The sequence below is a fragment of the Podarcis liolepis genome, assembly GCF_965112155.1.
Source record: "Podarcis liolepis genome assembly, chromosome: 4".
Taxonomy (NCBI): domain Eukaryota; kingdom Metazoa; phylum Chordata; class Lepidosauria; order Squamata; family Lacertidae; genus Podarcis; species Podarcis liolepis.
Window position 1 is genome coordinate 29088078 of NC_139558.1, and position 505015 is coordinate 29593092.

Here is a 505015-nt window from a genome sequence, read left to right on the forward strand (position 1 = left end):
CAGAGCACATTTCCTATTTTCATTACTACTACTGAATCATATTTATTTATTTACTTAACCTTTTGTTATAAGCTATCTGGGCAGAATTAAAAGTATCAAGTTATATATACAACAATAAAATAAGAATACAATAGAACATAATATATTAAAAATTAAGCTGTAAAAATAAATGTTAAAAGCTGCAACATGGTTTAAAAAGCTTGTGATTTTTTTTGCTGGAAAGTAATTAGAATAGCCATTTATAATAAAAAAGTAATAGTAATATAATAATTTATCAGGGCTACAACTGTTATAGATCATCACTAAAGTTACAATAATGTTTAAATGCATTTTGCTTAAGCTTACCTAATTCTATGAGAATTATGGCCTGAAGCTGATTAACAACGAGGCCACTTTTAAATCACTGGGCCTAAGAGTTAAGGGCATCTGTGACCACATTTTTATCCTATATTTTCTTTCTGAGAGTAAAATTAGACCAAAAATAGGATAAAAACCCACATTTTGCTCTGTTGTAGACAAGCCCAGATTGTGAGCCAGATACTGATGACATTTCAGCAAGTTACCTAGAGTGTATGAGATAGAGAAGGGTATAAATAGTAATTAAGTCACAAGCTGAACTTAACCATCAAAGGTAATTGACTAGGGAAAAGTGAGGGTGAATATATGTATACCATACCCTCCATGCTCTGGCAACTGCTATTTAAAACTCACTTATCAATATATTTTCATAACTTTTTTCATTATTTTTTTAAAAAGAAATTGGTCAACTGAACCCTGAATAAGAATGTCATTTGCATTTATAATTTCCTTTGCTCCTTAAAATAACATTGCAAATGTTCTTGAGAAGCCATTCAAGATTTTGGGTGCAATGGTTAAGTCTTTTGTCACCAAACCCTCAATAGCATTCTTTTTAAAAGAAAGAACAGTGAAAGGTCACCAGAGACAGTACCATATTGTTTGCTGAGAATTACAAAGGACAAAAGAGGAGAGTCATTTGACTTTAGCACACCTCCTTACTGAAATGGTTGCCAGTCACATAATTAACCAGACCTAGCAAGAAAAACAGAACAGTTTGACAGGACAGATGGTATCTATTAAAAGTTGTGTATTTATTTCATACATTCTAACTAGCATTTTAAAAAATACTCCATTAATTTGAAATGACTATCCAGTGATTTCTCGTTTTACGTTTAAAACTTTTAGCTGACAAAGGCAACAGCCAATAAACAGCATACCTAATTAAACTATTTTATGCTTTTTAAAAAGAGAACATACAGACCCTGTCAACAATCTCCATGCACAGATTTCAGGATTTATTTTCAAGCAGTTATTGAACAACACAGGGATAGACAATATGGCTGAGAGGCTGTTGATATGAGATGGTTATGGTGAATTAACACTTTGCTATAATCAGAAAGCAAAACCCAGGATGTTTTAGATGGGTAGGCAGGTATATCGAAGTTTAGGACACTGCAATGTCATACTGTCAGTGCAGGGGCTTTTGCCTGTGCAATGGGACTTAAGTCTCCCTGCCTCCAACCCAAATCTGCTCTGGTGGAGAAAACTCCAGTATAGATGGAGGTGGCTAAGGAGGGTGTGCAGGGAGAGGAGAGGTAGAGGATCTCCTTGTTGCACAAACATAAGTCCTTTATTGGTTAAATCCCTGTGCCTTTAGCAGTTGCTACAACCAACAGCCAGACCAATTGTGGTTTGTGATCCAGCCATAATCTCTGCCAAGGAATAGATACTGACAGTATGGTTCCAGGAGGCACACAAGAAAATATACCATCCCTTTATAGCTGACGTTCCATTCAGTGCCCTAAATACCATCATTCTTTCCTTGTCCCAGAAGGATGAAGTTGTACCAAAGAAGGAAGGATAGCATGTGTGAAGGAAGACAGTGAACATTCATCATCAGGTTAGAACATGTATCATTAGTGAAACAGCTTTTTAAAAAAAACATCAATAGCAAAATACACTTCATTAGGATGAGTGGGCAGAGGGCTTGTTCTGATACCCAGTTAAATGCAGTCCATTTCTTTGCACTGAGAATGTATGTATGGTACTACATGTACACACACATACACTCCGAGAACCCATTATTGCCATTTCAGCAATCCTAAAAGCAGACCTGGCTAGAATTGACTTTAGAAGCACTTGGCTTTTGAATGAATTCAAAGCATTATTTACACTGTGAAAAATAGAGGTGCACTCACAGATGGAGCAGGAGCCATTGTTGTCCCTGGTGACTCAAGTAACTGTAGCATTTCCCTACATGTAAAGTTCCATCCTGTGTCATTTCTTGGTCGCACTAAGAATATGATGGAATGCTGTGAGCCAGATTCATTCTACACCTAAATTGCATCTAAATATATTCAGAAAAAGAATGAGAAATACTGGTATTAGTTTTTGCCTTTCCATCAGCACTTTTAAATCCTAGATTGTGGGCTGAAAGTGGAAGATGGTTGAAGAGATTGGCCATGCTTAGGAACAGAAAAGTCCAAACATCCCATGTTTTCTCATTGTTTAAAAGGACTTTGCTGGACCATAAAAATGAAGTCAGATTGTTCTGACCCCTTTAGATAACGCTGTTACAAGCAAATATGTGTCCACTGCCACAGCTGAACATTCTTAAGTGCTCTGGCATCGCCTGCCTAGAAATTCCTTTGCAAGAGACTCCCACGTTCTGGCAAAATATTCACTATTTTGGCTTCTGCACGTAAGATAAAATAATTTAAATGGCAGTTATAAGAAAAATGCTGTGTTGTATGAAACTACAATGCTATGGCAAGGGAGCAGCTGAAGTACTGCTGTTTTAGTTAAGAGATGGTGATTGTAGTCACTTCATTGCTGAATAGAGATTCGAACTTGTGTCTTCGCATTGTGAGATTGTCCCTAGAAACATTATTCCTTGGCAGGAACAAAAAGAAAAGTAGATAGCAAAAAACAAATAAATGTGTTTCTGCTTAAAAGTTTTAACTTTGCATTCCTCTTTTGAAGATATATAGCCGTGCAACTCTTCCATATTGTGTTATGCATTTTATTTTTGTTTACACATATAGCTTAAAACAATGTCCCAAATGCTGCCTTCAGAGTGTCTATGAGCTGTCTTTAGAGCAAACTGTGGAAGGAATATACAATAATGGTGACCTTTTTTGTTCAATGAGCAGACAGGTTCATCTGCTTAGAGGTGCAGTTTTGTGTGAAGGAATGTGTCCAGTTTGTGCTGTCTCATTGCCATCTCTAATGGGAAGCATTCCAGGATAGTTAGCAAGCCAGCAGTTGTTTTGGAGTAGGGAGTACTTGGATAATTCTATACAAATGTTGCAACGACCAGTTCATTCAGTTTTACAATCAAAATGCACATAAAATCAAACCTTCTATAAAACCAACCTAAAGGGGTGACCCTTCTTTACACTCAAAATACAATTTTCTTAATTTTTCACTCAATCCCTTTATCTGAGAAAACTTTAAAATTCTGTGATCAGACCCTAATATTAATATGTATTCATATTCATATTGTACAATACAGATAAAATATTTTCCTAAGCTCTCTTAGTGGTGCAAGATCATCACCTCCAAACAAACTTACACACAAACACACCCACCACCCACTTCACCATGCATTCTTCATCCAGCTTTGGCTGTTCTTTCCGGTGCATATTTTTGATGCACTTACCCCAGCTAATCAAGGCTTTAAAAGTACTATTCACTTTTTAAAGATTCAGTTTTTTTAAGCTTGAGAAACAGTGTACAAATACAGCGGTACCTCGGGTTACATACGCTTCAGGTTACATACGCTTCAGGTTATAGACTCCGCTAGCCCAGAAATAGTACCTTGGGTTAAGAACTTTGCTTTAGGATGGGAACAAAAATCGTGCTCCGGCGGTGCAGCGGCAGCAGCGGGAGGCCCCCTTAGCTAAAGTGGTGCTTCAGGTTAAGAACAGTTTCAGGTTAAGAACAGACCTCCAGAACGAATTAAGTTCTTAACCCAAGGTACCACTGTACTCCTGACTGCAGTGCTGGCCCACCCATGAGGCAAGGGGAAGCAAACGCCTTGAGCAGCAGGATCCATAGGAGCAACATTTCCAGCCTCCAAGGAATACATCACCTGCTGATGCTGTTGGAGCAGTGACAGCTGTGGGACGCTCCTTGGAGGCCATATCTGCTGCCTCCTCAGCAACCTCCCCCCACCAAAATACAGTGACCTTTTGGCGAATAGGAGGCACTGCTGAACTCTTCCCATCCTTGTTCTCCATATAGATCTTCACTCCCCTCTTCTCTAGTGCAGGAGGCATTTTGTGGTTTGCCTCAGGTGCCAAAATTTCTTGGGCTGGCCCTACTTGACTGGCAAGAATGTTAGTTTCTTAAACTTTTATTGGCAAACGTACAAGATTCCAGTAGGGTTCAGCACCAAAAAACCAAACACCACTCACCCCCCCAAACCCCTCTGCATCTAAAACTTAAGTTAGTGCTGTATACCATTCATGAATCCTCATTGCATGTTGCAGAAACCTGTCTACACTCCATCCTATCCCCATCCTGAGTAAACATAAGGAAGGCTACCTTGCATTCTGATTTCCACTCCCTACTAGCAACCAACTGATTAATAAACTTAGATCAAATTGTCTAGTTACGAGTGCACAAGAACATGTGTGACTGATGCTATTGCCCTCTGTCCGCAAGGGCGTAGTCTCTCTCTAAGTGATGTTTTCTGGACTCTCCCCTGTAGGTAGTACATTGAGTCTTGCCAGTGTGTAAGCCCAGCATTGATTCGGGTTGGTCAAGTGGGAGAGAGACAACACCATTGGCTGCCCATCTTGCACCATCCCCAAACCCACACATACACTACTCCTGATTTGGCTGCTAAGTTCCTGGAATTCCTTGACAAGAATGTCATTTTTATTACATAGGAAGGTAATAGCCGATGGCACTGTAGTACATGGGGCAATTTTTACCTGTAACTATGAAAATGCACAAAATATTCCCTAAACAGCACACCCCAATGTCTCTCACAATTCTTTGCTAGGCCCATATTCACTCTTCTGGGAATGTCTGGTGTACACTACTTGTTACCATCTACAGCTCTCAGCAGAAATAACTTCAGTGTGTTATCAGCAAGCCAATCTGGACAGTAATATTTTTCACATTGGATCACAAGGCTGTCTTTCCGTGGAAGGTAACCCAAATGATTAATTAAATGATTAATTAATTAAACACACATATCAAGACAAGATTTGCATAGCATGGATGAATTATTGACTTATAGAAAAACTCCATGGGAGAGCAGACTGCTAACTTAAACAGAATTATCACATGGGAATAAAACATTAATGTTACAGGGTATATTTGAGGTCAAACAGAATGGCCCTTCTTCCTGTTTTGAATACACTCTTTATTTTCCATCTTATTTATAGTTAACAGAGAACACTGCCTTGAATTTAAAAAAAAAAATTGCTGGCGTGGTAGCTAGCTATTAGAAGTTTCATTTCCAATAAATCCTGCCATAATGGAATTTTTAGGCATGACAGCTTCCATCTGCTATGCAAAGCAAGCACAGCCTTGCTTCCATGGGTGGGGCCCTGACTCAGGCAGCAGACAAATGCCTGGCAGCCTGAAAAATAGAAAGACAGCCCAGAATATGAAAGTATTTAAACACATGCACAAAAACAACACAAATGTAAAGATTCTTTCTAAAATCCAAATAACTCAAATGTCTGCTGGAATTTTGCAAAAACAGTAAGATCAACAGTGCTTGTTCACTGGCATTTCTTACATTACATTTGCACAGTCCAAGGGCTCAGGGGAAGCAACAGTATTAAACAAGTACAAAAGCTGCAGGTCTGATTCACAGATGCACGTGTGCTATTCCAAGTGCAATCCTGTGTAGGTCTTCTCAGAAGTAAATCTAAGATGGAATTTTCTTCTAGGCCAGCACGTATGTTGTTGTTTAGTCATTTAGTCATGTCCGGCTCTTCGTGACCCCCTGGACCAGAGCACGCCAGGCACTTCTGTCTTCTACTGCCTCCCACAGTTTGGTCAGACTCATGCTGGTAGCTTCGAGAACACTATCAAACCATCTCTTCCTCTGTCGTCCCCTTCTCCTTGTGCCCTCCATCTTTCCCAACATCAGGGTCTTTTCCAGGGAGTCTTCTCTTCTCATGAGGTGGCCAAAGTATTGGAACCTCAGCTTCAAGATCTGTCCTTCCAGTGAGCACTCAGGGCTGATTTCCTTAAGAATGGATAGGTTTGATCTTCTTGCAGTCCACGGGACTCTCAAGAGTCTCCTCCAGCACCATAATTCAAAAGCATCAATTCTTCGGCGATCAGCCTTCTTTGTGGTCCAGCTTTCACTTCCATACATCACTACTGGGAAAACCATAGCTTTTACTATATGGACCTGTTTCCTGCTTGGCAGGGGGTTGGACTCGATGGCCCTTGTGGTCTCTTCCACCTCTATGATTCTATGATTCTATTCTATGACCTTTGTTGGAAAGGTGATGTCTCTACTTTTTAAGATGCTTGTCAGGGAACTGACATCAGAGGCACGGGAGAAGGAGAGGGTCTCTGATTCTGCAGGAGAAGGTCCCAGCGCTAGGGGGAGACTCAGCTGGGAAGAAAGGGAAGGGAATAAGTGTAACACCAGGGATCCAGGAGAGCAACGGGACGAGGAGGTGCAGGGGCTCCAGGACTCTTCGCTGGAAGTTAGTGAGGAGAGCCCAGGCACCCCGCTACCCACGCCCACCCTGCGCAGGAGACTCCCACGCAGTGAGAGGCGGAGACGCTTGGGCGTCAAACAGCTCTTATGTTGGCAGCGCTTTAAGAAACGCCCACAGACAGATTCTACGAGTGACTAAGGGCAGCCACGCTGAGATGGGCTGTGCAGTCCGAAGGGTTTAACCAGGCAATCTAACGCCCAAACGGGGCAGGATTACGCACGAGTAACTCCCAACCACTACAATGCTGTATAGGTTTGTCATTACTTTTCTCCCAAGAAGCAGGCGTCTTTTAATTTTGTGGCTGCTGTCACCATCTGCAGGGATCATGGACCCCAAGAAAGTAAAATCTCTCACTGCCTCCATTTCTTCCAGCACATATAGTACAAGCTTAATTTCTCTGCACTCGTTATCATACAGTTGGGGACTGAAAGCTGAAAAACATATTAAGGAGATATGGAAAAGATCTGCTTGTGGTGTTACATCAAGGATGACCCATTCGTACATGCAAGTCATCACTGCATGGTGCTGTCTTCAAGTTTATGGATATACAGTGGTACCTTGGGTTACAGACATTTCAGGTTACAGACTCTGCTAACCCAGAAATAGTGCTTCAGGTTAAGAACTTTGCTTCAGGATGAGAACAGAAATCATGCGCTGGCGACACGGCAGCAGCAGGAGGCCCCATTAGCTAAAGTGGTGCTTCAGGTTAAGAACAGTTTCAGGTTAAGAACGGACCTCCAGAACGAATTAAGTTCTTAACCAGAGGTACCACTGTACATGTGTTAACTATCCACAGTTTCCTGACTTGAACACTCACGGTCCACAGAGAAAATGAGGAACACATAGCCAAAACTTTGTTTCAAGGAACCCTGGTGTTCCAGCAGAATGAGAAGTTTAGTAATGATAAGACAAATTTCTTGGAAGACACAAATCTCCTGCAGGGCACATCACAGGAGAGAGTCCTGGACATGGTCTTTCAGTTCACACAGGGCAAAAATGTGACCAGAGAGGCTTGCCAAGCTATGAAACTCTGTAAACTGACTCTGCACCCTTAAACATGCCCAGGAATAATGGTACAGCCATTTTACAGCAGATAAGATGATGTGGAAATGGTTTCCCAAAGGCAAAATGTTTAAGAAACCACCGAACTGAACCATCCTAATCACTACCACAGCTGATGCCTGAGGAAGTCTCTTTCCAATTAAATTTTCTGGCTTCCGTTGTTAAGGTGGAAAGCTGAAAGCATGCTGCAGTGAAATATATTTCTGGTATCCTGAGTCCCAGTCTCTTCTCCAATATGTAAGGTATTGTAAAAAGGAGTAAGTGTTTACTCTCCTATTCTTTTTGTTTGGAAGCTGTGTGAAAAATACTAAAGATCATTTGTTTTTTGGAGGGGAAACGGGGGAATAATCCAGTAAAAGTTCAGGAAATTTTAAATTCCATTGAAGGAATTAGGTATGTGCTTGACACTCAGTTGATTTTAACAGAACAGTGCTTAACCTTGGCTGAATCATGCCCATGATATGTACAGTGTATACCTAGCCTTCCTGTAATATGTGAATTCATTTCCTAATTAACTGAAAACACCATGCATGCTATGTTATTTCCTCAGGGAAAGGGTGGAATATAGATATGAATAACAATACTTAATAAAAGAGAATAACAGCACTGAGAGGCAACCCCTTAATCTGTTTGGTTTTCATTTTGAGAATTACATGCTTCTGGGTAATCATTTTAATCAGGTCTACATTACTTAACCTAAACATATACAGAACAGGAAGTAGGAGGCCTGCAGTGCTGTCTGGCTCTTCTTGGTTATTTTTAAATATACATATAATTTAAGGTATGCATCTTACAAAATTAGAAGCTGGCCTGACAACTCTTCTGCATTTTACATAACCACCTGGTTTTAGGCAGTTCAGTAAACACACCTGACCAACATGCAAGAGGAAAATAGGTTGATTGTATAATTATCCATTGTTTATAATTTTGCTAAGTTTGCCAACTCTTTATTTATGAATAAATTTGTTACGCTTTTACCAGGAAGAACCCAACTACAGGCATTGCAATAATCAAATAGGCCGTACACAAAGAGAATGCTCAGAAAATATTACATGGCTCATTTTGTTTTCTTCTGTTTTTAACTGAGCTACTCTCCTTTTTTCAAATGGAAACTGGAGGAAATATTCAACAACAATAAACCTAATTTAGAATATGAAAGGAGGAAATTTAGTTATGGTTTTCCATCAAACTGGAAACATGGGTATGATTCAGCCAAACTTGCACTCATTAAGAATGTATTAAAATTTCTTCTGTTGATATCAAAAGGATTTAGAAGCACTTGTCTTTGGCTGAATTTTGTCCATTGCGATAATTGAAAAAGTTATTCATTCTAGCTCCTGGTGTCCTGCTAACCAGAGTGAGTAACACAGACACAACTTTTCTATAGTAGCACCCCTCTTTATAGATATAAGTGCTTAGGAAATTTTTCACTTGGGAGGGCCTTTAATGATTAGCTTTAGTATGTGGAAGCTAGCATGATTTCTAAGAAGACATTTTAGTGGCACATTTCAGATCATTTTGTGACTGAATTGCTTTTACTGATTATGTGATGCTTACATTGCTTTTGAGTTTTGTAATCCATCTTGTAATTAATTATTGTAAAAGTCAGAACATACACACACCAGGGCTTTTTTTCAGCCAGAACTTGTTGGAACTGAGTTCAGGCACATCTCAGGTGGGCGCCATTGCCGTTATATGAGAACAAGGGAGGTGTTAATGGTGAGTTCCGGCACCTCTTTTTCTAGAAAAATAGTACATGCAGACACACACACATATATGCAGCTGTTCTAAAATAACTTAAACAGAAATAGAGGAGTGGTCTAAACCACTGAGCCTTGGGCTTGCCGATCAAAAGGTTGGCGGTTCGAATCCCCATGATGGGGTGAGCTCCCGTTGCTCGGTCCCAGCTCCTGCCAACCTAGCAGTTCGAAAGCACATCAAAGTGCAAGTAGATTAATAGGTACCGCGCCAGCGGGAAGGTAAACGGCGTTTCTATGCGCTGCTCTGGTGTCAGTGTTCCATTGTGCCAGAAGCAGCTTAGTCATGCTGGCCACATGACCCGGAAGCTGTCTGCGGACAAACGGCAGCTCCCTCGGTCTATAGAGCGAGATGAGCATGCAACCCCAGAGGAATCCGCGACTGGACCTTGGACCTAACGGTCAGGGGTACCTTTACCTTTACCTAGAGGAAGGATCTAAATTCACATGCACTTATCTTGAAGTATAAATACACTAGAATCCTTGGCCTCCACATTCATTCAACAATATCTGAAGTTAACATGAGTGTGGGCAGTTATTTTTGTGTTAAGGCAGAGCTCTATCCTCCCTTTTCTAGTAAATCATTTCCGTACACCTAATTATGTAAGAATGAATTAGGAATGTTTTGTTGGCAGTTCTCAGCTAAACCTATGAAAACACGACCGCTTGGTTGAATACCCTCTTATCTGAGAAATAGGAAGGGCGAATGTCATTACAGGCCTTCTTAAGGAACCCTGGGGCTGTGGTTTGTGGGATATGGCACATGCTTGCTGTAATAGTCAAAAGGAAGGACTTTACTTTCCCTTGGGTGGGTGTGTATGTGTTTTTGGCAGCTCAGGGTAAGCAGGGAAGGATTGAAATAGAATCATAGAATTGTAGAGTTGGAAGGGACCCTGAAGATCATCCAGTCTAACACCCTGCAATGCAGGAATATGCAGCTGTCCCATATGGCGATCAAACCTGCAACCTCAGTGTTATCAGCACCACGCTCTAACCAACTGAGCTAAGCTGTGTGAAAGATGGTGTCTAATGTAATAAATTCCCGAGCAGCAGAATCCCAAGTCATAACTGGAGGGGATAAGAAATGAGTCCATTGGGCCTTGAGCCAAGAATAAGGAAAGGACGAGTAATTAGCTGCAACTCAATGGGGGCGAAACTCACTACAAGTTGTGGCAGCAGCAACTTTAGAGCCCTGGCACTGCTGTCATCACTTTATGAGATTTTTAAATCAAGATTCAACAAGCTCCATGGCCATATGGGATAGGGAAGGATTATTTTGCTGCAGGATCCATGCTTCAAGATCAAGGGGTTTTTTAAAAGCAGATTTTCTAAATGCGCAAATTCCTTGTCAGACAGGCACCCCGCAGTAAAAAAATAAAAAAGCAAATGAACATAAAGCATGCTTTGCTCCTTGGTTACATCCTGTGCCTGTGGCAGTTTCTTCCTGGGAGCCAGTAGTTCTTATGCAGTAATTAGCAGGAAAATCCCATGGCCCTTGCAATGACCAATGTAAATCCTAACTATGTGACACCCTAGTGCAAGGGCCATTGGATCATCCTGAAAGTTATTTGTCTTTTCCTGCTGCCTCATCAAACTTGGGCAGCCAAAGCTGGGGTCTCTCAAACACAGGACTTCTCTAGTTTTTGCCCAGACTGCTTGTTAAGCACACAACTCGGTTGTTCCCTTAAACTGGTCCATTTTACACTGCAGTCAATAGTAAAAGGTAAAGGGACCCCTGACCATTAGGTCCAGTCGTGATCGACTCTGGGGTTGTAGCGCTCATCTCACTTTATTGGCCGAGGGAGCTGGTGTACAGCTTCCAGGTCATGTGGCCAGCATGACTAAGCCGCTTCTGGTGAACCAGAGCAGCACATGGAAACGCCATTTACCTTCCCGCCAGAGCAGTACCTATTTATCTACTTGCACTTTGATATGCTTTTGAACTGCTAGGTTGGCAGGAGCAGGGACTGAGCAATGGGAGCTCACCCCTTCACGGGGATTCGAACCACCGACCTTCTGATCGGCAAGTCCTAGGCTCTGTGGTTTAACCCACAACGCCACCCGCATCCCCACAGTCAATAGTACACTGCTGCAATCATCATGGGCATGTCCCCTGCAAACCCCATCCTGCTGGCATCGAGAGGCTCACAAGTGCAAGCACTGTTCTGAACAGAAAAAGCAGGGCCCAACTATCTGTGGAAGCAGAAAACTTCCATCTTTACATCCGTTATAATGTGCCACTGTTGGCTGAATGGGAATCCCAGACCAGCTGTTTTGCACTGGCTGCTGAAGAAGGAGCACAGAAGGCAAGGCAGGCCTTGCTCAAGGCACAAAAACATTTATTAACATTGCAGAGGGGAAATGGATGATATGAAACAAATATTTTAGTAAAGATGACAACTTTCTATGATGAGAACTATAAAGTTTGTCAGAAGAAATACAGAAGACCCTTTCTGCCCTTGAGAGAAGCCTTTATTCTCTCAGTCAGAGGAGCTTTAACAAAATGCTGCATGCTGAAAAAAAGGGAAACTTAAATAGTTCTTTGTACCATTGTAAAGTTACAGGGCCTGAGAGAAAAGCTCCGCTCTTTACACAGTCAAGGGTGCTAAAGTACTGAGCTTGGGGGGGCGGAATATCCATGTGAATTTTTAACTTTTACTGCCTGGACACAAGCTGACGCAAAAGTGGGGTAAATCAAGAGGGTTTATCCTGTTTGTTCTGCCTTAAGGACTCTAAATATGGTTTCAAATTTGGATCTTCCAGGTGTACATATCCAGAGGAATAAATAACTTGAATCATTTTCTGACTCGCTTTAATCAGCAGCAAACCCACACACTTCATACATTCCTTTGGCTTTGAAGAATGTGTTCCTGATGTCACCTGATTGCCAGATAACACTTTGTGCATCCTTGAACTTTCAGAACACATTCCTTGCTTTAAGGTTGCCCCCTTGCTCAGTGCTTTAGCTTGTTCTGAAATCGTAGCACACTACCTCAGCCAAAATAATGTCAACCAGTGAAACTCCACCTTGTATAAGCACCAAGCACATCACTCATGCATTGTGGCCAGCTAGATGCTAGATAAGTCTCTTTTTTTAAATCTTGGCAAAGCAAAGAAAGTAGGTTTATTGAGTCGTGATGGGGCATTGTACATGACTGGTGGGTTTCACTTGGCTTGGTGGATCACAAGTTGTGCAGTTCTAGTTTAATATGAGCCAGGACTCTCAAGAACATAGACCCAAATAATAAAGAGGAGAGACCTCTGAGCATGTGTGAGACAGCCTAAATACATCCCTAATATCTACATTTAAAGCATGTCTTCCCCCAAAGAATCCAGAAACTGTAGTATACCTGTTAAAGGTAAAGGAACCCTTGACCTTTAGGTCCAGTCGCGGATGACTTTGGGGTTGCAGCGCTCATCTCTCTTTACTGGCCGAGGGAGTTTCCGGGTCATGTGGCCAGCATGACTAAGCCGCTTCTGGCAAACCAGAGCAGCACACGAAAACGCTGTTTACCTTCCCGCCGGAGCGGTACCTATTTATCTACTTGCACTTTGATGTGCTTTCGAACTGCTAGGTTGGCAGGAGCAGGGACCGAGCAACGAGAGCTCACCCCGTCGTGGGGATTTGAACCGCTGACCTTCTGATTGGCAAGCCCTAGGCTCTGTGGTTTAACCCACAGCACCACCCGCATCCCAGTATACCTGTTACAGAGTTACTATTCTCAGCATCTTTAGAAACTACAATTCCCAGTATTCTTTGGGAGAATCCATGTGCTTTAAATTTATGGTGTGGATGCAACCCTAGGATGAGGGTGAAGGCCTTGAAACTGCTTTGACTTCCAAATAAGGGTTGAGTGTTAGGTGTCACCAAACACATGCCTGGCTTTTCTCCTTAAGAATAATTTGAGAGAGACTAAATGCATCCCTAAAATCCTTGTTGGAGCCAAAAACACTGTAAAAACGACAACTTCACTGAGAGAACCCAACATGGGAGACATATAGGCAGTATATGTGTCAAGGAGCTGGAGAAATCTCTGGCCCTTGTCTGCAATTAGTTACACTTCTACAGGCTATTCTAAGCCTTTGTTTGGCCTTGAGGTTTGCTGAGGCAAAAGAAAAATTTGGTCTGCTGAAGTTTTGTTCTTATAAAGAAGCCTCAGTATTGAGTTTGAAAAGCTAAATACTTTTCTTCTACATAAAGCTGAAATATATAGATTATAATATTGTTTGTTTGCTTGCTTGCTTGCTTGTTTTAGCAAAAAGGGGAAGTTAGAATGTTCCAAACAATTCACAGCTAGCATCGTTAGAAGATTATGTGCTATGATTTATTAAGAAGCTATCATCAGTTAGTCTCTCCTACTTGTGAATGATACTGAAAGTTGGCTAAGCAGCAAGTGGAAAGGTCAGAATAAGTGGGTTGTTTTTTTCAAGTGTTGCAATCTTGTTTCTCAGTGTGAATGAATAAAAATACAACGAACTTTGGCCCTATTTGGGATGTCAGTTCACCACGTGGTTGGGAAGTTAATCTAGCTAATATTTTCAGGAAAGGAAGCATTCAAGTAGCATCATGTCTGTCATGCCACTGGTGTGTTCATGCAGCAGAGGCTACTGTGCTGCTTGGGTGGAGCACATAAAGTTACTATGGTAACCACACAGTCTGACTCAGGGCTTTCAACTTGTTTTGTACTGCTATTATGATATCCCTCCACTCCCAATCTACAGGGAGCTTGTGTAAAACAGAGTTAGGCAGGTATCAGGCTCGTGGGATCCACTTCATTTTCTACTAGGGCCACAAGATTCACCAATGAAGCCAATGCAAAGAAGCGAATGTGAGTAGAATTAAGGAACAGAATATTAATTCAGCATGAAGAAGTCTTGCCAATCTACCATCCCGGATGTGTCAGTAGACCCCATTCACACATCACTGGCACAATTTTTAAAATCATGGGCTAAAGTAATAAATAAGAGCCACCTCCCAGTATTTGTCATAGGGAGAGTGCAAGCACGTTGAATAACTCCACCTCTTGTCCATTAGATAACTTGGGTGTGTACCCAGAAAGGTAGTTAAGTCCTGTACCAGATGCATTGCATGAACCATCCAATACATGTTTACGCAGGGCAGAAGTAAGCCTCGTTGAGTTCTATGCAACTTACTTTCAGGTATGCATTTATAGGATTGCAGCCTTAAGCCTCCCTTCCTTGCCCTGTAAAAATAATGGGTTCTGCCTAGACTCACCTTGCTAGGAATTTGCTCAAGTGCAACCACAATGCAGATTAGTCACCCCATAATTTACGTAACCAATCTTTTATTAACACAGAGATTATGCAATATGGTTATACTTCTGTAAGAAGCAGGGCATTTTGTATCTATCCAAATTGTATATAAAGCTGGAGGGAGAGAACTGAAGTGCACTATCCCATTCTGAATTTTTGTATTGGAACAGATTAGAAAACCAAACAGATTCTAATCTACTGTAGCGATAATTCCAAACACCCCAAGACTTTTAAGAGGAATGTGGTTTTATGCAACAACAAATACTCTGCCATAAACCTTAAAAAAATTAAGCACTTTTAAGAACCATTGACTTAATTGAGGAATTTATATGCCTTTCTTCTTTCTTTGACACACGTCCCATTTGTCTTAGAAGCAAATTAGATTCAACAGGCAAAGCCACATTTGCTTATTCATATCTCTACCCCATTCACACCTAAAAGGAAGAGATAGTGGTCTAGTTTTTATAATAAAAGTTGTGGACACCAAGATGGGGAACCTGGACTCCCAACTCCCAGGCAGCATTGCCAAATGGTCAGGGATGATGATGGGTGCAGTTCAGCAGCAACTGTAGGGCCACAGATTCCTCTTCTTGGATGTATGTAGGTGAGGAAGCTGAACCATCCCCTTACTTCACCACTTCAGGTAGTTTTCTCCTCTGCTCTGGCTGAGAAATACTTTACGCAACAGGGTACGGTACCATAGCAAGGTGATGCAGGTCAGGGTTGAGCTCACCTCACCTGTGCATACCTTTGGTAAAAATCGGGCACCTTTCACCTCATATTCAGACATGTGAAGAACAAACATGGCTGGCCTCATCTTGCCTCCATTGATCAATAGCAGTGAACATGTTAGTCACTATAATTCAGAGACATATTTTCAGCACTGCTTTGAAAACGTGTAGGGGAGAAGAAACTCTCTTGCTTTCACAGTGTAACCAGCTTGCAGATCTCTTAAATATGTTAAACAGGGCCCAAGGAAGGTACACTGGTTGCTAAAGGAACAGTGGACTCTTTTCTCTTGGGATTTTTTGTTACTTTCCTCTGACAAAAGCTCCCCATAGCAGTGCTCCCCCCCCCATACGAGTTAACATCAAAATGCTGCCTTTGTTTAGAGAGTAGGTGTAGTAGTAGTTTCCCAGAGAGATGGGCAGGAATGAGGGAACTGTAAGAGCGTTTCTGCTTTCACTGTTTATAAATTCTGTGGCGAACCCTTGTTTTAATCAGTACAATTGTACTCTTAAGTGCATACTCTGTTGGACTAAGCAAATCAAAATTTTGCTTTCAGAATAAACTATGGGAAATGGATTTGCTTTCTGAATACTATAAGGTGTAAGCCAAAGTTCTTCGGGTTTCTCAGCTTTCAGCAGAGAGTAGTGTGGCCTACACTTCATCAGAATTTTCTCTAAAGCCATGGAATCTTGCTTTATTCTTAATCTGAAAGCTAGAAGCCTCAGGAAGATTTTGCACAGCACACACATACCTGCCTGCTTTTCCTCTTTGAATGGTTGTTGACTAACCATGTTTATCTGAAAGCTGTCAGGGAGTATCTTCAGCTGCTTTGTGTTTACAGCGTAATGTCTTGAAGCAGCAACTGTGACATCTTCGTGGAGAAATGTGCAAGTTCCACAGTTTAATGATGCACATTAAGCTCATGCATATCTTTTCAGGAAAGATGGATACCTTTTACAACTTGGTTTTAATATTGTATTGTTGCACGCCACCCTAATCTCTGAGCAGTGCTAGATTCCAGGAGCTCCAGGGTTTGGTTCCCTTGGAATGAGGGAAGGTGGAGACTGTGGTGCTTTCAAGTTATATGGTTTATTTACACAACCTGAGCCTAACCTGAGACATAAAACAGCCCAAGAAGGTATTTCTTCTCCCCTAGCCACAGCCTTGGATTCCAGCAGAAATCAAGCATGTCTCTCCTTCAGCCTGCAGCCTGGTTGTAGCTCAAACACACAATTCTGACTGACTGACACTTATCCTTTTAATTACCAGCCGGTTGAGGGAGCTTCCTTTGTTACTTTAAGAACCCATACTTAGGCCATTGCCAAGAAGCTGTCCTGGCAATTTCAGCAATTTAATTCTTGCTGAATCCAGGAATTTGAAGGGATTCTGGCTCACAACATTTTTAAATTGTTGCAACCTGCATTGGGACTTCAGTGTGAAGGGCAGGTAAGCACTGGCATACATTCAGTGAATACTGAGCAGTGTGGTTTGTTAAGAGTTGTTGGGAACTGCAACTCTGTAAGGGGCAAACTAGTGCCCAGAATTATCTGAAGGAAAAAAATATGCCTTAAACTTATAGTATATACTCATTTTAAACTCTTAATGTGTACACAGCCTCCCTACACCCCAATAACTTCAAATGTGCTTTAAAGCAATAGTGTATACAGTATTGTTCTTTTTCTCAATTCAGATTGAAGCTGGTTTGGGGGAGGGAATGCATCAAAGTGCAGTGTTTAATAAAAATAAAACCAAGATAGATATTGATTGTGGTTAACGCCATGTGTATACTGCTTCTTATAGCAGCAGCAGGAGCACACAAGCTGCAGAGTCAATGGGAGCGTGTACACAGCCAAAGAGAGGAGGCAAGTAGCACAGGAAGACCTTTATCAGTTGCCAAATCAGGTTGTGTATCCATAGTAATGTCCAGAGGAGGAATGACTATTGGGAGGAGCGCAGAGAGAAGAAATGCCATGGTGCACCAGTAGCAGCAATGCCTTCATCTGCTGGATGCCTTCATCTGCCCCAGCTGCAACAAAACATATCTCTCCCATATCAGTCTCTACAGCCAGAGCAGGTGCTGCAAACTTCCAACAGTTTGATATCACCCCTAAAGGCAAACACTCCTCTATTGTCTTCCAAGTCAGACAGGTAACAATACTTATTAATAATACTTTTATTATTTATTATATAATTTATTATTTATACCCCGCCCAGATGGCAACAATGCAAGACTATCTGAATATACTATATTTTTTCCCTGAGAAAAATCAACTCCCGCACTCCTGAAATGGTTTTCCACATTTGGGGTGTGTTTTCTGTACCATTTTGCACTACTATGAGGGGAAGCAAACTAAAGTTGCTCACAGCAAGGAGGACTTCATTGACCTAGGTTCCTTAGAAATTCAAAATGTGGTATCACCCTCACTGTAAACATTAGAGAGCTTCTATGGCTCAGTAACTGCAGGCTATCATTTAGGGAAGGTAGTTCAGACCACAGGAGCTCTTAAAATGTTTATCCCAAGATAAATCTAAACAAAAAGTAATGTCAATCAAATAGTACCTTTTTTGTTTTTGCAATTTGCACACACACACAAAAGCCCTTTCTGTGAATACTTCCACCAGCACATACTGAACACTGAAATAACAGCGCAGAGGGATTGGTGCTTATTGACGATGGATTAAGAGTTAAGGCTTGCTTATCTAATTTAAAAGCTGTTGGGGGCGAGATGCCAGATCCCATGCTGATGGTTCTGTGACTCTGACCAGCTGTCTACTCTGTTTAGCTTTCCCAAAGGGCTGTTGTGGCCATAGTAGCATTCAGAATTGCTTCCACATGCAAAACCTTTTCAAACAACAATGGGTTTGTTTTCCTTCCCCTGTTTCTGTTTAATTCTAGCAGGTCATGCTTTGAGTGTTCACTGTGTTGTCATATGGGGTGTATCTGGGGTTTATTGAATAACTGCAGGGACCTGGCTGCTGAAGCCTGCTTCTCAAATCTTGTTCTTTTGAATACTCCCAAACCATCACAGATCTACTTAAGAACTTTGTGTGCCTTTCCCTGAGGGACCCAGCTTTATTTTGGAGAGGAATATTGTGCTGCTTCCCTCCATAAACTCTCCTTTCTCATAAGTTTAAACAAAAGAGAGATTGAGCTTCAGCTGTCACTTCAAATCAAAGAAGAATTATGTGAATATGTAAATGAATGTGCATTGATTGGCTTTATACACCTTTAAATAACATTCTGGGAATCTCTGAAGAAGCATCTATGCAAATATCACACAAGACCAGTCCTTTGAGGGTAGATTTCAGCAGTCGGGGGGCAGGGCGGGGTATGGCATCATTTTGAATATCCATCCTTTGGCCAAGTTGATTGCCTATAATATTTTGGGGTTTCAAACAGTGAGCATTATTAGGCAGCTAAAATGATCCTAATGGAACACAGTGACATAATTCTCATAAATATTGGAAATGCACATGTAGTAACTATAGTACCCTATACAAATAGATAATTGCACCAATTCAGAGCACACACATATTTATGGTTTAAGAGCTTACAAAAGGTGTGGAAAATCAGAACACCTTGATATATAAATGCTAGCTGGACAAAAGCTGTGTATGTGTCACTCTTTCACTCCCACCAGCTAGCTCCACCATCCCAAGACTAGCTACAATGCAATCAAAGGTAATTCATAGTAATAGGCAATAGTGTTCTTCAGACCATGTTGAGTTCATCAGCCAACTGATTCCAAAACAGCTACCCTCCTGAAGAGCCAACTGCCTTTTGTTCTACAGTTATGGATGGATGGATGGTGATGATGATGATTATAATATACACAACACCATACAATAGGAGGCCAGTAATTTGATGTGTCAGTTTTCAGAATATATATACTAGAGAAGGCACAAAATTGCTACCTAATCATCTTCTCCTTTACAAATTTTGATTTCAGATTGCCTCCAGCCATTCTCAAATGCCACGCATTAACATATTTGATATTTGTATATAATAAATAAATATTAGGTATGTGACATCAAATTAGATTTTATATAAGTATTTAACAGTATGGCCCACAAAAAATATGTGTCTTTTATAGCATTAATAGCTCATACAACAACATGGTGTGTCTCATTGGTTTTTATACTTTGTGCTTTCAAGGAACCATGCTTTACTTGCCTGCCAACTTAGAACCTGTGGACACGGCAGAGGAATCTAACAAAAATATGTCATTTGACTGAAGTGTCATAGTCAGAGGCTGCCATTCTGGTACAGAACAGCCTTTGTCAACCTTGTGCCCACCAGATGTTTCAGAGCATAATTCTCATCATTCCCTGATGTGTTCCAGGTGCTTTAGAGCTGTAGTCTAAAACATATGGAAGACACCAGGTTGGCTAAGGCTGCTGCAGAAGGAATAAAGGAATAATTGCAGGCTAGGGACTAAGAAACAACAACACTGTGCTTCAACCCCCCATCCCTGCCTTTTTTTTTTTTTAAGAAAGATAAGCTGTGACCTTTTCAGTGAGTTTACAAAATGATTTCTGAACAGCAAATAGTCGTAATCAACACATTCCAGTAACTATATTATATATGAGTGCTCTTTGCATGTTCCAGCTCAGAATTGCAACATATCAGCAAATGCTTTCTGTCTGGAACATGAGCGGTGTTCTTTTTTCTGCTTTTTGGTATTCATTTACTGACCTCAAATATTCCCAGACTCTTACAGGCAGAGTGCTGATTCTTAGTTCTGGAAATTGGGTTGGTGGTTATGGCTCTTATAAGAATTAATGTGTACATATGCACACAAAATCCCAGGTGTGATCAGGATGGTGTTTTTTTAAAACAGAAAAAGCTACCAATATCCAACACAAAACATATGTTTTGAACCCAGGTGGATCATCTTCAAAAACTACTTGCTGGTTATTATTATCACATTTAACATTTGTATAGTATTTTCAATTGTTCCAAAGCAGTTTCTGTGCACCATCTAGTTGTAAGGCCACAGACCACATAGTGAACTCATGGCAGAGATAAGGCAAATTAGGCTTTAGGAGGTACTTTTTTCGTATGTCAGTCTATTTGCCACTGCACTACACCCATTCTTCGCTGAGAGCTAAAGAATACGAAAAGAGAAAAGGAATCAATTCAGCCTGAAATTCCTTACAGAACACGCAACAACACTCAAAGTATGTCAGGCATAAGATTCTATTAAAATAAATTTCTAAGCACCTTTGGGACGTTCCTTTTTGGTGTGTGGTTTAGCAATGCAGTCCTATATCATCAAAATAGTTGGGACATGCGGTTGCCTGCAAGGCAAGAGACGAAAGAAAACCCAGGTGCTTAATAAACCCTTATCAACAAAGTTCCCATGGATTACTTAGTGGGGATTTTTACAACTGCACTTAGGGGAATTTCAGTTTTGTTTCATTCTCCAACAACTTCTCCCTTTGATGTTCCCTCTCCCTGGTTTTCCAGCACCTACCACCTACACGTAATTGAATCATTGGTGATAAACACAAACAAAAACAGGTATTTTTAGACAGCATGTAGCAGGAAAAAGATGAAAACATGCAAGCCGACGTTGGCAAAGAAAGTAGGTTAGAACAGTACATAGTTTCACATATCCTATTTATTTACATGTGAACGATGAAGTCTATGTTACTACTAGTTTTATTTTCCTAACATCTGTGATGCCAAAATTATTAGTACATAATATTCATAAATGTTCAGCAACATGATAAATTGTATACAGTATGTGGATGATATACAAAAGGCAGTGAAAAAAAGCTCCCTGGACTCATTCCATTAGATTTATTGAGAGCTCAGGTAGAAAATTAAATTTCTTGCTATTAAAAGCCTATTCAGGTTGCTCATCGGACTCAAGCCAGATCAGGCCAATGGCACGTCAGACTCCTATATTCTTGACAAGCAGGTTTGACTAATTTCCAGGTTGCCAGCTGACCAAAACACACTGTATAGTTTCATTAGGAACGTATGTGAGCTGGAGCTGTTTTTATTGTGGCTTTCTTCAGTAAAATTTACAGGAGAATGAATTAGAGCTTAATCAGGGTTACACACACACACACGTATTTAATAAAGTTGACCTTTAACATAATGGGAAGCTATTCAACCTTTGGCTAGGATATCAAACATCTCTTGTTCATCGCCTGCATGTTAGGAAATGCTTGCATTTTTCATCAGTGACTCATGCATTCTATTTAATACAGAATTAATGCTTAAATGTGGCTTTTGGATGTATGTTGCCTTAGGATTACAGAACTAAAGGGAGACATACTCTGGCTTCTGCCACCAGCCAGTGTGCTAAGGGCCAATGGCAAGCTGCACACACAGCTTCCCCAACAGATTTCCATGGCAAGAGTAGACACCAACTTTAACCCATCCATTAGCCAATGAAGGAGCAGCTGCCAGGAGCTTGCTTCCTCTTCCCCAATGAGAAAGAACACACTGCTCCATCTACCAGTTGCTTGGGACTGCAGAGCTGAATCTGAGCTCTTCCTCCAGGCAGGTGATTTGGGACTGAAGTTGCACCTGCTGCATCTCAGGAAGATCATCATGGCAAGAGACCAACCTAGTCCCATCCATTGGCCAGTGAAGGAGCTGTTGCTCCAGTGCTTGCCTTCCTCTGTTCTTCCTTTTTCGTTGTGTTATGATATGTCTATGGGTAGGGATAGACTGAACATGTTAATGCATGCACTGTACTTTATAAATGTTGAATAATAATTGCTTGAACCATTTTGCACTCAACAGTACATGGGAATCTAAAACCAGTGACCTAATTTTTGAATGCTGAAAACCAGAATGGAACACATACACTTTAGGAAGTGTTGCTCCTTTCAATTGTGCATTAGTGATGCAGATACACTACAGTATACTGAATGAATTCTTTGTCTTAATCACAGAAGATGTAGGGGCAGACTACAGACCTGTGTGTGAACTGACAGGAGTCTATAAAGAACTGAAGCAAATAATGGTGAGAAAAGATGTCATTCTAACCTTTACAGACAATTCAGTATTAAGAGATCCAAGTATATAGATAGTATCAACTCAATAATTCTAAATAAAAATACATAACAAATATAATCCAAGAATGGTGGTGGCAGTGGCAGGGGAGGGACTCATATTTGTGAAACAAGATCAGCAAATCTTAGAGCCATGTTGTGAAACCCCACCACACGTTGACTTGTCAGACATTGAGCAAAAAGCTCCATATAGGATGCTTAACCTAAAGAAAAACATGGATATAATGAAAATAATAGCACCTTGCATATCCTAATTGAATGTGGGGGGGGGTCATAATTTATCCAGGTTGGGATACTCCAACCCAGATCTGAGCTATGAATGCAAAATAACCCACAGATGAGTGACTGGTACAAAATTGCATGTCACTAAAGGTGGCCTAGGCAGTTGGTACTATGTGGTTCTTACAAGAAAAACTCAGTGTCTTTCTTCCATCCCCACAACTATAGCATTGCTGCAGACCATTATTAGAAGAGTAGGCACAATACAAGCATAACTCCACAATAAAAAGAACCATGACATTTTATTTCATTGAAAGTGATGTTTTTACAGTGATTCTTCACTCAACCATTCATTCAGGCACATATTAAAATTTGTTTTCACCAATAGTTTTAGAGACAATTATACCACAAAGTATTCAGGTACGAGGTAAGAATAACAACAATCTAGTTCTGTACATGCTTGTTTAGAATAAAATCCCAATGATTTTGTTGGGACTTGCCAAGTTAGCAGACATTAGATTGCAACTCTATTATCATTTCACACTTCAATCAGAAAGAGATAGCTTAAATGTGTACCCTTTTTATTAAGGTTAGACTCCAATTTTGTACCACCCCATACCCAGTGACATGTTCTGTACAACATTTAAGTGTTGGTGTACCAGTAAAGCCACAAACACCAATACAATACAACTGTTTTTTTCAGCAGAAGCGTTTGATCTGAAGAAACACTTTTAAAATGCAGTGACTAGAGGGAATGTGAAGTCAATAGGTAAGAAAGTTTAATTTAATGGGAAAGTAAAGTATATGCTGGCAACCTGTAAATATAGAATATGTCTGAAGTGGAACTTTGCCAGTGTTCTACATTATTTGTGCAATTTAATTCTGAAGTCAATCTGAGTGAATTCTGTTGAACATACTACAAAAAAGGGAAGAATCCTCATGTGCATCTTCCACCCATAATTCAGCTGTACTCAGCTGTATTACTAGGCTCCCAAATAGGATTTGTCTAACCCCACTGAACAGGAGCAGAATGCAATGTTCCTTCTTTAGTCCTCCCTTAACTGACTGGTTAACAAACCACTGAGCAGCAGGCTTAGCATTGCATCTGAGCCAGCACACGTATGAAGCATTAGGAGAAAGAACAAACCATGAATGCTGGTGTAGATATAATACCAAGCTGGCTGACCTGTGGTTTGTTACCCACACAACTAAGGGAGATGCAAATTGGGAGCAGTATGATTCAAAAAAAGCTTAAGTTGTGACTTAGTGTTATGTCCAAACACAGCCATAGAAACAGAAACCCCAATACTATGACACCAAAAGCCAGTTCTTCACCAGAAATTACCCTGTGACAGTTGTGGGAGAAGGGACACACTGTAACAAGAAAGCCCCACAGTATTAAGTTAGTGTTTAGAATCAAACTGTTGCACTTAATCATTTTTACTAGTAAACTTTTGGAATTGTACACTATGATGCAGTTTCACATAATATCTACCAATTATTGTATCACTAGTTTATGACTGAGCCCTTAGCTAGTGAACAAAGTTGTTGAAATTGCTATAGTACCGTAAGTAACAACATTCCAAGAATCTAAAAGTTTAAAAATCTCTATAATCCAAAACTAAAGACTAACAGTATATGCAAGTTTTTGTATTTAACTCTTAGATCAACATTTAAATACAGTACCTATAAAAATACAACATTGTGACAGCTATATCAGTACTTTAAATATGGCAGACAGTCAACATTTAAAAATAGAATGGTATGGAACATATTCCTCTTAGAGATCATACAGGAAAGTTGAAGTTAGCAATATTCAGGTTATTTTAAAGAAATCTGCAAGGATATTCTACTTCAGACAGTATTCTGCACTGCAGAATTGTCAAACTCTGTATTCTTTGCTACAAAGATTAAACATCTAGTGCTGTTGTGCAGAGTGACACTTTGGAACATTTCTTTTGCTACAATAAGTTACATGTTGGCAGAAAGATAGAGACACCACTGGCATCCTTCCTATTGAAATGTGAGTGGAAGTGCTCAATACACTCCTTTCTTCTGTAGTTTGCTTTGTTTTACAAAAGGCACATGTAATTATAGCTTACAAATTAAAACTGATACTGCCTTTGCATTTGTTCTAGCTTGTGTGCATACAGAAGAGGCTTGTACAATAAGTTGTTCTTCATCATTCAGTTTCTTACAGTAAGGATTTTAGACAGTGGCCTCATTCATGCATAATACAAACCAAATGATTTAGTGTGAACAAGCAAGTTAGTTGGTATGGTGAGAAAATCATTTGCCACTTTGTTACTCCCATATAATTTGGAGCAGAGTCATGACTTGGCTTTATGTTTGAGTTGAACCCAGTCTCATGGCTTACCTCGCTTCAAGAAAACCATGACAAGGTTTGGTATTGGCTTACTACTAGGGCTTTGTTTATAGGTCAAACCACAACCCCAGGTTGGGATACAATGCTAAGCCAAACCATGGCTTAGCCCCAGTAGCATGACAGCAGCAGGAACAAAGTGGCTGTGTTTTTCTCACCGTGTACCAGCATGCCTGCTTATTCATTCTAACCCATAATTTGGCTTAGCACTACATGCTAACAAATGAGGCCAGTATCAATGGCATGTTTGTAAGTAGTTTGACTTCATAACTTTTGTCAGACTCCTATCACAGGCAGATCTAGCTGCTCTGGTACCCGGAGCAGCGCACCCCGGGGCGGGGCAAGCTGCCCACGGGGGTGGCATGACAGTGCCTGCAGTGAGCGTCCCACAGGGGGGCGCCTGTGGCAAGCTCCCCAGGGGGTGCCACCCAAGCCAATGTCACACCCCCCAGGGATGACACCCAGGGAGAGCTGCACCCCCCTTCCTCTGCCAGTGACTCCTATCACTGACTTTTTGGAATAATATAATAAAAAAAGTTCAACACAAAAGTTTTTCATATACCTATTTATATGTACCCTGTGCATTGCTTGGATTTATACAGTCTATCAAGAAGTTAAAGCTGCAGTTACTGAAGAGGTTACTCAGAAGTTTCAGATATTAATTCAAGTGGATATGCAAGCTGCAAAGAATTTGCACATTGCCTCTTGTTATGCTTCTGCCAAAGAGTAAGTTGTGAAGAGAGAGAAAGTGTTAGCTTAAATACACACTCTCCTTAGCAAAACATCTAAAATGGCACAGTAAGAGGCCTTGCACAACTACTCCTGTGGTTTATGGAACCTCACATGGTAACATCCAAAGCTGCTTTCATAAACTGTACTGTTCATATTCCATGCTTTAAAAACTGCTTCTATTTCCCTTAGATCAGTGTTTAAAATTAACAGTTCCAAAGTATCTGAAAATCTGAGAAACATGCTTTAGCATTTACTTGGCAGCATTTTGACTTTTATATTCATTTCAGCAGCATCAGAGGTCCAGCCCCAATATCCTTATTGTTGAAGAGAAAGTGCTAATACCACAGATCTCTTATTCATGTTTCGCTAGAACTGTTGGCTTTGGAACAGTTGACATTAGGAACTTCCCCTCAAATATTATTCTTAGTATTTTTTAAAGCAATTTTTTTTCAAGTTTCAAGCTATAAAGTTTCGTTGGTGCTTTTCTACAACACATTTATTCCCTGTTCAAAAGAGGGAACTGTTAAGTAACTTTCTTGCCAAAGAAGACATAAGAAAGCTTCCAAGACATTTTGTAACAGGCTCCAGCAAGCACAATCCATGTGCTCTTAAGATTTCCGTGTGTTTTCCATTGTACTTGATGCGCATAAGCCTGCAAACATGACAACATTTCATATTCAGTAACTGGGGGTGCAATGACATATCAAACCCCTAATTATTCTCATATACACACTTAAGACAACAGGTACTGCTTCCACTGGTGTACCAGTAAGCATGCGTCCCTGTGCTGCTCCTGATATCTGGATCACACAGCAAGTGAGTTTCAGAGTGTAGGGGAATCCATTTAAAGAGATCACTATATGGGAATTTTTTGTTATAGTGCTATGAATGTCTCCTGCTCATACCTTCTGAATAAAACATGTCTTTCATTATTAATGGTTAAATGCACTAGCACTTTTCTTCAAGATAAACCCAAATGACATGTTCAGAGGTCATACAAGTGGAAGGCAGCTCACACAACCAATCTCTTTCCCCCTTCATTACCTGAAAAACTGCTCCAGAGGGCTGGAGGGTCTTAAACACTGTGGAAAGTGTAGTACTGGGCTAGAGTAAGGGAGTAATCACCTGAAATTTGGTGGAACTGAAGATTCTTTTGGGAGGAAGAGGGATTGCTGGGGCTGCAGAGGGGAAGGAAGAAAAAGATGGGTTGCAGGACCTGTCTTCTGTACAGGCAACCATTGCTTGCACTTAGGAGCTAACATGCAAGATTCTGTAGTAAATCAGTCTGCAGCAGTCTCCCATTGGCAATAATGAAACAAGCCCTTTCTAGAGCTGACTGACTGAGGAAAAGTCTCGTTGAGTACACATCAGCATGGCTCTCGCTCTCTTGACTTTGCAACTAATCACTTAACAAATTAAATGATATTCAATTGCACCTCAACTAGATAGCTACTGAGAGCCCTCTCACAACAAAATCAAGTTACCTTTGGGTACTGTTAGCACTTCCAAGGCTAACTTTACTCAACAGGTAAAGTATGTTTAAAACTCAAAAGTATAAAAATAAAAAGGTGCACCTTTAGGTATAATCACTTTCCCTCTAAATTAATGGCCGCCAACTTTAGTGCTTCTCAGTCACAAACTCGGCTTGTACTGTAGTTGCCATGCAATTTTTTTTAGAATACATACTCTTACCTACGCATTCTTAAACACTTGCCCCTTAGCATTAGGGCTAAACTATATGTTGTTAGGAAGGCACCACAGCATTTTCCAACTCTGTACTGTGTTTCCCTTGCCCCTTATGCATTGTAACACTCCCACTCCCTTCTATCTGGACTCAGAAATTGTTTCTGGCCAGGAGAAACCTTGTAACATTGAGGTTTTCAAGGAAGAATTGGTAGGCATGGGAAAAGCTTAACTACACTCCTGTCTGTTCAGTTAGCTTCTATGAATGCCACCCACACCTGCATTCTCTTCGCTCTGTATAACACCAATAAATGACCCTACATTAGCTAAGGATCTCAAGTTAGGCTTTTAAAATATAGTGCTCATTGTGGAATGAACTTGTGTAATATCACTTCAGCAAAAGCTTGTGTTATTAATAATCTTCCATACTCATTTTTAAAACTGAAATCCTTCCACAGAGAAAACAAGCTGTCAAGAGGAAAAGTTAAAGCTTTGCCTTCTTCACATGGTAGTTTTCCATGTGCAGAGATTTTGCTTGTAGGCGAACAAGCCCTCATCACATGCAAGCCTTAAAGGTTCAGCCTAGCTACAAGCACTTCACTAAGAACTGGACCATAAAAACCCTCCAGAAATAGCAGCTCCGGGGACTGTAACCAGACATAAAACTTAATCCAAGTAAAAATATTGAAAACTCAAATGTTAAAGCAAAATAGTGTTTCAGTTAGTTTGGTGAGTTATTAGAATGCCAAGAACCACAGTACTAGCTACTGTTTGTTTACACCCTCAAGTCCTACTCTGTATTTATCCTACTTAGCCCAGTGCCTGCCTAGCAATTAAAGGCATTGCCCCAGGTAGATTTATCCTCAAGCAGCTCTATCCCGGCAAAGGAAGTGGCATTAGACCCAGCCACCCACACACGCTGCCCCATTTAGTTGCAAGAAATAACACTCCTTGTTCTACCCGAACACATTGGACTTAGGTCTGAGCTTGAAAGAGCCTTTCAGGGACCTTTCTTCTTGACCTTCCTCCTCTGCCTCCCCGCGGAAAGAAGGAGTGGTGTGGATGATCTGGGTCCGGAAGCGGATTTTGTTGAGTTTTATCCTCCCGCTGCCCGAGGTTTTCCTGCTTAGTTCTTTGCCCTTGCCGGGCGCTCCAGCCCCGTCTCCCGCCTCCCCATCATCCCCGTGGTGGGGCAGGAGGTGGTGGGAGAGCTTATAGGAGATGAGGTTGGCCGGCAGCACCTTGGAGAGCCTCCAGCGCCCGCTGCCGTTGGTGGCCCCGCCGTCGGCCTCGTCCTGCAGGGCCCCCACCAGGCTGCGCACCTCGTCGGCGGTGCTGCGGCTCAGGTAGTGCGCGGCCTTGCGCCCGCTGTAGTCGCGCACGTCCACGTCGGCGTCGTAGGCGCCCACCAGCAGCTTCACCACCTCCAGGTGCCCGTGCATGGCGGCCAGGTGCAGCGCCGTGTAGCCCCCGCTGGTGCGCGCGTTCACGTCCACGGGCAGCCGGTGCCTCTGCGCGAAGTTGACCAGCAGCGCCAGCAGCTCGTGGCGCCCGTGCTTGGCGGCCCAGTGCACGCACGTGAAGCCCGTGATGAAGTCCCGCTTGCACAGCAGCGACGGCTCGCAGCTCAGCAGGCCCTCCAGGCTCTCCCACCGGCCGTCCGAAGCGCACAGCATCCACGCGTGCTCCAGGGGGTCCAGGGCCACCGAGCCGCCCGAGCTGCTGCCGCCGCCCTCGTCCTCTGCAGAAGACGACGCCAGCGAGGCGCTGTCCGAGTCCCCCCCGCCGGCGGCGGAGCGGCTCCCGCGAGTGCCGCCGCCGCGCTTCAGCTGAGGGGAGCTGCCCAGCATCCGCTCGCGGAAGTTCTTGCGCGCGCAACGCGGGGTGGTGGCGGGGGCCGCCGCGGGGGCCACCCCTGAGGCGGCGGCGGCGGCGGAGTCGTCCTCAGGCGGGGTCTCGCCGCTGCCCGGCTCTGGCTCCCCATGCTGAGAGCGGTTGTCCTCCTGCTCCTCTCTTCTCTCCTGGCCGCCTCCTCCTCCTCCAGGGGTCGCCTGAGGCGCCTCAGCGGCGTCGGGCGCCTCAAGCTGCCGAGGTCCGCTTTCCTCCACAGCGACAGGGAGGCTCTTTTTCTCCTCCTCCTTCTGGGGCTCCCCCTTCAGGGGCTCCTCCGCCTCCTTCTGGGGCTCCCCCGCTTCTCGCCGGGCAGCTTCGCCCTCTCCGCCAGGCTCAGGGGGCAGCCGGAGCCCCCCGGTTTCCTCAGCCGGCTCTGCGGCCGCGACGGCCACCCGGTACTTTTTCCTCAGCTGCACGTACTTGGCCCCGGAGCCGGGCTCTTGCCTGACGGTGGCCACGGCGTTGACCATCTCCTTGAAGCGCTCCCTGGCGCGCGAGCGGCGCTGCTGGTCGGGGGAGTTGAGGTAGCCTCGGAAGTGGTCCAACAGGTCGGCGTTGCGAGCGCGACCTCCCCGCTCCGATAGGAACTGAAGCACGGCGTCCTGGCTCGGCTCCGCCGCGGCCATCGGAGCGCGGTGGGAACCAACTGTCGCCGCCGCCGGGCAGCGAAATGAAGAAGGCTCAGCGCGCGGTCGCCTCCTCCCTCCTCCTCCTCGCGCTGCCCCATGGCATCGTCGCTAACATTTCCCTCAGGGCTCCTGAGGCGGCATCGCCAGGCTCAAATCACGGCGCCGACGTCCGCGACGTCGTTATCGTCGTCGTCCTCGCCGCTCCCTGGCATTATACCCCTTCGAGGCGCTCGCCGCCTCCCTCACGTGACGCCAGCCGGAGGGGGAGCGAGGGCGGCGCCTACCGGCACAGTTTAAATTCGGAGGAGGAGGAGTCCGAGCGGGCGGCGCGGCCCTCTGGAGGGAGGGGCTGTTACTGTAAGTTAATGAATCTCGGCTCGAGAAAGCTTCTGGCTCCGCCCCCCTATTTCTGAGAGAGGGAGAGGCGGGAGAAAGAGAGCGCCCGCGCCCGCGCGCAGGCGGGGCACGCCCCGTCCTGGTGCCGCGCCCAGCCCTTTTTTAATTTCTCCCGTTGACAGCAGACTCACCGCTCCGCCTCCGCCTTCTCCCGACTTGGTATTGGTGGGCTTTTCAGCATCTCTCCTCGTCTCGGGTCGTGATTGGCGGAGCGTTCTCCCCTCCCCTCCGCTCGCCAGGCGGCTCCTCACCGCCGGCTGCATTCCAGCTGCTGGGATTGGGAGTTGCAGCTCCTGCGTTCCCTCCTCCTTTCTTCTCTCTCTGGCGCGCGGTGACCCCTCCCCTCTTGCCATGGCTTCCTCCGACCTGGCCCGGCAGATGGTAAGAGCGGCTTTTACCTAGCGCGGGATGGGTGGGTGGCAAGGATGCAGACCCCCAGTGGCGCTTCTGGGGCTGGGATCCCATGCATGCTTCGTCCTGGTGGGCTTCCTCGCGCGTAGAGAAAAGAGGGGGCTTGGGGTGGGGTTATTTTTTTTGGGGGGGGGGTGAGCGAAAAAAGTGCAATTCCGGACGGATTTTTGGCGCGACTCAATCTGTTGCTTTCAGTTGGGTAGCTCTGCATGTACGGTTCTTCTTGCAAGCTGCTATTGAACGTCTCCCGTCGCCTGCCTTCTTTGTGGTGGGATTCTGTAGGCTCCCTTCCTCCTTTTTTGCCCTCTCACCCCCGTCGATCCCTTCCATTATGGTTGTGCTCCGTTCCTCGTGCTTGCCAGTAAAAGGCATAAGGTATCGGGCCACCCCCACCCCTCCTCCTACCATGCAAAGGACAACTGGCTTCTTCACTGAGAATCGAAAGCCCCTTATCGTCTCCCAGTGACCTCATGAAAACGAAAATAGGAATAACGTCATAGCCAACTATCCACAAGGAGGCTGAGCCTATGCATTTTTACTGGGAGGCCCTACCCGCTTCCATAGACCTTGTAGGCAAGTCTAGTGTGTGTTGAATTGCATTCAGGTGTAGTCATATAATGGTGCAAGGTAGTTATAATAATTTTTGATCTTTGCTTCTTATTATAAATTGTGCCATTTTTTGCTTTCTCAAGCAAGTTTCTCCGAAACGAGTTCTGTGGTACATTAAAGACTACCAGTTTTGTTGTGGCATCAGCTTTCCTCGACTGCAGCTGAGCTTGCTCCATCACATGCAAGTTCTGGTTGCACTTTAGTTTCCATGAAATACCTTAGCACAAGGGTGGAGAATCTCTCTGGCCCTTCCATCTGCCTTTGGGACATTCCCGAGCCACCCTTCTCTCCCAGCCCATGTTCCTCACTGGCTCTGCATTACATCCTCCTTGGCTGTTTTCTTTTTCCTGACAGGAACATCTGCTTAATTCTGATAATACCTTTTGCCTAGGTGAACGACAGGGGTGTGTGCGTTTGTCAAAACCAGCCTGCTGTACAAGCTTAAAATTTTGCCTTTGCTGCTGTGCCTACTTTTGTTTCTGGCCCTGCCTACCACTGGCAGTGTGGCCCCCAGAAAGATGCCCAGAAGGGAATGCAGCTCTTGATCTGAGAAAGGCCCTCCACCCCTGGCCTGAGCACTTGTACTGTTTTCACAAATCTGCATTTCTCATCCATTCATGAAATCCTCTGGTTATAACTTCTGCCAGTTGCTCCCTGTGAGATTGCCTGAGCTCTTCTTTTCTATGACTTCTTGCCTGGAGAGTTTATTAAGGTGAATTCATCCAAACTGCTGTATTGAATGTCGTTTAGGAGAACCCTAATTTCCATGTCAACTTAATTGGTAGCAGGATTCATTGAACATAGTGAAGTTTCCTTTGAGTAAAGTTTGGAGCTGAAAACTACAGGGAGGAACGTGTGAGGAATGGAATGACTGGGAGAAGCAGGAGGCCTGATAACCTGCAACTCAGAGGGTCAGTGTGGGAGCATCAGCTCACCATGATATCCAGGCAACACCAGAGCACCAGTCAACGAAAAGGACTGAAGTGTCCCCTTATTTTATAAAAATGAATATGGCGTTGTGAAAGTATGAGACAGTAAGCCAGCAACTGACGGGGGGGGGGGGCGCTACGTTCCAGGTATCGCACCTAAAGCAAAAATCACATATAGTCAGAACACATTGAGTTCAATGGCAGGTGGGATTGCATATTATAATTTTTAGTCAGTGGGTAGTCCTAAAAATATCTGCGTTAATCAAATATAGGAATGATGCTTGGAAGGATTTCTGTGCATTGAAGTCATGTCATAGGGAGTGGTAATCACACTGGTTTTTTTACCTGACTTGTTTCAAAGTTGTTTAGATGATCACCATTCTCAGTCATGGACTCTGTTGCATGTAATTATTCATTTGAGAACCCGTTAGTGCACAGCAAATTAATGCCATTAATGCAGTGCAAAGTAAGGAACATGTCAGCACTGCGTTATGCTTAGGTCAGTACGCTTAAGGCTTCAGCTCTGACACGCTTTAATTTCCATTCAACTGAGAATAGCAATAAATTGCTATGAAGTACTATTATACATAAAACAAAGTGAGGTGTTAAATCTGCTTCCAGCATAATTGAATATCCAGTGGGATTGTGCCCCAGTTCCAAGCATGTAATATAACAAAATATTTTTTTGTGAACAATTCTGTGAAAATCCATTTTGAAGACACAGATGCTGTCCCAATTGGACACTGTTCTGGTGTGAGAAACCAAGACGGTATAATTTAGTCCATTACGAGAGGACACAAACAAAGAAGGCATTTTTATATCTGGAGTCCTGGCAGCATTTAGAATACATATATTGAGTTCATCTTTGACTCAGCTCCAGCTCCATGCAATTATACTGGCCCTGTGTAGCCACTCCGCCCCTGAGATGACTAACTGGTGCCAATTTGAAAAGGACAGCGTGGAGTAACAAAGCAGTGTCAGAACTGCTTATCGTTCTAAGTCTAGACTCAAATTCTTCTTTAGAAATGTAGTTGTAAGTAGTTTTTTGTTACGTCAACAAGTTTCTGTTTGTGTATTGGGGTAGGCACATCAGTGTGAATCCACTTTTCACCCATTAGAAGAAGTAGATGATACAATAATAATCATTTGTCTCTGTTGTGCAGGACAAATTATTGCTAGTTTTTTGTTTATCTTCTGCAGTTGCTTATGCTAGATGTCATGTGCTCCGTAAAGACAATAACTATATTTCCATTCATAATACCAAAATTATAATATTTATTTGCTGCCTGGCTATTTAGATGCTGCTAAAGTATTTGGTAATTTTATTATCTCTAGCAGACACTGAGTCACTTAGTTTCCTGATTAAAACTTGCAACTGCAAGTATCCTCTTTGGCACAAGTTCAGGAACACCGGGAAATAAACCACTTGGTACTTTTGATATGAGTGTTTCAGCATTGTTGTGAAGTGAAGAATACTTGCATCAAGACATTTGGCTGTGTAATGACATCCTGTTGTTTATATATGCATTTCCGTCTGTTCATGCTCACTCCTGTCAAACTTAGTTCTGCAGAACTTTTTTCTTAACTGTTATTTTTTAGAGTTGGTGTGAGTAACAGGGGTGGGGGATGTTTGCTTTTACTGTATTAGCATTGTCTAACCTGCCCTAATGCCTAGAAATCAGGTTTGGCTGTATTATGAAATAGACTCCAGAGAACAAGGTGGGTTTGCTGATATATTGTTCCTCCTTGATGGTTGGCTAGGCAGGCAACCTTGCTGCATTTTGGCTTTCTAATACAGTGGTACCTTGGGTTAAGTACTTAATTCGTTCCGGAGGTCCGTTCTTAACCTGAAACTGTTCTTAACCTGAAGCAACACTTTAGCAAATTGGGCCTCCCGCTGCCGCCGCACCGCCGGAGCACGATTTCTGTTCTCATCCTGAAGCAAAGTTCTTAACCTGAAGCACTATTTCTGGGTTAGCGGAGCCTGTAACCTGAAGCGTATGTAACCTGAGGTACCACTGTACATGGGAGGAGGGGGGAAACCCAGCCACGCTGCATACAAGAAGTGACCTTTAGGTTGAAATCCTATGGACACTTACCTAGGAGTGAACTGCATTGTGGTGGCAATCCTATACACACTGTTAAAGAGCAAGCACCATTGATCACAATGGTGTTCTGTCCAGACACATATAGGTTGGCACTTATGACTGTAGTGGGACATACCTCTGTATAAACATATATAGGGCTGCACTGTTATAGAAGGACCTTTGAAAAGAAGGGAAATATTTACTTCTAGAGGTTTTCAATACCAGAAGATTTAGGTGAAATTTAGTAGTGCATCCTGTAATGCTACTTTTGAGGTGGTCTCTTGATTCATATAAAACGTTAGCTTATTTTATTTGAACCTTGGTCTTCGGCTTTTCAGATATTATCAGTGGTGCTGATTCCAGAATGAAGTTGGTGACATATTACAAAGACGTTCTGAGCAATATGTTAGTGGTTTTCTGTTGCTGCGATTATTACATCGGTTCTGCGAATTTAGAAAGATAAAGCTGTTCATAATAAGTCTGTTGGGTTCAAAACTGGATATTCTGTAGAAACGACAATACAATTTGGCTTCCTGTGGAAATGCAAAGCTGCATCTTCAGTTCTGTCTTGGCTCTTGCCTTCTTCATGCTGGAAACCTCCAAAATAATTCTGAGTGCAATTCTAGGCAGGTCTACTTATAAGTGTCTTGCCAAGTGTTCTGTGGGGCAGATTCCCATATACTGCTATTTTTTTTCTGATGAGAACAAGACAAAGTGGGCCTTCAACGTGGCATTCACTTCTATTTTTGCTTAACCAAGTGTTGTGCCATGCAAACTTATAAACTATGGTTAGCTATGGTTTGTTTGGAGCATGCTACAGTGGTGCCTCGCAAGACGAAATTAATCCGTTCCGCGAGTCTCTTCGTCTAGCGGTTTTTTCGTCTTGCGAAGCAACCCTATTAGCAGATTAGCGCTATTAGCGTTTTAGCGGCTAGTAAAGGCTTAGCGGATTAGCGGCTAAAAGGCTATTAGCGGCTTAGAAAAAGGGGGGGAAAGCGGGGGGGAAATCGGAACACTCGCAAGACGTTTTCGTCTTGCAAAGCAAGCCCATAGGGAAAATCGTCTTGCGAAGCAGCTGAAAAATGGAAAACCCTTTCGTCTAGTGGGTTTTCCGTCTTGCGAGGCATTTGTCTTGCAGGGCACCACTGTATTTTCAAATGGGAGATGGCAAAAACCATCTTGCTTCTTTCTCACTCACACATAGGAGTGTGGCTTCTAAGATGATGTCTACTACAATGTGTGAACATCATCTGAAAACAAAAAACCAATTCAGAAATAATTGTTTTTATTCGTATGTACATTTAGCCAATTAATCAATCAAGCAAATCAAACTTTACTTTCATCAGACTTGTTTTCCTTACCTCAGTGTTTTAATTTGACATATTCTCTTTAAATTCTTTTAAAAAAAAACCGTTTGTCTTATTTCCCCCCCAGCGCTATCAATCTGATATTGGAATGAGAGCACCCTCTAATCAACCAGTAAATAATCAAGATGCAAGGAGGGTGAGTAAACAATTAAAAGTTTCTATGGGAATTTTAGTTTACATTACCATTTTAGAACAAAAAGAACAAACAGTCCTCTGGAACTTTAAAGGCTTGTTCATTTATTATGGCATGAGATAATAAATGTGATTATCTTTTAGTGATTAAAACTTGCAGCATTATAAATGTGTGAGTCTTTAATGTGCCATAAGACTCCAATGGGTTTATTGCACCATAGTTAACACGACTATCTCTCTGTAAATTGTTACCATTATAGATAACATATGATGAATGTATTTAAGGCTTGTTAATATCAGAAGGAATGATAGAAGCCTGCTAAGGTATGCTCTGTGTGAATTATAGTGGTTCTGTGCAGCAAAGTAGAGATTTGAACAAAAATATATAAGATATAATTCAGTTTTGATGATAGAATTTTGACTAGATTGTGCAGCCAGAATAACTAATAGTAGGGTGTATCTAATTGTGGCTTTTGACTCTATTATGTGGGTGGCACTGTGGTCTAAACCACAGAGCCTAGGGCTTGCTGATCAGAAGGTTGGCGGTTCGAATCCCCACGACGGGGTGAGCTCCCATTGTTCGGTCCCAGCTCCTGCCCATCTAGCAGTTCGAAAACACATCAAAGTGCAAGTAGATAAATAGGTACCGCTCTGGCGGGAAAGTAAATGGCGTTTCCGTGTGCTGCTCTGGTTCACCAGAAGCGGCTTAGTCATGATAGCCGCATGACCCGGAAGCTGTCTGCGGACAAACGCCGGCTCCCTCGGCCAATAAAGCGAGATGACCGCTGCAACCCCAGAGTCATCAGTGACTGGACCTAACGGTCAGGGGGTACCTTTACCTTTTTATTACGTAACAATTGTATTTGAAACACATTAATGAACAGCTGGAGGCACATTTAAAAGTACGTGTCTGTGAACTGATGAGAGTATCTTTACTTTCCATAAACTTACCTTAGATAAGGTTCCACCAAGTAGTCTGCTAACAGATAAACTAGCCTCCCACTAAAAAGAAAGGAAAACAGTTGCAACACAGGAAAACCTAACACACACTTCCTTGTGTTAGATAGGAATTTTCCTAGTACTTCAGTAAAGGTTTTACTGATGAATCTGATATATTTTGTTGCTGTCCACTCCAATTTGGCCATGTCATAGTAAGTTGTTTTTCTTAAAAAACTTACCATAGTTTAATGTGAATATTTCACTCAGCCCCCAGTGCACGTAGGTCAAACAAATTAGGAAGCCCTTGCTTCCTGTCATGTCTGAGCCAGATATAGTGGCTTGTTGCTCCCCAGAAAGCTACAGTTGCTAGGCAGTCTTAAGTCATGGTTTGTTAGCTTGCTAATCATGGCTTATTAGGGATTCCCAGTTCAGACATACAGTAATGGGAAGCCTTCCTGGGTTGTTTATGCAGCTTGCGCCATAAACAAATTAAGCAGGAAGAAGCAGGCAGTATCCCACGATCATTTGTAGCCAAGTAAGATCGTCTTCCATGAACACAATCTTAACAGTTGAGTCTGTAAGTGACTGTGGAGGCCAATTCTGGATCCACACGTCCTTCCACAGTGTGGACATAGGTTTCCAGGCAGGAGTTGATCAGGGTGAGGGTTTGCCAAACGTGCCTTCCTCTTAGCACGTTTCTCTCTTTCGTTCTGAGTTTCAGTGTTTTCAGAGTCCATGGCACCTTTGGTAAAGGCTGTTCTCCAACTGGAGCTCTTGCACGCCAGTGTTTCCCAGTTGTTGGTGTTTATACTACTTTTTTTTTTTTTAGTTTTGCAAATCGCAATAAGCCAGAATTCCTGGGTTATTTTTATGAGTGAAAGTGGTTCTTTATCATGGTTTTAAAGGTCACTTGGGAAAGTAGTGTGTGATATGCTGTATATTTTTGTGTATCAGATATGTACGCTGATCAAGATGGTATAGATCTTCTTTCAACTTCCCCAGTGCTGTACTAGCAGGAGTCTACAAATTGAGTCAGCTGTAGTAACCACTCCCCTCTGGCAGCCACTTGCGCCCTGGCTCCCAGCACAAAGATCACCACTCTTTAGTTTGGCACATGTTGCAAAGAACTTGGAGGGGGAGGGATTTTTGACAGTGCCAGATGTGGAAGGGGCACAACAGGCCACTTTTCTGTCCTCTGCATGTATAGAGGCTTAAGGAAAGCGAAGGGGTTAGCATCTTGTTTGCATGAGATGTTGGGAAGGCAGCTCACTAGGATTCCCAATGCATTCCTCCTTTTCTGAAGCCCTTGCTTCCTCCTGAAACTATCTGCATGTGCAGATGAGGCAGAGAAGGGAAAGGGGATTTGTCGCACTTTGTGTTGATCTTCAAGGAAAGCAGATGCACAAGTGCCTTTCCAAGGTGTCCCCAAAGTCCAATGTTAAGTGAGAGAGCAGCCTCTTACTTCTCTGTGCATGGTGGGTAGAGAAGCCTGGGTCTGTTGTGGGGAATAGCAGTACAGTCGTACCTTGTTATTCAAATGGCTTAATAGCCGAACGTTTTGGCTCCCGAATGATCGAAAGCCGGAAGTGATTGTTTCGGTTTTTGAACGTTCTTTTGGAAGCCGAACGTCCAGGAGAGCTTCTGCAGCTTCTGATTGGCTGCATGAGTTTCCTGCAGCCAATCAGAAGCCATGTCTTGGTTCACAGACATTTTGGAAGTCAGATAGACTTCTGGAATGGATTCCATTTGACTTCCATTTGACGTCTGTATTTTTTCTTAAAAAACAAAGTTCAGAGTGGCACAAAGTTTTTTTAAAAATGGGTATTGACTCCTGTACCCTTCTTTTAGGTTTTCCTCTTCCTTGCAGCTAGATCAGAGATGGTGACCCTCAGGCCCTTCGGCCCTCCCTGTTTGACCCTTGAAACTCTCACAAAGCCACATCTCCCACCATCCTTGCTTCCCTCTCTCCTTGATTGTCTTTGGGGTGTGTCTTTCATAGATAGTACCTGACTTTGAGAAGGAACTGCAATGGTTAGACCTTTGTAATGTGTGAGCTGAAAAAGCTCTATTACTGATATTGGCTAAAACTAGAGAAACAACTTTTAAGCTCTTTCATAGATGGTTCCTGACACCACAGAGGTGCAGTAAAATCAGCCCCATCATTCTGCTGAAGGGAATGTGGTCCGATTGGACCCTTCTACCACATTTAGTGATTATGTGAAGCTATAAACATCTTTCAGGAGATTAGCACAGTGACTCAACAGTCAGCCCTTTGTGCCCCACAATTAGCTCTTATTGGAAGAATGGAGACTTGCTACATAAAGAGCTTATTACATCTTTATTGGTGGCAGTGAGGCAACTAGTTGCATGCAAATGGAAGAGCTTGCACAATTTATCAATAGCCTGTTGGCAGCAACAAATTTCGCCCATTGCTCCAAGGGAAAAACTTACCAAACAAGTGCAGGCTTTAAATTGACAACAAAAGACAATGATTTTTAGTGAGAGTTGGTATGCATTTATTGGTTCTGTTCTTGGCTAACAATTGCATTTTTTTTATTCAGGAGCTTGGGATGGGTCAGGCAGGTTATTTTTGTATATTTCATTATGGTTATTTATTTGCTTGTATTTTTTTTAATTAAAAAGCCTGGCAATGAATCACTGGTAGTTATAAAAACATTGCAATCTTTTATCCCGATTCACTGTACTCTTTTTCTACAGCAGGGCTGCCGACCCTTATCCTTGTCGGGTCATGTTGGTTTCGATAGTTTGCCAGATCAGTTGGTTAATAAATCTACCCATCAGGGGTTCTGCTTCAACATTCTCTGTATTGGTAAGTAAAATAGCTATCAACAGTATAAATGATTTCATTTTAAATCTCATTCTCACAGAAAATCTGCAGCTGTGACAAGAGACTGTTACCATTTCCCCTTGACTATTGCCTGCAGGATAGTTATATTATGTAATTGGGCTTAATTATGCTATTTTTATTACAATCCTTAACTGTGTTTTCAAAATTTATGTTTTCACAAAACTGTTGGTTATCTTTTAACGGGTTACTACTCATTTATCGGGACGCGGGTGGCGCTGTGGGTTAAACCACAGAGCCTAGGGCTTGCCGATCAGAAGGTCGGCGGTTCGAATCCCTGCGACAGGGTGAGCTCCCGTTTCTCTGTCCCTGCTCCTGCCAATCTAGCCGTTCGCAAGCACATCAGAGTGCAAGTAGATAAATAGGTACCACTCCAGGGGGAAGGTAAACGGCATTTCCGTGTGCTGCTCTGGTTTGCCAGAAAAGGCTTAGTCATGCTGGCCACATGACCCGGAAGCTGTATGCCGGCTCCCTCGGCCAATAAAGCGAGATGAGTGCCACAACCCCAGAGTCAGTCACGACAGGACCTAATGGTCAGGGGTCCCTTTATCCTTTACCTTTACTCAATTATTGTTAGCAGTATTGTCACACTGATTCACATGTGCTTTCCAGACCTATTTAAAAGATGCAGTATGCATATTGTATTTAGCAATCTACTTGAAAGTTATTGTTATTATTATTAAATATTTTTATTGGTTTTCAAAAAGACCAATGTAACAGAACAATATTTCCCCATAAGTCCATGTATATGGGCAGTGGGTGCCAGTCACCAGGGTGTTCATTGGAATATTTTATAATATTTCAACAAAATCATCCATATCGGATACATTGTTCAAGGCACATATCCCCTAAGTTATTTTCTCAGATAAAGCAGTTGTCCATACGTTCTGTTTCCATTTGAGATGTGCAGGTGATCAAGTCCTTTCCAATTCTTTGCTACAAGTAATCGTGTTGCCACCAGAAGAAAAGTAACAAGTTCCTTGTATAATAAATTAAGCTGAATATCTTTGAAAATTGTTGATAAACCTAGGCTTGGATTACATTGTATGTTCTGATTTGTGATCTTGCTTATTTCTGTAAATGCACTTTCCCAGAATGGTTGCACTCTACTTGAAAATGGAAATATTACTCCACCCCGCCCCCATAGACGCTTCAGCTTTTGGTGAAATTCTTGTCTCTGATGTGAAGCGGTCTACTATTGTGTGGTGCTCTCCAGATACGTTGGATTGCATTTCCCATCAGCCCCAACAATGATTAAAGCAGGCATAAGCAAACTCAGCCCTCCAGATGTTTTGGGACTACAACTCCCACCATCTCTAGCTAACAGGACCAGTGGTCAGGGATGATGGGAGTTGTAGTCCCAAAGCATCTGGAGGGCCAAGTTTGCCTGTGCCCGGATTAGAGATTATGGGAATTGTAGTGCTCAACATTTGAATGGCCCCATGTTGGCTACCCCAGTTAGCGTGTGTTGCTAGCACTTGGCCCAGTTAAGAGTGTGGCAACGCATTTATATCTTGTTGTCAGGCTTCTAGTACCAGTTCAGATAAGCAGATGAAGTCCTGAATTGGGGCTGAAGATTGGGCTAGAGTATTGCTCCAAGCCCCTAAAGGTTTGCAAGTGGGGGGGGGCATGTTGGAGGAAATATTCTGAAAAACAGCCTTGCCAACACTGTGGCATGAGTACTATGACTTGGCCACAGACTAATGTTAATCCAAGCCTCATCCCAACCCCAAATTTTCCGGTAATAAGAAATAGCCAACAGCCTTATTATTCTCATGATAGTCTCTTTTGAAAGATAATAAGGTGTAGATTGAATGAAAAACGCTATAGGCTGAGTTGAGTTATTAATTGGAGTTTTGCTCTCAAAGAAGCTACCAGTCTGTCATAAACCACTATGGTATTAATGTTATTCCCATAGAATGAAAAAACAAATTGAGGGTGAAGCGGGAAATACAAATATGGTTGAGAGGGAGCATAGGGTACAGTGGTACCTCGGGTTACATACGCTTCAGGTTACATACGCTTCAAGTTACAGACTCCGCTAATCCAGAAATAGTACCTCAGGTTAAGAACTTTGCTTCAGGATGAGAACAGAAATCGTACTCTGGTGGCACAGCAGCAGCGGGAGGCCCCATTAGCTGAAGTGGTGCTTCAGGTTAAGAACAGTTTCAGGTTAAGAACAGACCTCCAGAATGAATTAAGTACTTAACCCGAGGTACCACTGTATAGTACTGTGTGTGCCTTTATGGGAAATGACATAGTGATCTGATACAGCTACAAAGAAATACAGAAAGATTGTGTTTTCTGTGAATAAACCCCGCATTAAATTATAACGAATAACTTTTTTCATTCCCACCTCCCCAAATGTGAGAAACTTCTTTATGTTGCAGTGAAATTTCTCTAGTTTGTTTCATATAAGTACATGTTTACCTGTCTTCAATTTTAGGCGAGACAGGAATTGGGAAATCAACTTTGACTGATAGTTTGTTTAATACCAGTTTTGATGACCGTGTGTCAACACACTTTCAGCCAAATGTAAGACTTAAAGCTGAGACATACGAACTCCAAGAAAGCAATGTTCGACTGAAGCTGACCATTGTCAATACCGTTGGATTTGGTGACCAGATAAACAAGGAAGATAGGTTAGTATCTGCTCACGTAAATAATGTCCTCTTAATCTGCCCTGTGACATGTCAACTTGGCTCTGACAAGTGGATGGTATTGATAGTATTTCTGATGCAATTCTATTTTATTTTTTGACATCGTGTACCCACTTCCCCTTTGCTAGAAATCTCTAGGAAGCTTGCAATACAAATGTTAAACAATATACATTGAACATAATGTTTAGAGAAATTGTCCATTTATACAGGCTAATCTGGGAACCATATAATTTTAAATCACAAAGTAAAGCCTACTGTCATTTTATTGACAGATTATTTTGGAAAAACACTCCAATCCTAGAGGCAATGGTTAGGATCCAAATGCCTACTGTATGCTTGTCCATAGGCTTGTTTGTGACCGTTGTAATGTCTAATTTTTTTCCACTGGACAGCTGAAGGCAGTCTGTGATCTGCCATGTAGGAACAGCCGTTAAAAACAAACGAAGTCCCTTTTGGCTAGATGAACAGCTCTTTGGACTTTGGCCATTTTCTTAGGATTAATTAAAACGATCCGGTGATTTTATTTATTTTATTTTAATTTTGCCTGTTGTACTACGTTATATATATATTTTTAAACTGTATTTTTGTGTGTGTGTTAAGCTTTATTCACACTTCTGTACAGCACCCTGTAATCTTTTTTTGATGAAGGGCCACGAATAAATATTTTGAATAAAAAATGTAATAAAAGCTAGTTCCGGGGATGTATGGAACTAAAATACGGTACAGATTTAATAAATACATACATGAATAAATAAAAAATCCACCGTGGAACAGTTGTGGCCAAGGCCATGCAATTAATTTGTGCAGGATTTTCAACCATTCCTAAATCTGCTCACCATAGCAAGGTGCACTTGCCCTTCTGGTGAGTGTGACAAGCCACCCCTGCCACCCTAAGCTGCAGGGTGGTCCCACCCATGTGGCAGAATGAGGTGCTGCTTTGGATGGCAGAATCCAAGGGGCAACTGCTGCCAAAGTGAGGAGAAGAGGCTGTGGTGGTTTCCAGCGGGATCTCATGAGATTCCTGTGAAATTGCATGGTGGCCTCTGGAAATCTCACCAGAGCTTGGAAGCTGCAGTTGCGCAACCCCAATATGTGAGGCTTTGGCAGGGGCAATGTGTGCAGGGTGGCACCTTCCCATTTTGCCTCGCTCAGCAAAATGGGACAGGCCACCCCTTGTCAAATTTGTGTGCTCCTGTCTCTCTCCAGCTCCCATTTAACCCATTCCCAGCCCCAACTGCTGCTGACCAGCCTCCCTCGCCTCCCGGCATTTTTCAGTGCTAAGCATCGGTTGCCTGTGAACAAGCACTGGGGTCTTCCAAGGCATCCCCACCCCTTCCAGTCAGAGCTGATTGTGACGGGGTTATGTGCTGTGTGATGATCAGCGGTAGGAGCTTTGCCTAATGCCCAGAGCAGGCATAGGCAAACTCGGCCCTCCAGATGTTTTGAGACTACAATTCCCATCATCCCTGACCACTGGTCCTGTTAGCTAGGGATGATGGGAGTTGTAGTCCCAAAACATCTGGGGGGCCGAGTTTGCCTATGCCTGGCTCAGAGACTGAAGAGGGAAGAAGAGGTAGAAGCAGCAGCTTGTTTCTCACTGTAAGGGGAGAAGTGGCTGTGATAGCAGTTGGGGAGCTGGGAGGATGGATGAGGGATGATGGCGAGGAAGCAGCAGTAGAGTCCTTGACACAGCTCTAAGGAAGAAGGTGGGGGATCATTTATGTGGTGCTGCACTTCAAAGGTGCTTTCTGAAATGCTGCACTGCGTGGGAGATCCCGGGTCCTCTTCAGCTTCCTCTTCCTCATCCCAGCATCTGCCAGTGCTAGGCAGTGTTGAGTACATGAGCAGCTCGTGCTGCCCACCACGCAACATGGGATGATCGCTGACTTTGAACTTCAGAGGAAAGCACCTCTCAGGCTCAGTGCAATGTGATGTCCGCGCAAGAGCCAGTGTGGTGGTGTGGTTAAGAGTGGTAGACTCGTAATCTGGGGAACTGGGTTCGCGTCTCCGCTCCTCCACATGCAGCTGCTGGGTGACCTTGGGCCAGTCACACTTCTCTGAAGTCTCTCAGCCCCACTCACCTCACAGAGTGTTTGTTGTGGGGGAGAAAGGAAAAGAAGCTGCTTTGAGACTCCTTCGGGTAGTGATAAAGCGGGATATCAAATCCAAACTCCTCTTCTTCTGGGACAGTGTTATGGCAACCCCTGAGCCAGGATAGTCTGCCAAGCCTAGCCAAAATGCGTGGATTTCTGTGGCTGTGCCCTTGTTATTTTTTATTTATGATAAGCTGTCCTCATGATTAGAATATTATTACTCTGAGCATTATAGAGAAGAACTGACTAAAAGTGTGGTTGAGTTAATGCCACTGCTGTTTTATTGTGCCTTTGACAGCTTGTGCACAGCAAGGGTCAACAACTTTTTGGGGTGTATGGGCCCATTTGCAAATTGAGAAACTGTTGTGGGCACCACAATCAAGTACATATCACAGCCTATTCTACTAGTTACAGTAGAATGCTTCTTTCAAGCCTAATTTCAGCTGTTGTGGGATAGAGGACCCTGAGGGCCTCAGTGAAGGCCTCTGTGGGCAAATGGGGACATGGGCTCCTGTATTAGAGTGAAACTCACCTCTGTCTTCTAATATATTTCCCCTCCTCTTTCCAGCTACCAGCCAATAGTGGATTACATAGATGCACAGTTTGAGTCTTACCTCCAGGAAGAGCTGAAAATTAAGCGCTCCTTATATAATTACCATGACACTCGCATCCACGTATGCCTCTACTTTATTTCACCCACAGGGCATTCCCTCAAAAGTCTTGATTTATTAACCATGAAAAATCTCGATAGCAAGGTAAGATGTTAAAGCCAGCTTTGGAAAAAAAATAAATAGCAATAATCTTTCTTGCAGCTGAACTTTTAGAGTATTCACAGGGGCCTTTTAAAAAATATAGCAGCATTATGAAAATACATTTAACATGCCGTTTTAACTGCAATCCAGTCTTGTTGTCAAGAACGAATAAAGGTTTCAATAAAAATAAGCATTGCGTAAGTGAAATTGAGTAAGCCTTTCCCCTGTGTGCATGCACACGAAAGCTTATACCAAGAACTAACTTAGTTGGTCTTTAAGGTGCTACAGGAAGGAATTTTTTTACTTAAACCTCGTTCGTCATGTTCAGTTTTTAAAAGCCTGTTACTTTGACGAAAACTCAGGATAAAGTTATTTTGCCTTTGAACAAGCAAAGGGATTATAGTGCTTCATAACAGAGTTGTAGAGAAGCAATGATGCCTGAGGTGAAATCGGTGACTGGATGCAATGAAATATCTATGCACTCTTACCTCTCCCTGACTAGAAACCTGGTTTTGGTCACCTGTTTGGTGATTTCATGCTCTAGGCCAGGGGTCTGCAACCTGCGGCTCCGGAGCCGCATGTGGCTCTTTTACATCTTTGCTGCGGCTCCGGGGCGGATACTAGCGAAGGGAGGAGGCGCATTGTGCGCCTAGACACTCCTCATTGTGGCGGGCACTGTACTGGCTGTGACGTCGCATGGGGGCGGTGCGTGCGTTAGTCACGCACCGTCCCGACGTCACCTTCCCGCCTGCTGTCAGATCGTGGCTCCGGAGATATCTTTGTTTTAAATGTCACAATGGTTTTGCGGCTCCCAGTTGTTGTTTTTTCTTCGGAAACGGGTCCAAGTGGCTCTTTTTGTCTTAAAGGTTGCAGACCCCTGCTCTAGGCCTATCCTTGGGGAAGTGACAGGAATATAGGGCAACGGTTTTTTAGCAGGAAAAGGTCTACTAACCTACCTATAGGGATAAAACAGTTAAAAGACTGAGCCTGGGGCTTGCCAATCGGAAGGTCAGCGGTTCGAATCCCTGCGATGGGGTGAGCTCCTGTTCCTCATTCCCTGCTCCTGCCAACCTAGCAGTTCGAAAGCACGCCAAAAAAGTGCAAGTAGATAAATAGGTACCACTCTGGCGGGAATGCAAATGGCGTTTCTGTGTGCTGCTGCTGGGCACATGACCCGGAAGCTGTACGCCAGCTCCCTTGGCCAATAAAGCAAGATGAGCGCCACAACCCCAGAGTCGTTCACGACTGGACCGAACGGTCAGGGGTCCCTTTACCTTTACCTTTATGTACAGTAAGCCCATAACTTATGTAGATTAATCTTGTGCCCATTTAGCTTTACATGCTTGGCAAAATGTTTTAAAAAATAAAAAGGGGGCGAACTTTGGCAATCCCATCTGCCATTGTACCCAGTTTGTTTTGACTAGATGTGATTTTGGCCTTACGCATGATCCCCAGAATTAACCCTTGTGTAAGTTGGAGGCTTACTATACATAGCTTTGAATTTACTTTATATTAATTTTGCCTATCAGGAAATGTGGGCTTTTTACATCCTTGTTATTACTGCTTCTTAAAAATCTATGACTGTAGCTCATATTGATATTTCAGTATAGGCCCTGACACATATATAGTCTGAAAAATGCATCTAAGAATCTGCCAGATGAGAATATAGTTGTTTTTTTAAAAAATGACAGAAGATAGAAACTGCTTCTAAAGTGTTAATATACTGATCTTGGCCTTTCTAAAAATGTTGTAGAGATAAATTGTACTGAAAAACAAAGGCAGCATTTCAAGATACTTGTCCTGCTCTTTTTATAGCTTCATGCAATTGCACTTCATAATCAGTAAGACAGTGAGGAATGCAGGAAATAAATTGAAGCAGCTGGTACCAGCAAGCTAGATAGTTGTGACCAATTGCATGTTTATTTTATGGGTATTAGAAATCCCAACTCTAGATTTAATATCATCTCATTTTAGAAGTCACATGTTAAAAAGAAAACGGGAACAGTAGGCTTTTCGCCGGGTTTTGTTTGTTTGTTTGCCAAAGCAGTTGCTGGGTTTTCTGTGTGGAAACGTGATCTCTAAAATCAGATGAAATTAAAGCACATTTATTAGGCAGCTGGAATTCATATCAACTCTCCAGGATGGGTGTTTAAACCGTTTTTCACAGTTATCATTTCAGATAAAAGAGCACTTCATGTATAGTTAAGGTCTGAGTGTGCATATCATCTTAATGAAAGGTGAACAAAACGTTTAATAATAATAATAATAATAATAATAATAATAATAATTTTTATTTATACCCCACCCTCCCCAGCCAAGACTGGGCTCACAACCAATCATAAAAACAAGTTGATTGAAATACAACTTAAAAAAAGAAGATTAAAATACAACAATAAAAACATTAAAAACATTAAAATGCAGCCTCTCATCACAGGAGGAGAAAGGAAAAAAGAAAGAGGGGGGAGTCAAATTGACTCCAAGCCAAAGGCCAGGCGGAACAACTGTGTCTTACAGGCCCTGCGGAAAGAAATCAGATCCTGCAGGGCCCTGGTGTCATGAGGCAGAGCGTTTCACCAGGCCGGAGCCAGTGTTGAAAAGGCCCTGGCTCTGGTTGAAGCTATTCTAACTTCCTTAGGGCCCAGGACTCTCAATTCTATAGCTCAATTCTATGGCTCAATTCTATAGAGCGCATGACCTGCTGACTTGCTGCATTTTCCAGTGAAGCCCTAGTACGGGTCAAAGCATCTAGATTTTTATGATCCACGTCCTTGGTTATGGCTGTCAACCCAAGCCGCATGTGTGTATGGAACTGTCACTGCCAGCGATGGCAGATGGAGCTGTGTAAGCACGCAGCGTGTTTTTTTTACACCATTGCCAACAGTGAGTCAGTTCTGCTCCTGAATATGTGCAGCTGGGGTTTGTAGCTCTTTATTTACAGAGAAGTTCATGGTGTTGTTGAACTGTAGCTAATTCAAACTAGACTATTTCTAATTTTAGATTTATATTGATATGGTCTAGGTAAACATTTTGACTTCTGGGGGTGAGGCTTTACATTAACCCATGTGGCATTTTGTTCGGCAACCTTTCCTCTGCCGCTTCGTTGCGCAAGATCTTCCATGTTAAATAAAACAACAGCCTTTCGTACTTTTTTTTTTTTGAGATGCAAGTACCATTAACTAAAACAAGTACTCCTCAGAGGGAGTGTAAAATTAATTTAAAATCAAAGAGCAGAGTCTTCTGCACATGTTTAAATAATTAAATCACAGGTTCAGCCAGTTCTATTTAAAGCAATGGCTTTTCTAAAACGGCAATGTATCATCATGAATTGTGGAACTCAAGGTAGGTAAATGCCTCAAATGCTTTATCATTAGCCTAAATTGCCAGGAGAATGCCCTGGATTCTCAACCAGAGGAAGTGTAGGAGTGGTCTTAGTTGAACAAGGAACTGGAGAGGGACACAAACGAAGTCGCTTTCAATCTGACTCTGTCGCCTTCACCAGACTATCAACTCTTCCCAGGTCCCACAATTTTGACCTAACCGTTTCTCTCATTTTCTTAACTCTTCTGCTTATATTTCTCAGTGAGTGTAGCTGGAGAAGTTTTAATCGAGGTTTCACCAGTGACTCACCTAATTAGCTAGGAAGTCAGGTTTTTTTTTTTTAAAAAAAGGTGTGAAAGACGTAGATCTGATTTCTTTTTTAGCTTGTAGCTGAGTCAGAGGAAAACATCTAGAAATGTGGGACAAGCACAAAAGAAACATTATACAAGCAGCAATATAAATAGCCTTTCCTATAACTTTAACCGGATGGCAGGCAGACAGGAAAGCTAGGATTCATCCTATATCAAGCATTTGAAATTGGTTATAGTTGCCAGCATTTATTTAGAAGCTCAAGATACTGTAATTTTGACTTATAAATCAGGAGGCAAAAGAGCAAACACTTCCAGAGATAAGGAATTTATTTAAAAGTTGCAGAGCATTTTACTGTAGTGCAAATTGCTAGCAGAGGACCCTTTGTGAAGATCATTACTGTTTTGTTAGGTAGTTCATTAAACATAAAGCAGAATATAACCAAGATCTCACCTTTCCCTCTGAAAAGTAAACAGATTCCTTAGTTAAAAAGAAAAAAAAAGTTTTAAAAAAATTACTGAATTGCTGTCATATTTTTTATGTTCATCCTTTTGGATAGCTCATTGTTAGCAGGTAAAGTTTTGGTATAATTTTCATGTCTTATTTAACAGTGCTGAATGTATGGTTTTAGTTAATGTGGATCAAGATAAATGAAAACTATAAATTAAATGAAATGATAAATGAAAACTATAAGTTCTTTGCTTGAGTTTTCTATGAAGCAGATTGTAGTACTGAAGAGGTTACTTGGTTGAGTCAGTAACCGAGTATCTTGTTGTAAGAGCCTATTCAGTGATTATGATAATTTGTGTCTAAGAAATTACATGCAGGAATTTGACAAGAACGTATATCACAACCACATAACTTCTTACTTCTTTAAATAGGTGAACATTATTCCACTTATAGCCAAAGCAGATACAATTTCTAAATCTGAACTGCAGAAATTTAAGATCAAAATCATGAGTGAGCTGGTCAGTAATGGAGTCCAGATATACCAGTTTCCAACAGATGATGAGAGCATTGCCAAAATCAATGCCAGCATGAATGTAAGTACTTCACTGACCCCACAACAACATATTTAAACAAATCTGTACTGACAGTTGTTTGCCATTATAGCTATAGTGGATACATCTCACTCAGACAAGGGTTAGTGATAATAAAATGGACCCTGAGGAAAATTCTTTTGAGTGGGACATGGCTCTATACTGGTTGCAAAGACTGACATTTTGAAACTAGGGCAGGAATGTTAAAAAATCCCCCTGTTTCCCCCCAATGGTATTTAACCATTGGTAAATACCCATTGGTAAATACCCATTGGTAAATACCCTATGGTATTTAACCATTTCCCCCAATGGTATTTAACTGCTTCTTAAATTCTGAACTATTTCTATATTTCACAGAGGCACTTCCATGTTCTTAAACGGTGCAGTTATCTTTCACGTAATTAGGATATATGTTATTGTTTATATTGTACTTTTTAATATACTTATTGGGCTGATAGCAATGCACCTTTATTTACTCTGTTTCACAGGGACATCTGCCATTTGCCGTCGTGGGGAGTACAGAAGAAGTCAAAATTGGAAACAAAATAGTAAAAGCTCGCCAGTATCCTTGGGGCATAGTGCAAGGTACTGAAATAGTGCAAGTACTGTTTTGGAAACATTGCATAGTAAATGCGAAAGGTATGCAAGTAATATCTTATTTCATTTCATTAGTGGAAAATGAGAACCATTGTGATTTTGTGAAACTTCGGGAAATGCTGATTTGTACAAATATGGAAGACTTGAGAGAGCAGACTCATATGCGCCACTACGAACTGTACCGGCGGTGCAAATTGGAAGAGATGGGCTTCCGAGACACCGATCAAGAAAACAAACCCGTCAGGTAAGTGAGTGAGCCTTCCCCATGTTTTCAACAATTAAAACGTTTATTTACCCTCCTCTCTTATATGACCCCTTACTTGTAGCAGCAGGATGGGGAAACGTAGCATTCGGAAAATATTGCAAAAACTAAATAAATCTCTTACTCTTTTACTTAAAGCGCTTAGCTAGTCATCATTCTGAATGCTGTTGGGGCAGTCCCTAGTTCAGTGGTAATTAGGCAGTGTGAAATATACCGTGGTGGCAGCAAAAGTTGCATTAGTGCTAAAATTGGAAAGCAAATCAGCAGGGGATATCTGGCTGTCAGGTGCAGCTGTGGATTATAGCCCAAGGAACTCTGTTGCTGTGCTGAATGGTGCTCTGTTCAGATTACGACAGTCATCCAGCTGGCTCAGGAGCGCAGCACTGATGCTGGAGGTTGTATCAGAGGGCACATGGTTGCCTTCCATGGTCCTGCAGCAATATTGGCGCTACTGCTTCTGAACTGAGCATGATGCTGACAGAAGTGGAAATGGTGCTTTTTTAGTTGAGAGTGGCTTGAAGAATGGCGAGTCCTTGCATTATCCTCTACTGAAGTGGTCCTTTTCTTCTCTGAGAACAAAGAAATCAAAAGTAACTGTGTGGAGAGAGTATAAGTTTGAAGTGGTCCAAGGTAATTGTATTCTCAGGCAGGAAGGTAAACCTAAGACCTTTTCTAATTTCTTTCAGAATTCCTTTTTGCCAGTGCCAGTTCTTCCTTCATGTGCACTATCTTCTTTTCCTTTCCTTTTGTCTTTCCGACTAATGTAAGTAAAAACTCTCTCTATAAACTTTCTTCTTTGTGTTTCATTCCTACTGTCCTTCCTCTCCTGTTACTAACACCTAAACACCTAAAGTTGTGCTGTTGATGCCTGCGCAGAAAAAGTTTAAGCAATAACTGAGTGGATTGGAATTCACTGGCACCAAAAGTGGAATCTGCGCACATATTAAAAAACGCTGTGAAAATGCTTTTTTTAAAAAAAACGTTATGAAAAATACACTGAATTTGCCATAGCTCACCGTCACCATCTAGTGTCACATTTGTATATTGCACTTTACAACACACTTAAAACACTTTATTTGCAGCTGTGTAGCTAAGTCCTTGATATTTACTCTGCAGGTACTGACTGGGTTTCTGTGATAAGCCAAGATAGGCCCTTTCCATATGTTACAGTATTGCACTGACTGGAAATGCCGTTTGATTTTGTGCAGTTCAGTGGGGAGCAAAAAAATAGATAAGCATCAGCTTATCTATTTAAGGATCAGACTATGGCAGGATTGCCAAGACTCAGACCATTGCTGACAATATGGTATTCCATACGTCTCTTCGGACATAATCTCTAGGGACAGATCCCAAATTCCCGGGCAATTTGTACAGTCTTCAGCAATATTTAAGACTTTGGAGTGAATCACATTCAAGGTGGCAGTGCTGAACTAGTCAGGGTGTAAAGCAGGAATGTGGAACCTGTGGCCCTCCAGATGTTTAGCTGCACTATACTGCCAGCATCACTGACCATTAGTCATGTTGGCTGGGCTGATGGGAGTTAGGTGTCTAACAGCATCTGGAGAGCTGGGGTCCCTTGCTCCTGGTGAAAATAAAAACCAGTGGGTCTCAATAACTGGGTTCCTCTTTTCTTTTTATAAAATTCTAAATTCAAAGGCACCTTTGCTCCTCAATAGATGCCAGGAGTGGGATATTTGGAAGACCTCTGGCTGTTTTCATTGCATTTATTAGAGTGATATTGGAATCGGCTTTCAGCCGTAAGATCAGCAAGTTTTGTTCTGATTCAGAGTAGTCTCTTTTACTGGAAAGTGACTTTGTAGCGAGAACAGCTGCAAGAATATCAAGCTGTCCTTGTGCAAGGAAGGAAGGACACTTGCAGCATTCTAAGAGGAAGTTTCCAGAGAGAGAGAGACAGAGAAAGAAGAGATTCCAGACCTGGCATGGCATGTGAAGAAGACAAGAATTGGAAAGCCAGGCAAGCAATGAGAAAATGGCATTCTGTGTGTATTGTATATGCACCATTAGGCTGACATTCAGAGGCTCAGTGCCCTTGTGAACTTACTGCTTAGCACTTGTATCCTAACTATTTTTTTTCCAGAATTAAGTTCCCTTTCTATCAGTCAGGCTTACCTCCGAGTTTAGGGTCAAGGCTAAAGTATTAAATCCCACAGCCACTCATGCAGGGGGCTTTGTCCACTTCGCCACAATTCATTTATTGCCCTGCATTCTATTAAAAATATCGCTGCATGTCGCATCCTGATACATTTTTAGAGCTGACATGCATTTTGGCCACAATAAATACTGTGGTGAGACACCAGACTTCAGACATTTCCGCCACTGCTCACAGTGCATTGTAGGCAATGTCCCACATTCTTTTGCCTCAAAATAAGGACTGAAGGATGGTGCAAATGGAGACATTGGGTGAACTTCTGAACTGCAGCCCCCCTGAATTTCTCACCACTTGCCCTACAACATTGATACTTCTCAGTTTGACTGGTATATTGTATTTATTCTTTATGTCAGTTGGCTCAACCTGTTATAGTAGTATGACACATAGACATGGGGTTAATGTCTTAGACCAATTTCCCCCGAAACAATTTATATTGTTATTTAAGAATTTAGTAAGTCAAGAAGTTAAACAGTTTTTGAGAAAACTATTTATTGCGGGGTACATGTGTTAGAGTTTAAAAATAACATAAACAGAGATGAACACATCCAGCCAAGCCCATCTATTCTGGACTGCAGTAGTTTGCACCCCTCACTTTAGCTTCTGAGACCTTTCCCTGTTTTCGCTCCTTTCCACTCTTGTAACGCTTTTGCAGTGTTTGAGCTTTTTCAGTGTTTCAGTCGCTTTCTCCGTTGCAGGTCTTCAAATCCACCTCTTCTAGTTTCTGGTGCCACAGCCTGCTGAATAGCTACCCTGTCCTCTCGCTTGACTTATCTACAATATTTTCATGCCCCTACCAATCTTTTAGCTAGTTGGGAGAGTAGTAGTCGGCTGCAATCCAAACCCTGGCTGGGGAGTGACACAACTTAACAGAGCAGTGGGGTCACCTCTGCATTCTGCAGCTCTGCTGATCATGCTGATTGGAGGAGATGGTGGGGGGCAGGCAAAGTGCTCACCCGGCCTATGGAGACTTGCAGAACTAGGCAGACTGACACCTCTGCAACAACTCCCACAGCCTGGCTCAGTCGCCAGGTTCTTAGGATGAGCTGCTTAACAGGGCTGCTTAATCCTCATAAGCAAAACATCCCTGTAAACTTTTTACCCTCGTGTGCGCAAGAGCCTTTAAAGCAAAAAAAGGAACAATTTAAGAACTCAAAACCCAACACAAAATGATTTCACACCTCACAATAAGAGAAAAATTCTACAAAACCTTGACATAAATAAGCATTTATTTATGCAAAAATAAAGCAGTTCTGGAAGTGGAATCTATTTGCATAATTTTGCATGGATTATAGCATTAGGATTTATTTGATGTGAGCAGCTGTGTATTTATTTCCAGCTATTTGGTGATACCTGTCCACAACCTGTCCTCCTTGTAGAATAATTTGTTTGCTTTTATCATTCATGCTTTTAAAATTTTATTTTAATTGTTAGGTCATGTGGGCCTTTTAGCCCCTTATGGCCTTGAATTTGTTGTGGTGAAAGTTCTAAAATGGTAACGTCTTTTAAATAGTGAGATTGAATCTAACTACTGTAAGAACAGAGGATATTAGCTGAAATCGGAAAAACGTTCTCAGTCTCCACAACCTCTGCTTTTAAGTCTGTGCACATTGTATTTAAGGTAATGTGAGTGTCTGTTCTGTTCATTTTGCACATGGCAGACTGACCTTGCATAGTTCCTGAAATGCAGGTCATTGTCACAAGGGAGTATTACCTTGCTACAACTGTTCTGGGTCAGAGAACATCTCAGATGAAGCTTTTCAAAGGCTCCGGAATCTTTTTGTTGAAGCCAAATCTGAAGTGCTGTTTACCACCCTTGTTACAACTTGAATAACCTGTGCTGCCTTTTCCTCTAATTGAGCTCAGAACTGCAACGTTGCTTGGTGAAGAACTGGTCTGTATTCTTGCTATTAAGATTAAGATCAAATTAACTAATGACTTTGCATATGTTACTTGAAAGGATTACAGAGAGCCAGTGTGGTGTAGTGGTTAAGAGCGGTAGACTCGTAATCTGGTGAACCGGGTTTGCGTCTCCGCTCCTCCACATGCAGCTGCTGGGTGACCTTGGGCCAGTCACACTTCTCTGAAGTCTCTCAGCCCCACTCACCTCACAGAGTGTTTGTTGTGGGGGAGGAAGGGAAAGAAGATTGTTAGCCACTTTGAGACTCCTTCGGGTAGTGATAAAGCGGGATATCAAACCCAAACTCTTCTTCTTCTACAGTATAGTAAAGAGATAAATGGAAAAAATGCATAAAATTGGTGGAATACAGTAAAAATTACATGCTGTTGCCTTTCACAAGTGACAAAGACTGCTTACATTTAATGATCCTCAGCCTACAGGAGACTTATGAAGCCAAGCGGCATGAATTCCTTGGTGAATTACAGCAGAAAGAAGAGGAGATGAGGCAGATGTTCGTTCAGAGGGTCAAGGAGAAAGAAGCACTGCTGAAGGAAGCTGAGCGAGAAGTAAGAATGCCTGCCTGCTGTTCTGAATTTTATCTGGTTGCAGTGGTAGAGTGAACAGATTAAATACTGTGTTTAAGAAAGAAACAGAATAGGCTGGCTAGCTTCCAGCAAAATAATGCACTGAAGAGAATCGCATGCATGAGCTGGAGCTTTGCTCTTTCCACTGAACTATGGTTTGTCTCTTTGGCTGCAAAAAAAGAAAAGCTTTGGCTGTATGTGCTCTGTCCCATTTATGGAAGGGCCTTCTCTGCATCCTGATCATGGCTGGAACTAGATCAGGACCAGTTGGACTTGGGAACAAAATATTGTGCTGTGCATGTGTTTGTATGCACATGGTGCCTCCACTGTCTTTCTTTTCCAAAGCCTCACCTTGAACACAGAGTTCTTCCTCCTCTTCCTTGTGCATGCAGTGAGAGCCAATTGGGAACTTCAGCAAAAGGTTTATTGGAAGAGTTATGTACTTTTGCCCCTGTAGAGGCAGAATTGGGAACTGGCTGGAGAAAACGAGGGTACCTTTGGTTATGTTCTGAGCTCTGGCTGAGGCTTGGTTGACCCCCCCCCCAAAAAAAAGGTTTCTTTGGTTTACAAATATGATTTTTTTTATGTACATATAGAGTAAGTCTTCTGATTATGCAGAAACCACTAGCATATCTGTGGATTGTCATGTTTTGCTTCCCAGCTGATTGGAACAGGTGAAGCCACTAAATTAAGCATTTGTGTATATCTAAGATGGCAACTCCCTGTTGACTTTAAAGAGGGTTCAATGATACAGTATAAGCCAGCAATTTATAATTGCTCAGTGGACTCAAAAGTTGACTTTAAGAGGATTAAGAGGGGTCAGTCCCTTCAAGCTGGGAATACACTGTTGACCGAAAGCCATAGTTTCTCCCAGTACCATATGCATATTGAGAGATGGGACTAATTGAGGTAGAAATCTAGGATTGCCATACATCCATAATTTCCTGGAAATAGCCAGGAAACTGTGTCCGGGTGGAAATCGCTGAAGTGTCTGGGAAAATCTGGACGTGTGGCAACCCATGTCTGAAATTTAGATTTTGGCAAATTTTATTAAAAATACCCCATAAACTACTTCTCCTCCTCCTCCTTCTTTTGATATTTTGACCTGTTCTCCATTTACCAAGAAAAGGAAAGCCGAGTATGCAATAATCCTAAAGGCTGGTGCTCCCTTTTGAAAAGTTTACTTAATGTACTCTTTTCCGGATTTGTCGTTAAAAAGGATTTAAATCTAAGGCATTGATCTTGTAAATGGCTCTAGGTTGCATTCCTAACCCTACTCACCTTGGAGTAAGGCAGACTAAATTCAGAAAGGGTTAGGATTCTACTGTAAGTTCAGGTGTGCGTAATGTCAATAAAATAGGAACACTAAACTCTAAACTCGTGACTCTTAGGAAATCAGTCTCTGTGTTCTGTTGTGTGATTACTGAGGATGGTATGCTAAGTGCCACCTTGTGGCAGAAATGACATTTTTTTTTGCTCTACTTCAGCTACAAGTGAAGTTTGAACATTTAAAACGGCTTCATCAAGAAGAGAGGATGAAAGTAGAGGAGAAAAGAAAGCTCCTGGAAGATGAAATGAGTGCATTCAGTAAGAGAAAAGCCGCTTCAGACATCCTCCAAGGGAGGGCGCTGCCCCCCACACCCACGGTTGGTTTGAAAAAAGACAAGGATCGGAAAAAGTAAGTAATCAGTTTCAGAGGTTCTTAGGATTTAGGGCAAACTGTCCAATTCAGATGAATATTTTAAGTAGTATAAATTATTCAGCCATGAAGTATGAAAAATACAGTGGTGCCTCGCAAGACGAAAAGAATCGGTTCTGTGATTCTCTTCGTCTAGCGGTTTTTTCGTCTTGCGAAGCAAGCCCATTGACGGATTAGCGGATTAGCGCTATTAGCGGCTTTTAGCGGCTATTGGATCAGCTGATAAGCGGCTTAGCGGCTTAGAAAAAGGGGGGGAAGGAAAAAACCCCTGCAGGAACTCGCAAGATATTTTCGTCTTGCGAAGCAAGCCCATAGGAGATTCGTTTTGCGAAGCACCCACCTCCAAAACGGAAAACTCTTTCGTCTAGCGAGTTTTCCGTCTTGCGAGGCATTCGTCTTGCAGGGCACCACTGTAAGTAAATTTTGTTGCAAGTTGTTTGAGGTTTTCTTATTGATATCATCAGGCACTTTTATGAAAACTCTTCTTTTTATGTCCCCCTCCCCACCAAAGGGAACAAGATTTTCGGCTTGAGCTGCTGTGTTTTGATATCGGAGATCAGGAAGCTGTGAATATACAGGAAGCAAGAGAGAGAGAGAGAAATTAGAAAGGGAAAGAACACTGTGACTAGAGCTTGGAAGTAGTTTGCAAATGTTGTATGGTTAGGGTATGTTAGTTTTGCGAGTCATTGAAAACAGATTCGTATGTTCACAATGTGCTTAATATTTGAATTTTTCATTCCAGAGAAAGCTATTGAAATTCCCAACAGCTTTTGTAGTTTGGTGGTCGTGGCAGAAGCTGTTATGGAACAGTCAGCAATCTAAATCTGTATTGTGTATTGGCAGCTGTTACACTCACTGGGTGGTATCCAACATGCTCTGAGTAGACTCATTGAAATCAACAGGCAACTTATTTTTAGCCCAGTGATTTCTGTGGGTCTGCTCTGAGTATTCCTAATGTTGAATATTAGCCACTGTTCTGCCCCAAATCTCAACTGCTGCAAGGAGTCACTGCACGTAAAGCAAAATTTTATTAATGGTTTTCACAATAGAAATGTGTGCTTTTAAATGATGAAATCGTTCAATGAGAACATTTCCTATCTTCTCAGTAGTGAAAGTAGGGAGTCATCCAGTGATGTCTGCCCACTTCCTCAATGGAAATCGGCTTGTGCAGTGGGACTTCCCTTCTCTCTGCCCTCCACCACTGCCCTAGAGTACCTTCCTAATCTGCTCTGGAGGTCTCCCTACTCTCTGGGGAAGATTTGGGGTGTGAGTGGGGCTGCTAGGGGGAGGAAGATTTGCTTTAAATGGCTTTTGTTCTCCATTTTGCTGGCAGAAGAGTACTGTCAGCTGAGCAACATAGTTTTGATACTAACATAGCAAGAATTTTTCAAGAATGTCAGATTAAAGACTTATTTTACATCAGGCATAGGCAAACTCGGCCCTCTAGATGTTTTGGGACTACAACTCCCATCATCATCCCTAGCTAACAGGACCAGTGGTCAGGGATGATGGGAATTGTAATCCCAAAACATATGGAGGGCTGAGTTTGCCTATGCCTGTTTTGCATGATTTATATTTCACACTTTCAACATAACAGCTAACAGAGTTGTAGAAAACAAAAGGGAAATTGAAGGCTATACCATGTGATATTTCTCTACATTTAAGAGAGTTCAAGTTTTGTCTAGTTGGGACTTATCAAAGTAAATATGAACACATTGAAGATGGAAGCTTTAATACTGTAAATAGTCTTCACTCTCTGTGGATAAAGGCACACCTGATATGCCTCTTTCTGTTTCAGCTCTGGCTTTATGTGAAACTGAAGATACAAGGAGAAATTCTTCACAGTCCCTATGATGAAACGTCGATCACCCCCCCCTTTTTTAACGCAAGCGAACTTGAAAACTGATCACTGTTTAATCAATGGAAAAGTATATTAAAATGTATAATCAGTTTTGCATAATGTACTGTAGGGTTGCTGTTGCATTAATATATTTAAAAGGATGTTTCTTTTAAGCCGCCATTGATATGCACTTAAACTATATACCCGTGGCCAAGTTGCACACACCAAAGATTACTGTGCCATAAAACAGTTTTCATTTGAGTTATGAGCACTATAGTACAGAAGTGAATATATATTGCATATGTTTTAAAGAACTGGTGCCTTTTATCCTGTTTTAGCTATACACAATTGAATGCATTTATTCAGCTGAATAAGATATGTAAACCTGTTTAAATAACCACTTCCTTTCCTCAAAACGGACTTACAAATGTCCTTTCTAGGTCTGTGATCATGATAAGCTTTTGAATTATTCATGAAGTATCCGTGCAAGCATTAAGCTTCATTCCCAAATATATTTTGAGAACCAGCTTGGTTTATAGACATATCTTCCACCTGAACAGGCTTTGCTGTTCTTCAGCTTACGTTACATGCCGCCAATTGAGTGGAAACTAGAAATTTCCCAAAACAAATAAAACCTGGTTTGGTTCATGAGAACCCTGACAAATTGAGTTTGTAAGATGATAGACCAAGTGCCTTGGAGAGAGGTCTTCCTTCAGTTTAGCACTTTGCTAACTAAATTTGCACAGCTGGCTGCAAAACCCTTCTTTGAACTCTGCAGTCCTGTGCATGATCAACCAGAAGCAGGTTCTCTTGTGTTCAGCATGGGCAACGGGGCGGCTGACTCCAAGTAAGTGCATAGAGGACGGACAGGGGACCTGTGACGTCCAGGTATTGTTGGATTCCAACTCCTGTCACCCTCAGATAGCATGGCCAAGTGGCCAGGGATAATTGACACTGTAGTCCAGCAACATCTGGAGGGCCACAGATTCCCCATTGTTTGTGTTTACAATTGCAGCCTAACTGGAGGCTAAGGAAGTTCTGAGTAACCATGTAGAATATTGTACTCTAAATGTAATCTTAACTTAATTTTAAAGTTCTTGTACAACTTATGGCAGCCGATAGGTTTTTAACCTTTGTACGGTTCCTTTTTACTAATAAGCAAAAGCAGCTGTATCCTCAATCCTCGTAGATTTCTGCAGGACTTAAAAAACATGTATATATAAATGCATAACTTGGGAAATAAACACACAATGTTATCCATGATCTACACGAATCCCTTATTTTCTTGAGAAATACTGCTGTGTGGTCCTCAAGCCAGCTTCCATCTAATTTGAAAACTTAATAATTTGAAAACTTGAAAATAGGAGGTTGGCTGGGAAAAACAAAATAAGGTGATGTGCATTGAATGGATACATACCTGCCCCTTCTCAGATGTGTACGGTAATGTTAAAAGTGACTTGAGGCATATGGGGGGGGGGCTACCTCATGTTTGAAGGTGCTAATGTGCACATGGCCTAGATTTCAAATCTCATGTTGTTGAACTATTGTATCAGTCAACAGAAATGCAATTTCTAGGAAGAAGACATGAAGGCAACAGAACCAATGAGGGGAGGGGTGAAAGAAACTGGCTGTTGTGGGCGGGGAGTTGAGTGTGAAAGAATGGGAGAAGATATTATAGGAGATGGATAAAAATATTCTGTTATTCTGAATCTGTATTACTCTGAATCCGTCACGACGAGGTAATGGAGGATACTTTCTTCTCCAATCTGGAATAGATATTGGGTTGCTAGGCAACATTTTCCATGTTCCTTGCTCCTGAGCTAAAATAATAATTAAAAAATACCTTCACCTGGGTCATGTTATTCTGGTGATGTGGTAAGAAATGAAACTAGAGAAATAATTCTCAAAGCAACACTGTCTCTATTTTAACCCATCCTGCTGGGTCTCTTCTGATCTATTTATAGATCATACTTTTTTTTTAAGCCTAATAATCTGGCAAAAACTTTGAGCGAATGTGAAAATCACATTTTCAAGAGAGCAAGTAGGTGCTAACAGCAGTGGTGAGAGAGTAACATGAAACTCAATGCCATTTCATCTAACCTTTGATTTGTTGCAAGTGATAATCCAACCACACCGTTCTTGTTGGAAACTACTTTTTTATTATCAATATTATTTCTTTATGCACCTTTATTCCAGTGTAAGGCCCAAGGCAGCTCACAACATGAATTATAAAGAGAAACAGCTTAAAAGAACACCAATCTATTATAAGTATTAAGAAACATACAAATTACCATATTAAAAACAGCACTGAATCAAGTGGTCTGGGGTCACAGATTGAAGACCTGTTACTATTTTTGCAGAAAGGTCCCTGACCTCAGTGTCCTAGAGTCACCCATATGAAGACTGACCTTTATTTTTAATACTGTTTTTATTAGGAATAACATGAAACAATACAAACAACAAATAATGGGTATTGGTCACCAGATACAAAGCAAAAAACAGTCACGATGCGTCAGAAAGTAATAGCAGCATGTTAAGTTAAATAAAGAAGCGAGTTACAAGAAATAAAAATAAACCAGTCAGTATCAAAAGTATCATTTTTTGTTTCTTCACAAATCGCTCTACAGCATTGCATAAGTTTATCATCAGTCAAAGCCTACAACCACATCCTGTCATATCACTTGGGGACAGTACATCTGTCTGCATCTTTCCAATGTAACCGCAGCTTCATGCATGCTACCACAAGGAGGTGGTATGCCATATTCCTACAAGGAAAAAAGCAGAGACATTACCTTGTCGACAAAGATCCGTATTGTTAAAGCTATGGTTTTCCCAGTAGTGATGTATGGAAGTGAGAGCTGGACCATAAAGAAGGCTGATCGCCGAAGAATTGATGCTTTTGAATTATGGTGCTGGAGGAGACTCTTGAGAGTCCCAAGAAGATCAAATCTCTCCATTCTTAAGGAAATCAGCCCTGAGTGCTCACTGGAAGGACAGATTGTGAAGCTGAGGCTCCAATACTTTGGCAACCTCATGAGAAGAGAAGACTCCCTAGAAAAGACCCTGATGTTGGGAAAGATTGAGGGCACAAGGAGAAGGGGACGACAAAGGATGAGATGGTTGGACGGTGCTCTCGAAGCTACCAATATGAGTTTGACCAAACTGCAGGAGGCAGTGGAAGACAGGAGTGCCTGGCATGCTCTGGTCCACGGGGTCACGAGTTGGACATAACTAATTGTCTAAACAACAACAACAAGGAAGATCCTTGTTGTGCCTTCTAAATCCAGATTCAATTTCAATATCCCTGTGAAGGAGGCAGTAAGAATTGCAAAAAACTTCCTGCCAAAGTTTCTGTGCTTTTGAAAAAAGAGGGTTTTTTAGCCACAGAGAAGCATTCTCAAGCTTTCTGCTGATTGGAGCCAATCAGAATAAAAGGAGGTGAGTCGGCGGCTGAAGATATGCACCATTTGAAACTTGAGTTATCCCCAACCTTTGGGAATGTAACGAATGAGAAATGAACATCTTCCATGCAGCTGAACAGGAAAGGCTCCCACCTCTCCACCCAGCCTGTAATATGCCCCTCTTACCCCTGCATATCATTTAGGCTTGAAAAGAACCTTCTGTCGAAATCCTTCAATTAAAATCCCAGTTCCAGTGTAGCAGAGTATTATGTAAATGGAGTCTGCTGTTCCAGCCAGCTACATGGAAGTAACACCCTTTTGCAAAGGAAAAGTGGTGCATTTGAGAGCCATCTCCTTTTTCTGGGAGCCTGCAGTTCAAAAACAGCCTCCAGCAACTAACTTAACGGTGCACAAGTGACTTCTTGCCCAGCCTTTCGGCAGAACCGATGTCTATACAGCGGTACCTCGGGTTACGTACTTAATTCGTTCTGGAGGTCTGTTCTTAACCTGAAACTGTTCTTAACCTTGAGGCATCAGGCATAAGCCTGCATTTTATTAATGTTTGATCAGGGCTTGTATATTAAAGAGAGGGCTTAGATTTTCAAATGTTTCATGCCAGGCAGAGAAAACCTTGGCCATTCTCCTAAGACAAGGGGCCCCCCCTTGATTGATAGCAGAAAACAATTCTCAAAGTCGTAAAAGCTGAAAATACAGACTAAGAGCAGGACATTGACCCTACATGTTACAGAAGATAACAAAGGCAGAGATAAATATAATTAGGAATGGGCAAATAGTAAAATGATACCATGGGCCTCTCTTAAACCTTGAGCTGTATTTTCTAAGGCCAGAGGCAAATGGGGAGAAGCATCTAGCTGACAGAAAAAGAAAGCATTTTTAGGAAATCTTCTAAAAACTGTTTCTTTCTTAAACTGAGAGAAAAGGCAACTGGCTTGGCTGGGGAAAAAGAAGCTTCTTCCTATTTTATTTTGAGGCTGGAAAGGAGGGTGAAAGGGGGAGGTGTAAACTAAAGAGCCTTCTTTAAAAACTGTTTTTTTACTGAGTTCCTTCCTTTCTACTTTGAGAAGCTTTATTCTTTTAAAAGGTTACCTATGATAATGTATGAAATATATTAGCTTAAATATATTGGCTTAAATGTAACTATGCAAAGGATTTAGAAAGTAACAAATTTAGATGTTAGATTCTTATTTCATAGAATCATAGAGTCCTAGAATTGGAATAGACCACAGGGGCCATTGAGCCCAGCCTCTTGCCAGACAAGAAGACGCCATCCAAGCAGTCTTGATATATAGCTGTCAGACATTTGTTTAGAAACCTTCAAATGAAGGAGATCTTTCAATGTTGATGTGAAACTCAAGATCCTTGACATATGTTTAAGATAAAAATTTAAGATTAACCATTTGTTTTAGAAGGCAATAGGGCAAGGAGGGCAAGAGGTGAGCTGGTAATTAAGATTCCATGTAAGATATATTATTACTTATTTGTCATTTATATATAGCTCTTTGTCCTCCATATAAGGACAGGAGGATGGGTGTATCTTTTAGGATTGGTTATAGCAATCAGCCAATAGGAAATCCAACCAGGCTGATTGGACAGAGGCAGCCCAAGGAGGAGCAAAGGGGGCTGGATTAAGGGAATATAAGTGCTGGCCATAATGGCAGGAGGCCAGGCCAGAGCTTGGTAACCATATACCACTGTGCCTCTCATTTATTTGTCTGACAAATAAATAATTATTTTAATTTCTCTATTGCTGCGTTGAATATTTCATTCCAGCTAAGCGTTAACCACAAGCAGGGTGCTACAACCTGAAGCACCACTTTAGCTAATGGGGCCTCCTGCTGCCGCCAAGCTGCCGGAGCACGATTTCTGTTCTTATTCTGAAGCAAAGTTCTTAACCTGAAGCACTATTTCTGGGTTAGCGGAGTCTGTAACCTGAAGCGTATGTAACCCGAGGTACCACTGTAATAGTGCAGTTAGTTCCCTCTCTTTTCTTGGCCAATTGCAGCCACCTCTCCTTCCAGCAATTTTTGCAGGCAAAAAATTCATTCTGCAATCCCGGGGCAGATTTAGGGGAGGGTTCAGTCACACTGGGCGCTAAGCCTTGGGGTGCAGCAACTATTACTTTGAATGCAGCAAGAGAGGTGGGGTGAGGTGGTGGGGAGCCCCAAATTTTGGCGTCGCACAAGGCACCGCTGAAACTCGAGACCAGAAGGTCTGCCCCTGCTGCAAATCTCCTTTCGGTTTTAAGAGCAGGCTTCTGTTGTCTTGTACTCCAGTTCCCAGGATTCTTGCAGCCTTGCCAGTGTTAGTTTTGCCCTTCTCCTATCCAGGTGATAAAAAACAACAACTTGAAGGAAACTCCTATCACATGACTAGACTTCTGGAAGGTTCAGTTCAACACAGCCACTTTAGGAGGCGACATCTCAGAGCCCAGGGCTGAGACAAGGCCTTGGTTGAGGAGCTAGGCCTAAGCAAGCTGAACCAAGGTAGGCCGAGAAGCCTGAGGCCTTGCCACAAACAGCAGGCCTGTCGGAAATGGTGGCGGCATTAAGCCCGCAACTGATGGCCGTGGCACAGATAGCGCTGTAATTAATCCACGAGCCCCTTACCACAGGCAGTAATTTTGCAGGTTTGGAGCAGCCAGCAGCCTTCATGAATTGTTATTTGTGATATCACAGTAAACAGAAGCCAGATCTTTAGCAGGGACACTAACTGCATTGCTGGCACATAACTATGATTTTTTCAGGGGGGAGCTCCTGTTACACTTTTTGTGGAGAGAGAGAATGGGGAGACTCAATTTACAGTTGGGGAAAGGGAACTAACCTAACTGTTGGCGGGGAGGGACATCCTTCCCCCCATTCTTTTTCAAGGCAATAAAACCATCACGGCTGTGCACATTTTTGTGGGCTCCCCTTGACGAAGCTCTGAAATGAATCATATACAGAGGTTAATGAGATGGAGAGCATGTTCACAGGCTTGTTACTGTCATGGGCTACTTAAAAAAAAAATGGGAGTAGGTGAACGCTTCAATTTCATGTTGTATTTAGCTGCAAAGAGGTGGGTTCTGGCTGAAGAGGAAACGCCAGCTTGCTTTACTTGTGTTTGGATGCCACGCTAATAAAAACAAAAAACAGGGGTTTGCTTGATGAGAACAAGAGACAGTGGGCCTCGAGTTTGCGAACTTTCCCTCCCTTCTAGGATGCAGCTGCGAGGAGGAATTTGTAAACATCCGGCTTTGCTTAGCCAAATGATGTTATATCTTAGGGACCAACAAATGGGATAAGTGTGGTTTGTTTGAAAAATGCCCACTGCACATGGCAAGTGTCATTTTCTCCTCACTTAACAGCTCCTTCTTGCATGCATGCATGCTCCCCGACCACAGTGCTTCTTTCAGCATAACATGCTGCATATGTATCACCTAAAAACAGCATATGGGCAGTGCCGGATTTACGTTTAAGCTAAACAAGCTATAGCTTAGGGCCCCACTCTCTTGGGGGCCACCCAAAAAATTAAAGAGAAAAAAACCTGGATGTACACTTCCAAAATATAAGATAAGTTCAACCATTACTTTGATAAAATACATATTTTGTTATGTGCAAATGGCTTTAGATACCTATTAGGTCCATAAATTACCATATAACATATATTCAACACAAAAAACAGTGACAATTTGTTGTTGACAAAGGACAGCTGGACATATAAAGGGCCCCATTACCTTCAGTAGCTTAGAGCCTCATCAAACCTCAATCCGGTCCTGCGTATGGGTAGCACCCAACAAATGCATCCTATCAGCAAAAGCATTTATGCTCCCACAATGAACTTTCCTTCCTCTTTTCTCCCTGTGCTTGCCCCTCATCTGCTCCGAAGGGTTGGGGGAACTTTTAGAATACATGTAGCGGATGCATGCATGGGAGATTTCTGCAGAACTCTCTTAGTGTTGATGGGACATGTTAGTTGGATACCACATGCCTCAATGTGTTTGTTTTTAACTCATATACAAAATAGGTCTGATTAATCAAATAAATAAATTTCATATGATTATTCAATTATGATTTTATTTAATCTAGTCCTACCACATTTTCCTTACCCAGTTTTTTAAATTATTTTTTTTAAAAAATATTTATTCAAACTTTAGTCCTACCTTTCCCCCCTCACCCCATTTGTTCTTTATTTTAGAAAATCATTTGGTCTACTTTCCCCCCCAGAAGTATAAGTCTGAGACGAGAATGAGAGCATCCTATTCACCAGTCAATAAAGAAGAAACAAGGAGTGTGAGTAAAGTAATCGATGAGTATTCTCTTTGTATTGCTGTGGTACTACAGAAATAACAAAGAGTCTTGCGGGAATTCTGAAGACTTATAAATTCATGCGCTTTCAGAGACTACAGTCCACAATGGCTTATGCCATAGTAAATTTGTAAGGAGCCACAAGATGCTTCCCTGCTGCAACTGTCCAACATGGTTAAATGTTGTTACCTTTTTAGATAATGTATAATAAATGTTTTTAAACCTTCTCAATATAAAAAAGAATGATAGAACATAATTTGGCATGCACTGTTTTGTGCAATTTGATTGATCTGCCGCGGTCCCCGCTAATTGATTTGCGACTCCATTTAGCGATTTATGGCCGCCCGGCACACTTCCTCTTGCGCAGCTCTCAGTCACGTCTCAGCAGAGTTTCGCACAGCGGTGTAAAACTGTCACGTAGCTTGGCTTCCAGACAAACACACAGAGAGTCCAGGTTTGTCTATTTACAGCCGTTTATTCCGACATTTCTCAGGAATTTCCAGGACTATTTGCAGCCATGACAAAACTGCATCCTTTCCCCTCAAAGCACAGAGTGGGACTGGCATACTCTTCCCAAGCTCCTCCCAAGCTTCCAAAATTGACATCAGAATGGTGTGGCATCATGGGAAGAACTTAACCTGTTAAGTTCCAACCTCAACACCCCCCCTTGCTGCACCTTCTGACAAGACCCTTTTGAGTTCAACACCTTTCCCTTTGCCTTGTGCTCCTTCCCGGCATCTTTCCCAGGCACCTGTTGAACCCCTTCAACACTCCCAGAATCACACTGTGCGACACTTTCCCACGCACCCGTGACCTGAAACCCCTCTGACCCACTTGGGCCAGCAGTTGTGTCTTCTCCGTCAGACTTTTCCCCTTCTGACTTGACAACCCGTCCGTGAGCTTTCTCCATTACGCTTACCGGAGATGAAGCCTCACACCTGGACATTCCTTTCACAACCCTTGGAGATGCCCAAACCTGCCCTGACCCCTGACCCTGGACCTGGTCCCCATCACCGGGTTCTGAACCCTGATCCTGGACCTGGTCCCCATCACCGGGATCAGCCTCTGCCTCCCTCTCCTCCCCTTGAGGAGACTTTGCACCCGTCACCTGGTGACGTATTCCCTTTTCCTTGAAAAACTCCTCCAGAGCAGACCCAGTAAACTGTGACCCTCGGTCGCTCTTGAACCCTTGCACCCTGGTGGAGAACCTTCGTTCCACCTCCGCAACCCAATCCTGGATCAGTTGCGCCACCTCCCCCTGTGATTCGAGAGAGAAACACCAGCCAACCTGGCTGTGGTGATCTGTCAGCGATAGCACATACCTGGCCCCACCCAGACTCTCACACCTCATGGGTCCTGACAGATCTGTGTGAACAAGCTCAAAGGGCTCTTTGGCTACCCTCCCAAACCCGGGGAAACCAAGTACCTGTGCACCCTTGCATGCCCTGCACCCTTGGGACCTCCCACATTCCCGGAGTTTGCACCCTTTTGTGCACCTGGGCAACTTCTGCACATGACTGGGAACCTTAGCACACTGCACCTGTGCTTTTCCAGCATTCCCACAACCCTCCAGAGACGTTTTAAGAATGAAGAGATCATTCTGCCCCTTTTTAACCTTGGCAAGCATCCTCCCTCCTTTGGAGATTGTGCACACATCATCCTGAAAACAAACCGTAAATCCCATTTTCAGTAAATAAGGCACAGATAAAAGACAGTGGTGCATCCCAGGAACAGTACAACACTCCAACGTTTCCTGTAAAATAGACATAAGAGATTTGTAACGTTAGTCACATATTTTTTCTGTCCATTTGCAAACAGTACAGTTTTCCCAACCGGAATTGCCTTGCAATTCCACCTCTCAACAGCAGGTGTCTCTGGAATCAAATTGCAATTAGCTGCAGAGTCAATAACAAAACTCAGCTCTGAGCTTGTGTCACAGCTGTCTTCAGACAAAGCCAGACTAGCTGTTATCTGATACGTCTCCTCACGTTGTTTTCCACGTCCTTCTCTTGCGTTCCCACGCTGGCCTCCTCTCCCAGACTGGTTCCCATGGAAACCCGACTGATTTCCATGATAGGTGTCCTTGAAGCCTTCCTGTCCAGCTGCCCTCGCTTTCTGTGGGCAGTCTCTTTTGAAATGACTGTGGGATCCACACACGTAGCACCGACGAGTGGAAAAAGCCTGAACAAAGCTCTCATCTGGCCTGGCCCCCCCCTTTTTCCCGGTGGAGCTCCCTGCGCCAGACTTGCTCTCCCTGAGGCGCCTCTCCTGTTCGTCAGCCAAGCGTCCTGTGACGTACGCCAGAGTCAGATCCTGCGGATTCATAGACTCCAAAGTTAGACATAAATTGTCATAACTTTTGTCCAGAGAGCTTAGCAAAATATAAACCTTCAACTCATCTGTAAAGTTCACCTGCAACAGCCGCAGTTCATTAAACACAGAGAGCATCTCTGTAACATGCTGTCTTATGTCCCCACCTGGACGCAGCTTCATCTCAAACAAACGCCTGGTGGTGTGGATTTTAGCACCAGCCGTGGTCCTGTGGTGCACTCTTTCAAGAGCAGCATAAGCGTCGTGCGCAGTGTCCAAACCCTCCACATGGGGCAACTCTGAACCCTCCAAACTGAGCACTATAGCTCCCAGGGCTTTCTGGTTTCTCCTCTGCGAAGCATGCGCATCTGCAATTGCTGCAGCTGCAGCTCCGGCGGCTGGTTGAGGCAGTGGAGGCCTTAAGACCGCGTCCCACAGACCCTTAGCTACCAGCCAGGCCTTCAGCTTTCTGCTCCATTCCGCCCAATTCTGGCCGTTTAACTTTTCGAAAGGCACGGAGAATGAATCATGGCCGTCCGCCATCTCCTTCCGTTCTCCCAAGGGGGCCCCAAGCTGTACTTACAAAAACACCAGCTCCTCTGGCTTCTCTCCCTGGAGAAACGATACCTTGCTGCTCTCAGCTCTCAGCAACACAGGCAAATCTCTGCGTTTTTCAGCTTGCTTGCTTGCTTGCTTCCGCCTCCTACCGTGCCTCCTGCTCGAAACCGCAGACTTCAAAGCTCCGGCAGCCTCCTCCCGTGACGGTTTTACGATCGATGATTTAGGTTACCCATAACCTGTGCAATTTGATTGATCTGCCGCGGTCCCCGCTAATTGATTTGCGACTCCAATTAGCGATTTATGGCCGCCCGGCACACTTCCTCTTGCGCAGCTCTCAGTCACGTCTCAGCAGAGTTTCGCACAGCGGTGTAAAACTGTCACGTAGCTTGGCTTCCAGACAAACACACAGAGAGTCCAGGTTTGTCTATTTACAGCCGTTTATTCCGACATTTCTCAGGAATTTCCAGGACTATTTGCAGCCATGACAAAACTGCATCCTTTCCCCTCAAAGCACAGAGTGGGACTGGCATACTCTTCCCAAGCTCCTCCCAAGCTTCCAAAATTGACGTCAGAATGGTGTGGCATCATGGGAAGAACTTAACCTGTTAAGTTCCAACCTCAACATGTTTGAATTACAATTATGGTCAGCAAAGTAGAAATTCAAATAAAATGTGAATTCACCCAAAATAAAATTGCAATTTGGTTTTGTTTGTAGAATTCTAACTATACTGTGTAACAAAAAATAAAATCTATCAAAGGCTTTTTTCTTGCAGTGCTTTTTAGCAGTTGTACAATTTGTTGAGCAGAACAAAGTTACAAAATTGCCATTGATTACTGTACCCTTCTTCTAGATCAGGGTTCTAGATCGCAAACTTGAGTCTCCAGCTGTTTTTGGACCACAACTCCCATCATCCTTAGCTAGCAGGACCAGTGGTCAAGGATGATGGGTGTTAACTTATTTAGACTTTGCAGCAACTTGCTGCCAACATAGTAGTAATAGTGTTGCAGCCTTGTATTCCAATTTATATTATTATTTCCACAGCAGAGTTCCCGACCCTTATCCTTGTCTGGTCATGTTGGCTTTGATAGTTTACCAGATCAGTTGGTTAATAAATATATCCAACAGGGGTTCTGCTTCAACATTCTCTGCATTGGTAAGTAAAATAGCTGCTAGCAGTGAGTTGTTTTATTTTAAAACTCATTACTGTTGAAAAATCTGAAGGAGAGGAAAGTGACAAAGGTGTTGCCCTTTTCCATTGGTATTGTATACTTCAGTTAAACAGAATTACTTAAGTGGGGTTAAGTTTTCCCAAGCCCCAAAAAGTTTGCAGCAAAAATAGCATTAGAATAAATATTATATGCATCCTTTGAGGAAATCCCATGGCATAATGATCAGATACTGCTATCAAGGAATAAAAAAGAGACAATGGCCTCTCTGAACTAATTCCTTAGTTACAGTAAATGCCATTTTGCATTCCACCCCGCACCCCCTGGGGAATGTGAAAAAAATCAATTACCCTCATTGTGTTATGGTGAAATTTGTGTGGCGTGTATGTACATTTTTTATCTGTCTTTAATTGTAGGGGAGACTGGAATTGGGAAATCAACTTTGATTCATAGTTTGTTTAATAACAGTTTTGATTACCGCGTGTCAACACACTTTCAGCCAAATGTACGACTTAAAGCTGAGACGTATGAGCTCCGGGAAAGCAATGTTCGATTGAAATTGACCATAATAGAGACAGTTGGATTTGGTGATCAGATAAACAAAGAAGATAGGTTAGTATCTCCTCACTTGAATAATGTCATATTAATTTGCCAAGTGACATGCCATCTAGGATCTGACATTTGCGTCATGTAGTGGTATTGATAGGCGTATTGATTTCATTTTATTAAAATTTATTGACATAGTTAACACACCCGCGCATAACCAGAGTTATTTAGAGAAATGAGGTAAACATTTCCAAATTTATGACTTATCAGCAAGACTTTCACTTTATGTATGCTGATCTGGAAAACAATTTCAGTTATCACTAAATTGACAGAATATTTTAGAAAAGCACTCCAATTCTGATGACATTGTCTAGGACCCAAATACCTACTTCATTCTTACCCAAAGGCTTATGTGTGCCCACTGCGACTTTGACTTTCTCCCCGACTGAGCAGCTGGAAGAAGTCTGCTGCCTGTCACATAGGAACAGCTGTTTGAAGAAAAACAAAGTGCCTTTAGGCTAGATGAACAGTTATTTGGATTGGGGCCATTTTCTTAGGATGAATCTGCATGGTCCAGTGATTCTGTGTATTTTATTTTAATTTTGTCGGTTGTGTTTTGTTACTTTTATTTGCTGTAAATTGTATTTTTATGTCTTGTGAATTTTATTCACACTTTTGTGCGTTGCCCTGGAATCTTTTGAGGAAGGGTCGTGAAGAAATACCTTAAATAAATAAAGTTAATGGAATGAAGGTCCTGTCATGTGTGGAACTGAAGCGCCATTGAAACAGTTATGGCCAAGGGCATCTGAAAGCAATTGGTTTGTGCTGGATTGTCAGTCATTCACAAATCTGCTCACCATTTCCCGTCTGGTGATGCCCTTTTCCCTCTGGCGAGCGTGACAAGCCGTCCCCACCAACTCAAGCTGTGTGCTCACTCTCATTTAACCTGTTCCCAGCACCATCTTTTCCCCCTTCCCAGCACTTCTTTGTGCTAAGAACTGGTTGTGTGTGAACTAACTACGTTATTCCAGTGCAACCTCTTCTCTTCCACCCTGAGCTGAATATAATGGGGTTGTGTGGTGCTGCATATTGGGCAACAATGGCAGCTTCCCTACCCATCGTTGTCTAGTGCTGAGTGTCCATTTCCACAGGTCAGGAAAGCTGGAACTTGGAGCTAGGCTGAGTTCTGGGGCTTCAGCAGTGAAGAAGCTCAGACAAGCAACTTAATCTGACGCTGAAGGCTCAAGCCGTTTCTGACTCTCAGACCATGATCCAAGCAGTTGTTTCTGTGTTCTTTCCACTCCTCCCAAGTAGCCTTGTGCAGCTAGGTGATTGCCTCCAAAGTTTTCTGTGAGGTCAGTAAAACACCCAGTTATTTTTCGGCAGGGTTGAGGCAACTCCCGATTTGGTTACCAAGGCCAGCCAAAATGTATGGACTTCTGTGGACGTGCCCTTGTTTTGGTTTAGGATGATAATATTCAGGTCAAGAGGCTTTGTCTTTTTATGAGCATATACTTTAGAGGATAATTTCCTAAGATTTCCTAAGAATTTCGCTGAGTTTATACTAATGTCACTGCTGTTTTACTGTCCCTTGGCAATTTGTGTTTGTCAGTGTATTAGAGTTAAACTCAACCTTTGTCCTCTTACATCAAATATTTTCCCCCTTCTCTGCAGCTATCAGCCAATAGTGGATTATGTAGATGCACAGTTTGAAGCCTACCTCCAGGAAGAGCTGAAGATTAATCGTTCCTTGTATAATTACCGTGATACTCGTATCCATGTGTGCCTCTACTTTATTTCACCCACAGGGCATTCCCTGAAAACTCTTGATTTAGTAACCATGAAAAATCTTTCTAGGAAGGTAAGATATTAAAACCAGAATTCATTCAACTTCAGTATTTTATGTCGTGGTTTGATAAGGTTCTAACTTGTGCAAAATATCCCCTGCTAATAAAAATAAATGCTCGCCATGCTTTTAAGATCTTACAACGTTGAGTAAAACAAGCGCTACTCAGAAGGTGAGAAAAATCATTTTAAATTTAAGTACAGAGTCTTTTGCAGATATTTAAATACTAAATCACAGTGGTTCAGCCGACTATTTAAATTTTTTACTTTTATAAAGCAGCAACGTCAGTAAGTAAGTTAAAACTCTAGTACAGTTATATGGGCAGAATTACCTTCTTATTCCAGCCAGAGGACCACATTCCCTTGTCAATAGTTTTCCAGGAGCCACATGGCAAGAGTAAAGGATGTGACTTTTAGAAGGCTGTTTTCCAACCACATAAATTTAAAGGTCTCTACATATCTCTCTATCAAGGCAAGCAAGAGGCATAACCAGTCTCCAGATACAACTTCCGTAAAGGGTATGATGCCGGAAGGGGCTGAGGCTATGAACCTATGCCTAAGCTGTACCTTTCTTTGAGGTGTACCTCAAATTATTTTCAGGATTTTAAGGCAACCTGGGTTTAGGTAAAGGTAAAGGGACCCCTGACCATTAGGTCCAGTCGTGGCCGACCCTGGGGTTGTGGCGCTCATCTCGCTTTATTGGCCGAGGGAGCCGGCGTACAGCTTCCGGGTCATGTTTCCAGCATGACAAAGCTGCTTCTGGTGAACCAGAGCAGCGCACGGAAACGCCGTTTACCTTCCTGCCAGAGCGGTACCTATTTATCTACTTGCACTTTGTGCTTTCGAACTGCTAGGTTGGCAGGAGCAGGGACCAAGCAATGGGAGCTCACCCTGTTGCGGGGATTTGCACCGCCGACCTTCTGATCGGCAAGCCCTAGGCTCTGTGGTTTAACCCAAAGCACCACCCGCATCCCTAACCTGGGTTTAAATGGAGTTTAAAGCAGTAGTTCATTTTATAAACATGAGATTTGACAATGTTGGCCCCGAACTAGGTTGCCTTCAGTCTTACGCTTTCCCCTCCACCACACAATCACCTCTACCTCATAATTCCACCCAACTCTTCCACTTGCATTTCCATTTGACTATAGGTGGATAAACTTGAATGCACAGGTGCAGGTCATTTTTCAGCTGAGGGCCGTTTTCCCTTCTAGGCAGCTTTCTGAGGGCCACTTATCAATGATGGATGGGGCCAGAGGCAAAAGGGGATAGAGGAGCAACAGATTTTATCTTTGTAAAGTAGGTTAGTTTCTGCACACACTTGCACACCCCTCTGTCCTCCATCCAGATAATAAAGAAGCATTATTGAAAGAGATTCCCCAACCTTACTTTAAGGGCAGAAGATTGGTTGCCTTAAAAATCCTAATCAGGTATTTTTAATGTGTGGAGGACTTAAATCTGACCTTTTTTTTTTTAGCTTGTAGCTGAGTCAAGGAAAGATGTATAGAAATGTGTATAAAGTACAAAAACCTTACACTCCAAGCAGCGATATAAACATTCTCTCCTATACCTTTAGCCAAATGGCAGGCAGACAGGAAAGCTAGTTCTCTGCATGATTCATACCATATCAAGGGTTTTCACTTGCTTACATTTGCCAATAGTTCTTCAGAAGCTCTAAAATGCTGTCAGCTCACAAGGGATATGTTTGGTTTGTAAATGAGGAAGGCAAAAGAAAAGGCACATCCAGAAACAAGAAACGTATTTCACAGTAGCTAGCAGTACGTTTTGTTGAAGTACAAAAAGCCTACAATTGCTTGCAAGGGAATCATTGTGGAAATCGTTGCCTTTTTGTTAGGTAATTCATTATACATAAAACATTATACAAAAAGAAATACATCGATGCCCTAGTAAAGCAAAAAAACTTTGTGATGATGACTGTTTTTGATGATGATGTTTTATTCTGGTAAAGTTTTCGCAGTATTTCTGATAAAATGGAAAACTGAGCTATATGGATAAGTAGAAACTGCAAGTTGTTTATTATTATTATTATTTTAGCAAGCTCATGGTACTGAAGAGCTGTTTTGCTACTCTGTTTAAAAAGCACCTTGCTTTTTCAGTAACATGGTAATTTGTGTTTAAAAAGTTCAGATTACTTGCAGATTTGGCTTTTATGAATACAATACTTCTTATTTCTTTAATAGGTGAACATTATTCCCCTTATAGCCAAAGCTGATACAATTTCTAAAACTGAACTACAGCAGTTTAAGGTCAACATCATGAGTGAACTGGTCAGTAGTAGACTCCAGATATATCAGTTCCCAACAGATGATGAGAGCATTGCTAACATTAATGCTAACATGAATGTAAGTACTTCAACTACAAGTATTAGAATGTAAGTATTTTAATGGGATTTCACCTTATTTTTGACAGGTGTGATGGTCTTTCATGTAATTAGGCTACATGTTGTATATATTGCACTTTTCATTTATTTATTCTTAGTGTTGACAGCAGTACAAATTTATTTACTCTCTGTTTTGCAGGCACACTTGCCATTTGCAGTAGTGGGGAGTTTGGAAGAGGTAAAAGTTGGAGACAAAACAGTAAAAGCTCGCCAGTATCCTTGGGGCGTAGTGGAAGGTAAAGAAGAGTTTGAACTCTCACTTTTTCCAGAATTAGTTTCCTAAGATAGTCAGCAGTGATAGTAACTTTGCCTGGTTAATTGTCTGCTTCTCAACTGATAAAGTTCACATTTTGCAGCATCTTTATAGAACTGCTTTCTTCTTTTTCAAGCCACCTGAATGAGCACAACATCTTTTTGTCATATTTCTGAACCAGGCAATATTCTAGGCTTCGTGATTTAAACTAGTGATCTGTAGCAGTACCATGAGTCTACTGTTCCTTTCTCACAGGCACATTCTGCAACACGTTATCAACACAATAATATTGCATTAGTGATGGATTTAGACAGTACATGTATCAACCAGTCTGCTTTATTAGTTGCACAGTGATACTTCCCCAATATTATTGTATTGTTGCCATCTGGAGGGGCACTCTTGCACTGTACAGCAACAAAAGTGAAACAGCACACAGAACAAAATAAAAAAATCCCTTCCAGTAGCACCTTAAAGACCAACTAAGTTGATGATCCCTGTGTGCTGAACAGCTGAACAGGAAAATGGAGTCCCCCACAGATAAAATGCCTATTTCACCATCTAACATTGATGCACATCACCCCAATGTCTGAGCAGTGCGCAGGGGCGTCAACGATAGGGGTGGACGGAGATTCAGCTCCCTCAGTATTTCTGGGCAGGGGACTGAGTCCCCTCCCCAATATTCCTCCCCCACCATCCCCTCCACTGTTTCAGTGTATCTGAAGAAGTGTGCATGCACACGAAAGCTCATACCAAGAACTAACTTAGTTGGTCTTTAAGGTGCTACTGGAAGGGATTTTTTTATTTTGACTATGGCAGACCAACACGGCTACCTATCTGTAACCAGCACACAGAACATTCGTGATCTAAAAAGGCACAAGATTTCAGCAGGAAATTATGGGACGCACGCTTACCAGCCACAAAGCAAAAAGTCAGCTTGTCAGCAGTCTGGATTGCCCACAGCAGCCAGACCTTGCTAGGATTAGTTTAAGGAGAGCTGCTGCCTCAGAATTATGCCGAAGCCTTCTGAGATGTTATAAAAGCTGGCCTGAACCCTCTTATTAGCCCTACCCACTCTGAGCAACTGATCCTTCTTTTAAAGGACCATTCTGCAAATAATGGCGTTTATGGTGTGGAAGTGGTGAGGGATGAATTGGAGGGGTGTTGTCTGAGCTGGAGAAGTTCAGTGAGGGCATATAATCTGGCCTGGATGCAGTGGCGTAGCGTGGGTTGTCAGCACCCGGGGCAAGGCAAGTAATGTGCGCCCCCTAACCCATGGATTTGCGCCCCCAACCCGTGGATTTGCGCCCCCTAACCCTAACCCCCAGATGTTGTGCCGGTGCGGCCGCCCCCCCTGCACCCCCCACGCTACGCCACTGCCTGGATGGTGAGGAATTGGGGAGAAGGTGGTACCTCTTCTGCCTTCCAGTACCTCCCATGTGTGTCTGAGCTGGCAGGTGCATTTGGAAGGGGAATTTCCTGATCCCATCTTTGCAACTGCTACCCAAGCCTCTCCTTGTGGTTCAGGAGACTGCCTCTGCTCAATACCTCCCCTGCAACCTCTTGTCCTGCAATCCCAGTGTGAAAGGGCTTTTGGGGGGTGTTTCCTGCATCCCATGGTAAATTCCAATAGGATAGAGGTGATATCTTATTTTATTTCATTAGTGGAGAATGAGAACCACTGCGATTTCGTGAAGCTCCGGGAAATGATGATTTGTACAAATATGGAAGACTTGATAGAACAAACCTGTTCTGTTCATTATGAACTGTACCGGCAGTATAAACTGGAAGAGATGGGCTTCCGAGACACTGATCAAATCAGGTAAGAGAGCGAGCCTTTCCTATGTTTTTAATAGTTAAACCAATTCCCAACATGGCTTTTGTAATTACTTCTCTGAAGGTATCTTGAATCTTAAGTGTGTAATTAAAACTGTTTGCACACCCCCTAGCCAATTTATGGGGGTGCAAGGGGGGAGGAGGGGGAGGAAAATGTGCTATTGCACAGACTTCTGCTAGTGGGGCCCCTTTGTTGAATATGACCCCATAGCTTAGCTCCAAGTAGCATGGCAACAGCACAATCGGGGGAGGAGCGAAGTGGCTGCAATTTTCCTTTTGGGTCCCCACATGCTTATTCTTTCTGTCTTAAGTCTAAGCCATGTTTTGGCTTTGTGTTATATGAGTACAAGGCTTCTGAAAGCTTTATAAGTGTACTCCACATACATAGTTGTTTGTAAGTGCTAAATACAAATCTTAGGTGGTATTCAATTAAGACTTACTCAGAATAAGACCCATTAAAATTAATGAACAGGACTAACGATTGAAATGTACCCTGAGTAAGTCTTAGTTAAATACCACCCATCGTTTTTAAAATTAAGTACATAATTATTTCAGTGTTATATTTCCGTAAGAAAAAAAGCAAATTCCTTTAACTTTTAGAAACTTGGAATGGTATCAGTTTCTTTCTGTGAGCCAGGATAACATAAAATTGGGTTCCTTAGACAGAACTGTGGAAGCACACTACAACTTGATAAATCTGTATCTTTGTTTTGTTTTTAGGATTCCAGATTCCAAAAAGACAACTCATAGAGAAAGGTATGTTGCCTTATAGTGTAGAATGATGGAATTAAAGTTTTTTAAATCCTGTCTCTGTGTGTGTGTGTTTTAGAAAGATACAGCTTGGTCTTACAGGAACCAAATGTGACATGATCCCGGTACTGATTTGGAACTATTATTAAATTCCCTCAAGTGCAACTCAGAATGTCTCCAGCTGTGTACTAATTCTTCATCTTACAAATATGGGTAGGGGACCATAGACCCCGGAGAGAGGCACTTCCTGTCAGATTAGACAATATCTAGATCAGGTGGACAAATAGCCTAACTTGGTAAAAGGGGTTTCCTATGTTCTTAAATACCAATTAAATTTCTTTCTTTCTTTCTTTCTTTCTTTCTTTCTTTCTTTCTTTCTTTCTTTCTTTCTTTCTTTCTTTCTTTCTCATTGATGTTCTAAACAGATATGCAAGATGCGTGCTGGCCTCAAAACAGACTTTATTTACAGTAGTCGCTGCAGTACTAACATTTAACCTCTGCAATAGAACATGATCTGTGACTAGAATAAATAATAGTGTAAAAACAGGGAACTTGACAGTTAACTTGCCTTAACAGCGTTGGTAAGATCAGAATAAAAAAGGGGACACAATCTCACCTTGGACATAACCTTTCTGAAAAGATGCTGCTGTTCTTCTCCCTGTTGAACAGTAAGGAGTTGAAGACTTACCTTCCAATGTGAGCTGGTAAATTGTTTTCTTCCCCCGCTGTGAGATGAACTCACATTTGACTCTACCTCCACTCATCTAATGCACATCTACGCCACTCTGAATCCAGCACTGGCCTTTGGTCTCTCCCCCCCCCCCCCATTTGTCCAATACTTCTTGCAGCCTACATTTACACATGGCAGAAGCATGACATTAACTTGGATGGATTCATTGGTGGTTAGGGGTGTAGACTCATAATTGCCATAGCAGCCAACCAATAAACATCTTGCATCACAAGTTGTTGCTAGAAATGGGATGAGCCAGCTGTTCCTCCCAAACTTGCTTCTCTAGGAAAAGTTAAATGCCTGGCTAAAAAGGAATGGGTACAGATTTGCAAAGGGCTAGCTTTATCTGCTTACATCCAAGTAGATACTGAACTTGAAGAAGCTGTAACTGGTTTTGTTATCCCAGTTTAAAAGCAGGGAAGAAGCACATGTAGCAGTTAGACTTGGTGCAATAAGATGATACCACCTAACGCTGAACCTAGTTTAAAACGGGGTGGAAAATCTGGTCCTCCAGATGTTGCCTGGGGTTGATGGGAGCTGGATACCCAACAACATCTGGAGGGTGGCAGGTCTCCTGCCCTTGGTGTAAAAAGTTACAACAATGACATCTTAACACCTGGGTTCCTTTAAAAAGAATTAGAATGCTTTCTAAGCGAAAGGCACCTTTACTCCTTAACAGATGCCAAGAGTGAGATAGTTGGAAGACCTCTGGCTGTTGACATTGTATGTATTACAGTGAGATTGGAATCAGCTTTCAACTGTAAGATCAGCAAGTTTTACTCTTTGTCTGGTTCAGAGTAGTCTCTTTACTGGAAAGTGACTTTGTAGAGAGAATATCCAGTTGTCAGTGTGCCAAAAAGGAAGGACACATCCAGCATTCTGAGAGGAAGCTTAAAAAACTGATAGAAGAGATTCTAGACTGACATGTAAAGAGGAGAAGAAGGGGAAAGCCAGGCAAACAATGAGAAAATGACACCTTTTGCCGTCAAACATAATCACTACAGATTTTGAAATGTGGCAATAATTCCAGTGGGTACATTAGTTGATGTAGATAGATCTGTTTGGTGGTCTGCAAATGCACAGTGATAAAAGAACTGATTTTTTTCTGCTGAACAGGAAAGTGTGGAATAACACTTTCTTGAATTAATGTTGTCTAATCTCACAAATCAGAATAAATGCACGTTAAATACCCTATGACTATGTTGCCTAATAGCTTCATAAGCAAATCAGGCTGAATGTTCATTAAACAAGTCATCTGGAAGTGACCAAATTTTTCTCAAATTAAGTTCTATTTCAGTTGATCAGGTATACTCCCAAGTTAGATGCATTTAGGATAAAAAATAAAAGCCCACCTATGCTTTGTCCGCTTCACCATGATTAATTTGTTGCCCTGCATTCTATTCACAGCATCACTGCTTGTCCTGTCCTAACAGCTTTTAGAACCAGTTTATAAATTTAACAAAAGGAAACACTGTGAGTATGGTGAGACAGCAGACTGCAACTGTTCTCACCCAGCCCCTTAATTGCGAGGTTTGTAAGATAATCCAGATGTAACTCCAGTGCACACCTTCTTGAGCAAAACATCTCCTTGTACTTTTAATCTCCCTGTGAACTTTCACAGTCTCTCGTGCACGGGAAAGCTGATCAAATGTGGTTGGGTTTTGTAAATAAAATGGGTGAATGCGGCCAGCTCTGAATGAAGGCTGTTTTACATTTTATGGTCCTCAGTCTGCAGGAGACTTATGAAGCTAAGCGGATTGAATTCCTTAACGGAATACGGCAAAAAGAAGAAGAGATGAGGCAAAGGTTTGTTCGGAGGGTCAGAGAGAAAGAAGTACAGTTGAAAGAAGCTGAGCGAGAAGTAAGCCCATCTCTCTTATAGTTCTTGATCTGGTTGTAGTGGTAGCTTGAAGACATTACGTGGAGCAGCAGAATAAGATGGCTAGAGTCTAGCAAAGAATGTACTGGAGAGAATGATTCTTTAGATCCTGATCATGGCTGGAATTCCATCATGAGTCAGGACCAGGGAGACTTGCAACTAAATATTCAGCTGTGTCCCAAATATGTCTCCTCCCCTGGTTTGTTTGTGAGTGTCCACATGCGCATGGTACCTCCCCCCTTCATCCCTTCCCAGTGTCTCACAATGAGTGGCAGAGCCCTTCCTCCTCTTCCTTGTTCACACAGCTGGAGCTGATTGGCTAGGCACGTTCAGTATTAAGGAGAAGGTTATCAGATTCTGATTTGGTAGTTGATGTGATTTATTGTGGTTAGGATGGTCTCTACAGCAGGGTTGCTGTGCTGGGTCAAGCCATTTCTTTTTCTGCTCCCATTTGCTACGGTTGAAAATGGGAATGCCCCACGTTGCATAATACAAATGAGATAACTGCCATACTTAGAAAGACGAGAGATGTGTGTGAAGTGCAAGCCAGAGGCAGATGGAAGCCAGAGAGATAGAGCTATGTCTGCTTTCTGCTGGAATCCAAGGCTGTGGCTATGGAAGGAGCAAAACCCTTTTGGGGTACTAATGCTCTGAGCTCCCCAGGTTATATTTATGTGTAAATAAACCATGTATCATAAATACATCACAGTCTTGGCTGTCCCTCATTCTGAGGAAACAGAGCCTTGGAACGCCTAGAACAGCCTTTCTCAACCTGTGGGCCCCCAGATGTTGTTGAACTACAACTCCCATAACCCCTAGCTAGCAAGGCCAGAGCTCAGGGATGATGGGAGTTGTAGTCCAACAACATCTGGGGACCCACAGGTTGAGAGCCGCTGGCCTAGAACATGGGTAGGCAAACTAAGGCCCAGGGGCTGGATCCGGCCCAATCACCTTCTAAATCCGGCCCATGGACGGTCCAGGAATCAGCGTGTTTTTACATGAGTGGAATGTGTGCTTTTATTTAAAATGCATTTCTGGGTTATTTTTGGAGCATAGGAATTCGTTCATTCCCCCCCCCCCCCCAAAAAAATGCTCAGGCCCCCCACAAGGTCTGAGGGACAGTGGGCTGGCCCCCTGCTGAAAAATTTTGCTGACTCCTTGCCTAGAATATCACACTGACAGGGGTGGTGACTTAACCCCACATTGAGGGGGCTCGGTGTCACGTGACCCGTCCTGCCTCTACCTGGCATGCCAGTGCTCGCCTCTTGGCGGTGGCCAGTGAGGAGGGTGAAAATCACCCTCCGCCTCTCTCTCCACCCTGGTGGGCCAGCGCTTGCCCAATGGCAGCAGGGAATGCAGAGAGCGAAAATCACCTTCCGTGCCTTCTACCCCCACCCAGTAGGCCAGTGCTCTCCCGTCTGCATGGAGAATGCTAAGGGTGAAAATCATTCTCTACGCTGGCCTAGCTGGGTACAAGAATCATTGTGCAGTGCTGAGGAGAGAAGCAGCAATGCTGCCACAACCCTTCTGCTTCTCTCCGCCTCCCAGGTCAGACCTGACCCAGGCAGAGGCGGAGTTAGTGGCGCACAGGCTGTGCACCCAGGGGCATGGCTAGCCACCCGCAAGGGCGGGGCGAGCGTCCTGGGGGGCATCGCGAGTGGCCCCTCAGGGATGACACCCACTGCACCCCCTTCCTCTGCCAGTGGACCCAGAAGCAGAGCTGCAGCTTGGAGCTGTACATCCCTGTACAGGAGAGGGGGGCGGTGGAGGGGATGGTGGGGGAGGAATATTGGGGAGGGGACTCAGTCCCCTGCCCAGAAATACTGAGGGAGCTGAATCTCCGTCCACCCCTATCGTTGGCGCCCCTGCGCACTGCTCAGACATTGGGGTGGTGTGCAGCAATGTTAGATGGTGAAATAGGCATTTTATCTGTGGGGGACTCCATTTTCCTGTTCAGCTGTTCAGCACACAGGGATCATCAAGTTCATGTGGCAGCTTGCTGTTGATTTAGATCAGAGTTCCAGGAAACAATAGAAACAGCCTTTCATAATTGCATAATGATAGGGGTGATAAAATATCCAAGTATCCCAGGTAAACGCTGCCCTGCATAATAGATCCTAGGACACACACACTATTTGAATGGCAGTGCCAATCAACTGGGGTGTGGGTGTGGGTGTGTGGCAGCTCTCTCAAATATTTTAGGGTGGAGAGGGGGTCGAAGGGACTTAGGTCCCTAGGAGTTGGCTCCTATGCTTAATGACATCAGAAGTTGATCTAGCATAATTTACTGAAATCAGTCTCCTTTGGTTTAAAAGTAAATTGTTGACCAGAAGCTTACAGTATAACTCATAGTATCATATGCATATTGAAAGATGGGCTGATCAAGGCAGTAGGCCATGTTGTTCAATTGGGAAATGTTTGATCTGTTCTTCATTTAGCAAGAATTGGGAAGTTAACTATGCGATGCTCTGAAAGAATGATACCCCCCCTTGAAAAACTTTTATGAATAAAACTGATGTCCACATTTGTCATTAAAAAGAAATCAGTTCCAAGTTACTCTAAGAAAAGGTTTTAGCGCACTTGTGTCAATAAGTGAACTACAAAAATAGTTAAGTGAAAACTCTGACACTTGTTAAGGAAATCAGTCTCTGTATTTGACCTTGTGATTAATGAAGATGGTATGTTAAGTGCTAGGCTACCACCTAGTGGCAGAAGTGATATTTTTGTGCTTGACTTTAGCTACAGCTGGAGTTCGAACATTTAAAACGGCTTGATCAAGAAGAGAGAATGAAATTGGAGGAGAAAAGAAGACTCCTGGAAGAAGAAATTATTGCATTCAATGACAGAAAAGCTGCCGCAGAAATAATCCCAGGGAGGCCACTGCCCCCTACGCCCACTGTTGGTTATAAAAAAGATAAGGATCGGAAAAAGTAAGTAATCAATTCCATAAAATCTTAGGATTTGGATTTTAGGACAGGGTACACTGTCCGGTTCAGATAAATATTTTAAGCAATATAAATTAATCAGGTACCAAATATGGGGGGGGAAACCATTTTGTATTAACTTGTTCAAAACTGTCTTACTGATACTATCAGACACTTTTACGAGAACTCTTCTTTTTAATATTTGCCCTAAGGGATCAAGGTTTTCGGCTTGAGCTCCTGTGCTTTGATGTCAGAGATCAGGAATTTGTGAATATACAGGAGGAGAGAGAGAAAGAGAGATTAGAAAGGGAACGAGCCCACAGGGAGCACCATGAATAGAATTTGGAAGCAGTTTGAAAACGTTATATGGTTAAGGTATGTTACGTTTAAAAGTCATAGAAAACAGATCCATACGGCCACAGTGTGTGTGTTTTTTCATTCCTAGGAATATTCTGAAATTCACAAAAGTCTTTGTGGTTTTGTGGCGATGACAGAAGTTATTACAGAATTATAAACAACCTCAAAAATATATTGTGGAGAAGCGGGTTCTTGCTGCGCTAACTGTTCTGCTCAAAATTCCAACTACTCTAAGGAATAACTATGCTAAGCAATTCATTTTAATGCTAGAAATCTGCTTTTAAATGATGACAAGGTCATTAAATGATCAGAAATACCATTGTCTCAGTAGTGACTGTTGGGCAACATAGAACAATTTCCACAAACTTGCACAGCAGAAATCTGATTGCACTACAGTGGTGCCTCGCAAGACGAAATTAATTCGTTCTGCGAGTTTTGTCGTCTTGCGATTTTTTTCGTCTTGCGAAGCACGGTGTCGGAAAAGTTTTGGAAAAGCTTCAAAAATCACCAAAGTCTTCAAAAACCTCAAAAAAGGCTACCACACCGCATGCTATGAGTTGCTCCTCGAAGTCAAGTCGCAACTGTATTAACGGTGTTCAGAAAAAGGAAACAAACTTGCAAGACGTTTCCGTCTTGCGAAGCAAGCCAATAGGGAAAATCATCTTGCGAAGCAGCTCAAAAAACCAAAAAACCTTTCGTCTTCCGAGTTTTCCGTCTTGCGAGGCATTCGTCTTGCGGGGTACCATTGTATGTGACTTTCTTTTCTCCTACCTCCAACCCCTTGCACGCCCCTAATTTTATCCCCCAGAGGGGTGGTCCCCCTGCTGAGAATAGTGTATATAAAAGAACATTTCTTTTAAGCTACACTAAACAGAGCAGATTTTGGGCTGCAGGGGGACAGAAGGAGAAACTCCATGGAATGGACAGACACCGATTCACACTGCATTTACTCTCACCTGTGAATTAATTCAGGGGTCAGCAACCTTTTTCAGCCGTGGGCCACTCCACCGTCCCTCAGACCATGTGGTGGGCCGAACTATATTTTGGAAAAAGAAAAAAAAAGAACGAATTCCTATGCCCCACAAATAACCCAGAGATGCATTTTAAGTAAAAGGACACATTCTACTCATGTAAAAACACACTGATTCCCGGACCATCCGCGGGCCGGATTGAGAACCCTGGGCCTTAGGTTGCCTACCCCTGATTTAATTCAACCTTGAAATACATTCATGGAAATTACTAAATGTTCAGTTATCAGGGCACATTCCGAAGGGATATGATGCAAACACTGTGCTGAAACTAAGCAGGTTTGGGTTTGATCAGTGACTGGATTGTAATCTGCCATGTCCACCACCAATGAAAGAAAGGTAGGAAGAATAGCCACATATTAAATAAATACGATTTAGCAACTACTTTTAATACTTCAGAAGCCTGTGTACCTGTTTTAGTCATTTGTTGCTATCACATCAGGGAGAAGGCTAAGCTGTAAGCCTTCATGTGCCATTGAGTTTTGGATGAAAGGACCGTTAAACCAAGGAACCTTCATTGTAGTCTGAAGTGATCCAGTCAAAGAAAGTCTGTACCAGGGTGATATTTCTCTACCTTTCAGTCAGTTCAAGTTCTCTCTATTTGGTATTCATCAAAATAAATATAAATACATGGAAGACAAAAGCTTTAATACTTTATGAATAGTCTTTGCTTTCTGTGGAGAACAGGTGTCCCTAATATAACTCCTTCTGTTTCAGCGTTGACTTTATGTGAAAGAAGAATAAATACAAGAATAAATTCTTCACAGTTCTCTATGAAAATACTTGGGTCACATTCCCCCCTTTTAATGCAACTTGAAAACTGACTCCTGTTTAACAAAGGGAAAAGTATATTAAAATGTATAATTAGTATCACATAATGTACTGTAGGTTGTTGTATTAAAATATATAAAATGACAGTTATTTTAAGCTATTGATGTGCATTTAAAGTATATACCTGTGGCCAAGCTGTACTCACTTTAAGTGCTGTACCTAAGATCACTGTGCCACAAAAGAATTTTTATTTGTGTTATGAATACTCTTAGCATAGAAATGATTATATATTACATCTGTTTTAAAGAACTGGTGCTTCTTGAATGTGTTAACTGCATATCAATGAATATCCCCATTTGAAACATTTGTTGAACTGAATAAAATATGTAAATCTGTTTCAGAAAACATTTTCTTTTCTGGAAATGTTTTTTTTAAATAAATGCACATTCTAGCTCTGTGATAAGCTTACATTAAAATGGGCCATGATTGCCTTTGCAATGGCAGTATTCATGCAAACATATGCTTTACTTGAAAATAGATATTGAGAAGTATTGAGAAGGGAATCTGGTGTTCCAAGAAAAGTCAAAACCGCACTGGACTAGGGCAAGCCCCCTTGTACGAGGTTAGGCCCAGGAGTTCCTTGCAAACAGATCTCTGCAGACAATCCATAAATCTGCAGAGTGACATTCTAAATATGAATGTACCCTTTAAAAACTGCCTTGAGAAAGTTCAAATGGTGAGTGGTACATATCTTTAAAGCAATGGCAAGAGTTCTTAATGACCTTCCTTACTAAATTGCTGAAATGGGGATGCGGGTGGCGCTGTGGGTTAAACCACAGAGCCTAGGACTTGCCGATCAGAAGGTTGGCGGTTTGAATCCCCACGACGGGGTGAGCTCCCGTTGCTCGGTCACCTCTCCTGCCAACCTAGCAGTTCGAAAGCACGTCAAAGTGCAAATAGATAAATAGGTACTGCTCTGGCGGGAAGGTAAATGGCGTTTCCGTGCGCTGCTCTGGTTCACCAGAAGTGGCTTAGTCATGCTGGCCACATGACCCGGAAGCTGTACGCTGGCTCCCTCGGCCAATAAAGCGAGATGAGCACTGCAACCCCAGAATCAGTCACAACTGGACCTAATGGTCAGGGGTCTCTTTACCTTTACCTTAACCCTGTAACTGGGAGTAGCAGAAATTGTTTTGTCAAAGCAGGTTTTTGATACGCGATGGCTGGTTATAGATGAGGAAGAGTGTGATAACTTAAGGCAGATGGCAGAGAGAGCTATCACTCAGGCTGACATTTCAGGAACACATTTTTATGTCCTGTACCATGTCACTGAGACTTTGGTTAGTAAAATACTCCCAGAGTCTTCCATTAGACTTCATAGTAAAGGGAGACCTGAACTTACAATACAGTTGGAACAAAATGAAGAAAAGTGTTTGGTTGAGGGTAATACACACCTATGATGTACTTACTTTTCTTTTTGATGTGTGGCACTTAAGGAATCCAGGAAAAATGATAATTGGGAAGTGGGCAGTATTTTCAGTTCAGCTATTTTTAGCTGAATGAAAATTCCCTGGTCAGGCCTTACTCTTCCCAATTTCAGAAATATTTGAAGAAGAAGAAAAGAGAGCGCAGAGCTGTCAGTTTCAAGTCAACTGCCTTTTCATGGTTATACTTTTAAGACGCTTTTACTGTAGTGATTTTTTTTAAAAAAGAGATCACAATATTTGTAGATGAAAGTCCAGCAATAGGCTGGCGGGAAGGGAGCTGGCCTATAAGCTTTGTTATATAAAAAGCAAAGACATTTTTTAAAAAAATCAAAATTCTTATCAGGGCAATACCCTTGGTAGGACAACCAAAATATCACAAAATAGTGTGCAAGTCTCCTTTTTTGTATATATTCATTGTTAAATATATATAGATATATGTGTGTGTGTGTGTGTGTGTGTGTGTGTGTGTGTGTATAATTGCAAATCAAATACAACTGTAATTTGTAAGTGGAAAAAGGGAACCTTATTAATGGTTGAGAAAACACAACCCCCATCCTAAACCTGCCTAACCAGCAATCCATATATGTAAGACAAGCGAAGTAAACGTGATGAATTAGACACCATACCAAGCCCATAATGTAAAGCGGGGGTGGGGGTGGGGGGAGGAGATGGGAGGCAAGATAAAGAAAGAATCCTGCAAGCAACCAAATATATGAAAGTACAACGAAGCAGATCCTGTAAAGGGAAAGTAAAAGATGATAATATTGACAGAATTAAGCATTCCAAATATGCTCGTAGTGTTAAGGTAGGTGCTGTTATTTTCACTGTTAACGTAAGCAGTATAGGACTACTATGTTGAATTAAATATCTGTTTTTGAAAAGGCAAGGAAAACTCTCAGTTTCTGAGTCAGTTTCTCCATGAATGCTATATACCACACCTTGTGATACCAATAAACACAAACCTTTCCAATGTTTGACCAGAGTCAACCCAGCTGCCATCAGTTAAGTGGTTAATTAGGTCCTGATCTTTGAGGTCTGCACCTGTGTTAAGTGCAAGCTTTTGAGTTCTCCAGGGCTCTTCATCTGGGTAAATGGTGAACAGAGCAAGCAAGGGAGAAGAGGAAGAAAGTTTGCTGAGCTGAAGCCACAGAATCTTCATCATTTAGGAGACCTAAGATGGAAACAGCAAGAAGGTAAGAGACATTCAGATAATAATGTTATGTGGTAGGCAGATTGCACCCAAGCCTTCTAGGAAGAAACAGCATATAATGGTTGATGCCCTGTATTTGAAAATAAACATTCAGGTGCTAACCAGATCCACCTTTAGGCAAAACTCATAAGTTCCTTAATACAGTAGTGGAAAATAGAAATAAAGAGAAGTTAGGCAGCTGGTATATTAACAAAGCGGGAATTAACTATATTTTCTGGCCAGTTGTTTTTTGTTAGTGGTCACTCCCAACTGCATTGTTCCTGGGCACATCCTGTTTGCTCTGTAACATTTCATTGCTTTGCCCTGTAAACATTAGTGAGACACATTAATGCCTTCAGTACACCAATCTCAGTTAATCTAGCATTTCCATGTTCCATATCTAGTAATACAAAAATTCAAAGTGGATAGGGGATTTGCTCTAATTTCTTTTGGTAGGCTTCTGATGTCAAAACTCAAGTTGTTAAACTAACTATGCATACCATTCACCAGCAGATGCTGCTCAACAGCCACTGTTTCATCGCTTCCTATTGCACAATCCTTGCAAACGAGCAATGAAATGCCCTATTTTTCTTCATTTTAATTAACAGTTTTATGTAATCTACATCCTAACCCTTTGTGTATTATTCATACATTTAAATGCTAAAATCAGTAGCTTCCTCTAGGCTTCGAGATGTATTTATGGATTGATTCAGTGCTTAAATCCAAAACACCTATGAATAAAAGATTGTTCTCTCGTCTCATGATATGGATGATCAATCAGGCTGGCAGGGCAAAAGCGTGCTGGATCCAGATGATTTTGGCCATTCAGCAGGAGGTCACTTGTAAAGAGCCTTGATGGGCCTGCCTGAGAAGGCAGTTGCAGAGCTTAGATGTGGCAATTCAGAAGGTCATATTGCGTATTCACACTAAACACACTAGTGTTGAGGGAATTGTGGAACAATTAGCCTCACATAAACAACATGCTTAAGTCTCCTTAATGCATGAATAGGTTAATACCATAGAGTAAGCTGTCCAGCCAGGCTCAGCCTATGTCACTTCCCCTCACTTTGGAAGGAAATGGGCACACTGGAGAGCCAGTGTGGTGTAGTGGTTAAGAGCTGTAGGCTCAGGATATCAAATGCAAACGCTTCTTCTTCTTCTTCTTCTTTGGTTGGACTCAGCCTACATGTGAAGTCAGTGTGAGGAAGCCTGATCTGGTTGCTCAGTCGCATGGCATTAGCCAGCTTATTTTTCAGACAAGAAAGGATTCTGAAGCTAGGGTGTTACCATTTTGTAACCAAGCAACGTTTAATTGCCTGTGTATTGTTTTGGACGGCTGTATGGAAAAACATATAAATCTAACCTTTAACGAGGTTTGTAAGTAACCTATTTTACGTATAACTTACCAAACGTACCATCTACCTGTGTGCTAGGGAAATGGGATACTTTGGAGTTCAGTGAAAAAGCCACATTTTAAAAGGTTTGCAGTCTTTATTTCCACGCTTTTATCTGCTCCATGTTTTGCTGCGGTTCTCTCACCAGAGAATACTTGCCTCAGACTTGGGTCTTGGCTTCCAGGGTTTCCAACAATAAGCACCCTGACACCCCCCCCCCACCAAAAAGGGACTGTGGCTTCCTTCTTTGGTAAATGCAGCCTCTTTCCAAGCTGATGCCAGGTGGGCCCCTCAGGAAGATCTCAGCATCTGGTAGGTTCCTGTGAGAATAAGGATCCCTTGAGATGCGCTGGTCCTAAGCCATGAGGAGCATTAAAAGCCCAAACCAAAACGTTGAACTGTGCTCAGGAGGTGGGCATAAAGTCAGTGTGGTGCTATTAAAAGGTGGCTTCACTGACTGTAACCTAAAATAATGGTGTTTAGCTGCTCAGAACACTAAATCCGTTGCTGAAAACACTAACCCCTATTTCCTCATGACCTTCTCTGCTGTTGGGCAGGTCTGCCCAATCACTGGACAGAGGGAGACAAATTCTTTTGTAGGTATGTGAATAGATGCTAGGAGAGAGGATACATTTATTAGATATTATCCTTTCCTTACATTTGTGAGTTCAGCAGAGTGCATCCATTTGCAGCTTAAAAGATAGGCTAGTTTTAGCCTTTTGGTTTAAGTCATCCAGGATGCTTGAAGGCAGACTGGATTCTCCCGGTATTTTCCCCTTTAAACAATAATCAAACACATAGTCTTGTAGAAAGTAGCAATAACATTTACTCAGAGTTTCTGTTGCAGAATAACAGATACAGCAGCTTTGTTCAGGCAGGCTTAAAATGGCAGTTCAGTTACAAGGATGTACTTTAGTCTAGCTTAAAATGGGGTCTGAGCTGTAGGTCAGATTTAGCAGTGGTTCTCACCTTTTTTTGCTTGATGATGAAGTTGGAGGAGAAAGAGAAGAGGTTGTGCCCAGGTAGGTAAGGACAATATATATTGCTACACCCTCGCCTTGACAGGGAACAGTGGGAGAATCTTTCAGAGGGTTCTCTCTAGCAAACATACAGGAAAACTGTGAGCTTCAGCTCCTATCCCGTGCAACTGTTGGTTTGACTGCATTGTAAATATCCCACATCCTTAAGTGCCAGATTCCAGGGGAAGAGTTGGTTGAAGGCAGCGTTGGGGGACAGAGCTGTGCCCTCAGGTGTGGTGGAAGATGCTGTCCTGTTGCCAGTTCCGAATTTTTCACGTAGAACGGGAGGAGGGCATCAGCCGGTGATTTGCCTCAGGTAGCAAAATGTTTTGAACTGGCCCTGCTGTTGAGGGCCTGCTGTGATGAAAAGTGACGCAAATGAAAGCAAGGAAGGTCAGCTCAAATCAGCCATCCGATTCTCGCATCTGACAGTATAAACTGGAAGCTCCAAATCTCAGGCATTTCAGTCGGGAGACGTTCTGTATGCCTCATGATGAGGTAATGGAGGGTCCCAGCAAGCAATTTCTTTTCTGCTCCATTTTGGAATAGATACTGGGTTGCTAGGCAACATTTTCCATGTAGCTTGCTCCTCATCAAGCGAACTAGATAAAAATCAAAACAATTTTTTTAACCTTCTCCTGGGTCAAGTTATTTTGGCAATGTGACAAGATAAATTAAGTTACGGAAATCGTCCTCAAAGGGAGATTGCCTCAAGTTTAACCTGCCGAGGTCTCATCCAATTTATTTATAATCTGTCAATAAAATTCTTACTGCCTGATAATCTGTCAAAAGAAATGTTCAGCAAAGGGGGGGAAACTTGAGACTAAGAGTGTAGAAAGGAAGATTGCTTGTTCTATTATATTCAAATAGATTATTGAATATTACTTTATTTCATATAAGCCATTCTATTTTAAAGTTATGTTTTATTAGGACTTTCTGTATTGGATCAGATTATTATAAGGTGTGTGTTGTTTGTTGTATATTTTGTTGCTGTAAACTGCTTTGTGTATAGTAATATAGAAAGGTCATTTTACAAATTGAAATGAAATGAAGATTGGCAATTAAATTTATAGAAAATCAAGCCCCCCCCCTTTTAAAGGGGTCAATAACGTTTTAACAGAGGTGAATCTGTGCTGACAAAAAAATCTCCCTCTGAACAAATACTTACTGTGTAGGATCTCTGTGTTGAGGTGGAGAGGCATGTGAGTCTGGAAACTTAATAATAATAATAATAATAATAATAATAATAATAATAATAATTATATTATTTGTACCCTGCCCATCTGACTGGATTGTCCCAGCCACTCTGGGTGACTTTGAACACATATAAAAACATAATAAAACCTTCAACATATAACAATGCATATAGAATGTATCTATCTGAAGGAATATGCTGCATAAATGCTTCTGGATTTTCATGAGATATTTTTCTTACTTGCAAAATTTGTAGAAGTGAATTTGAGATTTGAAGAATTATAAATGGAGAGAACCAAAATGGAGAGAACCTATAGTTTATGCCCATTAGATTTTGTTCTGCCCTCTGGTCTTTGCCCTCCTCTTTGCAACATCCCTTCAGGTGTTTTAAGAGACTTAACATGCCCCACCTTCCTGTTCTCCAGATTAAACAAACCCAGTTCCTTCAGAGTCTTAACATGCCCACCTTCCTTTTTTCTCAGGACTCCTGTTCCATTCTCCTGACCATTTTTGCCATTCAGGTTTTTATTTTCTCCCAGCGTCATATTTCCCTGCTCCCAACCCCTCTGAAATGATGAATGGGTGCTAATAGATGGGCCACAGGCCAGCTGAAGTGGCAAGCTGTGCTGTTTTGTGAGCATCTCGGCTGCGCATGCTGCCGATGCAGGCCATTACTCACACAGTATGTCCCAGTTCAATGGCTGATCTAATTGACTTTTTTGTTTCACCTCCCAACTGAGCAAGGCAGTAATAAAACAACTCTGAAAGATGGATGCTGTATCCAGCGATGCAAAGGAAGGATGGATTCAGAATGCCAAGTGGTGGAGGAAGTTAAGGTTCTGGCGCCTTGGACCATTCTGAAGTTGTTCCTGCTTTTCCTTTCATATCAGCTCCAGGTTGTCTCCTTGAAAAAGGAACAAGTTGTTTTAAGGCAGCTTTTGCTGCCCTCCAGATGTGTTGGGCTGACTAGGACAGATGGGAGTTGTAGTTCAAAATATCTAAAGTCTACCAAGTTAGCAAAGGCTGCTCCAAGGCATTGAATCATCCCAGGCTCTTTGTCATTTTGAAAGAAATAATCTGCAGCTTTTGGAGACTTATTTTCTCCAAATGGACTACTTATTTCCTCCCTGCCCACCAAGCTAGAGTATGCAGTGGTACCTTGGGTTAAGTACTTAATTCATTCCGGAGGTCTGTACTTAACCTGAAACTGTTCATAACCTGAAGCACCACTTTAGCTAATGGGGCCTCCTGCTGCCGCCAAGCTGCCGGAGCATGATTTCTGTTCTTATCCTGAAGCAAAGTTCTTAACCTGAAGCACTATTTCTGGGTTAGCGGAGTGTGTAACCTGAAGCGTATGTAACCTGAAGCGTTTGTAACCCGAAGTACCACTTTATTCTGCTTGGTACATGGTCTGTTGTGCTTTTTTAAAAAAGTTTTCTATTTGGGAAGGGAAATCTCTATTTGGGAAGGGCTGATGGACATGTGCAGTTTTTACCCCTGGGGTAAATCTATATGTTTATTTATAGCCAGCAACTTTTTATCTCCCAAGTGTGTGTAGCCAACATTCATAGCTACCTCCAACCCCCTGGGCATTCCTCAACTTGTTGACTCCCTCTGTGTAGGGCAGAAATAGCAATAGTTCTTCCAGTTTCCAGGCGTCTGACTGAGCACATATTTTGGATGCCACAGACTATTGCCTTAAGCATACACTTCCACACTCTGTCTTTTAAAAGGGACTCGGTGCTCCCATGCCCAGTGAAAAGGGAGTAGAAATTGATATGACGGAAGAAAGGGCAACGGGCCGGCTGAAATGTGGAGAGTTGTGGAGGCTTACAGAGCGAACACAATAAGTAGGCAGTGCTAAAGACCTTCCATCTAGGTCAGCGTGCAGCTCATGGCATAGAACCATGGCTTATTTGAAGTGAATATTGGAGCGGTTTGGTTGTCGCCTGTGAGAAGATCGCATGTTTTTACTGCAGTGATTTAGAATATAGAAAGCCTAATCCTATCCCTCAGTGATTATTCTCAGTTGCAGGGATATATTCAAATAAGCAATCTCTCCCTGTGATTCAGGTTCTCCTTGATAACAGAACACAGAAAATAGGAAGTGGCTGTAAACTCAGGGCCGGCCTCCCCATGAGGCAAGGTGAGACGACTGCCTCAGGTGGCAGGATCCACAGGGGCCAACCTCTGTGGTGTGCTCCTTGGAGACTGGATTTGCCGCTGCCTTGGCATCCACCATGCTGCCTCTGCAGCGGCTTTCTTTGTGAAAAGAAGGCTCTGCTGGTCTCCTTGTACCCTCAGGGAGGAAGTGGCAGGAGTTGCCCTCTGGGCCATAGCTGTCAACTTTTCTCTTTTCTTGCGAGGAATCCTATTCGGAATAAGGGAATTTCCCTTTTAAAATGGGAAACGTTGACAGCTATGCTCTGGGCTCTTCTGGGCCGCTACATCCACCTGGTGTGATTTATATGGGAATGTTCAGGGAGGCAGGAGAGGATATATTGTTTAATAATATCCTTCCTAACTTGCGCTCGCAAGTTCTATAACTTATCAGAGTTTCACATTCCCCTTTTAAACGCGCAACGGGTAGCTGGTTTCAGGCTTGTTTAAGCCTCTCAATAACATTCCTGGTAAGTTCCCCTTTAATCCCTCTAAAAAGAATGAACACGCCACAATCTTATTTAAGATACATAAAAGTAGTTTACTCACATCATCAGTTCACAGATGGATCCCTGAAGGAAGACTTAGTTACATGTGGGTCTATCCCATATGGAGATAGTATCTTCGTCCTCCATTGGCTAAAAAGGTGCTGGTCCAACGATGAGGTCCAAAAAGAGAGAGAGATGGTTGCTTGCCTTATCCTTTTGTGTTACCTGAACAGGTAAGGTCACACCCACCTCTAGTCACATGCAAAAGGAAAGATGCTCCAGCCCAGGAGCAAACAGTAAGTTTTCGACTGGCTGGAACAAACATCCCCTTTGTATGTCCACTCTAGGCAAACAAAGAATGTTGTACTTGACTGCTACTTATGTTTCACACCCCACAATTTAGAGCAGGCCCTTTCTCTCTGCGAAGGCCTTTGCTTACTAGTTCAACCAATGGGTAGGGTTGATTTGATTCCCTCTGTTCTCAATGTTGATCTTATACCCCCTCCCTCCCCCAATGTAGAGATCTTGATTCCCCCCCTTCTTCCCTGGGGGGTGGGCACCATTTTTGTGGCTTGCCTCGGGTACCAAAATGTATTGGCCCGCCCTGCTTACACTGAATCAGACCGTTGGCCCATCAAGCTCACTATTGTCTATGCTGATTGGTAGCAGATCTTTCCCAACCCTACCTGCAAATGCTGAGGATTGAACCTGGAACATTTGGCATATAAAGCAGATGCTCCACCACTGAGCTAAGGCCCTTCCATTGGGGCTAAATATTTTAAAAACCAAATTGTGGGTATATGCCTTTGGAGGGCTAGGAACCTCACCCGTATTTCCCTTGCTGCAAGAAAAGCACAAGGCCGGGACATGGAAGGGAATCAAGAGACTTTCATGAACAACAGCCTAGGTGTGTGATTTCTAAACTTGCCCTCCTTGTAAGAATATCAAGATAGATTTCCTAGAGTACGTTCTAAAAATAAATGGGAAAATTGAATTATGTTTATTAGGCTGTGATGAACGTTTAAGTAGGGCATTAAAGGGAAAGAGAGAGAGAGGGAGAATGTTCAGGGTAACATATTGGATTTGCCATAATTTTATTAAGTGAAAGGTAGCACTGGCAGGATGCCCTCCTTCTGTTTGCAAAATCCACTGTGTGCAGCTGCTTGAGATGCAGGAAGGACTATATGAAGGAAGGAAAACACAGGATTGGTTGTGTTTAACAAGGCTGGTAACGGGCGTGGAGAATGTTCATATGTGGGAAAAGCTATCTGTCTACACACCATACAATGGGGGAGTGGGAGAACAGCCCCAAGGAGCAGAGCTTTTTCCAGAGGAGGAGTGATGGCATCATCAAGGCTGCTGGGGTAATTGATGGGCCCTCCTTGTTCTTTTTGCCAAGTAAATGAGGTGATAATGAGGCCTTCAAGTCTGCTCTGAGGCAGATTAGGATAGAAGGGGCCAGAGAAGGAGGAAAATAATCGTGCAGGGTTTCGTTGTCTTTGATGGAGTTCCTGCTCCATCAAATCATAGAATTGTAGAGTTGGAAGGGACCACAAGGGTCATCTAGTCCAACCTGCTGCAACTCGGGAATCTTTTGCCCCATGTGAGACTTGAACCCATGATCCCGGATTTAAAAGTCTCATGCTCTACCAGCTGAGCTATCATGCCAGCTGTTTAAATGATAGCACTTCTTTGCAAGATGGTTTGCACTTCTATTTAAAAGCTAAATTTGCATTATAACTGGCTGAGGCTCTTTTCTTCAAACTCAGTGTGTTTTACTATTTGGGTCTTTGAGTGGTATTCCGCTAAAACCATCTATATCTTCCTAAAAACAATATATATGGTATATAGATGCATCAAATTGTGCTTCTATAGTTTTGCCTAAAGAGCCTGATTTTATTTTAATTTGCAGAAAGAGATTGAGCATTGATACAGTTCCAAGTTTCTAAGAGTTAAAGGAATTTGGGTCTCCCCCACCCCCTTCCTTACAGAAACATAACATTGTCAGAATTCTGAACTTAATTTTTTTAAAACAATTATGTGTAGCGTTCAGCTAAGACTTACTCAAAGTGGACCCACTGCACTTCATGAGCATAAGTTAGATCCATTTATTTCAAGGAGTCTACTCCGAGTAAAAACTCAGTTGAATCCCACCTTGTGCGATCCAAAAATACTGTATTTTTTGCTCTATAAGACTCACTTTTTCCCTCCTAAAAAGTAAGGGGAAATGTGTGTGCAACTTATGGAGCAAATGCAGGCTGCGCAGCTATCCCAGAAGCCAGAACAGCAAGAGGGATTGCTGCTTTTACTGTGCAGCGATCCCTCTTGCTGTTTTGGCTTCTGAGATTCAGCATATTTTTTTCTTGTTTTCCTCCTCCAAAAACTAGGTGCGTCTTGTGGTCTGGTGCGTCTTATAGAGCGGAAAATACGGTAAATACCATTCAGTTATTTTGCTGTGTACTGTGCCTGCTCATCGGAGTGGGTGCGTGTGTTTGTGTCTTATTTGGATCATCACAGATCCCTGCACTTTTGGATTCCTTTTGGACCATGTCTGCTGTCAGGATGACCTGCACACTGGCCACAACACTACAACAATGTAATATAGACAGATACAGATAGGTAGCCGTGTTGGTCTGCCATAGTCAAAATAAAAATATTCCTTCCAGTAGCACCTTAAAGACCAACTAAGTTAGTTCTTGGTATGAGCTTTCGTGTGTATCTGAAGAAGTGTGCATGCACACGAAAGCTCATACCAAGAACTAACTTAGTTGGTCTTTAAGGTGCTACTGGAAGGAATTTTTTTATTTTGACTATAGACAGATAGTTTTTCTGCCCCTGCTGCATATTTCAAGCTAATCCCGAACACCTTTTTTTGTTTTTGTTTGTGCTAACGTTACAGAACACTATGAAAAGCAGAAATGAGGTTCCCTGCTCTGTTCAGGGAGAGGTGGATTTGAGGCACAACACATAAATCTTTTTACAATGACAAGAAGTTCTCTTGATGTGAAAATGGAAAGGAAAGGCTCATCTGGACAGGACCATAATGACACTAAACTGAGTTTTGGTTCCCTTCAGTGTATGCCACAGTCTGTATTCTTAATTGAAACCGATGGCTCCCTGGGTAGCTGGGAGCCGCATGGCAGCTTTTTATTACACCCTCTATTATCTTTGCTGTTACCTTGGAAAATGTAGCGTGCCTTTTATTGATACAGGAACAAACGTTGCATTATTCCTCCCTTTCCCGCAAAGCACTTTTGGGGGAGAGTAGAATCTTGGATTTTGACTTAAGACCGAATTGCATGCAGTCGTTACCAGAGTTGTCAGGAAAAGGGGAAAAAATACTAATGGTGGGTTTTAAACAGGCGAAATAAGCCAAAATATGCATAATTTTCTAAAGGCAGCTGTCTTGGGGGGTTCATTTATCAAATGGAGGAGATTATAAAATATATGTGGTTTTTGCATATTCATTAAAGCCTCTGCTTTAGAAAGCCAGATAAGACTAATGGCAAAATAAATCACTTTGTATCCATTTAGTGATGGCACTTTATGACTAATGAACAATTGGGGAGTGGGGCAGGGGAGGGGGATGACCTTTGCTGAGATATTGTAGGCTTTGCTGTAGCAATGGTTTGCAAACACCACGGTTGTGCCTGAGTACATCATAATGGAAGGAAATCCATGACAGGATGCCAATTATGACATATACATCCCCTCAATTTACACCCAGCCCCCAGAGGAATGCATGTTGCCTGGAAGGTCTGTGAATGGACAACTAGATCCGTCTGTTATTTTGTGCAAAAGAGCCAACTATATGTTGCAACTCAACATCCTGTACTAGATAATGTGTTTCTCCGTGGAGGAAAATGCCCAGATTGCTTACTCTGCAGATATTGATCATGTGCGCCACAATCTGGCTACAATCTCGTATGGCCTCTCTCTCTGAAGGCAAAGATTGGCAGGGACATCTCTGCCCAATCCAATCGCCTGCCATGCTCGCCCAGTGCAAAAAAGGTTTCGAATTCCTTTGCCAGTTAACACTGGCTATAAGTAAGCTGTTACATAAAGAAAAAGGAGCTTTTCATGTTAACTGTAAACTCAAAAGAACAACGGGTTGGCGAGCTCACCTTAGCAGAAGCGCTGTTCCATATTATATGTTGGAGAGTGGCACATTTATTTACACGGTTATTTTTAAACGTTCTTGCTGCTGCCTTGAAAAAAAGACTGTAATAAATACTATAGGGCTTTCCCTATGAAGGCAGTATTAATAGCCCAGTGATAGCCCAGGAGTCAGTATTTGTAATAGAGACAGACAACCCCGCACCAATGTTAATTTGGAAATAAGTAAAAAGAAATTAAAAATTGTCCAGTAGCACCTTAGAGACCAACTAAGTTTGTTCTGGGTATAAGCTTTCAGATACACTGAAACAGAAGCCATCAGACCCTTATATAGTGGGAGGGTGGGGTGGGGTTTTTCTCAGAAGGGTAGTAGGAGATGAGGGATTGACTCAGTGGGTATGGTAAACCTGTTAATTTGGAAAGGGTGGGTCGTTTTCTCTGGCTGCCTACCATTTCATGACATCTTGAGCATTCACTTATTCATTCCCACTGAACCAAAAAAAAAAAAAAAAGTAGGGACAGTTTGTAGCCACTATAATTTTTAGAAATGTCCGTGTTTGTTATTTACAATCTCTGCACTATGCTGTAAAGGTGACTGGGGTGAGAGGAAGGATGAAATTGTTTCCTTGGAGATTTCTTATGGGTTCGCTCAGGGCAAAACAAGTGTCTGTGCTGACTGGGATTTCAAATTGCGTTGTCTGTCTGGGTTCATGGTTCAATAATGAGGCCAAGCAACTCATGACACGCACCTGTCCTTAACTTCCAGAGGGAGGAACACCCTCTCTTTTGCACCGCAGCAAAATTTTGGTTGTAGGTTTACATAGAGGTGCAGAGCTGTCTCCTTGCTAATTCAGCTTTTTTAAAAAAATCACCTGATTTTGGGCTTATTCAGACTTGTGCTTGTCTCATGCGTAGAAAGCATGGGTCCAAGCAGTTTTCCACTTGTCCCAGGCATGGGTCTGGGTAGTTTTGCCCTTTCCTTGCCACTTTCCCCAGGTAAAACCTGCTCTTCAGCGCTAAATTGGAGCAAGCGTCAGTCTGGATAAAATCTGATTGATGTTTGCTCCGATTCAGTGGTGAAGATCAGGTCTTTCCTGGGGGAAAGAGTAAGTCTTGATGAGCCTTTAAAGAACAACCACTTGCCTTGGGATCATGAAGGATGTGCGAATGGGAAATGCTCAAACAGCAGTAGAGGCCACTGAAGGATTATAGGTAGGACAAACCAAACATAAAGGAAGCACACCGATGACCAATGGTTAAAAGACTCCGAAAGAAAAGAGGGATAGACAGAAAGTGTTGTGCATTTTATCTAAAGACTTGGTGAGTCCTCCATCCTAGGCTTCTGATGGCATGCTTTACTTTTTAAAAATTGTTTTTATTCGAGATTTTCATGGGTTACAAAAGTACATACATCACCTTTGTTTTCAGATTATAAAGTCCTTTCTACAGATCAGTTACCACATTTTTTGTCCCATAGGACGCTCCACCCCATAGGACGCACCTAGGTTTTTTGGGGGGAAATAAAGGAAATTTCCCCCCCTTTATTTCCCCCCAAAAACCAGGTCGGGGAACAGCGGGATGGTGGCGCTGCGCCTCCCCGCTGTCCCCTGAGCTTGTGGGGCTGGCCGATGTCTGCCTGGCACGCGGGGCGCTCTGCTTCAGCACGCCCTGCGCTCCGTGCAGCAGGCTGCTATCCGCAGCCTAGGGAGCCCTGCAGGAACTCCTCTGCTTCAGGGCGCCCTGCGCGCCGGGCAGCAGACTGCTATCCGCAGCATGGGGAGCCCAGCGGGAACTCCCGTGGGCTCCTCAGGCTTGCTGATAGCTTCCTGAAGCCTGGAGAGCGGGAGGGGTAGGTGCACACAGATTTCCCCTTCATTTTTGGAGGGGAAAAAGTGTGTCCTATAGGGCGAAAAATACGGTATATTCAGTGTGAGACATTCATGTTGTCAGCATAAGGTTAGGGGGAAAGAGAGTTGGACGGGTATTAAACTTTGATTCTCTTACAAAGTGTATGTGCAAGGTTTTTGCGTCAGCGTCACGTGGGTAGGTTCTCTTTCTATTCATTTATTAGTTTTCATTGGCGGTGAGAGAGATTGGGAGGCCTGGGGGCCTGGCTGGTTGCCTTCAGTTGACTGCTGTGAGTTTTGTTTGCGTGTGAGAGAGGGGGGAGAGGTTGTTGGGTCATGTTAGCCATATTGATTTCTATGCTGTTGGTGGGTTCCTGTTGTTGTCTTGTTGGGCTGTGTGTGTAATAAAGGGGAGCCACACCAGGGTGAAGGCGTCCTCTTTTATTTGTTCCTGTGCCAGTTTCAGTTTGTTGGTTAGCTTTTCTAGTAAGCATAGCTGTCAACCTTCCCTTTTTTTGCGGGAAATTCCCTTATTCCAGCGCCGTTTCCTGCTGCTTCCTGCTGCTATCCCGGATTGTTAGATATCCCATAGACTGTCCCTGGGACAGGTGAGGCTGCTGGTCCCATATTTTTGAGGCTGCTGATCCCTTATTTTCAGATCTGAATGTTGACAGCTATGTCTAGTAAGGCTGTTTCCCATATAGTTTGGTACACGTGGTCCATGTTCACTGCTGACAGATCCCTCCAGCATCTAGCTAGGGTGCTCTTGGCTGCTGAGAATAGGTGGCTTATGAGCTCTTTGTAGTGTGAGTGTACATGGCATGCTTTACTTAGGGCCAAATTCCAGTATTTTGGTGCTTTTTAAAAAAGATACAGCAGTGGAGGAGGGGCGATGCTAGAGTTTGGGATCACAGCAGGTAGGGATTAGGAATATAAACAGAGCCTTCTTGCTGTGGTCCTGATGAAGAAGACTCCACTGTACCTGCCATTTGCATTTAGAAGAAAGCTTGGCAAAGTTATTTGCTTGTATACTAGGGATGCACACATGTGCCTAAATCCACTCTGACATTCGTTCTCATCAGGTATTTTCCCTTCTGCCACACGTCTCTATTCTGTTTTGTTGTGGAGATATACTCCCCCCCCCCATGTATCATAGCTCATAATGGGTGTGTGTATCTATGCCATCAACAAATGTTTACGAATGAATTACTCTCCCCCCATAGTTAATGTATTAACAGAGGGGTAGCCCTGTTAGTCTTTTTCAGCAAACGCAACAGATAGTCCTATGAAACCTTAAAGATGAAGTTAACGGGGGGGGGGGGGAGTGTTGAAAATAACTCTGTTATTATTCTATGTGTGATGGGATGAGATCCTACCTTAGGACTGATACTAAGCTGGTAGCTGCAAGTGACCCTGTTATCGCTATAGGAAGAGGCAAGTCAAAATGTGTTTCTGCAAATTGATTTGACCGTGTCTGTGAAAATACGCACCTGCTAATCTGAGAAGCCGAGTATGTCATAAGCACAGGATTTCTCTGTGCTCTTGTGTACAGAAAGCAGATATGACAGACCAGGATTTAGAAATAACAGGATTAAAGAGGTGGGTACATTGTAATTTCTCGGGATTACCTTTCAAGTTTGCATATTGCTGGAATATGGGTAAAATTCCTCAACACTTGTTTTGCTTCTTAAATGATGTATAATAGAAAATGAAAGCAGAATAATTTAGTCCAGTTCGTTTAAAATAATACAGAAAGGCTGACCTCTGTCATTGAACTGCTATGCACATTGATGATTTTTATGAACTGGAAGCCAATTCCACCTTCCCACATTATCAAATAACCTCATCAAAAGTTAAAATACCCTCCTCCCAACCCCACCTAAATTTGCATTTAGATTGTTTGGTGCCAACGTTCTCAATAAGATACTTTTCAGCTCTGTCAAACAAAACCTGATTGTCATTTAGCACAGTGGCAGTCGATTTACATTTCCATTAACGTAGATCCCAGACAATTATCGGAGGAAATAAAAAAAAGAAAAATAATCTTATAAAAACCAGCTTTCTGCCTGCAGTTTTTATGGAGCCCGGGAGTCGATAAAGGGTCGCTCTTATCACCGTCGGCCCCAGGAATGGCCGTCACAAAGACGAGGCTCCTCTGAATGAAAGGAGTGTACCTAGAGGCGACACTGGTGATGATGATGCACAGGAAAGGAAGCTGAGTAGGATGTCAGTCTGCAGGAGAACTGGGTAGGCAAACAGAGACAGGCTGAGAGAGGTTAGTCTAGGTCAAAGGGTGAGAGTGAAGGCCCTAAGGCAAGGGGGAAGGAGCTGGAAGAGGCTCAGGCTCAAGATTGGCTACACAGTGAGCAGGAGGCAAGGGTGATAAGACCTTATAACGTATTGGCCCGAATATAAGCCGCACCCGAATATAAGCCGCACCTTTAAAATTCAAAGGGAAAAAAGACAAAAAGGCAATACCCGAATATAAGCCGCTCCCTTAAAATTCCGCAGGCACCCACACGTGTTCCGTTTTGCTGCGTGTCTGTTTCAGAAGCAATACCATAAAAGCCAATATTTGTAAGGTCGTGAATTTAAGCCGCATTTTTAACTTTTCACGGTCGGAATTTGGAAAAAGAAAAAGGTGAGGCTTATATTCAGGCCAATACGGAAAGTGTCATGAACACACATTTTCTGCCCTGGGAATTATTTATTAATTTAATAGCCTGCCCTTCACCAGCTGGCCTCAGGGTTGGGATACCACAATTTAACATTCAGAACTAAAAAAAACCCCACTCAGTTAAAACATATTGCATTCACGAGAATAAGGTAGGTCTTGAAAACACACCATGGAATAAAGACCATGGAATGTACTGGTGTATGTGTTCAAATCACCTTCCTCACACTTTTGATGGTTTGTTCTCCCCCAGGCAGGAGCTGCAAATCGAACTGTAAATATTCTGAAAATAATTTAAGGGTCTAGATGGATGTCTGCAATGCGAGGAATGGGGGTTTCCCCTCAAACTGTTATCATGCACTGGCTTTCTTGCTAGCGTACAGATCATATATTTGACTTGGCATGGAGTAACCCAACATTACCTCTGCCAGTTTTGCCATGTTGTAAAGAGCTGCTGAGGTCAGGAAGGGCTCATGGAACTGTGAAAAAACCACAAATGCCAGATCTTTTTTCCAGGAAAGTTTAGAAATAGGCATAGTGTACTTTTTGAAAACAAACTGGAATGTGCCGAGAAAAAATAAAAAGACTTCAAGGCTCTCCAATCCCTGGAAGCAAAGCTCTGCAAACTAACTGCATCCAGCTTCAGTTTTCTTGTTGCAGTGTCTGTGTGTAGTCTCTACACCATAGAGCCTCTTACTTTTTATACTGCTGTGTGACCTAGTTTCTCTCTCCAATGCATAACATTCCCAAGACATTTCCTAGAATAAACCCCCTAGGTCCAGACATGTGAAATGGCTGGTGTCTTGTAGTGAATCCTACGAAGTTGACAGTATCCCTTCACAGAGGCTGCTCCCGCAAATCGCACCAAGGAGAATTTTCCCGGTGTAAACACCTTCCTGAGCTACCCTATGGATGCTAAATGGAGCATTGATGGTGGCCCCAGGATGTCAGTCTAATCCTCAGGAACAATTTTAACAGGCTGATACTGACGGGGCTCAGGCCAGATGTGCAGAGAAATGAATAGAATTTAAAAGGTAGGCATTCATAAATATGCCTTATGTGCACCATCCAAATACAGTGGTGCCCCACAAGACGAATGCCTCGCAAGACGGAAAACCCGCTAGACGAAAGGGTATTCCGTTTTGGAGGTGCTTCGCAAAATGTATTTCCTATGGGCTTGCTTCGCAAGACGACAATGCCTTGCGAGTTCCTGCGGGGTTTTTTTCCTCCCCCCCTTTTTCTAAGCCGCTAAGCCGCTTATCAGCTGATCCGTTCAGCATATAAGCCGCTAAAAGCCGCTAAAAGCTGCTAATAGCACTAATCCGCTAATCCGTCAATGGGCTTGCTTTGCAAGACGAAAAAACCGCTAGACGAAGAGAATCACAGAACGGATTCTCTTCGTCTTGCAAGGCACCACTGTAAATCTGGAAAGAAATTGGGGAGGAAAGAGATCTCGGCGGTAGAGCCACATGATTTGCATGCAACACGTTCTAGGTTCAGTCCCTAGGCATCTCCAGTTCCAAGGATCAGGCAGCAGGTGATGGTTGCATTTGTGTAGATTAAGAGCTGGACTGGCCAATGCCATGATTTGAACAAGTAACCTTCAAGAGCAAGGAGACCAAAGTATTACAGAATGCAACCTTTTGCAAGAAAATTTGGGTGTGGATTTTTTTTGCATCTTACCTTTGGACTAACTGAATCAAGTTCACATATAACACCAAGCCATGATTTGGTGCTACATAGCTGAGCACTGCGCTCACATACTTTTGCTTCCTCTCTCTCCTCCTGCTGTGTGTGCCTCTTAATTGAGGGAAGTTTAGGGAAGTTTTTAATATTTAATTCTGTATTGTTTTTAACACTTGATTGGAAGCCGCCCAGAGTGGCTGGGGAAACTCAGCCAGATGGATGGGGTATAAATTATTATTATTATTATTATTATTATTATTATTATTATTATTATTATTATATTTTGTGACTTGTTGGTTTGCAGCAAAGCATGATTTTGCCAGTACATCCAAACTGGAAAACTCTGCAGATTGGACCAAAACATTTTGCTGCCTGAGGTAAAGGACAAGATCATGTCTCTTCCCATTACATCTTCAAAGGCTGTCCGGACTGGTAGTTGAATCTTACTTCAACACTGGTAACAGGTCAGCATGTCACTGCATCTGAGGGCAGCAGGCTAGCTTAAGAGGCGCAAGACAGACCAGGCAGCACACTTGGCTTGTCTACTCACTCATTTATCACCTGAGGTGGTGGCTTCATTCTGCCTAATGGTAGAGCTGGTCCTGAAACTATGGCTTGGGTTTGCTCTGAAAACAAAGATTAAACCAGGGTTTGATTCAGATTTACAACCTTGGTTTGATTATGCAAACCATAATTTGCTGGTTCCTATGTGAGGGCAAACAATGGTTTGCCACAAATCAGGAATGCAACTGAGGAGCATGAGAGCAAAAATCCTGGTCCTGTATCACCATAGAATGATTTGGTGTTTCATGCACAACAGGCCGACCCATTGGGTCTTTGACTCTTATTTTTTCAATCTCTATTGCTCTCCATTCAATTAAAAAAAGAACCACACGTATTCATTTGGGTTACATTAATGGTTATTTTATTTAAAGGATGAGAAACACAGTAATTGCAGTTCATTTGTACTCATAATAACCATTGATGTTTTTTCAAAATTGTATGTTAACATTCATGTGTAACAAAAACCATTTTTTTCCTGAACTGTGCAAAGTACAAAGGGTTTGTTCAGTTAGCAGAAACCTTCTCCAGTACAACAAACCTGGCATTTTACAAAACAAGGCTGCCAGGACAATTCTGTTCATTTTCTGTCTTAGGAAACGCACACATGCGTGTGCACACTCCCCCCTCCCTCCCCATGCTTCCTGTCCTTTGAATGCCGTTTATCAACATGGACCACCGGAAGAGCTAATACTTTCCACACAGAGGTCACTATCCAGAATCCCTGCCTTGTCTTTTGCATTCTGTGTTTGTGCTACATACGTGAAACTGATCCACTACTACAGGAGACTTCTCCAAGCTACCATGGTAGATGAGAACTAAGATCTGTTGTTCAAATGCTGTTGGAGCTTCAACCAGTCAAAGAAACTCTTAATCCTCAGAGGAAATGTGAGCGATGGGTTTCTAAGCATCAAATGCTGGGATCGGAGTGAATGTGGTGGCACCAGTGGCGGAGCTTCATGCTCCAGCACCGGGGGGCGGAGAGCAGGTGTGGGCATGGCTGGCGTGCACCCCGGGGGCGTGGCGCACCGCCTGAGGGGGCGTCCTCTTCCTCCACCAGTGGGTGGAACAACCTTTAAAAATACTGAATTCAGAAAAGATGTGCTTGCAAATTGTTGCGTTTTGTCCCAGTGGAGTTTGTGGATTATGGATTAACACCTTCATACAGAGATGTGCAAAAGCTTTTTGGCAAAACAACAGTGGTATAATATCCCTGCCAAAGGGTGATGATTCCTTGGTGCTGGTCTTGCGTGAATGGCTGGCTGAATACACTGTGCAAGAGCTAAGATCCTTCGCTACTATATATTCTGAGCACAGCAAAGAAACCAATTCTAGATAAGGGGTGGCCTTGTTTATCAAAGAACAAGCAACTGTAGGTGCATGCATGGACATCTGTGTGCCTAGGAAGATTTGCGCCTTTTTTCTTTGAACAGCAACCCTACCCCAATAAATTGCCTTTGATGCTCCCCTCGGTTTCAAAAGTGGTTTACCATACAGCACTGGGCAGGGGGATTTGTTCAGGAAACATCTCTGAAGCCGCCTTAGATGTGTGGAACTAGTTGTGTGGTTATTTGAATCTGCCCGTCTACAGCTGAAGTACACAATGCTCACATCTGACTTACTCGTGCAAAACTCTTTTGACACTATGTAAGAGACGCTGTTACAACTATGGCAAACAGCCACCATTTTTGGTCCACTGTAGAGAGCCTTCAGTATTAAGCATATAATTATGTGCACTGTCCTGAACTAGAGATTTTTTATATATATAAAAAACCCATGTATCCTAGGAAGTGGGAGAATGCACTGTCTTTAATCCCTGTGTACTTGTGAGAGGAATGTTTCCTTGCTCAAACTACAGAAGCACCAGCATGGATTTGGTCCAAACAATTGGTTGCAATAATTCCAAAGCAAATCAGAATAGAAACCATCTTCCTCCGCCCATTCCTTTCCATCTTTCCTCAGTTCTGAGTACAGATGCTGGTGAAGAAAACACTCCATCATCTCAGGTTCCCAGCTGGAGGAAGTTCTGAATTTCCACCACCCTTTTACCTCCCCCGGGGGGAAAATGACACTTTACATTGCCAGCCACAGATATTCTCACACTTGAAGTCAAAAGTCACAATTGACCAGGGCATGCTACAGCTATATTTAAGGGTAAGAGACACATCACACACTAACACATGTAAAAGTACTGTAGTTCATTTTTTAAAAAACCAGCAAAGCCACTTCTGAGATGTGGGGATTTCGAGCAATGAAGTGGCAGAGAAGGGAGCACCCATCCCACCCTTATGCTGTCCACTGTATTCCCTCTCCAAATCACATTCCCAAGCAGCTCTTCCCTGAATGTGTGAAAGATGCATGCAAAAACATGGTTGGAATCCTGTATTGGGCAGGGAACCATTGGGAACAAAACATCAGGCAGGGGAAGGGTTAAGTTGCACACCCCACCTCTTTCTTACCTCTAACTGCCCCTCCTGAAACAGCTAGTTTTGCTTTATTTCATTTTTTTTAAAATAAACAAATGGCATCATGGCACTCTTACATGTTTTAGTGTGCAATACGCAGTTTGCCCCCCTACTGAGTATTTTGAAATTTAAGGTGGAACTTAAGCACATACCCAAACATCTTCTAAGGAAAACAGAATTTAAAAGTGTTAAGCTTTGCCTTGATTGTGTCATTTGTTTTTAAATGATGAGAAGAGGTAGATGGGAAGGAGGGAACAGAATGGGCTGGCCAAAGTGTGCGCTTCAAGACAATTCACGAGGCAGCTGACTCTGGCCAGACCAGTGCCTAAATCACTCCACAGGAGAAGACAGGAAGTGCAGATACTGGTACACGTGTGTGTGTGTGTTGGGGTAATAATCGAAATCGGCTTGAGAGATGAGTGATAGCTGGAAATAAGGGCATGCCAATATCTTCAGGTAAACCCCCCTTTGGGGAAGGCACAGGTGAGCCTTAGCCTCCTGTAGAACTGGGGTGGCTAATGCCCGATCTGGGGCCTCACCTGGCCCACCCTCAAGCCCCTCCAAGTTTGGTAGCAGTGGCAAAAGAAACAACTATAAAAGTTGACATAGCCTTGGGAGGGGTTGGAGAGATTTAGTAAGGCATGTGGCCCAGCGAATCTGACAGGGACGCAAATTGGCTCCCTGTCCAGTCATCAGAAGGATGATTTGATGAGCAGGAAGGTGGCAATACCTCCCTTGTCAGCTGATCTGCTGTGGGAGGGGGCAGTGTGCCCGTGTGAGAGTGTGGGGTGGCCACACCACTGACCTGTGGATGCCACAGGGCTGGCTGAGGGCGATTACAATCTTTGAGCCAAATAGGTTTAGGCAGGTCTGCTCTGGGGGGGCTCTAGCTAAAGCTAGACGTTCCACTTAAAGGATCCCACAGAAGACGGAAAGTAATCTGAGTAACAGCTGAAATGTTTTTGAACTCTCTTTTACTACTTCCACATATCCTCTTTTTAATCTTTGTATGCCACAGGCTCCCTGGCGAATGAAATACATGTTGTTTGTATTGTTGTACCAGCTTTTCTATATATACGAGAGAGATTATCTGAATATTTCCATCACTGAATATGGCTTCCTAGAATATAGCTAGCACCCCATAATTATTTGTGCATGATTATCTGCCCTCAGAGCTGGTGTCATCAGAAATGGGTCTCATCTATCCAAGTACCTGATGATTGTTTCAGCAACTTTTAGGACTGGGCTGTTAGTCTGGTATGTTAAAATTAAGAGAGTAAAAAATATTACCCTACATTTTGAAGGAGCAATGGTGCTAATTCTCTTGATTTCTGCCCATGTCTTAGAATGAGAAGAGTGTAGCTTATGCAAGACAAAGTAATACATTACAACAATGGGAAGATTTTGGGTGGTGGTTCCAGTATACACTGCCTGAATTAAACCGAGCAAAAGACATTGCTAAAAATATCCTTCTGTCTCTCTGACAATTTTTTTTTAACAGATGTCAACAGCTGATTTATGACAGGTTTATTTTCTTGCTTCCTATTTATTGCACCTTTAAGTTCTTGGTTGCCGGAAGCGTCTATTGCCTGAATATTTTATTATTATTATTATGTAGCTTGACCCAGGTTAGAAAACCAAACACTGTTCAGAACTATACATTTCTACAGAAACAAATCACATTTTGATAGTGGTAATTACAGCCATCTTCTCTCTGATGTTCAGAGACAGAGAGAAATAAGAATTCCAGCGTTCTGTGCTTGCGGGAACCTGCAGTGTTCTTTTTATTGCCATGTAGAAGTCAATTAAAATGAATCCTCCTGGAAAAACTCCCAAATCTCCAGTAATTATCGCTGTCTAGACAGCGTACTATGCTTTGAAGAAGCTTCCGACACAATATATTTGTGTGTAAGGAACAGGCCACTGTATATTTAGTGATTCTTAAGATTCCAACTCCCCTCTGGTTGCAGAGAAAGAAAGCAATAGAAAGGTTTTGATCTTTAGGAGCCTGACATTAGCAACAATAAAGGATACAAAAATACACATAGTAGTATCTTCTAATACAACAGATGATAAATGAATGTGTAGGTATCTAAGCTAACCAATGGAATTTCATTCAGTCAATGAGTAATGGGTTGAATCCAAAGGTGCCCTTCTGGTGTGGAGCAGGGCTTCCTCTCACAGCTCAGCTGTTTTACAGCTCATGCAATAGCCTTGCATAAATCCACAGATGTTCTCCTGCAGTTGAAAGCAGGAGTACTGCTGTGGAGCATGCCTATTACAGCACTGTGTGATCTCTGTCGTAAGGGTTTCCTGAATGCCACTAGCAAGCTGTTTTCCTTCCACTCATGCGTCTTTGGATCGAATTCAATCGCTTTGCCTATTTGCCATCTCTTCTTTTTTTTGTCACACTCTATAGCAGTTGCTGACCAGAATCCAGAGATTTGCTTTCCACAAGCAGATCAAGGTAATATTCCTTGTGAAACCAGCTCACGCGAGGTGCATTCAGAGAACACTTTCCACATGTGGAAGCCTGTTTCACGAAGCTACTTGTACGCGTAGCTTGTGCAAAGCCTTGCACATGGAGCAGGGGTTCCCAAATGTCCCCCCATGGACAACTTGAAATTGTTGAGGGCCTAATGTGTCTATTTAATGCAATGGATATGGGATCTCCCATCTTCATCCATAGACACGTGCTGGACCAACTGAACAAAACTCATGGACCACTGGTAGTATATAGACCAGTTTGGGAAGTCCTGATGCAGAGAGTTTCACAAGGATTTATTCTGCTTGTGGTCCTATCTGTATCCTGGCCCCAGTTGCTTCAATGTCAGTAGCAAGTATGGCAACGGTAAGATCTTTTGCATACTTGAGAACAATTTTTTAATTTGATATGCCAAATCAAGTATTTCTTAACTGGGTTTTTAAATGAAAAGTAGCGCCGTATGTATGCGAAGTAGGACGTTCCTTATCTATATGGAGTTTGCAATGTATAACATTTCTTGCATTAGAAAAGTATATTGCATAAAAGCTCTCTTATCTGAAATACATTAAAGCAACAATCAAAATTAAAATGCTGCAAAGGAAAGAAAAAGTAACAGCTAACCAAAACGTCATGTAGTTGATGATAGTCAGTCCAGCATATCAGATTGTTGGCTCTTCGTATGAAATCTTTGAGGCGCTATTAAGCTAACTACAGGAGATGCAGTGACAAGAGAAAAATTCTCAATGTGGTGTCCACACTGCCTGACGTGACTTGGCCATGCAGTCCATTGTCACACATAGGATTTGGCTTTCAGAATGGGTTGGGAAGTCGTGGGAAAATGCACTTTTCCAGTGTTGACTCGCCTGACACTGGGAACACTACTCTCAATATTTTTCTCGGGGTGCACGGTGTATGAAAAGGCCCTGACTAGTATTCTTAAGCAGAATATTTTGAGGTATCTATTAGAAAGGAATGCTGGCAATGTTTTGGACTCCCAAATTCTGTCTAGCCGAACAATGTGCAGATTTCAGTGGGTTCCGTTCCGTCCATGAGCTTCCTTTACCCCCACCTGGGAAAACAGACAAGTTCAAGAGTCCCCCTTGCACTCCTCTTGAAACTCAAGTCCCTCTTGCATAGGCCAGTAATAAGAACACTGCAGCTCAGACAAATAAATTACAGCAATATAACAAGTTTCTTAACCCCCCCCTTTTTAAAACATACTTTATCATTTACACAAAGTGTGGCGGCTGGATTTTAGCTTAAGATACAACCCGAATGTGTGTCCTCTCAGTCTTCGACTCCGAGTGGAAGGCACGACTACAGCAATACTGCTTGTATGTACCGTACGTGGGTTTGAAAGCACAGCAAGAGACCTCATCTCCTGGGCTGAATATCAAAGAGCCTGCGGAGTCTTTGGAAATAATAATTACAGTTCTTGTTATGGCAGTGGATATTAGGAAAGTTTCCCTTCGCTGTTTCTTTCTTTCTTTTTTTTGTGCTATGGAATTTCCTGTGAAAGGTCCTTCGAGTCCAAAAAGCGTGGAGCTCAAGCCCTCAGAAGCTCTCCACAAAGCTCCCAGGAAAGAGGCCCGACCTGCCGTTTCTCTGCAAGGTCCCTTTGTACCAGCCGTCCTCCCTTTTCTTGTGGACAAACACGATGTCGCCTTCTTTCAGTTCAATCTCTGCTTCGCTTTGTGGGGGATAGGGGACCACAACACGATACCTTTAAGAGACAGAAGGGTAGACCTTATTGCAGATGGTGGTTCATACATTCTACTTCTACTCTCTGGAAGGGTCAGAGATCTACACCTGGAACCAGCAACTGCATAGGCTGGTTGGGAATGATGATGTGGAAAGTTCCCACGCCAGAAACTCTTACACAATGCATATATTTATGCCAGTTTTACCAATAGGACGTCAAAAGTCACTAGGCTGCAGAATGCTTCACCAGCCTCTGGGGTGGTAGCAGAAAAGGGACAGGGAGGCACGTCCCTCCTTCATCAGCCTGCTGCATTTTACTTATTTAGCATTTACGTTTGTTATTGCCCCATAACATAGCTATCTGGATGCAGCTCAGAGGCCATCTTCGCTCCAGCAGCCTGCTTGGGTTCTTGCTCACAGGCTTGCATAGAATTCCTGGCCATCTGTAGCTGCCAGGCAAATACACAAGCTGATTTATTGAGAGAGTATCTCTGTACCTTGCTTTTCAGCTAAGAGGATATATTTTAAAAGTCACTGGCTTCTTTTGTTTATTATACTTGTATTTCGCTGTTCCTTTAGCGGAGTGGCTGCCAGCATCTGATCATGGATCAGATGCATGACACTTCCCTAACAGTGTAACATCATTGGTTAAGCATAGGAGGGGTCACCATAACACTGTTGAGCATCATATTGTATCTGAAATGCCTGGAGAAAAGCTGTGTATTTTGACATGATTACACAACAGTGTAGAATATAGTGCTCATGAGTCAGGATGTAAGGAGGCAGTTGTCTTGTATTTGTTGCAAGCAGCCCTGTTTCTGTTCTGCTGCAGTTCACCTTCTGCTGAAAATGTTATTTGTCATGCTGTCTGCTGTGGTGAAATTACCGTATTTTTCGTCCCATAGGATGCTCCGTCCCATAGGACGCACCTAGTTTTTTTGGGGGGAAATAAAGGAATTCCCCCCCCTTTATTTCCCCCCCAAAAGCAGGTCGGGGAAACCGAACCAGGTCGAGGAACAGCGGGATGGCGGCGCTGCGCCTCCCTGCTGTCCCCCGAGCTTGTGGGGCTGGCCCATGTCTGCCCGGCGGGAGGGGCGCTCTGCTTCAGGGCGCCCCTCGCGCTGGGCGGCAGGCTGCTATAAGCAAACATTGCTGCTCCCATTTCAATTTTTGACAGAATTCTCCAACATCCCTGCTCATGAGCGATCCAAAATAAGCTGGTCATCTTTCCCCCTCACCAGTAAATCAGGCTGTCACTTCCTCCGGGTGTGCCAATGCAAGTAATAGGGTTTGAAATGTGGACTACTGGCTAGCGATGGAGAAAGTCTATCATACTGCCATGGGCAGATCTGCTGCACTTTGCAAAGCACTGCCAATCTCAGCCATTATGCAAATGAAGGTTCACATTATTTTAGACATGCTGCTTCAGTGCTGACTAATTACATTATTCAATTAGAGTAATTTTAGCTAAAATGATCCCAGGTTTCAAATCTTGCAACTGTGTATGGATGTGCATAATGGAATACGCAAAATAGGGGAGAGTTCACTGGACCCCATCTTCCTGGTGAATGGAAATGCAACATTTTATTTTACTTCGAACTGTTCAAATTTAGGTGCATCGTAGTGGCAGAAGCATTCCGCATCTGCTCAGACTGTCCAATTGTAATTCAAAGCAGATGTGGAAAACTGGAGCTCATAACACAATAAATTGGTGTCTCCCCCACCCCAATTTACAAATGGCAAAACTCTAAATGGCTACATAGTATCTAAAGGGATACTATGTGTACATAGTGGCGCTGTGGGTTAAACCACAGAGCCTAGGACTTGCCGATCAGAAGGTTGGCGGTTCGAATCCCTGCAATGGGGTGTGCTCCCATTGCTCAGTCCCTGCTCCTACCAACCTAGCAGTTCAAAAGCACATCAAAGTGCAAGTAGATAAATAGGTACCGCTCCGGTGGGAAGGTAAACGGCGTTTCCGTGCACTGCTCTGGTTCGCCAGAAGTGGCTTAGTCATGCTGGCCACATGACCCGGAAGCTCCCTTGGCCAGTAAAGCAAGATGAGCGCCGCAACCCCAGAGTCAGTCACGACTGGACCTAATGGTCAGGGGTCCCTTTACCTTTACCTTATGTGTACATAGGCACATAGGGATTTGCTATCTGCCAAAACATTTTCACATATTTGCATTTTTTTTGCAAAATATAACATAAATGATGGGTCTTGGGTCTCCTGCTCCATTGATCAGCCAGACCAGGCAAATTCAGCGTTATAAGGACCAGGAATATTAAGCACATAACAGCACTTCCTAGGCATTTCCCGACAGCTCTGGCAGAGATGAAACTGGATTATCTCAGTTGTGCTGATTACAGCGGTTATATGTTTAGGCAAACAGCACTGGAAGGAAGCAGGTGTTAAGAAAATAGAATTGGAATACATGCAGGCTAGAATGTGCTACAGTGAAGGAAAATCCGAGCCATTCCCTCCCCGGGCTTCATTATCTGATTAGTTTCATACACAATACCTTACAAAATGCACAGTCGGCTCTGAATTCTACTCCAAGCTGCAAACAATTAATCAGTGTGATTAATTCCTCTACCTTTTATTGCAATTAAAATTTAGCCCATTAATAGATAGGAATGACAACAAGCAACGACCCCCAAGGCTTGGGAAGCCCCACCAAAATGCACTGCGGTAATTAACAATTGTTTTCCTTCTTGCAATGAGTGTTAGGTAGCTTCTTGCAATGGCTAGGTCAGGCATAGGCAAACTCGGCCCTCCAGCTGCTTTGGGACTACAATTCCCATCACCCCTGACCACTGGTCCTGTTAGCTAGAGATGATGGGAGTTGTAGTCCCAAAACATCTGGAGGGCTGAGTTTGCCTATGCCTGGGCTAGGTGGTGGGGGGTACTCAGATGGAGGAGTACAAAATGTGGGGCTTAGGATACAAAATAAGTAAAAAAAATTAGCATTAGTTTGGAGGGGACTCCAATTTTGGGGGTTCACATTTACTGAAGCTGTGCCTGCTATGTGTTATTAGAGTTGCTTAACTCTCCCGTATTTTATATATTTGTGGGTGTCAAGCCACAATTGCTGCATAAAATATGAATCTGTTCATCTGAACCCACCCATGCACTTTACTTCATCTATAGAACTGAACAAATTATGTAAACAGTAAAATACAAACACGCAAACATGATGAGTGTGGAGATGAAAAAGTCACTGTGTTGCCAGATGTGAAATGCAGCTTCACACATGTATTTTATTTTATTTTTTAAAAATTGTACGACTGAGCACTTGGGTGACTTAATGAGCACATATGGATGTGGAATGAACTTCCAGACCAGTGTTTAATGTAGCTGCTCAAATGATCCAGGGCTAGGCATTATCCTTCCTAGTGTGCAAAGGTAATTAATATTCCTCATTTATAGGCATAAAGAACCATATGATCAGTTAAGGGGTGCAGATAAACCAGTGATATGGAAGTTAATTCATAAATCAATTAGAAAACCTTGCCCGCTGAGTATAATTAAGCTTATTTCAATTAGAGGTTATTCTCGGATTTAAGACTCTGGGAATCAAAAGGCCTGAAAATCAGGATCTGAATTCTCAGCTACTACAAAGTGCAATTAGCACTATCTGTAATGTTTTAAGAGGCCCATCTGTATAACTCCACTTGCAGCTTATTGTGCAAACAATGAGAACACAGGCTGGCCGCCTGGCTCTGTGCATTTTCCATTCCACAGCTTCACAATCCTGCCCTTGCTTAACTCCCATTCTTGGGGCTAAGAACGTAGCAGGATTTTTATCATGCCTGGTTAGAAGAAAAAAATGTAAATTAATAGTAAGGCTAAATTTTTCTGGGTTTTGGTGGAAATACAACGGTTGGCGTCATGGAGCAGGCTTCAATGCTTTCAAGTCTGGGAATGTTCCTATCGACTTGTCCTACCAGTAGCCAAATAAAGCAGTCTTGCTACTAAATCTGCTAGCCCTCGTGCCAGACATTCTGATGTGAATTATGACACACACAGAGAACCATTTTTTTTTTGTAATATGGAAACAATTCTTATTTCCCACATATGCTTGGTTATTCAGAAGTCTGCTATAGGGTGGGGTTTTTTTCATGATCTCTGGGGGTTAAAAACGGAGTCTTTGCACTTAATACAGTGGTGCCTCGCAAGACGAAAAGAATCCGTTCTGTGATTCTCTTCGTCTAGCGGTTTTTTTGTCTTGCGAAGCAAGCCCATTGATGGATTAGAGGATTAGTGCTATTAGCGGCTTATCAGCTTATTGGATCAGCTGATAAGTGGCTTAGCAGCTTAGAAAAAGGGGGGGGGAGGAAAAAACCCCCGAAGGAACTCGCAAGACATTTTCGTCTTGCGAAGCAAGCCCATAGGAGATTCGTTTTGCGAAGCACCTCCAAAAACGGAAAACTCTTTCGTCTAGCGAGTTTTCCGTCTTGCGAGGCATTCATCTTGCGGGGCACCACTGTAATGTGATTGCTTTTTTAAAATGCTAATAGCAGCCCTGGGAGTGGGGAGTGGCTGATTGGAATCACAGCAGGCAGGGAGTTAATGAAGTTATTGAATTTATTAATTGCTTCCCGTAATGGAATGTCCCAGTGTGGTGTACAAGTATAAAATACAGCGATGCAATAAAAATATAGGTAAAGGTAAAGGGACCCTTGACCTAATGGTCCAGTCGTGGTGGACTCTGGGGCTGCAGTGCTCATCTCGCTTTATTGGCCAAGGGAGCCGGCGTACAGCTTCCGCCAGCATGACTAAGCCGCTTCTGGAGAACCAGAGCAGCGCACAGCAACACCATTTACCTTCCCGCCAGAGCGGTACCTATTTATCTACTTGCACTTTGACGTGCTTTCGAACTGCTAGGTTGGCAGGAGCAGGGACCGAGCAATGGGAGCTCACCCCGTTGCGGGGATTTGAACCGTCGACCTTCTGATCGGCAAACCCTAGGCTCTGTGGTTTAGACCACAGCGCCACCCATGCCCCTAATAAAAATATACAAACATATTAAAAACAAGGGGCTGTGCCCCTGTTCTCTTCCCTTGCTCACTCTGCCTGCACCCAACCCATCCCTCACCAAAGTCACCCCTCCTCCTGATCTCACCAAAACCAACCTTCCCCTCTCTCCTTAGAACCTCTAGAGTTTGCCTGGGCTGTCAACTTGCTTGCTTAGGATGCTCAGTTGTCTGGTATGCCCACTCACAAACTTGCTGGCCGGGGTTGCCTGCCTGCCTTTCCATCTCCATCCTCTCTGGCCTCCAATGCTGCTGCTGCAAGAGTCTAGCAGCTCCGACAGCCCAGTTTGCTGTCATGCTGCAGTTTGAAACGCCACCTGTCAGCAGTCATGTGAACTGCAGCATGACGACATTATTCCATTTTTATTTTATATATGAGAACATAATCAAAGTGGGGGAGAAATCCAGTCATTGGTGCTCCTCAAATGTGCTGGAAAACAAAAAATATCTTTGCCTGGCCCCAAAACAATGATGAAGTTGGTGCCAGGTAGCCCTCAATGGGGAGTGGATTCCATTAGGTGTTTTTAATCAGAGGCTGGACGGCCAACTCAGGGATGCTGTTGCAATAAAATAGGAACCTTGCAATAAAATGAAAATGTTTCTGTACAAAATACTCTGCCTAGGATGGCAGCTAACCCAAATTACAAGTAAACACACTTAATTGGATGACATACCTTTCTCGAGACAATGGCTTAGGTTCTGGACGGATGGCTGCCATTGAAGGCGGAAGCTGCCTTATGGGAGAAGGAATAGGAAAATTCAAATCCAAAGAGCCTGTCTTTCTGTGCAGAGGCTCCATCTCCATTGCTCCTTGCATTTCACTTTCAATTGGGCATGAGCCTGCCCTCCCGTGGCTAGAGAGAGAGGATAGTTCAGGTCCCATAGCCCCCTGCAGCATCCCTTCCATCACTGCCAGAGGGTCATGTGTTGGGGACATTGACGGAGGAGAGCGGGATTTCTTTTTTGTGGATGCTCCTGCCAGAAGCTTCAGCAGACCACTTTTCTTTTCTTTCTGCATAGGAATCAAACAGAAGATTACAAGTGAGATGTTTCAATTACAGCTTTTTAGATGAATGCCAGCCATTTTGTACGCACTGGGAAGTGAGCGTTGTTTACAACTTATCTTTACTAAGAGAAGTTTTGTGTTGTAAAAGGTGAGGCACAGTGGAAGTTATATTGAACTTCTATTGTGACAAACATGATTGACTCATCCCGAAAGGGAAAAGTCAGCCTCTAAACAGCTGGAATTTGAAAAGGCAGTGTTATTTGATTCTACTCCTGGAGGAAACAGAGCAGTGTTTTGTCATTTCACGCTGGCAAATAAATTCTCGAGGACTTCAGTATGACAATAAATTGCTTCCTTCCTTTTGGCTGATTTGATTAAATCCCAGTGTTGGAGACCTTTGTGTTATCAGGACAAGAAATCAACATGGGCTGCACACATGGCTTACATTTAAAGAACGTGACTTTCACCAAAGAGTTCTGGGAACTGTGGTTTGTTAAAGGTGCCATACTTGATGCTCTCTGAGGAATGACCTGCAGTTCGCAAGATTCTTTGGAGGATGTCATGTTCTTTAATGTATGTTGTGCACATAGCCATGTTCTTATAAGGCATAATGCTCTCTCGTCAGATTCTCTAAGCTGCAGCTAGCCTGAACTTTGCACAGATGTTTATTTCATGTCTTCTCGCCCTTCCTCCAAGAGTTCAGGGTGTGCATATTCCACTCCCCTCTGTTTTATCTTCAAATCAAGCATATGAAGTCCTTTAGGACACCTCTGCCCTATCCCATCTGCTGCTACTTTCCCAAACCTTTCAGTCGGGGCAGCCATTCAGTCTCTGACTGGGCTTTCTTTCAATTGCCATCATTAGAACCAGTGGCACCAGCTGCCACTTGCGGTTTTGCAACTAAAGCTTTTCTGTAGGATCAATATTTCTGCAAGCGGGATGTTGCTGCATGTGCAAAGTCGTTAGGCACTGAGTGGGTTAATGATATAAATAGATAAATGAATGAAACTTTCGCTGGGGAGGAGGGGGAAATACAGCAGCATCTTAATACTCCGACAAAAGCAGCTGCCACGTAACCAAACAGAGTTTTTTTGGGGCTAAATGGTAAATTGCTCCCTTGGGGTTCGGTGCACAACAGTGTTTGGAAAAAGAATACTGCTGAAGAAAGTTCCTGTTTTGTACAATGCTTGTAATACCATTTTTTGATGTGCATGTCTAAATCCATGCACTTGGATGATGACAGGAAAACGGTAACACAGAGCTGAGCTTTATTCTTTCATTAATCAGGTTGAGGTTTTAAAGCAAATTTTACAGGCATAAGTGAAGGAAAACTAAGGTATCTTATTAGTACATACAGGTAATGCCCATTCCTCCCATCCTAATTCAGATTACCATTTAAATCAACCCCAAAAAGGGGAAAGAAAGGTGAAAGAGAGAGAGAGGTGGGGCAGGTAAGGACAATTCTGGGGACAGAGGAAGAGAAGTGATGGGAAGAAACATAGGAGACCATTTAGCATAGCGTTGTCTGCATCAGTGTTCTTCAGCCTTGGGACTACAGACACTGTTGTACTACAACACCCATCATCCCTGACAATTGCCTAAGCTGGCTGTAGATAATGGGAGTTGTAGTCCCACAGCATCTGGGGACTGCATGTTGATGAACACTGGTCTGCATTAACCGGCAGCTGCTCTCCAGAGTTCCAGAGATGAGTAATTGAACCTGGGATATTTTGCAAGCATAGCATCTGCTGCTGAGCATGGCACTTCAGCTCCACCCCTAAAAATTATGGGGTCCCTTAGAGCCTAATCTGCAATGATGCAATGACGTGCTGCTGGCTGCTGACAAAATATCCCCTCTCCCAGGACAAACACCATTAATCGAGGCCAAGAAAGCACCTGGCTTTGCTGAAGTGTTCTGGAAATGTTGCAATAGGTGTGCAAGCTGATCCACAGTTCCCAGCTAGAATCTGAAGTACCATGTTTTGAACAGTCAGGGGACCACCATATCTACAAGCTCTTACCACTCAGTGATTGTGAACTTCTCCAGGGGTCAAAATATCCTTACAAATATGCTCCCACATGCCATGGAGCGCTTCCAGATTGCTATTTTGGGCGGGATAAATGCAGAACCTTGCAAATTCAGGCTGTGCAGTGTAAGATAATTTGGAGCTCTTGTGAAACAAATCCGTTGAACCAAAGTATTGGACTTTTGGTGATGGGGGGAAATGCACTAGAAACTGTGGGATAACATTGGCTTGATTTAGCACTCTCTAATAACCGCACAGACAAATCAGAATCAATGCTCATGAAATGTTCGATGCTATGTAATCTCTCCGCAAGCAAGTCAGGATGAATGCCCATTAAACAGGTTGCCTGGAAGTGACCCAAGTTTATATTAGGAACAAGGATAAAGAACCTACTCTTTCAATTATGATCACCTCTAGGGCATGTTCTCAATGAATGCTTACTATGGAACAAGGGTCAGCAGGGGGCCAGTCCATTGTCCCTCAGACCTTGCGGGGGGTCGGACTATATTTTTTGGGGGGGAAATGAATGAACAAATTCCTATGCCCCAGAAATAACCCAGAGATGCATTTTAAATAAAAGCACACATTCTACTCATGTAAAAACACCAGGCAGGCCCCACAAATAACCCAGAGATGCAGTTTAAATAAAAGGACACATTCTACTCTTGTAAAAACACGCTGATTCCCGGACCGTCTGTGGGCTGGATTTAGAAGGCAATTGGGCCGGATCTGGCCCCCAGGCCTTAGTTTGCCTAACCATGCTATAGAAGAATAACAAGGGAGCATTTCCCCCTTTCATAAATGATTTTGCGACGCCATCTTGAGAAAATGGTGTGGCCCATGTACCCCCACTTTCTAAATGCCATTAGAACATTTGCAGTTAAAAAAAAAAGGCATTGCAGGAGTTGTGAAGATGTTGAAAGAGATTTTTTAAACAGAAAGATGATGCAGATCAATTTAGTGTGATAAGGCTTCCAGCCTTTTAAGAACACACCCCTATGGATAGCTTTCATCCCACGCACGGTTTTCAAGCAGGCACAAGGACGTGTTTTCAAAAGAGTTCGCGCAACCATGTAATCAATTTTTACATTAATTAGGAAGTCTGTGTGAAACACTGCTGCCGTTTTTAAAGGCTGGGTATGATGTATTCAACGCTGAAGACATTCTGAGGTGTCTTGAAATTTCTTGAGAAACTAATGAAACTTTAAAAGGCAGTCGAGGAAACAGGAAAAGAAAGAATGTGTTTTAAGGAGGCAGGAAAAGGCTATCACAAGTGAGCTACAACCCTGCTTCAATAAATAAGGTTTTCTAGCTCACTTGTATGAAATGAACACTGAATTAGAATATTGACTAGTATTCTCAAGTTCTCACATTTTCTTTATGGAGAAAAAGAAGCCGCTGGGATTTAAACACCCACACACACAGAAAGGAAATTTTTTGCTAATGTGCTGAATATTCTGGAAATCTAATGAAATATTCAATGACGAAATGCAGCTTGCAGCTTGATAATACTTTAATTTTACACTTACATTAGCTCAACTTCCTGGCTTTTACCAGAGGCAGATTTTCTTTTTTAAAAACAAAACAGATAAACCCACGCAGCTTTACATTCTTTCGTCTCCTTAAGTGACAGAAACTTGATATGTGTAATTCTAAAGAAAAAAAGAAACACCTGAGATCTAGATTTTTGTAGATGGTCTTCATTTATTTTTTTAAAAAACTCGCTTGGCTAATGCAATAGCAGCAAGCATTTTCTCCCCCTCAAGCTCCTCACATAACCAACTCTCACAAAGCTTCAGGCTACACTCTTCTTGGGTAGTCAGCACCAAAATTCCCTTTAACTATCACCCTCAACTATATTATAGTGAGCATGAAGTATGTCTGGCTTTGCTGAAAAAGTAAATGAAACAAGGTTTTCTGAGTTACTCCAGAGAGATTTATAAGCAAGCTAACTGCTCGAAGATCACTGAAAAGCCAGACAATTTGTCACTACTGCCACCATTTTTCAAACCAGTATGTAACAGAAATATTTGCACAACAGTTGCACAACAAAAGTGGGCTCTGTCCACTTGAGAGGATGCTTCAGCCAATCCTGGCTCTCAGATGAATATATACATCTTTTCAAGCCCATTTGTCACATTGCTTTTCAGTGCAATGTGTGAATATAATCAGGAGTAAACAGAGAACTGTGAGCTCTACCACAATTTCTACTTACAGTTTTTGAATTAATGCATCTTGCCAGATCTGCTAGCTGTCTTCTTCAGTGAGGGAGAATAAAGGAGGGTGAGAAGGGATTAGCACAAGGCAAGATCTGCCTCTCCAAATTTGTCTTTTCTCATAGAGCTCTGATTCATTTGGGAAACTGAGGCCTTCTCCAGCCCAGTCCCTGTTTCTTGACAGGAATACAACAACATGACTACCTTTGAATGTGACTTGGAAACTATAATAAACCCAGAACACAGCTGCTAAACTGGTGACTGGGAGTGGCTGCCAGGACCACATAACATTGGTCCTAAAAGATCTACATTGGCTCCCAGTATATTTCTGAGCACAATTCCAAGTGTTGGTGTTGACCTTTAAAGCCTTTGGCCCTGTGTACCTGAAGGAGCGTCTCTGATCCCATTGTTTAGCCCAGGCACTGAATTCCAGCTCCAAGGGCCTTCTGGCAGTTCCCTCACTGTGAGAAGTGAAATTACAGGGAACCAGACAGAAGGCATTTTCGGCGGTTGCCCTGCGGAACGCCCTCCCGGCAGATGTCAAAGAGTTAAACAGCTATATAATTTTTTGTAGACATCTGAGGGCAGCTCATGTTTGGGGAAGCTTTTAATGTTTGATGCTGTATTTGTGTTGGAAGCCGCCCAGAGTGGATGAGGCAATCCAATCAGATGGGTGGGGTATAAGAAATCAATTATTATTATTATGGGGCTCTCATTTTGATATCAAGGTGCTGAGTAGTGTGGCAAATGGCCTGGGGCCTAAATGCTTGATGGGAGCTCCTCTCTCTGTCTGCACAGGCCCTATAATCTGCAGAAGGAGACGCATTACGTGGTGGCTTGGGACAGGGTCTTCTTTGTGGTAGTTGCAGAGTTGTTATGAGGATAAAATGGAAAGTGGGGAACCCTGTAGGCCACCTTGAGTCTCCTGGAGGAAAAGTTAACTATAGATGTAATCATAAATTAAAGAGAGAAAAATGATGTTTGTCTTACAAGCAAGGCCAACAGGCTTGATAAAATAATTAAAACATGTTGTACATAATTTCAGGGACCAGCACTCCTTGCTCTAACCCAGGAGGCAAGTCTGTGATCTATGTTCATCACTAATCTAGACTACATTTCTGCACTGATGTTGATGTTGATGCAGTATCTACTGGTAAGTATCCAGTTCTTTGATTAGATATTTGAAAACATTTTGGAGAATGTTTGGCTAAGTTGTAAAATGAAGTTGCATTCACCTTTGAAAAAGCTAATGTGATCATTGCATATATACATCTGTTTTGATACGTGTGCTAGGAAGCAGCAGCAAGAGAGCACAGCTTTTGGCTCATGTGTACAACGGCCACAACGTAATTTAAGTTCACTGAAATCAATAGGCTTAGTCCCTAGTTACTGTTGCAGTGATATCTCATCTTTCCTGCAAGGGGCTTAAAGTGGCATACATCATCACAATGACCCTGTGAGGGTTAGGCTAAGAGACAGTGACTAGCCCAAACAATGAGCTTTGTGGCTAAGTGGGGATTTGAACCCAACACTCTATAACCACTGTACCAGACCGGCTCACATCGATTTAAGCGTGTCCACACAGAATGTGGTCCAAATGTACACGCAGTGAAATAGATGTGTGTACGTAATTGTTACACAGAATGATCTATATTCAGATCACATGCTTCTTCCGACCTAGAAGTGCTTTCTATGTAGGAATTGTGTAACATGCCAACTGGCCTTAAATAACAGCAAACTCACCCCCCAAATTTTTTTGCTTCACACTTTTTAAGCTTTGTTTTTTGAACGTGCTGGACTACTTTGGGTGGAAACTGGGAAAATTTCAGTGTGATCACTTAGGAGGAACCTTCTGAACATTTACTTTCTGAGAGTTGCTTGGCAGTTGATTCAAAGTGGCGTGTGGATGCCCAGTATTTAAAAAACACCGCTGAACAACGTAAATGTTTAAGAGAAGTCCTTTTTTGAACGACGCCATATTGCGTTTCTAAAAGAGCTGAAACCAACAAAGGGGAGAAATCTGCTTTGTTATAGAATAGAATCTGAAGCAAACTATGCTTTGACAGCTGGGGTTAATGCGTTTGGCTGGGTTAATTGCCAGCCTGAGAAATATTCATTAGCTGAGTGCCAGCTTTCTGTCCTTATGCTCTAATGCAGAGTAAGGAAAGGGTGGGGAAGATGCAAGCTAGATACTCTAAGATAAGTGTTTTATTATCAGATACCTCCATGACTATGGAACGAAAGAGACAACTCTATGCACAACCCAAATGAGAGTATTGGCGTTAAGGTCAAGTGTTTCAAACTATATGGATTGTTGAAGCATTATTAGAGTTCAAGGACTGATTCCAGCTTGGCAAAAATAAGGTACAAAACAAGGAAGGTGATGGATGTTGGCCTGGAGGGACTCTTAAGGATCAGTTATAGAGGCCTGGAGGGACTGCATGTGGTGGTTCCTTATTCTTATCTAGTGGGCTTCTCTCTGCCCCACTTTGGCAAAGTTTTCATCTTGTTCCCTATAAAAATGCACCCTCGAAGGAGTTTGAATGAACCTTCAGTGCGTACCCAACCAGCCCTCAACTTCTGCCAGTTCTTGGACCTGCCTTGTCTGCACCATAGGCTAAGGTACACCCAATGTAGTGCAGACCAGAAAATATGTCTGGCAGTAATCAGAGGTATGCAGTACCGGCACTTTCCCCCCACTCCCCAATGTTGGAGACGGTCCAACTTTCAGCCCTGTCCTGCAGGCAACTTACACCAACCCACACACTTCTTGCTTAACGCACCAAACATGACTTTCCCTGTCTGTCCGTCTATCTATCTATCTATCTATCCATCCATCCATCCATCCATCCATCCATCCATCCATCTATCTATCTATCTATCTATCTATCTATCTATCTATCTATCTATCATCTATCTTCAGTGCGATAGATTGCACCCACAACAGCATACAATATTGAAAGCTGACTTAAAACAATCATTACTAAAACGCAGTGCAAAAACAGATCAAACAAATAACAACAACAACAACAACAACAATAATAATTTTATGATTTATATCCCACCTATCTGGCTGGGTTTCCCCATGTTAAATCCAAGCAAAATCAGCCCGTAGCAAATACCCTGAAGAAAACCATCAGGGAGGGAACCAGGAACTTTCCCCCGAGGAAGTGCATTCCTCAGTGTGAGTGACACCAAAAAGAAAGCCTGGCTCTGTGCCCTAACTGGAGGGGAAGGTGGGATGCAGAGAACAGCTTCCCACGCAGATCAGGGAAGTTCATACAGGACAATTTGTTCCCTAAAGTTTGACCAGGGGCAGCCAAGTCCACATATTGCAGACTACAAGTCCCATAACACTTGATCATTGCCCTTGCTGCCTGAGGAAGGTAGGATTTGTAGTCTAGAGGGCACACTGTTATCTATCCCTGATTTAAGGCTTCATACAATGTTCACTTCTCCATTTTTTTTAAAAAAAATGTACTTTCAGGAAGCCTTGGCAGTCTTTTCAACAAAGGCTGATCCGGAAGAACATAATCAGATTTTATTTTATTTTTGTATAGTGGGGTGCAATCAAACATAGCTTGATATTGCTAACAGGTTTTCTTTTACTTATCAGATTTCCCCCAGAAACTGTAAATCTGGAGTCAATGAGGAAATGAGGAACTTGCCTGCATGAGAAGCATTGGTCAACAACTCTCTGGAAGTATCCTTGGGAACCAAAGAGCAAATATAAGAAAGAGAGAGGATTTTCCAGACACCTGCCAGGCTTCTGACAGACCACATGATCATTTCAGAGCCGAGATGGAATGGGGGAGGCTGTGGATCATGTGTGCTGGAGACAACATCCTATGTGTTCGGAAAGGAAATCGAACTTTAGCAGTACGTAAGTTCTACTTGAGCCTTTATCATTGCAATTCAAAACTTGGCAGCGTTGCATTTCTATAGTTAGAACAAATTAGAAATGAGAAGAGCCAGTGAGTGCAGCTGCATACTGTTTTGTTATGCTTATTTTAAAATCTTCTGGATTTAAAATCCATATTGTGACTTCCTAAAAGTACTAGTTCCAAAAAAAGGGAAGAATTTTAATCAATGTGCTATCCAGCTTGAAACAATTCAAGGTTGTGCATACTATGTACTCATTTTTGTTTTAACCCTTACCAATGTTTACTGACTGACAGCTCAATAGGAAGTTTGCAGTGTACTACTGAAGGTACTTGTAGTATGCTTAAAGGTAAAGGTAAAGGGACCCCTGACCATTAGGTCATGTTGCGGTGCTCATCTTGCTTTACTGGCTTCCAGGTCATGAGGCCAGCCTGATTAAGCCGCTTCTGGAAAACCAGAGCAGCGCACGGAAACGCCGTTTACCTTCCCGCTGGAGCGGTACCTATTTATCTACTTGCACTCTGATGTGCATTCAAACTGCTAGGTTGGCAGGAGCAGGGACTGAGCAACGGGAGCTCACCCCGTCCTGGGAATTCGAACCGCCAACCTTCTGATCGGCAAGCCCTAGGCTCTGTAGTTTAACCCACAGCGCCACCCGCATCCTTTGTAGTATGCTTACAATTCACAATTGGTGTGCTTTTCTGTTTAAGATGCTGTACGGGAGTGGGAATTTGAACATACTCTAATCACGTTACATAAAAGAGTTGGCCGTTGCCAAATATTTTCAGAAATAGAAATTCCTCCCTCCCTAGCAGTTATGTAGAGATAAAAGCACTTCTCTTCTTTTTGAACAAGCTTAGACAAGAGAGAGTTGAAATACAGATGTTAACACTTAGTCAACTGTGTCTTCAGAATGATTTGTTCTTCTAATGCACAGACTATGGGTTACTCAATGAGCACGGAAGTCTCTTGATGGAGTGAGCAATTTGGATGACTTTAAAAAAATGTTTTGTGATGAAAGAAATAGTTCAAAATAATTCACATTTTGCTTTGGCAGAAAGGTTCAAGTGTCTAATCAGATTGTATGTTTCCACTGATTTCATTCTAGCGAATGAAAACAATGCAAAACTTGTTGAGCATACTACTGCTTATTATCAAATAACTTTCTACAGACAACCCTGTTACAGCTTTGAACACTGAGTAAGGAATACTCAGATAGCTGACAACATTCCATTTCATACTGGAATAGGACAGCTAAATTTAAATGTATGGCAGCAGGCACTGCCCATGATTTTTATGCTCTCTAGGGCTGCAGTTTATTTTCTGTATGTTTTTTTGGAAGCCTTGTAAATAAGTCCAGAAAAATGACTAGACCACATGTTGGTTGGTTTTTTACCAGCTTGCAAATAAGCTAGTAGCCCGTGTTTCCATGTTTGCTTCAGCAGAGGGGAAGCTTCCTCCTCCAGAGCCATCATAGAACTGAAGGATGCTCGCATTTTAGCAGTCCTGCCCCCACTCTCTGTAATTGTCTTCTATCTAGTAGGCCGGAGAAGTGGAGCAGAACTGAGGGGACCGACTTCTGTTCCTCTGCAGAAAGTAAGCGGGGGGTTGGAGGGGAAATGGAGGGATCCATCTATTGTCTGCATGGTTGCTCTATGAGTAATCTGGATGTTTAAGTATCTTTCCATTTCTCAGTTTTTCACATCAGTTTGTTACTTTTTTAAAAAAATCATCACCAGAATTTTAGTGTGAATTTCTTCAAATATAGACATCTTTATTTAACATACAGCATTTCCCCCCTAAAATAATGCAGTTTTGAATATTTTCATCAACATATGTAGTCTCTTGCTCACATTTCACCCTGGTAAAAATGCATGTTTGTATACTACTTCACAGTACAGTTGCATTACAAAATTCAGAGAAGTGTGCATTTTAAAGGCTGGCTGCTTTCTGGTTCACAGATTTCTTCGGGAAGTGCAAATTAAGTAAGTTCAAATGGAATTAAGTAAATGCAAACTGAACTGAATTCCCTCCTGATCCCTACCTATGACTACCAGGCTAAAAGTTAAAGCCCTACATGGCTCAGGAACTCAATACCTTAAGGACCACCTCTCCCAATATGAACTGACCCAGACCCTGTGCTTTTCACCCAAGGCCTTTATGTCCTGCCTCCCCAATAACTTTATTTTATAGCTATACAAATGAATAAATATTGTATGGGTGGTGAGAGTTGAACTCCCTCCCCGAATCCTGGGAAAAACAACAACAACCAGTGCACCCATTCTCAATTTTTAAAACATGCTCGTCATCCATACCTTGTTTTCCATACAGTAGGCAAGATGCATTATTACTGGTATTTAATATGATCCACCGGAGTAGGGAGATTTTCCCTTCAGCAACTGAACATGTCACATGCATTGCAGATCATTTTTAGGGGCTTACACAATATAAGCCCCTGTACTTCTCCCAGTGGGTGGCACTGTGGGTTTAAACCACAGAGCCTAGGACTTGCTGATCACAAGGTCGGCGGATCAAATCCCCGTGACGGGGTGAGCTCCCGTTGCTCTGTCCCTGCTCCTGCCAACCTACCAGTTCAAAAGCACCTCAGAGTGCAAGTAGATAAATAGGTACCGCTCCGGTGGGAAGGTAAATGGCGTTTCCGTGCGCTGCTCTGGTTCGCCAGAAGCGGCTTAGTCATGCTGGCCACATGACCCGGAAGCTGTACGCTGGCTCCCTCAGCCAATAAAGCGAGATGAGCACCGAAACCCCAGAGTGCCGCAACCCCTAATGGTCAGGGGTCCCTTTACTTGCTTCTCCTAGTTAGTAACAAGGAGGGTCACTACAGAAGTTGTGACCCAGGCCGAGAGACAGAAAAACGTGCATCAGAAGAGTGACTGAGAGCCAGACGCAGCCTCAGCCTCACATGGATCAATACAGCTTTAAGGCCATATGGTAATTTGGCTCTACATTAAATTTTTTGGACAGATTTCACTGCTAACATAGAACAAATGATAGTTTCAGATAGTTGGTTTTCAAATAGTTTGGGATACATTCCAGGCATCAAAAAGGAATAAAGATGCACTGCGGCTGATGATAAATAAACGAACTGGTCCCAGAAACAACAACTTATCTTTAATTTTAGGAGGAGCCACTGTGCCGGATGTTTTCGAGAAGTTTAATCAAAATTCTCATCAGAAGCCAAATGAGGGGGTTCTTCAGAAAGAACAACCACCCAGTGTGATTTACTTCATCAGATTAAGGGACTGAGGCCACATCAGTCCATTCATGTAAGTAGTTTTACCGTATTTTTCGCCCTATAGGATGCACTTTCCCCCCTCCAAAAATGAAGGGGAAATGTGTGTGCGTCCTATGGGGCGAATGCAGGCTTTCGCTGAAGCCTGGAGAGCGAGAGGGGTCGGTGCGCACCGACCCCTCTCGCTCTCCAGGCTTCAGAAAGCTATCCGCAAGTCTTGCAAGCCCAGTGGGATGTCCCGCGGGCTCGCAAGTCTTGCGGGCAGCAGCCTGCAGCCCAAAAGCTCGGGGGACAGCGGGGAGGCGCAGCGCCGCCACCCCGCTATTCCCCGACCTGATCTGGAGGCCGGCGGGGGGGAGAAGCAAGCTTGCTTCTCAGCCCCACAAGCTCGGGGGATAGCAGGGTGGCGGAGCACCGCCACCCCGCTATTCCCCGACCTGATCTGGAGGCTGGTGGGGGAGAGAAGCAGGCTTGCTTCTCCCCCCCGCCAGCCCCACAATCTCGGGGGATAGCGGGGTGGCGGAGCGCCGCCACCCCGTTATTCCCCGACCTGATCTGGAGGCTGGGGGGGAGAAGCAAGCAAGTTTGCTTCTCCCCCCCCCCGCCAGCTTGGGGGATAGCAGAGCGCCACCACCCCGTTATTCCCCGACCTGATCTGGAGCCTGGCGGGGGGAGAAGCAAGTTTGCTTCTCCCCCCTGCCAGCCCCACAAGCTCGGGGGACAGTGGGGCAAGCTGTCCCTGAAGGCAGAAGAGGGAGACGGAGCACTCAGTCTCCCTCTTCTAGCTTGGGGATGGCTGCGCAAACCTGGGGGGAAATAAAAAATTTTCCCTTGATTTCCCCCCCAAAACACTAGGTGCGTCCTATGAGCCTTTCCCAACTTGACACCTGCCAGATGTTTCAGACTGTAATTTGGATGGATAGAGGGTTAGTCCATTAACATCTGGAGGGCCACAGGTTTCTCACCCCATGAGCTAGATAAGAAGAGCATTACCTGAAATCAAAGATTTGACAATAAATGAGAAGTTTCAAGAGGGAGCAATGGGACATGAAGAAACTGGGGAGAATTTGGAGGAAACAATGGCAGAAAAGAATAAATATAGGGATAGCTTAAAGGTAAAGGTAAAGGGACCCTTGGCCATTAGGTCCAGTTGTGGCCGACTCTGGGGTTGCAGCGCTCGTCTCACTTTATTGGCCGAGGGAGCCGGTGTACAGCTTCCGGGTCATGTGGCCAGCACGACTAAGCCGCTTCTGGCGAACCAGAGCAGCGCACTGAAACGCCATTTACCTTCCCGCCAGAGCGGTACCTATTCATCTACTTGCACTTTGACGTGCTTTCAAACTGCTAGGTTGGCAGGAGAAAATCAGGCTAGGGCTACATTATAGTCAAGATCTTTTGAAAACGAGGGAAAAGAAGAAAGTTATTTTTCTTTTCTAAGGCAAAGTCTGATGCTTCAAGCAGCATGTTGGTGTGTTAGGTACCTAGGATGTACTCTGCTACAACCAAGGTAAATTGAAACTTTCTTCTGTTATAGGGCTTTTGGGCTATCATGCTATCACAGCTAATCCAAAAATGGAACAGACAAACAGATTTTTAGAAACGCATGGCAGAATTATATACATATATTGGTCTCATGGAATTTAGCAGGATATCATTGCTGTGTCTCTTTAACTATTCAGCGTGATGTATCTGAACTGTGTTGCACATTAATTAAACTGAGAGGGGGAGTGGTGGGACAGATAGAAAGAGGTTTTATGCATATTCCGTGCCAGAATAAAGCACAGGATACCTCTACCTTTCAGTCTCAATCTAACGCCTTACAGATGCAAATTAAGGATCCCGGTCAGCAACTAGTTTGCTTGGGGGCCACTTGGAGAAAAACAGCTCTCCTTTAAGTGTTCTGTTCTCAAGTACAGTTACCAAGGGCACCACTTTCTCAGTATCTCATTTGAACACAGGCAAATTTGCCCAGGAGCTGCTGTTGTGTGTTGCATGGAAAGGCCACAGAAGTTCAAGACATAAGAAAAAAGCGCACAGTCTTTAGCTTTAGCAACCAACTATGAAACTCACCAAGCAATAGATGTCTTTCAGCACACTCAACACCCCTCCCCCAATAAGATCCACAAATCAGGGGAAGAGGCTAGGTCTCGTCCTGTAAAAGATCTGCAGTAGGTGGGATACTTCTAGGTAAAGTGTAATCATTTGGCTCTGCAACTGGCTTCGAGTGGGCAAGACTTCATCACTGATATTTGAGGATTATTAGCAATGCATAAATTCTGAATGAAAGCAAAACTCTGCATTTGTTAAGGGCTTAACAGGCCGAGCCTGTTTAAAGCAGCTTGGCACTAGCAGCACATCTAAATGTGTTGACATGGAACAATTGCTCCCAGGGCTGAATCCTAAAAACCTGCACCTACAATGTATCAGTCACAGATTGCACCTAGTCATATTTAATCCCATCCCCTTTCCTGGTTTCACTGAAGCATGGCAAGGCAATTTTCTGAAGGAGATGTTTACAGTGAGGTTAAAAAACAGCCTCAGCCATTTACAAGTCAGTGTTGTATTGTGCCCCTGACTCCAAGCCCCAAGGCCTGAACTTATAACATCTTCTATGTAACTAGGCAAGCAGTTTCCTGCAAACTTGGCCATATGGTGATGGAACCTGCGGCACTTCTCTGGTGTCTTTCTGTGCTGTTTCAGATGTGGAGGATTTAGACAAAACCAAGTGCAGCAGCTGGGGACCTCACACGCAGCTGGGCACTTAACCCATCGCCATTCCAAAAGTGAATCAATGAAACAAGTGTGCAAACAGCTTTAGGCTAAAGGTGCTTAGCATTAAGAACTGCTTGTACTAATTCACACATGACCTTGCAGACTGGAAGGGCTCTCCCTTTTCAACCACTGAAAAAAGGTCAAGAAGACTTTTGGATGGGCTGCCATTTTCTCCACAAAGAGATTCTGGCAAGGGAAGCTTATTACCCAGAAACAGTCTGAAAGTTAACAGAAGTAAGATAATACAATCCTATGTGTAAGGAAAGGTGCCATTTTGACAAGAGTGACAAAGGACAAGAGGATAGATTTAATTGATGATAACTCCCCTGCCACTGAGGGACGCAGGTGGCACTGGGGGTTAAACCATAGAGCCTAGAGCTTGCCAATCAGAAGGTCAGCGGTTCGAATCCCCGCGACGGGGTGAGCTCCCGTTGCTCAGTCTCTGCTCCTGCCAATCTAGCAGTTCGAAAGCATGTCAAAAGTGCAAGTAGATAAATAAATAGGTAAACGGCATTTCCGTGCGCTGCTCTGGTTCGCCAGAAGCAGCTTAGTCATGCTGGCCACATGACCCGGAAGCTGTACGCTGGCTCCCTTGGCCAATAAAGCAAGAGGAGCACCGCAACCCCAGAGTTGGCCAGGGGTCCCTTTACCTTTACCCCTGCCACTGACATCTTACTCTTAGACTGGTGTCCCATCCTGGTTATCAATCATATCTATAAGCACCAGCAATTCTGGATCATACGGTGGGCCCTGTGTTTACAATTGTTAAGAAGGGCACCTTCCCTGCTACCCCAGAGCTGTCTGTTACCTTTTCGTTTTTCCTCTCTTCTGCTTTGCAGGCTGTGTTGGTTGGGCTGCAAGTTGCCAGGCTACTGATGGGCCCGTTTCCTGCTTCTCCATTCAGGTTGACTGCAGTGACGTTGGGAGGAGTAATTGCTGCCGCCGCCGACGTAAGGGGAATCATGGGCCTGGCACACTGTGCTCCGGGGATGATGTGCACAGGGGAGTGGTGGATGTGTTGCGGAGAAACCACAGAGTGTGGCCTGACCACAGTGCTTGGGAGGCGGGATGGGGAGTTCTGGGTTCTTAGTGGTGAGACTGTAGCTGTGGGCCGGTCCTGTGCCTGCACAGAAGGGTGAACAACTGGAAAGAAAAAGAGAGAAGGGAACAGTAAGGAAATAACTTGACTGGCACTAAACACGGTCAAAAATAGGAAGGGCTATATAGTACAGTCCTACCTTGGAAGTTGAACAAAATCCGTTCTGGAAGTCTGTTCGACTTCCAAAACATTTGCAAACCAAAGCACAGCTTCTGATTGGCTGCAGGAAGCTCTTGCAGCCAATCAGAAGCCGTGGAAGCCCCGCCGCATGTTTGGGTTCCAAAGAACGTTCGCAACACTCACTTCCAGGTTTGTGGCGTTTGGGAGCCAAAACATCCGAGTATGAAGGTGTTTGGGTCCAAAGTATGACTGTAGTCACTTTTAAAGGTTGTAAAGTGGTCTGGATCATGCCAACATTCCAAACCTGTCCAGTGTGTGGATTGACATGTACTAAAGCACTGGAAGAAATTTTACTGAAAATAATTCCTAATGTGGTACGTATAGTATTTTTTAAAAAACTGTTGCAAGGCCACCGACTCATCTCAGAAGTACATTTTATTCCAGACAAATACTTTTTAGGATCAGGTTGGCATTAGTTTTAGTAGGCATTAGACTTGCCTACTACAAAAGCAAAAATAAATAAATAAATAAAAATCACATTTAAAATCATGCAGATTTACTTGCATTTGAACATAGGAAGCTACCTAATTATTAAGGTCAGATTATTCATCCACCTACCTGTGTATTTTCTGCACTTATTAGCCACAGGTCTCTGAGTCTTTCCATTACTTGCTATTATATTATTGTACTATACTATAATCTGAACCTTTTAACTGGAGATGCCAGGGATTGAACTCGGGACATTTTGCATGAAAAGCAGCTGCTCTACTACTGAGCTGTGGTAGCTAGCATTGTATTTTTGCCATTATAGATATTATTGGGCAGAGGCGGCTTTTAGGGTAGCGCGACCAGTTCTGATCGCACCAGGGTGCGACAAAGCAATGCAAGAAGGGGGCATCTATAGAGTCCCACAGGGCACTGCTGAAATTTGAGGGGCCAAAGTCTGCCACTGTATTGGAGAGTAGTTTTAAAAACCATACTGAAGATTCTTCTCCCGGTATTTACCCTTCATACAAACAGAACTATCAACCACAACAAGTTGTTTATCGCAAGGGAGTAACAAGCTATCTCAGAATACAGTGGTACCCCGCAAGACGAATGCCTCGCAAGACGGAAAACCCGCAAGACGAAAGGGTTTTCTGTTTTGGAGGCGCTTCGCAAGACGAATTTCCCTATGGGCTTGCATCGCAAGACGAAAGCCCATAGGGAAATGCTGGTGGTCGGGAGCAAAGACTTTCGCCCACAGCCGGCCTTCAGAAGAGGACCTCTTCTGAAGGCCGGCGGGGGGCAAAAGTCTTTGCTCCCCCCCGCCTGCCTTCCCCCCGCCTGCCCCGGGCGATCTTAAAATGCTGGCGGGTGGGAGCGAAGTGTTCGCTGCCGACCCCCAGCATTTTAAAATCTCCAAGGGACAGCAGAGAAGTCTCTGTCCCGGGGAGATTTTAAAATGCTGGGGGTCGGGAGCGAAGCGTTAGCTGCTGACCCCCAGCATTTTAAAATCTCCCCCTGTCCCGGGGAGATTTTAAAATGCTGGGGGTCGGGAGCGAAGTGTTCGCTGCCGACCCCCAGCATTTTAAAATCTCCCCGTATCCCGGGGAGGTTTTAAAATGCTGGGGGTCGGGAGCAAAGCGTTCGCTGCCGACCCCCAGCATTTTAAAATCTCCCCGTGTCCCGGGAAGGTTTTAAAATGCTGGGGGTCGGCAGCGCTTCGCTCCCGACCCCCAGCATTTTAAAACGCTGTTCCGAAGGGGGGGCGGGGACACCTGCCCCAGCCGCCCCACTTCGGAAAGCTGTTCCGAAGTGGGGAGGGGGGGCGGGGACACCTGCCCCAGCCGCCCCACTTCGGAAAGCTGTTCCGAAGGGGGACGGGGGGGCGGGGACACCTGCCCCAGCCGCCCCACTTCGGAACAGCTTTCCGAAGTGGGGCGGGGGGGCGGGGACACCTGCCCCAGCCGCCCCACTTTGGAAAGCTGTTCCGAAGTGGGGAGGGGGGGCGGGGACACCTGCCCCAGCCGCCCCACTTTGGAAAGCTGTTCCGAAGTGGGGAGGGGGGGCGGGGACACCTGCCCCAGCCGCCCCACTTCGGAAAGCTGTTCCGAAGTGGGGCGGGGGGGCGGGGACACCTTCTGAAGGCGGGCAGGGGGCGAAAGTCTTTGTCCCCCCTGCCTGCCTTCCCAGGGGCTTTTAAATCGCCCCGGACAGCGGAGAAGTCCTCTGCTGTCCGGGGCGATTTAAAAATGCCGCCCGCTAGCATTTTAAGATCGCCCCGGACAGCGGAGAAGTCCTCCGCTGTCCCAGGGTTTTTTAAAATGCTGGGGGTGGGAAGAAAAGCCCTCCCCCCCAGCCTTCAGAAGAGGTCCGGGGACAGACTGTCCCCGGACCTGGTCTGAAGGCGGTTTCCCTAGGAACGCATTAGTTGATTTTCAATGCATTCCTATGGGAAACCGTGCATCGCAAGACGAAAAAACCGCAAGACGAAGAGACTTGCGGAACGAATTAATTTCGTCTTGCGAGGCACCACTGTACCAAGGATAAAGGGGTTATATACCCAGTTGAGGACTCAACATCAAATCCTACATTCAAGCTCAAACACTGCCCAAGCAATACCGCTTCTAACATTCAACCGTGCAATCATATGTTTGTGTAGCTACTCAGAAACAAGCCCCACTATGTTCAATGGGGCGCCGGTAACTGTGCATAACCAGGAAGCCACTATGGTGCCCTTCAGATGTTATGGACTCCAACTCCCAAAGGTCAATGATAATGAGAATTGTAGCCTGCAATGTCTGGAGAGCACCATCCCAGGTACAGAAGATGGGAACCAAAGAGCAACATCAAAATATGATGCGGCACCTCGTCCTTACTTTTCTAAGGAATTAAGTTATTTTCTCACTCTTCTGCTTCTCTGAGAAATAGCACAGCTTATATCAATTTTTTTATTCGTTCTGTTCAGAACAAGATCTCTGTAGTCTACTAATTTCCCTGAAAATTCAGAGATAGTACAAGCTGCTCAACCTGGCATTGAGGCGGTCATTTAACCTCCCAAATCTACACTCTGGCACCGTTGCCAGGTGTTGAGTGTTGCTGTTTTTGAATTAAAAAAATTCTCGGGACAAATTAGATAGCTCTGCAGGATGAGAAAGCAATCTGTCAGCCTCAGGAAGTATTTCTGAGATGGCTCTGAATTGCCACAGGGATACATAATTAACTGTTTTTTTAAATTTACTATGCATTATAGTCAATGTTAAAAGCAGAATGAATCTGTACGCAGGTAATTATTATTTGAATCAAGAAAGCCATCTGGGAAAAGGTACACTGCGGAATGCATGTATTCTGTTTACATTTTATTTTCAATAAAAGGTAGCTGTATTCCAAGACCTCAGATTTATCGCTCGTGTTTGCCTTGCATAATAAAGACATTTCATCTTTCAGAGCCTAATAAAATGTTTTTAAAATGTTAAGTCATGCACTGCTTGTCAAGTGGATTTAGAAGCATTAACCTTCTCAGCATGCAGAGTGTTTTATGCTCCAAACGGTATTTGTGTAAATATTTGTAAGCACCGTAATTGATTTCAGCTGTGGCAAGTGGACAACCTGATAAACAAAATTCAGTTCCCAGCAATCAATAAATACTACCCTAAACACTACAGGGCACATAAAAACCTTTCCTTATTGCATGCTGGGCTTCAAATAGAGCAGAATATTTTTAGAGGAAACCTACAGAGACAAAAGGCTTCCAAGGGCTTGTGCATCTGAGACAGAATACTAGATTTGGGGAATATGGATTGTTCAGACACATGAAGGACCTATACGTACCCATTTGCACAGAACTGCGGGGCTGGATGCCTGTCTGCTGAGAGGAATACCTCGAGCAATTATTCATCTGCGGAGAGGCTGTCGGCAGCTGGGGCTGAGTGGGCGGAGCGGTGATTGGAACAGCTGGCCTGACAACAGCAGCGGTGTTTGTAAGAGCTGGGCTTCCTGGGTGGATGGCTCCTGGAGAGCCTTTGGCTGTGGGAGACCCTCCTGCCAAATTCCTCAGCTGACCAGCTCCAGCAGGAACCCTAGAGAGAGAAAGAGAAAGAGAGATAGAGAGGGGAAACCAAAAGCAAATGCTCTGTGCAGGCACACAAGAAGACATCAAAGGCATATTCTTATCATCGTTTCCTGAAGGATAGCTTTGTTAGCCTGCTCTGAAGCAAAGGCACTCAGTTGCACCTCTCAATAGGTTTCCCTGGCACATTGCTAGGTTTCTCTGGTGAAATCAGAGTTCATGCACCTATGCAAAGTCTGCAGGTTGCTGCAGATTATTATTATTATTAATAATAATAATGTGCTGCAGCTGTAAAAACACAATGTAATGGAATAATAATAATGATGATGTCATGCAAGACTGATGCAAGAATACTTGGAGAGACAAGAGTTAACATCAGGCCATTTGGTCTACGAAAATTTTCATCCCAGAAGCTAAAGCAGTATTTGGATCATTAATTTTAATCGACTAGCCAGTCACCTGAGTACCTCTGGGTAGGCATGCCTCTCTGCTTGGCTACGTTTGTCACCAAGGACTGCAAAGAAGTCTGAATGACTGCATGCTACAGAAACCATGATGGAATGAAGGTCGTTGGGTCTCTAAATTTTACAGGGTAAGCGCATTGAGAGACTGTAGCTTCGGGAGCAAAATGTAATGCAAAATGCACAACATGTGAAAAACCACCAGCAGCTAACAAATTGAATTCAATGAGTGTTAGGCACACCTAACTCTGCACTGCATTGCAACCTTACAGTCTTCCAGTAATTTATCTTGCTTAAGGTCTTTATACATGCAAGAGAAAGATCCAAACACAAATCCTTAATCTCACAATTGCTCCCTTAAGCAGAAATAATTTTTGCAGTGCAAAGGGAATGCTGTCTTTATGACCTTTGGTCTTAGATTATTCTCCTGGGTAACATAAGGTCCCTGCTTAATTGCAAACAGATACATTTTAATTGTTATAAGAACTAATATGCATGCTTGTTCCGTAAATATATGAATTAGCAAGTTGGAAGCTTAGGTCAGAGATTTAAATCAATTCCTTTTTCCCCCTTTTTGGTAGTTTAACTTATCTTGACTTAAATATCAAAATCTTCTTTACCTGGGTGCTCAAAACCAGCCAGGTAAAGAAAAAGAGGGGAGAAAAAAATAACTCCAGCACCTTAGCTTAAACAGTATCATGGAGATAAACATTACAAAGATATATTACACTGCCTTGTTGAGATACAAATTGTTTGCAATTCTAGTTTCTAGAGAGTGCTTCAAGTATAAGTTTCCAGTTCAGATGTCATTGGAAATTGGTTTAACAAAGCAGGAAGTATCTCTGAAGATACACCTGGCTTGCCAGTAGTACATGTGAAAAGGACCTAGGGATCTTAGAAGGTCACAAGTTTAACGTGAGTCAGGTGATGGTGTGGTTGCTCGAGAGCAAACAGGCAAGACTCCAACCTGTCTTTTCCAGGCTTTATTATCTGTACAAACTATCTTACAGTGCAGAGCATCACAAGTCCATGTCTGCTCAGTCACTAGCAGAATCTGGGAGTGGGCGCTCCTTATACCTTCCCCAGCATAACAGTAGTGACCCCCATTCTTCTCCTCCTCTCTCTGCACGCAAACCTACTGCGCAACGTGGGCGCTGGCAAAGGGGGACTTGCCTCCCCTCCCCTTTGCTGAGGCTCGTGTTGAGGCTCTCCCTAGCATCTTCTGATCCCTGCGTCCCTTCCCCACTGGAGGCGGGGCTTCCCTCCTCGCCAGAGGAAGAACTGCTTCGCAAGATCTTCGGAGGCTCCCTGTAACACAACTGCTCTTCCACCTCTCGCCTCTGAGCTGATGGCAGTTCCTTGACAGTGATGAAGCAGCAAAAAAAGCTAAGGCTATTCTAGGCTATACTAGAAGTATAGTGTCCACGTCAAGGGAAGTAATAGTACCACTCTATTGTGCCTTGGTCAGACCACACATAGAATCATAGAATCATAGAGTTGGAAGAGACCACAAGGGCCATCGAGTCCAACCCCCTGCCAAGCAGGAAACACCATCAGAGCACTCCTGACATATGGTTGTCAAGCCTCTGCTTAAAGACCTCCAAAGAAGGAGACTCCGTCACACTCCCTGGCAGCAAATTCCACTGTCGAACAGCTCTTACAGTCAGGAAGTTCTTCCTTATGTTTAGGTGGAATCTTCTTTCTTGTAGTTTGGATCCATTGCTCCGTGTCCGCTTCTCTGGAGCAGCAGAAAACAACCTTTCTCCCTCCTCTATGTGACATCCTTTTATATATTTGAACACCCCTTAACCTCCTCTTCTCCAGGCTAAACATGCCCAGCTCCCTTAGCCGTTCCTCATAAGGCATCGTTTCCAGGCCTTTGACCATTTTGGTTGCCCTCCTCTGGACACGTTCCAGTTTGTCAGTGTCCTTCTTGAACTGTGGTGCCCAGAACTGGACACAGTACTCCAGGTGAGGTCTGACCAGAGCAGAATACAGTGGCACTATTACTTCCCTTGATCTAGATGCTATACTCCTACTGATGCAGCCCAGAATTGCACATGGAATCCTGTGGTGAGTTCTGGGTGTCACAATTTAAGAAGGACATTGGCAAACTGGATTGTGTGCAGAGGAGGGCAACCAAGATGATCAAGGGTCTGGAAACCAAGCCTTATGAGGAATGGTTGAGGGAGTTGGTTATGTTTAGCCCGGGAAAGAGGAGACTGATAGGAGATATGAGAGCCATCTTCAAATATCTAAAGGGCTGTCACATGGAAGATGGAGCAAGCTTGTTTTCTCTTACTCCGGGGGGATTCAAGTTACAAGAAAGGAGATTCTGACTAAACATCAGGAAGAACTCTCAGGGACTTAGAGCTGTTAGAGGAACAGACTCCCTCGGCAGGTGATGGACTCCCATGGAAGTTTTTAAGCAGAGTTGATTGGCCATCTTCCATGGATGCTTTAGTTGAGATTCTTGCATTGCAGGGGGTTGAAGCAGAATGACCCTTAGGCTCCTTTCCAACTCTACAGGTCTATAATTCTATAGGTAGAGATACAGAGAAGGAAGCACCTGAGCTCATTCCCTCTTGAATAAAGCATGGCTTATTGGACCAGGAATGTTACCTCTAAACTGGGTCACTGAGTAAGACCAATAAACCCTTTAGTCAAGTGCTATCTATCCTGAGTGTAACCAATCTAGGGTCTCTGACACGTACATGAAGTGTGATTGATAGCAGAGTGATCTACACCATGGCTTCTCTCTTTCTATTTTAGGGGAACCCAGTGCAACCTGAAAAGAAATATATTTGTACGCTAACATTGCTCAGGATATGTATGATTGCTCAGCACCCATCTTTCCACTGTTTCTCACCTCGAAACAGGAGTTACGTAGTTGCCGGGAAAGACTCCAGACATGCCGTTTCTCAAAGACGTCCCTTTGAACCAGCCATCCTGACACTTCTCAATAACGCGATACATTTCACCCTTGCGTAGTTCTAGTTCATCCGTCTTCTGGGGCTTGTATGCATATAATGCCAAGTAGCTGTAAGAAAGGAATGACATAGAAAAGGAAGGTATGAAGGTGAAACACAAACATGTGAGATGATTCAGGCTGCATCTCAGTTCCCCCCAATCAGAAAGCTCCGTTTGTCATAAACGATGCTTCCTAAATACACAGGTAAGAGAGAGTTATTGAAAGTGTAAAGAATGGCAAATTATTCCAACTACAGTGGTACCTCGGGTTACAGACCCTTCAGGTTACAGACTCCGCTAACCCAGAAATAGTACCTCGGGTTAAGAACTTTGCTTCAGGATGAGAACAGAAATCGTGCGGCCGTGGCACAGCGGTAGCGGGAGGCCCCATTAGCTAAAGTGGTATCTCAGGTTAAGAACAGTTTCAGGTTAAGAATGGACCTCCAGAACGAATTAAGTTCTTAAACCGAGGTACCACTGTAAAAAGCAAGAGTACTAAATGGCTCCATCACAGTAAAGTTAAGCATGGCAACTAGGCCTCACTAATAATAATTGGACTTAAAGTCAGTTGTAAATAACTTCCTCCACTGGTGTCAAAAGGACAGTCTCAATTTTAGCTGGATGTGACAGACTGAGATGAAAAGGAACAATGAATCAGAATTCATTGCAGGGGGCTGGACTAGATGGCCATTGGGTCTTTCTAACTCTAAGATTCTATGATTAAAATGATGCAATCATCCAGAAATGCAACAAAACAATTACTGGAAATAATAAAGAAAACAATTCCCAATTCCCCCTGTTTATAAGCTATGAAGATGCTCCTTAAAATGTCCTGAACATTCGTTGCATTGCACAAAACTGCCCTTTTCTACTAAAACCCGTGTGGATTTTTCTAGCAATAGGAGTAACAGGAGTAGGAGGAGTTCAGTCCCAGAACAGATGAAAAAAGAAACACTGAACTACTTGTGACTATAGACTGCAGCCAATAAATATGATGCATGGCTTTTAAAACTTCTGTTTTCCAGGAAATGTAATTTGAAAAATAAATCCTGCTTTCTTTCTTTATCCTTTTCCTTTACAGTGCCACGAATTCTTTTGCACTGTTTTGCAGTCAGGAAATAAAAATGGCAGTAATTATTGGGACACTTACATTTTTCTAACAAGTCCTCTAGGTGCACTTTGGGGCTCAATTTACCATGTGCTTGCAGTATGGAATGTTCTGATCTTTTATGCGTTTATTTGATGGTAAACATGCGAAAGCACTGCAGCCATCCTCATTGGCCATACATGTGCAATGGACCACTCTACCATGGGCCATGCTGTCTGCCACTCCTGGGCGGCATGAACACACCAGACATAGAAATTAACACTATCTGCAACTGGCCAGTTGCCCTAGGAAGGGACAAACTGGGAATTTGCCTTGACGGAGACAAACCAGCAGTTGCAGCTACTAAGTCACTGAGGAAAAGACGAAATGTGGCACAGGAGCGTTTGTTTAAAGGGCTTCTTTGAGCAGGTTGAGAGGTTGGAAGAAGGTACAGAAGGGGTACCAGCTCAGTGGAACTTGCACTGAAACCGGAAGAGCAAATGTACAACCCCTAGCCATGGTCCTAGCGCCATGCTGTGGTGGTTAGGCACTATGATAATATTATCTCTCCGCTATATAAGAACTAAGTGACTTTGGCCTTCCACAGGACGACAATTTAACTGGTTTTGCCTGAACAAAGACTTGCAATGCCATATATAATAAACCTTGAATTGGACGAGGCTGCAAGTTGCCTGATAAATGTTGTTGATTGACCAGTTTCAGCTGCTTTTCTTTCAGCACCTTCAATAAGACTTGCTACTGGGTTCATATCTGTACCCAGTCTTGTCTGTCTATTGACCATCTGTGTGACTGACACTTTTAATCATTGGTAGGGAAACTGTGGCTGCCCAGATGTTGAAAGGCACTAACTCCCATCAGCCCTAGCCACCATGGCCTATGATATTATGGGATTGTGGGATTTGTCGTCTAACAATATCTGGAAGTCTGCAGGTTCCCTATCCCTGTTTTTAGCAAAGATGGCTGTACCAACATTTCTAAAAACCACCTTTGCAAAAGTTGACCCAACCCTTATGCATGGATATGTTTGCTGGAGGTGGGAGCCCTGCTTGACACCTGTTGCAAAAAAGCACGGAAAAGCCATTCTTGTGCAGAAATGACCTAGATAAGGGGGGAAAATGTATTTATATTTCCTTGGAGCATGCTCTTGGCATAGTATTGAGATTAACAGTGTTATCCAGCTACAAAGTCTCTGGACATGACTGCTTTTCATCACCCACTAGCATACACTTTTGAGGCTGAGATAAACTATAAAGAGAGAGAGAGAGAGAGAGAGAGAGAGAGAGAGGGAGGGAGGGAGGGAGGGAGGAAAAAATCACCCTAGCACCTTCAAAGCGGCAATAAGATGACATTTCACAGTACGGTGGGCTGGATCTAGTTAACTGACACAGTTTTAATCTACAATATTCAGCACTAAAAGTTGCCTGCCAGAATTTCCAGATTTAACTTTGGGCCTGAGGGACTCAACTGTGACTGAATTTATAATGTTGAATTCATGGTGCTATGGTTAATGTCATCTCTGTAGGTCTATTATCAGTTTGAGACACAATTGCTTTGAAGTGAAGCCTGGCTCCCGGCCACAAAGAGCACGAAGGTGCTTATTTTTCTTTCCCCTCTCTATATAAAATATTCTATAACTTGGTCAAGTGAAGCAATGTAGGCAACTGGCTGCTAAAATGAAGAGAGGACCTGCCTTTTTTTTGCGATGAAAGATGGGGAATTAACTGCTTATACTGCAAACTGAAACACATCTACAATTCTATGATTTGTACAATTACAGTGGTACCTCTAGATACAAACGGGATCCGTTCCGGAGCCCCGTTCGCATCTAGAAGTAATCGTAACTAGCGACGGCACGTTTGCGCACACGCGCGTCGCTTTTCGCTGCTTCTGCGCATGCTCGTGAGGTCATTTTGAGCGTCTGCACATGCGCAAGTGGCGAAACCCGGAAGTAACTTGCTCCGTTACTTTTGGGTTGCCGAGGAGCACAACTCGAACGTGCTCAACTCGAAGCATATTTAACCCGAGGTATGACTGTATACTGTTACCTGTACAACTGTTACTATCCAATTATCTTATCTGGCGTGGTGTTTCCTTGCCCATCAATGAAGTTTCACCACCACAGCGAATTACTACGAAAGCTGAAGCTTAAGTGCTAGAACATCTGCTTTTTTGCAGGCAAAACGACCCAGGTTCAGTCCTTGGTCGTGGGTGGATCCCTCATCTGAAACCCTGGTAAGCCACTGCCAGTCCGTGTGGGCAATAGGATGAACCAATTGCATGACTACAAGGCAGATTCCTATGTTCCAACAGATAGATGTAGTTCTCTTCTTATACAAACACATTAAGGCTGCATTCAGAAGTCAAGCTTTGTGCAATGTTCATCATGAGCCATGGCTTCATCAAATAGCCTTGTTTCAAACAAACCAGTTAATGTTTATCATAGTTTGCTGGCTCAGATGAAATGATCTGCTAAGCCAAACTGGGTGCAAAAGAAATTGCATGGGAAGAGGAGAGCAGAGCACACTGATCAAAGGTTCATTGCAGCTCATTCACAGTGGGCTAAGCAATAACAGTTAAGTCTGAAGATGGCCTCTGTTTGAATGCATCTCCAGGTAGGGCTGGGAGACAGAGACCCCTGTTTAAAATTATTACGCTGCCAGTCAGTGTGGATCAGTGTTTCCCAAACTTGGGTCTCCAGCTGTTTTTGGACTACAATTCCCATCATCCCTGACCACTGGTCCACCTAACTAAGGATGATGGGAGTTGTAGTCTAAAAACAGTTTGGGAAACACTGGTGTAGCACAATTCAAAGTGTAGGTGCTGACCTTTAAAGCCCTAAACGGCCTTGGCCCAGTATACCTGAAGGAGCGTCTCCACCTCCATTGTTCAGCCCAGACACTGAGGTCCAGCTCTAAGGGCTTTATGGCGGTTCCCTCACTGCCAGAAGTGAGGTTACAGGGAACCAGGCAGAGGGCCTCTTGGTAGTGGTGCCTGTCCTGTGGAACGCCTTCCCATCAGATGTGAAGGAAATAAACAACTATCTGACTTTTAGAAGACACCTGAAGGCAGCTTAGGGAAGTTTTTAATGTTTGATGTTTTATCTTGTTTTTAATATTCTATTGGGAAACCCAGCCAGATGGGCAGGATATTAATAAATAATAAATTATTATTATTATTATTATTATTATTATTATTATTATTATTATTATGCTCAGCTAGATGGGCCAATGGCTTAGCTCAGCATAAGGCAGCTTCCTATGTTCCTGATTATGGACATTCTAAAGACGTTGTGCCCTCATTGAAAAGGGAAGTTAAAAGCAGGGTAATTTAGTTTCCCGAATTTCTCCTTTGGGCAACGCAGATTATTAAATTCAGATTTATTTTTGGAAATATACATCGGGCCCACACTTGGGTTTCTGTTTCAGCAGTATAACTTACGTCAAATACATACAAATATAAAGCACATCCATTATGAGATTTATTTAAAGACATTTAAAGTTATCCCTGATAAAGTCAACCTCTTCTTCTTCTAAGTAATAGTTAATCAACCTGAATCATCTTTTGCCTAAGCTGAAGCTTTTTGCACATATGATGTTAATGCTATGTCTTCGTTATTCTTTTTCTACTGTGCACAACTGGGTGAGGGTTTTTTTTCATTCTAGAAACCGTGCGTCCTAACAAAGATGGTCTCAGGTGTTCAGTTGTACAGGAATGTAATGGTTTAATTTGCAGGAGCAGATTTCTGCAGCTGATAGCCACTCAGCCTGCTATGCAATGATTCATACATCTGTAATAAATATCTTGGAAGCTAAAAATGGGCTATATAAAGAAGGTGACCTGGCCTTTCACTGTTCATTTTTCAGCTCTGGCAGAAGGCTGGGTTATGTTCAAGACAATGATAACTACATGAGAAGTGCTCCTGTCGCAGAGCTATTATTTCAGACGGCAAACAATGAGAGACAAAATGTGCTGCGTATCCTTAAAACAATGTTCAGTGCAAAATGGAGGCTTACATGTTGAGGGGCAGCTGGACCTTTGATGGTGTTCCCTGATCTCCAATGATTGCACTTGTTCTGGGTCCAGTCATGGTTGCAGTTCCAGCGAAAGTAGAATCCTAGGAACGAAAGAAAAATAGAAAGAAATGAAAATAAATAATTTCACAACATACTTAAGACTTGTTCAGGGGTTAGAGCTGCGCTCTCTCTCCCTCCCCCGAATCCCAAAGACTTTCATTGGCATGGCTGCCCTAACCATTGACATCCTTGCAATGTTAGCTTAATGTTATGGGCCAATATCAATAAAGGGCTCTTTATACAAGGCTTCCAGATGAATAGATTTCAGATTATTCATGCTTCGAATCACTCACAAACTGGTGACTCACATACTCAAGGTTTGGCTTGAAAGGCAGAGCTACTATTGTTCCAAAGGCAGTGAAAGTACCTCTAATCCCCTTACAATTACCATAAGTACTTTTTGAAGGCCTCTCTGGTTGATCCCTGCCATTCATGTTCCTAGCACTTATGTACCAAGTTTTCCCTGGTTTGTTTGTTTTTTGTTTTTTTTTTGCAGTTTCAGGTCTTGCTGGTAGCTGTTTTCTTGGTGGCTTGTGGAGAACAGCAATGATCTGCTCACCTGGGGCTCTGGGGTGCGGCATTTACTGCATGGTGCGGCCATGGCTGGTCCAAGGAGGCCGCCATCTTCCTGCATGGATGGGAAAGGGGAGGATAACTTGGCACCACCTTCCTCTGGCTGTGTTGGACCTACATGCAGGCTAACATCCCTGCAGACAGTTGCAGGACTTACTACCAACCCAGTCTGTTAGGTGTCTGCTCAGTGTAGGAGTGGGCAAGTTGGCATATGGACCTTGCTATGGTTTACTCAGTCACCATGTCTGGAATTTTCTCCTGCATGCAAACTGGCCAGCTTGCAAGCTTTCACCTACCTCATAGCAACTGTCACAACTTTGACAGCTAAGACATTGGGATCCTTAAATGGGATTCAGCAGGGGTGACTGTCCAGGAGTCCACGTGGGGACTGATGGGCCAAAACACCTCTCCCAATGGGACCCTGTGTGGGGTCGTGGCATGTGGTCCACGTCGTGGGCAACTCCCCAACACAGGGTCGACCCCACTGGGTTCCTATCAGACAGGATGCAAGCTGCCTGATGTTGGATACATGCCCAATGCCTTAGCCAAACCTACTCTTACCTGTAATCAATAAAATTGTGGCCTAATTCAACCCAGTACCAATCTGTGTTCATTTTCTTGGTCTTCCCTGCACCGGATGTGGACATCATGAGTCTGTGGTGGCAAGGGAGTGCTCATGGAACCCCTGTGAACACGCAACAGCCAATGCACCTCCTAAACATTGATGTGCTGGTGCACCTTGCCTTGTGGCTGATGTATATTCAACTCAACAATACATATTTTGCTTTAAAGCAACTCTTTTTTATTACCTTAAGGCATGTTTGTTTAGCTTTACACATTCTAAGAATATATTTCTGGCACAAGGAACACTTGATTGTTCAACAGCAACGATTATAGCTCAGCTGCAACGTGCCCAGCAATCTTGGCAGTCTTGGAACTTGGAAAGCAAATCTTTGCGTCTGCTTTCAAGGACCTGCTCAATATCTCTATCACAGGAGCAGCATTTAATTTGAGAAGTCGCATCGTTTTCCTGCTAAATCGTTTTCTTATTAGCCCTGTGTGATAATAATGTTACATGTTTGTTGAAAAATAGATTATTGTCATTTGCTTTGTTCTGAGTATTACTTTTTTTTAATAACTGGGACTGCTCATCTCTTTAGTGAAAAGGGATGAAACACAGAGCAATGAAAAAATAATTATGATCATTATAATACAGTTTGTATTGAAGCTTATATTGCTTTCCATTCTGAGCATATAAAGCATTTTCATAAGAGAAACCAGAGAGAACTTACAACTGGGTACAAATATATAGTTTTCTATGGATTCTAGTGGCATGAGGCTACCCAAGGGCACAGGATAATTTCTGTTGTTATTGCAGCAAGAAAGAAGGCAAAAACCTGTCTGAGTATAGAAGAAGGAAGAAATTTGGAAGTACTTAAATCCCTGGAAGTACTTAAAAGTAAACCCTGTGCTCCATTCATCAGAATTCAATCTATCATCTGTGGTTGAATTTGGCCCTATGGTATTAAAAGTTTCCAAGGTCTTGTATCTACTTGAAAGTGGCGGGTTCACTTATTCAGCTATTAAAGAGACCTTGGATGGAATATATTTATAAATCTCCCCTCTTCTTTATGAAGTCTTGTGGGATTTTTCAAATCCACGAGTTGGAGGCGCATTTCATAAGCTGTGAAGTGTGACAAACTTTTAATGCTTCTTTCCAGCTCACCGTCTAATAATCTTAAAACTCCTATCAGTCATTTACTTAGCTGGTGCCAGCACCAGGAACTGGCACAAGGGCAACGATGCAGAAGCATCTCTTTGATGCTGAGCCTCGGACTTCTCATTCTGTATGCATTGTTCTCCTAAGATCAGAGGCACGTGGGCAGTGCATAAGAGCAGAGAACTTTGCAGAGAAGATTTCGGAGGGAGGGATACATTGGACCTAAGGCAACCTTATCCTAAAAAAACAAGCAAGCAAACAAAAAACCTCAAAAAAATGTAACCTGAAACAGTAACAGTCTTCATGTGCTGGAGGCAGGTGCGCGCTCATCACCTATCCTTATATGTAATGTAAAGTGAGACATGTTTGCTCCATGCGTAAGCCTATACGCATCACTGCGGAACTGTTCCCTCTGGGCAGGGGGGAAGTAGAGAAAGATTGTACCAATCAGACTTTCCAATGTGTGGATCTTTGTGGTGTTCCCATGGCAGGAAGGCAAATATGTTCAGCCCTTCAACACACAAAGACAACTGCCTGATCTGAGACCATGTCAAGGGAACCTTAAAGGTAAAGGTACCCCTGCCCGTACGAGCCAGTTGTGACCGACTCTGGGGCTGCGTGCTCATCTCGCTTAAGAGGCCGGGAGCCAGCGCTGTCTGAAGACACTTCCGGGTCACGTGGCCAGCGTGACGAAGCTGCTCTGGCGAGCCAGCACCGGCGCACGGAAACGCCATTTACCTTCCTGCTATAAAGTGGTACCTATTTATCTACTTGCACTTAGGGGTGCTTTCGAACTGCTAGGTTAGCAGGAGCTGGGACCGAACGACGGGAGCTCACCCCGCCGTGGGGATTCGAACCGCCGACCATATGGTCAGCAAGTCCTAGGCACTGAGGTTTTACCCACAGCGCCACCCGCGTCCCTTGGATGCCCCTAAAAGGATGTTGGTGCCACGTTGCATCCGACAGAACAGAATAAGGACCCTTGAGAGCACGGGCCATTTCAGTGGCAACTGCAGTGTGCTTGATTTACAGGCTGGAGGTGCTACCTGACGCGCTTGTCATTTATTCAGACTTCTCTTCCTATCTGATGCCAAGCGCTCAAGGTGAGTCACGTTAGCCTTGTTTGCACGTAATACTAAGGCAAACCATGGCTTTGGCATGAAGAATAAAAAGAAAACGTGCAAGTTTCTGGATTTAAGATTGCAGCTGCAGTGTTGGGCTGCCTGGGGCTAAGACATATTTTGGCTTAGTGTTATGTCTGAGCCAGAGCTCAGACACGTTTTACTTCCAGCCTGAATTTTGCTTTTTTGAATTGTTTTCTGCAATTTTTGGGGAGCGGGAATCACTAAAAAAGCAAGTCTTTTTGTTGACACATGGGAGCTGAGCGCAGTAAGAAAAATACTAGTATAGGTCATTATTTTTGCAAGTGGGAGAGGGAAAATGCTATTGTTGATGCTATTAGTGAAGATACCACCCAACGACTCCTATTCTGATTTCAAAACAAATTCAACAGAATTTCGCAGCAAGGAAGTCCTTCTCATATTCGTTGATGAAAGGATTGTATCTTTTAATGTATGGATTATATAGCTGTATCTTATTTTTAAGGAGAGAGAGAGATACACTCCGATACACACATACAGGTTAATAATATGCCATCATCTGGGAATAGCTGAAGTAGAAAACAGGCTAATGGTCCTTGAGATTCATGCTACTCATTTCTGTCAAATCCACTGACTATAAAACAATGGGTCATGCAATCACTCCAGCCCTTAATGTTCTTGGAAATAATGTGAAAGCACTTAATTCATAGTTGTGTTACCAAGTATTGGCAAGAAAGAACTACAGTCAAGATCAAGTATTCTCATCAAATGTTAATTACCAAAGTGGGAGGTAAAATATCCAACAGCTCCAGAATACAGCTTTCCATTTAATGGTGCCATATATTTTAAAAACACCCCTATATATACAGATAAACATAATTACAGCTGCAGATGGGCACACACCATCTACTTGTCTGCTGCGGAAGGTGATGAACATCAATCTCTCCTATGGATTTATTTAGCCTATAAATTATTGAGCCATCTGTGGCACTTCTAACCCTCCCCTGCACCAGCAGCGCAGCAGAAGAGATTGGAGAATAAGCTGTGTTTTCTTGTAGCTGGACAGGAACATCACAGTGGCTCAGCAATACCCAGGAACACCAGTTCCATGAAATAAGGGTCCCACATGGCTACAGGGCCTGGCGAAGGACTGAAGCAGTTGCTACTGTCCATGTAAGTTTCCACCTTCTTGTGAATTCCTCCCTTTAATTTGGATGTTTCCTACTTTCCTGGTTGCATGCTACGCTGTCCCGATAGGAAAGCATTAGGCTGTCATTTCAGTGATCCATTGAAAGTAGCGGTGGTTCTATGCTCCTATGAGCAATTTCCATTGTGCCCACCCTCTGTATAAAGAATGCCACTATGTCCTTAAATTTAATTTGCTTGGCAGAGGGCTGTACGACTATTTGACGGATTTACTTGTTCACTTCCAGATTGGTGCCTCAAGTTATAATCGGCAACGTTAGGGCTGATTCAGACATTCAAATAAACTCATCCCTGTGACACCCCCGCCCACATCTGTCCTGAGGGATGCATTCATAAGAAGAACGAGTGTGTGACCTGGCCGATCCAAGTACTCAGAACTAATTCTTATGAATGTGGCAGCTGGAACATGTGCTGAAACAACAGGGGAAACTATGGGAACTACAGCTGCTTCCTTGGTTGGCCGGCAGGCAATACAGTACATTCTCCATGTGAATGTCTGCTTGGGGGGCAGCGTGGATGTATTGCACGCTCCTGACAACAGCATAGCCAAGTTATTTTAATACCATGGTTGTCCTAAAAAAGTGTACTCCATACTGGTGATGTGAAACTTGGTGGACTAATGCAATAGGTAAGGTCATAATATAACCAGCTAAACACTAACCCTCGCATTAGACCAGGGGTCTGCAACCTTTAAGACAAAAAGAGCCACTTGGACCCATTTCCGAAGGAAAAAAAACTGGGAGCCGCAAAACCATTGCGACATTTAAAACAAATATATCTCCGGAGCCGCGATCTGACAGCGGGCGGGAAGGTGACGTCGGGACGGTGCGCGGCTAACGCACACACCGCCCCCATGCGACGTCACAGCCAGTACAGTGCCCGCCACAGTGGGGAGTGTCGGGGTGCACAATGCGCCTCCTCCCCTCGCTAGTATCCGCCCCGGAGCCGCAGCAAAGGTGTAAAAGAGCCACATGCGGCTCCGGAGCCGCGGGTTGCAGACCCCTGCATTAGACTGTTCCCCCCCCAAACTCAAATATGAATTTAAGGTGTTTAAAATTCCTAAGATTCCAATTTGACATCTTTTGTGGGTTACACTCTGAATGCAGAGCAAATTCAGATTAAAAGCCCAGTTCAGGTTAAGACTTGGGACTCGGCTACATTAGTCAAGAAACAGCATTTTGAATGCGTTATAAACATGAAACGCCAGATGGCGCCAGAGAGTAAAAGAAAATTCTAAGCGATTTTCCATAGCTTTTTTTCCTTTTGTTATAAATGATTTAATTTCTGACTTATAGCATTTTCCTCCTGTGTGTAGATCCACCCCAAGTAGTTGGATTCAAGAATGCATGCAGAATAATTCTAAAAGCATTTACTTGGAAGTAAATCACATTATTTAAAATGTAACAGAAGCATGATTTAGTTGGCATCCTGTACATGCCAATAATGTTTTTATTCTGGTGTCTTCCTCACTAAACATATAGACTGATGTTGGGAAATCTGCATTTTTTTCAACTAGTTCTTTTCACTGGAATGTGTTTTAACTGAAATGAGCAGAACTGACCCTACTTTACTTGCACATCACGCCTTGGGTAAGGAAGGGGTAGAAAGACGTTAACACAGCCTTAGGCATACTACATGTGAATCCACTCCCTATTTTCTAATAAGTGTGCTTGTAATCCTAGTGTTTTGTCTCCAGGAAGCTACAACAGCTCAAACTTAAAGTACTGGGCCAAGGAATAAGCCTAATTTTATGCAAAAAAAATAAATAAAACAAAAATAGAAATCAAATCAAACTCATGAGCTAATGTGATATGTTTTGAGTACAACTATCATTATCCATAAAAGTAATATTTCTTTGGAGCAAAACAAAGAATGGTTCGTGTGTAGGATATAAACTCTGTCCAAATCCGAAACCAGAAGGGATTTGATTTGTTTCCTTCCCAGTCTCCCATGCACAGATGTAAAGTTAAACCTTTTCCCATTGGCTCCTCTCCATTTTAAATATAACCCGTCTGCTTCTTATCTCAAGCCTCCCAATGCGATACTATAGTTTGAAACTTTATATTTTTTCCACTCTTTTCTTGACTGCAAATCAGACCTCCCCTGCCCCATTTCTCTTTATATTAGGAAAACCATTCTGCTGAGCTCAGTTTGCTATCTTAATGCAGCAGATGAACCTACATACAGGGTGCTTGTTGTCCTGTTTGAAATGTGTGTGCCCTTCAGCTGGGAAATCATGTGCCAGTTCTTAAGTTCTTATCGTGCACCAGTTGACTCTATTCAAGACTCGGATTTGTTTGCAAGCAATGCCTTTGCCTTCTTCCTTCACTGCTTGGATTGTGACACTGGGGGGTGCAGCCAGCCATACTTCATTATTTATGAGATGTATCTCTGGTCAGAAAAAACAGGGGATTTGGAGCAGGGTGACCTGTGACCTCTCTAAATAGCAAGGAAGAATAATTCATAAGGGGTGCAAATGGAGGGAAGATGAGCCATCTGAGGCCTAGACAAGATTAGTGAGCCAAGTGGGACCAACTCAGCTGAAGCACAAGGCACTTCGCTTGTGGACAGCACCCCTGCTAACCTAACAACTAACCTCACTCCTGCTTAGTTTTATCATTGGCTCGCAGCTGTACTACATTCTCTCAGTGCCAATCAATTTAACTAGCCAGTAAGAACCCTCTGCGTGACAGACACAATAATTTAGGAGGCCATTATTTATGTTTAATGTGTTGCACTCAACGTGCCAGCATCAAATATGCTAGATGCATAGTCTATTGAAAGGGAACACAATAGCGATCGGGTCAATACTTGCATAGACACACACACACACACACACACACACACACACACACACTCTCTCCCCCAACCTTTCGCTTCTTAGCTCCTCACTATTCCTCTGGAAGTTATGAGTGTGATAGATTTTTCCCGATTGTTGTGGTCAGAACCCAATGCTTTATTTATTACTTCCAAGCTTTAAAAAACAATGAAAACTTCTTTTTTTTAAGACCACCACTTATTTTCAAATACATTCAAAGCAGTGTAAGACTTCTACATGCTTATCATTAATGAGCACGAAACAGCTAAGGTGGTACCATTTGCAAAAAAAGAAAAAGAAAGGCAAAATAAATCTTGGATAGTTAGCACAACAGTATCTTCAAGAGCAGTTTCTGTGGGGGATTTTATGCTATACTGTGGTGATTTGTTTTCATTGCTGAACATATTCTGTAAGTTCATTTTATAGGAGTGTATTGGTTTGAATGTGGGGCGAAGGAAGTTTTAAGTATGCAGCAAGGTAACCTTAACGCTATGGATTAATTTTTTTATTTCAATGTCCAGTAATGTTTTTGACCTGATGAAAACATCTTTTACAGAATAATATTTATTTAAATCGCTTTGCACTGCTGTTGGCAAATGTGCCATGCCTTAATTAACAAATATGAATTCCTTGGGATTTTGTATACACATAAGTAGACAAGGCTACTGATGAGACACCTAGTTTAGTAACTGATAGATTATTGTACAGATAGAGACAACTGTATGCATTTTAGCACAGACAAAACTGCTGCATTTCCTTTTCTTTACAGATTGAGAAAATGTTTCATTTTCAATGAAGAAACTAGTTTCAGATGAAGAGTCTGAGGGCAAGAGAGATATAACTGATACAGCCTCGTCTATTAGAGAAAAAGGGTTTTTCTCTACTAGGAACATATACAATCTCTCACTGAATACAGAGCCTTGTAATCAAGTGAAGATCAACCAAACAATTTCCCACTGTTTTGATATATTTACAGGTTCTGGCACATAGCGGTCTGGTTTACACATAGCACGAAGCCCAGCTATGGCTAAATGTGTACGAGGAAGTATATGGGTACTCACCAGGAAAAACAATGGCTGCCTTCACGCCTCCCCAAGTCCAGCTGCTGCTGCTCTACCCAAAGCTAAGTCACCGTTTGGCTTAGCACTACATCTGAACGCAGACTCATGGTTTGCACTAAGAGATGTAGCCAAGGTTTGCTCTTGGCTGACTGCCTTCAACAAAATAAAAAAATTCCTTCCAGTGGCACCTTAAAGACCAACTAAGTTAGTTGGTCTTTAAGGTGCTACTGGAAGGAATTTTTTTATTTTGACTATGGCAGACCAACACGGCTACCTATCTGTAACTGCCTTCAACAAGTCACTCAAGTCCTACCGACTCCCATCACTGTAAGTTCACTCACTATTCCTCCCCCCCACACTCTTAGTAATTAAGACTGCATTCATGTATATTTTTTAGCATAGTTAGCCCTTCTTTTCCATGATGAGCTCACACATTACTGCTGGTATGTGAATCCAGGAACCATGTGGATCTTTCCGATGCAGTTTGTCCTGTCCACATGGTTCCAGTATTCAAACAAATGTCGTAGCAACGTGAGATCTTGCCACAAGAAAGCAGTTCTTGAACTACTAGAGGACCTCTGCTTCTTGTTCTGTGAAACAGTCAGAAAAAGAACTACAGTGGTACCTCGGGTTAAGTACTTAATTCGTTCTGGAGTCCGTTCTTAACCTGAAACTGTTCTTAACCTGAAGACCATTTTAGCTAATGGGGCCTCCTGCTGCTGCCGGAGCACGATTTCTGTTCTCATCCTGAAGCAAAGTTCTTAACCTGAGGTACTATTTCTGGGTTAGCGGAGTCTGTAACCTGAAGCATATGTAACCTGAAGCATATGTAACCTGAGGTACCACTGTACTGATCTCAGCTTCTCAGTAATCCAAAGAACTGTTGAGGCTAAAGGCTGGTGAACACAAATGACATGTGGTTATTTTTCTAAGTGTAAGTGTGTAAGTCAGATACATGAAAGCTACTTACACAGGGACAGCGGCAATCATGCCCACTTTTCCTGAACCACCACCTTCACAAAATGTCTAACATAAAACCTGTATTAACATTTCTTCTCGTTGGCATACACCTAAGTATATATGGCTGCATAAAGAAAATGAGCTCTCATTTGTTTGTGTAAATAAAACTCTGCTCCCTTCAATTTCCTGCAAACCCGCCCCCAAAACCACACCACAACTTTCATTTAAAACTTGGTGGCACTGTAAAACAGCATTTTGCAAAAGAGCATATTGAGACTGCTGCAAGTAGGGATGTTTAAAGTCAATTTTGGCTAGACAAGTCCTCCGGCTTGCCTAAAAGGACTCCGTAGGTTGCAGTATGTGTGTGCTCATCTTCATGAGCAGGATAGCAGAGTTGGTTAGAGCGTGGTGCTGATGATGCCCAGGTTGCAGGTTTGATCCCCGTATGGGACAACTGCATATTCCTGCACTTTAGGGGTTGGCTTCTATGATTCATTGCAGTACTATTCTGAATAGGTCCCATGAATAAATGGGACATGCAAATCCACTGTTTTTCTACTGTACTGCAAAACCTCTGGGTTATCCATCTGCCTTTTAAAAAACCAGCAATGAGTGAAGGGACAGGGCATGGAAATAATTCTATTCTTCCTGGCGAATTCCCACTTTGGTAGCTAATCTTTCAAATATGCTGCAGGCTGGCAAGAACATTACTGCTCATCATACACTGCTAGGTTTTCATTAAAGGCTTTCAAGAGCATATTTACTGAAAGGTGGCCAATGACACTGTAAATAAATAGGCCATGTTAGAGACTGAATATGTTGGGTATATGACCAGTTGCCATTTTTTTTGTATACAGCCTTCCCAACCTTGTCCATTCAGATGTTTGGACTATGACTCCCTTCACCCCAGCCAGTCTGGTCAATGGTCAGGAACAATGAGAATTACAGTCCAGAATATTTGAAAGGTACTAGGTTATGGAAGCTTGCACCCTGGTAATTTGTATTTTGTTTGCAGCCTATTTCCTAGCTTCAGTGTCAGACCAGAAGCCCTATATACCAACAGACGTTAAACCATCTTGCTCACTATTGTGCATCCTTTCCCCACACAGTCACCTCCCAAATTAGTACCCACTCACAATTACTATAATCCTTTTAGCCTGCATTATTAGTACAATACTTTGTAATAAAATTGCATATCCTTTCATTCTGAGCTCTGGACAGTTTTCTGAGTGCTAATTCTTCCATGTATGGTAATACAGAATTTAAGGTAAAGGTAAAGGACCCCTGGATGGTTAAGTCCAGTCAAACTTGACTATGGGGTGAGGCCGAGGGAGCTGGCGTTTGCCTGCAGACAGCTTTCCGGGCCAACATGTGGCCAACATGACTAAACCACTTCTGGAACAGTGGAACACAATGACGAGTGCCAGAGCACATGGAAACGCTATTTACCCTCCCCCTGCAGCAGTACCTATTTATCTACTTGCACTGGCCTGCTTTTGAACTGCTATGTTGGCAGAAGCTGGGGCAGAGCAATGGGAGCTCAACCCGTTGCATGGATTCTAACCGCCAACCTTCCAATCGGCAAGCCCAAGAGGCTCAGTGGTTTAGACTTACTATAAAATGTAATATCATATGGTGCACCATGACTCTGAACTGAAGATGTCATCACACATGTATGTACATATGTTTGTTCACCTACCAAACATATACACCACCCTGCACTCAAAGGTCCCATGGTGTAAATACACAAAACTTAAAAGCAATAATATCAAAAACAGAACAATATAAATTTCATACAAATAAAACAGCAGCAGCAACAAAAACCCAACCCAATGTACCTCTCTCCCTTACCCAAAAGTCTGAGCAAAGAGGTGCACCTTCACAATGCAATGACAATGATGTTATGGTGAAATGCACGCCAGAGGGAAGGTCATTCCACTGGCAAGGGGCCACCACTGAGAAGGCCTGGCCACGAGTCCCATTGGGGTGTGGCACCACAAACAAGGCTTCCCCACAAATTATAACACATGGGCAGGAAAATGTGAGAGGGATGTGGTTCTTTCAGATATTCACTTATTTACCATTTATTTGCATGAGGGTGAGCACCCATCGAGGGAATTTTGCCTCATTGGCTCCATCTGGTGGATGCTTAGGCAGCGACTATCACTTGGGAACTTGGTTTCGCAACCCACCATTTGGCTAGAAGGCCAAATCAAAGGAAGGTGCTACGGGGATCTGGCTTAGCATTGTGGTTTAATTCATCCATAGTTTACCTGGACTGGAGCGCTGGATGAGAGATGAGTCACATCTCCAATTCTGGCAGCAGCACGGGGGTCACTTGAGCTGATGAGGACAGGGGCGCTAATTTCCATGGAATGCCTGTTATTCATGGCCTGAGAAGATTTGTGTGTCATACTGAGAGCAGTGAAGGAATGGCGTTTCTTGGCATTCTTCTTGCCATCAATGTGCCTCTGAATGGCACTGACTGCTCCGGCACTGTTCAATGTACAGCACTGGACCGTGTTTACGGCCAGGTTAGTGTCAGCTGGCAAAGGGACATCACTGCCAGATGCGGAAGTTAGATTGGTCTTGTCCATCTCAATAAGGTGTTTAGCTGAGTCGTTGAGCTAAAAATGAAGAAATGAAAGGAAAAAAAAGAAAGGAAAAAGTGGGCATTACAGAACTGTATAGTTCCAGAGTTCAAATTCTGCACTCAGGATGACGGTTGTTCCGTTCTTTGCTTTTACAAGCCCCCAAAATGAACAGAACCGTATGCTAAGTAGACATTCAGTGAAATCCAGTGCAGCCATCCTGCTTGTGGAGCGGATTATGAGCCAGTGGAGACACCTGCTAGTGTGAGATGGGAAGGCAATGTTCTCTGGTTTCACATTTGCCCTGCAGCCCCTCCCCACTTCACACCACTCTCCACACTGTTCTTATATTAGCAGATGCTTCTATGGACTCAAAAGCCTCTCCACAAATGGAATGTCAGCATTGCATTTCACCCTCTTTTTAAAATAAGCAGGCAAAAACACAAGAGTGGGCAGTAGCGATATAACCGAATGAAATGCTTTTCTTTTTTTTTACAGATACGGCTGCAACAAGTCCCTCCCATGGGCAAAGCACATGAGAGCAATGCACGAAGCTAGCCTACTGATTGCTCTGTGATATGCAAGAGTGTGGAATCCCAATGACAATTCAGAGATCTGCTGAGGAGCCAAGTCACATGCATTATTTATTCGTTCGTAGAAGGGCATTACAACATTGTAACCTCGTACAGTTCGGATTCTACGCTTCGCAAATTATATCTTCTTTAATAACAAACAGTAGAAGACTCCCTTTACTTTAAAATAATAATAAAAGACTCCAGTAGACTGCAACACTGGCAGGGTCTCTCAATGCATTACCTATAGGTGACAGTGCCCCCACCAGTACCTCTTGTGGCAACCTGCAAAAGGTACTAGTCAATATTCCCTCAAAAATCCACAATGCACAATGCTCTTCTTGCCCAGCTCCTGCGTGTGGTGGCTTGGCCTCTACTACATCGAACACATCGCTTAAACACGCCCACATTTCACTGAATGCCAGGACTGGACACCCAGATGATCTTCTTTTCAGAATGGAGGAGAGGTGCAAAGAGTTTATCCGTGTGAGTGAGCACAGCAGTGATTGATTTAAGTGCCTTTTTCCTACTGGCGAGGGCAGGGGCAGAGCATGCCTAAACTATTCTGTGGTCCTGCCTCTGTTCTAATTTGCAGATACGGCTGCCATTTTGTGACTGGTGCCCACGGCACTTATGGAAAATTCCAGGTATGTCCACTGGTCCACGAAAGTTGGCAACCTCCGTACTTCTGAATTAAACTGGGAGAGTGATGTTTCGCACACACAGGGCGAGCTTATGAAGTAAGTTCCATGCATGAATGCGTGCCACCAGCTCACTGGATGCTCTCTTGAATGGTGCAAGGGTGAGGAACCTGCTGGAGTAACGTAACACCAGCGTGTATTATCCTTTCTCAGAAGGCTACATGTTGACTCGGGGTGACACACAAATCTGCAATTTTCCAAGCCTAAGAATGTGTATAGAAATGCTGAAAACTTCACTATTTCCTCATTCCCTGCTGTGGTGCGAGACTGGCAGGTGAAAATGAACTGAACTCTCTTGGTTTCCAGCTGAGGCCATAGGGAAGCGAGCTTATGAAGTAAGTTCCCTTAGGAAAAACACACCTGCATCTCTTGGGGGTATGTCACACCTTCTTGGAAATGTGCTATAGCATAACAGTTATGGGCAATGCTTCGCCCCCCCCCCCGAGGGTGCTCAAGCGTATGTAGTACAGACGCCTCTTTTTGTTGTTGTTAAAAAGTGCGGCACTTACTGTACCAACTTCATGGTGAGTACCGGCACCTATTTTTCGGGGGGGGGGGAGCACTGGGCACGGAGCACTGCAAGGTGCTCTCAGGGTAAGCTGCATGGTTGTGTGTGCCCTAGTACAAATGTCAGATCAGATGTAAGGCCCAAGCTGTGAACAGGCTGCATGACAGATGCATACATTGACCTGTGCTATGTACTCTGCAAATGGGTGCAGTGTGGCGTCACATTGCAGTGGTACCTCTGATTGTGAACGGGATCCAGAGGCTGGAGTTCCGGAGCCCCGTTCACAACATGAAAAGAGTGCAACCCGCAGTGGCGCGTCTGCACACACGCAGGTTGCAATTCGGCGCTTCTGCACACAACGTCATTTTGTGCTTCTGCGCGAGTGGCGAAACCCGGAAGTAACCCTTTACGGTACTTCCGGGTTGCCATGGGACGCAACTTGAAAGAACGTAACATGAAGCGGACGTAACATGAGGTATGACTCTACTGCAAAAGGAAAACACCTCAGATATTCCTCTATGAAACGTTACTTTTCTGTTTTCGGAGATCTGTTCAGTGGCAATGCAATCAAAGGGTTTTTCAACTGACCTGCAGTGTGAAGTAGTACACCCCTTTCCGCCACCTAAACCAGAGCTTTCTAAACTTTTCATGTTGGTGATACACTTTTTAGACATGCATCACTTCGTGACACAGCAATTCAGTGTTACTAGCAAACCGGAAATTAAACCAGCCCCTGAAGAAGCGTGGGGAGCGCTCACATGACACATATAGACACTGAAGCCGACACGCAGTTTGGAAAGCTCTGACCTGAACATTCAACCACCTAGTTTTGCTCTCTGCAATATAAACCTTTGTACTTCTTTCCAGCTCTCCCCAAGGTTTCCACCCCAATGAAACTACTTCCCCTTCCTCATAGAAGCTGGGCTTCAAACTGTTTTTGTTCCCTAAGGAACTAAACACTCGGCGCGATCAGATCTGCTCCGCCAATGAGTAGCGGAAGCTTTATTTTGATAGGCACAATACAGTTACAATATAGAAGCTGTTGATATAACTATAGAACAGATTTGTACAATTTGTAACTCACCAAGCTAAACACAGCCCACGTCTGCCAGACAACCCTTCTGTTTTTGTAAAAACCTCGTGGACCACTACACAATTCTGAGGACAGGCATCCTCTGAAAATAATTTCATATTTCCCCTCCCCTCTTAAAAGTACAGTGGTACCTCGGGTTACATACGCTTCAGATTACAGACTCTGCTAACCCAGAAATAGTACCTTGGGTTAAGAACTTTGCTTCAGGATGAGAACAGAAATCGCGCAGTGGTGGCGCGGCAGCAGCAGGAGGCCCCATTAGCTAAAGTGGTGCTTCAGGTTAAGAACAGTTTCAGGTTAAGAACGGACCTCCGGAACGAATTAAGTACTTAACCCGAGGTACCACTGTATATTAAAAGTGCAGGATGGGTTCTGTATAAGGATACTTGAACAACATTCTCTAAGGCTGCAATCCTAAAGCAATGCTTACTTAGGAGTAAGCTCCATTGAACTAAATGTGAATTGCTACTTACAGAACATGCATAGGATTGCAATAGTATACTGCAGTATACTATTGGCTGCTGTCCAATAGGAAAGGCAAAAGTATCTAGGGAGAGAGTATCGTATTTTTCATCCCATAGGACGCTCCGTCCCATAAGACGCACCTAGTTTTTTGGGGGGGAAATAAAGGAAATCCCCCCCCTTGATTTCCCCCCCAAAAGCAGGTCAGGGAAACCGAACCAGGTCGAGGAACAGCGGAATGGCGGCGCTGCGCCTCCCTGCTGTCCCCCGAGCTTGTGGGGCTGGCCGATGTCTGCCCTGCTTCAGGGCGCCCCACCCGCCGGGCGGCAGGCTGCTATCCGCAGCGTGGGGAGCCCTGCGGGGAACTTCTGCAGGGCTCCCCACGCTATGGATGTCTGTCTGCTGTCTGGCACGCGGGGCGCTCTGCTTCAGGGCGCCCCGCCTGCCGGGTGGCAGGCTGCTATCCGCAGCGTGGGAAGCCCTGTGGGGAACTCCCGCAAGGCTGCCTAGGCTGCGGAGGTGTTCCCGAAGCGCCAGGCACTCTGCTTTCAGGGCGCCCGACGCTCCGGGAAGCAGGCTGCTGTCCACAGCCTAGACATCCCTGCAGGACCTCCCGCAGGGCTGCCTAGGCTGCGGATGTCTTCCTGAAGCCTGGAAAGTGAGAGGGGTCGGTGCGTACCGACCCCTCTCGCTCTCCAAGCTTCAGCGAAAGCCTGCATTCGCCCCATAGGATGCACCCAGATTTCCCCTTCATTTTTGGAGGGGAAAAGGTGCGTCCTATAGGGCGAAAAATACGGTAGGTTCTGAACTAGGCTGAGGTTCATACTTGCATGAGCCCTACATCTCAGCTGCAAATACTTTCCAGGGGCTCACAATTAGCCCCCACTTGCCACTTTCTTCTGCTTGCCACTGCTATCTTTCCTTCTGCAGATAACACAATGGGTAGGAGCAACTCCCAAATCAATACTCTTCTCCTTGAAGCCCTTATTTCCTCTCTCTCCTGGTGCAATCTCATTAGAGTCCTAAGAAAGTCATTTTCTTGGACCAAAAACAATCAATGATGCCAGAACAGAGAGGGAGACAGTAGGAGGAGTCGCAAAAGAGAAGCCCTGTTCTCTTTCCATTTGCGCAGAGCCCCACAAGTTCTGTGCCTGTCTTTCGCTGGAGCTGTGTCTTTTGTTCCTTCCCCCCCCCCAAAAAAAAAGTGAGGAGAGGAGCTTGTAGTCTTAGCTTCTCTGAAGCCACAGAGTGGCTTTGAATGGGAATCAGTTCCCATTTTTCCCAGCAAATGCTTGTGTATTCTTATAGAAGCCTGCCTTCGACTTTGGGTACTTTTGAGATATGTTTTATTTTTATTTTTATTTTTAAAAGATAGAGAGAAGCAGATAAGCACACTACAGCCAAGTTCCTAATACACCCAGCTTCGTATGCTTTAAATACATGAAGCCCACTCTGTGCAACTGATGAAATCATTGCTAATTGGAAGGAATAAAGTTAAGCAACTCAAAACCAAGCAGGGGAAATGTCTACATCTGCAGTTCCAAAGTACAATAAGTGTTTTGCATTTTTTTTAAATCAATAAAATACACAGCATGCTTAGGTATCTACAGTGGTACCTCGGTTAAGAACTTAATTCGTTCCGGTGGTCCATTCTTAACCTGAAACTGTTCTTAACCTGAAGCACCACTTTAGCTAATGGGGCCTCCTGCTGCTGCCGCCGCGTGATTTCTGTTCTCATCCTGAAGCAAAGTTCTTAACCCAAGGTACTATTTCTGGGTTAGCGGAGTCTGTAACCTGAAGCATCTGTAACCCGAGGTACCACTGTATGATGCTCTTTGCTAGTGATGGGTAGTCTGTAGCCTAAGGCCCTCTCCCTAATTTCATGTGGATGGGGGGGAGGCAGGTGGTAGAGAAGGGGAGAGAGTTGGGGAAAACATGTATGTGGAGGAAGGGGGCAGAGAAGCAGGAAGAAGAGGGGTAAAGTCCTCTGCAACTGATCCGCGCGCAGACCACTTAAGAGTGCACTTGAACATCAGGATGGCTACAGAGGATTGGCAGGTGAATGCCCTGGACCACCTGTCAAAGTGGCTCTGAGGGACAGGGAAGTTTTCCACTTATGTTTCAGTGCAATCCTATATATGTGTACTCAAAGGCAAATCCCATCGAGTTCAGTGGCAACTGCTCTCAGGGAAGTGGATATAGGGTTGCAGTCTTAATGGTTCTGCTGGGAAGTGCTGCTAATCTTTCTTTGACAATAGGGGGGTTACCAAGCCGGGGGGGGGGTCGTCTGGTTCGAGGAGGGAAAGGAAATGACAGGGATCCACATTGCTAAGGGGCCTGCTGAAACCAGAAGTCAGACATGGAAGTGAGACTTTACTTCATAGCAGGAGGAAGAAATGGGGAGCCCAGTGGTGGTAGCATCTCCTGCTCAATAAACCGTGTTGAAGATATATATTTTTTAATGTGAGGTATTTTTCTTTTGGGACGTGGGTGGTGCTGTGGGTTAAACCACAGAGCCTAGGGCTTGCCGATCAGAAGGTTGGCGGTTTGAATCCTTGCGATGGGGTGAGCTCCCATTGCTCGGTCCCCGCACCTGCCAACCTAGCATTTCGAAAGCACGTCAAAGTGCAAGTAGATAAATAGGTATCACTCCAGTGGAAAGGCACATGACCCGGAAGCTGTACGCTGGCTCCCTTGGCCAATAAAGCGAGATGAGCGCCGCAACCCCAGAGTCGGCCACGACTGGACCTAATGGTCAGGGGTCCCTTTACTTTTACCTTATTTTTCTTTTAGATCTTAATCTAGGTTAAGCTTGGTAAAGAGGCTTAAGATGTATGATGGTTTAGTCAAAACTTCTGTAGGGCTGACTCCTCAGCTTACAAATCTACACATATTTGAACAAAGACTATTATGAAATTGATGGAAAGTTATGCAAGATCATCAAGAAAACAGTCTTTGTGTTTCGTGTTATTTTTGCTGTTTCTGTAGCAACAGCAGCAAATGATGGAAATGTAAGAGACAGTTGTAATTAATTTGATGTAGGCATAAAACAAAATATGTTTCTTTAAGGCCTCTTAAGGACAGGGATGGGGAAGAACAGCAATCAATGAAAATTAATCTTGTGGGGAGGGGGAGCAACACTGTATTTGAACATTTCGGTGTCTGTACTTCCAAGCGTTTAAAACAGTACTGAAAAAGCTAAGAATAAAGAGGTTTTCCTAATGCCCCTATGAGAGAAATAACAATATCTGCAAACAATTTGGAAACTGGAATGTAAAGCTGCCCACAATGTTCTGTCCTGTGTGATTTTAAGTAAAACTGTAATGCTCATGACTAAGTTTATAACAGTAATAATTTCTTTGGTACATTTCTATCACTTTCTTCCTCCAGGCAACTTAGCACAGTCTACAAAGGATTTGATCATCACAACAACCCTGTGACTAGGTCCAGATGAAAAAGCAACCTTCATAGCTAGCGATTTCAACCAGAGCCTCACTACCCAAGTCCTACACCCTAATACAAAAACAATTAGTAATATATAGAGCTTCTTAGATTCTATCCTGTTGATTGTTCTCAGACACTGCAAGTTCTACTCATTAGGGATCATATATTCATTACCAAGAGATACTTCAACAATGCAGTAGGACTCTGAAAGCAGACAATATTGTTTGTGTACCCACTGACATATTGTTACAGATGCTGGGAGAAACCCTTTGTCAGGCTGAAGGTTTGCTAGCTCCAGGATGTTTGCACTTCGGTAAGCGAGTGCAAGATGGGAAGATTTGCTACCTGCCACAGAAATGTTTGTTTACTCCAACAAGCTCTAAATGTTACAAAGACACCACAAGTCTCCACTGTACTGTGTCATCCAAAGCAGGGATGTCCAACAGGTCGATTGCAATCTACTGGTCGATCCCTGTGAGGTTTTGTTCGATCGCTGGGCCCCTTCTGGCCTCACCCCAGCCTCCATTGTTGGAGAACGGAAGATGGAGTTTACAAACCAAGGCTGTTCCCTCCCCCCCCCAGTGATCCTTTGGTGAGTTGCTGCTTCACTTTGACCCCAAAATAATGCAAAAACGTTGTGCCCCCTCCCAAAAGCTAAGCAACTTATGCCTCCCAAACCCCCTAAAAATGGGGCTTTCTCCCTCCCTAAAAAGCTCAACAACTTTGACCTGAACCCTTAAAAAACGGGGATAGATCACTGCCAGTTTTTAATTCTGTGAGTAGATTGCAGCCTCTTGCAAGTTGCCACCCCTGATCCAAAGAAAACAAAATGCAGAAATGCTATCCTTCATTTTTCTCCCTGCTCGGCAAGTGGGAGGTGTGTAACATTTCACAGTCCCTTTTTATAAACCTCCATAATCAACTTTTTACTAACAACCAATTAGGAAAGCATTACCCCGAGTTGAGCATTTCTTTCATTTCACTATTTATGAGCATGACTAGATGTATACTGAAAAGGCAGAGGTCCATGTAGCTAATCATAGGAATCCTAAGAAGGAGGGAGAAAGGTTGTTTTCTGCTGCTCCAGAGAAGCGGACACGGAGCAATGGATCCAAACTACAAGAAAGAAGATTCCACCTAAACATTAGGAAGAACTTCCTGACAGTAAGAGCTGTTCGACAGTGGAATTTGCTGCCCAGGAGTGTGGTGGAGTCTCCTACTTTGGAGGTCTTTAAGCAGAGGCTTGACAACCATATGTCAGGAGTGCTCTGATGGTGTTTCCTGCTTGGCAGGGGGTTGGACTCGATGGCCCTTGTGGTCTCTTCCAATTCTATGATTCTATGATTCTATGATTCTAAATAAATATAACGATAAATAATTGAACATAAATAACAAATCAAAAACATTTTTCAAAGAAGTGTAGGGCAAAAGAACACGAAACTAGGCTTACTTCCAAACTACAGCATTTTAGTGCTGTGGAGGCTCTGCTTCTCTGCAATTAAGTGAAAACAGAGATTCTACACAGCACTAATTAAAGTGTTTTGTTATCCAGCACTGCTCTACCTAATGGCTACACTCCTATGTTTACTCATTTGTTCGGCAAAGATCCCCTGCAATGTGAAGTAAAAGCATCCTGTTTATAGGTTCTGCCTGATTTATTGCTTCCTGTTCAACACAACAGAGGGATCATTGATGAATGGTCTATTAGAAAGCCAGCTTTGGCTCCCCAGAGAAGTTGGGGGGGGGTAAGACTTTAATTACTGCTTTCCTTGAATTGGTTTTCCTTTCCTTTCCATTATAGCAAAACAGGGCTATTTCACCCTAAAAGAAAGAAAATATGAACACATTCGTGGTTTAAAACTCAAGGAGGTTACGTTCCAAGTCGCATGGGCCCATTGCTGAACACACCAGAGAGGGAGCAGCCATATATTCACTTGATACACGTTGCCTGTTTGGTTCTGCCATACCAACAACCCCCAGCTCCTATTCATGAAGCTGTTGCCTGCGCTATCATCTGTGCACATGCAGCGTCTGTTTCTTCTGCATGCATCTCAGCTTAACTGTGGTGTGAATGTGCCTTATGTTTTCAAATGAGGAGGAAGGTGGTTTGAGGGAAACACATCAAACAGCAGTCTTTCTCAAGCAACTACCCGATAGAGATGGATTGTGGCCAATGTCATGGGTATATAGCTTCAAAGACCAGCAGTGAGAGCGCAGTCGAGTCAGAGTAAACAGCAATGTGTACATAACCTGCTGCGCATAGAGATAGAGATAGAGATAGAGATAGAGATAGAGATAGAGATAGAGATAGAGATAGAGATAGAGATAGAGATAGAGATAGAGATAGAGATAGAGATAGAGATAGAGATAGAGATAGAGATAGAGATAGAGATAGAGATGATAGAGATAGAGATAGAGATAGAGATAGAGATAGAGATAGAGATAGAGATAGAGATAGAGATAGAGATAGAGATAGAGATATATAGATAGGAGAATACCTAGTTTGGGGCAAGTACTCTTTGGTGAGAAAACCCCAGCAGAGATTTAAAACCACAAAATAAAGCATGGTAAATACAGGCTGTTACACCTTTAAAATATGCCCCTGTGAGTTCCAAATCTCCCCTCTTCCCCCAGCATAGGAGAAGACCACATGTTTGTAAGTAAACCATTTTTTTATAACTTACCAAACTCTTCAAAGGTCAGTTTCATATAATCATATGATTTTCCATATATCAGTCAGAAAAGTTGCACAGGCAGCAAAACTTGGCTTAGTTACAGTGGTGGAAGTTCCTAAATTCTTGGTATAGGAACTCAAGAGTGGCTTGTTGGACCCATGCAGCTAAGCTGAGGCTACCAGCTTAGCCTCTTCACACACTGATCTTCTCAGGTAGACTGGGGGAATCAAGGCTTAAGCAGGTGGATTATATCAGGCTGATTAACTCACACAGCCAAGGCTAACACTTTAAGTCCCAACATTTGTTTTGTTCTATAGAGCCCAATCACACGCCTTTAGTGAAACTGATTAGGCAAGAGGAAGTATGTGGTTGTGAAAGTGGGGAAATCTTTATTACTGTATTATTACTGTATTATTATTATTATTATTATTGTTGTTGTTGTTGTTGTTGTTGTTGTTGCTGGTAGAAAATGAAAGATCCTAGCTATTAGAAACAGCACTTGTGGATCGAGGGCCCCGACCCTGCTAAGTGAAATAAATACACATGGACACGTGGTATAAGGTTAATGGGCAAGAAAAGGCCACAACTTTATTGATTACAGCAGTGAAAAGGTATTGGCTTAGGCATTGGATGACTATAGGTGGTGGGTTTATTCAACAGTAGGTGGAGCCTGTTGATGCTCATCCAACTATAGGCTCACCCCCTGATGTCACCGAGGGTCGTGCCATGGCCTCCCGCCAAGCAGGCATCGGACGGAATACACGACCGCCAGATTCCTTTAACGGAATAACCCATGGTAGATAACATAGGCGATGGCCACACCTAGCCCTTGACACAGCACAACACATGAATCCAATGCCTAACCTACCCACCAATACCACAAAAGTTGTGACGATTGCTACGAGGTAGGCGAAAAAACCAAAAAGCCTAATGCCAAATGGAAAAATTCCTACCAGGCCCCCCAGACAACCGGGGCGATGAGCTAAATGGGAGTGGAGGGTGGGTGACTCGCTGCGGGACGACGAGGACTGAGGGGGAGGAGAAGCCGGCGCCGCAGCATTAAGCTGCTAAACATGCCCCTCAGAGGCACCTGGTTGGCTGCCTCCGGTGGGCGTGGGCGCCGGCCGGCCAGGTAAGGAGGGGCAGGGGCTAAGGCCCCTGCCAGGGCGGAGTCCGGGCTCCCACCCACAACCACTCCCCTCTCTTGCAGGGAGGAGAGTCTTTGCATGCATTTAACAGATAATGAATAGAGCTAATGTAGTGAGAGCTGGACCATAAAGAAGGCTGATCGCCAAAGAATTGATGCTTTTGAATTATGGTGCTGCAAGAAGATCAAACCGATCCATTCTTAAGGAAATCAGCCCTGAGTGCTCACTGGAAGGACAGATCCTGAAGCTGAGGCTCCAATACTTTGGCCACCTCATGAGAAGAGAAGACTCCCTGGAAAAGACCCTGATGTTGGGAAAGATTGAGGGCACAAGAGAAGGGGACGACAGAGGACGAGATGGTTGGACAGTGCTCTCGAAGCTACTAATGTGAGTTTGACCAAACTGCGGGAGGCAGTGGAAGACAGGAGTGCCTGGCGTGCTCTGGTCCATGGGGTCACGAAGAGTCGGACACGACTAAACGACTAAACAACAAAATGCAATTCTGAAAAAGTACGACTCTTGTATGTACAAGATTAAAAGAAAAAAGATTTTGTAAGCTGATATGGTCTATGAATTGTGCTTGTCCTCTTTTATAAACTGTTTCGTAGATGAAGGATTCTTTTTGTACAAGAAACCCTGCATCTCGTGTGCCAACAGCTTAAATGCTTTTTATTAAATCTATAAATTATTCTGGACTTGTCCAGTGATTATTTTTAAGAAGTAATGTCCACTGGAGCACTGATGAATACACAAGAGCTCTCCCAGCAGCAACAGCCTCCCTCATAATTTCAAGAGAGGAAGAAAATGCAATCCACATTCCTTCACAAATATGGTTCTGCTCCCTTAATGAAGGGAGAAGCCAAGCTATGCTGATCTCTGCACCGGGAAGAATATTTAGAATGTATCCCCACTACCAGGTGACTGATTAAACAAAACTCCAGATTCACTGTGTATCCACTTCACGGTATCCCTAAGAGAATACTGCATCTGTTTTATTCGCATATATATAATCCTGAACGTTTTTTAAAAAATTGGCCTCTCCCTTTCTTGCCAGCTATTTGGACAAATGAGACTCCCATGGAGGTTCTACAAACAGCAAAAAATTGTTATGAAAAATTAAGTGCTACACAATAGCTCTCAACATTGATCACTGTATTGTTGTGCAGTTGCTAATTTATGTCTGGGCAGGGACCGGCGAACACAGAGCACATTTTTTTCTAGAAATGGTTCATCCACCTTGGAAGACTGTCTTCCACACTCCCTGCTGTGATTTCGAAGACGATTTACCCAATGCAGACTTCTAAGTATATAATGGCTGTTCACACAAGCATATAGGTTGCATTCAAGTGTAAATCAATGGGCTTAAGTGTGCTTAATTTCCTGTAGCAACAGATTAAAACAGACTTCTTTTTTTTGCTCACCCAAAGCATGAAAGTTTAGGCCTATCCACTCCATATTCGAGGTGCATGTATCCCTTCTGCTATAACGGCCTGCTAAAATATAGCAAAGCTCATAAAGAGGGAGATAAGTTTGTAAACATCTAACTATTCAGATGTTAGGGGACATCCTATAGCAAGTTTAGGATGCAGTTTAGGATGTAGCAGATCCCTGGCTGAGCCAGAATTAAGTCCACAATTCCGGCTCAGCTGAAGATTACTTATCATGGCTTAGCCAAAGATAAAGGTAAAGGGACCCCTGACCATTAGGTCCAGTCATGACCGACTCTGGGGTTGCAACACTCATCTCGCTTTATTGGTTGAGGGAGCCAGTGTTTGTCTGCTGACAGTTTTTCCGGGTCATATGGCCAGCATAACTAAGCCGCTTCTGGAGAACTAGAGCAGCGCACGGAAACGGCGTTTACCTTCCGGCCGGAGCGGTACCTATTTATCTACTTGCACTTTGTGCTTTCAAACTGCTAGATTGGCAGGAGCAGGGACCAAGCAACGGGAGCTCACCACGTTGTGGGGATTCGAACCGCCGACCTTCTGATCGGCAAGCCCTAGGCTCTGTGGTTTAACCCACAGCGCCACCCGTGTCCCTTATCCAAAGATACACCAGTGTAATTTGCTCATGCTGGCAAAGCTGGGGCTCAGTTAACTGTGCTGAGGATGGTGTAAGTACCCCCAAAGGGGTGCTCTGGGGAGGTGGTAGGGGTGGGATTGGTCAGGTGGACTTAAGGTGGATCCTAACCCTGTTCAGCTCAGTCGTGTGACCTGGGAAAAACCTAGTGTAAGTTCAGCTCTATTATAAACCCATGCTTTCCACCAATTTCTTGTGTAGAGGATTGCTCCCATCTTGTCAATGATTAATGCACCCTGAGAGTCTAACTGAACCATTATTCCCCCCTTTCCAGTATTCCCACCCCTTTTTGCAACATTCAAGGAACACTTATTTACCAGCAGAGTTTAAACAGTATCTTTATTACTTGCCAGCAAGCGTTACTTGTTTCCAAGATTTGCGAAGGTTAAAAGGAATGCTGTGTATTAGAATAGGGTGTGCTTAGAACAGCATGTCATCATGAGCTTGCAAAATGAAAACAAATGATGCATGCAGCAACAATAAGTATTAATCTCTGGCTAGTGGACTGGGAATTCTTCTCTCCCCAGCAACTAAAGTATTTGGATAGAAAACGTTAACACTTGTATTGTATCTGAGCCAAAAAAATCCTTGCGGGTGGGAGGGAATCTTCCATGTTCATAACCGTTATCAGGAATGCTACATGCTCTGAATGCAGAGTATTAAAAAGACACATTTAATTCCAAATTTGACAGTTTGGAGTCATGGTAGGGCTGGAATCCTTGCGTAGACGTTTTAATCCCTTCACCTCATAACTCCACATCAAACCACATCCTGTCTCTTCCTCGGCTGTGAGTTGCTGACAAGGAAGACAATCTAGTTCTGTTAAAGGCTTCCTAACAGAGCCCAATGATACATGTTCTACTTTTTTTATTTATAGCATTATTCTGTCAGAATTTCAGTTGTGGGTGCCAAGCTCTACAGCAGTCAGAATGCCATTCGCCCCATTTAGTGGGAGGCAAATTCGCCACACCTCTCCTCCCCTGGAGGAAGAGGGGAGGGGGTATCTCCCTAGGGAAAGACATTATGACCTGAGAGTGATTTCACCCAATGCGAAGAGGTGGTTACAGGCTATTTAAGCTTGTTCTGCCCCACATGCTTCCCTCTTCTTTATTCAGCACCCACCCTTTCGTAGTGTGGGCCTATAGCCTAGTTGTCTGTTTTCCAGGGGCTGAGTGGGATTTGGGGGGGGGAGGGGGAGACCCTAATTGGCTCCAGGTCTCTTTTTTGCCTACTCTACACTGTTGGGCAATGTTTGTTGTAGTGGTGTTACTCTAATTTGACTAGCTGGCATGTAGTCCGGGCAGGTGGGAAGATTTCAGAAAGAATGGAAAGCTTTTACCTGAGGGTTGTGGGCGTCCCCTAGTTATTGTTGTCAGGCATGGCCTGTGGGTGCTGGGAGGTGCCCTTTGGCCTGACAGACACATTGGGGTGAACGCTGGCCAATGGGGCCACAGTGGGCCTGTTGGGATCTTACATCCAAGGTCCACACAGCAGGGAGGGAGGAATCTTAGGAAACTTCGCTGTGTGCACAATGTGTGGTTGTTAACTTGCCCAGGTGATGGGGGTAGAAATTACCCCCCCCCCAATCTTTTAATGAACACCTGCCCAGACTTTATCTGATTTGGTTACATTGGGTGAATCTGACTACAGTGGTACCTCAGGTTACATACGCTTCAGGTTACATATGCTTCAGGTTACAGACTCCGCTAACCCAGAAATAGTGCTTCAGGTTAAAAACTTTGCTTCAGGATGAGAACAGAAATCGTGCTCCGGCAGCGCGGCAGCAGCAGGAGGCCCCATTAGCTAAAGTGGTGCTTCAGGTTAAGAACAGTTTCAGGTTAAGTACGGACCTCCGGAACGAATTAAGTACTTAACCTGAGGTACCACTGTAATTTGTTTTGCATATCCTCAACTTGTTAAATTTAATAACTATATAACCTATTTATCCACATTTGGTTGTCTTCTTCCTGGTTTGCTGGCAATGGACAATCTAGGAATTTTAACTTTGAGTCTGCATTTCCTCAGTTGAATGGTGGTTGTGATCACAATGGAGCAAAAGGGAAGGCGAAGCAGCAGCAGTGGTGGTGGTGGAAAACAGGAGTGACTTTCATTCGTTCTGCTTCCAGCATAGGGAAAATGTGGGAGCCAACTGTTGCTTTCTGAGGTGCGATGAGTTACTGCCCATTAATTAATGCCAGCCATGACAGAACAAATCATAATACAAGCACACACTGAAGAAGATGGAAAAGCAGAAGCGACTGGGCCAATTGGGAATCCTAGCTCTGTAAATCACTGTGGTGAGCAGGTACCTACACCGATTTAGATAATGAGATTAATGTAACAACACACCACATTGCAAGGCAGGTGGGTAGAGGGAGGATTTGAAACTAATGGAGAATTGGCAGTCTTGTATATACTTGTCTGCTGAAGTCCCATTCCCTTACAGCCCCATTGAATGTCAGGTGTGACAAAACGTTGTTTCTTCCCACAGTTACGGTAATTGGATAAATATTCTTGTCCATTTGCAAACTTTGGGTTTGCGCACTCTGCCTACTTAGGAGCTAATTTGCATGAAAACAGACTCAAAGCTTAGTTTCAGTGAGATCATTCTTCCCAGAGTACCGTATTTTTCGCACCATAGGACGCACCGGACAATAGGACGCACTTTGTTTTAGAGAGGGGAGAACAAGAAAAAAAAATTCTCCCCCTCTCTGCCCAGTGCCCCTTCAGTGAAGCAGCAGGAGGTGCTGCACAGAGAGGGGGAGAACTTTCCCCCTCTTGTTTTCCCGCTCTAAAACAAGGTGCCGTTTAAGGTGCGTTCAGGCGGCTACCTTGGAAGCCTGGAGAGCGAGAGGGGTCGGTGTGCACTGACCCCTCTCGCTCTCCAGGCTTCAGGTTCCTTTCGACCTGCTCTTTGGGGCTGGCGGGGGGAAGCCCCAAAGAGCAGGTCAGGGAGCAGTGGAAAGGCGCAGCGGAGAGGCTCCTGCCATAGCCGCGCGTCACCTCTCCAGCCGGGAGAGGGTCGCGGGGGGGGGGCTGCTTTAGCCCCGCGCGCGCTCTCCCGGCTGGAGAGGTGACACGGGGCTGTAGAGGTTCCTGCCATAGCCACACGTCACCTCTCCAGCCGGGAGAGGGTCGCGGGGCTATGGCGTCTTCGCTCCATAGGACGCACACACATTTCCCCTTCATTTTTGAAGGGGAAAAAGTGTGTACTATAGAGCGAAAAATATGGTACCTCTTCAAATGCAAACACATTGGCCGTTATCCTTCCAAAGGCTACCTGACTACTCATGTCTAGGAAGCCCTTACATAGGATTGCTTTTGGATCTTAGGTTGAGGGTCACAGGTTCCGCACCCCTACATTAATGTCCCATATTTCTTGTTGTTCTACCTTGTTACAAAGTCCAGAGTTCAGCTATACCTCACCTGTTGGAGAGATGCAACTTTAATATTTTGAATGTTGGAGACATTCAAAATATTAAGTTATAGATTTTAGTGATGCAGAAAAGTAGGAAATCTAAGATACTCCTTTTTTCCCTTCTCCCTCCTCACTGCATGGCATTCAAAGCTTTCAGTAGGTGTTAGGACACGGGACAAATTGGTTATTACCACATAAACGGGGGTTAGAGAGCAACTGCGTGGCGAGGAGCCTATTGTACTTGCAGGTGTTGCCTGCACAGTTCAGAAACTAAAAATAAAAGTGCAGAGCCTCCATGTGTGGAAAAGTCTCCCTGCTTCACAAAGCTGTTCTCTAACTCCTGGAGAACAATGAGGAAGGCAATGAAGAGGAAGAATTAGGGCTTATATAGACTTACCGTATTTTTTCCTCTATAAGACACACCAGACCACAAGTTTTTGGAGGAGGAAAACAAGAACAAAAATATTCTGAATATCAGAAGCCAGAATAGCAAGAGGGGTCGCTGTGCAGTGAAAGCAGCAATCCCTCTTGCTATTCTGGCTTCTGGCATAGCTGTGCAGTCTGCATTCGCTCCATAAGACGCACACACATTTCCCCTTACTTTTTAGGAGGGAAAAAGTGAGTCTTATAGAGAAAAAAATATGGTACCTTTTGCCCTGCTCTTTACAGGCACAGACCCATGCTTAAAAGCTCTGTGCCTGAGTGGTTTGGGGCTCCTTTTTGCCCCGCCAAAAAACTACTCTTTAATGCTCAATCAGAGCAAACATCAATCCAGGTTTTCCATGGACTGCCCTTGTCCCTGTGGCTCCCCTTAGGAGATCACAGCATGCAGATTAAGAACCAGGAGCAGCTGGCACAGTGAGATGGCATTGCACTAACCAGGGCATTGTGGGAGTGGGTGGTGGCAAAGGCGCAGGCAATCTGATGCTCCTCTGCAGCCCTGATCTTGCTGCTGCCTGCAGTGGTACTACAGTGGTACCTTGGGTTAAGTACTTAATTCTTTCCAGAGGTCTGTTCTTAACCTGAAACTGTTCTTAACCTGAAGCACCACTTTAGCTAATGGGGCCTCTTGCTGCAGCTGCGCCACCGGAGCACGATTTCTGTTCTTATCCTGAAGCAAAGTTCTTAACCTGAAGCACTATTTCTGGGTTAGCAGAGTCTGTAACCTGAAGCATATGTAACCCAAGGTACCACTGTATTGGGAGGGCGGCTCCTACTGCTCCTGTTAAAGGTGCTTTGTTGTCTTAGATCTGTGTCTCCCCATTTCACACTTGTCTGCCCTACAACCCTGTGGATAGCTCAGTTGGTACGGTGTAAGACTCTTAAATCTCAGGGTTGTGGGTTCAAGTCCCACCATTGGGTAAAAGTTTCCTGCATTGCAGGGGGTTGGACTAGATAATGCTTGTGGGCCCCTACCAACACAACTCTTTGATTCTATAAAAAAGTGACAAACTCTGTTATCTTTTCTTCTTTGCCTCAGGACATCTGTTCAGGAAAGAGAGGCTGACAGTACAGGAGGGCTGAGGATAAGCGTCTGAAGAAAAATGTGCCCTGAAAATAATCTCTCTATTTCCCAGATGTGAGTCTGTACACATCTTGCTTCAAAATGCTAAAAGTACCACTAAAGACGGAGGCCTTATGATCATGATTGCATTAGTCAGTGTCAAAATGAGTTAAGATGGGTAGCAGACCTTATGCCTTCAGTTCCCAGAATGTTTTTGACTGCAAATTCCTCTCAAGATTGTTTTACACTGGTAATAAGTTTAGTCCTGGTGCACTGAATGAATATAAATGCAGCAGCTAAGGGAATCCCACTGTGTATCATTTAATCAGATAATCTGCCTGCATCTAACATCAGGAGAAGGGAACATCACCAGCCATTAAGCTTCCATAAGCAGTTGATGTTTCAACAGCAGTTACTAAATTCTTATTTTAAAATTATACCTCTTGTCAGTTGAGGAATTTATATCCGCAGTGCTTTACTTAAGATTGGCTGCTCCTGCAGTTAATAATCATGCAGCTGGTAAATTACTTTTCTCTCTCCTTCCTGACTTTTTGGAGAGGTCTGTGACACTGGGAAAGCTTTATTTATGAGGGATGTCAGGTTACATTGGCCCATTATGGACATGACCCTCATTTTGGTACAACCAGCATAAATCAGAAAAGGTAGTAGTGGTGCAAGTCAGAAACAGGCCCATAACAGAGTGGTCACAGAATCCTTTTGTACTGAAATGTGCTTTTTCATTGAATTGTAGAGTTGGAAGGGATTCCAAGGGTTGACTAGTCCAATGTCCTGCAATGCAGTAATCTTTCACCCAACATGGACCTGAGATTAAGAGTCTCATAATCTACTGACTAGGGACACGGGTGGCGCCGTGGGTTAAACCACAGAGCCTAGGACTTGCCGATTAGATGGTCGGCGGTTCGAATCCCCGCGATGGGGTGAGCTCCCGTTGCTCGGTCCCTGCTCCTGCCAACATAGCAGTTCGAAAGCACGTCAAAGTGCAAGTAGATAAATAGGTACCGCTCTGGCGGGAAGGTAAACGGCATTTCCGTGAGCTGCTCTGGTTTGCCAGAAGCGGCTTAGTCTTGCTGGCCACATGACCCGGAAGCTGTACGCCGGCTCCCTTGGCCAGTAAAGCGAGATGAGAGCCGCAATCCCAGAGTCGGTCACGACTGGACCTAATGGTCAGGGGTCCCATTACCTTTACTTTACCGTTAAAAAAGAAAAGAAAAATCTGGTAAGTTAAAAAAAATGGTTGCCAACGACTTGTTTGCAATATCATATTATAATATGAAACCCCCATCTAGAAGCCTAATTTGTTATAGTCAATATTCCTTACACATCATAGGCATGCATCTTTCTGGGTATCAATCACATAACTTGGCCAAACCATGTCATCACTAGTTGCATACATTACCAAGCCAAGAAGAAGCCCCAGTTGTGTGACAATGGGTTGCCACAGGCTCCTGTACCAATGATAAACTGCAACTGGGCCATGCAGTTGTTGCAACTGGGCCACTTGTGTTCCTGATATGTAAGCAAACTGTTCCTAGGCAACAGCATTTCTAATAACCCATAAAATTAGAGGACTAGCTTGGCTAGCAAGAATTCCAGTATTGCACAGAAGCCACCAGTTGGTCCAGGAGATGATTTAACAGTATGTGAGAGACTCGTGCAAATGGAAGGCAATGGGTTAATTTGGGGGCATTCTACAGTGGCTGCAAATCAAACGAAGTTTTTGCTGTGATTGTCGTCTCCCATTTCCCACATGTATCAACTGAGATTAAGCTATAAATACTGTAAACAGAAAAGCCTCTGACAATTTTCATGAGCATACTGGCTGCATGGATTTCAGTTACACTGAGCAATATTTTCTTTTTTCAGCAGAGGATCGATATCAGAGCTTCATTATAATTCGATGCTTTGCCCCCCCCCAAAAAAAACCCCCCCTAAGGGCTTTGCATTTCATTTTTTTTCTTTTAGAAACGCCAATATTACAGTAAACAGCTTTGTTTCTCAGTAATCAACCACATGACAATCTGATCTTACCTCTACATAGAGGATAGGAAATATTCCAATCTTATCTCCCAGCATTCCTTCCGCCCAATTATCATCTACTCTCCTGATGACAGTCAAGATTTCATCCTAAAAAAAATGACAGAGATCACAACATAATATACACACTTTGTTTCTGGGGGGCGGGGAGAATGTGCCCTAAAAATCACCCACAAAGCAAAACAGAAGAAAGCTCTCCAAGTAGCAACCAGGTCTTCCATAAAGGGAAGTCATGGTTAGTTATACTTTTCAGTCTACTTTTCCAACTGTTAATGCAATGGGAAGACCAGAGACCAATTATTAGAATTACAGTGGTACCTCGGGTTAAGTACTTAATTCGTTCTGGAGGTCCGTTCTTAACCTGAAACTGTTCTTAACCTGAAGCACCACTTTAGCTAATGGGGCCTCCTGCTGCTGCCGCGCTGCCAGAGCACGATTTCTGTTCTCATCCTGAAGCAAAGTTCTTTACCCGAGGTACTATTTCTGGGTTAGCAGAGTCTGTAACCTGAAGCGTATGTAACCTGGAGTGTATGTAACCCGAGGTACCACTGCATTTAGCCACTGTAAAATAGGAAGAGGAATTTCTGTAAGATATACAATATTAGTCACCTTAACGTGTTTGTTTATTTAAAACAATTTATATACCGCTCAAAGAGGTTTGCAATAATGTGTTTGTAGTGTTTTCTAGCAGGGATAGAGATACCTCCAGGTATAGGGCAGTATATCAATCCAATCTATCAATCAATCAATCAATCAAATTACCAAACACCATGAACATCAGCCAGTATGGCCATTAGCCAAGGATAATGAGAGGGTGTGGTTCAACTGCGACTGGAGGGTCCTAGGTTCTCCCTCCTTGCCATTTATTTTATTGAATGTTGGTGATGTGCCTCACTTGATAGAAAAAGAATGGATCATCATGTACACCAACTAAGGGGTTAATGTAGTGTTGGGGAACCTGTGACTCTCCAGACATTCATTCATTCACTGCCCTTCATTCGAGGCTAATAGGACGCTTTACAATATAAAAACACAAAAAATGCATAACATAGTAACAAACACCATAGTTTAAAAGGCCATATAGTGTTTACCGTATTTTTCGCCCAATAAGACGCACTTTTTCCCCTCCAAAAATGAAGGGGAAATCGGGGTGCGTCTTATGGGGCGAATGCCTGCAAGCCTCGCGCGCCCGGCAGGAGGTCCCACCGGGTGCGCGAGGCTTGGGGCGGCAGCCTGTCGCCCGAAGCACGGGGAGCCCTCTGGAGGGCTCCCCCTGCTTCGGGCGAGTGTCTGCAAGCCTCGCGCACCCGGCAGGAGGTCCCACCGGGTGCGCGAGGCTTGGGGCGGCAGCGGACTGCTTGCGTGCACCTAGAAGCTTGGGGCGGGCTGAGCTCAGCTGGCCCCAAGCTTCTCGGTGCGCGCAAGCAGTCCGCTGCCGCCCCAAGCCTCCCGCACCCGGCAGGAGGTCCCGCTGGGTGCGCGAGGCTTGGGGCGGCAGCGGACTGCTTGCGCGCACCTAGAAGCTTGGGGCGGGCTGAGCTCAGCTGGCCCCAAGCTTCTCGGTGCGCGCAAGCAGTCCGCTGCCGCCCCAAGCCTCCCGCACCCGGCAGGAGGTCCCGCTGGGTGCGCGAGGCTTGGGGCGGCAGCGGACTGCTTGCGCGCACTTAGAAGCTTGGGGCGGGCTGAGCTCAGCTGGCCCCAAGCTTCTCGGTGCGCGCAAGCAGTCCGCTGCCGCCCCAAGCCTCCCGCACCCAGCAGGAGGTCCCGCTGGGTGCGCGAGGCTTGGGGCGGCAGCGGACTGCTTGCGCGCACCTAGAAGCTTGGGGCGGGCTGAGCTCAGCTGGCCCCAAGCTTCTCAGTGCGCGCAAGCAGTCCGCTGCCACCCCAAGCCTCCCGCACCCGGCAGGAGGTCCCGCTGGGTGCGCGAGGTTTGGGGCGGCAGCGGACTGCTTGCGCGCACCTAGAAGCTTGGGGCGGGCTGAGCTCAGCTGGCCCCAAGCTTCTAGGTGCGCGCAAGCAGTCCGCTGCCGCCCCAAGCCTCGCGCACCCGGCGGGACCTCCTGCCGGGTGCGGGAGGCTTGGGGCGGCAGCGGACTGCTTGCCGGCATGCAGATGCTTGGGGCGTGCTGAGCTCAGCACGCCCCAAGCTTCTAGGTGCGCGCAAGCAGTCCGCTGCCGCCCCAAGCCTTGCGCACCCAGCGGGACCTCCTGCCGGGTGCGGGAGGCTTGGGGCGGCAGCGGACTGCTTGCCGGCATGCAGAAGCTTGGGGCGTGCTGAGCTCAGCACGCCCCAAGCTTCTAGGTGCGCGCAAGCAGTCCGCTGCCGCCCCAAGCCTCGCGCACCCAGCGGGACCTCCTGCCGGGTGCGGGAGGCTTGGGGCGGCAGCGGACTGCTTGCCGGCATGCAGAAGCTTGGGGCGTGCTGAGCTCAGCACGCCCCAAGCTTCTAGGTGCGCGCAAGCAGTCCGCTGCCGCCCCAAGCCTTGCGCACCCAGCGGGACCTCCTGCCGGGTGCGGGAGGCTTGGGGCGGCAGCGGACTGCTTGCCGGCATGCAGAAGCTTGGGGCGTGCTGAGCTCAGCACGCCCCAAGCTTCTAGGTGCGCGCAAGCAGTCCGCTGCCGCCCCAAGCCTCCCGCACCCAGCGGGACCTCCTGCCGGGTGCGGGAGGCTTGGGGCGGCAGCGGACTGCTTGCCGGCATGCAGAAGCTTGGGGCGTGCTGAGCTCAGCACGCCCCAAGCTTCTAGGTGCGCGCAAGCAGTCCGCTGCCGCCCCAAGCCTTGCGCACCCAGCGGGACCTCCTGCCGGGTGCGGGAGGCTTGGGGCGGCAGCGGACTGCTTGCCCGCATGCAGAAGCTTGGGGCGTGCTGAGCTCAGCACGCCCCAAGCTTCTAGGTGCGCGCAAGCAGTCCGCTGCCGCCCCAAGCCTCGCGCACCCAGCGGGACCTCCTGCCGGGTGCGGGAGGCTTGGGGCGGCAGCGGACTGCTTGCCGGCATGCAGAAGCTTGGGGCGTGCTGAGCTCAGCACGCCCCAAGCTTCTAGGTGCGCGCAAGCAGTCCGCTGCCGCCCCAAGCCTTGCGCACCCAGCGGGACCTCCTGCCGGGTGCGGGAGGCTTGGGGCGGCAGCGGACTGCTTGCCGGCATGCAGAAGCTTGGGGCGTGCTGAGCTCAGCACGCCCCAAGCTTCTAGGTGCGCGCAAGCAGTCCGCTGCCGCCCCAAGCCTCCCGCACCCAGCGGGACCTCCTGCCGGGTGCGGGAGGCTTGGGGCGGCAGCGGACTGCTTGCCAGCACGCAGAAGCTTGGGGCGCGCTGACCTCAGCTTGCCCCAAGCTTCTGGGTTAGCGCAGCGCACCTGGGGGGGGAAATAAATTTTTTTTCCTTTATTTCCCCCCCTAAAATCTAGGTGCGTCTTATGGGCCGGTGCGTCTTATGGGGCGAAAAATACGGTAATTAGACAATGGCCTGGGAGAAGAGGAATGCTTTTGCCTGGCACTTAAAGATTTACAGTGGTACCTTGGGTTAAGAACTTAATTCGTTCTGGAGGTCTGTTCTTAACCTGAAACTGTGTTTGTTTACTTGTTCACTTGAGGCATTTATGTATTGCTTAATCATTAACATTTCTAAGCAATGTACAGTGGTACCTCGGGTTAAGTACTTAATTCGTTCCGGAGGTCCGTTCTTAACCTGAAACTGTTCTTAACCTGAAGCACCACTTTAGCTAATGGGGCCTCCTGCTGCCATTGAGCCGCCACCGCATGATTTCTGTTCTCATCCTGAAGCAAAGTTCTTAACCTAAAGCACCATTTCTGGCTTAGTGGAGTGTGTAACCTGAAGCGTATGTAACCTGAAGCGTATGTAACCCGAGGTTCCACTGTATAATGAAGGGGCTAGGCGAACCTCCCTGGTGAGAGCATTTCACAAACGGGGAGCCATTGCAGAAAAGGGAGGGAAGGAGGGAGGAAAGTACAAACTTGCAGAAATTATTGCCCCCCCCTGAAGGGACCAGGGCCCCATAGAGTTGGCACCTATGAAAGGAACCATATGCCAGGTTATATATGAAGCAAGAGCACCGTAACTTGATCCTGCACCAATACTACAGTTTCTAGTAGGAGCTAAGACTTTCCAACTACTTGAAAGTGTAAAAGAATTACACTACATAAGTAATCTATATCTAAATATCCCTGTTATTACTTGTTTCCCAAGATAAAAACGAATTTGTGGCTGCATACACTCCACACACTTCAATAACATAGCTCCCCGCCCACCAGAATCCTGGAACTGTAGTTTAGCCCTCATAAAGCTATGATTTCCATCACCCGTAACATACGGGATCCCATGATTCCTTGGGGGAAAGTCATGTGCTTTAAATGCATGATGCGTAAGCAGCCGGCAGCTCAGGAAATAGAAAACTGAAATCTATAAGAATATATTGGTTCAAAGGGTTGACGCAAACTCTCTTCCCACTTGTTACATTTGCTTAGTTCATGAAGTCTTTCAGAAGACTGTACTCCGATGACTGAATATATTGAAAAAGGGAGACACATTTCCTGGTTTATTTCCCTCCCACCCCTTCAAAGGCCACCGACTAAGCTGTACCTGCCCAAATCCTACTTCCACTGCAGCTGCAGAATTTGCATATATGCCTGGTGAGATGACACTCACTGGAGAAAAGCACAGCTGTTGCCAGGGTTGTAAGATTGATTTGAGCATCACATTGAGAAATTCTATGGATCACTCCATGTCCTTTTCTGACTGAGAGCAGATTTGAATGTCACATTATATGTGCAAACAGCAGATGTGAGAACATTTGTCTCTGTACTTCCCCACTAATAAAGTAACATGCAAATTATTGATTTATGGGTCTCCGAGCTATGTGCAATTCACACTCACAGAAACTAAAAATCTGCATCTGTCAATCCATATTTGATACTGTGGAGCATTCCAAAGAAAAGCACAGGTTTTTACCAAACTCCTTCCTAGAAAATTCAGCACAATCCTGACCCCTCCCACTTTAACTTTGCAACATCCCCTTATTTTGCAAATGTGATGATTTGGCACAATCTGTTCTGGTTCCGCTACTCACGGACAGGGACATGGAGCACTGAACGTAGGGCAGTACCACCCTAACCACTGGGAATCTTTCTCAGCCTTCTGTCTAGCTTCTGAGATCACAGCAGGGGTTGCCCACAAAATTTCAAGCACATATTTATAGCTGTTCCAAGTGCTAGAAAAGTCAAACTAACAAAGAAAGAAGAAGATTCTTGGGAAGCCAGAACGCTTGCCCAACACCGCATTTTGTGTTTATTGTAGAATTACAGCACACCCCCAGCCCATTCCTGACTGTGATCAGTTTCCACAGGTTTCCAGAGTTTATCTCAAGCCATGGGTTGATTTCTGTCCATCCTGGCTGGCTCTTTATGTTCATTTTTACTTTTAAAAAAGATTAGACAAATTCATGAAGAATATGTCTATTTGTTAACATGTGTCGTTGGTCACGTATACACACAACGAAGTGTAGACATGTATCCAATCAATGTACCTTATAATATCTTCAGCTCAGAGTCATGGCACGTCAGAGGAAGAGTTACACTGATATGAGATGGAATTACATTCAGGCGACACATGAAAATAACAAATGACCACAAAATATGGAAGTCTAACAAGGATGCATGGTCAGTAGAAGGAAATATCAGTACTGTGCAGGCAGAGGGTAGCTTGAACCAATAGCTGTTTTAGTATTGCCAGTAGAGCCAGTGTGGTGTAGTGGTTAAGAGCGGTAGACTCGTAATCTGGGGAACCGGGTTCGCTTCCCCGCTCCTCCACATGCAGCTGCTGGGTGACCTTGGGCTAGTCACACTTCTCTGAAGTCTCTCAGCCTCACTCACCTCACAGAGTGTTTGTTGTGGGGGAGGAAGGGAAAGGAGAATGTTAGCTGCTTTGAGACTCCTTCGGGTTGTGATAAAGCGGGATATCAAATCCAAACTCTTCTTCTTCTTCTGGTTATATAGTAGTTATACAGAGAGGGAGAGAGACAAGGGAATTACTGTTGCCAAGTAAGAAGAGAGAAGGGCACTGGGGATCTGGCAAGCTGCATGATGTAACAGGGTGAACCTGTGTTGAGATATAAGTGGCATGGGATTTGGGCAATGTGAGTGGCAGGATAGAGAGTTCAGAGAGGCTACTAAGAAAGTTACAGAGGAAGACTGAAAGCACATATTTTAACCAGTTCCAGAGAGAAGGGAACCTTTGGGAGCTGCGCTTTGGTGGGTGGCATCCATTCCCATGCAAGAGTGCGGAACTAATGCGGGCAAGTCTTTTAGGCTCCCTTGAGTCCTAGATGGTGCAGGCTCCAAAGAAACACAAACCTGCCTCCTCCCCGAACCCTGCTAATTGGTGAACAAAAGAGGTGTCTTGAAGGAAAAGCACAAGGCTGGGGAATCCCTCAGGTTCCCAACTAAAGGGAGAAACATAACAACAAAGGGTTGGGAACACTGGGGGAGAAAAAGAGTCCCTATTTGCATGTAGTCTGCCTAGTGGAGTGAGCGTAAGATACAACCCACCCGAAGACCTCATCCATCCACTGCAGGAAAATCCACATGTTTACCTGTGTTTAGTCTACAGACCTAACGAAGTGCATCTTTTCTTCACTACTTGCTAACCCACACAGCATATTGATTTCCATACAGCGAAAGATGGGAAACTTGCTATTTCAAACGCACCTTCCATTGTTTTGCAGTGACACTTTATGTTCTTTCTTCTGTTTATTGTAGCCAAAAGGCTTCAGAATTAGTCACTGTCTGACACTCTCCTCCCAAAGGTATTGTTAAGATGAGCAATTCCATTTTATAACTACTGCCAGAAGCTATGCTGAAGATCTATAATTTCAATCAAGATTGATTTACAAAAGAAAAGGTGGGATCATCTCTTCGTTGGGTGGGTGGGTGGGGGAATAAATGAAATTATGTCTCAAACCCAGATATACCACATGGCATGGCATGAATTAAGGTCATTTTATTGAGAAAGCACAACCAAAATGATTAATGGAAAAATTTGAATGACGGCAGAATGGCATCACAGCATGCAGTGTTCTGCTGTCACTGTTGTCAATATTTGCCAGCTGGTAATAAATGCTTGCGCCCATTTATAGCCATACAAAAAGAAAACACTCTTTTCAGGATTGATTGCTAAGGATATAATGCTGGTATTCTCATTGTGCACAGTTATTACCAATAGAAAAATTATTCTAGCTTGATAAAGTGGGGATTCAGTGTGGCATTCAGCATAATAATAGTTGAATACTACGCATGGTCATTCACTCCCCTTTCTCCCAGCTCTAAAATTGATCACTTGCACAACAGGCCTCCTATATATTATATTAAGTGAGTTAGTTCTAACTTTAATTGTTGAGTAATGCTCTGAACTGTGAATGAGAAATCAGTGTTAGGAGTGCATGCCTGGCCATGCCATTTGTTACCAGCTAAAAGCTCATCTTAAAAAAGATCATCTTTTTTGCATCTTAAAAAGCAGAGACATCACCTTGCCAACAAAGGTCCGTATAGTTAAAGCTATGGTTTTCCCAGTAGTGATGTATGGAAGTGAGAGCTGGACTATCAAGAAGGCTGATCGCCAAAGAATTGATGCTTTTGAATTATGGTGCTGGAGGAGACTCTTGAGAGTCCCATGGACTGCAGGAAGATCAAACGCACCCATTCTGAAGGAAATCAGCCCTGAGGGCTCACTGGAAGGACAGATCCTGAAGCTGAGGCTCCAATATTTTGGCCACCTCATGAGAAGAGAAGACTCCCTGGAAAAGACCCTGATGTTGGGAAAGATGGAGGGCACAAGGAAAAGGGGATGACAGAGGACGAGATGGTTGGATAGTGTTCTCGAAGCTACAAACATGAGCCTGACCAAACTGCAGGAGGCAGTGGAAGACGGAAGTGCCTGGCGTGCTCTGGTCCATGGTGTCACGAAGAGTCGGACACAACTAAACAACTAAACAACAAAAAAGCTCTGTTAAACCACAGAGCCTAGGACTTGCCGATCAGAAGGTTGGTGGTTTGAATCCCTGCGACGGGGTGAGCTCCCGTTTCTCAGTCCCTGCTCCTGCCAACCTAGCAGTTCGAAAGCACATCAAAGTGCAAGTAGATCAATAGGTACCGCTCCGGCGGGAAGGTAAACGACGTTTCCGTGCGCTGCTCTGGTTCGCCAGAAGTGGCTTAGTCATGCTGGCCACATGACCCGGAAGCTGTACGCCGGCTCCCTCGGCCAATAAAGCGAGATGAGTGCTGCAACCCCAGAGTCGGTTACGACTGGACCTAATGGTCAGGGGTCCCTTTACCTTTACCTTAAAAGCTCAGAAAGGCCTGGGAAATATCTCTTTATGGGAATCAATGTATAGGAAAGGAATGGGGTACTTGTGGTTTTCCAGTTATCATTTGACAGCCCTAGGCAGCAGAGTCAACAGCTAGGGATGGTCAGACAACATATGGAGAGTCACGTGAGAGGTGCACTTTGCATGGTGCTTATGCTTGTTTTTACAATATTTTCCCAATTGCTGCTATACAGACAAACCAGCTATGCCACAGAGGAATACAAGCTCCAGATCTTCAATTTGAGCTATTGCCTGCTATGATGTCGCAAGCCATCTCTTCCTCGATCCGTTGTTGTTGTGTTTTTTTTGGGGGGGAGGAGAAATGAGGAAGGAGACTCTGCATATGCTCAGAGGTGACCTGAAGGAGCAGGGTTTTTGAAAACAAAAGCTGATGACGAGAGCTAGGAAGCATTTTTAATTCAAAGGTCAACAGATTGCTATTTGATTAATTACTGGAATAATAATAATAATAATAATAATAATAATAATAATAATAATAATAAATTTATTATCTGTACCCCGCCCATCTGGCTGGGTCTCCCCAGCCACTCTGGGCGGCTTCCAACAAAGATTAAAAATACATTAAAATGTCACACATTAAAAATTTCCCTGAACAGGGCTGCCTTCAGATGTCTTCTAAATGTCAGGTAGTTGTTTATCTCTTTGACATCTGATGGGAGGGTGTTCCACAGGGTGGGCGCCACTACCAAGAGGGCCCTCTGCCTGGTTCCCTGTAGCTTTGCTTTGTAGCTTTTCTATGTTGTGGGGCACAACATAGAAACATGGCAAATGGGGATGGGAAAGAAAATCTGGAGCTGCAGTGGCTAGGAGGCGGCTTCTGAGTTTCTGGATTGGAAGGGCTGACCTGAATCCCACTGTAAAAGAAATAGTTGCAACAACACACCACATTATTTTATAGTAATATGTTTCGCTAGTGAATTTCAAAGACTGGACCCTGGAATGCATTCATGAACGTAGTCACTTCTAAATATCCCACACAACGCTTTAAGTGAATCAGATTGTGATTTAACAGAAGGCCAAACACTCCTCATACTGTTCTTATTTATGCAGGGCTTGACACATGCAACCCTACAGACTTCACTGCAGAGTCATTAATGGAAATGAGATTGAAATCCAGCCCAGGGTCTCCAGGATGCATATAAGGCCCCCCTCTCTTTCCCAGCCACATCAAAATGAAAATGTGAAGCCTAAAATTCCTCTGACTGACAGAACCATATCAGTAACAACACAGAGCTTGCGCCATTCACGGAGGAGCTGAGCTAACTGACTTCAGCATTGTGTGGGATCTGAAATCCATCTAAACAGGAAGAGCTTCATCAGCAAGGTGACAGCTACAATTAGCATAGAAAAGCCTGATGAAATAAAGACAGAGTGAAGTCCCGAGATGAGAAATAGATTATGCGGCTGTCAGAGAAGACAGGAGACAAAAACACAGTTACTAGGGTGACAGGGTGCATAGTAGGAAAGAAGCTGTAGGAATAATAATAAAAGAAATGCTGTGGAGAAGCAATCAAAGTCCCCGAGGCAAAACAAAGCAGCAACTGGTAAAGGAGGATGGCAACACGATCAAAGATGGATGAGGAAGCCGTTATAAATGCTTACTTGGAGGGGAAAACATTGTATTTGAAAATGACACCACATATACACAAAGGAGTAGGACAGCTGTAACGCACCGGTGGAAACAGCAGCAAGTCGTTCGTCAACTAATGTCAAAAAGTTACTCCAGGAAAGTAAAATGCAGGAACGTCTTTATGAAAATATGCCATTTCCATTATGGCTACCATAGAGAAGCAACAATATGCATAGGTGATTGGTTATTATTTAGAGAGCTGCTGCCACCCCTCTAAATAGTTGGAGCACAGAGGGATTAGGATTAAATAAAGTTCCTTTAGTCACAGTGATATTCACAGACCTTTGATGAATCCTATGAATGCATCATCATATGATTATATCAGTATTTAACCATATCCTGGAAAAAATGTTAATTTCCCTCTGCTTTCCTCTCATGAAGGCTCTGTTCACCCAACCCCAAACTTCAGCTGTATCATATAGCATTAGACTGCTGAGGTAAAGAGCTACGTGAACATGAATCCATTCATCTAGTTCCATACTATTCCTAACAGCAGCGACATTCTTCTAGAAAAAGAGGTGCCGGAACACACAATGAATGCCCCTTCGTTCTCTTAGAGAGGTGCCATAACCCACCTGAGAGGTGCCGGAACTGAGTTCTGGTGAGTTCTGGCTGAGAAAAAGCCCTGCCTAACACACCTCTAACTTGCTGTTCTTACATACAGTAACTAAGACGGTGTCAGTTGTTTCCATAACAATGTTTTCTAGGCTTTTCCCTATGGACAGTAAGGGCTAATGCAACAGCCACTCTTATTACCAATCCATTTTCAGTTTCATAAAGTAACCTATATTCAACAAAAGCTGAAGGGTAAGCTCTGAATTGAGAAGGAATTTCCTGTTTGCTGGTGAAGAACCTTTTCCCCCAGTGCACATCCTCTGTGGCCTGGATGCAGAAGTTGCTCTCTGAGGGGCTACGGACTGACAGCGCTGCCATATAGCAGGGAGTTCAGCTTGATGGGCCTTTACTCCCTCTTCTGGGATTCTAAGTTAATCCCATCCTGTCTTATGAACATACTTGAGTTTAAGCACCTTAACTCTCATGCATGAGAATCTGACAGGCCTAAAACCAGCTTGGCCATGTCACAGAATTTCAGAGGATCCACAAATAATAATAATATATGGGAAGTATTTCTCCTTCTTCACCGTAAACACTGAGATGTGCTGCTATAATAAATAAAACAAGCATGGCCAAAGGTTTTGACTCTTTTCCTGTGGTTTCTTTTGGAACAAACACAGTCTGAATCACAGAGATACTCATTAGGAGGGGAAGCAACATTTCACACTACCTTGGTGAAGCTCAAACAGTCCTTGTCTTGATCCTTGTCCTTGATTTCGAAGTCATAAAGTGCTTTGCCCTGAGGTGGAGCTGGTGGGAGGGGCTTGACACACTGGATATAGCTTGCTGGGAAAAAGCCATGGTTTCCATTCAGTTCCCCGTGATACCAATTCTCGTCTACTTTTCGTCGCAGTATAATAATGTCTCCTTTGTTAAACTTGAGGTCACCAGGTTCCTTGCCTTCATAAGCATAGAGAGCTTTTCCGTAGGGAAGTTGAGAGTTCTGCAGCAACAACAAAAGGAGGAGATGATGCAATGTGGTTAAATCAATTATAATACCAGCATATACTCTTTTACATTTTTATCATTATAACTTGATTTATACACCAAGCATATTTCAGCATTATTAGTTTCAAGTTTTGTTGTCCTTTGGCGGTCATATATGGCTGATCTGCTCACTGCCAGACCCAAAGCACATGGGGTTGTATTCAACTAACTCTCACCCAGAACCAGACTTATTGAAATGAATGAACCTAACTTAATCATGACCGCTAATTTCAATGGGTCTACTCTGAGTACAAGTTAGTTGACCCATGGGAAGAAAAAACTCTCACAAAAGAAGACTGACCTTTCCATCAGCAGTAGTTGCTTTTCTTGGCTGCTTAGTGTTACTAAAATATTTAAACACAATGCTATTTAGTTTACAATTCTATCTCCTAGTTTTGCAACTTTTGATCTCCAAGTACACGCTTTCCCTTTCTCTTCATAATATTGCTCAATAAATGATCAAATACTCATGTAAATGGCACACAAACGTTCCCAAATGTTGCTACTACCCTGACTCATCCTCATGTCACAGGTTAATATACACTTCTCATGTGAAATAACATATTGGCCGCCTTGCAGAATTCTGAGGGTGGGGAATCATCCTATAGAGACACAACATAGGTACCTGGACTTTGTTTAAACTAATCCTCATTGATTAAAAAGTCAACAGTTAACACTGTTTTGCTTTGGTCTGGATGATAACTTTTCAGCTTGCACCCCTTTTCAATCACAGAATTAGCCTAATAAAAAGTATCATCTTTAGCTCATTCATTTTTCTATGACTAACAGAGATACAGAATTGTTTTTAAAAACAATATGAAGGATTTCAGTTAGGACCACTACCTATATAGAAGAAGAGTTTGGATTTGATATCCCGCCTTTCACTCCCTTTAAGGAGTCTCAAAGCGGCTAACATTCTCCTTTCCCTTCCTCCCCCACAACAAACACTCTGTGAGGTGAGTGGGGCTGAGAGACTTCAAAGAAGTGTGACTGGCCCAAGGTCACCCAGCAGCTGCATGTGGAGGAGCGGAGACGCGAACCCGGTTCCCCAGATTACGAGACTACCGCTCTTAACCACTACACCACACTGGCTCTCAGCAAATTCACCATCTGGAAAATGACAACATGGATAACTTCAGTGATGACTAAAGAAATGCAGATACTTGTTTCAAATCCTTTTATTTTCCTCCCTAATCTGTCCCTGATTTGTTTCATCCACCAAGCATTCAAATAATGAAGACCAGATAAGCTGGCCTTGGTACTTTGGAATAGTTTATTGGTTTCAACATGAGCCTTGAAAGATTTTGATTCGATTTGTCCTGGTACAAATCATTTTTTTAAACTGCACATCACAGTAAACCATAAACCATGGCTTATAGCCCACCTTGCTCCCACTCCACGCTGGAAGGAAAGAAAATACAATAACTGTCTTAGAATTGCGTTCAAACCTGGGGCTGTGGATTACTTCATTTCAAACAAGCCATGAAGTGAAGCCAGAATTTGCTCTTGGTTTACCAATCATGTTTTTTTTGAGCAAACACTGGTTCCAATGTAACTCTAAGCCAGGGGTGGTGTTTATTTCCTCCATGAACTGGCGGGGAGGAAAAATGTGGGTAAGATTTCCTTGTGGAAAATGGTCTATGGTTTAGTATAATGTGCAAATGAGCGTCATAACCAGGGCTTGTATAAACTCAATTATTAAAGTCTGTTTCAGCACACAACAAAATTCTCTGTGTAGCGTATTCAATATTAATTTATCAATTATCCATAAAATGCATTAATCGCTTTTCTGCCTAGAAAGCGATTCAAGGCAATGTAAAATTCATTACAGATAAAATTAAAAACAACAACACTGAACGCTTGTAACGATAAAACAAGATGCAATAATGTTCACATGGATTGTCCCTAAGAGTCAGGGGAATACTCATTAAAAAGCAAGCAAAACCAAAACATAAAACACCCCCTTTTCACCCAAATCCAGCTCCACTTTTATGTTGTAGCCAGTCTCTTGATCTAATTCTTGCACTTCCTCAAAAATGGAACACATCAACAAAAGGGGAACTATCCATTGCAGGACTGATGTAATGGAATAGAAATGCCTGCCAGGATAGTGGAAAGAGGCAAACAATCTTTGCTCATAGCTGATGTCCATTTCACATGTTACATTTTAGGTGCACATCTTAAATGTATACCTAAGAATGTGTGTGTATGTATGTACGTGTAATGAACAGGTGTTTGCAATCAGGCAAGTACTCTTGTCTGCATCTCAAGTGTAAACTCCGGCAAACTCTGGTATATGATGTGGAATCACAGAGCCATAGAATTGTAGAGTTGGAAGGGACCCCAAGGGTCATCTAGTCCAACCCCCTGCAAAGCAGGAATCTCAGCTCAAGCATCCATGACAGGTGGCCATCCAACCTCTGCTTCAAAACCTCCTAGGAAGGAGAGTCCAATGTGTGAAAGGACCCTGAATAAAGGAAGCAGCAGAATTCCATTACTAAACTAGCATTATGGCAGCTTATGACACCATTGCCAATCTTATTTCCTGTAGCTGCCCTGATTTATTGTTTTTTTAAAAAAGTTTTCCAGAAAACGTAGCTTCACAGCACCTCCTCCACCCAAAAGGAGGGGGAAGAGGAGAGCACAAGGGGAATTGATTAGTCATATTGATTCCCCCATGCATTTCTTACATTAACAAGAAATAAAACAAGAATGCCCATCTACTATGGATTTAAGTCTGTCACAAAAATGGCAAGAGTTGGAGGGCAAGGGAGCATAGAAAAGTCACTACTCCATGTATGTCAATGTTTTCCTGCACAGCACTGGATTCTGCAGAAGGTTTCTTTACTGTTTCAATCAATCAGTGCTGACAAGAAAGCCTGAAGCATTAATAGAGAAAGAGAAAGAGAGAAGTATTTTAGCGAGGTCCTAATGATATGCTGGAAACTCAATCACTCTGCATTTATGTTTCAGCCAAATCAAACAGTAGCACTTAAGAAACTACCTGCTGGCAAATTGACAAACAACAATCACAAGGCAATTAAATGGTAACTAGAAGCCTGCAACCAGTGAATTGGGTGGTTAGTTTAAATCAATATATGAAATTTCACTCTCCACTATCTGCTGTCCTCTGCCTCTTTGGCAGCCTAGTCCACACTGGTCAGACCTCAAAAACTCTCTGGCTTATTCATCTTCTACTGTGCAACAGTGCCCAACTCCTCTTGCTCCTTGACCTGATGTCAGCGCTACTTTCTCCTTGGCTTCTCCTTCTCCCCCAACTCCATGTCTCCATTACCTAAAGTTACTTCTTCTGCCAGGGACGCGGGTGGTGCTGTGGGTTAAGCCACAGAGCCTAGGACTTGCTGATCGAAAGGTCGGCGGTTCGAATCCTCGTGACGGGGTGAGCTCCCATTGCTCGGTCCCAGCTCCTGCCCACCTAGCTGTTCGAAAGCACCTCAAAGTGTGAGTAGATAAATAGGGACCGCTCTCCAGCGGGAAGGTAAACGGCGTTTCCGTGTGCTGTGCTGGTGCTGGCTCGCCAGCTGCGGCTTAGTCACGCTGGCCACGTGACCCGGAAGCTGTCTTCGGACAAGCGCCGGCTCCCGGCCTCTTGAGCGAGATGAGCGCGCAACCCCAGAGTCGGTTACGACTGGACCTGTTGGTCAGGGGTACCTTTACCTTTACTTTACCCTACTTCTTCTGTCAGCCTCCCCCTTTGTCCCAATTCCTTTGGCCCTGTTGTTTTGGCCACCATCCTGAAGCGTTCCTGTTTCCATTTTCAATTCCGTATACAGCAACTTCTGCCTTTAAATGCTGGCCTGGTTCGCATGCCATGCTAAGCCAAACCATGGCTTAGCACAGCTGCAGAAGCTGGTATTATGGGCTTCAAACAAGGAGATTGCAGCTGCTTTGCTCTGCTGCACTAAGCGATGGGTTGGTTTGGCTAACTGTCTGGGCTTGGATGTACCAAACCAACCATGAACTATAACCATGGCTTGTTCTATGGTTTATTATGGCTTGTAGTTTGCCCAGGAGAGCCAAACCACAAGTCTGTGTTTGAATACTAAGACTTAGCAAAGCACAGCAGCAGAACACCCAAACAATCTTTGCTATGTGAATCCACATGCCCACACGTTTATACTAAGCCACAGTCTACTGCAAGGCAGGGGCACTGGCTCCTGGGGGCTGAGCCCTTTTGGTGGGGGCAAGGGCTGCAGTCTGCCCCCCCCCATATCCATAAAACGCAGAGGCTTCTGCTCCTCCTTCTCCTGCCGCAGAGGGGAAGGAGGATCAAAGCAGCTTCTTCCTGGGGCGGCACCAAGAGGGGGCAAAGCCATTGAGCCACCAGCCATTGAGCCACACAACCACTGCATTCAGCTCCGCCCCCAGCTCCTCCCAACATCCTGACACTGTGTGTGTGATGTCAGCCCCCCAATGGCCCTCACAAGCTCTGCTGCGAGATTGCGCATTGACTCCTTCTTGACTCTGTTCTAGGTCTCTTCAGCATTCATCTTTCTTTTCTTCCACTCAACCTTCCCTCTTCCTGTTAACAGTCCATTGCATATGCTGTATCCTTCCTTTAGTCAACCACCTTGTCTCTGGGCTCCATGCTTCTAAGCTTCTCTACATTCCGGTACCTCTTTCCAGTCCTCAACCTTCTTTTTTTAGGAACTGCATGAGCTTCCCTCCTTTCATAGAATCTCCACGGCAAACAACTTTCTTTCCTGAGTAGTTGGAATGATCATGAACCAATCAGAACCAGAGGCTTCACTTTACCAAAACATATAGATACTGCAGGATCTTTCCTTACAGAGCTTAGAGAACAAGAGAAAGGGAAAGCTGCCAATACAGTGCTACCTTGGTTCTCAAATTTAATCCGTTCCGGGAGTCTGTTCGACTCCCGAAACCATTCGAAAACGAAGGCACAGCTTCCGATTGGCTGCAGGAGCTTCCTGCACTCAAACGGAAGCTATGGAAGCTGTGGAAGCCACGTTAAATGTTCGGTTTCCAAAAAATGTTCGCAAACTTACTTCCGGGTTTGCGGTGTTCGAGAGCCGATTTGTTCGACAACTAAGCTGTTCGGGAACCAAGGTACCACTGTAATTCCACTATAGGAAGATTTTGTCCTATAATTGCCATACTTTAAAATGAATATTTCCTGAGTACTAGAATAAGGTTATTTTGTGAGTTAGCTTCAAAGGTGAAATAGTGAAAGGATGTCAAAAGTTATCTTAGCTCCAGCAAGCAATGAAGGTGATCTCTACCAAAAAAAAACCAAGATCTATTGAGCACATTTCTTAATATTTCAATGCAAGCGCTTACAAAAGGTGACCTTATTGCCTTAAAAAATCAACACCAGTCAGGAATTTGAAGCAAATATTTTAAGACACAGCTCAAACAATTAAGGCCGAGACACAAAGGACCATGCAAACAGTTATAGCCACCCAAGGGGATTCTGGGTGTGTGTGTTTGGACATTAGACAGCTCCCCACCCCACGTCACATGGCAAACCCCTTTGAAACTGAAGGGACTTTGGAAAGAAAAGAATCTATTCAAAGGGGATGCAGAGAGGTCATCAAACAAAATACTGAGCATGAACCATACTCTAGGGGCATACTTAACTTTTCTCTTTGAATTCTAGCCTTAGGAAATGTCAGCATTACAAATGTACTCAGGTTCAAAGTATCTCCCTAACCCAGAACACTGGGAATTGTGGTTTCGAAAGGAAAGGAAGGATTCTGAACAGAGTGTCCTCGCAGAACTAAGATTCCACGAGTTCTTTCCAGTAATAAAGAGGTTTAAGCCTGAGCTAGAGCATTTACAGACACATACCACTTTTTGCTTTGACAGCTTCTGTAAAGTCATCAAAAACTTACATTGGCTGGATTCTAGTTGCTAGAAAGTGCATTAGAATTTCTTTTTTAGAAAATCCAATATTAACAACCTTCGCACATGACTTGAATAGTACAAAAGCAGGGCAAACACTCTTTTTACTGCAGCTTTGCATTTAACAAGGAATCCTATGCAGCTTGGTGACAAAAAGATGGATCTTCCTGTCCACTTCCTGCCCATCTGTTTGGTGTCCATACTAGGTTGGAGGGAAGCCAATCTGTCAGATCCATCACTTCTCACTAATCTGTTTGGCAGAAGGTGCCTCTTCTCCTCTTTTTTTGCTAGGCTACGAAACGGTTAGTATTCTGGGTTTCCATTAGGGATGCCTCCTTCAGTATACCTGAAGGAGTGTCTTCAACCCCCATCGTTCTGCCCGGACACTGAGGTCCAGGGTCTTCTGGCAGTTCCCTCACTGCAAGATGTGTGGTTACAGGGAACCAGGCAGAGGGCCCTCTCGGTGGTGGCGCCCGCCCTGTGGAACGCCCTCCCATCAGATGTCTGACATCTGAAGGCAGGCCTGTTTAGGGAAGTTTTTTAAGGTTTGATGTTTTATTCTGTTTTTAATCTGTTGGGAGCTGCCCAGAGTTGCTTGGGAAACCCAGCCAGATGGGTAGGGTATAAATAATAAATTATTATTATTAGGAGGGTACTTCTCCTCCTCATGAGAAGAGAAGACTCCCTGGAAAAGACCCTGATGTTGGGAAAGGCGGAGGGCACAAGGAGAAGGGGACAACAGAGGACGAGATGGTTGGACAGTGTTCTCGAAGCTAACAGCATGAGTTTGACCAAACTGCAGGAGGCAGTGGAAGACAGGAGTGCCTGGCGTGCTCTGGTCCATGGGGTCACGAAGAGTTGGACATGACTAAATGACTAAGCAACAACTTCTCCCCCTCCATTGCTGGCACCAAAATGCCAGATACTAGCTTCTTAGCAGGCTAGGCCTTAAACAGGCTTATTTACAATATCGCTATTTTAAGTGTGCAGATCTGCACCATTCACAGCTCTGGAAAGGAACAAGAGGGAAGAAGAGTATTTCAAACTACTCTAGCAGAGCCAAACCACACTTCATGGGAAAGCCAAAAATTAATCTACAGTGCTCCTAAACATCTCCACTGTTACTTTCTTACACAATTATGTTCTGGTATGCAAGATTGCTGTGGACAGAACTTGTGTTTTTTGGGACACAGGCAGTTCTTTTGCTGTTACTTTCTATGACACCCTGGACAATAGCAGGCATTGTTTATAGTTGTGAAATGTGAGCTTTCTCACAAGTCCCTTCTTGCAAGCTATATCCAGGAGATCAGTCGACTATTTTCCCATACTGTCTGGTGGGACAGAGCCACCCTCCCTGCCACCAGCATCCAATGCAGACTGATCCTTAAGGGAACCTCAGCCAGCCCATCTTGCCATTGGTCAATTGGCAGGCAGGCTGCAATCCACTTCCCAGCCCTGTGTGGAGATGGTTCATGTAGGCCTGGAAAGACCTTTCACCTCCAGCACGTTTGTCAGATCCTGGGCTGGCGCTGTCCCGCAAAGGTGTCATTCTCTATGAGCTCAGAATCAAATGTTATTATCTTACAAGTTCCAGATCTTTTATTTTATGCATTTATTTTCACCCTGCTGTCCTCAAGGAAGACCAGGGCAGCATAGTTAAACACACTGTGCTTCTCCCTCCATTATTATCCTCACAACAACTACACTGCGAAGGAGGGAACAGGTTCTGCAGCTAACATACCACAGGTTCTGTGGCCAAGAATTAAGCTCCATTGAAACAACCACCAGCGGCCAGTTTAGAAAAATGTAGACGGGAGACAAAAAGTAAGGAAGGATGGAAGGAAAAAAGACACCCACATGAGGGCCATCCGGCATTGAAACAACAAATGGCCGGTACAAGACATTAATAACAATTAAAACCCATAATGCTAATTTTGCGGCTCATTACTCGGAGAGCATCGCACCGATTTCTCACTCTGTGCAAGACGTGTGGCAGAACTCAGAGGAGCTTCTCGGAGTGCTGATGGATGCTTCACGCAGGCAGCCAGGACAAGGATTCAGCATATGGTTTCTGTCATGCATAACAGCTTATGGGAAATCGCATCAGCTGCATCCAGAAGGGAGAGGAGCTTTCTCACTGAAATATATATATATTAAAATAATTCCAACAGGCGGAAGTCGGGGTGGGGTGGAAAGGGAAACAGCAGGGAAGAGAAACTTGATGAATTGGAGCATTCACGCCATGATATGTAGCCTTTCACGCCCGGAGCAATAATTTGAAGTGGTTCGACTGTAACTAAAAGGCACAATCATGTGATAACTGTTCAGTTACTTATGTGAAGAAGAAGAAACCACGCTAGGAATTCAAAAAGATGGAAGGAACTGATAAACGCCTCCACAGATAAAGCAGATCTAAATCGACAGATTAAGTTACACGCCCGCTTGTTCGGCAGAACAATGCGCAACTTTGTTCGGCAACTTGATGGAAAGGTCAAGAAATAATGCGGTGTAGTGATTTGGTATAGATGTTGGCACTCTTGTGCCAGAACCTGCTTTGGTTCAGCTCCGTTAAGAGAAACATGGGAAGCCTGTGGTTTGACCAGTAGGATTCTGGGGGTTTCAGTTAAAAAGGGATCTAAATAAATACTGGAAATGCTATGTCAAATCCTATGAACTGTCAGAGCACATTTACATAAGAGTCACTTTGGTGCTCTGGTGTCTACAATATAGAATATCTAACATGGGAAATGTTCAATGCCAAGTTTTCTTGATCCTTTTTACATCACTGTATAGCCCCCGCCCCCACCCAAACACACTCTGTACCCATTTACCTATCTGCCAACTGGAGTGACCACTTTCTAAACTTGCCAAACTTGCAGTGGCATACAGAAGTCGATTTCACAGTAACATTCTTACATCACAATTCCTTGCATGTCTACACAGAAGTAAGTCCCATTGAGTAAAATGAGGGGATTAGTGCAATGCACGTGTGTGTGTAGAATTGCAACCTTCGTTCTTAAAGCGCCACAGAACATTGTTGCTTGTGTAACACAATGCACATGTTCTTTCGCACAATTTTAATTTTGGTTCCTTTCAGCGGTATCAAAGCATCTTAAAACTTTGTGCAACTTAATATCCTTTCAACATACCTCTTGGTATTTATACATTCAAGGCTACTCCTCAGCCAATGTTGCATTTTTCAGGCTCAAATGTTCTCAAATGCATGTTATTTAAAAACACGTGCTTCCTTTCTCCTTCAGTTTTGACTACTTCTCTAACCATGAATTTACAAAGATCTCTCCCCATAGAAAACATGTAATACAAGACATCTGGTTAAACAGAGGAATGGGCACATAGGATAAATATAACTCACCCTGTCCCCCACCCCACCAAACTACTTTGTTGGAGTCCACAAGCTTTTATAAACTGAAAATGTCCATTACAGATACAGCAGAAGAAAAATAAAATTCCTAGGTGTGATGGCTAGAGAAACAACTTTGAGATACCCTAAAGAACTAGTGTCAAGAATTATAATTCATACAGCTCAAAAAATACGAAAGGCATATGACACTTCCACTTATGGCTGAATTCTCACATGCCCTTAATGGATGAAAAAATCACCATGTTCTAGACCAGAGTTTCCCAAACTTGGGTCTCCAGCTGTTTCTGGACTGCAATTACCATCATCCCTGACCACTGGTCCTGCTAGCTAGGGATGATGGGAGTTGTAGTCCAGAAACAGGTGGATACCCAAACTTGAGAAACACTGCTCTAGACTGACTCAAGGCAGAGAATTGCTGTCTTCCATCTTCAACTGCCCATCTTCCATCTGTTTAATATGTGATATAAATGCTGTGAACATTTGGAGTCAAATGAGCTTTTTGGTTTTTCAGAAACGGTTGAGTATTATCTTCGGAACAACTGCATATTTGCGCAGTGATATAAGCTGGAGCTTGGCTCTGTGTTCCCCACTGGGAGATAGCTGACACTCTTAACCCAGTGCTATTATTGTTTTTTTACGCTAACAGTTCCAAGAAAAGAATGGGATGGATAAAGACTGCTATCAAAGCAGTTAACTTGTTTATTAAACTGGGGAACTGTGCTGCAACGATTCTAGTATTAGTTCAGAGGAAAATGGTGGCAGAATTGATGAGGACCATCTTTATCCATACGACCTGTAATGCACAAAGATGCAAAAATCGGGGTGGTGTGGTGTTTCCAACAACCTGGCCCAAAACAAATAGCTGGTTTGCTGCACTTGTCTTCATGGACCACATGTTGTGTAGGGCTGCATCATCTTGCTAAAAACAGAGCTGCTTTTTATTTTATTTTAATGTTCTCTGAAACACCCTATAGTGAAGAGGAGCAGCTTTCCCGCACGTTTGGATGAAACAGCTCCAGCTTGATTAGGTGGATTCTGAATGTTTACCAAGGGAGAAGTGATTGCAGAAGGCATCAAATCCGCTCAAAGCTGCTTCATGTTTGGCTGATATTGCAGATATGTGAAAGTACTACAGGTCCACCCCGCCATATGTGTGCAAACAGATATTCTGCAGTACCAACACAAGCACCCTTAGGGCTCCATAAAACTGCAACAAACAACAGAATTAAACTCTGTTATGGAGGTGCTCAAGTAGCAAAATGTTTAGAGTTGCTGTGTGTTTTGCTCTCAAAGTGGAGTATTAATTCCTTCAACACACATAAAATCTCTCATTAATAATTCCTCAAATGGCAGTATTCCACCCAGATCTACAAATGTTGCACTTTTGGGGGTTCATTTCAATTTCATCTGGCGAGCATTAGCAGCACAGCTAAATAAAATGAAAACTCCCCCCTCCCCCGATTTGTTTTTGACAGTGTTTTCCCTCCCTAGACTATTTCATGGCAATATTATAGACCCAGGATTTTATGCATCATATTATGCTGCAGGGCAAAACAAAACAGAATATCTTGGGAAGCTCTTTTTTAATTCCAAAAATGGCCCTAAGTTTTCGCTTTGTTATCAAAACTACTTATGTAACAGCAAAATGTTTTGCACGTTGTTATGGAATCTGAGTAAGAACTGGATTTCCTCCCTTTAGCACCAGTCTTTTGCTTTTGTACATGTGCTATGAATGTGCATAGCACCTTTATTTCTACTACTTCCTGAATCATCCCCTAGTATGTTTTCAGAAAGCGGAGGTGATGACGGTTGGATCACTGACAGAGCATTATGTGCTACACGCTATTAAGAATGGCATTGTTTAACTATGTGCTTCTCTTTGTCCTGCATAATCAAGGGTCAGAGATTGTTTAAGCTAGTCCTCTTTAGAAAGGGGAATGGATGTGTAATTTAGGTATATATAACTGTAATTTTCAGGGTCGGAGCTTTATGTAAAGGTTATTGGATGGTCAATTAACGTTCAAGGCCAAAAGTGAACTGATTGTTCTGCTCATCTGATAATGTTCAATTGACAATTGTCAAGAAAGTTTGTGTAAAGAGATGCTAAACATGATATATTCATGCTTGAAGAGCGATAAAAGGTAAAGACTTGAACAAATAAATATATCTAGAACTTACTGATTGTGACTCCTTGCTTGTGTCCAAACTCTTATTAAATTGTTTTTTAAAATAAAAACAACATGCAATTGAAGAAGAGGAGGAGGAAGAGGAGGAGTAGTTTGAATTTGATATTTCGCTTTATCACTACCCTAAGGAGTCTCAAAGCAGCTAACATTTTCCTTTCCTTTCCCTTCCTCCCCATAAGAAATACTCTGTGAGGTGAGTGGGGCTGAGAGACTTCAGAGAAGTGTGACTAGCCCAAGGTCACCCAGCAGCTGCATGTGGAGGAGCGGGGAAGCGAACCCGGTTCACCAGATTATGAGTCTACCGCTCTTAACCACTACACCACACTGGCTCTCCCACATGAGTCTCCCTTGGGAGGTTGTGGACTCTCCTTCCTTGGAGGTTTTTAAGTAGAGGTTGGATGGCCATCTGTCATGGATGCATTGGACCAGATGACCCTTGGGTCTCTTCCAGTTCTAAGATCTATCAGCATAGAAAAAGCTCTGCTGAATCAGCCCAGTGGTCCTTCTCCTTTACATCTAGTTTTCTGTGTCAAGGGAATTTTACTATTCAGTCACATGAGTGTCATCTACAGCCTGAATTTATCAGTCTAGATACAAGTTTACCACCTCAGTAAGTAGTACACTGCAGACACTGTGCCATTTGAACAAGTTTCTGTTATATATCAAGTGCAAAGGCTATACTAATATAATGGCCCCCACCATAATCCAAAGGCATCCCAGGTATTATAAAAACCAAGTATTGTGAGTCCTGATTCCATATAACCATTTCCATACCTCTTCTTCAGCCAGGTGGGCAGCACTCAACAGTGCGGTTGCCAAGGAAAAATGTCTACTCTGACCAGTGGCGTAGCGTGGGGGGTGAGGGGGGCCCACCGCACCGGGCGCAACATCTGGGGGTTAGGGTTAGGGGGCGCAAATCCACGGGTTAGGGGACGCAAATTACTTGCCTTGCCCCGGGTGCTGACAACCCATGCTACGCCACTGACTCTGACATCATATTTACTGCCATGATGTCACAGGATATATTGCCCCACTAGTGCTCTATTCACCATGCCCCATCTAAACTCAAAACTGCCAGAGTAGAAGCAGAAAAAGGATCAGGGTTCTTTGCACTTCCCCACAATCACCTGTCATTCAGCATTATAAAATAATAGACTGTAGGGCAAAATACGAAGCGTTAGAGAGTTCAGTCAGTCAGGCTGATAAGCCAAGTGTTCGAATTCTGTAATTTGGCACACTGTGGGATTCTTGTGATTTTATTGGAGTGTTTTATCTTGTGCTTTGAAATAAATTATTATGGTTCCCAGGAGGTGACTTTTTTATTACCTTCACAGCTCATGATCATGAAACAAATCCAGCTTCGCACTCATATGAACCATTGTCTTCTTGCCCAGAAATTCATGAGGCACCTTCCTAAAGTACCCTCTGGGCATTCTATAAAGCAGTATTAATGGTTTCCTTGAGATCAGATTAGCAAAAAAGAGCACTAGCTAAAGCTGCCAGAATGTCTGATAGCCTCACTGAAGAGCCTGGTTTCTAGTGTAGAGCCAAATTTTTTATTTACTCCGGGGTTTTGTTACAAAGCTCCACTAAGGGTATAAATTCCTGTGCCACTGAGTTAATATTTACAACTGGGTTGAACATAGCAGTCAAAGGAATAGTCTACTCAAATTCAGAATGGGGAAGGGGGGGAGCAACACCTCTCTTTTTACAGGACTAACCATTAATGTCTTCTAATGCAATTCTGGCTCGCCAGTAAAAGGATTCTTGGCTCGGTCAACGAGACAATACTTTATTCACTCACATCACAGAAAATGTAATGGTGTGGAACACAAGGATTCCTTCGCTTGATTGGAGAAAGTCCTATCAAGCCTAGCAGTCTGTTTACAGTGGGGGCAGGCCAGATGTCTAGAAGCTCACCACCAGGGCAAGGAGTTGGTAATCTCCTCCTGCTGTTGTCCATTCCCAGTGAAGAAAGCAGGAGGAGAAAAATGTGCCTTACTTCAGCACAAAGGGGACAGTTTATATCTCACCCAAGGCCTTTCTGTGCCTGAGAGCCGCCTGTCCCACGATGTGACTTTGTTTATTTCCTTACTAACCATCCTGCCATGGCTTCTCTTCCTGCCACAAGGAATGCACCCAACTTCAGGTAGAAATCTGTAGCCTGGACCTCTTGACCAAGCTGGTCCTTCACTAACCCTGCTCTCTTGCTGGTCTCCACTCTCCACCAACCAGCTGGTTAGCCTTATCTTCCCACTCCCTCCTTCCATCAAATGGTACCCACCTACAGTTTCGGAGCTGAAGATTTTCCATTTAGTAACTATGATGAGTAGATGTTGACAGATCAGCATGCTTATTGTACAAAGTGGGACTTGATTCTGATTAAACCTGATTTGAGTTAAAAGATGCTCCTTGTTTTAAAGGTGCAGCTAAAACATTTCTTGCATTATTTGTCAAAATTTAGAAAGAAAAGGGCATTAGAAATTCAGCACATCATCTATATTTCTTAGCTGGCACAAATGCTCTTTTTTATTATTAAAATGTTTCTAGTCATAACAATTCAAATGTTAAATATATAAGGGCCAAGTCCAATGGACTTTAATGATGTTTAAATTACAGGATCAACAATATTTCCTTACAAGCAGCATATCACTTTTATGTTCTGGATGTGTCTGGATTGGGCCCCTCACCCTCCCTGAAGTGGCATTTCCAGCGCTTAGGAGTTTTTATCCTTTCACCCGGATCCATTGCATGTAGCGACTCATTAAACGCAATTCATTGGCACACACTCTTCATAAAGACGATTAAGAGCCTCTTGAAAGTCTAAATCCTGCTGACAGTACAGATTGGCACATTCTCATACACCCACGGTAGTCTGCCTGCTGCCAGAGGGTCTTTAATCAGCTCAGCCTTTGATAAGTGTTGAGTAGGTCGAGGAGACAGCTTGCTACAACATTGACCTGTGCCTTCAACAAGCTCTGAATACTGAAAAAGTCAAGCACTCTCACATTTGAAATTGTCTTCTTCTTTAAAAGATGAGAGCTCTTTACAGATAAAGGCTCCCATTAACATCTATTCTGCTTTCTTGTTACTTCAGTGAGAATAAACCCCACCATCATTATATTTTCTGATCGTATAAAGCAACAGTACTTAAGAGTACCGGCTGGGGGAAAAGCACCAGGGAGATGCACAAGCTCAGAATGCAAACGAGCCTTTCATGTCACTCGGCAGCATCACTTTACGATAGATAAAAGTTGATTATCTATAGTTTGTGGCTCAAAGCTACACCTTAAACTCATCTGTTTAATTCCAGCTAACATATTCCAAGGGCCTTTGCTGCAAATTACAGTGTGATCACTCCACCTATCTGCAAGAGCAATAATATAAACACCTCATATGCTATTAACCAATTCTTTATCATGAGATGGTGTCTGCTACCTCACTGTGAACAGTTTTAACAATTTTAAGGAAAAACTGAAGGTGATTTCTGTCTCAGAAGGATATGTTGTTGTTGTTTAGTTGTTTAGTTGTGTCCGACTCTTCGTGACCCCATGGACCAGAGCATGCCAGGCACTCCTGTCTTCTACTGCCTCCCGCAGTTTGGTCAAACTCATGCTGGTAGCTTTGATAACACTGTCCAACCATCTTGTCCTCTGTTGTCCCCTTCTCCTTGTGCCCTCCATCTTTCCTAACATCAGATTCTTTTCCAGGCAGTGTTTTCTTCTCATGAGGTGGCCAATGGCTAGCAATCTTTTGTTATCTTTGTTATACTCTTGGATTAGTATTCATATACCCTTGTAACTCATCAAGACTTCATCAAGGCTCCAATTCAACTGGTTTCTGATCATGACTGGTGCCTTTTATAGAACCAAAGAATCATAGCATTGGAAGGAACCTTGGGGTTCATTCAGCACAGCCCCCTGCAATGCATTCTAGCATTCTGTTTCCCACAGCAGCCAATCAGATGCCTCCAGGAAGCCCATCAGAAGGGAGTTTGAAGGCAATAGTCCTCTCTTGTTATTGCACCCTGGAAACTGGTATTCCATGGCAAACGGGCTCTGAATAAGACATTCCATTTAGTTATCGTGTCTAGTAACCATTGATAAACTTATTATCCATGAATAAGACATTCCATTTAGTTATCATGCCTAATAACCATTGATAAACTTATTATCCATGAATTTGTTTAACATAGGAAGTCACTTAAGTTTAGTGGCCATCACTAGTGCATGGTGGAACTTAACATTGGGTATTATGGTTTGGCAATAGCTCAAGAGCAGGAATGGATGAATCTGTCAATTTGAATTTCTCCTTTTTCCCTTGTTAAGTTCAGTTCTCCATATTTCTCGTTCAGTTGATTTTTGCAATTTTCAGTACACACAAAAAAACAATCAGCAGTTTTAGTGCAAATGTGTGGGTGGGTAAGCAATTTCCTCTAAAATAATGCATTTTGGTATGTTATTTCCACTAATTTATACACTAATTTATGAACAATTTCTCCCAATATACACACTTTTGGGCAACCGTCCCACAAAATTCAGGGAAGGGTGCATTTGGAAGGATAGCTCTTTCTTTTCATGTATTGTTTTCGAAACTGTGAATTAGTTAGTTTCATATTAAAACAGAAACAGAAACAAATTTCTCCCCTAGCCGTACTCAAGAGCAGTAAAGGTAAAAAGGTAAAGGACCCCTGGACAGTTAAGTCCAGGGGTGCAGTGCTCATCTCGCTTCAGGCTGAGGGAGCCGGCGTTTGTCCACAACATTGTGAGCGTGTCCAAAAATATCAAAGTACCACAGATTATGAACAAACTCAGAATAAGCTATAAGGCAGGGCTTTTTTTTCCAGTCGGAACCTGCTGGAACAATGTTCCGGAACCTCTCGGGGGGGGGGGCTGGAAGTGGAAGGAGAGACCTGACCAGCCTCAGCAAAGCCCTGGTATTCCTTTGGCTCATGAGGAGACCCTCCTCAGAGCCTAAAAGGTACATCCTCTATGGGCTCCGGAGAGGGTCTACTCGCGAGCTAGAGGTACAGCGGGGCTTTGCTGAGGCTCTTCAGCCTCCTAGCCAACAGCTGACACACAGGGAAAGCCATGCTTCCGCTGAGGAAGCCCAAACACTGCTATGGCTCATTAAGCTGCTCAGCTGAGGTGAGGAAGGCTCCCCTTGCCTCAGCTGAGCGGCCTCAACAAGCCTTTGGCTGGTGAGGAGACTCCCCCCCCAAACCAAAGAGACCTTATTTGGGCTCTGGGGTGGGTCTTCTAAGGGAACTGTGTTCCGGTATCTTTTTATCTAGGGGGGAAAAAGCACGACTATTAGGTAACCCAGTCCCCAAATTTGTACACAATACACAAAACAATGCATTGCTATCATTCTAGTTATAATCAAAGCAACTGTAGCATATAAACTGGATTTATATTGTAAGACATTACTAGGTTAGACACCACAGTACGCAAATATAAACCACAGAAAAACAAGGCACCAGAGGCTGCAAATATGATAGTTTTTTGGGGGCATCGGCAGTGGCTTGTGGAAACGCAGCAGGGCGTTTTAATCTCCCCCCTTCCCCCATTCCACCAAGGAGCGCCATTCATCACAAGTCACATTTAATACCTGCTCTCCAAGTCTCAAACACAGCTTATCAAATAGTGCCAGAAGCTGCTGCCAGGGGAATAAATGGGGTAGGAAGAGATTAAGAAACCCCACTGCATTTGTGGAGCTTGCTGTTTCCTTGTGTGGATCACAGCCAGAGAGTTTGCAAAGATTCAGAATTCATTTCAATTAAACCTGAGATGTGCTGACTACAAAGGAATGTTCGTGTGGACTGCTCAGAAAACAATTGAGTTTAATGATGTCCAGAGGAAATGGAACAATGCTGCTTAAAAAGAGATCAAACGAAGTTATTTTTGAAGATATGCTACATGAAAAGGCTATAGCAGGGGGATATTCATTTTGCCGGGAACAGACATTTAACAGAAGCTGGATTGGGGCTGGGGTCATGCTATCATGCTAACAGCTCCTTTTCTGTTAGCTATAGATTCAGTTCTATTCAACATAATAATGGATTATAACACGACCTATTAACAAACATCCACTTTGTACATTAAAAGTTACTTCTCTTTGTAGTAATCAGCAGTTTTGGAGGTTACACTAGGACAATCTCAAAGATAGCTTAAAGGAAAGGAAACATTTATATCTTTTACGCATGCTAATTATGTTGACAATAAACCAGCTTAATTGCACATTTATCTTAGGAAAGTGGAAGAAAGCAACACAGAACCACAGAACGGCATGGAAACTTTTCCTTTAGCAGAAAATGCCACACCTGTCGGGTCCTTGAGAGGGTGTATCCAAGAAAATACAAGCTTCTTTGAATATCGTCACCAAACACTTTTCCAGATCAGATCTATATCTGTGCAAAATAAGAGGCCCTGGTCTCCCTCTCATCAGACTCCAAAGCACCCACCTCATCCTTCTCCTTACTTACAGTTGGGGTGTGTGTGGAGGTAACAGGAAGAAGGAAGTTTACTTCTTCTATCTCCTCTCTTGTTGTCATCTTGACAAAAGAGCAGTTGGTTTTAAGAGTTGGACTTTCCCCAATGGTTACTGCAACTGCACCCTTAAGGGGAAGCTTTCCTTTTACTGGGTACCATTTAAAAAAGCACTCTCTATGGGGCTACCTTTGAAGGTGACTTGGAAACTGCAATTAATCCAGAATGTGACTGCCAGATTGGTGACTGGGAGCAGCCACGAGGACAATATAACACCAGTCCTAAAAGATCAACATTGGCTCCCAGCTTGTTTCTGTGCACAATTCAAAGTGTTAGTGCTGACCTTCAAAACCCTAAATGGCTTCGGCCCTGTATACTTGAAGGAGCGTTTCCACCCCCATCGTTCTGCCAGGACATGAGGTCCAGCTCTGAGGGCCTTCTGGTGGTTCCCTCACAGCAAGAAGTAAGGTTACAGGGAACCAGGCAGAGGGCCTTCTCAGTAGTCACGCCAGCCCCATGGAATGCCCTTCCATTACATGTCAAGGAGATAAAGAACTATATAACTTTTAGAAGACATCTGAAGGCAGACCTGTATAGGGACCTTTTTAATATTTGATGTTTTATTGTCTTTTTATATATGTTGGAAGCCACCCAACGTGGCTGGGGCAACCCAGCCAGATGGGTGGCAGGGTGAAAATAATAAAGTTGCTGTTTTCAGATAGTTGTTATTCTGCCTCAGATCTTGCACACTTGCCAGCATCTCACCTCTTCTTTGCTCAGCAAACGGAGGTGCTCTTAAAAAGCACAGCCACAATTTTTCAGCTAAGAAACTATCATTCTTGTGGAGGAGTCATTCCCAAACTGTTTGTCAGCACATTAGCGTGACTTGAGAGAATCACTAGGGGTGTGTGAGGAATGAATGAGATAATTAAAGACTCCTGTGAGGCTCCTTCCAAACAGCCTCTTTCTAGGGCAGATAATTCTGCTCTGTCTGCCTTGGTGTAATCAAGCCTTCCGCAACATCATGTCCTGGCTGGGGTTGATAGGAATTGTAGTCCAAAACATCTGGAGGGCAAGCTGGTGTAATCAAATGTTCCAATCACACCCACTGCATCAAACTAACTATCCTCAGGCAATGCCTTTTGGGACACAAGAGTGAAGCATGCCTTCAAATACAGTGTTTGCTTTCAGACATTTCAGACGCATTGCCTTAGACCCAAATGTGGATGCTGGCTTTTGCTCACACAGGGCAGCCCTGCAAGACTGTGGTAATAATAATAATAATAATTTATTATTTATACCCAGCCACTCTGGGCAGCTTCCAACAAAATATTAAAATACTATAATGCATCAAACATTAAAAGCTTCCCGAAACAGGGCTGCCTTCAGATGTCTTCTAAAAGTCTGGTAGTTGTTATTCTCTTTGACATCTGGTGGGAGGGCATTCCACAGGGAAGGCGCCACTACCAAGAAGGCCCTCTGCCTGGTTCCCTGTAACAAGGCAGACAAGTAGAAGAAGAAGAAGAAGAGTTTGGATTTGATATCCCGCCTTTCACTCCCCTTCAGGAGTCTCAAAGCGGCTAACAATCTCCTTTCCCTTCCACCCCCACAACAAACACTCTGTGAGGTGAGTGGGGCTGAGAGACTTCAAAGAAGTGTGACTGGCCCAAGGTCACCCAGCAGCTGCATGTGGAGGAGCGGAGACACGAACCCGGTTTCCCAGATTACGTGACTCTTAACCACTACACCACACTGGCTCTCCAAGTATCCAAGTTTTGGCCAGGACTAGAGACCGTGGAGAAATGCAATGCAGTTCACATACAGAGCCAAATTTATCAAATTCTCACTTTCTAAAACAATATGAGAACCAAAGCATAGCCACCGTTTAAAACTCACACTTATATGAATTTTACAGTGCAGTTTTACGCACAACCAGTGCTTGCAAAAATGCATACAGCAGTTAACACCGTGCATAAAAATGAATATATTGGTGAAAATAATATACTAAAATGCTTTCTATTGGAAGAAATGGTTTGCATTAGTCTCTGTAGTCAAAACCGCATACAAAAATGTGTTTATTAGGAGAAAAACGGCACTAAAATGCGGATTTAAAAAACAAATAAATTTACAAATTGCTTCAGAAATATGCAGAAGCAAGAGAACCAAAACTGACAGCTCCTTCCATCCCAAGCCTGGCCTGAAATCTATAGTCTGGTACCGGCTAACTTGGATGCTAGAAGCCAAACCTGAACAGAAGCAAAAGCACTCATTCTGTGCTCACTTGACTGTGAAGCCTACACTGATTGTGTCTTGGGGCAAATAATTTCTCTGCTAACTGCGGCTTCCCAACCATTTCTCCTCAGCCACTAAATATGCAAATGAGCAGATTTTCACAAAGATTGCAAATTCCTGTGGTCTCTCCTCTTTCAGAATACTGGGTTTGAGGAGAGCTGTGTGACATTCTGTTTCATGGAGGAGGAGAAAGCAGCAGAAAAACAATGTCATAAGCAAGACACACCACACACCGTTATGTGTGCAGTCCCCTATTTTCCACAAAGGGAACCCAAATATGGCGAGGAAAACTCACAAATCTCCTGGACTGACGTGCAATTTCAAAGAAAATGAGCAAGATGGAAATAAAGGCTTATAAATTGACCACAAAGATCAAAAGCAGCAGTTCTCTTCTCTCAGAGGGAAGAAAATCAATAAAAATGAAAGACCCCCATTACAAAGCAACCACAATAGCTTAGCGTAAACTCTATTTTAAAAAAACAACAACCTAAAAAATCCCCTTTTTATTTTCATGCTTATTCTCACCAAAAGCTTAGTTTCATATTACTGAGTGCAATCAACTTTCTATAATAGCAATGATTTTCTAACAGTTCACTTGCCATAATTCAGCTGATATGTGGTATCTACTGTGATTGTGCCCTTTTTGACTACAGCAGCATAGAGTATAAATTTAATGCAACAGCCATTTATTACTGGATATCTGGAGTAAGTTCATGGGTTATATAACAAGAGATAATGAACCTGGCGCTTCACACTCCAGGGGATCTCACTAACAGGCACATATTTGGGCCAGAGAATGTGCTATGTGCTAGAAGGAAAGTCCATATCCTGTTGTGCATCATGCTAATTCAAAGTGTTCACGCATGTGTCCCTACAATATTCAAAATATGTAAAAGGCTCAACTTGGTTTCTTTTATGTTGCGTTAGTAAGAAAGAAAAGTAAGCAAGCTGCTTTCAAATACTCTTAGGTGGCCTGTTTCCAGCAGATAAATTTGAAAACATTAACTTAAAGTACAGACACATTTGTTTTCATAGAGTTACAGTGGCACTTACAAGCTCCCAGCGAAAACCAAACACAGTATTATTGACGCATGCTAAATTCCCACAAGTTAAGCGAGGTTAACAAAACCAGTGCAATTCTATCTGTGCACACACAATTGTCCCCAGTAAATATTTCAAGCAGGGGTGCCAACTTGAATAAAATATTGTGGGGGCCCAGGTAAGTCCTGCCCTGCATAATCAGTCACACAAAACTGTGCACACACACCATTTAAATGGGAATGCCACCAACTTTGTGAGGGCCTGGCCCCCTCAAATATTTTATTGTAGGGGGCGAAGCCCCCATGGCCCCTAGGAGTTTGCTCCAATGATTTCAAAAGGAGCGTCTCCACCCCCATTGTTCTACCCGGACACTGAGGTCCAGCGCCAAGGGCCTTCTGGCGGTTCCCTCACTGTGAGAAGCCAAGTTACAGGGAACCAGGCAGAGGGCCTTCTCAGGAGTGGCGCCCTCCCACCAGATGTCAAAGAGAACAACAACTATGAGACTTTTAGAAGACACCTGAAGGCAGCCCTGTTTAGGGAAGCTTTTAATGTATGATGCATTACTGTATTTTAATATTTTGTTGGAAGCTGCCCAGAGTGGCTGGGGAAGCCCAGCCAGATGGGCGGGGTATAAATAATAAATTATTATTATTATTATTATGAAAGTAATAGTGCTAATCCATGCATTTGCACATGGAGCAGGGCTTCCACAGATGGCCAAGATGAGGTTAAAAACATCGGCCTTCTATACCGAATTGTTGCTAAGGATTAAGAGGGGAAAACCATGTGAAGTACACTCACTGCACTACTCTTATTTTTGGTGGGTTGTGGGTTTTTTTTGTTTCTTTTTAAAGTATTTGAGCAATTGAGAAAAGATTTTTAAAAGAAACAATTGTGAAGTTCTTGCTTATCCAGGTAAATGGCACCAGTTGCTGACAATGTTCTTTGTCTTAGGTTAAAATTTGTAAGAACTTTAGTCTGTTGTGTATTGCCTTGCCTTTGCATAGGGTAGTGAGCTAAGACTGCTTGTAGGGTTGTTGGTAATCAATTACAACAGGATGTCAAAGCCTTTGAAAATTCATACGCCTCCAACTTAAAACCAGAGGCTCCTTGATGAGTAGTAAAAGAGATAAATGTATAGCGCTCTTCAAGCTTGGCCTAGAAATTGCATTGATATGTTGTTGTTGTTGATGTTTGTCTTCTTAAATTGCTTTGGGATGTTTCATGGGGGATGATTCATAAAAGAATGGGAAAACTTATTCTGTCTAGGAATCCCTGAGCATCCGTCACAAACTCCCATGTACTGCAGATTATTCTGGGCATGTTTTAGGGTACAAACACAACGCACCCCTAGAACACCCCCCAAACAACTCTTCACTATAGCTGCACGTTGAAAGGGAAGATCAATGAAGTGGTACCTCGGGTTAAGAACTGAATTCGTTCTGGAGGTCCAGTCTTAACCTAAAACTGTTCTTAACCTGAGGTACCACTTTAGCTAATGGGACCTCCCGCTGCCGCCACACGATTTCTGTTCTCATCCTGAAGCAAAGTTCTTAACCTGAGGTACTATTTCTGGGTTAGCGGAGTCTGTAACCTGTAGCGTCTGTAACCCAAGGTACCACTGTAGTAGTAAGTAAGTAGCTGTTCAGGATAGCTTGTCTGCCATTACTGATTTTTTTGTTGAGAAACCTCCAAGGAACCCTAGGTTCACCTGGTAAAAAAAAATACCAACAAGAACAGTTTACACAAAGGTAGAACAGTGTTCATTAATCCAGAAGTGGCTTGCTGGATGGGGCAAAGCCACTACTATAGCTTTGTTGTTGCTTACCAGGCTGGGGAGGAGGCAAGGAGTGTAAACACACCAGCAGGAACAATGGGTTGGCTACATTGGTGTGTCTGCTCCAAATCTGCTCCAAGCCAACCTTTCCACTACCTTCACACTCTGTTAAGCAACTGCAAGCCACCTGCTGGAAAGCTAGATGGGCGGGGTATAAATAATAAATTATTAATTATTATATTATTTAGCAGCTCCTCTTCACCTAATTTAGCCACCTCTGCACTAATCCCACCCCCCAAGAAAGGAGTGATGGGGTTCTGGTGCCCACAATATGGAACAAACAGTCCAAGGTGTCTTAATAAAGGTAAAGGGACCCCTGACCATTAGGCCCAGTCGTGACTGACTCTGGGGTTGCGGCGCTCATCTCGCTTTATTGGCCGAGGGAGCCAGCATACAGCTTCCGGGTCATGTGGCCAGCATGACTAAGCCGCTTCTGGTGAACCAGAGAAGTGCATGGGAACGTCGTTTACCTTCCCGCCGGAGCGGTACCTATTGATCTACTTGCACTCTGAGGTGCTTTCAAACTGCTAGGTTGGCAGGAGCAGGGACTGAGCAACGGGAGCTCACCCCGTCGCGGGGATTCGAACCGCCGACCTTCTGATCGGCAAGTCCTAGGCTCTGTGGATTAACCGACAGCGCCACCTGCATCCCATATGAAGGTGTCTTAATACTAGATCCCATTTTAGGTTCAACTTCTGTTTCTATAAGTTGCAACCAATCGCCTGCAAAAATAGTTCCTGGCCAAGGTAAACAAATTTGCAGTTGGCTGATATGCTCCAATGTTCAGTATCCTAATGCTAAAATAAATACAGTATGAGATAATGGGTGTTGTGTTAGGGGAATAAGATGTGCGTGTGTTACAGGGGTAAGGGAGAGGTCTGGTGAAATCAGTGATTTAAACACAAACCTAAATTGCACCTTCCAAAACAATATGCAAACCAAAACACAATGATCATTCAAAATTTGTACTTCCCTGAATTTCACAGTGCAAGTCTACACCCAAATAACATGTACAATAGTATGTGTATTAGGTGAAAGTCTACAGAAAAAACATGAAAATACAAAAATGCATTTTTTTTGGGGGGGGTTACTTGCAAAAGCTGTGAACATCAAGAGAAACATGCAGTAACATGCTTATGAATTTTCATGAGGACTTTTAAAAAAACTAAAAACTGGCATGGAGATGCAAAGGACTGAAAAAAATGAGAAACTGAGTGAAATAAAAATTGACAGATTTTCTGATCCCTCTGTGTACATCAAAGGCTCTCAGAATGTGTGTACACAGAGTTGTATGACCAGATACGTAGAGATTGTCAAAATATAGCATTTACTTTTATTTAGGTTTTTTCCCCCAGGAGCCAGATGCACGAACATTTGGCAAAGAATTCAAGAAATCCACTTCCTAGCTTATGTCTGGCTCTTAGTTGTACTCTCTCTGTCTCTTTTCCACCGCCCCAAATCTAGCCTTTCTTTAAATCAAACTCAGCTTCAGTTCCGATAATGTTCTTTGAAAATGTGTGAATCAGTCTGCTCATATATTTCCTCAGTGGGGAAGTCATGCCAGAACTAACTTCATTAAATCCATCATAAATCTTGCACACAGCAAAGAAATCCAGTTGAAGCGCCAGAGGAAGTTGCCTCACAGGTCACACGCAGACAATGGAGGGGAATGAATGATTATAGACATGTGATTGAAGAATTTAAAACAAGAGTGACAGAGCTAACCTAATTTATTGCTGATTATAATAAAACTATCAGCAACACATCCCTCTTTCAATAAAGCTGTACTGACTCTTGTTTCAAAAATAAATCACATTCAGATTTATGGCTACAGTTTCCAAAAAAAGAGGAACTTAAAAATAGCATATATGATCTCAGTAAGAAAAATATTTTGTACTATCTCTTGGAGTTCACCTCTATTCTTTGGTTTAATCAGGCCACATATCTAGTCTAATTTAGACACTGGTTTTTACGTTTAGAAAAATCAAACACAAAATGAGATCAAACTCTGTGATCTCTTTTAGAATTACTTCCCAAGGAAATAGATTGTGTCCATGGCCAATGAATATACAGGACAATACTGAACAAGTTGTTCAGCACCAACAATACACAGTATCATGCGTTAAAGAACCACAGCTAATTGCCATACTTTGCAGTGCAATCCTATCATTAAGTTATGCCTACTTGGTGGGATAGAATTGGTATTAAATGCCCTTGGACTAGTAGAATGTAATGGCACACTGGCATAGTGAATTTATTCCAGTGTGGAAGTGTACCAACCAGTGAAGGCTCTGATGGCGCAGTGGGAAAACAAGGGTGAAGTTGGGTACACTGCAGAGGAAGAGAATTATTTGGTAAGAAGACAGAAGCCCATTGATACATGTTCGCTAATCACTCTTCAGATTATGTTGCTTGTATCCATCTCAACCACAACCCCACAAGTTCAGTAGTTCAGACTAGGGATATGTCCAGAGTATCATCTAGTTTGGGATCATGGGATGAATTTCAGTTCTTGCAGACGGAGGATCTGCACACTGTGCTTGGAAGAGTGTGACCTACTATTAGGTGCTTGTTCAACTCTTGCCTTTCCTAGTATGTAACATTTAGAAGGAGAGGTTCCAAAGAATGCCAGGTTCCAAAGAATGTTGGCCAAATATGTCCAGTTTCATGAAAGCTGTCAGGACCACGGAGAGTTCCTAGTGATATCTGCTAGATACAGCTCTCTCCCTATTGCAGGCAAAAGAGATGTGTTGTCTCAGCAAAGGACTAAACCAGGAAAGGGGAACCTGTGACCCTTCTGGATCATAGGTAGGGAACCTCTTACCCACAGGCCAGTCTTGGTCTGCCAGGTGGTCCAATTTGGTCCATGAGGACATTTCGCCCAAATCACACCTACCTGCCCACCAGCTGTAACTAGTGACACCGACTGATGGGCAGGGCCTTCTCCTTTAAGCGAGCAAGTAGGGGAGAGCACAAAGAAGCCTGTAGAATGCAGGCTTCTTTCTCTTCTCCCCTGCCCACTTAAAGGAAACGTGTAGAGATGCTTCAAAGAGAGCTTTTGCCAAGCACTTTAAGATAGTCCCAGCGCTTCTGACAGAGGGTCCTTTGATGCAATGTCCCCCTCCTTTTAACATCACTCATGCTGCTTCAAAGAGCACTTCTGTAGCCTCAGGCAAGAGCATGGGGAGCCTAGCAAAATTGCTGTTTGAAGCAGACTCCCCACCTTTAAACATAGCTCAAGCAATGTTCAAAGACAGCTTTTGCAAAGGGCTTTCAGGCAGACAACACCACTCCTATTTGATGCTTTGGAGGCTCGCACAGGAGTGCAGGCACTATTTTACAGCCCTTTGGAAACATTGAGAGGATTTTGAAGCTATTGCAGGTTCCCAAGTGGCATGTGATCGACATGTGGGAGGCTCCATCCATCTGTCAAATTTGGACTATGAGTGGAATTTTTATAAGCATCTTGCCTGTGTAGACAAAGAGGCTCCCCCCACCTGTTGTAGGTGCTGTTGGATGACAACTCCTATCAATTCTGGCAGTCAGCCATGTTGGCTTCTGCGTCCCAAAAATCTGGAGGGCCACAGTTTCCCTGTCTCTGAGATATAGCCACCTGAAGGCTGTTCTCCAGTTTGCCCCACCTACCGGAGGAAACTGGCAGTGCTCCTTAAAGGGCACTTGTCTGGTTCTGTAGCCACTGCTTCTCTGGGGTGAAAGAGATAGGAACGGCACTGGGGACCTGCCCTCACAGCAAAGAAAGGTGGAAAGGCTATGTCCTTGGCCAGGGAGAACACAGGAGGTGCCAGGAAATTAATCTAAGTATTGTCTCTTGCTTCTAATGGTATTCATTGCTTTTTGCTTTGCTTCTGAGACAGCACAGAATTTCAACTATGCCATGCAAGTGCTAGCTCCAAAAGAGAAGCCATTGGTATGCTTAGCAAAACCACAAGATCAGTAAGTCTGCTGTATAAAGCAGTTTATCATTTTTTCAAAATGAGCAGAGCAAACCCCAAACTTCACTTGGTGGAAATATTGCCATTATTTTGCAATTTTAATTCAGAAAATGTTCTAATCTGAAAGTATTCATAATTTTAATCTGTGAATTAATAAAGTACTTGAATCCCCCCCCCCACAAGATAAACAGCATCTAAATAGTATCTGTGACTGTGAAAGAGCTGAGTAACACTGTTAAAAGTTTTTATCCTTAGGTTATATAAAGAGAAGGTAGATGTAATCATGCTTCAGGAAACACGTCAAAAAACAAACTGAACATTTGTTAAAGGGTAATAGACTAGGAACAGCTTCTAAATCAAAGGCCACAGCTTTATACATAGAGAAAAATAAGATGCAAATAATAAAGTAACACGTGGATTAGCAGGGGAAAATAAGAAAGATATTTTAAGTTTATTTTGATTACTTTGTGTGTTTATATACAATTGTTAATGTACTTAATTAGTTTTTGAGCAGGCAGACAATCATTGATGGAAATGTCTATATAGAATTGGCCTGGAAACTAAACATATACATAAAAGTTTAAATAGTTCAGTATAATTTGCCTTCAGCTTTGCTCAGTCTTGCAAAAAGAAAAAGAAAAAAAGAAAACCAACTTGCACCCTATGCAGTGCTTGAGTTCCACTGAAGTTCTGCTGAGTCCCTAAGCCTGAATAGGTAACTCTTATAAAATGTCAGTTGTCCATCAAGGACATGATACTGTGAAATAATCAATGGAAAATGAGTAAGATAATGATGTCATAAAAGCTAGGCTCAATTCAACTGCAGTAGAAACAATATCTAGTAGAAGTGAGAAATAAGGAGTTTTCAAAAATCATATTGGCTAAAGAAAATCTTTACACACACTATTTTCTCTTTTTTCAGTTTTACATGACTAAATAGTCACAACATTATTACTTCTAAGCTTAAGAACTAAATACCCTAATTTTCACATAAGCAAAACATACAAGTACATACATCACAGTTGTGTGTTTTTTTGCTTCCAGGAAATCTCTGAATGAGAGACAGGGGAAGAATCATTTTGTTCTTGTCATTACAGTATTTTAAAAACAACAACCTGGGAGTCAGAAATCCTTTTTGATCTACTTCTAATTACTGAGTTATCTACCAGTAGATTCTGATTTACCTTCTGCTGACCCCAATGTAGGACACTCAAGCCATACTTAAAAAGGTAAAGGGACCCCTGACCATTAGGTCCAGTCGTGGCCGACTCTGGGGTTGCGGCGCTCATCTTGCTTTATTGGCCGAGGGAGCTGGCGTACAGCTTCCGGGTCATGTGGCCAGCATGACTAAGCCACTTCTGGCGAACCAGAGCAGCGCACGGAAACGCCGTTTACCTTCCCGCTGGAGCGGTACCTATTTATCTACTTGCACTTTGACGTGCTTTCGAACTGCTAGGTTGGCAGGAGCAGGGACCAAGCAACAGGAGCTCACCCTGTCGCGGGGATTCGAACTGCTAACCTTCTGATTGGCAAGTCCTAGGCTCTGTGGTTTAACCCACAGTGCCACCCGCGTCCCAAGTCATACTTACCCAACCACTATTTCCAGGCCAGGCCTTTGCTTCTCATACTAGAATATACACATACAAAAACTCATGTGGTGAAGAGTCTTAGGTTGCTTAATTCTCAGTCCAACACCAAGCTATAATTGTGGAACTGGGGACTACACAGTTCTCAAGTCTAATAAAACAACACTGCCGGGAGAAATAAACCACTCACTTTTCCATTTATTCCTGCAACTTTAACTGAACTGTATTTCGCACCGTGACCTTTGCATTTAAGTAAAGTTTTTCAAAAATTATTCTCTCCTCACAACTATCTCTCTCTCTCTCACACACACAGTAAGATTCAGTGGCCACGATTGCCTCAGCACACGTCTATCATCCCATTGAGAATTGCAGCTTGTATGTCAAGAACCCATTTTGCAGCTGTCTTGGGAAAATGTCAGGCTTTTTGACAACATAATTAGTCACCACACGGCATGATGGGAGGTGAATAGGGCAGGTTGCACTTTTTAAGGGCCAATTCACATTACTGGCTTTCCTTGACACCAAATAGATCCCTAGTTACTAGTAGCTGCAGGGTACAGTAGAAGGAAGGATATTCTCTCCCAAATCATTATTAACACACACACACACACACACACACACACACACACACACACCTTTTCAAGTATCAGTAGTTTATTCGAGCAGCAACTTCCGAAGCAAACTATTCCTCTCTACAGTCTTTGCCCCGAGAAGAAAACTTTAATGCCCAGCTACCGATGAACAGGAGCAAACCATGGTTCTGTCTACTGGGTATCGCTGCTCTGCTTCTTCTTTTAAGTAATGATGTTTTAGGGTCTAATCCAAACCCCAGAACCGCCCAGAGGAGCATAACTGAGCAGTGGGGCTTCTACCACAGCCACAGCCCTGCCATGCTGGGTGAAGCAAAAGGTTGGGGGTGGCAAACTACTGCACTAGCCTGGAGTTGTTGCAGTGATCAGGCCAATGCCATCACATGACAGCTGTGGGGCTAGTTCAGGATCCAACAGATCCTAGGCTGCTTCAGCCTCAGTCCCCATTTTAGAGCTTGGTGTTGGCTGGATCATGCCCATTACCGAGCACTTTACCAACATTAAGTATCCCCTAGTGTGGAAAAAAATATATCATTATCCTCCAGGAGTGTTAAGCAGCAGCTGTTTTACTGTTCCCCCGACGGATCATATAAGGCAATTTTCACACTGCTCCGATCAATTTCTCAATGTTTTTGATCAATTCACAAGTCAAGATACATACTGGAAATAGCCTGGTGAAAAATAGGGTACTTACAAGGAAACACTTTGAAGACATTAAGAACAGAGTTTAATCTGGCTATGGGGACGACTGGATTTATATCCCATGGGGACCGGGAGCACAACCCCATGGCTTACTGTCCCCCTGAACATGTACATGGTACCACCTCTCTCCCTCCTCAAAGCCCACCTTTTCCATGTGGCTTTTGGCTAATCCTCGTTCCCAGCGGCAAGCAAGCTTTTCTCACATGTGACGCCATTGCCCATATTCTTCTCTATGCACCCTTGCTTGTGCATCCTTCCCTCTGCCCCATCTCTGAGCATGTGTTGCAAACAGAATTACATCATGGGAACTTATAATCTAGAGAACCTTATTATGATTGGAAATGTTAAAAAGAAAAGTGCTTTTCATGTTTAATGCTGGCAGTCGATGCAGCCATTACGTGTTGAAACAATTATTCACCTAGATAATTTTTTTCCTGTATGGTGGCTGTTATGTGTACAAGATCAGGGGCAGAAAAAGAAGAAGTGCCAACTCTACCAGGAAGCAATTTAAGAAGAGGTGGCACATAGTTGCAGCTCTTAAGTATAAACAGTTACAAAATAGAGGTGCATAAAAATAAAGAATGATGACCTGTTTTCTTCATTCATGAGCGATGGACCAATCCTATCTGTAGAAGTGAATGGAGAAGTTCTCTATTAGCATTGGAGTCTCCACACTGACAAGCAAATCATTCTGTCAGACCTATCACATGGGAGTAAGCTCTTTGAAAGCCACAAAATACCCGAACAGAAGCATTTTAACTGCTTCTGAATATACTTGATGAACAGGAATTATGAAAGACATATAGGAGACGAGGTCTCTACGGGTTGCAGGAATGACACCATGCTTTAGATGAAAATAGAGATCGTGACTGAAACTTTGAACTGGTGCATAAGACACTTTGAAGCTGGTGCAGATTCTGAAACACTGTATGCATGGGTGGCCACACTTCTTCAGAAAGTGAGCAGATGTATTCTGCACCAGTTGCAGCCCATAAGCAGTCTTCAAAGGTGGTCTCACCTCAAGCACGTTGCACAAGTAGAGTCTAGAAGTTACAACAACGGCAGATGAGGTTTTCCAGTCCAAATCAGAGAAAAGCCTCTTCCCTGAAGATGGAACTACCTCTACAAAGGAATAAAACACCTGGAATGGAAGGATGAAAATTCCAGGGAAGATTAGGATTCCTTGGAGACTCTCTCGTGTTTCCTAATTAAGGATCATTGTATTTCCATTCTACGTCCATTTGGCATGTGTTTATTCATAAGTCCATTGCATCTCGTTTCTGCATTAATCAGTTATTTTTAAAAAGCCACATACACATGAACATTTTGTTTGAATATGTATTGTATCACAGATATACATTATTTTACATTATATTATCCTAAAATATGCATTTGCAAGACATTTTAGCATGTTTCTGGAGCTAAATTTTGGCGAAGAAAATCCCAAGGGCAATTTACCATTCTGAACTGTGCATTAATCCACAAAGTGAGGATCAGGTCAATTTAGATCAGAATTCACAGAAACTAAATTTCTCAGGCTTTTCTACTCCTAATACCTGCAAAATCCCCATACCTAAAACAATGGTTATCAAATTGTGGGGCAATCCATATGGGTGAGTGGAATGCTCCCTAGAGAAGAACCCTTATTGCTTCACATTTGATTTGTAGAAGGAAATAGTAGTCTCATAATTCCAACCATTTTGGAAAGAGTCATTGCTTTGTTCTAATAGTGTTTCCCTGCATGTGTGTCTTTGGAGAGGTCAGCAATATTTTCTTCTATAGTAAAAGGTAGGTAAAGGACCTCTGGATGGTTAAGTCCAGTCAAAGCCGACTATGGGGTTGCAGCGCTCATCTCGCTTTCAGGCCGAGGGAGCTGGCGTTTGTCCATAGACAGCTTTCCAGTTCATGTGGCCAGCATGACTAATCCGCTACTGGTGCAACGGAACACCGTGACGGAAGCCAGAGCGCACAGAAATGCCGTTTACCTTCCCGCCACAGCAGTACCTTTTTATCTACTTGCACTGGTGTGCTTTCAAACTGCTAGGTTGGCAGAAGCTGGGACAGAGAAACGGGAGCTCACCCTAGTCCTAGTGATGAATTAGTGCCCCAATCAACAGATTTCTTATATATAGCAATGGGCTATATGAACACTACTGCATGCAAGAATACCTGGATTTTCTGCTTAGAAACAAATAGTTAGTACCAGAGTGAGGTTGAGGCTTCCAAAAGGTGAGTAAGTGTGGACGGCGGTGGGCAAGCTCAAAATACTCAGAGGAAACCTTCCATCCCCAGAGTAACTCATCATTAATTTTTCCAAGAGAAAACGTAACTCCTGTGCAAATACTTTCTGAGTGAATTAATGTGAATTAATTTTCCTTTATTGTGCTGATGCTGTACCAACTAAGTTACTTTGAGGTTGGGAGCATGGGTTTAAATTCTAACAGAGTAAGAAGATACCCGGGACAGATTTTAGAAATGTATTAGAAATTGTTATCTAAAAATAAAGCGTATTGTGGCACTGGCTGTATTTCCATCGGTCAACCAATATCGTGCTACAGCCATGACATGTTCTGCTTCTGTTCAAAGTTATCTGCAAGTAAGGAACAGCTTGTTATGAAGGACAACATACTCAGGGATCTTGGACCACAAAGACCAAGAAATTCAGTTTTGGTTGAGACTGCAACTGTAATCATTTTTGCTATCGAGGTGGAAGCCAAGAAAATAATCTGCTCAAGTTCTAAAACAATTTCAACAAGGCAAGATGGAATAATATTTTAATTGGGTCACTTGGGAACCACCCAGATTTGAATTCCTGATTTATGCTAATGGATGTTGAAAACTTTCTCTTTCCTCCTTATGCCAGCTTCATTTTGTGGAATAAGCAAGGAAATAATTAACATACATTAATACTTATGTGTTTTAGGATTCGAGGGGAAGGAAAAAAAACACACCCAAGATTATTCTTTCTCCCTCTTTAGTTCAGTAAAATTACTTATGATTGGCAAGTATTGCCTATTTCAGTCTAATGAACACATTGTCCGTATTCTGTTCCAGAAGTATGCTGTCATTTCTGGTGCTTCTTCCAACACTTTCATGTATGTGGCTTTTATGTTTGAACTTTTCCTTTTACGGGTAAGATGCAATTTAGACCTGAAAGTTCCCCAAGAATTTATAGGATTTGTTTTTAGAAAAATAATTGAGAGAGGAGATAGTGCTCTGAAAACCTCTTCTAGGTCTGCAAACTGTTTTCATTTATGCAACATTTTATGGAAAGGAATTTGTACCAAGTACCTTTATGAACCAGCAGGGACACGGGTGGCGCTGTGGGTTAAACCACAGAGCCTAGGACTTGCCGATCAGAAGGTCAGCGGTTCGAATTCCCGCAACGTGGTGAGCTCCCGTTGCTCGGTCCCTGCTCCTGCCAACCTAGCAGTTTGAAAGCATGTCAAAGTGCAAGTAGATAAATAGGTACCGCTCTGGCGGGAAGGTAAACGGTGTTTCCGTGCACTACTCTGATTCACCAGAAGCGGCTTAGTCATGCTGGCCACATGACCCAGAAGCTCTACGCTGGCTCCCTTGTCCAATAAAGCAAGATGAGCGCCGTAACCCGAGAGTCGGCCACGACTGGACCTAATGGTCAGGGGTCCCTTTACCTTTACCTTTATGAATCATCCCACCCTGAGAGGTTCTCCTCTTAAGTGTTCCTCAGTACCTTCTTTCTCCTTTAGAATGCCCCCCCCCAATTATTGGGTTAAGTTAAGTGCCAGGCGATCCAGGCCTCTGGCGCTACTCTCTAGCAATGCCCATGGGTTTAAGCTTTTCCTATATTGGTTGCCCCCCAGGGATGGAGGAGAAATTCAGTTTGGTTTGCATTTTAATGTGAATCTACTCCACACTTCAAATGTGTGTACCAAAATGCAGCAATCCTTTGAAATTCACACATTTCCAAACTTTGAGGCACTGTTTTCCAATGTTCCTCAGTGTCAGGTCCCTGATCTTCTTCAGCAATGTGTGCCTGAGGAACAGTATTGGGTATAGTCTAAGGCAGAGTCAGTTTTTGATTGGACTTCCATTGTCATCAGCCCTAGCGAGTACATCCAACAGTTATAGACATGGGAGCTGGAGTTCAACAACATCTGGATGGCCAAAGGCTCCCCATTCTAGGGCACACTCTCAAAAGCATTGAGTTTGCCTTCAGCTGCGATTCTATCATTCTAACCCAAGCTGAATTATTTGCCTCCTAATCATAGAGTTTTTCTATGCAGTGATGGGATATTTTGGCCTCCAGTGACATTTTACTCAGAGCAGAACCAGTGAAATTAATGAACATGACTTGGGGAGAAATCCTGTAACAAGGTCTGTGACTGGGAGTGGCCGCCGGGACCAAATAACACTGGTTCTGAGAGATCTGCATTGGCTCCCAGTACGTTTCCGAGCACGATTCAAAGTGTTGGTGCTGACCTTTAAAGCCCTAAATGGCCTCGGTCCTGTATACCTGAAGGAGCATCTCCACCCCCATCGTTCAGCCCGGACACTGAGATCCAGCGCCGAGGGCCTTCTGGCGGTTCCCTCATTGCGAGAAGTGAGGCTACAGGGAACCAGACAGAGGGCCTTCTCGGTAGTGGCGCCCGCCCTGTGGAACGCCCTCCCTTCAGATGTCAAAGAGATAAATAATTACCTGACATTCAGAAGACATCTTAAGGCAGCCCTGTTCAGGGAAGTTTTTAATATGTAACGCTGTACTGTTTTTAACACTGATTGGGAGCCGCCCAGAGTGGCTGGGGAAACTCAGCCAGATGGGCGGGATATAAATAAATTATTATTATTATTATTATTATTATTATTATTTCAGGATGTGTGGGTTAGGATCTTGCAGATCTCCGGCTAAGCTGACAGGTTCCTAGCACAGCAACACTGTGCCAGCTTCACTCCCTCACCCTCAGCTCAAGTGGAAATATGCTGGTGTATCTCCCCCATCCTGTCTCAAATGGGACCCAGCTGGCCTGATGGGTCTTAATCCTGCATAGAACCTGAAAAAGGGCATTCTGGGGACAGGACCAAGGATAGGGGCTTGAGATGGATCCTATGTCGATTCAGCTTGGTCATGTCAACGGGCAACCCACCATAAGTTAAGCCAGCGAAAAGAATGGTGCAACTCAAACGATATGTCAAAGTCTTGCTTTCCTCCTGCCAAACTTAGGCCAGCTCAACCAATGGTAGCAATGCCTCTGGAACAGAGTTTGGATCTGGTGTAACTTCACCTTGGCTCAATTTACACCTTCTTGCTTTGTGCCAGCTTCTTGTGTACACAACCACTCCAGTGTAGTGTAGTGGTTAAGAGTGGTAGTCTTGCAATCTGGGGAACCGGGTTCACGTCTCCGCTCCTCCACATGCACCTGCTGGGTGACCTTGGGCCAGTCACACTTCTCTGAAGTTTCTCAGCCTCTTTGTAGGGATGCCATTCCCATCTGCTAAAGAGCCATTTCCCCATAGTAGCCTCCCAGATTTCAAAATGGGCAGCTTAAACAGAATCCCTTCATTTATATTAACTGAGCTATAGTGCAGGCGGTTCTGCAAGCCTCCTCCCTTCAGAAGTTATTTATTGCTAATAATTCACTGCCTGCTGACAGAGAAGGGCATGATGGAGCTAATTTAACATTTCTTTGGTTGGATTCTATTCATATCAGAGTGAAGTATCAGTAAATAAAAGTGAAGTGCCATTTATTACATTGTTGGAATTGTCACAGGTTAGGTTATCATACACCTTGTGCTCTTGGCAGGAAGATTAATTTCCACATGAAAGACATTCAGCCCAGATGACCTGTCCTCTCAGAAGCACCGTCCTCAAAATATATGGCTTTCCACCAAGAACGTTTTGCTGAGAAAAGTGAGGCGACTTAAATTTGAACCATTAAATGCCACTTACGATGGAACGCTGCATAAAATCTCTATCTTAATGCAAACCATTCTCACTAATGCCTTTTAAGGGCAGCAGACACCAGGCCGTCATGTAAATACACATTCACCACACCTTGGACCCTTCCAGTCATCCCCACCTGACTGGCTTTCACCAGCCAGGATTGGCAGCAGTCAAGACAGCAGGAAGTCAGTTGCATCACTGCAGGAGTCTTGTCCACATCACCAGGTCTCATAAACTGAAATCAGAAATTGGTTCACAGCAAAAATAAGAGAACCTAATGAGGATTGCTTTGGGGACGAATGGAAGCCTTTTTCGCAATATTTAAAGAAATATTACAGTATGATGAATTCATGAGCAGGATTTGAACTATGAGCAACAGAAGAAATGAGAGATTATTGCATGGTGTTTATCATATAGAAGAGAGAGAAAATAAGATAGGTTACAGCAAGGGGGAGAAATTAAAAACAACATGGAAAATGGGAGGGGAAGTTGGGGAAAAACAAAGAAAAACATACGTTTTGGAGCGTATATATGAAATTTTGGAAATCTAACTAGTGCTTTTTTCTGGGGGTACGCAGGGGTACGCATACCCCTAAACATTTTGTGAATCTAAGTTTGGCCTCGTTGAGGGGCAGTATTTCAGTATGCCTAGGAAAATGAGAGTACCCCTAAACATTTTTTAAGAAAAAAGCACTGAATAATAATAATAATAATAATAATAATAATAATAATAATAATAATAATAGAAATGGGTTCAAATGTTTGTTTGTGATACGATAAACTTTTCTTGTAGGGCTATATCACCTACACAATGCATGTGGGGAATACTTTGTATGAAAACAGTCCTATATCAAAACTGGCCTTGACATGGAAAGGTTTACATATTAGGGAGATCTGGCCACTGGGTTGCTTGCTATTAAGCAAGAGATGTAAAGCACGGAGTAGAGGGTGGAAACAGAGCTTCCATCAGTCAGGCTTTGATGCCTTACCTCATCCTGTATCCCTAGTGACGTATAGACTGAAGTACCAGCCTGCCTGAGCATGATCCACCAAGCCCTACAGAGTCCTGCCTTTGGAACTTCCTCTTCAGTCTGAGCAATTTGCCCTGCCCCCTTTTCCCTGCTTGGATCTTTAGCTCATGGCACACATAAAGACCACCTGTGACTATATACCTGCTTATAGTCGCTTGGATCCTCTAATACAGCTTGGGTTTTCTTTATTTTACTGAGTATACACATGGTTTTTACTATGTACATCCCTTTGCATCCCTCCCTGGGCTTCAGAACTTGATGGCCTAGAACCTGAACGATCTTGAGCACCCTGGCCCCTGCATGCCTTCTGAGGAGTCAGTCTGGTGAGAAAGCTACATTACGCCTGAAACAGTGTGTTTGGTTTATTCGCATTTGAACGAGAACCCAGACGTGTCAAACAGAGTACAATCACATAGATACTTATGCAATTAAGATTAGAAGGCATCTTTTAAATTCCTGCCTGCACATTGATCTATAACCAGCATGATAAAGGGCAAGAGGCATAATCGGCTTGTTATATCTGAGGGTGGAAGATCAGCCCAAGTTATCTAACCTGAGAGTGAACATGATGTTGATTGTGGCAGCATATTTTATTCTGATAAAATAACTTACCACTTAATGAAGACATTCCGGCCACTCAGTCAATCCTCATTATCCTGGAGTGGTTGACTGAGTAGTCTGTGTGCATTTATTACCGGCAAGTGCTTCTGTATGTCAAATTACAGCATGAACTCATATCTGATATTAATAACCACATCCATTTTTTACTCTTAATGTAGATCAGCAGTCCCCAAGCAGGGACACTCCAGATGTTTTGGCCTGCAACTTCCATGAACTGCAGCTGTGCCAGATGAGGCTGCCGTGAGTTGTGGGGTACGGTATCTGGAGGACACCAGGCTGGGCAATAGACTGGTCTTTTGCTGGTACTGGGTCTTAAACTGCAAATGGTTGTGGTGCAACCAGGTTGCGGTCACACCAGGACTATAACCACCATAAGAACATGAGGAAATCTTGCTGGATCAGGCTAACGACTCATCTAGTCCAGCATTCTGTTCTCACATTGGCCAACCAGATGGCTATGTCAACCTCAAAAGCAGGGCCTTAGCACGGCTAAGAATGTGAGGCGGGAATAGTCCAGTTTTGAAAAGTACTAGTAGAAGTTTAAAAATTGAAGATGACCGCAGCTCCTGGAAACAGTCACGTTGTGTATCTCTAGCAGTGGCCAGAGGAGGAATGACCACCGCGAGGAGCGCAGAGAGAAGAAATGCTATGGTGCATCTGCAGCAGCACAACCAGACACCTTCACCTGCCCCAGCTGCAACAAAACATGTCTCTCCCGTATCGGTCTCCACAACCACAACAGGTGCTGCAACCCTTCAGCAGTTTGACTTCACCCCAAAGGTGCACTCCTGACACAGAGGGATGCCAACTAGATGTGAAATTGTGTAACTATATGTGACTATTTGTTAAAACAGGGGGAAATTAAAAACCATAATCATTTCTTTAACTTCCTTATATTTGCAAAGTTTCAAGGAACAGGTAGGCAACGTAATTCAAATATCTATGAATGAGCAATGGCATGGTTTTTCCATACTTAAGAGGAGAATGAAGCTACCCTAGGCCAAGAACAGTTGATTTTAATAAATTCTTCCTATTAAATCAAACAGTCCCGGATCCATAATTCATAACAACGCTCAAGACTTTGAAGCACAAATATTGAAAGGAAGAAATTGCATACTAGTGGGGAAAACTGAGGAGTGCACGTGTTAGCAAAGTACATTTTGCTAAGGATATGATTTATTTTACAGCTTGCTCCATTCATTAGAAAGTCATAGTCCATCTGAAGTTAGTGCTATATTAAAAAATCAAGTCATGCAAAAAGGTGCAGAGGAGAATCACCCACTCTAATACAGCTCATCAATCAAAAGGGATGTTTGCATTGACTTAAATCTCTAATAAAGTAGAAAATCATTCTGCAGTCTTGCTACCAAGGGTCATTACTTTTAGGAAGTGCTGAATGTGAAACAAAAAAAATATCTATTATAGCCATGTGGCAATTGGGTAAATGAGAGGGCACAGTACTCTCACCTTCCTAAACATTTTAGGAGATTGTAAGGGAGTGGTTTCGAATGGTGGAAGATATTACAGTTAATTGGGATAGCTTGGTGCTAAAAGGTTTATTATAGTAACTGTGTTTAGAGCATGCCACTGGAGCTTTTATTGGGAATGCTTTTATTGACTCCACACTTTTGTTTTTATCAGAGACCCTCTGGGGTAATTTGAACACTCACGAGCCATCCTGTATTTGGGAAGCCACCTCTTTATTTCTATCCAAGCAGGTACGAGTTTCTACACTTCCACAAATAGGGCAGCATTCAACAAACTTATTCTGTCTGTGCACAGTATATTGGCTGTGCGATGGAATTCCTCTTCCTCTCTGTGTGCCCTCCTGAGGACTCCAAGTCTGTTCTAGGGATGCCCCAACCCTTCATAGCAGATTTGGGGAGAGTGCATGAGGCACATGCAAGCAGAGAGGCAGGAGTTCTGTTGCACAAGTAGAAATCCTTGTGCTAACAGAATGAGTGCATTTGATAAATTTCTATTTGCTTCTTCGCCCCATATATGCCTTTCCTCCCAGCCAGACAGATATATATTTGTTTTTCCCAATGAGTTTGGGTAAGAAGTAGAATTAAGAATAGGTGGGTAGAAGGTTTATCAATTTTAGTAGTCATCACATCGTCTTCTCATGAAGCTGTTCCAATAAAGCACTTATCTTGCAAAATGCAATCACTAAAGCTTCTTCTGTCGACATTCTTGTCCAAGGTCAATCTCTGATTCTCACGGTCTTTAATCTCTGCAGCTGGAAAATTCCCCAGCTCCACTCCTGCAACAGTTTCAAAAGCTCCCTCTAGAGGAAACAATTTCTATTTGTATCCGTCCTTTTAAACGCAGATCCAGCAACAGAATTAGTTTCAATTTTCAGCTCCTTTTGCTCCTTTTTAAGTGCAAAAGGAAACAATGGAAACAATATATTTCTCTTATTTAACTGTCTGTCAACATACGTTTTATTCACAGTCAATGAACTTTCCCAAACTTCGATCTTATTGGCAGCCCGTTCCCAGGTTCAAAACGGTGGTAATTTATCTTTCTTCACTCTCTCTCCTGCAGGCTTAGGCAATCTAAAATTTCCCCCCTCTTCTCCTGCTTCCAAGGGGGGTTTAGTAGTTTTAACCGATGGAGATTTAATCCTTTAGAAAAGGCTTTCCAAGACTTTAGCTTGCAGCGCCTTTGCTTCAATCTATTTACAAAAGAGGAAGGCGAATTCCTGTTTGAAACCTTCCCGTTTCGGTGCCAAATTAAGATGTTTAAAGACCCAACTTTCCGTTCTACTCACGGGTAGTTGTTTAAAGTCCAATTGTCCACAGGAAAAAGTCAGCGCTCTCCGGCAACAGCAATGCGGCTTCACTCCGTGAAAGAAGCAGTCGATTTGAAGCACCGCGCCGCTCACCCCATGTCGCCCCGGATCCCCGAAACCGGGTTTCCCCACGAGTAGTGGAGGCGCAAAAGGGGCCAGCCGAATCCCACGTCCACAGGCTTCTCCCGCCTGTGGTTTTTAGTGGGTCTCCGCCTCGCCGTGGCGGTCCAGACCCTGATTTCCACGGAGCGGATTCCTCCCGATCAGAGGAAATCGGCCATTGCCGGAGGCGCTAACCTGGAAGTCCTGAAGCAAAGTTCTTAACCCGAGGTACTATTTCTGGGTTAGCGGAGTCTGTAACCTGAAGCGTATGTAATCCGAGGTACCACTATACCTGTAACTGCAACCTAAGCCTGCCTCCAGATTGCTACTGAACTGTGATACACTCTTATTTTATTCTAAGAATACTATTTTTGCACTACAGTGGTGCCCCGCAAGACGAATGCCTCGCAAGACGGAAAACCCGCTAGACGAAAGGGTTTTCCGTTTTGGAGGTGCTTCGCAAAACGAATTTCCTATGGGCTTGCTTCGCAAGACGAAAATGTCTTGCGAGTTCCTGCGGGTTTTTCCCCCTCCCCCCCTTTTCCCCAAGCCGCTAAGCCGCTTATCAGCTGATCCTAAGCCGCTAAGCCGCTTAACAGCTGATCCGTTAAGCCGCTTATCAGCTGATCCGTTAAGCCTCTTATCAGCTGATCCGCTAAGCCGCTTATCAGCTGATCTGCTAAACCCGCTAAGCCGCTAATAGCGCTAATCCGCTAAGCCGCCAATGGGCTTGGTTCGCAAGACGGAAAAAACCGCAAGACGAAGAGACTCGCGGAACGGATTCTTTTCGTCTTGCGAGGCACCACTGTATTGTTGTTTTAAGTGGGATAAAAGGGGGAAATACCAAGAGAATCCAGGCTGCACCAATGCATTGCTTCATCAAAAAGGCTGTAACCAGCTGAATCAACAGCTTTCTGTTTTGCTGCAAAGGGAAGTACTCTGCTGTACTCACAAAGTGATAAGTAAGGATAATATCTAACTAATATATCCTCTCCTAGTTTCCATACACATCCCTACATAAATGCCATCCCCATTCTGTCCTACCTTTGGATATCTGAGAATGCTCCTACACTGGGCATAATATCCTAGGTCACCCTAGGATAATGGCTGAAATAATTATGACATCCATTCCTATTTTTATTCTTCAAGCACCTAATATTGCATTCTGAGCACTGATTTGCTGGTGCAATTACTGGCAGTCTCTTAAAGCAGTGTTTCCCAACCTTTTTTGGGCAAAGGCACACTTGTTTCATGAAAAAAATCTCGAGGCACACCACCATTACAGCCCCGTGACGTCAGCGCGCAGCGTCACGCCGGGAGGGACATGAATTGCTAGCAAATTACATAATCACCTCCTTGAGGGCTGGCTCATCTTCTCCGAAGGCAGAACCCCATTAATTAACAGCACAGACTCACACCATAGCCAAGACGAGGGGGGAAAACCTCAGTCATGCACAGTCATGCACATGTGGGGCCTAAATGAGGACGAAGACCGGGCAGAGAGCAGGGTTCAAATCACCCCACCTGGCCAGGACAATCCCTGGGTGCTCCCTTGGGCCACTCGCCTGACCCACCTCGCAGGGCTGTTGTTGCGAGGATAACACGGGGAGAACCACGCACGCCCCCGGGAGCTCCTTGGAGGAGAAAGCGGGTGATGAATGCAATGCACGAAATATATGAGAGGCGACCAGGTTTTGCAGGTGAGGGGCCCCCGCCAGCCTCCGCTTCCAACACCCGGTGCAACGACGCCGAAGTTTCCCCCCGGGCTCGGCTTGGGGAGCAGCGCTGCTCCCCCCCGGCTCCCCTTCGCCCTCCCGGCTCTCTCTGCCGCCCACTGGGGACCCCCCTCACCTGCCAAGTCCGGAGCGCCGGTGGAAGTTGCATGCATGCATGCAGGGCGCCGCGTTGCCATTGCATTGCACTGCACTCCATGCAATGCCTGCACGCATGCATTGCCTTGCACGCCCGCCAAGGGGTCTCCCCGCGGTCCGATGCGTCCCCTCCGGCGCGGATGCAGCATTGCAAAAATAAAAAACCCCCGACGCAGCCCTACCTGGGGGGCAGCCTCCGCCGCTCCGCCTCCGCGGGGATCCCCGGGCTCCATCCTGCCGCCCGATCTCCGCGGGGGCGCAGGCAGGCTGTGCGGGGTCTGCGCGGAAGAGCCCCTGCCCGCCCGGCTGCTGCCGCTGCGCTCATTCCATGGCCGGGAGAAGAGCGCTTCAAACAAAATGCCCGGCCCGCCAGGCCACGCTGGGAAACTTAGTTCGCGCACCCCGCGCGGGTGCGGAGCCCAAGGGCGAGGGGACTACGGATCCTGGCAGCCCCCACGCCGGGGACGGAGGGGGAGAGGCCGGGTGCAGGGATGGAGGGACGGGTGGGCGAGCGAGTGAGTGAGTGGCAGCCGCCAAGCCTTGGCCGAGAGCCAGGAAGGGCCTCCCCGGAGGAGGAGGAGGAGGGAGGCGCAGAGCGGGAGGGAGGGAGGGAACCCCAGGGGTCATCTAGTGACGGCGCCCCAATCGAAAATTTAACTTAAAAAAAAAAATCTTTCGAATTTTTTAATTTTTCCCGCGGCACACCAGGCAACATCTCGCGGCACACTAGTGTGCCGCGGAACAGTGGTTGGGAAACACTGTCTTAAAGGAACCAGAAGCTTTCAAATGTGCATCTGTATAGAACTCAAATGCAAGTGAGATGTTCACATTCAAAGCTATATTCTAATACCAAGTTTTCAAGGAATGATCTCATTCATTATTTGGGTCAATGGGAATACAGAACATTCCCTAAGCAAATAATAAGAGACGAAACAAAGTGCATGAGTTCACTCTTCAAAAAAAATCTCATTAAATTCTATGGGCTTTCTCTCCACAAAGCTATTTTTACACTGGGGAAAACACAGCTGATTGTTCAATACATTTTACTGCAGTCCAACTATGCATTATGTGGAGCCATGTGCATTTCTATCCTGGTGTTTCTTTTAAAATAAATAAATAAAAGCAGCCTCTGGAGACTATGGGTTTCATTGGAATAACAGAAGGGAGGAAAAGCGGCTTAACCCTTTCCCTTCATATTTATGTTCTGCTCAAGTTTGACTGCCCTCCCTCCCATGCTTTTTGCCCAACAGTGGGAAAAGATAGGGTGCTTGTATCTTTCCCCTGATGTGCAAAAAGCTGTTTAGAGTTGTTGTTGTTTAGTCGTGTCCGACTCTTCGTGACCCCATGGACCAGAGAACGCCAGGCACTTCTGTCTTCCACTGCCTCCCGCAGTTTGGCCAACTCATGCTGGTAGCTTCGAGAACACTGTCAAACCATCTCGTCCTCTGTTGTCCCCTTCTCCTTGTGCCCTCCATCTTTCCCAACATCAGGGTCTTTTCCAGGGAGTCTTTTCTTCTCATGAGGTGGCCAAAGTATTGGAGCCTCAGCTTCATGATCTGTCCTTCCAGTGAGCACTCAGGGCTGATTTCCTTAAGAATGGAGAGGTTTGATCTTCTTGCAGTCCGTGAGACTCTCAAGAGTCTCCTCCAGCACCATAATTCAAAAGCATCAATTCTTTAGCGATCAGCCTTCTTTATGGTCCAGCTCTCACTTCCATACATCACTACTGGGAAAACCATAGCTTTAACTATACGGACCTTTGTTGGCAAGGTCTGTTTAGAGTAGAAGAGGGTTAAACTGCCCCATCACCTGCTGCCACCATCCACCCCTCCCAAAAATGTGCAGCCTGCAAAGGCAGCTTTTTAAAAGGCTGCACGTTGTATGCGCAGTTTGGACCCCTTAAAAAACATTTCCCAGCTGCGCATATAATACGACGTTACAAAATTATCTTGTAATGACTACTTTAAAAAATGTAATGCAGGTAATGAACTGCATGAGATAAACATTATCTTAATCATCCTCTTTTCTGGCAAATACCTCTGTGGCTGATCATGTCTGTTAATTCATGAGAGAATGTAGGAAATTGCTTTGCAGAATCATCGTCAGCTGTGTGTGCATACGCTTAAAATGAAAGCCCGAAGGAAACCAGGTTGAGGATATAACTCTGTGCACCATTAATCCAGAAAGTGTATATTTCTTCCCCACATATTTGTTTCAATTAGAGATCACTGAATCATCTTCACAGCCCCAGAGAGAACCTCCAGCAAGCACTGCTCCTGCTAAAAGATAATTTAGGATGTTGCCTGGAATATTTGTTCTTTCTAATCATCTGTGACACTCTTGCTATTTTAGTATGTTGCCACTCAGATACACGAGAACGGGAAAAGTGAATCAAAGTGAGCGAGCGCACGATGGAAATTTGACAACTCTGCGCATACAAATGAGTTCAACTAATAGGGAAGCCTAACCTTTCTTCAGGGAGTATTTCAAGCTCTCATTTAGTCTTAGCCTCAGAGGAATGTAGTAGCACTATATTATTTGAAACTCCTCACTAAAGAAGACGTGGGGGAAAGGGAGGGAGCGAGAGAGAGATTTACCTCGCCTCTGACATTTGAAATGTATTCCTAACTATTAAGTCATCCAATATTTTTCTCAGCTCTTATTCCCCCCAAGTTCTTTACGGAGGATGCAAGTTAAAGGGTGCTTGCACATGTGTACGAAAACACACACCTTAATCGAAGAACATCTGCTAAACAAACTAATACAAGTACTATGGAACAGCAGTACCCACAGATCTGTTCTAAATCAAATTTACACAGATGAACAGCAAAATAATAATAGACTAAACAGCCAAACAAGTCCTTACTTAGCACTCGTAAAATGTGTACTTAAGCTCTTTACCTCAAGGTGATTAACTGCTGTGAAAATGTTAGTTCATGGGTTGGAAGAGCTTTAGAGCCTGATCCTGATCTCAGCTGTGGTTGCAAATCCACTGTAAACTCCATAGGCTTTAAAAGATTTATTTTATGTTAACACTGGAAGTAGCTCTGACCAGATGATCCAGGAACAATCAACATTTATTTCTGTTTTTTTTAAAAAAGCATCAAATTGTCCAAAAGGCAAAAGACAGAAAAATGAAGCCTCTTTCTTAGAAAACAACAACACTTGGTATTGTAGTTGAACTCTTCAACTTTCAGCATCGTTGATGCATCTAACGATAACAAAGCTTTAAGAGATGTTGAGGGGAAAAGACGAAACCAGAGTGATTTCAGCAACACAGGTTAGGCCTCCCTGCCTCGGAACAGAAATGCACAGCACAAAAATACCTTCAGAACACTGATTAAAAATCCATCCATATAGTTTGCCATGATGAATATATTGACAGCGATTCTTATCTAGGGAACTCTTATCTATTCCTGGCTTAAAGGCAGATAAATGCTAACAGTATTTTCCAGCCTTAATGCTTATTATTGGGGGCTGGGAAGTGAATTCATACTTTTAAATGATAAGTGTGCCAAGGCATGATCCTCTGGGATTTCTTTGCCAAAAAAGGAAAAGCACAGCAAAAGGCGCTGTTCTCAGATACACCATCTTGGTTACAACAGTAGTCGCTAACTTCGGTCCAGCTAACTCACAAGTCATGTACAGTAATCTAGCAGTCATTTCAGACACAAATAGTGTAATATGAGAACTGGTGTGGTGCAATGTAGTGGCTAAGTGACTGGACTGCGCATCTGGAAGCTCCCAGTTTGAATCTCCCCTCTGCTGTCAACTGGCTTAACTAGTTCACACAACATACCAAGCCAAACTTTGGCTTAGTGAGACCACACAGATATGCAGGATTGGAGAGAAGCTTGCCCTTTCGTATTTTCCCCACCACAGCACTCAAGGGAAGTGATGTCACACAGTGCCCTCTCTAGTACTCAGGAACTCTGTGGGTTTTAACCCCTTCATACCCTTATTTAGCAAAAGGCGAAAAGTTATTTTGACTGCAATTTCCCACAGCCTTTGCAAACCAATATTGGCATCTTCATTTATATACCTAAGGCATATCTGCACTACAGACACAGCATAAAGAAAACTCTGGTCACTTTAATTCTGTGATGTGCTAGGAATGAATTATCAGCACCCTCACCATTTTCTGGATTTCCTGGATGAAATGATAGCGAGTAGGGGCATAAAACCACCAACATGTGCAATTATAGGGAATATATCATTGTGAGAGATGCACAACTTGATCAACACTAACTGATTCCCAAAGCATGGCAATTAATGCAAATTAGTTCTTTAAGACTCAAACTAGAAGCATTTTTTTTGTGGGTGGGAAGAAGATGCATCAAAATATAGATGACTCACATTTTAAAACAACAACAACATGGTAATAATGCTTGTGATGCTGATTTGAGTAACGATATCATTGCAGCAAGCTGAATTTGAGCATCTGTGCCACACCACTGCTGCCCATTTCTCACGCATGTTTCCACAGTGTAGAATAAAATGAAGCTTGGCTAGTTCCAAAATTCATTTTCAAGCTCGCGAACAATCTACATTATATGTCAGAGTGATCACAGCTGATTAGGAACCAGCTGGTGTGCTTATTTATACAGCCAAAGTCATCTCTGCAAACAGGTGTGGGCTGTGTTTCCCTTCGGTCTCCCTACCCCCCCCCCCACCATAAGATTATGGTGATGAACAACTGTACTATATTGTTTCAGGTCCATTGAGTTCCACTATGCCAAATTTACTGCACATGAGAATGTGGAGTAGGTTTACATACACGTTGGCTCCGATCATTTTATTTTTGGAACAGGAACACACTAACTCTTCTCACTGAAGAAATACTAGCTTAGTTTATTAGTTTATTTATTTATTTTTCATTTTGAGCATATGGCTGGGGAAAATAAGCCCAGTGTTACAACAAAGAAATAAACAAACCCTTTCCAGCCCTCTAAAACTTGTTGAGCTTTGCCTGATTTCTCCAGAGACAAAAATTGTGTAAATCATAGATAATCTGGAAATGAAAGCATGAAAATAAGCAGCATAAACTAGCAAAGGGCCTGACAGCTTAGTGCAGGATCTTGTGGTGTGTGAATAAGAGGGAATATTTGTGGGTGTGTCTGTAGGTATGGAAACATGATTCTCAATTACGGGCCTGATTGAAAAGTCACCCCTTCAGATGTAAGGAGGGGAGAAGGAAAGCTTCAATTTTAATGCTAGATTTCCTATTACATCTGAATTAAGGGAACTGTGGTTGGTTCTAACTGTGGTTATTTAACAAGCCAGGAATGAAGCAATGGCATAGTGGAAGGAATTGGCAGTTCTATTTAGCTGACTGCAGTCTCTGGAAGCTCATGAATAGGACTTGTAAACAGGGGTGTTTAGCAAGGGATTGGTGGAAGAGACTGAAGAGAGTGAACTTGTGTCTTTAGGATTAAGGCTGGTTCCTTGTAGGCTTGCCACATGTCAGGAAAATTCCTGATATGTCCTGGTTTTTGGGTGTTAAAATGCCATCGGGGGAAATGTTGCCGAATTGGCAAAATGTCAGGGGAAACCCAGATGTATAGCCCTGCGACGGGGTGAGCTCCCGTTCCTCGACCCCAGCTCCTGCCAACCTAGCAGTTCGAAAGCACAAAGTGCAAGTAGATAAACAGGTACCGCTCCAGCGGGAAGGTAAATGGCATTTCCGTGCGCTGCTCTGGTTCGCCAGAAGCGGCTTAGTAATGCTGGCCACATGACCCAGAAGCTGTATGCCGGCTTCCTCAGCCAATAAAGCGAGATGAGCACTGTAACCCCAGAGTGGATCTAATGGTCAGGGGTCCCTTTACCTTCACCTTTACCTTCCCCAATTTGGGTTTGTTCCCAAAAAAGGCTTAACAGTTTGGGTGGTTTCCTACTAAAAACAACTTTGTGTCAGAAATTTTACTTTTTGAAATATGGCAACCTTAGTTGCTTTTCTCAGCAGTGTGGAGGCTTGATGGTGAGTTTGTTTGTCGGTGTGGCCGTGAGCTCTGCTATAACACATGGTCTGAGGGGAGTGGGGTACTGCTAAGAGGAACCCAGGCTGAATGAGAAAGTGAGTTGGTGGAGGAGTTAGCAGGAGGCTGATGGGCACAACAACCCCGACGCACTGGAGTACTTGAAGGGGTGGAAGAGAAAGAAATGAAGCCTCTCTTTTACCGATGGGATGTGGTTGGAGCTGGCTTTGTCCAGGCTACAGTGAACGGAGCTGGGCTCACTCTATCTTAACTCTCAGCAACTTCCTGAAAACATTTGATCAGCCTGTGAGTGGGAAAGAAGGCTTAGTAATTCCTCAGCAGCAGCACAGGCTATTCTTTCAGGGTTTTAGGAGGTGGGGCTCCAGGACCCTGCTAAAGGGCAAGAAAGTAGGAAGTAGCTGGAGAAAATGAGTAGGGAGTCCAGGATGGATGAGAGTTTCTTATGGTCATTATGGACCAGTGACCATAATGGGACAGGAAAAAATGAATGCATGTGATAGTTTTTATGCTCTCCTAGCACCCAAATGGCACAAAAGCAGTCAAGATAGCCCCAGGTGGATTCATCCACACTGATGAATGTTCTTGGGGGTTGTAGAATTGCCCATTAATCAGATTAATTCTTCACTGTTTGGTATCAACTGCCGGGCATCTTGAAAAGCTGCAGTTTCAGTAATTTTTGTAAGAACAATAAACAGCTGGTCTGTTTACAGTGCAGGATAAATACTAATAGAAATTAAATAGTGGTTCTAAAAGTAGCTTAAATACCACAAATGGATGCCATTAACAACACTAATGCTATGATCCTAAACCTATTATTGCAAAGTAAACCCAACAGAGGCATAAATCCTTTCCACCCATCCCCAGGCTCTTTAAACCCTCCCTGCTTCCCTGGGTCGAGAGCCCTTTTACAGAGGCACCCAATGTAGTGTGAGATGTTGTCATTAGAAGGAAATATTGCTCTCCGTTGTGTGCATGCATGGAAGAGTTTTACACTCTTTGCATTGCCTGTGTGTCTATCCAAGCTGATGTTTATTTCAGATGGTGATGCAAGGCCACTGTGTAACAGCAACCCACAACTGCGCAATGTTCTTCAGCCCATGTTCATCAAAGAAATTATATTTAAGAAATTATAGGATTTGAGACAGAGCATATGGCATTTGGCTAATTGCTTGTTTTTAAAAAATCAGTTTTATTCAAACAGCACACGTTAAATAATTTGAAAAGGATTTCAACCATGACAAATTGGATTTCTGACTAGAAATAAAACAGGGAGGAGTCTTATTACCTTATTCTATAACCCTCATGGATGGGTTTGAACTATCAAATTCAAGACAAGAAGTTGTCTTGTTCAGAAGTTGGAACACTGGAAAAATTCTCCTCACCCACCCCACATAAAGGACATAGTGCTAGGCTTCTATAATATTTCTGTGAAAGTTCCCTTCTTTGCTCCTAAGGAAAGCACTCGCTGTGTATGTTAGGCTGTCTTAAAGAGACACAAACTGTTGTAACACACCTGTAGCTTCACTGAGAGCAGAAGCCCTGTCTTAGATAATGGAGACCACTGTTGTTTAGGGGAAGACCCAGCTGTGTGACAATTTGCCTTAACACATCAGGTTTCATTCTAATCCTTGAGTGGCAACCAATTCAGACCCTCAGTACGCATTTTCCTTTAAAATACATGCAGCAGAAGCCCAGTTATTTTCTCATCACTGCTTATGCGTAACTTTTAAAAAAGGCAAGAAATGTGCACCAAATGCCACACACAGAGTTGTATTATATAGAGTACAAAAAACTATGAGTAAAAAACTTGTATGAAGAAGGTCCCTAATGTGTCTTTAAAACAGAAACCGGGAAAGAAATCTTGTTTTAACATCAGATGTTTAAAAATATTTAAGGCAGGCACTGGCTATTAACACTTTATTTTAGCTATTTCCTGTAGGCTTCAATTTGCAGACAGTAGCAAGCTGTGGAAAAGAGGGAAATGTTGCCACTTACCTACACATAAAGCTCACCCATAGCAGGAGAAGGGCACGTTTCTGTGGTCAGAATGGATAGCTTTATTGATTTTGCAAGACTTCACAGAAGCACCTCCTTTCCACTCACATCCTTTCATGTTACAGTGATGAATTACTTCTGCGCCCTGCTTTAATCTAGCTGCAATTATGAGATAAGAGGAATCTAACTGCATTTCTGGAGCCACCTGTTGCAAAGCTATTGAAACAATGCATACTGAGAGCAGCAGATGTTTACTGAATTGTGCTTTATTTTCAAAGCCATAAATTGCTTTATTGGTTTCAGAAATGCTGCAATTGGTACAATAGTAAACTAGCACTGGATTAAAAGGAAGGAAACATTGAAAAGGCTCTCTCTCTCTGTATGTGTATGTATGTATATATGTGTATGTATCTATGGGATGCGGGTGACGCTGTGTTCTAAACCACTGAGCCTAGGGCTTGCCGATCAGAAGGTTAGCGGTTCGAATCCCCGCGACGGGGTGAGCTCCCATTGCTCGGTCCCTGCTCCTGCCAACCTAGCAGTTCGAAAGCATGTCAAAGTGTAAGTAGATAAATAGGTACCGCTCTGGCGGGAAGATAAACAGCATTTCCGTGCGCTGCTCTGGTTTGCCAGAAGCGGCTTAGTCATGCAGGCCACATGACCCGGGAGTTGTACGCCGGCTCCCTCGGCCAATAAAGCGAGATGAGTGCCGCAACCCCAGAGTCATCCGTGACTGGACCTGACGGTCAGGGGTCCCTTTATATGAAAAAGGTAGTGGAAACTGGCAAACCAACTAAAATTAACTCTGATGTCAAGACTAAGACCTAACCTTGTCCATACAAATTGTCCAGGACTACTCAAATGACTAATAACAGTGTAACAGGCCTTGCTTATATTACCATAGCAACATAGGTCTTTCAATAAATCCATCACTGTCACTTAATTCACATTCTATTGAGCTGCCTGCATTGAAACAAATTCTGTCATGTAGATGCAACATGCAATGAAGTAATGTCCCGAAGACAAGCTGCATTCTAATAATCAATAATTCTGGACACTATCATAGGTTGTGTAAAATATATTATCAAATATATTATCTTTATAAACCTCAATATATTTCTTGGATGAGAAGCAAGCAATCAAGAACGGCCCAAGATTTATGCTTTCAAGAAACACTACATTTGTTAATCTAATCTATATCTATCTATCTATCTATCTATCTATCTATCTATCTATCTATCTATCATCTATCATCTATCTATTATCTATCTATATATCATCATTTGGTTCTAATAAAAAAAAAATGGGGTTCCACACTCTGGGCATGTAGTTTTTATACAAACAACTCCTTAACAGTCACTGTGACTTTGGATGAAGTCTCATTACTTTGCATCTGAGCACATAAAACAGTACAAAGGTTGTGTCATTCCATTTAATGTTGCCACAAAAGCTTCACTGTGAAATCCTGCCTCCCGAACTCCACAGCATAAATCAAGGTAGGGTCCAAGAGGGGCCTTCATCATTATAAGCCTTCCGCGGTAGCTTGCTCTTTTGTCTATTCACCGCAATAACCATGCAAATCAACTTCAAGTGATGCATGCACATTTATAATTGATGTGCTCTGGGTGAAACGATTACCTTCAGTAAAAACACAGAAAGGGGATTTCAACAAAGCAATACAAAAGAGGATGAATTGAAGTGTCTTTTGAGGCAAAGGTGAGACGTTCTGTGTTTGCTGCTGTACAGGAATACATATTTTGAATGGGGATTTTAAAAAAAGAACTGCTATTATTGGTATGTGAGTTATGTTTTATGCCGTTTCAACCTGTCACACGAAAGATTTATATCTCTTTCCTAATATCAAGATTTATTTCTGCGGATTAAAAAAGCCCATAGTCAAAATTATAATACTAAATCATTTGGGTTTTTATGCTAGAAGGTATACATCTGTCATTTTTATTCACATATGTCAATAATTCTATCAGAGTTTGAGAATATAGCGGAAATATAAAACTGACATTATCAGTCAAATAGCCAAGATTACAGGAACAGGCTTTTTTGATATACAATCTCTGTTAAGTTAGGAATGTCTGTTCAAATTTAGACAAAGGTATTCCAAATATTACATAATGAATGGCAATAAAATAAAATAAGAATTCAATAAAACATTTGAATGGCACATAAGATTTTAAAGATTTCTTGCTTTGAACCTAAAACCAGGCAATCCACCCAAATGGAATCACTTATAATTTAGGTGATGGGCAGAGCAATGTAACCCTATTTTTGTCAGACTGGGGCGCACAGTTAGTTTGAGTAGAGGTATCCGCCTGCCCAGCCCTACTCCTCTGTTGACCTCCTGCTGCCTGTGAAGTTGATACCAGTGTCGTTCCACTGAATTGAAGCTCTGCCTTCTGCCTGCTGAATGGGATTTCCATTGAACACAGTCAGTGGAAGGCACCAAAACTAAGCTTTTGAGGTCAAGGCTGAGCTGGCCTGGAATCTGCACCAGCCCAGACACAATGATCTGTGTGCCCCTCCCTGGTCACTGTGATGTCAGGGTTGCGTATGTGGCAATGACCTTACTACTCTGCAGAGCTCCAACAGTATGATGGAAATGATCAGGACTGTCAACTTCACTGCTTTTACTGACGCTGGTAAGAGTAAACTGGCTCAAATCTAAGTGCACCATCTTAACCAGTTTTTGTTTTTTAATCTGGATATTTGAAACAGAATACACTGGTACCTCGGGTTACATACGCTTCAGGTTACATACGCTTCAGGTTACAAACTCCGCTAACCCAGAAATAGTGCTTCAGGTTAAGAACTTTGCTTCAGGATAAGAACAGAAATCATGCTCTGGTGGCGCGGCGGCAGCAGCAGGCCCCATTAGCTAAAGTGGTGCTTCAGGTTAAGAACGGACCTCCAGAACGAATTAAGTACTTAACCCGAGGTACCACTGTACATTGCTTAGAAATGTTAATGATCAAGCAATACATAAATGCCTCAAGTGAACAAGTAAACAAACACATTTTTGGGAATTATATTGAGTAAGTGTTGCCTACACAACTACGTCCACAATTAAGGTAGCGTCCCACACAAGAGAGAGGCATCAGCAAACTCGGAAATAACACCAACATTCACAGAAGCACAAGAACAAATCTCTTTTTTTGGGGGGGACCTGGCAGAGGAACCCCATAAGACAGTCCAATGGGACCTGAGCATGCTCATTGCTCACAAAATGCTGGCTGGCTGTTGAAGGGGGGGAAACTGAAAACCAGATGGGAAAGCAGGAGAGAGGAAAAGACACATAGATATAAGCATTTAACTATCCATTGGCTCTGGGCAGCCTCCTGCCTGGTCAGAGGGAACTTTGAAGGCTCTCTCTCTCACCAGGGCCATCTTACACATGGGCGCTAGGGGTGCAGGGCAACCAGGCGCCAGGCTTTCAGGGGCGCCAGGCCAAGAGTCCGGGGCCCAAGAGTTGAGTCCGGGGAAGAGCCTGCCCGTCTGTCAGAGCGCTGTGAAGGGCTCTTCTGCTGCGGGCGGCTCTGTGCCACGAGTTCGGGGGCAACCAAGCCAGCGAGATGCTGAGGCGGCTGGCCGGCTCCACCTCCTGCGCACCTGGGACTGAGCAGGGCGAATCTTTACACCCCGGCGCGACATATGCTTAAAACAGCCCTGTCTCTCTCACATACATTTTGTTGCAGGCCAGCCACCTCAAAATAGCAATCTCAATTCTTCAAGCCCTTATGGAACTATGAGGTAATAGGATCTGGGAGGAGCCCTAGGTTTTGCAGAAGTGGGGAAAATGTTTAGGATTGGGGGGAACCCCTCAAAACAGTCCAAGGTGCATGCTCACAGGCCCTGCTGCTGGGGGGTTCGGTATGAATAACTGGGTTGGGTGGTGATAAATGAAATGGAGAGACTAGAAGCTGAACAGAAGCACTCCATTCTGCAACATTTTGTTTCAGGTTCCACTTGCCTTCATATATTTCCTAACTCAAGCTAAGCAATCCATCACATATTCTATTTAATTTTTTTTTAAATGATGCATGCAAATTAGGTTATCCTTTATAAATCTTGTATTTATCAAATAATTACACAGCTGTTGGAACCAGAAAATTATCTAATATACATCTGAGAGGCTGAATTTTTCACTAGTCCCTGTGATGATTCTGTGTACACCAACTGGGAAATTAGCATTGGGAAATTATGGAGACGGGTAACTACTGCTAAAAATGAAGTTGTCCTAAGAACCAATTATGAGTCTGTAAAATTCTGCTGAACTTTATTGCCTGGGATGTTCTCCTCCTTGTATGTAATAAATTCACCACTTAAGTATCACCTAACAATGGAAGTTCCATCTCCTCCTGTGGTTCTCTCATATGAAGAGGCAACTTTAGCTTCATACTCAGGAAACATGCAACTAACCCAGCCATGGTATATTTGATGCAATCAATAATTTTATAGTATTCCAAATGAGTGGGCGAAAAGTGTATTTCCTGATTCCCAGACTTCAAATTCTGCTGCTGAAGCCATACAGTCAGATATAATAAGGGTCATAACAGCAATGTGACATTAAAACTAATGGAATTAAACCAGTGCAAATAGCTTTTCCCAGTCTGACAATTTGGTGCTAGTATTTAAGAAGGTAGCTTCTTTCTCTCTTCTCTCTCTCACACACATACACTCACTGCCCAATAACAGTACCCATGTGAAGGAGAACCCATGCAGTGATGGGGACATAGCCCTAAACATCCATGTGTTGCCATGGACATCTGAAGGGATGATGCCTTCACATTAAGAGCTGCTCACTTGTAGACTTGGCCATGTACACATCAGCAGCCTAGATTGCAGAGAGGTTGTTTCCCCCACTGTGTTTCAAGTTTGCTGTATACATCAGAGAGGAGGCTGGCATTTCTTCGCCCAATACACGTTACCTGTTTGGTTCCCCCTACTTGCAATTCCCCTGAATTCATGTCTCAAATGTACACACCTTTGTTTAACTGCTAGGAAAATGTGGCTTCCATTTTTAAATCAGATAAAAGCTGGTTTGAGGGAAAATGCATTAAACAGCAGTACAGTGGTACCTCGGGTTACATATGCTTCAGGTTACATATGCTTCAGGTTACAGACTCGGCTAACCCAGAAATATTACCTCAGGTTAAGAACTTTGCTCCAGGATGAGAACAGAAATCATATTCCAGCGGCGTGGCAGCAGCAGGAGGCCCCATTAGCTAAAGTGGTGCTTCAGGTTAAGAACAGTTTCAGGTTAAGAACGGACCTCCGGAATGAATTATGTACTTAACCCGAGGTACCACTGTATTTCTTAAGTAAATACAGGATACATATGTGTAATGTGTATGGGTTGCTCGTGCGTAAGTTGCCGCCTCTCCAGGCTGTGTTGCCTTGCTAAACCTTTCAGTCTGGGCAGCCCTTCACTTCGTGGCTGCCTCAGTCGCTAGCAGAATCCGTCAGTGGGCGTTTCTTAAATCTTTTCCAACATAAAAGTTGTTTGACACCCAGTCTCCTCCTACTCTCTCTGCGCGGAAGTCTTCTGCGCAGGGTGGGCGTGGGTAGCGGAGGACCTGTGCTCTCCCCGCTGGTGTCTGGTGAAGAGTCCTGGAGCCCTCTCGCCGATTCCCCCATCAGCCCCTCTATATCCCTGGTGTTGCGCTGATTTGCTTCCCCATCTGCGGAGCTGCCTCTCTCCCTGCTGGGCCCTTCTCCAGCATCATTTGAGAGCCTTCCCTCCGCCTCTAGCTCCAATGTCAGTTCCCTGACAATATGGATTGTTTCTCACGTCAGCTTCAAACAGCAGTGGAGCCAGAGTAAATGATATCGTCTACTGCCTAGATCCACACAAGTGCATGGAAATGGTTCAGCTAGTGGTATGCCTGATGTGAGGAGCAGGAGTGTTGCCTTCTTGCTTCCTGATCATCCCATGGAGTCCACTTTATGTGGCTAATGCATGAAAGGGACCATAGGCACAAACATGTCCAGCACTGCAAGAGAAGCACATCAGGAACTCCCTGACCATAATATCCAAGGAGCACTCAAAGTCCAACAGAGGCACGCAAGGCCAGCCAAATGCTCTCCAAACTGATATGACCTTTAGGGATTGGAGTAATTGTCAAGGCATGAAAGGATGCAACGACAAATGTGGTGCCTTGCATTTCTGCAACTACTTTCAAGCTGATAGCATCAGGTCCGTAGCACATTTTAATAAATAATAATAATAATTTGAAGTGTTCTAAGAAAACCGCTATGAAAATGCATTCAGTTTTAAGTGGTTATGCAAACTGATACTGACTAGCTTTTCCACCTGCTCTGAACTTAGAAAATCTGGGCCGCTTTCTGTGATAGCATTCTATCATCCTAATCCAGCAAAAGCAATCTATATGTAAAAACTGGTTCACACTAAAAGAGTTTCACCACCACCTGTACAAAAGGTTCATGTTGGGAACGTGAACACATTACCTGGGGTGCACCCATTGCCTGTTAAGGAAAGGAGGCGCAAGACTTTATCCAGGCATTCAATTCATCTCCCTTTTCAACCACATAGCAGGCGATGAGTTCTGTCAAAACTGACAGCGCTAATCATGTTAGGGAGGCACAGAGGAAGGCGCTTGGCAAGGGAGGTAGATGCAGCAGCAGCGTTCCTGTGCAGCCCCCTGCTGTGATCCCAATTCCCTGGATTAATTCTCTATCAAATGGGATGGACCTTCAATTGTCTGAGATATACAAGACAGTCTGAAGGTTTTTGTTTTTTTAATGGGACAGTTATGGAAGTTACTTGCAATGAAAAAGACAATATCTGAACTGATATAGTTAAGCAGCATAAATCTGTCTCATCCACCTGTTTAGCATGGAGGATTGTGATCTGTCCTCACCGATCGTTAAAAGGGCTTGGCTAAATCGCTTTAATCCAAACTATGAATTTTGCTTTAAGGCCATACTCTTCCAATTCCTTCAAAACTGAAAAGAACATTAAAATATTTTCACTTTCATAAATATGTATGTCTATGATATGCCTCTGGGTTTCTTAAAGGTAGTCTCAACACACTGAGTCGAATGAGAGCTTATGTTTCAGGCAAGAATCAATTGGGCACAGAAAATGGAACTGCTGCAAAGTACCGTTGTTATGTAAGGAAAAAGATCCCTTTAATGCTGGTTTAAGTAATCATATCATACTTGGACATAATACTGATAACACGTAACAGGCACAGGATGGCCGCTTAGCAAACTACAGTGGTACCTCAGGTTACATACGCTTCAGATTACAGACTCCGCTAACCCAGAAGTAGAGCTTCAGGTTAAGAACTTTGCTTCAAGATGAGAACAGAAATTGTGCTCCGGTGGTGCAGCGGCAGCAGGAGGCCCCATTAGCTAAAGTGGTGCTTCAGGTTAAGAACAGTTTCAGGTTAAGAACGGACCTCCAGAATGAATTAAGTAGTTAACCTGAGGTACCACTGTACTCTGTAAGGGATGGCTCAATCTATCAATTTCTCTGTTTCCCAATCTAAAATCCAGTTCACCACATTTCCACAACATTCTGTGAATTGTTTGTTTATATAAAGTCCCGACTAAAAATTGTTAGTATTTCAGTGTGCATTTCTACTAAATACACAGTTTTGCAAGCAATTTCTCCTAATATAATACATTTTATGTTGATGAGAAATGAAGTTCTAGGCCTAATTGGGGGAGGGGGAACCCTGACAAATTGACAAAGTTTGGAAGGCATCCACCCGAAAGCTCTCAAAGAACCTGGATGTGAAATTGCTGATCTTCTAGCAAGAATATGTCACTTGTTCCTCAGATCAACCTCCATACCTGAGAACTGCAAAAGCAGCTAATGTAACACCAACTATCCTGGAAATTGCAGCGTAACATCTGTCCCAGGAAAAGTGGTGGAAAGTACAGTTAAAGATAAAATAACCAAGCATGGATTCTACAATGGGAGGTCCTGTCTCTCAAACCTATTGGAGTATTAGGAAACGTATTAGGGACACAGAAATCCTAGAAGCCACTACAGACAGAGGGCTCTTAGCTATTGGTGCCAGTGATTGATGTGTGTGCCTGCACTGTAGAGCTTCACTGCAGGGAAATGATGATACAAAGGATCAGCTGTTATACAAAACAGGTAGCCTTCACTATCTTGACTTATTTTGTGGCATATCTTCTTGCTTTCCTATCTGGCCCTTTTTATAAGTTCTTTTACTGAATATACTGTTTTGCATTGATGGCTTACCCTCGATTGTAATCTGATATTGATTCTGCTAATACTGGATATAGTTACATAACACTGCCACAGTACCATGCTTTCACATTTACCTGTAGTCTATTGCAACTCTGGTTTTGCAAAAACTGTGTCCTGTATATCCATTAATTACAATACATATTGACAGTCTACTGATGATACGATTGTGTAATAAAGTCTATACTATATATTTAGTTTGTACTAGGCCTAGGCCAGTGGTGCCCAAACTTTTTTCAAAGAGGGCCAGATTTGATGAACCAAAGTTGTTGACCTTTTTTTAGGACTGAAGTTGCTGAGGTTTTTTTTAGGACATTTAGGCAAACTAAAGCCCAGGGGCCGAATCCAGCACCATCGCCTTCTAAATCCAGCCCGCGGACAGTCCGGGAATCAGCGTGTTTTTACATGAGTAGAATGTGTGCTTTTATTTAAAATGCATCTCTGGGTTATTTGTGGGGCACAGGAATTCGTTCATCCCCCCCCAAAAAAAATAGTCTGGCCGTCCACAAGGTCTGAGGGACAGTGGACCGGCCCCCTGCTGAAATAGTTTGCTGACCCCTGTCTTAGTGCATAGATCTTTAAATTACGGTGGTAAACAACACATACTTTATCCAAGATCCAAATATTTGTTGAGCAAAGGATCTAGCATCAGTGGCTACTAGCCAGGATGGTTCTGCTATATTTCCATTGTCTGAAGGCAGTTTTCCTCTGAATAAAAGTTGCTGGGAATCACAAGTGGGGGGAGGGCTGCTGCACTCGTGGCCTGCTTGTGAGCTTCCCATAGGCTTCCAATCGGCCACTGAGAGAACAGGATGCTGGAATAGAAGGGCCTTTGGTCTGACCCAAGAACGCTCTTTTTATGTTCTTATGGAACACAGGTAACTCCAGAATGCATGTTCACCTAGACGTGGTTAGCGAGCTTCTGATCACAGAGTTGGATCAGGAAAAAAAGGGAGTTGATCTCTGCTGATGCAATAGGGCCTTCCTGGCTCCTCCCCACGCTATGAATGCCTTTGGCACTTCCAAAGCCATTTCTGAGGTTTGAGGGCCCCCTGGAACCATGTGGAATGGGGCACTAGATAGCACAGCAGAACAGGGAAATTAGAAATTTAGCAGGACTGACGCACAAGCAGAAGAAGGTTTGGATCAAGAAACCTTTGGATCAAAGCCATTAAGGTTTACAATATGATAATTAAAATTTACCAAGATTTCTTCTTAAAACAGATTTTGCTTCATCTGAGATCTTTGTTACTCACAAAATACATCAAGACACCCCAACCTATATTCTGTATATCAGCAAGCAATACAAAGAATCACAGAATCCCCTGCAGTGCAAGAATCCCAGCCCAAGCATCCATGACAGATGACCATCCAAACTCCAAGGAAGGAGAGTCCACCACCTCTCGTGGGAGTCTGTTCCACTGCTGAACAGCTCTTACTGTCAGAAAGTTTTTCCAAATGTTTAGTCAGAATCTCCTTTCTTGCAACTTAAAGCCATTGGTTCGAGTCCTACCCTCCAGAACAGGCGAAAACAAGCATGCTCCCTCCTCCATGTGACAGCCCTTAAGATATCTGAAGATGGCTATCATATCTCCTCTCAGTCTCTTTTCCAGGCTAAACATACCCAGCTCCTTCAAGCGCTTCTCATAAGGCTGCTTCCACAACCTTGATCATCTTAGTTGCTCTCTTCTTCATGTTCCAGCTTGTCAACATCCTTCTTAAATCGTGGTGCCCAGCCTTGGACACAGTATTCCAAGTGTGGTCTGACTAAGGCAGAATAGAGTGGTATTATTATTTCCCTTGATCTGGACACTATGCTTCTGTTGATGCATCCTAGAATAGGATTAGCTCCCCCCCCCCTAATGACCATCCTATATTTTGGTGCATTTGTTTAGAGGACTGAAAATGCAAATACTCAGGTCCACGAATTTTCTTATTATTGCTATATTACACAAACAAATATCCACTGTTTCTAATATCTACCATCAACTTGTTATACAGAACTGTGAGATTTCACAAAAGCATTATTCATTCTACTGTACCAAGCTACAGGCTTCTAATTTCATAGGTTCACAATTTCAGCCTTAGCAATGATGATAGGAAAAGTAAAAATAAATTAAATTGATGTCTGCTTGAGGAAATAAAACTGTGCAAACTAAAAACACCAACAGGAGACTGAGAAAATTGAAGTTATAAAGTTTGATGGATAAGTATACAAATGGTAATTGGTTTTAATGAAGCTGAGTGAGTCCTATTAAGTTGTTAATATCCTGAGTTGGATATCTGGAGAGAAAAAGATATTGGCCAACTCTTTAACCCTGCAGAAGTGGGCAATTTTGCACAGCATGCCTTAACCCATATTTAGAAAATGTGGGCTGTTATACCAAAATTGAAGTTGCTAAGTAGTGGGTGGCAAACAATGAATGGGACAATTTGCCACAAGCCTGCTTCTACCCAGGAGGAAACATAAGAGTTCACCCAAGCAGTTGGGGGTGGAGAATAGGCATTTCCAGCAGTTCAGGTGGGAACAGAGTTAACTGTCTACATAGCACTTTAATCTAGAATGGGGATACCTGCAGCCGCGATTTGTAAATTTTTAAAGATCATTCAAGCATCTCTGTTGTCATGTCTAGTTTGGCCTGCAAGTCACTTAGCGCAAGAGTTGCTACTGCAAACCTCTTTCCCTTACTTCATTGGCAGTGTGTTGGGTGTTGAATGAAAATGTTAGTTTAGCAAAGCAAAAAAAGGTTTCTCTAATCCCAAAGTTGGGTTGTTTAGAATCACAGAGTGGGAAGGGATCTCTAAGGCCATCTATTCCAACTCCTTTGCCGGTGCAGAAAATGCATTCTTGCCATTCAATCTCTACTTTAAACCTCTAAGGAAGGAGAGGCCTTCTAAGAAGGGTCTGTTCTGCTGTTGAACGACTTTCATTGTCAATAAGTTCTTCCTAATGTTTGGTGCAAATCCCTTTCCTGTCTATGTGACAAATGTTCATCTGAAGATGCCTACTGGTGATATGATCTTAATCATATCCAGTTCCTTCAACCTTTCTTCATATGACTCAATTAGCAGGGTCCGCACCTGGAAATTGCTGTTGTCCTCATCTGGGCACATCCTAGCTTTTAAACAACGGCAACATCACTAAGAACATAAGAAGATCTCTGCTAGATCAGACCATCTACTCCAGCATCCTGTTTTCACGGTAGCCACCCAGATGCCTTTGGGAAGCCTACGAGAAATCACTATCTAGTTTCTCCATGAATAATATTCCACACTGCTATCTTGTTTCCCCTTGGACATCTTTTTTTGTAAACTAAAATTCCCCAAATGTTGTAACCTTTCCTCATAGGTGACTTGCTGCAGCCTTTTGATGATTTGGGGGGGGTTTCCATTTTCTGAACCCTTTCCAACTCTATAATATCCTTTTTGATGTGGGGTAGTCAGAATTGCTACGCAGAATTGGGACGCAGGTGGTGCTGTGGGTTAAACCACAGAGCCTAGGACTTGCCGATCAGAAGGTCGATGGTTTGAATCCCCGCGACGGGGTGAGCTCCTGTTGCTCGGTCCCAGCTCCTGCCCATCTAGCAGTTCAAAAGCATGTCAAAGTGCAAGTAGATAAATAGGTACCGCTCCAGCGGGAAGGTAAACGGCGTTTCCGTGCGCTGCTCTGGTTCGCCAGAAGCGGCTTAGTCATGCTGGCTACATGACCCAGAAGCTGTACGCCGGCTCCCTCGGCCAATAAAGCAAGATGAGCGCCGCAACCCAAGAGTCGGTCACGACTGGACCTAATGGTCAGGGGTCCCTTTACCTTTACCTTAGCCAGAATTGCACACAGTACATCAAATGTGGTCACAACAAATATTTGTATAACAGCATTATGATCGTGGTAGATTTATTTCCAATCCCTTTCCTAACGATTCAAAGAGTGAAACTTGCCTTTTTCACAACTGCCACAAACTGGGTTGACATTTTCATTGAGTTATCCACTATCACTGCAGGGTAATCACTGCTAGTTCATGCCCCATAAATGTTTAAGTGAAGTTTAGATTATTATTTTTTGCCCCACTTTACTCTTGCTAGTATTTGCTATTTTAGGGCTGGTTCACCCAATTTGGAGATGTGCATTAGGAGCTTCTCACAATCCCTTTTCTGTTTCACCACCCTGAACAATTTGGTATCATCAACAAACACTGCTCACCCCCAACTCAAGACCCTGGCAGCAGCAATCAGAGCCTCTTTGAGGCCCAAGTCATGCCAAGAGTTGTATATGAAAGTTTTCTACTTCTAGACTTAAAAATATTTTAAATACAGTGGTACCTCAGGTTAAGTACTTAATTCGTTCCGGAGGTCCGTACTTAACCTGAAACTGTTCTTAACCTGAAGCACCACTTTAGCTAATGGGGCCTCCTGCTGCTGCTGTGCCGTCGGAGCACAATTTCTGTTCTCATCCTGAAGCAAAGTTCTTAACCTGAAGCTCTACTTCTAGGTTAGAGGAGTCTGTAATCTGAAGCGTATGTAACCTGAAGCGTATGTAACCCAAGGTACCACTGTAATACACATTCTGAGAAAGGTTAACACACAGCACCACCTGCGTGTGTTTTAAAAATATGGTGGGCATGAGTGAGGGAGTTAATTTGCATACAGATGGAACATGGAAGATAAAGCAGAACTGTTATACCTTCCCTTTCTTAGCGTTTTTCTTCTTCAGTATTTCAAATCACAGTGAATACACAAAGGAATACAAGATGAAAATATATGTGAAAGTTATTTCCATCAGAAGATTCCTCTCTTCTGTCCCAACAGATTTGCATGTGTTCAAACATCAGCACACCAAGACCTACTAATTAAGAAATTCTTTTTATAGCAGGCTAAGGGAAATCCTATTTCTCCCTTGCACACAGCAAGTTAAGTGTTATCTAGGCCAAAAAAAAAAAAAAAAAGTGAACAAGTGAAGTTTGATGCCCACTAAACAAGAAATGTGAGGGATCTACGGCTGGTCCACACCAGTGGTATTCCAAGTGGTGGCAATTCAAACAAGGCACATTCAATGAGATTCAAAATATCAAGTTCTCTCAACAGCTTAGCAAGGCAGCAGGAGGTAAGAGTTCTAGAACAAAAGGTATTGGGTTAAGACTTGCAAAGTTCTCAAGGAAGATAAAATAGGTCTCAATGAAGAGTGAGTTTGACTACTGAACAGCTAGCTGTTTACCTGGAAGAATGACACAAGGGACAAAATACTCTAATTACCCTTTAGGAGTCCTAGGCAAAATGAGGCATTTCCCTCAGGTGGTTTGCATGATAAAAAAATTCCTTCCAATAGCACCTTAAAGACCAACTAAGTTTGCATGGGTAGTGTCAAATATGTGCCTCCAGTCCCCGCCCCCACCCCCAACCCTCGCCCACCAGTCATGCAGGTAGGATATGACTCTTCAGTGTCATCGCTTGCCTTCCTCCTTTCTGCCACTACTTCTCTGTTAATTGCTTTGTTGTTGCTCATGTGGCAGCTACGCTGGCAATGCTTTGGGCTCCCCACCTCACCCTGAGGAAAGATGGGGGCGGGGGGTCCTTCAGAGCAAGGCATGCTGGGCAAAGTAGACCAGGATATTGCCTGTGTGACTGTGGCTAGAACTTTTCATTTAAACAGAGTTAAAATCAGTAACTTTAAACCTTTAGACAATTAGCTGCTAAGCAGAGCAGGAGAATACAGATAATAGAGTAAAGGGGAGATGATAGCTGTATTCCAGTGGTTTCCAAGCTTTTCCACTTGAAATACAATTAAAACAATATGAATACATGGAGATCCCACTTTCAAAGCACAATGCGATCCCAGGAAATTACTTGCTAGGTGAGCATTTGCATAATGACCTGGCAATTTCCATTATTTTCAATGGGAGCATTTCTAATCTATTATTTGTCCAATCTCTTGCCCTTCCCCCCTGCATGGTTTCTGCCCAAAAATGGCTGCAGAAGGCCAGCAAACATAAAGAAGGAAGTGGGAAAACTCCAGCTGTTTGCATGCTTGAATCTGTGGTTTGTATAGCGAGGTTTGGATGTTAATTCCTTATGTTCAGATCAATGAATTTTCGCATAACAAGGGTTCAGAAAGTGAGACCTGCATGCATTTTATATGCTTTGCCCACCATTCACAGTCGCTACTCACAGATTCATGGTCTACCTGAATGAAGACCACAGTTTGGGATTCAGTGCTTCATTAACAGCTACTATTTTTTTCACTCTTCAAAAATCTGCATAAATTGTTGCTCAAGTTTCAGTTATATTTTGGGAGGAAAACCTTCAGTTATCACATTTTTTAGGGACTGGTACAAAAACTGGTTCCCTTCCAATAATGTGTATAATTGATATTTGCTGCAACATAGATATGGGAAGAGTTCTTAAAACTGTGTAAAGGAAGACAGGCACATGCTTGCTGGCCCTGCTCCCTCCAGCAAATCTCTGTCATTTACAATTCTAAATCACATAGGGACTCCTGAGTACAGTGGGCTCCCTACTGCAGATATTCACCTTCTAACACGTGGAGGGCAGTGGGGACATACATTATAGAAGGCTGGAACATCTCACTCTGCCCTTCACTGTGTGAGAGATCACCTAAATGGGACCACAACCACTTGATTATTAAAAAAAAACCAAGTCGACAGTGCCTATTCTTATTCTTTCTCTTTTTACTTTATGTCTGCCTCAGTCTATCAGAAGCTTAATAAACCTTGGTTGCAGTGCAGCTTGCTTTCATCCCGTTTTTTAAAAATGAAGCCATTCATATTTTATTGTTTCAACTGTGTCATATCACCCATCTCCTACTACCCTTCGGAGAAAAACCCCACCCCACCCTCCCACTATATATAAGGGTCTGTTGACTTCTGTTTCAGTGTATCTGAAGAAGTGTGCATGCACACGAAAGCTTATACCCAGAACAAACTTAGTTGGTCTCTAAGGTGCTACTGGACAGTTTTTAAAATTTATTTATATATTGAAGGCAGAACATCAATTGACTGGTGATACATTTTGTTTTTACTGCAGACGTTTAAAGTTTTCATTGTGCCTGACTACAAAGGAATTAAGGATCTTTGCTTCTCCATCGGTCTTAATAACCATCCTGTTTGAGCAACGGCTTTCTTGCTTTCTTTTAGATCTGCTTAGTAGATTATATGACTTTCAATACATTTTGCACTAAACAAATCTTGATTACTAGCACGACTGTTGCCTGTAGTCACTAGTGCCTCCTTTGTTCCCATCCCATTTGTCATTCTTTCCTTAGAGAGAAAAGCAAATGTTTATTGCTTCTTACTGTAAACAAACATTTCCCATAAAAGTTTGAGTGTTATGAGGATTTAATGTCTCATGCCTGATATCGCAGCAAAGCAGAATTGTTGTTATCAAAATACGAGACTAAGATCCTGGTCTACTAAATCTGCAACACAGCTTTTGTTTTCTTTTTCATCCTATAAATGCATCAGCAAATGTTCAGGCAGGGAGGGGGCAGAGCTGTGTCAGGAAGAGTTAGCTAGATCCTGAACTATCCCTGCAACCTGGGAACTGGCATAGCATAAGGTCAGTATTTTCCTGCCCCTGACCTTCTCTCCTGACTGGTACAAGCAGAGAGGGCATGGATGTGGCAGTGGCTAGGCCACTCTATTAATTCCTGCTGCTGGTGACCAGGGGCTTAGGTTGGTCTTTCCATTAATTTAAATACGTTTAAAAAAGTATTTCTATTTTATTTACTTCTATGCAATCAGCAATTATTTATGGAACATACCATGTAAAACATGGTGAGGGGCTTTGCAGTGAGGGGGCTGTATAGAGTGGCATGGTGTCCAAGCAGGTAGCAGCATATGGGGCACAATGTCAGTAGTGGGGTTTGACTGGCAAAATGGCATGGACTGGCCCTGCCTGCAAAAGGATTCCTCTCCCCATCTCTTATCATCACTTCATTCACTAACCCCTTTCCCATTTCTTCTAAGACTTTGGGCATGAAATTAGGCTGGGTAGAACTAATGTCCCATCCCTGAATTAGTGAAGGTGACTCAAAGTGCAATCTTATTCAGAAGTAAACCACACCGAGCTCAATGGGACTCATTCCGAAGTGTGTACAACCTCAACGAAGTCATCATTATCCTAGTCAATGAAAAATACATCACTGCAGCTTACTCAGTTATTCACTATCTACAGTTAAGCTACTCAACTGGTTTTGTAAAAGACTGAAGAGGATAGCATGGTTCAAAGAACTGAGGATGCTTTTACATCAGCACTAAAAATAATTTTCAATGGCAGCCTACGATTCGCCAAGTTTCCTTAGAGACTCAACTATTAAAAGGGTTAGCTTTATTCAACAAGCTGTCTAAAATGCAATCTGTTGCATCCAGCATGTTGTTCTTGTCAATCCAATTTGTTGCCCTATTTTCTTAAGACATTTTGAAAGCCGACTCTTGCAGAATTTTGCATATAGAAATTTATCTGCTGCTACGGTATTGGAACATAGTACTCTAATCCCACTGACCTTTTCATCATTTTGCTCTTCCATACAGTAATCTTAAATTAGCTTAACAGCCTCCGACAGGAACTCAGACACCATGCTAATGAAAAATAAGAGCAAACTAGCCAAAAAGTTTCTCTGAAAAAATTGTGGAACGCTACAATTGCAGAAATCAAACTCTGCTCTGAACACCTACCACGTATTCAGATAGTGATAAAAAGCTGTAATGAAGATTTATGCACCATTGTTCTTTAAAAACACTATAGTTTTCTCCTCACTGAAGTCACATACAAAAAAGTAACAGTAACAGTAGCCCTTCCATAAAGTCTTCAGAGTGTCTTGCACAATTAATGGGTCACTTCCTGTTGGGCTGGAACATGGTTCTTTCCATTCTCAAAGCCTGAAGAAAAGTCTCAGCAGCTACATGGACCTCTGAAGATCCTACAGGAGAGTGGCATGTGGTCCCCTGAGTGGTTGCTCGTGTTTGTCCTCCAGTAAGATCAGCTTGAGTACAGGGGATGTACTGAGTTGGCTGCTGCAACTTTTGGTATGCCCCATCCCCCAACTTCTGCCAATCTGAATGCTGTCCCAATAAATAATTTCTTTTACAATTTTAAAAGTTCCTATGTATTTTTTTTTGCCATCTGGTCCGTTGCGACCAAATAGAATTTTGAACCCAGTTCTTCCTATTCAAGTACACTTGATCCACTGCTCTGTTCCCTGGTCCTTTAACATAAAGATCATTTATTTTATTTGCGTGTCTGGAGCTGTGTAGCTAATCAGAATGGCAAATTCCTGAGGTAAAAGCACAACGCAATGGCAAGGTGCTACATGAATTTTATGGAAAGCCATCTTTGCTTCCTTATAAAATTAATTTTATAATGAATGATTTTAGAGTGTTGTTTGTGCTGTACTTTTGTACTGTTTTATTGTTGTTAGCCGCCCTGAGCCCGGCTTCGGCTGGGGAGGGCGGGATATAAATAAAATTTATTATTATTATTATTATTATTATTATTATTATTATTATTATTATTATTATCAATTTCACCTGCTAAAAATCACTGAAGAGGAAGGCACAGTACTAGGGTGTAGTGGGGACAGAGAGAACATTGTGGCCATCTGCAAAAATAATACGCACTTTTGATGCCCTCTGCCTGGCATGCTTTGGTCCATGGGGTCACGAAAAGTCAGAAACGACTAAACAATACAACAACAACAACAACAACAACAACAACAACAACAACAACAACAACAACAACAAGATAGTTACTAGGAGAACACCACTCATCGGGACTTCTCATCTACATACTTTCTACTTTTAGGATACGATGACAAATACAAGATGAATACAAAAGCAACCCAAAAGAAGTACTTTTTTCAGAAGGTGCGGAATTGAAATTATTGCTACCCAAGGCACTTGAATCCACTGCTGTCTCTGGTCAATGTGGTTTGGAAAATTTTGAGGTGCCATAAGATGAGTGTAGTCACCAAGAGTGATGATTCTTGTTTCATTGCTTCTCCAAACAACCTATTTATTGAACATTCATCCTGATTTGCTTATACAAATCTTACACTGAACCCAGATTATATTCTGGTTTGTTTGTGGGGAGATTACAGGGCAATAAGCACTGGTTCTGCATTTACCCCAGTTTGTTTGTGGGGTTTTATACATCTTCCTATTAATAATTTATTCATTCCAGAGTTTGCACTGCGTTTTCCCCATCATCTTCCTAGTGATGCAAAAAGTCACTTTCTTTGTTTAAGTGGATTTGTTGCACTAGGGCAACAAGCTGCTCTAATCCACTTTAATTGAACAAACCTTAATTTCTTGGTATGTGCTTGAACCCCTCCCACAAAATACAGACAGTCTGGGGGTGCGCTGCTTCCTAAGATACAGGGCAGATTAGTAATACCACTGCTCTTTCATTACCTGTTCAGGGAAGTTTTTAATGTGTGATATTTTAGTGTATTTTTTGTTTCTATGGAAGCTGCCCAGAGTGGCTGGGGAAACCCAGCCAGACGGGCGGGGTACAAATAAATAATAATAATAATAATAATAATAATAATAATAATAATTATTATTATTATTATTATTATTATTATTATTATTATCAAACAGCAACAACAAAGAAGACAAATTGCAAAAACCAGGTATGGCCTTGGCCAATTTGGTATCAGTTTACAATTCATTTAGCCATAAAACTACAAGAGGAGCTTCAGTCAGTCATGGTCTCTTATTCTAACCTATCTCACAGGTTGGTGTGAGGATAAACTAAGTAGGACTGTGCATGCTCTCTTGGGTGAAAGAAATAAGAACTATGCATGCTCTCTTGGGTGAAAGGTGGGATGTAATTAATGATGATTATAACCTAACAACAAAAGATGATACATTATTGACTCCTCTGTCATTTCCCTTCCCCATTTTCCTTCAAAATATGCAGCAAAAGCTTTTGTTCTTAGTGAAGAAAATGCAATGCTGGGTGTATTAGTGCGCTCTAATTTATTGCTTGAAGTTTGCGTGTTGAAATTCTGAAAATGTAGATCTAATAAAATGACTAGAATTTCAGACAGACCAAGTGGGAAGTTGAGAGCCTTAATTAGGCTTAAATGTAGAGACTAAGCAAAGTAGAGTTTCCAGAAAGATTAATAGGCAGACATATAGCTATTCCGGATAGGTCACAGCTGCCAGCTGAGCCTGCCAGTCAAACTCTTTGCTGTGTTAAGTGGCATATTGTAAAGGAGCATTTAGAAGCATTCTATTCCTCAGTTCAAAATTATAAACAATAAAAATGATCATCAATGTTTTCCGCAGGTAATCAGTCAAAAGCCATATATTTCAATTAACATTTTGTTAGAAATGTTTTTTCCCCTGCTTTAATGTTATCTCACACAGAGAATTTATTTATAGTCCTGCTATATGCAGTAAACCCTAGCTGCATAAATTCCATGTGTCATAAATAGGAACACAATTTCCATATAAATGTGTGACATCAGTCCCAAGTGGACAATAAGCCTCAGAAATTGGAAGAGGGGAAAGATGTATTGCTCAATTCAAATGTGATCTAAGGGGGTTGTTTTTAATCTGGCGATAACCAAAATTTTGCGACTGCTCATTAATTGGATTTTTGCCGTTAGGATTGTTTCTAAAAAGATTATACCACAACGGTTTGAGTGCTTTTGTTTCTTTAAGTCTAGCAGCTTGGACAGGAGAAAATGCAAATTTAATGCAATTGCTGCCACCCCTTGTACCATTCAATTCAAAGTCTTCTGTCAAGATGTCCTTATTAAAAATCAAAAGAGGTCTACTGTGTTAATTTTAACCATCTGCACCAAGAATCTGTCAATTTGGTCTGACTGAATAAAAATGACAAAAAGTACTCAAGTCTATTTCTTGTTATTGCAAAACAATTTTTCCTTAACCCTAGTTCTAACTGACTTTACAAAACATATCATTGTTGTTGAAACAACCAAATATATAAATAACAGGGGGGGAATGAATCCTTTCCCTCAAATAAACCCTTCTAATTAACAAATGAACAACAGGATCAGAGGAACATGACTATTTTGAGTAGGGATGATGGATAAGAATAAATTTACATTTTTGTTTTCAAGTGGTGGTTATATCTGGAATGTCTGACAACAAAAAACAAACATAACTCTTTATTTTGTGAAATTTTAGATCTGCAAATAAGATAGGCTTTGTTTGCCCTTTCAGTTTCAAAGTTTTCTATATATGAAGTGCCTGGACTTTATCTACTAAGCAGTTGAGTTATAAATCCAGTGCCCTGACCACAGTTCAAACTCTGATGAGCCACTCAGATGTCATATATATTTCATATATTTAGGACTATTAAACAATTACAGACCTGTGTTCCCTTCGTATTTTCCAATAAACGTAACTCAAACAGCTGCTTAATTACACTTAATCTAATGCATGGGTAGGCAACCTAAGGCCAGGGGGCCGGATCCGGCCCAATCGCCTTCTAAATCCGGCCTGCAGACGGTCCAGGAATCAGCATGTTTTTACATGAGTAGAATGTGTCCTTTTACTTAAAATGCATCTCTGGGTTATTTGTGGGGCATAGGAATTCGTTCATTCCCCCCCCTCAAAAATATAGTCTGGCCCCCCACAAGGTCTGAGGGACACTGGACTGGCCCCCTGCTGAAAATGTTTGCTGACCCCTGATCTAATGGGTCAATTCCCAATGTTGTTGTTGTGCCAGTTTAGAGCTGGTGTAGCAAAAATGCAAAGGGGAAAACAAAACAAACAAACAAACCTTCCACCTTTCCATCATGGCTGGCATAAGCTGGCAGAGCTGGGCATACAGTAATAGATAGGCTGCTCCACCCTTCCCTAGCCCCACTTAAGATTGCTGTACCTGAGAAGCTTGCATTGACAAAGTTTGTGAACACCCACTTTTATCCTAATTTTCTCCTCTACCATTGAATGACCAGCAACAGATGAAATGAAGAAAGCTTACAGGTGTGAACTTTCCAAGGAAATGACAGGAGATCAGTTCAGTACTTGTACTTAAAATATATTTATATGTTCAGAGGCACCCTGTTTTTATCTCTAAGTACAATGGTACTTTAGTTCTCAAACTTAATCCGTTCCAGAAGTCTGTTCCAAAACAAAAGCGTTCCAAAACCAAGGTGCGCTTTCCCATAGAAAGTAATGCAGAACGGATTAATCCATTCCAGACTTTTACAAACAACCCTAAAACAGCAATTTAACATGAATTTTACTATCTAACAAGACCATTGATCCATAAAATGAAAACAATAATCAATGAAAAGGGTAAAGGGACCCCTGACCATTAGGTCCAGTCGTGGCCGACTCTGGGGTTGCTGCGCTCATCTCGCTTTATTGGCCGAGGGAGCTGGCATACAGCTTCTGGGTCATGTGGCCAGCATGACTAAGCCGCTTCTAGCGAACCAGAGCAGTGCATGGAAACACTGTTTTCCTTCCCGCCGGAGCAGTAGCTATTTATCTACTTGCACTTTGACGTGCTTTTGAACTGCTAGGTTGGCAGGAGCAGGGACTGAGCAATGGGAGCTCACCCCATTGCGGGGATTCGAACCGCCGGCCTTCTGATCTGCAAGTCCTAGGCTCTGTGGTTTAACCCACAGCGCCACCCGCATCCCAATAATCAATGTACTGTACTATAAAATAAAGAAGACAGTATTGTAGATGATAAAAATTAAATTATTATTTTTTACCTGCACCGATGACAGTCATTGTTTGGATGGGGGGCTTTTATCCATTTCCACAGTCACACAATCAATCAATCAATCAATCAATCAATCTGTATTTGAACTGGGTTCCACGCAGTCACAAAAACAAATTAACTGAAAAAGCCTCAAAAACAAAAATTCAAAATAAATAGCAAAAACAAAAGCATCAAACTTAATCTGTTCTGGAAGTCCGTTTAACTTCTGAAATGTTTGTAAACCAAGGTGCAGCTTCTGACTGGTGAAGGCGCCCCAGAAACAATAACTGACAGCTGCATTGGCTTCCGAAAAACATTCAAAAACTGGAACACTTCTGGGTTTTCAGCATTTGGGAACCAAGGCGTTTGAGTACCAAGGCGTTTGAGAACCAAGGTACCACTGTATATGTCCTTTGCACTTGGCACTGGCTGGTAGATCTTAGGGATCTGGTAAAAAAAACAAAATAGCTCTGAGACGCCATAAGTCTGCCCACCCCGGTATAGGAAACAGTTAAATTTCATATGATTTTATTTACTTGGCTAAACAATGTAGAGGCGGAGAAAACACCCATTCACAATAGCAACTGTGATTAAAACACAAAGACAGATGGCAAAGTATACACAAGTGTTTAGAAGATAAGGAGCAGGGTGATGGATTAAGTATGACTTTAAATTCTCAGCCATGTATACCAATTCTTCTTTTCAATAAGTGCATTGTTTGCCATATGTATTGGGAGCATTCCCGACACTGCCAAAACTCTAACCCTTCATGCCGTCACAGTCTGCATATCAAACACAGGTTTTGGAATCTGTACACAAATCAGCACAATTATGTCTTGGCACAGAGTCCCTCCCGATGGTTAGCTAGGCCAGGAAACCACTCTTTCCCATCTGCTGTGAACACTGCAGAGGTATATCTTGGCAATTGCTTTCACAGCAGAAGGTCTTTGTGAATTTAGAAACAAGTTCATTACACAGACTTTGAGAAGGTTTGTGTTCTTTGTTCGAAATATTCACAAGATAATATCGAAAGGAGAGAACAAACTATTAAGATATCTTTGCATGATTAAGGCATCCTCTTTCTTCAATGTTTGCCCATGTTAACATCTCAACGTGGGCAACAACATTCAGCAACCATCCCCACGAAAGGTACAAGTCCACAACGGGTTTTCTTTACTAGACTGTGCAACCTGTATAGGAAATTTGTGGCATATTGACAGTATAAGACAGCCACAGCGTCATAGAATTGTAGAGTTGGAAGGGACCCAAAGGGTCATTTTCATTTGCCTTGGTTTGCTGCTTCCTCCCTTTCTAACTAGGAGGGACGTGGGTGGCGCTGTGGGTTAAACCACAGAGCCTAGGGCTTGCCAATCAGAAGGTCAGCGGTTCGAATCCACGCGATGGGGTGAGCTCCCGTTGCTCGGTCCCTGCTCCTGCCAACCTAGCAGTTCGAAAGCACGTCCAAGTACAAGTAGATAAATAGGTACTGCTCCAGCGGAAAGGTAAACGGTGTTTCCGTGTGCCGCTCTGGTTCGCCAGAAGCGGCTTAGTCATGCTGGCCACATGACCCGGAAGCTGTACACCAGCTCCCTCAGCCAATAAAGCGAGATGAGCGACGCAACCCCAGAGTCGGACACAACTGGACCTAATGGTCAGGGGTCCCTTTACCTTTTACCCTTTCTAACTACCCAATGTCCTTTCTAGGACTGAAGCAGCTTAGGCAATAGCAATCAGAAACCCTCCAAGAGGAACTTTAGGGAATCTCAGCCAACCACTGCCAGAGGCTTCATGGCCACCATAAAACCCCCTTGCAGTCAGTAGTGGGTGGTAAGGCAGTTTAGGTGGGGTTCAAATGCTCTCCCAGCTTCCCAACACCACAAGTTGGTGCCACTAACTGAGAGAGGGGGCAACAAGACATGGGAACCATGGACTGCACCAACCCGAACCCACCCACCCCCTCCCTCCCCCTCCCAACCTGATGTGTTGGGAAGCCAGCCCCACACATAGCACCTCTCTGGCTGTGCTACTGCTTCAAGTGAGACCTGGAACAAAATTTTGCCATTTTAAAGCACTACTGTTACCAGGGTCTGCCACTGAATTATTTCACCTACTGGTTTTGGCTACATAAGGATTGACACACAATGAACAATTTTGCTTTTTAAAATATGTCTTTCATAATATGAAGACCAGGTTTAATTGGCAGTGCAGAGATGGACTCCATTCACTTAACTGTTCTTTTGGTTTACTTATCAGAATTGATATCTCACTTGACTAACTGGCAGCTTTATTTGAATTTGTTCAGCCTAATCTCCTTATCAAATATTAAAATTAGTACATTAGCTTTTTCCTAAAGACATGGTCTTGTGCTGCTTTGAGTTGTGGTAAATTTAATTTTCACTCTTAGTTGCAGCATTTGGTTTAATGGACATCAAAGGATCAGAACAAAATGAAAGTATTCATCGTCTTAACTGCAACAGCAATGGCTCTCTTAAATATTATTAAATATATAACAATATGTTTTTCTTTAATAGCACCAAAGGCTCACATATTACACCATTCATCTAAGCATTTTTAAATTACATTTTTCATAGCATTGTTTAAGCTTAATGCCTGATTGTGAAATCAAGTATCCTAGCCACAAATATGACTGTGTTTATACACTGAATTAGAAACCATTATTTTTTAATCCATAGCAAGGGTTAATCACAAAGAGGAAAAGCACAGCAGCATATTGGCTAAAGAATAGAAAGGAAAAGCTTCTCTCAAGTTTTGATAGCCACAAATATTAATCTGCAATATCCCTGCTGATTAATATACTGTATGTGTCTCGATAAATTAATGTTATGCAATTAGCCATCTATAATCCTATTGAGGCAATACAATCCTACATTATGGTGCCTGGCATGAGACTGAGGCTATGTCTCAGGCTCGAATATTCTTCCTCTGTTAGAAATAGTGATTACAAGTTGGACCTGCAACAAAATGTTTGCAAGGTGGACAATTTCTGTCCAAGGTTCCAGCCAGCTAGCCACGACCTCTTCCAGGATATGCCATTTCATTTCCCATCCCTCCGCTATAGAAATTTAATTCATAATAAATAAAATAAAAACCATTATCAGGACCGAGCTCTCCTCCTTTCTCCCCCCTCCCATCACATATCAGCTTCTGCACAAAGTTGCTGAAATACTAAGCGACAGCATCTGTTTAAATCCAAACCAAAGAACTTTGGTTTGATGTTGGTTAACAAACCAGAAACATAAGCCAAAACATGATGTGATTTTCCTGGTTTGTTAACCAATAGTCTGTAAACTAATATTAAACCAGAGTTCCTTGGTTCAGATGCAACATGAAACCCTAAGTCAGGGTGGCCAACGTGGTGCCTGCCATATGTTTTGGACTATACAGCCTCTCCTCCTCCCGGAGGGGAGGGGTTGTGAGCGGGAGACGATTCCCGCGTCATGCAGGGGGCGCTCCACCCCCTGCTTCAACTCCATGGCTGGCGCGCCACGCCCCTCCCTGGTTGGGCACCCAATAGGGAAGCTCGGCGGGGGTGTGGCTTGCCGCTCAAATGCGGCCGTGCCAGCCATCCCCGCCATTGCACACACATTTTCTTCGAGTCACCTACCCACCACTCCCTTTTGGAGTTTAGCTTTTCCTGAGACTTTGCTATGGACCTCTGATGGACCTCTGGTTGGTCGCCCTGTTTGACCAGGGGGCCTGGTAGGAGTTTTTTCCCAATTGGCTAAATTGGCCCGGCCTCTTGGTTTTTTCCGCCTACCTCGTAGCAATCGTCACAACTTTCGTGGTATTTGGTGGTTAGGCACTGGAATGTGCTGTTAGTGTTTCGGGGGGCAAGGTGTGGCCATCGCCTACCCCTTCAATTTTGGGTATTCTGCTAAAGGAATCTGGCGGTCGTGGATCCTGTCCGATGCCTGTGTGGCGGGGGGCCATGGCACGACCCTCAGTGACATCAGGAGAGAACCTATAGATGTATTAGCACCAACAGGCTCCCCCTACTGGTGGTTAACCCCTCCTCAGACTCACCCCTCTCCAAGTGGGTGGAGTCTAATGTTCCGTGGTCCAATGCCTAAGCCAATACCTTCTCACATGCTGTAATCAATAAAGCTGTGGCCTTTTCCTTGCCCATTAACCTTATATACTGTGTCCACGTGTCTTTATTCCCCAAGCGGGGATCATGTCCTCGAATCACAACCAACTGTCTGCCAACTAATATTAAACCAGAGTTCCTTGGTTCAGATGCAACATGAAACCCTAAGTCAGGGTAGCCAATGTGGTGCCTGCCATATGTTTTGGACTATAACTGATAATTTCTGATCAGTGGCCATAGTGGCTGAAGCTGAAGCTGATCTGAAAGGCACCACATTGGCTGCCCTTGCTCTAAGTTATACAAACCAGGATCTTTGTGCTGAGGTCAGCCTGCTCCTGGGGGAAGGGAAGAAAGGGGAGGGGTGATGGATCAGTCCTAACACTTGATCCCGGTTGATGGTCCGAATCAAGCAAGTGATGGTTAATATAGGCAATGTTCTGTGGAAAATCTAAATGTCGGGCTTTGTTAGGTACTGAAATGTACAGCAAGCCAAAACGAGAGTTGAAATATAAGACATTATTAGACTGGGAAACAAAAAACAAGCTAATTAAAGCACCAGTGACACAATGGGCAATAGATGTAGGACACAATATAGACCTAAACCTCTGGGAGAAACTCTGGAGAAGTGATCTGAAATTTACTGTGTGTTATTCTCTGAAAGAGAACTACTTCAAAATGATTCATAGATGGTATTTAACTCCCAGAGCCAGTGTGGTGTAGTGGTTAAGAGCGGTAGACTCGTAATCTGGGGAACCGGGTTCAATTCCCCGCTCCTCCACATGCAGCTGCTGGGTGACCTGGGGCTGGTCATACTTCTCTGAAGTCTCTCAGCCCCACTCACCTCACAGAGTGTTTCTTATGGGGAGGAAGGGAAAGGAAAGGAAAATGTTAGCCGCTTTGAGACTCCTTCAGGTAGTGATAAAGCCGGATAGCAAATCCAAACTCTTCTACTCTTCTTCCCAGTAGACTGGCTAAGATGTATGAAGCAGAATCAGATACATGTTGGAAATGTAAAGAAATGGGAGGAACTTTTTTCATATGTGGTGGCCATGTAGAAAGGTGAAATAATATTGGGAAATGATTTATAATGAGTTGAAAAAAAGGCCCCCCCCCAATAAAAACCCAGTCCTTTTTGTTGTAAAGAGGATTGGCAACTTAAGATGTTAGAATATGCAGAACTTGCAGGTTTAACACTGAGAATAAGAGAGCACGAAGAACGTATATTTAAAGAAGAGTGGAAAATATTTATTGAATACAGTGGTATCTCGGTTTGTGAACGTAATCCGTTCTGGAAGACCGTTCGAGTTCTGAAACATTCAAAACCAAAAACTCAGTAGCTGACAGCTAGGCCTCAGGATCTTGCACTTAGTGGAAGCTGCGTGGCATGTTCAACTTCCAAGGCGTGTTCGAAAACGGAAGCATTTACTTCCAGGTTTACAGTGTTCGAAAACCGAAACGTTCATCAACGGAGACGTTCGGAAACCGAGGTACCACTGTATATGAAAAATAATTGTACACAGCTGAAAACTCTGGCAGCATTAAGATAAATTCAACAGAGTAAACAATATTGGATTGATGTAAAAGTGGAAAATTGATTTGAATGGTTACAGTAGAATATGCAGGAAAGTATGATATGTAATATGAACACCGGAAGGAGAAGAAGGGAAGTTATTGGATATTTTAAAGTTTGTAAATGTTTAATTTGAAATGTAGAAAAATGAAAACTCAATTATATATAAGAGACATCAAACAGTAAATGGAGGCTTCACACGGCATTATTTGCAGTCATTTTGCTTTGTGCAGCTGCTATAATTACTTTACAGATAAATATCAAAAGGGGAAAAAATTATTGGTGCATCAACCTGCATATATTTATCTGTCACAAAATGATTTAAGGGGGAGGCGGAATTGTTCTGTTCTCCCAGGGGGAAAAAAACTTTCACTGCCCTAAGGCAAGTTACTAAATCCAAGGATGCATGGCAGTATCTTTCCACTTTTTATTACCCTGTACATTAAAAGATGAGGTGTTGTTAAGATATGGGAGTGCTATTCTCTGTGCTGTGCTATGACATTACAGAATAATTTATATGACAAATATCCCCATGCTTGATGGCCATCTAGATATTATAAAAACGGCACCAGTGTCCTTTCAAAGAAACGAAAATATAAATCATTGCAAGTTTTTGTTAGGATGCTTTCTAAAGAAAAGAAAACAGAAACCCGCAATACACCCTAAGAGAAAAGAAGAAGAAGAAAATGTAAAGGAATGTAACTTGAATTTGTGCTCACAAAACAGATTCCGGCATTAGGGGTATGTGTGGCCTAATTCTTATCTGTATACCATAAAATCTGGGAAGCATCTACCAATGTCAAGCTGAATAGACTGCTTCCAGACTTGCTATTTAATGAAAATGGTATTTCAACGAACAATGAGCACCTTGGCTAGCTAAACCAGATAAATTTAATCCAAAAGGAAGGAGACAAGAGAGGAGGAAAAATGTCAATATACAGTGTGGGAGCATGAGCAGCTGGTAAGTGAATGAACAGAGTGATAATGTGGATCTCTCTCCCTTTCTATCTCCCCCTAGTTAGCATATCCAAGGCCATGAGAAGAAAATAAGAGTATGGATCCTAGAGGTAAAAAGTGAATAAGCAAGCCTTCTCTAGTTTGGCACCCTCCTTATATTATTGGTATGTACCGGGATAGCTCAGCTGGTAAGAACATGGTGCTGATAACGCCAAGGTTGCAGGTTTGATCCTTGTGTGCATATTCTTGCATTGCAGGTGTTGGACTAGATGATCCTTACGGTCCCTTCCAACCCTACAGTTCTACGATTCCACCTTCTATCAGCCCCAGTCAAGATGGCCAATGGCCAGGGATGATGGGAGTTGTAGCCCAGTAGTGGTAGCTCCAGCAGATGACTCCAAAGTCTCTTGGCAGGGAAGAGGAGGGGTGAGGTGGCAGCAACATTGTGATTGCGCAACACACCAGTGGAAGGGTTGAATTGGTTCTGCCCATGGACCATGTAGCCCCAATCCCACCACAATCTTGCCCCTCGCCTTCCCAGTAAGTGGCGGCATTGCTGCTGCTAGGAGTTTACCGCTGTGACTCTGCCACACTGAGCAAGCGACCCCTATTGCAGTGTGCAGCATCTGAAGAGCAGGGTCAGCCCGTCCCATTTTCCCCCTGACAGAAAATGCGGAGCTGCTGCCTTCCCCCATCCTAAGCCGGGGTCCAGCTGCCGCCACCTCTCTTTGTTGCTGTGGCAGCAGCAAGAGTCCAGAGTCACAACGGCCACCTTCTTCCCCTCACCACTTCTTCAGCAGTTGCAATCACCTCAGGGCACCTGCTGAAGGGTACAAAGCTTGGAGGAAGGTTGGAATCAGCCGTGACTTTGCCTTGAACAATGGAGACTTCTATAATAATGGGTACCCACATTATTGTATTGTCAGGGAGATGGGATACATTTCTGAATTTGGTTTTATACAACACCCAACATGGTAAAGAAGTTATTGGCAGCATTGAACTTTACAAAAAGCACACATCTATTAGAGGGTTATAGGGATGCGGGTGTCGCTGTGGGTTAAACCACAGAGCCTAGGACTTGCCAATCAGAAGGTCAGTGGTTCAAATCCCTGCAACGTGGTGAGATCCCGTTGCTCGGTCCCTGCTCCTGCTAACCTAGCAGTTCAAAAGCACATCATAGTGCAAGTAGATAAATAGGTACCGCTCTGGCGGGAAGGTAAATGGCGTTTCCGTGTGCTGCTCTGGTTTGCCAGAAGCGGCTTAGACATGCTGGCCACATGACTTGGAAGCTGTACGCCGGCTCCTTCAGCCAATCAAGCGAGATGAGAGCTGCAACCCCAGAGTCGGTCATGACTGGACCTAATGGTCAGGGTCCCTTTACCTTTATTAGAGGGTTACACACATGAGTCTGCAGCATGCTCCTATTTTTGTTGAGACTGACCTTCCATGACGTCTGGATTAAGCCATACTGTCTAAACACTGGATCAAACGAGGCTGGAAATGATGGCTCGGCAATACTTTGTAATATCTTCCGCTGTACTTCTCACTTGGTAATGTAACAGGAAAATTTCAGTATCTGAGCTGAAAAACCCAGCCCACCAAGATTGACAAGAATTCCAGAAACAGGCATTTTTATTTTATTTTGTTACAGTTGGCTGCGAGGCTTGCATGCTTTTGAGCTATGTGTTGTCATGGAAATCCTCCTCCTCTCCCAAAGTCGTTTAAAGCAAACAGCCACCTTTCTTGCCTTCCCTCCATTTCCGTGAATGACAGCTTAACTGCTACCACTGCCTCTAATCCACAGGTGGCTTTGGCAGTTCAGGGGAGTATTTCTCATACTTTTTTACTTAAGTCTGGAATAGAGGTCAGGCCTTTCTTTTCTAATCGCTAACCTTTCTTCCCCTCAATTTCTTTTGAAATTCCAGCTGCCAGAAAAAACTGCCGCGCTAGTCATTCATTCACTTAAGGCGTATTCAATGACAGAAATAACTCCCCATACTTAGCAATTTCCTTTCTTTCTTTCAAAGCCGCATCACAATTAATACCTATCCGCCCCCCCCCCAAAATGGCATACATTTTTTAATTGCGTGAAGCAGGAAAGAGCTTGTTATACATATGCGTTGAAAAGAATTTCCTGCTTCAAAGCGGCTAATGGTACAGTGGTGCCTCGCAAGACGAAAATAATTCGTTCCGCGAGTCTTTTCGTCTTGCGATGTTTTTCGTCTTGCGAAGCACGGTCCATCGCAACTGCGCCTCTTCAAGTGGCTTTAAGAAAAAAGCGCAAGACGTTTTCGTCTTGCAAAGCAAGCCCATAGGGAAATTCGTCTAGCGAAGCAACGCAAAACCGAAAAACTATTTCGTCTAGCGAGTTTTTCGTCTTGCGAGGCATTCGTCTTGCGGGGCACCACTGTATTTAGAAATGTAAGCACCTGTCAGGGAACTGCCATCGGAGGAACAGGTGGTGGAAGGGCTCACGGACGCTGGTAGAGACTCAGCAGCTGAAGCAGGAACCAGCAGGGGGAGAGGTGGATCTCTGAGGGAAAGCGAGCAGGAGGGAGGGCTCAGGGACACGTCCAGCGAGAACAGTGGGGGGGTATCTGAAGCTCCCATAGGGAGACCCACTCCTCGCTGGAAACTGTCACGCCGTGAGTCCAGAAGACGTGTTTCCGTTAAGGAGCTTTTATGCTGGAAACGATTCCGAAAGCAACCACTGTCGGAATCTGCAAGTGACTAGAGCAGCCATGTCTGAGGGGCTCTGTCACAGACAGAGGTTTGTGAACTTGCACAGACTCTGAGGGACTACGCTTTTACGCACAAGCAGCTCATCATCCCATCACAGCACCATATCTGAATATTTCATTCCAATGCATGCTTCAATTGCACTGCCCCCCCCCTGAAAAAAACAGGATTACAATCATATATTGATTTACCTGAAGCACAGAAATGTACTGAGTGTATAAGGGAACCTTTTTTATGTTTAGGGCAGAAGCCCCTTGGATGTAATCTCTTTACAGGGGTGAAAAATCAGGAGTAGGCAGGGATGGAGTTGGCTATCAACAGGCCAAAACTACCAGTGCGCAGAGCCACCCCTTTTCTAATTTCCCGCCAATATACTTCTCTCTTTCTCCTCCTCTTCACTCCTTCCTTCCTTTGCTCTCTCTTTTTTCCATTTCTGTCTCCTAAAAAACCCCGGAAGTGAGAGCTGGACCATAAAGAAGGCTGATCACCAAAGCATTGATGCTTTTGAATTATGGTGCTGGAGGAGACTCTTGAGAGTCCCATGGACTGCAAGAATATCAAACCTAACCATTCTTAAGGAAATCAGCCCTGAGTGCTCATTGGATGGACAGATCCTGAAGCTGAGGCTCCAATACTTTGGCCACCTCATGAGAAGACTCCCTGGAAAAGGCCCTGATGTTGGGAAAGATTGAGGGCACAAGGAGAAGGGGATGACAGAGATGGCTGGACAGTGTTCTCGAAGCTACCAGCAGGAGTTTGACCAAACTGCGGGAGGCAGTGGAAGACAGGAGTGCCTGGTGTGCTCTGGTCCATGGGGTCACAAAGAGTCGGACACGACTAAATGACTAAACAACAACAAAGAAAAAAACCAATTAGTTGGTTAGCCTAATTGCCACCTATCAATTATGGAGGGGGAGGCTGCAGCACTCAATGAGGGTAGAAAATATTGCTGTTTCTGAGTTTTCTGCAAAGCTGACCCCTCCCTTCACAAAGGGACATATCCTGTACACATACCAGAGGATTCAGGGAAGAGGTAGAGATGGGAGCAGCCACAAGTAACAGCTAGCTATGAAGACCAGCCAAAATTCGTGGATCCCTGGACAAGCACCAGATCAGCTGTGCCTGTAGCTTGTAAACAATGTACGCATGTCTACCCTATGCTGATAAACTAAGATAAATTAATGTCTATTCTATGCCGCCTTTGCTTTTCACAGTATCAGCTTCTCCTAAAACAAAACCCAGTGTTGTTTTCTTTAGTTTATACCCCATTTTTCCCACCAGATGCTTCTAACATCAACAAAATACAAAGTAGAATGCTAAATGATTTCAATGTATATCAGGTTGCAAAGCAGTTTTAGTGCTGTGTATTATTATTTGAAGCCCCAGGCAACTCTAAAATATGTTCCAGAGAGTTCCAGAACGGAATGGAAGGTGGTGCAAGGGAAAGTGGAATTGGGCAAAAGTTGCCTCACTTCCTCTTCCATTGACAGTTCAAAACCTCTTTCACACCTGCAGGAGCACCAAGTTGGTTACATTCTTGGAGGTGGGGGCAGCTTGAGTTACCTTTGAAATGAATAATTTTGAAAAGTGACTACAACAACACAGGGAGATATAGTTCTGCAATAAAAAATATATAACACCCCTATATTACATTATGCAGATACTTGTGTAGATAGAATTTGCAAGCTTGCATCCCTTTCCTTCCCCCAAATTTCCTTTGTAATTGTCACTCGCACAGCACTGGAAGAACAAGTACACCAGGAGACAGAGCTGATTTACTGAAATGTTTGGCAGATTTTAGATGGGTCTTTTAATCATACTGGAGTAGCTGCGCTAGCTCTGAGTCGACCCTATGGAGAAAGCTATGAAGTAAAAGGATGCCAACCCACAGAACCATCACCTTGTGAGCTTCAGGTTGTTAGCCTTTAGCTAGACCATCATTGGTGAAGTACTTGCACAGCATCTTCTCATTCAGACTGAATGGAGCTAGGTGTCATCAGCATACTGATGGTCCTGTCCTCCAAACCTATCCGTGATTTCATATATATATGTCAAACTGAATCGGGAGAGAAAACTGAACCCTCCAGGACCCAACCTCATAAATGACATGGGGCCAAACGAGAGTTTCCCAATGCTATTCTGTGGTAACAAGAACCACATCAACACAACACCCAACTCACAGTCACATCAGGAGGGTAACATGGTGTCAAAAGCTGCAGAGATGTCAAGGACAATAAACTCTCCTTCTCTCTCTCTCCCTATACAGGAAATCAATCAGGGTGGCCAAGTCCAAAAGCTATATCCAGGTCTCAAGCCAGATTGGAATGGCTGTAGTGTAGGGAATCCATGTCACCCAGAAACTTCTACATGAAGCGTAGATTCATTTAGGATGGTGCAACCTGTCCAAAAGGAGAAAGAGTCTCCATGCTAAATGACATTAAAAATGGCCTGCCCTTTTAGCAACGTATGAACCGGACCAGGGTCCAGGTGTAGAGCAGGTACAATGACTGAGTATGTAAACATTATCTATATAGACAGGACTCATTTCTTTCTGATCTTGTGGCTAAAAGGCAACTTCCCTTAAAAGGGGTTTATAAAAAGTTGTAAATTCTGCCGGTAAATGGGCTCATGATTTTAATTGATTCAACCACAAGCAAGTATGCTTCCCACCAAATCTAAACAGTTTCTTGCCCAGCTGACACACAACTCTAATCCTATCACTTTATTCTTTCCTGTTTCTTCTATTTTTCTATTACAATATTCCCACTTCTTATTTCCCTGTAGCAAGATGAGGAGGGGGAGGAAAAAAACTTGACAGTGAATTCGCTGAGATTAAATAGCAAAGAAGGCCACATATGCTTTTGTACCACTGAAAGAGAAGATTTGTTTACTTCACTGAATGTTGATTTTTTTTTAAAAAAAGAAAGTTTATTATTTCTCTCTTGTTAGAAGATAATGGAAAACATCAAACCACTGGGTTCTTCCCCCCCCCCCTTTTTTTAAAAAAGGTTAACCACAAAGTCTTTTTCCAGCTTTCCTATGAAATCTCATCTCGGTATATGTATATGGAGGGGGTTGGTTTGGGGAGGGGTTTTTTCCACATTTAGTGAAGAAATATTATCCAGCCCAGTTGTTCCTTATTTGGTAAGAACAGTTGCCACAAGAGTTTTCATTTTACACTGCTAGCTGTGACAAATTCATTCAGTGTTTTCATGCTCGCCCTATCTGCTCAGTATGGTTTTTGGATGAAGTGCTGCTTTCTTCATTATGCATTTTGCCTTCACGTGACTTAAGAACGCTGTGAGAAAATGAGAAAAGGCCATGGAAACCTTCAAAGGAAGTCACTGCCACAGCATCACTTTCAGGAATACAAAGACATGGAGGATGATTACCAGGTAGAAATTTGAAAGATAATGTCTCAGCATCCTCAGCTAAAACTGCCCTCCCTAACACATGCTGCAGCCATAAATCTGAATGAGAGAAACAGCTGCAGAATTGCTCCAATGGTGTGTGTGTGTGTGTGTGTGTGTGTGTGTGTGTGTGTGTGTGTAAGGAAATGTGAGGAGACAAAACCTCACTGGTGGTAGGTTTTTCCATTTTCTCCACCCCAATAAAGGTCTTGATAATCATCATCATTCCAGTTCAGCTCAGATTGCTTATGAAGCTGCCTTATATGGAGTCAGACCATTGGCCAACCTAGTCCGTTGCGCAACTGCTCAGGCTGGCAGAGTATTTCTAAGATCTCAGGCAGTGACCTCCGCTAGCCCTGCAACTGGCTGAGACACTTTCAATCGGAAATTAACCAGGGGCTTTCCGAATGCAAAGCATGTGCTCTACCAATCAGGCCTCCCAAACAAGAAGAACTGGGGAATGAGATGGCACTCTACAGAACTCGCTTTCCCCCTTTTTCTTTCAGATATGAATTCAGTGGCTTGGATCCAAAGATGCACGAGTGAACACCCATGCAGCAGAACTTTCCTATCCCCTCCACCTTCCTACAGACCCCCCACTCCCAAATTAAACCATCCAGAACAGAGTGGAATGTGACATGGAAAGCTTCAGGAGGAGGAGAGAATTGGGGACTGCTTTGGAGCTGTGGTGTAAACCACTGAGCCTCTTCGGCTTGCTGATCAGAAGGTCGGCGGTTCAAATCCCCACGACGGGGTGAGCTCTCGTTGCTTGGTCCCAGCTCCTGCCAACCTAGCAGTTCAAAATGCAAGTAGACAAATAGGTACAGCTCTGGCAGGAAGGTAAACGGCGTTTCTGTGCGCTGCTCTGGTTTCGGTGTTCCGTTGCGCCAGAAGTGGCTTAGTCATGCTGGCCACATGACCCAGAAAAACTGTCTGCGGACAAACGCCGGATCCCTCGGCCTGTAAAGCGAGATGATCGCCGCAACCCCAGAGTTGTCTGCAGCTGGACTTAACTGTCAGGGGTCCTTTACCTTTACCTGTGTGAATGGAAGCACATTTCCAGTTGCACGAGGAACCTTTGGATTCAGAACTACACCAACTTAAACTATCACTACATCATGTTGCTAATATGAACCTAATGACGACAAAAATAGCAACACTGATAGGGTACTCCTTAACTATTTTCTGTTTTTTTAGTCTGAATAACTGACATGCACACACACACAACTTTAAGAATTTGCCCCAGATATTCTGTATGCACTGGGCCTTCTCTTAGCCAGAGACATAGCTTTTGTAGGGGCTGGTCAACCATTATATTTTACTACCCGCAACAATAAAAAGGCATTGCAGTGGGCGCCTAGCTATGAAGGTCTGAAAAGCCAACAAGCTTCATTCTGGCCTGACAGAGATTTTGACATTTGTTTTAACTCAATATCCTCCATGCTCCAGTCTGATCTGCCAGGTTTTGCCCTGACCTGGTATATATGTTGATTTATATTTATGAATTAATACCATTTAATTAAAAAGAGCATGTACTAATCATAAGAAAACAACAAAGGGAGACCATAATTGCTACCAAACTGTAGGCACCTTTATCAGGAAAATGTTTTTTATGGCTTTGTAGAGAATACTATCACAAAAATAAATTGCCTTGGTCGTAAACAGACACAGGCTAGTCCTTTCAACTGCAGTCTTCTAAAAAGAGTGCAATAACAAATATTAATTACCTCCCATGAACCGCATCTACTGCTGCCTTTGTAAGTTGACATTCAGGAACCTTGAGGATTAATTGCAAGTAATGAATCTCATTTCTGCATTGCTCAGTTAAACACAACTTTTATACCTCAAATGATTTTGACCTTTTCTGTGCCATGTGCTGCTACTTGCCCAGAAATCCGTATCCATAACTGGATTACCTACAGCAAACATGTTCGCTAACATATTCCCATGGCAAGAATTAATGTAATGTTATTTTTACTGAGAAAAAAGAATTACTATTTAGGCACATACTTTAGAAGGAAATATTCATTAAGACTTTAACAGAATAATAAAATAAGCTCTAAAGTTGATATATTCTATTGTACCTTCATATACATAAACTCAGCAAAACCCTTGGGGAATAGACCTGCATAATCATGCATAACCGGTGGAGAGGGCCCTGAGGCACAAAGTTCAAACCTCAGCTTGATGTGCCCAGGGATTTGGCTCAAGAAATAACATTAACAGGATTCTTGCCAGCTTTACAAACGGCAAAAGGCTCAGTATACAGGACCAAGTCTTTATTTATCAAAATGGTTTACAGGGAACTCCATACTTTTAGGACTGCTTCACATCAAGGGTGGGAAAACATGTTGTCCCCCAGACGATGTTGTACTACAACTACCATCATCCCTGATCACTAGCCTTGCTAGCTGGAGTGCCAGCTTGGCCCTGTGACCGTGGGTGCCCAGGGCCGTGGGTGCTATACTGTTATGTTGTGGGCAAAGATATCAGACAACACAGCGATTCTTCCAAAGCAGCTCTTTATTTGTAAGCTGAAACAGAACTGAGCTGAGGAGCTCAGTCAGCCTGCTTATATAGAGCTCCAGAACAATGTAACTGTTGCGACTTTCTAAAACTATCCAATCACTGAACGTCACTTTCAATTCTTCATTTGCATACAAACTATCCAATCACTGAACGTCACTTTTGATCCTTCATTTGCATAACTATCTACAGTATCCCCCTGCTGGCCCAGGGTGAGAACTTCAGTACATAACACATACAGTGTGCAGGGCCCTGGGTATCAAAATTTGTGGGTGCCCAGCCCCCTCATGGGGAATTTTGTGGGTGCTGGGGCACCCAGGACCCCAGGGAGTTGGCACCTATGTGGCTGGAGCTAATGGGAGGTGGACTCCAGAAATATTTGAAGGGCCACAGACCCCCCCCCCCATCTCTGATTCTCATGTAAGCCTTTTATTGAGACACCACATCTATAGAAGCCTCCAAGCCTCTGTAGTGGCTACTAATTCTGAAAGCCACTATGTCCGAAAGACACTGTGGAGGAAGTGTCTCCATTCAACCTTCCCTTAGCCTATGCTAAGAGACACTATAGCTGTTTCCTACTCATCCTCACAGTAATAATGTTTTTATTGCAGGAAGAAAGCAGCCACAACTCAGTGGTAGCTCCACAGTTTTTAAGGATCTCATGCAACAGTGCTAGTAGAGTACTCTGCCTGAGGCAGTGGAGAGCTGTTGTCAGTCAATTGGACTGTACCGGGCTACATGGGCCATTAGTTTCACCTGGTGTAAGTCAACCTTATATATTCATATGTTCCCTTGTTGTTTTCCTTCCTTCTTTCTGTGGGCAAGTGACTTCTCCTGTCCCCCACCCCACCCAGCTATGGACAAATCTAACAGATACTGTGGTGGTGAGTGGGAAGCAGGAGTAACCTTCTTGTTCAAAGGACCTTGTAAGTGAAGGCTTGAGGAACTACTCCCAGGTACATAAGAAATGTTAAAATAATGTTTAAAACGTCAGGTCCGTGTGCTTTTCCATACATCAGTCAGAAAACAGGCAGCAAAACCTGGCTTAGTTACAGTGGTGAAAGCTCCTAACTTATTGTTATTTAACACGAGAATGGTTTGTTAGGGCCATGTGGTCTAAGCTTAGAGCAACCAGCTCAGACCTCTTTACATGCTGAGCTTTTCATGTAGACTGGGAAGAGAACAATAGGCTTGATTACCTTCCTCCCAAGGTGAGGGGGAGTGACCCAGCTAAGCCTGGCAGGACAGGTGACTCTATGGTCTTAACCCCTTCATGTGTTAATTAGACTTAAGCATTTTTGTTATATGACACTGGTTATCCCACAGAAGATAGGCAAGCAAAACTATTTTCCACAGTTGATGAATTATGGCTGACTGAGATTCACTACTCTGTAGAAACTCTACAGATATGTACGGGCCAACTAGGGTAAATGCTGTACAATGATGAAAGGAGCAGACACTGTCATATAAGTCAAGTTTCTCATGGATGGCTAAAAAAAAAATCACTGCTGCAAGCTTAACATGTAGAGCCAGAAATAATGAAAATACTGTGGGGATATACTTTTTATGAAAACAATATAATAACCAGTTATGCCAACAACATGCTCTTTTCCAGTCCCATTTTATATATGCAGACAATTCTTCTGACAAGACAAGAATTATGGTGTAAGTTTGGGAAACATAATTAGCTTTGTGTATTTATCTCAAGCCTTCAACACCATTTGCTCTAAAAACAAGAACAAGGGAACATCCTTGATCCTTCTGCAAAAAAAAATATGGTATTCAAACAGATCTCATTTCCCCCTTTTATCCGATTACATCTGACTTGAGACTTATCCCTTATGGTATATAGTACTGAATTAAACGTGAGAACAGTATGCAAAGGTTCCACTTAGAGATAAAAGTAAAGGTAAAGGTACCCCTGCCCGTACGGGCCAGTCGTGTCCGACTCTGGGGTTGTGCACCCATCTCGCTTAAGAGGCCAGGGGCCAGCGCTGTCTGAAGACACTTCCGGGTCACGTGGCCAGCATGACAAGCTGCATCTGGCAAGCCAGCGCAGCACACGGAAACGCCGTTTACCTTCCCGCTATAAAACGGTCCCTATTTATCTACTTGCACTTAGGGGTGCTTTCGAACTGCTAGGTTAGCAGGCACTGGGACCGAGCAACGGGAACGCACCCCGCCGTGGGGATTCGAACCGCCGACCTGACGATCGGCAAGTCCTAGTGGGTAAAACCTCAGCGCCACCCGTGTCCCTACTTAGTGATACCTTTGTTTAATTCCAGAGATACATGACAGGAAAGACTATTGCTATGATTAGACCCTATAATTTGGGTTTTGGATTACTGAGGTCAAGCTGTGTCTTTAGTCAGACTCTCCTAGTTGGCTTGCTATTGATTTGGCCTTGCCTTGAAATGGTTCTTTGGAGATAGTGTCAAAATGGCCCTCCTCCAGAGAAGCTATTTTACACTCAAAAATAACCTTCCACCTGTGAAAGCAGCTTGCAAGGAATATTGTATGAGGTTAATTTTTTTTAAAAAAATCAGCTCCATATGTGCAAATTACCTTGCCTTGTACAATACCTTGAAGATGCTGGAGGAAGGGAAATATACAAATATAATGAAGAATAAAATATTGTTATGAGTTGCAGAGTGGGGGGATGGAGGCAGTATGCCTGTGGCCCTTCTAATCCCTGAATACAGCAAGTGTTCAAATCGAAGCATGGATTCAAATTGTTTGAAAAGCCAGATGAGTTTATTGGTAATGGCCCTTTATGTATGGACCATGAAGGTAACAAAGGATGAGTCTCCATGCCATGCAGAAAATGGGTGGGGTCCCCTCCCTCAACTTCTTGGTAGTGGTGGTGGGAAGGCCAGAGTTGGGAGTGGTGTGTGTGAGCTAGAAGATAGAAGCAAGACTGCAGGCTGGGCAGCTGGGACAGACATAGCCATGCCTGATTTCCATTGGAATGCAAGGCTGTTGGCTATGGGAGTAGCAAGACCCTAAAGGTAAAGGTAAAGGGACCCCTGACCATTAGGTCCAGTCGTGACCGACTCTGGGGTTGCGGCGCTCATCTTGCTTTATTGGCCGAGGGAGCTGGCGTACAGCGTCCAGGTCATGTGGCCAGCATGATTAAGCCACTTCTAGTGAAACCAGAGCAGCGCACGGAAACATTGTTTACCTTCCCGCCGGAGCGGTACCTATTTATCTACTTGCACTGGCATGCTTTTGAACTGCTAGGTTGGCAGGAGCAGGGACCGAGCAATGGGAACTCACCCCGTCGTGGGGATTCGATTGGAGTGTTAATGCTGGGAGCCCCTCCATCATAGGCTCTGACTGTATATATATGTAAATAAACTATATATCCTAAAAACACCACAGTCTCTGCTGTCTCTCAACCCAAGGAAAATGAACCCTGGGCAAGGGCCTAGAATCTCACACCACTCGGAGTTTGGGTGGTGTGCCACAATATATTCGTTTCATGTTAACACAATTTCTTTGGGTATGTGCAACTATGTGCAGAGAAGCATGAGAACAATTTATGGTCTTGTTTTTTCAGTCCTCTGGATCTTGGCCTATATGTCTTTTGATGTGATTTTTGAAAGTGTTCAAACACTTCCAGTTCATTTAGAGGGGGTGGGAATCAATAGGGTTTTTGGTTTTTTTTAATGGCTTTTGCTAATGAAAAACTAGTCTTAAATCTGAGCTTCTAAACTATAAAAGGGAGTGGTGTATAGAAAGCCTTCCCTTGATTTCTTCACAAAGGTAATTCCCAAACACGAGCCATCAAAACACTTCTGAAGAAATATTGATATGTGATGTTACATAATATGAAGTGCCTAACTAAGAATCATATCCTGTTTTAAATTTTTAACTAGCTAATGGCTCGCAAACTATGACAGGCAGGGAACTACGGAGGGGTGTGTTTTTCTGTCCTATCACTACTCCCACACAATTGCAGGAAACAATTAACTGCAACCATCAGTTACTTACTCGTTTTCTCTGAAATACCTGTTTTGCCATGGTGTACCATGGCTCTAGTTAAAAATCGCAACACCTGTTCCTTGGGTGTACTTGTGTAGCAATATACAAGTGTAAAGGAGGACACATGCTAACACTATTATCAGGTCTATACACAAGTTGTGCTGTTTTCATGCTCAGATTTGTGCCTTGTCAGTAGAAAGAACTGCAGTCAAAACCAAATGCAAACCTTCAAATGAAATGTTGTACATGCTAGACTGGCTATGTCCTGGTCCACACATCATGTTGAATCGGAGATCAATGTGAATAAACAGAGTGCTGGTGCACACAGCTGAAATCACAGGCACTTTGCTCCTCTCCTGCTCCTGCTGCTGCATTGCCAACAAACAACCCATAGTCTTGCTTTTTGTAGCATCCAAACTTGTTCTAGTGATTCGTTTTCCCCCACCAAACCATGAGCAGTGAGTTGAGAACTAACCTTGGTTACCACTTGTGGTTTGTTTGAAGGAAAACTAACCATGAACCAGGAGTTCAGACAACACAACAAGCCACACCATGGCTTATTCACTGGCAGCATGGGGGCAGAAGGAGTGTGGGGGGGGGAGCAGAGCAGCTGTGATTTCAGCACTGTGGATCACCATGATCCACAATTTACTGTGATGTATGAACCGGGTAACCACCTCATGCTTTAGATCTGACATGACATTCTGACCAAAAACATTTGCCACCACTGACTAATACCATGACCTAGTTCTTACCTAGCTAACAAACCTATTTTCAAGCTGCACCACTTCCTGTTTTTGATGAAGGCTTGCACAACAGGATGCTCCTCCCCATCAAAAAACAAATTTTAACTCATATGGAAAACTAGGTGTCATGAAGAGTTCTGGTCTAGGTTCTATTCCTGGCTTGCTTGCATTCTATGTAGAGGAATTTCATATATAAGGAAGACCATATGGTCATGTGAGTCTCTGGCTGCCTTTACATCTGAAGTAGCCACATACAGTTCAGTTTCCTACTAATTCTAGGCTAATGATTTCTTACAAAACAACTGGAGGAAACCACAGGAGTCTCACAAAATGAGAAACAATATGCTTTTCAGAACCAGGCGTTTACTATGTCTGTGGAAAGCAATTTGACACCAAGTTTATGTGATTTAATTTGTGTGCCATCATCTTAGCCCTTCTCTAGCCCAAATGTGCCCTGAGGAAATAGTGGGCACTGTATTTCTCAAAGCCTGATCTTAACCATGCTTAGGTACATGGAAGTAAATCCCATTGATTTCTAGAGGATTTACTTCCAAGTCTGTATGCTTAGGTGGTTTACAGTAGAAATGTTAACATTTGAACATCTACAATCCAGTTTGGGTGCAGCACAGATGCCAAACTACAAGAAACAATTCAAAGGTCTCTAGGGGAAAGCAGACTTTCAGGTTAGAGGAAATTCAGATATAAAGGATTATTTCGTTTAATCTTTCTATTAAATTGAATCTCGGTTGCCTCTGTATATTATATCCCACAAGCTAGTTTGTGGTTTAAGGTAACTGAACAATCCAATAACTCATACAAGCCACATGCAATTCCGTTTCCTACTAATTCCAGGCTAATGATGCCTTGCAAATGAACTGAAGGAAACCGCAAGGTAAATGGGCCTCACAAAATGATGAAGTCTAATACGCTGGCTTAAATCAATGCATTCATGTCATTATGGGACAAAGAAATAACAACATGAAAATGTGATACTGTGCTTTAATCCCTCCTCCCTACCTCCTCCCTTGTCAAGAAATGTCTTAGCACCGCAAATATCTTTTTCAGAGGGTCCTTTATGCTTCATGCTTATTCCATCTAAATGTAACCTATACTGAGATGTACTTATAAACATCCAAGGGGAACAAGGTATAAGCGGCTTGCCAAAACCCACAAAATCTTGGCTTGTGCACAAAACAGGATTCCAAAGCTATAGAAAGAAAATGGGAGAAAGAAAAGTATTCAACCCCTTTCCTCATTTTGGGATAGAGGGAAACAAGCTTGATTTTCTCTCTAGTTTTATATGTGTGTTTTTCCAGAACCTTAACCGTATCTAAGATCACTGGTCTCCCAGCTCCATGAAAATACATAAACATCTTTCAGAAGACACATGATACAATGAAAAACACATTGGCTGCAACCCAATGCAGTGTTAAGCCCAGTGATTTCAATAGGCTTAAAGTCTAGTGAGAACATTACAAAGAAGTTGTTTCACTGAAACTACAGGACATTTTCAAACGTTGTGGTCTAGCACTGGATGCAAAATTTTAGATGAATACTAATGTAAAAAACCGTAAACATCGACAAAGATTTGGAAGACAAAAAGAGAAGAAAATGATGCACCTCCATGTTACTACACGCCAATAACCATCAAGACATAGCAAAACTAATACATTTAGTGGTCTATGTTCAAACTGGTGAATCACAAATAACGCAGCATTAAGTTACAGTATACTAGGAGTATTGTACCCAGCTCTTTAAAATGTTCAGTTCCTTATTTTGCTCAAAAAGGCACTGAAATGTATCCAAAATAGACCCAAAGAAACCACCTGCTACTTGATTTCAGGAACGATCATGCAAAATTTAGTTACAATATTTTAAGATGTATCAAAATGCATAGCAAGCAGGCAAACAACCAACTTTCTAAAATATATAGATAAACGTGAGGATCTGTTTATCCAATAACACGTTGCTCTCTGGTTAGCACAGCCTCTAAGTGTGATTCTGTAGAGCAAATAATGCCTATTCAGTCCAATTCTGATTATTTCCTTCAGAAACACAAGTATGCTTTGCAATAAGTTGGTTTCTGTTAAAACTTGTCAGATAATTCATATTTCAAATAAATGAATTATGAGTTATACGCTAGTCCTTACCCTTATTACTGCAGAACAGAGAATTCAGTCTCTGCACAGAGCATTGGACGGCCCAGCAGAGGAGCATTAGTTGAACATCTTTTTGTGGTTCCTAACTACAGTTGTTCTAGCTGTCGAGAGTAATTATCTGCTCTTGGTCAATATGATTAGAAAGAAATGATATCTGTTTGAGGTTCTGACCCTTAAGTCAGAGGCAACGTGAACAACCAACCATCAAATGCATCAGAACATTCTTGACTTACTGTATGAATAAATTCATCAGGGCAAATAGTTTGGAACCCTTTCATTCCCTGTTAAAAAAAAGTAAGCCAAGGATTTGACCATACTGGATAGTTTACACATTGCTCATGAGAACCTGTAACAAAGTCTTTAGTGCTGGAAGCATCTGATGTAGCAGCAGTGCTGAAACTTAATAAGTGTCTATCTGAGCAAACCCTTGAAAATGTGACCTCTGGAAGTCAATATACAGGGGAAAGCGAACACACACACAAAACTGCTGCAATGAGTCAGTGGAACATTTCCTTCATAGTCAAAAATCAGAAAGTGATTCAAATATTAAAGTACTAACAGCGGCAGCAGCAGTAGTAGTTGGAAATGATATAACCTCATTCCTTATGAGAAGGTATTCAAAGCACACCATTTCCCAGGCCTCTAGAACAGCTATAACTATAATGAAACCATGATTTGTACAAAATAGCTTAAGCATAACACTTGCATTATGCACTTGTAATATAGCTATCCATGCAAATCCAGACTACAAGATCAGAATAAAATAAACATGTAGTGTGTGTCCTAAAATTTCAGCTAACCGGAGACAAAAAAATCTTTGAGCCAAATGAACTGTTAATAACAGCTGAAGCAAATTGTCCCTGCAAAAATTGAACCAAAAGTAATATTGATCCCCTATAAAAAGATAGCAACTGGAAAAGCAACAAATAAGGGTCCTCTTGAACAGGTGGTATGTTCATGGAAGACATTTAGATAAAGCCTGCAGTGCAATTCAAGTTAAAACGAAACAGTGTCTGAAAGTATGGATTGATTTCGCTCTCTCTCTCTCTTTTGATGGATTGTGATTCTTTTTTTAAGTGGGCGCACCACTGTATATAATTTATCTTCTCTTCTTTTTACAGTAGTTTATATTTTTCTCGCGAAATTAAATTCCGCCACTTACCTGCAGCTATCAATTTCTCTCAAGACAACAAAAAACGTACTTGTTCCGCTATGGAGTCATTCTTCAAAACCGAATAAATGGGAAAGTTACATGTCCAACACCTCTCCCTTGGAGTGCAACTCAATATCTGCTTCAGACTGCATTTCCCCCTAGCTATTTTTGTACAATATCCCAAGCTAAATTTATTTTGCAATATTTGGTTTCTCTACCTTTAATCATATCATTTCTGAGGTCTTACCTAAATGATAAAACATTCATTTTGCTCCTCTACATTGCTCCAGCTCCACTTTACAACCAGCAGAATTATATCCCACACTCACATAAAGGACACAGATAGAATTGTTTCAGGAAAGACATCCTGTCTGTCATACCCCAACAAACCAGGTCTTATCAAACACTGGGAGGAGATCTGCATTCCAGGTCTTGGTAGGGAAATTACACAGCTTTCAAACATAAAAGCAACACTTTACAGAGGAGAAACAAGCTGTCTTAAGTGGTAAGGGGACTTGTGACACTATCTTGGCCCGGTTCTGACATGTTAAACCACAGTTTGGTGCTAGGAAGTCTGCTCAAGCCTCAACCTTCCTCTCTTCCTACACGACACACCTGAGGAAGGTATTGGAAGCATTCGTGTCTTGTTTTAAAGCAACCATGGTTTGCCATTATGAACGACAAACTATGGTTAATTCAAACTGGTTTCCGACCCTGGCTTGTTCCAACAGACCATAGTTCAAATCAAATGGCAATAATCAGCATATGTTTCAGAGCTTGTTCCCTTGCCTGCCAGGATTTCACTCAACCCAGTTATCCACTGCAGCATCCCATACCACATGCCTCTGGCCTCCCTGCAGGAGAAGTGTTGCTAGGTTGCAATCTAGATAAGACTGCATTTCCCTTTAAAAGTGACAAGGCTGTGAAAAGATGATGTAGCCATGGCTTTTCCTGCTCTGTGTTTCCATTGGCTCAGATGCCACTGCCCATCTGTTGCAGCAGACAGAATTCCAATTCTGCCACAAAATAGGCAGAAATGGAGGAACAGGCCAGAACACGCATAGCTGCATTTGTACCTCTCTTACATTTTCAAAGAGACAAGCCTGTTTAATTAAAAATAAAATAAAAATCTTGTTGGTAGTCAAGTGTTCATGCCAAAAGACTAGTAGCCACATATGCTCAGGAACACATATAATGCAAGCGCAGATGAGCTCATTCTGGTTGTATACGTACTACAAATCTCCTCAATTACTATGATGAGCAATGGGTGGAAACAAATGCCAGTACAGCGAGGACAATTCAGGCATGCATAATTCATTATGAAAGGGAAGAAATCAGATATTATGTGAAAAAAGGAAGATTAAGCAGAAATGCCTCTGGCTATGTTTTTATTGATCGAGGACAAGGTGTTGAAATAGTCGAAGTAATCAACAAAGATTGATCAACAAATCATAAAGCTTTAGTACTAGGTCCTATCTATAAAACCACTCTGAAAAACAGCTTAACAAAAGCTAGCCTGGTTTCAAGGACTGCACAGTACTAGGCAAAAGGGCAGAGCAATCCTAATCCTTGATTTGTGCAGCTGTTTGGGATGGGGGGGGGGTGGGCTTCTGCCACCAGAAGGCTCTGCTGTGCCCACCAACATTTCCATAGGGCAAAGTGGGGAGCGGTATAGCTGGGTAACTCACAGCTCTGTGGGAACCCAAGCCAGTCCAGTAGTCAGACAAGCCTCTCTGCTGTGCCAGCCTGAAACAGCAAACATTAGCTTTCCACCAGCACCTTCTGCCCTGGCCAGCATAAACAGCAGGGCTGTGGTTGCTGCACTCAAAGGCATTGCCAGGTTTGACAGGGGGCATGGGTGAGATGCTGTCAGGAGCTGGAGTCACAGGTAGGTAAGCAATAAAAAAACCTCACCTGTGTCAGTGAAGTAAACTATTTGAAGAAACCAAAACAGCGTAGGTAGGCCTGGTGATCACAGCAACTCTTCCCAGCTGGTCTTGCCCCAATGAGGCCGTTGCAAGGACTGAAGGTCCCTGCCTTCCCACCACTCTCTAAGGCTCCTCCCTTGGTTCTTTCCTTAGCAGTCTAAGGCTCTGCCATTTTGTCTCTTGTTGCGCCGCCTTCTTCATTTAACTGTGTTCTAGGAAACCAGGGGGAAAGGTGACCTACTCGCAGCAGGAGGAGAAGACTCCTTGGATTCTTCAGCAGCGGTGAGCTCAGCCAATCAAACACCAGCTGCGGGGTTGCAGGGCCAAGGAGAGTGCCAGGGTATCCACTCACTGGCCCCATGAACCCAAACAACAGAATTCTGTTTCTCAGACGCTGTATTGGACAACTCTACTTGGAAACCATGCTTATGAATTTTGCAGTCTCAATCAGCACGAATGAGCCTATCACTAAGGTTTCCTCAAACAGACAAATGGTCAGTCCAGGGACATGAATAAGAGGTGTTAATTTTCCTTACTGACCGGATGTGTTTCTCTTAATGGATGGGGGCTCTCTATTCCACTGCTAGAATATAATGCCAATAACAGCTAATGGGAGGGGAAGATAAATAGTTTGAAGAAAGATTGATCTAGAACTACAAATTCATCTGGACTGTTAGCAGCACGTTGTTGCTTTGGGAATCTGATGCAAGACTGGCAGTTTTGTTGTTTGCTTTTAATTTCCTTGTGTTGTGTTCTGCTTTTATTTGCTTATGTGCATGTACTGCCTGTACGAAAAACAGGTATTACACAAACATGGTGTTCTCCCCATCCAAATGTACCTACACCCTTTATAAATGTCCTTGAGCTTCCATGAATTGGGGAAACGGGGAGCATTTGACATAAATTTATAAAGCATACGCTTATTATACAGTCATACCTTGGGTTAAAGACTCTTCAGGTTGAACGTTTTCAGGTTGCATTCTGCAGCGACCAGGAAGTAATGGAATGGGTTACTTCCGGGTTTCACCGCTCGTGCATGCACTTAAAATGACGTCACACGCATGTGCAGAAGCGGTGAATCGCGACCCACGGACACGCAGGTTGCGTTCTGCTCAGGATGCGAATGGGGCTTCAGAACGGATCCCGTTCGCATCCAGAGGTACCACTGTATTTGGCAATTATAATTGATGCTGGCACAATAAAAAGCTTTTGCTTTGCAGTTCAATTTTAAAGCAACTATATATAAAAAACTGTTGACATGAAATTAAACACAATCTTTGTTAGCCCAGTAACAGCCAGTAATAGGTATTTCTGTTGCTAAAGCAGGATCCTTGTCTTCCTGTGGCCCCCAGAAGATGCATACACAGTGCAAAACGTTTTGTGATGCATCAGCAATCAAAAACCTATACAGATGCTTCCCAGACTCATTAGCACTTTTGCTTAGTAATGTTAATCATGACAATTAAATTTAATTGTGCATTGGTATATTGCAAAAAGACTATTCAAAATGTTGTTATAAAGGCTGTTGATTGTTTAACAAAGCTTCCTACAAATAGCTTTCTGGCACTTTTCGTAAACACATAGATTCCAAAACTTCAGTATGATGCTCATAGGCCCCCAGAGCATAGCTAAAATGACAACCAATTAGCAAGTACCATCAATGCATCGCCCAAATTTCAATTAGGGACATTTTCATCCTGACTCTAAAAATCATTTCCAAGCTGAGATCAAGTTTAACAAGTAATATTATGCAGATTATTTATATGTCATACATTTAAAACAGTAAATAAAGACTTTCAAGAAGAAAAAAAGAAACGAATAATTGCTATTAGTAATTCACTCAGACCATGTGTTTCTAGAAAACATACACACTAGCTGCACTGAGATGTTACATCTCCAATATTTCTAACTATGTTATGGAGGCTGTTAAACAATCAGTGAGCTCAGGCACTCCCTTCTTCTCTTTTCTTCTACCTAAACAGAAACTTCCTAATTTGCTCCAACAGCAGGTCTCTGTGACTTCCAAACTAGCAAACCATTGTTTGAGCAATGTCTCCAAGCAAGGATTGCCAATAACTATTTGTAATTTATTTTTCTTCTTACATTTACAGTGGTACTTTGGGTTAAGTAATTAATTTGTTCCAGAGGTCCGTTCTTAACCTGAAGCACCACTTTAGCTAATGGGGCCTCCTGCTGCCGCCGCGCCACCAGAGCACGATTTCTGTTCTCATCCTGAAGCAAAGTTCTTAACCCGAGGTACTATTTCTGGGTTAGCTGAGTCTGTAACCTGAAGCGTCTGTAACCTGAAACGTATGTAACCTGAAGCGTATGTAACCCAAGGTACCACTGTATAACCTATCTTTCTTCAAGTTCTGAGATAGTTTCCATCAAGGAACTACCAGTACCCAGAGTTGCTTAACTGCAACAAGGTGGTGGGTCTCATGTTCCTTCAGGTTATACCCTGGGGTCCTTTTGATCTTGGTCTTTGCAAACAACTAGGACATATACACTAAATCTAGTTCCCATCATCAACCTGGGCACCATATTGTTAATGGGCTGATGTTCTCAAAAGCAGCCCCACGTAAAATGCATTGCAGCAGTCAGGCATGGGTATTATTAATGCACAGGTAACTGCAGATAAGGGATGTGGGTGGCACTGTGTAAACCACTGAGCCCCTTGGGCTTGCCGATCAGAAGGTCGGCGGTTCAAATTCCTGCAATGGGGTGAGCTCCCATTACTTGGTCCCAGCTCCTGCCAACCTAGCAGTTCGAAAGCACGCCAAAAATGCAAGTAGATAAATAGGTACCACTCCGGCAGGAAGGTAAGCGGCATTTCCGTGCACTGCTCTGCTTTCACCAGACGTGGCTCAGTCATGCTGGCCACATGACCTGGGAAAACTGTCTGTGGACAAATGCCGGCTCCCTCGGCCTGTAAAGCGAGATGAGCGCCGCAACCCCAGAGTCATCTGCAACTGGACTTAACTGTTGGGGTCCTTTACCTTTACCGTTTTAAACTGCAGATAAACCTTTCCCAGGGAAGGTTGCAGCTGGCTCACCAAATGAGTTGGTGAAGAACACTTCACCTAGGGTTCACCTGGGTAAGATTAAAATAGAAGACGAATAGAGTGTCATGCACCTATCAGTGACAACCCACCCCAAATATCTAGGCAACTTAGATAGTTTTACATGGAGTTTTAATACTACTCACTCTATGAGAGCTACCGCATAAGGTTTCATACACCCTAGAAGCCTGTGCAATTGGGTTTTCAGAATGTGTGCTACCTTATGCACTTAGAGGTCTATGTACATAGGCTTGCCTGCTTCAGACATCTATGCTCAATGTGTGGGTGCCATGGCTGGGCTATGGAAAGCTGTACAACATTTAAGGTGGGGCCGGTAGCACCATTCGAAAGTCACCAGGCGCTAGGAGCATTTTGCACCTGGCTACTGGCCACTTGCGACCAAGTGATTAAGAATTTAAAATACGTTTCTAGTCCATTCCACAAGACTATTTGTGGATGTTCTAAATCATAAAGGTATTTATTTATTTATTTATTTGGGGGGGGGGTAAAGAGTTTTAGAAACAGAGATCTAAAAACCTCTTAACGTGCCACAAAATATCCATAGAGACTCCCCACGCTGGCTCCAGCTGTGGTCAGGAAATCACAGAGCTATGTTCATGGATATGGCTATTTGTTAGGAGAGGCGATCACTCTCCACATTCATCATTACCATTCTCGTTTGCATGTCAGCACCCTGTGTTGTCTTCTGGGTCATTAGCATTGCAGACAGATGAATTCTGTTAACCCTACCAGAGGTCTTGCATGCCGAATCTTTCTTCCTTCTGCACTTACTGGTTTTAAGAAGCCCCATGACAGCAAAGCGGTTTCCCCCTGTGTGAGTTGGATATTATTTTTCCTCTTCGTTTTCTAAATGCTCCACTAAGTAGAACCAGATGAAATAAGAACTGAAAGTGGATTCCAGATTTGTCACTGAGTGTTTGAAGTAATACTTTTGTTAAATAAAGGGCCAGACCAACGTATGCATTTATATATGTATATCTATAACTACCTATCTAAACATGTTAAGCTGTAGAAGTAGAGGAATTAACCTTTTTGTGGCCTCTGTACTTATCTTTTTTTAAAAAAAAAAGAGGCCTGAAGCCTGAGCCAAATCAGGTAAATTGAAGGATTGGGGCATTGGAAAGGTCAGAGAAATCTGTGGCTGACAGGGGGCAGGCAGCAGAGGCAGGCAGCGAGGGAAACCATGCAAGTCTGAGAACCGCTTGACTGGTGACTGTGTCTTCCTGGAAGAAGATAAGCCCAATGCTATGGCTCTCTTTTATGCCTGACTGCAGAATCAACACTGGAAAGTGGCATTGATCCTGTGGGGTGCAGACACTGTTTCGCAAGTGGCTTTCTTGCAGGAAAGCCGCTCGCAAAGGATCACCACACAGGATCGGATCCTCCTCTTTACCAGCTGGTAAGCAGGAGGATCCAATCCTGTGTGGTGCCAGTCGCTGCATAACCACAATCCGTCTCCCACATTTGGGTGACAGCACCCAGGCAAAAATAAAATAAAAATTGCTTATGCTTGTTTTTGTTGTTATTATATATAGGGAACCTTCAACTCAGAATTTATCTTTTCCAGAATTATCTACTGTTATGAATTGCTAAGCACTAGAATCACAGTCAAAAGGGAACACCAGGATCCTCGCATGCAACCCATTCCCCTAAAAAGGAAACGCTACTCCAAAACCTGGGAATAAATTGAGGAGGGACCACAGCTCAGTGGCAGAGAAGATACTTCATATGCAGAAAGCTCCAAGTGTAAGCTGGCACCTCAGTTTCTATGTTTAACCATGAGAATGTTCACAGAAAAACTAAAAAACTAAATAAATATTACATTGAATAACAGTTTTTGAAATTACGAAGGGGATCTCCTCCCTCCCCCCGCCTGCAAATAAATACGCAGCAAATTCACATTTCTTTCACTTTACACACATTCTCAATCTCAAACGATATTCTTACTATGAGTATCGTAAAGAGATTTTTACAGCCAAGTCCTGTGCCTCCTTACACCTAAGTAAATCTTACTGTGTTCAGTTACATGTGCCCAGGATTGTGGACTGGACTTTGTCAAACTGGTGCTTTCCCACCGTTTATACATGGGCCATCTCACCTCCAAATTTACTGTTCAAATACGAATAGTATAAATTAAGTAATCTTGTACATAAGTTCATATAGACATCGATGTGTTGGTAGAATTTATGCTCCGAGGAGCAGAACAGTATGAAATTGAAATAGACCAGTGTTTAATTTATACCTTCTCCCAACAGCACAATTCAATTCATGCTGCAGTACATCTTTGGAAATGTGATACGACACTGTGCTCAGCAGGAAGCTTCATTCAACATCCAGTAATTTCTGTGGCTGTCATTGTGCCAAATTGAAAACTTGAATTTTCTCTCTCATCTCGGCTCAGAGACCATAGCACTACTTGCTGCCAAAGTGGGAGCCTTGCCAGAATTAATGGCGAGAGTCTCAGAGAGTATTGGTATCCTGGCATAATCATCTCATTCACTTTACTTTGATCTCCAACCAGCCAGCTTTCACTTCACTGAGCTCATTTTTAGTGAACATTTATTCGACATAACCGAAGCATGATAGTGAGTTTGAATATGAGTTATATTAAGTCCAAGGGTGATTCATGATGAAGGAGAGAAATGTTTAAGCTCACAAAGTCTGACCTCTTAAGCACACTTACTTCCTAAGAGTAAGTTCTATTCAATTAAGTTTACTCTATAGCAAGCCCCAGTTTAATAAAATTGTCTGCATAAGCGTGTTAGGAGCTCAGGACATCAATTTTTCAGCTGGCCTCTCCAGCTGTATCTCTAACAACAGTGTGATATTAGCTGCTGATTTGCCTGTCTTTAGCTGTAAAAATCACCTTGCCGACAAAGGTCCATATAGTAAAAGCTATGGTTTTCCCAATAGTGATGTATGGAAGTGAGAGCTGGACCATAAAGAAGGCTGATCGCCGAAGAATTGATGCTTTTGAATTATGGTGCTGGAGGAGACTCTTGAGAGTCCCATGGATTGCAAGAAGATCAAACCTATCCATTCTGAAGGAAATCAGCTCTGAATGCTCACTGGAAGGACAGATCCTGAAGCTGAGACACCAATACTTTGGCCATCTCATGAGAAGAGAAGACTCTCTGGAAAAGACCCTGGTGTTTGGAAAGACGGAGGGAACAAGGAGAAGGAGATGACAGCATGAGATGGTTGGACAGTGTTCTCGAAGCTACCAGCATGAGCTTGACCAAACTGCAGGAGGCAGTGGAAGACAGGAGTGCCTGGCGTGCTCTGGTCCATGGGGTCACAAAGAGTCGGACACGACTAAACGACTAAACAACAACAAGCTGTAAAAAATAAATAAATAAAAATCTGCTGACTACTGTATTGCACTAAGCATACTTAGGATTAGGGTGATACTTTTGGTTGGGCCATATTCTATTAGGTGTAGCTGATGCGGGAGCTATAGCTAATGCAAAATGCTGCATCTTGAGGGGTCAGTGGGCACATATCACACCAGAGCTAATTTATTTTATACTTGTATGCCACTTAGAAGCCATTTTGACATGTAAGAGGTATATTATTAATAATAAAGCATACTTATGCAAAGTTTTGTGTTACTAAAGAAAAAGAAAGAATCCGAAGTCAAACCCCAAGGTAGAAAACAGTCAAATGAAAAATACTATCTTCAGCATTGTTGCAGTTCTTCAGGACCAACCACTTCTGACGCCATGCTGATAGTTACAAGGAGCAAAGCAATTTTCTGCTGTGGCAGCCCTCTAGGAAGGAAACTCATCCTGTCAAGTTTTTATAAAGGCAGGGCAGTTCACTTTATTCCACAGGGCTTCTAGAGGCGTTCTGATGCAAGAACATAAGACAAGAAGAGCCGTGCTGGATCAAGCCAAAGTCCAGAATCATGTTCTCATGATGACCAACCAATGGGAAGTCTGCAAGCAGGACCTGAGTGCATTTTCCTCACATGAGATTGCTAGTAACCGGTACTCAAAGGCATATTGCCTCCGACAACAGAGGCACAACACAGCCTTTCTGACTAGCAGCCACTGGTAGTCTTACAATCCATGAATTTCATCTGTTTGCTCTTGATGTTGTTGTTGTTGTTTTTATTTGCATCTTTTCTTAGTGTAGAGCTGGTTTAATATTTTGTTTGTCTTACATTTATATTGTGAACCACCATGAGACTCTTTAAAGTGATAAAAGGTGGTATATAAACAAAGATAGCACCAACTGCTATTAGAAATAATATAAAGAATTTATCATTCTTCCTCCTCCTTCCAATATTGTTTGCCCATAAAACTTTCAGAAGAAAGCACCAGAAAAAAGGGAGAATATGTTGTAAAGAAAAGGAAGAAAAATATTGTCCAGGCTTGAAACAGTGGATATCTTGTTAAATTTATAGGTTTAATGTACCTAAAACGCTGTGTTTGAATGCATTTTATTTAAAATCCTGTACAGTCATACCTCAATCAAAATAAAAAAATTCCTTCCAGTAGCACCTTAAAGACCAACTAAGTTAGTTCTTGGTATGAGCTTTCGTGTGCATGCACACTTCTTCAGATACATTGAAACAGAAGTTGCCAGATCCTTCTATATAGTGAGAAGGTGGGGAGGGGTATTACTCAGAAGGGTGGTGGGAGTGGGTGATTGGCAGATAGCTGAGATGAGCCTGTTGACGACTCTTAACGACTGCAATAGGGCTTACAGGAAAAGGCAAGGGGTGAGAAGTCATACATCAGGTTACAGACGCTTCAGGTTGTGTGTTTTCGGAATACGGACACGCCGAAACCCGGAAGTACCGGAATAGGTTACTTCTGGTTTTCAGCACTCGTGCATGCACAGAAACACTAAATTGAAACCCGCACATGCGCAGATGCGGCGCTACGCATTTCGAACGTGCCTCCCACACAGATCATGTTCGCAACCCGAGCGTCCACTGTAATGGGAAGTTGGGGGAAAAGGTTACACTCTGGCAAAAGCGTCAGGGGAGGCTGGTATTTTTCCATTAGAGAGAGATAAGCTAGCGTATTTTTCGCTCTATAACACGCACCAGACCATAACACGCATGTAGTTTTTAGAGGAGGAAAACAAGAAAAAAAATATTCTAAATGAAATAGTGGATATATGATTTTTGTGGTTCACGCTGTGGCCACAGACATGTGATCTGACAGTGAGTTTGGAGTAGCCCAATCCTGAGGATCCATGTGGATCCATGCTTTGTAACCACGGAGGAGGGAAGGAAGGGGAACCATGGATCCTCTGCTCACGACTGCAGCAGATCCCCCCCGCCACCCGCAGGCATTCGCTCCATAACACGCACAGACATTTCCCCTTACTTTCTAGGAGGAAAAAAGTGAGTGTTATGGTGCAAAAAATACGGTACCTGATGACTCATCTCAGGAAACACAAGCTGCAGAGCTCTCACATCAGGAAGATGAAACTTGAGGAGCCTCTGCGTGTATTTGGAGATTACTAGAAGCAGCAGCAGGTTGCAGAGTAGTTCTGCAATGAGTAACAAGCTTAGGATCTCCCTCTGGGACAAGAGAGAGGAAAGTTTATCGAACTGCATAAAGGACTGTAACTCACTGCTTACTTCCAATGTGTTACTTTGTTCATTTGTAACATTTATCTTAGTATTTAAGACAGTCCTGCAGTAAAGCTTTGAAGAGGAGAGAATTAATTTCTACACAAGCTCCAGATCAGGGATTCCACTGAACAACTCTAATGTATATTTCAGTTAGAGGCTGGAAAGATTTAGATCTTACACCTGAGAAGAATATAAGTAAGCCCACTCCTGTTTCTACTGCATGTAGTGAATAGGCTGTGCAGAGTGAGTGTTCAACTAAATAGGCTCTTCACAGTATGGGTTGAATGTGGTTTTATCAATGAAAATTCTATGAAATGTCATTCTATTTAAGACCACCCCCTACTTACTTAGTGCTTTGAAACGCCACCATTGCATATCCCTTTTGAATATCAATGCACTTCTACTATATAAGATTTTGAACTCTTGTCATAAATATACACCTTGCAAGGGTATAAGATAAGATCTTTCCCTTGTTTACGCTTGGCAATTCCCCAAATTACCAGTTGCTGATACACATTCTGGAGGTGATTTACAACCCACTTTTGCAAGAGGATTCACTAGAGTCTTACTTCAGTTTTATGTGGCAAAACTGGGAAGGGAGAATGTTCACAGAACAATGAACCAAAACATTTCAAACATTCAAGATCAACATCAGTAGCAGGCCAGATGGCATGTGCAATAAAAAGCCAACCTGCAGGCAGTAGTAAGAGTTATTTTTCACAGATGGCGGCACAGTAACCGAATTCTCTGCTGACAATCAAGAGGGAGATCTAAATTTGGGGACTGCCATTGAATTTATGATTTTATTAGCTATGAATGTTGAGGAAGTGGTTACGCAGTTTTCTTAACTACTAAATCTGGGAATCTCATGTTACCTTTTGCAATGGTAATTTTACAGTTGGAATTTTACACTACCATCTTGAAGTTTTGCCCAATAGTAGAAGAGCAGTAACAGTCATTAATCCCTTCACACTTTGGTGGTTCCAGTGGGAAAGTTCCATGTTGAGAAGATGTAGGCAGATCAGTAAAAGAATGCTACTTTCTGTAAATAGGTTCAGTCTATTTGTCCATCAAATCTATAGTCTCTCATTCATACACACACACACACACACACACACACACACACGATTTTCAGTTATATACATTTGAATAGTTTTACAGTCATTTTAACATTTCAAAACTTGACTTCCTTCCTCCTCCATTCTACGGTTCCTTAGATTTGCTTTTATCCTTTCCTGCATATTCTAAATTAACTCAACATTCTTTTATTCACCTACTTTAATTATTTACTCTTATGAAACTGCAGGTTATTACAATAATCCTGCCAGTGTCCTCATCTGTTTACAATTTATTTGTACATATTCAATAAACCATAAAGGTTTGTTATCTTGATTTCTTATTTTTCCGGTAATTTTCACTCTTCTGTCAGCAACTGTCTAGGAGAGGTCTTGCTTACCACCTCCTATTTTATGATATAACCAAAGATGCCAAGCGATTGGACTTTGAACCTTCTGCATGCAAAGCTCAGAGCTACAATTTCTGTATATTCCAGTAGAGCAGCCAATGATGTCCAAGACATTGTTAAGCTGCGCTCTCTGATCGTTATATCCATAATTCTACCCAAGCCCCTGCCCCAAAAGGTAAGTTAGCTCCATTAGACAGGAACAAAGAAAAAAAGAGTGGAGGAAAAGACCAAGCAGAAAGCAAATGGCTTTACTTAACTACAGTGACATCTCATTATGGCCAAAAAACAGAAATGATAGGGAATGAATGTCCAGTTCAGTTTCAAGGTAGCACCACTGACATTTCTCCCTTTCCAAAAATCCTACAAAAACTACCTCCAAACTGGAACACTAGCTGTACTTAAGATGTTACAATCTCATGAGGTTGCTAGATTGCAAGCCAGAAATCCAGTCTCTCTTCCACAGTTCGGCAACCGTAAAAAAACAACAATGGAGCTGCAGATTTTTACAAGAGTACACTGATATAAATAATCTATTTTATTAAATGTTTTCCCTTCCTCTAAATCTAGTTGTGAGGAACAAGTATGTAATAAAATCTCTAGTTTAACATATCTCAACTACGTCAACCAACACTTTTTTTTGCATTTCTGCATTTTTGTTATGAACCCTGTGACACAACAATTTCCATACCAATAAAGTCTAGCCAATAAACTGTTACCAATGTTCTCTGTGTGCAATAATTTTCACAAAGTTCCTACGAAGACAATAGTGATTTGGAACGAAATGGTATCTGTCACCACTTGTCGAGTAATCTCATTTTTTATTTATAACATCACATTAAACATGACAAATTCCAGGTATAAGCAGGTTCCACAGGGATGATCATGTTAAGACTCTTGCAGCAATAGTCTTTGTTGTGCTTTATACATTTTTAAAATTATTGTGGCTAGGTGTGGGGGAGATATTTGACTCAGTTCTAACTTCATTGCCTAATTTGCACTTGCCAGAACAATGCACAAACTGAAACATAAATTTTGTCATGCAATTCCCCAGCCAAATGTGTGCAAGAATGCCCGTTCCCGCCACGCCCTCACTGGGAGTGGCCACTGTGGTTCCAGTATGGCCATGGCGGGACGAGGTTCCCCGCTTTGGCTTTGGTATGACGGGAGAAGGCAGTTCTGCCTTCTTTTGTGACACCAACTACCCAGGATGCTCCTGGATGACCCTCTGGCCAATCGTGGGTGTGCAAGGGATGGGGCTTGTGAGTGGACCTGAGGGAGAACCTCTTCTCTCTGGTCTGTTCCCTGGCCAATATAAAACTGGCCACACCAGGACCTCAGCTGTCAGCCTGAACTAGATTTTTGGGACCTTTCCAAAAAATAAAATAAAACACAAACTGATGGAGAACTGTGAAGAACTGAATTAGCAAAGCTTAGACAAATGAGAAACTGGGGTAGGAGAATGACAGCTTTATCCATTCCTAATTGTGGCAAATAACTTTGTGTGTAATAAAACATTGAGGATCATGTAAGCGAAGCGTGAAGGCTTTACGAAGTGTAATCATCTCAGCGCTCAGGGTTCAACGTCAAGTGCACGGCGTTTTAGGGAAACCTGAATAAAATTGCATTGGTATACCATAAAATATTAACGTTAGCTTGAAAATTCATATTAGTGAGCTTGGTAACATGTGAGACTGGAACATAGCTGCTCCAGCAAAGTAACACTAGGCCCCCGTAAGTTCTTGTATTTAATTATTCAAGAGCTACACTGTGGGCAGATCACAAGAGACCAAGAAGCAATGCCACACAAAACGGAAAATGAATCTTTTATTAAAAAATATAAATATTCCGTTTTATGTCATGCTTCATTCGCTAAATAATATGCACCAGCCAACTGCAAAACAAGCAAATTGGGGGCGGGGGACGCAACTCTTTGGAAGCCCAGAAATGAGGTTAGCAAAGAAAAAGTACAAGGGAAGATGCTGTTTAAAAATGAACCACCGCTCCCAGTGGAACCACCACCCGTGGCAAATGTTGACAGGTCTTCTTACACACCTGATTAGGAACTTACAACTCAGTTCTAGATCTGCTATGTCAGCACACAAGTAAGTTCTTGGTGTCACTCAAAAAGATAGCAATGGATAGATGTACACTGTTCACAACTTGGGTCATCATCCCTCACAATGAACGGGGAAGATCCTTGCATTTAGCACCAAGTGGCACTCACTCTGTTGCTTATGAGGATCTGCACACCTACATATCAGACTGTCAATGCTGTCAGGAGCTGACTATCTTGTAAAGCAGGAACCTATCTTGTAAAGCAGGAACCTGGAGGTCTTCAGATGTTGCTGGGATGCCACTCCCATAATTGCCAATCACTGGTCATGCTGGCTGGGGCTGGTGGCGGTTGAGCCCTGCAGAATTTGGAGAGCATGGCATCCCTTACCGCTGCCATAAAGGGACCCACACGGACCCATTTCACCATGGGCTACCATGCAGCCTAGGAACAGTTTTTAACTGTTTAGCACTATTTTGCCTGCACAGGTCTGCAGGTCAATCGACACACTGAAGCCTGCAAAGTGTGCAGAGATGAATTCTCGGTGGAATGAGAAAACTGGATCCCTGATCGTGAGATCCTAAGCAACAACATGGCTGTAGTGGACTCAGTACCACAGAGCTATTTCGTGCAGCTGAGTCCTTATGGGCACTGATGTTCACTATTATCTCCTATTTGCAGTTTGTAAGAGTGCTAATCTCATTTCTGCTTTTTATTAGCGAGAGAAAATTAGCACTTCACATGAACAGCTGAAAATTAATACCGTTATCCTTCCTAAAGGGGTCAGCTATATATATATTTGTGCCCTGCAGATTAATGTTTTATGGAAACAAAAATGAGCCTTCCACATAGTCGGAGTCATATAATGTCCTTATGATGTGAAAATAAATCATAACTGTGAAACAGTCACTCTCTTTTATTCCCTTCCAGGTAACAGTGCAGACAGGAAATATGCTCTAGCTTTCACACTGCCAAAGACTGGTCTCTTTCATGTTATGCTGAAGAGGACCAAAGACTTGCGTTACCTGCCTGGGAGGGATCTGTATGAGTTTCAGCCCATCTGAAAGTAGCAGGGTGGGAGGAAGCTGTCCAGACAAGGGAGTTCATAGTGGTTAACCTTCTGGAACACATTAACTGCTCCAAACTCCCAAATGCCCAGACTAAACAACCCTGCAAAGTCTTGATTTTATTCATGGACCGGAAATTGTTTGGTTAAAGTACTGGAAAGATAGCTATGAGAAGCCACTTAAAGACACTCGCTTGACTGTACTTTACTGTAAAATCATCCATGCCTAAAAATTCCACAGCTGTGTAGTGATTTTCCTTTCTTTCCTCCTCCTTTTTTTCTTTTTGCAAATTCTAATAGCACATCACCACTGCTATATATGCTGATGAGGAAAGACTGGAATTATGAGCATGCGAATTCTGTGCATTTGCCGTGGCAGCAGAAATGTTCAATGCTAATTCCAGAACATGAAAGGAGTACTTGGGCAGATCAGATAGTTCTGTGGCAGATAGTTCTGTGGCAACTGAGCACACAGTATTTCTTCATGCTTACTGGCTTCATGCACAGAAGTCAGAATTTTTAAATCATCATTTTTTAAACTAGTGAAAGTCATTCTGGAGCCCCTGAAAGATACAGACAATGATAATTCCCTTTGTACTGTTCCGTTTTATTGTTAAGTGAATTATGATATTAAAGAGGACAATAAGTAAGTCAAATTAAAATATTTTTTCTTACCTTGTTACAGGTCTTGCCTTTAACTAGATGTTTAGTAGTCAATGCTGACACACACCTGACCTTTATGCCACAATAAAAGCACCTGAAACTATCAGCAACTTTCTACATGGTGCCTGTCTTTGGCCAACATACATTTCTCATCCAGATTTGTGTGGAGGGCTGATGCATCAAATTAATCATTCTTAAATGTGCTTTTTCTCCAATGAGCTCAAGACGCTGCACATTGTTCTCACCTACATGTTTCATGTTCACAACAACTCTGTAAGGTAGGCTAGGTTGAGATGGCGACTGGTCCAGTGAGCTTCATGTCATGGCTGAGTGGGGATTTGAACCCAGAACTCCCCAACCCTACTCTAACACTTAAACTACCACCACACCAGCTCACCGCTCTGTTCATCATATGAGCAGAGCGTGTTCAGTGCAATCGACACAGGTGAAGAGAACGTGATGTCAATATGGTAAACTGCGCCCTGGTTTGCATGTCAGATTAAACCATAGTTTAAAACAAATTATGGTTTAACGTGAAGGAACAGGAGGCTGCTCTATGCTGTGCAAAGAAATCCCACAGTGGTCCTTCCCTGGTCCTGCTGTGCCGCAGACAAAATAAGACTAGGTGTGGCTTGCCCTGTCAAATGAACTGGGGCTCATGGTTTGTTTCATTCCAAACAACCATAAGTGGGAACCAAGTTATTAAGGGAAAACAAACCATGATGAGCCCATGTTTGAACGACACAAAAAGTCAGAGTTTGGCTTGTTTCACATGTGGCACAACAGTAGCAGAGGCAGGGGAGAAGTACATGGGAACTTTTTAATAGCAGAGAGCAGCACATTGCTCATCCATCCACACTGAGCCACAGTTTGTTTAAAATTATGATTTAGTGTGATGTGAGAACGGGGCCTGTATGTCACAATTTACCTTCTGTTTTCTGGGATTCGCTGAACCTCTTGTTTAGCTCTGAAGTGCCAGAAGTATAGGAAGCTCTTGTGGAGAAATACCCTAACTTTCATCCAGCATTTTCAGCAAATAGCAAATAACAAAGCAGAAGTAAGGCAAATCTGAGACAGGCTTCGCCTATCCAGCGCAAAGTAAACTTTGAGGCTGAGCATCTGCTTGGCAAACAACTGCAGACATGAAAAACAAACTTGTATTCTTTATAGCAATGACAGTCATATCTTAACAACATCTCATGAATATTCTAGAAAGCAATCAATTCACAATTAAACCATGCAACTATTATACATGCTGCTCTCTGCCTCTTTATGCCTGTTCCATTCTCAGTGACAACAGAACAGTAAACCTGAAATTTACCATGAGTGTTGGAGGAAGACAGGGCACAAGCCAGAGCAAAACTTTTCCATACTGAGGATAATTCTCATAAATTCCCATTTGGATGGACAAAGGAGCAAAGTTTGAACTCGCATATTGGATCAATATTTAAAGTATGATGTAAATGAAGAAAAGCTTTGCCCATCAGAATTTATCCACTGCTGTAATTCTCCTTTTATTTATTGCTCAGTATCAAATTAAGGTTGTATCAGGACTCTTCTTACAGCAGAATCCTATGTACAGTATATCTAAACAGAGGTCATTCCCACTGAGTTCAGTGGGGCTTGCTCCTAGGTAACTGTGTGAAAACTGATGATGTTGTTGCTCATTTTTTCTCCTCAGTTCCTCTGTTTAACAAACACTGTTCTTGCTTTGCTAGTCACATATATATATTATAGATGCCTCACCCCTGCCCGCTGAAAATCTTACTCAGCAAGTTCTCTAGCTGCTTCAGCAGGCATGATCCACATACGCAGCTATATGTGCTTAAAAATCTGCTGTTTTTCAATGAAATCTGAGGCAGCTGAATTCTGTGTGGGCACACCCTGCAGTTTATCTGTGCTCCTGTTAAATTTCAGTATACACACATGTCACAGGAACCCCCCCCCCCATCATTCAGTTTGTACAAACTTCACACACACTCACACACTACATACGCTACGCTTCTGTTATAAATTCATAGAAAATCAACCATACATCAGATTTCCACTGTTCCACTTTTATTTTACTCCATGAAGGAAGGACTACAAAATGGGGTAGGTTTGATACAGGGCAGCCATAATCCCTTGAGCATACCAGCACATACACAGGAGCCCTGCCCAGTTGCTATGCCAACCCTGATGGTCCTAGACAGAAGACCATCAAGATCACAAAGAACTTGCATATGGGAGTGGATTCAGCACTGGAACTGGACTGGAACAAAGGACAATAATCAGCTCTTCCCTCTGGGGGCAGGGAACTGCAAACTCCCCTCTGTCACCTGGAAAGTAGTCATGGGGAGGGGGAAAGGGGGAACCAGCCAGGTGACAGGACACTCAGGTTACCCCTCCCTCAACCCCTCCTTTCTGTGATGTATGTATGGTGTTTGTGCACCATTTTTCTGGGTCCTTCCTCTCTCCTGCTAGTGAGGGGAGCACCCTGTTGCAACAGATCAATAAAGGCCAAGCCTAAAGGCTGCTGTTTTGCTCCAAGTTATCCTGGTTGGTGTCTTTGTTTTTGTCCAAGGGAGCCCTCGGATTTTTCCATTAACACACACAGCCCGGAATATGAGGCTGCCCCACATTCAAACTGTGCTTCTTCCACTACACAGGATATAAGAATGTCCTTGGTTACATACTTCATGATATTACAAAGACCCCCTCTTGCCTCTTATGCTTAATACTTTGATCAATTCAAAGTGTTAGGTTAGCTTTCTTAAGAACAGAACTAGAGGAAACATTAAAGAAACATATTTTTAACGAATTAGTGATATGCGTGAATGTGCAATTTTAGCGAGCGCTTTTGGAAACTGATAACAGGGTGACTTTGTGCTCCCATGCAGAACACTTAAGAAGAAAGGCTGAGAAAAGAGGAGGCATATCTTTCCCAAATATATTCTATTTTCATTGCACAATAGGAGCCCTCGGGTAGAGCTGTAATCAAGATTCACAATAGGTCTGCTAATCTGATTTCGAAAATGAGCTTTCATTGTGTTATCTCTGCACTGTGAACAAACAAAAATCAAGCCATGCTTAGCCTCAAAAAATGCCTACAGTCAGTCTTGTTCTTGCTTCTATGATCTTTTACGGCCTGGTGTCACTGTATATTTCAAGAAAATCCTTAGTGTAAGAGAAACAAGAATTATAAAACTATAGATAGGAAAAGCAGAGACGAACCATATGTGAGCCCATAAGCTGCTCTTCGTGCTGTGCTTCTAAAAGAAGCTCAGCTTTCTGACCTTTTTGTTGTTTGTGTTTTCTTCCCTACAATACCAATTCAGGAATGACTGTTATCTTTGCTGAAGCCTGACAAGTTCAATGAAAGACTATCTCACCTATTGAATTACTCTACTCCAGACCCTTATCAAGCCAAAGTTACAATTATACCCAACCACAAGTCCAACTGGCTTCAAAGCAAATTTTCAGGAGAAATGTCCTCCCCGCCCCTGAAAAATAAAGGGAAGCACAGAACAGGACTATATTAAAATTACATCTGTGATTTTCCAATCCTATATTATTGAATAGCTAAATGTGTGAACCACTTTTGAAAAAAAATGTTTGAGTTTACATCAGATGATACCCTTTCTCTGGTAATTAACCTGTGATGTTCCTTTACATATCCTAGTGATCACTTGATGCTACAGCCAAGGATAAGCAAGCAGATATAAACTCTTGCGATAAATATGTAGAATAAAAAAATCAATGGTGACAAAATGAAACTCCCAACACAATCCTACACACATTTGTTTGGAAGGAAGTCCACTGTATTCAATGGGTCTTCCTCTCAAGTAAGCATACATAGGGTTGCAAGTTTACAGTGTGATCCTAACTCCATCTATTCAGAAGTAAATCCTACTGTGTCCAAGTGGACTTATTTCCAGGTAAATATGCAATTACAGTTTTAATAATTTAATTTAGCACTTTTCTACAATTCAGATTGCTGATATTAGACTTTAATTTGTACAGTGGTACCTCGGGTTAAGTACTTAATTCGTTCCGGAGGTCTGTTCTTAACCTGAAACTGTTCTTAACCTGAAGCACCACTTTAGCTAGTGGGGCCTCCCCGCTGCCGCCGCGCCGCAGGGGCACGATTTCTGTTCTCATCCTGAAGCAAAGTTCATAACCCGAGGTACTATTTCTGGGTTAGCGGAGTCTGTAACCTGAAGCGTATGTAATCCGAGATACCACTGTATACAGAACTCCTAAATTGAACTTATTATATGACACCCATTTATACCACCTGATATATGAATTCATATATATTGGAATGCTAATCAGCCTCCAATGCCACCTTTAAAAACATTCTCAACTGTTAAGTACTGCTATGCAACTACAATTCATTTAAATGAAGCACACATTGGAGTCTCATGGAAACCCAAATACAATGAACAGACAGATGCTGTGCAGTGGATTGTCCTGTCAAGAAAGAAAGCCAGGTTATAAATATCACCTGCTGTAATTCACATTTGCTGGGGTCTGAAGTAGTACGTATTGAGAAACATAAGGAAAAGTGAAAGACAAATGGGCAGGGAACAAGCAAACAGTATGGCAGAATTTAGAGCGGATATAAATTCAGGGAAGGTCAGGACAGAGCAAGAAGCAGTTTTGGTAAGGAACAACCAGAGCACTCTGAAAAGGAGATATGACAATCTTGCCAGCAATCTCTTCCTGCTTTCATTTACCAGGGGCTGCTTAGAGACTTGATGCCAAATGGAGCAGAGAGCTCAGTCTTGCCTTCCAAGACTGAGGGGTTCAGGAGCAATTCCTGATATGCCCGCACTGAACGTCAGTGCTGTACTGAATTTGCCAGCCTTTAAACTGGATTTCTGGGGCAAGCTGGTGGTAGCGAAAGATGTCTGTTTATTGCCGTTAGAGGTTTATGTTTGTATTTTATACTTTTACCTTTTAAACAAATGTGTTCTTCTTAAATAAGGGGGAAACGTATGTCAACAATTGCTCGGAATTATAAATATTTAGCTGATCAAAACTTAGTGTGGAGAAGAAATCTGGAACATATGCTATTTTGACTTGGCAGGCAGTTCCTCCTTATGCTTCCTGCCCAAAACAATGTGGGCCAGGATCCATGGCAAAAGTGGACAAACTAGGCGGGTGTGGGTGGGGAAAATGAATATAGTAATTTTTGTGGCAAATCGATAAAGTAAAATACCATAGTTAGTGGAGACTGGTTCATAAGGGCAAATGAGGTCCACCCACCGTCCTCAGTCTGCCCTCAGACAACCCCCATCTGCCTGTCTCCCTACTTACAAAACTAGAATTATTTGACTAATTTGTCATTAGGTAAAAGGTAAAGGACCCCTGGACGGTTAAGTCCAGACAAAGGTGACTATGGGGTTGTGGCGCTCATCTTGCTTTCAGGCCGAGGGAGCCGGCGTTTGTCCACAGACAGCTTTCCGGGTTATGTGACCAGACACCGTGACAGAAGCCAGAGCGCACAGAAACGCCGTTTACATTCCTGCCACAGAGGTACCTATTTATCTACTTGCACTTGCATGCTTTTGAACTGCTAGGTTGGCAGGAGCTGGGGCAGAGCAATAGGAGCTCGCTCCGTCACAGTGATTCAAACCGCCAACCTTCCAATCGGCAATCCCAAGAGGCTCAGTGGTTTAGACCACAGCGCCACACGCACCCCTCTGTCATTGGCCCTGGCTGAACCTGCTGTTGTTCTCCCTGCATTCTGCCCCACCCAATGGACAGCAGCCACCAACGCTAGCACAGGTTTTGTATGAAACTATATTTCTAAGGCAATCATAAACTCGCTAACATTTCAGTGCTGTACGGTGGCAGCAAGTCCCACCGAAGTCAAGAAAACTTATTTCTGTATAGATATGCAGAGGGTTGTATTGTACATCATTCACAGTTTAATTTTGCCCAGAAACACCTTAACTGTTTTTGGTGTGTCACTTTATCCCCTTCTTTATATTTACAGATAGCAGAGGAAATGGAACAAAGTTTTTTACCCATCTTTCATGAACAAAGCCGTCCAGTCCTTAACAGCGTTACAACACAATCCACAATGCAACAAAGCTGTAATAAACTGACTTCTATGAAGTCAAATCCTTCTCAAACCTAAGTTTAACAAGCTGCAGACCTGGCCCGGTTCTATTTTATAGCGGCAAATGTTTACATTTTACCCAGCAAACTAGTGTCGGATAATTTTATGGAATTAAATATAAATAAGGCAAAGCATTCAACCAGGATGAAAGGGTTGACCTAGTGTATATTAGTGAAGCCTATATAGATGAAGCAATGGGTCTTATGTTTGGCACAGGTGATGCGGATCGGGCCCTCAGTGGTGTATTCGCATATGGCTCCACAAAGGGCTTGCAAAAACCAAATGGCTCAGGCTTGTAATCCACCTTTAGACTGAGAAATGGAGTCCTAATCTTAAAAAAATAAGGCAATTTATATTCTCAATGCACTCCTTATGGATGATTTGATAGCAGAACTAATAATAATAATAATAATAATAATAATAATAATAATAATCTTTATATACTGCCCTTCAGTCAAAAATCATGGGAAGCTGACGATATAAATCCCCCCAACACACTTAAAAGGCCATAGATTGTTTAATTAGCTGAAGACTTGGTTGAAAAGAAACATTTCCACCTGCCGCCTAAATGTATGTAATGAAGGCAGCAGGCGAGCACTTATTCAATCTTACATCTCAATCTTCTCTCAGTTTTGAAGCTATACAGCAGGGGGGAAATGAATATGATAAAGATCAGATTCATTCAACTAACTAGGAAGAGAGATGGGGGTGGGATGGGAGGACAAAACAAAGCAGGTATACTCTTGGTTTCTCCCTCTTCCTACTCCCTCCCCACAAAATAGATTAATTTTGGGATAACAAGAAAACCCTGGCAAAATTGAACATTTTAAAAAAAATATTCCATTGATTCCAGCAGAAGATAATAAAGCATGCTAAATCACACAAACCTCTGGGTTAAATGTGCTAAATTGTGGAGTAGCCAATGTGTTTTGGAATTCATATGGATTTCACACTGCAGTTGCAAATGGCTAAGAAACCATTAATAACACACCCACACCCACCCACACACCCTATCTATCCCAGAAGACAGGCTTAAAGTGCTGAGAAGTTCTGGTCCTCTAAGTCAGTGTTTCCCAAACGGTTTTGGGCAACGGCACACCTGTTTACCGGGAAAAAATCTCGCGGCACACCACCATTAAAGCCCCGCCCCGTGACGTCAGCGCGCAGCGTCACGCCGGGAGGGACGCACAAAAGTGAAAGTTTTTTCCCTTCCCCTTGCCGGGGTGGGAGGAGGCAGCAGAGCGAGGGATTGAGGGACGGCGGCAGCTGAGGCGGCGGCGGCTGTTGTGGTGGTGGCGGCGATAGCGGGCGGAGGAGGAGCCGTCGCCGGGAGTTGCTGCTGCTGCTGTTGCTGCTGCTGCCCGGACATGCCGGCCTCCTCCTCCTCCGCTGTCTCGCGCTCCTCCCTTTTGCGCGCGCTGCCCCGCCGCTCGGCACCAGCACCGCGGAGCCGCCCCCGGCTCGACGCGGATCCTCGCCGCTGCCGCCTCTCGCCGCCCGACTCGCCCGCCTCCCTCCCACGGCACACCAGCCGGTGTCTCACGGCACACTAGTGTGCCGCGGAACACCGGTTGGGAAACACTGCTCTAAGTTGCCTAGAAGAAAGACCACCTGAGAACAATATTTGCTTTATTTTCACATAAAGAGACCGTTTTTCAATGTAAGTATTTCCAAAGCAGATAACATACTAAAATCACTGGGGGGAGGGGCACCTATAAGGCATTTTGAGCAACCTGAATAGAGAAGCTGTTTGTGTGTGTCTCTCTGTGTGTGTGAATGCTGATGTATATATCAACAATACACCCAGAAGCGACTTTCCCTTCCAAAGTCTCATCAATGCTGCCCTACATTTTTTATCCTGCTGCTGTCATACTTGCAAAGCATTTAAGCAGGTTGACAGTGGCACCAAAATTCAAGCTTCACCTGATGATCATTTTCTTGTCGTCAAGATACTTTGAATACAACTGCTATAGAATATAGCTTAAGGGCATTTTTGTGCTACACTTTCCTAGACACAAGAAGGAATTCTTGAATTCTGTTACTAGAAACCTTTATGTATCTTTGACCACACAGATTCAAGGTTGGTAGCTAATGCTGAAACAGAAGGTGCCTTTTGTCTTTATTAAGTGAACTTGGTTCTGGAATCCAGAAGAATTACACTATTCACCTGTGGGTTAATCCTAATGTAGTGAATGTCAATAACGATCCATCTTTGCAGTCTGTTATTAATTGGTGCATTGCCTCAAAAAGACTGGGCAGCAACCTATGTCAAAAGAAGCGGAAAGGTTATATCCAACCATAATCTTATTATGCAATTTATTCTGTTTGTATCAACTTTTATTGGTCTGTGGCTGTAATAAAATATTCACTCATAACTAAATATACCTCCATGTATATAAACCAGCAAAGCTATTAAAATAAGGCTCAGCTCAAATGATCCTCCAAACAGTAGCAGAAAGATTAAACTCATTTTCTTTCCCTGCACATCAGGAAAGGAGATTAGAAACTTCTATTTCTGCCATTTCATCCCAATGCTACAAACTATAGTTTGCACAAACCATAGAGTGTCCTCAAACCAGGATTCCAAGCTAAAATACGTTTGATGCATTACTGTATTTTAACATTTGTTGGAAACCGCCCAGAGTGGCTGGGGAAGCCCAGCCAGATGGGCGGGGTATAAATAATAAATTATTCTTATTATATTATTATTGCTGCTTTCTGGAAGTGGAAGCTTCTAATCTCTTCCTTCACACATTAAGGAAGCTGAGGAGGGATGGGATGGGACACATGAGCCCAAGGCTCATTGGTGCTTATTCCTGATTCTCCAGACCATATTTTACAGAACCATCTGACTGTAGCAGGCCTCCCCCTCTTTTCATCCTAAATCAGCATGACAAATTGGCAGATATTCTGGAGCTACAGTCTAGCAATATCTGAAGAGCCACATGTTAGCCACCCCTGAGCTATACAATCTCCCCATCAAAATTAGCAGAACAGAAGTCTGTTGGCTAGTCAGTTTAAGAGATCATTTTGTCTGATATTTTAGTGACTTTGCAGGAAATGGTTTCTACAAACAAACAAATTAACATACCATATTATTCTGCAGTTGGCTTATGTGTTTTTCCTCCCAATTCACATTACTGAGATACATATTATTATTATTGCACTTTTATCTGCATGTTCCAATCAGCAGGGGGAAGGCCAGCAGTTAAGAGTTTCAACTATAATAAAGAACAAGCAGATAGGCAGAAAAATGTGTTTATGAAAACAAAATATTCGGCTACTTATTGTGTAGATCCAGGTCGTAACCAACAGGAATAGCTTTAGACAAATTGCTGAGAATATTATCACATCACACCTCCCCCATTCAAACAACAACAACCTTGATCCCAAACTGATCTCTACCAACCCAGCTTCCTCCTGATTATCAACCACCTCTCCACTATAAACCTAAACACAGAATAGTGTTGCCTAAGGCTGCCACCATTGTTCTTTCTGTATAATGATGCAGAGGTATTTTCCAGCTAGTTGCTTCTTGTCCATTTCATAGCCCATAATTTTCTTCATATAAGGTAGAGCATGAGCAAAACCATATCAGCTATCTACAGGGGGGGGGGGGAATGATCATGATAATTTATTGCCAGCATTGACTTGTAAATCTTCTAAACCACTTTGGCAACTGCAGACCCATTCCCAGTCAAACTTGGAAAAGTCACCAATTCTGGAGATAATCCTTGCTCCATGGCATGCTCCCTTTGGAACCAATTGCTCCTGCTACAGCTGCTTCTGCTGCTGCAGTTGCTCCCAGCTTCTTCTGGAAACCTTATCATATTTCAGCAGAGAGAAGGGAAAGCAATAGCTTCTCTTCCAAGGGTTAGCATTGTTGAGGTCCATGATGACAAATGGCAAAGAAGGTAAAGAAAGGGTCAAAACCATTTGACCTTGGACTTCAATTAAGTGTCATAGTGCAACACCTACAACTCCTATTCATTTTTCCTGTCAAATAAGTGAATGAGCTTTCTTAATTCCATCTTTAAGAAGTGCAATCATTATTTATTTTCTGCAAATTATAAAAAGAGGGGGGGGGACTATTTTGAAATACTGGCCAAGATAAAGGCTATGAATTGGCAAATAATTGCCTTCTCCTGTCGAGTTATCTTTGTATTCTTGTGTTGCTTAATACATACAGAGATGCTCCATCTAGTTTTCAGAAAAGGTTGCTAACCAGCTGTATTAAAGCAGCTGTAAGGAAGATTACTATCGCCTGCTGATTTCTCCTTTAAAAACACACACCAGATTAGTTCAGATTTCTTTCAGTGTAATGAACCTTGTAAGGATTGAGAACTGCATCAATTTCAAAGATAAAGCTGTGAGGTCATTCCAAAGGCTAAACAAACAGTTCCATGGAACCTTTTGTGTCCATGCACTCATTATCCCAAGCAAGGGAATTAAAATGCAACCATCAATCATGGCAGCCAAGCAGTGACTTTAAAAGCCAGGCAAGATGTTCCATCAAACAAAGCATGGGTTGGTCAGGCAACAATGTATGCACAGCATCACAAAGAGCTTTCTGCAAAACTTTCATTATTATTATTATTTTATAAAGCTCTTTACAATATTATTTTAACAATGTGACCGATAAAAAACAACTCATATGTATATAATATACACACACACAAGATAGAAAACAAACTTCTTCGAAATGTGCACTTTTAGCCAGTATGTCCAAGTATTCCTTCAGTAGCAGCTCTTTTCATCCACCCATGTATATCCAATACCCTTCATCTTTTGATTTGCAGTGATTGTCGCTGCATTCTACAACCAGGGCAGTCCCACACAATGTGATTTGGTTATGTCTGTGCGAGTTAATATGGAACCCTACTCAGTGAAGGAAGGAAATTAAGTCGACCTGTGAGAAGTCTGGCACGTGATGTCGCAGTTGTATTGTTGCTTCACAGCAACGTAGGAAGCTGCAGACTAGACTATTTGTCTATCCAGTACTGTCTACTCTGACTGGCAGAGTTCTCCAGGGTCTTGGACAGAAAAAAGGCTTCCCCTGCTGTCTTTTTGTGCACTGCCTGCAGACCCTGCTACCTGATCCTTTCAAGCAGGGGTGGCAGGGACTGAAGCTTCTGGATGCAAAGCACATGCTCTCTACAACAGAGGTACAGTTTTGTCCATCAATTGACAAAGTACAACGCCATCACTCAACATCCTGAATTTCAGCAGCCTGATTTTTATTTTAAAAGAGCAGGAGAGTAACATGAACTTGTTTCGGCCACCCTCATTTTGAGGGACAAGCACCTGTCTTTAATCACTCTTAAGGAGAGCGCTTGCCTCCTCTGAAGTTAACACACTGGAAACGGTGCCACATTCTTGCAGCCCCCACGCCTACACAAATACAAATTAATGTAGGCTTTGGCCACCTATCTTACTGAAACCTGAGGAATATCTCAGTATAGCAATTTGCAACAAAGGCATAACGTTCCCTCAGGGCTAGTCCACAGAACTGCATACGCACTAGAGCAAATGAAAAAGGAATATGGGAGAAAGGCAGTAAATTCTGAAAGAGTATGTGATGCAAATTCCGATAACAATGCTATTTTGCTATATCACTGGCAGAGCAGCGTGCAGGCATGCCCTCTGTTATTTGAAAAAGGCCATTGGTAACTAATGCACGATTTGAACAAAGCATCCATAACTAGGCAACGTGCAAGTCGGATGAAGTGGCACAGATATCAGATAGGGCAAGGCTGCTATATATATATCATAATTGCACAGAAAAGAATTTTGTCAGGTGCAGCTTGTCTTGGCTCTGCAGCTCTGTATCGTAAGAAATGTAGGTCCTGCTTAAAAAGAAACAACCGCACACAAAATTCACCAAGGCAGCCAAACAGTATCTTTATTAGGACCAAGAGGAGAGTTTACAGAGCTTCTTCAAGTGGCAACGGCAACTCTTAAACGTCTCCCAGTGCATCCGCTTGCCCTTTTGCCTAGTGGTAAGGAATTTCGGGACATCGTATTTCCCCTACAACCTAGACGCCACAGATGCCCTTGCCCCCTATATGGACAAAAACTCAGAGGAGCCAACTTCTAGGGGCCCAAGTCCCTTCAGCCCTCCAGTAAAATATCTGAGGGGGCCACCCACCCCAAAGTTCAAGGGTGCACATGTGCCACATCATGTGATCAATTATGTGGGGCGGTGCTTACCTGCCCTGCCCCCCAATATTTTAGTCAAGTTGGCACCCCCGGCGCCTCTTGAAGTCATTCATCCCCAGATGTTCAAAGTTCAATAGGAGTGCTAGCTAACCAACATACTAGACCTGCTTTCCAGCTAAGCCAAAGGGGGCAGCCCAACATGTATAGTTTGTAGCAGTGCCATTGTTATGTTGTTGTTTCTATTAAGGACACATCAACATCCTGGATGAAAGGTGTGGAAACAAGGCATATATAAGCCATAGCAACCAACTCCTAGGGGCCGAGGTCCCTTCGTGCCCCCCCATAAAATATTTGAGCCCCCCCCCCAGTTGAAAGTCATTGCCATTCAAGTGGCTGTGTGTCTTGTGAACAATTATGCAGGGCAGGGCTTACCGCCCCCCAAATATATACATATTTTCAAGTTGGCACCCCTGGCTGTGTATATACTGTATAAGCACAACTGAGCCACGTGTGAACAGGCAGCTTGTTGGCTGGCGCGGGGCGGAGACCGAGGACCAAAAAAGGCGGGAAGAGGAAAGGGAAAGGCTTACCTTCAGCAGGGCGCTCCGGCTAGCGGCGGCCAGTTCCCTCAGGCTGGCGGCGGCTGAGGCTGCGGCTGCAGCGGCGGCGCTGCTAGGGGAGCCTGGGGAGGCGGCTGTAGCCGCCGCCGCCGCCACGGGGTGACAGCCGGGGTTAGTGGCGGGAACAGGGTTGTTTCCTCCTCCCGCTGCTGCTGCGGGGTTGCCCGCACATGGAGCAGCCGCGTTGCCCGGGGCTGTGGGGCTCCCCGGGGCTCCGTTGCCGCCGCCGGCGGCGGCGGCTCTAGGTCTCTGCCGGATGCCGTCGAGCAAGCGGACGAGCAGGATATTGGCGGGCAGCTCGTCGACCCCGCAGCCCACCAGGATGCGGCACTCGGGGCAGCGCAGCTCGTGGCGGGAGCTGACGATGCTCTCGAGGCAGCGGCGGCAGAAAGTGTGCTGGCACGGGAGCACCTTGGCCGTCGTGTCCAGGCGCTCCAGGCACACGGAGCACTCCAGCAAGTCCAGCAGCGAAGACTCCTCCATGGCCCCTCCGCAGGCGGCGGCGGCGGCGGCGGCTGGTGGCCCCTCGCCGTTACTGCCGCCGCCACCACCCCCGCCACCTCCTCCTCCAGCAGCGCGCCGCCTCCGCCTCTCCTCGGCAGCCCGCTTCTCGGCGGCGGCGGCGGCGGCGGCCTTGGAGGAGCACAGCCAGGACGCCCCTAGGAGCATGGAGACCAGCAGCGGAGGCCGCGCGACAGGCGGCAGCCACAACACATGGCAGCTGAGGAGGAGCAAGAAGCGGGCCGGCGGCGAGCCCAAAGCCCAGCCCGCCGGGGGGGGGGGGCTGTCAGAAGGACCAGAGGGCGGGGACTGGGAGACCTATTTTCTGATCCCTCTCCGAGCAGGCGGGTGGTAATAATAATAATTCCAGGGAGCCACGCGCTGCTCCCTCGCCGTCGTCGCCTCCGTCCTCTGCCTTCTCGGGGCGGCGCGGCTGGCGGCACCTGTTCCCTTCAGGGCTCCCGCCTCTCTCCCTTCCCGGCTGGGTCAGAAGCGGCCGCAGGAAGAGGCGCTTTCTGGGCGCTGCTGCTCAGGGCGAAGTGCTGGCGCGCAAAGGCGCTCCTCCCGGGCTCCGGAGAAAAGCTGCTCTCTGCTTCTCCTCCTTCAAGGCTTGGTGCCCTGCCCCCGTCCCGCTGCCCCTTCTCGCCGTCTCCCTTGCAGCCGAGCTCGGCCTCCGTCGCTCTCCCATCATCGCAACCCGATGGCAACGGCGGCCTCCATCACTCCTTCTCTTGCCCAAATATCCCGAGTGACAGCAAGGGGAGGCGAGCAAGAACAGCCTTGGGGAGAAACGGAGGGAGGCACCCACCCGTGCGCGCGCGCCCACGGCAGAGCCCCCTTCTCCGGATCGTCTGCCAACTTCCAGCTCCTCTTGTTTCCGAGCGCGATCGCCGCGAGGACGAGTTGGATCGGACTCGGTCGTGAGGATCAGAAGCAGCGGGCGCGTTCCCCGGCTGCTGCTCCGAGATCCGAGGGCTGCCTGCGCTGCATTGTTGAGAGATCCTGGCGCCTGCTGCTGCAGCTGGCCTGTTGGTAACACTAGGGCAGCCGCCCAGTCCCCGCCCTCTCCTCCTCCTCCTCCGACGATGGCCGGTGGTGCTATTATCCCCTAAGGGATGCTGCTGCTGCTGCTGCTAATCGAAGGAGGCTGTGAGCGGTGTGAATCAGCTAAGCGGCTCCTGGAGAAAAGTCTGCTGCTGCTGCTGCTGCGCAATGGGGTTCCGGCTCCACCAGAAACGTCTCTCGTCTAGGAAGACGCAGCGCCAACCAGCTACTGCGCTCTGCTGGGTCCCGCTCTCAAACGCCTTCAGCTCCCGCAGGAGGTTTCGGGAATCCGATCCGGAGGAAGTCCGGCAGATGCCAAGCTGTAAAATTCCAACTTCGTGCAGTAACTACAGTGCTGCGCCACTGCATCATGTTCCCTCGGTCATCGTGATCCGGGGTGTGGGGAGGAGGAGGAGGCGCTTTTCCCCCCTCTTCGAGCCTGATCTCAGGCCAAGCGTCAGAGCAACGGAAATACGTACCCCTGAAGCAATCTGAGAAGATGGGGAAGTTTGCAGAAGTTTGTTCAGATCGGACAAGGAAAACAGATTCCTTTCAGTGGGCCTCCCCCTGGCGGAGCTCTGCGTAAACAGCATTTGGTGTTGTTGCTGATGGAAGAAGATTTCCCCTCTTCTCTCCACCCCTCCCGTTTCTTAGCGAACTGCCTGATACTGCTAACCATCCTTGCAGTATTATTTATTAAAAATTAATGCTGATTTCCACCTAATTAGCTGGCTTCAGCTAAACAGACTGTGGCGTTGCATATCCTTGCAATCTTCAGTGATATACATACCATCAAGTTAATGCAAAAACACTGGCCTTGGCCTGCAAAGTAATTACATTTGAGAAGTCCTGAAATCTGACTGAAATGTTTCTGCAATGTATTTAAAAATAATAATAATCCAATTCTGATTTATTCACTGAATAGTAACATTTAGTGCCGCAGACTATATAAATAGAGTCCGTGTTTATTTATTTATTTTATTAAAATATATTATAGCAGAGACATCACCTTGCCAACAAAGGGCCGTATAGTTAAAGCTATGGTTTTCCCAGTAGTGATGTATGGAAGTGAAAGCTGGACCATAAAGAAGGTTGATCGCCAAAGAATTGATGCTTTTGAATTATGGTGCTGGAGGAGAAGATCAAACCTATCCATTCTGAAGGAAATCAGCCCTGAGTGCTCACTGGAAGGACAGATCCTGAAGCTGAGGCTCCAATATTTTGGCCACCTCATGAGAAGAGAAGACTCCCTGGAAAAGACCCTGATGTTGGGAAAGACGGAAGGCACAAGGAGAAGGGCACGACAGAGGACGAGATGATTGGATAGTGTTCTCGAAGCTACCAGCAAGCATGAGTTTGACCAAACTACAGGAGGCAGTGGAAGACAGGAGTGCCTGGCGTGCTCTGGTCCATGGGGTCATGAAGAGTTGGACACGACTAAATAACTAAACAACAACAACATTATAGCCCCACTTTTAAATCCTTTTCTTGTTTAGCACACAAGTCCTTCTGCCAAGAAAAACAAAAGCAAAACACAGTTTGATGCATTTCAATATTCTCATATTTGTTTTACATACTATTAACAAGAACCAGACTCGGAAACTATTGGACTTGTCTGAGCAGTGTGTTCCATTCTAACACCACCCAGACTGTCTGGAAAGGTTGAGGAAGGCTGGTGTGACCCAGAGTTTGTTATCACTGTCAGGAGTTCAGGGAAATCATGAAGACCTTCTTCTATGCAAAAAGATATAGAGGAAGCAGGGAAGGTGGATGAAGGAGACATGGAATAGACAGAGGACAGCCCTCTCTCGAAACCCATGATTTATTTAGTAGCAAAAATATTATTGGAATAAAGGATATTCCAAAACCACATTTTCAGGTCTTTATCGTCTTGCAAATCACTGCTTTATGTCATCCAATCTTCCTGTGTACAGAAAACATTTGGTGGTTTTTAGTCACCCTTCTACTCCTCCCTTGAGTAGCACTCTTAATAAATCATCCACTAACGACGTCTGCGTGCAATAATGGCCACACACAGTCACATTGTCTGCTTGTCTCTCATTTAATATCGATAAGCCCCCTCCTTGGCACGCAGTGCAATGGTAATCACAGTAAGATATTGTTTCTGAGACGACAATTAAGTACAGAGCTGAAGGAACATGAAACTCTCTGCTCCTCAAACCACATTTGCTGGAGTAGATTTCACTGCCTTCAGGTATGGGATCCAGCTAGCAGCAGGGCTGCTTCTCTTTTAACAGTCAGGTGATCCTTTGTTGCTGACTAGTGTTCAGCAATGTCCTTGCAGAAAGAGGCCAAACTATCCAATAAGATAAACTATAAATAATACTGATGTACAGAGAAATGTGAAATACAAGTATCAAGGACTTAGGTGCTATCTCAGTAAAACTGCCAATCTCGGGAACAAAAGCTCTGGACAACATATAAGGATAATAATACGTGCTGTTTCCAAAAGGGGAGGGAGATTAGCGCACTAGAGATGAGTGTAACAAAATGTGAGGACTCTTTTACTTGCGTTTCAGTTCATTTCCCTCAAAGATGCAAATGTTAAAGGTTGTCAAAGTCACTAGACTCCCAGTTCTGCTGTTAATGAAGAGTCTTGTCCTATCCTATCATTGAGTCACGCTGACTGCAGAAGGGCAACGTTGTGACCTACGTTATACTAGCAGAATGAATATATGATTGCATCATAGAGCAACATTCAACAGGGTTCACTGTTTGCTCAGACAGCTCTTCTCCCCTCCTACAATATTCCATGCCCCCCCCCCCCCGATCTGCTGCAAAGCATTTGGGAAGCATAGAGGCTTCAGCTAGGAGGAACAGAAAGTTCTTTTGCACAGATAGGAGTCCTGATTATGTGACAGACGTCCTCTAGAGCAGATATATAGGATGCCATCATAACCGATTACATAAACAGAGAAACAAGCATGTAAGAGGAAATGGTAGGGAAACAGCAAATGATTAATTAATTTAGCTAGCATGCCATCCTCTCACAGGGCTAGGTCCCCACAAAGGTAAAATTATGCCCACAAAAAGAGCTGCCAAAACCAAATGCCATGCAGATCAATACAGAGCTTGCGACAGTTGCCCTCAACTTTGTGCCGCTCAGATATACTTGAGGTTAGGATTCCAGCTATCCAATCGCAGCAGAGCGTCTGGGTTGTCTAAACCACAGGAAGGGAGCATAGCTCAAATGTGAATACTCACGACATGGAACTATATTACTCTGCCCCCATATCTTTAGAACTATGGATGCACAAGAGCAGGGAGTGACTCTGGTGATGTGGGATTTTGGTGAAAGTGTACCTTCCACAAACAACCAAGTCCAATAACAAAGTAGGAAGGGCGAGGAATAGCACTTGACGTTCACCTTAGACGACTTCACAGTGGACATAAAATGGAAGCGTGTTACCTAGCAACTGGGCTAAAGATTGCCCTTCCCATTTACTAAATGTAAAATGATGCCACAATCTGAGTTTAAAACTGCCTTTCATTTCAAAGTTATGACTAAGTGAGTGTAAGAGTTCTCAGAATTCAAAACTGTCCCAGCAATCACAGCACCAGGGACTAGTGAGTTATAACGTTATGAATGTGTTATAAAAATGTTATAAAAATGTCACACCAGGGGGTGCTGTACAGCTATCAATGGAAAATTGCCTTGAGAGCTATATAACTCCCTTTTTTTAGTGCTTTTTAAAATCGGTGTAGATCCAGCCCAGATCTAATTTCGAAGTAGGCATTTTGGAGATAAGTAATATACAGTGTTAGTGTTAATGGTGAAATAGTCCTTTGCCAAGGATTGGTTAATACAATCTACTCCATGGATTCTATTGCCAACCTTATAGTGTTGGGTGTGTGTGTGTTGGCAAGTGAACAAACATCTATTTGCCCCACCAAGCCTGAAAGCCAAGAAAAAAAACTTTACTGTGCTCAGTGAGCAGAATTCAGCAAACACTCCTTGGAGCCAGGATTCCCCTCCCCACCTGTAAACCAAGTTATGGTACTGCTCCCCCTCCTTTTTTTTTTTTTGCTCCACTACAAACTAATATGGAATGTACTTTTAAAGTAAACGTTCCCACTGCTTCTTTGTGCCAGCTCGTTAGCAATGAAAACTAACAACAGGAGAGGCATATCTGATCCTCTTCAATGTTGCAGATCTGAGCAAGGCTTTTCCTCTTGCATCCTGTGTTATTGCAGGTGCAAGGCAGTTTGTTCGGTAGCAGCAGTTTTCTGGAGCAGGGGTTATAATGGAAAACAAGAAATACATTTCATGCCAAAGAGAAAATGAAGGGCATTTTCATCTTCAAAATGGACATTTTGCCTACTCTGATTCATTCACAGTTCCCTTCCACTTTCTGTTAGTTTCTCTCTCAAAGTAGAGACGGGTTGCATGATGTAATAAACAAGTTTTGCAGTTTCCCCCCACCCCAATTCAAGACCATAAATCAGGGGTAGTCAACATGGTGCCCTCCAATATGTTGTTGGACACCAGCTCCCATCAGCTCCACCCAGCACGGTAAATAATCAGGGATGATGGAAGTTGGAGTCCAACCATGTTGGCTGCTCCAGCCATAAATGTTTTAATGTGCAAGAAAAACATCCACCACACCACCAGTGTGGTGTAGTGGTTAAGAGTGGTGGACTCGTAATCTGAGGAACCAGGTTCGCTTCCCCGCTCCTCCACATGCAGCTGCTGGGTGACCTTGGGCTAGTCACACTTCTCTGAAGTCTCTCAGCCCCACTCACCTCACAGAGTGTTTGTTGTGGGGGAGGAAGGGAAAGGAGAATGTTAGCCGCTTTGAGACTCCTTCGGGTAGTGATAAAGCAGGATATCAAATCCAAACTCTTCTAAGTAAATGTGACAAGCATCTCACATTGTGTTTTCAGCCCTGAAAACAGCAATATGCACCCATACATGCTATAAGAATGCTGGTACAGTTCAAATTCACACAGAGTAGATGTGATTGTTCACGGGGGCCTTGGAAACAGTCGACACCTGCACTCCCAGTTCCCTTCAGGCGGAGAAGCCTTCAGGGACAAAGTAACGACTGTGTAACTAAGACTGTGGGAAATACAATCCTTCCAGCTTGCAAGGTCCTCCCTGGCAAGGCTGATTAAAGCTCTCGTGACTTTAGTTCTCTTTCACCGCCAGCTACCAGCTGCACACGGACAGGACAAGTTACAGCTGAGTCCCTCCAAAATCGAAATGGATCGCTCACACTATATTGCAGAGTTGTCATGGGACCTTTAATTTACAGGGGGGAATGGTTGGTTTCAAATACAAAGGGAGTGGGGTTATAGCAGCAGAGAAAATATCTGTTGTAGTCAAGGTGTCCTGAACTTCTGACCTACCTGGCAGCAGTCAGTATCTGGTCCAGGGTCAGTCCACATGTCCAGTTTCCAAAGTCCAAACCAAAGCACAGTCCCACAGAGATCTTGGAGCATCCAGGTTGGAACAAATTGCTGGTGCTAAATTGGAGAGATCCAAAAGGTACAGTAAATGGACAAGGGAGAGATGAGTTTCAAATGTTTAGAAAATCTGGCTTAAGGCAAGAAGGCCCAGATGAGCTTAGAGGATGTCAGAAAGAGAAGTAAACAAACTGCTGGTCTCATAATATTTGGAGGATATGGGATTACTGAAAATGCTTATTTTAAATAGGACACTTTCTCTGTCTCAGTTGGCAAAACACCCAGAGTCAAATTACCAAAGTGTTAAGTAATTATTTGCAAACCATTTAAGGAATGTGAGTAACAGGTCCTTGAAAAGAGATGCTCACAAGTTTTGAGCATCTTCCCACATCGGTCCATGCTTCCAAGCTATTTCAAAGGCCTCCAATCATTAACATGTACACTACACATTCCTTTAATAGAAATATGGATATTCTGGGATTAAAGGTTTAAAGAGAAATTGAGCATACAAAAATGTTAAGCCATATACGGCATTGTTACAACCTACAATGTCCAAAAATGTTGTTTTAATATTATTTGATCTTCATATGTTGTTATATTTTATGTTGAAGAAAATGAGTTTTTAAAATAATAGTATTAATTTTTTGCTGCCTTTGGGTGGTGAGCTAGGTTGTTTCTCTGTGCTCAATACAATATATCTGGTACAAATTGTTCACTAAAAGCATTATTTCCTGTAAGCCCTTTGGAGACAGAAACCACTGCACACAATTATAAGAAAATGTTATTCTGCAGCCACGATTAACGACCAATTAAAATTTGTAGAGCACTTCAGAACCTGTAAGCTGCTTTAAATGCACAAATGATGATCACGGCTCCTGAATGAAAAAAAAAAGCAATTTTATATCAAGTAGTAGAAACAATTGCTGCTTTGAAAGCAAAGCAAAACCCTGCTGTCTTGTTCTTTCATCCCTGTGATGGAATGTTACTAAACAATCACTTAAACCTATGATTAATTCTTAGGTGCTGTTATGAACATCTTGATACTAAGTAGAACCAATCACCTGAACTTTAATTTGGATGTAGAATAGGTATCTCAGTATCAGGTGGTTGGTTCTTCTTAATATTCATATGGTTAAAGTGTATGCTTGCTTCAGAATCTGCTTTCAGGTTGTGGGCATTCTTGGATCAGAAAAACAAAGCCTTGGCTGAGATGGCTAAGCCAATGTGTAATTAGAGAAAAATCATTACTAACATTTGTCAAGGACTGGAAATTTCTTACAGACTTTTTGCATGAAAGAGAAAATGAACTTATAATATCAGGATTTGAATATTGAAAAAATACTGGTTTATAGAAGATAGTATGGTTGGATCTTAAGGAATGAATATCATATGGAACTGCAGAGAGCCGGAAGTCCTTTTATTTTACTCTCTCTTCTTTTAGTTTTTTCTTTCTTTTCCTTTCCTTTTGCTTTCTTCTTCTTTAGATTTCTCCTTTTCTTTTGTCTTCTTCCTTCTGAGTTTGCTCTTTTTTAAGATTATGTAGCTGTTTAATCTCAGTATATCATCAAAAGACACTTTCCAATGGGTATGTGTATCTGTATAACCTTGAATAAGTGTCAATAAATAAAAATTTAAACAAAACAAAAGAAAAAGAAATCTTCCTTGTTACGATTAAAAGTATGGGTTCAGTTAGGGAGATGATGGCACTCACTATATTTTATTTTATTTTATGAAATTTATATACCACATGATTGTAAAAAAACAAAACAAAACACTCATAGACCAGTGTAGTGGCACATTTTTCATGGACATATTGCCTTCATCTTCATAGAGAACTGTGGTTAAGGCAAAACAATTAATCCTGCATAGACCAGAGTATGGCAAAAATAGAGAATATTTGTAGTAGTAGTAGTAGTAGTAGTAGTACTCGCCTAACTAAGGTGGGAGTACCTGAAACAGGGGCTGAGATGCCTGAGATGTGCTTGTCCAAATGAGGGGGAAAAGCAATATTGCACTTAGAACAAACAGTCTGCATTTGGAGGTACTGATACTAAAACAGCTGTACTGTACTACAATACAATATGATACCATATGATATAACACAACACAACACGATACTCTTTATTGTCATTGTCCCATACAGAACAATTAAATTGAGAAAAATCTACATAAGACATTAAAAAACCAACAAGCCTGCCATCCCAGCTATCCCAACCTGGTTAGCCCCCTAAAAACCCATTTTTAAATACAATATACTTCCATAGAAACTCCTTAAAGGTAAAGGTAAAGGAACCCCTGACCATTAGGTCCACTCGTGACCGACTGGGGTTGCGGCACTCATCTCATTTCATTGTCCGAGCCGGCGTACAGCTTCCAGGTCATGTGGCCAGCATGACTAAGCCACTTCTGGCGAACCAGAGCAGCACACGGAAACGCTGTTTACCTTCCCGCCGGAGCGGTACCTATTTATCTACTTGCACTTTGACGTGCTTTTGAACTGCTAGGTTGGCAGGAGCAGAGACCGAGCAACAGGAGCTCACCCCGTTGCGGGGATTCGAACCACTGACCTTCTGATCGGCAAGCCCTAGGCTCTGTGGTTTAGACCACAGCACCACCCGCGTCCCTGATAGAGACTTCGTACACAGCGTTTAAAATCAAAATCACATTTGGATAGAAACTATGTTATTTCTCAGGCGGCTAGTCCTAGTCTTTATAACTCCGTATCTTCTTCCAGAAGGCAAAAGCTGAAAGAGATCATTTCCGGGGTGCGCACTATCCTGCGCTATCTCTGCAGCTTTCTTATGGCACCTGGAAGCATAGATTTGATCCAAGGTGGGAAGAGTGCACCCAATTATTCTCTCCGCAGTCTTCACAGCCCTGGACAGAATTGTTTTTTCTCTGACCATGCAGCTCTAAAACCACACACACAGATCGTAAGTCACAGGGTGAGTCTTTTAAAAGAGGCCCCATGGAACATGTTTACTCTGTATCCACGGGGCCTCTTTTAAAGAACTCATCTTGTACTATTACTTGTGGACAAGTGATGCCTGCTTAAAGGTTTCCTTCCGATCTGCCAAACCAGAACTTTTGTAAATGAGCACTTTATTGTAAAGGGCACTATACATCTTCCGGATACTCTATGCAGAAAGGATGTGACCTTGTCAAAGTTGGCTCTGTGATTTGCTCAGGGAACTGGGGAGCATTAAGCAGTATGCATACATGGTTGTTTACACGACACCATTTGAAGCAGAGCTATAATCTTAAACTTCCTGGTAATCTGTAAATATTCCTGTTTAAACTACATTAGTAAAATGTGATTTGCCATTTTCTGCTCAATTATTCCGAGATAAAAATAAGGTAATTTCTAGTACACACCGGGTTCCGTGTGCAACATTTATGACGCATTAAACATTAAAACCAGAAACGCTGTCATATTTCAATGCCTTAATGCACCCGTTTTTAGCATTCCTGCTGATTATTAATTGAATTGTAGTGGGTGATAAATGTTTTATCGTACAAGCAGTGGAAAGATCAAAATTATCAAGTTTAAGTGTGTTTTCTAATTTAAATAATTATCTGTGTTTCCTATAAAGTTGTTGCTGTAATTGGTTTTGACTTAAGTTTTGAAAGCAAAATTAGCCCCATTAATTAAGGCAAGGCAAATTATGGCCTCTATTTCCTCTACAGGAAAGAAATTTGTTTCTTCATCTAATAAATGACAAAATTTCTCATTATGCCATACAAAACGTTTAAAATTCAAATCAAATCTTTCCGTGACCGACTGACTCATCCAACAAGAGCTACTATAGCCAGTGTTCTGAAATACATGCATTTCTGTAGGGAAATCAGTTATGAGTTTTCTTTGAGTCTGGACACAGAGCTTTACCATTCTGAATCTGGTTACCTCCCTCACGAATTTGCTACGTACAATTTAAAAATCAATTTGCTATGTACCTCAAACATTATGAAGAACGAAGGAAAGCAAGCATAAAATACATTAAATGAAGACACATACAAGCCCAGCCAGTTCCTTTTCATGTAATTCAGAACTACCTTTTTACAAATTAATGAATACACTGTTGTATAATTTTCAGGTCTGCAGGATTTCTGAAGATTTTTTCTGAAATAAAAGCTTAAAAGTCGAGATCTGCAAAGTGTAAAATGGAGACGGTCCATTACCAGCTTGAGAAAGTTATTTTTGTATGTGCGAGTGGGACTGCGCTTTGTAAATTGCTTTGAGTGCTTTTTAATGGAGTGGCACTTAATGAAATTTATACGTTCATAATAAAGAAAGGGAACACCGGCTTCGAAAGGAAACAAGGGGTACAAAATGTGAAAAAAAGAGAGTGGGAAGTAGGAGGTTTTGCAAACGTTTTCACACACAAACATTTTGCAGCAAAAGAAGAAGAAAAGAACAAGCCCGGCGAATTTGGCACAGCACTACTGGTCATAGCATTACCTGTGAAGAAAGTTCCTGATATTTTTGAAAGCTAGCGTCAGTGAGTAGAAAGTTGGACTCGAGTTCGAATCCGCACACAGCCATGAAACTCATGAGGTGACCTTGGGCCAGACGCAGTCTCGTAGCCTAAGCTACCTCACAAGGTTGTTGTGAAGATAAAATGGGGGGGACGTGTTGGAGCTGGAACTTAACGAGTTAAGTTTTTCCCATGATGCCACACCATTCTGACGTCACTTTTGGAAGCCTGGGAGGAGCTTGAGGAAAAGATTGCCAGTCCCACTCTGTACTCCGTGGGGAAAAGACGCAAGTCTGGCATGGCTGCAAATAGTCCTGGAAATTCCTGAGAAATGTTGGAATAAATGCTGTAAATAGACAAACCGGTGCTGTGTGTGTTTGTCTGGAACGTGACAGTTTTACACCGCTGTGCGAAGCTCTGCTGAGTCGTGACGGAGAGGAGCTGCGGAAGCGTGCCGGGCAGCCATAAATCGCTAATCGAGGTTCGTAAATCAATTAGCGGGGGTCACGGCTAATAACCAAAAGTCACAGGTTATGGATCCATAAATCATCGCTTGTAAAACTGTCACGGAAGATACTGCCGGGAGCTGTAAAATCTGCGGTGTCGAGCAGAGACGGCAGGAAGAGCAGGCAGAAGCAAACAAGCAAGCTGCAAGACGCAGAGAAGTGCCTGTGTTGCTAAGAACTGCGCAGAGCAGAGGTATCGTTTCTCCAGGGAGAGAAGCCAGAAGAGCTGACGTTATTGTAAGTACAGCTTGGGGCCCCCTTGGGAGAACGGAAGAGGATGGCAGGCTGCCAGGTCTTGGAGGACTGTGGGAGGCTCACTTTAAGAAGTTGGGCAACTTGGCTGCTGATCTGAAGTCTACTGTTCTGGGTGCCAGGAAGCCAGAGGCCGTTCAGCGCTCCAGGGTGTTTGTGAGGCTGGAGGCGGAAAGCAAGGGCCGGGAGATGGCTGCTTCAGGACAGAAAGACAAGATGGCGCTGATCACCTACGTGAGAGCCGGTGCACAGCTGGGAAAGGCTGTGGGCCCCAGAGGGGGGGCAAAGGGACTATTGGCACTTGGAAATGTGCTGCATTTGCTGTGAAGCTTCAGCAGGAGGCCAGAGCCCTGGAGAAGGACTACAAAAGCCTAAAGATGGCTGGAGCCCCTGTCCCTGATGCTTGAGCCACAAGGAGTGCTGCTGAGCAGGTCGGGGGGGCGGAAGGTTTCCAAAGGCACGTTTAAAGTTTTCCACTGAACCTGCTGGAATGAAGAGCAGCTTCAGGGGGGGCGAGGCTGGTGGGAGGCGCCGTTCCAGAAGGAGGAAGGCCAGGCCAGCTGGGAGGAGCCCCGGAGCAGTGTTTTTCCACTGGAGTTCGTCATTGCTACAGGCTTCAAGGCCAGCCATCTGCTGCAGCGGAAGATACGTGCTGCAGAGTTGTCTGGGAACTCTGAGATAAGTCCAGTCATCAGAGCAACGCAGGATGTTGCGGTTTTCGGACGCTGCCAAGGACTGAGGCAGCGGGACGTTTGTTGCTTCTATGGCAACTGTGAAAAAAACAACTCCAGCCAGGACACGATGACACGCTGGGTGTTTTGGTTTCTGCTATCAGGCAGCACCTGATAGGCAAGCTGCGGAACTGCAGGGCTGTTTTCAACAGGAACAATTGTTTTATGGGCTAACGTGTTTTTTCTCTCCTTCACAGGAGGAGCTAGAGATCTGCGTTGTGCCGGGACTGAATAGTTGTCAGTTATCTGTATCTGCTCTAACGAAGCAGGGGTTCAAAAATGTGCTTTGAAAATGACACCTGTTCCATTTTCAGAGGGGGGCGACAACGGGTCAACATGGCGAAGAGCAAGAACAATTTCTTTGTTCTGGAGTCACCTATGGAGGGTGGTGGGAATGCTGAAAAAGCACAGGCGCAGTGTGCTAAGGTTCCCAAAGATGTGCAAAAGTTGCACAGGTGCACAAAAGGGTACAAGCTCCGGAAATGTGGGAGGTCCCAAGGGTGCAGGGCATGCAAAGGTGCAAAGGTGCTTGGTTTTCCCGGGTTTGGGAGGGTAGCCAAGGAAGCTTTGAGCTTGTTCACACAGATCTGTCAGGACCCAAGAGGTCTGAGAGTCTGGGTGGGGCCAGGTATGTGCTGTCGCTGACAGGTGACCACAGCCAGGTTGGCTGGTGTTTCTCTCTCAAATCACAGGGGGAGGTGACGCAACTGTTCCAGGATTGGGTTGCGGAGGTGGAACTAAGGTTCTCCACCAGGGTGCAAGGGGTCAAGAGCGACCAAGGGTCACAGTTTACTGGGTCTGCTCTGGAGGAACTTTTCAAGGAAAAGGAAATACGTCACCAGGTGACGGGTGCAAAGTCTTCTCAAGGGAGAAGGGAGGCTGTGGTTGAACCCAGTGATGGGGACAAGGTCCAGAATCAGGGTTCAGAACCCGGTGATGGGGACCAAGTCCGGAATCAGGGTTCAGGGCAGGTTTGGGCATCTCCAAAGGTTGTGAAAGGAGTGTCCAGGTGTGAGGCTTCATCTCCGGTAATGGAGAAAGCTCACGGAAGGGTTGTCAAGTCAGAGGGGGAAGAGTCTGACGGAGAAGACACAACTGCTGGCCCTAATGGGTCAGTAGGGTATCAGGTCACAGGTGCGTGGAAAAGTGTCGCACAGTGTGATTCTGGGAGTGTTGAAGGGGTTCAACAGGTGCCTGGGAAAGATGCCGGGAAGGGGCACAAGGCAAAGGGGAAGGTGTTGAACTCAAAAGGGTCTTGTCAGAAGGTGCGGCAAGGGGGGGTGTTGGAGCTGGAACTTAACGAGTTAAGTTTTTCCCATGATGCCACACCATTCTGACGTCACTTTTGGAAGCCTGGGAGGAGCTTGAGGAAAAGATTGCCAGTCCCACTCTGTACTCCGTGGGGAAAAGACGCAAGTCTGGCATGGCTGCAAATAGTCCTGGAAATTCCTGAGAAATGTTGGAATAAATGCTGTAAATAGACAAACCGGTGCTGTGTGTGTTTGTCTGGAACGTGACAGTTTTACACCGCTGTGCGAAGCTCTGCTGAGTCGTGACGGAGAGGAGCTGCGGAAGCGTGCCGGGCAGCCATAAATCGCTAATCGAGGTTCGTAAATCAATTAGCGGGGGTCACGGCTAATAACCAAAAGTCACAGGACGACTGGGCATGCCACCTTGATTCTTGGAGGAAAGCAGGGATATAAATGTAGTAAATAAATGAATAAATAAATAACATAGAAATTCTGCCAGTGCAGCAATGTCGGTTGTGACCTTCATTTTATAAAAGAGAACAGAGCAGCGCAGCATATGCAGGGATCTGCATTCATCCATTCATTTAAAAACTTCTTTTTTTAAGGCTGTCTACGCGGGTGGCACTGTGGTTTAAACCACAGAGTCTAGGGCTTGCCGATCAGAAGGTCGGCGGTTTAAATCCCCTATCCCCTAGCAGTTCAAAAGCACATCAAAGCGGGAAGGTAAACGGCGTTTCCGTGTGCTGCTCTGGTTTGCCAGAAGTGGCTTAGTCATGCTGGCCACATGACCCAGAAGCTGTTTGCTGGCTCCCTCGGCCAGTAAAGCGAGATGAGCGCCGTAACCCCCGAGTCTTCCGCGACTGGACCTAATGGTCAGGAGTCCCTTTACCTTTTATCCATTGTCAGGGGCCCTTTACCTTTACCTTTTATCCATTCAAAAACCTTCAGGGCATCCCACAGGAAGGGCAAAGTATCAGCTGAATTATAAATAACCAACAAACTGAAGGTGCAATGGAAGAAAAGGGCCTTAAAAGCTCATCTAAGCACCAGTAATGAGAAGGCTAATCAGGCCTCCTAGGAAAGGAAATTCCACAATATGAGCACCCAGCCAATTGGTACTTCGATGGCAACAAGATATGGAACAAGACCTCTGGTTATGAATCCAGTGGGGGGGGGTGCAGTTTATGCAGGAGAAGGTGGTTCTGAAAAGAACTTCATCCCAAACCATTTAGGGCATCCCTGACAGATCTTGCAGGTCAACACACTGAGATTCTGTCAGACCAGATTATGAGGCACTGAAAAGATGGGAGTACACTTTGGTGAATGTGATTACACTGCGTCCAGCACGCCAAAGGTGGAATGTGAATGGTGTTTTGGGCAGATCTTTATTTTCATTGGGAATGAAAAACTCAGAAGGTAAATTCTTACTGTGAAGAAGATGCCAGGAACATACGATAGCATTATGTACACCAGGGGAATTAAGTGAACTGATTTGCACTTAATTGTCCTGTTAGATTCCTTGTAGTATGTGAGCATGAAACATTTATCAGTACACCCACTGGAAGGTTTTTTTTACTAGTTAGTTTAGAGCCAGGGGCAAAGCATTCATTTGGGCAATTAGTCTGACTACTGTGCAGCTAACAACAGACTCATTAATGTAGGTATAAAGCACAAACAGATCTTTTTATAGCAATTCAATTCATTATCGAAAAGGCAAAAATACAAAACTTAATTCCAGTCAGAAAACAACTAGATGTTTGCGGTTTCATGTTTCATCCACTGATATACCTAGCCATATAACCATGGAAGGCTGCTGTCTACAATTGTTTGTGCTAATTCAGGTGATAGGTAGGACCTCACAGGATTTAATCCTCATTGGAAGCAAAAATAAAATTTAAAAACCCACTCACAAACATCACTGAGAGAAGGGGCCTAGCTTTCTCTCTGATACATAATTCTACATGGATTTTTTTTTTAAAAGAAAGCAGTCACTTGTCTTAATCTCCACCTGCAGTTTGAAGTGGTACAACCTATTGTACCCGAAATGGTACAATCAGGTCCACCACCTCATCTGTTTAGGACAATTAGGTCAAAGCATGCACAAAGCATGTTTATGAACAAAGGTTCATAAAACGACTCAGAATACAGTGGTACCTCAGGTTAAGTACTTAATTCGTTCCGGAAGTCCGTTCTTAACCTGAAACTGTTCTTAACCTGAAGCACCACTTTAGCTAATGGGGCCTCCTGCTGCCGCCGCACCGCTAGAGCCCGATTTCTGTTCTCATCCTGAAGCAAAGTTCTTAACCTGAAGCACTATTTCTGGGTTAGCGGAGTCTGTAACCTGAAGCGTATGTAACCCGAGGTACCACAGTAGTATGATGAGATATCTTTAAGAAAAGTAATTTTCAGGTATGCATGTTTGGAACCGAAGTAATTCAACACAAGGGTGAAGACAGATGCAACATTTTACTGCATGCATTAGGAGAAATGGACCCTAAGATGCTGGTGAATTTTTAAAGGACTTTTAAAGTAGTAATAATAATGATTGCAAAGTGATGCAGAAATGTGGAAAACTGAACTTAACACTGGAAAAATGAGAGAGAGAGAGAGAGAGAGAGAGAGAGAGAGAGAGAGAGAGAGAGAAATTGACAGATTCATCCCAGGGAAGTATGCGCAAAATTGCAATCTTCAAAAAAGACTTCCCTTTTAAAGCCTACTTTTAATATCTTTGCAGAACATCCTGAGAGTTCCTTCACCATTTGAAATATGAAGGAGGACCCCCTGGAACAGGCCGTTTCCAACATCAGCACCCTCCCAGCAGCAGCTGGTTCCGCCCCTTCCCTTCTGGTGTTCTGATGGCCTTCAAAGGCTATATACTCTTTCAGAGAGCTTATTCTTTGTCTGTTCTCCTCCTGAGTTATTCCTCAACTATTCTGTATGGTTCTTGATTTGCTTACTCCTTTTAAAATTTAATTCTGTTAATGAGCTGGCGGTTGGCGATTTGGTGCGTCGTTTCCTATCATTATGTTGCATTTTAATATGTACTTAGTTGGTGGGCTTCCTTGTGGAGCCTTTTTGGTTTCAAAAGGCAGGATATCTTGAATAAATAAACGAAATGTTGCATGCTATTTCTGTCTGGGAGGAAGACAAATGCATCACTGGAAACAACCTGCAGAGTACAGAGCTAAAAGGCACCAGTAATCTCAGCGGGGTTGGCTATGCTTAACTAAATGTGTGGATTTATTCTTCTATTCAAGAAGGAGTGAGTCGTTCTTATGAAGTAAGCTCCTAAGCAGCGCTCCTGCTGGGGTGCTGTTATCCTGGCGTTTTCCCCAAAGTGTGGAGCTTGCCAGTCCTGTTCCCTGTTTGCACTGGGCTCATTCTGAAATTCCTCAAAGCACGGATGTAAGCAGCTGCTAATTTATCACAAGACAGGAGGCCAGTGGCTAAATTCTAATTTTTCCTCCTGTTGAATTGCGTTTCATATCACACCCTCCACTTCCCAGAGCTATGCAAAGTTCCAAAATATCTCTTTACAGGGTCAGTTTCTTTTGGAATGAAAGTGCCCTGGAAAGCTCTAATATTTTTTTTTTGGAATTGTTGTTTAGTTGTTTAGTCATGTCTGACTCTTCATGACCCCATGCACGCCATGGCACTCTTGTCTTCCACTGCCTCCCGCAGTTTGGTCAAACTCATGCTGGTAGTTTCGAGAACACTGTCCAACCATCTCGTCCTCTGTTGTCCCCCTTTCCTTGTGCCCTCAATCTTTCCCAACATCAGGGTCTTTTCCAGGGAGTCTTCTCTTCTCATGAGGTGGCCAAAGTATTGGAGCCTCAGCTTCAGGATCTGTCCTTCCAGTGAGCACTCAGGGCTGATTTCCTTCAGAATGGATAGGCTTGATCTTCTTGCAGTCCATGGGACTCTCAAGAGTCTCCTCCAGCACCATAATTCAAAAGCATCAATTCTTCGGCAATCAGCTTTCTTTATGGTCCAGCTCTCACTTCTGTACATCACTACTGGGAAAACCAAAGCTTTAACTATATGGACCTTTGTTGGCAAGGTAATGTCTCTGCTTTTTAAGATGCTGTCTAGGTTTGTCATTGCTTTTCTCCCAAGAAGCAGGTGTCTTTTAATTTCGTGACTGCTGTCACCATCTCCAGTGATCATGGAACCCATGAAAGTAAAATCTCTCACTGCCTCCATTTCTTCCCCTTCTATTTGCCAGGAGGTGATGGGCCCAGTGGCCATGATCTTAGTTTTTTTTATGTTGAGCTTCAGACCATATTTTGCGCTCTCCTCTTTCACCCTCATTAAAAGGTTCTTTAATTCCTCCTCACTCTCTGCCATCAAGGTTGTGTCATCTGCATATCTGAGGTTATTGATATTTCTTCCAGCAATCTTAATTCCAGCTTGGGATTCATCCAGTCAGGCCTTTCGCATGATGAATTGTGCATATAAGTTAAATAAGCAGGGAGACAATATACAGCCTTATCGTACTCCTTTCCCAATTTTGAACCAATCAGTTATTCCATATCCAGTTCTAACTGTAGCTCTAACTGTCCCATAAAGAGATTTCTCAGGAGGCACTCCCATTTCTTTAAGAACTTGCCATAGTTTGCTGTGGTCAACGCAGTCAAATGCTTTTGCTTTTTTGTAATAAAGCTATTTAATTAAAACAAAAACAGGTGAAGCAGGTGGCAGATAGGGAAAATTCATTTCAAAGCAAACCTACCTGATTTGCACTTCCTGCAACAATATGTGAACTGAAACGCAGCTGACCTTCAACATTTGCAACTTCTCCAAATTATACAACACGGTTATCCAACCAGGAAAAGTGTGCATAAAAAATGTATATATTAGTGAAAACACACACACACAAATACATTTTATTAGTAGAAATCGCTTGCAAAAATGTTTATGTCACAGAAAATTATGTACAAAAAATGGATATATTAGGAAAAACGCAAATTAAACTGACTTCTTTTCATGAGGTTTTCCTTTTTTTTTGAAACCTAACTTATGCAGAAATGTGGACAGGGCCAGATTAAGACCTTTAGAGGACCTAAGGCACTTAAAAGAATTTGGGTGCCTTCATATAGGACTTGCCGATCAGAAGGTCGGCGGTTTGAATCCCCACGACGGGGTGAGCTCCCGTTGCTCGGTCCCTGCTCCTGCTAACCTAGCAGTTCAAAAGCACGTCAAAGTGCAAGTAGATAAATAGGTACTGCTCCAGCGGGAAGGTAAACGGTGTTTCCGTGCGCTGCTCTGTTTCTCCAGAAGCAGCTTAGTCATGCTGGCCACATGACCCGGAAGCTGTACACCGGCTCCCCCAGCCAATAAAGTGAGATGAGCGCCTCAACCCCAGAGTCATCCGCAACTGGACCTAACGGTCAGGGGTCCCTATACCTTTATCATATATATCTAATTAAAAATAAAAACAATGATAAACCATAAAATATTTTTTTCAAAATGAAAACAAAACCTACAGTAAGGTGGAAAATAATGTTTGTTTTTTTGTATATTTGTATAAATAATGTTTGTTTTTGTTCAGCTGCGCCATATAGTCCATAGTGAGTCTGGCAATGGAAAAACTCTGTGGTGCCCCCCTCCTTTCCTTGATGCCCTAAGCATGCGCTTATTTTGCTTAATGGATAATCCAGCCCTTGAATGTGGAGCACAAAACTCCAAGTTTGGGAAAGCATGAACATGAGAGGAACCCAAACTGTCAGGTTTCGGTCTACTTCCCTTATTTTGAAAACATGAGTAGGTCTTTGGGGAACAGCCGGTGTGCTGCTTCATGACAAGCAGAGAAGGTTCGGCAGCTATGGTTAAGGTGGGGTCAGCCAGCTGGAGAGCGCCAACCGCGTGCTACAGAGCATCAAGCGAAGAAAATACCGTAAAAGCAAGTCCCTTCTGAAAGGGAGAGGTAAAAATCAGTATACCAGTCCAACATAGTGCAGGATGCAAGAAGAGATTGAATCACTGTAAGCTTTCCGTTGGAAAGCTGTCTAAATGTATGTCTCCCCAGGAGGTGCCGCTATGCATTTGACAGCAAGTTCCCTTTTGCCGCTATGGAACACTATTATTCACTCTGCATGAGGCAAAGTGGTCTGTCTGCAACTCACTTATCACTGCTATTTTATTTGCCCATCGTCTGTCCTATTTATCAGGGCACACTTCCGTTCCCCATATGTATTCTTACCCCAGGCATCATTCATCTCTTAGTTTTGCAATGGTGGTAGACGACTCAGGGAAAATATGATAAAACATGGTTTAGAACTCATTTTAGAGCGTAAGCAACACAGAAAGTATATTTTCTCACCGACACTGCATTGGTATAGAGCCGATTGTTTGAACAGCTATGGGCTTGCAACACTTTGACAACCCCAGGAGGTGTTTGAAGAACCCCAAGAGTTGTCTATTGTGATCATCCCACTAGGCACTTTCCTAACTAAATCACTTGGATCCCTTCTGCCTCGCAGGCCCCATTAATTGCCCCATTAATTTACAGAGGTTCTTCCTGGAGCTTTGGTGTGATGGCCTGGGATTCGGATTCGGATGCCGAACCTGAAGAATCCCAGCCTGCACAGGATTCCTCGCCTCCAGAACCAGCTGAACCGGGGCTGGGGCATGTGCCTGAAGGGTCCTCACCTGTGCTGGGTCCTCAGGTGCAGGCACCAGCTGAGTCTGCTCGGACTTCTAAGGGGGTGGAGGACCCATTGCCTGCAGGTGCTCCACTCTCAGCCCCGGCAGAGGAAGCTGAGGTTGCCTCTGGGTCCGGTAACCCTCCAGCCTCTCCTGAGCTGCAGAGGCTCAGGGCAGAGAGGTGGAGGGAACTAAGTTCTTGCAGGAGGAGTGCTCGCCTCCAGGCCAGGAGAGGCGAGTCTCCTGAGGATCGGGGCTGCCCTGTGCCTCAGGGCAGATAAAAGCCAGCCAGCCCCAGTCCCAAGTTGCGGGAGCAACTTTGTTGGTTGACAGTTCCTGCCTGAATTCTGTCCTGCACCCGGCTTCAACTTTTTTGGACTGCTTCCATACTGCACCTTCGACCTTGGACTGGACTGGGACCTCACCTCTCGGTTAGCCCACGGGACCAGCACATTTGGCTTGGAAACTTTTCAGTGTGTGCAGCCTTGGGATGTGGTCAGGATCTTATAAAAGTAAGCCCAAGGCAAACCTCTTCAAGGGGAGAAGTCCACAACCAAATGAGAAAGCCTTCTCCTTTTTCAGTGCAATACCCGTCTACTCGGAAGTATGTCCCACTGAGTTCAATGGGGACCTTGGTCCCAGATACATAACTGCAGCCTTAATCTGTGCTAATACTGCTGGTTATTTTAACGGTGATTGAAAAAGAAGAAGGAATCGCCTATTTCCATGTCTGCTGTCCTTGTCCTGTTGGGTTTGGTGGTTCAAGAAAAGAAAAAAGCCCATTGGGTTTAGAATAAATTCCAGGAAACGGGAGGTAATAATGGATAGACCAAGATCCTCTGAACCTTGAATTTAAAAGATTTGGGTTTTTTTTTTAAAAAAAAAACCCCTTCATTCAGATTCTTTAAACTAACTTTCAGAGGCACAAATCAGAAAGCTACAGTATTCCACTTGCATTTTTCATTGGCCTTAGGTGCAACCAGGTTAGGGGGGTACATTGCTACGGCACAAAAGGAGGTCTATCCATGAAATAATTTATTGTAACAATTTTGCCTTAACTAAAAGATTTAGGCTATATTAAAAAGAAAAGGCACTGGGGAGCAGAATTTTTCTCCCCAGTCAGCCTTCTCAAGGAATTCAATTACAAGCATGGAGCTATGACACAGGATCTATTACTTGGATATTCCAAAGGCGTTCAATAAAACATATTAAGAAGGTACCTGCGCTATTTCATCATTGCTATAATGTAGACAAAGCCTCGTTATTCCACATGTTTTGCAGCTCCTCTGACCTAATTTCCAAAGAGTACCATTGTGGAATTATTATCAAAGATTATTAAGTTTTATGTCCCTGGACTTTATAGCTTGTGTCTACAGGAAGAGAATTCAAGCCAATTACGTAACAGCGAAGATCTGATTAGGTTGTAACAGAGGGACAAAATTTATTACCCTAACTGAAAAGGCCAGAACAGCCACAAAGTGACCTGTACGTTTTACAGCAAAGATTAATGTCCTATATGTAGAAGGGGCAAGTTCACTCATGCACCAGAGCACATATAATCTGCACTGGACAGAAAGGAACAGATGAATTGGTATATAAGAGGTGTACAGGGAACCAGGCAGAGGGCCTTCTCGGTAGTGGCACCTGCCCTGTGGAACGCCCTCCCACCATGTCAAAGAGAAAAATAACTACCAAACTTTTAGAAGACATCTGAAGGCAGCCCTGTTTAGGACAGCTTTTAATGTTTAATAGGTTATTGTATTTTAGTGTTTTGTTTGAAGCCGCCCAGAGTGGCTGGGGAAACCCAGCCAGATGGGCGGGGTATAAATAATTTATTATTTATTATTTATTAATAATAATAATAATAACTTGAATAAAATATTGTGTGGGCCCAGGTAAGCTCCACCCCGCATAATCACATGGTGCAGTGCACACACACACAATTTGAATGTGAATGCCCATAAACTTTGTGGGGGCCCGGCCCCCTCAAATATTTTACTGTGGGGGCCGAAGCCCCCCCATGACCCCTAGGAATTGGCTCCTATGTAAACAGGCAAAATAGGACCTTACTGAATCTTTAATACAGGCTTCCTCAACCTCAGCCCTCCAGATGTTTTGAGACTACAATTCCCATCATCCCTGACCACTGGTCCTGCTAGCTAGGGATCATGGGAGTTGTAGGCCAAAAACATCTGAAAACTAGTATTCATCTAGTCCAGAGCTTTTTAAATGGTGTGTCGTGACACATTAGTGTGCTTGCTGCAGTGTGTAGGTGTGTCACGTGAATGCTCCCTGCACTCCTCGCAGGGTTGAAAAGGGGTTAGTTTAACCTCCAGTTTGCTAGTAAAGCTGATTTATTGTGTCGCTAAATGATGCATATCTAAAAAGTGTGTCACCGACATGCAAAGTTTGGAAAGCTCTGATCTAGACTCAGGATCACACAAAAGTTGTCCCAGTTTTGTTATAATGCTTACACTTAAAATTACTGAATTCACAATACGCAACATTCACCAAAATCAGCCACACCCTCTTTATATTTTAATGGTGAATTTTTCAGATCAAAGATTTGAATCCACGTTTGTAATGTGAACTTTTAGTGCAAACTGAAATCTGTGCACTTTCAGATTATTACCCCCCCCCAAAGGAAGCTTATTAAGAGATGCCATCAAATATAAATTGCCAAGTGAAAGTATCAGATATTGGAAAACAATACCACCTGAAGCCAAATACAGATATTCAGTATCAAAATTCATGCAGGAGAAGCCTTGGAAGCAAATTTATTTCATTTCTATGTGTACGCAGCACATTTATTTCAGTCTAAGATATGTATGATAATATCTGTTATTGTTCCTTATATTTTCTTTCACCCTTCTATCAAGGAATTCTGGGTAGTTTACATGGTCCCCCCTTATATAATCGCAAAAGCCATGTAAGTTAAGATAGTTTAGACTGCCAGGTAGACCAAGCTTTGTGGCTTATCAGGTATTTCAGTGTGGGTCTCCAACTTCCTAATTACTAGGTCACACTGGATTGTGTACATATGGTACTGCTAAGCACAAAATGCAAATCTGGAACCAGTGGCAAATGGCATGGTGGACTGTAACTTCTCACCTGACCTCTAGCTAGTTACATCATTGCTGCTTACTGGGAGGTAGAGGAGGAAGGGTGAGGCAGTGGCAAGGTCAGCATGGTGCAAGCTTACTGGCATAACTAACCCAGTTCTCCTGTCAATGCATTTGCACTACACCAACCCTCAACCTTCATCTACCCCTAGGTAAAGCAGCAGTGACACGACCAAGCAGAGGTCATGCTGTCCACTTCCATTCAGTATGTGAACTCCATGCTGTATTTTGGGCTAGCCAAGGGACGCGGGTGGCGCTGTGGGTTAAACCACAGAGCCTAGGACTTGCCGATCAGAAGGTCGGCGGTTTGAATCCCCGCGATAGGGTGAGCTCCTGTTGCTTGGTCCCTGCTCCTGCCTACCTAGCAGTTCGAAAGCACGTCAAAGTGCAAGTAGATAAATAGGTACCGCTCCGGCGGGAAGGTAAACAGTGTTTCTGTGCGCTGCTCTGGTTTGCCAGAAGCGGCTTAGTCATACTACCCACATGACCCAGAAGCTGTACGCTGGCTCCCTCGGCCAGTAAAGCGAGATGAGCGCTGCAACCCCAGAATCGGTCATGACTGGACCTAATGGTCAGGGGTCCCTTTACCTTTTAAGGTTGAACTGTTGATGGCCAGCCATTTCAAGTAATGAAAATTTAAGTGGCATTCCTACTGAAGTTAAAGAGTAACACATGTTAAAACAAAACAAAACTCCTTATTGGTTTTATGTCACATATAATTAACACAGGGAGCTAATTGCAATCAGATTCCACTGAAATAACCTGTGCTCACCTAAGCAGTTCTATGGCTGTCAATATTCAATTTGCACTTCACTGAGTATATCAAGATGAGTGCCGCGTCATCAGCACAGGGCAGTATCCAGCCTATTATTTCAAGTAGTACATTTCAATGCGAATTATGCCCAAATCATTGCATACAGGGTCACTATACAGAGGACTGGATCCAATTGCACCTGTCTGTTTGTGGAAGGGTATTTTATGGAGCGAAGAACTCTGCAAACCGAAGAGAAGGGACGGTTGTTTGGTCTCATCAGGGCCATAGCTAGGGAGTGGTGAGGTGGGCCCCCGTCAGGGCCGCAGGCAATTCGGGGGCACAAAATTGGCTAAAAATATGTCCATAAATAGAAATATCGATTATTGCCTCATAAGAAATGGTTTTAAATAGAGGGTGAACTGAATGGGTGGGTGGGGGAGTTGGAGGAGAGGCAGAAAGAAGACCTAATTTGTCCATGGCTAGGGGGCGCAATCTGGGCGGTTCTGCCAGGGGCGCAAGATCACCTAGCTACAGCTCTGGGTCTGGTACCCATTTCCTTGTGTCCCTCCACCCCTAATGTGTTGCAGAGAGTTGCTGACTCTCCAAAATAGCATGGAACGCGATATCGTGAGCTACATGGAGAAATTCATGAAAACTTCCACCTCCTGCTCTGTTCCATTTATAGAGGCCTCCATCAATTCAAAGACTTTTCACAACCAGAATATAAACCAAAGCATTTAAAACATGGATGGAGACAACTTGTTATTCCTTACCATTGGTCACGCTAGTTGGGGGCTGGTGAGAGTCCAACAGCATGCAGAGGGCACAACTTCCCCATTCCCTCATTTAAACATGCAAAGTCAGCAGTAGAATCCAGTACAATTATTTGAAAAATACAATTTTTCAAGTCCAGTATCTTTTTAGTTATCTCTTCTGCATTTGTTATGGAACCATTAAGAGAATAAGCATTACTGACTGACTCACAGTCCACAAAGTCAGGAAATGAGAAGCCTGTGCCTTATTGGGTGTGCCCCATGATCAGCAACGACATATGATGTAATGTCAAAAATGGCACTTGCTTACAACTAGGGATGGGGGAAGAAATGCGATTCAGCTCACCAAATTTGCACTTTCTGAAACAATATTCAAACACAGCCATCCTCCAAAGTTCACACTTCTCTAAATTTTGCAAGCAGTTCTCCAGTCAAGTAGTTTGAGCAAAAAATGCATGGCCTTGAGGAAAGCATCCATAAAAATGAATGCTGTATATTAATGAAAATGTCACACAAAATATTAGGGAGAAACGCTCTGCAAAATTGTGCCTATTATGACAAAATTGTAAACAAACAAACAAACAAACAAACAAACAAACAAACAAAAAAGTAAATTTTCAGGATCAGTTTTCAGGAGACCTTTTCTTTGAAAACAGACAAAGTGTAGCCTTTTGTGACAGTTTATAATGTTTCCAATGTGCTGAAGGGCCCCAAAGGTTGACAAGACCCATTTAACCGAAATTTCATGATGAAAGAAATTGCACATAGCACCTGCTAGGTGGCTCCCTCGGCAAATGTTGCAGTACTGGCAGAATCACTGGCTTCATTTTTGCATTCAGCCATGCACGGCAATATTTTTGCCAGTACTTACTTCCCCCAGACTTTACCAGGGAAGGAAAATGTCACCAACTTTTGAACTGCCGATCGGAACTTCACTGTCCTGAACCCCTGACCTACCTGGAAACAAGCCAGTATGTTAAAGTCCAAAGTTCAAAGTCCAGGAAACACAGTCCAGGGTCAATCCAGGTAGCCAAGTCCAGCAGTCAGGAAACAGTCCAGAGTCAAACCCATAGAGGTCCAGGAGCATCCAAGCCAAGGCCCATCAACATGGGCAGTTGAGCAGACACCCCAGCTCTGCTGCCCTTTTGTACTTTGCATGTTGATTGCAGTATCTGGGCTTGACGAGGCATGTGACCCTCACCTATTCCAAGTCTTCTCCAGCTCACCAAGTGATGAGCCCCACTTGGGCCAGTTAGGGAGCTGGGCTGTGGGCCCTTGCCTGCCTCAGCCTCCTAGAGCACCTCTCCCACTGCTCCCTACATCTCAGAGCCCGCCATATTTATGGGGACAGGGGCCTCTCTGGCTCTGGCGATGTGTTCTGCTGCTCTGGTTCCTCCATCCCCTCGCCATTCTGCATCATCATGTGAGTATTTTCTTTCTCCATCCTCTGTTTTCTGTGTTATGTCCCAGTCCCAGCTACACCCCTCACCAGGATCCTCTTCCTCCTCCCCATTGTCCTGCCAGTTCATGACATTGACCAAATCGATGGTGTGCTCTCCAACAAGCCTGAATAAAGTACATCAATGGTTTTCACCAAAAATGGAAATAAATATATGAAATGCTGTCTTAAAAACTGGGGCGCTGGTAGCAGGGAAAGGGTCAGAAAAAGCATTGCTGGTTCCACTGTTTACATGGGAGCTGTGATATTTTTCCTGAGAGTTCCCGAGAGTGACAAGACAGGAGCAAGTTTTGCACTTATATTCAAAGTTTGAGGTGGCAAGGAGCCTCAAGTCCTACCTGCTCTTGGCTGTGGGCAGCCAAGTGTCTTACACTTAGAAGAAGAAGAGGAGGAGTTTGGATTTGATATCCCACTTTATCACTACCCTAAGGAGTCTCAAAGCGGCTAACAATCTCCTTTCTCTTCCTCCCCCACAACAAACACTCTGTGAGGTGAGTGGGGCTGAGAGACTTCAGAGAAGTGTGACTGGCCCAAGGTCACCCAGCAGCTGCATGTGGAGGAGCGGAGACACAAACCCGGTTCACCAGATTACGAGTCCACCGCTCTTAACCACTACACCACCACCACGCTGGCTCTCTTAGACGTTGTTGTTTTAGAAGAATGGAGGCAGCACGCAGCCCTCTCAGACTGCCTTGTATTTTTGAAAAATAAATAATAATAAATCTGTGTTTCCCCATTAAAAATCTGCCTGGATAGGATGGACTTAGACCTATTCACTCAGGGGGAACAGGGGTGGACCCATCCTTGATCGGTCCAACTTTCCCTGGTGGGAACTAGAGAAAGGATGTGGAGCATCACTGCTCAGCTATATGGAGCATGCAACACAGGATATAGTAATTTTAAAATAAGAAACAGAGAAATGAAAATGATTGTTATGACTAAAGGCATCACATAATATATCCAGACTCCGCAGGCAGGTAATCAAATAAGCAAACCATCTTGCAGCATAAACACATGCCAGAATGCAATAAAAATCTAAATTACAATGCACATAAATTCAAGATCAGCCACTAATATTAAATTGTGATCGTTTGGGAGGGAAGGAGGGACTTGAACATTAGGAGAGTTTCCTACCCATTTCTAACACACAATTGTGGTCAAGTCTGCTGCTGCACTGATGCCATGCCACATGTCACATCGCAGTATTGCTGAGCAATACTTTGAGCAGGGCATCCAGCAATACTTGCGCAGGGCATCCAGCAACCAATCTGGCTGGTTGAGCATTCTAGTGCAAGGAGTAATACTGCCTCATCTGGTTTATCTTAAGCAAAAAGGCCACTCTGGCAAAAGCATCAGAGAAGGCTGGTAATTGTCCATTAGAGGGAGATAAACTACCTGATGACTAATCTCTGGAAACACAGGCTGTAGAGCTCTCACAGCAGGAAGCTGAAACTGGAGGGCCCTGTTTGTTTGTTTGTTTGTTTGTTTGTTTGGAGATGGCTAGTAGCAGCGGCAGCAGGTTTCAGAGAAGTTCTGCAATGATGAACAAGCTTAGGATCGTCCTACTGTCCTGCAGTAAAGCTTTGAAGCACATTCTTGCGGTGAAGAGAATTCATTTCTACACAAGCTCCAGATCAGGGATTCCACTGAACAACTCTCAACACTCACCTAGGCCTACCAAGCTCCTTGGTCTAGCAAATGCTCACCATAAAAAAGAGCAGCCTCCTCATCATCATCATGCCTCATCATCTTCCCTGGAACGCAACCCTTGGCCTATGCCCCTGATATGTCTTCCTGGAGCCTGATCTGCAGTTTAGCTTTGACTATGCCCTTGGCCCCTTGAAACCTGAGCTGCTTCTTCAGTCTCGACCTTGACTATATCCTTCTCTTGGTATAGAATGATCAGGATACGATACGATACGATAATCTTTATTGTCATTGTCCTATACAGAACAACGAAATTGAAAAAAATCTACATCAGACATTCAAAAACCAACACGCCTGCTATCCCAGCTATCCCAGCCTGGTTAACCCCCTAAAAACTCTGATACCCCATTTTTAAATACAATACACTCCCATAGAGACTACCTTACACTGCGTTTAAAACCAAAATTGCATTTGGATAGAAACTGTTTCTCAGGCGGCTAGTCCTAGTTTTTATAAACCTGTACCTTCGTCCAGAAGGCAGAAGCTGAAAGAGATAATTTCTGGGGTGCGCACTATCCTGCACTATCTCTGCAGCTTTCTTATGGCACCTGGAAGCATAGATTTGATCCAAGGTGGGAAGAGTGCACCCCATTATTCTCTCCGCAGTCTTTAGAACCCTAGACAGCATTGTTTTTCCCCTGACCGTGCAACTCCCAAACCACACGCACACAGACCATAAGTTAATACACTCTCAACAGTACAATGGTAAAATGCCATCAACAGGTCCTCTGAGAGATTATTTTTCTGGAGGATTCTCAGAAAATATAACCTCTGCTGTGCTCTCTTCATCAGGTCTTTACAGTTTTCTCCCCAGGTTAGGTCATCTCTCAACGCTATTCCCAGGATCAAGCCCTAGCTAAGGTCTGACAGTAATACAGGGCTAGAAGGCTGATGTGTCCGTGCAAATTAGTATAGGGTTCTCCCAAGAGAGGAGTTAAATGAGCTCAAACGGCCATAGGAAGTTATGATAACCTTCTTCCCCCTTCTACATTAGGAAGTTTCGTCTACATAAGCTACATCAACTATAAAGGGATGCTAGTCAGTTCCTGTGGGCGACACAATTCAAGAAGTGCCCGTCATGCCAAAAGAAGCATATAAGGTCAGCTAATAAGCTCTTTCCAGTTTGGTCAGCCATCTCACTATGCAAATCAACTATGCGGCCCAGCATACTTTGAGACATTGCAAATAATTACTGGCCACATGCTTAGTTTATGTGAGAAGCAGGTCTTGCTAGAAGCAGAGGGAAGCTCCAGACTTGGCCTGTCAGTCAACTACCCACCCACCCAGGGCAGTGAAAAATCTCTGGAGGTGGCCTCGCCTAAAAGCATGCATATAATTAAATCTTGCGCATGCCACCATCACGGCATAGTCAAGCACCTATTTTGTTTGTTTGTTTCTGATGTAGAAAGCTCTTCCGTTGTGTGGGAGTAATGTCAAGACCCCATAAAATCATCTCTTTTCTGTCTATTGGAGGAAATTCACTAAGTACCTCTTCCATAACAACCCCACTAGAATGAAAGAAAGCCCAAAAGCATTTCATCATCTGGCTTGTTAAAATATCCTGATTAATAGGACTGTATATATTTTTCTTTTTTTAATAATAATTATTATTACTTTTAACATATAAATTATAATACATACCACAAAACTTCACCACTTATGCAATTTTTTTTAGACTTTCATCAGCACCACTGATGATCCACCGTTTTAACCACTTCTTATGCATTTCTTAAATTCATATTGCCTTTAATTATCTTAACTAACCATCCTCCCCCTTTATCCATTTTTGCAATAGTTCCAATAATTCACCTCACAAAACTTCTTGCAAACCTACAAACGTAGTTTGATCATCACAATTACAGGACTGTATATTTTTTTTCATGGTAAGGACAGCTTACAACGTTGCTTCCCCATATGAGTAAATACACCAGGCCTGCGTGACCTCCAAGCCAAATGTAGACTACCAGCCATTATGACGACCGACTAATAATTCAATGATCCTCTTTGGTATGGAAATGCAAAAACAGTGACGCCCTACTCCATCAAAAGTCATACATGCCTACGATAACTTTTACACCGAGGCTTTAGTCTCATGAACTGTCATGCACATTAAATCTGATAAAAATGAATGAGGTATAATTAAATGTATTTAACTATAAGCAGAATCAAGTACCTACATTTCCCTTTCCTTTTTGCCAGTGGCATATCCACATATTGAACATTAAATAGGCTTATACAGTGGTACCTCAGGTTACATATGCTTCAGGTTACATACGCTTCAGGTTACACACTCCACTAAGCCAGAAATAGTGCTTCAGGTTAAGAACTTTGCTTCAGGATAAGAACAGAAATTGGGCTCCGGCGGCGCGGCAGCAGCAGGAGGCCCCATTAGCTAAAGTGGTGCTTCAGGTTAAGAACAGTTTCAGGTTAAGTACAGACCTCCGGAACAAATTAAGTACTTAACCTGAGGTACCACTGTACTGTTTTCTAAGATAGTCAGACACACAAAAAGGGACAGGGCTCTTGCAATGTTTAATAGTTGAATAGAAGGAGGACTTCTTGCATTGATTGCATGAAGACTATTAAAGAGGCAGGAGCCCCAGTTTCTTCTGCAATCTGGCCACCCTCTATTTCTTCCCAATACAAAACAGCTTATTCAGAATCAGAATTTTCTTCAGGGCTTAGCAGGAGAGGAAAGAGTTAGATTCCCTCCCCATGCCTGTCCTGATTCACCCCCCCCCCAGGGATGCAATTTGTGTGAGTGTGCAAAAAACACATTTAACGACACATGCAGTTTGGCCCTTTTTCTGGCCTGCAGGAATGTAATTTCCTGGTTGCCCCTCAGTGCTTCTCTGCTGGCTCCCTTTCCCCAGTGGTGGCGCCTAGCTGCCTCCTCGTGGAGTTGCCTTCAGCTGAAACTCGGCTTGGCAGCTCAAAGGTACCACAAGCCAACTGCCTGGAGCTGAGCAGGTGGAAGGTCAGGTTGCGTTGCCAACACTCTGCAGACGTTCCCAGCACCGGTGCCACCCAGGATAAAAATGCTGGTTCCTATCTCAGCTACGTCTGCGTCTTGGAAGGTGATCAAACCACCTGATCCTTCCCTACTCCTAAAAGCCCCTTGTGAAATTAACTTCGCAGAGTCGTCTTGTATTCGTTCAGAACTGTCACGCTGACAAGGCACAGGCAGATAACATGCGCATGTATTGATGGCATGAACAAATGCAGGAATGTGTAACAACAACAACAACAACAACAACAACAACAACAACAACTTATTATTTATACACCACCCATCTGGCTGGGTTTCCCCAGCCACTCTGGGCGACTCCCAACAGAGTATTAAAAACATGATCAAACATCAAACATTTAAAATTTCCCTAAATGCAATGATTCTATAGACCGGGTGTAGCATAGTAGTTCATAGAATTGTAGAGCTGGAAGGATCATCTAGTCCAATCCTCTGCAGTGCAGGATTTGTTTGCCCAACATGTGATTGGAACCCATGGCCCTGACATTAAGAGTCTCATGCTCTACTGACTGAGCTATCTCAGCTCAATAGCCTGATGAGTGCAATTCTATACACGTCTACTCAGAAATAAACTCAGTTGTGGTCGGTGGGACTTACTCCCGGTCCTGAGTGGGTTTATAAAATCACAGAGATTAACACCGCAATCCTACGCAGTACCATGGAAGTAAGTCTCATGCTAGGGCTTACTTTGGAGGAGGCATGGACATGCTGCAGTTCCATACACAGAGGAACTTATTTCTGAGTAAATAGGCATTGGACAATTCCAGGCTGTGCAAGGGCCAATCCATTATTGTTTAATGAGCAGAGGCCTATTCATGCAAAATTGTATTGGGCTCTGGCACCTTCAATAGTTGTGTGGAAGGGGAGATTTTGGTAGCCTGTTCCTGCTAACTTCCCCGTTATGCACAACTGTTAAAGGTGCCAGAGTGCTGCAATCTTTTGGATCTGGCTATTAGTTGAACAAATGTTGCTGCTCTATAAAGATTCAGACATTATACTTTCCCTCCTAGGTGCTGCTATTATTATTATTATTATTATTATTATTATTATTATTATTATTATTATTTTCCTAGGTGCTGAATAGAGATGAATAATCTTCCTTTTTTTAACATTGATTTTTGTTTACTATTTCAATATATACTTCTTTATAAGCCACTAAGAGCTTTTATTTACTGTTCAGCAGCATACAGTTTTTAAAATTAATTAAACTAACAAACAATTGCCCCAAGCTTTGGGAGGGTCTTCTTTGAAAAATTAAATCTCTCCCATTTGCATTCACAAAAGTAAAAATGCACCATGTGGATTTTGGCGAAAATATGTCAAACAAAAAAATGGGGAGGGAAGAGGAGGCCAACGTTTAGCCCATCTTCAAGAATTTTTAAACAGTGGTTTTTAGATTTATCCCAACCATAGCTTCTCGATGTGCAAAGATTAAATGCGCCGTCATCTGTAACTAAGCTGCTTTGGAATGATCTGTATCCTCAAATACAAGGTACAAATAATCATAATAAATAATGTTAAATAAAGCAAGGCTGTATCAGATCTGGCATTAAACTGTAGTGTGAACCCAGGCAAAAGAATTCTGCGAGGGAGGGAGCCTATGTCCCATTCCAGTAGCTTTTCCTATCCTGTGTTAGACCCCTAGGTGGTGCAGGTGAGTTTCCACAGAAGGGAAACCCATTATTTTCGCAGTTTTCAGATCTATCAAACTCCAAGGAAAGCCACTCAGGGGAAAGTTGCGGGGAAGTCCTCTGAGACTGCAAAGTAAGTGTAGGACAAGCGAAGCACAGGGTACATGGTGGCCCTTTATGGACAGCAGTAGGTCTTGGAACCCCCATGAGATATGGTCCACCTAACTGCCTTGCAGCCTCTGATGGTGTGATGCCCATAGGCAACTGCAAAAAGCGCTGCAGTAGCTCGAAACTGGATATTGTCAGCGTTTTAGTGACAGACTGCTTGCTTGGCTGGATTTCGGCTTTGTTCTTTAATTCTGCGCAAGGTAAGATTTCTTTTCCATAAGAAATTTATGTTCGGGGAAGCTAGATACTCTTTGTGGCGGCGATCGGGATACAGCAGTCAAAATACTGTTTTCAAAATACTTGTCATTTTTAATATTTCACGAGAAGCGCCTCCGCTCATGGGATGTGCTGAAAGCCCTGGATTCCACATTTTTATCCTCCACCCCCATATGTCTTCCAAACAACTGTGGGCACATTCTCCATTGAGGATTCAATCAAAGTGTGATGTTTCCTTGTGTTTCCTTGTGTAATACAGCATGGAGCATATATCCAAGAAGTTGGGTTTTTGCTATATGGCTATTTGTAACAATGGGCCACAATAAGCTTTGATAGGTGGTTGGTTTTTTTGGTATTTTAGAGTTTGTGCTTGGAGACTGCAGCTTCGTTACTTGAGTTGTACAGAATACCAGCAATATGTTTATAACTTATACGCTGACGGGAACAAAGAATATTACTGCAAGGCACCTCAGCACCCGCCGGGATGAGGTTGATTGAATGTGGGGAATTACATACCTGTAAATACAAGTTTAGGAGCATGTACGGTTTTGTTTCCAGGAGAAAGTTTTCTCAATATTATAGAGCAACAGGGAACCCAAGCGCTAGAAAGAAAATGATTGCATTCTGCTAGATCTTTAAGCATGTTGTTTAGCATTTCTGACCAGCAGTGGGAAGGTGCAGGGAGACACCCGTGAGTTCCAGGGAATGCTGTTTTAACAGCCATACAGACAGAAACATTTAATGGATCTGTTCCTTGCATGACTAAACTGGATCTGCTCCTCAGCTGTCTTAAAATCTGCAGTAATAATCTCTTGAGACCAAAGCTGATTTGCACTGTGCAAGAACGTAAGAGATCTGCAGACCAACAGCCCATCTAATCATCCTTTGGCCAGCAGTGGTCACTACATTCCTGCAAATGGATAGGACAAGCTCTCCATTTCCATCCGTTTGCTATATGGCATAGGGGCATCTTTAACATGAGGATCAAGGCCTGAAGGCACAGGACATACCTCCCTCCATTGGGTGGAACACAGTCTTTGCTCACCTGAGTTTTGTAAGCATGCCCTGACCGCTTTGTCAGTTACTGATATTCCTGTGTTTCACTCCTGCTCAGCTACATAAAATTAGCTTTCCTTGTTATTCGTGGCAGTGTGATTCTGCAAGGATCAACTCTTCAAACTGCCTTCTCAAAGGCATCAACTAATATAATTTCCTGCTAAAAAGCAGGGTGGTCTCTGCCTCTGCTCCAACCTGCTGCCCCCAATCAAGCTATGCAGAGAGAAGAGCACACCATGTGAAGAGTCAGGTCAAGTGAATAGCTGCTGATGCAAGCTAGCCAGCCATGCCCTGAATGCACCAATCCAAGGGTCAACAAACTTTTTCAGCATGGGGCTCAGTCCCTCAGACTTTGTGGGGGGGCTGGACTATATTTTTTGGGGGGGGGGTTAATGAATTCCTTTGCCCCACAAATAACCCAGAGATGCATTTTAAATAAAAGGACATACTCTACTCATGTAAAAACATGCTGATTCTTGGACCATCCGCGGGCCAGATTTAGAAGGCCATTGGGCCGGATCCGGCCCCTGGGCCTTAGTTTGTTTACCCATTCACTAATCCCTCTGGTCAGTAACCAGTCTAATGCAGCAGGCAGTTCCTTCCCCATCCCAGTGCGGTCAGACCCTGACCATTAAGAAAACCCTCTCGTCCTTACTAAGTCATCCAGTCAAAAGCTTGCCTTTGGGCCAATTAATTTTTCTTACTTTTCAATATATATATATATATTTACAAATTAACATCAAATTTGTTGGTGTGACAGTATCTTACATACTCCCAAGGATGATGGGGAGCAACAATTTCACATGTGAGGAAGGAGCCCTTTCTAAATTTTATGGGCTAGATTTTTTCTTCTGTGTTCTCCCGTGCTAATACTTTGATATTTCAGTTCCTGCAGTATACGATACATATTGCAGGGACTAAAATGTGAATTATATATGCCCTTAAATTCCCTTCTCAACCGTTGGATGCTGGGTGAACCCACTGTTGCTGCTGCTAAAACTATCCCAATATTTTATTACCATGCTATGTTTTATTGCTGCTATTATGCATGGCAATAAAACAAAATCTGTATCTCTGTCAACATCTATGCAGTTTTTTCTTCCCTCCTTACTTTCATAAGCTGGAGGAGTCTAACTTTCTAGTCTCTCAGTGCAGGCGTGCCAATTCTATGGGGCTGAGGCGTCTACAGCCCCCCCCCATGTCTGTCTGGGTGGGGCTCAGCCCCCTCCTATCTTGAGGGGGCAGAGAAGGCCTGGCAGGATGTTGCCCTGGGTTGCACAGTGTCAGGAGAGATACACAGACCAGTGCGGCCTGGCACACAAATGTTACATTGAGAAGATGCCTGGTAGGCACTCTCCTGATGCAAGTCGTCATGCATGTGACGTGCGTGACATCATATGCACAAGATGTGCATCGCACGCATGATGTCAGCCCCCCCAAAAAAGTTGGCTGCAACTCGGCACCTATGCCTAAGTGTGTGCCACTCTAGTTATTATTAGTTATTGTACTGTGCCAATGAACACGTGGAAGTAAAGACTTGGATTCTATAAATTGTGCAGTGCTAATTTATACAGGGGCATTATGTACCGTATTTTTCCGTGTATAAGACGACCCCATGTACAAGACACCCCCTACTATTATGGGGTACTCTGATTTAAGAAAATGGGGGGAGATGTATCTGTGTATAAGACGAGCCCCGATTATGAACACTATTTTAGAGTTAAAAAAGCATAGTTTTATACAAGGAAATGTACAGTACTTCTGAGTTTCTGATGCTTTGATTCTGGGATCTGCTCCGGGCAATATGTTATGAGGCTCACTGATGAAAATTTATTGAGTGAGGGCCACAAGACTGGGCATAACAGGAGCCCCGTGGGGTGTTTCCTGCTGATAGGGGCAGAACTGAGCATGGCCATCATCAGATAAATTCTGAATATGAAGCTGCTGCAGAGTCAGTGAAACTGTACAAGAGCCAAATGAATGCAAGATAATGAAAAAGAGAAAGAAAAGTAGCAATTGGCTCAGGTGGGCAAAAGGAAGTCAGCTAAATGACTCAGATCAGAAGTATTTAATTTAATCTTCCTTGGCTGAGGAATTCTGAAATATTTCATTTAAGAAAGCCACCAAGGAGAAAATAATTATTAAATGTTAATGTTTGTAATTATTCCCCCAAGACATCTTTTTTTCCATTCTTGAATACACAGGCAGAAAAAAAGGAAAAACATGAGCAAAGGAAATAAATTGCCCCTGGCAGCAGCTTTCCTGGCTTCAAACAACATTCCCTGTGCCAAAGTTTGACCTTGCTTACATTGACACAAATCTGGAGTTATATACTGCTCTTTGATTTCTAGTGAAACCATTTGGAATAGTGATCTATGCAGGAAGCCACAATGGCCCAGAGTCTATGTATCTCACATGGGACCACAGCAAAATGCATGCATGCGCAACCATCACACATGCCAATTTGCGCATGCGATGCAGAAGTGCAAATAATATGCAGCCCAATCCTATGCATATCTTTCTCAGAAGTTATTAATGCACTGCGCAAAGGGACTTGCCCCCTAGTAAGTGGGCACAGAATTGCAGCTTTAGACCATCAGTTAATTAAACACTACTGCTTATAACAACTGTGAAATAAATGTGAAGACAAATATACTGAGGAACCGGGTGCGGGAGGGCAGAGGTGATGTTAATAGCACTGCTGAAACATTGTGTTTAGAATTATGTCCACTTTGACAAAAAGACATTAAAAATAATTGGAAAGCGTTCAAGAAAAGAGTTATGAGAATTTTTAAGGATTGGAAAACAAGCCTAGCAGCTAGCAACTTAACACGATCAAGCTATTTATCATATCAAAAAGAAGTTGAGGAGGTGAGTTGTCCACAGGGTATAAATACTTTAACGAGGAGAGAGTATTTCATAATGAAATGCCCTCTAACCTAGAAGAGGAAGATAAAATATTAAGAAATGCGCAAAGTTCAAATTCATTCAAAATAGGTAGGAAACAAATTTCTAAAGCTGAGAAATAAACCACTAAGAAATATTGCTAGGGAAGTGCAGTTTTGCATCAGCCATCCTGCAAAACAAGCCAATTTGTATTTTAGAATATGGTTTGACCCAATGCAATATGCATGTTATTAAATGCTGCCTTCTTAAGGAAATTAAGACTGCAATCCTATCCTACACTCCCTTTCCTGGGCTTATGCCCTGTTTTATTCAGTTGGGCTTACTTTTGAGTAGACATGCAGGATTGCCCTGTAAATTACGTTTAATGGTTTCAGCCAGCATCCCATAAGTAAAAATCATAAAATGGACTCTGATCTGCTTCAGTCATGCTCTATCTATGCCAATTCCAAGTATAAGCTAATGGTCCGATTGGGATGTTTATGCAGAGATTAAGACTATGGAGGAAGCCTTTGCACCAGTACAAGCTCTTTGTCTGCATTGGAGGGACCGCAAATGCATGGTACCACTAATGTCAAGAATAAAGACTTGAAATGTGCTTCCAAGTGAGTCTTCTACAATGCAGTGAAATGTCAACTCCTGCCAACCTGCTTCCTGAGCTTGGAGGCCTACAATCTCCTTGACTGGTTGTGGGGCAGATAGTCCCACAGCAAATATGCTATTACTGTCAGGCTCAGAGCATGTATAAGTCACTAGGCGTCACAGCAGGAAGGTGTCTAAACAGACGCTGAGGTGCTCACACCAGCCCTGAAGCTTTCCCCTCCCATTTTAAGGCAATCCTCCTACCTATTTCATGTGTTGCAGGACATATATGTACTCACAAGCATTCTCTGCAGGGATGGTTTTGGGACAGGAGAGAGAAGCAGGTCAAATCAAGCTATAGGAGTGGCCAGTGGACCACCAGTTGGCCATACCCAATTTCGACAAAAAGAAAAATACGAAAAGTGAGCCACTGCTGTGTGGTTTTGGATATTTGTCCCCAGTGGTAGCTGCTGCCCATCAGGATTGATGGGGTGGAAGGCCAGGAAGCCAAGAATAGGTGGAGTCAGAGCCAAAGACAGGCAGAGCCAACTAATTCTAGTTTTGCTTCCATCCTCCTCGCTATACAACATGAAATCCGGAGACTAAGGAGGAGAATGCTGACAGGCAGTGCAATTGCTTGGACAGGTGGGGACTGGCAGAGAGCAGACTGGGGTTAGTAGGGCAGTCTCACATTCACCCAAATGAACCAGCTTTGTACCCCATTTAGCTCTCCTCCTTGTCTAAAGCTTTTAGGCCCGATATAACTGGCCAGCTTGTAAGCAGGGGCCACAGGGTACCCATTTGAAATGATACAGGGGGCCACAAGTCTGAATCATCACGAACAGAAAGATAAAGGATAAAAGCTACTTCCGATGTGGTGGCCGTTGTTGTTGTTGTTGTTAACATCAGTAAAGTGGGCATGGACCTTTTCGGTTTCCCTCATTTTTGTTAGAACTGAATCTACACTGGGTTTGTTGTTGTTTTTTATTGGTCGTAGCTCTTTATCATCAATCTTTCATGCCTGCTCTTTCACATCTGCTGCTACTTAGGAGTAGGAAACTTGCCTCATTTATCATTCTGTAAAGCTTCATGTGTGCTGATTGTATAACACCAAAACCAACTGCAGAGCAATGGCCTACTTTCAGCCTGAATGCCAGAGCTCCAGGGCTATGCAGCAGAGAGTAGGTTTCACTCGCCTGCAGTTTGCAGATGCCCTTCCTTTTACAAAACACACAGGATAAGATTCCAACACACCATCTACTTCTGCTGTGGGGCATCTCCTTTATCTTCTGCCCCAAGCACTGGGGGGTTGGAGGAACCTCTAAAGACAATGTCAGTGATTCACAAAGAGAGCAAAGAAACCAAGCATCCCGTTATGCAAAGTAGATATCTGGGTTCATTTTTTAAGATGTATGTACACATGTGTATCTTCTTTCCAAAACAGGAACCGTTCACACATGTAGATTCGGTATAGCTAAGTGATAAATTGCAGGTGCGAAGGAAAGATTTGCGCACCACACTCATAATTTTCATTTGGCATCAGCTTACCTCAAAAACAACAACATGCCTTTCAATGAGACAGCCCACACATTTGACTAAAAGTCATCAAGAGATGAGTAATCAAGGAACAAGCAATCAAGTTCACATGCAGAATGCTCATAGGTACATTAGATAGGTGGGGTAGAAATGCTTTGCTCACATATACATTAGAAAGGCTTTGACCCATAAGTATTCAAGTGTTGAGTGTTTTCTTTTTAACCTGGGATGTTATTTTAAAATAAAGTTAAAATAAAGGCAACGGGGGAAAGGAAGAGCACACTTCAAAACACCACAGGATCACTAATTAAGGGGGAAAGGAAACTCACGGATTACAAGCCTTAGTCAGTGTATCGCAGATAGGCCTGTGGGCCAATTAGAGTCAAACTGCCTACAGAGATGCTTCTGAGTCATGAGATAACACTGTCATAGTGTGATTTTCAAAACATACAGATGTGAAGCAAACTGTGTGTTTACCACAACCTTTCCGCTAAAGGGCCTGAGGCAGATAGAGTGATGGTTAATATCTTCACAGGCGCCTTCTGGCTGCAATTCTCCAAACACGTTTTCTGAAATAGTGCCATTGATCCTGGAGAAAAACCCACCAGCCGCGAACAACAGCTCGCTAGGGTTTCGAGAGAGCTTCTGCTTTTGACGCCTGCCTGGGACTGCAAACGGCACAAGCTGATGGTGGTGTCCTGCCAGGTGCTTTTGAAGCGATTTGCAAGATAACACACAAGAGTAATTAGTATTTGACAGTTGACATCTTACGAGGTTTCACATTTGAAGAATGCCAGTGAACGGTGCCAACAAGTCTAAAACATTCAAATCTGAAGGTTCAAAATGCAAATGTGAGTTAGGTTTTTGAAATCTTGTGCAAAAATCTGATGGGCAAAGTTGCGTGAAACCTCAGGTATTTGTTTCAGTTTTATTGTGGACCAAGCTTGCCATGGAATTCTACGGACTTTATTCTTAACTAATTAACAGCAGACAGGTGTTGTGCTATCTTATCTCTGGATGGAAAATAAGATGGCAGATGGAACAATTTTCAGGCTCAATTTAAAGCGTTGCTATCATAGCCCTTGACTATTTGGGAAATTTATTGGAAGGGTTCTTTACACATGCATGGACATTTCTAGGTGTCCAGAAGCTAGAAAAGAACTTCATTATCTCTCTTAAACAAGAGTAGAATGGGAACAGAACTTAAATTGGTCTTAAATTGGTCACAGCCACACCATATATCTGAAGCACATATAACTTCTTCCCAAGAATCCTGGGAACTGTAATTTATCTCTTGCAGATTTACAATTCCCAGCACCCTTAACAACATACAGTTCTGGTGATTCTTTGTAGGAAGCAATGTGCTTTTAATGAATGGTGTGGGTGTGACCCTATTCTCTGATCTGCCAATATCAGGGTATCAAGGACTAATTCTTCTCCACGGTGGTCCCACGTCAGTGGAACTCCCCCAAAAACATTGCTTGGCCACCCTCTCATAGTGTTTAAACATATCCTGAAATTACTATTTCCCCCTCAGCTTTCACTGCATTATTTACAAAATAAGAAATTTGGATTGTCATATTAAGCTAAATATATATATCAAAACTAGCCATTAAGCAACATCAAATTAAAACATGGTGACAACATTTTAATCTGATGTTATATGCTTATATTGCTTTTGGATTAAAACATTAATACAATACATATCAAAACAATTCATACGACGACATCTGAAAAGTAATGACTATGGGTTGTTTTATAAATTGTTTTGACATGTATTGTATTAACGTTTTAATCCTGATTTCTTATATTGTAAACTGTCTTGTGAGGGTTTGGCTCCCAAATGGCAGGATGGAAATGACTTAATGAAAACACTAAATAAACAGGACGGCTGCTCACATTTGTTGCCTGTGAAAACACATCTGATAGGCTTTCTTTACTACTCATGTTATATAATTCTATACATAACAGAAGTGTTGTTCCATGCAAATACTGCTACTAATTGCCCATGGTATATTATCCTTAAACACTCTAGAAAGAGTTAATAATACAGTGGGATTTCAAGAATGTTACAGCTACTGTGAAAAATAATATACATGAATATCTAATCCTAGATTAGGGCTGCCATACGTCCAGAATTTCCTGGACATAACTGGGATTCACCTGTCGAAACTGGCATTCGGGCAGAATTTCCGCTGAGCTATATAAAAAAATAGCTAACAACAACTTTGCCAAAACAAAAAACCCCAACAACACTCAACAACTTTTGTGTCCGGATTTTCACTTTTTCAAATATGGCAATCCTATCCTAGATACTGTAGTAATAATCCTTTCCTTTGAAATAAATTGTTGGCATCTATCTGTCTCGAAAGGCAGTGGAATTCGCCTCCAAGGGTGAAATCAAACTGCTGCAATAGCAGCACCAAAGTGACCTCCTGGAGTGCAAGCCAAAACAGTGTGGATCCTGAGCTGCCCCCCTTGGCCTTGCTGAAGTGGTCCAAAGGAAAGCAGAGCAGTACATTTGGCACCAGCTTGGCTGCAAGGACTTGCTGGAAGGATACGTACAAGGCACCACCCAACCATCTTAGGGACTTCACTCTGCATTTGTGTAGGGTTTACCCCTTAGCCTGTTCTTCTCCAGAATATATCCCACAAGGCAGCAGAGAGTTAGGATCAGAGTTTTCCCTCTAGATGGGCTACCTTCCAGGGTGACGAGCCCAATCAGCCCTTCTCTTCCCTCTACAGCACTTGCAGAAACTGCCTTCTTGAACACTGGACCCTCTAGTGGTCCTATCTGCTGAATCAGATGGAGCCAGTCTTTGCATGCAGGGGAGGTCCCTAAGTAACCAAGGGTTTGAGCCCCATTGGCTACCGTCACCTGGTTTAGCCGCTCGTTCATTTCCTGGGGTGTGGCTGCTGTCACATGCTGACAGCTTCTAGGAGCCAGGTGAGAGCTGAGTGCGGGTGGGTGGCGGAACCAAAGGTGGACAAACTACCCTAGAAGGAGAACGACGTGTTCCCCCAGAGGTACTACCCTCCCCTAACACCCCACACACCCAAAAAAGGAAGGAGTTAATCATACAGTGGGATTTCAAGAGTGTTATAACTACTGCGAAATTTTGTAATAAGCATGGATATCTAATCCTATATTGTAATAATCTTTGCCCTTGAAATAAATAGGATTTGTGTTTTCCTAGAATTGCACAAGATTGTGTTTTGTTGTGTCTTGTGGCTTTGCACCACCACTTGGCTGCAACATTTGGCATTTAGATGCAAACTACAATCTTTGGGTTACACTGTGGAGAAAAAACACAAGCCTCAAGCTAGCTAATAATCATGGCTGTCCTCTGTTGAGTCTATTGGAGGAGACAGTGCTTTTTAAAAGCATCCCAGATCCCTGTCCCATTTTGGCATAGATTCCAGACATCTAATCTTTTATACATGTCCAGTGTTCTGGCAGCTCTCAGGAGATTCCCCTCCCCCCATGCTTGCTGGTTTTGATTTATGATGCTTTCCTAGAATAATCCTGTCAATCACCACCATTTGAGTTCCCCTCTCTCCTGCGAGATGACAAACAGATTTATACTTTCCCCCAGCTGCCTTGAAATTATTAGATCATGTTATATATGCAGAAACCTTTTATAAGACTGCCAGTTAGTGGATAATGCCCCTTTTTGGATGACCTGGACTGCCATCCTATGGTCCCTGGAATGATGATGATGATGATAGCACAGATTAGACTACAGACTGAAAATTACCATTCTGGGGCCTCGTTCTGGAGGGTAATACAAAAAGGGTTGCATCCAGTGAAGCTGCCCTGTTAGCATAACGACTTTGACTCGTACAGCAGAACTTCCTCTTCCTTTCTGCTCCCCAAACTTCTGTGGAGAAACCTCAGAACAGGCATAGGAGGCAGCAGGGGAGAGCAGAACCTGTGTGACTCAAATTGTTTCCTTGTACACATATAGAGTGGTACCTCGGGTTATAGACGCTTCAGGTTACAGACTCCGCTAACCCAGAAATAGCACCTCGGGTTAAGAACTTTGCTTCAGGATGAGAACAGAAATCGCGCGGCGGCAGTGGGAGGCCCCATTAGCTAAAGTGGTACCTCAGGTTAAGAACGGCCCTCCAGAACGAATTAAGTTCTTAACCCGAGGTACCACTGTACCCATTTATGAGAATTTAGCTGATCCTTAGCATTCTAAGGATTGACTCATATTTCTGTGACTGGGGTAAGTGCCTTAAAAGTTCTTCCAAATACAAACTGTAAATGAGCAAGTAGTATGTGTGTACCAAAATATTGTGATGTGGAATGCATTTGCTCAGTGTTCCATTCGATTCCCCTGCCCATCAGTTTTTCCATTCTCTCCCACCTCAGCCGTCAGTCAGCATTCCGTGCCTACTGAGCATGCTACATTGGCCTGGTTTTATTGGTCCCCTTAGGTTATTGCCTTTCTGCAAACCTCAGGGATTTCCCAAGCATGCTGGTCCCTCCCTCTTGTGAGTGGGTGGCACAGTTTTGGCTACATAAGAACTGGCACTCAAGAGAACCGCGGCCGCTATCATCGATGATGATGATGGTTATTGTGTCCTTCCAAAACAAGCACTGCCGTACTTTCGTATGTATTCGTGTTGCTATTTTTATCCTGTTTTCACAACATATAATGCAATGCGGGTGTTTCTCTCTCGAACAAATATTTTTCTTGGCTTATCTAGTGAGGGTTAAAAAGACAGCTGTTAAGATGAAAAGCAATATATTTGAGTTGACTGGCTCTTAGATGTGTTGATCATCATGCGCTGTTTGATTCTTATCTTATTCATTCTGGAACACAATTTAAATATTGGAAACCTCAAGGCTCAGAAACAAACCAGCTGCAAGCTAGGCAACTGCTGAAGAACATCATGACCTAGTATTCAGTGCTGGTTGGAGGATTAGAGTTGTACATCTGGAAACGCTGGGGCCTAGAGAAGAGATGGGAAGCCTTTGCACTTCCATAAATAGTTGGACTACAACTCCCATCATCCCAGACCATGCTGAGTGGAGCTAACGTGAGCTAACATCATCATCAGGGTCTCAGAATCCCCATACATGATCTCAAGGGCTTCTGCTCATTATGAATGAGAATGTCTATTAATTCATCGTGCCCTGGTAACAACGCTGTTGTTATCTATCCTAAGGTAGCTAGAAGAGAAACAGAAGATCCAATACACGTCTCTCATGTGCCTGAAGAAACAAGTGGCCAAAGCACTTTATGAGATTATAAGCATTTTGTAGAGGTAAATGGAATTCACATGATGGTGGGAGGGATGGAGATAATTATATTGAAATTACCTGCGTCTGTTACAGTGAGACTAGTAGAGTGGACAATAGATAGTTGTTGCAGCTCTCACCTCACAAAAGTCCCCACACCAACCCCCTTTTTAAAAAGAGCTCTAGTTATACAAATATTATGTAGGGTTTAACTTTTTCTTATAAAAAGTGTATTGCAGTGTAGGAGGGTGGTGAGCAGGAGCATATGGATCCATGACCTGCAGAAGTAGCTGTCAGCTAATTTCCACAGCCCTAAAACAAAGCATGTGTGAACACACTGACAATTGATGGTGCCCGACATGGAGGCTTGTTTTTGCATTTAAAGACACAAATAGTGTTTTTGTGTGCAATCTTATACATGCCTATTCAAAGGGACTTACTCTCCAGGAAAGAGTATGTATGATTATAGTCTTGCTGTAACATTCAGGTGCAAACCAGATGTGAGGTGCAGAACCTTGATGGGTCTCCTGATGTGTTGTTGTTGTTGTTGTTGTTGTTGTTGTTAAAAGCAGCTGTGTGAAGGATCTAGTTTGGATCAAGACCACAACACTGGATTCAAAGACAAAAACTAGGTGTGAAGCCATACCTGCCTTTCCCCCACTGAGCTACAGTAATAAGAGCTTCAGGGGGTAAGCTACTGTGAGAATCTCTTCTCTGCAGTTCTTGTTGTTGTGTAAATATTCATTAACAGAGGGTTCATTATGCATATGCTATGCATATTTCCTCAGAAGCACGTCCCACTATGTTTGATAGGGTTTGTTCCCAGGTAAGTGTTGATAGGCTGCCTAAACCCATTAACCTGGGAGTGGACCCCATTGAGGTAAAGTTGGGCTCAAAGGGATTTACTTTTGAGCAGATATGATTAGGGTCCTTATACTCCCCGATGGACTCTAAGGATAATTTACCAACACAATGGACTACAGCAGGGGTGGGGAACCTGGACTTCAACTCCCATCATTCCTGACCATTAGCCATGCTGGCTGGGGTTGATGGGAGCTGAAGTCTCTCAACAGGTGGAGGAGCACAGGTCTCCCATCTCTGGACTGAAGGTTTCACATAATGTAAAGCTGCATCCCATAGCTTTTATCTTTGCTACTCGGGATTTCGTTCCCTATCACCGTGGAGGGGAGCCAAAGGAACGACACTTCTCAAATGAAGAGAGTGTCATTTTGGTTGTAACTGAAATGGAACTAGCTCATTATTCTTTTGTTGTTGACGCTGCCGCTGTTGTTGAAGGATACCTGACTGAAACGCCTAACGATATTTTTGCCCTTCAGGTCATGTTAGCGGAAACTTTGGAGATTAGGTTTTCGGGGTAAAAAACAAAAAAACCCTTCGTTTTATGAAACAAGATTAAAGCGAAGCAATTAAAGGATAAGGCTCATATTTAATTTTCTCCCCAAAATGTAATTTTTCATGCAGTGACAACCTCAAACCCTTTTCAAGTTTTATAGCTATTTCACATTTGGCACAAAGAACAGGAAACCATCTGTAGCAGACCAAGATCATTGCAAGGCTATTCACAGATATGGGGAGGGGAAGACCGAGATGAAAAGCAATGAAATGTTAACTTGAAATGAAAGCTTTGAAGGTGTGCAGAGGATGCTGGCTTCTGCCTTGGGCCTTGATCTCTGCAAACAAACAAAACCCTGAAATAATGAATAATTACTCTTATTCTTAGAATAAAAAGTTGAGTATTGTAGGACAAGAAACAAGCCAAAGTACAAGGACTGGAGTACATTCATAGTTTTGCAGCTCAAATCCATGTGTTTACTAGAAAGAAACCCCATTGAATTCTATGGAGCTCCCGAGTAATTACGGTAGGTTTCTCTGTTCTCCTGAGGTCTCCCTTCTCCCACTTGACCTGGGGGTCTATAGTGTCAACGACAATTGTACATTCTCCTAGCTGCCACAGATTTAAACTACGTGTTTTATTATCTTGAAACACAACAAGTTACATGCAGATTAACAATTTAACTATTTAACAAATTAACAATTTAACAATTTAAATAAACGTTTCAAATAATTAAAACCTATGGAACAGGAGATTCAGTGTAAAACTACTTTTTGTTTCTTGCTCACCTTTTCAAGTTCTACTTTTGCTGAGGCTCCCTAACAATGGTCTGGTTTGGATGTAACACTAAGCCATTGTTGGAACAAGCCCCCTGAAGACTTGGTGATTGACCATTCCCCCTGCCCACATCATCATCATCATCATCATCATCATTATTATTATTAATTTGTATACCTCCCTATGCCCGCCAAAGGAGGATACTGGAAGAATCTACTTCTAGATTTAAACTAACCATGGTTTGTTATTATGCTTGATAAAGAGAAAGAAACTGTGCTTAAACTATGTTTTATTTAAACAAGCCAGGATCAAACTACGGTTTCTGATCCTGGTTGATTTTTTTTTTTTTTTAAAGCCCCTCAAAAAACTCATATTTTAACCTAACCTCAATTCCTGGTGGAAGCAGTGGAGCTTCTCCTTAAGAAAGTTTACATCAGCATTGGGCTTTTAGTAATTTATGTTTTTTTTAAAAAAATAAGGGGACAACTAAGGATGCTCTCAGATGGCCTGTTTGCTGAACATTCATCCTGATTTGTTTGCAAAGAGTTTAGGGGATGTTGGGTATTTAATGGACACTTGCTCAGATTTATTTGGTGGGAGATTAGACGAAGTTGCATCAAAGCAAATGTTATCCCACTCTTCCCAGTGCATTTCCCTGCCTCTTTTCTTATTGGAAAAGTCCACTCTTTAGTTGTATGAGATCTCCCAGGTATCTATATTTGCTGGTATGTGATTCAATCCCACATGAGAATAGTGACAGTCTGGAAGCACCCTAAGAGACACAAGTTAGAAATGTATAAAACGGATTCAGAGTGGTGTGGAAGGATTGAACACAGTAACCCAATTCAGAGTATGACCACAACAAACAATTTAGATCTTAAGAAATACATTGTCACTAGATCTTATGACAACCACCAGCATAGACATTCTTCAAAGAAAGCTAATACTTTTTAATAGGGACATACTTATCAAAGGCTATATTTGGGGATGAGATTTCCATATTAATAGATAGCAACAACAGCAGGATATCGTGTCTTGCTTAAAAGCTTCCCTCAGGGCGCCCGGTGACTGATGTATGAGACAGAAGGCTGGACGAGGGCTTTTGCTCGTCTTGAGCAATGCCGTTCTCCATTCTTTTGTTCTCATTATTCACCCCAGGATTATAAACTAAGCTATTATTTGGTTCAGCAAGTTTTAGGACTGGGCCATACATTTTATGATTGTAGCACCTCGGTGCAGAAAATTACCTTCCAGAGAATTACTTTCCACATCTAGATAAGAAGTGCAATTAGTTTTAATTGCTTGCAAATGGCAACCAAACAATATTTTAGATGTGTGCCTTTCTCCTACTTTGAGGGAATCAAGGGTTTTTCCAGGCAATTCAGAACAAGCATGCCCTAAACAGCAATACTTTGCAAGTCCCACACTAGCAGGACATCTAGTCCTCCTGTAAAGGGAAATTGTTGCCATACTTGGTGCAACAACATAATCAACAGCAAAAGAAAATGAAAAGTAATAGTAATACAATAAGAGGTTGCTGAAATGACATTGTTAGGTTGTCAGACAGGAATGGAATTTGTTATCTCTCAGTGTTTTAAATAAAATGTGTCAAGATTACAAAACTGGGGAGCTCACATCCTTCAAGAACTTTTATTGTATTCTCAAACCCACAACATGACATGATTTGGGCTGGATCTACACCGATTGCAAAAACGCTTTAAAAAAATGTAATAGCAGCTCTCAATGGAGTTTCCCATTGATGATGGATTGCTGTTCTACAGAGCCCTCTGCTGTCACAAATTTTATAATGCATTTTAACGTTATAACTGACCTGTGTACATTTGCTCCTAGTGAAGAGAAATGGTGTGTCTTGTATTTGATAAAAATGTTGCATACTCATACAGTAACTTCTAGGTATTTCTGAAACACATACAGCCGGACTACAAAGATGAAAATACCATGATTTCCTCAGATATAAAATATTGAGTGTTGTTTGGGAATTCTAAGAAAGAAAGAAAAATCAAGGCAGTTTTGAAATAAGTGATTAAAATCAGTGCAGCTTTTAAAGTCCCTGGCTTCTTGATTCAAAATGGCATTCAACTGAATCCAAACAGATGAAAACCTACTCCTTGATATGAGGAACCACCTTGCAAAATTTTGTTAAAATCAGGGCAGTTTTGAGAGGTTCAGCCCACCATCTTGATTCAAAATGGTGGTGAATCGTAGTCAACATAGACAAAAACCTACTCCTTGAGCTCCCTAACCATCATGCAAAGTTTGGTTACGATGTCTTAAGTGGTGTCCAAATGGATAACCAACAAATGGACAATTTCCCAAAATATATAGTAGAAAGAAAATATATCGCATACAGCATTTGGAAAAGGTACTAAGCCTACAATTTGATCCTGACTTGTTTTTGGGAGGTAATTTAATTATTGTTTGATTTTATACCAATGTCATATATTTGATGTTAGCCGCCTTGAGCCCAGTTTCACCTGGGGAGGGCGGGATACAAATAAAAGATGATGATGATGATTACAATGAAAGAACAAGTGGAGAAGTGCCAGGATAGAACACAACGTATAGTGCATTAAAAGCAAAGGCTGTGCACTGGATTTCTCTGGGGCTGAAATCCTGAGCCAAACTGGATGCATACAGAAGGGTTTGGACCTCAGGCAAGAAGGAGAGGAAGGTGTGAGTGAGGAGGACAATCTGCAAAATAGGAGGGACCTACCACACAGCTGTGTCTTGACTGGAGAAGGAGGGGAAGAGCCTTTCCTTCCACACCTCTCCTTCTTCCTGCCCCTGAAGCAGCACTGTGCAGGACATGATGCTCCTTCTTAACAACTGTTGAACAGGAGGATCCAATCCTGTGTGGTCCTGTGTGGTGCTGCTCCTTTGCAATCTGATCCTGTGTGGTGCAGGCACACCCCCCCAACTATATTTTTAATATGTTCAAATAGGATTTTTTAAAAACCCTTTAAAACTCCTTTGCTACACCCCTGAATTGATTTAGGGGTGGATTTGGTGACCCCACTTGGCAGAACAGGATGAATTGGTCTGATCTGGTGGCCACAGATCGAGACCAGAGGGTGGATTGGGGGGGTCCACAGACACCCCTAGTAAAATCTCATTTTGTGGAATGGGCCTGTGCCAGTTTTTCAAACGGGGGTGGGGGAGGAAAACAACTATTCAGGGCATCCTGCAGCCAAGATTCAAAGCTGTCATTTGCTAAAATCTTACTTCCCAGGCAGTGTGATTGCAGGGAGAAAAGAATCAAAATGTGCCACAGGCTCAGAAACTCTTAAGACCGATTAAGATAAGCCTAACATTAAGTGTTGTGCAATTCATAATTCCCAAGTACATTTCGTGACGGCTGAGGCTCTTGATTTGTGACTTTTCCCATTCGGAGTTAATAATTCTGAAATAAAAATGTCACAGAGGAAGGCCTACATGTCTATTAACTGCGTCTTGGCACCCATTGTGTTAATGAAAAAAAATATGCAGATTTGATGATTAGCTGTAACTAAAATGTACAGCCCTCCAGCCACGATGTGCTTTTCGATGTGCTCTAAAGTTACACCAAATGAGTTGTCTAACCCTGGGTTAGACTCTAAGGCTTTTGAGCTGGGATGGCTTCCTTTTCAAACTGTTTGGCATAGATCAAAAAGTTGATTTATTTCTTTCCGTCTTGCACTCCCTCCCAAGCTGGAAAGCTACTCCTCCTTCCCAGGATCAGGCGCGAAACCTAGGTAAGGTTTTAGACACGGCAAAAGCTTCAGAGCAGTTTTCCTCTTGTGATGGAAGAGCAAAATGAAGGAAGCAGAACAATGGTAAGAGACGATATTAGAATTATTGCTTTACAGCTCTCTACCAAAATGGATATTTTGCCAGAGTTACCATAGATTTAATCTTTGTGTGTGTGTGTGTGTGTGTGTTTTGCAATCAAAGATAACTAACCCAAAAATAGTGAGCAAGTCATCGTTCTAAAATACAAATGATAATTAGTATATATTTCTGGTGGAAATGGATTGTTTTAATGGTGAAAAAACCCTGTTGTGTAATAAGCACCAATGGACAGGTCATTTCAACAGTTTCTTCAAGTGCAATAAGAAATGAAAGGTGCATTTAGAAATAGATTCACACATGCTAAAATGATATTGTTTTTCTGCCTTAAATAAAGTTTCTGGGGCTGCAAGACTGTATCTGATGACCTGGCTATCGTCCTCATTGAAATCCATGGGATATATTTTTGAATCGACACATATAGAATCATTCTTCTCCCCACCATTTGGGACACATTTAAACACTAAAGAAGAACCTGCATAAAAACTCTAGATTGGTACTGATTTCAGTGTCATTTGCACCCTGCCCTTAGTACTCTGGCTAGTAAGTACAAACTGTGTCAACTCTTACATCTGTGCAACGTCAATTTATTTTAGGAGCATTTTTAAGGGTTTAGAAGGGTTTAGATGCTGGGGTCTGGTGCCTAGCTATGCTTTTCAATTTAATGAATTGAATTTAATGAAACAATAAAGAAGAGGTGGATGAGATAGCATGTACAAATAATGCTCGCATAGCTCATTTTTTTACACTCAAATAAAGAGGTGTATTAAGCTTAGTAAGAGCAGGAGAGTCTGTGCTAGTTCAGTGTTTCTCATACTTTTTGAACATGAGTCCCCCTTCTAAATGAACTCGTCTATTTTTCCTCCACCACCCCCTCCAATGACCCAGCAGCAATAATCTGTTCTGTAGGTGAGATGCAGGCAGAGAGAAGGAGACCCATGCTCGTGTGTCACACATAACACAGTCATGTGTGAAGTGTTGGTGCTTCATGCAAAGAGCTATGGGTTGGGGTTCCACTCCTATCACCAGCGCTAGCAGAGAAACGGAGCAGAATTTATTTGACACCCCTCTAAAACAATGTACTGGGAAGCATCATAAAAAGAAAACAGCAGGTCTTTCTGAGCAACCTTCTTTGCAAGGTTGACACACGGATGATAAGGCAATGAAGGGGCATCTGCTGGGGACATTCAATCTACCCAGGTTTGGACGTGGGGGACAAGGGTACGTGCCACCTACTTCATGATTCCATCCCTCCCTGAAACCCCATGCCTTCCCTGTAAATCAGGAATGGAGAACTCTGGCTCTCCATATCTCCTTGGCTTCCATTATCCATGGCCATTGCCCATGCAAGTTGGGCCTGATGGGCCTTGGGATTCCAATAACTTCCAGAAGGCCACAGGTTCCTCACTCCTTCTAAACCACCCCTCATTTGGGCAACCACAGTATAAGAACAGGATTTGTTACATATTCTAATCCTTAAAAAAAATGTTACAGAATTGTTAACGATCCCATCACCTACCTCAATTCTCAGTGTATATAAAACTTGAGGTCATCTAACAAGAATTAGTTATCTTTTAATACTGGTGGATTTGTGATTACAGTACTAGAGTGTTTAAAGGATTTGTTATTTTTCCAGCTTTTCAATGAATCTATGTTAATAAAGAAGTAATGCTTTCTGCACTGGTTGCAAATATGGAACCAATGTGGATTCTCAGTATCTCATGAGTCTGGCCATCCTGGTACAGATGTAACACTTGTCTTATTTTTGTGTAAACTAATACACTTGGCCATAGGAATAGCACAGGATTAAACTCTGTGGAGGCAGCTGAAATCTCGGGGGACCCCTCGTGCGCTTGCTCTAGTGGAATAACATTGAACTAAGAAAGCTTGATTGTAATTTTCTTTCAAGATCAAATCCATATTATTTTGATCTGTTATTGCGGGGCCGCTAAAAGGTGTGGGGCCCCTAGGCCTGTGCCTACTCTGCCTATTTGGTAATCCAGCACTGCATAGGAAGAGAAAAGTTCAAAGACTGTGATAATGCATGGTTGCGATTCACTTACTGATTTCAACGTAGCCTTTAAAGGCTTTGGTTGAATGTCAAATGTAACATTTTCTTACTTCTGCCGACAGCCTCAGCACGCTTAGAAGCAAAACCTGTTACCTACTAGCAAGTAAATGCAATTAGAAGGAAGGCGGAAACTTGTCAATGTACCATACAGTACATTTAACATCCAACATACGAACGATTTTTAAGATGCAAGTATTTGCTGGCAAATCTAGAGAAAGAAAAGAAACCTTCTATGCTTATGCGTGCAGAAGTGTAGGTTTCTCTGAAGGGCATGCTTCCTTATATCAAAATGTCCAGATTCACTGAAGTCGCTGCCAAATACTCGCTGACTTCCGTGGATTCAGGTTACCCCCTTAAGCCCTACATCTCTGTGCTTTTCAATAAGTTATGTATTCCTCCAGTGCCTAAGGGTCAAATTACTCAAGCATTACATCATTGTAGCGGAAGACATGCGCCCTGAAGGGGGAAGCCTCACTGATTATAGAGCAGGAGCACTACCTCAAACAATTCTCTCTGAAGGACCCCGAAGGGCAGATATGCCACCAAATATAATCTCTGGGAAGAGGATCCATGTAGGCGGTGACATGATTATGTATGAAAAGTATATATAATAATTATGAAAGCCATTGAATTTATATGTCAACTAAACTCCATCGGGAATGTATTCTAAATGCTGTACAGAAACAGGCAGTGGATTGATCAGGTAGACCTCAGGGTGATTGCTAAATATCTGAGTCTCCTTTTTATATATATATATAAATGAAAGAATCAGGTTTCTAGGGGTTCTTGGGGGAAAAGGTAGACGGCAGATGGCCATCCTACCTGAAGGAGCATCTCCACCTCCATCGTTCTGCCCGGACACTGAGGTCCAGAGCCGAGGGCCTTTTGGCGGTTCCCTCGCTGCGAGAAGCCAAGTTACAGGGAACCAGGCAGAGGGCCTTCTTGGTAGTGGCACCAGCCCTGTGGAACTCTCTCCCATCAGATGTCAAAGAGAAAAACAACTACCAGACTTTTAGAAGACATCTGAAGGCAGCCCAGTTTAGGGAAGCTTTTAATGTTTAATAGGTTATTGTATTTTAGTGTTTTGTTGGAAGCTGCCTAGAGTGGCTGGGGAAACCCAGCCAGATGGGCAGGGTATGTATGTATGTATAAATAAATAAATAAATAAATAAATAAATAAATAAATAAATAAATAAATACCTCTGTTAAAAACCTCCAATGAAGGGGAGTCGATTTCTACTTCTGAGTTTGTCTATTCCACTGTCCAATAGTTCTGGCCATCAGCAAGCTCTTCCTAAAGTTTAGTTTCAGTCTCCTTCCTTGTAATTATAATTCAAGCCAGGGACCCCATCAGGAAGCAGGTTCCTCTGGGAATGTATGTTTAGCTCCCCTGGGGTATGACATGCCACAGGGTATGAAGAGGAGGTGTGGCCAAACTCGGGAGACCCATGGCATGCTATGGTATGGGGCACCATTCCGCTGGGGGCACCCAAGTGCTTCAGGCACTGTATTGGCTTGCCCAGTTGGTCCTGGGACAGCCAGCTTGAGAGAGAGACTTTGGATATGAATTATATGCCTGAGCACAGAATCATAGAATTGTAGAGTTGGAAGAGGCCACAAGGGCCGTCTAGCTCAATTCCCTGCAATGCAGGAATCTTTTGTCCACCGTGGGGCTCGAACCCATAGAAGAAGAAGAAGAGTTTGAATTTGATATCCCGCTTTATCACTACCCTAAGGAGTCTCAAAGCGGCTAACAATCTCCTTTCCCTTCCTCCCCCACGACAAACACTCTGTGAGGTGAATGGGGATGAGAGACTTCAGAGAAGTGTGACTGGCCCCAAGGTCACCCAGCAGCTGCATGTGGAGGAGCGGGGAAGCGAACCCGGTTCCCCAGATTACGAGTCCACTGCTCTTAACCACTACACCATGCTGGCTCCCACACCCATGACCCTGAGATGAAGAGTCTCATGCTCTATAGACCAACTGAGCTGTTCCAGGCACAGAAGCACAAATGAGCCCCACGTTTGCAATAATAATGATTTAATAATAGAAAGACATTCATTTTGCCTACCACACACAGCAAAGTTGAATGTCAAAAAGAAAAAGGGGGGGGGGGAGGAAGAAGCAAAAAACTTCTCCCACTACATTTCCTGGCACAAAGTGCAAACAACATACCATACAAGATGTTAACAGCAGTTAGAACACCCTTTCCTTAGGACACCAGCATCTCTAACAGAGGTGATTACCTGAGGAGAACAATAGCCTGATTGTCAAAATGCTCAGTGCAAATGACGGGAAGAACGTTAGTATTTATGGATGTAATTAAATGTCACTTGCAGTGTGAGTGAGCTGATACCATGTAATGTTATATTTACTTGGCATCAAGGAATAGATTTCTGGGAATGTTTTAAAAAACAGAAGGAAGTCAGCTGAGCACTAAGCTGTAATGTAGCTGCTGTACACAAATGCAGGAAACCTATTCAAGTTTATGGGGTCATGGGACTTATTTTACAGTGTTTGTCAGCATATAAAAGATGTACAGGCAGAAATCCAAGCAGGTAGCAGGGCTTCCTGTTGTTGTTGTTGTTGTTGTTGTTGTTGTTGTGTGTGCTGAGGGTCATATGTACAGCATATTGAGCACATGATGTGTGTGCAAAAGGTGCTTGACTCTCAGAGGGCTTCCAAATGTTGGGTTTCACACCACCAGCTCCACAAACACACCTGATCCTTAAGTGATGCTATGGCAGGTAGACACTCACAAACCAGGTGTCAATTTCTTTTCTAGTCCTAATGTATCAGCAAGATTAGAATGAGATGAACAGCAAGCATTCCTGGGTGGCAGTGATCCCATCCCCCCTACCCCAAGAACCACTTATGAAGGTTACTTCTCTGTTAAATGTTTCTTTTGTGGGATATTTCCTGTTTCATATTCTGGTTCCACACAATAGTTATCAGAGTAGTTGAAGTCTGGAAGCACCTCTGGAGAACAAATGCATTCCATGGAGACATTTGACGTATGTCAGCTGATATATATATATATATATATATATATATATATATATATATATGCAGATAGGTAGCTGTGTTGGTCTGCCATAGTCAAAATAAAAAAATTCCTTCCAGTAGCACCTTAAAGACCAACTAAGTTAGTTCTTGGTATGAGCTTTCGTGTGCATGCACACTTCTTCAGATCCACTGAAACAGAAGTTGCCAGATCCTTCTAAATAGTGAGAAGGTGGGGAGGGGTATTACTCAGAAGGGTGGTGGGAATGGGAGATTGGCAGATAGCCGAGATGAGCCTGTTGACGACACTTAACGACTCACCTTCTCACCCCTTGCCTTTTCCTGTAAGACCTATTACAGTCGTTAAGAGTCGTCAACAGGCTCATCTCAGCTATCTGCCAATCTCCCATTCCCACCACCCTTCTGAGTAATACCCCTCCCCACCTTCTCACTATATAGAAGGATCTGGCAACTTCTGTTTCAGTGTACCTGAAGAAGTGTGCATGCACACGAAAGCTCATACCAAGAACTAACTTAGTTGGTCTTTAAGGTGCTACTGGAAGGAATATATATATATATATATATATATATATATATATATATATATATATGAGAATATATATGAGATCTTCAGGAACATTGTAGAAAAGTCCCACCCCATGCCAGCAGCACCCGTGGTGTTACATCAAATGAAACCACTGGGGATGGAGAGTATGGAGAATGAAAATAAAAAGCAATGCCTTAAAAAAGAATAATCTTTTAGTGATGCCATGATAACTTCCAACATTTCTGGGGATGGGTGGGTCCTGTGGGAAATTGGATACAAATTCCTTGTTGTGTTATTTGTGGATCCAGGTACAATGGGGGGGGGCGTGCACAGACAACAATAATGAAAAGAGTCAGGTGTTGGATTATAATTAGGCCACAAAATTATTGATTACAGGTTTGGCATAGGCATCGGGCCTATATCTACTGAGTCAACTTGCTTGCTGGTTGATATGCTGTCAGTCAACAGATGGGCTTGACTGATGTTGGGGTCCCCCACATAGTGAACAGCTTCTGGTAGACTCCGAAATTCCTTTGCCTTCTGTGTGTCACTGAGTACATTCTTCAACTCACCCAAATGCTTTGTTGGTTCAGCTTGTTATTTCTACCTGGAATATATCCTGTCTCGTATGTAGCTCAGCACCTGAAGGATTCTAGGAAACAGATGGTATCTTTCAGGGCATTGCCATCACAGGATGGCACCTGTAGGCTTGCCAGAAGGGAAAGTTGCATTTTAGACTTTATCTTTCATCTGTTGCTCCTACTCATCTTGTTTTTCCGGTGGTTATTCAGGGGAGCCTTTTAGCCACAAGTGACACCCTGGATGGCATGTGCTGAGATGAGTGGAAGCCACAAGAACACTAGATAGGCATGACCACTGTGTGCAGGGTGCAGCTTGATAAGCTGCTCAGGCATACTGTCTCTTCTCTTGCCTTGAGGAAAGAGAGGTGTGGCATTATGCATGGAGAGACTCTTCTCCAAAGCGTTATCCTCTAGTAAACTCCATTGTGTACGGTGATACTATTATCGGCTCTAATTTGTGCTTAACCAACTTCAGCGGAGCACTAAAACATTGCTTGAGGGTAAGGTGTGGTGTACAGAGAAGAGCACCGGTCGGGTCCCTGTGATGAGGTGTTCTGCTAGGAGCGGGAGAGGCATCCCATAGAGACTTCCATCTTCTGCCTTGCTTGGATCAGTGACTCATATCTAACCATCAGGATTCCAATGGCGTTTTGGCAAAAGAGTTTCTGAGTCACTGTGCCACCATCCCCCTTTAGGGTGGTTTGCTAAAAACCGAAATACTGTTTACCTCTCTGCATCCCCGTGGAAGCGGAAAGGTGACCTCTGGGTTTTCGTGCTTCAACAGGAATTCCATTGTTTTCTGTGATTGTTTACTGCAACTGAGGGATCCAGGTCATAAAGTATAAAGGATGATTTCCTTAAGATCTGCTGAGGTCCAACACATTTATTTATTTTTTTGCAAGAAGGGAAGAAAATTGCTGTCTTTAGCATTTCTATGCTGAATTATGCTAATTGTTTTCAATGTCACCATTTGTTTCCTTTGATTTATAAACCAGTTTTAAGCGATTAATGTGAACATACCCTGAATGAGAAGGCTGGCAAAATATCTATGTTCTAACTAAGCGTCTTGTTGAGAACATATGAAGAGTGGAGCAAGTATCTGTTCCATAGTCTGTCTTAGACCTGTGTCATTCATTAGGTTAACCAGAGATGAGGAATCAGTATCGCTTCAGATCTTGTTAGACTCCAACTCCCATCAACCCCATTTAGGATGGTTAAGGGGTGATAAGAGTTGTAGTCCAACAATTTCTGGAGAGTCAAAGATTCCTTATCCAGGATGCAAACCAATTTATCACTCCACCCTCATTCATTACGGTGTGAAATTATTCAAGTACCAGTGCAATTCTTAAAGGATCATTTTCAGTAGCTGTTAACTTCACAGCCTTCCACCAAAGGGCCTGTTCAAAATGTAAGCACTAGTTTAAATCCTTGTCGTTTTTCCTGATCAGTGATGAAAGTTCATGTTTGCAACATGGAATGCTCATAGCTTGAGGAATGATCTGTCATCAGAATAAAGTATAGCTGCTCTAGCTGATTGGTTTTTGTCCATAACTATTGGTTGGTTTTCTAATTATTTCTTGTTGGCAGTCATTTCAAATCATATCATCAAGGTCATGTCACTCTGAGGTACCTCTTCAAATGTTACTGAGGGGTGTTTCCTGAACACTAAAGTACAAAAATAATTTCACTTTATTTGTTCAAGGAAGGCCTTCAAACTGGTACCTTTGAGTAGTTATCCTCTAACCTCTTCCTTGGGAAGATGCACCACTGAATTCAATTGGACTTACTTCTGAGTCGGTGGACAAATATGCATATTTTCAAGTTCCACACCAAATCCAAGAGAGAGAGAGGGAATAATATAGTGATATACTTGACAACATTGAACTTTTCCTCATAGGTAAAAAAGTGGCTGACAGAAATTTGGTAGGTCAACCGGCAGCCGCTTGGAGAGTCCATCTTGTGGAGTGCCAGACACTATTTCTCAGTTAAATAATAAAATATCTAGCTGGCTCTCACTTCATGACAAACAGTTGATCAGGGTGGTCAACGTGGAGAAGAGAACAAGGCAATGTTAGATGAGCAGGAAGTCAGGTTAGATTATGAACTAATGCGCACTCTTTTATCCACTGATACGGGCAAACAACACTGCTTGACACTCTAAGCGCAAAAGGTTTTTCTGTTCACTTACATTGCTGGTGTATCATCTGATGCATAAGAAGTCCTCCCTTGCCACACTTTTTGTATGTGCTTAACAACCAAGCAAAAAACTTAATATTCACTCGCCTACTTTATCCTGACATGTAATGGCCTGCCCAGTTTCTGTCAGATATGGTGCTGTTTCCTAATGATTCAAACTGTAGAAAATGTTCTCAGGGAGATGGCTGAAAATCATTGCTCTGGCTTCTAAATATTTCTGGACCATAACATTAGATGTCAATATGCCCAGAGAATTTGGATCGACATTCAAATTCTTTCAAGCACATTTTAAAAAATGAGCAGAAAGGTTAGCGAGCTCAAAGCTTGCGTGACTAAAAACATTTTCTGAACTTGAAAAAACAGAAATTCGGGTTTGGAGCATTTTGCAACACTGGATCCAGAGCATAATCATATCAATGGAGAGATTTCAACTTATTCCTGTAATCGATCATTGCATTAAGTTAGGAGTGCTGTGCCTGTCATTGTACAGATGTTGGAACTCGATTCCCATCAGCCCCAGCCAGCATGACCAATGGTCAAGGATGCTGGGAGCTGTTGGCTGGGTTAAAGGGTGGTTGATCAGTGTAATAGACAAGGGTCAAGTATAAGGGACTCACACTATGCAGCACCAAGTCAAGGCATCAGATCAGCGCAGCATTGCTGTACCGCAATATCTACAACTGCCTGGTGTAGTGTCCTACAACTATTGCATTGGGTTGTGTGAAAGTGTATGAAGGAAGCAGAGTTTATTTGGTCGACAATCTAAAAGCATTCTGATGTAATTCCACACAACCAGAATACAGAAGTTGTGCGATGTTACAGTGGACATACCAAATAGAATTGTCTCATTAGCCAAATGTCAGAAGGTCATCCACAAAGTAAGTCACTCTAAAATCCCATTTAAATCAATGGGTTTTAGCACTGACTTTTTTCTGTACTGTCTTGTGACCATTATACATAGATTCAAGAGCTTAGCATCATAGATATTTTATGTCCTTCATTTGCTTACTGTTGCCAGTTTTAAATGTCAACATCTTTCCTAAACCTGTCCAGTCTATTTATTTTGTTTCCTGGAATTGCCATTCCGTATTATTGAAATGAAAAATCGTGTAAGAGACTGTTTTAAAAACAATTGGGTTTAAATGAAAATGTATGTTCGCTGGGTTGAATCCAGACTGACACTGTTATGTTTTGTTAAATGGGTCTGTTCCAAGCATGACTAAATCTGGGTCAAACCCCTTGAGAAGTCACTCAAATGACTTCAGAACATGTTGTAGCATCCAGAGGTTCCCCTCTAACAGAAGGAGTCCTTCTATTGGAAAAAGCCCCCTTCTGTCAGATTAACCTCTTTTCACCAGAGCAAGGAAATCATTGGAAACCATCTAATCCAGAAGAGATGTATGTTCATTTGTGCTGTTTGTTTTCGGGATGCAAAATTAAGAAGTTGGGTTGAGAAGGGAGTTGATGTGTGAAATTTCTTAGAGCTATCAAATCTCTGCTTTGTGTTCCCTGCTTTGTGTTGTCTGCCTGAATTAAGCAGTGTCTGGCCGTTCCATCCTTACATAGGGCTGCCAAAATCTGTCATTGTGTTCATGAGAAATCACTGGAAAGTGGATTTTATCTCCGGAGCCCAGTGATGCGGTCCCCTAAACTGGTCCTGGTATGTGATTTCATAAGCAAATCTTCCCTCGGCATGTTCCTAGGGTTGCTATGTGGGGTATTGCAGAAAAGCAAATGTATACATTCCCGTATATAAAATGAAATGAAATGAGATAGCATGATGGTTTAGACAGTTAAGCATCGCTCTCAGTCCTACAGCATCCGTAATTGTAGCCAGGCTTTCTAACAGAGTTGGCTGAATGGGTAATTTCTGCAGCCAAACCCGCTAGATTTCCTTGTAGAACATCTCTCTCTTCTTCCCTCTTTGCTTTTCTGTGACATTTGTTTTCCTCTATCTATCCATCTTTACCCCCAAACCCCTTTTGGGCTCATGACGAGCTGCATTAAGGACTTGCTTTATCTTTTCCTTCCTCCGCTTCTCCCACCCCCCATGTTCCCCCCCACCTTTTCCTAACCTGAAAGCATTATCCATTCCTTGTGCATTTATCTTAGCTTATGTGGTCGTCGTGAGATGAAGAACCTCAAGCAGTCAGTCTGCGGTTGATTTGAAAACAGGCGAGTCTCAACAATGAGCTTAAAGAAAGGTGTCAGGTATAAATCAATTCTTCAAACAACCAGGGTGCATTCCAAACTTCAGAGACACTTCTTTGTGCAAAGTGATTTCTCTCTCTCCCCCCCCCCCCCCGCGCTCTCCTTTTCTTTTCCCTCTGCCTGGAAGAGGATGAAAGTGGAGGAGTGGGGGCATTCATTTAGTCTAATAACGAGGGTGAAGCTCACAGGCATAATAATTTGGCAGCTGCTTTGCTTCCTGTAACAGTTAAACTTCTATATAGGTTTCTTTTTTCTCTTTTTTTTAAGCTGGGGGCTTCTCAAAAGCAAGTGTGTGCGCTTTTTGTTGTTGTTGTTGTTAAACTGCTGGTGGTTCACCTTATGAAGGAGCCTTGCAATTAATCTTGTTTGTATTTAAAAAGACAGGTTCCCTCTATAAGCTTTCCTGGCCTATAATTAATGAAGATCAAAACTGTTACTAAGATGTTTAAGGAGGTAGGGTAGACATGGACAGTTCTGTAACAAGCACAGGAAGACTCTGTTCTTCACTCATATTTTTTCCACTCTTTTTTTTTTAAAGCGTTTCATATTCTTCTTTATATTGTTATCTTTGATTAAAGGGATGTGCAAATGATTATGATGGATAAACATTTGGAAGCGCCTAAAGCGCTAGTTCACACACTGCTTCTTTGTTGCAAGCTCTGATCTCTTATGTGGGGTCTTGGTGCCAGTTTCATGGCTATTATCATCCCTGCTCAATTACTCACTGCTGTCAGTTTACAATGGAGACGGATCCATGTTTATTTGCAAATGCCTCAACACGCATTGGTACTACGGGTGCATATTACCGAGTACATATTAAACTCACAGGCAACTCCTGTTTTATATGCGACCTATATGTGCCCACAGGGCCAAATCTGGAAGTGACCCAGAAACGTCATAAAAGTTGTCACTAAAAGGGTGGAACAGGGGCAGAGTGGGGTGTTTCAATTTCACATGGTTTCACGTAAGCATGCAATGACCCAGAACACAATCCCCATGCAAACCGGGGGTTGCCTGTACTGAATTAGTGTTATCCTGCAATCTGAATATAGATTTTACATTCGAAAGATCACAACATATGGATATTTACCACCCATTAGCAGACTGCAAGAAGATCAAACCTATCCATTCTGAAGGAAATCCCCTGAGTGCTCACTGGAAGGACAGATCGTGAAGCTGAGGCTCCAATACTTTGGCCACCTCATGAGAAGAGAAGACTCCCTGGGAAAGACCCTGATGTTGGGAAAGATTGAGGGCACAAGGAGAAGGGGACGACAGAGGACGAGATGGTTGGACAGTGTTCTCAAAGCTACCAGCATGAGTTTGACCAAACTGTGGGAGGCAGTGGAAGACAGGAGTGCCTGGCGTGCTCTGGTCCATGGGGTCACGAAGAGTTGGACACAACTAAACGACTAAACAACAACAAAGCAGACAGCCATAGCTCTTTCCACACTTTATTTGCGTGTAGAGCACTCAGTTTAAAGTGGGGTATACTTCTTCTTCTGCAGCCAGGAACCCTGCCCTATTTTGTGTTCTGATCACCTACAGTCCCTAAATATGAGCAGATACTAATGCATGGGGCTTCTTTTGCAGACAACTGCACTCAACTTGTGATAATCAGAGTACAGTGGTACCTCGGGTTAAGTACTTAATTCGTTCCAGAGGTTCGTTCTTAACATGAAACTGTTCTTAACCTGAAGCACCACTTTAACTAATGGGGCCTCCCGCTGCCACCACAGCACAATTTCTGTTCTTATCCTGAAGCAAAGTTCTTAACCCGAGGTACTATTTCTGGGGTAGCAGAGTCTGTAACCTGAAGCGTATGTAACCTGAAGCGTATGTAACCTGAAGCGTATGTAACCCGAGGTACCACTGTATGGCACTGATCTTCCACTCTGGCTTGAAACTGCGAGTGTCCTACACATGGGCAACACTTATATAGGACTCATCTTGCGATAGGAACCATCAAACTATTGCCAATGCAAGGCCATTCATCTGAGTGGAGTCTTCACTGGTGTAATTATTCCTTAACAAACCCTCTCAAAGGGCAACCAACCTATAGCCATTGCAAGATTAATGACCAAGCCCAAGGACAGGTGGGTCAGGAAGTCAGTGTCTGTATTCCCAGAGCTACTAGCCAGGCCCCTTTGATATGTCCTGTGGCGTGGGCCAAAGGGAGGTTTCCGCTCAGGTTCAATCCCTGGCTCCACCCCCCATCTCTCCCCCAGGAATCAACTAGCATGGCCAATTGGCTCCTTCAGCACTAAACTAGAACCTCTGGCTTCTGCTTGGATTTGAGAAATTGAAGGAAGTGGGCAGCTGCTATTCGTCTTTCGACAGAAGTGCATCAGTCTCATAGTTCCGGCTTTCATGTATTGTGGCTCCTCAGAGGGTCCTGACCTCTAGTCCGAAACCCAAGGCTTTGAATCAGGGATGGGGAACTTGCGGCCCTCCTGATGTTCTTGGACTTCCAACTCCCAACAGGAATGATGTGAATTGTTGTCCAACTCCATTTGTCTGCCTGAGATGAAGCAGCAAATGGTGTTCCTCAAGTCAAAAGCTCACAGTCCGAAAGGTTGGTCAAGTTATTTTGGCACCAGAGAGAGAAAATCCCACAGTACCAACAATAATAATTTGCTACCCTTCACGCCACCCTCAATCAGCCGCCTGAGGCTGCCTCTTCACTCTGCCTAACGGCAGGGCCGGCACTGGTCTTGAGGGCTACAGGTTCTCCATCCCTCTTTTCTTAAAAAAACAACAACCAAGAGGCCTTCTCTAAAGAGAAGCAGGCCTCTGCCGGCTTCATTGCTATGGAAATGAAACACCTATTTTACAACAGCAGTTTAAAAGCTTAGCATCTGTAAGGTGGTGCCGTAACAGATTGGCTTAAGTGGGAACTGAGATCACCCAACATCTTATAAGGCTGAAGCCATAAACGGGTTTATTTCAGGCAAATGTATGCATGGGCCAAAACTTCAAAAGGAAATGCAGAGCAGTTTCATGATTTTACATGTAAATAAATAATTAAGTCCCAAATTGCCTTTGCCACTGGGAATTTGGTAGAGCGGGTTACCTTTTTCCCTGCACTGCTTCAAGGAGTTATTGAATTGGCATCATCATAGGGATATTTGATTATAAAGTAACATTTCAGGGACCTACAAACCCCAAACGGCCTCTCAGCTGCACAATCTTCTGCCGGTTGTGTCAGTCCGTGCCTCCATTTTTTATTTTGCGTCACCACAAGAGCATTGGTAACTTTAAAAGAAATCCAAAAGTGGATGTGAAATGAATGAATGAATGAATGATCCATGGCGACTTTGATTGATGATGTGTGTCAGTTCAAAGAACGGCAGGAAGAGATTGATTTTTCTGTGAATCAGCGGAGCAAGATATAGGGCCAGCTGCTTCTCAAGCTCAGAACACATAAAAGGTTTTATAATGGGCTGGGTTCACAGTATGTTATTCTTTTTCTGCTTCATAGGGGAGGGAGAAGGGGGGGGAATGGTTCCCTTGACCCTTTAGACTTTGAACCTGCAATATAATTCACAAAAAATAGCTTGCTCCAAAGGCATCCACAGACATCAGTGAGACTACTCTGGTGTAACTGATTTATGGGTTAGAACCATATGGCCTGATCCTATGAAGTTGCTTCCATTTTGTCATTTCAGAGATTTGGCTTCTCTTGCCACAGGTAAAGAACCATGCAAATGGGGCACAGGTCACATGCTGCGCTCCAATTGCTAAGCAACCCTCCCCTCCAACTGCCCCATGGTAAATAATAATTTTATATTTGAAAAAAGGGAGGGGTAGGAAATCTACAGTTTTGCTTCCATTCAGGCTATAGGACACCCAGTGTTGTTCCTGTCTTTTAAAAACTACATTTATATTCTCTCTCCTTCCCTGGAGCTTAGACACCACCACCCAGCACTCTCAGTGACAAGAAACAGCAACAACAACAACAACAACAACATTTATACCCTGCACCTTGGAGGAATATCATTCACTAAATGAACAACTTACCCTTACAGCCCATTGCCCTTGTCAATATATATATATATATATATATATATATATATATATATATATATATAAGACCCTACCTACCAACCTATAAAAACAGATCCCACCACCTATCTGGAAAAAACCACCAAATCCAAAATAAAAGCCTCTCCTATCAGTGAAGAAATCCAGCTAAGAATCATCCCCAGAGAAAAATCATCCAGATGCCCCAAACTCTACGGTCTCCCCAAGATACACAAAGAAGGAACACCACTCAGACCAATAGTCAGCTCCATAGGCTCACCTCTACAAAATCTTGCTAAATTTCTCGCTAAGCAACTTCAGCCCTATGCAGAATCTATCGCTTCACACGTTACAAACTCCTTCCAGTTCATAGAAACAATAAAGAAGCAAAACCTACATCCCGATGACCTACTTGTGAGCTTCGATGTTGTATCTCTCTTCACACAAGTGCCCATTAATGAAGCCTTGACAGCCATTCAAAACAAATACAATCCCCCCGAATACATCCTGGACCTGACCAACCACTGCCTTACCAACACGTACTTCATCCACAATGGACAAAGATACAAACAGATAGAAGGAGCACCTATGGAATCACCCCTCTCACCGGTCATCGCAAATCTGTACATGGAACACTTTGAAACCAATGCTTTAGACAAGTCAGAACACAAACCCAAACTTTGGCTCAGATATGTTGACGACACCTTTGTAATTTGGCCACACGGGAAGGAAAAACTAGATAGCTTCCTCACACATCTCAACAGCCTACACCCCAAAATACAATTCACTATGGAAATAGAAGCCAACAACCAACTTCCCTTCCTTGACGTCCTAATCTACAAAAAACCTGATGGCTCCCTAGGACACACTATCTACCGGAAAAAAACACACACCAACCGCTACTTACATGCACAATCACACCACCACCCTGCACAAATAAACTCCGTAGCCAAGACTCTCATCTCCAGAACCAAACGCCTGGCTGACAAAGACCACTTGACAACTGAGTTACAGAATCTCTCAAATGTGTTAATCGCCAACGGATACCAGCAAAACAGGGTTACGAAGCTAATCCAAAAAGAAACACCCCCCAAAAACCAAGACACAGAAGAAAACAATGGCATGGCCCTCCTTCCTTATATCAAGGGCACTACAGATAAAATTAGCAAAATCCTCCATAAACACAATATCAAAACAGCCTTTTGCACCAACCAAAAAATAGCCAATATCCTCAGAAACCCCAAAGATAAAATCCAGTTAGAAAACCAAGGGGTCTATGAAATACCCTGCAAAGTCTGCCCAGCCACGTACATTGGACAAACAAACAGACGAATAAATGCACGTATCGCAGAACACAAGAATGCCGTCAAAAAAGAAGAAAAAACTTCCTCTCTTTTCCAACACATGAAAGAAACAGGACACGAAATTAATTTTGCAGATTCCAAATTGCTCTTTAACATGGAACATCACCACAAGAGAATAATCATGGAAGCCATCGAGATAGAGAAACACCCTCACAACATGAACAAGCGTGACGACACATCCCGCCTGCCAGACATCTGGAAATTAGCCCTCCCCACAAAAACCGACACCAGACCCAGAGGCACACAGAACGCCATCTCCAATCAACCACACCAGACCCAAACCCAGACCCTCTCCACAGATAAATTACAGACACCATCCAGTAGCCAAACCATAGTGGCACCTCCGGATGCTGCACCCCCCTGCAATCCCTACACAGATCTGGCTGGCACAGGGCACAAAACCACAGCTCGCCCCTATACACGAAGCCAAGCCAGAGCACAACTAAGTGCAGTACAGCCATCTTCTCAGAAAAACTCTTCACAAGCTCAAGAGGTCAAGACACGAAAGCTTTAGCAACTAATCCACACCTAATGACCCTCCTAAGTGGTACTCAGAATATCACTCAAGTAATCACTCAAGATATCCCCCAAGTAATTAATGAACAAAAGAAGAAAAGGCACACTAACCTGGGAACTTCCTCTCTGCCCAGAACGTTGGAGGCTATACACCACACCCCTCAACAGTATTTATAGGAACTCAAACACTGAGATCCTGCTCTGTTCCAGTAACAAGAAGCCGAAAGCACCAGCCTGAAGATGACGAGTGAGACCTCGTCGAAACGTCGCCTAGACACCCCAACTCTTACACGGGAAGACACCCGAAGACACCAAAACCTACATTCCTGTACCCGTGAAAATCTACGAAAGCATATATATATATATATATATATATATATATATATATATATATATATATCAGCAAGTGTTTTAGTTTCATAAGGGAAAATAACTTTAATTCCACAAAGCTTTCCTCCAAGTGTCCCTGTTTTCCAAGGACAGTCCTGGATTTACAGAAGCCACCCTGGGACTCAGCTATACAGCTGCAAATAAAATGTTTTAAGTGCAATATAGAATGCAACACTAGCCTGGTGGAAAACTCAATGTATTTTTTTTAAAAAAAAAATCAGAACGGTTTTTATGTGTGTGTAGATTCCACCCTGGTTTCTTATTTGATCCCAGAATGTCCCGCTTTTCCTTCGGATGTCCCTGTTTTCATTGGAGAAATGTTGGAGGGTATGCTATTGACGCTTACTGGAGGTGAACACATAATACCTGCAAAACAAGGTATTTATTCTTAAAAGAAAAAGAAAGAAGCAACCCATCCATCTTTTCCCCATTCCACTCAACTGTATGAGTTTCTGTTGCCATGAAGTTATTTTAGAATGATTACATTCTAAAAAATAGAACCCAGCAGGCAACGAGCAACTCTTTACCAACCCACTTCTCAAATCCTATGAGTTACTCTGCCTTATTTTTCTTCTAGAAAATATTCACAGCAGGGATGCCTGGGAACCGATTGCCTCATTTTTGGCACAAAGAAAAGAAAGGAAAACAGACACACAGTGTGATTGATGCCGGCTTACAAGACAATGCTAATTTAAAATGTTAATGCCATGTGGCATTAAGGATGTTTGCAAGTTCGGTTTCTAAAGCAGTGCCAGAAATCCATCCAAAGGCAAAGCACCAGTTGCTAGGGAAAACTATATTCCACGTGAATTTAGGTCAGCCAATTAACACAGTCTGCACACAATGATTTTGAAAGCAGAGATTTGGACATTACCTAGTTGGAAGGGACGCGGGTGGCGCTGTGGGTTAAACCACTACCGAGAAGGCCCTCTGCCTGGTTCCCTGTAGCTTTGCTTCTCGCAATGAGGGAACCACCAGAAGGCCCTCAGCGCTGGACCTCAGCGTCTGGGCAGAACGATGCGGGTGGAGACGCTCCTTCAGGTATACTGGGCCGAGGCTGTTTAGGGCTTTAAAGGTCAACACCAGCACTTTGAATTGTGCTCGGAAACGTACTGTGAGCCAATGTAGGTCTTTCAAGACCAGTGTTATGTGGTCTCGGCGGCCGTTCCCAGTCACCAGTCTAGCTGCCGCATTCTGGATTAGTTGTAGTTTCTGAGTCACCTTCAAAGGTAGCCCCACGTAGAGTGCATTGCAGTAGTCCAAGCGGGAGATAACTAGAGCATGCACCACTCTGGTGAGACAGTCCGTGGGCAGGTAGGGCCTGCGTACCAGGTGGAGTTGGTAGACAGCTGCCCTGGATACAGAATTGACCTGCGCCTCCATGGACAGCTGTGAATCCAAAATGACTCCCAGGCTGCGCACCTGATCCTTCAGGGGCACAGTTACCCTATTCAGGACCAGGGAGTCCTCCACACCAGCCCACCCCCTGTCCCCCCAAAACAGTACTTCTGTCTTGTCAGGATTCAACTTCAATCCGTTAGCCGCCATCCATCCTCCAACCGCCTCCAGGCACTTACACAGGACCTTCACTGCCTTCACTGGTTCTGATTTGAAAGAGAGGTAGAGCTGGGTATCATCTGCATATTGATGGACACCCAATCCAAACCCCCTGATGATCTCTCCCCGCGGCTTCATATAGATGTTAAAAAGCATGGGGGAGAGGATGGAACCCTGAGGCACCCCACAAGTGAAGGCCCAAGGGTCTGAACACTCATCCCCCACCACCACTATCTGAACACAGCCCAGGAGGAAGGAGCGAAACCACTGTATAACAGTGCCCCCAGCTCCCAACCCCTCTAGACGGTCCAGAAGTATGTTATGGTCAATTGTATCAAAGGCCGCTGAGAGATCCAGCAGAACTAGGAAACAACTCTTACCTTTGTCCCTAGCTTGCCGGAGATCATCAACCGGTGCGACCAAGGCAGTTTCAGTCCCATGATGAGGTCTGAAGCCCGATTGGAAGGGATCCAAATGGTCCGCATCCTCCAGGTGTACCTGGAGTTGTTCAGCAACCACGCGCTCAATCACCTTGCCCAAGAATGGAAGATTTGAGACTGGGCGATAGTTGGCCATACTGGCCGGGTCTAAAGATGGTTTTTTAAGAAGCGGTTTAATGACCGCCTCTTTCAGCGGATCTGGGAATGTTCCCTCACAGAGCCCATCACCCAGCCCTTCCCGGCTTGCTTTTATTAGCCAGGATGGGCAAGGATCAAGGAGACAGGTAGTTGGTTTCACGCGTCCAAGCAGCCTGTCCACATCCTCGGAGGTAACGGATTGAAATTGATTCCATGCAACTTGACCAGACAGGGCTCTAGCACTCTCCCGCCCCAGCTCTGCTCCCACGGTGGTGTCTAGCTCCTTCCAAATATGAGTGATTTTATCTGCAAAAAACTTTACAAAATCGTTGCAGGAGATCTTGGGGTCTTTACAAGGCCCCAGTGGTAAAGGTGGTTCCGTTAAATTGCGGACCACCTGAAAGAGTCTCCTGCTACTATTTTCTGCAGATGCAATAGAGGCAGTGAAGAAAGTCTTATTTGCCGTCGCTATCGCCACTTGGTAGGCTCGATGTTGAGCTCTAACCTGTGTCCAGTCAGATTTGGAGTGAGTTTTCTGCCACCGACGCTCTAGCCGTCTCAGCGATTGTTTCATCGCCCTCAGCTCCGAAGAAAACCATGGGGCTGTCTGGGGTCCATGCAATCGGAGAGGGCGCTTTGGAGCCAGACAGTCGATAGCCCTGGTTAACTCCGCATTCCAGTGGGCCACCAGGGAATCAGCTGAAAGGCCATCAACATGGGATAAAGCATCCCCTACCACTCTATGGAAACCATTTGGATCCATTAAGTGATGGGGGCGGACCATCCGAATTGGTCCCACCTCCCTGCAGAGGGGAAGGGTCGCGGAGAAGTCCAGTTGCACCAGGAAGTGATCTGACCATGGCACTTCTTTTGTTGGCATACAATGTTTTTACTGAGTCAGACCAATGGTCAACCTAGCTCAGTATTACAGTCTCTGTTTTCATTTGCATCGGCTCTTCAGGACCTCAGGTAGAGAATGTTTCCTTTCTTTGAAAACTTGAACCCATAAGCAATAAATATTTTATGGTAATCTGGAAGTTCAGTCAGGTGCTTCAAACTTCATGATGGTTGTTGATGTGCCATAGCTCAAATAACTACACCACATCAAGTTTATAATTTTCATAAGAAAGGGAATGATAAACTCACTCTTAGTGGCTTAAAGCAGTGTGTTAAAAGTGCTATTTCAAGCCAGAATGATCTATCAGGAATGAGCAACCAGTGATAAGTGAACTTGAGTGCACATTTTATGGACAAATAACTGTGTGTATTCAGAGGCCCTTCTTTCTGAGTAATCAAGACACTGGATTATTTTTTCAGTTCTGAAAGGTGAAATCTTTGCAGGTTTGTCTGGAACTATAGTATTTTTCATTTTTATTTTTTTGCAAACCAAAGAATTACCTCACTTGGAGAATCAACTTTAGTTAATATTTGCTTCCTCATAGATTAGAATTTGTGTACTTCTGCTTTGTTACATATCAAATCTGGTGAAGGCAACTTGCGGCGTGCCCACAATTGGGACATGCCAGAGGCTCTGTGTTTTGCCATTCTGTCAGGCTTTCGGGATCTATATACAAATTATCACCAGAGAATGGATGTTGGCACATCTGTTATCCTGGCCAAAACTGACACCTTTTTGCTGTTAAGGGGAGGGACAGATGTGATAGTCTGTGCCAGAACCCAAGTGATAAAAGCTCCTGTTCTATGTTTCCTGAGCTATTCATAAATCATCTGATTTCAATGAGGACATGTAAATGGGAAACATGTGGTTAGTAGATCCTGCAAGGGCCAGACATTTTAAATCTTTCAGAACAGGAGAGGGAAAAGGCGCCCACCCCCACAAGACAAAGAATAGTAGAAGCAATATCTAGAAACCAGGCAGTATCAAAGCTCCGCTCAGCTGTTCCCCTTGTTTTTCCCCATGGATGGAGGCATATGATAGACACGATAAGAGTGCAGAGTACAGCATATTACACACACACTCTCATTCATTTGCTCCAAGCCACAGGTATGAATGGGCTTTAGATTGTCCAAATGATATTGAATTGTAAATAGGAGCTTTGATAGAGGTGGTCTGTCGCTTGAGCTGCTCATTTCTCTGTAACCTGCATAACTAGTCCCATTCAGCTGAATGGAACCTACTCTCAGAGGGAAGCCTTGTTCTTGCCTGTACATTGTAAAGGCCCTTGGCTATGCACAATGATATATATATATATTAAAATGGAACCTGCTCCTGAGTAAATGCTTGTAGAACTGCAGCCCATAAAGACAAAACCATACCTGCAGCATATTTTCATTGCGCTGAGTTAGGGTATGTGCTCTGGGGGAGAAACGAGCAATTGTTTCAGGATTTTTCCAAGATACTGTTACGTTAAGCTAATTATAGGTCTCGCAGACTCAAAGAGTACCCTATGCTAACATATATCATGACTGTATAGTGTGTGTGTTTTTCTTTGGGATATTGTTCCCAAAGGCTACAACCCTCAATAAACTAAGTTGGCAAAAATTCTATACCAGAATAAATTTCTCATTCAGAGTCTTTGCTCAGGCCTCATCATCAATTGTATTGCCTGCAGCATGTACTGTATAATTCCTCTGTTGGCAAGGTGCAGGATAAATAATGGAAATAATATACATATATACAGAACGAGTCTTGAACTGGAGGAAGGATTGCGTAAGAAATAAGCTGCGACCGTTGTAAATGTGTGCCCTATGGCAGAGAACCTCAGGTCCTAGGCCCTTCAGTCCTTGCTGTGTGGCCCTCAGAATTCTCCCCAGGCCACATCCCTTACTGGTCCGCTTCACACCCCAAACGGTTTTTAGAAATTGTCCTTGAACTCCAATAATGACTTTTGCTTGCCTGGATAAAAGATAGAGAGGGGTGTGTGAGCGTATGTGGAAACTGCCCTACTGTACAAAGGTAAACTTAACATGTCTTCTCATTTTCTGGGTGCCACACCCTGATGGACCCCATCAATTTCAGCCAGCTTCCTGGCATCTCCAAGCTCCTGCTGCACTCAAATACGTTTCTTAGAGAACTAGAGATGCCCAAAACTTTGTGTGTCCTCGCCACACAGTTTGAGTAATTTTTGTGTGTTTGTGTTAGCAAGTACTCAGAAGTGCATGCTTCCAATAAAGCATCTGTCTGTCACGTCTGTATTTATTCAAGAGCATTTCTAAGCTGCTTAGTGTTTTAGAAAGGGCTACGTGGTGTGCTCTCTGAAAGGTGGGGTGTGAGGAGGGAGGGTTCGCATCTTGCAAGAGCCACTTGGAGACTTGTGGTACACCTCTGCATGCAAAGAGCCATTTCACTCTCCTGTGGGGTTCCTGCCATTGTCAGGGGTCAGCGTGGCGGTAGTGTTGGTGGAGGTGAGCCTTTGCCCTCACTGGAATGTTCTTCCCAAAGTGAACAGCAACCATTCCATTTCTTGGGAGAAAGGGAAGTTTTCAGCTAAGTTTTACTCAGAGAAGACCTATTGAAATAATGAGCATGTCTAAGGCTGCGTACACACTAAGCACTTCAGGCAGCAATGGGGAATCTGTGGCCCTCCAGAAGTTGTTAGACTCTAATTCCTCTCAGTCCCTGAGGCATATCTGACCTGTGGGTCCACCTGAGGCAAGTACACCTCCTTCATCGAGCCACATTCCCTTACCAGTGGTGGACGTACATTTTGTGGCCCCAAACTGTCATGAGGGGTCCTTCACAACCAGCAACGAGGTCTGCGTAACCACTGTTATCTTTGTCAATGGGGTTGTTCCACAACAGATCACCAGACCTTTGCAACACCTGTTCTACATTCTTAAAATATACACAACAAAAAATGAATCAATTAAAGTTGTGTGACACAAATTGGATCTACAAGACCCGATTTTTTTAAAGCAGTGTGGACCAAAATTGCTTCTGAGGGCCCTCTGGGATTAGGGGCCTTGAAGCTAAAGCTTCATGTGTTTCATAATAGTTCTGTCCCTGACTGGGACTTGCGTCCTGTTTTGGCTGCCCTGTTCCAGTCCCCTCCCTAAGGAAAGGTGCACGCCTCCCTTGATCTCTTGTAATGGCAATGGCACCCACTTGAGAGGTGCCAGAACTGAGTTCCGGCACGATTTGGCTGGGGAAAAGAGTACTGGTTTTATTTCTTGTTCTTTGTGTGGGCTCCTTTGGAAGGACAACATATCATAAATTCAATACAGCAAGGAAAGAAGGGCCTCACCTTGTGGAAGGGGGAGGGTGGCAGGTGGTTCCCATTAACGCAGGACAGGCCCCCTCATTGGCAGCAAATGGCACATAAAGAGTCTCTCCCCATTGGGGATCGTGGGGCCTGTCCATATGCACCGTGACCCCTGGCAAGCATTGACATCATTCGCAGCCAATGAGAGGCCTTTGGGGGCATGTTCCAGGTTGATGGGAATCCTCCGCCAAGTGCTATTGCCTTCTCCAGCTAAGCATCAGGAAAGGGACAACCACATTGGAAAGCCAGGCTCACAATGAACTCTAAAAAAACCTGTTTAATCTCAGCTGAGGACAATCAGGAGGCGTCAGCAGCATCCCCAGTCCCTGAAGGCATGGCTCCACTCCATACCCATGGTGTGATTCCTGAAGGATGTGGAAACGGGATAGTGTCATGCACCTATTGCTTTCCAGTCTTCACATCCTTCAGGATTTATGGATACTGACCTCTACTTCAAACCGTGGACTGGGCATGGAAAGTGCTAGCAATTTGTTTTTAATGGCTCATGAGGCACAGATTAAATGCATTTTCCTCAACGAGGCTATATACGTTGCTGTTGTTGGAATCATTCTTGCCGAGGGGCGTATAATGCACTTATCTTGCAAATTGTTATAATGGGGCCATTTTATAGTTGTTAACTCAAGGCACACAATGTTTTTGATTAAACGAATCGTGTCTATTGAAAGCCGTATCCCTGGTCCAGATGTGAGCATCTGCATGAAGCCACCGTCAGTAAGCAGCTGCCTCGGCTCTTTGAAAGCAACTTAATATTTTCGATTTGCATATTGCCGGTTACAACTAGGCAACAAGTTCTGTTTGGTTGCTAGAAATGTGCAAAAAAAAAAAGCCTAATGGTTTTGCAAAAGTTTTGCACGTTTAAACACAGAAACGCAAACGGTTTCCTATATTTTGGAGGCTGAGGACCATTGCTTATGTAGCTAAAACACTACCATCTATACACTTCTGTAGGTCTCACTTCTGTTTTCTTAAAGCTCAAGAGCCTCAGGGCCTGTTGTGCCACAGTAGTGTTTCTAGAGAGCCAGTGTGGTGTAGTGGTCAAGAGCGGTAGACTTGTAATCTGGTGAACCGGGTTTGATTCCCCGCTCCTCCACATGCAGCTGCTGGGTGACCTTGGGCCAGTCACACTTCTCTGAAGTCTCTCAACCTCACTCACCTCACAGAGTGTTTGTTGTGGGGGAGGAAGGGAAAGGAGAATGTTAGTCGCTTTGAGACTGCTTCAGGTAGTGATATCAAATCCAAACTCTCCTTCTAAATCATATATCAGACACACTGAAGCATGTTGGAAAGAAGTGTGCATGTATCAAGTACTCCGTGCTCCTTGGTCTGGAGAGGTCCCACTCAGCCCTAATTCCTCCAAGACAGGGAGCAAGGACTTCTTCAAAGGTAGCCTGTTTGGAAGCATCACAATGATCTAAAATCTACTGTCCCTCAACTCCTAAGTGACTAAGCAAAGGGGAGGAGAGGATATCAGCAATTCCTCTATTAACTGATCTATCTGGCAGCTGCAAGGCAGCTGCCTATCCTTTGTTCTGGGAGTTGTTTGAGAGACTATATATGTATCTTTCTGCGTGTTACCTCTCCAGTATTATTCTGGTGGGTGGATGGGTGGGGGGAACTTTGCCCCAGGTATCAAAACTCTGGGAAGCGTTGCTGTACAGGTAGACACATGAGTCATGGGCAGATGGCCGTTGGCACTACCTGGAGTTTTTTGACTGGGTAATTTGAGGCTGGTTTTCTTACGCATGCCCATCATGATTTCTTCAGCTTACGTTTGCTCGGCACTTGACGGCTCCTGGATGAATGCTTGAACTGGATCCAGTGGAAAACATTGCAGCTGAGCTGATGCAAAAGTCCTGCCCGTGGCTGTGTTGTGGCAGATTGTTCTCTCATTTAAACCACCACTAAGATACATATGCATGAGGGAACCAACCAACCAACCTGGGTCTATCATGATTTCTTCAAACTCAAGAAGATTGAAAATAAATGAATGCCAAAACTCCCTCACTGTTTACACAGCAAGAAAGTGACCTAATTAAATGGTTTAACACAAATAATATTTAGTGATAGAGCTTCAGTAGTCCTAAGCAGTTTTGAGGGGCCCTACATGGGCATCGACCTGTTGTACCTTAAGCTGTAGCTTGAAGGCTCTGCCGGAGTGCTCACCTGCAATGGCTATTCGGCCAACAGGCACCCAAAGCAGGGTCATTTTGACACTTAACTTCACGGTTGTGGAATTTTAATTCTGCATGAGCTCAGGGCAGGCTCCAGCTTCAATATTTTTAAGAGAGTCTAAATGACCCATCATTTTACACAGCCTCTAGCAGGTATTTATGACCTGAGCTGGAAAAATTGTGCGTGTTCTGGTTTTGAAAATGCTTATTGGCCGTTGGGTTGTTGTTATATTTGTTCTGGCTTTTTAACAGAACTGAAATGTATGTTTTAACTCAGGGGTGCCTAACATTTTGCAGACCAAGGAGTTCACTGTTGACCTGCCCTCTGTGGGGCACATGCCTGCAGAGGGTGTGAACGTAACAAAAGTGAGTGTTGCCAAAATTGGCATGGTCCACCTGCACCCCACTTCTCTCTTCACGTGCTTGCACGAAAACACACAAAAGGAAATATAGCCAGAATTTTCTTTGTACTTTTTACTACAACAGACAAGCTCTCCTACCTCTCTGGAAATTGCTGGTATAGGCCCTCTTAAATGTTACTTAGATTTACAAGTTTACTTCATACTTCACTAGGTGCCTTGGCAACATCCTCCAAAAATTCCTGAAATATTATTCTGAAAGAACTTTGAATCAATTAATACCCTTCTGTCTCTTCATAGAAATTAAGACAGCCGGATGGCTTTAGAGAGGTTTTTGACAACACATTTATATCTTGAGTTTCAATAGCAGTAATCCTTACTTTTGAAATTAAGACATTAATAAAAGGATTAACTTTGAATCCCAATAATTCCTGCAGGTTTCTTAGTGTCTATTCTTCTGTAAACAGTATCTGAAATGTTTGCCAACTCATAGCCATGGCAAAATGATGTCACTTGGCTTCACACAGACGTCCTAAAAATCCACAGATAGTTTTGTATTTTCTGGGATTCTTGAGTGAAGAAAGCACTGATAACACTTTTCCTCATGAACCAGTAGAACAGGATATCAGGACTGACAGAAAAGACTCAAATTTATTCCTTGCTTGATTCATGCTTGAACTCGAATTTTCAGGATGGTTTCTTCATGAGAGGACATCACATGGTTATTTATAACTTCTGAACATCTCAGTCACTTCTATGATCAATCAAATACCATCTGCTGCTGTGACTTAGTTCAGTGTCCAAGCACGCAGAAATAGAAGCTTCCTTAACCCAAGGGTGGGAAAAGACAGCTTCAAAATTAATGTATAAACTTATTTTACAGACCCCTACTACTTTAAAAATACTTCAGATCCTCAAGCTTTTGCTTAAACATAAAGAAGATACATTAAATATATTGACTGCCGCTACTGAAATACATCACTACTTTATTTTCCAAAATTTCAGGTTGTCAGGGCTAACTCTGCCTATAATGGATTGTCATGGCATGTATTTTCACAGCTTCCCCCCTCTATTATTTGAATGTTCAAGTCATTTGGATAAATTGGTTTGTGCCGCAATGCAAGTTTGCCTGGTGTTTGCCAGTGGGATATGCTATTTAAAAATGATTAGCGACAGAAATGAAACAAACGCTTTTCTTCCCTGGTTTCCAAGGCCTTCTGGACTTTCACTATCAGACACTCTGTTTGTCAGTGGCACCTGCTATTTAAAAACGATTTGCATTCGGAATGAAATAAACATTACATATGTCGTAAGTCACCCAGGCCGACACCACACCAAAAAGCTCTTCCAGCTCAAAAGCTGCAGTTTGGGCTTCAAGTCAACAATGCAGTGGAAAGAAAGAAAAGGGTGAATGCAAAGTCTATCGCCATCTCTAGGCTTTGGAGAGCCTGTGGACACCACACTCCCTCAGCTGTCATTGTCACCAGCTGCTGCTCCTCTTCTCATTGCTAGTACTTGCTTGCTTGCCATGCAGAGAGCCAATGAGCAAGCAGGAAATTGCACCTACCACTCCCCCTGTTGTTTGGGCCAAAACCAGAGGTGGGTGTGCAAGCGAGCAGGTTGCAATGCTATAGAGGAGGAGCAGGTTTAGGAGCTTCTTGTCAGTGGGGCCCCTGCTGGATGCCAGACCCTTGAAGTGTCCCTATTTTCCAGGGACAGTCCTGGGTTTACAGAAGCCGTCCCGGTTTCTGGTGTGATCCCGGGACGTCCTGCTTTTCCTTAGGACAACTCTGTTTTCAACAGAGCTGCAAAAAAAATCCCATTGAGCTTTGGACAATATGAACAGACTAGTTACATACGAACGAACTGCGTATCGACGCAAATTAAGAATGGATAAATATGAAGAAATCTGGAAGGAATACTTAAGCGACAAGGCGGAAAGTGGTGGGAAGTAGGGGGAGGAGAGATGAGGAAATATTGTTTAAAAGGTGTAGTTATAGGTATATCAGTACTCAAATCTGAATTGTTAAATTGTGTTAATGGTGTTATTGTGGTTTTTGTTGTATGTGTTTTTTGTGGTTGCTGTTTGTGTTGAAAAAATGATTAAATAATTTTTTAAATACTCTGTTTTCAACAGAGAAAATTTGAAGGGTACGGTAGGACGTCCCTTTTTTATCAGAGAAAAGTTGGAGGGTATGGAGTTATCCAACCCCCAAGCCATCTGAAGGCAACCCTTTATATGGAAGGGGTTTTTTTAAAAAAAAAAAGTTTGATATTTTATTATGTTTTTATGTATGTTGGAAGCTGCACAGAGTGGCTGGGGCAAACCAGTCCACTTTGGAATTCGGGTTTGATGGATTCCTCCCACATCTGCAGTTTTTAGTGTGTGTTTCTGGATGTTGCCCCAGTATATCCCGTTTCAAACCCCAACGGCCAAACTAGCTGTAATGGCCACAGGTCTGTGTGCAGAATGTCGGCTGCCAAATCTGAATGAAGCGTCAGCGTTGTGGCAGATTTAAAGTACAGCATAAGCCAGTCTTCCCCTTATCTAGCCAAGGCTGGTAATCAACGGTGTTGATGCACTTGCCTCATGTAGCAAGTGCTAGTATTTGAGGAGAGGCAGCAAAATTCTGGGCTAGGTTGTCCTGCCCTCCTGCCCAAGCTAGCCCAACAGTGTCCTGTTGTCAGTGTTGAACTAACTGTACATGAAATGGGGGGAGTGGGGAGGCTGGTTCTTGCCCCTTGCTTTAGATAGCAAAATGTCTTTAGTAAGCACTGCTCACATTTTAGTGAGGAAGGGCTGCAACTCAGTGATAGCGCATCTGCTTTGCATGCCAAACGTCCTTGGTTCAGTCACTGCCCTCTCCAGGTAGGGTTGGGAAGGGCCACTGTTTGAAACCCAATGCTATTTACTTTCCCCACAATACAAACCTTCACTGGGAGAAAGAAAGAAAACTTCTATAGAAAGACAGGATGTTTTGAACGGATCATGGTGGATGGGAGTGGTTTCGGCTCCCTACCCCATATATTATAGGAGAATGGCAGGATCCAACTGGGCTCGGTAGCTACTGTGCTTCTTTGCACACTAAAGGCATGGCAGATCCAGGAAAACCAGAAGAAGAGGCTGCTAGCTCTTTTGCAGCAGTGGTCTTACTCCTCCTCACTAATGTTCAGGTTTAAGAGACACACCCATCTCACTAATGAGCCAGATTCTTACCATTTACGTTACGGTAAATACATCCCACCAGTTGCAACACGTAAAGCGTTTTAATATTTAGCAAAAAGAGCCATGTTGGGTTTTAAAAACTTATACATGTGTTGTACTGACATTATGTTTCCCACTTTTTATTTAATTATTCTACACAAAATTTGATTGACATACATCTTTAGTTTGCAGACCAAAAAAATAATAATAATATGAAAATCACCGCACTGGAATGCCTTCAAGCAACAACCACCCATGTTGGCAACCTATTAAATTGCTATTGCAATCTTGACAACCCTCCAGATGAACATCAAACCTTCCTACAGTTCCTCCGGGGCTTGGGAGGGGGGTACCCCCCCCCAAGAACGTAATATTAAGAAGAATAAACCTAGAATGCTCCATTACTCCCTCCAGCTTTGTAGCTAATTTAGAATCTATTGATCCTGGTGCCAATACATCAACTCTACTTAGGGATGTTTTTTTTGCTATCAAATTATCCTCTATTTCTTGACTAGCAGATGTGGTTATCACAACTCAGCCTGCAAACATTGTTTAGTGTGGTTGTGTTTCTTCAGTGCTGGAGACTGTATTATGTGACACTGAGGTATCGCTTAAAGGAAATGAGTGGGGGCCGAGAGAGACAGGATTCAGAGGACATGGGGGATTTCAGTTTATATTAGCCGGCAAGACAGCATCCACAGCAAACCTTTAAAGCTAGGGTTGCCATATTTCAAGAGCTTTTTTGGATCGATCGTCCAAAGTTGTTGAACTTTTCTTTAGCGGACAGCAGCATGGCGAAGGGGCTTCTGGGAATTCTGGGGGGTTTGTTAAGGGTTGCTGGGAATAATAATTCTGAGGGGGGGAATGTGTTTAAAAGTTATAGTATGTATGCAGCTCTGTATAGCTTCAAATGCAGAATCTTATTTGGTGGACGTTGTTCCATCTGTGACCCAACTTGCTGTATCTGGGAAGAATTAGGTTCTGGGGATCTGGAAGGAATTAATGAAGCAGACCTTGGACTAGATCTTAAGGGTTATATCCACAATGATGGCATTCAAGAGCCCATTACTGTTATTAATGGCACATGAGCACCCAGGTGTGTGTCTGCTCTCCACGTTTTTTGTTTACCACGTGTATGGTTGATTTTCTCCTCCTGGTCTGTTCTTCCAATGTTTGCCAGCACTGATTTACAACCTGTTCAACAGGCAGCTTGCATTCGTGGAGAGGGTATTGCCTGACTTGTGCAATTGGGAGGAGCACGTGACCGTTCTCAGCACAGCCAAGCGCTTGCAAAGCTCACGGCTTGTATGAATTCTGCCTGCAGCCTGTGTGGCTTCAGATTCCTAGCGATCCTGCTCAGGCCTGTGAGTTGGCACAGGAATGGGAGCAAATGCTACAGTCCTTCCTAAGACTCCTTCCTGCTTCTGCTTCTGCTGCAAACCCTGCTGCTCCCACAACCATAACAGGGAGAAAATAGCTTCTGTACACTTACTGTGGTCAGGGCATGAAGGAGCAAGTCACACTTATCCTCAGCATCTTCTTCTGACTGCAGATTTTCAGAGGTCCAGGCACCTGTCATTAGAGATGGTCAAATGCGTCAGTTTCAGTTACTCATTTGCCATATTTCTGTATCCATTTGAGAAACTTGGGTGAGCATTCTGGTGCACATTTCTCCTGATGTACACATTCTTCTATGCAATTTTGCCTAGCACACACATTTTTGCAAGCAAAACTGTTAATTAAATTTCTATACCGTCTTTCATCCAAAGGTCATAGGGCAGTTAACAATATAAAAGCACAAAAATGCATACCATAATAACAAACAGAACAATAACCTCCACACCACACACCAGATTTAAAGACCATAGATTGTTTAATCAGCATATTTTTGCCTGGTGCCGAAAGATATGTAATGAAAGTACCAGGCAAGTCTTGCGAGGGAGAGCATTCCACAAGTGGGGAGCCGCGGCAGAAAAGGCTCCGTTCTCATGTTGCCACCCATATGCAGATGACACAGCTTGGCCCTATCCTGTTCCTACAAACAATGATTAGCGAATGGGGACTTCCCCTACCTTGAGCCAAAACCAACCTACAGAAAACTGCCTGTCAGCCCTCCTAAGAACATAAGGAGAGTTCTTCTGGACTGGACCAATGGTCCATCTAGTCCGCCATTTTGTTTGATTCCTATGGAAAGTCAGCAAGCCGGACCTGAGCTCAACAGCACTCTGCCCACTTGTGGTTCCTAGCAATGAGTGCTCAGAGGCACGAAGCCACAATTGGTGAAGGGAGAGCCTTGTCCTCCATTCGTTTTTCTAATCCTCTTTTAAAGCAAATTCCGTAACCATGCATGGTGTGAAGAAGTACTTTATTTTGTCTGTCTAAAGCCTTCCAACGTTGGTTAGGTAGCCGCAGTTCTCGTATTATGAAAGAGGGTGAAAAAACCTCTCCTTATCAGCTTTCTCCATGACATGCAAAATCTGATGTTTATTCTAAACTAAAAAGCCCGAAAGGCTGCAACCTTTCTTCATAGGGAAGTTGCTCCAGTCCCTTGATCACTTTGGTTGCCCTTCTCTGATCCCCTCCAGCTCTTCCAATGTTTTCCCGGTGGCTTCAAGGAACACTTTAGCCTCAGCCAACCCCCTATCAAGCTTTGAGAGGGAATTTCCAGACAGATACAAGCTCTGTTATACACACATTCTTTTCTTTCCCACTCCCATTCTGTATTGTTGAATGTTTCAAATGTTGTGTCCTTTGTAGTACTTTGCATAGCCTTCTAGGTCTGTACGGCATTACCTCCCACCCTTCATCAAGGTCTCTGGGTACGGCTTCAATACGAAACACATCCCAGAAGCAGCGTGGAAAAAAAGGTTCCTTTCATGAGACGCGTCAGCAATTGGCATTACAACAAGATAAACCACCCTGTGTGAAATTTAAAAGAGGAATCATAATGCGATGCAGGACCACCCAGGACCGGTGCTGCTTCCTGACAATTTAAATGCATATGCCATAATTGCACCAATTTCCAGTGCAGCAAGCTTAGGCTGATTCGCTTCATTCCACCTTTCCTCATGCACTTCAAAATTGCTAAGAGCAGAAATAATAAAATACAACAAAGGCCAACGGAACAAAAAAAAATAGAGATCAGCAAATAACCCCCAATCCTAGCCACAATAAAAAAATATTCTAGGTACAGTAAGATTATATGCCAGTTAGAAGCCAAAAGCTGTGGTCTAACACTGGGGTAGAAGGCAGGCATGTGATGTGTGCTATGCAGAGAGTTCAGGTCAAGTGGCCCCTCCTCAGTGCGCCCCTGATGTGCAACTAGCTCATGTTTTCCAAAAATCTGCCAGTGCAGCTTCAGAACAGCTGAATGAACCCTTTTGTTCATATTGCACTTTTGATCTGAATGGAAAATAAGGGATCAGAACATACTGGAAACAAAGCAAAATATTGTTACGTGGGTAGGGAGCCATGAGTGCAATCGCAAGGTATGGATAGGTATCTGGTGATAATTTTGCAGAAAGGGCACAATTAAAATGAATTTCCTGGTGGACGATGAAAAGCGAACGAGAAGGGCAAGGAATAAGGGAGGGCACTATAGGAAAATGAGGACGAGAGAAAGGAAGAACTAAATTTTATAATATTGTTTTTAAACTTTAAATATTGAGCGATTTAGAGATGGTTTTAAATAAGCAACTGTCTCAAAATGACAGCCTTGACTAGCGAAGAATGTATTATTATCGGATAATGCATTCTTCACTAGGAGGAAGAGTTGTAGCTCAGTGATAAGGTTCCCACTTGCATGCGTAAGGTCCCAGGCGCGATCCCTAGTTGTTGTTGACATCCGTCTGTCTCGAGCGACAATGGAGTGTGCCTCCATGGGTGAAGTCTGCTGTAGCGGCACTGAAGTGACCTCGTTGGGGCAAAAGCCTGGGCAGTGTGTATGGAGGTCCTGGGCTTCCCAGGTGACAAGACCCTCCCCTCTCGACTTCGTGGATGTGGTCCAAAAGAAAGCAGAGCAAGACGTTTGGCACCAGCTTGGCTGCAGGACTTGCTGGAAAGAGGCGTACAAGGCGCCATCCAACCATCTTAGGGACTCTGCTCTGGATTTGTGTAGCGTTCACTCCTTAGCCTTTTCTTCTCCCAAAGATATCCCACAAGGCAGCGGAGATTTAGGTTCCGAGTTTTCCTTCTCCTAGATGGGCTGCCTTCCCAGGCTGACAAGCCCCATCTGCCCCTCACTTCCTTCTACAGCATGGGCAGAAACGGCCATCTTGACTGTTGGACCCACTATTGGTCTCGTCCACTCAGTCTGTCAGAGCCTGTCTTCACATGCAGGGAAGTCTCTAACTCACTGAGGGCTTGAGACCCGTCAACTACCCTCACCTGGTTTAGCCAAATCTGAAGGCAGCCCTGTTTAGGGAAGTTTTTAATGTCTGATTTATTTATTTATTATTATTATTATTATTATTATTATTATTATTATTATTGATTCTGTTGGGATCCACCCAGAGTGGCTGGGGAAATCTGGCCAATGGGCGGGGTATAAATAATAAATTATTATTCTAAACTACAGTTTTCAGGATTCTTTGGAGGGAGCTATTTGCTGTAAATGTTCTTTAAACATATGTTGTGGGTGTGACCTTCAACTCTATATTAGAACAGAGAAGCGATTAGGACACCCAAAGGAATGACCGACTCTGGGGTTGCGGTGCTCATCTCGCTTTACTGGCCGAGGGAGCCGGCATACGGCTTCCGAGTCATGTGGCCAGCATGACTAAGCCGCTTCTGGTGAACTAGAGCAGCGCACAGAAATGCCGTTTACATTCCCACCAGAGCGGTACCTATTTATCTACTTGCACTTTGACATGCTTTCGAACTGCTAGGTTGGCAGGAGCAGGGACCGAGCAACGGGAGCTCACCCCGTCGCGGGGATTCGAACCACTGACCTTCTGATTGGCAAGCCCTAGGCTCTGTGGTTTAACCCACAGCGCCACCCGCGTCCCTAAGTGATGAAGGTAAAAGTCCTCAAATTCCACATTGACATAGGAGAAACAACCCCATTGTCACCACACATGAAAAATACAGACATTTATTTGGGGGGGGGGAGAGGAAAAGGTTAATTTTGAAAAGCCTCTTCTGCACTGATAAACACTTCTTCTCATTTTATGGTTACTTTACCACATCTGCTTCTGATGAAGGTCTTCTTCAGAATCACCTGACTTGCATTGAAAACAGGATACTGGATTAGACTGACAGCTCATTTGAGGCAGGAAAGATGCCGAATGTTTCAACACGAAGAATGGAATAAGGAAAATTGGCCCCCTGTGTTTTGCTGGCTCCATTTTTTTACACTACACGTGTACATTACAATCCCTTTCTGATGCTTACCTTGTGATAAAACAACACAGAATTGTGAGAATCTTGGCAAGCATCTTAAGGCTGTTTTAATTCAAAATCTTTTTGCCAAAACTGGGGGGGGGGGGGGGGAGAGAGAGAGAGAGAGAGAGAGAGAGAGAGAGAGAGAGAGAGAGAGAGAGAAATGTGATATCTATATTTAAAAAAAAAACAAAAGCAAACAAACAACAACTATGTTTCTGTTATAGACACCAGAATCATGATCCACACATATGATGAGTATACCTTGTGTGTCTGGAATCTGATAATCACTTAGCTTAGAAATTTTTGGCAGTCATCTGCTCCCTAGTGGAGAATTTACCTCATGATACTGTTTTTCCTCCTCCTTTCCGTGACATGTTTTGGCACATCAAGCTTTGTCCATAAACACCTTTGGTCAGTTTACCTGATAGCATAATAAACTAGCTTTTACCTTAGAACAAACTTACCAAGGGAGGAATAGAAGAAATCTGGGGGCGGCGGAACAATTAACCTGTTCCTGTAACATGGCAAGATAATCTGTACAGGGTTTCCCAGTGCATAGCACTCCTAGAAAGAAGTGTTGTTGTCAAAGGTGGGACCAATCACGTAGGGATGAGGAAACCTTGTGTCCCTCCCTGTGTTGTTAGACTACATCATCATCACTATTTGCCATGCTGGCTAGGGCTAATAGAAGTTAAAGTCCAACAACATCTGGGGAGTCGTGGGTTCCCCATTCCTGGATTAAGGGGGGATCTAAAGCTGGTTGAGTTTCCTAAAGCAGTCAGGAGGAGTGAGATGGATGGAATGGAAAGATGGAAAGCAGGGAATGACTTTGGTAAGGGGGCAGAAATTGTTGTGTAACCGGGTTCTGGGTGATCCTCCTTTAATATGCAGGCCGTTTAATAGAGAACGTTTGTTGTTGTTTTAATTAATCTCCATATCACTTCTCTAACCAGAAGTCTGTGCCAAACCCAAGCCGTTCTCATGTGGACCTCATGTACCTTAACGTACCTACTTAACAGCCAAGGTTCCTACAAATGAAAAATGGAAATAACAGAGGTTCTGTGAGAGTAAATAAAGAGTAAAACTGTAACACCTTAGGCCAAGAAAAACACTCTGTAAATGATACATTAATGAAAACCAGAGGGACAGCACATGAGACGTGTGGCAAATTTATGGGCCTCCAACCCAAGCCTGCACGGCCATAGTTTGGGACGGTAGGTCAGCAACACCTCACAGGAGGATCAGAAAAGTGATGTGAATCATAGAATTGTTGAGTTGGAAGGGACCCCAAGGATTTAGTCTGACCCCCGGAATGCAAAAATCTCAGCTAGATCATACATGACAGACGGTCATCCAACTTCTGCTTAAAAACCGCCAAGGAAGGAGAGTCCACCTCCTTCTGAGGGAGTCCGCTCCATTGTCTAACAACTCTTACCATCAGAAAGTTCTTCCTGATGTTTAGTTGGAATATCCTTTCTTGTAACTTGAAGCCATTGGTTTGAGTCCTAGTATCCAGAGCTGGAGAAAACCACCTTGCTCCATCTTCCATGTGACAGCCCTTTAGATCTTTGAAGATGGCTATCTCCTCTCCTCTCTATCTCTTATCTTAACATACCCAACTCCCTCAACCATTCCCCATAAGGCTTTGCTGCCAAATCCTTGATCATCCTGGTTGCCCTCCTCCACACATGCTCCAGCTTGCCAATATCTAAATTATGGCACCCAGAACTGGACATTAACGCAGAATGGAGCAGGACTATGGCTTTCCTTGATTGGGACAAATACTTCTATTGACGCAGCCTAGAAGAGCATCAGCGTTTTTGCTGCTGCATCAAACTGTTGACCCGTGTTAGATTTGTCATCAGGCAATGGGACACAATCACCCACCATATCTGATGGGCACCAAGCTAGCCTAGTGAGCAGGCCTCATGTCCTCCAGCTCCTTGCCACTCCACCTTGTGCCTGCTTGCTCAAGCAGATGGTGCAGTTTGTAGCTAATGAGCAGAACAACACATGCAAGAAATGCCTGCAGGAAAGCAGGATCTGAGCTAGCTGCCTCTCAGCCTGCTGACTATGCCTTTCCCAACCTTCCTGCGGTACACATTGGAAGACGATGACAAGCAAGATAGGCAGCTAAGCAAATGTTGCTGCCTCAGCTCATGAGAATGGGAATAGCCAGAGGCACATGTGGGTGGGTGCTCAGTTGCTGCCGTTCCACGGATTCTGTCACCTGAGGCAGCTGCTTCATTCTGCCCAATGGTAGACGTGACCCTGAACTCCTGTGACTCCGGAGCAGTGTTAGAAACTGAGATATGAAAACTAGGAGCTAAATGGCACCTTAAACTTAGGTTATGGGCGCCACAACAGAATGCCTAGGCACGCTTTTTTATAACAAAAATGCAAAGCTGAAAATGAATGAACTGCAGCTAAAGTCTTAATTTTTCACATGGTCTAGTCCTCATCTGAAGACTGCAAAAAACAAAGCCATACTTCCCCTGCCCACCTCTCTAATATTCTTATGAGGGTCCCTTCTCCCATCCTCAGAGAGTGGCTGGAAGTGGGGAGGCAGAAAAAGGTCCTCCTTTCGTTCCAGCAGTGGCAGTTTTAATCTGAAATCTTAGGTGCGGTACTGCTCCTCCCAGAGCTCAGAAACATTAATGAAATTCCCTGTCGCAAAACGTGCCTAGAACAATGGGAGTTTCGAACGCTGCTCCAGAAGGAAGGCTATTTCAGGCTCAACAAACTTTTTATTAAAGCCGAGACACATTGAACACAGCAGCTCCCACCCAGAGCACAGTGGACGTGCTGATGTCCCCGTAGAATTTAGGTTACCCATCACTAACTTGCTCGCTTTTCAGTCAGACAAGCACGGCTACTTTTTGCTGGAGCAGGGCCAACAGGTCTACAGTGACAGTTGCAGAAGCAACCATAACATTATTTATGTGCCAGCTCTCCACACCTGTGCCAGAGTTAGGGAACAGATAAATACAGCGCAGGGAGGAGTGCGCTCTTGGATTGCATCCAATGCAATGATGCACAGGTAGCTGGAATGTTTGGCCAATCTAAACACACTAACTGTTCACCTAAGGCAGGGGGCCTTTTTCCTTCCACAATGATAGATATATGGTTCCCTCCTCGAAATGTGTGTATGGGGAAGAAAGAGAAGAAAATAGTAATTATATTGTTTTCTCTAATGGCTGCATCTAGGTAGGTTTGTTGGGGTTTTTTGCTGCGCAACCCAAAGTTGCACAGCTCAAACCACATCGATTTAATGAGAAAGTTCAACACACGGTTCACTCTCTCCTGTGGAAATCAATAGGACTTTTGAAAAGTGCCCCACGTTGCTTGGATTGTGTTCTAAAGCAATTAGAGAATGAGAATGAGAGAGAGAGAGAGAGAGGGGGAGAGGGAGGGAGAGATCCTTTCCCAGTCCCCATCCCCATACAGTAACTTGTCTCAGCTAGTCTACTTGCTGGAAGGAATATTCAAAGCGAGTTCACTGCTTGCTGGTTAAGAGTCATAATCACTGCTTCAACTATGTCGAATTTAAATGTAAGATACGGGTATGTGATTAAAAAAAAAGAAGATTTTTTTTTAGCACATATGCAGCCACAGTTGCCTTGAGATTTAGGGAAAGCTCTTAATTTGACACGGGCTTTTGAAACGAATTTCTAGAAAGGTAGTTAATGTTTTCTGTGAAGACCACACTGCTGTAGCCACACCTCAAAACTTCAGAGATATTTAATTTGTTCAGTTCCTGCAGCATATACCATGTTGTAGCAGCAGCAGCAGCATTAATACTGGGCTCCCCCCACCTCCCCGCTATCCTACTTCGGAGCAGGATTTTTAACTCTTTCCTCTCCCAATACATTCTCAAGAGAGAGAGAAAGATTAATGAACCTTATCAATTTTCTGTTGTGCCTTAGGTGAGATTCTTAGATGCCAACTTTTTAAATTTTAATATGGGAGACTTAAGGATTTCCCAGAATGTTTTACATATGTAACAACAAAGCCCCCTCCAAAAAAAAAAAAAAAACACAACAGGCTTGAAAAGGACAAAAAGGAACACATAAGAATAAGACCACCAACTAGACATGGAAACCTAATATTAAGATGCTAAGGCTGCACTCATTTTCCTGGAAGAAAGCACCTTGAACCCAGTGGAACACGCTCTTCGGGGCAGACTTGGGGCAGACAGTGCTGTATAAGCCAAGCACGATTACAAAAACTGGCTTTTCGAGATGAACATTTTGTCTTTCTGGAGATCAAAATTTTATACACTGGGAACAGGGAATCTTGGGCAAGACCTCCAAAAGCAAGATACATAGAAAGTCATCTTTATTTCTAGTAGAAAAGGGGCAGGGGGGTAGGGCGGGAGGCAGAATGAAATATCAGCCTGTGCGTTGTTGTTGTTGTTGTTGTTGTTGTTGTTGTTGTTGTTCAGTAGTGAGCAATTAACAATATTTTAACATAATTTTATGCTCACTTTTTAATGGAGAACCCAGACTACATTGTTGCCAGCGTGTTGTTTTCTGTCACCTGTCATTTTTCAGATCTGATCTCCCCCTTTAAAAACAATTAAAACGCCATGGACAGGCAGCAACCAAGTAACTACCGAGATTGTTCAGGGCTACTGTGCCTTTAATTAGAAGCTTGCTGCTCTAGAAAGAGCAGCTTCTTCTGCCTCTTATTGCTTCCTGTTCAGCATAGCCTTGGGTTCAACGAACCCTGTAATGAGTTAGATCCTGTTTCCCGTAGGAATGTAGGATGGCTTTAATTACTGGTCTCATCTAATTTTTAGTTTATGCTGAGATAGCACTAATTTGTAATAAAAAAGGGGGGAAGGGAAGGGAAAAATGATAACAGTAGTGAAATCATTTCCGGGGAACAGGAATGCACTACTTACAGGATCATTTCATCAGTAATGCTGGGCTTGCTAGCCTATTCAACAGTGTTGTTCAGCTTCACACAGCCTTAGAAACCATTTAATTAATATGTATTTGCTGGTAGAGAGCCACAGAAAATTAGGCAACCATCCTCTGTACTGATAATGATTCATATGCACAGACAGAATTAATTAGCAGCAGTATCACTTCATCCATTTCCTTCTCCTTGCAAACAACATTTTTACAAATTGATATAGGCTTGATTAATTCATGCCTCCAGAAACCATTATTTTAAACCAAATTTAATGCACTAAATTCTTCCACACACATACTCCCACCCACAAAATGAGAGACTTTCAAAATAAGTTTTATGAAAAGCATTTCTCCATCTGATGTGATGCATGTCTAGCTGGTATAAACACCAACATTTTGTTGATTCCCCTTCACTTTTTCTTCTTGCTCATCAGGTAATCAGTGATTGGTTAAGAAGTCTACTGAACTAAACCAGTTGAACAACCCACTTTTAGAACAAAGGAGGGACAGAGTTTATCAGGGGCTAAGAAGGACCTACTCAGAAGTAAGTCCTATTGAGTTCAGTGGGACTTATTCCTAGGTAATTGTGTTTAGGATTGCAGCATTAGGTCAACATACTTGGGACTAAGTTATATTGAAATCAGCAGAACTTACTTCTAAAGTTGAAGCTACAATCCTAACTACAGCTACTGGAGGGTGGAACTTACTTCAGACTAAACATGAATAGGGATTGTACCGTTAAACGTTTTTCTTGCAATTAACAACTGATGTTTCTTTTTCAGGTAATTTATCAGGATAATATGCTGCACGTGGGAGAATGTAAATGGAGTCAAATGTTTCCTTTTATCATGGTAGGTATTTCAAGGACATATGTTTCAGAAAAGCCGCTACAGTTATAAACCCTAGAAAATTAACAATAAGCATAATTTTAATTTTGTTAACCTGAGCAAACATTATTTAATATCTACACAGTTGCTTCAGATGAAGTCCTTATCGACATCATCAGGATTCCTGCCCAAGAAAATATTTTGAAATATAATATGAAATCCAACCACTTTCTTAAAACTGTTGCATCTCAAGGATATCAGCAACAAGAATACCTTGCATTAGGAAAAACTGCAAACATGCAACCATTAGTCAAAATTGCACACAGAGATGAAGATCATTAAGCGGAAAGCACACAAAAATGCACAATTTTGTGCAGTGTGCTGTTTTTTTTAAAAAAAAAATTGTGATGTGGAAATTGGAGAAATGAAGACTGGAAAAATGAGAAACCAAGCCGGACAGAGTTGTCCATCGCTAGAGAGTGCCAAGACATGGCAATAGCAGAGAGATTAAAAGTCAGAGTGGTTCCCCCTCTGATAGTATTGTTTTTAGGCAAATGTGATGCATTGACAACTAGAAAACTGGGCAATGGAATTAACCAGTATTTATCCTTTGGTGACAGGCGTCACTTGTTTATTCTGCTAATGCCGAATATTCCAACTGCGGCGAAAATGAGTACTACAACCAGACTACCGGAATGTGCCACGATTGTCCGCAATGTGAGCCAGGAGAAGAACCTTATATGGTGAGTTCTTCACATACTTGCAATTTTATCCTAGAGGTGGCCATAGGAACATCTTTTTTTTTTTTTTAATAAAATTTTTATTGATTTTACAACATTTTTAAGAAAAACAAACAAACACTAAAAATGACAAACATACACGTATAGTTTCCAACGTATTTTCATAAACCTCTTTTCTTGGACTTCCCCATACCCCCCCTCTCTGCATCCCAATGTCCATAATTCAACTAGCAACTCCCAATTGTTACTTTCCAATCTCTATCATCTTAGTCCTCTTTTATAGTCTAGCCTTGTATCCCTGTACCCTTTTGCTTCTGGAAACCACAACATTTTAGCATTCATTAAGTTTATAGTAGTCCTTAAGATAGCTTTTAAGGCCATAGGAACATCTGCACTGCACTGCGTTTTCCATAGTGGTCCTTACGCACTTCTGGAAGTCCAGTGTTGTTATTTTTAAGGCTGCTCAGCCTTCCTCCTTTTTCAATACTACCGAAAGGAGATCGGTACTGCTGAATATAGTCGCAGTCCAACACACCACACGATCCTGCAAGTGCTGTTATTTCTCATGCTCCGTGCTCATTATTCTAAATTCCCCCCGCTGTCAGGAAAATGGTCACCACATGGCTGTTGCGAAGGAAACAGCCACCATGCTTCCAGGAGGAATGTTAAAGCAGTCTGGCACAGGCCAGCAGGGCAGAAACAATCTCTCTCCAAGGCACTTTCAGATAATTACACTGAATCAATAAATTTTATTTGGCCTGTGTTCTGTTGTCCTCGTCGACATTTGCTTTTTAATGGGGACCATATTTCGAACGGAGGAGGGCTACACAGCACTGGCTCTGCCCTCTCCTGCCCCAGCTGAGGGGCTCTTTAAGGCCCTCCCTGTAGAAGAAGAAGAGTTTGGATTTGATATCCCGCTTTATCACTACCCGAAGGAGTCTCAAAGCGGCTAACATTCTCCTTTCCCTTCCTCCCCCACAACAAACACTCTGTGAGGTGAGTGGGGCTGAGAGACTTCAGAGAAGTGTGCCTAGCCCAAGGTCACCCAGCAGCTGCATGTGGAGAAGCGGAGACGCGAACCCGGTTCCCCAGATTATGAATCTACCACTCTTAACCACTGCACCACACTGGCTCTCATCGGCCACAGAGGTCCTGCCAGAGTCCTGTGCTTTATGTATCTCATCCTCCCCACCTCCTTTGATCAGGGTCTTGGTTCGTGAATGAGACGAAGCAGTAGAGAGAGCCATAGCCCCTAAGGACTTTGACAGAGACTCTCTGTGGCTAGTGCAACACAGAGAAAGAGAAGGCTTAAGGCACCCTTGAGTGAAAGTCACTGGGGTGTTGTGCCATGTTCATTTCTATGACATCTATGGGGAAAAGGAAAGGGAAAGGAAAAGACCCACCCCCAAAAGGCAGCTCACAACAGCTATGCTACAAATTTCAAACAAGAAAATAAAATGGCTTTGTTTTAGAGAAAACACCAAGAAGCAATACAGTGGTACCTCAGGTTACATAAACTTCAGGTTACATACACTTCAGGTTACAGACTCTGCTAACCCATAAATATTACCTCAGGTTAAGAACTTTGCTTCAGGATGAGAACAGAAACCATGCTCCGGCGGCATGGCGGCAGTAGGAGGCCCCATTAGCTAAAGTGGTGCTTCAGGTTAAGAACAGTTTCAGGTTAAGAATGGACCACTGGAATGACTTAAGTACTTAACCCAAGGTACCACTGTAAACGTATTTTTAAATTTAATTGTTGTTCCTTTTGCAAATCTACAAAAAACCCAAAACTCCGCATGCAAACGTTGCAAAACTGAACAACGTTATTTAGAAAATAAGAGAGAACCAATGAGATCTAGAACATCAAGGTTAAAAGCAATCAGCTCTGCTGCCGTTAAGTCATGGGTGGTGGTGGGGAGAAACAAGAATAGAGACGCTTCCCCAGGGAGGGGGGTCCACTATGTGGCACTATGTCAGAGAAGACCTAGATCCCCACCGAACAACCTGGCTTCAGACTGTGATGGGACACCTATAAAGACTCCATGGAAGGGACGGGGGGGGGGGTCATCGCAAGAGAATCAGGGGCTATGCTTGGGGATGGCTGGGAAAACGTTGAGACTGGTCTTCCAGTTGCTTGCCCATGCTCTGCCCCATCACCCTCAGTCTACTCAGTCAGCCCCACCTGCCTGCCTTCTTTCTTCCAAGCAGCCCAGGAGATGGCCCTGGTTGTCAGCCTCCTCCTCTTTACTCTCAACATTGCCTTTGTCGAACTTGTCGAGAAAGAGGAGAGGGGCTAAACTAGAATGAGTTGGCGATGTTTGTCGTTGGTCCTGCCCGTCCTTGGCTCTGGCTCCACTCATCTTTGGCCTATCTGCCTTCTGACCTACCAAATGGGCACCGGGCACCACTGCTGTGTCAAAGCTTACTCAAAGTAGCTTCACGTGCTCAGGGACGCGGACTTATAAAAAATATTGGGGGGGCCCCGGGAAAGCTCATGAATAATAAATAAACTCATGAATATGCAAATAAAGTGGCACCGCCTCCTCGTGACCGAATAGGGGAGAGCGTGCTGCGCCTATTAATCAGCTCCAAAGGAAATTGGGTGGAGCTTTTGCTCGGGAGGGAGGGCAGGAGGCATGCAGCCCGACCCTGTGCATTTTGGGCTGGGGGAGGGGCGGCGATGGTGCTCTGCTGGAGGGGCGCCGGAGATTATTGGGGGCGGAGCCCCCCCAAACGAATTTTTGAGGGGGCTCGGGCCCCCTCAAGCCCCATGGAGTCGGCGCCTATGCACGTGCTGTTGCAAAGAACATCTCAATGTGGCTGCAAAAATCCTTTTATTCACAACTGAGATAGGACAACAACAGAGCAGAAAGGTCTCTGGGCTTTCCTGCTCTGTGAATATACAGTGCTACTAGGGAGTCAATAGGACCACCAACTTTGGCCTCAGACACTGCAGGAAACAATGTGTTAATGGGCTGCTAATGTTCTCTTTTATTTTCTTGAAAGTTGGTTTAAAAAGTGGCTCTTTCAATTCAAAGACTCTGTTAACTCCCCCCCCCAGACGTGTGGCTACGGCACCAGAGACGATGGTTACGGCTGCGTTCCTTGTCCATTGGAGAAGTTTTCTAAAGGCGGGTACCAGATATGTAGGAGGCACAAGGACTGCGAGGGATTCTTTCGGGCAACAGTTATGACACCTGGAGATCAAGAGAATGATGCAGAATGCGGGCCTTGCCTCCCTGGGTAAGGATTTAATTATGAGCCTTTGGTCTCTAAACAAAAACTCCAGTTATGCTGAGCGACGTAAGCATATTTGTTGCATTCCTGCTGTTGGCCACACTACTTTCTGCATCCATTTAAGCGCACGATAATTAACTTTATGTAAATAATACAAGCACTTTAAAAAGCATGTTTTAAATCAAGGAAAGTCACAGATGCTATTAGAGCAAATGAAATATAAAACAAGTGTCTTGTAATAAGAACTAGGAGGAAGAATATTTTTTTTGATGTTAGAAGGGGAGGAAGCTTGCCCATATAAGGATGTCAATGTAACTGTGAACTTTAGACCACCAAATTATTGGAATTTTAAAAACAAACAAAATGAAACCAGTGTTTCTTGGTTACCCTAAAGGAGACTGAAGTATCGCTCTGATAAAATGAAAAATCAACATGGTCAGAATATGATCCTTCATCATTTTATATGGAAAAGTTGATTGCATCACTAGATCTTTATGGTGACATTAAATAACACACCAGATCAGTTAAATTTATTTTTCTTTCCCCAGTAAAAGCAAATCACTACTTTTTATTAATAAAGTATTAGGTTCAACAAAGCCATATTGATTTTAAAGTCACTTTTATTATTTTTATGCTTAAAGCACTTTAACATTCATGGTTCACCCATATATATATATATATGGCACAGGGCACAAAACCACAGCTCGCCCCTATACACGAAGCCAAGCCAAAGCACAACTAAGTGCAGTACAGCCATCTTCCCAGAAAAACTCTTCACAAATTCAAGAGGTCAAGACACGAAGGCTTTAGCAACTAATCCACACCTAATGACCCACCTAAGTGGTACTCAGAATATCACTCAAGAAATCACTCAAGATATCCCTCAAGTAATTAAGGAACAAAAGAAGAAAAGAACACTAGCCTGGGAACTTCCCCTCTGCCCAGAACTTTTGAGGCAATACACCACACCCCTCTACAGTATTTATAGGAACTCAAACACTGAGATCCCGCTCTGTTCCAGTAACAAGAAGCCGAAAGCACCAGCCTGAAGATGACGAGTGAGACCTCGTCGAAACGTCGCCTAGACACCCCAACTTTTACACGGGAAGACACCCGAGGACACCAAAACCTGCATATATATATATATATATATATATATATATATATGCAGGTTTTGGTGTCTTCGGGTGTCTTCCCGTGTAAGAGTTGGGGGGTCTAGGCGACGTTTCGACGAGGTCTCACTCGTCATCTTCAAGAGACCTCGTCGAAACGTCGCCTAGACACCCCAACTCTTACACGGGAAGACACCCGAAGACACCAAAACCTGCATTCCTGTACCCGTGAAAATCTACGAAAGCATATATATATATATATATATATATATATATATATATATATATATATATATTTATTTATATTTGTGGGGACTATAGTTTCTTAAGGGTGCTGGGAGTTGTTAGCCAGTATAACCAATGGTCAGGGGTGTTGAGTGTTGAAATCCGACAACATCTGGAGGGCCACAGGTTTCCCACTCCTAACATGAATCATAGGATTCCTGACCACATGTCTGGCTGAATGTGCTCAGAGTCCATTCTCACCTGGTCTGGCTTCGTAGAAGGCTGGGAGCTCCATGCCTTCAGATGCCTCCATGTTCAGATGTGCTGTCTTTTCAAAGTGACCACAGGGTCACATGGAACATAGGGAGCTGCCTTCTACGAAGCCAGACCATTGGTTCATCTATCCCAGCACTGTCTATATAGACTTTCAGTGGTTCTCCAAGGTTTCAGGGAAGAGTCTTTTTTAAATCCCTGCTGGAGCTGGGTTGAACCCGGGAGCCTTCTGCATGTGGCTACATGACTAAACTTCAGCACATCCTGAAACGCAGATTAAAAACATGTGCTCCTGGGTTTTTTTAAGTCAAAAGAATTACTAATTGCAATTTGGATGCGTTTATATTGCCATTTGCAAATGTACAAGAGGTTCGGGTCTAGTGCTTCCTCACATCTAAAGCAGGGTTCCCCAAACTAGGGTCTCCAGCTGTTTTTGGACTACAATTCCCATCATCCCCATCCACTGATCCTGCTAGCTAGGGATGACGGGAGTTGTAGTCCAAAAGAACAGCTGGAGACCTGAGTTTGGGAAACTTCTGATCAAGGTGGACTCTACACACGTTCTGAAAATAAGCATCGAATTTTCTATAAGGCTCGCCGCCGCCATCTAGTGCCACACTGTATATTGCACTTACAACACACTTAAAACGTTTTATTTGCAGCTGTATAGCTGAGTCTTTAGAGCCTTGTAGAAGTTTCTGCTCATGATTTACGCAAGCGCATTCCTATATGTCAGAAAGCACACAGGCCACGACAAAGAGCTTCACGTTCTCGCCCTGCTTGTCTTCTAAACCTGATGTTGATTAGTAGGTTTTGCATAAGTTGCTCTCTCTCTCTCAGTCCCCATCTCCCTGCCCAGGAGGATTAGCCTGGAACTGAATACTCAGCATGCCAGCAAAATCAAGGCAGCTGGTGCTTGTCTGGAACATCCCTTCTTGGGGTGGGGGTGGGGAATTATCCTTGCACAGAGGGTCTCATTTCAGAGACATGTCTTGAGCTGCATTGCAAACGCAGTGGACAAACGTCTGTTGACTTAGGCAGTGATACCAACTCATGTCATGTACTTGAATGCTTGATTTAATTGCCTTTATGAGGGCAGCGGAGGAGAGACTGTTTCTAGTCAAGCAGGATAAAAAGTGGATAATGCCATTAAACGAGTAACACAAAAAAATTAAAGTCAGTGATTTCATCTTGCAAAGAAAGTGATTTACTTCTCAAGCATACCTGAAGGCTACCAAGCCAGTTCTGCTGTGTGGTGTGTGTGTGTTTTTTCCTGCCTTGTCCTTTCATTGCCTTGTCCTTTCATTGCAGTTACTACATGCTAGAAAACAGGCCGCGGAATATCTATGGAATGGTTTGCTACTCCTGCTCCCTGGCACCTCCCAACACGAAAGAGTGTACGTATTGCCACTCGGATTTCTATTTAGTTGTATTCTGACTTAAGAAACCTCAAAACGCTGCCTGAAGTTTTCCTGAGCAATATGCCAGTTGACAAATTGAGCCTGCCTTAAAATGGAGCACACTTCAGCAGCACAGAATGGAGGAGGGCACGTGAATCAGAATCACTTAGGGACACCTAATCTGGTTCCCTCCAGATGTTTCCAGACTACAACTCCTATAAACCTTGACCGTTGGCCATGCTGGCTGCGACTGATGGGAGTTGGAGTACAGCAACATCTGGCAGGTCCCATGGGGAAAGACTGACCTAGAGTTTTCGCATGGTGGTTTTTGTAGTAGCAAAATGAAAAACCAATAGCTGCAGTGCAGAAGACGCCAGTAGCAAGACAAGCAGATGCATAAAACCAAGGGCGGTATTCAACTAGCAGTTTCCCATCAACACAAGGATTTCTGCCTTCTTCCCTCCCTTCTCCCAGTGCAAACCTTCCTAAAATCTGCTCCAGATTAGAGGGGCAAGGCGGAAAGTAAATCCCCAAGGTGCAAGCAGAAATCCTAGTGCTTTACTAAGCACCACTTTTGATACAACCTCAAACACCAGCTTGACACCAGCTTCCATTGAGCCTTGTATAAGCAAGACCACATCCACAGAGCTGTCCATCCTTCTTCTTCCTCCTTCTTCACAAAACAGGCTTCCCAAGGCTTAATACTGGCAATCCATATAGCTTTTTCAATTTATTGTATCCCACTGTTCCTCCAAGGAGCTCAAGATGGTGAACGTGGTTCTTCCATGCCCTGTTTTATCCTAACAACCACCCTGTGAGGTAGACTAGGTTGAAAGGCAGTCACTGGCCCAAGGTCACCCAGCAAGCTTTACAGCTGAGCAAGGATTTGAATGCTGGTCCTCATCCAGCACTTTAACCACTATTCACACTAGCAATCCTTAAGGAAGAGAAACTTCCTTAATGGATCCAAACCATTCTACATATTTCAGTTTGTCGCTTTCCCAACATGAAAGGCCGACACGGGGTTATCTTCTAGCGTGGCAGCTAAAATGCAAAAAGCATTTTAAAGCCTTTTAAAAGAATAATCCTGTTTACTTTTTGGCATGTGGATCTAAAGGAAGGGACTGTGGTAAATAGAACATGATACACTGGGGGGGGGGGGACTTTTTAAAGTCCAAATTATGATTTCCCAAATAGCAACAGAGTTTAATGGAAAGGCCAACAGACCTTCTGCTGTCGCACTGCTTGTAGGTTTCTTCACAACATTCCTGTTGTATTACGTACAGGTGGTTAAAAGCACACAACCCACATTTGTGTCCTTGAATTTCAGTCATCAGCATTTTGATGCCAAAATGCAGGAATTTCCATGTGTGGCGATTTGTCCTTGAGTTCCCCTGCATAAATCTTTTTAGAAAATGTGTGAGTCATGCCCAACCTAGCTAAGTGGTCTGGGATGTAAATGATACTTGAACATTCATAGCTGAGAATGGTGAGAGAGGGAGCTTACACTTGGGTTTGTTTCTTGTTATTTACTCCTCTGAAAGCCGGCATGTTGTAGATGGAGTTTGTTTTAAAAGGTTCTCTTTTTTATTTAGGGCCAGAATAAAAGGGGTGGGGTGGAGGAAAGCTTCATTATAAAATGCGATCATGCAGCTTGAAAGGCTTGTTTACTGAGTCACACGGATGTTCTGTTGGCTTTTTAAAAAAAATTCAGAACTAAGGTTTTCAGTTACAATACACAAATTCAAATTCTTAACAATACCTAAACCACAATCCAGAAAGTCACACCAATCACGCTATGCCATGCCTGCCCACCCCAGCAAAGTTTAGGATTTGGGCAGAAAGAACTGTAAACTTTGATTCTCATTTTTCCAATCTTTAATTCAGTTCTCCGCATTTCTGCAGCAATTTGCTAATTTTCTTTTTTCAAAATCTTCATGAAAATTCCTCAGCACTTCAGTGAATACTCATTGTTACATAACAATACCTGCAAATAATCCAGAATTAAAGCTCTGTAAAGACTGTAAACACCTCTCCAGACTGGCAGGTCTTTGTGGGTGTATTCTGCAACATGCCAAATAGCATCCAGAAATCCTCCCTTGAGTACACAGTGGTACCTCGGGTTACGAACTTAATTCGTTCCGGAGGTCCATTCTTAACCTGAAACTGTTCTTAACCTGAAGCACCACTTTAGCTAATGGGGCCTCCCACTGCTGCCGTGCCGCCACCGCTCAATTTCTGTTCTCATCCTGAGGTAAAGTTCTTAACCCGAGGTACTACTTCCGGGTTAGCGGAGTCTGTAACCCGAAGTGTTTGTAACCCGAGGTACCACTTTAAATCCTAACTGATGAAAGACAGACAAAATGGGAAGAAAGCACACAAGAGCTTTCCTAACCAAGCCTCCAGTTCATTTGACCGCCTTAATTCACCATCTTCAGATGTCCAGAACTATCAGGCTTATGTCCACCTAGTTTAAAGTCAGGAGATATATACTGCATGCCTTACTATTTCAACACTTAAAAATAACTATTTTGGTTTCAAATGAAAATGTCTCTTACAAAAGGCACATACGACATTTAAGAACTAGCCACGCTTGTAAGGTACTTTGCTCTGTTATAGGAAAAACTCATTTGAGATCGCTGAGCTATATGCTTTTCTTGGCCACATTTCTAGCTTGTATTTTTCTTTGCCATTAGAGCATTTTATATTGTGTAATAGTTCTTCGTTTATTTTGAAAAACGCATCCTTATTTAGAGCATGCACATTTCTTTACTTCATAAGCTGGGATACGTTTTTCACGCGCTACAAGAGAACTTAATTTCCTGTCACATTTGTCTGATGGAGCTGGGCCAAGAAAATTCTCAACTTCCTAGAACTGCAGAACAACATCAGTCATTTTTTCTCCCATCTCGTATGCCCAATAATAATAAAAATCAGTGCCTTTTAAACAATCTTAAAAGCAGGCTGAAAATATATAATAAGTCTAAGGCTGCAAACCTGAAAGTCCAGTTGAAACCATTCATTTCAACGGGAGCTGCTTCTACAAACACAAGGGGGGGACGACCAAGTTTAGGACTGCACTGCTGTGCCTCTTGCGTTACGTGTTCAGCTGGCACATCCCTACGTTCAGAAACAAATGTGTGCCAAATGCGTTTTTCACAGCTTGGCACCATTTGAATTGTAAGCATTGGCTTTTAAATGGACGGTGAATTCATGCAAGTTAAGTAACTGTGCTGTCAGTTCACAAATGCATCAATTCATGGCCGAGATTTTACAAGCGTCACCAGGAAAATTTATGACAATTTTTTTTTTTATTATGATAGGTGCAGGCGTTACCTCTGGTGTGTCAGCCAGTTTTCCAATTACTTCTGGAACAAGTACCCATTCTCCTTTCCAACATGTGCACAAAGGTAAGAAAAGAAAAGTTCCCCTTTTAGCATTTTCTTGAGTTGGCTTTTGGTATGTACTCCTGGGAGGCTGGAAGACTGAGCAGCCGGGGGAGCAAGGTGCCTTCTTCCCTACAGAGATGTGTGGTTGATGTGCCGTCTCAGAAATCTGGGCTGTTTCTATTTAAACTTTTTCTTTTTTACTCAGCCTATGGGTCTGTCAGGCTTAAAGTATGTGCTTTAATTTCATTTCACAGTTTTCTCATAGATGAAGTATCATTAAAAATATTTCATTAGCAATCAACATGCTTCAGCAGAGATGAGTTTTACAATGAACTTTGCAAATGAGGTGTATTTATTTAGATGAAAAGTTAATTTAGCTCAGGGGTAGGCAAACTAAGGCCCGGGGGCTGAATCCGGCCCAATTGCCTTCTCAATCCGGCCCGCGGACGGTCCGGGAATCAGCTTGTTTTTACATGAGTAGAATGTGCCCTTTTATTTAAAATGCATCTCTGGGTTATTTGTGGGGCATAGGAATTCATTCATCCCCCCCCCCAAAATATAGTCTGGCCCCCCCACAAGGTCTGAGGGACAGTAGACCGGCCTCCTGCTGAAAAAGTTTGCTGACCCCTGATTTAGCTCCTTTATCTCATCAAATGAGGTTTATTTGGATTGTGGGGATTTAGTTCATTTCAGTCATGTGACGATGTGCGCAATTTCTTTTGGTGCTAATACAGTCAGATGTGTCATTATGGGGCACAAAGTCAAGGAAATCAGGTCACCAAAAAATTGGTTGGGGGGGGGGGTCATCTACTGATCTCGATCCAAAGACTTGGTAATGTGTGTAAGGAATTCACAGTGATCATAACTTTGTTCGCTGCAAAGCAAGAGGCACTTTAGCCGACTTTAAACACAATTGCTAAGCAGCGCCAATTACTCTTGAATTGGGAACACATCCGTTCAGCAAATCCACCTCCACAAACAGAACGATTTAAGACACTAATGAATATTGGCAACTGACTGCAGTGTTTCACCTTAGCCCAGAAACTTGTATCAAGAGCGTTATTTCAAACAAGCAAGTAAACTGCAGAAAAACAAAACAAAAGCAGATGATTTCGCTTTTAAATAAATGGGTTATTCACAAAAGCTAAAGAAGTAATTTGTTTATTCATTTCAAAGTAACCGGGGAAGAGAATTTTGCAGCAAATCTGTTTCTATTGAAGGTGCGAGCCTTGCCTTTTCTGGAGTGTTCTAACTGGAATACTTAGATGGCTGCAAATGGACTTTATTTGCAATTATTCATCAGTGGTGGCTTGTTTTGTTTTAAAAAAAAACCAACACACCACACTACCACTATGAAAAGGCCTGCATTGGCACATATGAAAAGTGAATTGCTTGTTTGAAAATTTTCATATTCAGTAATTAACGTAACATTTTGATACACTCACAAACAATTTAGGGAAGGGGAATCTAGTAGTGCAAGCTTGCTAACAGTTAAATGACCATTTCCTGAACAGGCAATTTCACCTGCATGAGTGTGATCTGAGAAAGGTGCTCTGTGCCGTGGGGGGGGGGGGGCAGGAATAGAGGCAGTTTCAGTTTGAGGGCAAGGCAACCTATTTATGGAGCATTTATCCCGATTTCCTTGCACAAAGCTGAAACGGCAGTTAGATGATATTCAGACTTTATCAAGCATTCGTTTTAATTTGTTTACAGGGAGGTTATATGACAACGACCATTCCTCTTGGTTTTGTTCCAGGGCGTTTGCACATTATCTTATTAATCATTCCATTAACCCCACACTTTTCACCATCACTTTCTTAACCGTGAAAGATCCGTTGTTGTTTACATGGATATGTTGTGCTAGGGCAACAGAAAGCTTAAATCCATTTTAACTGTGCAAACCCACATTTGCCAAATGGACTTGAATCCATCCTGCAAAATATTGGCCACTTGGAAGCACAGACACATTCGATACTGACTCTGAATTACAAAGACTACATCTGGCATTCTACTGCAAGTAAAAAAACTGCAAGCTAAGTAAATGAAAATACAAGATTAGTGTTCTTCCGAGTCCAGTGGAGTTTATTTGCACATAAATGTGCCTGACATCGTAGCCTTACAGTATAGTCCTGTGCACGCCCTACTCAAAAGTGAGTTCCATGGAGTTCAATGAGACTTACTGCCAGCTTAAGTAGATACAGGACCTCAGCCCTTAATAATGGTAAAAGTGCCCCCACCCCCGATTATCGAGGTGGCAGGTATGAAAAGTAAAGGAAGTGTGCTTCCTGTTTCAGAAATATTTTAGAAATATTTGTGTTATCCTGTACAAATGCAATTCATAATTGGTGACTAGAGACAAGCTCATATGGTTAATACAGTGGTACCTCAGGTTACATACGCTTCAGGTTACAGACTCCGTTAGCCCAGAAATAGTATCTCGGGTTAAGAACTTTGCTTCAGGATGAGAACAGAAATCGTGCTCCGGCGGCGCGGCAGCAGCAGGAGGCCCCATTAGCTAAAGTGATGCTTCAGGTTAAGAACAGTTTCAGGTTAAGAACGGACCTCCGGAATGAATTAAGTACTTAACCCGAGGTACCACTGTACTTTTAAATGCCTTTAATGGGGTTGCAGCTACAGCTCTAATAATCTGTCTCTGTGTTTTCAGGAGACCTTTCCAGTCAAGGACACCTTGCAACTGCTCTTATCATTGCCATGTCAACTATTTTCATAATGGCAATCGCTATTGTCCTGATCATCATGTTTTACATTGTGAAAACGAAAACTTCAGCTCAAGGTAACTGCCCATCACTAAAGAGAATTCTGACTTCTGAGATTCTGTGCATAGGCATCTGCCAAGAATGGGTTTTAACAAGAGGCGTGATTTTAAATTCCAGCTTGCTGCACCAGCCATTCCGTGAAGACTGTAGAAGCCCAGGCCAATATGCAGGGAGAGAAAAAAGAAGTACAAGGTTTGAACAGTTTTTTAATTTCTGCTTTTTACACACATCAGATCCCACACGGCTTAATTTGCCCTGAGGCGATGCCCCATGTTAATTTAAACTTTAAACTGCTTGGACTCAAATTCCATTTAGTAGAAGAATAATTGGGAAGGCCTATATGTAACCTTGAAAACATCCCTCTGCCTGCAATCCCTTCCCTGACTAATTTAAGACTCAGCACCACAATTCGGTGATTTGTTCCGAAACACACATACGCAGGTGCCAGCGAGGGAATTTTGTTCACAACTGTGATCCGTTGACCGTTTCAAACCCTTTCCCTCCTTTTCTTTTTAATTTGCAGAAAATGTGGTGATTTTCTCAGAGAAAGATGAGTTTGGAAAATTAACTGCAACTCCAGCGAAGGTTGCCAAGAGGTATGTGACAGAAAAACAAGCATGCCAATAGCAGGGAAGGAGCATGATTATAGTTGACAGGACATGACACTGAACTCCATACCCTCAAAAATTTCGCCAATGCAAATAGGGACGTCCTAAGGAAAAGCGGAAGGGAAGCAGGTGGCGCTGTGGGTTAAACCACAGAGTCTAGGACTTGCCGATCAGAAGGTCGGCGGTTCGAATCCCCGCAATGGGGTGAGCTCCCATTGCTCGGTCCCGGCTCCTGCCAACCTAGCAGTTCGAAAGCATGTCAAAGTGCAAGTAGATAAATAGGTACCGCTCTGGCAGGAAGGTAAACAGTGTTTCCGTGCACTGCTCTGGTTCGCCAGAAGCGGCTTAGTCATGCTGGCCACATGACCCGGAAGCTGTATGCCGGCTCCCTCGGCCAATAAAGCGAGATGAGTGCTACAACCCCAGAGCTGATCACGACTGGGCCTAATGGTCAGGGGTCCCTTTACCTTTAAGGAAAAGCTGGACATTCCAGGGTCAAATCAGAAACTGGGGTGACTTCTGTAAATCTGGGACTGTCACTTGGATGGTCTTGCCCGGTTTAGCAAAGGAGTAAAAGCTCAGTGGAAATCAACAGGCAGGTCACCCTGAAGCAGTGAGCTCTCTGGCTTGAGTGCACCAGAGTTTTCCATACCTGGAATAGACAGCTGGTTTGGGGCATGGGACTATGAAAGCCTCTGGAATTAGAAAAGCATAGAGTAGGAAAACTAAAAGATCTTACTGGTCTTTCATTTCCAGATTAGAATGCAATGGAGGGTATGAGAGAAGAGGGCTCCCCCCCCCAAGAAGCCCTGTTGCCTCATGAAATCCCATTGCAACACTTTGCAAGAACTAGGCTGAGCCTATTCAGTAAAGACCATGCATATATATTTAAAAGATGCTGGACTCACTTCTGTTATCTTTTTAGAAAAGCAACCTTTCTGTTTTTCCTCCCCCCCCCCCAGTGAAAATGATGCTTCTTCAGAGAATGAGAGGCTTTTAAGTCGTAGTATGGACAGCGACGAAGAAGCTGCGATTGACAAGCAAGGGACGCCGGAACTGTGCTTGTTGTCTCTCGTCCATTTGGCCAGAGATAAATCTTCCACAAACAACAAATCCACTGGCGTAAGTCTCACCTGGAGTTTTAAAAAGGGCATTGGGTCAAGTGCTACTTTCCCCCATCTGCTTGAGCAGCTAGCTAGCTAGCCGCTCTTCCATCAGGCATTGTTGGAAAGAAGAATACATAAAATATCATTAACTGTGCGGCTTAAGTTCTGTGGCATGGCCTCAGCGAGAGCCTCCATTAGATGGTGGAGAAAGACTGTATCCAGTTTTGAATCTTACAGAGTTATTGGGATTGAAAATGAAAAAGCAAACTTCAGTTCTGACTGAGCTCACATATTTCATTCATATGAAATATGAATACGTTCATTCATATTTTAGGTAGCTATTGAAAGGCAACCCCTGCGTCTGTCTAGTCTGTCTAGCTCAGTCATCTCTACATGGATTGGTTGTCCAGGATTTCAGACATGGTTCTTTCCCGGCCCTACCTGGAGATGCCAGGTATTTGAACCTGAGATCTTCTGCATAAAAAGCAGGTGTTCTGCCAGTGAGCTTTAGTCCCTTCCACATTGTCTCCATGTCCTGGAATGGTGCAAGCATAGGCAAACTCCAGATGTTTGGAACTACAATTCCCATCATCCCTAGCTAACAGGACCAGTGGTCAGGAATGATGGGAATTGTACTCCCAAACATCTGGAGGGCCAGAGTTTGCCTATGCCTGGGTTACAGGCATGTGGCTCAGGTAAAAGGGTAGCACTAAGGTAAAGATAAATGGACCCCTGACCATTAGGTCCAGTTGTGGCCGACTCTGGGGTTGCGATGCTCATCTTGCTTTATTGGCCGAGGGAGCCGGCGTACAGCTTCCAGGTCATGTGGCCAGCATGACTAAGCTGCTTCTGGCGAACCAGAGCAGCACACGGAAGCACGTTTTTACCTTCCCGCCGGATTGGTACCTATTTATCTACTTGCACTTTGATGTGCTTTCAAACTGCTAGGTTGGCACTAAGGACCCTGCTAATCCCTCTCATATCTAGGAGATGTTGCGATCCATTGAGGGCTGTTGTGGGACCTTTATGAGAAAAACTGCAGCCGGCTGTGTTACCAATACAGCAGTACTGTCTAAAAAAGTTTGCCAAAAAGCATTTATGAAACCAGTTTTTGCTCCCAGTTCTCCTAACAAGTTTAATGGCAAAGCAGCCTCTTCACAGGGCCACTAACTCTCAGATGATATAACCCTCTTTCAGGAGGTGTAGGTAGAACTGCTTGATTCACCACAGATGTTTGTGCCCTACGAATCACATGTTCTCAGCGCATGATATGCAACCGTGATATTTTATGTATTCTTCCTGCAAACTCTGGACAGTGTCTGTTCAAAGAGCAATTAAACGCTGGAGCATGTAAGCAGAAACGTCCAGTTGATCCAAGGCAGTGGATGGTCTGGTGTGAGAGTAATGCAAACTCTCCTTAAAGGGATAGTGGACACGAACAGACTCCGCATCTGTTAAGACTTTTAACTGTCCTGTCACCTCAGCAGCATACAGCATGAAAGTCTCTAGTCCGGCCATTAATTTCACAGAACTAGCTTTCCTATGGAAACTTCGCAAATATAATTGAAGACAAAAGGGAGATGTTTCTGTAGTTGGCTCCTGTCAAAGGAGGACACACTAAGACAGGATCGAGACTCAAACTTTGTATGCTTTATTATTTCTTTTTCAACGGCCCCTGCCCTCTTCTAAAAAGTACAGTGGTACCTCTGGTTACATACGCTTCAGGTTACATACGCTTCAGGTTACAGACTCCGCTAACCCAGAAATAGTGCTTCAGGTTAAGAACTTTGCTTCAGGATAAGAACAGAAATTGTGCTCTGGCGGCGCGGCGGCAGCAGGAGGCCCCATTAGCTCAAGTGGTGCTTCAGGTTAAGAACAGTTTCAGGTTAAGAACGGACCTCCAGAACGAATTAAGTACTTAACCCGAGGTACCACTGTATGCAGATGTTACAAGCCTCACTAATGAATGCACATGGGTTGTGTGGCAACAGTTGTGAGATTAAGCCTACCGGCCAGGGGTGTACTGCCATTTGCCAGTACCTGGGGCAGATATGCTCCGCATGCGCACCAACCAGAGGTGAAGTGCACTCATCCAGCACTTGCTGCCAACTGTGCTGGGCAGGTGCTGGAGGGTGTTCTTCAAGCTCTGCTCCACAGATCCCGTCCCTGCTGGGCAAGCGCTCGTGCGCCGGGCGGGGGGCAGAGGGTGTGTGATGGGGATCTCTGCAGGTGGTGTCAGTTTCGTGCACGCCCCAGATTGTGTGCCCGGGAAAACGGCCCCCTCTCCCCCACACTACGCCACTGCTACCGGCCTACTAGTGGGGTGATCTTTCTTCCCATGGGGGCCACATTATGTGAGCCTTGTGTTCACACACCTTTGGCTCATGTTAAAGATTCAGCAGCCTATTAAACGATTGCAATTATGCTCGTATTAACTTTTTTTAAAACACAAATTTTGCTATCCTGCTTGTAACGTAACTAGGGAAACAGCTATATGGGGTTGGCAATGCAAGTCCCACCCTGACTACTTGAAAACTGTATTTAGCCACACTTCTGATGTCAGTTTTCACTAGACAATGCCCGGAAAAAATAAGCACGTCTCCACATCATCTATAAATGCTAAAAGTGGGCTTTACCATTCCCGCAAAGACCCACCACCACCACCACCAATGAAATTCATAGGAATTGGTGTTCCAAATCCCATTCTTTATAGGGAATTGTGGAATACACACAACTCCTCCCCCTCTGCTTATCAGGATGAAGGTTCACTTTCAAATAAAAATAATCTTTTATTTTCCTTAGATACAAAGCCGGCGGAAAAAGATACTTGATCTGTATGCCAACGTATGCAGCGTTGCAGAAGGTGAGTGAAAAGAAAACACATTAATTTATAGCCACATTATTTGCTACATATCTTCAAGATGGCTAATATGTGACAGGCAATAGATTCAGATAAAACCAAGTATGGAGCTGAGGTAATTTTGGAAGCAATCTGTCTGAACGGAAGAATAAAATATCACCCAGTGCTATAGTTAAGGCTAGTGCTTTAGGCTGAATTCCTATACACTTTTACCTGCGAGAAATCCCACTCAAGTCAATCAAGCTTAGAAAAGACGTATGTAGGTCCCACTGCATGACAAAAAGCGTTGCTCGATTACTACTTTTTTTCTTTTAAAGCCCACTTTGATTGCAAGATTCTTTAAGAACACAAGCCATAGCAAGATATTTACGGTCTGTGAGAATAAACTTACAGCCACATAAGCATTTTTCTTTCCAGAAGCATTTGCATCTGTTCCACCCCCACCCCTGCCTTTCCTTTTTACCTCAGAAGATGAGTTTGGAAAATTCTCTTGTTTTTGACCTCAGGATAAGATGGGGAAAGTGGTAGGCCTCACCAGGAATTTCACCCTTTCCTTGAAATATGTGTTGGCCCTGAGGTGACAATAATATATATATATATTTAAAAAAGAAGTAGTTCTCTTTGTTGGGGGTTCCAGTGCTCATCAATGGACACTTTTTGCTTTTAATGAAAACTGGAAGTTTCAACCTCTTCTGTAGGCAGTGCCAGATTTACGTATAAGCTAAACAAGCTATAGCTTAGGGCACCACTCTCTTGGGGCCCCCCAAAAAATTAAAGGAAAAAACTATTAATTGTATTTCAGTTCAACAATTATTTTGATAAAATACATATTTTGTTATGCGCAAATGGCTTATTAGATCCATGAATTACCATATAGCATATATTCAACACACAAAACAGCGACAATTTGTTGTTGACAAAGGACAGCTGGACATATAAAGGGCCCCATTACCTTCTGTAGCTTAGGGCCTCATCAAACCTAAATCTGGCCCAGCCTGAAGGCATAAGACCTCCCAATAAAATTTTTCAGTCTCACGTGAAGGTTGGCTGTCAGCTTATGCCAGGAAGATGGGGGAAAGGAAACAGCAGCAAAACAAGGAAGGGGAATGTTCTGGATTAATTGATCTCTACAATTCTATGATCCGATGAAAAGCATTGCGAGTACATGTTAATGCTAATAAAGTAATATTCTGAATATGGAGAAGCTATGGCCCTCTAAATGTTGTTGGGCTACAACTCCCATCATCTCTGACCGTGGGCCAAGCTGGCTGGGGCTGATGGAAGTTGGAGTCCATCACCTTCTGGAAGGCCACAGCTTCCTCAGCCCTCCCCGGGCTCCATGTCAAACATGGAGAAGAGAGCTCAGTAAATGTGACCCTCTAAACTTTCTTTTTAGGCCTCAGTCCCACAGAGCTCCCGTTCGATTGTCTGGAGAAGACCAGCAGGATGCTCAGCTCCACGTACAACACCGAAAAAGCCATTGTGAAGACCTGGCGCCACCTCGCCGAGAGCTTTGGACTGAAGCGTGACGAAATAGGTGGCATGACCGACGGCATGCAGCTCTTTGACCGCATCAGCACAGCAGGCTACAGCATTCCAGAACTGCTAACAAAACTAGTGCAGATTGAGAGGCTAGATGCCGTGGAGTCCCTTTGCGCGGATATCTTGGAGTGGGCCCAAGTGATACCTAAACCTGATCCGGTGGTGGCCTCGTGACATGTGTTTCAGTCGCCTTCATTTCAAAACAATTTATGTGGATACGGATTCCAAGAGCAATGGGACTCATTATGAAATGGAATCTGAAAAAGCATGGACGGCCTTCAGATCACAATAGCATTTTCTGTTGTTCCAAGTATAAAAACGAGCCAAGGATTGTTACTGGTTCGTCATAAAAGAAATGAAAGAAGCACAGGCTGAAGACTTCTTGAATGAGACTGACTTGGCCTGTGAAGAGGATATTGCTGTTCACTTCAGACTCCTTTTACAAGCAGAGATACAGATCAGCCTGCCAGTATCATTGTAGGCTCTGAAGAAATCTGATGTAATCGCTATGGTTTAATTTTGTCTCAGTCTTCCACAATTAGTAACTACTATCAGATATAGTGTTGCCTGATACAGATAATGCGAATGTCAGTTCTATTACATCTAGCGTTTAACCAAATGTCAATTTCCTCTCAAATAACATTAAGGATTAACCAATTTATTTATTTTTTTAAAAAAATCACATGTGTGAGACTTTATTGACGTAAATTAGTTGGATTATGTGTGTTGAAATTAGACCAAGTAGATGGCAATAGTCCAGTTAAATTCAAAATTTCAGCGTATGCTGAAGTCTTGGCGCATGTGGTCCACACAGACATTTCAGAAATATTGTCACATATACTAATGGAAATATATGCCAATTATAAAATTAGCAGAATTTATTTATGAATATGCTCATACACATACATTAAGTAAAAATATTATTTCAACCATCTTTTATGCTACAGAAGGAAAAAAATAGACCTAAGCATAGAAGTATATGGTGACATTTATTCTATCTTCAACTAGATCACAACCGAGGTAGGAAATATTAATGCCTCAGTCAATGCTGTTCATTTATTTGTTCAAGTCATCTTTAGATTTAATGAAATTCTTTACCATCACAACCCGTTTAGAGAGGGTATTTTGAAATGCTACTTCTGTATTGGCTACAACCGTTATGATTTCAAGGCACTGGCTAATCAGATCGATACTGATGGACAGGTTTCTCTGAAAGACCACAGTCTGGTTCATTTTCATGGTTTGTCATTACAAGAATGAGTCTGTGTGAGCCTCATTGGTTCTGCTCCCCCTCCCCTGCCCCAAGGCATGAAGAGACTGAAATCTCTTGCTTTTGAAATAACCACAGTTCATTGTTCTGCCTGAACTCTGGGACTTATTGTTCATTCTAATCTCGATGAATACAAACCAGAATATCAAACTCCGATTTGGTGCTGGTTTGTTTTAATGAACTGTGTACCTTGAATTCAGATAGATGTAGCAATGAACTTTGGTTACTCTAAAAATAGGTGATTTATCTCTTTCTGCAATTGGAGAAAGGAGAAGAATAGGGAGCACATGATGAGCCACTGTTTGTCATTGAAGTGGGTCAACATGTTTGCTGTTACCAGAATTTCCCAGTATGTGTCAATGTGCAGGGGAATTTTGAACATGTATTTGAGTGTGCCCTCAGTTCATATGGGGCAATGGCGAGATCCAACAGTGTGACAGTGCTCAACATGAACTAAAAGCATTGGAGAATGTATTTCATAATCCTTTGGGATTCTATTGCAGATGTCTGAAGCTTCTCAGAAGAGGTCAGTGTGAACCGTATTAATGTGATAATTAAATAACTACTTACAAAAGTTAGGGTGAGGTGTGGTCTCACCATTGAAATTACCCCATTCAATGTAATAGATGTTTAAAATAAACAATATGGTTTTTTCCTCTCATTTGAAAAGTAGAAAAGAAACAACACATTTCTAAAGATCAATACATTTTTTTTAAAAAAAATGGCTTTATGAAATGATCACAAGAACTACCTAATGTTGCTGGCAGACTGTCCATGAGCAGGTAGTTTGGCCTAGAGCTCAGATGAGGGCTATCTCCTCTCAAGGAAATCCTTACTTTTCTTGGCATGGGGCTCCTCGTGAACTCATAATTACAGAGTCCAGGAGCCAGGGGCAGTTTAATTAGCAAGTTTATTAATTTATCGTTCAGTTCTCCACAAAGTGCTGTGTTGACAGATTTAAGTAAGTTATTATTATTATTAAAGGAAACACCATGTCTTAAAAAGCAATGTTTTTTTAATTACAAGTTGCATGACTGAGCAAAAGCGATATAAAATGATAACTCATATTCTTTAAAATTATAACCAGCCCTGCCCCCTGCCTCTTCAGCTGCAAACAAATGGCAGTCGAAAGACTCCACTCTAATGGGTTCAGTGTGATGAATATTTAATATTGTCATTTAGTTTTCCCATGTGTGGTACCCAATTTGTTAGCCTGTGAGCTTTGGGTTTCTAACTATATTTTACTATCTCCAAAATGTCCTTTCCCCTCTGAATAATGATGAAGAATACCTTGTGTAATTAATTTGCAAATGCATTCTTTGATTATAGTTCATTCCTTCCTGCCCAGTGCAGCTCCCTGTAGCTTTTAGACATTCTACCACATAAAGAGAAGCCACACTCACCCACAACTATCAGCTTGAGTCAGTAGCTCTGAAACGATGCAACATGGTTCTAGATCAGACATCTGCAATAGAATCCTAAAGGATTCTGAAATACATTCTCCAGTGCTGTCTTAGTTCATGTTAAGCACTGGTCAGACTGTTGGATCTCGCCATTTCCCCATGTTTTTGGACTACAGTTCCCATCATCCCTGACTAGCTAGCTAGAGTCCTGCTAGCTAGGGATGATGGGAGTTCTAGTCCAAAAACAGCTGGGGACCCAAGTTAAGGAAACCCTGGTCTGGAGTCTAGTGCACAGGTTTAGCTTTCAATTGTAAAGCTCAGAGGAACGCTATTATTTTACAACTTAGAAAGGTAGTCTTGCTTTGGTTATTCTTCCACCTACTTCACAAAAAAGTACAGTAATTATTTCCCACCTCCCTCAAAGCTTTGGGAACAATAGGGCCTTGTGCAGTCCCAGCAGGCCTGGTTCAGATTATTTCATTTTGCATACAAAAATTGTTTTTTTGTATTAAACCCCTAAATAAAAGAGTTGGGGGGAAACGAAGACAAATTCTGCACTTCTGCCAAAATGTTTCTATTGTAGCAATTTTGTATATATAACTTATTATTGTTGTACATTATGCAAAAAATAAATAAGGTATTAAGATAAAGCAATGCTACATGTCTGGTGATAATTTTTCTTAAAAAAAGGTTATACAGTTTACTTTTTATATTCACATCGCTTCTCACCTTCTCCTCCAGGACTATTAACCAGTTTCAAACTCCTATATTTAAGGACCAGGATCCAAAGGCATGCCCAGAGACTGTGCACTAGTCCCATGGGGTGGTGGGTCGTCTTCTTTTTTAACTAACCTAACCTAAACTTTCCCTCTTGAACAGCAAATCCTTCTAAAATCCACCAGAGAAGTGCTCTGAGGGCCTTCCTCTCTGCAGAAACACACCACCTCAGAGCAGTACAGTGGTGCCCCGCAAGACGAATGCCTCGCAAGACGGAAAACTCGCTAGACGAAAGAGTTTTCCATTTTGGAGGTGCTTCGCAAAACGAATCTCCTATGGCCTTGCTTCGCAAGACGAAAATGTCTTGCGAGTTATTGCGGTTTCCCCCCTCCCCCCCTTTTCTAAGCCGCTAAGCCGCTTATCAGCTGATCCGATAATCTGATAAACCACTAAAAGCGCTAATCCACTAATCTGTCAATGGGCTTGCTTCGCAAGACGAAAAAACCGCTAGACGAAGAGAATCACAGAACGGATTCTTTTTGTCTTGCGAGGCACCACTGTATTCTGTTTCCTCCTGTCTTCCATCTCCTTTCTTCTGGGCAGCTATTATTGTTGCTAACCAATGCTGACGGCTCTTCCCATTTTTAATTTTGTTCATGTTTTTCATGATTCTTAGTGCTGGATCTATTTACCACATGAACATAATAAAACAGGCCGACAATGTTCTGTTGCCCCTGATATTGCTGCCCTGAATCCTGGATGAAGATTTGTGCTGCCAGTAACAGTATCCAGGCATTGGGTACCAGTTTACTTAAGCAAACTTAAGGGTTTGCTTCTAGGGGGTCGGAAGCACAACAACAGAACGACAACCTCCACTTATAAACATTTTACATGTGCGTAAAACACACCATGCCGCTTAAGCCATCGCTATTATCAGGCAGGGCTCCTTCCATTCCTTCTGTTCTGCGAAGGAAGCCATTCCAAAAGAATTGAGGAGCTTTGGGCTCATGCAAAGTGACTTAGATGCCTCCATAGTTCCTCTAAGACCTCCTTATAGACCTCATTTGTCTAAAAGAAGGGGGAAATGTTCACATATTTGCTGGGCCACACCGAAAGCAAGGTGCACCTCCTTATACAGACAAGAGGTATACTATTCACATCTTACCAGGCACCAGACTTTTCAACAGATTAATCTAATTCTTTGTCATTGTTCTGTTCCTGGGAGGTGTTTTTAAAGGAAAAGCACCAATTAAATAAACTCCCATTCTGCCAGCCGGTAAGTTGCCATGCTTACATCATAAAGAGAGCGGGTTATCTTATTAACAAAATAACCTGTGGGAAAGGTGCCCACTTCCTTTGCGGCTGTCTCCGCTTGAGAGAAGTGGATCTTCCCATTATGTATTTATCTCTAATCACCAAACTCCTGTGAAATGAGGAGGATGTTTAATGAGCCTTCGTTGGCTCGAAACAAACTAACTTTTCTTTGAATATATTCCATACAGCCTTCTAAATCTCTCCTCGGGAACAAAATAGCTTCCCACCCCCCTGCTCCCATCCAGTTGATTTTTATCTTAGCCCACACACAGTGGGGTGGGAGACATATTTCTGAGACATCGAATTCTAAATCCAGGCACATCTGCTCCTACTGGATTTAACTAACCCAAAGAAAGTTCCTAAAATGAACATTATTCATGCCTCAGATGTTTCCCCCAAGAAACAGTAGAAGGCATGTGTCTTCTACTAACATAACATGAAGCTTACATGTTAAATGTTTTCTTGAACGATAAATCTACTTTTAATCTGAATAAAATGTTATCCAGACATACTTGTACTGAAGCCCTGAAGAAGCTAGTACAGTGGTACCTTGGTTTAAGAACAGCTTAGATTAAAGCTGGATTAAAAATGCTTCAAACCCGGAAGTAGGTGTTTTGGATTAAAAATGCTTCAAACCCGGAAGTAGGTGTTTTGGTTTGTGAACTTTGCCTTGGAATAAGAACATGTTTCGCTGCCTGTTGAGTGTGTTCCATTTGTCAATTGAATCCCCTCGCTGCTATGGGAAAGCATGCCTTGGTTTAAGAATGCTTTGGTTTAAGAACGGACTTCCAGAACAGATTAAGTTCGTAAACCAAGGTACCACTGTATATGTCCAAAATTGTGAACTCTGGCAACTATCAGTTGTCATTTTTGTGCCTTTGACGCCCAGAGCTGCAATCCTAACTCCACATATCTGGAAGTAATCCTACTGAATCCAACAGGACTTACTTATGAGTAGGCATGGTTTGGATAGCACTGTGATGTTTTAATGGGAACTGAAATCAATAGGTCGCCTCCTTACAGAGATGAGACACTAAAAGTGTGTTACACGTATTTCCCAGTTCCTGAATTGGCCTTCTTTAGTTTTCTGGGCACAAATCAGGTATTGGCTTGGACCAATAAAGATCCAAGGCTGAGATTCAAAGTGTCAGAATTGATGGATGTTTCCACAATAAAACTGGCATTCTAAGTACCTCCATTATAGATAATAGACAAGGAGGAAAACTGTCTTCTGCATGTGATAACTGGAGATGTTTTGCGGGGGGGGGGGGGCTCACAGGGTTGCCTGTTTCTCCAAGCACAGTTCACTACACAAAGAAAATGAGGTGTTAAGGAAAAGGGCTCTAGACCAGATTGCTCCTTAATATACTCACATTCTATGCGTAGAGAACTGATTCATTATGGAAGAGTATTCAGTCCTGTGAGCCCCGCAGCTGTAGTCTGAAATGCTGCTGTCCAGAGAAGAGCAAATGGTTCTCTCATCTCGCTGCCACAGATTTGGAGGAAAAACTATCAGCATGCTCCACGTAACTCACCAAAATGTTAGAAACTACCTGCCCAGGCAGACACTGAATAGAAGATGAAAGGATCTGCATGAGATCGTCAGTTTCCTGAACAAATCAAATCCTAAGGGTGAAAAAGCCTGCTCGGCTTATAAAGGCTACACTTGTGACAGCTATGAATTACTGAGTTTTGCTCACAGCTCTTCTTTAATTTGATCTGATAAATTAAACCATACAGAACAGTGACATCCATTGTGAATGAAAGTTCCAAAAGGGGAGGGGGGTTGCTATCGCCAAGGGCATTTCTTAAGTTTCAGTTAAATGCATCTGCTAAAACGTTTTCCATTAATTTATTGTTTAAAACACACACACACACACACACACACACACACACACACACACACACACACACCACAGAATGCATTTAAGTAAAACTAAAGCATACCTAAAAGAGGAATTGCTATGAAACTATGAAAGGACATATCTGAAGGCTGGTGATTCTTCCTGTACAGGTTCCAGAATGAGCAGTGCTCTCGAGCAAACTCTTCAAATCCCCTGATGACAAAATTTATTGACTATATATATATATATATATATATATATATATATTCAAAATTTTCAACATAACACAAATTAAAACAAATTAATTCTGGACACTCCCCCCCCCCCCCAGTTTCCAATGTCTTCCCTTTGTTTCCTTACACAAGATGTGTAAGGAGACAAAATACATTGACATAAATAATATACCTGCAAAATCTGATGGGGGGGATTGAATTCCGATTTACAAAAAAACAAAACTTTTTTTAAAAAAAGTAAACTATTTCACTAAAGGAATATTTTTATACCTACAGTATATATTTTAGAGGATAGCATAACTACAAACACGGATGAAAGATCTTTTAATGTAGAAAGTATCTCTCAGTGCCACAACCATTTTGCTGCGACTCAAAGCCAGATCTTGTACAGCGCCAGGTTTTTGGAAGGCTTTGGGAAATATTCTCTTGGAAGGAGCCCTTCACATGTGGCCTCCCTCCTTGTCGTAACTCATTTCATTTCCCAGAGAGAGAAAATCATACAATGGTTTCTGTTTCCCCGCAGTGTCCCTACTTGCTGAGAGCCAGTGTGGTGTAGTGGTTAAGAGCGGTGGACTCGTAATCTGGTGAACTGGGTTCACGTCTCCGCTCCTCCACATGCAGCTGCTGGGTGACCTTGGGCCAGTCACACTTCTCTGAATTCTCTCAGCCCCACTCACCTGACAAGAGTGTTCGTTGTGGAGGAGAAAGGAAAAGGAGATTGTTAGCCGCTTTGAGACTCCTTAGGGTAGTGATAAAGCGTGATATCAAATCCAAACTCTTCTTCTTCTTCTCTTCCTTGCTTGAAGAGAGCAGGTGGCTATGCAGCGACAGCAAGGTGGCTACAAGGCTCCATGAATTGTCACTGGGTTGCATAATGAGGCATGGACCTCAGTTGCTACCCCTCATGCTATACCACAGGGTTCATAGAATCATAGAATCAGAGTTGGAAGAGACCACAAGGGCCATCGAGTCCAACCCCCTGCCAAGCAAGAAACACCATCAGAGCACTCCTGACATATGGTTGTCAAGCCTCTGCTTAAAGACCTCCAAAGAAGGAGACTCCACCACACTCCTTGGCAGCAAATTCCACTGTCGAACAGCTCTTACTGTCAGGAAGTTCTTCCTAATGTTTAGGTGAAATCTTCTTTCTTGTAGTTTGGATCCATTGCTCCGTGTCCGCTTCTCTGGAGCAGCAGAAAACAACCTTTCTCCCTCCTCTATGTGACACCCTTTTATATATTTGAACATGGCTATCATATCACCCCTTAACCTCCTTTTCTCCAGGCTAAACATGCCCAGCTCCCTTAGCCGTTCCTCATAAGGCATCGTTTCCAGGGTTGTGAAACCTGTGACCCTCCTGATATTACTGGACTACAGCTGGACCATTAAGCCATGCTAGCTGGAATTGAAGGGAGTTGTACACCCACCCCCTTTGATGTAGTTTTAGAAATACTGTTACAGGCTTGCTTAAAAATAAAATAAAAATATATCCCATTCATTTGGGAATCAAAGAAACTTCTGTTCAGGACACAACCACAAGTGGTCCTGCAGCAGCTTGTTCTGAGCAGGACACCAGTTCCTTCTTATCAGATGCCCTTGCTGCTCCTTTTGAAGCAGTGCCATTAATGATCCGTAAGCACTTTAAAGCACTGAAACACAATCCAGAAAGCAAGAGCACATAAAAGCCTTTTTGTGTGTGTTTTTCACATCATCTGCTCTTGTTTCCACCTGCCCCACCACTCTCAAACAGGAAACGAAATTGCAAGGGGCGAAAACTGCGTTTCAAAGACTGCCACCTTACTCTTAAACATTGGCTAATGCCTGAAATGTTAAGGGAAACATGGGTGCAATGTTACTGTAATTTATTTCATATTTCATGGAACTTAATATACTTGCCCTGAACCCCTGGCCTACCTGGCGGCGAGTCAGTAAGTCAAGTCCCAGGTTCAAAGTCCAGGGTCAATCCAAGTAAGCAAAGTCTGAAGTCCGGCAGTCAGGATACAGTTCAGAGTCAAACCCAAAACACAGTCCCATAGAAGCTCAGGATTATCCAAGCCAAAGTTGATCAAGATGGGCAGTTGAGCAGACACAGCCCCTCAGCTCTGCTTCCCTTTTGTGCTCTGCATGCTGACTGCAGTATCTGGGCTTAATGAGGTATATGACCATCACCTGTCCTGAGCCTACTTCAGCTGAAGAATCTTCTCCCAGAGCTAGCGAGCCCCACCTGGCCAGCTAAGGAGCTGGGCTGTGGGCTCTTGCCTGCCTCAGCTTCCTAGAGCTTCCCTACCACTCCTCCCTATGCCTCAGAGCCCACTGTTTTAATCGAAACAGGGGTCCCTCTGGCTCTGGGTCCTGCTGCTCTGATTCTTGTGCACTAACTCCCTTGCCATCCTCTGTCACTCTGTACTTCCTTCCCCATCCCGATTGTCCCAGTGTGTCCTGGCTACACCCCTCACTGGGATCCTCTTCCTCCTTTCCATCGTCCTGCCAGTTCATGACATCACTGCTTGATTGCAAGAACAAAACCTCGATGCGGTTTACAAAACGCAGCTGCAGATCTGCCGCATGCTAAGTGTTCGTAAACTGGTTGATAACCCTGGACCTATAACTATTTTTTTCCTTTTGTTGTCTGGGCAATATGGCACTACCATAGAGAAAGCAAAGTAGATGTTCTAGGACATGGTGCCACCTTAAAGACCTTTGTCCAGAACAAGGTAGTATTGAAATGGGTCAGCAGCAAGAGGACAATATTTGACAGGGAGGAGCTGGAACCAAGAGAAGATGCCAGACTGGACCTCTTACCTCCCAATCACCACTCCATCAAACTGAGAGGCAAAGGAACAGAGCTTACGTCTCTCTCTTTCAACCCCATGTGACAAATTGTTCAGGCACTTGGCTAATTTAGTCATCGTATACATACAAGAGCTATTTCTCCACTTCTCTCGCATTCCATGATACTGGAGACAACAAACTGGAAAAAGTAAAGGATCTACACCAGTGTTTCTCAAACTTGGGTCTCCAGCTGGTTTTGGACTACAGTTCCCATCATCTCTGACTACACGTCCTGCTAGCTAGGGATGATGGGAGTTGTAGTCCAACAAACAGCTGGTGACCCAAGTTTGGGAAACCCTGATCTATAGAGCGAATAGAGTTGCCACCCCTTCCCTACAAGTTTACCAAATCCAGTATAGGTGGTCTTCTTTTCGTTTGCGGGAGGTACATTAATGCAAATTACAAAGCTTACTGGCCTGCTTCAATAACTCCCTTTGCCCGCTACTGCTGGCCTCAAGTGTGCTCCCCAACCAGCACTGCTGTGTATTGGGGGGTATTTCTTCCCTGGGCAGAAACAGGGGGGTGGGGAGGGTGAAAGCTAGGGATAAAGAAATGGAAGGAAATGGAAGCAGGGAGTCCGCTACCCCGCTTATCAAATTAACATGTGCTTCTATAAAAGCTAACATTTGGTTCCCTTTCTTCAAATTACAACTTGCCTTTATGTGCACGCAAATAAGAATTGTATGTAATAGGCATGCACAGTAGGCAAAGTCATAAACATGTGGTAAAAAGCCACCCATGCTACAGCTTTTCAACCAAGTATTTTAAACACAAATATAGTCAAACTCCAGCCACAGAACTGCGTGGAACTGTTGCTCTTTGTCACAAGCTGTATGTTTGCAATATAGGAAAATCATGCCTCTGCACCTCTGCTTTAGACCGTGGGTGGCGTAATTAACTTGTGCTCATAATGAAGGCCACCAGTCTCATAAAATGTAAGGGAATGGAAACATTTAGCTGTGAGCACACAAAGTAATTGTTAGCCACAAGCTCTTAACGTGGAAAACTGAAGCACTTGAATAAGCAAACGCCTCCTTGTTTTCCACCTAAAGGTAACAATCCCATAAAGGCCTCTGCAGAGTGGCTGGACCTATTGAGTTGATAGCAAACGGGAACTTTTTTTTGCAACGGGAAGATGGCAATGATCCAGCCTTGCTTTAGTGACATGCCAGGGTAAAGGTCCTTCCTTGCATTTCCCCAGACCAGTTTGCCAGCTAAGCACAGCCCAACCGGACTGTCAAAAGGAGTGAAACCAGCTGACCAGCGACACAAGGGCAGGCAGCAAGCTCTTGGAGAAGGAAAATATTTACCCATCTGCCACTCACCCTCTTACTGGCATCACCAGCTTGCAAAAGGGAAGTCATCTGGGGTACAGAATCACTAGGAAGCTGTACATGCAGGCTAATCATTGCTAGCCAAGCCAGCATCTTCCCCTGTAATCTCTTCTTTGCCCCAAGGGACACAAAGGTATACCCACCTTCCTTATAATAATTTGCTTTGAGAAACTAAGGTGCTGGTTTCTACTTCTTTTTTGTCAAGGCTCCTGGCACAGCCATTGCCAAAGAAACAGGGTATAGAGGGGTGACTTTAATATCTTGTTCCTGGCAGGAATCTTGTTATGAGGTTTCATGGACAATTTAAGCAGGTGCTAAAATATGCATTTCCTTATTTCCAGTTAGAATAGCACGTAGATTTTTTTTTTAAAAGGAAAGTGCTCGTGTATGTGAAACTCTCTCTGTATGAGATAATGAACAAGTGGGTTGTGTGAGCAGATTAATCAAGAGTTTCATCCTCCCCACTGAATTAAGTAAGACTTACTTCTGTGTAGACATATTTAGCATTGCAGCCTTCATAGTCAAATAAGGTATGAACCCAAAGGGGGAAGTGGGGGGGGGGGGAGGAATGGCTTACTTTTAGTATGAAGTAAAACTGAAAAGCAAATTATTTTTGTTGAACAATTAGGTTCTCGGTGTAGTTTAATTTTGTGGACTTTTTAATATTAAAATACTGAATACAAATAGAGCACTCCAGAATAATCATGTGTCAGTAAGGCACAGTAATAGCCAATAAATACATATAAAAGTGACAGGCGACTATGCCTTTGAACTCTGAGTTACCAAACATATAGAAGGCATCAGTCAAAGCACAAATCAGGGCCAAGCTTGACATCAGTAACTGAAATCCCCCCCCCCAATACAGAAAGTAGCAAACCAACATTTAAAAAATTCCTGTACAAAAGGAACTATATTTCTACAAGAGGATAACTCACTGGTGTGACTTTGAGGATGGGATCAGGGCATTCTCTACTATAGCAGGTGGTGCACAAGTTAGCCATGTCTGAGTTCTGTGTGGTTATGAAGTTCTGTCTTACGAGTGGGGAACGTGTGGTCCTCCAGATGATGTTCGGACTCCCAACTTCCATCAACCTCCCCATCCCAGTTTGCTGAAAGAAGTGTCAGGCAGCTGGAAAGCAGGTCAGAGACCAAAGATGCTTCTTGATTTACCAACACCACTCAAAGGCTCCCTTTCTCTCTACTGGCAACCATCCTCTCTCAATGAGAAGAATCCTAGAGGCCTCTGCAACATCAAAATATATCTCTGGGATATCTTCTCACTATGCTGCTAGGATGAGGGTCTGGAGTTGGTGACCCTCACATTTGGCAGCAAGCGTTTTTCAACAGGGGTTGGGAGTGGGGAGGAACAACTTTATGGCCTGGGAGGATTTGACACCCCCCACAGGTTAAATAATTTGGCCATTGATGGATGAGGAACTGCTTCCAAAAGGGGCTGCATATCATGAGTTAGGGCTGCACACAAAGATCACCGTCAGCTTTGGCAGAACAGATTACCTATTGCAAGGGGGAAACTGCACATCCCTCTGGATCACGGCCACTGTAAAACTTACAATATTTAAAGGGGGCAGGTAAATCAAGTATTCAACAAAATAGCAAACTGTCCTTGGCCTATTTTGAGGAGCATATTGGCATAAAAGATTATGTCCATTGTGATATTTTCCCCTTCATTTATTCATTTAGAATCAACACGCTTCAGAAAATGTCTTAATAAAATGCAATCTGTTACTGGCTCCCATTTAGACTATTGCTTTTGGGGTTGCTTTTTGTCAGTCCCAAATTGAAGAGAATTGAGTTGAGGTTAATACATAAGAAAGCATGATCTGGATGCGTTGTCCTCTGTAGCTCTTGAATCATCAGGTGAATCGTGAACAGCTCAAACATCTTCTTATTGCCCCTGTAAGATTATTTTCCAAGAATGTTATGCAGTGAAGGAACATCATTTTGATCACTCTGAAGGACGGGAAGAACTGCAATTATATCTGAACACTACAAGTTACAGAGCATCTGAAAAATGTTTGAAGTAAAAATAAATGCCTTTCTTAATATTAACAGATACTGTAATAGATTTGAGATGTGTTTGGTTTTCGTTATGAAGCTTTGTAAGATAAATGGACTTAACAGCGGTGTAAAGCCGCGGAAAACTTTTTGTTAAAGAAAGGTGTCTACAAATTATCCCACAACGGCATCTGCCAACAGTAGCCAAATTTGCACATCGTGCTAGATCATGGGGTTGAGGAAACTTTAAACGTGAGGCCTGTCTTTCCTCACAGCCAAACTTCTGAGGGCCACATGCCAGTAGCGAGCAGGGTGAGAGGCAAAAAGTGGGCGTGGCCAGAGGCAAATGTGGGTGGAGCAACAGTTGTACAGTAGGCAAAATTCCAGCCACAGAAAGGCTAGAGGTTTATCCTCACACACACCCTCCCATCCACGCAAACAACAGATGTTATCATAGTTCAAAGACACATTGCAGTGAGGGAAAAGCACTCGAGGGCATCAAGGGAAGTGAGGGACGTGGCCTGAGGAGAATCCTAAGGGCCAGACAGAGGGGAATAGAGGACTACATTTGGCCCCTAGGTGCAAGGATTACCAACCACTGGTTTAGCGAAACATGTGCAAACCAAGGCCAGGAAGAGTTTAGAAGCTTTTAGCTCTTTGATCAGTCAGTCTGTGGCCTCGTCTGTGATTAACAGTAATTATGGTTAATACTAACTATGGCTCACTTAAGAAAAGCCAACTTCAGACCATAGTTTCTGAAGGCAGCTTGTTGAAACTAACACAAATGTTTACTGATTATTATATTTTAACAAAGCATGAACTGTGGAATTGTGGTTAAGGTAATACTGTCTCAAAAACCATAATTAAAAATATTTCTTTAGCTTAAATAAAGATTTTTAAGGCTTACATTTGAAAGTTTGGGAACTTTCCCCTACCCCACTCACTTTAACCTTCAGTTATTATTTTCAAGTGGAGATCACAATTCATTTGTCATCATTTCCTCTTAAATATTAGTATGATGCTGAGGGGAAAATAAAGTTAATGTGCCTATTACACAATGCAAGAACCTGACAATGCACTGAAAAAGATGACAAAGAGAGGATAATAAAACTGGATAATAAGAAAAAGTTTACAAGACTTACTTAATTTTTGAGAGCTTTTGCAGCAGAATACTAAGTTTTTCCAGTATCTGTGTATCTAGCTTAGGGTTTCGAAGCAACAGTGAACAAGTGCGAAAAAAGGTCTCATTACTGCAAGCTTCCAGAAACGGGTGCAAAAACCCTGTAGAATAAAGTGACCATAATTATAATTAGTTGAAAAAAGGAAGAAAAGGGTTTTTAAAACAAATTAATAAAACTAGTCACGTAAAGCATATTACACAGCTTCCAACTTTAGAAGAATACTCTTAAATTCAGATTCAAGCACAGGCACCCTGCAGCCCTTAAGTACAGAACATGAGAACATCACATATCCTGGCATAGCAGAGGGAGCTGAAAAAAATGAACTGATTCGATAATCATTATAGAATCAATTATAATGTGTGTAGACAGGTGTAGAATTATTCTATGTCTGTAGTGCCCTTAGTGGCTTCTTCGAAATGTACCATCTCACTTGCTTCTCTGAAAGATTGGTTGATTCACTAGTATCCAGCAGCAAAGATTGCTGGGTAATAGCTGTGAAAATGGGTTTTCTTGTTTCTGGACAGATGCTTGCCATTGTTAAGCTGTACCTCTGGTTGACTATTTTCTTGGTTTGGTTAGGAAACAGCCTGAACAAGCATCTACACAAGTTCTCCTTTCTCTAGTGCAACAAACCAAATCTTCCTTAGTTTGAAAGTGTAGGAACTGGATTCTAAATGCTCTTGGCTTGTCTCATGAATAGGCCAGCACAACTACTCAAGCCTCTTTTGGAAATTATTTTGGCCCAAATGCTTTAATTTTAACACCAGAAGAACAGCCAGTCTACTTTCCAGACTTGTGACAGGGTATTCTGCCATGGAAACCCTGATCTTCAGTTTAGCTGAGATCAGTTGACATCTTGACATGGTTTGAGCCGTCTTCCTCTCTAGAGGGGTGGTCTGCTTCAAAGCTTGTTACTGGAACATGTCCTGCTACTATCTTGACCCACCCAGCTCCACCTACAATGCAGCTTTTGATGTTCAAATTGCAGTGGCGAAGGGTAAAATTGGCTGTAGCCAGGATAGCTTACTCAAAGGTCAGGGTTTTCATGGTAGAGCAACCTTGGGATAACAAATCTGGGCAAAACAAAAGTCTTGGTGCAAGGAATTTTAGCAGCTGTTGTTGTTTAGTCATTTAGTTGTGTCCGACTCTTTGTGACCCCATGGACCAGAGCACACCAGGCACTCCTGTCTTCCACTGCCTCCCGCAGTTTGGTCAGACTCATGTTTGTAGCTTCGAGAACACTGTCCAACCATCTGGTCCTCTGTCGTCCCCTTCACCTTGTGCCCTCCATCTTTCCCAACATCAGGGTCTTTTCCAGGGAGTCTTCTCTTCTCATGAGGTGGCCAAAGTATTGGAGCCTAAGCTTCAGGATCTGTCCTTCCAGTGAGCACTCAGGGCTGATTTCCTTCAGAATGGATAGGTTTGATCCTCTTGCAGTCCATGGGACTCTCAAGAGTCTCCTCCAGCACCATAATTCAAAAGCATCAATTCTTCGGTGATCAGCCTTCTTTATGGTCCAGCTCTCACTTCCATACATCATTACTGGGAAAACCATAGCTTTAACTATACGGACCTTTGTTGGCAAGGTGATGTCTCTGCTTTGTAAGATGCTGTCTAGGTTTATCATTGTTTCTTCCCAAGAAGCAGGCGTCTTTTAATTTCGTGACTGCTGTCACCATCTGCAGTGATCACGGAGCCCAAGAAAGTAAAATCTCTCACTGCCTCCATTTCTTCCCCTTCTATTTGCCAGGAGGTGATGGGACCAGTGGCCATGACCTTCGTTTTTTTGATGCTATAGGAATGCAAATCCTAATAAAGACAGCAAAATCTAAAGCAGCCCAGTAAAGCAGGAAGAAGCAGTATCAGTAATTGAAGGCCATTAACAACAACAACAACAAAAAGGATGGTAGATACTAAACAGGCTTCTCATGGAAGAGAGATTTTATTCAAAGAAAACAGCTCTTTAAGGCTCCAAGACAGATGAAAACCCCCAGCCATGAGTTCAGACAGCTCAGCAATGCCTTGCACTACACAGAGCAGCAACGCGTTGGCTGAATGCCGAGCTCAGCTTCTAGAAGAGAAAGAGAATCCTAGATGAATAATCGGAAGGAAGACTACAAAGGGAGACAGGATGGGAAAGGAAGGGAATTCTTTAAAGAGATGTTTCACTGCTTATCCCACATAAGCTATAAATTATTTCTTCTGCTCCCGCTTCAAATGTTTCTCTTCAAGATAAATTCGCACCTGCCCTTTAGAAGAGTAAAGGATGTGATGGATTAACCCTTGCAGCTCTTTAGACTCTTGAAACAAAGTTAACACTGTGCAGAAGCTGGTCTAAGCAGAAGCCATCCACCTACAACCTTGGCAAAGTCAAGAATAAAAATGTGACCCTTTTGGAAGAAAAATATCTGGCTAAGAACATGCATGTTTCCACTTTATTGTACAAACAAAAGTGGTAACTGTTCTTTAAAAATGCCAGAAGCTCAATATTCCAGAACGAGCTTGACTAGCACCCATGTTCTGTGCAGGGAAAGCCACGCTTGGTTCTAGTAGACCATTACACAGATCTGAGCCCTTTATAACCTTTTAACAAGAGTCTGGTGCAAGAGCCATGCCAAATAAAAGGCAGCGGTCAAAATTCCTGTAATGTGCTCAATTGCTCACATGTGCGGCAACTTGAAACAGCTAAAGCCCTGTGCAGGTGCATGTTTTTAAACAGCCTGAAGCATGAGCCTGGCACTGTGTTCTTCTTGAAGCAGGGGGAGTGTACACAACAAGCCCAAGGCAAAGCATTGCCCTGATTTTCTTGCTACCCTCCACCAAGAACACCTTTTACTGGGATTTAGAGTACAAAGAAATGCCAACAGGTGGAGTACATCTTTAAAAGCTGAAGAAGCTAATAACTCCGGCCATGAGCAGCTTCAAAACAAGCACACTCCCTCTAGTGGCTCTGGCTGTTGGGAGAACTTTTGATACAAGTATAATAGTACTGTTATAAAAAAAATGGAGGGTGATTCGACTGCATGAAAAAGGGATATATTTTAGAGCCTTAAGAAACAACCCGGAAATTCCACACTGCATTGCGGGGCTGCAAGTAAAAGGGTGGGGTGAGGGCAGCTGCATTAGCACACAGCAGGTCCAATAAAGGACTCTCCAAAATAGGTATATAGGCCTTTCCATCTGCTACATTTAGTTGAGGAGTCTTCCCGGCACAAAACCACCTTCCTGACTATATCCAAGGACCTTGACGGATGACACCAAAGGGTCTCAGCTGTTTGTGACCTTTTTGGATCTGGAGCTCTGCGGTGGGAAGGCATTAAGAATTATTATTATTATTATTATTATTATTATTATTATTATTATTAAGTTTGTATACTACCCTATACCCGCAGGTTTCAGGGGGGTTTGCAAGATGAAATCACAATATAAAAACACAAAATACATAATAAAAATAAAAATTAAGAAGAAGGTGGGATTTAATGTGTAGTTCCATCTAGCTAGGTAGCTCCTTTAAATGTCCTCATTGATGCCCTTCTGCAAGAAATAAGAAGCCTAATGCTCCACGAGATTGACTGCACAGCACCTTAGGCCTTGCTCTGCCAAGGTCAAGTCCTCTGTTTCTCAGAGCCCCTTGTTATTCCTTGAAGAGTCCAGTCTACTGACCCCTACATTGTCCTCAGCATCCCATTGGTGGCTTGTGGCAGTAGAGCATCCTCTGGTTTCCTCTCTTCCAGTGCCATTCGCTGTCTCTCCTGTTCCATCTGCCACTCTCTCACCCAAACAGCAGCCATCTACCCTCCATGATTCTTCAAGCTCCTTGATCCTGGTCTCATGGCTGTTGCCCCGCTCCCCTTTCATAATTGCTGCAATAGCCTTTCTTCTCTGCCTCTCACACTGCTTGCCCCAGAAGCCATGGTTGGTGGAGTTAATCTTATGTTCCCTAAATTCCGACAGCTCCATCCTCCGCAGTCCACCTGGTCTTTCCACTTTCCAATCTAGTTCGCTCTGCATGACTCTGCTCCTCTCTGCAGCTCTCCAAGCTGTTTTCAAGCCATGGGGAACAATAAAAGCTATGGGAGGTTTTTGTTACTGAATGTGTAACACTCACTTTGCTACAAAATGCAGGGCTAACTCCACACTCATTCACTAATTATCTTTATTTTTGCTATAAGCCACATTCTATGCTTTTGGTGTGGGTGCAAGAGGTTTCGCGTGTGCACTTAAAACTACAAAGTATAAAATCATTTATTTATTTAATTATGCATTAAAACACCAGGACAGCTTGCAATGCATCAGTTCACATTCGACCATCAGAACACTAAATAAACCATTAAAATTCAGTGGCACCTCGGATTACATACGCTTCAGGTTACAGACTCCACTAATCCAGAAATAGTACCTTGGGTTAAGAACTTTGCTTCAGGATAAGTCAGAAATCATGCTCCGGCGGCGCGGCAGCGGCAGGAGGCCCCATTAGCTAAAGTGGTGCTTCAGGTTAAGAACAGTTTCAGGTTAAGAACGGACCTCCAGGTAATGGGTGATGTCGGAAGTCCTGGTTACCTACGAGGAGACTTGCTTCTGAGCTGTATTTCACTAAAGGCCCTAAGCTATCACGCTTTCCGGGCATTTTGTGTGATTGAAATAAAAGGAAATATACCCAACAACATATAATGTGCACAAAATTTGCTCTCCTGACATTAGTTTGTAGGGGGCTGAAGATAAAAAGGAGTAATACTTCCTGGTTAAGATAAAACAGCATAATCACCCTAGGCAGAAAGCGTGGGATGAGTCCTAAGCTGTGATTTATCTGAGTGGAAGATCAAGCAGGCTGGTTTGCATAGGAATGCATAAGATATCTCCATTTCTTAGCTCAACTAGCTGCAGGTCTTTAATGCAGAAGGATTATTCTATGTGGTTGGAGGCACATCTGGGGATCTTACTTAGTTCTGTGCAAGAGTCTATCCAGGAGCAGACAGTTCGAGAGACTGAAATGACTGCATTCTAATAGACTCGAGGCAACAGTTTCAAAGTAAGGTGCCACTTAAAACTGAAGGATATCATATAGTCCATTCTTTCAGGTAACAATGTAAATATCTCACACATTAAGACAGTTATACAGTGGTACCTCGGGTTACATACGCTTCAGGTTACACACTCCGCTAACCCAGAAATAGTGCTTCAGGTTAAGAACTTTACTTCAGGATAAGAACAGAAATCGTGCTCTGGCGGCACAGCGGCAGCAGGAGGCCCCATTAGCTAAAGTGGTGCTTTAGGTTAAGAACAGTTTCAGGTTAAGAACAGACCTCCTGAACGAATTAAGTACTTAACCCAAGGTACCACTGTATGAGGTATGCTGTACAAAGTAATCTTGTATACAAAACACTCTTCCATGCAAATATATGCATGTCTAACCTCCTCACATAATGAAGAATTTACAGGATACTCAAGGGTTAAAAGTGTGGCTTTACTGTAACAACTTCATGGTGAGAGCCAACACCATTTTTTTCTTTTATAAAAGCACTGAATAGGGCCGCCCCAGTGGAGACTATGCAATTGGAGACTAGTGCAATGCACGATCCCTATTCAAACACGATATACAACGCATGGACATGGAAGCATGGTAGATGTTGGGGACAGCAAGTGAAATCTTGATTACTGCTCTCCCTCACGAATTGTTAGAAACACACATAGGGTTTATATCGGGCATCTCAAAGATGTTATTCAGGCCGGTATACACTCCTTTTGTACAGTCACAGATGTTTCAAGAGAAAGAAGATAAAACATTGTATCCTTGCGCTAAATTCATGGGTGAATCATTTGCAGTTATTTTTCTAGACCGTTTCCTACGGCAAGTTACTGTGCACGTTGGACAGATGTCTTCTGGGAAAGGAGAAGAATGAGCTTTACCCTACTCATGTCATGTTTTACCAAACAGGCCAAGTAAAAGTCAGGGGATTGTTGCATTTTAAAGAGAAGTCTACTTACTGGTTTCTTCCTCGCTTTGATTTCTCTCTCATGTGAAAAGTAGAAAGCTAAGCATTAAATCTACAGAAAATACCCCCCCTTTTACTAGCTTGCCTGCACCAAACATGAATGAAAGCATTAAAATAAGACACTTTTTTTGGGGGGGGGTGTAAAGCCTGTTTTACTTGGAAAAGATTCTTACTTGAAATAAGATGACCAAGCAAACGGCCAATTCAAAGGAAACCTGCAATTTAGAAAAGCTGAGCAAAGCAGTATGAAAATGTTGATCATCACTTAGCACACTCACTGGATTGCGTTGTCATCTGAAGCAAACTGTCAACGGCGTTGGAAAGAACACCTTTACTCGATATTCTTATATGACTCAAGATAATAGGCACAGCTTGGTAGTCCAAAAACAAGGCCTTCCCTTCATCCGTCTTCAGATCCACGCAAAGGGAATCAAAGGCTTGAGCCAGGTAATCAGCTAGAATATGCATTAGAATTTAAAACATAAAACTGCACCACTATTTCGGGTCACTTGTCAAACAAGCTAGGCAAAAGAGGCTGCTATACAATACGCATATAATGAGATATCAAAAAACAAAATGTCATTATAGTGTGTTGCTTATTTAATGCCTAGCCTCGTTCATTCTTTTTTTTTTTTTTACTAGAAGAAAATCATATTTACAACTCATATTTTATTAAATCAAATAACCATAAAATGTTCCAATTTTTACATTTGCTGTCTTTACAATGTTTATTATTATTTTAAATAAATTTTATTAGTTTATAAAAAAGAGATTCAAAACTTAATGCTAAATATCTTTTTTTAAATCCAACATTAATCTAAATAAAATTAAAAAATAGAGAAAAAGGGGGGTGGGGGGAATCATTAGAATCAAAAACTTTTGCTCATTCCTGACTATGCCTCTTGACCATTTTAGACACAACCTAGGGCCAAGAGATCTTCATAGACTTGTAACATGGTTTGTATTCAGATTTAATTTTAACCAGGTTATTTTTTAAAAGAAAAAACATTCTATAAATTTTAAGAATCCAATTAAAAAAACCAAACCACCCCTAGGTTTCAAAAATAAAATGGTTTCTATCTACTCTGATAGAAAATAATAGCAGCACATACAGGGAACAATTGTTGTCAGTGAAGCCAGAAGGTCCTAAAGCACCCATTTCATGCCCTTTTGGATTTACCTATTTAGATTTATGTAACAGAAGATGAGTTGTTGTTGTTGTTTATGAAGACAAAGTTCATAAAGCCTTGACCTTGCCCAGCATTCACAGTGCTGAACGCTTCTCACTATGCTTGGAATCTAAACCTACACAAAGAAATGATTTCTCCAAATTTAAAGGTTAAATGCTAACTTTAGTAACATTCAGTTATAAACAAGGTGTTAGTGGCATTAATTTCCTCTGAATATCTTCTGCTGCGCAGCTTTTATCCAACAATTCAAGGAATAGCATTGCTTTGTGCTGGATGGCCCCAAATTTTAGTGAAACAAGAACAAAGATGCATTTACTAACTAGCTAGCTATATAAATCCCAACCACATTTTTTTTGTAATCAATTATTGCATTCATGTTCAAACACTACTAACTGAGTTTAAAAAACATTTTAAGCCCCCTTTAATTTCCCAATGATTTGACTGAGAAAAGGTTTCCTTTGCTATTTTTGGTATGTTGGCATTCCATCAAAAGTAAATATCGGAGATTTCAGGTAATGATAATAAACCACAGCAACACTTATTCTACTGCGTTAAAGGATTATTACGAAATCTGAATCATGCCTGAACTTACAAAACCTTAATTAGGATGCCCCCTACTGCATTGTGACTTTAAAGCAAAAAACATTACTTACAAACCATCTAGAATTATGTACCAATCTATGCTAGCATTTTTATATTGTATATTCATTCTTACTACACTAAAATAAGATGGCAGAGAATTGTTCCTCTATATTAAATATTTTAGGTGTAACTATAACCATCTTAGAAACTAAGTTTTATTTTTGTAGAAAGGTGAAGAGGTGTGGGAAAGTATTCCTGGCCAAAATATCATTTTGTCCTTGAGCAGGAGTGCAGAATCTGTAGCCCACCATATGTTGTTCAACACCCAATTCCCATCAGTCCCAGCTAGCCATTGGCCAGGGCTTTATGGGAGTTGTAGTCCAACACTGCCTGGAAGGCTACAGGTTTGTCATCCCTTGTCTTGAGTATACCTAGGGAGAAATCAATGACCTACAGATCACCGGTACGTTACCAGTAATAGGTTTGTGACCAATAGTTTTCAGTGGCTTCAGAATGGCAAGCCGAACTGAACAGTATTTACAGATTCTAGGTGTGGGGACTGTTAACTTTCCATGCCCTAAGGATCTAGCACAGGGGGTGGAGAGATGGATCTGGCCTTACCCCACAGGCCAAATTTGAAAGGAGGGGCCTTTCAAGGACCTCTGTGTGGTGCTTTGAAGCACTGCTGATCAGCTGGTTATCGGCGCTTCATACAGCAGTGCAGTGCTGATCAGTTCTTTGTAAGCCCTTTCACGGACCAGCTGGCTATGGAGTTCCACATGGGGAAACTCAATTGTGTGGTCAATCCCAGGGTACTTAAACTGAGTTCCTATCAGGTGATTGGTGGAGAGGGCAAGTCAACTAGGATTGACCTATCAGTAGATAGTGCATTGGCAGGAGAGGCTTTCTGCCTAATCAGGAATGCACTTGAAGGCTCCCAACGGTGCACCGGCAGTCATGTCCCCATCTGCCCCACACCTGATGTCTGAGGAATATGGCCTCTCAGGCCAAACTGGGACCTATGCCAGATCTACTTAGGCACACAGGCCAGAGCTTCCCCACTCCTGTTCTATTGTTTCCTGGTTATGGAAGTAAGTTCAAACACATGCAGACAGTGACTACCAAAATATTCCAGTATTCATAGGATGAAGCTTCTCCATTCCATACAGAAGTACCACTCACTCAGTGCCTCTAACCACATCTCTACAATCACTCGCGCCAACTGCTTATCCCACTATCTTATCCTGATCTCCCTCCCACCCATCATTTGCTTGTTTCTTCCAAAACTTTTTTTAAAAATCCAAATTCTATTAAATACTAATGTGGGTGATCATTGAAATTTAATCATGCCTCCATACAGTGGCGCTGTGGGTTAAACCACTGTGCCGCTTGGGCTTGCCAGTCAAAAGGTCAGCGGTTCGAATCCCTATGATGGGGTGAGCTTCCGTTGCTTGGTCCCAGCTCCTACCAACCTAGCAGCTCGAAAACACACAGTGCAAGTAGATAAATAGGTACCACTCTGGTGGGAAGGTAAACAGCGTTTCCATGCGCTGCTCTGGTTTTGCCAGAAGTGGCTTAGTCATGCTGGCCACATGACCTGGAAAAACTGTCTGCGGAAGCGGACAAACACCGGCTCCCTCGGCCTGTAAAGCAAGATGAGTGCCACAACCCCAGAGTCATTCGCGACTGGACTTAATTGTTAGGGGTCCCTTTACCTTTTACATACAGCACAAACACAATGGCTTTGACTGCTGCAAGATCTGATGATAACCAATGGCTTTAAAAAATGGGGGATAAAATAAACTCTTGGGAGGACAGATCTAACAATGAATATTCGCCAGAGCTCCCCGGTTCAGAGGCACTATCTTGCTAAATGTCACTTGCTGGGAAACAACAGCTTTTGCTGTTCAAGCTCCGCTTGCAGGTCTTCCAAGAGGCATGTGCTAGAAAACCAGATTCTGGACTAACTGACCTTTGGTCTGATCCAGCAGAACTGCCCTTATACTGTATGTTTATGTTTGTGGCCCTCTTGGGCTGCCAAACATGCAAAAATCTAGAAGTTTAACTCTGCAGACAGAACTAGCCATTACCCCTTAAAATGCATAATGAAATACTTTAGCCCCCACTCCATTTTTTAAAATCAAGTTTCTTTAACCTACAGGCTTTTAAAGAATGATGGGTGAAGTGATTTCTGTGTTTTGACACTGCTGGTTAGGCCATATGTTTGTGAGAATGGCTTTGATGTTTTGAACTGCCCTATTCTGACATAAGCACCCTGTAACCAAGCTGATGGAGGGTGGTACAGAAATATCTTAATAAGTAAATCAAATTTACTTCACGGGTCAGTCACTCGGAAGAAGGATCTTTCCGTAGTTTGCTGTTTAAGTGTGGTTGGAGACACCATGCTGCATGCAGACCTCAAAAGCATTGGTAGAACTTACCTTGCGTCACTGTTTTGATTATAATTAAGGTTGATACAAGTCTTAAAGGCAAATTGGAGCTTTTAAAGAATGCTGCGGACTTTGGCTTGGGATCGGTAGTATGTTCAGGAGAAATATACTGACATCCCTTCGGCACAACACCTTTAAACAGGTCTTCACCCAGTCTTCTCATTGTTGATGTCATTGTTGCATACTGTTATACAAGCAATAAAACTGTATGAAGTGAACATAGCATTCCACTAGATAAATGCAAACGTCATTTAATTTACTCTGAACAAGTCTCATCAACATTATTCATGTTTCAAATGCTTTACATCTGAGACGTATTGTCCAGATGGAAAAAGGAATATCAAAGTACACCAAGCAATATGTGAGCACCATATTATAAGCCACTATGCAGAAGGCTGTCTCTTCCTGACTGACATTCACTTCAGATAGCAAGAGCACCCAGAGAAGAACACTCACAGATGATCTATAATGCAGATTCCAACAAAAATTGAAATAGGTGTATAAAAAAGCCTATTATATAAAAGAATAACATGTTATAACTGACTTCAATGGAATGCAGCTTTATCCTGGCCATGAATGCATTTCACGGAAGTAAGGTACATTAAAACCCAGAAAAGGTTATGTGGTTAAAACTAGAATTCTAGCTTTTCCTGCAATATCAAGTTCTTGATTTTGGCATCCTATTCACAATAAAATAACAATCTTCTATCTAGCAGAAGAATTGCGAACGCAAGTACATTAGTACTGGAAGCAAATTACCCAACATATAAATGATAATAAATAACAACTCCGGGTCAAATTCAGATCAAGTAAAACATTGGACCTTCCACAGAGAAGCAGTGTTAAATGCAAATGAACTACTTTGCATGAATACTTCTTACCTGTGTGCCTCCATCTAACTGCCTGATAGCCCAGTAAATGAATTTAACCACATGCATGTGCAAGTCAGGATTCACAAAGGGCATCCACTGAAACTGTTCAGCAACTAGAGGCAAAAACTGGAAAACACAAACATATCATTACTGTCTTTTTTTCTCTTTCCAAAATTTGGGTCCTACCGGTAGATCCTATTTGCGCGCTATTTCCAGTGGATATTTTTCCTGTGATGCTTCGTAATCTCACATGAAAATTACCTAAGCAAAAGACAAAACCAGCAACATGGTTGGCTGACTAGCACCATGAATGTTGCTTTACTTCCAAGAGTGTGCCTTGCTTAGTAATGCAGACAAATTCAATGCTGTTGTCAATGCTAATATTGCTACCTTTAAATTCTGGAATTCTGAAAAAGACAATACTGTAAAAAATATTTTTTTGCAGAAACTTCCAATTTTTCTACTAGTGGGGAAAAACCCCAATCCTGTCCTCTCTCTATACTCCTTGGAGTGCACAAACAAGGCATGCAAGCAGCAGCTGCTATTTGTCCCCAGCATCTTACATGCCTCTGAACACAGAAGTATCAGTTAGCTATCATTAATATCACAATGTAAGGCTTTTGAGTACATTAGCAATGTAGGGGAAAGCTGCACAGGTTGAAGGAGATGGTGTAGTCAAATGGCATATATAGGCTATTGTGGCAACACACTACCCAATGTGGTTGGAGAGTGCCATCTGGAAGGGGCCCAGTGAGCAACAGAAGCATATAGAAACTCTTGTAGGCAGCATTTATTTACATGGGAGAGCTCAAGGACGGCTCTTATGGGCTTCTGTTAGGCACCACCAGCAAGGGCAGCAATTGGGAGCAACTGAGCAACTCTGTTACCTTTGGTGATGTTTCCAAAGCACAACTAGGGAAGAAAAAGCACCGCCAGTTCCAGAGTGTGGGTGCTACTGACTCCAGGTGTTTTCTCCATGCCGAGGTGTGAACAAGGAACAACATGTCAGCCAACAGCTGTTGGAATAGGAGCCTTGTAGGCACCTACCCAAAGCAAGTAGGAACAAGCTCAACAACAGCTACATCAGACAGAATTCTAGGATCACACACTACATCGTAGGTGTATTCATGCCACATCTAATCACTACTTTGCCATGATAAATCATAACACTTGTGCTTGGATTGCTTTTTAATAGCCCATCGAGGGGATATTCTAACCTCTAGGTTAGATTACGGCAATGCGTTACATGTGGGGTTACCTCTGAAGACAGTTCAGAAGCTTCAGCCGGTGCAGAAGTCAGTGGCCAGGTTGCTCACCAGGGAAAGACAGTTTAAGTATATAATAATGCCAATTCTGGCCTGACTGCACTGGCTGCCAATTAGTTTCCAGGCTCAATTCAAAGAGCTGGTTTTTACCTATAAAGCCTTTAACAGTTCAGGAGTGCCTCTCCCCATACGAACCCACCTGGACCATGCAATCATCATCTCCAGGTATAGGGCAGTATATAAATTCAATAAATAACAACAACAACAACAACAACTGGAGGCCCTTCTTTGCGTGCCTTCTCCACAAGGTCCAGAGGATGGCAACACAAGAGTGGTCCTTTTCTGCAGTGGCTCCCCATATGTGGAATGCTCTCCCCAGGGAGGCTCGCCTGGTGCCTTCATTATACACCTTTAGGCGCCAGGCAAAGTCATTCCTCTTCTCCCAGGCCCCTGGCTAATTTAAAAGGCCTATAACCTTTTAAGCTGTGTTTGGGGTGGGGTGCTTCTGTTTGTTACGATGGTAGGTATTTTTGTGTTTTTACTGTATATTGTAAACTGCCCTGTGATCCTTGGATGAAGGGTGGTATAGAAATCTAATTAATCTGGGATTATAGGAAGCGACTGATAGAGTAACACTAATGCAGGGAATGGGGATTCTGTTCTGAGCAGCAGATCTCTATGCCTGCATTTGAACTACTGTATCTGGAACAGATTGCTGGATCAGATGCTAATGTTTATTTAAATGGAGATTGCAAAAGCCAGTTAATGAAGTATTTATTGCAGTTAAGATTTTTCCAACTACAACGGAAGGACCCAACATTCCACATGCTCACAAATGTGTTCCTCTGACAAACAGTATGTCTGAAGTTGTTCTGACATTAATAGGCTTTAAATAGTTTCTGTATGAAACCTGGTAGATAGAACACATGTCCCACATGTGTGCAGAATTAACAGGGGAATCCTACATTAGATGTCAGTCACACTATGTCCATTAAGGCTAACTCTAGATAAGTGTTTAGGATTGGAGCTTAAAGATACACAAAATACCTTTGTTTTGTAATTTTATATCACCTTCTACTTGGGAAAAAAAGTATTATATTCAGCATTAGCCCCCTGTAAAGGCCCCCTGTAATTAATGTGTGTGACTAAGTACTCTTAGTATGACTAACTTTGGATACAACCTTTATAGGTTTATACAGTGATATGAAAGCATTATTCAGAGTGGCCTGGATAGCATCCAAATCAAGATAAGCAACATTTGTATATATGGAAATGCTGTGATCATACATAAGGTTATATCACAGACTGCACCCTGCGAACCTGAATAGCTCAGGTTTGGAGAGCACATGGCTCAGTATTATGAAAATGAACACAAATTCTGTGTTAGACACACATCCAAATATAATACAAGCCGTTTTACTGTAAAACAAGATGTAGGAAGGAGGAACCCTACCCTGATACACTTCTCCTGTGTGTAGCTTCTGCTGGAAGCAAGCACGCCTGTCAGAAGACATTCAGAAGCTTTCTCTTCCTCTGCTACCAGTTTGCTCAGGTGCTGATCTGAGATCCAGTCCATTAACACCGTTAAAAGGTCATATATGTGTGAATTAATTGGTATCTGCAAACATAAGAGTGAATCTCTTAGGGCACAATTTGAAGAAGTTCTTTACTATGAGATAGCTATCTAAAGCGTGCATTGACTTGTGCCGTCTGCACTGCAACACACATCTGACTTGCATCAAGGGCACTGAGAGCATATGCAAATCTGCCTGGGGATAATGGGGATGTACTGGTTGAAGAAGGGGAAAGTTACTCCATTTCAGCATCATATATATGGATGAGAATTCCTGCAGGATTGACACTGGGAGGACAAGTATTTTTTATTACATTTCTAAACACATTTCTGGTACCTTCCTCTGTTGAGGTATGTCATTTTTCTTTTTTGGGGAGGGGGGGGATTCTTCTCATTACAAGTTCCTTCTTTTCAGAAATCCATTTTTTTGCCTTTTCAGTTTCAATTAACCCCAGCCAGTGTCTTCTCAGAAACTAAATATAACCCAAGCTTATTGGAATGGGAGACATATTTGGAAAGAATATTTTCAAGAGTACAGTGGTACCTCGGGTTAAGAACTTAATTTGTTCCGGAGGTCCATTCTTAACCTGAAACTGTTCTTAACCTGAAGCACCACTTTAGCTAATGGGGCCTACCGCTGCTGCAGTGCTGTTAGAGCACAATTTCTGTTCTCATCCTGAAGCAAAGTTCTGAACCTAATTTCTGGGTTAGCGGAGTCTGTAACCTGAAGCGTCTGTAGCCTGAAGCGTATGTAACCTGAGGTACCACTGTACTATTTACCCTACAACTCCCCTCTCAATAAAATATAGCAGTTCCAAACCAACATGTCCTTGTGCATGCAAGAGAAAGAGAAAATGAACTTGTAAAATCTGGAACTGATTACTGAAAAAATATTGACTTACAGACTTAGAGAAAATAAAATGGTTGGGTGTTGATGAGTCAATTCTATAATTAGATGATGATGAAGATGATGATAATTTATTATTTATACTCCGCACATCTGGCTGGGTTTCCCCAGTCACTCTGGGCGGCTCCCAACAGAACTAAAAGCACTATAAAACATCAAAGGTGCAGGACAGAGAACCAGAAGTCTTTTTATATTTGGTCAGGGCTCAGCCTGACTCCCCTTCCCTTTTTGTATAAGAATTAGTACGACAGAGGCCTCCCAGCATTCTCACAGGCCCATATAAGATCAGCATACACAGTTGGGCTTGATGAGAATTTACTGTTCCCAACCCAAATCCTGCGGAAAGCCATCTAATTCAGATTTTAATTTAATCCTGACTTGTTTTTAAGAGGTGATTTAATTATTGTTTGATTTTATATCAATGTTTATATTTGATGTTAGCCGCCCTGAGCCCGGTCTTGGCCAGGGAGGGCGGGATACAAATAAAAGTTGTTTATTATTCTTATTCATTTTTTCTCTTTCTCCTTTCGCTTTTCCTTCCTTCCTTTATTTCCCCTTTTCCTTCTTTCTGCCTCCATTCCTTTATAGATTAAGCATTTCTTTTACTTCAGTGTATTATAAAAAGATACTTTGTATTGAGTATGAACTTTTGTTTCTCTTTGGACAAGTATCAATAAATATAGATAAATATAGGTATATATATACATTTATCAATATAGATATATCGAATTCCCCTTCCCCCCTATAGTGTACAGCTTACTTTGTAACTTTTTGACGTTATTGTTTTTTCTGGCTTGATAACCTTTCGTTCCTGGGCTGTGTGGAAAGCTTCTTTAGATTTCTGTATGGATAAAAACTCATGCTTCCGCTGTAACGGGACAGAATGAAAAGAAATTACATTAGGCTTTTTTCCCTGCAAAGCTGACAAACAATACAAAGCATATTGAAATATTACCTGCAAATTCTCTAAACGAGCTTGCACCTTTCGAGACTGGCCTTCCAGCTTCTTGTTTTGCTCACTTACGTCATTTAGCTAAAAAAGAAGAAGTGGAAGATGATGAGCCAAGCCTTATAGATAAAACTTTTCTGTTATGTAGTGGGCGGTTCACAAATAATTCCTCTCTTGCTCATAAAACTGTCTGGGTAAGTCCTCCCCACCCTTCACGGCTTGCAAGAATGAAGAGAACTAGAGTCACCCCTTTATCCTCCTTTAGATATGCAAAGAACAAGCTGCCAAGAGTTTGCAGCTGCAGTTCTAAACACATTTATGGAGAAGTCAGTTTTGCTGAAAACCAAGGAATATGCTTTAACGTCATTTTTTAGTGCCGAGATGAAAGACACACGAGCCACTTCAGGGTGACGGCATCCTTTCTGTGGCGTTTTTGAAAAGCAGTGTCCTGCTCCGTGGTGAGGCGAGGCAAAATTCCAGCTGGGTACAAGGCTCAGTGGTGATGTATGGAAGTGAGAGCTGGACCATCAAGAAGGCTGACCGCCGAAGAATTGATGCTTTTGAATTCTGGTGCTGGAGGAGACTCTTGAGAGTCCCATGAACTGCAAGAAGATCAAACCTATCCATTCTGAAGGAAATCAGCCCTGAGTGCTCACTGGAAGGACAGATCGTGAAGCTGAGGCTCCAATACTTTGGCCACCTCATGAGAAAAGAAGACTCCCTGAAAAAGACCCTGATGTTGGGAAAGATGGAGGGCACAAGGAGAAGGGGACGACAGAGGACGAGATGGTTGGACAGTGTTCTCGAAGCTACCAGCATGAGTTTGACCAAACTGTGGGAGGCAGTGGAAGACAGGAGTGCCTGGTGTGCTCTGCTCCATGGGGTCATGAAGAGTCGGACACAACTAAATGCCTAAACAACAACACAAGGCTCAGGCTGTGCTATCGGAATGCAGAACTTCAGCAACAAACAAAATGAGACTGGGAACTATAGAGTGGCAACAGCTGCCTTCCAATTGTCAGCCCTGCTTGCACTGGAAGGTGCTTAGAAGTCCATCCTGCAGCAGTAGCCTCCTACAGTGATACCTCTGGATACGAACGGGATCTGTTCCGGAGCCCCGTTCGCATCCAGAAGCAAACGTAACTAGTGACGGCATGTCTGCGCACACGCATGTCGCTTTTCGCCGCTTCTGTGCATGCGCGTGACGTCATTTTGAGCATCTGTGCATGTGCGAATGGCGAAACCCGGAAGTAACGTGCTCCGTTATTTCTGGGTTGCCGCGGAGCACAACTCGAACACGCTTAACATGAAGCATATTCAACCTGAGGTATGACTGTACTGCGATAAGAATTGGGGAGCATCTGGTCTCACTGGGTCTCAGAATTTGAGGACAGCGGTGCTACAGGCTCATCTGGTGGAAGCATATCTGGGGCTCCTGCCCTTTCTGGTTTGGAGTCCTCGACTTCACGTCCTTAAAAATTCTGGGTGCCTGACAGGCACTAGTACTTTTTTTTTAAAAGTGTGGCCAATATTTGTAAGAGTCACAATGGGCTAAGGCTCCCCCAAACAGACAAAGGCTCCTGGAACGGAACAGATGTAGCCAACCTGCAGTAGAAAGATGGGTACCCCATAGTTTGTTGAAGCTCTAAGAGACCCACAAGCGTTGGAATGCACAGCTGACAGAGAGAGAACCACTTGAACTCAAAAGCAACTACATTAGGTGCGAATACTCTGGAGCAGCAGCTATGCTTTTAAAATAATTGCAAGACCTCTTCAAGAAGATAGTATTATACTAGACTAGTGTAAGGTAACGTGTGAATTATGCTTAACTATTCTGGTGACTAAATTTCTTACCCAGCATCACCCATACACCATAACACTAACAGAAACTGTAATAACCATTTAGTATTGGAACACTTTACAAAAAACAACCTTCTATTTGTAACATTTAAAATGCCTGATTTGTGTGTATATTATTCTTTATTATTTTTAATTTATTAAATTTGCTTACCACCCTTCATCTGTAGATCTCAGGGCAGTTCACAACATAAAAATACAATATAAAAAACACTTGCCTGTTGTCTTAATGCATCATTCAGTTCCTTCAAAGTTTCGAATGATGATTTAAGCCTTTTGTTTTCCTTTGCTTTTTCTTTCAAAGCTTCAGACAACTGCTGAATTTCAGCTTCATGTTGCTAGAAACAAAATGAAGAACTTGTAAAGAAAAGGCTTAGCAGTTTTGTGTTTTTGAAAGCATTTAAAGGGTCCAAAATCACATTGAAATTATGAGTCACCCTGTCAACATTCTTGACATAATGTGAATCCAAGACTCTTAAGATGAGTAAGGTAGAAAAGAAAAGAAAAATCTAAAAGAAGATAAAACTGGAACTTATCTGTCATTGTGCTACTCACATAAGTACCCTGCTCAGTGGTACAGGCCAGACTTAGGAGTGCCAAGTGAAATATAAAGAAATCGATCCCCAATTGTATGAAAGTATATATACTGAATGTCCAAATTCTGATATAAGCACTTCAGTTACCTCCTGCCCAGTCCTCTGGATGTCTATGCACCATACTACCAGTGACTAAGCTTTGGCCATACAATCCCTCTCATTCTTCTGTTTTTCTAGTTACCCTCCTCAGAACACCCTCCTAAGTATCCAGACATTATGCCTCTTGATCATCCAAAATGCTACTTGTTATGTTTTCCAGTTCTCTTCCTTATGCCTTTTCATAATTAGCTGCTATGGCTACATCTGGATGGTTGTATGAGCTTCCTGGCCCCATAACCAGTCACTTTACACAAGAGCTGGGAGGGCTTGTCTCCTGCCTGACAAGAATAAGAGGAGGAAAGTGACTGCTTGTGGGTGCGCAAAGCTTGTTCATATCTTGACTTATCACCCTGTGATACGATTGAATGTGGCTTGTAAGCGATAAAGGAGCACAATTATTTTAATTTAGATTGTTTCTTTAGTATAAACTTGTATGATCGCATAAATTATCTGGGGGAAATTTTACTTGCGGCACTACAGCATACAGAATATTACAGAGCGGTAACCTAAAAAGGAATATTTTCCTCTGGTGCACTGTTAGTGGCGTAGGAGAGCTAAAAAAACCAACAACACACATCTGGCAACCAATGTGTCCCTTTGGTTTCAGATAGTACATAGGTAGAAAAGTCTGAAAAACCTGGGACACCAATTTTCACACCCACACACACCCATGGCCATGGTGGCTCATTTACCCAAAGTAATGTATTTAGCATTAACTCTGGAAGTGTATATTTGATTCTGACCAAACTAAGCCTCCTAAAGCAAAATATACATCAGCCTCTAGAGCAAGGCTTATGTATGTTTTAGTGGCGATTCCTGCATTGCAGGAAGTTAGACTAGATGCCCCTTAGGGTCTCTTCCATCTCTACAATTCTATGTATCAAGTAATGAGAGTTGCTTAGCTGAGATGTGAGAATAGTTCCCACCCTTGTGAATATTTTAGCCAGAAACGTTTTCCCCTGGTAAAGAAGCATTTTTAGAAGTAACCATACCTCTTTCATAATTTGAAACTTTGTGTGAACTTCCTCCTCAACGCTTCTTATCTTGGTCAAAGCAGCTTCATGTCTACAAAGCAGGGTCTCTCGTTCCGCCAAACAGTGCTCATGTCTTTCAAGTTTTAAAGCATATTCCTCCTGGGCTAATTTTTCTTGCTGCATCAGAATAGAAGAGGAGCACAAACTGTGGTACTGCGAGTAAATTTTCATAAAATCCAGCATATTCTTTTTAAATGTAAGTCATCCCTGCAATTAAGTGTCAGAAGAAATGACTACTCCACAAAAGATGCGCTAGTCTTCCTTAACGTACCTTTGGCCTGAAAGGGCAGAGCTGAATCTTTTCCGATCACTGGTAACAATAAAGGTTGTTTTAATAAGCTCGTATATAGCAAAGAAGGCTGAAGTAAGCAATTAAAGTAACTCAGTCATAACCACATTAGCTGCATATGGTACTGAAGGTTACTAATTTTTATATGACAGCCTAGATCAAACATTGGTAAAAAAATTGAATTTCCTCAGTTTGAAATAGTATTTTACATACTTTAATATTCACATTATAGATGGAATTTAATACAGATGTAAAATTCAATAATAAAAAACTGGAAACGTTGGTTAAAACTGATGTTTATAGCACTGCAACATCTAAACAATCAAATAATTCAGGAAAATTTGTTGATTAGAAAAGCAGAAACATAGTATTAAAAATAAGGTCATGCCACTGCAGGACAGAAAACAGTAAGAAAACATACATGATGTACACTAAATTAAAATTTCTACTTTTAATTTAATTTTTTTAAAAAAACCTACTGATATTTATTGATTTTTACCTGCAGCTTTTGATATATGATAGATAATTCACGATAGATTTGACTGAAATGAGATGGTATCAAGTTTTTCCCATTTAGTTCTTGGGTTTCAAGAATTCTCACTCTCTCTCTTGCCGGTTCACCACCACTATCGTAATCACAAGATGTGGTCACTGTCAAACTGGATGGCAGAGTAATGTCTAATGGGTGAAAACAGACACAGACATACTCAGAAGCTCAGTGTACCATTCCTCTGATTAGAGCATGAGACTGCTAATCTCGGGGTCATGGATTTGAGCCCTGCGTTGGGCAAACGATTCCTGCATTGCAGAGCGGCTGGACCAGATGACCCACGTGGTCCTTTCCAACTCGACCATTTTACAATTCTACTTCTGTTGAGAATACATCAAGTACTCAACATAATGTGTGAACCAGTCTGAAGTGACCTTCAAAGTACTCATCTATAGGTTTACCAAGCCATATCTAGGAGCACCCTGAAAACTGTGATTCTGTCCTAGAAAAGGATGACCCCCCCCCCGAAGTTGACTGATGCACCCACCATCAAATCATCCACCTTGCCTAGCCTGAGCTTCAGTTTCTTGGTTCTCATTAGTGCTTCTAATCCCACACACCAATTTAGTATGTTCTCTGCCTCATTTAAATCAGATGTAATGGGGAACTGTAGTTGGGTGTCAGAGCCTGCCCAGGATACCATAGCTACTGAATGTTGTTGAGAAGTCCAGAATGAGAAGTCATGATATTCAATGTAATCTCATCCTGAAGCTGTAATGTCTTATTACTTGGCAGACAGATGCCTGGCTACCACTTTAGACTCTGAAAAGCTATCACAGCTACTATGCAAAGGCATTTTAGACTGCAGTTGATCATTGGAATTGTGTGCTCTATGCTGTTTTTTAGGTTTTTGTTTCGTATTGGTGTAGCTGGATTTGTAGCTGGTTGACTGACCAAACCCAAAGAGTGCTCAATAATGGTTCCTCTTTATCCTAGAAAAAAGTGACAAGAGGGGTGCCGCAAGGTTCTGTCTTGGATGAAGGTATTGAGGGCTGCTCATCACATTTGCAGATGACACCACACTGGGAGGGGTAGCAAATGTCAGAAATGGGATTCAAGACGACCTCAACAGATTGGAGAACTGGGCCCAAACTAACAAAATGACTTTAAATAGGGACAAATGTAAGGCTCTACACTTAAGCAGGAACAACCAGCCGCACAAATATAAGGTGGGGAACATCTGGCTTGCAGTACATGCAAAAAGCATACTGGGGTCACAGTAGACTACAAGCTTAACACGAGTCAACAGTGTGATGAAGCAACAAAAAAAGCTAATGTTAATCTAGGCTGCATCAACAGATGTATAGTGTCCCAGTCAAGAGAAGTAATAGTCCTGCACTATTCTGCCTTGGTCAGAACAGAAGTCTAAGTGGATTTCCAGTCTAGAGGTATACTTTGGTTCATCTCAAATGGGAAAAAAGCTTCCTTTGAGAGCAATGCTTACTGTTGTAAATTTTGGACATTAAAAAATGCAGTTAACTAGAAATGCTTCCAATCCATTGCTTTGTTGCATATAAAGAGCCGTTATGTAGCTAGCAACACAGGGTTATGTTCCACTGCCCATGTGTAGAAGAACACAGGCCAGCCAGGCAAGATACTTCCAATAGTAGAACAAAGGGATACTCACCCACCTGCCTGGAATTCGGAAGAGATGCTTCCCCCGTTGGCATAGCAATCATTGCCACTGTTGCATCCATGTAATGGGGGGGGGGAGGGGAGAGGGTAAATTACCCACCATGCTTTCCAACTAATTTAACACAAAACTTCACCTGTGAAGATGTGATTTAAGAGAGGGGGCATAGGCATAGTCTGAACTGTAACTTACTACCTCGTATAAGATGTCACTATCAATCCTGAAGTAAACGTGCTAGAAAAAAATCATGCAGTATGTCAGCTGAGCTGCCAGTTACATATTTCATTTAATTTCAAGCTGCGAATGGGCTATCAAATGAGATTTCCTTTGAGTTGTATTAGAATTCATAAGAATGTGATTACCTGATTCTGAATATGTGTCTCTGGGAAAATCTCCAATGAACTCAGGCTGACTTGAGCCATATAAAGAATCCAACGCATCACCCTGCCTAATAGACACAAAATGATTGCATTAAGCTACACACTGTATAAAACAATGTTCGTTCACATTCCTTGTACAGTGGGAAGGATATCCAATAAAACTTTCAGATCTTAAAATATATTATTCCAAAGTACAATGATGAGACTCAGCAGTATGCTTTACAGCAAAAAGAAAAGACTGGCTCAAAGAGTAAAATGGTTTTCTTACCGACTTAAGTTTTTAACATTCTTTGAAGTGTCTGAAAAACGCTTTGTATTTTGCTTTCTTCTATTGCCAGTATATTCTAACTCTGAGGAGCATTTGAGTAACGATGCAATTGTATCATCAAGCGAGCTGTCCATTTTCTCTGCAAGGAAACAACATACGATTGTGCTAATTAGAAAAATAGAGCCACCCTGCTAATGTACCCAGCACGAGTACCTGAAAACCCTGCTAATACCTTAAAACATGCATCTAATCGCAAGAGCTAGTCCCCACAAATCTGGGACTACGGAGAGCGAACTCTGGGTGAAGGAGCAAATCCTATGAAGTCTTCAGCATTGGCAACTGCTTTAATATGTAGCCATTATAATGATTAGCAACCTGTCCACTCCCCACTTCAAAAAAGACACCTTGCTGCATTTATAAAGCCAGGAAAAAATACCCCCAACCTCCACAATTCATAGAGAATTGGAGAGAAGAGTTTTTGTGTTGGGCATGTTGCACAGAAGCACTTGCTATAGGAAATGCAGCAGAGTGAATGAGTTTGAGAAATGCTTATCAGCAGCTCTTATTTTGTATACAGGCGGTGACCATTTTGCAAGCATCCAACTGATGGGCAACCGCCGAAACACGCACCAATTTCAGCCCCGGAAGGGATGTGCGCAATGACTGGGAACGCAAGACTTTGACACAATAGAACAGCTACTCTCTGACTTAAACATCGAGGACTACCTGCTCTTAAAGGTATTCCCAGGTTTGTTAAGAAGCTAGCATGGGAGCACTGGCCCACAATCCTAACCATATCTTCTCAGTGGGACTTACTTCCAGTCTAAAACTCCCAAATTATTAACTTTCTGCTTCACCTAAAACTCCTAGGTTCAGTAGCATGGGTACTTGTCTGCAGGCTGCAAACTAAAGAATTAGGAAAGAATAAGAGATTAAAAGGCATAGGAAGGTCAGACAGAAAAGGCCAAAGAAAAGAAATGCGTCCTTGCGATAAGAGACTGTATCCCCATTCTATTTTCCTAACCTTTTCATATAAAAAATTAAGAATTCTTTTAAACAAATAGATCAAACACCTTTTAAAATGCCTTACCTGTAGATATTAGGGACCTTCTACTTTTGCATTTGGCCTGTGCTCCATCCAGATAATTATTCTAAAAGAAGAATTTTGTTCTATAATTACTAACATCAAAAATATGCTGGCCTGTTACACAATGTTTGTTTGTTTATTTGATTGTTTTGAAGTGACATTTCACCTTTAAACAGGAAAGGGTTTTCCATTAAAACTTTACAAGAAATCAAAAGTGTTTTCCTTAAGCCAGCCCTTAAACAAAATATTTAGCCAACGGTGTGTTTGTGTGTGTACACACATAAAATAGCAAGAGAACACTAAGAAGAAGGGGGAGTAAATACAGAGAGACTTTTCAAATACTGGTCTTCATACAAAGGGGCAAGTATCTGTCAGAAAGTTCCACAACTTAATCGAATTAAGTCTCACTCTTTAAGTGTTTTATTATGTTTTGTGCATCTTTTTGTTTGTTTGTTTAATGAGAGGGGCCCCTCAACAGCTGGAAGTAGCCAGGGCCCCCCCTCTGGGCCTGAGTATGCCCCTGGGCATGTGCAGAGTGGCTTCCCAACCCAAGACAAACAGCAACTCATCGTCGTACATTTAGGTCTGGAGGCTGAAGGCTTTTCCGGAGGACGGGAGCCCCCAGCCCCTGAAGAACCGAATAGGTGAGCGGCCGGAATTAAAGTGCTACACGAGAAGGGGGGGAAGCCGGCAGCACTCCTGGCCCACCCCGCGTCTCGTGGGAATGGAAGAACACGCATTTGCAGTTTGCCCTCCTCTTCAGGCAGCTGTTCCACACACGCAAGCCCAGCCTCCCTCACGCATTCCCGCCCGCAGGAGCCCCACCTGTCCGTCCAGGTAGCGTCTCCTCCAGCGCTCGACTGAGGGGCTCAGCTCGGCGGAAGCCGCCATTGGAGGAAGGGAAGACAGTCAAGCAGCCCGCGGCCGCCTCCGCCACTCACAGCAACGGCCCGAAAGGGGAGGGCCGAGGATAGGCCGAAGGGCGCCTGCGCGAAGACGCTCATTACCGCGGTTGCCACGGACAACGAGGAGCGGGAGGCCGCGCGGCCCTGTTTCCAAGGCGGCGCTCGACCTAAGACCCCGCGGGAGGGGGAATCAGCTAGTTTCTCTTTGACGCCGCAGGAAGGTGAGGGAACTCCCTGGAGGGTAGTCCCATTTATATGTAGAAGAGAAGAGCTGCCTGCCTGGGGATTGTATAGTTGGAAGGGATCTCCTGAGGTCATCGATCCCAACCCCCTCCCGCCACGCAGCAGGATTCTCCACTTGGCAGAAGTACTTCTGCGCTTTCCCCGCTCCGTGGCCTGGAAGTTTTTTGAGCATATGTTGCATGGCTATTTGCTTTGTATGCTTTTTGGCTGAGATGGCATTGCAGGGGGTTAGGCTAGATGACCCTGGTGGGCTGTCGTCTAGTCCAACTCTTTTCAAATAACTTTTACTAAAAAGCTGGAAGTATATTAGATAAAGAGATCCCCCCAAAATATTCTTGCAACCGCAGCGGCTCGTATACTTGTGGCCAAGGGATGGAAAGATCACGAGGCTCCAAAAATAACAGATTGGTAAATCAAATTGCAGGAATTGGTGGAGACGGCTCAGCTGCTTAGTAAACTCAGAGGAAACTCAAAGGAAAAATTTGCGGGAAAATGGGATGGTTATAGAAGATATGTTCAAAAATACAATAAGTTTTGACTCTATGCTAGCATTTGAGTGATAAAGGAGTGGACAACAATTAAGGCTTTATTATGTTTTCAGAATGTATTGGAAAATTTATATAGAAAGGTTTATTGTTTTGTGTACATTCAATTGTCAGATAAAATATATGCAAATAGACTTGACAGGAAGTCAAAGTTGAAGATAAGATTTTGGAAGATAAAAGGGGAAAAATATCTACTTTCATTATCATTTTGTGTGCAGGTGTGGGTGTTTGCACATATGTGTGTTTTTGTATGGAATGTTTGGGAGGAAATAAGATGGTAAATAACAAACTAAATATTGATGTGTGTAATTTTTATTTAATTATATTTAGTGGTAGTGTGGTTGTATTGTTTTTTGTAACATAAAATCATTCCATAAAAATTATTTTAAAAAATAAATAAGTAGTCCAACTCTTTTCAAGATCCTGTTATTCGCTGTGTGCACCCAACACGGTGAAATGGCGCTTGGCATACTTCAACCGTTTGGAATGTAAAAAGCCACCAGCAAACCTTTTGTAAATTCCATACTTGGCTCTTGCTGGCTGGTGACTTGGATGCTATAAAAACTCGCAAGCAATGTTAACCATAAGTCTCCATGTTTGCAGCCTTCAGCAATGCAATGCTGTTGGTGCCTACTTGCGTTCCAATGAACTCCTTGGGAGTTGCTTCCAAGCAAACGCAAAAGATCGGGGCTTTTTCAGTTCAGTGCATAGGAGCAGGGGCCAGGTGGGGAGAGATTAAGAGCAAGATCTATTTCTCCTTCAAAATTCTCCATAGCAAGACCAGGTCATGAGGTACCACCACCACAATTAGCAAAGAATGATCACCACGGCAGTATTTACTTATATGCATTTATATAATTTTAATCCACCTTTTGCTGCCAGGCAATCCTTGGGTTGGTTAGAAAATAAAATGAAATTGTTTGATGTAATTAAGAGACATAAATTGTAATTCCGTCAGCTGCCTCCTCTGTCTTAGGGGTTGCCAACGCTTTTTTGGACTGTGTGGTTAGAACACAAAATTAAGAGTAGCTGCTCCTTGTCCTCCTCCCACAGTATTATTACAGTGGTTCTGATCCTACCTTCAGGCTAAAGTCCAGAGAGCATTGGGAGAGTGCCTTATGATATGGGGACTATCTTGTCTCTAGTGGTATTTAATATCTACATGAAGCCGTTGGGAGCGGTCATTAGGCATTTCAGGGTGAGGTGCCATCAGTATGCTGATGGCACTCAGCTCTATTTCTCCTGCTCAAATGAATCAGGAGAGGCCATGCAGTCCCTGTGCCATTGCCTGGACAGTGGTGAGATGGATGAGGAAAAACAAGCTGAGCTTGAATCCCGGCAAGATGGAGGCACTGTGGGCAAGTAGTTTCAGCGTCCAAGAAATTGATCAAGATGGAGTTAACCTTCAAGAGGAGCCTTCACGGGGAGTGTAAGTTTGTGGGTGTTTCTGGGTCCAGCTCTGTCACTGGTGGCTCAAGTGGCTCTCTTACCAACTTTGGTTGGTTTGACAGCTACAGCTATTTCAGGACCATGAACAGTAGCTCATGCACAGATTACTTCCAAGATAGGATTGGTGCAATGCGCTCTATGTGGGGCTTCCCTTTCACTTGATCCAGGAAGCAGGCCGTTTCAGCATATAATATCTGCTCAGAGATCAGCACCGGTTGCTAATTTGCTACTGGGCAAAGCAACTTGGGACCAGTTTACCTACAAGATCACTTTACCCCATGTCCATTCAACTGGCAGAATTAACAGACTACCCATTTTGCATTTGTAAGAACTGCATTGTATAGTGTGCCAGTACCTGCACTTTGGAACCCCTTGCCTATTGAGATCAAGTAGGTGTGCCTTCCTTATGCTCTTTTTAGCACCTGCTAATACATTGTTTAGACAAGCTTATCCAGATGCTAGAAAGTTGAGACAATTTTAATCTGTTTTAAAGTATGGTTGCAATTCTTTCTCAATTTTATTTTATCCTCTTGTAAATCGCTTTGGAGGTTTTGTTTTGTTTTGTTACAATCAAGTGGTGTATAAATTTTATGACATAGATAATAAAATAAATAAATGGTGTCCAAAAGTACTGAATAGAGATAGCAGATTCCAATTCTATGATTTGTTCACTAATATACAATTATGGCTCATGTGAATGAACCACTACAGACTGCTCAAAGCCACACACTTAAATTTACACATGCAGGCAGGCAAGTCAACATAAATGTTTTGGGGTTGTCTGTTGTTCAAGGAAGTCAAGAGAGGAAAGTAGTAACCACACACTAGTTTGTAATTTTATTTAAACCATTCAGTTAAACTGGGAAATTGCACAAATCGGAGTAATAGAACTTCAGACTCGTATTTAATTTTAAATCATTTAATACAAAAATGGGGATGAAACAAAAATACACCTAAAATTTACCAGTGTTTGAACTTTTATTTCACAACATGCAGTCAATTTAAACACTAAAAAAGGACTCAGCTATAAGCTGTAACTTTACATTTATACATCAGAAATGTTCATTTTAAAAGAAGCTGAACATAATTTTGTCTAAATCTGAACATTTATTTTAATCCACATACAGGTAATAGCAATGATTTTATATTTGACCACAGTCTGTAATCGAAATTCTTTTTGACACTACTCCTTTAGGTGAGCCAAAAGATTCTATTTTTTTCACGACATCCATCCCATCCTTTACAAACCCAAAAACAACATGTTTAAAGTCCAAGTGCTCTGCTTTTTTGAGAGTGATAAAGAATTGGGAATTATTGGTGTCTCTGCCACGATTTGCCATCGACAGTAAGCCAGGGCCAGTGTGTTTTATTTCAAAGTTTTCATCCTCAAATGCTTCTCCATAAATGGACTGGCCACCCGTACCATCTTGTCTGGTGATATCACCTCCCTAGAATGTAAACAAATAGAGAAAATTCACTTGGTTATAGTACATGTTGAAACATCTGAAATGTGTGTAGAAATACATTTTACCAGCACAATGTGGTGTCCCATCTGGTGTTCTCAACTGTTAAATCAATAGTGGTTTCATTCAGCTCCTGTGTTCAGCTATTGCAGCAAACCATGATGAGTCATTATATTATGTACACAAGCAGCAGCAAGTCTCAGGTAAATGTCATTGGAGCCCAAAGCTCACCACCACTCACACACGTTAATAACAAACCAGGGTTTGTCAGGTTTGAATGCAGTCATGGTTTTCACTTACATTTGCCTTTCGTTTTCATATATAAGACTGTAAGATGTTATGTCCCACTAGCTTCAGAGGCTAGCATAACTACACTTGTTCCTTCATCCTGTCACTGATCAGAATTAATGAGGGGGAACAGTGAGCCTAGAAATGGTTTCTGATTGTTCTAAGGCAGGGGTGGGGTACCTCCAGACTGTGGGGCCTAACTGGTCCTGCCAGAGCTCCCAATTTGACCTGCAGTGCCCACCTGACTCAGTAAAAAAGGTGTTTTGTTTTCAAAGGGGCATCTGAACACCCCACAAGAAAAACAGGAAAGCTGATGTCATTATGACATTAGGTGTTTCACAGAAGTGCAGCTCTGTCTACATGTCAAATATGATCCCCATATTTAGCCTAGCTAGCTGGGCAAAAACATTTGCCACCCCAGGATTTAGTGTCCATTTACATTCTTTGTGTAGGTATACATCTATTGGATGCAACTGAAGTAGGTAAGAGAAAATGAGAAGCTAACTTGGCACTAGAGAAACTACAGAAGTAATGGAATATAAATTGAGAAGCAAGGCCCCAGATTAACTTCCAGACTTTCATGATATGAAAAGCTCATATCATGTTTCATGTTTCTACTAATTTGCTTGCAAACTAGAACTTTTCTACTGAGCCTTAAAATATATTCCTGTTAATCAATGTGTAGTATGAAATGTATGTTCAATCTTAGCATTTTCACTTACTTGACACATAAAATCTGGAATTATTCTATGAAATATGGAATTTCGGAATCCAAATCCTTTTTCTCCTGTGCATAATGCCCTGAAGTTCTCAGCAGTTCGCGGAACAATATTCGAAAACAATTCTATGGTTACATGACCTAGAGGTTCGTCATCAGCTGAAACTTCAAGATATACTATAGGGTTAGATTCCTTTGACAATTCTGCTGCCAGAGAAACATGACCCTTCTGTAACTCTGACAAGCTTTGTTGACATTCTTCAAATTTCCTCTTGAAGGAATCAGCCAGCTCTTGGCTTTTAAATCTGACAGCAAGCTGTTCTATCTTGGCTTCACCATCTGAAATTAAGATTGCAAGTGTTATTCATGATGTGATGATCAGAATGCAGCAATATGGAAGCTAGGAGTGGGGTTGTGCTGAGCAGCCCTGCCCCAGACATAGCAAACTTCATTCAGCCCTTCTTCCAACATTTGTGCAAGGATCTGTACCGAGGGGATTCTTCATTTACTTGCTGTATGCAGAAAGGTTCCAGATTCTGTGGAAACCTTCACGCTAATGCCTGCTTTCTGCAGCAGCCAGGAAAAGGGCCCAATGGAGCACCAGGGGCATAGCTACTTGGTGAAGTCCTACTCCTTGCAGCATTATGGGAACCAGCACAACCACAAAGGGTTAGGAAGGGAATATGCCATGTATAATGGAAGGGAAATAAAGTTATAGAATATCTTTACAAATACTCACCGGCATAATCTGTTGCAGTCCAAACCATAGCATTGTTTGAAGTATTCAAGGGCTTTAGATCCATCATTTTTGTAATCTTATGATTTGCACAGACTTTAAAAACTTGGTCCCTTCTCATTAAGATTCTATACCATTTATTCTGTGTATGGTAGAGGATCTTTATTTCTCCCACACCACGTTCTTTCCACTGATTGACGTCTCTGTCCCATCTGTAGAGTTTTGCCCTCTCTTTGAATAGAATTTCTTCATCTTCTTCTCCTGACTTCACCTCAACCTAGCAGGGATAAGTAGTCATATTTACTCAGATCACTACTCCTGAGGTATTATAAATTCTATGTATGTTTACAAAGAAGTAAATTCCACTGTGTACAGTAGGGCTTAATCTCAGGCTAGCGTGCAAAGGATCACATTCTTAAAGTAGTATATTATTGAATTATGAGAGCTTTTTTTTTAAAAAAATGACCTGCATATTTCTTCCATTTTAGAGTAAGTAAAAACAACAGCCCTATTTTGCACACAAGAGAAATTGTGCAGATCACTGTCCTCACATGTGTTAGAGGAAAGAACCAACTCTTATTTTATTTGACAGATTCATATCTTACCTCAGGCAGTGATACAATTGGTTCAAAATGAATATCATCGCTATGTACAACTTCTTCATCACTTCCATCATCTTCATTGTCACCTTTAGTGGCCACTTGTCCACCAAACACAGTTGCTCCTGTATTTGCCCACTTGAAGTTTTTGTCTGCTTAGATGGGAAGACAGAATCTTAATACTATAGAAAAATATTTCTGAGATTACATTTTCTTATCCCACCCCTACAAAAAAACAATGTGATTTCACACACAATAACTCTCTTAGCAGCAAGCAGTTTCTATAAATAGTTAAGGAGATAATATGTGAATGAATGAATGGATTTATTATGGTCACAGAACAGAAATTAGACAATATGTGCATCTTACCTTTAGAACCAAAAGCAAAATCTCCAGAATTATTCGAAGCCAGATCAGCAAATGACAAGCCAGGTATGTTGCCAAGGGCAAATGAGAAAGGTTTGCTTTCTATATAAGGGAGGAAAAGTGTTCATATCATTCTGTGGTCCATTTTACATTGCATAATAGGTCACATTCCCCCACTATCATAGCTCCAGACATAAGCTCAGGTAGAAGGAGAAAGTGAACAAGTCAGGCATAACCTCTGAAAGGACACTAGCAAGGCCTTAGTCAGTCCGCTGGCGATACAATGAGTGTTGCCCACTAGTCAAGGCCCCTTTCTGTTAAACTCTCAACCCTTCGTATTCTATACAATCAGTCAGTCAGTGAATGTTTATTACGGCAAACAGCCAGCATATTAAACCAGAATTTCTGCATAATTCCCTACATGAACAATAAAACGATCAATATGGGGTTTAACTATCAAATTCTAAATAAAATACATATCCAGAGAAATGGAGGTTTTAATTAGCTGGAGATTCTCTGTACGCATTATTAGATTTTGGAATGTTAGTTTCCCTAGTATACGTGTCTTTCACACATCAAATGTGTATACCTTGGCTTGTAGAACTGGCATCGCTTTCTTTTTTTGTTGACAAGTCAACAGGTTTGTCATCTGCTGCTAATAACGTCTGTATAGTGTATATAGGTTCAGTGGTAGAATCTGGTTCTTCAGCTCTACTGACTGCTTCAGCTGGCTGTTCCTTCTTAATGGAGCACACATCATCAGTTGAACTGGTTACTTCTTCTACTTGAGCTTCCTGAAAAGAAACGAACTGAGTTATTTTTTAAACTGGTGCCAAGTCTTCATAGGCTCTTTATGTAAATGCATATGTAAAGTGCCAGACAGTATCTGAAAATAGAACTAGCTGATCTCTAGAACAGGTATCTTCCTGGCAGGGCAAGTGGAGGAAACTAAAACTGCCAAGCACCTCTGCACTTTCAAAATGGTTTCACATCATACAGTGGTACCTTGGGTTACATACGCTTCAGGTTACATACGCTTCAGGTTACAGACTCCGCTAACCCAGAAATAGTGCTTCAGATTAAGAACTTTCCTTCAAGATGAGAACAGAAATTGTGCTCCGGCGGTGCGGCTGGAGCAGGAGGCCCCATTAGCTAAAGTGGTGCTTCAGGTTAAGAACAGTTTCAGGTTAAGTACGGACCTCCGGAACGAATTAAGTACTTAACCCGAGGTACCACTGTACTATCAAATGCTTGTTTTAGAATTGGGAATTAAAAGGAACCAGAAGTCTATGTTATCCAACCCACTGTCCATGAAGTCTCTTATAAAGATCCTATTGGAATAAAGGAGGTAGACAGAATACCTCAGCCCTCAAAATTTATGAAGAGAAAGTTGTCCAATGAATCTGTAGTGGGGTAGGAGAGCTAAAAATAATGCCAATCTATTTCACTTCTGGCAACCAATGCGCCGCTATGGTTTTAGATAGTACATGGGTGGAAGAGTCTAAAAAGCCCAGGACACAAATTTTCATGGTCCTCTAGCAGCTATGGTGGCTCATTTACCAGAAGTAATGTATTTAGTATTAACTCTGGAAGTGTATACTCGATTCTGACCAAACTAAGCTTCCTGATGTATATTGTGTTCTAGATCTCTTCCATGAACTTCTAGTAACAAAATGGCACTAGGGTGCAGGCAATGTGGAATATACCCCACCCTACTCTCAGCCCCAATAACAAACAAAAAGGAATAGCATCTCTGCACTTAGAAATATAGCATGTCAGGAAGAAGGAAGTCAATTTTCAAGACTCACACGTTTGGACCATAGCAAGTCCAGCTGAATTGGTGCTTAAAGTCCAATTCTTTTGTTACTTACATTCATTTCTTGGACTTTTCTAAGTTCTGTTTGAAAGTCTTCTAAGTTATTGTCTTCATCAGTGTCACTGCCAATACCACACAGAAAGGTTGGAGGAAGCTTCAGAGTTTCTGCTTTAGCCTTTTCTTCAGGAGTTGGTTTCTTCTCCCACACAAGAACACACTCGCTCCCACATTCTGCTTCATTTTCTCCTTCAACAGCTAAACAGAGAACATTTTAAGATTTTACTGAAAAAAACTAGAATAAAGTGAAACCTCAAAATACTCCAATGTTAAACTTAAAATCTCAAATAATGAATCCTAGGGATAAGAGGTTTTAGTAAAAAATTGTCCAGTAGCACCTTAGAGAACAACTAAGTTTGTTCTGGGTACAGTGGTGCCTCGCAAGACGAAATTAATTCGCTCCGCGAGTTTTGTCGTCTTGCGATTTTTTTCGTCTTGCGAAGCACGGTGTCGGGAAAGTTTTGGAAAAGCTTCAAAAATCACCAAAGTCTTTAAAAACCTCAAAAAAGGCTACCACACCGCGTTCTATGAGTTGCTCCTTGAAGTCAAGTTGCAACTGTATTAACGGTGTTAAGAAAAAGGAAACAAACTTGCAAGACGTTTCTGTCTTGCGAAGCAAGCCCATAGGGAAAATCGTCTTGCGAAGCAGCTCAAAAAACAAAAAACCCTTTCGTCTAGCGAGTTTTTTGTCTTGCGAGGCATTCGTCTTGCGAGGTACCACTGTATAAGCTTTCGTGTGCATGCAGACTTCTTCAGATTGGTGTCTGAGGAAGTGTGCATGCACATGAAAGCTTATACCCAGAACAAACTTAGTTGGTCTCTAAGGTGCTACTGGACATTTTTTTAATTTTTTATTTTGATTGCGTCAGACCAACACGGCTACCTACCTGAATCTAGGTTTTAGTAAAAGAAAAGGAGCAGAGGAGCTCTGCTGATTTCTGCATCTTTAGAAATCTCAACATTTTGCTGTAATAAATTTCTCATTATACCACCACTTGGTGTTTTCACTTGTTTTCTCAGCCTTTAATTGTAAAACTGAAGCTAAAATTGCCAAGTTTCTAGCAAGGTATCTCAAAGTGCATTTGAGGGGATTTCACCCCATATGCATGGGATTGTAACACATTCTTATTAAATCTATTCTTCTTCTAATAGTGTTTAGTACTACAGGGAACACTTTAATTATTTCAGCTTTTATCTCATTATAGCAAGCAAATTCATTACAAACTATCATTTCCCTACACAGTTCCCCATTCTTTTATGATGTTTTTCAAGTTATGGAACCATATAATAAATGGCATGGCAAACAATTGCGAGTCAGAATGTATTTTCATTCCCCCCAAATTCAAAATTATAGCCCTGTGCTTGCTAAGTTACAATCTTCTTCCCAAGAAAATTTACTTGTATCAGTTTCTTTCAGTTGTGCATGTTTTTTAGGTTTATCAGGATACAACTTTCCATTGAGCTTCTTCACGGCTGTTTCATAGTCCTCATCTGAAATATGAAAATGAAAGTTTGTTTACACTGCATATCTGTTATGCCACTAGCTAGTAAGTATTTGGGTTTGTATGCCCTGCTATACTTTAAAGGGAGTAACAACCTTAAGCATGGACAAAATGCAAAAGATGCAAAATAGCTTAAACAGTAAAATGCAGCACTTAAGACAACTACGGAGCTTGAAAATACCTGGGTTTTGCCTGGTATGAGTATATTGAGTATATTTGCCTGGCATGAATATTCTGATAAACTGAGCACCTGGCAAGTGTCCCAAGTGAGGGAGTACCACAAAATAGGGTGGGGAACCTTTTTGGCTCCACAAGCCAAATTCATATCAGGATCTGTCTTGCAGGTCACAAATGACACCAGGTGTTGGGACATCAAGGCACTTTGCAGGCAGCAACACATTGCTGAAAGCAACGTTTTCGTCTTCCTTTTTTAGCAGCATATTGTTGCCTGCAAGGTCCTGACACCAGGACTCTGAAGTTCAGCTAAACAGCACAACTTTGAGTGCACAAGGGGCTCTCATGTGCATCCAAATCAAGCTGGACTGATCTCCCATTGCATCAGCTGATGCAGGGGGAAGTCAGTGCTGCTTAGCTGAAGAGTGCTATTAAGTTTCATCCTGCTCTATATGACTGACTAGGGCCAAAAACAGGAGGCTTTGTGATCCCTGAGAAATGATCTACTGCAATGTGCACGTGATACCACCCCCAACCGCCCTTAATTCATAAAGACAAATACATTTCCAGAAATGATGTTCGTCTGGACTGGACCAATGCTTCCTTCATTCCTTAATAGTGTTCTGTAACTTAAAGAAGAAGAATTTTCAATGAATGCTTCTTACCATCATCATCATCTTCACTCAAATACCCAGGTTCATTCTGGTAGCAGAAGAATGTTGGCGGTAACTTAAGGGAGTCTGCAAGAGCTCTTTGCTCAGGCGTGGGTGTTAACTCATATACAATCAAAACATCGTCTGAATTGGCAGTATCATCTGGCTCCTTCTTAATCTCAACTGCTGGGAAAAGAAGTGAATTGTCTGAGCAAGTCTGAAAGCAGCAGCTGCACTTGAATACTAACACATTCACAAAGCAGGCAAGAAATACTTTCAACCAGAAAACAAGCAAGATTTAAAGTCAAACCAATAAGAAGAAGAGTTTAGCCACTATGAGATGGGTTGCCTTTCCATCAAGCCAAACTCATGCCATGCTTCTCGTAAGACAGCTGCTTCCAGACACAACAAATCTTCCATCCATCTATTGTCTTTTAAGTAGAACTTACACTGTGCATGTATTGTGTTTAGAAAAAAGATACTTCTGGGAAGTTCAGTGAAATGGCATAGAAACATTTTAAGTTAAAAACTTGTAAAGCAGAAGAAAATATACTTTGGATAGCACTTTAATTCCATTTTATCTTAGACCTGATTTAGGTTGGGCTTTATTGATGTATTAAAATATGAATGTATCTTTTGTTAAGGTGGGAATAAATTGAAAGGCTGTGAAACATATCTGATTTTATTCATTTGGAAGCTGAGAATTCAATTTTACAGTTGTTATAACAATAAAGTCAGGCTCTTTCAAATTATTCAAATTATATATATCAAGCAGGAGCTTGGCAAGTGTGCATGGCCCCAAACTCGGACTTTGAATCACAAGATTTTGACAAAGCTAAAACGTGATTTCAGTGAGAGTTGAGCACATGGCATTAAGTTCTTCTCACTGAATGAGACACAATGTGTATTGCACAAGGTAGCACAAGGTAGATGACTAGATAGTAAGCATCAATAGTAACACTGTATACCACTGCCATCAATTTTTATTTAGCCATCATAATGGCTTCAGCTATTTCATTTATCATTGTTAGGATTACTTTTGTTGTGCTGAAGTTCTCTTTCCAAAGTGTATTTTTAAATAGGTTCATCAATACCGAGTTAACTATTCTGCTTACACAGTACTGGAAAAGAAGCAGAGTAGAAAGAGCTCACTAAGTCCTAGCAATTTGCCACTATTCTTTTCATCATGAGGTGTTCAGGTGTTTCAACATGAGGCGTTCAAAATCAGAAGCAATCTGATTTTGTCTAGCTGATCGTTTGCTAAATGTATCTCAATACAACAGTTAGCCCTGTATAACACTTAGAATGTGATCAGAACATAAAACCTACTCATGTGATTTCATAAAGAAAAGCAAATATCAGTCCCAGAAGTAGGAATTCCCAGATTCCCAGAAGTAGGAATCAATTATTAAAGTCACAAATTGGTAGATCTAAGTATGAAGTACAGATGCAACAAAAATCAAATACTTTCAGACCACTTAAAAAGAATTGTATTCCTTTAAGCACCAACACCACAATGGTTAAACTGCTCCTCAAAAGCATCATCCTATAACACCTTACTATTTGACTAAAAAAACTATTTCTGAAGCTATGTTGAAGCTCAGACAATCATCTCCAAGGCAAAATCTGTATGTCAATTGACAAATACATGTTAAAAGAATACATGCCAAGTACACAAAACATTTTCATGCATGCTTATTATCAGTGTGCACTGTCTCACACAAGAATGCAAGCCATATCCTAAACAGTTAAAATTAAATGTTCCAGACTTCTAGTCTCCTTCAGAATGCACAATTTAGAAAAACCACCACCACAGATAGTTGTGTTAGGTTCAGCTTTAGTAAAACACAAGCCTTGGAATTTCTCATTTCCTTATGCACCTCTTCCAATCTGCTTCAGAGGGTTGGGGGATGGGTGCATGGGAGGAAGAGGAAGTGTGAAAGTCCCATGGCACATGCAGAAGCCCTTGCACTAGTGGGAAAACTTCTCTAGATAGAACCCAACATCTGCAGCCATTTTCTCTTAATGAAAAATGGTCTTTTCCCAGGATGTTCCTAGGTTCTTTAAAAATATTTTAAAAAACTAATCAGATGGAGGGACACTGATTATGAAGTGAAACAAAAGCAAAAAAATATGAGGCTGGAGAGTAGTTCAGAAAACGTTCCATGAATTAGCATAAACCTCCCCCTTCCAAGAAGGAAAATATTTTGCTTTGTAGGATGGTTCAAGAACAAAAATCCTAATAGCGAGACTGGGGGACAATAAGGACACCTGAAACATACTTATTCCATGTCTATCCATTTGTCCTTGCCTACCTACCATCCATCAAGCAAAATTTTAAAAAGTCAATAACTGGACACTCAGAAAACATAGGAATCAGGCAATCACATCCAAGGATTCAATAACCAGTCTCTTACCACAACAGCTGTAAAGCAAATTCAGTCATTACTATTCTCTTTTAACATGCATGTTAATTTTTCTATAATTCCATTAGCCAATAGCCTGCTAAAGTTGGGGAGCTGTCAGTGTCTTCCCAAAAGTGATACAACACAACATTCAGTGCAGTATGTAAATACCTTTACTATTGGGTTGAGGGGGAGATGCGCTGGTCCAAAAGGCCATTGGGTTAGATTTAAAAAGGCTAAAATTAAATCCTAGAAAATAAAGTGTGTGGATTTAAGTATTTAATTAACTTCATTAAAGGGTCAAGGGGCGCTGCCAAACACACACACAGTCACAGACACACAGTCACAGACTTGTCTATGATTTTACATAACTTCTTATACTAATGTAATCTGGAACAGTGATGTTTCTAGCTGCAACAATCAAGACGTTAGCTTTCAACTAGCAAAACAATTTTACCAGTAAAGAAAGTAATGTTGCAATCCTAACCCTACTCTTTTGGGAGTAAGCCCGTTGGTTTCAATACAGTGGTACCTCGGGTTATGAACTTAATTCATTCCAGAGGTCCGTTCTTAACCCGAAACCGTTCTTAACCTGAGGTACCACTTTAGCTAAAGGGGCCTCCTGCTGCCGCACAATTTCCATTCTCATCCTGGGGCAAAGTTTGTAACCCGAGGTACTACTTCCGGGTTAGCAGAGTCTGTAACCCAAAGTGTTTGTAACCCGAGGTACCACTGTAGAGCCTACTTCTTAGCTGACATGGCTAGGCGTTCAATGCAAGATACCTAAAACAAAAAACCCTGCTGTATTAGAACAAAGGTTCATTACCCCATTTTTCAAAGTGGCCACCCAGTTTCTAAGAAACACAAGCAGGACACGAAGGCAAGAATTCCCCTCTGTTGTGACAACTGGCATTCAGAAATACCGTTTCTGAACATGGGGAGTCAATCTGGCAAATAACTACTAAGATTCTCTTCTAACTCAAGATTTTACATTTCAAAGTTTTAAAGAGAAGAAAACAAAACATGAACCATGTTTTCCTTTTATTGACCTATTAGTGCCAATATTTATTCTGATCAAGTTCCCCTCAAATTTTCATCCTCCACGACATTTTGGCAGACTCTAGCAACTTGGCCTGCATGGGCCTGCTAGTTGAACTGCAGTGTGCTGTTGCCTACTTCTGAATGGGCAAAGTCAGAACTTAGAACCTCAGTAGCTGTGCTACCTACCAGTTATGTATTTATCTGTAATTCAAAGAGATACTTTTGATCTCTAAAGTGCTAAATAGCTTGGGTCCTGCATACCAGATTTTTTAAAAAATCTTCCTCAAGAACGTTTATGATAACCCAGGATACATTTGTTTAAAGAATTTTCAGTATCGTTTTTTTTTCTTACCTAGGGTTAAGCATTATAGATTTTGAAACTATACATCAGTAGGCAACTTAAACTCACGAAGATGGACAAGGTGGAACCTAAGTACATTTATAACAACTTGAATTTATTAAGTAAAAATTATGTAAATGCTCACCTTTTTCTAGTGTTCTAAATGAAAAATTAGGAAGTCCTTCTGCCTTGGAGGTAGCCACTTGACTTTCTCCTTTGCCATCAGAGTGTTTCCAAACAGCAGCATCACTTTCCTGATGCTCAGCACCTTTGCAGGCATCATATGTGCCATCTGGTTCTCGCTGTTTTGTGCTATGACACACTGAGCTATCGCTTTTGCTCTTGGGAGAAGCGTTAAAGCTGAAGCCAAAGAGAGATCCCGTTGCTGATGTGTTTCCAAATGTGAAAGGCTTTGATTTTTCATTGCTAAAAATACTTTTGACAGATTCTGAGCCAAAGACAAATTTGGGTGGCGAAACCACTGCTTTCGTTGGCGTCTCAGAAGTGCCCGCCGTTGGCGAAGTCTCTGCAGTTTGTGTAACTGTTTCTTCATCCTGCTTTAAATCAGTTCTCTCCCTGGTGGTTTCTTCAAGTACTGCAACAGCAATCTTTCCACATGGCGATTCCTTCGGAGTATTTGCCCGCGAAGAGAGCGGTGTGATTAAGGTGTCTTTTTCTTGAGCATGTTTTGCTTCCTCAAAGATCTGCTTAAACGAGTCAGCAACATCTTGCAGCTTAAATCGCACAGCCAAGTGCTCTACTTTCCGTTCCCCTTCAGCAAAGTCACATGCGGTCCATACCCAGGCTCGCTCTGTGCCTTTCATTGGCTGGATGTTCATATCTGAGGTTATTCTGTGATTGGCACAAAGCTTTAATACCTGGTCCCTTCGCATGACTACACGAACTTGTTTAGTGTCATAGTTTTGCAGGATCTTTATGTCTCCAATACCCCTCTCCTTCCACTGATTAGCATCTTTATCATATCTATAAAGTTTAGCACGATGGCTGAAGACAACCTGCTCATTTTCTTCACCACTGGTTATTTCTACGAGGTCAGGTAAAGGTACTACTGGCTCAAAATACTGACCATCTCTTTCATCTTCTTGTGTAACGTCAGATTCCTCATCTGTGCCTACAGAAGTCCTACTTTGGTTCTGTTTGGAAGGAGACTTAGAGGGACTTAATGCAGATTTGAAGCTGAAGTTAAACCCTGTGGTGGACTCTCCAAACCTAAATAGATTTTTCCTCACAGGGCTACTGGCCCGAGGCAAAGCATACACAGAGCTGTCTGTACTATCATCCAGTGCTTCCCCACGCAAGTCATAGTTGTCCCACTCTAATGTAGGCCCAGTGCTTTCAGCGTGTGGCTTAATAACCAAATCAGAGGCCTTTGTAGCAGACGCAGAGGTTTTACTCTCTTCATCTGCAAGTTTAGTTTTATCGTCTGTCAGGAAGGTTTTGAGATCTTTCAAACCACTTTTCATTTCTTCTGCTTTTTGTATCAGCTCAGCTGTTTTCCCAGAATCTATTAGTTTATGTGGGGTCTGGAGTGGTATATCCAGCAATAGCCTTTGACATTCTTCGAATTTCAATTTAAATTCCTCAGCTTGCTCTGGACTTTTGAATTTAGCTGCCAATTGCTCCAGCTTTGCATCACCATCAGAGAAGTCGTTGGCTAACCACATCCATGCTTTGTCTGAGCCAGAGAGGGGCTTCAAGTTCATGGTAGTTGTGATCCAGTGGTTTGCACAAACCTTAAATACCTGCTCACGTCGCATGATGATTCGTGGCTTACCATTAACTTCATTCTTAAGGATTTTCAAGTTGCCCACACCACGTTCTTTCCACTGGCTTGTTTCTGCATCAAACCTGAACAGTTTTACTCTTTGGGAATACAACACTATATCATCTTCTTCGCCAGTCACCAGTTCGACTTTCTCGGGCATCTGGACAACAGGGTCAAAATGAATATCATCGTTGTCTTCTGTTTTATAGGACTCATCTTCCTTCTCAAGATCAGCAGAAGTATTTCCTTTGAATGAAGATTTAGCAGCCTGAGAAGAAAATAGCTTTTCACCTGCACCTGTAAAGCCCTTGAAATTTGGATCTTTCCGACCGAACTGAAATCCTTCACCTGCAGTTGTTTTTGCAAGGTCAGCAAAAGTGAATGTGCTGCTGTGTTGACCAAACACCAAATCACCGCTTTGTTTGCTAGATCTATCATGAGATTTCATTGCAGTTTCTTCCTCCGACACCTCCTCTTTTTCATCAGTACCACCTTCTTTATTCTGTTGGTCGTTTGCAACATCTTTGCTAGGCTCTTGTATACCAAATTTAAATTCACCTGGAGGTACAGGCATTGAAAAATTAAACCCTCCTTTCATAGGCTTAGTTTCACTGCTAGCAGGAACCTGAAATGTGAAGGAAGAAGACTTCCCTTGATCTGTAGAAAGGCCAAATTTAAAACCCTTCTCTGTTATGTCACATTTAAAACCCGTCCCCTGCGGTCCTCCAGTGGGTTCGGATAACTTGCTTTTGAAGCCAAACACAGGCAGTTGAGCACCACTAGCTGGTAAAGCTGGAGCGTTGCTAGATGGGTTTGCAGCCTGACAAGCAGCACAAGTTCGTGAAGAGCCTTCATTTCTTACTAAGCATATGCTGCAATCCCACTCGCCCTCCTTTTTCTGAAAAGCAGCCCCAAAACCACTTTGGGGCACTTTGGGAGACTCTGTGTGACCAAATTTGAATGTGGTTTGGGAATCGCTAGATGGGTTTGCAGCCTGACAAGAAGCACAAGTTCGTGAGGAGCCTTCATTTCTTACTAAGCATATGCTGCAATCCCACTGCCCCTCCTTTTTCTGAAAAGCAGCCCCAAAACCACTTTGGGGCACTTTTGGAGCCTCTGCGTGACCAAATTTGAATGTGGTTTGGGAACCAAACACTGGTAAATTTGTACCGCTGGGATTCTTGCAGCTAATACAATGGGATGCGCTGGCTTCGTTTCTCACAAGACAGGTCCTGCATTCCCACTGGTTTTCCTTTTTGGGAGGAATTGGTTCAAATGTAGAATGTGCACCTTCAGTGTTGGGTTTGAAAGGTATAGTCGATTCTGTCGGAGGAAGCACAGCCTGCGCTTCCCGATTAGCTGGATTTGGAGTCTGGCATGCTACACAACTCTGTGCAGTTACTTTATTTCGAACAAGGCATGTGTTGCACTCCCACTGATCTTTCTTTAACATGAACTGTTCACCAAATCCGTATGTAGCATTTGCTCCCAACCCTTCTTTAGCAAAAGAGAAGGATGCAGGTGTAGCTGCACTGGATGCAATTGTAAAAGTACTTTTGGCATTAGTGTTTTTAGCTGAACTGCTCACATTAGGAACAGGAACCTGATAGCTACCACTGACAGATGACGTCCCACTCTTGAAGTTAAATCCAGAGCTCATGAGTCCCGAGTCAGATTTACTAGAATCTTTTGCATCTTGAGCAGTAGCTTCTCTTGATGACACAATACCCTGAGAAGCCTGCTGACTATCACTTGATCCAGATAGTCTCAAAATATTTTGTGCCTCTTCAAATTTCCGCTTGAAAAGCTTCGCTTCCTCTGGAGTTTTAAACCTGATTGCAAGTTGCTCAGGTTTTGCCGATTCATCTGCATAGTCCAAGGCATGCCACACAAAAGATTTGTCTGATCCAGCATTTGGGTTCAGAGTCATATCAGGATTTATATAGTGATTTGCACAAATTTTCAGCACTTGCTCCCGTCTCATAAGTAGTCTGATTTTGCCAGTTATTTTATGCCTCAGAATTTTCACATTACCAACACCTCTCTCTTTCCATTCTTTGTGTTCAGCATCAAAGCGGAAAAGTTTTGCTCTATTGCAAAACATCTCCTCTTCATCTTCTTCACCTGTTTTTACTTCAATTTTGTCAGGTAGTGGCACAACAGGTTCGAAATGAGGGCCATCATCTTCTTCTTCACCACCACCATGGACACTTCCTCCATCTGTTTCGTGACTTCTGTTTGCTACATCTGAATGTGGAGTACCAAATACAGGCTTGCCAGGATCCTGAAAGCTGAACGCATCACCCTTACTAAAACCAGAGGGCCTGGGTTGATTTTGTACCATTTTATCCGTAAATGCAATGCCTGATGCATTCTTGCCACCAAAACTGAAGATGTTTCGCTGTCCAGTGGGATATTCAGTAAGCGGCTTTTGTCCAGTGTATCGGTCCTCTTTGATAGGCTTGTCAGATGTCAGAAGGCCCAAAAGACTGTCGCTGTTGCTATAGGGGGTACTGTGTGGCTGTGCTGCAACCTGAGGTGATGAAAAAGTAAAATCTCCATCGTTAGATTTGAAATTGGAATTAAATTTGAAAGTGGTTGGCTGTGTCGACTGAGCAGAAGTTATCAAGGAAGGTTTTGCTCCCTCTGCTGGTGGTACAGGCTGCCCAAAGGTAGGCTTCCCAAAGTCTATCACTTTTGACTCGGCAGACCGGGAGACCGGGGGTGCTGCAGAAGGTTTTGTAAAATAGCCTGGCTCGGGAAGTGGCGGATTTGTAGTTGTTGGTGGAACGCTGTAGTTGTAGTAGTCCTCATTGCCACGGGGAGACAACATTCCGGTTGCCGGAGAATCAAAACGCAGGGGAGTACCATACATTTCTTGTGAAAACATGCAAGCAGAAGTGTTCTGCAGTGGAGGGGTGTGCATTGGCTGTTGATATGTATATATGTGCTGCTGAGGAGTAAGCCTGTTCATGGCATAGACAGGAGCCTATAAACACAAAAATGATCAAACTTAGTTTTAAAGCCTTAGTAATTGAACATAGGTTATAAATTTCCAATAATTGCTTAAACTGCATTCAAAAACAACTGCTGGTTCCTGCTCTCCTACCCACCCCCACTATGTGACAAGAAACCTGCCTTTTGAATATTTAACAGAAAGCAACACAGTTCTCAATTTTCAATCTCTTTACGAGTTATGAGTTGTATCAGAGAAACAGCAAATAATTACCTTTGTGGGGGTCACGTTTGTGGCTGCTGTCCGTAGGAGATATTGGGAATTGTAAGCTGGTGATGGGTTGTAGTAGACAGATGGACCTGTTGTAGCAACTGGACACACAAGAGATAAAAACAGTGAGAGTCCTGAAATTGACAAGAACCCTAAATCTTTATCTTAAATATGTATACGCTGCCTTTAAAAACAAGAAACCTCAAGGTGGTTTATAATCCAACACACAATCCCACATATAACCATCTAAACACTCAGGTTTCCCCCCACGTCTAGTATTCCATCATTTTATATGCAAGTGTGAAGATACAGCTTTAGTGATTTACTTCTTTGTATAAGGATATCACGTTTTTCGTGGAGTATTCTTGTGTAGTTTTAAAAAATGTACAGTCATTATCAAACTCAAATAAAAGCAATCATTTAAAAAGTGTGAAAATGCACCCTCCCCGCAGCACTCACGGTAAGTTTTAAATAAAGCCTTAAGATTATGAAGCCAGTAAATGAAAATACTTTCTATCTTTTTAATAACATCCTCCTCAAGGCAGCTTGTGATGCCTTCAATGTTTTTTAATTATAATCAGACGTCACATCAGAAACTGCACTTAAATTTCTCTAGGACTCTCCACCTCCGCATGTAGTTACCAGTTAATGGTGCTCCATGAAAGCTCTGTGTGCCTTGATAGCCATCTGGCATGGTATCTGCTGCATAGCTTTCGGCAGGCCACCGCTGAGACATGGTTGTATTAGAATTGTTAAGTTTCATCTCTTGCATCTCATTCTATCAAAAAGACAAGCATGGTCATTAAAAACTTTTGTGCCAACCCCATGCTGTTTCTTTTGCATCTACAGAACTGAAGAGGAAAAGAATCTAAAACAGTTTGGGATGAATATGCTTGTATTAAGTCCTGGCTACACTGAAACCTTGGATTTCTCAAATTTTTTTTATGAACTTCCAACATGAAGGCATTTAAGAACAGTTACTCAGAGTGAGCCAGAAAGTGACCAATCCAGGCAGTAAAAGATTGTTCCCTCCAACCTCTTTATATCTTCCTCTATCCTTCGCTTGTTTCTTCAAGATGAAAGTGAAGGATCAAAGTGCAGTTGTACCTTGGAAGTCAAACAGAATCCGTTCCAGAAGTCCATTCGACTTCCAAAACGTTCAGAAACCAAAGCACGACTTCTGATTGGTTGCAGGAAGCTCCTGCACCCAGTCGGAAGCTGCTGAAGCCCCGTCAGGCGTTCGGCTTCTAAAAATAGTTCGCAAACCAGAACAGTCACTTCTAGGTTTGCTACGTTAGGGAGCCAAAACATTCGGGAATTAAGCTGTTCAACTTCCAAGGTATGACACTATAAGGGAAGAAAAAGCACAGCCAACCTTTTCACTCTCCTCCTTACCAGCTCTTTGTCCTTTGCTTTTCTGTTAGCCTGTCTTATCCACTGATCAACAGTGTTTTGATACCTCTAGGGCCACCACAGCAACACACACCTTCACTGCCAGTGAGGTGAGTCTCAGCCCCCTCCTCTTTTTCCCATCCCTGCAATGATTCAATATTCTCTGGCTACTAAGCATGCTCAATAATCCCTTTAGGATTTTCCCCCTAAAGATTTTTTGCACTTCTGCAAGCATGCCAGTACAGTACCTCCCTCTTGTGTGAGGATGGTGTTATTATTAGCATTTGGGGAATGAATTCTGAGTTAGTAGCAGTGATGATGGCAATGACTGAAAATGAACCACGAACTGACTACTGTTGAAAGATTAACTGAGCAAGGCACAGCTGTGTGCAAAGTAAAGCAGTTACAGAAATCAAATATATTCTGAACAGCCCAAATTTTGATTTTATTGCTCTTTTAGTCTTTAAACCTTCTGGAGTATAAAAAGCCATGAAATATAGTCTTTGCTATTACTTATTTCTTACAGCACACTCATAACCATGTTTACTCAAAACAGTGGTCTTTATTCCTTAATGAATTTAGTATTTTGGTGTTAATGAAGATTTGTACAAATTATCACTCTTTTTCAATCAAAAATGGCCAGGAGTCTTTCCCCTCTCTAGTAGAGGAAACTGATGTCACAATAGGCTGCTTTGCAACAAGATTCTACAACTGTACTTCAGCTAGCTTGAACCTTTCTAGTCTGCTGCTGCTATAAGCTTATTTAGCGTTTTGCTTTAGCGTTGGGGTTAATTCTGTTCTGATACATGGACATGAGAAAATGTTGCGCCAGCAGACACAATGGAATTTCTCATTCTTCCCTTCCCCTTGCAGCCCCTGAACTCATCTCAGGCTACTTCAGAGGGTCCCCCAACCCACCAAAGAAGATTTTTAGGGGATGGGTCACAAGGTGGGAGAAGGGAAATCTGGGCATCATTTCACATATTTGTAAATTGCTGTTAAGTTTTATTTTTTATTTTTGAACTTGCATATACCACCTTTCAGAAAATAATCATACTTCAGTCATTTTTATAGAAATTGTATTTTCAGTAATAGAAATTAAACCTGCCTAAGCAAGAATGACTACTTCTATGAATGCATTTGTTTGCACCATGCTGAATAACTCAAAAGTAAAAGACAGTCTAGACTGCCAACGTCTAGCACTTTGACTTAAATTAATCATACTGCTCATAAGCATGATTACTCTGGAAGTATAATTATTTGGATAGGATCTTCTTGAACACTTGACTTATCCATCCCGACTTCGATTATCTAAGCTGAATAAAACACATCTATCCCCAGAGTGGAGTACAGAACATACACAGCAGTGCTCTTATTTACCTTTATGGATTCTACTTGCTGACAGATCATCTTAAGTAGTGATTTTTGATCCTCTGCCCAGCGAGGAGGAGTTTTGGGTGAGAACTGAAATAACAATAGTTAGGTAATTAGACCAACTGAAACATAATAGAGATTTTAAAAACAAAAACATTTGTTTGCCATACCTTGTAGCTTTTACTTGGAGACAGAGAGAATTTTGTGGGCGATGGGGTAGAATGTTTAATTTCCGTCTCCACTGGTTGGCTCAAATCATTGTTTAGGATAAGACTCCTTTCTTCACCATTGATTCCAAGTTCTTGAATTATACTTTCCAGCATCTCCTTAACTGTCTCTATGGATACAGGTAACTAGGACGAAAATTAAAGAGGGTGTGAATTTAGGGTGAGTTTAAATATATACATGGTTACATTAATGAACTGCATATTCTTCCCAGGTTTACAAATTATTGGTTTCAGAAGTCTGGGTTGCATCTAGGGCTGCTATTCTGCTCTTTCGGCAGAGTTCTACCTCTCCCTCCAGAGCAAATTTTTGTGACAGGACAAAGTCCTGGTGTGCAAGTAAAAATCTGCTCAAGCAACACTGGAAACAACCATCTGTATTTCACTAATTAAACAGAAAATGGTCACTAGCACCAAAAAGTTTGCATAGAATTTTTGCATCTGAACAAGTTTTAATTCTTAGCTACCCATACTTTAGAGCATGTTTGCTTTAGAGCCACTAAGTTCTACTACATTTCTAGTAGATTTACTATTAAACCAAGTATTATATATCTAGACATATAATCTGACAAATGCTTTTTTCCTATCTAGATTTTCCTAGCAGTTTTTTAAAAAACACATTTTTAAACCTTTTCAGTGACTGAAGCATCGCTGCTGCTTTCATCTATAATTTTTATGAGGTAGTCTCTACTCTTTTTCAGAAGATTTCTGTATTCTTCTTGTTCTTCTAATGACAGACCATCATTCTCTATCTCTTCAGCTTTCCTCTGGAAAATCTATCCAAGAAAAGAAAGAGTCAGTTGAGAATTCAGCTTATTAAGTGTGCATGCAGTTAGGGCAGGGGAATCCCCTGAAGGAATGTAACACTTACCAGAGCAAGATTCCAATATGAGACAACATTTTTAATAGCTTCAAATGCTTGCATAGCATCGTCTGTTTTTCCATCTACAGAATCCCAAATTGCAAATGCTATATGTGCCTCTTCTTGATATACACCAACCTGGGAAACCTTAAAAAGAAGGTTTATTAATTAGTTTTATATAAGGAAATGTTTTGGTACAAAATATTTTACACAGTTTAATGATTTACAATTGTGTGTAAGTTTTGCTCTTTTCAAGGGAGGAACTACTACTTACTTTGTCCAAGATGATAACCAGATTTTCAAGTTATACGATTCCAGTGACAGAAATACGTTTGCAGAAAACATACTGAAACGTGTGTATGGAACACATATGTAATATTTGACAAACTGTTTCTGCAAGCGTGTTTCTACAATACACACGTGCTTTTATATTTATAATAATAGCATGCATGTAGATACACGTATGATATGTTCAAATACTTCTTAACAGATTAAGTTTATGTGTCTAGCTAGATAAGGCAATTCATAGTCATGGTCTATTTTTCAATCAGCATTTTCAACCATGCATGTAAGGGGAAGTTATTTTCATATATGCAAAGGAAGTGTTGAGAGTCCCTTATAGTCCCACCCAAAAGGCCTGCAGTTTCCCACTCTGTAAAAATTTTAAAATAAGCATTACAAACATTTGCCCCCCGCCCCAGTTGGCTTAGTGTATGGTGGGTTAAGTTTTCCATGGGGAAGGGAGACGCTCCAGAAACTTGCATAGGTCTTCCACCTTCTCATGATTAGCAGCAAAAATCTTGATGCTATTTGATATAGCCCTAATGAAAACACTGGAAAAGCATGTAGTAGAATTAAGAGTTTATATACTGAAAGAGTTAATGTCCTCAACAAGATTTTTCTTGTCACAGATGCCTATACAAAGCCACAGTTCAAAGCACAGTGCTATCAATATGCCAGTAACTCAACTTAAAAAAATTAACCCAGGATTGGTAGAAAAACTATACATCAGTGCCTGGAAGCAAAGTTGAATTCAGGCAACAAGAGAGGCAACTCTGTGGACCTGGGGAAGAAGATTCTGCTCATTCTGAATGGGGTCAAAATTTCTCTGAATAATCATGTTTCCAGCCAAGGGCTGAGTTCCTGGACACCATCTAGCTCCTATATATGGAGAAAAAGGCTACCAATGGCTACTTAGCTACAATGGAGATGTTCCACCACCACTGCTGGAGGCAGTATGTCCCTGAATATCAGTGGCTGGGTATCGTAAATGAGGTGAGTGATGTTACATTCAGGTGCTGCTTGCATACTTCCCATAGGCACTCTAGTTGGCCACTGTGAGAACAGGATGTTGGATAAGATGGGTCTTTGGTCTGATTCAGCAGGACTATTATGTTCTTCTTGTAGGTTCAGATAGCAAATGTGACATAGGTGTTTCCACACTCTTCTAGAGAATTAACTGCTATGATCCGTACCTCAGCAACCTCTCATATTTCATTATGTTAAGACCCATCATGAGCTGTGTTTGATGACTGCATGACATCCAAGTCAAATAGTGAGATCAGTTAAGTTCCACTTTCCAAATAAAATAAAATAAAATTTTGAGCAACACCTAGCTAGCAGACAAATTATATTACCAGCACATAATTAACATTTGTGGCTTATGAAGGAAGACTGGACCAATTCCAAATGTGTGGGTCTCAAAGTACACTAATGGTGGAAGCAGACAGATCTGCTGATGGTTCAAGAGTTGGCAAGTAGCTTTTTTGTTGCTGCCAGAGTTGGAATGTAAACAGTAACCACTTATGGAAGTAGGTTGAGTTAGAGGGGAAGCGGCAACAAGAAACAAGAAATCAAAGTAAGAAACTGCAGATAAGACCCCAAAAGCATTTAGAAATATAAAGACTACCATAGGAAGATTTGAGCTGCCTTATTACCTGAATATCTTCACTATGAAAGTGATTGAACAATGGGTTAATTGGTTCAGGAATACTTCTCTTCTTCTTGATTGTCTCAAGCATTGGCAAAACTTTCTTCCAGTAATAAACACTTCGTCCAATGTAATCTCTTTGGTCATAGAAAGAATTAAGATTGCAACCCTGTGAAGTAACATAATTTGAGTTATTTTTAATGTTAAACTCAGTAAATCATTGTATATATCAATGATAGCCCTGATGACACTATTTCACATTTCTCTATTAACGTTCAGAATTCCAGTTGTACATGCAAATGTTGTATTTATTTATGATTTATTAGATTTCATACCCACCCATCACTGGAAGGTTACAGGGTGGATTATGACAACAGAATATACAATTATAAAAGCTGGTAAAACAGTCACAATAATAAGACAAATGAAACAATTCATTGAATAATTTAAAAAACAAAATACCTTAACTGTCAAAGGCCAGAGTAAAGAGCTGTATCTTCAGCACACAGCAAAAACTATACAATGAAGATGCCAGACACAATGACAGGGAGGAAGTCCCATAATTTAGGGACTGCCACAGAGAAAGCCCTCTCTTGGGCCACCATTCCCCAAATCTCTGAAGGCAGCAATTACCAAGAGATTCTTCTCTGGTGACCTTAACACTAGAGAAAGTTAGTAGAGATGGAGATGGTCTTTCAGATATCTGGAGCTTAAGTAATTTAGGCAGGGTCAGAGGTTTTCCATTGGTGTTTTAAAAGGTGGAGGCAACTACATTCCAGACTTGTCTCCCCACATATAATCTAAATACCTGCAATAGGCTGCATGGATCATACAAGGTTAAGAAATTAACTTTATAGCTTCAAATTTACTGAAAATGGCATCTTCTTACTTACTGTTTTAAGGAGACTTTTTGCCCAGTGCACGATCAGAGCTGGCTGAAGACCATGTTTACCTAAGGCTCTGAGGATGCTTATTTCATGTTGGACTAGAAGCCTCACTTTTGCTGCTGTCCCGGACCTGAAAAGTAACGTGTGCAACAGAAATGCATCAGCTGCGTAATGTAGTTCTTAATTACTAGTTTCTGCTTGATTATCTATAGACTAAAAGTTGTAAAGTCCATTCTTAACCCCAAAGACAAAGGATCAAAAAAGTTTTCTTGTAAATATATAAAAGCCAGCCATTTCACACAAGCTGTCATATATATATAATCCTTCAGCATGAGAAATGGGTATTAAAAGCTGCTATATGTAGTCGACAGCCACATGTCTATTGTAAGGATGACTACCATAACCAAAAAAAGTCATACTTACACAGTTTGTTTGTGAACAAGAGCATAAACAGCATCCCACCAGGCCCTCTGCCTCTCGGTACAAAGTTGCTTGCATACTGGTAGTGGTAGGAATTGAGGCCGGTGCACAGTGTACTTGGTATTAAATTTCTCTTCCAATTGCAAATGACAGGTAAATATCACCCCAAGCAGAAATACCTGTTTTGCAAACACACACATTTTAAGTTATACAATAAATTGCTTTATTAACTCAAATTGTGGTAGAAATTAATGCTGGAAGCATTTCCTTACTTCAAGGTCCAACATGCAAATCGATTCAGGAGCATTGGTCTCAAGTCTGGATGTTTCCTGAGGCAAGTGGAAAAGTTGCTTCAACCATTTGCGAAAGGTTTGCAGGGGTGATATGGATTTCCACTGCAGACCAAGCCATATGAGGTGTTGGAGACTACCACTGTGGGCTCTAATGGCACCTAACAACAAGAAAGTGCTGGTTCATTTCGAAAGATGCAACTGTGTGATACGACAGCAGAAGACAGTAAGCAAACCATCATCTCATGCTAATATCATCTCATGTTAATTCTAAAAGAGTTAAAAATGTGAATCAATGCCTCAGCTCACATCCTGTACAAAGCAGGTGTTCAAAACATAGCTCAGTAGCAGTTTCCGATGCAGTTTTGCCAGTTACTGAGGCTCCACTGACTATTTAGATTTCTACAGACCTGTCCACAAGTATTCTCTGTTTAGAATGACAGAAACACAAACACCATCTACTGTGGCACATAAGCCATTATTCACTACCGCTTCTAAATACAACTAGTCAGAGAATTTAGCATCTTAAGTTATGCAAACTGCTTTGATAATCAAAGCATACCCTTATATGTAAAATGGTACACTTGAAAAAGTGAGTTCGTTTAAAGGAGGGGTGGGGGAACTCTAGTCCATGAGTCAATCTGGACCCATCAGGGGGTTCCATTTGGCCTGCGAGGTCATCTTTCCAAACCGTGCTCATCCATCAATCAGCTAACATAACTGGCGATATAAACTGATGGGTGAGACCCTCTTGGAAAACCCAAACTGCACTGATCTCTTCAACCTCCAAAAAGCATCATCATGACCTGGGCTTTCCAAAAAAAAACAAAACAGGTCTCCTTGCTTTTGTGTGGAGCAGCAAAAGCTAGAATTCCCTGCTTTTTTCTTTGTTGCTGCACAATGCAGCAATCCCTGCTAGAGCTAATGCCTGCTTTATAGACAATGGCTTGGACAGACCTCTTGATCACACAACAAAGAAATAGGCACTTGCTTCCAAATGAATTTCCTGCTCTCCCATGCTCAAACAGGACAGCAGAGACTGCAAGGAATTTAGACGTATGACCAGGGCAACTTATCTGCCAATCATGTGACCCCCCGTTACTGGCAGGTAGAATACTTCCCCTCCTGTCAAACTTGGTCTAGAGGCTGGGGCCAGATTAAGATATGGTCACTGGTGCAAAAAATGTTCCCCAGTCCACTTTAATATCTTTTCATGAGCTAGTATTTAAATTCACCTGCTTCTTCCAGTGCTTTTAATCTTGAAGTATCATGCTGTATGTGTGTATCTATTTCATAATATGCAATGAATTTATAATATAAAATAAATAAATAAACCAATCTTCTTACCAATATCGTATCTAGCTAGTTCTCCATATTCTGGTACTTGCACACCAACATTTCTGATATCATCTGTGCCAAGAAAGGAATTCTCTGTAGAAGAACCACTCCCAAATAGTGCATCAATTAAGGCAGACTGTCCACTCTTGTTTGCAAATGATTCAACAATCTCCTTGAAAAAATCCTGCTTCCTATGGCTTAGGTTTAGCAGCATATGTCCTGAAAAGGTAAGAGATACATGATTAACCAAAAGTCAAGTTTCTATTTGGCAAATATACACCAAATATCATGTATTCAATGAATTTGTTCAATTTATGCAAGGACTTCAGCCTGCACAATGAAACTCCACCCCCCAGGCACTCCCCCCACATAAAATCTGCTCCAGAGTATTGTAGGAACCCCCAGAACAAATTTGGGGAGCATCTAGGGAGAGAAGGAGGTGGCAACACTTTCATTGAGCGAATGAAAGTCCTTGTGCAAATGAAAATACTTTGGAAGATACAACCCCTTGAGTAAATTTGTCAAGTCCATAACTTGAGTTCAGAGGGCAGTATTGAATGAAGTAGTTCCACTGGTACAATAACTTTGGCCACACAACAGAACTTCCCTTCCATACCCTGCTAAATCTGTTCTGGGATTCCTTCAACCTTCTAGGGCAGATCTGGGGAGGGTGTGAGGCATATGGGGAGAGAAAGAGGGGAAGTTGCATTGCACAGTACAAGCAGAAATCCTTGTGCTAGTGGAAGTACTTTGTTGAATACCACCCAAAGAGTTAAGTTGTTAAATTTAAAACATTCTGTTCAAAGGGGAAATAACTGGAGGTTTGAAGACTCAGAAGGCAGAAAATGAATCTTAGTCAAGAGGACATATTGAAAAGTTATGCTGGGGCCTCTAGCGCTGCCATTCTTTAAAACCCACATTATGCTTTGAATTCTTAGCATTGCCTGTTAAAGGTTTGTTACTTTTAATTTTAACTGAGTGAAGTCTTTACACGCTGCTTTAGAATTGCTACTAGATGTCCACAGCTTTGATTTTAAAATGAAATCTGACTTTGAATATTATTACCAGACTGGCTCTGTCGATCACAGGCTAACATTTCCAACTTCTCTTGTTCAGCTTGATCGCCTTTTATTAGTTTTGACTTTGGTCTAGGAACCTGGTAGAGATTAGACAAGTGTAAAGAATTCACTCTGCAGTGAAATATATTATAACAATACTAAGCTTAAGAATAAAATCCATTTCTGTGAAGTGTAGAAATCATGTCTAGTACAATCATAAATTTTACATTACATTTCTGTCCAAAGTGCCAAGCTGAACATTTTTTGACTCTACATTGCTCTATGCCAAGGAAAAGTTGAATGAATACAGACTTATTGCTTCTTTCTCAAGAAATGAAGGGAAAGGAATAGTATTTTGAACTGCAAGTCTTGCTTTTACTTATCAAGATATGGTGGTGGAAGGTCATTTAAGAGCAGTCCAATAGTAATTATTTGATAGAGCTAACTTCAGAGTCCAGAGTAGCCTCACCCAATCTGTTGGCCTCCAAATGTTTTGGACTACAATTCCTATCAGTCCCAGAAATGTCCAGTGATCACAGATTATGCAAATTGTAATAAAAAACATCTGATGGGCACCAGATTTGGGAAGGCAGGGCTAGGGACTCTACCCTTTGGCTGGAGAGAAAACTGGCATAAGAGGATGATAGAATCTGTCAAAGTAATATAAAGCATCCTAATTATCACAGATGTATGCATGTATAAATAAGTAATAATAAATAAATAAATATTTATTATTTATACGATGCCCATCTGGCTGGGTTTTCCCAGCTACTCTGGGTGGCTCCCAACAGAATATTAAACAGAATAAAATATCAAACATTAAAAACTTCCATTAGTGCATTGCAATAATGGCACACAGTGAAGCTAGTTTAGTAAAGGTGCCAGAAAAGGATGTGCGTACATCGAGGCAGCAGCCACATTGTACCACACTATTCTCCAAGCAAGAATGCAGACAATAGTACGGTATAGAGTGGTACCTCGCAAGACGAATGCCTCACAAGACAAAAAACTCGCTAGACGAAAAGGTTTTTTGAGCTGCTTCGCAAGACGATTTTCCCTATGGGCTTGCTTCGCAAGACAGAAACGTCTTGCAAGTTTGTTTCCTTTTTCTTAACACCGTTAATACAGTTGCGACTTGACTTCGAGGAGCAACTCATAGAACGCGGTGTGGTAGCCTTTTTTGAGGTTTTTAAAGACTTTGGTGATTTTTGAAGCTTTTCCAAAACTTTCCCGACACTGTGCTTTGCAAGACGAAAAAAATCGCAAGACGACAAAACTCGCGGAACGAATTAATTTCGTCTTGCGAGGCACCACTGTACTGGGATACAATGTGTTGGCTTCCCACGAAAGCCAAAGGTGCACAGCAAGATTAATTGGCTGGGCTAAATTATCTGTAGACAGCAGATTACTCCTGATTTCACACATACTTATTTCCTTTTACCTCTAGATATGCAATTCTACTGAAAAGCATTCAATTTTGATTTTGTCCTTTTAAAAAAAAAAACAAAAAAGCACGAACAGAACAAATTTCACCCCCCTGCAGTATCATGCATATACAAACACTCCTTGGCACTTTTAACACTGAAATCTACAGCACAAATACTATAAATGACTGAGGGCAACATGTTACTTGAGAAGAACTTACCTGAAAAGCTAGAAGGTAACATAAAGCTGCCAATTCTGAAACAGCTCTCCACTGCATTTCACTTTCCTGGGCCATTTTCAACAGCAGAGTTCCAGCATGCATGTAGAAGTGGCCTTTCATTTCCAGGAAAGTTACAGAAAGTTCATCACCTCCAGCTGCATGAGGTTTCACTGAATGGAGTGCATGATCAAAGCTACAAGACAAGTGTTCATTAATAACAGTAGTTTCATAGCTCAACAAAGTACTGTTACAGAAACAGCAACACCAGTAAATACTTTTGACTGGTTTCTTTACTAGCGGCTCCTGCTTATTGTTCCTCTGCCATATAGGACACATATATACACTGTAAATATGCAAAAAGCAGCACATGAAAGCAACTAATAAAATATTCAGCTGAATTAAGGGGCTTTTGTGCAGACACAATACAAAAGCAAGGGCATTTCACAATACAAAAATGGGGGCATTTCATCAACTCTTCATTTAGAACAGTTCTGAATTGAACAAATCAAGATACCTTTGGAGGGATTCTCTGCTTTCTTCTACACCTCTGCTTGAAAGTGTCATTACGACCAGATTTGAATAAGCCAACAAAAGATCCCGACGGGATCTAGTCTTTTGCTCGTTAGGTTTATTGGATTCCAACTCCTGTGGAGAGTCAAGATATTCCTAGGAAAAAAATTAAAATTAAAAAAATATTTTGTTTAGTCAATGTGTATTATGGCTCAGCCACCAGATCTCCAATGTGTTTTATTAAGCAAGATCAGACCCTACTTTGTGTACTCATTCTCTACTGAAATTCTGCAGCCCAAAATTAAATAAAGCAAAAATCTTACTCCGGGTAGACTGTGAGGATTTTATTTTTAGCAGCTTTATCAGGGATATTTTAAGCTATCTTTTAAGACATCAACTGAGCATCATTACCTCAGTGGACTCCAAAAGAGCAATGAAAGAGCTGAGGGTGTGTACAAAACGCTGAGAAGGACTTTTCAGCATTTTGCACATGCCCTCCGAAGAGTGAGGTTTGAGTGGCAGGACAAAAATATGCCAGTCTGCTTCATGCACTGCAGAAGGCCCTGAACACCTCCATGTGTTGTCCATGTTCTAGATCACTGGGGTGACCCACTATATTTTAGCAAGGCAAAATCATGAGCAGAAGGAAACTTTTTTAGGGCTGTTCCGCAGGTACTTGCATGAGTTCATGCAGTCCTACCCATAGGTAGATTCTAGTGTAGTTCTCAGGCTCCTCACAAGGTTGTGCACTTGAAAGAACAGCTTTTGACTTAGTCTCAATGTTTCTTATAAATGCTTTGTCAAATGTGAAATGGCTTATCTAGGGGCTGAAGACACCTTTCTCATGAGGGGTATTTGTAGATGAAACCCAGTAAAAGCATATTGTAGGCCTTTGTAGACCTGCTTATTATAATGTTATTTGCTTGCTCAAACTCTGATCAAAAGTAAGTTCTGTCATGCAACTGGATCCAATTAATAAAGAAAGTTTAAACTGGGTTTAGTCTTCACTTGAAGTTACTATAATATTTTCTATAGGAAATTACAAAAAGAAGTATTTTTACAAGACAAGTATAATTAAACAAACCTTAAGTGTATGTACAACACACGAACACCATTCCAAGCTTGACTGCAATGGTATTTTTTTCTCTGCTTCCTGACAATGTGCCACAGCAGCTGCAAGATTTTTGTTTGATAAGTAGAGCTTCACTAATCGAATGTTAACATAAACATCATCAGGTCTGGCACACAATTCTGACTGGATCAAATCAAGAAGCTGGTTCCATCCAGTCTCACTTTTGCAATCCACCAGACTCTCCTACAGTAAAGATAAAAGGGTTGACATTTTATATTTATTTATTTAAACACAAGGCTTTCAAGCATTCTCAAGGAATAACATCATTCTTATTGCTTCTTTATATAAAACTGCATTACATAAGGAAGCTAGTTTTGGACAATATAGCAATAAACATCTGAATCCACTACATATCTGGAAATGCATTGCAGTTTCTTTGAGCGGGGCTTTAAAAAAAATCAGGAGTTTCTTAACTATGAAAGGAAGTGTTACATGTTATCAGGTTTCTACTTTTTTTGAGAAAACTAAGAAAACAGCAGGTATTAACAAAGTTACAACTACTAACTTATTGCCAAACTTTTCATACTGCCAATTTCATGTAAAGATTGTGTCCAAATTGTGCCCAGGTTTATTCTGTAAGCTGTGACAATACCCAAAGTGGGGAGGGGGAGGTTAAGGTTACCTTTAGTCGAAAAACTGAAGGGCTTCCAGGAAAAAGCTTGGCTGCTCTGTCAACCCAGTATTTTGCTCTTCCATCAGTAATATCATTACTGCACAGCAGCTCTGCAATCTTCAATACAAGGTCTTTCTGTGTTGGGTTCAACTCCACCGAACGCTAAAGCCACAATTGAAAAGAAGAAGTACCGTATATATAGTTTAATTCCGTTTTTCTGTGACGCAAAATGTTGCAATATAGACTACCAGAACACATAAACCAAGTTAAAGAGGCTTATACAGCTGTTTAAGAAGATCACTTCACTGCCTTATTTGCAGTGCTACTCAGGTGTAGAAGAATGATGGAAGAGATGCAGGTGACTACTTTGTTACCACACTTCTGTAGATTAGTGCAGCCTTCACCACTTCATAAACACAGCATTCACAAAGGACCAAGAAAGGGAAAGCCTTCTAGACAGGTGTGGCATGCTTTAGCATTAGAGAATGATGTTATGCTTATGAAATATCACAAGAGACAAGTATTTGTACAGAACAGAAACATGATTCACAGAAGTGTTGTTTTTCCTTGCCAAGTTGCCCTGTACCACAACACAGTCTGAGCATTTCCCAAGCTGACGAGTCAAGATGTGGCTAAATTCCATATTGTGATTCTATCACTTAGAAGACAGCACAGAATTCCTTTCATTGGTTCTGAAAGCTATAGGGGAACCCTTCACAAAAGGCCAATTCAGCAGGATTCCTGTCACCTACTCCAAACTTCAATATTAAAGTGGACTTTTTATTAAGCTTATAACACATAGTAAGGCATAGTAGCTTATATGCCAAGGTGGGATATGAAAAAATCAGGTTGAGATCCTAGCTCAGATTATGGAAGAGCTAATATTCCCTGAAACTTATATGAGAAGTTGACTGCTATAACTTCCTGCTGCTTGAAAGCCCAGCTCAGATGATATGCCAAGTGTGTGTGTATAAAAAAATATTTCTTTTGTTTGGTTCTGAGCTTTCCAGTAAAAGGAAAGTTTATGAAACTCTAAGGTCTATCTAAAAGATACCAGAATTATGAATCAAGACCAATGAGAAGCTCAGCATTATAACCAACAGTCTTCTGGTCAACATTTCATGCTTTAGGAATCAACAGGAAGTTCCCCTCACTATATTGACCTGACAGACCCAATTGGACTATCTTTTGATACCACGGAACATAATGTAGTAACCTAAATGACCTGTTAAGTGTTTCAGAATCATTCAAATTATTTTGCCAACTCTCTGTGTGGCAATCTGAGGTGGGAATGGCCAATTGTTACCCTAGGAACCCCACCCCCCATGGAATACTATAGAATTACATCTTGTAAGGGACAGTCTTGGTGGCTGCTCTACAACCATGCTTTACCCATGCTCAAAACACATACTTTTTTGGAGGCAACAGAAGTTTTTGTGGGACTGACATTTGGTAATTCTATTGTTTAATTACAGCCAAGGCAGCAACACTTTAAAAATATTTCATAGCATTCCAAAATATGCTCTAGCAAAATAAAATATATCTAAGTAAATATTTCATATACAACAGCCTCTAGAAACAATAATGTAGAAGCATTATTTTTTTTTACCTTATAACAACCTACAGCTTTCTCTATGTTTTCTTCAGCTTCATAGAGTTGTCCCAAGAATTTGTGTGCCTTGGGATCTCTTTCTTGGACACTGAGATATGTAGATATGTACCTTTAAAAAACAGCATAGCAAGTTAACATAGCAGCCATCAATGACTAATGATATCACTCCAGAATAGACGTAGGTGATGTCAATGCATTTAATAGTCACACTATAAATATGAATTAGGAGCCCCAAGCTTGGCATATTTAACAATGCAAAAACCACAGTACTTGGTTATGAAGCAACTGCCAGCGTTAGTTCTACATGGAACAATATAAAACCTGAAAATAATTATATATGATTAGTAAAAGCCAGCATTCTCCAGCCTGGTGCCTTCTGGATGTTTTGACCTTCAGCCTCATCAGCTGCAGCCAAAACATCCGGAGAACAGAAAGTTGGGGGTGGTTGGTATAAGCCTATCAACACTCATCATGCAGAGTTCTCTCATAAACAATTAACCAAACACAAGTTATTCTGAATCAGAGTAAAATCAATCATTGGAATAATTATACATTTTAATGAATAATATTTCGTACTACCTTTTAGCCAATTCATATTCCTTTGTTTCATAATACAGCTTAGCAAAAAAGAATCCTTTCATGGATTTCTAGAGAGAAAAATACTTTTGTTAATGCTGATAGTAATTCACTTACAGTTTGGTCATTGAACAGCCATAATTTTATCTGCATAACTCTATCCTAAGTATTTACAATGCTAGAGTGAGAAAGAGCTGTTTCCAAGCCTCTTTCTAAGCATTTAATTCATCACAATAAGTTATTGTCCAGTGACAGGAATGAACCACAGCAAGCCTCTAGATCAGTGATTCCCAAACTCCTACCCCTCAGACCACTTGAAAATTGCTGAGGATCTTAAAGACCATGTAATAATGATTGTTCTACCTGCTGTTTAACAACTGTAATGAGCTGTGCTAGATGCTGAAGTATTTCTTAAAAAATAAGTTCCAAGAGGATTCCTGCCACTGCCTCCCTCACCAGTCAAGGCCTGGGTGGTTGAATGTCCTGTGACAAAGAACATTCACTGATCCAAGATGGAAGTTATGTGCCAACTACATCTCCATTACCAGCCTAATCAAATTAACCTAATCTATGCTTAAATAATGGTTATCAAAAACAATAAGTTTTGCAACCTTGAAATAGCCAAGCATAAGTCATACTGATTGCCTTTTGAGGACAAAGGCCTATTCAATAGCACCATATGAAGATGCCAAGGCCTAATCAATGACTAAGATTGAGGTGTTCATTTGCTTCCTTACCTCTTGTTAATTCTGAATATCTAGCCTTTGCTGTTTACAATGGTGGTTATTCTTGGAAAAAATCACCCTGATATATAGTGGAAGGCAAAGAAAGAGGTCCTCATCTTGATAGGAAGCTTTCACCTAATGGCACCAGTGACAAACACTGGGCTTTGCAGAAATTGTGAACTTTGCAGCACTAACCAGCAGAGCTGCAAACTGCCAGGACCCAGGACAGAAATATAGTCCCTCCTGCAATTTGTATTTAAGGTAAAGGTAAACTTAACGCCTTGTGCCAAATGCAGCAGAACCCTGGAGTCAAAACCATGCTGGGTATCCACTTATGTAACAAGGGTTATGCTCCCTGTTGGCCCTCAAAATCTGCTCTAGGGATTAGTGGATCATCTGGAGATTTTGGGGGTACACAGGGGAGGAAAAATAGATCACCTAATGCCACCCTGTATTTTCTTCCTGCAGCATGCTCAGTACTTTAAGTGCAGAGTGCACCCATTATCTGCTAAGGCCCAGTAACAGCCTTTTTCTGTATAAGCATAAAATCTATCATATAGATACCACCATGTGAATTATTCAAAGCTGACAAGTAACAACTGTCAATTTGGTGTTTCAGAGAAGGGAGTGGCAGCAAAATGTATGGCAGCTTCCTATACTCAGAAACTACGCTTTCATTAAGACAGTCAAGACAACAAAATGCAACTTTCATGTTAGGTCAGGGATTCTTTTTTACTCCCTTTAGTTGAATTGTCCATAGCATTGCCTACCTATATGAAGAACTGCTCAATAGTTTCTGCAACTTGTCATTTGTATGTACCGTCAGGGGAATACCCCATTTGCCTCATGAAAGAAAGTTATTTCTGTGCCTTGTCCTAAATTAATTAGTTTTATGTCCATCTCAGGCAGAAATACTTTTATCAGAGAGACAACAGATCAAAGAATACAAAAAGAAACTAGACTATCTCAAGCTCTTTGCCATAATAATCCCACAAACCTCAAGAAAGAAAAAGCAATGATTTTTAATTAGAATTTAGGACGGACAACTTCCAATTCCTGCCAGGACGTAACTCACAACTGCTAAGAAGAATGGGAAGTGAAACTTAACCAAAGCAACATTAGGGGGTTTTTTTGAGGGGGAGAGAAAAAAAACTATACAGTTCAGTATAGGAATATCAAATTATTCATGATGTAGCACCTAGAAAACTGCAGGAAATGTTTTTAAAATACACAAACACATGGTTAAGTGTTCAATTAGCAAATACTACTTCACATGAAATATGTTGGAAGAAAAAAACATTGTTTTTAATGAGGACAATAACCACTGGCCACTGTAATTGTGAATGGATTTTTAAAGCAAAAAACATTAAGAAGGTTAGTTGAGCAACCTTATGCCACTATTTTTAAACCAGCATTTATAAAGTTTATACCACACCCAGAGGCAAGAGTGCTATATGATGCCACAGTGAAAAGAGAACATGGTTAAGAGGGCAGTCCTATATATGTCTTCTCAGAAGGAGGTTCCACCTAAGAGATTGGTTCGCAGACAGATCATGAACCACAACTGTCTGTTTACATTGGAAAGTTCACAATATATTAGCTGGAGGAAAGTCAGATGGGAAAGCCAACATACATTAAGATTACCAAGCACAGGCCTGGAGGTGGCTCCTGTCTTTTTACGAATAGAAAAAGCAGAAGAATTTGCATTAGACACTGGTTTTTCTTCATCAGAATTTGTGCAGTAATGCGAGGGTAGGGACCCAAGACCCAGGAACCAAACGCTCCTAGGCACTCACGACCATCCCAGGCCACACCCCTTCCCAAGCCACTTGAGTGCTTTCAACCTGGCAGAAATAGGCCCTTCAACTCTACTCTTATATCTTGTTTGCCTAGGAGGGCTGAGGGGTGTGTGTATGTTTGTGTGTTTAGCAGGGTACAGAAACCCCTTACTTTTGCATGACTGGGATGTAACTTTGTTAGTTAGAACATGGACATAGCCAGGATTTATATTACAAGGGGCAGCGTTTATGTTGCCAGGGGGCAAAACCTCATTTAAGTATTTTTATTGATTTACTTTAAAAAAAAATAGTTCTTATTAGAGGTTTTTTGTGTTACAAAGCAAACATAAAACAGGGAACTGTACTACTGCCTCCACTTTCGATTCATACTTGATTTGAGCTGAACACGCCCCCTTTGACTACGCCCAGACAGAAGATGCCCTGCCCACTTTTGCATCTGGCCCCACCAGACGCTGGCGTGGAGCCCTCAGGAGGCTGCTTTGAAGGAAAGGCCCTTTGGCTGGAAGGTGGTCCCCCCCCATCAGGCCCCCACTCCTGAAGCTGCATCACCTAGCACAGGCCCCCCCCCCTTAGAATCATCATGGCACAATCCCACATGCTCCTCTGTTACACTGGAGCCAGGGAACAGGCGGCCCAACGCGCGAGCAGGCGCTGCCCTAATCCCAGCCGGCCAGCCCCCCCTCCCTCGAACCCCGAGAGGCGGCTGCCAATCCAAACTAACTCCCTCCCCTCCTTAACCGACGCCGGCTCGCGTCCAGTCATTGGAGGAGAGCCTCAAAACAAACAGCCAAGGGGACCAATGGCGGGCCGCCTCTGAACTCCCCTCAAAATCGGTTTGAGGGGGGGAAGGGGAAGGAAGGGAAACGAAACGAAACGAAGGCTCCTTACCTCCCTGGGCGAAGAGGCCGAGGCCTGCAGCGAGGAGACATAACGGTCCACTTCCGCCCTGCTGCGCCTCAACATGGTGGCGGGCGAAAGAGGGCCCGCCGCCAACGGGCCCCTCAGGCTCCTTCCCCTGGCTCGAAGAGGGAGGGCGAGAGCGCGGAACCCAAAGCCTGCGCCGGTTCGAGGAGGCGACGCCGCTCGAGGAGGAATGACGTGCTAGCCGACGCGCCGGCTCGCGCAGAGGGAACAGCCGCCGCTGTGGCGTCGGCGGCCTCGCGACGGAAATAGCGTGGGGGGGGAGGGAGAAATCGGAAGTGACGTCCTGTCAACCCTAGAGCTGCGCACTGGGGAATGAACGCTCAGTTTCGCTTCGTAGAGATACGAAAAGTTAGAGAGTGATTCCACCTCAGCGCTTGGCGGGCGGAATATCTCTACCCCCCCCCCGCCGCCGCTGTAGACAGAGAGCTACTAATAGATGAGAGGGGCGAAATGCAGGGTAATCAGCACAGCTGTGGTCGGGCAACCAGCACGCGTGGGAATCTTCGTAAAAACGGGCTGCAACAAAAGGAGGCAGACTCTCCTTCACTGGAGTTTTTTTTTAAAAAAGAGAGGTTGAATGGCCACCTTTAGCAGAGTTCCTGCGTTGCAGGGGGTTCGACTAGATGACCCTCGGGATCCCTTCCAGCTCTACAATGCTATGGTTCTAAGATGCATGGAGCAAGACAAGCTCCCCCCTGTGCACAGAGCCAGGGCCGGATTTAGGTTTGACGAGGCCCTAAGCTACTGAAGGTAACGGGGCCCTTTATATGTCCAGCTATCACGACTGGACCTAATGGTCAGGGGTCCCTTTACTTTTTTATCCCTTGTCAACAACAAATTGTCGATTTTTTGTGTTGAATATGCTCATGCCTTTAGTCTATGCTGCCTGATCATCAGTCTACAAGCACTCTTTAATATTAAATAACAGGTACAACAGCTTGACCTACATTCAACTGTGCTGCTCTGCAGCTGCATGCTATATTGCTGTGCAACCAGTGCATGCAGAATGGAGGCACCCTATATATAGAAATGAGCAAACCAGTGATATTTTAGGGAGCAGGCCAGCAGGCGGGGCCCATGACTTACATCATAGGCGCCTACACAACACAAAACACTGTTGCTGTATGTAGGTTTTATTTTATTTGTTTTTTTATCTTATATTTTGGAAATGTACATCCAGGTTTTTTTCCTTTAGTTTTTTGGGGGGCCCCTAAGAGTGGGGCCCTAAGCTATAGCTTGTTTAGCTTATACGTAAATCTGGCACTGCACACAACTCTCCCCAGGTGAGGAATGGGCACTGGCTCATACACCTCTTCTTTTACATCTGTTGTGCATCCTGGTTCCAACACATATGGAGTTCTCTTCAGTATCTCTACAACATCTGTCAGGAGTGGCTGTGCAAGCCTTAGGTTGCTGAGCCAGATGCAAGCCAACCAGCTGACCTTGAATCCTAGAAAGATGGAGGCCTTGTGGGTGGGCGATTCCAGCATGTTGCCTGTTCTCGACAGGATCACATTCCCTCTGAAGGAAGAGCTTGGGGGTACTTCTTCATCTTTGTCGCCAAGAGGCCCAAGTGACCTCTCTGGCTAGGAGCGCCTTCTATCAGCTTCAGCTGGTATACCAGCTTCCTGGGCCAGGAGAGCCTGACCACACTGGAAACCCCAAGACCCTATGACTGTAACACATTTTATGTGGGGCTTTCCTTGCATCTGGTCCAGAAGGTGCAACTAGCGCGTAACGTAGCAGCCAGACTGTTCACAGGAGCAAGCTCTTAGTACCATGTTACTCTGCCGCTGGGAGAGCCGTATTTGCTATCCGGCCAGGTTCATGGTTCTTGTGTAAATTCAGAGGGGTTTGGGCTGGGTGGTCATCAGTATGCAGATGACACCCAGCTCTACCTCTCCTTTAAATCAGAACCAGTGAAGGTGGTGAAGGTCCTGTGTGTGCCTGGAGGTGGTTGGAAGATGGATGGTGGCTAACAGATTGAGGTTGAATCCTGACAAGACAGAAGTACTGTTTTTGGGGGACAGGGGGCGGGTGGGTGTGGGGGATTCCCTGGTCCTGAATGGGGTAACTATGCCCCTGAAGGACCAGGTGTGCAGCCTGGGAGTCATTTTGGACTCACAGCTGTCCATGGAGGCACAGGTTAATTCTGTGTCCAGGGTGACTGTCTACCAACTCCACCTGGTACGCAGGCTAAGACCCTACCTGCCCGCAGACTGTCTCACCAGAGTGGTGCACGCTCTAGTTATCTCCCGCTTGGACTACTGCAATGCAATTTACGTGGGGCTACCTTTGAAGGTGACCCGGAAACAGCAATTAATCTAAAATGCGGCAGCTAGACTGGTAACTGGGAGTGGCCGCCGGGACCACACAACACCTGAGAGATCTGCATTGGCTCCCAGTACGTTTCCAAGCACAATTCAAAGTGTTGGTGCTGACCTTTAAAGCCCTAAACGGTCTCGGTCCAGTATACCTGAAGGAGCGTCTCCACCCCCATCGTTCAGCCCGGACACTGAGATCCAGCGCCGAGGGCCTTCTGGCGGTTCCCTCATTGCGAGAAGTGAGGTTACAGGGAACCAGACAGAGGGTCTTCTCGGTAGTGGGCACCCTCCCTTCAGATGTGAAGGAAATAAGCAGCTATCCTGTCTTTAAAAGACATCTGAAGGCAGCCCTGTTTAGGGAAGTTTTTAATATTTAATGCCCTTTAGTGCTTCCACATGCCCCCAGGTTCAGCTGGCCATTACCAGGGACTGAGCTTTTAGTGTGGCAGGCCCTGCTGGCCAATAGCGATTCAGCAGGAGTCACCCCTGCTGGTTTCTAGATGTCTTCTAAAAACTGTTATTATTCCCTTTCAAAACCAGAGATTCTTTGCCAACCAGCTTTTACTGATGTGTTTGACATTTCTATTATTTTTGCTGTAACACTGTTTTTAGGTTGCACACTGCCTTGTGGTATTTT

General features: G+C 43.0%; 6 protein-coding genes and 4 long non-coding RNA genes across 47 annotated transcripts; 5 read left to right on the forward strand and 5 right to left on the reverse strand.

Moving 5' to 3' along the window:
• Positions 1-23078: 23078 nt before the first annotated feature.
• Positions 23079-30112, reverse strand: SOWAHC (sosondowah ankyrin repeat domain family member C; the record flags this gene model as incomplete). 3 transcript variants are annotated; one of them, XM_083501522.1, is made up of 2 exons in its annotated part: positions 23079-29728; positions 29765-30112. In XM_083501522.1, 2 exons carry the CDS (start codon positions 30110-30112, stop codon positions 28550-28552), a joined length of 1527 nt encoding a protein of 508 aa, XP_083357648.1. In that variant the 3' UTR covers positions 23079-28549. The 3 variants fall into 3 exon arrangements, with proteins under 3 accessions (XP_083357648.1, XP_083357647.1, XP_083357646.1); XM_083501521.1 differs by having other exon boundaries at positions 23079-29731; XM_083501520.1 differs by having other exon boundaries at positions 23079-30112.
• A 244-nt stretch (positions 30113-30356) lies between these two features.
• SEPTIN10 (septin 10) lies at positions 30357-86536 on the forward strand. Of its 21 annotated transcripts, none has more exons than XM_083501540.1 (13): positions 64489-64977; positions 66697-66762; positions 70694-70802; positions 71232-71427; positions 73036-73222; positions 75405-75566; positions 75744-75840; positions 77520-77676; positions 78411-78446; positions 80899-81031; positions 83789-83979; positions 84186-84348; positions 86076-86536. In XM_083501540.1, the coding sequence occupies exons 2-12, from the start codon at positions 66718-66720 to the stop codon at positions 84310-84312; spliced, it is 1440 nt and encodes a 479-aa protein (XP_083357666.1). In that variant the 5' UTR covers positions 64489-64977; positions 66697-66717; the 3' UTR covers positions 84313-84348; positions 86076-86536. The 21 variants fall into 21 exon arrangements, 20 of the variants coding, with proteins under 20 accessions (XP_083357650.1, XP_083357651.1, XP_083357661.1 ...); XM_083501538.1 differs by having other exon boundaries at positions 64490-64977; positions 66668-66762; XM_083501537.1 differs by having other exon boundaries at positions 64490-64977; positions 70691-70802.
• Positions 86537-87115: 579 nt separating this feature from the next.
• On the forward strand, positions 87116-133756 carry LOC310706209. Of its 5 annotated transcripts, none has more exons than XR_014525750.1 (5): positions 87116-88809; positions 123924-124031; positions 126495-126757; positions 129903-130047; positions 133625-133756. It is a non-coding gene; the product is annotated as an uncharacterized lncRNA (long non-coding RNA). The 5 variants fall into 5 exon arrangements; XR_014525751.1 differs by lacking the exon at positions 87116-88809 and adding an exon at positions 103218-103298; XR_014525752.1 differs by lacking the exon at positions 87116-88809 and having other exon boundaries at positions 119403-124031; positions 126495-126761.
• SH3RF3 (SH3 domain containing ring finger 3) lies at positions 106292-317176 on the reverse strand. Of its 2 annotated transcripts, XM_083501455.1 has the most exons (10): positions 314273-317173; positions 189667-189939; positions 178350-178445; positions 158379-158732; positions 146608-146708; positions 141386-141556; positions 137818-138065; positions 133594-133928; positions 118304-118641; positions 106292-112617 (listed from the first exon to the last, which is right to left on the reverse strand). In XM_083501455.1, the coding sequence occupies exons 1-10, from the start codon at positions 314969-314971 to the stop codon at positions 112449-112451; spliced, it is 2784 nt and encodes a 927-aa protein (XP_083357581.1). In that variant the 5' UTR covers positions 314972-317173; the 3' UTR covers positions 106292-112448. The 2 variants fall into 2 exon arrangements, with proteins under 2 accessions (XP_083357581.1, XP_083357582.1); XM_083501456.1 differs by lacking the exon at positions 158379-158732 and having other exon boundaries at positions 314273-317176.
• LOC310706211 lies at positions 133935-137432 on the forward strand. The gene is made up of 2 exons (XR_014525756.1): positions 133935-135086; positions 136532-137432. It is a non-coding gene; the product is annotated as an uncharacterized lncRNA (long non-coding RNA).
• LOC310706221 lies at positions 172563-173343 on the reverse strand. Its single transcript, XR_014525767.1, has 2 exons — positions 173263-173343; positions 172563-173018 (listed from the first exon to the last, which is right to left on the reverse strand). It is a non-coding gene; the product is annotated as an uncharacterized lncRNA (long non-coding RNA).
• LOC310706214 lies at positions 173607-188509 on the forward strand. The gene is made up of 3 exons (XR_014525759.1): positions 173607-173683; positions 176277-176375; positions 187802-188509. It is a non-coding gene; the product is annotated as an uncharacterized lncRNA (long non-coding RNA).
• A 30504-nt stretch (positions 317177-347680) lies between the features above and the next one.
• On the forward strand, positions 347681-428040 carry EDAR (ectodysplasin A receptor). Of its 3 annotated transcripts, XM_083501547.1 has the most exons (13): positions 365028-365284; positions 405049-405158; positions 405397-405465; positions 406062-406184; positions 409246-409427; positions 412343-412428; positions 415755-415841; positions 418486-418614; positions 418715-418789; positions 419121-419193; positions 420168-420327; positions 423114-423174; positions 424568-428040. In XM_083501547.1, exons 3-13 carry the CDS (start codon positions 405415-405417, stop codon positions 424885-424887), a joined length of 1347 nt encoding a protein of 448 aa, XP_083357673.1. In that variant the 5' UTR covers positions 365028-365284; positions 405049-405158; positions 405397-405414; the 3' UTR covers positions 424888-428040. The 3 variants fall into 3 exon arrangements, with proteins under 3 accessions (XP_083357672.1, XP_083357673.1, XP_083357671.1); XM_083501546.1 differs by lacking the exons at positions 365028-365284; positions 405049-405158 and adding an exon at positions 347681-347975; XM_083501545.1 differs by lacking the exon at positions 405049-405158.
• Positions 428041-437328: 9288 nt separating this feature from the next.
• Positions 437329-463500, reverse strand: CCDC138 (coiled-coil domain containing 138). Of its 2 annotated transcripts, none has more exons than XM_083501474.1 (15): positions 463257-463500; positions 462435-462495; positions 461345-461483; positions 461059-461144; positions 459013-459191; positions 458183-458341; positions 456714-456833; positions 454645-454722; positions 454450-454557; positions 452663-452827; positions 449954-450070; positions 449064-449256; positions 445129-445305; positions 438819-438957; positions 437329-437575 (listed from the first exon to the last, which is right to left on the reverse strand). In XM_083501474.1, the coding sequence occupies exons 1-15, from the start codon at positions 463320-463322 to the stop codon at positions 437404-437406; spliced, it is 1959 nt and encodes a 652-aa protein (XP_083357600.1). In that variant the 5' UTR covers positions 463323-463500; the 3' UTR covers positions 437329-437403. The 2 variants fall into 2 exon arrangements, with proteins under 2 accessions (XP_083357600.1, XP_083357601.1); XM_083501475.1 differs by lacking the exon at positions 463257-463500 and adding an exon at positions 463009-463217.
• A 2884-nt stretch (positions 463501-466384) lies between these two features.
• RGPD4 (RANBP2 like and GRIP domain containing 4) lies at positions 466385-502343 on the reverse strand. 8 transcript variants are annotated; one of them, XM_083501426.1, is made up of 30 exons: positions 502019-502343; positions 498610-498677; positions 498028-498139; positions 496428-496580; positions 495758-495988; positions 494678-494829; positions 494164-494356; positions 492526-492616; positions 491470-491679; positions 490105-490283; positions 489836-490011; positions 489419-489542; positions 488533-488694; positions 486605-486742; positions 486363-486509; positions 485680-485862; positions 485516-485599; positions 483386-483521; positions 482747-482844; positions 477877-482506; positions 476522-476599; positions 473958-474128; positions 473015-473107; positions 471615-471814; positions 470333-470537; positions 469747-469845; positions 469384-469529; positions 468782-469055; positions 468047-468381; positions 466385-467021 (listed from the first exon to the last, which is right to left on the reverse strand). In XM_083501426.1, the coding sequence occupies exons 1-30, from the start codon at positions 502091-502093 to the stop codon at positions 466716-466718; spliced, it is 9249 nt and encodes a 3082-aa protein (XP_083357552.1). In that variant the 5' UTR covers positions 502094-502343; the 3' UTR covers positions 466385-466715. The 8 variants fall into 8 exon arrangements, with proteins under 8 accessions (XP_083357552.1, XP_083357550.1, XP_083357551.1 ...); XM_083501424.1 differs by having other exon boundaries at positions 469384-469532; XM_083501425.1 differs by having other exon boundaries at positions 473958-474131.
• Positions 502344-505015: the final 2672 nt, after the last annotated feature.

Bases quoted from the DNA above. Each gene is read 5' to 3' on its own strand.
- SEPTIN10 (XM_083501535.1), top strand. From the start codon at position 30,863: ATGGCTTCCTCCGACCTGGCCCGGCAGATG. The intron at 30,893-35,981 runs GTAAGAGCGGCT...TTTCCCCCCCAG, and splicing joins CCGACCTGGCCCGGCAGATG to CGCTATCAATCTGATATTGG. The intron at 50,609-50,695 runs GTACTGAAATAG...TCATTTCATTAG, and splicing joins TCCTTGGGGCATAGTGCAAG to TGGAAAATGAGAACCATTGT.
- SH3RF3 (XM_083501455.1), bottom strand. From the start codon at position 314,971: ATGCTCCTAGGGGCGTCCTGGCTGTGCTCCTCCAAGGCCGCCGCCGCC. The intron at 138,066-141,385 runs GTGAGAAACAGT...TTCTCTCTCTAG, and splicing joins TACGTAACTCCTGTTTCGAG to GGTTCCTGCTGGAGCTGGTC. The intron at 133,929-137,817 runs GTACGTATAGGT...TTTTCTTTCCAG, and splicing joins CCGCAGTTCTGTGCAAATGG to TTGTTCACCCTTCTGTGCAG.
- EDAR (XM_083501545.1), top strand. From the start codon at position 365,252: ATGGAAGAGCAAAATGAAGGAAGCAGAACAATG. The intron at 412,429-415,754 runs GTACGTATTGCC...TTATTATGATAG, and splicing joins ACCTCCCAACACGAAAGAGT to GTGCAGGCGTTACCTCTGGT. The intron at 419,194-420,167 runs GTATGTGACAGA...CCCCCCCCCCAG, and splicing joins CCAGCGAAGGTTGCCAAGAG to TGAAAATGATGCTTCTTCAG.
- CCDC138 (XM_083501474.1), bottom strand. From the start codon at position 463,322: ATGGCGGCTTCCGCCGAGCTGAGCCCCTCAGTCGAGCGCTGGAGGAGA. The intron at 459,192-461,058 runs GTAATCACATTC...TTCACCCATTAG, and splicing joins AGACACATATTCAGAATCAG to ACATTACTCTGCCATCCAGT. The intron at 449,257-449,953 runs GTAAGAAGTATT...CTTGTATAACAG, and splicing joins AGTTAGATGGAGGCACACAG to TATGCAACAATGACATCAAC.
- RGPD4 (XM_083501423.1), bottom strand. From the start codon at position 502,093: ATGTTGAGGCGCAGCAGGGCGGAAGTGGACCGTTATGTCTCCTCGCTG. The intron at 486,510-486,604 runs GTAAGTGTTACA...TTTCTTGGATAG, and splicing joins CATATTGGAATCTTGCTCTG to ATTTTCCAGAGGAAAGCTGA. The intron at 485,600-485,679 runs GTATGGCAAACA...TTGTTATTTCAG, and splicing joins CTCCAAGTAAAAGCTACAAG to TTCTCACCCAAAACTCCTCC.